Source organism: Salmo salar, chromosome 10 (genome assembly GCF_965601325.2).
Source record: "Salmo salar chromosome 10, fSalSal1, whole genome shotgun sequence".
Lineage (NCBI taxonomy): Eukaryota > Metazoa > Chordata > Actinopteri > Salmoniformes > Salmonidae > Salmo > Salmo salar.
In genome coordinates, this window is record NC_138300.1 from 92,375,875 (window position 1) to 92,952,590 (window position 576,716).

Sequence of the window (576,716 nt, forward strand, 5' to 3'; positions counted from 1 at the left end):
AATTGCCTACACATTGTGCCCCCTCACACAGTATAAAAGCAAATAATAGTTTTTTTTTTAGGTATGGGATGGGGAATATTTAGATTGTGTTGTTTTTGATCCCTAGTCAAGAACTCCTATAGGGTTAGAATAAAAAAAGTATATTAGAATCCAAAAGAAAATCCGAACAGATTTAGGATTCAATAGGATTACTTTTGATTTCCAATAGGATTCTGATAGAAGTGACACAAAGTGTTTTAAGATTGCGAGAATCCTATAGGATCCAAACTCACCTGATTCAACTCATTCAGGGCCTGATGGTTAGTTGACAAGTTGAATCAGGTGTGCTTGTCCAGGGCTACTACAAAAATGTGTGCTGTTGGGGGAACTCAAGGTGAGTTTGGAAACACAGATCTACAGCTTGTCCGCTGTAAGCACCCACTGTTCTATTTCTCAATTGTACGATTCCATCTTGTGGTGAAAGTGGAAATACCTTCAGTATATGATCGCCTTGTACTGTAAATGTTCAGCTGTCACATTCCCATTCTATGTTTATATCTCTAGAAAAAAACATTACATTTGTTATGGTATAGCTATCTCTATACCAGCCACCAGATGATCTAAATGACTCAACAATGTAAAGTATACCATTCTCAGAGGATTCAGGCAGAACATAGTTAACCAGACTCTCAGCCAAGGTCAGTGAAGTGTCTGCTCCCTCCCTGCCAGGCAGACAGGCTTGCTGCTCAGGACATCGCTAAAGCCATCAGCTGGAGCCCATTGAATGCCATGCTGATCACCATCTGAGGTGCCAGCGATGGGGCTGGAAATGCCCTCCTTAGCCATCTGCACTGTAGAGGTAACTGCCTCCACAATGCTAGATGCCAGCTGTGTGAAACAGAGGAAAAAGTCAGGTTTTGGGGGCAGAAGTCGTGGTGTATAACAAGCATTTTAAATTGACTCAGAGAAAAGCGTCCTTGCCTTCTCAGGGGGACACTGCAGAGCTGGGATCTTCTCCTCAAGATGATCCAGCCCTTTACAGGCCAGACTGTTGGCAGCAACAACTAGAGACAATTCAATGAGTCAGTGTAGATGAATGGGAGGAGACAGGTTAAATAATGATTTTCAAACCTTCAGACATGGATTGTGTATGTGTGCAACTCAGTGGGAGAATGGGCAAGACAACATTTTTAAGTGCCTTTGAACAGGGTATGGTAGTAGGTGCCAGGTGCACCGATGTGAGTGTTTCAAGAACTCCAACGCTGCTAGTTTTTCACGCTCAACAGTTTTCTGTGTGTATCAAATATGGTCTACCACCCAAAGGACATCCAGACAACTTGACACAACTGTGGGAAACATTGGAGTCTTCATGGGCCAGCATCCCTATGGAAGGCTTTCGACACCGAGTAGAGTCCATGCTCCGACAAATTGAATCTGTTCTGAGGGCAAAATGAGGTGCAACTCAATATTAGGATGGTGTTCCTAATGTATGTCAATGCATTGCAGTAAATGGGAAAAGAAAAGCATCAACCAATTGATGTGTATGTCAATACATTAAAGTAAATGGTAAACAATGAGTGTCACAGGGTTGATGTTTATGTCAATACATTGCAGTAAATGGTAAAAGATGAGTGTCACAGATGAGTGCATATGTCAATAGGGTCAACCCTAGCCTCAACCCTAACCCTAACTCTTGCTTCATCTCCACATCTTGGCTCAACCCGAACCATTACTCTAACCCTAACTTCTTGTCGACAGCCAAGCTCAACTCTAGCTCAAACCTTAACCCTAACCCTGCCTCTATGGCTGTATTTAGGGTTGAGCCAAGATGTGGAGCCGAAGCTAGGGTTAGAGTGTTTAGGGTTGAGGTTATAATCTGTCTGTGCCTGATTGCCTGCCAACTAACTTGCCTGTCAGGTTAAGGTCAGGTATGAGGGACAGAGCTCCAAGTGGTAGATGAAGTGCGAGAGGCAAGACATGAACCCCTAGGAGGATGCATGCCACTACACGACTGGCTAGCCAAGGCGACAAGCCCACACTTATAAGCCCTTAGGATGACAAGCTCGGGCTATCCAGCAACCCCACTGGGGTTTAGGCAAGAACCCCCTTGAGGTTAAGGTTAGGGTCAGTGTTTGGGGAGAGCTTAGATAAGATGAGTTAGGGTTAGGGCCTCAACCCTAGACATAACTCTAACCCAATTAACAATGAATTAATTTGACCCTCCCCCACTACATGGCAGAAAGGTGCAGCTCACTTGAAACCCGACTTAGAGTTAAGGTGCTTTTGAGTGACATTGGTAGAACGGTTAAGGCTAGAAACACAATTCAAGTATGGGATCGTTCAGCAGACCCTCGCAATGAATGCAAGTCTACACCTAACCATGTGAAATGAACTCTTCACAGTGAAACGTGCTCCAACACAGAAAAAGTGTGGCTCAGTTGGTAGAGCATGGTGTTTGCAACGCCAGGGTTGTGGGTTCGATTCCCACGGGGGACCAGTACGGAGAAAAAAATGTATGAAATGTATGCATTCACTACTGTAAGTTGCTCTGGATAAGCGTCTGCTAAATGACAAAAATGTAAAAAGTTCCATTTTTCAAACATATGACTATTTTACACCATTTTAAAGACAAGACTCTCCTTTATCTAACCACATTGTCCGATTTCAAAAAGGCTTTACAACGAAAGCAAAACATTAGATTATGTCAGGAGAGTACCCAGCCAGAAATAATCACACACCCATTTTTCAAGCTAGCATATAATGTCACAAAAACCAAAACCACAGCTAAATGCAGCACTAACCTTTGATGATCTTCATCAGATGACACTCATAGGACATTATGTTATACAATACATGCATGTTTTGTTCAATCAAGTTCATATTTATATAAAAAAACTGCTTTTTACATTAGCATGTTTTGTTCAGAACTAGCATACCCATCGAAAACTTCCGGTGAATTTACTAAATTACTCATGATAAATGTTCACAAAAAGCATAACAATTATTTTAAGAATTATAGATACAGCACTCCTTTATGCAATTGCGGTGTCCGATTTTAAAATAGCTTTTCAGTGAAAGCACATTTTGCAATAATCTGAGTAGATAGCCCGGCCATCATGGCTAGCTATTTTGACACCCACCAAGTTTGGCACTCACAAAACTCAGATTTACTATAAGAAAAATTGGATTACCTTTGCTGTTCTTCGTCAGAATGCACTCCCAGGACTTCTACTTCAACACCCAATGTTGTTTTGGTTCCAAATAATCCATAGTTATATCCAAATAGCTGCGTTTTGTTCTTGCGTTCAAGACACTATCCGAAGGATGAAGAAGGGTGACGTATCATGACAAAAAAATTCTAAATATTCCATTACCGTACTTCGAAGCATGTCAAACGCTGTTTAAAATCATTTTTTTATGCGATTTTTCTCGTAAAATAGCGATAATATTCCAACCAGGAGATGTTGTATCCGTTCAAACACTGAAAGAAGAAAAATGGAGTCGTCACATGCACGCGCACGCCAGTGTCATTGTTCTCAGAACGACCACTTTCCAAAACACCTACTGTTTTTCGCACAGGGACTGCAGAGTTATCATTCCACGTTCTGGCGCCTTCTGAGAGCCGATGGGAGCCTTAGAAAATGTAACGTTACAGCAGAGAGCCTCTATTTTTGATAAAGAGGCTACAGAAGGCCAAGAAATGGTCAGACAGGGCACTTCCCATACAGAATCTTCTCAGGTTTTGGCCTGCCATATGAGTTCTGTTATACTCACAGACACCATTCAAACAGTTTTAGAAACGTTAGGGTGTTTTCTATCCAAATCAAATAATTATATGCATATTCTAGTTTCTGGGCAGGAGTAATAACCAGATTAAATCAGGTACGTTTTTTATCCGGCCGTGAAAATACTACCCCCTATCCTAAACAGGTTAAGCCATTTTTCCACAACTTTGGAAGTATGCCTGGGGTCATTGTGCATTTGGAATACCCATTTGTGACCAAGCTTTAACTTCCTGACTGATGTCTTGAGATGTTGCTTCGATATATCCACATAATGTTCCTCCTCATGATGCCATCTATTTTGTGAAGTGCACCAGTCCCTCCTGCAGGAAAGCACCCCCACAACATGTTCCTGACACCCCGTGCTTCACGGTTGGGATGGTGTTCTTCGGCTTACAAGCATCCCCCTTTTTCCTCCAAACATAAGGATGGTCATTATGGCCAAACAGTTCTATTTTTGTTTCATCAGACCAGAGGATATTTCTCCAAAAAGAACGATCTTGGTCTCCATGTGCAGTTGCAAACTGTAGTCTGGCTTTTTTTATGGCGGTTTTGGAGCAGTGGCTTCTTCCTTGCTGAGCGGTCTTTCAGGTTATGATGATATAGGACTCGTTTTACTGTGGATATAGATACTTTTGTACCTGTTTCCTCCAGCATCTTCACAAGGTCCTTTGCCGTTGTTCTGGAATTGATTTGCGCTTTTCGCACCAAAGTGCGTTCATCTCTAGGAGACAGAACGTGTCTTCTTCCTGAGCGGTATGACGGCTGCGTGGTCCCATGGTGTTTATACCTGCGTACTATTGTTTGTACAGATGAATGTGGTACCTTCAGGCGTTTGGAAATCGCTCCCAAGGATGAACCAGACTTGTGGAGGTCTACAATTTTTCTGAGGTCTTGGCTGATTTCTTTTGATTTTCCAATTATGTCAAGCAAAGAGGCACTGAGTTTGAAGGTAGGCCTTGAAATACATCCACAGGTAAACCTCCAATTGACTCAAATGATGTCAATTAGCCTATCAGAAGCTTCTAAAGCCATGACATAATTTTCGGGAATTTTCCAAGCTGTTTAAATGCACAGTGAACTTAGTGTATGTAAACTTCTGACCGACAGGAATTGTGATACAGTGAATTATAAGTGAAATAATCTGTAAACAATTTTTGGAAAAATGACTTGTGTCATGCACAACCGACTTGCCGAAACTATAGTTTGTTTACAATAAATTTGTGGAGTGGTTGAAAAATGCGTTTTAATGACTCCAACCTAAGTGTATGTAAACTTCCGACTTCAACTACACAAGATAATCAGCAGGATAAAAAACTATAAAATCACACATGAAACTAAGCATGTATACTAAACATAAGGACAGGATAAAAGCTAAAACAACAGAGAATCTGGGTTAACCTGTGTGAAGAGGTGTGTCTTCAGTTTAGACTTGAATATCTGTATGGATTGTGAGGTTCTGACATGAAGAGAGAGTGAGTTCCAAAGTTGGGGGGCTGGCACTGATAAAAGCATGGTCTCCCACGGAGCACAGCCTGGTGCCAGGGAGGATGAGGAGTCCAGTGTCAAATGAACGTAGTGAACAGGTGGGAGTGTAGGGATGCAGGAGGTCAGTAACGTATGTTGGCGCCAGTCCACTGAGTGCTTTGTTGGTGATTATGAGCAATTTGAAGATGATCCTGTACTGAACTGGGAGCCAATGGAGTTTGATGAGGGTGGAGGTGATGTGGTCCCAAGGTCTGGTGTGTGTGAGGACTCGTGCAGCTGAATTTTGAATATGTTGTAGTCTGTCCAGGGTTTTGGCAGAGAGTCCATAGAGCAGGGGTGTCAAACTCATTCCATAGAGAGCTGAGTGCCTGCGGATTTTTGTTTTTTCCTTTCAATTAAGCCCTAGTCAACCAGGTGAGGGGGGTTCCTTAATAATTAGTGACCTTAATATATCAATGAAGTACAGGGGTGGAGGGAAAACCTGTAGACACTCTGCCCTCCGTGGAATGAGTTTGACACGTTTCGTATAGAATGGCGTTACAGTAGTCTAGATGTGATAAAACAAAGGTGTGAATGAGGGTTTCAGCAGTGGGGTCAGTGAGAGAGGTGAAATGTGGTGGATTAAGGCTGTTTTGAGGTGGATTAAGGCTGACTTGGTGATGTTCCGGATATGTGGTTCAAATGACGGAGTTGGGTCGAATGTTTACCCAGTTCCTACCTTAGGGAGTTGGGGCCCATCAGCATGATCTATGTTTTGTCGTCATTTAGTTTTAAAACGTTATTGCTCATCAAAGTTAACTTCACGGAGACAGTCAACAACAAAATAGGAGGGTGGCAGGGTGGAGTTGGGTTTGTGTGGATGTAGATTTGTGTGTGACCTGCATAACATTGAAATCTGTGTCCAAAGTGATGGAGGATCTGACCAAGAGGTAGCATGTAAATACTAAACAGTAATGGATCTAACACTGAGCCTTGTGGGACACCTTGTGATACACGGGCTTGGGCAGTCCTGCAGTTGCCAAGGGAGACAAATCAGATAGATAGGAGTGGAACCATGCAAAGGGTGTTGCAGAGACTCCAAGAAGCAGGGGCATTTTAATGCATGTGCAAACCTGGGCTGTAGCCAGGCCATTGTAAAAAAAACAAAAATGTATCCGTAACGAGGAAGGTAACATCTGCTATGGCACTACTACAACTTTTAAGGGAAAGGAAATATTTCCCAATGTTGACATGTGAACAACACAAAGCTTTTCAAAGCTTTCTTTGGTGAAAAATAAACTGAGAACAACAATGCATCAGGAAAGATAATCACGTAACGCTGATGTCCCTTGAAAGCAACATCCTTCGTGGATTGGATTTTACCAACGTAATCAAGAACTTCTCAGCTAGGAATACAAGAAGAAAATAATTCTAAAAGGTAAGGACGTTTCTTTATTAGCCTAATTTGTGCTCTGTTTGATGCCTATAGTTGTCCATGGTCCTGTCCATGGTGTATGACATTAGTATGTGTGCAATGTATGTGTGTGTGTGTGTGTGTGTGTGTGTGTGTGTGTGTGTGTGTGTGTGTGTGTGTGTGTGTGTGTGTGTGTGTGTGTGTGTGTGTGTGTGTGTGCGCAACATCTGTGTTTGCAGTTAAAATCTGTTGATAGACAGTGTCAAATGCTGCAGACATGTCCATAAGGATGAGGATGGAGATGTTCAGAGGTCATTCACTACCTTTACCAAAGCAGTTTCAGTGCCATGCATAGCCCGGAAGCCCGACTGAAGTGGTTCGAAAAGTTCATGAGAGGCCATGTGTTGTTGGATTTGTGATGTTACTGTGTTGGTAATTCTAACCAAAAGGAGAGAGACTGTGTTTTTAAAAACAACTTCGTTACAAGATTTGCAAAAATGGAGCAGTTAACCATGCACTTCAACCGTGCTGAGTTAAGGCCCAACGAATCATAGCTGGGTCTCAGCTTTTCTAGAAAATGTACAACCTCTTGTCTACGTGGCAGTTAGCAAATGTGCAGAAACAGGCCCCGGGAACACAGGAGGTCACATACTGCGGTTGCACCCAAGTGGCTCATGAATCTGTATTTATGATTAAGTCACACAAAATAAGTTTGTATCAGTAAAAATACTAACATATAACAATAGACAATTATCTAAGTTAAACAGCATAGTGTGTCTAATTAAACAGTATAGTATGTAATTAACATTACATTTCCACCACACTACCACCCATTCAAGCACTTTGGCGAGGAAGGGGAAGTTTGAGATAGGCCTGTAGTTGGTGAGGAGCTCAGGGTCCAGGCCCTGTTTCTTCTGTATGGGAGTCATTGTCGCTGTTTTCAAAGGAGTAGGAACAATGCCAGATGTGAGGGATGCATTTACAATATTGACCACCAGGGGGCAGAGAACAGGAAGGCATGCCTTTATTAAGGCAGTGGGCATGGGGTAAAGGGAGCAGCAGGTTGTGGTTATGGACTTAGAAAAAGAGTTCAGTGATGGTGATTTAATTGACAAGGGAGAAGACATTAAGTCTGTTCTCAGGTGGTGAGTCTGGTCGTCATGGGGGGGTCAGATGATTGGTGAGACTGTTGCAGCTGTTGGTCAATAGCCTCCAATTTGTTTTGAAAGAAAACCAGAAAAGTGTCACAGTTTTCAGTGTCTGTAAGTCTGTCTGTCCTTCCGCCCCAGTCTTTCACCAATTTACCTATTGCAGCTTTATCACCAACTTTTTTTGCCGTGAATGCAATGTATTAGTCAAATCTATTGACACAAACCTATACGTTAATATCCTTCTCGCATATATTTTTACATTGAATGCAATGCATTGACTTCTAAGCATCAATATACAGTCTGTGGAGTGAGAGAGAGGAAAGAGAGGTGGAGGTGAGAGAGAGAGGTGGGGGAGAGAGAGAGAGAGAGAGAGAGAGAGAGAGATGGGAGGGAGGGAGGGAGGGACGAATGGCAGAGGAGGGAGAGCATGAGAAGGGAGAGATTGAAGAAGTGGTAGAGAGAAGGGGATAGGCAAAGAGAGGGGAGAGAGGGAAATAATTAATAGAAGAGAGAGAGAAGTGAAGGGGGGATAAAAAGGAGGTTGAGAGAGAAAGAGGGAGGCACAGAGGGAGAGAGAGAACGTAGTGAGAGAGGGAGGGAGGGAAGGAGAAAGAGATAGGGTGTGTACTTACTGCAGTGTATTAACATGAACATCATTTGGTTGACGCTCTTCTTTTCCCAATTTACTGCAATGTATTGATATAAATGTCACATGTTGTGAAGATTTTACTTTTGTTGGTTATGCCCATAAAAGAGTAGAAAGTAGAAACAGTTCAAGTCTGCTAGACCTGGCTCAGCCTAGTAGGACTGTCTCTATGAAGAGCTGGCCCTAGCCCAGGAGTAATTCTCAGACTCAACCACACAGCTACAGATAATCAAACAAACAGCAAACCCTCACAGGACAATATGAGTTAATTTACCACTTTCCATGTATTGCACAGCATCAATATGTATTGAATTATTACTTTTGAGGTGCTGTATGTTCAAGTTACTGCAATGCAGTAAGATGAACATCATTTAATCACTTAATGTTACTGCAATGTGTAGCAGTATAGACTGTATGGTACTGTACAGTAGTAGCTGAATGTATGGTTAAGCACAAACTGATTACACAGACTCTCTATATGTCTTGAGGCAAGTTGATTTTCTCAAAATGTTTGCAGTGCAGTATTTGACTACAGTTAGCACTAAAGCAGGGGATCAATGTACTCACGCTGAGTCTCCAATGGGCCGATGACAGGCTCGATGCTCCCCACTAACAGGCTGCTGGCCGTCCTGGCCGTCCTCTCATACACCCCACACACAGAGCATGGGAGCAATTGGGTCTGCTTGGTGCTAGCATATGGCCTCTCAATAACCTCACTGGTAGAGCCTACCTGTACAGTTGAAGTTGAATGTTTACATACACTTAGGTTGGAGTCATTAAAACTCATTTTTCAACCACTTGTTAACAAAATACAGTTTTGGCAAGTTGGTTAGGACATCTACTCTGTGCATGACACAAGTAATTTTTCCAACAATTGTTTATATTGTTTATTAATTTGTTGGCAGAACTGAAAAATATTGTGCGAGCAAGGAGGCCTACAAACTTGACTCAGTTACACCAGCTCTGTCAGGAGGAATGGGCCAAAATGCATCCAACTTATTGTGGGAGGCTTATGGAAAGCTACCCAAAACTTTTGACCCAAGTTTAACAATTTAAAGGCAATGCTACCAAATACTAATTGAGTGTATGTAAACTTCTGACCCACTGGGAATGTGATGAAAGAAATAAAAGCTGAAATAAATCACTGTCTACTATTATACTGACATTTCACATTCTTAAAATAAAGTGGTGATCCTAACTGACCTAAGACAGGGAATTTTTACTTGGATTAAATGTCAGGAATTGTGAAAAACTGAGTTTAATGTATTTGGTTAAGGTGTATGTAAACTTCCGACTTCAACTGTAGGCTCAGGAGTCTGACAAACACATTTTTCCTGAAATACATGAAACAACCATTCACTCCTCATCTGAGACATACATGCTAATTTCTGTAAATGTGGCACCCATGTCATCCAAAAAGTTGACTCAAGATTGCCAAAAATCACCTGGAAGATCAAGACTCTTGTAAGAATGTTCTATGGACAGATGAGTCAAGAGTATAACTTTTTGGACGACATGGGTCCCATTATGCCTGGCAAAAACCAAACACTGCGTTCCACAGTTAGAGCCTCATACCAGCAGTCAAGCATGGTGGTGGTAGTGTAATGGTTTGGGGATGTTTTTCTGCCTCAGGACCTGGACAACTTGCCTTAATAGAAGGAACCATGAATTCTGCTCTGTATCAGAGAATTCTACAGGAGAATGCCAAGCCATCAGTCTGAGTTGAAGCTGAAGCGCAGCTGGGTCATGCAGCAAGACAATGATCCAAAACACAATCAAGTCAACATGAAAATGGCTAAAAAGCAACAAATTTGAAGTTTTGGAATGGCCTAGTCAAATCCAGACCTAATCCCAAATTAGATGTGGCAGGACTGGAAACAAGCAGTTTATGCTTGAAAACCCTCAAATATTGCTAAGTTACAGCAGTTCTGCATGGAAGAGTGGGCCAAAAGTCCTCTACAGCGACGCGAGAGACTGATCAATAACTACAGGAAGCGTTTGGTTGGAGGCATTGCCGCTAAAGGCGGCACAACCAGTTATTGAGTGTAAGAGGTATACTCCAATTCTGTTGCAAAAGGTTTCTGAAATGGAAGCAAACGGAATGAAACGGGGAGGGACCTACCTGAATTTGTCCAACAGAAACTGTAGTTTTGCTTCAGTTATAAACAGTTTCCGTAATGAATACACCTGTCTGGGAGCTTGAAAGGTGTAAGGGGTGCATACTGGCGGCAGAGAAGTCAGGCGCAGGAGAGCAAAAACTGTGTTACAATGGTATAGTTTAATAATAAAAACCACCGGAATACAGAACAATATATCAATGGGTACAAAACCCGTCGCACACCAGACATAACGTGCACAAGCACTTACAACAAACAATTCCGTACAAGGACATGGGGGGGAAACAGAGGGTTAAATACACAACAAGTAATGAAGGAATTGAAACCAGGTGTGTGGGAAGACAAGTCAAAACAAATGGAAAATGAAAAGTGGATTGATGATTACTAGAAGACCGGTGACGCCAACTACCAAGCGCCGTCCGAACAAGGAGAGGAACCAACTTCGGCAGACATCGTGACAGTACCCCCCCCCCATGGAGCATCACGCCGACACCGGCCTCAGGGACGACCCGGAGGGCGAGGAGCAGGGCGATCCAGATGAAGACGGTGGAATTCCTGTAGCATTGAAGGGTCCAACACATCCTCGACCAGAACCCAGCACCTCTCCTCCGGACTGTACCCCTCCCACTCCACGAGATACTGAAGGCCCCTCGCCCGACACCTCGAATCCATTATGGAGCGAACGGAGTACGCCGGAGCCCCCTCAATGTCCAGAGGTGGCGGAGGAACCTCCAGCACCTCAGACTCCTGGAGCTGGCCAGCCACCACCGGCCTGAGGAAAGACAAAAGGAACGAGGGGTTAATACGGTAATCAGGGGGAAGCTGTAACCTATAACAAACCTCGTTCACTCTCCTCAGGACTTTAAATGGCCCCACAAACCGCGGACCCAGCTTCCGGCAGGGCAGGCAGAGGGGCAGGTTTCGCGTTGAGAGCCAGACCCGTTCCCCCGGTGCGAACACCGGGGCCTCACTGCGGTGACGGTCTGCGTTCTCTTTTTGGCGCAGCACGGCCGCTGAAGGTGAACACGGGCAGCCTCCCATGTCTCCTCCGCGCGCCTGAACTAGTCGTCCACCGCAGGAGCCTCGGTCTGACTCTGATGCCAAGGCGCCAGAACCGGCTGGTACCCCAGTACACACTGGAAGGGAGAGAGGTTAGCGGCGGAGTGACGAAGCGAGTTCTGTGTCATCTCGGCCCAGGGCACGAACGCCACCCACTCCCCCAGCCGGTCCTGGCAATAGGACCTGCCCACATCCTGGTTAACTCTCTCCACCTGCCCATTACTCTCTGGGTGAAACCCTGAAGTAAGGCTGATCGAGACCCCCAGACGTTCCATGAACGCTTTCCAGACCATAGATGTGAACTGGGGACCTCGATCCGACACTATATCCTCAGGCACCCCGTAGTGCCGGAAGACGTGCGTAAACAAGGCCTCCACAGTCTGTAGGGCCGTAGGGAGACCGGGCAGAGGGAGGCGACGACAGGACTTAGAGAACCAATCCACAACGACCAGGATCGCGGTGTTACCCTGTGAGGGAGGAAGATCGGTAAGAAAATCCACCTACAGGTGCGACCAAGGCCGTTGTGGAACGGGTAAGGGGTGTAACTTCCCTCTGGGAAGGTGCCTAGGAGCCTTACACTGGGCTCACACAGAGCAGGAGGAAACATAAACCCTCACGTCCTTAGCCAAGGTAGGCCACCAGTACCTCCCGCTCACAGCGCACTGTCCGACCGATCCCAGGATGACGTGTGGCCCCAATAGATCAACCGGTCACAACAGCAGACGGGATGTACAGACGCCCAGCAGGACACTAGATGGGAGCGGGCTCTGCATGTAACGCCTGCTCAATGTCCGCGTCCAGCTCCCACACTACCGGTGCCACCAGGCAAGAGGCTGGAAGAATGGGAGTATGATCCATGGACCGCTCCTCTGTGTCATACATCCGGAACAGTGCGTCTGCCTTAGCGTTCTGTGAACCTGGTCTGTAGGATAGAGTGAAAACAAAACGAGTGAAAACAAAACATGTAAAAAACATGGCCCACCTTGCCTGGCGAGGGTTCAGTCTCCTCGCCGCCCGGATATACAGTGAGGAAAAAAAGTATTTGATCCCCTGCTGATTTTGTACCTTTGCCCACTGACAAAGAAATGATCAATCTATAATTTTAATGGTAGGTTTATTTGAACAGTGAGAGACAGAATAACAACAAAAAAATCCAGAAAAATGCATGTCAAAAATGTTTAAATTATTTGCATTTTAATGAGGGAAATAAGTATTTGACCCCTCTGCAAAACATGACTTAGTACTTGGTGGCAAAACCCTTGTTGGCAATCACAGAGGTCAGACGTTTCTTGTAGTTGGCCACCAGGTTTGCACACATCTCAGGAGGGATTTTGTCCCACTCCTCTTTGCAGAGCTTCTCCAAGTCCTCTCTAGGGTAGGTGGGACGGAATCGTCCTACCTACTCAACAGCCAGTGGAATCCCGTGGCGCGTTATTCAAATACCTTAGAAATGCTATTACTTCAATTTCTCAAACATATGACTATTTTACACCATTTTAAAGACAAGACTCTTGTTAATCTAACCACACTGTCCGATTTCAAAAAGGCTTTACAACGAAAGCAAAACATTAGATTATGTCAGCAGAGTACCCAGCCAGAAATAATCAGACACCCATTTTTCAAGCTAGCATATAATGTCACATAAACCCAAACCACAGCTAAATGCAGCACTAACCTTTGATGATCTTCATCAGATGACAATCCTAGGACATTATGTTATACAATACATGCATGTTTTGTTCAATCAAGTTCATATTTATATCAAAAAACACCTTTTTACATTAGCATGTGACGTTCAGAACTAGCATACCCACCGCAAACTTCCGGTGAATTTACTAAATTACTCACGATAAACGTTCACAAAAAACATAACAATTATTTTAAGAATTATAGATACAGAACTCCTCTATGCACTCGCTATGTCCGATTTTAAAATAGCTTTTCGGCAAAAGCAAATTTTGCAATATTCTGAGTAGATAGCCCAGCCATCATGGGCTAGCTATTTAGACACCCACCAAGTTTAACCCTCACCAAAGTCAGATTTACTATAAGAAAAATTGGATTACCTTTGCTGTTCTTCGTCAGAATGCACTCCCAGGACTTCTACTTCAATAACAAATGTTGGTTTGGTTCAAAACAATCCATAGTTATGTTCAAATATCCTCTGTTTTGTTCGTGCGTTCAAGACACTATCCGAAGGGTGACGAAGGGTGACGCACCCGACGCGTTTCGTGACAGAAAAATTCTAAATATTCCATTAACGTACTTCGAAGCATGTCAACCGCTGTTTAAAATCAATTTTTATGCTATTTTTCTCGTAAAAAAAGCGATAATATTCCGACGGGAAACCCTGTTTCAGTTCAAAGACGAAAAAATAAAAACATGGTGTCACCTCGTGCACGCGCCTCAGTCTCATTGTCCTCTGACCGACCACTATCCAAATGCGCTAATGTTTTTCAGCTAGGGCCTGCAAAGACATCATTCACCGGTTTGCCGCCTTCTGAGAGCCTATGGGAGCCGTAGGAAGTGTCACGTTACAGCAGAGATCCTCAGTTTTCAATAAAGAGAGTGTAGAAGCCCATGAAATGGTCAGACAGGCCACTTCCTGTAAGGAATCTTCTCAGGTTTTTGCCTGCCATATGAGTTCTGTTATACTCACAGACACCATTCAAACAGTTTTAGAAACTTTAGGGTGTTTTCTATCCAAAGCCAATAATTATATGCATATTCTAGTTTCTGGGCAGTAGTAATAACCAGATTAAATCGGGTACGTTTTTTATCCGGCCGTGCAAATACTGCCCCCTATCCCCAACAGGTTAAGCTCGTGATGGACATGATGGACATGTCCACCAGCTGGTCCAATGTGAGGGTGGTGTCTCAGCAGGCCAACCCCCGACGGACGTGTCAGACTGCACCTGTAGTGATCGATCAGGGCCCTGTCGTTCCATCCTGCACTGGCGGCCAGGGTCCGGAAGTCCAAGGCGAAATCCTGCGCGCTCCTCGTCCCCTGCCTCAGGTGGAACAGACGCTCGACCCTCAGGCGGGTGGTCGAACACTGCCCGAAAGCGGCGGGTGAACTCTGCATAATGGTCCAACGCTGCGTCTCCCTCACTCCATACGGCGTTGGTCCACTCCAGGGCTTTGCCTGAGAGGCAGGAGACGAGGGCGGACACACTCACGCCCCAAAGGAGCCGGGTGGACGGTCGCCAGGTAGAGCTCCAGCTGTAGTAGAAACCCCTGGCATCCGGCAGCCGTCCCATCATACTCCCTCGGGAGCGCAAGTCGAATCCCGCTGGGCCCAGGTGGAAGAGGGGTGGACAGTGGGACCTGTTGTAGTGGGGCTGGTGGAGGCACTGGAAAACCTCCTCCTCTGTCCCAACGATCCATTGTCTGAAACGTGCTGCTAAACGCGCTCCTCCAATACAACTGGGAGTGCGTCTGCTCTCGCTGACTCCATTCTTCGGGTGAGTGATTCTGTAAGGGTCCTGTGGATAGCTGGTGTAGCGAGTCAGGCGCAGGACAGCAAATATGAGTAATCAATGTATTTTTACTCAAAATGACAAATGTACAAAGTAACATACGAGCACACAATTACGGACCGAAAATACAATAAACAATCACTCACAAACAAACATGGGGAACAGAGGGTTAAATAATAAACAGGTAATTGGGTGAGTGAAACCAGGTGTGTAAGACTAAGACAAAACAAATGGAAAATGAGAAGTGGATCGGCGGTGGCTAGAAGGCCGGTGACGTCGACCGCCGAACGCCGCCCGAACAAGGAGAGGGACCGACTTCGGCGGAAGTCGTGACAGAAGGGGTCTGAATGCTTTCCTAATGCACTGTAGCTTCATTCTTATGTATTTTATTTTATTCCTCGTTTCACTATTTACATTTTTATTTGTATTATTATTTTTAACTCCGCATTATTGGGCAGGGCTCATAAGCAAGCATTTCACAGTAAAGTGTACACCAGTTGTATTGGCTCGTGACAAATACGATTGCTATGTGGAACAAACATGCATCACACTGACATGTGGAATAAGAATTCACGTCAGGTCTTTTTGTGGTATTTCTATCTGTAATGTTTGTGAACGTTTTCATTCGGATCGTGGCTCTGCTGCTTCCCGTGTTCTTATTGTTCAGCAAGTCTACATACATGTTACGTGTTACGTTTTTCTTGCTCCCCATTTTCCCATGTTTGTGTCCTAGGCATTACAGGTGTACCGAGTTGCAGCTGACGATGGTGGGCGTGGCTTCGGTCCGGAGTCCTGGCAGCTGTAGCTGATTGAGAAGAGGATAACTGTTTGCCGTGTGAACCCAGAAGGGAGAGAGAGAGGGGAAGAGAGGACACACTTGTTTTGTTTGACTAGTTGATGATTTGTTGTTTTAATTTATCTTTGTTTGTGTTTCAGCCTGTCCTCTTGAGGTACTCCACCCTACCTAGGTCCTGGAGAAGGGAAAAGGTAGATCTGCCCATGGGTGTACATTCCCACGTAGATAACCCATTGTTTTATACACTAGGTTAGCCGGGCGGGTGTCACCCTTGTATTTTCTTGGAACCAGGTAGGACAGTGGGTTAGGGTTTAGAATGTGTTAGGAAGGATTAGGTGTGTAGAAGAGGAGGGACCTTTTGTTTATTTTCATTACTTGGACCCCGATCCCAAACATTCCCTTCTCTTACCTTCCCTGGTTGTGGTTGTTTTTTGTTTTCTTACTGATTCTTTGAGTGTTTTTATATTGTTTATTTAATTACGTTACTAAACATCCCCTGAGGGCTAACATTGAGTTCTGGTTGTGGTCTGGTTATTTCCGTTCATTACACTCCACATTTCTTCCCCTTTCATCTGGTTTACCTTGTGTGTTTAGGCCCAGGCATTTACGTCTCCTCCTCAGACCAGCTACACCCGAGGGGAGACTGTAATAATACATTTCACTCTTTTGTTCAAGCATTTGTCAACAATGTGTGTACAAGGCTCTGGTGATGGAGTGACCAAGCAAGTTCTTTCTCAGGTTTGTCCCTTAAACATCCACAAAATGATGTACAGTGGAAACTAATTAAAGTGGAAAATAATCAAACAATCCATTGGGGAAAAAAACCTGGTTTGGCATTTTAAGACAGCTCTGAAAGATTCCAAACTAAATTTAATGTTGGCTATTATTCATTGCATTACTTAAGTCTCATACCATGATGAAATGGGGAGAAATATAAGGGGAAGTTGAAGGAATAAGTAAAACATCTAAAGTTAAAATTCTGAAATTGTGAAAATGGTGATAATGCTCTTTTAGTGAAAAAGGAGGCTCAGGGAAATTAATGATAAAAAATATATTTGGAGATGTTTTCATGAAATAAACACATACACAGTGATTTATTAGACACACAGTGATGATTTAAAAATACAATTAAAAAGATTGCTTTAAAACACTTATTCTGTTCCATACAGGTTCCAAATAGAGGACTTCACCACATCTCGGCATGGACCTGTGGAAGCACTTGCACAGACATCTCATGCACTACTGACATGTGTAGCTAAAATAAAGCATAACACTCAAGAATAAAAACATTTGTTTGGGTACATACAGTAAAACTCTCCCAGATATGAGTCAAACAATACTATTCTGTGTTCAACCTACTGTAATTCATCTGTAGTATTTAATTCACTGTTAAATATGTCCCACAAAATAAATGAGTTTATCACCTTTTATTTTAACTAGTGTTAAAACATTGATGGACAACGTATTTTGTGAAAAAGTTTTAAATTGACACGAAACAGACAGCTGGGAGGCATGTAGCCTTGCGGTTAAGAGCATTGGGCTAGTAATCGAAAGGTCACAGATTTGAATTCCAAAGCCCCCTGAAAAATCTGTCGAAGTGTCCTTGAGAAAGCCACTTAACCCTATTTGCTCCTGTAAGTCACTCTAACACAAACTATAGACAGAAACTAAAACAGGAAACGCCCGTGCTCAGGCCTATCCAATGCTGGTCTGACCAATCGGATTCCACACTTCAAGATTGCTTCGATCACGTGGACTGGAATATGTTCCGGGTAGCCTCAGACAACAACATTGACGTATACGCTGACTCGGTGAGCGAGTTCATTAGCAAGCGCATTTGTGATGTTGTACCCACTGTGACTATTACAACCTTCCCTAACCAGGAACTGTGGATTGATGGCAGCATTCAAACAAAACTGAAAGCCCGAACCACCGCTTTTAATCATGGCAAGGCGACTGGAAACTTGACAGAATACAAACAGTGTAGCTATTCCCTCCACAAGGCAATCAAACAACCAAAGAGTCAGTATAGAGACAAAGTTGAGTCACAATTCAACGGCTCAAACACGAGACGAATGTGGCAGGGTCTACAGTCAATCGCGGATTACAAAAAGAAAACCAGCCCCGTCACGGACATCAACATCCTGCTCCCAGACAAATTAAACAAATTCTTTGCTCGCTTTGAGGACAATACAGTGCCACTGACACGGCCCGCTACCAAAGCTTGTGGGCTCTCCTTCACTGTGGCCAACATGAGTAAAACATTTAAATGTGTTAACCCTAGCAAGGCTGCCGGCCCAGACTGCATCCCTAGCCTCGTCCTCGGAGCATGCGCAGACCAGCTGGCTGGTGTGTTTACGGACATATTCAATCAATCCCTATCCCAATCTGCTGTGCCCACATGCTTCAAGATGGCCACCTTTGTCCCTGTTCCCAAGAAAGCTAAGGTAACTGAACTAAATGACTATCACCCCGTAGCACTCACTTCTGTCATCATGAAGTGCATTGAGAGACTAGTCAAGGATCATGTCACCTCCACCCTACCTGATACCCTAGACCCACTCCAATTTGCTTACCGCCCCAATAGGTCCGCAGACGACGCAATCGCCATCACACTGCACACTGCCCTATACCCTCTTGACAAGAGGAATACCTATGTACATGTAAGCATACTGTTAATTGACTACAGTTCAGCATTCAACACCATAGTACCCTTCAAACTCGTCATTAAGCTCGGGACCCTGGGTCTCGACCCCGCCCTGTGCAACTGGGTCCTGGACTTTCTGACGGGCCGCCCCCAGGTGGTGAAGGTAGGAAACATCTCCACCCCGCTGATCCTCAACACTGGTGCCTCACAAGGGTGCGTTCTCAGCCCTCTCCTGTACTCCCTGTTAACCCATGATTGCGTGGCCATACACGTCTCCAACTCGATCATCAAGTTTGCAGACGACACTACAGTGGTAGGCTTGATTACCATCAATGACGAGACGACCAACAGGGAGGAGGTGAGGGCCATCGGAGTATGGTGTCAGGAAAATAACCTCTCACTCAACGTCAACAAAACAAAGGAGATGATCGTGGACTTCAGGAAACAGCAGAGGGAGCATCCCCCCATCCACATCGACGGGACAGTAGTGGAGAAGGTGTCAAGTTTTAAGTTCCTCGGCGTACACATCACCGACAAACTGAAATGGTCCACACAGACAGGGTGCTGAAGAAGGCGCAACAACCTTAGGAGGCTTGTTGCCTAAAACACTCACACATTTTTACAGATGCACAATCGAGAACATCCTGTCGGGCTGTATCACTGCCTTGTAAGGCAACTGCTCCGCCCACAACCGCAAGACTCTCCAGGGGGTAGTGCGGTTTGCACAACGCATCACCGGGGGGAAACCTCCTGCCCTCCAGGACACCTACAGCACCCGATGTCACAGGAAGGTGTCAAGTTGTCCCGAGGATGGCTTTCACTTCAGCAGTAATAAATGTATGAACTTCTTTGAGGAAAAGATCATGATCATTAGAAAGCAAATTACAGACTCCTCTTTAAATCTGGGTATTCCTCCAAAGCTCCATTGTCCTGAGTCTACACAACTCTGCCAGGACCTAGGATCAAGGGAGATACTAAAGTGTTTTAGTACTATATCTCTTGACACAATGATGAAAATAATCATGGCCTCCAAACCCTCAAGCCGCATACTGGACCCTATTCCAACTAAACTACTGAAAGAGCTGCTTCCTGTGCTTGGCCCTCCTATGTTGAACATAATAAACGGCTCTCTATCCACCGGATGTGTACCAAGCTCACTAAAAGTGGCAGTAATAAAGCCTCTCTTGAAAAAGCCGAATCTTGATCCAGAAATTATAAAAAACTATCGGCCTATATCGAATCTTCCATTCCTCTCAAAAATTTTAGAAAAAGCTTTTGCACAGCAACTCACTGCCTTCCTGAAGACAAACAATGTATACGAAACGCTTCAGTCTGGTTTTAGACCCCATCATAGCACTGAGACTGCACTTGTGAAGGTGGTAAATGACCTTTTAATAACGTCAGACCGAGGCTCTGCATCTGTCCTCGTGCTCCTAGATCTTAGTGCCGCTTTTGATACCATCGATCACCACATTCTTTTGGAGAGATTGGAAACCCAAATTGGTCTACATGGACAAGTTCTGGCCTGGTTTAGATCTTATCTGTCGGAAAGATATCAGTTTGTCTCTGTGAATGGTTTGTCCTCTGACAAATCAATTGTAAATTTCGGTGTTCCTCAAGGTTCCGTTTTAGGACCACTATTGTTTTCACTATATATTTTACCTCTTGGGGATGTCATTCGAAAACATAATGTTAAATTTCACTGCTATGCGGACGACACACAGCTGTACATTTCAATGAAACATGGTGAAGCCCCAAAATTGCCCTCGCTAGAAGCCTGTGTTTCAGACATAAAGAAGTGGATGGCTGCAAACTTTCTACTTTTAAACTCGGACAAAACAGAGATGCTTGTTCTAGGTCCCAAGAAACAAAGAGATCTTCTGTTGATTCTGACAATTAATCTGGATGGTTGTACAGTCGTCTCAAATAAAACTGTGAAGGACCTCGGCGTTACTCTGGACCCTGATCTCTCTTTTGAAGAACATATCAAGACTGTTTCAAGGACAGCTTTTTTCCATCTACGTAACATTGCAAAAATCAGAAATTTTCTGTCCAAAAATGACGCAGAAAAATTAATCCATGCTTTTGTTACTTCTAGGCTGGACTACTGCAATGCTCTACTTTCCGGCTACCCGGATAAAGCACTAAATAAACTTCAGTTAGTGCTAAATACGGCTGCTAGAATCCTGACTAGAACCAAAAAGTTTGATCATATTACTCCAGTGCTAGCCTCCCTACACTGGCTTCCTGTTAAGGCAAGGGCTGATTTCAAGGTTTTACTGCTAACCTACAAAGCATTACATGGGCTTGCTCCTACCTATCTTTCCGATTTGGTCCTGCCGTACATACCTACACGTACGCTACGGTCACAAGACGCAGGCCTCCTAATTGTCCCTAGAATTTCTAAGCAAACGGCTGGAGGTAGGGCTTTCTCCTATAGAGCTCCATTTTTATGGAATGGTCTGCCTACCAATGTGAGAGACGCAGACTCAGTCTCAACCTTTAAGTCTTTACTGAAGACTTATCTCTTCAGTAGGTCCTATGATTAAGTATAGTCTGGCCCAGGAGTGTGAAGGTGAACGGAAAGGCTGGAGCAACGAACCGCCCTTGCTGTCTCTGCCTTGCCGGTTCCCCTCTTTCCACTGGGATTCTCTGCCTCTAACCCTTTTACAGGGGCTGAGTCACTGGCCTACTGGTGTTCTTCCATGCCGTCCATGGGAGGGGTGCGTCACTTGAGTGGGTTGAGTCACTGACGTGGTCTTCCTGTCTGGGTTGGCCCCCCCCCCCCCTTGGGTTGTGCCATGGCGGAGATTGTTGTGGGCTATACTCGGCCTTGTCTTAGGACGGTAAGTTGGTGGTTGGAGACATCCCTCTAGTGGTGTGGGGGCTGTGCTTTGGCAAAGTGGGTGGGGTTATATCCTGCCTGTTTGGCCCTGTCCGGGGGTATCATCGGATGGGGCCACAGTGTCTTCTTATCCCTCCTGTCGCAGCCTCCAGTATTTATGCTGCAGTAGTTTATGTGCCGGGGGGCTAGGGTCAGTCTGTTACATCTGGAGTATTTCTCTTGTCTTATCTGGTGTCCTGTGTGTATTTAAATATGCTCTCTCTAATTCTCTCTTTCTCTCTTTCTGTCTTTCTCTCGGAGGACCTGAGCCCTAGGACCATGCCTCAGGACTACCTGGTATGATGACTCCTTGCTGTCCCCAGTCCACCTGGCCGTGCTGCTGCTCCAGTTTCAACTGTTCTGCCTGCGGCTATGGAACCCTGACCTGTTCACCGGACGTGCTTGTTGCACCCTCGACAACTACTATGATTATTATTATTTGACCATGCTGGTCATTTATGAACATTTTAACATTTTAACATCTTGACCATGTTCTGTTATAATATCCACCCTGCACAGCCAGAAGAGGACTGGCCACCCCTCATAGCCTGGTTCCACTCTAGGTTTCTTCCTAGGTTTTTGGCCTTTCTAGGGAGTTTTTCCTAGGGAGTTTTTCCTAGCCACCGTGCTTCTTTCACATGCTTTGCTTGCTGTTTGGGGTTTTAGGCTGGGTTTCTGTACAGCACTTTGAGAATATCAGCTGATGTACGAAGGGCTATATAAAAATAAATTTGATTTGATTTGATTTGAAGCCCAAATAGATCATCAAGGACAACAACCACCCGAGCCACTGCCTGTTCAGCCCGCTATCATCCATAAGGCGAGGTCAGTACAGGTGCATCAAAGCTGGGACCGAGAGACTGAAAAATAGCTTCTATCTCAAGGCCATCAGACTGTTAAACAGCCATCACTAACATAGAGTGGCTGCTGCCAACATACAGACTCAAATCTCTGGCCACTTTAATACATTTAATAAATGGATTAAATAAAGGTATCACTAGTTGCTTTAAATAACGCCACTTTAATAATGTCTACATATCCTACATTACTCATCTCATATGTATATACTGTATTCTATACCATCTACTGCATCTTGCCTATGCCGCACGGCCATCGCTCATTCAGATATTTATATGTACATATTCTTATTCATCCCTTCACATTTGTGTGTATATGGTAGTCGTTGTAAATTTGTTAGATTACTTGTTAGATATTACTGCACTGTCCGAACTAGACGCACAAGCATTTTGCTACACTCGCATTAACATCTGCTAACCATGTGTATGTGACAAATAAAATTTGATTTGATTTGGATAAGAGTGTCTGGTAAATGTATGCTGGCCTGGACCAGAGAGATAAGACTGGCATTTTATTTTATTTGGACACAGTACAGTTTAGACAGAATCTATTATATTATACAAAGTCCTCTTCTTTCTGTTTTCAAACAGAAATGGGGTGTGCCTTTGGTGGTTCATCGATGTGTCATTCTGCCGCGACAGTTGGGTTAGACATAGCTATAGACATAGCTACCTGGGGGCGGCCCGTCATAGCTAGTTCGTTGTTGGGCATACCCCAACAACAGAACGATGTGGGCGTGTATCGGATCATGCTATATGAGATAATATCAAGCATTTTTTAAATGGTTTGTTTGAGAAGTTTGAGGTGGGGTTTTTGAAGTGTTTTTTAAAATCCAATTTACAGCATACTTTGGCCACAAACATGAGTATAGGAGTCAACAACATCATCTGGGAATATTTTCTGTTATCCTCATGGCAAAATGTGAAGAATAGCATGAGATGAGCTATAAAAGAGCACATTTTCTCACTGCCCATGTAAAATGTGTAAAATTTCAGGAAATTAGCTTTAAAAGTGACACATTTTCTCTCAGACTCATGACAAAATGTATAGAATAGCATTATAAATCTACAATTTTTTCTCTCTGACCCATGGGAAAATGTGTTGAAATACAGGAAGATAGCTGTTTTCCATCCCAAAAATCTGTTTCCCTAAACAAATAATATATTACATTTGGGGGGGACCTTCCAGGTTTCCTTCCACTTATACTTTTTTCAAAATACCCCTCCATATACCCCTCAAGAGGGTCGTAATATGTCATGTCAAACTGTGCAGAATTGCTGAAAATGTGTTTTAAAATTTTAAATAAGATTCCGGAGAAGGACCCCCTGACCCCACGCTTACTGTTCTTCCCCCACAATTTCTACACCACAATTTCATCCAGGAACATAGAGCTGAATTATTAGTATCCTCAATATTTATTCTATCATTTCTGGGCAGACTACTGCGTATTTCCTTTTCCCAATATAATTGTAACACGTGCCGTTTAGAGGGTTTGGAGAGTGGAGCGTCAAGGACAATTAAGACTAGACAGAGGCAGCACACAGGAGCTCTACAAAACGAGTCTTTATTCTCCTCTCACTAAGAAACATCCTCGTTTCTCTAACATAAAATACACTGTATGTAGGGGCCTAAATTCCTGAATAGTATATGCATATTTCCCAGATACATTTTATAAAAAATAAAGCAAAAAATCTGACACATCTAACATTACCTGAGTCTTTTTTATAACCTCCACACACAACAAAAATATGCCACTGACAGAAAATGTCAATAGGCAATAAACCTACAGCGCAAAATAAATATTTAATCTATCTTTTTTCTTCTTTAATGAACTCAATGTCCATTTTCTCCAAACCATCAAAGTCTACAAGGATCATGTGCGGTCCGCACGCACACAACAAGCCCACGGTCGTGTGGGAGACGCATCCCCAAGGCCTCTTTCAGTTTCACTTGACACTGTCACAAAAGGTCACACAAACAGTAGCTGGTTGTATAGCTCTCCCATGCAGCTCCCAGGTAATCAGCTCCATCCATTCCATCTGAGCATCCAGCCTGTCAAAGAGCAGAATCCTCCTGTGCTAAGTGCACACCCATGCAGCCACATTGCATCTACGTTGAAAATGCCAAGGCTCTGGCCCGCAGCGGATGGTGGGAGAATCCCAAATCCCATTACGTCCACAAAGCAAAATATACAGTACATGTTAAATATATGTAAAAGGCTTGGTAAAATAAACTTTAGTTGGTAATAACAGTATAGTCAGTGTAGGGTGGCAAGTAGCCCAGCGGTTAGAGCATTGGACCAGTACCTGAAAGGTTGCTAGTTTGAATCCCTGAGCCAACAAGGTGAAAAATCTATCTGTAAGCCATTTAACTCTAATTGCTCCAGTGTCACCAGTGACAATGGCAGACCCTGGTTATGACTCAGGGAGAGTTGGGATATGCAAAAATCACATTTCCAATTCACACGTGTGACATAGAACAAATATAAGCATGCATTAAACTATTATTATAGATTAGGTGGACAATCCAGTACTCACTGGTTACCTCTCCTACAGGCAAAAACCTCTAAGCATTTACCATTTTTGCTGTTGAATGCTTATCTACACAGAATGTGTCAGCTAAGCTCATTCCTTATTAAAATGAAAAGCCTGAAGTAAAACTCCTCTGCATATTACCCATCTTTTCTGTTTTTTTGGCACACGTCTATGTACAAAGACTTTGAATAATTACATTTGTTCACATCCCACATTAATAAACAGCCAATCTTTACAAAATAGTTGTAGCTGTTGCAAAAAAATACCTAATCTGATAATTGCTTCAAGCACTCACCTATTAAATGAATCAAATTTGATTGGTCACATACACATGGTTAGCAGATGTTAATGTGAGTGTGGCGAAATGCTTATACTTCTAGATCCGACAGTGCAGCGATATCTAACAAGTAATATGTAACAATTCCACAACAAAACCTAATACATACAATCTAGTAAAGGAAAGGATGAGAATATATAAGTATAAAATATATGGATGAGCAGTGACAGAGCAGCTAAGATGCAATAGATAGTAAAGAATAGATAATGAAGGATACAGTATACAGTATATACATATGAGATGAGTAATGCGAGATATGTAAACATTCTTAAAGTGGCATCATTAAAGTGACTAGTGTTCCATTTATTAAAGTGGCCAATGATATCAAGTCTGTAGGTAGGCAGCCGCCTCTCTGTGCTAGTGGTGGCTGTTCAACAATGATGGCCTTGAGATAGGAGCTGTTTTTCAATCTCTCTGTCCCAGCTTTTGATGCACCTGTACTGTATTGGCTCGGGTGGTTATTGTCCTTGATTATCTTTTTTGCCTTCCTGTGACATCGGGTGTTGTTGGTGTCCTGGAGGGCAGGTAGTTTGCCCCCGGTGATGACTTGTGCAGACCGCACCACCCTCTGGAGAGCCCTGAGGTTGTGGGCAGTGCAGTTGCTGTACCAGGCAGTGATACAGTCTGACAGGATAATCTCAATTGTGCACCTGTAAAAGTTAGTGAGGGTTTTCGGTGACATGCCACATTTCTTCAGCCTCCTGAGGTTGAAGAGTCACTGTTGTGCCTTCTTCACCACACTGTCTGTGTGCGTGGACCATTTCAGTTTGTCGGCGATATGTACACTGAGGAACTTAAAACTTTCCACCTTCTCCACTGCTGTCCCATCGATGTGGATAGGGGGGTGCTCCCTTTGCTGTTTCCTGAAGTCCACAATCATCTCTTTTGTTTTGCTGACATTGAGTGAGAGGTTATTTTCCTGACACCACACTCCGAGGTCCCTCACCTCCTCCCTGTAGGCTGTCTCGTCGTTGTTGGTAATCAAGCCTGCCACTGTGGCGTCGTCCACAAACTTGATGATTGAGTTGGAGGCGTGCATGGGTGGATGTTGTTTCCTAACTTCACCACCTGGGGGCGGCCCGTCAGAAAGTCCAGGACCCAGTTGCACAGGGCGGGGTCGAGACCCAGGGTCTCAAGCTTAATTACTTTGGAGGGTACTATGGTGTTGAATGCTGAGCTGAAGTCAATGAACAGCATTCTTACATAGGTATTCCTCTTGTCCAGATGGAATAGGGCAGTGTGCAGTGTGATGGCGATTGTATCGTCTGCAGACCTATTGGGGCGGTAAGAAGATTGTAGTGGGTCTAGGGTGACAGGTAGGGTGGAGGTGATATGATCCTTGTCTAGTCTCTCAATGCACTTCATGATGACAGAAGTAAGTGCTTCGGGGCGATAGTCATTTAGTTCAGTTACCTTTGCCTTCTTGGGTGCAGGAACAATGATGGCCATCTTGAAGCATGTGGGGACAGCAGACTGGGACAGGGATTGATTGATTGATTGATTTATTTTACTTCACCTTTATTTAACCATGTAGGCCAGTTGAGAACAAATTCTCATTTACAACTGCTACCTGGCCAAGATGGAGCAAAGCAGTGCGGCAAACACAAACTTACACATGGGATAAACAAACATACAAGCAATAACACAATAAAAAGGTCTATATACAGTGTGTGCAAATGTAGTAAGATTAGGGAGGTAAGGCAATAAATAGAACACAGTGGAGAAAAATTGCAATTTTGAAATTCAACAATGGAGTGATAGATGTGCAAAAGATGAATGTGCAAGTAGAGATACTGGGGTGCAAAGGAGCAAAAAATAAATAACAATATGGGAATGAGGTAGTTGGGTGGGCCATTTACAGATGGGCTATGTACAGGCGCAATGATGTGTGCAATGATCTGCTCTGACAGCTGATGCTTAAAGTTAGTGAGGGAGATATAAGACTCCAGCTTCAGTGATTTTTGACATTCGTTCCAGTCATTGGCAGCAGAGAACTTGAAGGAAAGGCGGCCAAAGGAGGAATTGGCTTTGGGGATGACCAGTGAAATGCTTAATGTGAGTCTGGAAGGAGAGTTTACAGTCTAACCAGACACCTAGGTATTTGTAGTTGTCTACATATTCTAAGTCAGAACCGTCCAGAGTAGTGATGCTAGACGGGCAGGTGCGGGCAGAGATCGGTTGAAGAGCGTGCATTTAGTTTTACTTGCATTTAAGAGCAGTTGGAGGCCACGGAAGGAGTGTTATGTCATTGAAGCTCGTCTGGAGGTTTGTTAACACAGTGTCCAAAGAAGGGCCAGAAGTATACAGAATGGTGTCATCTGCGTAGAGGTGGATCAGAGAATCACCAGCAGAAAGAGCGACATCATTGATTCTTACGTTCTCCCCTCGGGTGTAGCTCGTCTGAGGAGGACGTAAATGCCTGGGCCTAAACACACCAGGTAACACGGATGAAAGGGTTAGAAATGTGGGGTGCAATGAGCGATAAATAAATCAGACCACAACCAGAACTCAATTTTAACCCTCAGGGGATGTTTAGTGAATTAGTTAAACAATATAAAAAACACCCATAAATAATCAGTAAGAAACAAAACAACCACAACAAGGGAAGGTAAGAGAAGGGAATGTTTAGGATCGGGGTCCAAGTAATGAAAATACATAAAAGGTCCCTCCTCTTCTACACACCTAATCCTTCCTAACACATTCTAAACCCTAACCCACTGTCCTACCTGGTTCCAAGAAAAATACAAGGGTGACACCCGCCCGGCTAACCTAGTGTATAAAACAATGGGTTATCTACGTGAGAATGTACACCCATGGGCAGATCTACCTTTTCCCTTCTCCAGGACCTAGGTAGGGTGGAGCGCCTCAGGAGGACAGGCTGAAACACAAACAAAGAAATTAACACAAATAATCAAACAAAAAACAAGTGTCCTCTCTCTCTCCCCCTCTCTCTTGTTCTCTTCTCACACGGCAAACAGATATCCTCTCTGTAATCAGCTACAGCCACGCCCACCATCGTTAGCCGCAACTCGGTACACCTGTAATGCCCAGGACACAAACACACTAACAGGGGAAAATGGGGAACAAGAAAAACGTAACACGTAACATTGATGTATAAAGAGAAAAGAGTCGACCCGAGAATTGAACACTGTGGCACCCCCATAGAGACTGCCAGAGGTCTGGACAACAGGCCCTCCGATTTGACACACTGAACTCTATCTGATTAGTAGTTGGTGAATGAGGCGAGGTAGTCATTTGAGAAACCAAGGCTGTTGAGTCTGCCGATAAGAATGTGGTGATTGACAAAGTCATTTATCGATGGTGTTTATGATATTGTTTAGGACCTTGAGCATGGCTGAGGTGCACTCATGACCAGCTAGGAAACCAGATTGCATAGCAGAGAAGGTACGATGTGATTCGAAATGGTCGGTGTTCTGTTTGTTAACTTGCTTTAGAAGACTTTAGAAACCCCCTTTGAAGAGGGGTTGACCGCGGCAGCTTTCCAATCTTTAGGGATCTCATATGATATGAAAGAGAGGTTGAACAGGCTAATAATAGGGGTTGCAACAATTGCAGCGGATAATTTTAGAAAGAGAGGGTCCAGATTATCTAGCCCGGCTGATTTGTAGGGGTCCAGTTTTAGCAGCTCTTTCAGAACATCAGCTATCTGGATTTGGGTGAAGGAGAAATGGGGGAGGCTTGGGCAATTTGAAGTGTGGGGTGCAGAGCTGTTGACCGGGGTAGGGATAGCCAGGTGGAAAGCAGTAGAGAAATGCTTATTGAAATTCTCAATTATCATAGATTTATCGGTGGTGACAGTGTTTCCTAACCTCAGTGCAGTGGGCAGCTGGGAGGAGGTGCTCTTATTCTCCATGGACTTTACAGTGTCCCAGAACTTTTTGGAGTTTGTGCTACAGGATGCAAATTTCTGTTTGAAAAAGCTAGCCTTTGCTTTCCTAACTGACTGTATATATTTGTTCCTGACTTCCCTGAAAAGTTGCATATCGCAGGGGCTATTCGATGCTAATGCAGTACGCCACATGATGTTTTTGTGCTGGTCAAGGGCAGTCAGGTCTGAAGTGAACCAAGGGCTATATCTATTCTTACATTTTTTGAATGGGGCATGCTTATTTAACCTGTTAGGGCTAGGGGGCAGCATTTGCACGTCTGGATAAAAAAATGGACCCGATTTAATCTGGTTACTAATCCTACCCAGTAACTAGAATATGCATATACTTATTATATATGGATAGAAAACACTCTAAAGTTTCTAAAACTGTTTGAATGGTGTCTGTGAGTATAACAGAACTCATTTGGCAGGCAAAACCCTGAGACATTTTCTGACAGGAAGTGGATACCTGATGTGTTGTATTGACTTTAAACCTATCCCATTGAAAAACACAGGGGCTGAGGAATATTTTGCCACTTCCTATTGCTTCCACTAGATGTCACCAGCCTTTACAAAGTGTTTTGAGTCTTCTGGAGGGAGATCTGACCGAACAAGAGCCATGGAACGATGATGTCCCATTAGACACCTGGCGCGCGAGTTCATGTTGGGTACCCTCGTTCCAATACGTTATAAAAGAGTATGCATTCGTCCACCTTGAATATTATTCATGTTCTGGTTAAAAAAGGCCCTAATGATTTATGCTATACAACGTTTGACATGTTTGAACGAACGGAAATATATTTTTTCCCCTCGTTCATGACGAGAAGTCCGGCTGGCTTAGATCATGTGCTAACAAGACGGAGATTTTTGGACATAAATGATGAGCTTTTTTGAACAAAACTACATTCGTTATGGACCTGTGATACCTGGAAGTGACATCTGATGAAGAGAATCAAAGGTAATGGATTATTTACATAGTATTTTCGATTTTAGATCTCCCCAACATGACGTCTAGTCTGTATCGCAACGCGTATTTTTCTGGGCGCAGTGCTCAGATTATTGCAAAGTGTGATTTCCCAGTAAGGTTATTTTTAAATCTGGCAAGTTGATTGCATTCAAGAGATGTAAATCTATAATTCTTTAAATGACAATATAATATTTTACCAATGTTTTCTAATTTTAATTATTTTGTGACGCTGACTTGACTGCCGGTTATTGGAGGGAAACGATTTCCTCAACATCAATGCCATAGTAAAACGCTGTTTTTGGATATAAATATGAACTTGATAGAAGTAAAAATGCATGCATTGTCTAACATAATGTCCTAGGAGTGTCATCTGATGGAGATTGTAAAAGGTTAGTGCATCATTTTAGCTGGTTTTATGGTTTTGGTGACCCTGTCTTTGACTTGACAAAACATTACACACAACTCTTGTAAATGTACTGTCCTAACATACTCTAAATTTATGCTTTCGCCGTAAAACCTTTTTGAAATCGTAAAACGTGGTTAGATTAAGGAGATGTTTATCTTTCAAATGGTGTAAAATAGTTGTATTTTTGAAAAATTTGAATTTTGACATTTATTTGGATTCAAATTTGCCGCTCTTGAAATGCACCTGCTGTTGATGGAGTGCACCACGGGTGGCACGCTAGCGTCCCAACTAGCCCATAGAGGTTAAGATGGTAAGGATGCCATTTTTAAAGAATAACCAGGCATCCTTTACTGACGGAATGAGGTCAATATCCTTCTAGGATACCCGGGCCACGTCGACTAGAAAGGCCTGCTCGCTGAAGTGTTTTAGGGAGCGTTTGACAGTGATGAGGGGTGGTCGTTTGACCGCGGACCCATTACGGATGCAGGCAATGAGGCACTGATCGCTGAGATCCTAGTTGAAGACAGCAGAGGTATATTCAGAGGGCAAGTTGTTCAGGATGATATCTATGAGGGTGCCTGTGTTTACAGATTTAGGGTTGTACCTGGTAGGTTCCATGATAATTTGTGTGAGATTGCGGGCATCTAGCTTAGATTGTAGGACGATTGTAGGATGGATTGAATATGTCCTTAAACACACCAGCCAGCTGGTCTGCGCATGCACTCAGGACGTGGCTAGGGATGCCGTCTAGACCGGCAGCCTTGCGAGGGTTAACCCGTTTAAATGTTTTACTCACGTCGGCCATGTAGAAGGAGAGCTCACAGTCTTTGGTAGCGGACCGTGTCGGTGGCACTGTATTGTGCTCAAAGTGAGCAAAGAAGTTGTTTAATTTGTCTGGGAGCAAGACGTAAATTTTCTGCGACGGGGCTGGTTTTCTTTTTGTAATCCGTGATTGACTGTAGACCCTGCCACATACGTCTCGTGTTTGAGCCGTTGAATTGCGACTCCACTTTGTCTCTATACGGACACTTTGATTGTTTGATTGCCTTACGGAGGGAAAAACTACACTGTTTGTATTCGCCCGTGTTTGCAGTCGCCTTGCCATGATTAAATGCGGTGGTACGTGCTTTCAGTTTTGCGTGATTGCTGCCATCAATCCACGTTTTCTGATTTGGGAATGTTTTAATAGTCACAGTGGGTACAACATCTCCTACACACTTCCTTATAAACTCGCTCACCGAGTCAGCGTATACGTCAATGTTGTTGGCTGAGACTACCCAGAACATATCCCAGTCCATGTTATCGAAGCCATCTTGAAGTGTGGAATCTGATTGGTCAGACCAGCATTGGATAGACATAATCACGGGCGCTTCCTGTTTTAGTTTCTGCCTATAGGAGGGGAGCAACAAGATGGAGTCATGGTCAGATTTCCAAAAGGAGGGCCTTGTATGAATCGCTGAAGTTAGAGTAGCAGTGGTCGAGTGTGTTACTTGCCCATGTACTGCAATCAATATGCTGATAGAATTTAGGTAGCCTTGTTCTCAGATTAGCTTTGTTAACCTGTTGGGTCTAGGGGGCAGCATTTGCACGTCTGGATAAAAAAAATGTACCCGATTTAATCTGGTTACTAATCCTACCCAGTAACTAGAATATGCATATACTTATTATATATGGATAGAAAACACTCTAAAGTTTCCAAAACTGTTTGAATGGTGTCTGTGAGTATAACAGAACTCATTTGGCAGGCAAAACCCTGAGACATTTTCTGACAGGAAGTGGATACCTGATGTGTTGTATTGACTTTAAACCTATCCCATTGAAAAACACAGGGGTTTAGGAATATTTTGGCACTTCCTATTGCTTCCACTAGATGTCACCAGCCTTTACAAAGTGTTTTGAGTCTTCTGGAGGGAGATCTGACCGAACAAGAGCCATGGAACGGTGATGTCCCATTAGACACCTGGCGCGCTACTTCATGTTGGGTACCCTCGTTCCAATACGTTATAAAAGACTATGCATTCGTCCACCTTGAATATTATTCATGTTCTGGTTAAAAAAGGCCCTAATGATTTATGCTATACAACGTTTGACATGTTTGAACGAACGGAAATATATTTTTTCCCCTCGTTCATGACGAGAAGTCCGGCTGGCTTACATCATGTGCTAACGAGACGGAGATTTTTGGACATAAATGATGAGCTTTTTTGAACAAAACTACATTCGTTATGGACCTGTGATACCTGGAAGTGACATCTGATGAAGAGAATCAAAGGTAATGGATTATTTACATAGTATTTTCGATTTTAGATCTCCCCAACATGACGTCTAGTCTGTATCGCAACGCGTATTTTTCTAGGCACAGTGCTCAGATTATTGCAAAGTGTGATTTCCCAGTAAGGTTATTTTTAAATCTGGCAAGTTGATTGCGTTCAAAAGATGTAAATCTATAATTCTTTAAATGACAATATAATATTTTACCAATGTTTTCTAATTTTAATTATTTAATTTGTGACGCTGACTTGACTGCCGGTTATTGGAGGGAAACGATTTCCTCAACATCAATGCCATAGTAAAACGCTGTTTTTGTATATAAATATCAACTTGATAGAACTAAAAATGCATGCATTGTCTAACATAATGTCCTAGGAGTGTCATCTGATGGAGATTGTAAAAGGTTAGTGCATCATTTTAGCTGGTTTTATGGTTTTGGTGACCCTGTCTTTGACTTGACAAAACATTACACACAACTCTTGTAAATGTACTGTCCTAACATACTCTAAATTTATGCTTTCGCCGTAAAACCTTTTTGAAATCGTAAAACGTGGTTAGATTAAGGAGATGTTTATCTTTCAAATGGTGTAACATAGTTGTATTTTTGAAAAATTTGAATTTTGACATTTATTTGGATTCAAATTTGCCGCTCTTGAAATGCACCTGCTGTTGATGGAGTGCACCACGGGTGGCACGCTAGCGTCCCACCTAGCCCCAAGAGGTTAAAATCCCCAGCTACAATAAATGCAGCCTCAGGATATATGGTTTCCAGTTTGCATAAAGTCCAGTGAAGTTCCTTGATGGCCATCTTAGTATCTGCTTGTGGGGGGATATACACGGCTGTGACGATAACCAAGGAGAGTTCTCTTGGGAGATAATACGATCAGCATTTGATTGTTAGGAATTCTAGGTCAGGTGAACAAAAGGACTTGAGTTCTTTTATGTTGTTACAATTACAGACTCATATTCTTTCATAGTTTAATATTGACGCTGACACATATGAGTCTTTCCTCAGGCAGACTCCCCACTGCCGCCCCTGGAGCATTTTCACATTGAGGCGAATCACCACGCTTCGGTGTCTCTCCTGCTGGTACCTCAAAGGTGAAGCAGCAGGGGCGAACAGGCACCACCCTCATGAAAAAGTACTACTGAATTACTACACAAAACCTATTTGTAGTCAAAACCATACAGCTCCACTACATAGTAATCACGTAGATTGTTTACTATTTGATCTTAGTAGTAGGGCTGTTGCAGTGACCATATTACCGCCACACCAGCAGTCCCAAGTCATGAAAGCAGTCAAATTCCACATGACTGTTTAGTTACTGTAATTAGGCTTCTCCAAGCTCTGATGATGCTGCTGGTCATTAGTAGACTACCAAACTTGCTAACTGTCTGGTAGTCATTACTCTATTGTCCCTCTAATCACTCTGACATCAATGCAAATGTAATCGAAAAGCAAATCAAACACTTCATGAGAGCCCATAAACTCATGTTGCACAACATTTCTATAGGCTATGCAATTGCAGGAGAAAACAGAGTGACACCATTAATAAAAAAAAAAAATAATACAATTCTGCTTTCTATAGGCTGCTATATTTATTTCTCAACTTTCTTAATATCAAGCACATTGCTTATATTTACAACAGGATTATAGCCTACCTGGCTGGCATGAAAATAAACCACAGGGAAAAGCATCCTACATTCGCTATTTATGTGCATGAATGACATGACATTTTTTCCCGCTGCCCCCGTTTCGATATAGGTGCATGATAATGGTCCATTCTAAATCAAAACAAATGTCACACATATTATTTAGTATATGTAAAGACAAGATTAAATCAAGAATAGTCTGATGGGTGACAAAATTAGCCTATCACTTATGAATTATATATTATCACTTGCGAATGACGCCCAGCATAAGAAACAATGACTTTTTTTGTGACTTTTGTAGTCCAACATGTTTTAATACAGTTTGCATCACAACTAAAGTTGCCAAATAACTTCTTAAAATTTAGCACATTAATCTGCTTTACAAGGGGTGTAGAACCTGACTGGCATATATAAGCAGCGCCTGAGTTGCAAGTTTGGGGAAGCTAATTTTCACCATATAAATGCACCTTTATAATAAAAGCATTACATGCATAATCGCATTTGCGGTCACATTTGATATTGGTGTTTTCCGCTAATGGAACATACGCGCTTATAGCCTACTACCATGTGTGCATTGCTGCACTTATAATGTGAAGGAATAGCCTAATAGTTTATCAACATTTTAAGCTAAACGTTCTGATCTGTTGCGTCAGCCACATTGCATAAAAACATTTTGATGTATTCATTTGTGATCTGTCGCATCCCACAACTGTTCCAGAGTATGTTTGGAATATTTATTTCTCGCTCAGAATAGAATAGGTTGACTTTTGTGCAACAGGGTATAGTAGAGCAGCAGGTAGCCTAGTGGTTAGAGCATTGGACTAGTAACCAAAAGGTTGCAAGATTGAATCCCCGAGCTGACAAGGTAAAAAGCTGTCGATCTGCCCCTGAATAAGGCAGTTAACCCACTGTTCCTAGGCTGTCATTGAAAATAAGAATTTGTTCTTAATTGGCTTGCCTAGTAAAATAAAAATAGATTTACATAGGCTAGTGCTGTCCGTTAGGCCTACTCATCTTGTTGGCTGACGAAAAGTAAATGTGGACTGTTCTTCCAATATCTTCAATATGCACCTCGGAATTGGATAAGGACACACACAGTTGCATCCCCGTAGCCTGTGAGAAAGACCTGATCACGTGACAGACAGCCGTGTGAGTGAGAGGGGGCTTCTCCCCCTCAGGGAGAAGGGCATAAAGCAGCACTCCTGGCTGCAAAAGGCATGGATTTTTTAGGGTGCATTACGGCCACAAAAGGGATGACGCCTTGAAATTCAAGGCATTATCAAGTGCTTGTCAAATTGTGAATGAGATACTATTGGAGTGTGTGCAGCCTGCGCAAAAAACAAAGCAGAGCTCATGCCTTTCAAGCGACTTTTTTCAAATCATCATTAGAGTCTCATCATGCAGCCTTACAATGTATTAAAAATCAAAACATATAGCCTAACGTTCGTAGAACAACTAAAGTTACATTAATAAATTAAGCATATTGGAGTACCAGGGTTGGTTAGGTTACTTTCTAAATGTAATCTGTTACAGTTACTAATTACCTGTCCAAAATTGGGTAATCCAAAAGTTACGTTACTGATGACAAACTGTCACACCCTGACCATGGAGAGCCCTTGGTTCTCTATGGTGTTGAGGTCAGAGCGTGACTAGGGGGGTGTTCTAGTTTTCTTATTTCTATGTTGGTGTGCTTGGTATGGTTCCCAATTAGAGGCAGCTGGTAATCGTTGCCTCTAATTGGGGATCATATTTAGGTAGCCTTTTTCCCCACCTGTGTTTGTGGGATATTATTTTGTGTTTGTGCATGTGCACCACATAGTCATGTTTTGTTGTTCGTTTATTGTTTTGTTTTGCTGAAGTTTCACTTGAGAATAAAGATGTGGACCTCTACGTACGCTGCACCTTGGTCCAGTTCTTACGACAACCGTGACACAAACTCAGTAATCTTTTTACGTTACTGAGTTACTTTTAGATGACTTTCCCCTTAAGAGGCATTAGAAGTAGACGAAAATGTATGTTACCAATTGAACGACATCTATTGCAGGATAAATCAATTTTAAAGTTTACATAGCTGGCCATAAATGGATTTTATATTTTAGTTTATGGGTTGGTTATGTAGGCTTCTTCTAACCCATCGCTTTCTACGACATATAATAAAACGATTAAATGATATCTTTATATTAAAAACCAAAGTCTATCACATTTCCAGTCATTACAATAAATATTATACCCCTTGATCTTCAAGAATAGGAAAGCTTTCATCAAGGCAAAGGGTGGCTACTTTGAAGAATCTCAAATATAAAATATATTTTGATTTGTTTAACCCTTTTTTGGTTACTACATGATTCCATATGTGTTATTTCATAGTTTTGATGTCTTCACTATTATTCTACAATGTAGAAAATAGTAAAAATAAAGAAAAACCCTTGAACGAGTACCTGTGCACATCGATGTGTCTTCAAATGCTACAAATCTGTCATTGAATATAGATTGCATATTTATCTTTAAGACATTTCTTAGAGCAAATACCAACAGGTTGAGTAAAACAAAGTGGACCTTCGGAATATACAGTGAAAAGACCAAGGCATACATTATCAAAATTCAGTATACATTATGAATAGATATGGTGATCTTGTGGTCAGTAACCCAAGTTATATATATTTTAGACGTGCTTGGTGTAATGAACTGGGTTTGGAGACGTAGCGGAGTCAGGCGCAGGACACAGGTTTGAGTGAAAACAGTCTAGTATACAAAAAAAAACACAAGCAAAATCTCCAACAGGAAACAACAGTGTGAGGAGAAACACCTCGAACAACCACTGACAACGAACAATCACGGACAAAACAGAAAGGTAAGCCAGAGGGTTAAATAAGGAACATAATAAAGGAATTGAAACCAGGTGTGTGTAATCAAGACAAAACAAAACGAAAAGGGAAACATGGATCGGTGGTGACTAGAAAGCCGGTGACGTCGACCGCCGAACGAACAAGGAGAGGGGCCGACTTCGGCGGAAGTCGTGACACTTGGATTATGCATTGAATACGTTTCTACTGAGATCAGTACCCGAATGAAATTTCAATGAATAGACAGTTCAGACACTAAACAGACACTAAAAAGTTCAGCATTTGGGATATTCCCATAGTAACTGTCAATTATTTTGTTAAGCAATGGTTGCATATTCTTTAACAGGCCTTTTCCAAAGCGGGCCTTAAACTCATTAATTCAGACAAGAATGAGACAATTATATCCCAAGCTGTCTGCATGTGGAACGCTAATTCCTAATTCCTTACTAATGTATTGAGACCCTTTGTGTAAAATCAGTACACTGTTGGGAAATTGGCATGAAACTGGTGACAAAAGACAGAGTACTGTAGCATAGGATAGGGGCTTCACCAACAACGTCACCAACAAAACCAAACAAAGAAACTCCTGGACCGGCTGGGCAAACAAGAACTGACAATCCGGCTGAGGCCCGACGAGGGATGGGCACCATCCGAGCCAACCGGGGCAAGGAAACCTCTCGAGCCAGCTAGGGCGTGGAAGCCCGACGAGCTGGCTAGGCACCCCCGGTTCCATCGGTGGCGATCCAGAGCCGATGCCACCATACCAACCGGAACGCTAGTACTCCCGATGCTTCATGTGAAGGCTGCTGCATTCGGTCACATGGAATGACGCTGGAGAGACGAAGCAGGTAAGGGGAATAAAACATTTAATAAAGAACGGACATGCAACAAGACAGGAACAATGTCAGCAAACGAGTAACACAGACAAAAACTATTCATGCAGCAGCGGGGAACAGAACTGGGGAACGGAGGGGAGGTAATAAACAGGTGATTGAGTGAGTCCATGTGAGTCCAATATTGCCGATGCGCGTGACGAGGGAAGGCAGGTGTGCGTAATTGATGGCAGGAGTGCGTTATGCAGGGCAGCATGGCGCCCTCAAGCGCCAGAAGGGGAAGAGCGGGAGCAGACGTGACACTTACATAAAGGTCTCATTTGGCCACTTACTATACATACAGTATGCATTAGTCCCCATGTTATAGAATGGAATTAAAGAAAATGATTGTCAGTTCACTTTTTGATCTTCTTTCTTCCCCTCCTGCATACAACATTATTTCAATAGTTTGGGTTATTCTTAGCTGCTCTGCCATTTTCTCTGTGTTGTTACCCTGCAGCACAGATTATCATCATATCCTGACAAGGGCAAGAGTGGCTATCTAGTCACTTCACCCAACAGTTCAATCCAAAGAATATTCAAGGGCAATGGTGAAATACATTGTGCTGTCTGAGTGCACTAAACAAGTCTATATTTTCAACACTTTCTAATGAATAAGCATATAACTAGAATAATGAACTTTTCAGAATAAATCCTAATGAGAACATGAGGTATGATATTTGAGTAGGAGGAGGCATTGCAACCTAATCTGCATGTTTTATTTGTTAGCCTGTCCAAACTGGCCTGGTTTACATTTAGATATTATATTGTCTTCATCAATGTGGTTAAGCAACTGATAATCAACGAGGGGCTTTGCATTCTACGGAAAATAATGCACAATGTGGAAGGTGTGTGCCACAACTCATTAGCGGATTGGCACTAACCTTCCACCGAATAACATTATTTTCCTGAGATGCATTATAGAGTCCAGAGTTGATTATACTGTTTATAGAGCTCGCCAGCTTGTAGTCTTAGAAATATGGAAATCAGTTACAGTAGTTACCACTGGTTCGTTCAGCCATTCCTATGTGGAAAATTAATGGGTAAAGAACAGGGTTTTGGGATAAATGCCTAAAATAAATTTGGAGGTTAACACAGGCTTAGGAGATCTTATACGTTTTGTTGTATGAGATAACAGTCGGTTACAACCTTTACAGGTTATGATCTTAATTTAAACCAGTTTTCTACAGCAGGAAAATAATCCTGCAACACCAAGAAATGTGAATTAGCCTAGTATATGGATTATAATTAATGGACGTTTATGTAGAGGTTGATACATATTTCATTAGGTCTGAAATTCCAAAGCAGAAATTACAAACTTCAGTCAGAAGCCTTTTTAAACCTCAAATACACTACAAGTTTCAAATGTTCTGCATTTCAAATGTTCTGCAATTAAGATCCTACATCTGTATGAGTTATGAAGCCTTTATACTTTATGTGCTTTTTTTAATTACATAAATCAGCTAACATACATAAAAAAAAGAGGGGGATGTTAGCTGATGAAGATGATCTCATAGAACAAAATGTTTAAGCTCTCCCAAGCCTGTGTTTAGCACAGACCTTATATTTGGCATTTATTCAAAAACTCTCCAAAAACTCCATTAATTTCCCCATAGGCTTTGGCCAATGAGCCATGGCAGAGTTAGTGCCTACTAAAATATTACAAAATTGCTCTCTCTAACCAGTTTTCCATCCAACCTTTTTAGGCAGTAAAGAACATTTCGGATTACAATGACAGGCCTGATGGAAACATAACATTTGGAAAGTTTATCAACAAATGTTAACAAAACAAAATATGCTAGACAAGGTGGGATCTTTTTGTGGGAGGAAAAAAATTATTAGGCGAGAAATGGTGGTGGAAACGCCTTTTATATGCAAATATTTATTTAATAACTGTCATATGAAAGTAAACTTGGAGTCACGCGATGATATGTTGTGTGGTCCTCCCTCTACGTCATGCAGTTTATTATGGTACAGATATAAGTTATGATGAACTTCACAGGGTGGTGAAAGTGCATGGTGATGAGCTTGATGCTCCTTTCCAATACATATGCAGGGTCTTATTCTGGTGACATGATGATTGATGCTTGGCTGCCATTTAAAAAAATAAATAATAATAATCAAGCTCTTTTGTCCTTAATAATCTCATGTTAGGCTATACCCAAGACCAGAGTGGGGACATTTGCTGTAGCCTATAACCTTACATTCTTTGTGACAAAACATCAGTACACTTGAAAATACAATGGAATGCCATTTTTTACTTATATTTTTTATTTGGTACATGGGAATTTAACCAATACTATCTATCTGTGGAATGCAGTAAAGCAGTAACTACATGACGTGCCCACTACACTCTGCACCATCTACATGCCGCGCCCACTGCCATTGAAGGTACTTATAACAGTACCACCCCCATAAGCAGTATGTCACTACATGCCGCACCCACTAGCATTACGTCACTACAAGCATTATGTCACTACATGCACATTAGTTATTTTTATAGCAGCCTTTTATCCAGAACAAGTCAATTTGATGGAAACATCTCTGGTGAGAAAATGCGTATATTGTTTTATGCATATTTTAGATTATTCCCATGAAAATCTGTCGCCAATTGGATGGAAACCTAGCTTATACCATGGCTATATTTGTCGCTAGAAATGTGTTAATTTGCTGGTAAAAATGTCTTCAACATGAACATCCACTGTAGTAGCTAGCACTAGAACCGCAAAGATGGTCAAACCGTTAAACATTTGGTGTCATGCCCTGATCTGTTTCACCTGTCCCTGAGATTGTCTCCACCCACTCCAGGTGTCGCTTATTTTCCCCAGTGTATTTATCCCTGTGTTTCCTGTCTCTCTGTGCCAGTTCATCTTGTATGTTTAATCAAGTCAACCAGTGTCTTTTTCCCCATACTCCTTTTCTATTCTCTTTTGCTTGTCTTCCCGGTTTTAACCACTGCCTGACTCTGAACTACTTTCCCGCCTGCCTGATCAGCCTGCCTGCCCTGACCTTGAATCTGCCTGCCCTTCGGTACCTATTGGACTCTGAACTGGTTTTGACCTTTTGCCTGTCCACAACCATTCTCTTGCCTACCCCTTTTTGAATTATTAAACATTGTAAGACTCCAACCATCTGCCTCCTGTGTCTAGATCTGGGTCTCGCCTTGTGCCTTGATATTTGGTACATTTCAATAAAAACCTTGAACTCACCTGTCCCTGACTTTTCCTAAATATGTGTTTTTACACACTAGCAGTATGTTGAGATAAATATCATAAAATACCAAAACATTTCATATTTAACAGTAGAATAGCCGGGCCTCGAGGAGTACCAATTAGCTGCCAGTCTAATAAATCAATTTAACTAGAAAAGATCAGTAGAGACGGCTGGATGCGCTTGTATCGCTGGCCTTGGAAAGTCATGCAGCCATGCAGCCTCAATTTTGTGGAAGGTAAGCTAATAAGCAAAGTAACTTGCATTTCTATGTCTAATATTACTTAACATAAGCGATTACAGCATACAAGCAGCCTACTTGTGCTGTGGTGACAGTTACTATAATCCATAGGCTAACGTTGTATGAAATAGTTCTCAGATGATATCTATGATCAATCGCCTCATTACTTGGTCTTGTAATTGATGTTTATAGCCTATTTTCTTCATTCCTTTTACAGATGAAAGTGCACAATACTGCCTTATCTAGACACAGAATGATAAAATAGTCAGGCTTAACATAGCAGTTAGACCAAACGTTTTGTTGGATGAAAGCTGAATTGAGAATATCATGATCTATTGGTTATGTTAACATGTATTTGTGGATCAACAGAACTGCTGTATTAATGTGGAGAATCTGTAAGTATCCTGTCAAATCTCATGTTGGTGAAGCAAGGTAGGTTTATGGAGTCCAGGTGAGTCTGCCCCTGAACAAAGCAGTTAACCCACTGTTCCTAGGCCGTCATTGAAAATAAGAATTTGTTCTTAGCTGACTTGCCTAGTTAAATAAAGGTAAAATAATTAAGGGTAAAACATACATGTCAGCATCACATGTATTTCTTTAGTGTTATTGTTTTTCTGGTGAATAAGGTTTGCAAAATATCCTTGTGGTTGGGGGTAATGCCTTGAGTATGGTAAGTATAAGTGGTCTCATCTCATTAGGAACAATAGCAAGGTAAGTTTATGATGAATCTTGCATGTGTTTGGATTAAGTTGGTCACATAGTCCTCAGTCACACAATTGTTAACTATTGGATTTTCTCTGAATGTATTTTTTTTGTAACAAACATATCACAGGTGAAGACTGCAGTGTCCAGTAGGCCAACTGGCATAGCCTGCACAGATGAGCAGCGACAACAGAATGCAAGGACTCAGAGGAACCTTGTGTGCCAAAACGGTTAAACAGCATTGACTTCACACACCATAAGGCCAGTGACCAATATGCAGAAAAGAGTCCAGAATGTCCACCCTTGCATTCCACTCACAGGAGGAATTGAATAGGAGCCTGAGACACCTGAATCTGCCTGTGGGGAGTCTGTTCTATAAGTGTGTTTTTTACCTTTATTTAACTAGGCAAGTCAGTTAAGAACAAATTCTTATTTTCAATAACGGCCTAGGACAGGGGCAGAACGACAGATTTTCACCTTGTCAGCTCAGGGATTCAATCTTGCAACCTTTTGGTTACTAGTCCAACACTCTAACCACTAGGCTACCTGCCACCCCTGATAATGATGAACCAACAATAATATCACAGCCAGTGGCATCCCAGGTAAAATTGGACTGAAAGCAATATTTATTTGTGGCTGTACCATTTTAATGTATTTGAACTGATATGTGTCTCTTCTGTTCAATGCTTTCTAACTCCATATAATAACTTTATATAGATTCTCTACTCTTCCCCAGCCACATGGAGAGCATGTCAATTACAACTGCCAGAAGTGCCTGCCCTTCTACAATGAATTTGTGAAAATTGACCCAACCCAGTTGACTACTTTGGAACAGATCACAAAGGAGCAAAGTGCCTCACACTTTTGGTATGACTCAAGGAAACTTTAAGTTACTGCTTGCTCAGTCAAGAAGGTCCCTGTCAGGGAATCCCCCAACCCTGGTAAGTTTCTCCAGAAGCATCTGTATTCAGGTTCCGAGGGAATGTAGCCACATGCTACAGGAAAGTTAATGAGCTGATGGCCTCCCAGTGGCTGGAAGACTGTGGATACTCTGTGGATCACAGAGGCACTGTTGTCAGTGTTGAAGAGCCACGGCTATCAGCAAGCCCTGATGGAGTGCTGAACTCCAACGAGCTGTTGGAGATCAATCAAATGTTTTATTAAGCCTTTCTTACCTCAGCTGATGTCACAAAGTGTTGTAGAGAAACCCAGCCTAAAACCCCAAACAGCAAGCAATGCAGGTGTAGAAGCACGTTGGCTAGGAAAAACTCCCTAGAAAAGCCGGAACCTAGGAAGAAACCTAGAGAGGAACCAGGCTATGAGGGGTGGCCAGTCCTCTTCTGGCTGTGCCGGGTGAAGTTTATAACAACATGGCCAAGATGTTCAAATGTTCATAGATGACCAGCAGGGTGAAATAATAATAATCACAGTGGTTGTAGAGGGTGCAACAGGTCAGCACCTCAAGAGTAAATGTCAGTTGGCTTTTCATAGCCGATCATTCAGAGTGTCTCTACCGCTCATGCTGTCTGTAGAGAGTTGAAAACAGCAGGTCTGGGACAAGGTAGCACGTCCGGTGAACAGGTCAGGGTTTCATAGCCGCAGGCAGAACAGTTGAAACTGGAGCAGCAGCACAACCAAGTGGACTGGGGACAGCAAGGAATCATCAAGCCAGGTAGTCCAGATATAGCCCCCCGACACATAAACTATTGCAGCATAAATACTGGAGGCTGAGACAGGAGGGGCCGGGAGACACTGTGGCCCTGACCGACGATACATCCGAAAATGGCCAAACAGGCAGGATATAACCCCACCCACTTTGCCAAGGCACAGCCTCCACACCACTAGAGGGATATCTTCAAACACCAACTTACTATCCTGAGACAAGGCCGAGTCTAGCCCACAAAGATCTCCCCCACGGCACGGACCCAAGGGGGGCGCCAACCCGGACAGGAAGATCACGTCAGTGACTCAACCCACTCAGGTGATCAAGTGCCCTTTCATGGGGAAGGGCTGTGATTCTCTGAATGATGTCTTCAATGGGAAAGTGATGTGAACGTGGTGGAGGGCACACTCCAACTGCAACCACATGGGCCTCGTGGCTACTAAATGCAGGTGCAAATTGGTATGTTTTGCACAGGGCTTAGAGAAAGTATGGTGCTCATCTGGACTCCTTCCCAGCAAGTTGTCCTCCCTGTTCCCTATGATGCAAAGTTCTGTGCAGAGGCTGTCCTGAGGTTGAAGGCATTCTACTTTATACACATGATGCCATTTATTGTTGAGGAGCATCAGGCAGACAGATTGTCACTGAGTGACAAATATATTCAGCTCTTTTGAAGTATGTAGTCAGATGTCTCTCCTGTTTGCAGTTACTATTAACAAATGGTTTTCAATTTAAACTCCTGACTTAATGCATCCACAGTAACCGTATTGTGGAAATATATTTTTATGGCTTTGTTTTTTATCCATATTAATGTCAAACAAATAGTTAAGTTGTTACAGAATGAATTTATATTTATTTTTAACATAACTTTTGACCGAACTTTAATTCATATTGGGAAATTGACCCTGTGAATGGCATTTGACTGATCAGTTCATTCAGCATCTTCATGAATGATGTCACCAACCAGGTTACACAGGGCAGCACAGATTCAAATTATTTAGTCCATTTTAGATGAGATTGCCACTGTCTGTGAGATGATTCTAAACCGTTTGAGCCTTTGAATTATGAGTTCCACATGAACCCTCACATTAGTTTTCCGTCTTGTACATGTGGTGTCCTCCTTTGACAGCTGTGCGCCTCTTTTTGTGAAGGCTGGAATTGTTCATTTGACCTTCCTCTCGTGTAGCAGATCATGGATTGTGAAGCCCCGGTCAGCCATGACCTCATCACCTGGACAGAGGTACTCCAGGAACCCTGAATCCGATGTTATACATTTGTCACTACATCTACCTCCATATGCTGAGGAGATGAACATCACTAGACCACAAGGTGCAATGGCCACCAGGTACTTGATATTGTTCTGGAGGTAGTAATGGCTGAATGACTCCCCTCTTGAATCCAGATTCTTGCACTTCTGTAAAGCAGTTTCTGAGCAGTCAATAATGCAGGTTGTTCCTGGGTAGTGGTCCTTAAAACATTGTGGCATTGTAGCACAGATGGTCTCCCTTGGCAGCCATGGAATGTACTCCCTCAGATTCTCTTCCATCATGTCAATCCAATAACTAACCTCTCGACTGACAATCCTCTGGGAAACACTAAACCGTTCTGCTAGGTACTGCTGCAGCAAGCTGAGCTTCAGCTTCATCAGTGTCATCAGGAGTTGGTCTGTCAATTTGGTGAACACTTGAGCCTGTTGTGTCATTTGTTAAGAAATCACAGTATGGCTTGTTACACAAGTCAATGGACAATTAACCTCTATGGGCTAGGTGGCACGTCACCGTCCCACTCTATTCAACAGCCAGTGGAACAGCGTGGCGCGAAATACAAATACCTCAAAAATGCAATAATTTCAATTTTTCAAACATACAACTATTTTACACCATTTTAAAGATAAGACACTCGTTAATCTAACCACATTGTCCGATTTCAAAAAGGCTTTACAGCGAAAGCAAAACATTAGATTATGTTAGGAGAGTACATAGCCCAAAATACTCACACAGCCATTTTCCAAGCAAGCATATATGTCACAGAAACCCAAAACACAGCTAAATGAAGCATTAACCTTTGATGATCTTCATCAGATGAGACTCCTAGGACATTATGTTATACAATACATGCATGTTTTGTTCAATCAAGTTCATATTTATATCAAAAAACAGCTTTTTACATTGGCGTGTGATGTTCAGAAAATGGATCCCCACCGAAAACTTCCGGTGAATTTACTAAATTACTCATCATAAACGTTGACAAAATACATAACAATTATTTTAAGAATTATAGATACAGAACTCCTTTATGCAATCGCTATGTCAGATTTTAAAATAGCTTTTCGGCGAAAGCACATTTTGCAATATTCTGAGTACATAGCTCAGCCATCACGGCTAGCTATTTTGACACCCGCCAACTTCGGCGCACACTAAACTCAGAATTAGTATTAGAAAAATTGTATTACCTTTGCTGATCTTCGTCAGAATGCACTCCCAGGACTGCTACTTCCACAAGAAATGTTGTTTTTGTTCCAAATAATCCATAGTTATGTCCAAAAGCCTTCGTTTTGTTAGTGCGTTCAGGTCACTATCCAAAGGGTAACGCACAAGCGCATTTCGAGACAAAAAAATTCTAAATGTTCCATTACCGTACTTAGAAGCATGTCAAACGCTGTTTAAAATCAATTTGTATGGTATTTTTCTCATAAAATCACGATAATATTCCAACCAGATAATAGTGTATTCATTCAAAGAGGAAAAGTAAAAACAGCGTGGTCTCGTGAACGCGCATATCCAATCTCTTAGTCACCAGGCAGACCACTGACAAACTGAGCTACCATACTCTGCCTAGAGACAGGAGACGCCTCAATCCGCTTTCTGAAGGCTTTAGAGAGCCAATGGAAGCCTTAGAAAGTGCAACATAATCCCAGAGATACTGTAGTTTCGAAAGGGACTAGGAAGAAGAACTACAAATTCTCAGACAGGCCACTTCCTGCTTGGAATCTTCTCAGGTTTTTGCCTGCCATATGAGTTCTGTTATACTCACAGACACCATTCAAACAGTTTTAGAATCTTCAGAGTGTTTTCTATCCAAATCTACTAATAATATGCATATTCTCGTTTCCAGGCAAGAGTAGTAACCACTTTAAATCGGGAACGTTTTTTATCCGGCCGTGAAAATACTGCCCCCTAGCCCAGACAGGTTAATAACAAAACCATACAATAAAACACCATACTGCATGGACGCTCCTAATGATATTTAATAATCATAATAATTAACTATATATAAAATGGGAATTTTTTATTCAGTTGTAGAGGAAATAAATTGTGCTATTATGAGACTGTGCTTAGATACAAGAGCAAGAGACCCAGAATGAGAGCAAGCAAACTGCTCAAGCGTTTGGCTTACATGTCACTGATGACTGCCTGACCAACACCCGATGCTTCTTCACGAGTGGAGCATCGTAGCCAAACCATTTTTCTGGGTAAGGATGCTCAACTGTAGGCTTCTTGTCAAATAAGTGGTAGGAGCACACAAAGGGACGTTTTGGTGGTTTCTTTAGGTTCAACTCTTTGAGCCAGAGCCGCAAAGACTTTAGGAGGTGGATGCAGGTCGTATGGTTCTCCACAGTTACAATCAGATTGACGTATAGGTTGGTGTTCAAAACATTGCTGTTGTAAAAACTGCCTCCTCTTCATCCAATTATTGTGATAGCCTTTACTGAACATAAAATGCTTGTTATGTTGATCGATTTTAGGATTTTGTGCGGTTCTGTCAGTGTAGAACTATCAAGCTCTCAACTAAAAGTAACACTTTTGAATGCACTAGCATCACACGAATGTTTCCAGAAATAGAAATACAATTGCAACTAACTCGCCACGATCACTGTGACGTTCCAGAATAAGGCGAATACTCCCAGTCGGTATTTCTATATATTTTTTTTCAGTCGGTATTAGATAGACCATATCGGCCTGCCCGCCTGTGGTGAAAACAACCTGTGGTTACCTAGGTTACCCCATTGGCTCACAACAAAAACGTAACCTTTTTTAAACAAAATGTTCTTGTTGTCTGCTTGTTTTAGTCAATTACAAATCTACATTTAAGAAAAGTACAACAGGTCTAAATATTACTTTTCATCATTGGCTGCTCCCAAGCGATCTCACTACTTAGAAAAACGTAATATTGTAGGGCTTCCCTCATGCCCCTTTTCCATGACGGTGCTAGCAGCAACATGCATGAGAGAGTGCTAGCTAGCTACTAGCCCAATATTGGAGTAAAGGAGCCTAATGTTACTCTTTAGTCCAAGGACCTTACATATTCTGTTTTAAGGGCGAATTCGCTCTGGAAGCCAAAACGGCCAATTTGTCCATATAATTGTGAATGGATTCTCAATTGCGGTACGATTCTAGAAACATAAAATCCCTCTACTTTCATATCACATCAAAGTAATTTCACAAATGCAAATCACATATTTTCTTTTACCTTTATTCCACTAGGCAAGTCAGTTAAGAACAAATTCTTATTTACAATGACGGCCAAACCCAGACAACAATGGGCCAATTGTGCGCTGCCCTATGGGACACCTAATCAAAGCCGGTTGTGATACAGCCTGGAATCAAACCAGGGTCTGTAGGGACGCCTCTGGCACTGAGTTGCAGTGCCTTAGACCCCTGCACCACTCGGGAGCCCATTGTGTTCCCTACAGGTTGTAGAAAAAAGCCTCCACTTCTAGGTCAAAGAGTGTTAAAACAAAAACACTATAGTAAATACTACAGCCCTTACGAAAAAGATTGCAGTCAAAATAACACTGTTTTTTTTACTGCAGTAATTTTGCAGTGTAACTGCAGTTAGAGTGCAGTATAACAGCAGTTCAGTACACTACAGTTATTCTGCAATTACTGCGTCCAAAATACCACAGTCGACTTAAGTTACTGCACTTTTACTGCAGTTTCAAAACCGCAATGTTTTTTTGGAAGGGAGTATAGTAGTGTCTGCAAAACCACTACATTAAATACTATAATATACTACAATCCTCAAAACACTACATTAATTGCTGTAGTGTATATACTACAGTTTTATTTTACTACAGTATTTATACTATAGTTAACTGTAAATACTACATTATACATTACAGTAAATACTACAGTATTGTCCGCAAAAACACTACAGTGCATAATATCGTAAAGTCTACATAAACACTGCAGTGATTTTTTTATGTTGGTCAGCTGGTGTGAAGTGAATTCGTTCAATGAGATTTGGAAATATGAAAGGCATAAAATCATGGATACAGTTTTGTGTGTGTACATCTTCCCAGGAGCTATATCCAAACAAATCTAAGGGAGGAGAAATAGCATTCCTCCAACATAACAAGAAAGTAAAGTTACTGAGGATTCAATGAAACTGAATATCACAGCATTCAAGGTTATGGTGGCTGTTATTATAGCCTTTCTTTAGGGACACTATAAATGACGGCGAATGACACAAAAAAGTCTCACATTTATAATGGCAGCAAGAGTGGGCATTTTGGGATTCTGGGTGAATGTGTCACCATCCAAGTTACTCTCTTTTCAATTTTTCATTAGCTGTTACTGTTGCTACTCTACTTTTTCCTATATCTGACAAAGGCAGTATTATATTGGTAGGCCTCTGAAGGCACATCTTTTTTCCAGATGAGAGTAGCTTTGATTCCTAACCTATTTTAAGAAGGAGAATGAGAGGAGGCCTCTGTGGATTTTGGGAGAGTGGAGACCTGTTTCACCCTTCATTTTTTGTTATTTACTCTTACAGTTACAGAGCAACAACATTAGCAACAAACTCTGTCTGAAGGGCATTTCACATCAAATCAGTACCACACAAATATATCATAAGCACCCTTTTCTTCTATGACGTGTTTCAACCAAAGTCTGAAACTGTGGTGAGGATTCAAACACATCAAGATTGCTTCCTTGACAAAGAAAGCCCCTTCATGTATAACACGCTCAATCCTCTCCATTTAAATGCGTCAAATTATCTAATTCAGGCTGACGAAATGCTTGAACAAAGTGTGAGGGTGTTGGGATGATTGCACAGGGTATAATGAGAGAAGACAGAACATTAAGGAGACAATTTGTCAAGATGGATGATGTGTTAGGCAAAGTTTTCGACAGCAGAAGGGAAAATGGGGTTTAATCTGGATCAGGTTTTTTTACTTTTCAAAGACATACTGAGATTTAATTCTAATTACACACTGAGTTTCTATTCAAAATAATTCCAAAACATATTAAATGCTTTGGACGTTTCTCCTGCCCTGTAGGGAGAGAGGGTGGAATTCTGATGGGAGTGCATGCTCATCACTACTTTTCATACAATACAATCCACAGTAAACTCACAGTTTGGTTCTGGAACCAGCTCCACTGCTCCAATCCTATCGAGACACACCAGCCTTCTCATTGCAAGGATCTGCAGAATTAACAAGACCAGCTTTTAACTATGAGGCAAAGGCCTGGCCGATAATCAACTTCTCAATGCTACAACTGCAACACTGGCACGACCCTCATTAATGCACCGGGATAGCAGCAGGTTATAGTATACACCATTTACCCCAATAGGGTTACTGGAGTAGGCTACACTCTGGGGTGGTGCTATAATGCACTGTGAGTACTGTTATGTCAAGCATTGGCATGACCTATAGGCCTAGGTTCACATGGAAAGGATTAATGATTACATTTTTGAAGTGAATAGATGGGGTGTGAAATATCTCAATCTTTGAGGCAAATAATGACAGAAAAAAAGTTATGGGGAGCAATTAATGAAGAGAAAGGAATGATGATGACATGGTGATAAATTTGTCAGAGATGAAAGGACTTGGTCAGAGAATGTGTAGTTTGTAAAAATGTTTCACAGTTCCTATCAAAGCTAAAATTATTTTCACAAGCAATATGGTGATCAATAGGCAATCTGTGTAAGGTATGATACGTAGCTGATCGTTTATGCAGATGGCTGCCAAATGCCAATCAATCATTATATCTATGAAGCATAGGCATTCTGACTGCGGAGTTATAGCTACATGTGGCAAACTGCTGTGATGTTCAGGTGATTAGGGAATGTGCTGTGGGCATATCTCAGAAACCCCTCTCTCCTCTCTTCTCCCACCTGCAACAGTTGTGACACTGCAGGCAACAGTGTACCTTGCATTACAGGATCCAATAGGTTATGTGACCTGTGTGAAGCTAGCCATAATAAGGATTAGCCACGACGATGGAATTTGTGGTTTGCCTTCAAAATTCAAGTCCCCCATTGAAAGATATTCAAACGGACAAATAGTGCAATCATACCATATTTGGGCTAGATAATGCTAAACAAAGTCGGAATGTTATGTAAGTTCAAAGAAAGACAATAATTAGTTAATTTCACCCACCAAACAAGTAAGAATCTGTTGAAATTGCACTGTGGATGTATTAGACTTTAGAATTGCATTGGGGGCCTACTTATATACACTGCACAGCCTTACCCCAATTCACAGAACCAAGATCCATAGGTATCAGCCTACACGGAGAAACTCACAGATTTTAATTCTGAAGAATTTACACAAATATTAGTGTTGTAGCTCATATTAGCGACCTTTAACTGAGGGGAATCATCTCACTATACAGCTTATTGTGCGTATTGACATTCATATTGCAATGTTCAGCCTTACCTATGGATCTTGGGTCCATGAAATGGGATATCTGCATACTCAGTGACATCCACAGACTACAACTGTTTTGTTCTCTCTTTTGTTCTCTATTGCTCCTCTATTGTTCCTCAAGCAAGAGGGGAGAATGACATCAGTGGGCACCATAAGACCAACTGCTTGAAAGAACTGGCCTGCTCCTTGAAGTTTGCAGTTGTGTCTAAAAAACACTATTTTGCTTAAAAAAATTTTTTTTAAAGTATATATATATATATATATATATATATATATATATATCTTCAGTGTGTACATTACTGTATTTATACTTATTATTTGTCAGGCCAAGCGATTGGCCTGAAGCATGTCAAGGCGGGCCTTGAGCTGATTTACATGTGTAAAGGCTTATCACCATTAGGATAATCTAGTTAGGTAACAGCTCTGACAGTCCATTGTTTACATTGTGTCTTTGACTTAGCTGGTTTCTCAACTAAAGTTTAGTAGGGGAGAGTGGAGTAAATTGAGCCAAAGGGGTAGGTTGAGCCACCTTTGTTTCTCGGAAATCATACACAAAATTAATAACTTGACCAAATCTGTAGGAAGAGGTCATCCTTTTATGGAGTCTGTGAAGGAAGAAACCACATGGAAAAAGTGGTAAGCAAATTAGGTAAAAAAATATATATTTTTAGCATGTCAAATGAACAGAGGGGTTGGGTTAAATGCAGAAGACACATCTTGGTTGAATGCATTCAGTTGTGCAACTGACTAGGATTCCCCCTTTCCCTTTTGGTGTTAGAGGTTTTATATGCTTGTATCTAAACCAAAGTACATTTTTAAAAACAATTTTGTAACAATTTTCAGATTGTTCTATACATCAGTTGGGGTCTCTATAAGCTTCAAAATAAGGTCCTAACCCTAGCATAAAAGTGATTCCTTGTAGCTGTGTGGATATAGTCAAAATGTTTGCCTCGGGATAAGCTGAGCTGTAGTTGATGAGCAGCATTCTTACATAGGTATTTTCCTTGTCCAGGTCGGATAGGGCAGTGTGTGGGTGTCTGGTAAGGTGGAGCACTTAAGGATGACAGAAGTGAGTGCTACGGGGCAATAGTAATTTAGTTCAGTTACTTTTGCATTCCGTTTGTACATGAACAGTGGCGTACATCTTGAAGCAACTGGGGACAACAGACTGGAATATGGAGCGATTGAATAGGTCCATAAATACTCCAGCCAGCTGGTTTGCACATACTCTGAGGATGCGGCTTGGGATGCCGTCTGGGCCGGTAGCTTTGCGAGGGTTAACACGCTTAAATGATTTACGTCAGCCACAGAGAACGAGAGCACACAGTCCTCGTGAGTGTCTGGGACCCGTGTTTGTGGCTCGATATTGTTTTCCTCGAAGCGGGCAAAGAAGGTGCTTAGCTAGTTATTTCAAGGCTGTAGGTAATAATGCAAGAAACTTTCTGAGCAAATAACACACACAAAAAAAATATTATGCAAAATTAGCTAGGAACTAGAAACAGGGCGATCATGTATGTTGACACCATCTTGTGTTTTTTTCCCAGGCGTAATGCAAGGCATTATCGCTGGGATATGAGGTAAGCGAATCACAGTGATAGGCTATGATTTGTAATCAGGTATGGGTTGGGCTGGAACAAAAGCTTATGCACACTCCTACCATTCAGATATGGAGCTGTCCACCTGTTTAAGCCATTATTCTGTACTATGGGTACAATTGGAGGGCTGGGGGGGGTGGTTATTGATACAGTAGATAACGCATGCTCCACTCTCAAGTTGAACTTGCTGACTGATGCCATGGCGGTGGCTGCTAAGAAGAAAGGAGCAGCTGAGAACCAGAAGACTGCAGCCAAGGCATCACTGGTCCACATCTGCGAAATCGAAATCGTCCCACCTACTCAACAGCCAGTGGAATCCCGTGGCGCGAAATTCAAATACCTTAGAAATGCTATTACTTCAATTTCTCAAACATATGACTATTTTACACCATTTTAAAGACAAGACTCTCGTTAATCTAACCACACTGTCCGATTTCAAAAAGGCTTTACAATGAAAGCAAAACATTAGATTATGTCAGCAGAGTACCCAGCCAGAAATAATCAGACACCCATTTTTCAAGCTAGCATATAATGTCACATAAACCCAAACCACAGCTAAATGCAGCACTAACCTTTGATGATCTTCATCAGATGACACTCCTAGGACATTATGTTATACAATACATGCATGTTTTGTTCAATCAAGTTCATATTTATATCAAAAACCAGCTTTTTACATTAGCATGTGACGTTCAGAACTAGCATACCCACCGCAAACTTCCGGTGAATTTACTAAATTACTCACGATAAACGTTCACAAAAAACATAACAATTATTTGAAGAATTATAGATACAGAAGTCCTTTATGCAATCGCTATGTCCGATTTTAAAATAGCTTTTCGGCAAAAGCACATTTTGCAATATTCTGAGTAGATAGCTCGCCATCACGGGCTAGCTATTTTGACACCCACCAAGTTTGGCACTCACCAAACTCAGATTTACTATAAGAAAAATGTTATTAGCTTTGCTGTCTTCGTCAGAATGCACTCCCAGGACTTCTACTTCAATAACAAATGTTGGTTTGGTTCAAAATAATCCATAGTTATGTTCAAATATCCTCTGTTTTGTTCGTGCGTTCAAGACACTATCCGAAGGGTGACGAAGGGTGACGCGCCCGACACGTTTCGTGACAAAACATTTCTAAATATTCCATTACCGTACTTCGAAGCATGTCAACCGCTGTTTAAAATCAATTTTTATGCGATTTTTCTCGTAAAAAAAGCGATAATATTCCGAACGGGAAACCCTGTTTTCGTTCAAAGACTAAAAATCTAAAATGGACTCTTCTCGTGCACGCATAAACCCAAACCCAAATTTTATTTCAGCTCATGAAACATGCGACCAACACTTTACTGTTGTGTTTATATTTTTGCTGAGGACTATTTCTGTCTGTAATAAAGCCCTTTTGTGGAGAAAAACTAATTCTGATTGGTGCCCCTGCCCAGTCATGTGAAATCCATAGATTAGGGCTTAATGAATTTATTTCAAATGACGGATTTGTAAGTCAACAAAATCTTTGAACTTGTTGAGTTTAGATTTTTGTTCAGTATAGATTTCAACTTGTTCATAAATTATAAAGAATTAAATAAAGACCCCCACTGGCTGAAGGAGAAGAGGATCTGGTAAAATAAGGTTGTGCTTCTAATATCATCTAGGTAGGTAGATAGCTAGCTATATAACTTCTTTGCAAAAAAAACTAGCCTATTATTCATGGCACATTATAAATATCTGACTGCTACTAGCATAGTATTCTGTACAAGATACAAGACCAAATAAGACAGGTATTAGTTAAATAAAATATGCAACAGTAAATTACAATTTTCAATGTATCTTTTGTTTCAGATCAAGGTAGCTAGCTAGCTGACAGCAAAGGGGTCAGCTAGAGCTGACCTGCGGGAGCTTGCAGGGATTTGTAGTCTTGCATGAATAGCATGTTCAAATCTGAGAGTACATAGATAAAAGTCACCTTGTCCGACAGAGATTTACACGGTTATCAAAACGTCACGCCAGGGTAAGCTTACATGAAACACAGCCCTTATTTGAAGTGTTTCTAAAATCCACCATGGATCAAATGAATGGTGAAAAGCTATTGGAACCATTTCTGTGTTTGACCAGTAGGTTTTATGTGTTTATGACGGATTCACACTCAATATGCCCAATAGTCAAATTAGGTAAATATTCTTTTGATTAATTCCTATAAAAACATTCCGACATTGTTTAGCATTATCTATTCCAAATATGGCATGATTCCACTTTTTGTATCCGTTTGAATCACTTTCGACCGGGGACTTTTATTTTGATTCCACTATTGCGGCTAATCCTTATTGTGGCTATTTTCACACAGGCCAATATGCAACGATGAAGATGCTGAGGAAAGGGTGTCGAGAACAAACCACAGAATTGCAGTATTGTATTTGAAGTCTGATAATCGCAATAGTTATCTGCAATACTATATGAAGCAGGCGTTAGACAGCTATACCGTTATCTCCTATTATGAAAGCATTATAGAAAACAATTAAGAAACGCTACTAAACCATCTGCTACAACTTCAGGGGGGAAAGAACTGAAAGCGTAATCTTGTCACAAAGTTTTGTACCTTTCACTATTTCACTGGGATAAGGCAAAACAAAATATTGAAGCAGCGCGATTCACGAGGAACGAACAGGTGCTTTTGATGGGGAATTTGCCGCCACTTTAACAGGTTAGTAGTTTCTTTCAGTCAAGTTGGTATTATGGGAGTCTTCAAATGGGTGAAAAATAGAACACGATCAACTAACTCCTCTGTGATTCCAAGAGCTCGTTGTATATACTTCAAGGTCAATCGGAATATCACATAGGCTAATGTACCAGTTTGTTCTATGGCTGATTGGTTCGACATGTCTATTTCTGCTTACCAGGTAAGATAGCTATGCTTTCTGCTCAGGCGAAGGTCATGCTTATTGCAGTTGATGAACATAAGATGCCCCTGCGGATGCTGACATATTCAACCTATTCAGTTTTCTAGAATGTCATTGATTCTACATCATACGAATGTTACACCCCCCCCCCCCCCCCCACACACACACATACACATACACACACACACACATACACATACACATACGCACACATACACACACACACACACACACACACACACACAGTGGGCAGCAGGTACCCTAGCGGTTAGCACATTGGGCCAGTAACCGGAAGGTCGCTGTTTCGAATACAATCTGTCGATTTGTCCTTGAGCAAGCTCTTTCCATGACTTGGACTATCCAGGTTAAAGCTATGATCCCTTATTGATGTCACTTGTTAAGAGAGAAGTCAGCTTAAAGAAGGGTTTCTATGCCTTGAGACAATTGGAGTGTGTATGTGTGCCATTGAGAGGGTGAATGGACAAGACAAAAATATTTAAGTGCATTTGAAAGGGGTATGGTAGTAGGTGCCAGGCACACTGGATTGTGTCAAGAACTGCAATGCTGCTGGGTTTTTTACTGAACAGTTTCCCTTGTGTTTTTATTTTTTATTTAACCTTTATTTAACTAGGCAAGTCAGTTAAGCACAAATTCTTATTTACAATGATGGCCTACACCGGCCAAACCCAGACAACGCTGGGCCAATTGTGCGCCGCTGTATGGGACTCCCAATCACGGCTAGTTGTGATACACCCTGGAATGGTCCACCACCCAAAGGACATCCAGCCAACTTGACACAACTGTGAGAAACATTGGAGTCAACATGGGCCAGCATCCCTGTGGAATGCTTTCGATGAATGTAGATTGTGTGTGTGTGTGTGTGTGTGTGTGTGTATGTGTGTGTATATATATATATATATATATATATATATATATATATATATATATATATATATATATATATATATATATATATATATATATATATACGGTGTTCTGCTTTAGTTATTATCATTGTGTTCTGCATAGATGATTAGTAGTAGATCACTAACCACACTTTTTAAATGTTTTATTGTAGCATTTGAACATGATCTGAGAGGGTATGTATTTTAATGTAAATCAGTGTAGAGTATGTACTGCTTTTTCATATAGTAATCCACCATAACTGTAGGGTATTATTGTGTCTGTGCAGAGCATAATTGCTAGTAAACTGACTATGTATAATCAGTATTTAACAACAAGTGCAGAAACTGAATACTAAACATCCCTCTTTTCCAACCATTTATTCTTATAGGGTGACCTGTTCATATGAACACATTGCTGGAGAACCAGAGAAGATATTGTAGCTCTGGTGTTCCTGTGGGATATGAATGACAGCTTGAGAATGTCACATGAGATCATGATGTTTTACCAAATGATGGAACAAGCCCAGAACACCAGCTGTGAAGCACCCACCCCCATCTGCAATAAGAGTGCAAGTGGAGACTCACTACAGCTGCCCACCTTCTCCACAGCAGCCAAAGTCAGAGTAATCATTACTTTCACTCTGTGTGCCATGTCAGCTGTCTGTAACCTCGCTGTGCTGTGGGCCGCCAATACCAACGGAAAGCGCAAGTCCCACGTTAGGATATTAATAATTAACTTAACTGTGGCAGACCTGCTGGTGACTTTCATCGTAATGCCTGTTGATGCTGTCTGGAATATCACAGTTCAGTGGCAGGCAGGAGACGTCGCCTGTAGGCTGCTAATGTTCATGAAACTTGTTGCCATGTACTCCTGTGCTTTTGTCACAGTGGTCATTAGCTTGGACCGCCAGTCTGCTATCCTCAACCCACTGGCGATCAATGAGGCCAAGAAGAGAAGCGAGATAATGTTGTCTGTGGCGTGGGTGATGAGTGTGATTCTGTCTGTTCCCCAGGTGAGGCTCTGGTTAAGAGAGGTTTCATGTTTTCTCTCCACAACAATTATCAAAATATACATCGGAGGACATAACAACCCTGTAACAGCTTTATTGTAATAATACATTTTATTTTAATCTGTTTTCATGAAACCCAGAGTCACTTTACATTCAGGAAAATCAGCTGGATAAAAGGAATAAAATCCCAGTAAAATAAGTAAATACAGTGCATTCGGAAAGTATTCAGACCCCTTGACTTTTTCCACATTTTGTTACGTGACAGCCTTATTCTGAAAGGGATTAAATCATGTTTTCCCTCATCAATGTACACACAATGCCCAGTAATGACAAAGCATAAACAGGTTTTTAGAAATGTTTGCACATAAATAAAAAATGGAAATCTAATTTACATAAGTATTCAGACCCTTTACTCAGTACTTTGTTGAAGCACCTTTTGGCAGCGATTACAGCCTTGAGTCTTCTTGGGTATGACGCTACAAGCTTGGCACACCTGTATTTGGGGAGTTTCTCCCATTCTTCTCTGCAGATCCTCTCAAGCTCTCTCAGGTTGGATGGGGAGTGTCACTGCACAGCTATTTTCAGGTCTCTTCAGAGATGTTCGACCAGGTTCATGTCTGGGCTCTGGCTGGGCCACTCAAGGACATTGAGACCTGTGTACGTAGGGTCATTGTCCTGTTGGAAGGTGAAACTTCGCCCCAGTCTGAGGTCCTGAGTGCTCTGGAAAAAGTTTTCATCAAGGATATCTCTGTACTTTGCTCCGTTCATCTTTCCCTCGATCCTGACTAGTCTCCCAGTCCCTGCCGCTGAAAAACATCCCCACAGCATGATGCTGCCATCACCATGCTTCACTGTAGGGATGGTGGCAAGTTTCTTCCAGATGTGACACTTGGCATTCAGTTCAAAGTGTTCAATCTTGGTTTCATCAGACCAGCTAATCTTGTTTCTCATGGTCTGAGAGTCTGTACGTGCCTTTTGGCAAACTCCAAGCAGGCTGTCATGTGCCTTTTACCAAGGAGTGGCTTCCGTCTGGCCACTCTACCATAAAGGCCTGATCGGTGGAGGGCTGCAGAGATGGTTGTCCTTCTGGAAGGTTCTCTCATCTCCACAGAGGAACTCTGGAGCTCTGTCAGAGTTACCATTGGGTTCTTGGTCACCTGTCCGACCAAGGCTCTTCTCCTCTGATTGCTCAGTTTGGCCGGACAGCCAGCGCTATGAAGAGTCTTTGGTTCCAAACTTCTTCCATTTAAGAATGATGGAGGCCACTATGTTCTTGGGGACCTTCAATGCTGCAGACATGTTTTGCTACCCTTCCCCAAATCTGTGCCTCGACACAATCCTTTCTCGGAGCTCTACTGACAATTCCTTCGACCTCATGGCTTGGTTTTTGCTCTGACATGCACTGTCAACTATGTGACCTTTATATAGACAGATGTGTGTGCCTTTCCAAATCATGTCCAATCAATTGAATTTACCACAGGTAAAATGTTTTATTTGCAAACATTTCTGAACACCTATTTTCACTTTGTCATTATGGGGTATTGTGTGTAGATTGATGAGGAACATAATGAATTTAATCCATTTTAGAACAAGGCTGTAATGTAGCAAAATGTGGATGAAGTCAAGGGGTCTAATGCACTTCATATAAAGTACACCAAACATGAAAGAATAGCCATGGAAAACACTAAACATGATGACAGAATAACCGTGGAGAACACTAAACATGATGACAGAATAACCGTGGAAAACACTAAACATGATGACAGACTAACCGTGGAGAACACTAAACATGATGACAGACTAACCGTGGAGAACACTAAACATGATGACAGACTAACCGTGGAGAACACTAAACATGATGACAGACTAACTGTGGAGAACACTAAACATGATGACAGACTAACCGTGGAGAACACTAAACATGATGACAGAATAACCGTGGAAAACACTAAACATGATGACAGACTAACTGTGGAGAACACTAAACATGATGACAGACTAACCGTGGAGAACACTAAACATGATGACAGACTAACCGTGGAGAACACGAAACATGATGACAGACTAACCGTGGAGAACACTAAACATGATGACAGACTAACTGTGGAGAACACCTGGACATGATGACACACTAACCAGGGAAGTGAACTAGACAGTGGATAAAAGCTAAGCCTGTGTGAAGAGGTGTGTCTTTAGTGTGGACTAGAATATGTGTATGGATTGTGAGGTTCTGACATGGAGAGGGAGGGAGTTCCAGAGTTGGGGAGCTGCACTGCTAAAAGCCTGGTTTCCGATAGAGCGGAGCCTGGTGAGAGGAATGGTGAGGAGGCCAGTGTGTGAGGAGCGCAGTGAACAGGTGGGAGGGTTGGGATACAGGAGGTCAGTAAGGTACAGTATGTGGGCACCAGTCCATTGAGTGCTTTGTAGGTGAGCATGAGCAATTTGAAGAGGATCCTGTATTTAACTTATTCAAATATATGTATAGCAAATGGACATGACTGACTTGATTTTTACGGCAATTATAAACCTAATGATTGTAGCAATAACTTAGAACAAAACTCATAAACACTTTCCTGAAGGGAATTACAGTACAGGCGTTGCAGTCACTATTGTCCATGGTTTAAGAGTAACCTTTTTAAATGTGATTGATAACTGATGAGGAGGGCCTGCCCTACATAATTGACTGACTCATGATTATGACAGCAATTATACATTGCTGCGAATAAAAGCCATCCAACTACATAGGCTTCAAAAAAAATGTATCACTAAAAGAAGACCTTGCCTTGCAATTATTACTTTTTCATAATTCATTTCAAGCATTCAACACTTGGCTCTTTTCACCTAATTCCATTGCAAATTGAATGACATCTGCAGTGTATTACTCACATTGACTGCAGACTAGGCAGGATTGAGCTTCTGTTGCATGAAACACTACTATTTTATGTAGTACAACACTGAAGCCAGGCCATATAATTATTGTTAAAGACATTCTGTTATAGTTAAAGTCTGTTTCTTTTGTGTTGTCATGCAGATGCTGATATTCCACAGTGTGACCATCACGGTTCCAGAGAAGTTTACCCAGTGCACTACCCATGGGAGCTTTGTCCAACACTGGCAGGAAACCCTGTACAACATGTTCACCTTTGCTTGTCTTTTCCTGCTGCCGCTGATCATCATGATCTTCTGTTACACACGTATCCTGGTAGAGATATCCAGCCGCATGACCCACGGAAACAGTAGGTCAAATTACATATTTTACCATCAATTGTAGTACCACTAGTGGCAGTAGTGGTAGGTGTAGTATACAGTTGTTCATGAGTGGGTTACAAAGAGCACTGTGTCTTTGAAGATAAAGGTAATTGAGACTTATTGTCAAATTTTGTGTTAGATGCTAAGATTATGAGCAAGTGTTTATTGCCTTGTTTCAGTGTCTTCTAAGGAGATACATCTCCGACGCTCTCACAACAACATTCCAAAAGCACGGATGAGGACTTTGAAGATGAGCATTGTTATCGTGACTTCCTTCATCGTCTGCTGGACCCCTTACTACCTGTTGGGACTGTGGTACTGGTTCTTCCCTGACGATATGGATGAGACGGTCTCACATTCTTTGACTCATATGCTCTTTATTTTTGGCCTCTTCAATGCCTGTTTGGACCCAATAACTTACGGCCTGTTCACCATCCATTTCCGCCATGGCCTGAAGCGCTACTGTCGGAGCACAGCCACGTTCAGCCGTGAGTCAGAGAACAACACTACCCTGACCGGCTCTTTCAGGCGCTCCCCCTTCCGCCTGACACGGCTTACCCAGCAAGGCCAGACGTCCATCACTGGCCAGATGGCAGAGGAGGAACAGGTCAAGAAAACCTGCCGCTATAGCAACTACCTCACAGTTCATAGCAGTGGAGAAGGTGACCCAGGTCCGACCAGTCCTGAAAGCACTATATGAGGGATTAGAATACGTCCTACTAAAGAACATTGCTTACCTTAATCTTCATACCTACATCTGCTGGCTCACAATTAATACTTTGAAAAACTCATTGTTGTGCTGCAAGAAATCAGATTGGATTAATTGTCACATTCAGCCAGACGGGGTTTACAGTGTAAATCATGGTTTCCCCAATAGTTGTGCGTATTTGGCTGGCAGGTGATATATACACAGTGCATTTAAAAAGTATTCAGACCACTTGACTGTTTCCACATTATGTTATGCTACGGCAGTATTCTAAAATTTATTAAATTTGACATTTTCTTCATCAATCTACACACAATACCCCATAATAACAAAGCGAAAACAGGTTAGACATTTTTAGCAAATTTATAAAAAATGTAAAACAGAAATACCTTATTTACATAAGTATTTAGACCTTTTGCTATGAGACTCGAAATTGAGCTCAGGTGCATCCTGTTTCCATTGATCATCCTTGATGTTTCTACAACTTGATTGGAGACCACCTGTGGTAAATTCAATTGATTGGACATGATTTAGAAAGGCACACACCTGTCTATATAAGGTTCCACAGTTGACAGTGCATGTCAGAGCAGAAACCAAGCCATAAGGTCGAAGGAATTGTCGGTAGAGCTCCGAGACAGGATTTTGTCGAGGCCCTGTTCTGGGGAAGGGTACCGGAAAATTTCTGCAGCATTGAAGGTCCCCAAGAACACATTGGCCTCCATCATTCTTAAATGGAAGAACTTTGAATCCACCAAGACTCTTCCTAGAGCTGGCCGCCTGGCCAAACTGAGCAATCGGGGGAGAAGGACCTTGGTCAGAGAGTTCCTCTGTTGAGATGGGAGAACCTTCCAGATGGACAAGGATCTCTGTAGCACTCCACCAATCATGCCTTTATGGTAGAGTGGCCAGACGGACATGACAGCCCACTTGGAGTTGACCAAAAGGCACCTAAACACTCTCAGACCATGAGAAACAAGATTCTCTGGTCTGATGAAACCAAGATTGAACACTTTGGCCTGAATGCCAAGCGTCACGTCTGGAGGAAACCTGCCACCATCCCTATGGTAAAGCATGCGGGTGGAAGCATCATGCTGTGGGGATGTTTTTCAGGGACTGGGAGACTAGTCAGGATTGAGGGAAAGATGAAAGGCTCAAAGTACAGAGAGATCCTTGATGAAAACCTGCTCTAGAGTGCTCAGGACCTCAGACTGGGGCAAAGGTTCACCTTCCAACAGGACAATGACCCTAAGTACACAGCCAAGACAATGCAGAAGTGGCTTCAGGACAAGTCTCAATGTCCTTGAGTGGCACAGCCAGAGCCTGGACTTGAACCCGATCAAACATCTCTGGAGAGACCTGAAAATAGCTGTGCAGCAATGCTCCCCATCCAACCTGACAGAGCTTGAGAGTATCTGCAGAGAAAAATGGGAGAAACTCCCCAAATACAGGTGTGCCAAGCTTGTAGCGTCATACCCAAGAAGACTCGAGGCTGTAATCGCTGCCAAAGGTGTTTCGAAGTACTGAATAATGGGCCTGAATGCTTATGTAAATATATTTTATACATTTGCCAACATTTCTAAAAACCTTATTTGCTTTGTAATTATGAGGTATTGTGTGTAGATTGATGAGGGAAAATAACAATAGAATAAATGTTAGAATAAGGCTGTAATGTAACATAATGTAGAAAAAGTCAAGGAGTCTGAATACTTTCTGAATGCACTGTATATATTACAGTACCAGTCAAAAGTTTGGACACCTACTCATTCAAGGGTTTTTCTTAATTTTTACAATTTTCTACATTGTAGTGAAGACATCAAAATTATGAAAAAAAACATTGAATCATGTGGTAACCAAAAAACTGTTAAACAAATCAAAATATTTATATTTTACATTCTTCAAAGTAGCCACCCTTTGCCATGATAACATCTTTGCACACTCTTGGCATTCTCTCAACCAGCTTCATGAGGTAGTCTCCTGGAATGCTTTTCAATTTACAGGTGTGCCTTTTTAAAAGTTAATTTGTGTAATTTCTTTCCTCCTTAATGCGTTTGAGCCAATCAGTTGTGTTGTGACAAGGTAGGGGTGGTATACAGAAGATAGCCGTATTTGGTAAAGACCAAGTCCATATTATGGCAAGAACAGCTCAAATAAGCAAATAGATATTCCAGTTCATCATTACTTTAAGACATGAAGGTCAGTCAATCCATAACATTTCAAGAACTTCTTCAAGTGTGGTCGCAAAATCCATCAAGCGCTATGATGAAACTGGCTCTCATGAGGACCGCCACTTGAAAGGAAGACCTAGAGTTACCTCTGCCTCTGAGGATAAGTTCATTAGAGTTACCAGCCTCAGAAATTGCAGCCCAAATAAATGCTTCAGAGTTCAAGTAACAGACACATCTCAACATCAACTGTTCAGAGGAGACTGCGTGAATCAGGCCTTCATGGTTGAATTGCTGCAAAGAAACCACTACTAAAGGACACCAATAAGAAGAAGAGGCTTGCTTGGGCCAAGAAACATAAACAATGGACATTAGTAGAGGTCAACCGATTATGATTTTTCCCACGCCGATACCGATTATTGGAGGCCCCGAAAAACCGATACCGATTAATCGGGCAATGTCTTTTTAAATTATTTTTTATTTGTAATAATGACAGTTACAACAATACTGAATGAACACTTATTTAACTTAATATAATACATCAATAAAATCAATTTAGCCTCAAATAAATAATGAAACATGTTCAATTTGGTTTAAATAATGCAAAAACAAAGTGTTGGAGAAGAAAGTAAAAGTGCAATATGTGCCATGTAAGAAAGCTAACGTTTAAGTTCCTTGCTCAGAACATGAGAACATATGAAAGCTGGTGGTTCCTTTTAACATGAGTCTTCAATATTCCCAGGTAAGAAGTTTTAGGTTGCAGTTATTATAGGAATTATAGGACTATTTCTCTCTATACGATTTGTATTTCATATACCTTTGACTATTGGATGTTCTTATAGGCACTTTAGTATTGCCAGTGTAACAGTATAGCTTCCGTCCCTCTCCTTGCTCCTACCTGGGCTCGAACCAGGAACACATCGACAACAGCCACCCTAGAAGCAGCATAAGGGGAACAACTACTCCAAGTCTCAGAGCGAGTGACGTTTGAAACGCTATTAGCGCGCACCCCGCTAACTAGCTAGCCATTTCACATCGGTTACACCAGCCTAATCATGGGAGTTGATAGGCTTGAATTCATAAACAGCGCAATGCTTGAAGCACAGTGAAGAGCTGCTGGCAAAACGTACGAAAGTGCTGTTTGAATGAATGCTTACGAGCCTGCCGCTGCCTACCACCGCTCAGTCAGACTGCTCTATCAAATCATAGACTTAATTATAATATAATAAACACACAGAAATACGAGCCTTAGGTCATTAATATGGTCGAATCTGGAAACTATCATTTCGAAAACAAAACGTTTTTCCTTTCAGTGAAATACGGAACCGTTACGTATTTTATCTAATGGGTGGCATCCCTAAGTCTAAATATTCCTGATACATTGCACAACCTTCAATGTTATGTCATAATTACGTAAAATTCTGGCAAATTATTTCGCAACGAGCCAGGCGGCCCAAACTGTTGCATATACCCTGACTCTGCGTGCAATGAACGCAAGAGAAGTGACACAATTTCACCTGGTTAATATTGCCTGCTAACCTGGATTTCTTTTAGCTAAATATGCAGGTTTAAAAATATATACTTCTGTGTATTGATTTTAAGAAAGGCATTGATGTTTATGGTTAGGTACAGTCGTGCAACGATTGTGCTTTTTTCGCAAATGCGCTTTTGTTAAATCATCCCCCGTTTGGCGAAGTCAGCTGTCTTTGTTAGGAAGAAATAGTCTTCACAGTTCGCAACGAGCCAGATAGCCCAAACTGCTGCATATACCCTGACTCTGTTGCAAGAGAAGTGACACATTTTCCCTAGTTAAAAGAAATTCATGTTAGCAGGCAATATTAACTAAATATGCAGGTTTAAAAATATATACTTGTGTATTGATTTTAAGAAAGGCATTGATGTTTATGGTTAGGTACAAGTTGGAGCAACGTGTACCTAAGCGATTATATGCAACGCAGGACAGGCTAGATAAACTAGTAATGTCATCAACCATGTGTAGTTAACTAGTGATTATGATTAATTGATTGTTTTTTAAAAGATAAGTTTAATTCTAGCTAGCAACTTACCTTGGCTTCTTACTGCATTCGCGTAACAGGCAGGCTCCTCGTGGAGTGCAATGTAAAGCAGGTGGTTAGAGCGTTGGACTAGTTAACCGTAAGGTTGCAAGATTGAATCCCCGAGCTGACAAGGTACAAAGCTGTCATTCTGCCCCTGAACAAGGCAGTTAACCCACCGTTCCTAGGCCGTCATTGAAAATAAGAATGTGTTCTTAAATGACTTGCCTAGTTAAATAAAGGTGAAAAAAAATAAAAAATAAAATCGGCCAAATCGGCGTCCAAAAATACCGATTTCCGATTGTTATGAAAACTTGAAATCGGCCCTAATTAATCGTCCATTCCGATTAATCGGTCGACCTCTAGACATTAGACTGGTCAAAATCTGTCCTTTGGTCTGATGAGTCCAAACATTTTTGTTTCCAACCGCTGTGTCTTGTGAGATGCATAGTAGGTGAATGGATGATCTCTGTGTGGTTCCCACTGTGAAACATTGAGGCGGAGGTGTGATGGTTGGGGTTTGCTGTCTGTGATTTATTTAGAATTCAAGGCACACTTAACCTCTTGAGGACCCCTTCGAGATAAAAACCCATTAACGGGATTGGTTAGACAACAACCAGTGAAATAGCACGGCGCGAAATTCAAAACACAAAAATCTCAACATTTAAATTCAAGTATTATACGGCATTTTAAAGGTAATCTTCTCGTTAATCCAACCACATTGTCCGATTTCAAAAAGGCTTTACGGTGAAAGCAAAACATTAGATTATTTTAGGATAGCACCTTAGCAAAAAAAAAACACTGCCGTTTTCCAAGCACGGATAGCCGTCACAAAACCAGATATACAGCTAAAATTAAGCACTAACCTTTGACAATCTTCATCAGATGACACTCCTAGGACATCATGTTAGACAATACATGTATTTTTTGTTCAACCAAGTTCATATTTATATCCAAAAACCCCATTTTACATTGGCACGTGACATTCAGAAAATGTATTCTCACCATAACATCCGGTGAATGGGCACATCAATTTACAGAAATACTCATCATAAACGTTGACAAAATTTATAACAATTATTTAAAGAATTATAGATAATCTACTCCTTTATGCAACCGCTTTGTCAGATTTCAAAATAACTTTATGGAGAAAGCACATTGTTCAATATTCTGAGTACAGAACTTAGCCTTCAATGCTAAGCTATACAGTTAGCCTACAACCACGGCGTCGACAAATCTCTAAAATATGTTCTAAATGTTTTCTTACCTTTGCTGATCTTCGGCGGAATGCACTCGGAAGGACTCCCACTTCCACAAGAAATGTTCATTTGTTCTGCAAAGTCCATCATTTATGTCCAAATACCTCCATTTTGTTGGCCCATCCAGAACACTATTACAATGCCATGAGGCGTGGGCGCAAATCCATAGACGAAAAGTTCAAAAGTTCCATTACCGATTGTAGAAACATGTGAAACGATGTTTACAATCAATCTTTAGGGTATTTTTTTACGTAAAATTGCGATAATTTTCCAACCGGACAATAGGTATTCATCCCAGAAGAAAAAGAACGAACAGCGAGCTCGCGTGCATGCGCGTCACGAAACACCTGTCCTCAGACTGGCCACTGATTGACTGAGCCACAATTTTCTGCCCGGTAACAGGAGACAGATGAAACCAGTTTCTAAAGATTGTTACAGCCAATGGAAGCCTTAGGAAGTGCAACGTGAACCCTATGTCACTGTAGTTTCTCAAGGGATTCAAAAGAAGAACTACAATTCTCATTTCTTCCACTTTCTGGTTCAATTTCTCTCAGGTTTTTGCCTGCCATATGAGTTCTGTTATACTCACAGACACCATTCAAACAGTTTTAGAAACTTCAGAGGGTTTTCTATCCAAATCGACTACTAATATGCATATTCTATTTTCTGGGCCAGAGTAGTAACCTGTTTAAATTGGGTACGTTTTTCATCCGGCCGTGAAAATACTGCCCCCTAGCCCTAAGAGGTTTTAACCAGCATGGCTACCACAGATTTCTGCAGCGATATGCCATCCCATCTGGTTTCCGCTTAGTGGGACTATATTTGTTTTTCAACAGGACAATGATCCAAAACACACCTGCATGCTGTGGAAGGGCTATTTGACCAAGGAGACTGATGGAGTGCTGCATCAGATGACCTAGGCCTCCACAATCACCCGACCTCAACCCAATTGAAAAGGTTTGGGATGAGTTGGACTGCAGAGTTAAGGAAAAGCAGCCAACAAGTGCTCAGCATATGTGGGAACTCCTTCAAAACTTTTGAAAAAGCATTCCAGGTGAAGCTGGTTGAGAGAATGCGAAGAGTGTGCAAAGCTGTCATCAAGGCAAAGGGTGTCTACTTTGAAGAATCTAAAATATATTTTGAGTTGTTTAACACTTTTTCGTTACTACATGATTCAATATGTGTTATTTCATAGTTTTGATGTCTTCACTATTAATCTACAATCTAGAAAATAGTAATAATAAGAAAAAACCCTTGAACGAGTAGGTGTGTCCAAATATTTGACTGGTACTGTATATGAACACTTTGCTTTAAATATATTAACCCATAACCTTATCACCCCTCCCCTAATTGGAGTGAACTATTGGACAACAACACTTAGTCTTCTACTTCCAGCTTATACATACTATATACACATTTACTGTGATGTTTCACAAATGTTTTGAACCTTTCTATTCTTATAGTTTCTAAAGATTGTAAATTAAAGATAAATATTTTTGCTAAGATTATTATTATATTATTGATCGGCTATGACTTTTCAAATCAACCAGTAGTGCTATTCTGCAAATGTTGCATTTCTTCAACCATTCCTGGACCTGCGACCAAAAACAAGCTCCGGATGGACAGTACCAAAACAAATTATCTTACGATTCTGTCTCTTCGCAGCAAAGTCTGCAGACCTGGGATGGTTGTATCCCCCATATATAAACTCAGCAAAAAAATAAACGCCCTCTCCCTGTCAGCTGTGTTTATTTTCAGCAAACGTAACATGTGTAAATATTTGTATGAACATAATAAGATTCAACAAGTGATACATAAAACAAGTTCCACAGACATGTGATTAACAGAAATGGAATAATGTCATTGATGAGCAGGGACCCTTGGTATCTTTCTTTTGGTGTTTTTCAGAGTCAGTAGAAAGGCCTCTTTAGTGTCCTAAGTTTTCATAACTGTGACCTTAACCTATTTTGGTCTTTAATACAGGGCCAACAAACAAGTTCCGTAATTTTCCCCCTCCCACTTGCCTCTCATTTTTGCAGTAATGCTGCAATTAGTTGGTTGTAATTTTGGGTAGAGCAGACATTTCCATATATTTTTGTTAGCTGCATGTGTGACAACTCCACCAGTCCTATTTATGATATAATTTACAAAGATTATACTTTTTTATATATATATATTTGTAAGTATTATATTTGAGTTTAACCACAATATTTGTTGTATTATTTATTCTGTCTTTTCTGGTGGATTAAACTGAAATTGCAACCAACTTTCTATGGCTTGTTTTAAAACTTGCTATATTTTGGAGATTTTTTCATTTTCAAATAACTGAAAGTCAGAGGTTGTATTCTGAATAAAGTAAAAAAGGCCATTCCTGAACATGGGGTGAGACATTCTTACTAATCTGCTAGAGAACCAGTTTGGATTTAAATTTAACTTTTGTATGACTGACGCCTTTAGTGAGAGGGCTAATGCTTTAATATTTAATCATTTCTGCCCTCTGAATTTATATTAATTATATACATAGGCCCATTACATTTTATCTGGCATGCCGTTACAAATAAAATGGAATTTTCTTTTGCTCATATAATTTTAAAAAATATAGGTCACTAGGTGTAGGCAAGACCATAAGCAAATAAGTGAACTGGGATATGACTAAAGAGTTAATCAGGGTGATTTTTCCACAAATAGACAGGTATTTTTGTTTCCATGGTAGAAAAATCTATTTTTGCTAACTTTATTAAACTCTATTGTAGTAAAATAATTTCTTTATTTCGGGATATGTTTACCGAGAATGTCCACATCACCGTCAGAACATTTTATTGGTAAACTATATGGTAATGTGAAAGTTGTATTTTTTTGTCATCCAATACGTAATATATTACATTTATCATGATTTGGTTGTAATCCAGAGAGGTTAGAAAAAGTCTCAAGATCCTCTATGAGTCTGTGAAGGGATCCAAATTGTGGATTTAAAAGAACACATGAATCATCAGCATACAATGCCACCTTTATGTTTATGCCCTTGATTTCTAACCTCTTGATATTATTGTTGGATCTGATTTTAAAAGCGAACATTCCGATGGCCATAATAAATAGATATGCCAATAGTGGACCACCTTGTTTTACTCCTCTTAACAGTTTAATACTTTCTGAGAAGTAGCCATTATTTACTATTTTACGCCTAGGGTTACTATACATAACTTTAACCCAATGTATAAGATATTCTCCAAAATCGGTATATTCCAGGCATTAATATATAAATTCCTGTCATACTTTATCAAAAGCCTTTTCAAAGTCAGCTATGAATACCAGACCTGGTTTTCCAGATTTCATAGTATTCTATTGATTCCAGTACTTGTCTTATATTATCTCCAATGTATCGTCTGAATAATATACAACAATACCTTTTTAATTCTATGTGCAATGCATTTTTCTAGAATTTTTGCACCACAACACTGAAGTTTAAGAGGCCTCCAGTTTTTTTTAATGGACCGGATCTTTATATTTACCACTTGGATCAGTTTCAGTAATAATGTAATCAGACCTTCTTGTTGAGTATCTGATAATCTACCAAATTTTGGTATACCCCACTGGTATGCCATCCAACCCTAGACTTATCCTGGACTTAAAGGCTTTAACATGAGTCTTTCTGTACATCTGTTAATTTTACATTATTCATAGAAAAAAATCCATACAATTATCTTCGGTTAGTGGAGATGGAGGAGACTGAAACGAAAACATATGCTTATGGTACTTTGCTTCCACTTTCAAAATATTGTTTGGTGAATAATATGTGACATAATCCATACAGTTTGCTTTATTTTTTTATAATATATTACACTTGATCTTTCTTAAATAAGTTCCTCCATTTCTTTTTGTTTTTCCTCTAACTTCTTATCTTTTTTTCCCCTTTTGGTGCCAGCGAGAATGACATAAGAAGTAGTCAAGACGACTAGCTTGATTGAGCCTCCGCCATGTATATCTCACTAGGTCAGGATATTTAAGCCTTCATATATCCACTAGTTCCAATATATCCAGGACATTTGTGATTTCCTTAAGCGTATGAGGGTGATAGTTTGTACTGTGATTTCCTTTACGGTCCATTGAGGTATTTAAAACAGTATTATAATCTCCCACCATAATAATAGAGTATTGTATTGCTTGTAGGTTTGATAAATTATTATATATATATACAGTTGAAGTTGGAAGTTTACATAAACTTAGGTTGGAGTCATTAAAACTTGTTTTTCAACCACTCCACAAATTTCTTGTTAACCAACTATTGTTTTGGCAAGTCGGTTAGGACATCTGCTTTGTGCATGAGACAGGTAATTTTTCCAACAATTGTTTACAGACAGATTATTTCAGTTATAATTAACTGTATCACAATTCCACTGGGTCAGAAGTTTACATACACTAAGTTGACTGTGCCTTTAAACAGCTTGCAAAATTCCAGACAATTATGTCATGGCTTTAGAAGCTTCTGATAGGCTAATTGACATCATTTGAGTCAATTGGAGATGTACCTGTGGATGTATTTCAAGGCCTACCTTCAAACTCAGTGCCTCTTTGCTTGACATCATGTGAACGTCATACAAAAATCAGCCAAGACCTCAGAAAAAGAATTGTAGACCTCCACAAGTCTGGTTCATCCTTGGGAGCAATTTCCAAATGCTTGAAGGTACCACGTTCATCTGTACAAACAATAGTACGCAAGTATAAACACCATGGGACCACGCAGCCGTCATACCGCTCAGGAAGGAAACGTGTTCTGTCTCTTTGAGATGAACTCACTTTTGTGTGAAAAGTGCAAATCAATCCCAGAACAACAGCAAAGGACCTTGTGAAGATGCTGGAAGAAACAGGTACAAAAGTATCTATATCCACAGTAAAATGAGTCCTCTATCGACATAACCTGAAAGGCTGCTCAGCAAGGAAGAAGCCACTGCTCCTAAACCGCCATAAAAAAGCCAGACTATGGTTTGCAACTGCACATGAGGACAAAGTTTGCACTTTTTGAGAAATGTCCTCTGGTCTGATGAAACAAAAATAGAACTGTTTGGTCATAATGACCATTGTTATCCTCTTACATCTAGATGTTCCACTAGCGGAACGCCTCGCCAATATCCAATGATAGAGCGTGGCGTGAATTACAAACTCCATAAAAATCTCAAAACTTCAATTTTTCAAACATATGACTATTTTACACCATTTTAAAGACAAGACTCTCCTTTATCTAACCACATTGTCCGATTTCAAAAAGGCTTTACAAAGAAAGCAAAACATTATATTATGTCAGGAGAGTACCCAGCCAGAAATAATCAGACACCCATTTTTCAAGCTAGCATATAATGTCACAAAAACCAAAACCACAGCTAAATGCAGCACTAACCTTTGATGATCTTCATCAGATGACACTCCTAGGACATTATGTTATACAATACATGCATGTTTTGTTCAATCAAGTTCATATTTATATCAAAAAACAGCTTTTTACATTAGCATGTTTTGTTCAGAACTAGCATACCCACCGAAAACTTCCGGTGAATTTACTAAATTACTCACGATAAACGTTCACAAAAAAACATAATTATTTAAAGAATTATAGATACAGAACTCCTTTATGCAATCGCGGTGTCCGATTTTAAAATAGCTTTTCGGTGAAAGCACATTTTGCAATATTCTGAGTAGATAGCCCGGCCATCATGGCTAGCTATTTTGACACCCACCAAGTTTGGCACTCACCAAACTCAGATTTACTATAAGAAAAATTGGATTACATTTGCTGTTCTTCGTCAGAATGCACTCCCAGGACTTCTACTTCAACACCCAATGTTGTTTTGGTTCCAAATAATCCATAGTTATATCCAAATAGCGGCGTTTTGTTCTTGCGTTCAAGACACTATCCGAAGGGTGACGCGCCGGCGTGTATCGTGACAAAAAAATTCAAAATATTCCATTACCGTACTTCGAAGCATGTCAAACGCTGTTTAAAATCAATTTTTATGTGATTTTTCTCGTAAAATAGCGATAATATTCTGACCGGGAGACCTTGTTTTCGTTCAAACTCTGAAAATAGAAAATGGAGTCTTCGCATGCACGCGCGCACCCGTTTCATTGTTCTCAGATCGACCACTTTCCAAAACCCCTACTGTTTTTCGCCCAGGGACTGCAGAGTCATCATTCCCCGTTCTGGCGCCTTCTGAGAGCCTATGGGAGCCTTAGAAAATGTCACGTTACAGCAGAGATCCTCTATTTTCCATAAAGAGGCAATAGAAGGACAAGAAATGGTCAGAGAGGGCACTTCCTGTATGGAATCTTCTCAGGTTTTGGCCAGCCATATGAGTTCTGTTATACTCACAGACACCATTCAAACAGTTTTAGAAACTTTAGGGTGTTTTCTATCCACATCTACTAATTATATGCATATTCTAGTTTCTGGGCAGGAGTAATAAACAGATTAAATCGGGTACGTTTTTTATCCGGCCGTGAAAATACTGCCCCTTATCCTAAACAGGTTAAGTTTGGAGGAAAAAGGGGGAAGCTTGCAAGCCAAAGAACACCAGCATCATGTTGTGGGTGTGCTGTGGGGGTGCTTTGCTGCAGGTGGGGCGGATTCACTTCACAAAATAGATGGCATCATGAGGCAGAAAAACTATGTGGATATATTGAAGCAACATCTCAAGACATCAGTCAGGAAGTTATAGCTTGGTCACAAATGGGTCTTCCAAATGGACAATGACCCCAAGCATACTTCCAAAGTTGTGGCAGTGCCACAGGGAAATCACTGCATAGTGTGAAGACGACCAAACTGTAAAATGTGATTGGTTGGTTGGTTTATTTGTTTTGTCATTTAAAAAAAGAGTATATTATGTTGTTGTTGTGTAATAAATTGATGGTCACATTCAGTAGATGTTACAGTAGAAGACAAACAGATACTTTAATGTTGAATTTACTGGTACCAACAAAGTCAAGGTATTGGAGTGGCCATCACAAAGCCCTGACCTCAATCCTATAGAAAATTTGTGGGCAGAACTAAAAAAGCGTGTGCGAGCAAGGAGGCCTACAAACCTGACTCAGTTACACCAGCTCTGTCAGGAGGAATGGGCCAACATTCACCCAACTTATTGTGGGAAGCTTGCGGAAGGCTACCCGAAATGTTTGACCCAAGTTAAACAATTTAAAGGCAATGCTACCAAATACTAATTGAGTGTATGTTAACTTCTGACCCACTGGGAATGTGATGAAAGAAATAAAAGCTGAAATAAATCATTCTCTCTAGTATTATTCTGACATTTCACATTCTTAAAATAAAGTGGTGATCCTAACTGACCTAAGACAGGGAATTTTTACTTGGATTAAATGTCAGGAATTGTGAAAAAACAGAGTTTAAATGTATTTGGCTAAGGTGTATGTAAACTTCCAACTTCAACTGTATTTTCAAAGAAGCATGGATCATTATTTGGAATGTATATATTAATGAGCCCCCTCCCCCTTTTAATTATTTTCTTTGTTGGACATGATTGACTGATTTTAATGTAGGAAATCTGTTCCCAAGTAGTAGAGAGGCATATGTGATCGTATCCCACTGAAATCAAGCTTTAAAATTCCCAATGTACTCAAGTTTTGAAAAAGTTTTTGTCAAATACTATATCTGTTTGTGATTATTGCGGTCAATTTGCAGTGTCCAAATTATTTAGAACTATGTGCCGACCCCCCAACCAACCCGCTCAAGGAAAAATCAACACACGGCTGAATGTAATTGGTGAACCCTGGTGTAAATCATAAGATGCTTATCTGCATATTACTTCAAACAATAGTACTCCCGTGGAGTTGTCTTTTGACTTGTCCAGGTAACATGTTTTTCATTTAAAAGAGGCATAATAACCAAGCATACCAGGAAAAACTATTTTCCATGGATATATCCAATTCGTCAAGATGTGCCGAGGAGGAAGCCTATAAATTAATTCCTCTTGGTTCAAGTTAAGTTAATTTTGCAGGCAAACATTACATATGGACATGGAACATCATAAATGTAAATGGATGCAAATTCAGCTCGAGGACATCTAGATGTTCAATGTGTGGACTCCATGGGTGGCTTCATAGTTTTCATTGTGCAATGTGAAGAACAGCTTTATGTGAATTCAAAAAGATTGCCATTTTCCTCTATGATCAGATGAATGTTGTGGTCCAGTATATATTGTATTCCACCCTAATAGCCTTTATAATTGAAGTGGTTGGGCATAGTGAAGTGTGATTGTACCTTACAATATGTATAGTCTTGGTTGGTTCTTTGGGGATGTGTTATTTATGGAAGTTATGTCCAGTGCCACAGGGAAATCACTGCATAGTGTGTTTGAAGACGACCAAACTGTAAAATGTGATTGGTTGGTTGGTTTATTTGTTTTGTCATTTAAAAAAAGAGTATATTATGTTGTTGTTGTGTAATAAATTGATGGTCACATTCAGTAGATGTTACAGTAGAAGACAAACAGATACTTTAATGTTGAATTTACTGGTACCAGAAAATGTTGCAGAAAACCCCAGAAGACAATTTGTTTACTAATATTCAGTTGTATGTTTTTTCTCTGAAGTGTTTGCTTGTGTTCAAAGAAAAAAATAAGTTAAGGGGAAAGCAATGTGTGTGCATGATTGCAATAGTAGTTAAGTTAAAAGCAAGATGTGTATGTTTGTGACTTTTACATTATTTCAATAAAGTTGTGTTAATTGTATTAATGCATACTTAGCATCTCCTAAATTATTTATGGGGCCGAATTCATCCTAAGTAATTAGTACTATAATATGTGAGCCTGCTAATACATACAGTTAAATTGTGTTCATTATCAGACTGTGCAGATTATCTTCTAAACAAAACAGTCTCTGGCCTGATCAATCATGTGATCTTATTTTGGACAGTAATATCCTAGATGCATAGATAATGGAGTAATATTTGATGAATCTCTTCTCCATCTCCGGTGCATTACTCACACACTGTCTGGCTAAATGGCAAATCTCCTGCTAAGCTACTGCTCACCAATTGTTTATTTCCCAGAAGAGGAATCACATTCTGACAAAGGTAACTATATGGAAAAACAATGTTTGGTTACACTTTCTATAGACCACTATGTATTCATTTATAAAGGCTGTTCGAGTGAGACTGAGGTTGTTTCGAATATTAACAGCAAGTATAATTCTCTGTGTTAATAGAAAACCAAACACATTCATTAACTATTTTCAAATCAAATCAAAGTTTATTTGTCACGTGCGACGAATACAACAGGTGAAATGTGAAATGCTTACTTACAGGCTCTAACCAATAAGCAGAAATGACAGGCCCATACGATATTGCTCGTCAGTGGCCTTCAGCAGGTATATGTTCTTCTATTTGCATCAAACGACAACCTCATTAATATGGCTGCATCTGCTTCCCAGTCTGCAGCACTGTTGAGTGACACAAGTCACTGACCAAGGTGACAGCCTGCATGGCCTACATTTGAGGACACTGTACTTTTTTGGGTATATATATACTGCTCAAAAAAATAAAGGGAACACTTAAACAACACATCCTAGATCTGAATGAAAAAAATAATCTTATTAAATACTTTTTTCTTTACATAGTTGAATGTGCTGACAACAAAAATCACACAAAAATAATCAATGGAAATCCAATTTATCAACCCATGGACGTCTGGAATTGGAGTCACACTCAAAATTAAAGTGGAAAACCACACTACAGGCTGATCCAACTTTGATGTAATGTCCTTAAAACAAGTCAAAATGAGGCTCAGTAGTGTGTGTGGCCTCCACGTGCCTGTATGACCTCCCTACAATGCCTGGGCATGCTCCTGATGAGGTGGCGGATGGTCTCCTGAGGGATCTCCTCCCAGACCTGGACTAAAGCATCCGCCAACTCCTGGACAGTCTGTGGTGCAACGTGGCGTTGGTGGATGGAGCGAGACATGATGTCCCAGATGTGCTCAATTGGATTCAGGTCTGGGGAACGGGCGGGCCAGTCCATAGCATCAATGCCTTCCTCTTGCAGGAACTGCTGACACACTCCAGCCACATGAGGTCTAGCATTGTCTTGCATTAGGAGGAACCCAGGGCCAACCGCACCAGCATATGGTCTCACAAGGGGTCTGAGGATCTCATCTCGGTACCTAATGGCAGTCAGGCTACCTCTGGCGATCACATGGAGGGCTGTGCGGCCCCCCAAAGAAATGCCACCCCACACCATGACTGACCCACCGCCAAACCGGTCATGCTGGAGGATGTTGCAGGCAGCAGAACGTTCTCCACGGCGTCTCCAGACTCTGTCACGTCTGTCACATGCTCAGTGTGAACCTGCTTTCATCTGTGAAGAGCACAGGGCGCCAGTGGCAAGTTTTCAACGCAACCAAATATCAACATTTGAAGGAGATGTACATTTTGTGCCACTGACTTAGTCTGGCTTTAATTCTAGTTTGTCTACAAACTAATAATTGATATGTTGGATTCACATCTCCATATCAATAGGACTAAACCAAATCAAACTTTTATTTTAAGTGCATTTAAAGTATTTAGACCTATTCCTTAACCTCTACTGGATCAGTGTCCCGAATGAGATGTTCGACAAGCAGGTGTCCACATACACTACATCACCAAAAGTATCTTCTGCTTGGATAGTTCCATCTGTGCCACTGACTTAGTCTGTCTTTAATTCCAGTTTCTCTACAAATTAATAATTGATATGTTGGATTCACATCTCCATCTCAACCAAAAATCTAAGTTAATATGGAATTGGTCAGCCCTTTGCTGCGATAACAGCTTCCACTCTTCTGGGAAGGCTTTCTACTAGATGTTGGAACATTGCTGCGGGGGCTTGCTTCCATTCAGCCGTAAGAGCATTAGTGAGGTCAGGCACTGATGCTGGGCGATTAGGCCTGGTTTGCAGTCAGCGTTCCCATTCATCCCAAAGGTGTTCGATGGAGATGAGGTCAGGGCTCTGTGCATGCCAGTCAAGTTCTTCCACACAGATCTCGACAAACCATTTCTGTATGGACCGCGCTTTGTGCATGGGGCATTGTCATGCTGAAACAGGATAGGGCCTTCTTCAAACTGTTGCCACAAAGTTGGTAGCACAGAATCGTCTAGAATGTCAATATATCCTATGGAGTTAAGTTAAGTTAAGTTAAGTTTTCCCGACACTGGAACGAAGGAGCCTAGCCTGAACCATGAAAAACAGCCCCAGGCCATTATACCTCCTCCACCAAACTTTACAGTTGGAACTATGCATTGGAGCTGGTAGCATTCTCCTGGCATCCGCCAAACCCAGATGGTTGCATTTTTCATTTGCTCTGTTAAACCTAACCTTTGGAATGACTTCGATAGCAAAAGTTAATCTATTTAGTTAGTAAGAGATCTTTCAATAATCATTCTCATGATAGCACATTGGTAGTAGTCAGTGACAAATATCGAAGCTAAGCTGGGCTTGGTTAAAACCCTGGATGGGAGACAAAATGTATAGCTGTAGATAGATGAACTCTCTAGGAGGTGCTGTCTAGCCTATTTTGTTTTAGATTTTTTTTAAATATATATATAACGTTGAAGATCTGGCGTTTCAAAAGGTACACATTCAACATATCTTATACAAGATTGGTTTATGTTGAAATTTGGTTACCGGGATGACATAATCCTGTGGTTGAAATGTCACCCTCAAAACTGTGTACGTTGAATACTTTTTTCATATCCAATATATTTACCACGTAGATACCACGTCACAATACATTGACAAGTTTACTGTCATAAGACCTCTGCATAGATAGGTGACCTCTTGTAACCTCAATTAGTATCACGTTTCAGGAGAAGACACCGATGCAGACAGTGTCGAAGTAACAAAAGTTTATTACAAGAACGGGGCAGGCAAAACGACAGGTCAAGGGCAGCCAGAGGTCAGTAATCCAGATCAGAGTCCTTAAGGTACAGAACGGCAGAGTCTCTGGGTCAGGGCAGGCAGAGGTCAATAATCCAGGGGGTGTGACAAGATACAGAATAGCAGACAGGCTCAGGGCAGGCAGAATGGTCAAAATCAGGAAAACTAGAAAAAGACAGAAGCAAGGGGAAAACCGCTGGTAGGCTTGACGAACAAAACGAATTGGCAAAAGACAAACAGAGAACATAGGTATAAATACACTGGGGATGATGGGGACAAGAATCAAGACAGGTGAAACAGATCAGGGTGTGATGATAATTAGTCATATAGTATGTCAACAGTATCAAAAGGATTCTTTGACTCCATTTTCGCCTGAGAACACAAAAAGGTGCAAAAGGACATGATTATCAAAACCAATGTCTGTTATGATTGAATCGAGCTGTGACAATTTAAATTCCATTTTATTATCTGCTTTCACAGAAAGCCTCCGTCTAGACTGGAATGATAGTTAATTAATAGTTCAGCTTGATCGATATCTTATTATGAATATAATAATGTTCTGGGAAAGCCTGTCACTAATACAGAATTAATCGATACAACTGCCCTGGGGAAATTATAATTACATCTCTTTGTGGAGCAGTGAAGGTTTTCTTTAAATTTGCTTGTCAGTTTTGAGCTATTGGTGATGTAAGATTAGAATCTGAGTGAATCAGATTCTAATTGTTCTCTTTTCTGTTGTTTTTTTTCTTCATCATGTTTGTTTAATGCTACAGTTGCTATTCTATCATGTTGCCTTGTTGAATGTTTTGTGCTATAGGTGTAATGCCCTGTTCTAGTACTACTGTTCTTCGTTGGATGTACAGTATGGGAGGTGGGATAAACTGTATCCACACAGGGATGAATTACAAAGAAAAGGATCAGTCTCTTCTCAAACAATATTACAGAGCTCTCAATAAATGAGAAGTGAGTGACAGGACATCTACAGTACTCTAGCCCCGTTTATACATTCCCCTAACGTGTGTCTTTCGTTTTGATATTGTCCTGATCTTGCCCGTTTATACTTAAAAGATCTGATTTAAAATCAGTTCACAATGTGTCTTTCAATCATCTACAAAAATGTGGGCACAATCAGAATGTGGACAAGATCAGGAAAAATGGGGCTTCTATGTAGTCATACCGAGGGAACGGTGACTCACATAATGAACACTGTCTTTCCAACCACTCACTGTTTCTTCCACCTGTTTGCTTCATGTGCAATCTGTAGACAATAATCTTTTATGAAAGAGAGCACATCCAAGAATATGATGAACAATCCATTTGTCTCTGTGTACGCTGACCTTCTGTATTCCCTGAGTGTCTGCAACATGGCACAGTGGGAAGAGCAATCACTTGAGACCTCATATGGAAATCTAAAGGTTCAGCAGAGAGCTGAAGGGGCTATAGGGGAGTCTGTTTGAGATGCTCTTCATGTGATAAATGGCATGGGGGCAAAAAAAAATGTTTTTCCTCTATGTATTGTTCTTGACTGGTGTGATATCTCCTGTCATTTTGATAAGAGGAGTTTAGGAGTTAAATCAGAATATTTGTAAACCTGTAAATAATACATTAGGATGCAATTACTATCAACTTGAGACACTCTTGTGAAGCCTAAACTCAAAGGCGCACATACATACATACAGTTGAAGTCGGAAGTTTACATACACTTAGGTTGGAGTCATTAAAACTCGTTTTTCAACCACTCCACACATTTCTTGTTAACAGACTATAGTTTTGGCAAGTCGGCAAGCAACATCTCAAGACATCAGTCAGGAAGTTAAAGTTTGGTCGCAAATGGGTCTTCCAAATGGACAATGACCCCAAGCATACTTCCAAAGTTGTGGCAAGATGACTTAAGGACAACAAAGTCAAGGTATTGGAGTGGCCATCACAAAGCCCTGACCTCAATATGATTGAAAATTTGTGGGCAGAACTGAAAAAGCGTGTGCGAGCAAGGAGGCCTACAAACCTGACTCAGTTACACCAGCTCTGTCAGGAGGAATGGGCCAACATTCACCCAACTTATTGCGGGAAGCTTGTGGAAGGCTACCCGAAATGTTTGACCCAAGTTAAACAATTTAAAGGCAATGCTACCAAATACTAATTGAGTGTAAGTTAACTTCTGACCCACTGGGAATGTGATGAAAGGAATAAAAGCTGAAATAAATCCTTCTCTCTACTGTTATTCTGACATTTCACATTCTTAAAATAAAGTGGTGATCCTAATTGACCTAAGACAGGGAACTTGTAGTAGGATTAAATGTCAGGAATTGTGAAAAACTGAGTTTAAATGTATTTGGCTAAGGTGTATGTAAACTTCCGACTTCAACTGTATATGCTAACTCCCGTTCGTATAAGTTGGTTAGCATAGCTAGCCAACAGAAATCGGTGGTCGTAGTCAAAGTCCTTTTTAACTGTAATGCAGTTGATTGGTAATGATGACATGAACATGTGTTGGGGTTGACATCCATACAAGCATTATACTCTGTTTTTTCCCTTGACATACTGTGCTGTGAAAAACACATAACAAAAGCCTAAATGTAGGCACATTTTACTGGGGGGCAATGAGGAGACTCAGGATCTTTTCCCCATGGGCCTTTCCCCCACACGTTTCCATGGCAATTCTATTGTTTGCATCTATTTCTATATTTCTCTGTTTTAGAATTAATTGCTTACTAGACTATATATTGATATGTGCCCAGTGGCGTGTATTCATGGCCATGAGAAGCCAGACTTCCCCCAAAAATTGACCAAGAAAAAAAGTTTATCTTTTGTCTCACTGTGTTTAAAAATGTTCCTTCAATTTGAGGCTGAATGTATCTCACCAGAGAAAGCATCAGAGCGAGTAAAACAACTTATAGCAAAGATTTTCATGATGTCAACATTGTGTCATGCTAGATGTGTGTGGGTGAGAGAGAGAAAATGAGGAAAGAAAGAAGGAAAGGAAGGAAAGAACAAATCCCATCTCCCTGCTTTTTCACTCTCTTGTTATAGTCATTAGAGATATGGTACATGAATACACATATATAATTAGTACAGGATATGGTAGTAGGTGCCAGGCGCACCGGTTTGTGTCAAGAACTGCAGTGCTGCTGGGTTTTTCACACTGAACAATTTCCTGTGTATATCAAGAATGGTCCATCAACCAAAAGGCATCCAGCCAACTTGACACAACTGTGGAAAGCATTGGAGTCAACATGGGCCAGCATCCCTGTGGAATGCTTTCGAAACCCTGTAGAGTCCATGCCGCAACGAATTGAGGCTGTTCTGAGGGCAAAAAGGGGGGGGGGGGGGGGGGGGGGGGGGGTGAGTGAGTGTATGTGAGAAAGTAAGCTAGCCTAATTCTTGAAACATTGACCCCCAAATTTTGTATTTGACAATAGGATACATTTTGCCCATCCCTGCTCTCTCTCAACACTCATTCTAACATTACACCTCTCAAATGCCTTTTTCAATTCTTGATTCTCTTTTTTTGCAGGAATCTTCTAGCTTGGACGGAAGGATGGATGAGGGAACAAAGGGAAGGAGTACAGTAGTTATCCAGCCTGCTGACTAAGGCATTTAAATAGCCTATGCTTTGCTCTCTATCTCTCTCCGTCTGTCTGCCTGACTGCCAGATTGCAGAGGGGCAACATAGTCGATGTACAGTGCCTTGCACAAGTATTCACACCCCCACACCCCCTTGGAGTTTTTCCTATTTTGTTGCATTACAACCTGTAATTTAAATTGATTTTTATTTGGATTTCATGTAATGGACATACACAAAATAGTCCAAATTGGTGAAGTGAAATGAAGAGTTTTATATATATATATATATATATATATACACTGCTCAAAAAAATAAAGGGAACACTAAAATAACACATCATAGATCTGAATGAATGAAATAATCTTATTAAATACTTTTTTCTTTACATAGTTGAATGTGCTGACAACAAAATCACACAAAAATAATCAATGGAAATCCAATTTATCAACCCATGGAGGTCTGGATTTGGAGTCACACTCAAAATTAAAGTGGAAAACCACACTACAGGCTGATCCAACTTTGATGTAATGTCCTTAAAACAAGTCAAAATGAGGCTCAGTAGTGTGTGTGGCCTCCACGTGCCTGTATGACCTCCCTACAACGCCTGGGCATGCTCCTGATGAGGTGGCGGATGGTCTCCTGAGGGATCTCCTCCCAGACCTGGACTAAAGCATCCGCCAACTCCTGGACAGTCTGTGGTGCAACGTGGCGTTGGTGGAGCTCAGTTGGTAGAGCATGGTGTTTGCAACACCAGGGTTGTGGGTTCGTTTCCCACGGGGGGCCAGCACAGAAAAAAAAAATGTATGAAATGTATGCATTCACTACTGTAAGTCGCTCTGGATAAGAGCGTCTGCTAAATGACTAAAATGTAAATGTATGTCCCAGATGTGCTCAATTGGATCCAGGTCTGGAGAACGGGCGGGCCAGTCCATAGCATCAATGCCTTCCTCTTGCAGGAACTACTGACACACTCCAGCCACATGAGGTCTAGCATTGTCTTGCATTAGGAGGAACCCAGGGCCAACCAGACCAGCATATGGTCTCACAAGGGGTCTGAGGATCTCATCTCGGTACCTAATGGCAGTCAGGCTACCTCTGGCGAGCACATGGAGGGCTGTGCGGCCGCCAAAGAAATGCCACCCCACACCATGACTGACCCACCGCCAAACCGGTCATGCTGGAGGATGTTGCAGGCAGCAGAACGTTCTCCACGGCGTCTCCAGACTCTGTCCCGTCTGTCACGTGCTCAGTGTGAACCTGCTTTCATCTGTGAAGAGCACAGGGCGCCAGTGGCGAATATGCCAATCTTGGTGTTCTCTGGCAAATGCCAAACGTCCTGCACGGTGTTGGGCTGTAAGCACAACCCCCACCTGTGGACGTCGGGCCCTCATACCACCCTCATGGAGTCTGTTTCTGACCGTTTGAGCAGACACATGTACATTTGTGGCCTGCTGGAGGTCATTTTGCAGGGCTCTGGCAGTGCTCCTCCTGCTCCTCCTTGCACAAAGGCGGAGGTAGCGGTCCTGCTGCTGGGTTGTTGGCCTCCTCCACGTGTCCTGATGTACTGGCCTGTCTCCTGGTAGCACCTCCATGCTCTGGACACTACGCTGACAGACACAGCAAACCTTCTTGCCACAGCTCGCATTGATGTGCCATCCTGGATGAGCTGCACTACCTGAGCCACTTGTGTGGGCTGTAGACTCCGTCTCATGCTACCACTAGAGTGAAAGCACCGCCAGCATTCAAAAGAGAGCAAAACATCAGCCAGGAAGCATAGGAACTGAGAAGTGGTCTGTGGTCCCCACCTGCAGAACCACTCCTTTATTGGGGGTGTCTTGCTAATTGCCTATAATTTCCACCTGTTGTCTATTCCATTTGCACAACAGCATGTGAAATGTATTGTCAATCAGTGTTGCTTCCTAAGTGGACAGTTTGATTTCACAGAAGTGTGATTGACTTGGAGTTACATTGTGTTGTTTAAGTGTTCCCTTTATTTTTTTGAGCAGTATATAAAACTTATATATATATAAAACTTATATATATATATAATAGTTAACTTAAAAATGTAAAAGTGGTGCGTGCATTTGCTTACTAGTTCAACAATCTAACCACTAGGCTACGCTGTTAGATTGCACACAGTGAACTTTATTTAAGTGTCACCTGATCTGTCACATGATCTCAGTATATATACACGTCTGTTCTGAAAGGCCCCAGAGTCTGCAACACCACTAAGCAAGCGGCACTATGAAGACCAAGGAGCTCTCCAAGCAGGTCAGGTACAAAGTTGTGGACAAGTATAGATCAGGGTTGGGTTATAAAAAAATATCAGAAACTTTGAACATCCCACGGAACACCATTAAATCCATTATTAAAAAATGGAAAGAATATGGCACCACAACAAACCTGCCAAGAGAAGGCCGCCCACCAAAACTCACGGACCAGGCAAGGAGGGCATTATCCAGAGGCAACAAAGAGACCAAAGATAACCCTGAAGGAGCTGCAAAGCTCCACAGCTGAGATTGCAGTATCTGTCCATATGACCACTTTAAGCTGTACCCTCCACCGAGCTGGGCTTTACGGACTAGTGGCCAGAAACAAATAAGCAAACATGTTTGGTGTTCGCCAAAAGGCATGTGGGAGACTCCCCAAACGTATGGAAGAAGGTATGCTGGTCAGATGAGACTAAAATTGAGCTTTTTGGCCATCAAGGAAAATGCTATGTCTGGTGCAAACCCAACACCTCTCATCACCCTGAGAACAACATCCCCACAGTGAAGCATGGTGGTGGCAGCATCATGCTGTGGGGATGTTTTTCATCGGCAGGGACAGGGAAACTGGTCAGAATTGAAGGAATGATGGAGGGCGCTAAATACAGGGAAATTCTTGAGGGAAACCTGTTTGTCTTTCAGAGATTTGAGACTGGGATGGAGGTTCACCTTCCAGCAGGACAATGACCCTAAGCATACTGCTAAAGCAACACTTGGGTGGTTTAAGGGGAAACATTTAAATATCTTGGAATGGCCTAGTCAAAGCCTAGACCTCAATCCAATTGAGAATCTGTGGTATGACTTAAAGATTGCTGTACACCAGCAGAACCCATCCAACTTGAAGGAACTGGAGCAGTTTTGCCTTGAAGAATGGGCAAAAATCCCAGTGGCTAGATGTACACTAAGAGACGCAGCTGTAATTGCTGCAAAAGGTGGCTCTACAAAGTATTGACTTTAGGGGGTTGAATAGTAATGCACGCTCAAGTTGTCTGTATTTTGGTCTTATTTCTTGTTTGTTTCACAAGAAAACATATTTTGCATCTTCAAAGTGGTAGGCATGTTGTGTAAATCAAATGATACAACCCCCCCCCCCCCCCCCAAAAAAATAAATAAATCAATTTTCATTCCAGGTTGTAAGGCAACAAAATAGGAAAAATGCCAAGGGGGGTGAATACTTTCGCATGCCACAGACTTGCCTAGCAAGTACAATCTTAGTAAAGACCTTAGGTGATGGTTTATCATGATTCATTGCTGTCTTTACAGTTCCTGAAACATGTCAATTGTCTGATGCATGGCCTTGACAGCAGTGTTTGGCCACCCACTCAGTTACCAGTGACCTATTCTGTCACATCCCATGGAAAAGAGAGAGCGGAACCACTACTCTTTAAATCCATAATCATTGACAGTAAGTTTTGTGTGCCAAATGTTTTTTTTTTTTTCAGGTTGATACTCTGATCTTTAGTGTGTATTGATTCCTACTAACCAACTTTGCAAGAGCTAGGTTTGTACTAGTTATGCTGATGATCATTAAAAAATGTATCTGTTTAAGGTCTCACTGAAACTGTAGTCCCAAGAGACATGCTATTCAAATGCTCGTGATTGCCTGATCTTACACTCTTAGCACCTTTTTTTCTATCTAGAACCTAAAAAGGGTTCATCCGCTGTCCCAATAGAACCCTTGTAAGAACCCTTTTTGGTTCCAGATAAAACCTTTCTGGTTCACATCAATGTAAAGGTCAAAATAATTAAGTGGCCTGCACATAAAAAAATTCTACCAAACAGTGATTATTAAATGATTGACTGGTCATTTCATTAAAGTTTGCACATGAAAGAAACACAAGTGTTTGATGCAATGCAAACCAACATTGGCTCAACAGCAAAGGCTGTAGTAAAACTTAGTTTTCTAATACATAGTTTAAACAGGGTATTACATATAGATAAAAAAAAAAGTATTATTTGAAAATAAAATATAGACATTAGGGATGCAAATACTGAACAAAAACAGTTACAGCACCTTTTTGGAACAGTTTTGCTAATATTTTACAAATATTATATATTTTGCACAACTTGCTGAGTTGGTTGTGTTATCTGCATAACTGTAGTATTTAAAAAAAAATATCATTAGGCATAATGACAATTATAAAAGAGTTGAGGCAGACTAATCCAATGACAGAACAATTCAATTTAAAGCAATAGAGCTGGTTGGCAGCCATATTGGAAAATGTGTACCCTATGGTTAAATCAGAAATAGCTAGGCATTATTGTGTAGACTTTACCTAGCTTTATGCAAAGTTTGGTGTACTCATTATGACGGCTTTTTGGGAAACTAGATTACCATGTGATAATAGAGCACATTCGAGTACTGTCCATTCTGGCTCAATATACCTCAAAATGTGTACATGTATGACCTTTGACCCCCACAGGTGGGCCCATAGAGACATCAAATAATAACATATCAAATTGCCTTAATTTGAGAAGATTGTTCCCTGATAAATATAATACAAAATAACATTTCCGTACCCTGATCCTGTTGGCCTAACTCACTGAATAGGGGTCATAACATTTAATGCAGCAAAAGACACATTTAGCTACCTCCGATACATGGCTATCATACCAAAATATAACCCACAGACATGGACCTTAATGAAAATCGTCATTATACTTTGCCACTCAAGTGTGAAATTTGGCCGTCTGGTCCATGGACTATCAGGGCAGTAGTGGTTGGAACAGAGAGTGATCTTATCCTAGTAGACAGTATCACAGTTTTCAGAGCGAGAACATGGATTCTCTCTTTGGATATACACATGTATGAGTGGTTCTACATTGGGATATCTACAATTTTATAACATTTAAATGAATTAAATTGAATCAAAGGATACTGAAATAAATTGCTGGATGGCAATAGTAGTTTGAATTGGGTCATATCATTGGTTATTTAATCTGTGTGAAGGCGGCATCTTTACAATTGCATGATCCACCAAAGGAGCACAATCTGATTTACTGGCCTCATAGGCAGATTGTTTCAGTGTAGCCTGGGGATGATCTGCCTCATCCTTTATTTATTGCTTTTTTTGTCTTCCTCTTCCCCTTCCTCCCCATAATCTTCAACATTTTAAATCACTATATGCTAAATTCTGATCCTATTCAGTAACGATTCTTCTTAGATGTTTCTATAATATAGTTAATAACTTTGAATTACCTTTTAAAGGAGGGGTCAAGGTCTAGATCATGGTAGTGTTGAATATTTATGTATTTCTGTGTCCTTAGTTTCTACTTGGCTTTTGATGGAGACTTTGACCTCTTAATGTACAGTGGGGGAAAAAAGTATTTGATCCCCTGCTGATTTTGTACGTTTGCCCACTTACAAAGAAATGATCAGTCTATAATTTTAATAGTGGGTTTATTTGAACAGTGAGAGACAGAATAACAACAAAAAAATCCAGAAAAACGCATGTCAAAAATGTTATGAAATTATTTGCATTTTAATGAGGGAAATAAGTCATTGGCTGAAACTCAAATTGCTAGGGGTCTGGTCCATGTGGGAGGAAATGTAGAGAAAATGGTGCCACCCACCACAAACGGACCAAGCAGCGTGGATTGGAGCATCGGGGAGAAGGATGGACATGGGAGTCGGAATGTAGATTCTGGGAGGACAAGTTAAGGGAGCTACGGGAATGTGAGAGGCAGCCCCAGAAAATGTTTTTTTTGGGGGGGGCACACGGGGTGTTGGGGTAAGTCAGGCAATAGACCTGGGCAAGCTCCTCATGCTTATTATGGGGAGTGTTTGGCGTGGAGAGCACCGTGCTATGCGGAAGTGCGCACGGTCTCGCCCATCCGCACGCACAGTCCGGTTTGGTCGATACCAGGCCCCCGCAAGTGCCGTGCTAGAGTGGGCATCCAGCCATGGAGAAGTGCGCCGGCGCAGCACATCTGGCCACCAGTGCGTCTCCTAGGCCCAGGCTACCCTGCGCCTGCTCTACGCATGGCAGCCATCATTCCTCAGCACAGCTTGCAGGCCGTGCGCTCCAGACCTCCAGTGCGTCTTCAAGACCCGGTCTATCCTGTGCCTGCTCCCAGAGCCAGGCCTCCTGCATGTCTCACCAGCCTGGTGAGTCCTGTGCCTGCTCCCAGAACCAGGCCTCCTGCATGTCTCCCCAGCCTGGTGAGTCCTGTGCCTGCTACCAGAGCCAGGACTCCTGCATGTCTCCCCAGCCTGGTGCGTCCTGTGCCTGAGTCGCCCGCCTGTCCGGTGCTGCCAGAGTCGCCCGCCTGTCCGGCGCTGCCAGAGTCCCCCGGCTGTCCGGGGCCCACGGCGAGGGACCCCGCTCTAGAGGCACTACCAAAGTGGGGTGAGCCAGTGGTGGTTGTTTTTGTGTTTTTTTGTTTGTTTGAGGTGCATTTCGGTGTCTGCACCTTTGGGGGGGGGGGGGGGGGGGGGTACTGTCACGTCCTGACCAGTAAGGGGTCATTTTGTTATTATAGTTTGGTCAGGGCGTGACAGGGGGTGTTTCTTTGTGTGTTTTGGGTTTTTTGGGTTGATCTATGTTGTTCTATTTCTATGTTTAAATATCTAGTTTTTCTGTTTCTATGTTGGAATTGTTTGGGTTTGGTCTCTAATTGGAGGCAGCTGAATCTCATTGCCTCTGATTAGAGACCATATTTATGTAGGGGTTCTCTCATTGTGTTTTGTGGGTGGTTTATTTCTGTTTAGTATATCTTACCTGACAGAACTGTTTGGCTGTTGTTTTTTGTTTCTCTGTTTATTGTGTTCTCAGTATAATAAATTCATGATGAGCACTAACCACGCTGCGCCTTGATCTACTTCCTTCGACGGCCGTTACACCTTGGTCGTTAGGTGAACAGTGTTTCCTCCGACACATTGGTGCGTCTTGCTTCCGGGTTAAGCAGGCGGATGTTAAGAAGCGAGGTTTGGCGGGTCATGTTTTCGGAGGATGCATGACTAAAACTTTGAAATGATTTCTACTTTTACTTTTGATACTTAAGTATATTTTAGCAATTACATGTACTTTTCATACTTAAGTATATTTAAAAACAAATACTTTTACTCAAGTAGTATTTTACTGGGTGACTTTCACTTTTACCATTTTCTATTAAGGTATCTTAACTTTTATTCAAGTATGACAATTGGGTAATTTTTCCATCGCTGCATATATGTGCACCACCTCATTACTATCTCTCGCTCTGCTGTGTGTGCATCTTGCTAGCTGTCACCCCAATGTTTTCTACTTTATTTAACTAGGCAAGTCAGTTAACCTCTCTGGGCCAGTGGGACGTTTGCGTCCCACCCTTGTCAACAGCCAGTGGAATCGCGTGGCGCGAAATACAAATACCTCAAAAATGCTAAACTTCAATTTCTCAAACATATGACTATCTTACACCATTTTAAAGATAGGTCTTGTCTGAGTTCTTTTGATTTTCCCATGATATCAAGCAGAGGCACTGAGTTTGAAAGTAGGCCTTAAAATATATCCACATGTACACCTCGGATTGACTCAAATTATGTCAATTAGTCTGTCAGAAGCTTCTAAAGACATTTTATGGAATCTTTTATGGAATCTTCCAAGCTGTTTAAAGGCACAGTCAACTTAGTGTATGTAAACTTCTGACCCACTGGAATTGTGGTACAGTGAATTACAAGTGAAATAATCTGTCTGTAAACAATTGTTGGAAAACTTACTTGTGGCATGCACAAAGTAGATGTCCTAACCGACTTGCCAAAACTATAGTTTGTTAACAAGAAATTTGTGGAGTGGTTGAAAAACTAGTTTTAATGACTCCAACCTAAGTTTATGTAAACTTACGACTTCAACTGTACATATGGGGGATACAACCTTCCCAGCTCTGCAGATTTTGCTGCAACGAGAAAGAGTCATTAGATCATTTATTTTGGTACTGTCCATATGTAGCTTGTTTTTGGTCACAGGTCCAGGAATGGCTGAAGAATTTCAACATTTACCTGGAACTAACGCTGCAGATAGTAATACTGGGTGATTTGAAAAGTCAAATTGATCAATTATATAATACTTTTAGCAAAAATGTTTATCTTTAATTTACAATATGTAGAAACTATGACAATAGAAAGGTTCAGAACTTTTGTGTAGCATCACAGCACATTTGAAAAATATATGGCTAATAGAAATCCAATATAGATGGTGTTAATATATTGATGGGAGGAGTTGAAAGGAGCTGAAGGGTGGGACTAATAACAACAAGATAACAAATGTAAAATGTACTGTGTCTGTAAAATGTATATGATTCAGAACTTATGTGAAACAGCAGAGTTGAAATTTCAATTTGCTCTATATTTTTTTCAAAGACACTAAGTGTATGGAAACTGTATGCAAATGAGGCCTGTGACCATATTGGTCCCATGGCACATCTCTGAATAACAATTTTCCCCTACAATGCTGTTCTTTCATATGTTCTTCAACAAAAAGTAAAGCCTTGAAAACAAGCTGATAATCATTACAGTATATGGCGGGAAGCTTCATTTGATTTGGTATGTGCACTGTCGAAGCTCCAAAGCCATTATGTCTGTCATGTTCAGTTGTCTGTATAGCTGCTGTGTGGAAATACAGAGTTGAGATATTCGGTTGGCACAGTGAGCGCTTTGAGTACAATGTATGAAAATATATAATTGTTGTAGATTACCATAATACAATCCTACAGTGCCTTCAGAAAGTATTCACACACCTTGACTTTTCCACATTTTGTTGTGTTACACTGTAAAAATAGAAAGCCTCAAAACACCATCAATGTGTGCTGAAACCATGAAAAGTAGTGCACCTAAACTGAGATTCTGTCTATGGAGGATGTAAACCCAATGTATGTGTTTTAATTAACAGAATGTGATTTAAAACATACATTAAGTACCTTGAAACACCCAAATTGGGTCTTCAACCTGAATATTGGTGTTTAAGAGTGTTGTCAAAACACTTTGAGGGTTTCAGTGCATGTAAAAGGCAGCATAGAACACAACTGTTTCTCACAATCAATGGTTTAGAAATGCAAATAGGCTAAATATTAATTGATGATAAGGGCCTATGGAGAATATTTTTGGTTGAATTCCACCTTTATATTTTCAATGCTTTATTTAGACAGATTATTAACAGGAGAGGTGGTAAGATGGTACATTTCATTGGAATTTTACCCACTCAACCACACAGCCACACTGTAAAAAAAGTATTATTGGGTGAATTGAAATTGACTCCAAAAAACAACCAACAAATACTTAATAAAAATAAATGCATGTTGTGCAGAGCCTGTGGTCCAGCGGTAACACACCCTGCTAAGACATGTCACCTCTCTCCCCACCGAAGAACAGGGTTAAATTCCCCACTCCAACCCTTCAATCTGTTCCCCACCCCCTCTATATCCCCTTTCCAACCCTTCAATCAATACCCCCTCTATTTCCCCTTTCATAACTGTCTCAATAAAGTGTCAAAATACTATATATATTTTTAAGTATGCAAGTCCTTTCAATGATTTGTTCATTTCATTTTAACAAAATATTCTTGGAATAAATCCGAGTAAATATGTTGTTAAAAATTTAAGTATCTTAAATGAGGATAACCAAAGGGAGACAAAATGTAGTGATTGAACTCATTGGAAATGTTTGATTTTAATCAACTTGCATTTCATATTTGCTACGTGATTCAGATTTTAGAGGATTTGGGGTAATTCACATTTTTTTACTTTATGATTCTTTCCCAGAATGTTGTGTGCATATTTGAAGAAAAAAGTATATTTCACTATTAGTATTATTAAGCCTTTTGTGCCATGAGGTGTAATGGATCACGATAAACGGATATCAAAACCGTCAGGCACATTGACATTCAATGAGGACAGAACCTATTCCCACATTTATGACTGTCAATGGAAGAGGCATGTGCAGAATCCACAATACTAACCTCCAGTTAGTGTTGGTGGTTTGAACACTGAATTTGACAATACCTGCCAAAAAGGTAAATAATCAAATACATAAAACGATTTTATACATTAATGTTAGGGACAGACGTTCCGCTAGCGGAACGCCTCACCAATATCCAATGGTATAGCGTTGCGCGAAATACAAATACCTCAAAAATGCAAAAACTTCAATTTCTCAAACATATGACTATTTTACACCATTTTAAAGACAAGACTCTCCTTTATCTAACCACATTGTCCGATTTCAAAAAGGCTTTACGACGAAAGCAAAACATTAGATTATGTCAGGAGAGTACCCTCCCAAAAATAATCACACAGCCATTTTCAAAGCAAGCATATATGTCACAAAAACCAAAACCACAGCTAAATGCAGTCATCTGATGATCTTCATCAGATGACACTCCTAGGACATTATGTTATACAATACATGCATGTTTTGTTCAATCAAGTTCATATTTATATCAAAAAACAGCTTTTTACATTAGCATGTGATGTTCAGAACTAGCATACCCACCGCAAACTCCCGGTGAATTTACTAAATTACTCACGATAAACGTTTGAAAAAAATATATATATATTTTAAGAATTATAGATACAGAACTCCTTTATGCAATCGCGGTGTCAGATTTTAAAATAGCTTTTCGGTGAAAGCACATTTTGCAATATTCTGAGTACATAGCCCGGCCATCATGGCTAGCTAATTTGACACCCACCAAGTTTGGCCCTCACCAAACTCAGATTTACTATAAGAAAAATTGGATTACCTTTGCTGTTCTTCGTCAGAATGCACTCCCAGGACTTCTACTTCAACAACAAATGTTGTTTTGGTTCGAAATAATCCATAGTTATATCCAAATAGCTCCATTTTGTTCGTGTGTTCAAGTCACTATCCAAAGGGTGACGCGCCGGCGCATTTCGTGACAAAACAATTCAAAATATTCCATTACCGTACTTCGAAGCATGTCAAACGCTGTTTAAAATAAATTTGTATGCAATTTTTCTCGTAAAATAGCGATAATATTCCAACCGGGCAACGTTGTATTCGTTCAAACACTGAAAGAAAAAAATGGAGTTGTCTCGTGCACGCGCGCTCCAGTGTCATTGTTCTCAGCAATACCACTCACAAAAACTCCTGCTGCTTTTCGCCCAGAGACTGGAGAGCTCTCATTCCACTTTCTGGCGCCTTCTGAGAGCCAATGAAAGCCTTAGAAAATGTCACGTTACAGCAGAGATGCTGTATTTTTGATAGAGATGCCCTAGAAGGAGAACAAATTGTCAGACTGTATAGAATCTTCTCAGGTTTTGGCCTGCCATATGAGTTCTGTTATACTCACAGACACCATTCAAACAGTTTTAGAAACTTTAGAGTGTTTTCAATCCAGATCTACTAATTATATGCATATTCTAGTTTCTGGGCAGGAGTGGTGTATAGTGTGTGTATGGGTGAGAAAACGTAAATGTAATCAATTTTAAATTCAGGCTTTAACACAACAAAATGTGAAATAAGTCAAGGGGTATGAATACTTTCTGAAGGTACTGTATTTGACAGCAGGCATTATAGTCTTATCTTATACATTCTACGAAACAATGATTTGCCAATTTCAGTATGAGTAAATACATGAGGTGCAACATTCACTGGGGACGGTGGGTCAGGTCCCACATTCTGAAATTGCATTTTTGCCCACCAGTTTTATCATCGCAATGTGATACAAAAAGAGGCAATGGTGTGCTTTAGGACTATGTGGATGCCTCCGAGCGGTCGGGTAGGCTGTTCGAAGTATTCAGCCAGCTGGATTTAGGACTGCAAGGACAACCCAGAGCGGGCTGACAGGCTGTGTGAAGGCACAACTTCTGCAAGGCTGGCTGGACCAGCACGGGAGAGTTGAGAATAGTTCAGTGTGTATGTGTTGTGCTCTTTCCCTGAGTTGTAAAAGTAAGCAGAGCAGAAACGGGTTACTCTTTAGTTTACTGATGTAGCTGGCAAGGTAATTGCTGTTTGACTTAACAGAAAAAAACTAAACTAGTGTTTATTCGCAGTGCTGAGCTAGTATGGTAACTGATTTAACATTGGCTAATGTTTCATCCCCTCTCAACTGAGGTGAATGAATTAGCTATACTAGCTAGTAGCTACCACAGCCAGGTCAGCTCTACCTTCCAGTTATCTGTCAGGTTGTAATAGCCACCTCATATCGCTATCTAACAGCAGTTGTTTGTAGCATTTGTTTTGTCCCGTTTCAACAGAAGTAAGTGAACTTGGCTAGCTTTCACCAGTTGATGTACCTTTAGAGAGAGAGCTGGCCTATTATTTTTGCTTCAATCACACTAGACCTGAATCAAACATCAGCCAAATGAAACCATAAGCCAAATGATTGAAGATTGATATTATGATGTTTTTTCAGTGCAATGTGAGTTTTTATTATTCACTATGGCAATGTAACATTGTTGATCTGTCAGTTTCTCCAGCTAATTCCATACTTTACACACTGACACAGTAATAAACAGCTCTAATGTTACAGGCTTCACTGTCATGGTGCACAGCAGAGGTCATCCCATTCCTGCCCTGTACCCGCAGCTTTTCATACTGCACTCCCCCGCACCTGCTAGCTTTCTGTCCAACTCCCACCTGCTACCGCAAGAACTGATCCCAAACCCAACCGCTGTCCCGCAATGTTATTTTAGGCATATGTGATGCAGCTCACTTGCCAGCCATGGTCCCAGCAATTTAGCTCCCTATAGGCAATATCAAATGTGCAAAAATAACTTAAGAAATAGGTAAATTTACCAGAGATTCTCACATGGCCCTTATATTAGGCTATCTGTATTACTGGGCTATATCAGCCAACATGCTAGATGTAGTTTGAAGAGAGCAGAGTAGGAGAGACTTGAGCTATTTTTATAGCCTACCTTTTAGGAGTGGAAAGATTTTCAGATGGAGAAATATGGGTGATCAATATTTAAGGTTATTTCTAGGCAATGTAGTAAACTATTTAGGAAGTACATTTCCTTTGAAAGATAACTGCCCTGTTCTTCTCCACCCAAACATAGGCAATAGCCTACTCTATTTAATTGAGACCACATGTGCACCTGATCTTGCAGGTTTGGCTACTGAACTTGAAGCAGCAAGAATGATGACAGCAACACTTGCTATGTTTTGCATAGGCCTAGAGGATATAGCCTACCTTTTAGGAGGAGGATTTGCAGGCAGAGACAAATAAATGAGTAATCAATACTTATTGAAATTTAAAAGCCGCCTTTTCCTTTTCAATGATTACATTTTTTGATTGCACTTTGACTCATGTTGGTTGAGCGCCCTCCACTTCTTTCAATGATCAATATTTATTTACAGACACTGTTGTAAACTACAGTCTAATCATATTTAATTTAATTTAATATTTAAGTTAATTGCCACATGATTCTCCACCAATGTAGGCAGCCCACTGTATTTCATTGAGACCACACATACTAGGCGTACTTGAACTCACACACCCAACTAGGAGAGGTAGGCTACTGAAGTTGAAGCAGCGAATTCAAGTTGAAGTTGAAGCAGCGAGTGTGTGAATAATGTGAAAAATATGTGCTTTTAATACAATAGATAGGCTAACGCATAAAAAGCAGAAAGAGGATTGTTTCCAAATAATCTGTGGCACAACAAAAATATTTTCATCCCAAAGTCATTTTTCTGACCGCCTGCAGCATGAAAAATTCGGACCGCTCCGCAATGATCTCTGTCGGGACCCGCAGGCAGCCCACGGGAATGCAGCCCTCTAGTGCACAGTCAGTACACAACCCTATGTTCATCATGTCTTAGCAGGATCAGATGTTGACAGGGGTCCCAGCGGGGTCAGACAGCCAGGGAAGGCCAGTCTACAAAGCTCAGGTGAATTTTGCAGTATATTAACAATATCAGTGAATGATACAAAGTTCCATCTTAAATAGATGGGTTGACCTACAGTAGCTACATGACAGCAGCTTAAAGCTACAGTCTTAAAGCTACAGTCACTTCAATTATTGAACCATTGATTATATTCTTGGATAATATAATGTATAAATGTACAGCAAGGTAATTATTTTTCATGCTTCATCTAAAGAAGATCAGATGGTGATGAAGGTCAGGCAGCCAGGGAAGACCAGTCTGTGATGGAGCTGAGATGAATTTTTACAGATACAACACTTTATTCTCTCTGCAGCAAACACTGGAGAAGCCAGATCATATTTTAAGGCAGTCTGACAAACCTCCAAAGTTAACTTCCAAACTGTATCAAGGGTTGATAGCAGCTTTTCCTGATGACACAAAACATGTAAAACAAAAATGTGAGGAAGACCTCGTAGAAGCTATTGATGATGAATGGATACAGATTTGTTTGAATGCCCAGTCATGTTCATATCATCTCAGACATAAGTTACTGCAGTTTAAGGCCGTCCATAGAACATAATTTATGCCAGTGAAGCTGAATTACATGCACTCAGAAATGTACATCCTCTGCTGGAGGTGTAAAATACAAAAGGGGACATATTTGCTTGTGTTATGGTCTGGTGAAGGCTGGCTGAATTCTGGCAAAGAGTATGTTCTTTTATCGCAGCATGTCTACAGATTCTCCCTTCTCCCTGTTTTTGTAAATAATAAAGACAATCAAGTCATTGTATTTTTTTTAGAGAGTTGTTCATTCGTTAGGCTATTGGTTAAAGGTGCAACACAACATGTATTATTTAATTACCTTTGATCTAGTTCTGTCTTATTAATCATATTTAATAATGATCTCTTACCTAGCTTGATGACTGTGGACATTTTTCTTACTTTTTGTTCTAAATAGAGACGGCATATTGGATTGTGAAATGATTGCACAGTTTTTCTAGTGGATTGCAACCTTAACATAGTGTGAGAGAAATGTTGTCCATGAGGCAAGCTATGCTGATACAACTAAGGAATATGCTGGGTCTGGTGTTATCAAAGAGTGTTCATGGATCTTCAACCAATTCAGTTACATGTAAGTCACTGATCTGGCTCTGATTGGGATATGTCCACATTATTAACAAAGTAATCAAGCTCAATGTGACACATGAGAAAGCAGGTAGTTTAATTAAATCTGTCACTTTGAAGCCACATTGTGCAACTTAATGAGGCAGTGCCATCAAAAACATGATTTTCCTGTTTTATATTTCCACAATATGTGGTTGAACTAACACTGTGAAATTGGGAAAATTATAATAAATGACTAAATTATTGCTTGAGAAATTGCATTTTGCTAAGAAGCTATCTTTGTTTCTTTTTGGCCATTTTAGTTGAAAACAATGACAGTAAGGTACTTAATTGTTACCTAGAAATGATTTGATATTGAGATAAAAACAGCTGCATTGGACATTTAACTGAGGTATAGCTTAGTCTAGCTTTTCCCTGTGGAATACAAATGGGATGAGCCCATATAGCATGAAACAAACCACATACATCTGACTGTAGCAGAACAGACAGAACCAGAGTCTTCAATTGAAGAGAAAAGTAAAGCACAAAGTCAAATCCAAGCTTAAAAGCCAGTGGTTTGGCATGGTCTTGAATTGCTGTGTATCATTTAGTAATTTTCCTTTCCTTTCTAAAGTGCCAAAACATTTGCTTCAGTAGCCCTAGATACAGTAGTTATCTGACTTGTATATTATGCTGCCAGGGGGAATTCAATACTGGAGAAACTGATGTTCTTTCATGCACCTGACGTGTTTAAGTCCCTTGGCAGCAGAGTATAAGATAACAACATTGCCTAGCTGATTGGAGACCAATGGTGGACAGCTGTCATCTCACAGGCACATCTTGACATGAAATTGGACTATAGTATCTTCTGTCAGCAGGGCCTCGAGTCAAGAACAGAAGAGGGCTAGCGAAATGGTCTGTTACACAAGATACATCTATGCTCCAATCTCAAAAGTTCACCTTATCAAAAGTGACTTCCCTCTCAATGTGGTGATGAAGTTATGTTGCGCTGTCTAAAGAAATAGATTACGTTGTGTAAACTTCACTTACCAATGTTGGCCACATAGGTCATTTGAAATGGAAGGGTATTTGACAGGTGTGATAGAAAAATTATATAATTACCTGATTTGTTTGATATTAATAGTTAATGATTATATACTAAACAAACAGTAATACATTTCTGTTCTATTAAATGTCTGTGTGAACTGAGAGGAGACAGAAAACCTACAGCTGGCATTCCATAGATAAGATGTGGTGGGTATCACCGAGATAGCCTGGAGGAACAGAACAAAGGCCTCAGTATTCCTATATATCCTGGAATCTGGTAAACAACACCAGAGGCAGATGACCACAGGATGAACCCAAAGTGGCTTATGGTGCCCCTAATCTATATGGGAGGGGTGGAACGAAGCATTCTTGGTATCAGCTATATAAAAACTGCATCGTCTGTAAAGGTTAGGCTGCTCAGCCCAACAGTCAAGACTGTTGAGTTGACTGGTTTCATTATTGCAATAATTCATCAATATTACATAAAGATGATTGCTTGAACTAATGACCAAGTCTCTCCCAGTACTGAATTTCCACAACACAGGTTATTCTGCCCAATGAATTCAGAAGATGACAGGAACACGCAGTACCCACCAGTGCTTTAGCCAACATGTTGGAGGTCATAGTTGTCCTAACACCCTTGCTTTAAGGCACCTGCAGCAGCTATATTAAAATGTTGGTAAAATGTTGTTCAGTCTATGTATGCATCAAAGATCAAATAATGTTGCCCTCAGCTTGTTGATTTAAGTCAGGGATGGGCAACTCTAGTCCTCAGGGGCCTGAATGGTGTCACACTTTTGCCCCAGCCCCAGCTAACACAACTGACTCCAATGATCAACTAATCATGATCTTCAGTTTACAATGCAATTAGTTTAATCAGCTGTGTTTGTTAGGGATGGGGAAAAAGTGTGACACCACTCCAGCTGCCGAGGACTGGAGTTGCACATCCCTGATTTAAGTGGCTGCTGACTCACAAGAAATGTCTTTCTACCCAAGGCCTGTTTACCTGTTTTTGCAATCCCCTGCTTTGACACTGATAAGAGCATCACGGGGAGAGTACAGACAATGTTTTCAAAGGAAACAACACTGTATATGAATGAATAGTTACACACTGCAGCCCAAATAGGAAATTCAGTATTCAATTATTGATTATGGTGCAGTAGTCTATCTCTACAGTAATGTAAAACAAACCCAAAAGTCCACCATGTGAATATCTAAAAAGTATATGGCACCCATCATGTGAAGGGTTCATGCTCTTGGTACTAAACCAAAAGAAATCAAGAAGTCTTAGGAATGTATATTTTAAACATGATGAGTCTTCAGGATGTCATATAATCGAAGTTCAACTACTTCCAAGCTAATAACTCTCAAAGTTCCCACCCTTCGTACATTTGTCTTACTGTGTGAACTATAATGAACAAAAATATAAGCGTAACATGTAAAGTATTGGTCCCATGTTTCATGAGCTGAAATATAAGATCCCAGAAATGTTCCATACTCACAAAAAACATATTTCTCTCAAATGTTGTGCACAAATGTGTTTACTTCCCTGTTAGTGAGAATTTCTCCTTTGCCAAGATAATCCATCCACCTGACAGGTGTGGCATTTCAAGAAGCTGATTAAACAGCACGATCATTACACAGGTTCACCTTGTGCTGGGGACAATAAAAGGCCACTGTAAAAGGAAAAAGGCTACAATAAAAGGCAAATGTGCAGTTTTGTCACACAACACAATGCCACAGAAGTGTTGAGTGAGCATGCAATTGGCACGCTGACTGTAGGAATGTCCACCAGAGCTTTTGCCAGAGAATTTAATGTTCATTTCTCTACCATAACCTGCCTCCAACATCTTTTTAGAGAATTTGGAAGTACGTCCAACCGGCCTAACAAATGCAGACCATGTGTAACCACTCCAGCCCAGAACATCCACATCTGGCTTCTTCACCTGCTGGATCATCTGAGACCAGCCACCCAGACAGCTGATGAAACTGTGGGTGTGCACAACTGCAGAATTTCTGCACAAACTGTCAGAAACCATCTCAGGGAAGATCATCTGCATGCTAGTCATCCTCAGCAGGGTCTTGACCTGACTGCAGTTCGGCGTCGTAACTGACTTCAGTGGGTAAAAGCTCACCTTAGAGTCTGAAATTTTTAAGTGGAAATTACAAACTGTTGAAGCCTTTTTAAACCTTGAATACACCACAAGTTAGCAACAACAGGGTGATCAAAGGTAAATCCTACATCTGTATAGAGATTAATTTATAATAAGAAACAGACCTAAGGGGATCTGGTTGGTAAAGCCAACCTTATACCATCTCCTGAATCAGCCTTGTAGGCTCACATTTTATGTTTCACTCTAAAAAAAATGTTTTCAATTTGTTCCATGGTGAGTGTTTGTGAAGATTTGTCTAGTGTTGGCATGCCTGATGCCATACTTTTCAATATCCTTGTTTTGATATATTTTTCTATCTGTTCTTGATTCAGTAAGGAAAAGAACATCAGTAAGAGAAGTAATCCCAGCCAAGAACAGTTGTATTGAATGCTATACTGTCTATTTCAAATGATCTTTGAGGGGTTATACACTCGGGTTACATAATTGATGCAACATGTCAGCATGTGGGAGTCTGAGGTGGTGAATGTCATATAAAGTATTTAACCTTCATTGTGTTGCTGTCTTCACACCAATGTCCCACTGAGACAAATCTGCCCTCCAGCTGATGTCGGGAATAATATCTATAGTTGAAGTCGGAAGTTTACATGCACCTTAGCCAAATACATTTAAACTCAGTTTTTCACAATTCCTGACATTCAATCCTAGTAAAATATTCCCTGTCTTAGGTCAGTTAGGATCACCACTTTATTTTAACCTCCCTGGGCAAGGTGGGACGCTTGCGTCAACAGCCAGTGGAATCGCGTGGCGCGAAATACAAATACCTCATAATTGCTATAACTTCAATTTCTCAAACATATGACTATTTTACACCATTTTAAAGACAAGACTCTCGTTAATCTAACCACATTGTCCGATTTCAAAAAGGCTTTACAGCGAAAGCAAAACATTAGATTATGTCAGGAGAGTACCCTGCCAAAAATAATCACACAGCCATTTTCAAAGCAAGCATATATGTCACAAAAACCAAAACTACAGCTAAATGCAGCACTAACCTTTGATGATCTTCATCAGATGACACTCCTAGGACATTATGTTATACAATACATGCATGTTTTATTCAATCAAGTTCATATTTATATCAAAAAACAGCTTTTTACATTAGCATGTGATGTTCAGAACTAGCATACCCACCGCAAACCTCCGGTGAATTTACTAAATTACTCAGGATGAACGTTCACAAAATACATAACAATTATTTTAATTATAGATACAGAACTCCTTTATGCAATCGCGGTGTCAGATTTTAAAATAGCTTTTCGGTGAAAGCACATTTTGCAATATTCTGAGTAGATAGCCCGGCCATCACGGCTAGCTAATTTGACATCCACCAAGTTTGGCCCTCACCAATCTCAGATTTACTATAAGAAAAATTGGATTACCTTTGCTGTTCTTCGTCAGAATGCACTCCCAGGACTTCTACTTCAACAACAAATGTTGTTTTGGTTCCAAATAATCCATAGTTATATTCAAATACCTCCGTTTTGTGCGAGCGCGAGCGCATTTTGTGACAAAAACATTAAAAATATTCCATTACCGTACCTCGAAGCATGTCAAACGCTGTTTAAAATAAATTTTTATGCGATTTTTCTCGTAACATAGCGATAATATTCCAACCGGGCAACGTTGTATTCATTCAAAGACTGAAAGAAAAACATGGAGTCGTCTCGTGCACGCGCATCTCCAGTGTCATTGTTCCCTGCCTGACCACTCACAAAAACTCCTGCTGTTTTTCGCCCAGAGACTGCAGAGACGTCATTCCACATTCTGGCGCCTTCTGAGAGCCAATGGAAGCCTTAGAAAATTTCACGTTACAGCAGAGATGCTGTATTTTTGATAGAGATGCCACAGAAGGAGAACAAATTGTCAGACAGGGCACTTCCTGTATGGAATCTTCTCCGGTTTTGGCCTGCCATATGAGTTCTGTTATACTCACAGACACCATTCAAACAGTTTTAGAAAGTGTTTTCTATCCAAATCTACTAATTATATGCATATTCTCATTTCTGGGCAAGAGTAGTAACCAGTTTAAATCAGGTACGTTTTTTATCCGGCCGTGCAAATACTGCCCCCTAGCCCCAACAGGAATTTAAAATGTCAGAATAATAGTAGAGAGAATGATTTATTTCAGCTTTTATTTATTTCATCACATTCCCAGTGGGTCAGAAGTTTACATTCACTCAATTAGTATTAGGTAGCATTGTCTTTAAATTGTTTAACTTGGGTCAAACGTTTTGGGTAGCCTTCCACAAGCTTCCCACATTATGTTTGATGAATTTTGGCCCATTCCTCCTGACAGAGCTGGTGTAACTGAGTCAGGTTTGAAGGCCTCCTTGCTCGCACATAATTTTTCAGTTCTGCCCACAAATGTTCTATAGGATTGAGGTCAGGGCTTTGTGATGGCCACTCCAATACCTTGACTTTGTTGTCCTTAAGCCATTTTGACACAACTTTGGAAGTATGCTTGGGGTCATTGTCCATTTGGAAGACCCATTTACGACAAAGCTTTAACTTCCTGACTGATGTCTTGAGATGCTGCTTCAATATATCCACATAATTTTCCTTCCTCATGATGCCATCTATTTTGTGAAGTGCACCAGTCCCTCCTGCAGCAAAGCACCCGCACAACATGATGCTGCCACCCCCGTGCTTCACGGTTGGGATGGTGTTCTTCAGCTTGCAAGCCTCCCCCTTTTTCCTCCAAACATAACGATGGTCATTATGGCCAAACAGTTCTATTTTTGTTTTATCAGACCAGAGGACATTTCTCCAAAAAGTACAATCTTTATCCCCATGTGCAGTTGCAAACCGTAGTCTGGCTTTTTTATTGCGGTTTTGGAGCAGTGGCTTCTTCCTTGCTAAGTGGCCTTTCAGGTTATGTCGATATAGGACTCGTTTTACTGTGGATATAGATACTTTTGTACCGGTTTCCTCCAGCATCTTCACAAGGTCCTTTGCTGTTGTTCTGGGATTGATTTGCACTTTTCGCACCAAAGTACATTCATCTCTAGGAGACAGAACGTGTCTCCTTCCTGAGCGGTATGATGGCTGCGTTGTCCCATGGTGTTTATACTTTATACAATTTTTTGTACAGATGAACGTGGTACCCTCAGGCGTTTGGAAATTGCTCCCAAGGATGAACCAGACTTGTGGAGGTTTACAAAAACATTTCTGAGGTCTTGGCTGATTTCTATTGATTTTCCCATGATGTCAAGGAAAGAGGCACTGAGTTTGAAGGTTGGCCATGAAATACATCCACAGCTATACCTCCAATTGACTCAAATTATGTCAATTAGCCAAACAGAAGCTTCTAAAGCCATGACATTATTTTCTGGAATTTTCCAAGCTGTTTAAAGGCAGAGTCAACTTAATGTATGTAAACTTCTGACCCACTGGAATTGTGATACAGTGAATTATAAGTGAAATAATCTGTCTGTAAACAATTTTTGGAAAAATTACTTGTGTCTTGCACAAAGTAGATGTCCTAACCGACTTGCCAAAACTATAGTTTGTTAACAAGATTTCTATGGAGTGGTTGAAAAACGAGTTTTAATGACTCCAACGTAACTGTATGTAAACTTCCGACTTCAACTGTATGTCCTTCGCAGAGAGAGAGGAAGAACAAGAGCCTATTCAATGCTCATACAAACCAAATGGAACTCTAATATAACATATGTCATTTGGCATATGCTTTTAACCAAAGCGACTTAGTCATGTGTGCATACATTTTATTTATGGGGAGTCCCGGTAATCAAACCCACTATCCTGACATTACAAGCGCCAAAGCCTGCTCTACCAACTGCGCTACAGAGGACCTTTCAAGGCATACCTCTTATTTTTTTACCTTTATTTTACTTGGTTAAGAACAAATTCTTATTTTACAATGACGGCCTACCCCGGCTAAACCCTCCCCTAACCCGGACGACGGTGGGCCGATTTTGCACCGCCCTATTGGACTCTTGATCACGGCCAGTTGAAACACAGCCCGGGATTGAACCATGGTCTGTAGTGACACCTCAAGCACTGAGATTCAGTGCCTTAGACCGCTACGCCACTCGGAAGCCAAAATATACAATGCTCAAAATGTGTTGTTTTTAATATAATGTGCTGTTCTGATAGAAATCCCATAGACTGTAGCACTATCAATCATCCCATTGTAGAGATTCTTAGAATGAAAAACAACTCTCACCATGTTGCGATTGTCCCTTGGATTTATGTACTGACACATGATTTTCACATTTCTTCATGTTTCTGCCAGCTTACTCTGCCCAGAAAAAAAAGTCAGCTACATGTACAACAACAGTAAACAATAAAAGACATCAAAATGCCCAGAGATGATAAGCCAATACTTACCAGAGGCCCAGGAGGGTACCCTGGTGACGTTGTCATCGTAAGCTGTAACAAACTCACACAGGTTGACGTTTATTGGCATTAGTCTTGTCCTGGAGGCAGAGCTGAGAGATTTCCACTAGATGGCCCAGCTGCAAAGTCAAAATTTAAAACAAATTTGCTTTTAGGTCTTATTTGAAGGTTAGAGTAGGGCATAAGGTTAGCAATGTGGTTAAGGTTAGGGTTATATTTAAAATATTAAATTTAAAATATTTTATGACTTTGTGGCTGTGTCAGCTTATGGCTTCCCTGCAGAGCTGCCTCCAGTACACGAGTCATCCCAATAAATGCCAACCTGCCAAACCATTACTTAGTCTGTCTGATCATAGCAAATGCAGCACAACTAAATCATGAGGGTTGTGAACAATGCCTCACTTTTGAACACAGGGACAGCTCAGTTCACAGCACCCATACCAAAAACCTAGACCGGAATTTATATGCAGGGAAATATAGCGAGATGTTGCACACTAAGTCCTAGATTCAATCAGAACAAGAGCTAACCTGCGATAGGCGACATCCGCATAGCTGATGTTTTGTCAGTGTCAGAGGTGTAACTGTGTTGGAGCTGTCAAATTGGTGAGCAGCTGCTCTTGTGATCATTGTCACAAAGCCATACCCGTCCCACTTGTGTTACAAGTTCAGAAAGAGAAAGTGTAGACTAGCTTATATAGAAATACTGATGCTCAAATTGAAAATCATTCAACACAATAATAAGGATTTCTATCAGCCTAATCGATTACATTTCACATTTCAGTGTTCGTATTTGTAAACAAGGATGCATGGTATTTTGTTTTATTCGACTCCGAGCTGTCAATGGCAATATCCGCTTTAGGTATTGTCACGGTTGTCGTAGGGTTGAGACCAAAACGCAGCGGGTATATGTACACTCATCTTCTTTTATTAGGACAAAGAAGGGAAACCGAAACAAACACGTATACAAAAACACAACGACGATAGACAGTCCTGTAAGGCATAAAGCTAAACACGGAAATAACCTCCCACAAAGTGACAGGTGAAAACAGGCTCCCTAGTATGACTCTCAATCAGCAACAACGATGTACAGCTGTTCCTGATTGAGAGTCATACCAGGCCAACACAGAAATACAAAACTAGAACAGCCCCTTAAAAATACAAACACAAGAACATACCCAACACCCTGGAACACATCAATCAAATACCCCTCTACAATACACACACACCCAGAACCACCTAAATCAACTACCCCCTCTACATCGACACTTACACCAATAAACCCCAGAAACACTCTACACAAAATATCCCTCTATCTAAACACATACACAAAACTATGAAAACAAATACCCTCTGCCACGTCCTGACCAAACTACAATAACAAATAGACCCCTTTACTGGTCAGGACGTGACAGGTATAACCTAATGCCGGGTGAGCTTCTTGTGGATTTGACAGCTCTAATGTAGTTCAGCCGCAATGCGGATGTCGGCTAGTGTGGATCTGATGTAAAAGTATCACACAAGCTCCAACAATGCAGTCTCAAAGTTATTTTACTCCAATAAGTCAACTCTATGACTATACAAATACAAAGCAAATACTAAATTACTTGGTTAGACATGTTGTTAGACTGTTTAGCTTGAGTGATTACAGCATTACTACACAGGTATAAGAGAAACTTAAGGTATTACCTAACACCAGGTCTTACCTAACTCACTGACGTACCACACACCCGCGCAGACCCCGCACGGCAGGGGGGCTGGCTCATCTCTGAATGTTCCCCTACAAAGCCTTTATTTTATATTTTCTTCAACAAAAAGCAAAGCCTTAAAAGCAAACCAATACTGATTACAGTATATGGCATGAAAATTAATTTGATTGTGTACTGTATATGCACTGTCAAAGCTCAAAAGCCATTATGTATAGCTGTGGAAATACAGTGTTGACATACTAGGTTGGCACGATGAGTGCTTTGAGCACAACGTATGAAAGTGCCTTCAGAAAGTATTCACACCCCTTGAATTTTCCCACATTATGCTGTGTTACAGCCTGAAATTAAAATGGATTCATTTGATTTTTTTTTTTGTCACTGGCCAATGTCAAAGTGGAATTTGTTTTCTGGGAAATTTCACAAATTAATTCAAAATAAAAAGCTGAAATGTCCAAAACATGCATCCTGTTTGCAACAAGGCACTAAAGTAATACTGCAAAAAATGTGGCAAAGAAATTTACTTTCTGTTCTGAATAAAAAGTCTTACAGTATATTTGGGGCAAATCCAATATAATGCCTGATTAAGTACCAGTCTTGATATTTTCAAGCATGGTGGTAGCTGCATCATGTTATTGGTATGCTTGTCATCAGCAAAGACTGGTGAGTTTTTTAGCATAAAAATAAATGGAATAGAGATAAGCACATGCAAAATCCTAAAGGAAAACCTGGTTCAGTCTGCTTTCCAAGAGACAAATTCACCTTTCAGCAGGACAATAACCTAAAACACAAGGCCAAACACACACTGAAGTTGCTTACCAAGATGACATTGAATGTTCCTGAGTGGCCTAGTTACAGTTTTGACTTATCGGCTTGACAATCTATGACAAGACTTGAAAATGCCTGTCAAGCAAGATCAACCACCAACTAGACAGAGCTTCAAGAATTAAAAAAATAACTAGAAAAGTACATTTCCTGAAGAAAATGTGGTGTGCTTGCTAGCTTGTTTTAAAGTATTTATGGTTTTGAAAAGTTCTGAAAATTGTAATTTGGTTGTAAATTGCTTGGTTGTAAATGGTTGTTTTAGTGTTTGTAGCTGAAATGGTTATAGAGCGGTAGCATTTAAAATTATATCACTGTGTTCTTATTTCTGGCATTAAATCAATGAAGTTTTATGCTAATTGTATATTTTATATAGGTTTTAAATAATGTGAAGTTAGGACAGCCTGAACATGTGAAAGTTGGTTTGGTGTCTCCAGCTTGAACAGTTCAAGAGATCCTGTTGGCGGCTTATATTATGTAAATGTATGCTAATTTCTAGTTAGAATTGATAAAAGTTGTAAAAAATGTGAAGTTAGGATAGCCTGAACATGTAACAATTGATTTGATGTCTCTAGCTTGAGCAGTTCAATAGTTATATTATGCTAGTTTATGCTAATGTATATAGCTATAGTCTATACACTTTTTTAAGAATTTCAAGATAGGATAGCCTGAACATGAGAAAGTTGTAGCCTGTAGTTTTTAATTTAGGCAAAATCCTTTATTTATTTGTCGAAAATAACCTCTCTCTCAACGTCAACAAAACGAAGGAGCTAATCGTGGACTTCAGGAGACAGCGTCAATGAGGCCACAGTGGAGAAGGTGAAAAGATTCAAGTTTCTTGGTGTACACCACTGACAATCTGAAATAGTCCACCCACACAGACACGTGCATCAAAATGTGGAAAAAGTCAAGCAGTCTGAAACTTTCCAAGGGCACTGTGACCACATGGTCATGGGTGAACAGGGAGTACAGTGTATTCAGACCCCTTGACATTTTCCACATTTTGATGCACATGTCTGTGTGGCTCCACTCCGCCAGAGCCCTCACCTTCTCCTTGTAGGCTGTCTCGTTGTTGTTGGTTATCAGGCCTACCACTGTTGTGCTGTCTGCAAACTTGATGATTGAGTTGGAGGCGTGCGTGGCCACGCAGTCATGGGTGAACAAGGAGTACAGGAGGCCCCTGTGTTGAGGATCAGCATAGTGGAGGTGTTGTTGCCTACCTTCACCATTTGTGGGTGGGCCGTCAGGAAGTCCAGGACCCAGTTGCACAGGGCGGGGTTCAGACCGGGCTCCGAGCCATATAAGTTGGAGCAGTCTGAACATCTCAACGTTGGTTTTGTTTTGATAGCTTAAATAAGAGAAGGAGATAGGTCTTGGGGGGGTTGCCACTGAAATGCATTGGGAGCTCATTTAAATATTGTTATAGTTCAAAAAGTATAAATGCTATCTAAAATATGTTCCTAATCATTTAAGCTATAGAGAACAATAAGAAGAAGAAGAAGACTATGTAAGGAATCTAGAGCTGTGCTTTGCTTTGCAAGCACACCTAATAATGTGCAAATATTGTACAATCCAGGTGTGCAAAGAAAGACTCACAGCTGTAATCGCTTTCAAAGGTGATTCTAACATGTAATTACTCAAGGTTGTGAATACTTATGTAAATGAGATATTTCTGTATTTCATTTTCAGTAAAACATTTCAAAATTCAAGTAGCATGTTTTCACTTTGTCATAATGGGGTATTGTGTGTAGATGGGTGAGAAAAATAAAATATATTTAATAAATGTTTAATTCAGGCTGTAACACAACAAAATTAGGAATAAGACAAGTGGTACGAATACCTTCTGAAGGCACTGTATATACTTTATTAAGACAACCAATCTCCTCCATTAACTCCCATACGTCTCACTTGTTAAAGTAGCCTACAGTATGTTTCAGTCTCTAAACAATAGCCCTCTCATATTCTGAAAGCTTTCCTATCAATACAGATGCCATCTTACACAGGGCTTGACAATCTCCTGGCATATGATAAATGTAGCATCCCACAGACTGATAGTTTCCTGGATCACTGCTGTGTGCTGCATCCATTTGGGTCATTATTGCACGTTCAGGTTTAAGATTGGCAGGAGCAGTCAATATTTTTTGTGGCTGTAGGCTTATTATCAGGGTTGATTTAGTGTGGCACCGTGTCAGGCCATCTCATGTACCGCAGGCCCTGCAGAACTTCCTGCCGTTGTTTGGATACTGGCTGGTGATGCAGTGCACCAGGTCTATCTGCTGCAAAGGGCAGCTTGGATGTCCATCAGAAACACAAAAGGGAAAAAGCATCTGCAATATCTGTCCACTTGCTATAAGGCATCATCTTCTGTGGCATAGTTCCTGTCCTTGGCTTCTTTGAAATGTGACGTTCTGTCAACCATGTGCTCATTGCACACACAAACTGGGAAAATATGGTCAAGGACCAATCTATTAGAGATCTACTCCAAATTGCTGATATCTCATGCATTTATTCCACAACAGTGAGATGGGTAGAATGACAATCTGAGCTATACATAAAACAAATATTCCACAAGAAGTACTGTACATAAGAAAATATATTCTCACTCACTAGCTTTAAGCACCAGCTGTCAGAGCAGCTCACAGATCACTGCACCTGTACATAGCCCATCTATAATTTAGCCCTAACAACTACCGCTTCCCCTACTGTATTTATTTATTTAGCTCCTTTGCACTCCATTATTTCTATTTCTTCTTTGCACTTTCTTCCACTACAAATCTACCATTCCAGTGTTTTACTTGCTATATTGTATTTACTTTGCCACCATGGCCTTTTTTGCCTTTACCTCCCTTATCTCACCTCATTTGCTCACATTGTATATAGACTTATTTTTCTACTGTATTATTGACTGTATGTTTGTTTTACTCCTTGTGTAACTCTGTTGTTGTATGTGTCGAACTGCTTTGCTTTATCTTGGCCAGGTCGCAATTGTAAATGAGAACTTGTTCTCAACTTGCCTACCTGGTTAAATAAAGTGAAGAAGAAAAAAAAATTAAAAATTAAAAAACGTACAATTTAAAGCTCGTCAATATGTATTTGGCATGACAAGTACGATGTTGTCTTGTTAAATGCAATTCCACAGTGAAGTGGTCCTGAACACCAACAGATAAAATGTCCTATATCAGATAACTTCAGAGGGAATATTGATTCCACATGTTCAGAATACATTAGATATAGAGTGCCTAGTGAAAGTCTACACACCCCTTACAGTCTTCACATTTTACTGCCTTATAATTAAGGTCTCTGTTCAATATGTATCGCTGAAGCGTTACAGATTGTGCAATATAAATGTGAAGGTAATTTCCGATTGAGCCGACGTTTGCAGCGTTTACCGTGAACACAGTCTCGGCAAACACAGGAACATTGCCTTTAAATTTCAATTGGGCTTTAGTGCTGAACTTCCACGCTCAGATTGAAGCCATTAAATCAAATGTATGCTGCCACAACAATACTTGAAAATACAGAGGATCAACAAAATTGTAATCACTCCACATTACTAGCCTGTATGACAGTGACAAGAAGAAAGCCTGTTTAAGAATATCCACTCCAAATTATCCATTATGTTTGTAACAAGGCCGTTAAGTAATAGTATAAGACAACACTGCAAATAAATACATTATTTTGCCTAAATTAAAAACTACGGGCTTGGGTGAAATCCAATATAACACAACAGAGTGAAACCATCTGTATTTTCAAGTATTGTGGTGGCAGCATCATGTTATGGCATGCTTGTCACCAGCAGGGACTTGGGAGTCGGTCAGGATCAAAATAAATATGAAAGGAGCAAAGCCCAGGTAAAACGTTAGAGGAAATTTGCAATGGCAAAGACACATGAGAATGGCTTTCCAAGAGGTGTTGAGTGCTCCTGAGTGGTCCAGTCTCAGTCCGGATAAAAATTTGCTTGAGAATCAGTGACAAGGTTTGCATATTGCTGTCCATTAATTATTTCCAACCAAATTTACTGAGCTTGAGATTTTTGGACAAAACCCATGGATAATTGTTGCCCTAAGAGTTGTGCAAAGTTTGTAGAATTTTATTTAAAATGATGCACAGCTGTAATGACTGCCAAATTTGCCAAGTATAAACTCTGTGGTGTGAAGACATATGCAATCAAGACATCTTTGTTATTTATGTACAATTAATTAGGATATATTTTTTGTCATTTTTCTTTCACTTTGAAAATGTGGCGTAGGGAAAAAATATATATTTGACACTTCTCAACAAACCTGATGATCCACTTGTTCTATATCAAGCCATGAAATAATATGAAGTATTATATCTTCAACAACAACAAAATGTGATTAAAGAATAGACATTTGAGATGGTAAAATCTCAATAACAGCATAATTTCTCATAAATTAGGATATTGTGCTCTAAGCCCTTGAAAGTGTCACAAAACATGTCAACTCTAGTCTTCCCAAATCCAACATATTTAAAGTCATGTTCATTCACCTGTAAATTACTAATTTTGCTTATTAAGCTTACAGTATATTTAAATTGGTAGCCTTGCAGCCTCAGTCTATGTTAGTAGAAGTACAAACATTTCTACAGTGCCTTCATAAGGTATTCACACCTTGACTTTTTACACATGTTGGGTTACAGCCTACATTTTTTTGCTGACTGACCTACACACAATACCCCATAATGTGAAAGTGGAATTATGTTTTTCAAAATGTTTACAAATAAAAAATTGTTTTTGCTGAAATGTGTCAATAAGTATTCAACCCCTTTGCTATGCCAAGCCTAAATGAGTTCATGAGTTAAAAATAGCTTACAAAGTAACAAGTTGCATGGACTCACTCTGTGTGCCATAATAGTAGTTAACATGATTTTTTGAGGACTACCTCATCCCTGTACCACACATGTACAATTATCTGTAAGGACCCTTAGTCAAGCAGTGAATTTCTAAGACAGATTCAACCTCAAAGACCATGGAGGTTTTCCAATGCTTCGCAAAGAAGGGCACCTATTGGTAGATGGGTAAAAAAAAATGACATTAAGTTGGATGGGGTATCAATACACCCATTCACTACAAAGATACAGGCGTCCTTCCTAACTCAGTTGCCATAGAGGATGGAAACCGCTCAGGGGTTTCCACCATGAGGCCAATGGTAACTTTAAAACAGTTACAGAGTTTAATGGCTGTGATAGGAGAAACCTGAGGATGGATAATCAACATTGTAGTTACTCCACAGTACTAACCTAACTGACAGAGTTTTAAAGAAGGAAACTTGTACAGAATAAAAATATTCCAAAACATGCATCTTGTTTGCAACAAGGCACTTAATTAATAATGCAGAAAATGTGGCAAAGCAATTCACTTTTTGTCTTGAATACAAAGTGTTATGTTTGGGGCAAATCCAATACATCACATTACTGAGTACCACTCTCCATATTTTCAAGGATAGTGGTGGCTGCATCATGTAATTGGTACGCTTGTAATCGTTAAGGACTGGGGAGTTTTTCAGGAAAAAATAAACGGAATGGAGCCAAGTGAATGTTCTTGATTGGCCGAGATACAGTTTTCACTTAAATATACTTAAACATCTATGGCAAGACCTAAAAATGGTTGTCTAGCAATGATCAACAACCACTGACAGAGCTTGAAGAATTATTTTAAGAATTGTGGGCAAATGTTGCACATTCCAGCTGTGGAACGCTCTTAGAGATTTACCCAGAAAGACTCACAGCTGTAGTCACCGCCAAAGGTGCTTCTACAAAGTATTGACTCAGGGGTGTGAATATGAGAAAATTAGCAAACATATCTAAAAACATGTTTTCACTTTGTCATTATGGGGTATTGTGTGTAGATGGAAAAGAGAACACGGATATATGTCATCCATTTTGAATTCAGGCTGTAACAACAAAATGTTAAATAAGTCAATGGGTATGAATACTTTCTGACGGCACTGTATATAAAAGTAAATAAAGGACTTTTCATATTGCAACATATGAGTTGTACCTGTATATATTACAGTAAGCCTGATCAAGATCTCACGACATCAAACTCAGCAACATAGAAATTATCCAGTTGAATTGAATGACTGTAGGCAGTATTTGTTCCATATACTGTATATTCCTTTATGGGAAAGGAATTTAGTTGCAAAGAATGTGGAATTCAATGAATGCAATGCATGAAGGTTGAATAACTGAAATGTTATCACTAAAAGGAGGATGTTTGATTCAACTATTAAAAATACCTTTAAAGAGTCTTTCAATTTATGACCTTGCACTCCATCCCTAATTACACACATGAAGCAGTGGAGCCTCCTCAGAGGAGGAAGGGGAGGACCATCCTCCTCAGTGAATTTCATTCAAAAAAATGGTGACACATTTAATAAGTTGTCCTTTTTAGATAAAACTGTACAAAATATATTCACGTCACTAACAGATTAAAATACACTGTTTTGCAATGAAGGTCCACAGTAGCCTCAACAGTACTCTATAGGGTAGCACCATGGTGTGCTAGTCAGCTAGCTTCCGTCCTCCTCTGGGTAAATTGACTTCAATACAAAACCTAAGAGGGTCATGGTTCTCACCACCTTTCCATAGACTTACACAGAATGTATGACAACTCCCGGAGGACATCCTCCAACCTATCAGAACTCTTGCAGAATGAACTGACATGTTGTCCACCCAATTAAAGGATCAGAGAATGAATCTAGTACTGCAAGCATGAGCTACAGCTATCTAGCACTGCAGTGCATAAAAATAGGTGAGTAGTTGACTCAAAGAGAGAGAAAGACAATAGTTGAACAGTTTTGAACAAATTAATTTATTTAAAAAATGAAGGAGTAGCAAGAGAGAGAGAGAAAGACAGCGAGGGAGATTTAGTCATTTTTTTCACTTTGATTTACTTACCTAGCAAATGCAGCTACTGTAGCTAGTTTAGTCTACTCAAAACACCTGGCTCAAACAGAGGGATGCCATGTTAGCTAGTTGGCTATGACTATTCAACACTTCCAAGTCAAGGTAAGCTTTTGGTCTTACTAATTTACTGCCACCACGGCCCGCCGGTATAACTACTAAACTGCTCACTGGCTGTACACTGTACAGCATGATTGTAGCTGGTTTACTAACAAGTTAGTTCTATTAGCTACGTTGACTATGACTGTCACGCCCTGATCTGTTTCACCTGTCCTTGTGCTTGTCTCCACCCCCCTCCAGGTGTTGCCCATCTTCCCCATTATTCCCTGGGTACTTATACCTGTGTTCTGGCCTTACTGCTATTAGCCCATAAAATTGCACTGAATAACAGATTCACTACATTGAACAACAGATAGTTCCCCAACAAAATCTAAAAAAAGTTTGTTCTGAAGTGTCTGTCCTATATCTAAGAGTTATAAGAAAGATCAGGAAACAAATTGTTTTGTTTTGTACATGTATTTAATACCTCATTTTGGCACTAAACTGTCTGCATATATACTGTACTTCCATAATTGTTTTTCAACTTGTTCAGGGAGACCTTTTCTGACAAGTCTCGTGAGGCCTGTATGCAAAACAACCATCATGTACGTGTTCGTGGGAGTCTCACCTTTCCACAGAGGGATCATATTAGTGTGTAGCCCGAACTGTTCGGACGATACAGACAGAAGTTGGTAGATCGGCTGTACCGTCATCAGATGAGTCCCAAGACGATTATAGGTATCGTAGAGGAAAACGGAAAACCCCATCGTGTTTGTTAGAGTCTCATCTTTCCATAGAGAGGTCATAGGTTGCAGGCCAAACCCTTCGGACGATACAGACGATTTTGTGAGAAAATTGATTTTCGGGATGCCTCATGGTCTGACAAACATCGCTGTAGCACTGTCACCTTTCGGAAGTGCGTTATCGGTGGATGCGGTGGATGCATCCAAAACAGATATCTCTAGCTTAAACTCACAGATTTTAATGAGGATTTTTTTATTAGATTTCCACAGGGGAGCGGACATCGACTCTAGTTAACCTGTCTCCTCCCCTTCATCTACACTGATTGAAGTGGATTTAACAAGTGACATCAATAACGGATCATAGCTTTCACCTGCATTCACCTGGTCAGTCTATGTCATGGAAAGAGCAGGTGTTCAGTGTAGCTCAGTATTTGTATTTATTTTATATAGTATTTTTTGCTCATCTTTATCAAGGGTGCCAATAATTATGGACCTGACTATATATCTACATTATTCTATGTTTAATCCATCTGTAACAGCCACTATATTCTCTGTTGAGTGCATTCTTAGATGTGGAGCCTAACTGAAAGAGAAATAGGGTCAGTTAAATTAATTCAACCCTGTCAGCATCCAAACAATCCCACCCTCACATACACACATGCAAATGTCTGCAAATGCCTTTTGGGTCCTACTCATACAAGCAGATAACACAGTCCTGAAATAAGACCTTTGGCAGTTGTTCAAGAGAATCATTACTGTGGTCCTTCTACCCCCTCTCATTCTCATTATTCTTTCACATTTCAAGATATTTGAATATGTGGTAGCCCAAAAATGTTAATTTGAATTCTTTCCAGACATGTTGTCATAAAACGTGTACCATCCTGTTTGTGATAAAGACGATTTACTTCAAGAGAGATATTCCCAAAGGATCAGCTTAATTATTATCACCAGCTTTTATCTTGTGAAGATATTATTTGGTATGTTCTCTCTCTGGCAGCTCACAATACTTTTAGAACCAGACTTACATGACTCTCTAGTCCAGGGATGGGCAACATTGAAAGGGAATCGGGCCACAAAAAGAATCTGAACTCATCATGAGGAGCTGCAGTGGCTCGCAGATCAGCATACCCACGTGCCCAAACATGCAGCCCCAGCCTTTTGTCCCCCCACCACACCTTGTGAGCAAAACATTTTAGCAGTCTTGAGAGCGGAGAGAAACATTTGAGTTAATTTCATTAAATTCAACACGTTTTGCCAGGGGGCATAGAGAAAATGGTGCAGCTTCAAAGCAAGTTGCTGCAGTTCTACACATTTTGAAGATATTTAGATTTGGGATGTTTTGGATACTTTAAACCCTTTACTTTATTTGAATATATAAACATTGTATGATTACTTAAGTAAAATAGTTTATTTCCCAAGATAATTTTTCAACGTTAGCTAGAATGCCCAATGTAAAAACGCTAGCTCAAACTTCCCTGACCTAAGTGTCAGCTGACTTGGCCCATTCAGGATAACATAATACATAATACAGATCAATGGAATCAGACTGTTTTAGACACAGAATAATTAAGTAGCTAATTGGTATAGAGTTGTAATTTACAGTCAACAATGTAGTTATGAATACAAGTGGGTTGGATTTTCATTTTGTCTACAAGTAGCCATACGCCAGAGCCAACGTTCATAAAAGAGGTTCACACTTTCTTCTGATTTTGATTGATCAGTGGGTAGACCTAGTAGCTGGCCAAAATGACATGAAAAGGGATCAAAATACACTATATATACAAAAGTATGTGGACACCCCTTCAAATTTGTGGAATCGGCTAAATTAGCCACACCCGTTGCTGACAGGTGTATAAAATCGAGCATACAGCTATGCAATCTCTATAGACAAAGTATGTCAAAACCTGCTCGTCAAACATCTCATTGCCAAATCATGGGCAGTAATATGGAGTTGGTCCCCCCTTCACTGCTATAACAGCCCACTCTTCTGGGAAGGCTTTCCAATAGATGTTGGAACATTGCTGCGGGGACTTGATTCCATTCAGCCACAAGTGCATTAGAGAGGTCAGGCACTTATGTTCGGCGATTAGGCCTGGCTCGCAGTCGGCGTTCCAATTCATTTCAAAGGTGTTTGATGGAGTTAAGGTCAGGGCTCTGTGCAGACCAGTCAAGTCCTTCCACACCGATCTCAACAAACAATTTCTATATGGATCTCTGTGCATGGGGGCATTGTCATTCTGAAACAGGAAATGGCCTTCTCCAAGCTATTGTCACAAACTTGGAACAAGTTAGCAAAAATAGATAAGATCTTGCTACCATGGAAAGGAAAATACCTGTCTATTTGTGGAAAAATCACCCTGATTAACTCTTTAGTCATATCACAGTTTACCTATTTGCTTACCTACACCTGCTTTGTAAATTATATGAACAAAAAATATTCTATTTTATTTTGAACGGCAAGCCAGATAAAATTAAAAGGGCCTAGTTATATAAAGGCATCAGTCATACCAAATGTATACTTAAATCCAAACTGGTTTTCTAGTAAATTGGTACAAATGTCTCATCCTATGTTTAAGAAGGGCCTTTTTCCCTTTATTCAGATTACACCTGCCCACTTGCGGTTGTTTGAAAAGGAAATAATCTCCAAAATATCTTTCTTTTTTAAACAAGCCTTAGAAAGTTGGTTGCAATTTCAGTTTAATCCACCTGAAAAGACAGAACAAATAATACAACAAATATTGTGGTTAAATTCAAATATAGTAATTGATAAAAAAAACTGTATTTTTCGAAGAAATGTTTAAAAAAGGTATAATTTTAGTGAATGATATTATAAATAGGACTGGTGGAGTGATGTCAAACATGGAGCTAACACAGACATATGGAAATGTCTGCTCTACCCAAAATTACAACCAATTAATTGCAGCATTACCACAAAAACGGAAGAGGCAAGGTGAAGGGGAAAAAAGTAAGGAACTTGTATGTCGGCCCTGTATTAAAGAACATAAATGGTTAAAGAAAAGTCTGATAAATAAAAACATATACCAATTTCATTTAAGGACCAAAAACCTGACAGCTGTGCCATATAAATTGCAAAATAGCTGGGAAGAGATTTTCGATGTACTCATTCCATGGCACAAGGTTTATGAATTGATACGCAAAACAACGTCGGATTCAAAACTTCTAATTTTTCAATTTAAATTACTATACAAAAATATTGCAACTAATAGAATGTTATATATATGAGGGATACAATCTTCCCAGCTCTGCAGATTCTGCTGTGAGGAGGCAGAGATTGGAATTGATGCAGACAATTACATTGATGGAAGCAATATTATTTCCGCAATATTAAGCTGATCCACCCCTAAAAAAATAAAAAAAATAAAAAATGGAACAGCCTCAGACCATTATTACTCCTCCACCAAACTTTACAGTTGACACTATGCATTGGAGCAGGTAGTGTTCTCCTTGCATCCGCCAAACCGTCGGACTCCCAGATGGTGTGGTGGAATTTCTAAAGAAGAGAGTGTCTGTACATTCTTCTAACAACAACTTTATTATGAGATTTGCAAAAATGGAGCAAAAAACAATCACTCAAAAATGGTTCAGAGTTCAAAGCCCAACAAACATAGTTGGCTCTCTGCCGATTGAAAACTCATGAGGACACATACTGCGGTCGCACCCAAATGGCTCTTAAATCTGTACGCTCTCAGATTTAGGACTAAGTCACACAAGACAAGTTTGTATCAGTAAAAAATACTAGCATATAGCAATGGACAATTCTTTAAGAAGAAAACTCCATAGTATGTCTAATTAAACAGCATAGTATGTAATTAATTAATTTCCTCCACAATGGTGAACCGTGATTAATCACTCCAGAGAACGCATTTCCACCACTCCAGAGTCCACCACTCCAGCTGATGTTTGGCATTGTGCATGGTGATTTTAGGATTTTTACGCGCTATGTGCTTCATTACTCAGTGGTCCCGTTCTGTGAGCCTACCACTTTGCAGCTGAGCCATTGTTGCTCCTAAACATTTCCACTTCATAATAACAGCACGTACAGTTGACCGGGGCAGCTCTGCAGGGCAGAAATTTGACGAACTGACTTATTGGAAAGGTGGCATCCTACCGGACATGAGTTGGACATGGTTGCTCATGGTCACGTGATGAGGTAGCACTTCATGCAACCTTCTAAATGGGTGTCTGCCCTCAGACCAAGAAGGAAGGGTGGCTAGGGTGGCTGAAGTCTTTGACAATTTTTAGGGCCTTTCTCTGACACCGCCTGGGATAGGATTAAGTAATCCTTCTAAACCTCCCCCTCTACCCTCCCCCCTACCCTCCCCCCCAAAAAATATATAGATGTACTATTGTAAAGTGGTTGTTCCACTGGATATCATAAGGTGAATGCACCAATTTGTAAGTCGCTCTGGATAAGAGCGTCTGCTAAATGACGTAAATGTAAATGTAAATGTCTTGGATGGCAGGAAGATTGGCCCCAGTGATGTACTGGGCCGTACTCACTACCCTCTGGAGGCCGATGGTGCAGCTGTAAAACTTTTTGAGTATCTGAGGACCCATGCCAAATCTTTTCAGTCTCCTGATGAGGATCAGCGTGGCATACGTGTTGTTACCTACACTTACCACCTGTGGGCAGCCCGTCAGGAAGTCCAGGATCCAATTGCAGAGGGAGGTGTTTAGTCCCAGGATCCTTAGCTTAGTGATGAGCTTTGAGGGCACTATGGTGTTGAACGCTGAGCTGTAGTCAATGAATAACATTCTCACGTAGGTGTTCCTTTTGTCCAGGTGGGAAAGCACAGTGTGGAGAGATTGCATCATCTGTGGATCTGTTGAGTCAGTATGCAAATTGGATTGGGTCTAGGGTTTCTGGGATAATGGTGTGAGCCATGACCAGCCTTTCAAAGCACTTTGTGGCTACCGATGTGAGTGCTACAGGTCGGTAGTCATTTAGGCATGTTACCTTAGTGTTCTTGGGCACAGGGACTATGGTGGTCTGTGTTGGTTCCATTTATCGGTGCTCCGTTTTATTTATTTAACAAGTAAGGAACACTGAAAATGTAAACTTATAAATCATAGCAATTTTTATCAAAATACAGCTGTAGACAGAAGTCAATGAAACATCACGTATACAACTGATGTCTCTCATGAGTTCTGCCCCATAGGAAAAGTCCAAGTTGATTTTATCATGCTTGTAGTCAACCCCCTGTGATGTCACTGCATATGTCATTACCTGCTACTCCTCAGACCAAGCCCATGCATACCCAGCTATACTAACTTGCAAGAGATACAATAGTTCCAGTGTTTTCTAAGGCCTCAGCAGTAAATGTCCACTCCCCCAAGTTGATTTATAGAGGTATGTCTGACTAGCCTCTTATCTCTTCTACTCCCCTGCAGGGCTCTATGTTATTCTTTGAAGTGCTTTTTCACAGACCCAATGCAATAATTCACACATTTCTCAGACCATTTCTTTATAAGAGGCAAAGACTTAGAAAAGACTGTGGAACAATTCTAAAACCTTATAATGAATATACATATAGTTAATCTGTAGTCTAGGACCCTATAAATGTAGAGTAGGAGGGGTCCCATAGCCCCTCCCCTTCTATTAATACAACATAAGCATAATCAATTATTTTAATACATAAACATTTGGTGCAGCCCCTATCATGACCCCAATTTGACCCCATCATCTGCTTGAAACATGTTGGTATTACAGACTCAGTCAGGGACAGGTTGAAAATGTCAGTGAAGACACTTCCCAGTTGGTTAGCGCATGCTCGGAGAACACATCCCGATAATCCATCTGGCACTTCGGCCTTGTGAATGTTGACCTGTTTAATTAGGGATAGGGGGCAGTATTTTCACAGCCGGATAAAAAACGTACCCGATTTATTCTGGTTACTACTCCGGCCCATAAACTAGAATATGCATATAATTTGTATATTTGGATAGAAAACACTCTAAAGTTTCTAAAACTGTTTGAATGGTGTCTGTGAGTATAACAGAACTCATATGGCAGGCCAAAACCTAAGAAGATTCTATACAGGAAGTGCCCTGTCTGACCATTTCTTGTCCTTCTGTAGCCTCTCTATCAAAAATACAGCATCTCTGCTGTAACGTGACATTTTCTAAGGCTTTCATTGGCTCCAGGAAGGCACCAGAAAGTGGAACGATAGCTCTGCAGTCTCTGGGCGAAAAACAGCAGGGGTTTTTGTGAGTGGTCCTTCTGAGGACAATGACACTGGTGCGCACGTGCACGAGACGAGTCAATTTTTTTCTTTCACTGTTTGAACAGATACAACGTCTCCCGGTTGGAATATCATCGCTATTTTACAAGAAAAATCGCATAAAAATGTATTTTAAACAGCGTTTGACATGCTTCGAAGTACGGTAATGGAATATTTTGAATTTTTTTTGTCACAAAACGCGCCGGCGCGTCACCCTTCGGATAGTTACCTGAACGCATGAACAAAACGGAGCTATTTCAATATAACTATGGATTATTTCGAACCAAAACAACATTTGTTGTTGAAGTAGAAGTCCTGGGAGTGCATTCTGACGAAGAACAGCAAAGGTAATCCAATTTTTCTTATAGTAAATCTGAGTTTGGTGAGTGCCAAACTTGGTGGGTGTCAAAATAGCTAGCCATGATGGCCAGGCTATGTACTCAGAATATTGGAAAATGTGCTTTCACCGAAAAGCTATTTTAAAATCGGACACCGCGATTGCATAAAGGAGTTCTGTATCTATAATTCTTAAAATAATTGTTATGTTTTTTGTCAACGTTTATCGTGAGTAATTAAGTAAATTCAACGGAAGTTTTCGGTGGGTATGCTAGTTCTGAGCATCACATGCTAATGTAAAAAGCTGGTTTTTGATATAAATATGAACTTGATTGAACAAAACATGCATGTATTGTATAACATAATGTCCTAGGAGTGTCATCTGATGAAGATCATCAAAGGTTAGTGCTGCATTTAGCTGTGGTTTTGGTTTTTGTGACATATGCTTGCTTTGAAAATGGCTGTGTGATTATTTTTGGGAGGGTACTCTCCTGACATAATCTAATGTTTTGCTTTCGCTGTGAAGCCTTTTTGAAATCGGACAGTGTGGTTAGATTAACGAGAGTCTTGTCTTTAAAATGGTGTAAAATAGTCATATGTTTGAGAAATTGAAGTTATAGCATTTTTTAGGTGTTTGTATTTCGCGCCACGCTATACTATTGGATATTGGTGAGGCGTTCCGCTAGCGGATCGTCTGTCCCTAACAGGTTTTAAAGGTCTTACTCACATCGGCTACAGAGAGCGTGATTACACAGTTGTCCGGAACAGCTCTCATGCATGCTTCAGTGTTGCTTGCCTCAAAGCGAGCATAGAACTAATTTAGCTTGTTTGGTAGGCTCGTGTCACTGGGCAGCTCGCGGCTCTGCTTCCCTTTGTAGTCTGTACTAGATTGCAAGCCCTGCCACATCTGACGAGCATCAGAGCCGGTGTAGTATGATTCAATCTTAGACCCGTATTGACGCTTTGCCTGTTTGATGGTTCGTCGGAGGGCATAGCGGGATTTCTTATAAGCGTCTGGGTTAGAGTCCTTCTCCTTGAAAGCGGCAGCTCTACCCTTTAGCCTAGTGCGGATGTTGCCTGTAATCAATGGCTTCTGGTTGCGGTACATGCGGTCACTGTGGGCCAGCCAGTGACTGGTGTACTCCTCAATGCCATTAGAAGAATGCCGAAACATATTCATAGTCTGTGCTAGCAAAACAGTCCTGTAACTTAGCATCTGTGTCGTCTGACCACTTCTTTATTGGCCGAGTCACTGGTGCTTCCTGCTTTAGTTTTTGCTTGTAAGCAGGGATCAGGAGGATAGAATTATGGTCAGATTTGTCAAATTGAGGGCGAGGGAGAGCTTTGTATGCATCTCTGTGTGTGGAGTAAAGCTGGTCTCGAGTTTTTTTTCCTCTCTGGTTGTACATTTAACATGCTGGTAGAAACTAGGTAAAACGGATTTAAGTTTCCCTTCATTAAAGTCCCCGGCTACTAGGAGTGCCGCCTCACGATGAGGGTTTTCCTGTTTGCTTATGGCCTTATTCAGCTCACCTTAGTGCCAGCATCGGTTTATGGTGGTAAATAGACAGCTACAAAAAATATAGATGAAATCTCTCTTGGTAAATAGTGTGTTCTACAGCTTATCATGAGATACTCTACCTCAGGCGAGCAAAACCTCGAGACTTCCTTAATATTAGATTTTGTGCACCAGCTGTTGTTTACAAATATACACACCCCTTGTCTTACCGGAGGCAGCTTTTCTATCTTGCCGATGCAGCGTAAACCCCGCCAGCTGTATGTTGTCCATGTCGTCGTTTAGCCACGACTCGGTGAAACATATGATATTACAGTTTTTAATGTCCCGTTGGTAGGATATTCGTGATCGTAGCTCATCTATTTTGTTATCCAATGATTGTACGTTGGCTAATAGGACTGATGGTAGAGGCAGATTACCCACTCGTCTTCGGATCCTTACAAGGCACCACTACCTACGTCCCCGATATCTCTGTCTTTTTCTCATGTAAATGACTGGGATTTGTGCCTTGTCAGGTGTCTGAAGTAAATCCTTCACATCCGACTCGTTAAAGAAAAAAATCTGTGTCCAGTACGAAGTGAGTAATCGGTGTCCTGATATGCATAAGCTCTTTTCGGTCATAAGAGACGGTGGCAGAAACATTATATACAAACTAAGTTACAAATAACGCAAAGAACACTCATCTGGTTTATAAATCAAACTCTGATCATCTTATTGCAGAGTAGTTTGTAAAAGTTTCACCCAGCTGTTTTTAGAGAAGTTTGTATTGCTAGGTATGCTATACGTGTAGGATATAATGTCTTAAAATTAGGAGGCAGGAGGAACTTTTTCAGTTGGACTTTTCTTTAATGGATTTGACGAAGATTCATATTTAAACCATTCAAATTCAATTCCCCATTTCAGACTCAAAGCAATAGTTAACCATAATCTAATATTAGCATGAGTTATGCGAACAAGAAGCACAACATTATAAATCTTTTCTGAAATGTGAGATAATTAACATGTTTTCTGTAATATTGTATAGCTTTAAAATCATGACATGCTGGACCAGCCTAGCTTTCTTCTGTACTTTTGAGGAAAATGGGCATATTTCTCGACTCATTCCCTGACTTTTAGAAGGGATTGCGAGACGATTTGCTTAGCAACTGAGTGACGTAGCATGACAACGGAACGTGATTGGTCGACAGTCTGCTGGGCGGGCGTTAAAAATTAATACATTTATTGGCAATTGAGAAACCCATCTCCTAATTTCTTAAAGTGTCCCTGGGCCAGTGTGACATCACTCCCGGTGACCTCTCGCATCTGCAAAATCACCCCCCAAAAAACTCATAAAACATTTAGTTAACATTTTTATTCATAATATAATAACTGACATTGTACGGTTGCACATTCAAAATTAGAAAAATAAGAAGCCAGAAGAAAGCTAGGCTGGTCCAGCATGTGTGAAAAAAGCCACTTATGACTCTAATCCAGTCATTTGTCATACTCTTAGGATCTGGAAACAGATTAGGTATTTTCATAACATACCCACTGTATACATTGACAGCCCGATTTGCCTGAATCATGCTTTCCACCCTGCATTGGATGATATGGTGTTTTCACAGTGGAGGGAGAAGGGGCTCACAACAATTGGTAACTTATACATTGATGGTCAGTTAGCTTCATTTCAACAATTACAGGGTAAGTTTAACATGCCAACAACACATTTTTTCAGATACCTCCAAATCAGGAATTTCTTAAGGACACATATCCCACAATATGGCATTAAGCCAAATAATCCTACAATAGATAGCCTGATCCTTGTCAAACCCCATTCAAAAGGGTCGGTCTATAGACTGGATGATGTGCTACAGGGCCACATAGAGGTATCCACAGACACTATTAAAAGGGCTTGTGAACAAGAACTTGGTTCAGAAATCTCAGATGAGGACTGGGAAGAACTCTCAGGAATATTTTTTATTTATTTCACCTTTATTTAACCAGGTAGACTAGTTGAGAACAAGTTCTCATTTGCAACTGCAACCTGGCCAAGATAAAGCAAAGCAGTTCGACACATACAACAACACAGAGTTACACATGGAATAAACAAACATACAATCAATAATACAGTAGGAAAATCTATATACAGCATGTGCAAATGAGGTAGGATAAGAGAGGTAAGGCAATAAATAGGCCATGGTGGCAAAGTAATTACAATATAGCAAATAAACACTGGAATGGTAGGATGCGCAGAGGATGAATGTGCAAGTTGAGATACTGGGGTGCAAAGGAGCAAGATAAATAAATAAATACAGTATGGGGATGAGGTATAAACCACAGTTCAGTGAATGCCAGACACAACCTTGTACGGTTTAAACAACTTCCTCAGGGTAGGGTCCTTTCTTCTGAATTTCCGCCTGACTGACGTGCCCAAAGTAAATTGCCTGTTACTCAGGCCCAGAAGCCAAGATATGCATGTAATTTGTAGCATTGGATAGAAAAGACTTTGAAGTTTCTAAAACTGTTAAAATAATGTCTGAGTCTATAACAGAATTGATATAGCATGCGGAAAACCAAAGAAAATCTGACCAGAAATAAATAAAAAACATTTGAGCTCCCAGGCTCTTATAATGGGTTCCTATTGTTTCTAAATCCGTCTTCCAGATTGCAATTGCTATGGCTTCCAATAGATGTCAACAGTCTTTATTCAAGGTTTCAGGCTTGTTTTTTGAAAAACAAACAAGTATTTGGATTTTTGGTGAAGAGACCAGCGGTACAATATCAGTCTTTTGTCACACGAGGAGGAGGGCGCGCGCTTACTAATTTTACTTTCCTATTGAACATACTACTTTTCTTTGAAATATTATAGTTTATTTACATTTTAGAGTACCTGAGGATTAAGTAGAAACGTCGTTTGACTTGTTTGGACGAAGTTTAGCGGTAGGTTTTTGTACTCCTTTGTCTGCATGTTGAATGAGTGGATTACTGAAATCGATGGCGCCAACTGAACAAACTTTTTGGGATATAAAGAAGGATTTTATCTAAGAAAACAACCATTCATGTTGTAGCTGGGACCCTTGCGATTGCAAACAGAGGAAGATCTTCAAAAGTAAGTGATTTATTTAATTGCTGTTTGTGATTTTGTGAAGCCTGTGCTGGGTGAAAAATATGTTGATGTGGGGGGCTGTCCTCAAACAATCGCATGGTATGCTTTCGCCGTAAAGCCTTTTTGAAATCGGACAACGCAGTTAGATTAACAAGAAGTTAAGCTTTTAAATTATATAAGACACTTGTATGTTCATGAATGTTTAATATTTCAAATTTTTATTTGAATTGCGCGCCCTCCAACTTCAACGGATGTTGTCGGCTTGTGTCCTGCTAGCGGGATGCCTACCCTTATTAAGGTGATACACAGGTTACAATACTCAAAAGTGAAACTGCATAAAATATTCCCGGACACCTCACCACTGTGTGAGAGGTGCGAGCAGGATGAGGGGACGTTGACCCACTTATTTTCGACACGTCCTAAGTTACATGCTTACTGGGCTCTCATTTTTGATTACTTATCTAAAGCCTACGATAGAGTTCTAGCCCCAGACCCATTGATCGCTCTGTTTGGTACAGTTAATGGGAATAACCAGGAGGGGAAGGCTGTCTCTCTTTGTACTCTATTAGCCAAAAGGCTCATATTGCAATTTTGGAAGTTGGAGACTGTACCTACCTGTGAAATGAGGGAATGGAAAACATATGGAAAAGAGTCAATACAATACCTCCAATAGGAGTACAATGTTTTACAAAATATGGCAGCCGATACTGGATAAATGGTCTAGTCCCGCTTCATAACTGGGTTGATGATCTGCTGCTACTCTGTGCTGTACTCCACTCAATATTTATTTTTGGCTTTACGACACTGCTTGTAATGACTATATGCTGTCTTCTTACACATGTACCACCTAATAGGATTTAGTTTCATTTTGTGTATGTGTGAGTTAAGTTTTGTCCTCTAAATTGGCCATCCCATTCAACAGTACAATGAATGTGAGTGTTGGTATCGCAGTCTTTTATTTATTTTTTATTGGAAAATAAACATATTATAAAAGAAAGCTAGGCTGCTAACCTCACCTCTCGCACTCTCCTCTGCAGCCAAAATGGAAACCACATGTGTCTTCCCTGTGGCTCAGGTGGTAGAGCATGGTGTTTGCAATGCCAGCATGGTGTGTGCAATGCCAGGGTTGTGGGTTTGATTCCCACGGGGGGCCAGTACAAAAAAATGCATGAAATGAAATGTATGAATTCACTACTTTAAGTCGCTCTGGATAAGAGTGTCTGCTAAATGACAAATGTAAAAAATGTTTGGTGGGCATGTTTGAGCTGATAGTTTTTGTCAAGTAGGTGACCATTGTTGGTCACCACTTTTCAAAGTGTGTTGCATTATGGGGTAATAAATTGTCCGACTTGCACCTACATGTTGGTCATGAAGTTTTGACTGCAGTCAGCTCCAAGTTTCTGCACTTGTTCCTTGTGCGAGTTGAAGTGGTGAGGCTCAAGCAACCGACTGTAGACGAAAGTCAAGGATGAAGTCGGGGGAGGTGCATCTGCTACAGCCACTGTTGTGGTTTTCCAACAGCAAGGCTCAGTGCAACATGGAAGTGTTGCCATTGTTTATAAAAGTTTCTTTGTAATGTCTGTCATGGAATATTTCTGATTCAAAGGAGAAAGACTTTTAGATATCCTCAAAACAATCAAACTTTATTATTAATTATTGCAATAATGGAGCTGGTCAACGACCACCCATAACTCTTTATAGCAAAGTACATCCGCCTGAATGCTCATGACAAACAGATGTGTAGAATTATACAAAGGTACGTTGTGCTATCAAGCAACAGACATCAAGATTTACATTGCTCCAGGTTTCTGTCTCTAGGTCATTTACTGCTAGTTTATACAGTGTTATCTTCTCAGTTTTGCACTCCTTAACACACAGATACTAATGCAACATGGGACACTGGGTCCTCATCACAATTTCTGAAGCCCAGTATTCAGGGGAGGGTTCACCTGGCCTTGGCCAGCATTTCAGACACTAATCATTCAATGGAATGCAGGCTGTAGGTTTTATCACCAAGCCATCATAAATCAATTGCCAGCGCCAACCCCAGAGGCCCAACTCAGTCCCACAGACACAGATGAGAGAGTACTGAGAAACCTTATTAGATTAATAAACAGTATTAAAACATAATCTTGTCATTTTCTACCATCATCCTCCATTTTGAGACTTGCGTCCCAACTTAAAAGAAATTACAACTTTTAAAAATACATTAATATAAATGTAGGAAAAACAAATGAGGCATCAAACAACTTCTAATTTAAGCATATAAAAAACTTCCTTGCACTAGTATATTACCATCAGTTAGTTCATTGAGCTTTTTAACTTAAATAAAATATCCTTCATTGGGAATTATATAAACATTAAAATATTAAGAAATTCTCAGCAATCTAAATCTGAGTACATTTTTCATCATTACGAAACACAATCATCACGTTGACACTAAGCATACTCCCATTGGTCAGCATGGTGGAAATAACTATTTCCATCCATATAGCACCATCTGTAGAAACTTATATTAGCATATCTTGTTGGACAAATCCAAGTAGTGACTCCCGGTTAAAGTGCATTTTCTGCCGTTTGGTGCTTAATGAATATGACCTAGGACAAGCATCATGATCCCACTATTTATAAGGGCAACGCCTATGGACTCTATCTGCCATTAGCACAAACATGCTATTGTTCCTGAGTATTATCATTAAAATGTAATTTGGTAATGGATATAGGTCAAATAGATTAGGATCAGATTCACTCTAAGGATCAGAGGGTTTCCCCTCTCCATTCAGCAGGGGCATGGTGAGAATAGTGTCAGTATCTTTAGTACACAACTTCTTTACACATGTTACAATCAGCATAACAACATTCAATCCACAATACATTAATTGCTCCACTTATAGTTAACATACTAAAAACTTACTCAAATCAATGTCCGTTTTTGTTGTTGAAATCATTCAGTTTCCAAATCATAATTAAAACCCAATTAACTATCCAACCCAAATTTAGAATGACAATTCTTAGTGATCCACATTAGTTCTATCACTCAAATTAAAACCCTCAGCTAAACACACACCAACACTGGCAGAATGTACATTTACATTAACATACAGTATAATTCTATATCTTATAATTCTAGTATGAACTTCTCATCACAGTCATAATTACAGATCAGTATCTGAATGCATTCTTAGTCTAAATTACTATACACTTTGCAGTGTGTAGACCCCTACATTCAACTTGATACCCCAAATAAAACATTTAGGGCAACCCAAAATCAATTATGGGTACAGTTGACCAACCCCCCCCCCCCCCCCCCCCCCCCCCCTTTCAGGCATTCCTTCTTCTGGTGTCTCTTCATTGTTTTCGTCAGATTCACAGTTCAAATAAAAAAAAAATGTTAACATAAACATGGTTAGCAGATGTTAATGCGAGTGTAGCGGAATGCTTGTGCTTCTAGTTCCGAGTGCAGTAATATTTAACAAGTAATCTAACAATTTCCCAACAACTACATAATACACACAAATCTAAAAGGGGTGAATGAGAATATGTACATATAAGTATATGGACGATCGATGGCAAGGTGCAGTAGATGGTATAAAATACAGTACATACATGTGATATGAGTAATGTAAGATATGTAAACATTATTAAAGTGGCATTATTTAAAGGGACTATTGTTTAAAGGGACTAGTGATCCATTTAAAGTGTCCAGTGATTGGGTCTCACAGTAGGCAGCAGCCTCTCTAAGTTAGTGATTGCTGTTTAGCAGTCTGATGGCCTTGAGATAGAAGCTGTTTTTCAATCTCTCGGTCCCAGCTTTGATGCACTTGTACTGACCTCGCCTTCTGGATGATAGTCACTGCCTGTGTGAACAGGCAGTGACTCGGGTGGTTGTTGTCCTTGATGATCTTGTTGGCCTTCCTGTGACATCAGGTGCTGTAGGTGTCATGGAGGGCAGGTAGTTTGCCCCCAGTGATGTGTTGTGCAGACACCACCACCAACTGGAGAGCCTTGTGGTTGAGGGCAGTGCAGTTGCAATACCAGGCTGTGATACAGCCCGACAGGATGCTCTCGATTGTGCATCTGTAAAAGTTTGTCAGGGTTTTGGGTGACAAGGCAAATTTCTTCAGCCTCCTGAGGTCGAAGAGGTGCTGTTGCACCTTCACCACACTGTCTGTGTGGGTGGACCATTTCAGTTTGTCTGTGTTGTGTACGCCCATCCAGTTCAAAGTGGATGGCCCATGATAGTGTTCCAATCTCAATATCCAAGGAAATTAATCAGATTTTCCCACACACACACGAGTCTCTCACCTAAGCCGCCACCACTCTGTACAGTCCATTCTGTCTGGTCCATTTTTCCCATCAGTACACCAGCAGCATGAGAGAAGTTTGGAATGGATCTCTCTTCATGCTTACTCCACGTGGACTCATGTCGCACTCCTGAGAGAAAAGGCATGACAAAAAAGGCAGTTGATAGCTTCGACTGGATGCTGGCTCGGACTCAGGTCTCAGGTAGAAGTGGTGAAGGACAGGACCATGGTGAACGCCATTGTCGCCATTACTTCAGCCGGTTAGAGGGGGTTTGAGGTCCATACTGTTCCTTGGTCAAATTATCCCTGTCATGCATCTAGATACCATCTGTGGTCACCTTCACCACAACCTCGAGAGGACAGATCAGAACAACAGTTTAGTTTAGAGCATTTCTGATTCAGGAAGTCCAGACAAACTATTCACTGTTGGACAAATTATTACTTCTACCATTATTCTTAATACAAATTTCTAAGACAAATGTCAAAGAAAATAACACATTCTGTTGAAACCATTATTTCCAAATGGCTTACTCCCCTATCACTCCATTGACCTCATCGCAGAGTCACAGGGTCAGGGAGTTAGAGGGCTAATCTTTAGGGAGATATTCAAATTATCCAGCAGACCTAATCTGGTGAGATTTGTATTGAAACAAGACAGAAACAGAACAATACACTCCTTCATACAGTATATCACTCGATACACTTCTATATATCACTTGAGGTGTGTAAAACTTCAATACAAAAGGCCTCAGAGGACTGGTCATTCTCCCATTTTGACACATGACTCAATGTCAAGAGTGTGCAAAGCTGTCATCAAGGCAAAGGGTGGCTACTTTGAATAATCTAAAATCTTAAATATATTTTGATTTGTTTAACACTTTGGTTACTACATGATTTCATATGTGTTATTTCATGGTTTTGACATCTTCACTATTATTCTACATTGTAGAAAATAGCAATAATAAAGACAAACCCTTGAATGAGTACGTGTGTCCAAACTGTATATTTGTCTGGTACTGTATATATAACAAACATACTGTTGACATGTAGGCTATAGTGAAATGCAATGTTTCCCTTGTGTGGTAGGTTATGTGGGTATTGACACGCTTGTGTAGGTGTCATAACCAGCCATAAAATAACTATCGTGGTAGGTTGTGGCTTTCAACATTCTTGAATGGCATTTGCTATTCAAAACTTTTGAAGCCTTCAACTTTCCAGCTGAAAGAATACATTTAATTAAAATATATAAATAGAAAAAATTCATTGTCTGATGAAATTGCATTAGTAAGGGGCACGAGACAAGGATATCCCCTCCCCGCCCCCCGGTTTGCACTGGCAATTGAACCGCTTGCAGAAAGAATTAGTCGGGACCCAAACATAACAGGTATCAGTATTGGTAAACATCAATATAACCTAAACTTATTTGCCGACAATCTTTTGCTATAGCTGACTAATATTGAAAACATGATAAAAATATTTTCAGAATACTAGATTTCATGATTGAAAATTAACATACAAAATAATGGCAATAGGAAAAGGAAAAATAATAACTTGTGATCTACAGCAAGTAGTGGACCTCACAAAATATTAAATACTTAGGATGCTTAATAAGTGACAAATATATAAAGAACTTTATCCCATTACTCAACAACGTGAAAGCAGATCTATTTCAATGGAACAGGTAGAATAAACCTCTTTAGAATGCCATGGCTCCCAAAGTTATATTTATTTCCGGTAATACCAATTACCCAACCGAAGATATTCTTTAAAAAAGTATACTTGGCAATAACAGACTTTATATGGGCAAATACAACTCATACAATTAACAGGAAAGTTTTACATATTCCTAAGTCTGTGGGTAGTTTTTAACTTCCAGACTTGAAATTGTATCAACTCGCCACCCAAGTCGTTTACTTGTGACATATTGTTAAAAGCACTAAAGTGGAACAATAGGTACATATTGAAGATGCGCATATTCATCCCCAGAATATTTTCAGGTATTTGTTTTCAAAGGATGGAGCTAAGAACATTAACAACTTCCTAGTTAAGAACACTATAACAATATGGAAGAAAAAAAATATAGATTCTACAAGAACCAACATCACTCCCTAAAAACATACCCCTATGGAAGAATCCTTGGATAGCTTTTCAGAATTCACTAATAAATTGGCCCACAAAAAATTGGCACTAAGACCGCTCTCAACCAACTCTACAAGGCCATAAGCAAAGAAGAAAATGCTCACCCAGAAGTGGCACTCCTTGTGGCCGGGGACTTAATGCAGGCAAACTTGAGATAATGGAGACATGGATTGTGTAAGTGTGCCATTCATATGCATGACAAAAGATTAAAGTGCCTTTCAACGAGGTATGGAAGTAGGTGCCAGGCACACCAGTTTGAGTGTGTCAAGAACAACAACACTGAGGACATCCAGCCAATTTGACAACTGTGGGAAGCATTGGAGTCAACATGGGCCAGCATCCCTAATGAACGCTTTCCACAGTCCATGCCCTGACAAAGTCCATGCCCTAACAAATTGAGGCTGTTCTGAGGGCAAAAGCGGGTGCAATTCAATATTAGGAAAGTGTTCCTAATGTTTTGTACAATCCGTGTATATCTGAAGCTCAGGCGTCACAGGCTAACTTTCGTGTTTTGTGTCATTAAAGAAGACATTGTATATGTTAGTATACTTCCAACCAAGATAATGGTTTGTAACAATAACTGAATAAAGTAGTATACAAAGTAGAACATCTTTGTATTTTTAGCTTTGCATAAAGATTTAACATTAATTTGTCATACCAGACATTTTACTAGACACCTACAAAACACATTGTGGGACAGTAAGAGCACTTTCCCCTATCCACAAGCTGTTCAATTCACCATGATTTAGTTGTTTTTCTGTAATTATTGTTTGAAATATGGGAAAATATGAAAGTAGCCAATAATAGAAATAGAGTGAATACAAAGAAGATGAAGACAAATATCTGTTAATGAGAGGGTTGGATCTTCAGCTTGAAATATTAACAGAGCAGACCTACAGTGGGGGAAAAAAGTATTTGATCCCCTGCTGATTTTGTACGTTTGCCCACTTACAAAGAAATGATCAGTCTATCATTTTAAAATGGTAGGTTTATATGAACAGTGAGACAGAATAACAAAAAAAAATCCAGAAAAACGCATGTCAAAAATGTTATAAATTGATTTTTATTTTAATGAGGGAAATAAGTATTTGATCCCTCTGCAAAACATGACTTAGTACTTGGTGGCAAAACACTTGTTGGCAATCACAGAGGTCAGACGTTTCTTGTAGTTGGCCACCAAGTTTGCACACATCTCAGGAATGATTTTGTCCCACTCCTCTTTGCAGATCTTCTCCAAGTCATTAAGGTTTCGAGGCTGACGTTTGGCAACTCGAACCTTCAGCTCCACAGATTTTCTATGGGATTAAGGTCTGGAGACTGGCTAGGCCACTCCAGGACCTTAATGTGCTTCTTCTTGAGCTACTCCTTTGTTGCCTTGGCTGTGTGATTTGGGTCATTGTCATGCTGGAATTCCCATACACGACCCATTTTCAATGCCCTGGCTGAGGGAAGGAGGTTCTCACCCAAGATTTGACGGTACATGGCCCCGTCCATCATCCCTTTGATGCGGTGAAGTTGTCCTGTCCCCTTAGGAGAAAAACACCCCCAAAGCATAATGTTTCCACCTCCATGTTTGACAGTGAATATGGTGTCCTTGGGGTCATAGGCAGCATTCCTCCTCCACCAAACATGGCGAGTTGAGTTGATGCCAAAGACCTCCATTTTGGTCTCATCTGACCACAACACTTTCACCCAGTTGTCCTCTGAATCATTCAAATGTTCATTGGCAAACAGACGGGCATGTATATGTATTCTTGAGCAGGGGGACCTTGCGGGTGCTGCAGGATTTCAGTCCTTCACGGCGTAGTGTTACCAATTGTTTTCTTGGTGACTATGGTCCCAGCTGCCTTGAGATCATTGACAAGATCCTCCCGTGTAGTTCTGGGCTGATTCCTCCCCGTTCTCATGCTCATTGCAACTCCACAAGGTGAGATCTTGCATGGAGCCCCAGGCTGAGGGATATTGACAGTTCTTTTGTGTTTCTTCCATTTGCGAATAATCGCACCAAATCTTGTCACCTTCTCACCAAGCTGCTTGGCGATGGTCTTGTAGCCCATTCCAGCCTTGTGTAGGTCTACAATCTTGTCCCTGACATCCTCGGAGAGCTCTTTGGTCTTGGCGATGGTGGAGAGTTTTGAATCTGATTGATTGCTTCTGTGGACAGGTGTCTTTTATACAGGTAACAAGCTGCGGTTAGGAGTACACCCTTTAAGAGTGTGATCTAATCTCAGCTCTTTACCTGTGTAAAAAGACACCTGGGAGCCAGAAATCTTTCTGATTGAGAGGGGGTCAAATACTTATTTCCCTCATGAAAATGCAAATCAATTTATAACATTTTTGACATGCGTTTTTCTCAATACTTTTGTTGTTATTGTCTCTCACTGTTCAAATAAACCTACCATTAAAATTATAGACTGATCATTTCTTTGTCAGTGGGCAAACGTACAAAATCAGCAGGGGATCAAATACTTTTTTCCCCCACTGTATAGTACCTGTGGGTTTTGAGTGTGATGTCTCTTGTTCCAGCCACAAACAGCCATAACCAAACTTTTGGAGAAACTTTTCAATTCCTGTGACAGTGATAATACACGTACTGAGTCTCCTGAGCATCATTATGACATACAAGCAGAGCCTAGCCTAAAATAATTGCTTTGTTGGTGCAGTCCTGGGTCCTGCAGCTACTAGTAACAAGCCAATGAGAAAGATTTTGAGCTGAGGGCATGTGAAGGTCATTGAGCTGGTTAATGTGTCAATCAAATCAAATTGTACTTGTCACATGCTTCGTAAACAGGTATAGACCAAGAGTGAAATTCTTCCTAACGACCCTTCCCAACAATGCAGAGAGAAAAATAGAAATAACAGTGTGTCTGTTGTCAAATTCTCTGTCTCCAATTGTTAAAAATAGACAAGAAACTCTGAAAGAATGCTACTTTATATGTCATTTGACTGGGATTGTCTCAAAGCATTTTGCATTCACAACCATAATAACTATAGTTGTCCCAATGGCCTTTATGTACGATATCCAAGATTTAGGAATCAAGAATGTTCTAACACTTTTCATTACACAGTAAAATATAATTATTGGCTAGTTGGATTGTGAGTCTATCCCATTCATATACCAATGTGGAGCCTTAAATTGTGATATTTCCCTTTATTTGCACAATATAAGAATGACTAACATTTCACTTGAATTTCAATATTTCCCTTCTGGTCCTGCAATTGATAATCACAATGTTCATATTAAGAGTGTGGAGGAGTGTCTTCCACTTTGGAAGATGTAGAATTTTTCCGAATATGAGGATCATGGCTCTGTCAATTCAGAGTCTGACAGTGAGTCGGAAGAAGAGGATGAGATTGAACCTCAGGCAGCCCCAGGACCAGCTCATCAACAGCCTGCAGGAGGAGAAATATGGATATCAAAACATTTTGAAATTGAATGTTCTTCTTGCCCAAGGAATGCGCCCCCCCGCATGGCTGCCAATGTGTAACCAGGGCCGACGCAGATGGCTGTTACTCATGTGCAGGTCATAAAGTCTTCTTTTGAACTGTTCATCCCAGACACCATCCAGAAAATCATTCTGGACTGCACTAATATGGAAAAAGATGGACCAGACTCATTTACATGCATACATTGGGGTTCTTATCCTTGCTGGTTCTTTCAGATCCAATGGGGAACCCACAGAATCCCTGTGGAATGCAGCAACTGGCAATGCAACAATGTCTCTGGAAAACTTCCACATTATTTCCAGGATTATCTGCTTCGATAACCGAGACACCAGACCAGTTCGGCGGCAGAGAGACAAGCTAGCGGCAATCAGGTCAGTGTGGGACAAATGGGTAGACCGCCTTCCACTGTTTTACAACCCTGGGTCCAACATTACTTTTGATGAGCAGCTTCTGCCATTTAGTGGCATCTGCCCCTTCAGGCAGTACATAACATCTAAACCCGCAAAATATGGAATCAAGATCTGGGCTGCCTGTGATGCTGCTTCATCATAGGCATGGAACTTGCAAGTGTATACGGGGAAGCCAGATGGAGGAGCCTTTGAGAAGAACCAAGGGATACGGGTTGTCCTGAATGTGACACAGGGACTCCGTTGCCACAACATCACGTGATAACTTTTTTTATTGCAAAGGAGCTCCTCAAGAGGAAGCTGACGATGGTAGGAACAGTACAAAAAACAAGCCAGAGCTCCCACCTCAGCTGTTGAATACACGAAACAGGCCAATCAATTCCTGTGTTCCTGGCCAACACGTCCCTAGTGTCAATACGTGCCAAAGAAAGGAAAAAATTTGGTACTCATGAGTACGCTGCATAGGGATGGGAGAATCTGTGGCCAGGAACATCAAAAAACAGAAATCCTAATGGATCACATTGCCACAAAAGGAGGGGTGGACAATTTAGACAAGCTGGTGACTGGCTACAGCTGCAAAAGAAGAACCCTACGCTGGCCACTTGTGATATTTTTCAAAATCTTGGACATCGACGTTCGTCATCTGGATGGGGTTGAGCCCAGATTGGAACAGAGGGAAGCTCCAGAAGAGACAGCTCTTTCTCAGGGAGCTGGGCAAAGCATTGGTAAGACCTCAAATTAGAGGCAACATATTACACGGACCCCAGTCTCTGCAGCCATCGTGAGGAGGATGCTGGTGCCCCATCCACCCGACCCACAGAACCAACAACTCCGGAAGTATGTGTGAGTGAGGTTGTTGCATGTGTGTGTGTGTGTGTGTGTGTGTCTGACTCTCCTACCTTGGCCTGCTGTAACTATGTACAGTACCAGTCAAAAGTTTGGACACCTACTCATTCAAGGGTTCTTATTTTTACAATTTTCTACATTGTAGATTAATAGTGAAGACATCAACACTATGAAACAACACATATGGAATCATGTAGTAAGCTAAAAAAAAGTGTGAGATTTCTTCCTTTATCTTGATGACAGCTTTGCACACTCTTGGCATTCTCTCAACCAGAGTCATCAGTAGTCACTTGCAATGCAATTCAATTAACAGGTGTGCCTTGTTATAAGTTCATTTGTGGAATTTCTTTCCTTCTTAAATGCTTCTGAACCAATCAGTGGTGTTGTGACAAGATAAGGGTGGTATATGATAAAATACCAAAGTTCATATTATGGCAAGAACAGCACAAATAAGCAAAGAGAAACAACATTCTTTACTTTAAGACATGAAGGTCAGTCAATTCGGAAATTAAGAACTTTGAAAGTGCAGTCGCAAAAACCAACCGCTCTGATGAAACTGGCTCTCATGAGGACCGCCACAGGAAAGGAAGATCCAGAGTTACATCTGCTGCAGAAGCTAAGTTGATTAGAGTTACAAGCCTCAGAAATTGCAGCCCAAATAAATGCTTCACGGAGTTCAAGTAACAGACACATCTCAACATCAGCTGTTCAGAGGAGACTGCATGAATCAGGCATTCGTGGTCGAATTGCTGCAAAGAAACCACTACTACAGGACACCAAGAAGAGACTTGCTTGGGCCAAGAAACACTGTCAGTGAATTATTTAGAATTCAAGGCACACTTAACCAGCATGGCTACCACAGCATTCTGCAGCAATACTCCATCCCATCTGGTTTGCGCTTAATGGGACTATCATTTGTTTTTCAACAGGACAATGCCCCAACATACCTCCAGGCTGTGTAAGGGCTATTTGACCAAGGAGAGTGATGAGTGCTGCATCAGATGACCTGGCCTCCACAATCCCCCAACCTCAACCCAATTGAGATGGTTTGGGATGAGCTGGACCGCAGAGTTAAGGAAAAGCCAACAAGTGCAACTCCTTCCAGACTGTTGGAAAAGCATTCCTGGTGAAGCTGCTTGACAGAATGCCAAGAGTGTGCAAAGCTGTTAAAGGCAAAGGGTGGCTACTTTGAAGAAACTCAAATATTTTTTGATTTAACACTTGTTTACTACATGATTCAATGTGTTATTTTATAGTTGATGTCTTCACTATTATTCCACAATGTAGAGTATAGTAAAAGTTAAGAAAAACCCTTGAATGAGTAGCTGTTTCCAAACTTTTGACTGGTACTGTATGAGTGAGATAGTAAAATTCCTGAACCAAGTGTTTTTATCATTCTAGATTGCAGCCCGTAGCAACAAGAAGCACTGCGATGTGTGTGGACACAAGGACAGGATGAAACAGTACACATGAATGAAGTGCAAGAAATACATTTGCAACACAGTAAAACTCTTTCCCTCATGTGGTGTGTGTATACCAGCCTTAATTTGTGTTTAATGGGGCTCATATTATTTCCATAAAATACTGTATGTACAATATGTCCTTCCAATTTGTTCAGTTCAAAGCAATAAACATCAAGTGATAAAAACCTTTTCATTTATTAGTTAAAGATGAACATGATTTATTCCATCCATGTCTTGATTAGTTTCCAAAAATCACTTTTTACAAAAAGAAAAATAGCGCTTTTATTGATAAATGTGATCTAGTAGAGATTAATAGCAAATATTAACCATGTATGCTGTAATTGATACAAGCACTGATATCAATGCTGTAATTGATATAAGTCAACTTCTAAGTGCAAGTATTTTTACATAAATTGTTATGGTTGTATTGTTTTAAACCCAATAATGTTGTGGATCCATCAGACCCGCGAAAAATGGATGAATAACAAAAACACCACAAAAGGGTTAAAAGCAGTAAAAATAATTGTAATTTCAATGTACTTCCTGAATAGACTGGAATTTAAATGGCATTGACCTCAACCCTGACTTGTACAGCAAGATGCAACAGTTGTGACTCATAAGTTTTTTTTAAACTAACATTATATAATGCTTGGAGACAGGCGCAGGAATACGTAATAGGTGGGTTTTATTACGCCACCCAAAAATACGTCATGAAAAAGGCCCGGGGACGAAGCCCAAAACAAACACAAATATAAAATACACAGGGATGCAACCCAAACAAAAGAGCAAGGTTTAAACCTTTAACAATTACACGAGATGAGACCCGTAATAACAAGTGCACAATACACGTAGCGCGAAAGCCGAAACAACAAAGCACAGGTACTCACAAAACCAATGGACATGGGAACAATAACCGACAAGGACAATTGGGGAACAGAGGGCATGTATATAACACACTAATCAGGGGGAATGTGAACCAGGTGTGCGTAATGAGACAAGACAGTCCGGGGTTGGTGGTAATGAATCCAGTTCAGTGACACCTAGAAAGCCGGTGATGTAGACCTCCGGAGCTGGTGAATGGAATGAGCAGCAGTACCGGGGGAACCGTGACAATACCGACATGTTCTGCCTCATAATCAGAAAAGTGTAGCATCACCAGAATCTTTACCTCATCTCTCTGGAAACAAAATCCTTCAAAAAAATAGATTAAATATGACTTTGCGATTCTTGGCAATGAAACCATGGCCAACTAACTGCACTCTCTTGAAGTGAGAGAGAGCCCCTATGGCTTTCTCTGGCCATGATGAATATCTTCATTCAGATTGATTAATATATAATTATTACACATCCACACAGAAACCTGTACAGATGGTCCATTAAAGAAGAACACATTATGGCTGAAATTAACTGCCTTAAGATTAAACATTAATTTCAAGTGGATATCATGGATATTCATTTATGGCTTATATTAAGGCTAAATACACAAATTGTTTTTATTTTTTTTGGGTGGGGGGATATGTATTTATTGGTGTGCCAGTTAATTGGTTCAATTATTCTGGACAGACCTCTACAGACTTATTACTGTGTATTTCATTGATAGAATCCCCACATTCAAATGGACTCTCATGGTCTTGGAATGTAATGCAATAGAATGTATGTAAATATGTTTTTACTTCTTTTTATGCACTATTTACTTTCATGAGGTCATGGTGAAAAAAACTAAATGTGGATGAAAAAGTTTTGTGTAATCACTTTCGGGTTGCAATTCCACTGCAATCTATTCCCTATAGAGTATGTTGTTTTGAATTAGAACCATCTGTATTTCTGACAGCAGTAATAACAATAAAGGATCATCACACTATCCCCTTAAAGGGCAACTCCACCACTTTTCAACCTTGTTTTTGTTATTGCCAGCACAATACCAGGGTCAACATGTGTGAAAACGGACCATTTCTATGTTTTGTAAAAAAAAAATTTAAAAGAAATATATATATATACAGTGGGGGGGAAAAGTATTTGATCCCCTGCTGATTTTGTACGTTTGCCCACTGACAAAGAAATGATCAGTCTATCATTTTAATGGTAGGTTTATTTGAACAGTGAGAGACAGAATAACAACAAAAAAATCCAGAAAAACGCATGTCAAAAATGTTATAAAATGATTTCCATTTTAATGAGGGAAATAAGTATTTGACCCCTCTGCAAAACATGACTTAGTACTTGGTGGCAAAACCCTTGTTGGCAATCACAGAGGTCAGACGTTTCTTGTAGTTGGCCACTAGGTTTGCACACATCTCAGGAGGGATTTTGTCCCACTCCTCTTTGCAGATCTTCTCCAAGTCATTAAGGTTTCGAGGCTGACGTTTGGCAACTCGAACCTTCAGCTCCACAGATTTTCTATGGGATTAAGGTCTGGAGACTGGCTAGGCCACTCCAGGACCTTAATGTGCTTCTTCTTGAGCCACTCCTTTGTTGCCTTGGCAGTGTGTTTTGGGTAATTGTCATGCTGGAAAACCCATCCACGACCCATTTGCAATGCCCTGGCTGAGGGAAGGAGGTTCTCACCCAAGATTTGACGGTACATGGCCTCGTCCATCGTCCCTTTGATGCGGTGAAGTTGTCCTGTCCCCTTAGGAGAAAAACACCCCCAAAGCATAATGTTTCCACCTCCATGTTTGACGGTGGAGATGGTCAGGGCGTGGCAGGGGGTGTTTGTTTTGTGTGTTTTGGGTTTTTGGGTTTAGATCTATGTTATTCTATTTCTATGTTTAGTATCTAGTTTTTCTATTTCTATGTTTGGTTTTGGTAATGACCTCCAATTAGAGGCAGCTGGTCGTGGTTGTCTCTAATTGGAGGCCATATTTAGTTGTGTTTGTTTCACTTGTGTTTTGTGGGTGGTTACGTTCTGTTTAGTTAATGTTCCTGACAGAACTGTTGGGCTGTCGTTCGTTTTTTCTTTGTTTATTGTGTTCTCAGTAATAAATATTTAATGATGAGCACTCAACACGCTGCGCCTTGGTCTACTCCTTCAGACGGCCGTTACACAAGTTTAATTCTTCCCAAAGGGTTGACACAGCTGTATTCAGACAAAAGAACATGTTCTCACCATCACAATTATATATACCCCACTTTGGACACTCCTCCTTCTCTCCAATCCTTACATCTTATGGTTCGACAGGAAGAGGGTAACAGGTTACTAAACCCTTATTACTCCCTTCAGGGGATCTGACCTGACCTCCTGACCTCAACCCCTCCTTCGCCTAATCCACAGATGTCTATCCGCTCCCCTATAGCAATCCTGTGATCTCCTCTCGTCCACCCAGCCACTCTGTCTTTCTACAGATCTCACTCCTTTATATACTGTGTCTGATCTATCATGTCTTTAATATCTCAATGTTCAAAGTTTAGCCCGAATCCAACAATATTAAAAAGTTCTACCCGATGACATCATCAAAAGTGAAAACATTTTAAAAACAGTATTATAAGATCACGGTTACATGGGAAGCAGGAAAATACCTTCATTTGGGCTAGAAACTCGTTGCAGGTTTTGAAAATCACAGTTTTTCCCATTTTCATCCTACTGTGTAATGTCACAGCGAAGCATTTTTTCAAATCAAATCAAATGTATTTCTAAAGCTATTTGTACATCAGCAGACGTTACAAAGTGCTTATACAGAAATCCAGCCTAAAACCCAAACAGCAAGCAATGCAGATGTAGGAGCACAGTGGCTAGGAAAAACTCACTGGAAAGGCAGGAACCTAGGAAGAAGCCTACAGAGGAACAAGGCTCTGAGGGGTGGCCAGTCCTCTTCTGTTTGTGCCGGGTGGAGATTATAAGAGTACATGGCCATTTGGGCTAAATTGTTCTTCAAGATGTTCAAATGTTCATAGATGACTATCAGGGTCAAATAATAATCCCAGTGGTTATTGAGAGTGCAACAGGTCAGCACAGGGTCAGTTGGCTTTTCATAGCTGAGAATTCAGAGGTCGAGACAGCAAGCGCGGTAGAGGGAGAGAGAGCGAGATATGGAGAGTCGAAAACAACTGGTTCGGGACTAGGCAGCACGTCCAATAAACAGGTCAGGGTTCCATATCCGCAGGCAGAACAGTTGAAAGTGGAGCAGCAGCACAACCAGGTGGACTGGGGACAGCAAGGAATCATCAAGCCAAGTTGTCCTGATGCATGGTCCTATGGCTCAAGTCCTCCGGGAGGGGAGGGAGAGAGGGAGAGAGTGAGAATTAGAGGGAGCATGCTTAAATTCACACAAGACACCAGATAAGACAGGAGAATTACACCAGATATAACAGACTGACCCTTGCCCCTCGGCACAGACTATTACATCATAGATACTGGAGGCTGAGACAAGAGGGGGTCGGGGACACTGTGGCCCCGTCCGACGATAACCCCGGACATGGCCAACCAGGCAGGATATAACCCCACCAACTTTGCCAATGCACAGCCCCCACACCAATAGAGGGATATCAACAGACCACCAACTTACTACCCTTAGACAAGGCTGAGTATAGCCCACGAAGATCTCCTCCACCGCACAAGCCCAAGGGGGTGCAAAGCCGGACAAGAAGATCACGTCAGTGACTCAACCCACTGAAGGGATGCACCCCTCCTAGGGACGGCATGGAAGAGCACTAGTAAGCCAGTGACTCAGTCCCCGTAATAGGGTCAGAGGCAGAGAATCCCAGTGGAGAGAGGGGAGCCGGCCAGGCAGAGACAGCAAGGGCGGTACGTCGTGGTTCGTCGCTCCAGGTTTTTACAACCTTTCTTCTGATCTTTTTAACCACAGATCACAGAAACGCGCTGTTTTCCATATGTAGACAGTAGACACTGGTTTGGTGCTGGAGAAGATGAATATTAGGTTGAAAAGTGGTGGAAAGTACTTAAAGAGCAACAGACGGGCTTTAATGTGATTTTATCATTGAGTGTTCTTCAGTAAAACCCTGTCTGTAGCCTACATCAGTTGAAGACACAGACAAACAATAATAATAATTGGTCAACATGGGACAACAGGAACATCTCATCTCTGCACAAATTCCTGGTCATTACGAGTTATGAGTGCACTTTCTATGAACGTTTGTTCAACATTTGAGGAGCTGTCTGATCTGTACTGAAATGTCAGTGATGTCATTGGCATTGGTAAGAAAATAGTTACACTATTGCCCCCTGTTGATTTTATATTGGAATTACATACACTAATGCACTTTCTAAGCACTCTGAATAACTAACTGTTCACTGAAGAGTGTTGTCTGAAATAGTACATACCAAGCTGTATGTTAATATTTGATTTTTTTTATTTATTTTTAATCGCAGCCCCCGTCCCCGCAGGAGGGCTTTTGCCTTTTGGTAGGCCGTCATTGTAAATAAGAATTTGTTCTTAACTGACTTGCCTAGTTATTAAATAAAGGTTAAATAAAAATACAAAAATAAATAGGAGAACTCCAATGTTATTGGTTAATGGATGGAATAACCACCCACCTGTTTTATAATTCAATGTTGAATGACCTCCAAGTTCTCTTAGGCGAGTTTTTGAGATATCAATAGACAGCAAACCGAAATACAGAAAAATTGTTGAGCAATTAATATTGAGGGGAATGGGAATCTGATATATGGTTTAGAATTTACAATCTCTAGATAAGTCAGTGAGCACTAGAGATGTGGCTAACTGCATCACATCATAAATATTCCTTACCCAATCACTAAATTATTATACTAGGGGTAGGATTAGGATTAGGGTTGTGTTTGAGGCTAGGGTTAGGGTTGAAACCGGATGTGGACATTAAGCTGTGGTAAAGGTGTGGCGTCAGTATGCATGTGTGTGTGTGTGTGTGTGTGTGTGTGTGTGTGTGTGTGTGTGTGTGTGTGTGTGTGTGTGTGTGTGTGTGTGTGTGTGGGTGTTGGGGTGTCAGAAGTATGTATGAATGTGTGGGTAGAGTCCAGTGTGTGTGTGTGCATAGAGTCAATGCAGGTAGTCCGAGTGGCCATTTGATTAGCTATTTAGCAGTCTTATGGCTTGAGGGTAGAGGCTGCCTGTGTGTGCCGTTTCTGTGACTTCTGTTGCACTGACAACTTCCACTCTTGTTTGCGAGATAATTGAGTGGGGAAAGTTATTAATGCTATCAAAACCATAGAAACTCTTGGTGGCAAAACTCTGCAAAGGCAGCCTGAAAAGTAGCTGCATAAATATAGGGACAAAAATCACAAAATTGGCAACACTGATTTTATTCCTGTCTCCTGTTGGTCATTATCCTTCCTCTTACTGGGACAGTTATACCTACATTTAACCCGGTACCTCTTTCGCCCAAATGAATTTTCGCCTTTGTGTAATGATTGAGTTCCCACCGCTTGTTGGACATTTATTTTGAAGGCACGTATCAATAACAACTGCACGAGGACAGACAGTGACTGACAGGCTGACACATACGTCACAGTTACAAGTAGAGTAGCTAGCTAGAAATTGTGCAAAAATTAGTTTTTCAAAGCAAAGAAAAGTAGACAATGAATGTAGGGTGTTCAAGCAAGAGTGGACATCGAAATATGTCTTTATTTAGGTATCAAGGAAAGCTGTGTGCTTAGTGTGCAAAAAGAGCATCGCTGTCTTGACAGACAACAACTTGTCCCGACACTTCCAGACGAAGCATGCAGAGAAATACAGGAATATGTCTTCTGAGCAGAGGACAAGTGCATCAAAATAGTTTCTTTCTCAGTTCTCAGACTTTTCGCAAAACTGCATTCAGCAAACAACGGAATTACGAGAGCTAGCTATGTACTGTCCCACAAAATTGCTAAACATAGCAAGCTATTCGCTGAGGGCGAATTCATTAAAGAATGTTTAATTAACTCTGCAGCAATACTTTGCCCCGACAAGAAAGAGCTGTTTGAAAATGTTTCCCTCAAGACGAACAGTGACATGGCGTGTTGAGGACATCGCAGAGAATATGGAACAACAGTTGAAAGACAAGGTAACCTATTTCACCTATTTCTCCTTGGCCCTGGAGGAGAGCAGTGATGCACGTGACATGGCGCAGTTGATATTCTTACGAGGCATAACCCCAGACTTTTAAATTACAGAGGAGCTTGCTTCAGTGCAGTCAATGAAGAGCACAAGCACAGGGAAAGATTTATTGGAGGAGGTTAAGTGTGAGACAAAGCTGGGACTGAGTTTTAAAAATGTATACAGTGTGATCACTGATGGGTGCCCAAACTTGACAGGAATGTTTTGGGGCCTTTTGAAAAGGATACAGATAAAGTAGCTGAGCTGAACCCAGATCAGAAAATATACTGCTCAAAAAAATAAAGGGAACACTAAAATAACACATCCTAGATCTGAATGAATGAAATAATCTTATTAAATACTTTTTTATTTACATAGTTGAATGTGCTGACAACAAAATCACACAAAAATAATCAATGGAAATCCAATTTATCAACCCATGGAGGTCTGGATTTGGAGTCACACTCAAAATTAAAGTGGAAAACCACACTACAGGCTGATCCAACTTTGATGTAATGTCCTTAAAACAAGTAAAAATGAGGCTCAGTAGTGTGTGTGGCATCCGCGTGCCTGTATGACCTCCCTACAACACCTGGGCATGCTCCTGATGAGGTGGCGGATGGTCTCCTGAGGGATCTCCTCCCAGACCTGGACTAAAGCATCTGCCAACTCCTGGACAGTCTGTGGTGCAACGTGGCGTTGGTGGATGGAGCGAGACATGATGTCCCAGATGTGCTCAATTGGATTCAGGTCTGGGGAACGGGCGGGCCAGTCCATAGCATCAATGCCTTCCTCTTGCAGGAACTGCTGACACACTCCAGCCACATGAGGTCTAGCATTGTCTTGCATTAGGAGGAACCCAGGGCCAACCGCACCAGCATATGGTCTCACAAGGGGTCTGAGGATCTCATCTCGGTACCTAATGGCAGTCAGGCTACCTCTGGCGAGCACATGGAGGGCTGTGCGGCCCCCCAAAGAAATGCCACCCCACACCAAGACTGACCAACCGCCAAACCGGTCATGCTGGAGGATGTTGCAGGCAGCAGAACGTTCTCCACGGCATCTCCAGACTCTGTCACGTCTGTCACATGTGCTCAGTGTGAACCTGCTTTCATCTGTGAAGAGCACAGGGCGCCAGTGGCGAATTTGCCAATCTTGGTGTTCTCTGGCAAATGCCAAACGTCCTGCACGGTGTTGGGCTGTAAGCACAACCCCCACCTGTGGACGTCAGGCCCTCATACCACCCTCATGGAGTCTGTTTCTGACCGTTTGAGCAGACACATGCACATTTGTGGCCTGCTGGAGGTCATTTTGCAGGGCTCTGGCAGTGCTCCTCCTGCTCCTCCTTGCTTAAAGGCGGAGGTAGCGGTCCTGCTGCTGGGTTGTTGCCCTCCTACGACCTCCTCCACGTCTCCTGATGTACTGGCCTGTCTCCTTGTAGCGCCTCCATGCTCTGGACACTACGCTGACAGACACAGCAAACCTTCTTGCCACAGCTCGCATTGATGTGCCATCCTGGATGAGCTGCACTACCTGAGCCACTTGTGTGGGTTGTAGACTCCGTCTCATGCTACCACTAGAGTGAAAGCACCGCCAGCATTCAAAAGTGACCAAAACATCAGCCAGGAAGCATAGGAACTGAGAAGTGGTCTGTGGTCACCACCTGCAGAACCACTCCTTTATTGGGGGTGTCTTGCTAATTGCCTATAATTTCCACCTGTTGTCTATTCCATTTGCACAACAGCATGTGAAATTTATTGTCAATCAGTGTTGCTTCCTAAGTGGACAGTTTGATTTCACAGAAGTGTGATTGATTTGGAGTTACATTGCGTTGTTTAAGTGTTCCCTTTATTTTTTTGAGCAGTGTATATTTTCCTGCATTGCATCATTCATTATTCATTATTCATCAGAAGGTGCTCTGTGCTGAAAATGAGCCATGTTGTTGATACAGTCACTACAGTGGTAAACTTCATAAGAGCAAAATCTTTAAACCACAGGCAGTTTGTCTCACTGTTGGAAGAGACAGAGTTGGGTCATGCAGATCTCCCCTACCACACAAACGTGAGATGGCTGAGTTTGGGGAAGTGGCTTAAAAGGGTGTGGGACCTGAAGTCAGAGATTGCTGAGTTTTTGCAAATTATAGGAAAATATGTGGATTTCCCTCAACTGCAAGATAAAGAATGGTTGGCTGATTTTGCCTTCACCGTGGACATCATGGCCCTCATGAATGAACTGAATTCCAAACTACAAGGGAAAGGCCTTTTTGCACATCAGATGAACAGCCTTGTCAAAGCCTTCAAGGGAAAATGACTCCTCCTGAACTGCCAAGTAGAAGCCAACAATCTCACCCACCTTCCGACACTACTAGTCTGTTCCCTATCAGATGACCAGCGGGAGAACAGTGAGTTTTCTCGTCGTTTTGAGGATTTCAAAGTGTTGGAAAATGACATGCTGTTGGTTTACTCTCCTTTCACCTAATGTGGATAACGCTCCCACTGACCTGCAACTTGAGCAAATCGATCTTCAGGCTGATGCAGTGATTGGAGAACTATTCAAAACAATGTCACTGATGAGGTTCTATGCATCTGTCGTGTCATTGGGGTACCATTAAACTGAAGACATGTTTATCAATTAACTCCCTGTAATTATTATCACGCGATTAAACTGATTAATCGTTTAATTGTAATTAACTAGGAGATCGGGTCGCCAAGGAAAATATTCAGATTACGAAGTTATAATTTTCCTAATATAACTTTCCTATATTATAACATTATATATTATATTCTATTATAGTATAGGCCGATTATCTTCTGGTTTAAATGGTGTATTTTACCTCGCGTCCAGTCTCATTCCAAACGTCGTAAATTGTTGTATCTGCACGAACCCAGTCTTTACTAAAATCATCCATACATCAATTGTCTTAAAATAATTTATTTACTAAACTAAGTAATTCACAGAAAGTATACAAACAGTAATTATCATCACAAAGAATTGGTAGAGTAATGTGCCCTAGTGGTCTAAACAGGCCTGGCTGGTGTCTTGTAGAACAATGGGTTATAAAAAGTCAGCTGAGGATGCACACCTACAGAGTTCATTAATATTAACAATTGATATGCTAATCCTTTGCACATGAACGCTCACTCATTCGAGAACAATTGCAATCAATATATATATTTACGCTCAGTGTGTCGTCGGGATCCTTGTTGGAGCGTCGTTCTGTTGGAGAGTTCTCTCTCTCTCTCTCTCTCTCTCTCTCGGTTAGAATGGATCTTTCAAAGTGACATTCATTAATGTCGTCATAGGATGGATGTTTCGTTGGTCTTCGCGTTCAATGATATAATTTACTTAGCTGCAGACTAATAATTAATATCAAAGACTTGTTCTTATTCTGTCAGTATCAATAGTCTAAAAGTTAACCACGTGGTATAGTTCACTTTCAGTAGAGTACTTGGATGGTCAAACCTATTGGCCAACTCGCAATGGAGTGGAGGCCGGGTCTGTTAGACTAGTAAGTCGGGGGGGTTTTATAGTGAACATAGAACAGGCTTGTCAAATGACGCCTGGTCCTGTCTGTGTCCCTGGGGGCGTGCCGATGACTGAGTTAAGCTTGGTACAGAAATACAATTCTATCACATTAACATCAGTACATAGCATCTCAGTGTATTACAAATAGCTTTATCCTTATTAATACATTCTATACAACCAAGTGGATGCAAGTCTCATCGCTGAGGCTATTATATAAACCGTTTTATGGTAATATGGCTATATTGTCTCTTCTGAGTATCACAAAATTGTACCAAGCGGACCAGTTCGTAGCTGGATTCTTCACCAATCTTTCATACCTTCTCCAGAACACAAATGTCGCTTGGCTCCCCAATTCTGTGAGTTGGAAGAATTTCCTGTGTCTCTCTATGGGCCATGTGGCAAGAGAGTCTCCTCTTAGAGTTTTTACAACCCTTTCACACAGGGCCTGGGTGGGGGGGAGGTAGGTTGGGGGATGGTGCAAGGGGGGAGGGGGTCAACTGTCCTCCCTGTACACAAAGAGGCCAACGTCATGACATACCCCCCCTGGTGGTTTGGATCTTGTTTATCCTGCAAGTTACAGATCAACATAAAATCATGACCACGTGATGTCCCGTTGGTAGATCATCGTTGCAGTCCCCTCTGGTGGTTGAACTGTTATAGGCTCTCTGGAAGCGGAGCAGTCCACCACAAGGATGGGCAGTTGATGTCCGGTTGGTGATCGCCGTTGCGGTCTCCTCTAGTGGTGTACCTTGGTAGGTTCCCTGGAAGCTTCAAAGTACCCCAGGAAGGGCCATGGGATGTCCTGGTTGGTGATCGCCGTTGCGGTCCCCCCCTCTGGTGGTTTACCTTGGTAGGCTCTCTGACAGCGGGCATGCCGCCACAAGGATAGGCTGTGGGTGTCATTTGGGGTCGCCTTTCCGGACCCGTCGTCCAGACTGGAAGATCTGGGCAGTAACTTAGGCAGATGTTAACAACGCACACACACTCATGAAATATATATAATTACATTCATTCCCCAATGAGCGGCGTTGTGGCACTAAGTGATGGTTGTATGGGGACTTTGTTTATGGCTCTATCACTTCCTAAGTGTCAAAGGAACTGAACCGAAAAGGAATGAAAGCATAAACAAACAAAAAAGTATACAAAATATAGTTCTCACACAAAAAAAATCATCTAATTGGACTGTATTCTATATACGTCCAATGTTCTGGCAAAATGATTATCATGGCATTGTCTCTAATGCCATATCTAGGGTTTTTCCTACTTGGTGTGTTGCTTAGGCGCTATCCTAAGTTGATAACTATATGATAAGTCTACAGCTGTAATGCACTAGTTTTGGGCAGTCTACAGGGATGACCTATGGACTTCTGGGAAGAAAACTGATGAGTGCTGTAGAGTCAAAGGCCTAGAAGTAAATGTTCAACTTTACTAAGGCTGGTATATTGCTTGGGCCCTTAAGTGGTCCTAGCATAAATCCTAATTGGATGTTCCGTTGTGCATGTGCGCTTATGCTTACGCAAGCGCGCATGTCAAGGGAAGAAAACCAAGTATCCGGGCAGATTACAACTTGTTCAGAATGAGTCTGACGTAGTCAGGTAATTTTCAGGTCAATGCCTGGAGGTCAGTCTGAATTGGTGTCAAGGGAGTCTGTAGTGGTTTTACTACCAGTCACTGTCTTCCACTATTGTAGTGGCGATAGGTATGAAGTCTATTTCATAGCTATGTTATCCACGGAGGAGCTAACCTCACGACGGAAGTACTCTTTAAGTATTGGACCAGTCATACGTGGTGTGATCATGGTTCATGACTTCTAATAATTTTCCTCCTGAATGGAGGATCCTATTTATTAGTGACATGTGTGTTAACCATTGGAAGAGTGCACTGGAGATTCCCCTCCACGTGATGCACTCTGAGTGACTCCTATGTAGCTGTTGTCAATGGTAATTTGATTGGTTAAGTCTCTAACATTCTTACTGATTGTAGCTGGACTGACTGTTGCTAGTATTGGTACTGGTACTCAAGGGGACCAGTTATCCTACCGATTTATTCTGAAATATTATCTACCGGAACACATGATTGGAGCATTTTACTAGTTGTATTGTAGTTGAACCTACACATGGCAAAGAATAACTATTGTTGCCATTTGTTTTGGAGGTAGACAAGTCCACTGGACTTCCTTTACGACCAGTGTGGTACACCTCAGTACTATCTTAGATGTGTTCTAAGATAATCCCCGTCTAGGGGCCTGTCTGCTCCTCACTGTTCTCATAGGGGAGTTTACAACTAGATTTGATTTATGCTCTGGCAGCCTCGTACGGTGTTGTCCGTAGTCTTGACCCCCCACCGGCCTCGATGAGGCTCATCATGGGTCTGGGCTACTATTCCCCCCCTTTGCGCCTCGGGACCCCCCCACTAGCGGGTGGTGTTGGTGTCCGATGCGCAAATGAAAAGGTCGGACCCTATGTACGAGTTGTCATCGGCTGCGTTGTTATGAGAATGGCTGTAACCTTTCAACCAAATCTCCTGGTGTTTGTGCTTCAAAACGCTCAGTGGCTGTCGAGGCATGTCAGTCACCACCGCGTCCGCGTGTGGCAACCTCTTCATTACCTGCGAACTGAGACGAGGATATCGGTCTGTGATATCGCAAAGTGTTTCGCCAGTGGGAGTCATCGGGTCAGTTGCTGGACTGACGCCATTAGTGTCATTGTAAGGGGTGACAGTCCCCAACAAAGCGGAAGGTGTATCATCGGAAACAGAGTATACTCTGTGCATCAATGTTTTTCTTGCTGGGACGCCCGCAGTGCTTGCGGAAGTGTCCAAAGGGCAAGAGAAGTTCATCTCAACTATCGTATTGCACGACTGCAAGGAGGAGGGAAGTTGCTTATTCACAGAGACAGCTGGCTCGAAATCATGAAAAGAATGGTCAATCAGGTTGGCTGATGGAATGTGTAGAGATATCGTACTATATCCGTGGATCGGATTTTGTACCAAGAGGTTTCTAAACGTCTTTTTCCCAAGGGGTGCTTTCGACAGATACCCCTCGTGAAGGACTGCGTTGCAGCTAGCGTTAGGGGGAGACAGTGTGGTCAGTGGAGAAGGCACTGTGGCCTGTGACCATACCTGGTTGGTTTTCCAATCCATCAATGGGAGTAACCGATCCATCAAGTCTGCTCCAAGTAGCAGGGGTACAGTTTCGAGGCTGGTAACATACACAGGGTGAACAAGCGATACGTCCTGGAAGTGTAGTTTCAGCATGACTCTCAATGTGAGAGGCGAGGTAGTCTGAGTGACCCCTCGAAGTGTTGTGTCGCATCGTTCCACTTTTAACCAACGTTTAGTTGGCTTCAAAGCCCTTTTGAGATCATCAAACAATGTTTGAGAGATGAGTGATATTGTCGCACCCGAATCAATTAGCGCATGACAAGTTAAGCAGTCCTCCCAGGACTGTTTCCAGGTATGGCCGTTTAGATTCGTGGTTAGTGGACATATTCCCCACAAAGTGGAGTGGTCGTTCGCAACGACGTGATGTGCCATGTCTGTTCAAGATGGAAGCAGATTGACTTTTCCGATTTTGAGTGGGCTTGGCTTTAACCTGTTAGGGCTAGGGAGCAGTATTGACACGGCTGGATAAAAAACATACCCGATTTAATCTGGTTACCACTCCTATCCAGTAACTAGAATATGCATATACTTATTACATATGGATAGAAAACACCCTAAATTTTCTAAAACTGTTTGAATGGTGTCTGTGAGTATAACAGAACTCAAATGGCAGGTCAAAACCTGAGAGATTCCTTTACAGGAAGTGGCCTGTCTGACCATTTCTTGAACTTCTTTTCCATCTCTATCATTTACTAAGGATCTCTGCTCTAACGTGACACTTCCCACGTCGTCCATAGGCGCTCAGAGCCCGGGAAAAAACAGAATGTCGTCATTCCAGCCCCAGGCTGAAACACATTATCGCCTTTCTCAAGTGGCCGATCAAGGGACACTGGGCTTATGCGCGTGACCCGACCGCCCCCGCCTTTGGGATTTTTTCCTCTGTTTGCCGAAAAGGAGATTCCCTGTCGGAGTATTATCGCTTTTCTACGAGAAAAATGTCGTAAAAATTGATTTTAAACAGCGGTTGACATGCTTCGAAGTACGGTAATGGAATATTTAGAATTTTATTGTCACGAATTGCGCCATGCGCGCGACACTTCTTTACTATTTCGGATAGTGTCTGGAACGCACGAACAAAACGCCGCTATTCGGATATAACGATGGATTATTTTGGACCAAACCAACATTTGTTATTGAAGTAGCAGTCCTGGGTGTGCATTCTGACGAAGACAACAAAAGGTAATCAAACTTTTATAATAGTAAATATGATTATGGTGAGTGCTAAACTTGCCGGGTGTCTAAATAGCGAGCCCGTGATGCCTGGGCTATGTACTTAGAATATTGCAAAATGTGCTTTCACCAAAAAGCTATTTTAAAATCGGACATATCGAGTGCATAGAGGAGGTCTGTATCTATAATTCTTAAAATAATTGTTATGCTTTTTGTGAACGTTTATCGTGAGTAATTTAGTAAAATGTTAGCGAATTCCCCGGAAGTTTGCGGGGGGTATGCTAGTTCTGAACGTCACATGCTAATGTAAAAAGCTGGTTTTTGATATAAATATGAACTTGATTGAACAAAACATGCATGTATTGTATAACATAATGTCCTAGGGTTGTCATCTGATGAAGATCATCAAAGGTGAGTGCTGCATTTAGCTGTCTTCTGGGTTTTGGTGACATTATATGCTGGCTTGAAAAATGGGTGTCTGATTATTTCTGGCTTGGTACTCTGCTGACATAATCTAATGTTTTGCTTTCGTTGTAAAGCCTTTTTGAAATCGGACAGTGTGGTTAGATTAACGAGAGTCTTGTCTTTAAATAGCTGTAAAATAGTCATATGTTTGAGAAATTGAAGTAATAGGACTTTTAACGTTTTGAAAATCGCGCCACAGGTTGCCAGTGGCTGTTACGTAGGCGTCCCACCTAGCCCATAGAGGTTAACGAAGCGTTTGACCTTTTTCTTCGCAACTTTTGTATCAGAGTCTATAGACAAAGCCCGGGGGCTTGTTTCTTGATCAAGCGGGCCCTGGATAGGGTCTTGAATGAGAGCGGGAGAAATTTGAACTTTAACGTCCATGCTATGGGTGTTAATTCCAGCGGACCTGGTGTCCGGTAATTCCCCGTCTAGTCCTTGTGACTTATCTTTTACCCTTTTCTCAAATTGTTCTCGCTTAAGTTCTTCCCGTAGTGGGACTTCTGGAGAACATTGGTCTACGTTTTGATCGTTCTTCAACCCTTTGTTACCCTTGTGCTCTGACACTTTTTGTGGGTTGGGTTTAGGAACGTAGCGAACGGGTCGATTGTAGCGGTAGTTATGTTGATGGCTACGTACTTTACAGTTATTTCGACCGCGGAGGTTATTGGAACCATGGTTTCGTGGTAGAAACTGTTGTTGTGCGTCATCTCTCGACGCTCCAATACCTGGTAATGCACCCTCTAACTGGAGCGAGTGCTCCTGGTCAAACTTCAAAACCGAGTGGTCAGGGATCTTAGCATTGTGAACTTTTGATGCCTCAAAAGCTGTGCTTGCAAGCTCTCTGAGTTGTAAGATAGGCAAGCCAACGTGGGCTGCAGGGCCCAAGTAGGTAATGAAGGTGGGATACATGTTCGACAGAAACATTTGTTTGAATGGTAACAGCTCTTCCATTCCTGTTTCCGTGAGTAGGCCAAAGTAAGCTGAACGAAGCCTATGATAGAAAGTTTGTGGGTGTTCGTTCCAAGCTTGTTTGACCGAGTTAGCCAGTGCGCTATCGTGTTTGCAAGTCGCAGAACCACTGAATTCTAATTTCAAAGCTGTGGCAAGTTTAGCGTAGTCATTTAGCACATGTTGCTGTTGTAGGCGACTGAACCTCGTCACGTGTCTACTCGACATTCGCTTCAACAGGTAAACCCTGTCAGAACCCGTAGCGTTCGGGTAGCCATCCAACGCGTCCTCTATGTCAGCTAGGAACGTCTCAGTATCGTTTGGCTGACCTGGAACGGGGTCAAAGGTGGGGAAATTCTTGACGAGTTTGTCAAGGTATTCCGTGCCAAGCGGGCGGAGAGGGTTGGCTTCATCCTGTGGAGAAATTGGGGCCGAAAGGCCAAGAGAAGAAGCCAAGCCTTGTTGTTGTTGACCAAGAGGCGCCATATTACAAAGTGCCGAAGGGCCAAGAGGAGAAGACTGAGGGACACATGAGGGAGGCAAGGTCTGAAACCTATTGTCTTCACTCCTGTGAGTACAGGGCTCCGGTTGCTTGGATGGGTAGTTGCGCTGTAGAGCGTGACCATTCTGGATTTCCTCCAGATGGTACCTAAGGGTGGAATTCTGCTGCATTGCAGAGTCCACTTGAGCGCTTAGAGTACTGATTTTGGACACGTGAGTGTCACACCTGCTCCTTTCGGTCTCAAACTTATCTGTCATGGTTTGCAGATAGAGGTCTTGAGTACGGAGCGAGAGATTCAGTGATGAGATTTCCTCTGCTTGCTTAGAAATCAATATTTCCATCCTCATCACCTGAATTCTCTCATCATTCATTTGGTCAGCGACTTCAATAAGTTCTGCTGATTTATCAACCAACTTTGTCACTGTTCATTAACTGATCGTCTTTGGTCTGCAGCGCATTGAGGAGCACCGTGTTATTTTGAGTAACATTCAACAAAACAGCATGCATGTTGTCAAGTTGAGCGCTCCTGTTTGTAGATAACTCTTCAGATTTATCTAGTTTGGCGTGGACATCATCGTATTTAGTTTTGGCTAAATCCAGTTGTTCCTGTAGCATATGATTTTGTTCCTGTAGAAAACGTTTTTTTTGAAGAGCTTGTGCTTGTTCATCATCATACGTTTTTGCAATTACATTTAATTGTTCAGTTTTCGAATGCAGTTCCATAGCTAGCATAATTTTTTCCTTGTCTGCATTGGTCATTGGTTTACCGGTTCTCGCCACCTGTCCCTTTATGTCTACCGTTACCTGCTCGTGCTTCAGCTGTGCACTGCGGTATTGGACAGATGGCAATCTCGGATGGCAAGACATCAGAGCTAGACTGGAGAGAACCTTTACGAGGCCTGCGCCCGATGGTTGATTTTGGAAAACATTGTTGTCTGCTTTTCCACTAATGGCATAATTAGGGTTGTTATCGCTGCTGAGGTCAGAGATCAATCCATTTACGGGTGGAGGTTCACTAATTAGCGGGCGAGTGGGGACCACCCCCTCTGATAGCTTGCACATTATTAGAACATTTGAAAGGAAAAAATGTTTTTCCTAATTTTCCAAAATTTGGTTTTGGAATGTGGGGAGCTGCAAAGACGATTTTAATCTATTTATAGACGTTAATGAACCATCAGTACTGTACAGTACTGTGGAAGTTGGACGTGAATGAATTTGCAAAAGCAAATTGAATTAATCAATGCCAATGATTACTACCTGGGTAAGCTATCTGGGTATTAAACTTGAATTACCTGAGAGGTTGCTTCATCCAGGTTAATATGCAAAGTTTAAGTTGTCTCATTTAATTGGAAGAACCTAGAAAGGTATGTTCGACAATTTAACTTATTAAATGGAATGAGACGATAATCCATACAATCTCCATTGATTGGATATCATAAGTGTAAACCGTAGGTCAAATGTTGGGACCCTTCACCACTAGGGTACGCTCCTCCCTGGGGCTGAAGCCACATGGGATTCACTCTCATCAGTAATGGGTTTTACTGAATGTGCTTTGCTAAAGCAGATTTTACTGATTAATCTATTTATGATATATCAAACCTGTATAGGCTATCTGGGAATTAACTTTCAATTAACCTGGGAGCATTGCTTCATCTAAGTTAAGTTTGGAAAAAGTTAATCATGTCTCATTGTAGACGCCCAATCAATTTTGGATATTCTTTAAAAGATCCACTTGAAAAGGTAAATCTGGCAATTTCACTTGTTAGTTAAATTGAATGAGACGTCATATCCAGTCAATTGCGATTGTCTGGATATTTTACCGTGATCCACGTTTGGATTTCCCCTAGAGATGTACTGGCAATTCTTCACCACCAGGGTATAAAATGCTGGAATTAAACGTAAGTACAAAGGTCGGGACTTCCGTCGCGCTAGCGGAGGAATTTTAAACGTGGTACGGAGAGGGTAAAATGTTCCCTCTGTTAGCTTGCAGTAATGCTAAGCTCTTCCTAACTTTGTTCAGGAGTATCACTTCCAAGCACCAAAATAGGGTCCTTTCACTATGGAAAGGGTGGGTTTTCTAGTGACGTCTCACCTTAACCCCATTCAGCATATTCTGCTAGCGTTTATGCTGACCGGAGCGACACGGTACTTAAATACAGATACGCATACGGTCTGCCCACACTGTCTTAGTGCGGTAGGCAAATTATTCGGCTCGGTTACCGGACAGTTAACTTCTAATTTCTAACCTTACTCTAGAAGTTAATATTGACCGACAGAAATAGTACCGTTTGGCCTAACGGACTAAATCTGGAATTTATCCCTCACTGCTATCGACATAAGACCGGAGCCACTCTAAATAGCTTCTCCCAATGGAAAATACACAATCACTTTGTTTAGATAGCAGGCTGTTTGTACAATTCTGTTTGCACAATTGATATATAGAATTTCACAGCAAAGTCCAATTCTATCTTAGATTCCTCGCACGGGGGCTCCATATATGTATTATCAAAATGACCCAACGTGCGTTTTAGTTTGAGTCCTCACAGGGGGCACCATAAATGTTGTGTCTTTGGGGTACCATTAAACTGAAGACATGTTCATCAATTAACTCCCTGTAATTATTATCACGCGATTAAACTGATTAATCGTTTAATTGTAATTAACTAGGAGATCGGGGCACCAAGGAAAATATTCAGATTACAAAGTTATAATTTTCCTAATATAACTTTCCATATTATAACATTATATATTATATTCTACTATAGTATAGGCCGATTATCTCCTGGTTTAAATGGTGTATTTTACCTCGCGTCCAGTCTACACTCAGTGTGTCGTTGGGATCCTTGTTGGAGCGTCGTTCTGTTGGAGAGTTCTCTCTCTCTCTCTCTCTCTCCCGGTTAGAATGGATCTTTCAAAGCGACATTCATTAATGTCGTCATAGAATGGATGTTTCGTTGGTCTTCGCGTTCAATGATATAATTTACTTAGCTGCAGACTAATAATTAATATCAAAGACTTGTTCTTATTCTGTCAGTATCAATAGTCTAAAAGTTAACCACGTGGTATAGTTCACTTTCAGTAGAGTACTTGGATGGTCAAACCTATTGGCCAACTCGCAACGGAGTGGAGGCCGGGTCTGTTAGACTAGTAAGTCAGGGGGGGTTTTATAGTGAACATAGAACAGGCTTGTCAAATGACGCCTGGTCCTGTCTGTGTCCCTGGGGGCGTGCCGATGACTGAGTTAAGCTTGGTACAGAAATACAATTCTATCACATTAACATCAGTACATAGCATCTCAATGTATTACAAATAGCTTTATCCTTATTAATACATTCTATACAACCATGTGGATGCAAGTCTCATCGCTGAGGCTATTATATAAACCGTTTTATGGTAATATGGCTATATTGTCTCTTCTGAGTATCACAAAATTGTACCAAGCGGACCAGTTCGTAGCTGGATTCTTCACCAATCTTTCATACCTTCTCCAGAACACAAATGTCGCTTGGCTCCCCAATTCTGTGAGTTGGAAGAATTTCCTGTGTCTCTCTATGGGCCATGTGGCAAGAGATTCTCCTCTTAGAGTTTTTACAACCCTTTCACACAGGGCCTGGGTGGGGGGAGGTAGGTTGGGGGATGGTGCAAGGGGGGAGGGGGTCAACTGTCCTCCCTGTACTCAAAGAGGCCAACGTCATGACACATCTCTCGATGAACAAAACTTTCCAAAGATTAGGAGTCATGCTCAGAAGATGTTTGTGCTGTTTGAGTCAACCTATGTATGTGAACAGACATTTTCAGTGATGAAATATAACAAGTCAAGGCACAGGTCATCTCGTACTGACTCTCACCTCTCAGCAATCCTGCGCATAGCAACGTCAGAAACTACACCTGACTTCACTGCTCTAGTCAATGCCTATCAGAGACTTCACTCCTCATGATAATTGAGTAGTTTAAATGTAATGTTGAGCTCTCTATCTTGTTTTTGTGCATTCCCATTAACAAGAGTTCTGTCTGTGGTGCTGAATGCACAGTGTACTTTTCCCTCCATGTAGTTCATTGCATGTTTAATAATGAAAATACCTACCAAAAGGAGAATATGGATGTGGTTTATTTCTGTGCATGTTAAAAAGTTAAATAAGAAGCATATCTGGATGTGATTTACAGTAGATATATCTGTCAACACAGTCATACACATGATGTATAAATCTGTAATATGATTCTGGCCCGCGATGGCAAAAATATATTCTAATGTGGCCCTCCATGGAAAATAATTGCCCAGGCCTGATCTACACTGATTGAAGTTGATTTAACAAGTGACATCAATAAGGGATCATAGCTTTCACCTGGATTCACCTGGTCAGTCTATGTCATGGAAAGGGCAGTCCTTCGTGTTTTGTATACTCAGTGTATATTCCTGGAATTGTTATACTATAAATTACTCTCAAAAGATTTTGGCTTATTTCATAGAGCTAAATATCCATATCTAGATGAATATTACCCATTTTAGCAGGGACATTTCTGTTGAGGGCTTCCACCGTTTAAAAGTAGTCAACTTGGTGGGGATTACTATGGGTTAGGACTTGAGTCAGATTATTGTCAAATTGGGTTGCCTATGTGTTGTAAATGGCTTTAAGCTATCAACGCCATGTAGTTGGCACAACAGATGATGGCGCTGCCCATGCTGTCACAGAATGGCACAGATAAAGATTAAATCCTTCTCTATGGTTTATTTACGGTATTGGGATGCCCTCTACTGTATGTTTATTTACTCAACTTTTATAATTAAAACATTTCTGCATGTAAATATGAACTACCAAAGTACACACAGTACTCCAACACACACCAATTCAGCCAAGATCCTCACTTAGATCCTGATGGTAAAGGTAGGTTTCACTACCTGTCTGCATGCCTGCCTATCTGCCTTTCTAATTGACTTATCAATACCCCAGGAGTAGTGTACATGAATTGTAGGGTTAGGGTCAATTATGTATTATGTAGCTCATTGGTTAGGGTCAGTGTAAATGAATTCCAGACAGAGATGTCTCCATCTGCTGGACGCTGGCTTCATTACAACTCCAATAAGGCTGGTGAACAGTCTGTTCTGTTGGCATGGTTCGCCTCTTATTTCCACTTACATTCAATTCATTCCCACACTTCGAGTATAAGATAGGAAACATAAGTAGGATTTAGGCCTGGATTCAATCAGATTGAGTGGTAACCCCTGTTAGTCGACAAACGCATAGCTTTTAATTGCTTTTGTTTAGGCGTGTCGGAGGTGTAATTGCGTTAGAGCTGTCAAATCCACAATTGGCCCCTAGTGATATCTACTGCGGATATTGCCATTTTATGGACCTATTCACATTAGTAGAAATCCCATTCAGCTGTTACAAGTACGAAACAAAAAAAAGTATGAAATGTATGCACTACTTTAAGTCGCTCAACATAAGAGCGTCTGCTAAATTACTAAAATGTAAAATGATTAGGCTGATATAAATCCCTATTATTTACATTCATTATTTTTAATTTGAGTGTAATAATTTTTTAAAGCCTACACTTTCTCGATCTGAACTTCTAGTGCGGCTGGGATATAAGGACGGGTGTGGTTTCCCGACAATGAACGCAAGAGCAGCCGGTCACAGATTTGACAGCTCTAACACACTTTCTAAACAAAAGCAATGAAAAGCTTGTTGGCTAACGCAATTTACCGCTGATCTTAACCCAGGCCTGTATCAGGTAGGCCTAGAGAACCTGTGTAGTGTATAAAAAGAGACAGACAATACAGAGGCAGACAGAAATTAACAGCCCATTACAAGCGGTAAATTTTATTATGGGATAACAGCACATAAAGCACATCTAAAATCGATGTGTCCAATGCACTTTTAATAAAGGTAATATTAAAGGTACAGTTTCTAAGTACAATATAACAACATTCATATTAGAATGGAAAGTATTTAAAAGACAACATTACATTTCTTATTTTTCTTTACAGCTGTATTTACAAAATGAATCAAAATACGTATTTCCATATTTAAGAATCAGACAAGAAGGAGCAAGACTACTTTTGTGAATAGACTACCTGCTAAAGAGAGTTCAAAAGAGCTGGATAAAAAGGTACATGATCATCTGTTCCCATTGTAAGATCAGTAGCAAACATGTGACTTAAAAATTTGTGACAACCACACACTGGTTTCGTCTTTTTTCCCCCCACAGTTCATACTTCTTTTGCATGAAGCAATATCCCACCCACACTCCACCCTCATATTAAGTTACCCCAACCCCTTGAGCTCACATTAAACACAGAACATTAAAGAAATTCAGATGTGTTGTATGCATATTTTTCATACACATATGAATAGTTGAAATACAATGCATTAGTCAATTTTCTGTTCTCAATAAAGAAATCAAAATGTTATGATCATAAAACAAAGTAAAAAACATCTATGTGGATTGTCCATTCTTTTGTAAAATCCAGAACCTGGTTCAGCAGGTCATCTTTTATGCAATATTGTCAGCCAGAATGTAAATCATCGATTTGACCATTTTACATTACATCCTTCCCAGTTACGCTACTCAGATAAGAGGGAGAAACTTATTTCTATTAACTGTAATATCTATCATGGTGCCTTAAATAAACAAGGAAATTATCTAGTACTTATAATGACAGAATATGAAAAACGTTGAAACACATGAGTGACAGAGTTCACCTACTTGTGCAAATACATTGTCAGTTGAGTACATGTTTGGAAAACAAAACAAATTGTACCATTTATGCATCATGTAACACTGAGAGGCACTCAGTGTAGTACATTGTGTATTATTGCAAGCATATACTGGCTGATATTTGCTACAGAGTGAAAAGAAAAAGGTTAAAACAAACTTGTAACCTCTAATGGTGATATTTTTCATGTACATTTTTAATAATAGCACCAACTGTGGTGCCAAAGTTCTAAGCTGGTCTCAAGAAACTAATGTTTCAGGGCAGTCTAACTTTGAAATAAAGAAGCTATAAAATGACAATGTTAAATGGACAATTGCACAGTACTTTTAAGTAAAGTACTATACAGCTAAAGGTAAATACTCAGCATTTGCCAGTATGACCAGCTACAGCTTCAGCAAGTGGTTTTTACAATCAGAACAAATAAAAACACAATACTGCTGTTTCAGCCTGCAGATGATTTTTTTCAGAAATCAGAAAAGCAACCTTAAATAACCTGTTAATTAGCAGATACTGGATTCACTAATCATTTTAAAGTGAGAAGGAAATAAGAGCCTTATCCCAGGACTAGCACACTGATACAGGTACTGGCTGGGTATTGAAGTAAATTTACCACTATCATAATCATTATCATTGTCATGATTATTTATTGAGTCCTAATATCAAATAATGCACCAATACTCAATGAAATTAATGAACTAATAGGGTTGCCTAGTCTAGGAATCAGGACATTGTCCACAAGCACCACACATCAGGATAACACAAAATAAATGTTGGCACACCCTACCACTATCAAACTAATTCTAAAGGAGAGAAGCATACTAAAAACAGAGATATTGTACAGCATGGTGTATTTGATAAACTGATACATATTTGCACTGAGTAGGCCTTAGTAGCAGTATTTTCTTCTTACCTATACAGAATGAAGTTACAAAGTTATCTTTATACATGTGATCAATAATAACATTAAATATTGTGGATTAAAAGCAGAGGATGAGGGAGAGAGAAAGAGAGAGAAATGAATATATACAGGCCAGGCCATATGTGGTTGTTACCCTCCACCTGGGAACAGAACCAGTCAAATATACAGACGAAACAATAACAACCAGAACAAAATAACACAAATTAAAACCAAAAGTGATAAATTAGAGGTGTATTTACATGCAGATGTCCAAAGCCTAAGCACAAAATAACAAATAATACACCACATATATTATTGCTTGACATTCGTTTATGGCTAGAATTTCTTTTTTTTTCAAAAACATTTTTGTTCGTTTTTTTGACTATATTCTAAAATGTATTGTTATCTTAAAACTGTATCAGATGTGCTTTGGAAGATGAGAGTATTGTTCAAATGCTATGAAATTGACTGACAGATCTGGGTAACACCTTAAAACTTCAAAAGACGGCACAGTTGTAAACATGACATTACACCTATCATTACAATCTATATTCAATGGCAAATAAATAGGAGTCCCATGCCTCAGACAGTCAAAGCATCAACATAACACGTATGACAAGCAGGATGGTGAGTTGTTTGCTGTCTCTTTTCATAACAATTATTCTGCACTGAACACATACGACTGAGTGGTTAGTCATTTGGTCCAGCGCGCTTTGAAGGACTATAAATTGTATCGAGGCATTATGTCATGCTTATAACACTTGAGCGCTATATGGGATGGATCATTCTCAGTGTTACCGAAACCTTTCAAATCCAGGGAACACTAAGCCTTAACAGACTCCTCATCCACACAACCCTGTTCCTCTTAGTTTATTAAAAAGCCTTGTCTGGGGTTTGTCTTATGCACACAGTGAGTAAACAAACACACTTACACACACGCACACTATTGCTTGTTTACACGAGTGCCACAGAGAGCAGAGACAGAAGGAGCATAAGGTGTTATTTACATTGATAGACTAGCAGACTCAGTGATCCTTTGTGAAACATGTCTCAAATGACAGCATGCATGATGACTTATCCCCCCACACCATGTGGGTGCAGAGATGTTTGTTGAAAGTGTCACAGACACAAAGGATCCAATGCCTCTGATTTATCCCCATTGTCTAATCAATACTGCTAACAAACTGTACACGGAACAAAGACAAGAAGGACATAACAACACAGTGAACAGAAAGTGGTAAGAAATGACTGCTTTTTGTTCTGGGTTGATGCTGCAATTGCTTGACAAAGAGACCTTTAATTTAGGACCAGTTTGATCGATATAGAGACAGAGAATGACATCTGTGTTTCAGGAAATGGGATTCCACTCTAGTGGCTTCCCGGCAGAAACCCGTAATAGTTACACAAAGCTACCACATAGTTCTTGGCTGAGAATATGTTGCTTCCCCTGTCTGTCTGTCTGTCTGTCTGTCTGTCTGTCTGTCTGTCTGTCTGTCTGTCTGTCTGTCTGTCTGTCTGTCTGTCTGTCTGTCTGTCTGTCTGTCTGTCTGTCTGTCTGTCTGTCTGTCTGTCTGTCTGTCTGTCTGTCTGTCTGTCTGTCTGTCTTTTTCTGTCTGTCTGTTAACTCCCTGAGCATCCATATCTCTCCCACTGGGCCACAGGCCAGGCCCGCTGTCACCTGGATTGTCAATCACTGGTTGAGACAGACTGGGTTTCACTGGTTAGTAGTCTGAGGCTACTGCTGGCCACCTAGGCCAATACATATCAAAATAACATTGGACCATTACAGAGATTATTACTTAGGTACAGCATTAATACAGCCTAAAGAAGAAATATTTAATATTGCGTAAGTATATTTGGTTTATCTAACAAAGAGGGTAATCAAATCATAAGTTGGTGACATTGACCCTGGTGACACCATTTTAGTCCAAATGTAGTATGTTATTATTGGAATTGTATGCAATATAAATAAACTGCATATGAAATAAAACATATTCTGTATGGCCAATGGGAGAACTGACTGTAAACATGGGAAAATAAAGTTTGTTTTTATTATGAGCTTGACTTCTAGGGCATAGTTAGGATTTCTGGTGCTTAGCCAACAGCTCCTAAAGTACTGTACATCAGCAATGGGAAATACTACTCAGCAATGAATTTCACATGTTCTTCCTAACCACTTATTATCGAACATCCCTGAACAACACATGAACTATACCTAATGAGGACCAACAACACAACAGAAACAATTTCAAACAGAAAGCGTAAAATAACTCTTCCCTGAGGGGTGACAGCACAAGACTTTCTGTCTTGTACAAATTGCACGGCAGAGGAATCATCGTGTGCAAACAGAAAAACAAACCAAACCACTATGGTAAGGGTTGTGTCAAAACTGTAACCATGCTGTGTTGGGTAATCTAAAGGGATATCAGGATTATAATGGGAATTCTATACAAGCCACCACTGAGTTTTTTGGAATGTCAGATCAATCCATTCTATATTATGGACAGGTAGACCGGCAACGCAGGAGCAGAAACTACTGTATGGCACATCCAGGGTTTTTACTACTGCTTCTCTACCACACTGACAAGAAAGACACACTAAAAAAAACAGAACCACGACAACGAAGCATTGACGATAGCACTTGTTCTACCATTGTCATGTTTCTTTCCTAGTCATACACTACAAACAACAGCTTCTCTAATTATTGCGGGAATATAGTAAGTGCTGCCTGAATTCTCTTTCTCTCCCCCTCTCTTTCATGAGTTTAATTCACTATACATGTTACAAAAATAGAAGCTTTACTACCAGACAAGGCTTTGAATATTACAATTCCTTCTTCCCCTTTCCTTTTCTGTCCCATAACAAATGTCATAGCTGGGCTGAGGCCTTAGGGAAGAGACAGTCACAATCACTCCTCCACAAACATGCTTATGTGTGAGGCTAACAAGATGGGTCAACAGCTGGTCAGAGAGGGATGTGTGTGGACTGCTCTCTAATAGGCATTCTATTTCTGAAGACCTCCATCACCTGGCCTGCTGTGTCGCTACTCTCCACTAGATGGAGACGTTGGACTGAGCACAAACGAGAAAACATGTTGAGTGCCAGGTTCATGTGTGCTTTTGTTTGAGATTGTATGCATGTGTGTCGGGGGTGTTATGCTAATAGGTGATGGGGTGAATGTGACCTGCCTGCCTCTCCAGACCATACCATGCTAGCCATCTCACAGGCAAACCCAACCTAACCAAACTAACCCAACCTAAACAAACCAACCCCACCCAGACCAGCAGTGTCTGCAGCTCTAAGGACTAGCCTCTGTGACCATGGTTCAACTTGTATTTCTTGTGCACATGCAACACATCACTAGGTAATATACAAGTCTTAAATTAAAGAAAGGTGCAAATAAAAGTGCCTTATCAATTCAACAATTAAGAATAGTCGGACTACTAATTTCATACATGTTATTTAAAATAGAATCTATAAACATTACTTTTTTTTGTATAGTAAGTACTTATGACCGTATACCCTGTAGTATATTATAAAACAGGTGGGATGGACCCTTATCGTTGTGGCGGTGCCCTATGTTTCTCCCGGGCATCTGTCCACACAAGGTTCAATAGCAGATGGCCTTGCATGATTTCACTAAGCAAACATGATGGATGGAGTCTTTGACAGCTAAAATCATTGCCTTTTGACTAGAATTACCAGAATTCTACTTTTCTTTTTAGACGATTGTCCATAGAGAGGTGCCGTTTACATTGCCACACAGACGGAGCCTCGCCCAAAGTCACTGCGAGTTTTCATTCTAAGCACTGCATTCCAAACATACAACTGAACACAGGAGAACAGGGGCTGAACTTGACCAAGACATGCACATTAGCAGCAATACATTTCCATTAGGAGATTCTAACATAATCTTTACCAAGGATTAATGCTATCACAGCTATCTTCATTAGGGTATATGATACAGTATAGGTTTAATAACAAATACATATTAACATGGATCTGTTTTCCAATGCAATAAGACATTGGACATTTGAGCTCCTGAGGGGAGGTGGAGAGCCAGATCATTGGTGCTGAGGAGATTTTTAGGTTTGCATGTGCATAGCCAAATTCAATATCATTTTCTCAATACAGTAAATTCTGTTTTGTAGAAACAAGTCAAAACAATGAGTGCTAATCAGTGAGAGACATCCTGGGAACATGCTGGAATGATGTGCATGAGAGGGTCAAGTTCATCCAGAGAGAAAGCATTGTCTCCAACTTCTCTTCATGTCCCTTGGGCTTAGAGTCCCACCTGGGTTCCAAACAGAGACAACTAATCCCAATGAAATAAATGGAGAGAATCAAACACCCACAACCCTCCCCTCAAGAAAAAAAAAGAAAGAAAAGTGTGCAGCGTGCCGGCCGTCCTGGTTTGTGCAGGGCACCGTTAAAGTGTCTCAGATTCATGCTTCCCATGACATTCCCCACGGTGGCCACGCTGGCACCTGGCAAGGCTGCTGGCTACCCGTCAACGGGCATGGACTGCTCAAAGTCCGATCCAAAGAGCTCCTTATATAAGGGGGGAAAGTGGGCACGCACAATGTCTGGGTATATTGCTTTGAAAGCCGTCAGCTTCTCTGTATGCCTGCTGCACAGCGCTCGCAGTGTTGACACCTTGCATATCAACTGTGTGGGGAAAAGAAAGGAGACAGGCTGTTATGTAGATTCACAGTAAGGCAAGGACATGGAGATCTCATGAAGATCTCTTCATTCACTCTCACAAACTGACCGCTAAATACTGATACAGGCACACACCAGAGGGAAATCTTGTACACCTTTCTTACATACAGTATCTGCGTATCTCTGCTCCAAAAATCTGCTCACTTAGTTTAGCTTCTGTATGATGCCAACTCTGAAATGTACTACTTGATTTAATATAATGTTCGTTCAATAGTGGATAACTGCATTACTGTACACACTCTTTGATGCTCCAGTAGAGTTCCGTTCTATATACTGTCCTTCCGTGAGATGACAGAAAGATGCAGTGGATGAGAGTGGGTGTGTAGACAGACAGTGGGTGTACCTTGGTAAGTATGCCGTCCTCTCTGTGATTCTTCTGCAGGACATGCTGCAGTGCCAGCTGGATCTTCTGCTGGAGTTTCTCCACCTTCACCTTCTCCTGGAGCCAGGACCGGTCTACACAGAGAAGAAACACACCCATTATCATCACTGCAAGGTTTTCTGAATCTACTGTGGATAAAGGTGTAATACTCAGTAAGACAGCAATCAGTAATACTGATGACTGACCTCTGTGTCTAATTGAGGAACATGCTGGATGGATGATTTTCAATGGAAGTTTGTTTAGAGTAGTTTCAGGGTAAGAAGGTAAATAAGAGACTCTGCAGTGTGTATATGCATGTCTGCCCCCCCCCCCCCCGCCGCCCCGCCCCGCTTGTGTTTGTACTGCCAGTGACACCTACCTGCAGACATCAACACGAACGCGGAGAACAGGGCAATCTCATCCTCAGACAGGTGCATAGAACACAAGTTCTTCCCAAACTCGAAGACGGAGCTGATCAAGTCGTCACAGCCTGCCACAGCAAAGGACACAGACACAGAGAGATGGTTGGGGATGAAGATGAGGCAGTCTCACTCTTGATCTTTATTGGGAGAAAGGCACACAGGCAGAGAGAGGAGGTGCAGTGCACTGACAGCACAGGAGAGCGTCTGAGGTGGAACTGGCAATGCTTTTACTGACTTTTCCCTCCCAGACTAGTCACATTCTGGCAGTTGGGTGGCATTACGCAACCCAGAATGAGGTCACTAATGAGTCTTTTAGTTAGATCAATTATTGAGGATTGTGGGAGACAGGCTGATGCCAGTACAGCTCTGGAGCCCCATCACTCTGCCTCCCCAGGCCCGAGCCTCTTCTCTATCTGGAGCAGTGTCTGACTGACTGTCTGACTGACTGACTGTCTGACTGACTGACACTGGGAGGCTTGTTAGGGAGGTCACACTCATGACACTGAATAGCACAGCATTGTTACTCTTCAGTCTTGCACACAAGCACGATTGTGCATACACAACACACACACACACAGATCTGTTTAGGCTTTCATACTACAGTTTCGCACTGCCGCAAGGACACATTCATTTCCTCCAAAGGCATTTGGATGCACGGGAAAATACACTGTGGAGTGTCTTAGTAATGACATGGCATTCAAAAGCAAATGCTATTTGCTTACACCTGCCGTATTCTATGGCACTTTCAATGATGGTTTTGATATAACTCTCCCAAAAGGCACTCAATCTGGATTTATTTATTCCATCTTAACAGGAGCCATATGCAGCAGCAGTGGCTCAGTAACAACTCTATTCTGCCATATGTATCCACTGGGGAGAGGAGAGATCCAGGTGAGGTAAGGATGAGTTCTCAGTGTTAGCTTCCTGGACCTCAAAACTTTGTGGAGGGACATAAAGAGATACGCCAACTTTGACTGTTATATGAAGCAATGCATGCTTACACAAACACACACACGCTCACACTTGTGCACACACGTGCACGCCCCAATGCACCGCACACACGTGCACAGGGTTGAACATTTGGAGCACTTACCTAATGACTTAAACACATCAGGCCCAGCATACTTTCCATCGAAATAGACTGTGTTGTTTTGAGAGTCGAAGGCACGGCACATTCTCACAAACACAACCTCCAAAGAGCCTGCAGAGACAGAAATAACATCATGCTAAATCCGGGTTCTTCTCTTCTACAGATCCAGTTAGAGTTGCCAGTCAGGCATCACTATAGGCCCAACACATCATATGCACTGTTTTGTGTTTTCTCCTCTGTCATTTACGTGTTATACCCCCTATTCCTTTTAAACAGAAACCCATGACATGGAACAAGTAATAGCATTCCATTTCTACACATTTTTCTTTCCCCCTATAAGAAAGGATGTTGAAACATGATGCTGTGTACTGCTGCGCTGTGTGGGACTGGATCAGAGGATAAAAGAGAGGTAATAGAAGCTGTTACTGCGCTTTATGAGGCGGCACTGGTTTAAAATGTCACGGTAGACAAGGGATCTCTGTCACCATTTTATTATTACTATTGGCAGTGCTAATGCAAATAAAATCCCAGGGAAATACCCACAGGAGGCGGATGTGTTTGTTTGTGTGTGTGTGTGTGTGTGTGTGTGTGTGTGTGTGTGTGTGTGTGTGTGTGTGTGTGTGTGTGTGTGTGTGTGTGGTGTGTGTGTAGTCAATGTGGCATCTAGCTCGTGTCTCAGCTCAGGAAAACTGTAGTCCCTCTAATGCAGGGTTCCCCAACTGGCAGCCCGTGGGTGATTTTATTTGTTCCCCCAGGTTTTCTGAACAAAAAATAAATACAAAGAACGTCACTAGTGTATTTATTTTTGTATTATTATTTTCTTGTTGCACATAAAAACCAGTAAATCAGCTCCAAGTGATTTTAATTCTGGAAATCTGTTCCAAAGTATTCCCACGCATAATAGAGAGATATACTGTATGTGATCGTATATAAATGTAAGCATGGTTCGAAATGATTATGTTTTCGTTAAATATTATATCTGTTTGGGCTTCTTGCGATCAATTTGCACTTTACAAATTATTTGTAATTATGTTCCAGCGCCCTGACCATCCGTTCAATAAAAACTTGTTGATGTTCCCTCCTCTAATGCCTATAAACCTGTGTACTGTTATACAGCAGAGGGACAGGAGCAGGGGGACAGAGGGAGGAGGCAGGCAGGGTGGAGTCTCCTGGCTCTGTGAAACACAGTCAGTCTGTGAGGGAGGCTTTGTGTAGTCAGGTCAGCTACGCCCTTGTGACAACGCCTGAGGGGGAGACGGGAGTTTGAGGGGTGGTGGGGGAGAGACGGCGGTGAGCCGTGTTGACGGGCTGTCATACCTGCTTTCAGCAGCACTATCTGATCGTTCTGACACAGCTCCATGAAGCCGTCGATCCGCTTGGCAAACTCCACCACGTACTGGATGGCCTCTGTGATTTTGATAGCACACAGCTGCCACATGACCTCTCGGGGCTAGAGGGACGGAAAGAGAAAGGGTTATCTGCTGTAGAACAGATGGGATTAGCTCTGTTGTGTCTATAGAACAGTGAGGCAGGTAAAGCAGTTCTGGTGTGAGTACTGCTTTGTGGTAGTGATAGTGGTGATGCTGGTGGAAGTGTAGTGTACTGTCCAGTACCTTGGTCTGGTAGCTCTCCATCTCCTCCTGCAGGAAGGCCTGCCAGGTCATCTGCTGCAGCTCCTCTCTCAGGTACTGACACGTCTCCATGTGAGACTTGGAGATGTTCTGGGCCAGGTGCTCTGCAACACAACCAAACAGCACAGCACAGCACATCACAACAGTGTCAGACCTGAACGCTGCTCAAGGGGAATGGGAGGAGCTCACAGATGAACTATGCCACATGAAAATATGATTTATTTACAGAGCTTCAACTAGGAGGTGGAGAGCTTGGGCTTTATTTGACTGGGAAGACGCTTGTTGACATTTCCTTTTACTGCCTCCAGGAAGCTCCCAGCTGAAGGTTCTGCCAAACCCAATCTAGTTATGCACGGGAAGGAGGGGCGGTCAGCCACACAATATTACTCATTGAAACAAAGGTCACATTTGCTCAGAGAGAAATATTGAGTATAAGAATTTAAATGGTTTTGAAAACACATCTGTTAAAAGGAGTTCCAAGGCACAGGGGAGCCTAAAAAAATGATTTCCCCAGACGCGTGCCCTGCTGGATCCTGATTGGCCCTAATTAATGGAAACTAATTACAAAAAAGAGGCTCTTTTAATGAGTGTTGGAGATGAGTCTCCAACCGCCTGCTATTTTAAGCAACCTTTGTGTCATTTGCCCCACGGTTGAGTTGTTCTCCCTCCTCCTCCCCCCTCTCCTCTCCCATCTCCCCCTTACTCCTCACCTAGCTCAGCCATGGACACAGTGGGGGATGTCTCTCCGTTGGTAAAGGAGCAGTAGGGGAAGAAGCCTGAGCCGGGGGCGAAGTCGCAGATGGGCTCGGGCTTGATGCCGTTGATGTCCAGGCCGGACTGGTCAGGGGAGGGCTGGATGTCCAGGTAGAAGCTGCTGACTGCTGAGTCGGGCTTGCTGCCGTCAGGGGTGTGGCCATCCATGTAGCCACTGAGGTCGTCATGGAGCTCTGTGAGGCCATTGGCCGAGAGGCCGTAGGTGGGTGTGAGCGGCTCGGCCTCGCCGGGCTGCTGCTGGTGGTCACGCTGCGCCTGCTGCAGCCGGTGTTTCTGCACCTCCGCATACAGGCTGTCCCGCTGCTTCTTCGACATGCGCCCAAACTTCACCGCTGTAGGGAGAGAGGGAGGGAGTAGACTCTCCTTTACTACTGACACATTGACATAGCACTCACCTGTGACTCCAGTTTAGCCTCTCTATAACAGGTAAGATTTGTGATTTCAGGAAGTATTAGTGGCACAATCAGCGTTACGAGACCTTCAACACTAACATCCTACTTGCATGAGAACTACCCCGAGAGAGCAACCTACAGAATGACTCACAGCTTCCAGGCCACTCAGACACGAGACAGTTTGTTTAATAGAGCCCTGCACACTAAACAGAGCTGGTCCTGAGAATGAGCCGCCTCGGCTCAGAGTTCTGGGGTCTGGCAGAGTGTCAGATGGCCCGTGAATGGACAGAGTGGAAGTAAGCGGAGCAGAGGGGAGCGCGGGCAGATGGACTCTGGTGTGCTGAGTAAATGCAGGAGTCACCTTGGCCTGTCCTGATTGTGCGCGCGTGGTCTGTGTGTGTGTGTTTGCGTGTGTGCCTGCGTGTGTGTGCATGTGTGCGTGTGTCCATGTGTGTGAGCAGCGGAAAGGCTCTAAAGGCCTGGCCTGATTACAGGCTCCTCTGATCCCTCCAGCCCAGCCCAACCCAATTCAGCCCAGCCACATGCCCTGCAGGAGGTCCCTCCTCCCCCATAGACACTCACCTGTGTGCTTCCATTACTGCGCCTCAGCTGCACCAGTCCAGCACTAATGACACCTCCTAACGACCCTCTGTTCATCAACCCTACTTTCTGTCACACCTGCCAACTTACTGCACAGCCACGCCAGTTACTGGTGGAAATTACACAGACAATGACGTCTGTCTAGTCCACACTTCTCTACTCTAGCCACTCTGGCGTTTATGATATAACAATCTGTCACATCTATCTTTCATTAAAAAAATATCATAGAACAATTGGATTATCTACCCATAATGCCCTATTCACTTTCATGTGTTGTCCTGTCTTGAAAGTGTGTCCGTCCCCTCCCCTCTTGTTGACGGTGGTACGTACCGTCCCTTGACATGCCCACTGCCAGACATTTCTGCAGCCGGCAGTGCTGGCAGCGATTGCGGCTGGTGCGGTCGATCAGGCAGTTCTTCTGACGGGGGCATGAGTAAGCCGCATTGCTCTGCTGACTCCTCCTGAAGAAGCCCTGAGACAGGAGAGAGAGAGGGAGTGGAGACAACCATGCTTACAATATGAACCACAGTAGTCCTGCTGTATCCAATGACTGATAGGCTTTTATTTCTCTAAACGTTGCGTTTTACTGGGTACTTATTGACAGGATTCATCACTATTGAGGGTATTGTTGCTGAAATAATGTAGAATACTGAACTGCCATTGTGTTGCAGGCTATTGTGTTCTAATGTCAGTTGTATAGAGAGCAATGTCGTTTTATTGAAGGGGTAGTGTGTTTGGGTATGATCATAATTGTAGACAGTATTTTTCTATAGTTTGCGTAATTAGTGTTGATTAATAACAGGGCTCCAACACGTGCAGTGCTAAAAGATGTCATACACACACCGATTGGAATCCTCATCCTTTGACTTAATGAATTGATTCCAGCACATCATTAACATGCCCCACTCCACTTCTCCATACACATATGTCTTAATTATCTGCTCATTGGCTGTTTAATTACAAGAAAACAGCTGACAGCTGCCGAGTTGCTTTATAATGGCAGCCATTACGGGAGCCTGGCTAGAACTGCTGGTGACAAGCAGCACTCTTTAATAATGCTCTGATTTATGGTCCAAACTCTTGTACTCGCACATATCATTAAATGCCTCTCTGCCTGGAGTAATTAGCAATCATTAAAGATACATTTCAGCAGTTTATTCTTCAGCGTTTTGTTTCTCCAAGGCAGCTAGCTCTTGTCTGAGGCAGAGAGAGAGAGAGAGACTCTGAGGAGCAGCTGAAAGAGCTTCTGTCTCTCTGTTATAAAGGTGCTGCTGCCTGTTGGAAGAATATTAATGACTCGCCTAGTGACAAGCACAGGAACAAGAGTACACTAGAAGCACAAAATAAATTCCCCTCACTGTGAATGGCTGGTATATTTGAAACAGTACAAAATCTTGCTTCGATAAAAGCAGCATACTGTAGCAAACAGCCCCAAAAAATAAAAAATTCAAAGCACTTCTTTTGCTGATTTTATTTGAAGGAAAAGCAAGCTGCAGCAGAAGCAGAAACACTGAAGCAGCATGTCCCTGAGAGGGAGAGTCTGTTCAAGGCAGAGGAGTCACTTTGTCCTGCTAAAAGTGGAGCTCTGTGATGTCCTCTGTATGGCTTGACCACTTTAATGATGATGCTCTCTGTGAGTTTACACTTTATCGTCTCTCGAAAGATCGTTTCAAAAGTTAGACAACATGTTCAAAGGTATTTCCTTGTAAGTTCAACTTTTTCTGCTTCCTGTCCCCCCACCCCACCCCAACACCCACATGCTAGTTCTCTGGGTGCTTACCTTACAGCCCTCACATGTTATCACACCGTAATGGATGCCTGATGATTTGTCTCCACAGATCTTGCAGGGAATTATTTCGATTTGAGCTGGAGAGAAGAAAATAAAAAATCAACATTTTGCTGTCACAGTAAAACACCTTCAGTATGTTTAGCATGTTGGTACATGAAAGAGCACTGCACTTCAAAAACATCTCATCCAGTGGCTTTGAATCCTCACTTCCACACAACATTAAATGAATATTTACTGAGTCGTGCATGAAGGAGGCCATTTTGAATCTTCACTGAGCCACCAGCCAACCACTGTAAACACAGTGTCGATTTACATTGCAGGCACAAATGACACAGACTACCATTCACCCACATAACTGAACTTATTCCCCAATGGAAATAAATACTTAATGTTACCTCTTTAACTTCAAAACCCTCCATACCCAAGCAGAAAACCCAGTATGGCCACAAAGAATGATAACCTTCCTATTGGGATGGTGAGTAGCTATATGAGGCCCAGTGAGGTGGGAGTGGATGAAGGCTGTCACTTCAGACAGTAGTAAAGTGCAGTAGAGTTCAGTGAGGTCGATAGTGTTCCGCTGCTGACAGGCCTGTGGGTGATTTAGTGGGCATAGAGGACACAAGCATGGGGGGGACAGGTCTCATCCATCCCGGCCCCCTGCACAGGAGCAGAGCAGCAGGCCACATGGCAGCGAAACACAGAGAGGCATCTCAGACACAGAACCCCCAGTCTGTCCTACAGCTCTCATGCTTTATCACTGCAGCCTCTGACACAACGTCTCTCTCTGCCTCCACACTAGATCTCTATCTATAACCCAGCTCTCCTCCACAGTGCTAGCATCTCAGACTGCCATTGTTACAGTACGCTGTAGCGCCACACAAACCATACTATCTGATCTACACTGAGAAAAGATTACAGTGGGTTCTTTCCCTGCTCTATAGTGGCTCCTTACCCAAATGCACATACAGTATAGCCAATCAGAGCAAAGAGCACTATCAAACAGCCTACTCTTACTAGTGCTGAAAATGTATAATTTTACTCATGACCCATTCTAAACATCTAAAACCAGCTACATGTATTACATCCATTATAGTATGGCAAGGTATTACAGCAGTCTCTCCCCTAGCTTTATACACCAGGCCTAGAGTCTGTCATATAGGCCAGAGTAGATAGAAGCTCTGTACTACTTTAGTACACCGTCACATCCAATCCCTTCAAATTAATTTGATCATATCAAATGGGTCTTCCATCCAGAGGACTCAGAGCCCATTTAATCAGCTGCCTGGGAGCGTCTGTTGTGTCATGTGGATAATGTCGGTGTCCCTGAAGCGTGCCCAAGGGAGGGCCGCTGATCCACCAACCCTTTACCACTATACACACTGTCCCTCCATTCAGGAATCTCTGTTAGCTGGCTCTGTTAGCACTGCAGAAGTCAACAAGACCTCACCTCTACATGCAGAATTAGCCTACATTTCAGTCAAATGAACAAAGAGAGCAGTGGCACACACACCAGTCAGTTATCATATGGAAAACACCTCGGATGACTGGGTATCCTGCTGTACAATAGGGGATAATGCCCATAGTCTGCCTAGACTACAGGGAAAACAAATCAGGAGCCAGGTTTTGACACGCTTGCTGAGAGGGTTACTTTATAAATAATCATTATGAATTTCTGCATTGTGTCGAGACGGTTGTCGTTTTGGTTATCTCTGTTTGAACACTGGCATTATGGGCAGTGCACTCCATTGTTTGTTTTTGTGCTCTCCCTGCATGAGCATTAGCGGTGCAGTGTGTTGCGACTCCTTTAACATTTTCAGCCTCATTACAAACATAATTTGTTCTGACATGCACTCACAACAAGTGAAGCGTGCTGTAATTAAGGCTGGCTGGGGTTGTGGTGGAGAAACAGGACTGTATTGGCAGGCGCAGGCCACTGGGTGGCAGTGCAGAGCTGTCACTCTGACTGTGGCTGTAGCTGCGTCCTCTCCTCTGAGCCCAGCTTCCAGCTCCCAGCTTCCAGCTCCCAGCTTCCAGCTCCCAGCTTCCAGCTCCCAGCTTCCAGCTCCCAGCTTCCAGCTCCCAGCTTCCAGCCCTCTCGCTTTCCCACGGGCTCCAGGTTCTGAGCTCCAGACTTAGATTGCTGCCCAGGGTAGCTGCGAGATGCCTTCATCTCCCCTGAAGAGGCAGGGCTGGCTGGATGCTCGCTCAGGCCTGACAGAGGCTGTGCCACATCAGGTGAAGGCAGAGGGAGTGGAAACGGCAGGGCTGGGCACACACTGATGAGGATGGCTCACAAAGCCCTATCTGCTGCAGTGAGGCCCTGAATGCACACAGCCTCACCAGATAACACTACTACACAAGCCTCTGAATGCTCGGTGCACTCAACAGTAAAAAAGGGTTTGTCTCCAGTCTAGCTGTGGTAGGCTTTGTGGTTTGCTATGTAAAAGAAAAACCCAATCTAATCACAGTGAAATAAGCTGCTTTCTGGTATAGATTCATGAGGAATAAATACAGAATAATAACAGCATGAAGATCAAATAAGCCATTAAGTCACCGACACCATGGGTTCACGTCAATATCTGTAGCAAGCTGCCATCTTGAATGGCTGGTCCTGGGGCTCCCAGTCAGACTACAATTCGGATAGTGTGAGTGGTTTAAAATTAATTCACACAGGGGGAGATGGTCAAACAGAAAGGCCTTGTGCCTAAGTACTTCAGATCTGGAAGTCAATAGCTATTGACAGAAGCCATGGTGTTAACTGCCATTGTGAAGCTCGCTGCTGGCTCTCTGTCTGGGCTTGACCATCGCTGCTCACTGCTGATGATCACATTCACAGCGCCTGCCTGCCTGTCTCCATGCCTCTCTGCCTGCCGTGCTCCCTCCCTGCCTGCCTGCCTGCCTGCCTGCCTGCCTGCCTGCCTGCCTGCCTGCCTGCCTGCCTGCCTGCCTGCCTGCCTCCCTGCCTGCCCGCCTGCCAGGCAGCCCTGCCTGCTCTGTTTAGGACATCAAAGCCAGGCACAGTGAGACGGCCATCCTAAAGCCCAACTGAGCAGCCTCCCATTCCTCATAGCGCTGTGAGATTGCCTCCACACACAGGCCACATCAAAGAGAGGGGGGACCTGCTGACGCACACAGATAATGTACTGTGAATCATACGGCAGCATTCACAAAATACCCATCTACAGAAAGAATGAAAAAGGTAATGACTAAGATCCTCGGTGGAGGATCAACCTCTGGTGTGGGTGGCTTTCGGCTTTCACAATGGCTAGCGCATGCTGAGAGGACTGTGTAGTAGCCAGCCTCATGTAGTGGTGAAGCCTAGGTTTGTCATACGCCGCAACTTGTTAGAGATGCTCTGTCTGAGTCTGTCGCTGTGCAGTTCAAGGACACTGATTCACATCACATAAATGCCCTTTGGAGACTAAGGATGTCAAGCCCTCTCTGTGTCCTCCTCTGCCCTTCACTGTGTACCAAACCACCCTGAGATCAAACCCCACACCAAGATAACACTGCACTTATTAATCCCAGGAAATGAACAGAAAACCGTTTACAAAAGGAAAACAAAGGTTTTGCCTTCCGCATTGCTAACTGCTCCCCGGGACCCTGTCATAGCGTACTGCGTTCTGTAGCTAGCGCTTTAGACCTGACATAAGCACCACAAAGACAGTTGTTGTCAGAGTGAGCATTTTCTCATGCGCCTCTCAAATATGCTATAGTTTCATTTGTACCTGGAGAGCATCGTTTAGGAGGGAGGAAAAGTGTGGTGTTGACTAAATATATTGAAGGTATATCAATTATGTAAAAAGGTTGATCCTTTAATGGTGAATAGCTGATGTGTATTATTCATGTTACAGCGCTACTCATTGGAGACAGATTGTTATCTACAGTTTAGTAGCGAACGTGCTCCACATCATCGCAGGCAAAAAAACAACCTTAAGCAGCTTTTTATTTTCTAATGGTAAGCCTTTTCAGAATGGCATTCTTCACACCCAAATGATCCCAGATCTTACTCAAGTAAGGTTTTTTGAATTTGTGCTATACAAATGAAATAGTGCAGGAATATGTGCTGGGCAGTGCAAATACTGACATAAACAAATCACTACAGAGGCTCTCCAAGTTATTCCTACTGCACACTCAGATTTTCCTGGACAACTGGACTACTGACATAACGTTTAGAGGATTAGGATGCTCCCTTACATTACAGACACAAACTGAGGCTGGAAGCTTAACCCATTACTGGGCTGTGGCACAGCTTCTCGATCATTTCTCATGGATGACTACGCCTACTACAAGGGTGTTACATACAGAGTAATACAATATACAACATATCTCTGAGTGATGGAAGACCTCCTAGAGTAAGGTGTAATGTCTTCATCTGCCTCTTCATTGGACACAACATCTGTTGTGTCCAATGGATCATTCATATTAGATGGATCATTCTTTTTAAGTGTATATTTGTGGTAAGAGGCAGAAAACGTAAGACTGCAGTTGTAGTGGTGGGCATGTTTTAAGGGTATGGATGTGGTTCTGCATCCCTTTATTGAGAGACAGCAGGGAGACTGATTGTGTGTGTGTGAGGGGGGGGGGGGCTGCCTGTGTGTTGACAGCTGTCAGAGGCCAAATGATGCAAACCAGTGGGCTCATGTTGGAGATTATGTAAGTGATTGGACAGCAATGCTGTGTACAGGTCAGCATTATGGGCAGATTAGCAATGGCTCTCCGATCCAACAAACAGGGACAAATAACAGTTTAATAACTTTCTCTGCAAAACATTTCACAACAACAACTAGGCAAATGTTGAAAAATAACACTTGACTACACACAGGACTACAATACAGAAATATATTAGTAGAATCTCTATCTAGATACAGTTTACACCGGCAAAATATCGTTGGTACGACGGGTCAGTCGACTAGCTGGCAAGTGCACAGTAAGCCACATTTTTATATTGTAGTTTCCCCACATTTTGACTGCTAGATTAATTTCCCCCTTTGGCAATGGAGATCAGCTGTAGTTTGATAAAGATAGTCTATGCTAAATTGAAACCCATGATAGTCAGACAGACAGCAGAACAAGAGCTAGAATCAGATCCTGCCTCTATTCATCTGCCAAGGCGCTGCTGTCATGTTGTAGTCTAACGGAACAGAACGAGCACTTTTTTATTCCCAATTGCACAGCAGAAGAAAGGTTATTTGAATGTCAGTGGCAAAGGACAGCAGTGGTACAGAGCACAGACAGAATAGTATAAATGTGTTATTTGTTTGGGGACTGGAGCCTGTTGGCTTATTACCATGAGTCTGTCCTCATGACATTTCTACTTCAGTGCAGCTCAGAGATATCAGATTCAGATATTCACCTGCAGAGGAAAAGCCTGTATCATAATTTTAAAGCGCCTCTGTCCGTTCAACACGCAAACCAGCCAACAATATTTAGACCATGAGGACTAGAACAGAGAAAAGCTGAATTTAGGCATTATTAATGTCTATGCTGCCTCCTGCTAATTCCTCTCTATCAACTAATAGCCTAAGCTATGATCCCCATCATTCAAGATATTCTACTTTCAGTGGAACAGCTCTGAGCTTCCCTATTATTCCTGTATAGCACTGCAAACTGAAATGACTTTGCTAAAACCCAGGTCTGGACGATAGCCCTGGGCTGCTTTTGGGATGAACTCATGCGTGTGTCTCTGTGTTTGTTTGTGTGTGAGGCCATTAATATTTCAACACCGCCCAACCTGGGATGCCTGTACAACACAGCAGCACTTCTCTGCCTCTGTTTTTACCTGACTGCCTTATTGAAATGCATTCTGACACCCTCAATGCGGGGGAGCAGAAGAGGGAAAGAGTATTCCCAAACCACAGCACGAGACATCTCTCTCCATGTCTTTTACTCCGCCAGAGGAACAGTAATTTGGGATTTAATTTATGTGTTGTTATGGCAAAGATTGACGAGCTTCCTGACTGGGAGTCTGTGTGTTGCACTCTAGGGGAAACAACAAAAGCCTTGGTTTACAGAGCAGACGAGTGCCGTGAAGTGGAGAATGTGTGGTGGCGCTCTCCTCCCGTCCCCGGCACGGCCCGCCCTCCTCCACCTGAGCTCCCTCTCTCTTTCTCTCTCTCCCCCCCTCCTCCCCCTTCCTCTGATCAGTGACAGGTGAAGCTGGGCCCTGGTACAGGGGACTCCAGTGCCACGGGGCATGCCCCCTCTCCCTCTGTCACTGTGTGTCTGGGTCCCAGTCCCAGAGGAGGACAGGAATAGGAGGGAGAGAGAGCCACACTGCATGCTCTGCTCTGATGCCACAACACAGTCAATCTGGAGACTGCTGCACGCACTTATGTATTCATTCTGATTCTGCCTGCTCTGTCCCTGATCCCAGTTAGTCATAGTGAGCCGTGAGAGATGGGAGGCAAACAATTTGCAACAGTTAAATGGAATGAAATGAATCTTCATTTAAAAAAGCGAATGTTTACACGCTTTTAGAACACACTGTGTGTACTTAGTCATCTCTCATACAACACTGAATGTAGAGTGTTGTTGTTTATTTTCTTGGCAGATACATACTGAAACATGGCACTGGACTGGAACTCAAAATCACTGAGGCTGAAATCACAGAGGACCAGAAGATAGACTGCTTCAGGAGCCATCCATTCGAAAGCTGTTTAAATTCAGAGTTATGGTGGGGGGGGGGCGTCTTCTCTCCTACTCTGGCTTACAAAGTTTTGTTGGCCACTTGAGCTGAGCAGGCTGTGGTTAAAGGCTTGATTGAGGCTTGTCATCAGCACAGTGATCTTAGTTAAGAACCTCTCTACCTCCATATCCCTGGAGGCCAGGCCAACATACTGGCTTCGGAATACACAGAGACATATAAGGAATGAAAGCTTCAAAACATCCAGTGCAATTATACAGTGAGAATTCTACATAACAACAAAGAAGCTTGTTCCATTGCACAGGGGAATTCACCATTGTCACGCCGTACCACTTCCTTTCTCCTGCAATTGCTGCATTAATATGCATTTCTGTAAGAACCTTGACTGCTGCTGAGCTTCATTGAATATGTTCCTTACAATAAACTATATTCTTCACAGACAGACGTAAAGTTATGTATGACAACATACAGCAGACTGACATCCAGACAACGTCCTGTGGGTGTTGCGTGTGCGCTAATAATGTGGTACATTTGGATGTTACATCTATGTGGAACGTGTGTGATACTGAATCTACGTGTGGGGTACTGAATATGTGTGTGGGACATGTGTGCAGTGTGTGTGTGTGTGTGTGTGTGTGTGTGTGTGTGTGTGTGTGTGTGTGTGTGTGGTGTGTGTGTGTGTGTGTGTGTGTGTGTGTGTGTGTGTGTGTGTGTGTGTGTGTGTGTGTGTGTGTGTGTGTGTGTGTGTGTGCATGCGTGGAGGGAACATGTGTATAAATCCTGTCTGCTGGGACATGCCCATGGCAGACGGTGTGTGAGAGGCTACTGTCCCTCCGTGGGGGTGGAGGGGAGGGAGGCTGGAGGTCCCAGCTCAAGCTGATGCCCAGGGTCAGTGGGTGAGGGGCACAGAGCCAGAACACACATGGAGAGCAGGCAGGGAGATTACTTCAGCTGACAGTAATTGTCCCTCTGTGCGCTCCTTAGGAAAACCTGTTTCCACACACTGACTAACTTCCACAGACTGGCTCCAGATAGCAATCATCAGCTTGAGGGAAGCTCCACATGAGCAAGAGGTAATGGAAGGGATACTGTGTTGTAGCCAGGGGTATAGGGCTAACGTAGCTAAACACTTGGTCCATACCATATACACACAATATAATAGGGATGCTTTTCCCTCTGACCCTCAGCTAAACATCATGGTGGCCTTGTGTGTCAAGACATGAATCAAACAGCAGCCACTGAGTATGTCACAGTCCTTCCTAACTATAATATCAGCTTACACAACATGTCCTGTGGATTGTACTGTGCAGCACAGTGTGATGTACCTCACGGCTAGCTATCATTCTGTTGCTAGAGGGATGTTTATGGAGGCAGCAGAAAATAATGAATTATAAGAAGTTTTAAAGATAATAGAATTCATACATTGTGACAGAAAACACTGTTGAAATGAAATTGGAATGCTACAGATACAATAGATGGGCTGCTGAATAAGTGGTTGCTTTGAATGACTTCCTTTTAGAGAATGTTGTCACAGTGCTTTCACAATGGATATCATTATATTTATGTCCGAGCCTCCATTACACAACAGTTAATACTTGTAGTAGACTGACAGGTGACATTACACCACCTCCGCCACTCTGTTTGAAGGTCCTGTGTTCTCATCAGCACGGAAAGAGAAGGCAAGGACAGGCAAGATGAATTACATCAACGGCCAGGCGATACTTCCAGGGACGTGTGATTGAGACAAATGGGCTTGATACATTAGCAGGGATACTAAATCCTGTCCCCCACAGATCCAGGGGAGATAGAGCTGAAACTAGAGGCACCCAATCTTTCCAGGGATCAGCAGTGTCATGGAACCTCAGAAAGAGAGCTTTTTCAAACCCTGGAACCAGTCACTGTCGCACTACATTTTCACGTGGCAGTTTTGTCTTCCACCGTGCAAGCCCTACTCAGATACCTGGACTTGGTTCTTTCCTGCAGGTGCAGAGAGTGAAATGGAAAGTGTGTGAGAGCGAGAGACGTTATGGTTCCGTTCAGGAAACCCTTCGCTTTCAGTGTCTTACACTGTGAACACTTCCATCACGCATCATTTATCTTTAATGACACTAAATGTGCAAAATGATTTGACTCCAAACACTTGATTGCCATAATGTTAAATATTTATTTCTGATCAAATTTGCAAGGCACATTAAAATCTATTTATTTATTCAATTTTCCTGCTGGTAGTATTAATCTGTCTGATTAAAGCCAAGTGAATTACTATGAATGTGAATGTAGTCCTTATCATTGTAGAAACCACTTTTATAATGCTGTAAAACTACCATTTATTATCAGGTAGATAGTGTATCCTACTGGATTCATTACCATTAAACAATGTTACTTTTTTTAAATACACATGCATTCCTGGGTATGCAGAAGTACTATTTATTTTTCCCCATTCCCTGCAGAGGACCTGCAACACAACAGTAGTTCTATGCTCTTTCCCAGTCGAGCCATGCTGTATGGAGCACATTCCCAGATAACCGAGGAGTATGAGAAGTCGTCTGCTGCCACACAAAGTTCAGACTGCTTAAAGCGTGTGAGGCACAGTCCCGCTGCACCACTGTTTTCATAGCCCTATAAACACTGGTCTGGTTTTGTTTAACATGGCAGAATTAAGCAGCCATGCAAAAAGCATCCTTCTCACCTTGCACGCTTGTTTGCAGAAGGGGGGCAGAGCAGAGCGTTCGCTGCCTATCTGCCTGCTACCTTTAGGTGAACCTACTTCGGTGACTGTCAGGGAATGTACCATGGAGCATAATCCCAGGCAAATAAAGAAGCGCTAAGATTAATGATGGCATAAACACATCCCAAAAGCCCTGGAATAATAATCAGCTCTTCAGCCCATTCTGTTCCGATGCAAAGTCAGCACACTGGGCACAGACGTCAAATCAACGTTTATTCCACATTGGTTCAACGTAATTTCATTGAAATAATGTGGAAACAATGTTGATTGAACCGGTGTGTGCCGAGTGGGAGCTGAGAGCCAGTAAATCCCTCCCTCCCCACCCCACCACCTCGCATCGCCTCAACCAGGAAGCCGCCATGCTTTGTTGCTTCATCAACACCAGGAAGCAGTCAATACTTTCCACTGGAGAGGCAGGATACGCCGTACAGGGTACACTGGGAGAGAACTACTGAGCCAGAGCTGGAGACAGACAGGGACTTCCACAGTATTACAGTGACTCTCCTCTCCTCCCCCTCCTACCAGAGCCTGCCAAGGCCACAGCTGGCCCTCAGAGCAAGGCCCACAGCGCTCGCCTGTCACACCCACTAATGAAGACAGGACGGTTTGTCATAAAGCTTCCTTTCTAACACAATCTTGATGAGTCTGTCAACCTTTTTTTCACTACAAGTTCTCAGAAGACAGGAACTTCAAGACAAAAACAGTTTAGTTGACGTCAGGAAAGAGAAAAAAAATCTTTGCGCTGGTATATACAGCAATAAATCACAGGTCCAAACCAAACAAGGCCATTAAAACGTCATCATGAGCATGCTCCTGTCCCCAGGTCCGCGTGTCCCTGTCATCTCTATGGAATGTGCAGCTTAACAGTTGGTTCCCCCAAGACAACCCCGTCTCTGATAAGGCCTCTTACAGTATAAAGGGAATCAGGGAAGTGCGGAGTCAGGTCTGATACAGGCAGAGAGGGGAGTGGGGAGAGAGGGGAGGATAAGAAGTCGGGGTCCAGGCCAGGGTAGGAGAGCGTGGGACGTGGAGCTGGGGTGGGGTGGGAGGGCTCCCTCTCCAGGAGGCTGCTCCCCAGCATGAGCACAGAAACAGCCCCCCTGCCTAATGAGGGGTGAAGTGGAGCCCCCTGTGGGACACCCCCAGGCACATTCATTAGGACATGAAAAAGTATTTCCCGAGGCAGAGCAGGCACCCGCCTCGTCCCAGACATGTTTAATTTAGGGCCATGTGAAGAGAGGCCAGAATGGCCATGTCCGATCTACCAGGCCAAGGGAGGGGCTGCTGAGCCTGAGGAGGAGAGAGTACTTTACTGCAGTGGTTCCCAAACTGTGGGTCGGGACTCACTTGTGGGTCACGGGATGACATTTTCTGTGCATATATATATATATATATATATATATATATATATATATATATATATACACAATATATATATATATATATATATATATATATATATATATATACACATTACCAGTCAAAAGTTTGGACACACCTACTCATTCAAGGGTTTTTCTTTATTTTTACTATTTACTACATTGTAGAATAATAGTGAAGACATCAAAACTATGAAATAACACATATGGAATCATGTAGTAACCAAAAAAATGTTAAACAAATCAAAATATATTTTATATTTGAGATTCTTCAAAGTAGCCACCCTTGGCCTTGATGACAGCTTTGCACACTCTTGGCATTCTCTCAGCCATATTAATGAGGAATGCTTTTCCAACAGTCTTGAAGGAGTTCCCACATATGCTGAGCACTGGTTGGCTGCTTTTCCTTCACTCTGTGGTCCAACTGATCCCAAACCATCTCAATTGGTTTGAGGTCAGGTGATTGTGGAGGTCAGGTCACCTGATGCAGCATTCCATCAATCTCCTTGGTCAAATAGCCCTTACACAGCCTGGAGGTGTGTTTTGGGTCATTGTCCTGTTGAAAAACAAATGATAGTCCCACTAAGCGCAAACCAGAATGGGTTGGTGTATCGCTGCAAAATGCTGTGGTAGCCATTCTGATTAAGTGTGCCTTGAATTCTAAATAAATCACTGACAGTGTCACCAGCACAGCACCATCACACCTTCTCCTCCATGCTTCACAGTGGCGACCACACATGCAGAGATTATCTGTTTACCTACTTTGCATCTCACAAAGACACAGCGGTTGGAACCAAAAATCTCAAATTTGGACGTATCAGACCAAAGGACAGATATGATGAAACTGACTCTCATGAGGACCGCCACAGGAAAGGAAGACCCAGAGTTACCTCTGCTGCAGAGGATAAATTCATTACAGTTACCAGCCTCAGAAATTGCAGCCCAAATAAATGCTTCACAGAGTTCAAGTGACAGACAGGGTTGGTATATTATTTTGTAAAATACCAAGTCCATATTATGGCAAGAACAGCTCAAACAAGCAACAAAAAAAACGACAGTCCATCATTACTTTAAGACATGAAGGTCAGTTAATTCGGAAAATTTGAAGAACTTTTAAAGTTTCTTCAAGTGCAGTAGCAAAAACCATCAAGTGCTATGATGAAACTGGCTCTCACGAGGACCGCAACAAGAAAATAAGACCCAAAGTTACCTCTGCTGTCCATTAGAGTTAACTGCATCTCAGATTGCAGCCCAAATAAATCCTTCACAGAGTTCAAGTAACGGACACCTCAACATCAACTGTTCAGAGTAGGCTGCGTGAATCAGGCCTTCATGGTCGAATTGCTGCAAAGAAACCACTACTAAAGGACACCAATAAGAAGAAGAGACTTGCTTGGGCCAAGAAACACAAGCAATGGACATTAGACCGGTGGAAATCTGTCTTTTGGTCTGATAAGTACAAATTTTTGATTTTTGGTTCCACCCGCCTTTGTGAGACGCAGAGTAGGTGAACAGATGATCTCCGCATGTGTGGTTCCCACCGTGAAGTATGGAGGAGGAGGTGTGATGGTGTGGGGGTGGTTTGCTGGTGACACTGTCTGTGATTTATTTAGAATTCAAGGCACACTTAACCAGCATGGCTACCACAGCATTTTGCAGCGATACACCATCCCATCTGGTGTGTGCTTAGTGAGACAATAATTAGTTTTTCAACAGACTGTGTAAGGGTTATTTGACCAAGAAGGAGAATGATGGAGTGCTGCATCAGATGACCTGGCCTCCACAATCACCCGACTTCAACCCAATTGAGATGGTTTGGGATGAGTTGGACCACAGATTGAAGGACAAGTAGCCAACAAGTGCTCAGCATATGTGGGAACTCATTCAAGACTGTTGTAAAAGCATTCCCGGTGAAGCTGCCTGAGAGAATGCCAAGAGTGTGCAAAGCTGTCATCAAGGCAAAGGTTGGCTTCTTTGAAGATTCTAAAATCTAAAATCTATTTTGATTTGTTTAACACTTTTTTGTCTACTACATGATTCCATATGTGTTATTTCATAGTTTTAATGTCTTCACTATTATTCTACAATGTAGAAAATAGTAAAATTAAAACAAAACCCTTGAATGAGTAGGTGTGTCCAAACTTTTGACTGGTACTATATATTTTTTTTGGGGGGGGGATAGAAAAACACTTTCAGTGTAAACTTAAATGACTGAAACCAAATTGAAAGTATGTAGAAAACATAATGCACCTATATATTTTGTATAATAGCCTATAATCTTTCAGAACTTACAATCAACAAAATAAAAGCTAGACAATCAGGCCCCCATTTATTTTGTCATAATATTTAAGCATAAGATCACAGCATTAGTCAAAATGCGTAGAATTGCAGGAAATCCACTTAAAAACAAACATTTTTCTCAGCTCCATGAGAAAATGTATAGAAATGCAGAAAAATGTGCTTTAAAAGTGCAACATTTTATTTCAGCTCCATGGCAAAATATTTAGAATTGCAGAACATTTGCTTTAAAACTGAAACATTTTCTCTCCACTGCAAAGATTATATTTTTTACTTATTCTTTGGTATGTGTATTGTTTTCCCCCGCTCAACTCTTATGGTGGGTTATGACTCAAAAGACACCTCAATTGGTGGGTCACGAAGCAAAAAAGTTTAGGAACCCCTGCTCCTTAATACATTCTCCTATTGATAGTTAAAAGCGGAAAGAGGTTGTAAGGGTTAACAGCATGCCAAGCCTATAATGGTCAGATAACTAAATTAAACAGGAAGTCAAGTACATAAAACAATATAAAATAAAATAATCCACTGTAGGTCTGTATGAGGTAACAGCAACTAAGAGGGTGTTTTTAAGCTGAGTTTAATTCATTGCATTTTGTTGCATGCTGCTGTTATCGCCTCTCATGCTCAAGGCAAAAATAATAGATTCATTTAGCTAGCGGTGGTTAGTGGAATGGAACTAGGGATTATGATAATGCAGCTTCACGGTCTGCTGGTAGAATAGTAACAAGTATTTTTTACACTACAGGAACTCGCAAATACAATCAAGGTATAATATTCTAAGATATCATATAAAAAAATTCGATATCTGTAAAATCTCAATGCTTTTGTGAACAAAATAGAGAAGGCACAGCTTCAGTCCATTCACACTCCAACAGATAAGCAGAAGAGGGGCATTACAGGGTATCACTCCATGCGAAATAAAATACATCCTTCTTATCCTTGTTCCTTATGAATCATCTTATTTATTAAGACTGTCTCCTTGCCTTGTTAGATATGTAGAACCAATCTCCCATAATTAGCAACTGCTAACCTTTGGGATGCTAATCCCCCGTGAATTCTGGATTTGTACATCAAAGCAGACTCTCCCATATAGCTGGTGCTTGAAATTACAGTCGATTTCAAACCTGCAATTATTTGTATAGCATGGATGCAAACAGCCTCCTCTTTTATGTCTCCCAGAATCCCGTGGGTTTGCAATAAAAAAAAAATCCTTAATCCACTCCAGTGGAATCCAAATATAGAGTTAACACTGGATTCCAAAATTCATATGTGCAGCCAAGTGCCTGCTGTGCACGTAAAGTAGAAAAAGCTTCCTCTTTTGCATCGTAAAGATTTGATTTCTTTGGTGGCTTAGATGCATCCCATAAAAAGCAGGCAATTGCTATGGGGGATAAAATCATTGCCAATTGTCAGCTGTCCTTTTCCCAGGCATTCATTGAAAGTTCATTAAACAATCAATGTCTGCCCCTATGTCTAATGTACTGGCTTGTCCAGGGCTGTGTTAATGGCGTGCTTGCTCTGATGTTTAGATGCTGCAGCAATTTCAGCCCTTTCTCATTCAAGGTCAGGCTAAATCCATTGTGTTGGGAAGGTGGAGATTATACAAAGAGGGAAAACATCTGAGAGAGCCCCCCCCCCCCCCCCCACACACACACACACACACATTCACACACACACACACACACACACACACACACACACACACACACACACACACACACACACACACACACACACACACACACACACACACACACACACACACACACACACACACACACACACACACACACACACACACACACACACACACACACACACAGGAAGCGGGAGAAGGCATCTTTGAGAATTCACAGGGAAGGTGCCTCCAGCGTAAATCTTCCCTAATGAGAGACATGAGTAACACGTGTCAAATATGTGCACCAAAAGAGAGAGGTGGGCTTTCATTCTGTCGATTGAACACATTTTTCCTTCTATCACATCAATGTCATATGTTGTTGTGGATAGGTGTCATAGACTACATCATAAAAAGTGGATTGGATAAGGGCCATACTCAGTCAAATGTATTTGAGTATACAGTGAAATCCAGACATTTATCCTTTACATTATAAAATGTTCTGACATCCACTGGGGCATAAAGAGATTCTATAGTACTTTTGTATACTTTTTAGCCAGTAGTTCTGAAAGTAGCACTCATGAGACAAAAGTGGTCCCTGAAAATTGTGTACTACATCAGATACTGAATATGCAGATATGTGCTACACGTCATTGCTCTCTCTCACGCTCTGCTGTGTGTGCATCATGTGCCTCTTGCTACCTGTCACTCAAATGGTGAGGAGCTGAATCTCATTGGTTGAACTCAAATTGCTAGGGGCTGGACCACATGGGGGAAAATGTAAGGAAAATGACGCAGCACAGTTTCCAGAAAAACAGTGTCTTTCAAACTATGGATTAAGTGGCTAAGTGAGGTAGAACCATAATTCTGCTCATAGATTATGCATGTATGAACTGCACATTGACACATCCAGCCCAAAGCAGGACGTTTAAAAAATACTTAGTAGTCGCCAAAGTTCTGAAGCATGTCTTTAAGGTATTTACATGCAAGATCAAAACAAGGATATGCATCACAAAGGTGAAACAGGAATCAAAATAATGGAAATACACTGAACCAAAATATAAACGTAACATGTAAAGTGTTGGTCCCATGTTTCATGAGCTGAAATAAAAAAATGTATGCACACATTTTTTTTACATCCATGTTAGTGAGCGTTTATCCTTTGCAAAGATAATCCATCCACCTGACAGCATGATCATTACACAGGTGCACCTTGTGCTGGGGACAATAAAAGGCCACTCTAAAATGTGTAGTTTTAACAAACAACGCAATGCCACAGAGCGTGCAATTGGCATGCTGACTGCAGGAAACTCCACCAGAGTTATTGCCAGATAATCTAATGTTAATTTCTCTACCATAAGCCGCCCCCAATGTTGTTTCAGAGAACTTGGCAGTACGTCCAACCGGCCTCACAACCGCAGACCACACGTAACCACACCAGCCCAGGACCTCCATATCCGGCTTCTTCACCTGCGGGATCGTCTGAGACCAGCCACTCGGACAGCTGATAAAAATGTGGGTTTGCACAAGTTAAGAATTTCTGCACAAACTGTCAGAAACCATCTCAGGTAAGCTCATCTGCATGCTCGTTGTCCTCACCAAGGTTTTGACCAGACTGCAGTTCAGCGTCGTAACCAACTTCAGTGGGCAAAGGCTCAACTTTCATGGCCACTGGCACGCTGGAGAAACATGCACTTCATGGATGAATCCTGGTTTCAACTGTACTGGGCAGACGGCAGATAGCTTGTATGGTGTTGTGTGGGAGAGTGGTTTTCTGATGTCAACGTTGTGCACAGAGTGCCCCATGGTGGCGGTGGGGTTATGATATGGACAGGCATAAGCTACAGACAACAAATACATTTGCATTTTATTGACGACAATTTGAATGCACAGAGATACCGTGACGAGATCCTTAGGCCCATTGTCCTGCCATTCATCTGCCGCCATCAGCTCATGTTTCAGCATGATAATCCATGTCACAAGGATCTGTACACAATTCCTGGAAGCTGAAAATGTCCCAATTCTTCCATGGCCTGAATACTCACCAGACATGTTTTCCCTTGAGCAAGTTTGGGATGCTCTGGATCAACGTCTACAACAGCGTGTTCCAGTTCCCGCCAATATCCAGAAACTTCGCACAGCCATTAAAGAGGAGTGGGACAACATTCCACAATCAACAGCCTGATCAACTCTATGCGAAGGAGATGTGTCACGCTGCATGAGGCAAATGGTGGTAACACCAGATACTGACTGGTTTTCTGATCCACGCCCCTACTTTTCTTTTAAGGTATCTGAGACCAACAGATGCATGTCTGTATTTCCAGTCATGTGAAATCCATAGATTAGGGCCTAATGAATTTATTTCAATTGACTGATTTCCTTATATGAACTGTACCTCAGTAAAATCTTTCAAATTGTTACGATTAACAATGAACAATTATGTTGTTCGGTATTTAGAGGCAATCCCACACCTCCACTGAAAATGAAGCTTCTCATGGAAATCTCTTTACTTACCTTACTGTAATAGGGATCCCACAGTTACATTTAGATTACCATGCTAAATGGTAACTGACACCATGGCCCAGAACACCTGACATAAAATACATGCATAAGTGGGCAAGATGCATTTCAATGTCATGGAAAACCTGAGTGTGGCAAGCGGAATCAAGATTCACATACCTGTATACCCTGTGTGTGTCAGACCAGACATAGCCTAGCGGGAGGTTGAATCTTCCAAAGTCTTCTCCACACACAGTACCAGTCAAAAGTTTGGACACACCTACTCATTCCAGGGTTTTTCTTTATTTTGACTATTTTCTACATTGTAGAATAATAGTGAAGACATCAAAACTATGAAAAACACACATGGAATCATGTAGTAACAAAAATAGTGTTAAACAAATCAAAATATATTTTATATTTGAGATTCTTCAAAGTAGCCACCCTTTGCCATTGCATTCTCTCAACCAGCTTCATGAGGAATGCTTTTCAAAAAGTCTTGAAGGAGTTCCCACATATCCGGAGCACTTGTTGGCTGCTTTTCCTTCACTCTGCGGTCCAACTCATCCCAAACCATCTCAATTGGGTTGATGTCGGATGATTGTGGAGGCCAGGTCATCTGATGCAGCACTCCATCAATCTCCTTGGTAAAATAGCCCTTTCACAGCCTGGAGGTGTGTTTGGGGTAATTGTCCTGTTGAAAAGAAATGATAGTCCCACTAAGTGCAAAACAGATGGGATGGCGTATCGCTGCAGAATGCTTTTGGTAGCCATGCTGATTAAGTGTGCCTTGAATTCTAATTAAATCACTGACAGTGTCACCAGCAAAGCACCCCCACACCATCACACCTCCATGCTTCACGGTGGGAACCACACATGCGGAGATCATCTATTCACCTACTCTGCGTCTCACAAAGACACGGCGGTTGGAACAGAAAACCTCAAATTTGTACTCATCAGACCAAAAGACAGATTTCCACTGGTCTAATGTCCATTGCTTGTGTTTCTTGGCCCAAGCAAGTCTCTTCTTCTCATTGGTGTCCTTTAGTAGGGGTTTCTTTGCAGCAATTCGACCATGAAGGCCTGATTCACGCAGTCTCCTCTGAACAGTTGATGTTGACATGTGTCAGTTACTTGAACTCTGTGAAGCATTTATTTGGGCTGCAGCAGAGGTAACTTGGTGTCTTATTTTCCTGTGGCGGTCCTCATGAGAGCCAGTTTCATCATAGTGCTTGATGGTTTTTGTGACTGCACTTAAAGAAACTTTCTTGTCTTAAAGTAATGATGGACTGTCGTTTCCCTTTGCTTAATTGAGCTATTCTTGCCATAATATGTACTTGGTATTTTACCAAATAGGGCTATCTTCTGTATATCAACCTTACCTTGTCACAACACAACTGATTGGCTCAAACCCATTTAGGAAAGAAATGATTTTAACCTTTTCACACTTACCAACACACGGGTGTGATCATTCTACAGTGGTCCCTGTAGCGTACGCTCAAACGGATGTGATCATTCTATAGTGGTCCCTGTAGCATACGCTCAAACGGGTGTGATCATTCTATAGTGGCCCCTGTAGCGTACGCTCAAACGGATGTGATCATTCTATAGTGGTCCCTGTAGCGTACGATCAAACGGGTGTGATCATTCTATAGTGGTCCCTGTAGCGTACGCTCAAACGGGTGTGATCATTCTATAGTGGTCCCTGTAGCGTACGATCAAACGAATGTGATCATTCTATAGTGGTCCCTGTAGCGTACGCTCAAACGGGTGTGATCATTCTATAGTGGTCCCTGTAGCGTACGATCAAACGAATGTGATCATTCTATAGTGGTCTCTGTAGCGTATGATCAAACGGGTGTGATCATTCTATAGTGGTCCCTGTAGCGTACGATCAAACGGGTGTGATCATTCTATAGTGGTCCCTGTAGCGTACGCTCAAACGGGTGTGATCATTCTATAGTGGTCCCTGTAGCGTACGATCAAACGGGTGTGATCATTCTATAGTCGTCTCTGTAGCGTACGCTCAAACGGGTGTGATCATTCTATAGTGGTCCCTGTAGCGTACGATCAAACGGGTGTGATCATTCTATAGTGGTCCCTGTAGCGTACGATCAAACGGGTGTGATCATTCTATAGTGGTCCCTGTAGCGTACGATCAAACGGGTGTGATCATTCTATAGTGGTCCCTGTAGCGTACGCTCAAACGGGTGTGATCATTTTATAGTGGTCCCTGTAGCGTACGATCAAACGGGTGTGATCATTCTATAGTGGTCCCTGTAGCGTACGATCAAACCGGTGTGATTAGAACGCGTATTTAGGACGTCCAGTTTCGAATGACTCAACAATCAGCATTTGAGCTGGCCACATAGCTTTTCAGAAACATTTTGCAAAAACACAGTCCTTACAAAGTTATGTCCAGAATGTGAGCAGTTTATTTTTGGATGCAATTTTCAGACATTCACAGAAGTAGCTACAGCATAACACAATCATTCAAACCGGAAAATGTAGGCTACATTTGTCCTAGTGCTAACTTAGGAAAGATTGATGTAACACAAGCGGTCATATTTGTATAACTCTCGGCTGACAGAAACTACAATATGAATTAGCTAATAGCAATTACTATTTATAATTAATCCCATCACAGGTGAGCTCACCATTGATCAAAATAATTGAGTAAAACACTTAGCAGAAATCGAAAGTAATCTGACGATGGGTAGTTTGTGCCGCCATGCTTGTTTTTTTTCTTATCAACCAAAGATAATAAGAGGAGACAAAATTAGTTTGGTCTGTTTATAGTATGCATGTTGAAGGGGTGTGTCATCTACGATCATCCACTTCCCTTCATTAACTTCTGGAAGTTTACCTGAAAGATGAGTGAACCATTCCTTCACCTCATTATAACATCTTTGGTCTGGCAGATTACGTGACACCCAGAATGCATTGTATAATGTCAACAAACATGGCGCCACACATAACTGGCAAATAGCTTAGCTCATTATATTCAGTACAACCTTCAAAAAAGTATTTTACACACATCATAGGTGTCCATTACAATATATGCAATAATCGGAATGCATTATTTGTCACCAGTAATTGAAAACGTGAATAAAACTGTAAATACATTATGCTCCATTCATACATACTGTATGTGCCTACAGTAGAAATGACAACACGATATACAGAAAATAAGGAACTTACTTTGATAGGAATGCACACATGTCCAAAGTTATTATGTCTAAGGAAAACAACAAGGAAGGAAGGGCGAGCACCAGCAAGAAAATGTTCAAATTCTTGCAAGACTGCGCAAATATATGCATACTTGATATGCGCAATCATGAGTGAAGTGCGGTGGGTTCTCCTGGAAGAGAGAAGTTTATCCAGCTCAGTAAAGCCTCAAACATAAATTGTCTGCAACAGCGAAATGGGATACTTCTCTGTGAATTAATGAGGAGGCGGAACACACTTCAATTCAAACTGTTGTTAGAAAATCCAACTTGTTAGAAAATAATTACAAATTGATAAGTTGAAACATAGCCTATAGATAATTAGCAGGCAGCGCGTGTTAACTGTCCTGTTGTGTAATAATCACATTTTGGAACAGTGAGTGCATTCTGACATCACGTGCATAAATCAACTCACACTGGGGCGACCATTAGAGATATTTGGACCTTACGTGTGAAAAGGTTAACAAGGCACACCTGTTAATTGAAATGCATTCCAGGTGACTACCTCCTGAAGCTGGTTGAGAGAATGCCAAGAGTGTGAAAAGCTGTCATCAAGGCAAAGGGTGGCTACTTTGAAGAATAAAATACATTTGGATTTGTTTCACACTTTTTTGGTTACTACATGATTCCATATGTGTTATTTCATAGTTTTGATGTCTCCACTATTATTCTACAATGTAGAAAATAGTAAAAATAAAGAAAACCCCTGGAATGAGTATGTGTGTCCAAACTTTTGACTGGTACTATATGTGCAATGATATCAGATTTATAGTCAGATAAAAAGGTTACATATGAAACACTCTGAGGATTGGCTTTGAGCGATAGCAATAACCTTGCATGTAGCGAAACAATGATGTATGCACCTTGGCTTGGGCAAAGCACAGTAATGTAAATGGGTATGGTGACTGGGTGGCTGCTACCTGACTGTAAGATTGATGGAGCGGACTCAGAGAAAAGACTCTCGGAACTAAATTGCTTCATCTGTTTACTATTCCATCTGGAGTTTATGAAAAAGACAGACAAACAGAGGCTGATATATTGCCCTCGTGTCACGGTATGGCAGGAGCATTCACACACAGATTCATCTCTCACTTTAGAAGCCAAATGATACGTCTAATTTGCTGCGAGCACAGTTATTTTTAACTTCTCCAGCTGTCAGATAATGGAGCTTGACTGTCAGCGCTGGTGTGTATGTTAAAAGGTTGCAAACTCTTTTCAATTTACCGTTCCCTTTGAGCGAATTACAATACGCACATTCCATTAGTTTGGCTGATTGACGTTCCTTTTCCCTTATCAAAACCAAAGGGAGATTAAAAAGAGAGTTGACTAGATGGAAATGGAGACTTCCAAACAGCTATCTAAATGTGGCTTTGACATGCCTTGCCAATAATTACAATGCCTTGAATATTTCTCTGAAATCACTTGGAAGAACAGGCTGTTTCTTTGCTTATTAATTGGATAGAATAATGTCTTTTTCAGACTAGTTCTGAATAATCAAGCATTCTAATGCTATGAAGGCCTTGGGTCCTTACTATTCAATGCATTGTGGTGTTCACAGGTTTTAATGGTAGGTCCTCTACAGTTGCTCTTTCATTGACCTTCTTGACCAATGTCAAGACCTGACAGATTTGAACATACACATTACAAATCTTAATTGTAATAGCTAATAGGGCTGACCCCAATTTGTCGACTGGTCGATTGTTTGGTCGATTGGCTGCTTTTTGTTGTAGCCAATATATATTCATTTTTTTATGGCATGTGAGACACCTGTCTGATTCGCGCCCATCTTACTGAACTGATCCATTGCTGAGGCTGAGACTAATCCATTGCGGAGGCGCGTAGATGGCACAGTCCAAGAAGAAGGGGAGTGTGGCTAAAATACACAATGCAAGTATCTCTCCTGCCAATTTGTGCACATTCATTGCTTCATAACTTAATTGTGTGAATTGTTTGCCTTGATTGTTAGTGTCTATCAATTCCCGATTACATATATCACCAGTAGTAGTTTACATTTACCGATAATTCCTATAATTTCTAATCTGTGATGTTTGTTTGGTTATGGTAATTTATGTTAAAGGTTTCAATATATTATTATTCCAATCGTTCACCCTTCTCATTGTGAAAGTGTACACGTTGTTTGCAGAGTACTCAACTATGCTACACTTGTGAGAAACAAGTTTTGGTTTATTTCATTCCATTTCCGAGTTTTGTCAATTTAGTCATTGTCTTTTGTTTGGAGCGTTACTGTCAATGTTGAGTAAGGACGCACACCTGATTACGCATAGAAGTAGGCCTATAGGCTACCTGGCCTGCGCGCAAATATAGGCATATAAAGAAGGCCATTTCTCCCTTTCGATAACCACTCAGCATGAAAGGGGAAAATGTCATGGTCTGATCTAGTGGAAACGTCATAAAATATGTCTACCTGATGAGCACTAATCCCTTGCGCAAAATAGCCTACAGCTGTGTCTGTCCCAGCTCACTGGCGTGGGAAACTCTAAGGGACCAGAATATTTCATACAATGTTGCAAGTTAGCTAGTGCTAGCTTTAGGCTGGACCTAAATTGATAGTTAATAATGTTTCAAGTTCGTTGCAGACAGGCCATGCATAGCCAATGTGATTTATAGTATATTTATTTCCATCAGGATATTTTCTATCTGCAGGCTGCAATGTTTTTATTTGTTGGCTTTATGTTGGCTATTTTTACATAGTTGTAAATAGAACTAACTTTTTAGGTTTGTATCATTTTCATTTAGAGTTGGATAGAATTTTGATTAACCACGTGACAATGATTTTGAGATACGAAGACGTTATTATAAATTAAATTGTTCCACGAAAATGTGCATATGAAAACCATAACTGGCACACAGATGGGTAGACATTTTAAGATACATTGGCATTTCACATGACAAAGGTTGCTGACTCCTCGTGTAGCCTCTGGGAAAGCCAGCAGGAGCGGGAGGAGAATGGTCAGGTCAGGTTAAGGTTTCTCTCTTCTAGTTATCTTGATCTATGGCTCCCTCTTGAGTCATTTGTGTCATATTTCATCAAACAGCATCAGACAAGCATATAGTTGATTTTATTAAAACACAGGGGGTGTGTCTATATATGGAAAAATACACTTTTAAACATTTTGACCAATTGATTGGTCGAAAGAACAGACGACTTTCGGTCTACAAAGATTTTTTTAGTCGGGGACAGCCCTAATAAATATGTTACGCAAAGACAACAGGACAACAAACATATGTCCCTTATGGCCCTGCAAGTCTTTTAAATAGCAACAGAGGCTATCAAAGGTTGACTCTTTCAAAAGGTCAGTTATATAACATCCAGTCAAACTGTCGTTAATCAATCCATCCAATGGCATTTGTGAAGTTGTGGCAGCTAGGGCCAGGGGTCTAATTGATGTAATCTAGATGGGCACTAATGGATCCTGTAGCCTCAGCTCATCAGATAACAGTGTAAATCACAGGCCTCTGAGTGGGTGTGGAGGTAAGGCTACATTCACAGGCAGTGCCCAACTGACAGCTACATTTACATGGCCCGGAATTGATTAAGTCGTGGTAATACATTGGCTTATTATGTCCTTACTACCATAACAAGATAACATAACAAGAGGGGGTGGGGGGGTCTAGCCTACTCTCCACACAGCACATCAAACAGCTACACACAGAGCTCCCATGAAAGAATTTCCCACTGTCCTAATAACTACGTGACCTGACCTCTATTGTTTGCCCACTAAAGAGAACTGCAGCAGGTTATGTAAATGCAGCGAGCGACAGGCACATAAGGGAACTGGGTCTGTTCACTAGGCCAGGCCTGGAATAGTTGCCTGCCTGCCTGGGCATCCTGGTCTCTGAAAATAAGCCTAGCATGTCGAGGCCCTGACACACCATGACAGGGATTAGGCCTAAGCTGGCCATTCGGGTAAAACAAGATAAATACCAGACTCAGCCACGACACTGGGATTTCCACCCCTCAGCTAAGGTGACCATACCTGGGCTCAGGTTCACCTCTGCACAATGATGTCCTAACCTGTATGTCTAACAGCGAACTACGGTGGTTAGCAAACAGATTACTTTCAGTGGATCAGAGGCTAAAGCAGGCCAGGAAGGAGAATTCCTGTAGCTGTAGTTCACCATGACAACACGACTCCAAAACATTGTAACATCATATGGCAAACCTTCCTCGTATCGTATACACTACATATAATGCAAGTCTCATCTTGCTGCAGCTGGGCCAAAGTCAAGTCATGTACTGTGTGTGCATTACTTCATTGATTGGATTCAGATGCTATGACCTTACATTAAATGCATACTTATGCCAATGATTGTGTACTTTTTAATTCTGAGAGAGAATAAGAATCATGTGTTTGTGTTCATGAGGCATCGATCGTGTAAATGCAAGACATAAGTGGGCCAAGACGATTTCATAACAATAGACCATTATTCTTGTTAAATCATATTTGGATGTTTGCTGCAGCCAACTAGCTGGAACAGCCTTCCTGTCACACCCTGATCTGCTTCACCTGTCTTTGTGCTTGTCTCCACCCCCCTCCAGGTGTCGCCCATCTTCCCCATTATCCCCAGTGTATTTATACCTGTGTTCTCTGTTTGTCTGTTGCCAGTTCATTTTGTTTGTCAAGCGTTTTTCCCCTTGCTCCTGTTTGTTTCTAGTTCCTGTTTTCTAGTTTTCCCGGTTTTGACCATTCTACCTGCCCTGACCCTGAGCCTGCCTGCCGTTCTGTACCTTGTCACACCACACTGGATTATTGACCTCTGCCTGCTCTGACGCTGAGACTGCCTGCCGTTCTGTACCTTTTGAAATCTGATCTGGATTACTGACCTCTGCCTGCCCTTGACCTGTCGTTTTTCCTGCCGCCTGTTCTAGTAATAAACTTTTGTTACTTCGACACTGTCTGCATCTGGGTCTTCCCTAAAACGGGATAGTACGAACTGGCCATGACTGACCCAGCAGACTCGGACCAGCTCCGCAACGCCATCTCCTCCCAAGGAGCCACCATCAGATGGCACGAGGAGTTGCTTCGCGGTCTAATGGAAGGGTTCCAGACCTTGGCCGAATGCTATGACCGTGCGTTGAACACATTGCTGGAGCAATTCTGCAGGTTGTCTGTTAGGCAGCCTACCACGACGGTAACCTCCCAGCCCCTCAGTAATCCAACTGTAAGCAGTGCCGCCTCCCCGTCCACCCCAGTTTCCCGGGAACCTCGCTTACCTTCCCCGGAACACTTCGATAGAGAGTCGGGCACCTGTCGAGCATTTCTCGCTCAGTGTTCCCACATCATCGAGCTGCAGCACTCCTCCAACCCCGCGAACCACTCTAAGATAGCGTACCTCATCATGCTAATGTCCGGGAGGGCTCTCGCCTGGGCTACGGCAGTATGGGAACAACAGTCGGCTGTATGCTTCAGTCGGGAGGAGTTTGTGGCGGAGGTAAAACAAGTTTTTGATGCTCCATTGGCCGACTATGGGAACGAAGGAATTCAATTTCACTCGCCCGCCCAAGGATTCCACCTCGCCTCCGAGGCATCCCGGAAGTCCCCGACGGCTCCGTTGCCGAGAGAACCCGAGGCTACCCAAGTTCCCCAGAGAATCTCCGATGTCTGCCGATTCACCTCTTCCCGAGCCCATGCAACTAGTCAGAGCTAGGCTGTCTCCAGCCGAACGGCTATACAGGCTTCACACTAAGAGTTGCCTGTATTGCGGGACTACTGGTCATTTCGTCTCCAGTCCACTAAAAGACCAGGCTCACCGGTAGGAGTGAGTACTCTGGTGGGCCATATGAAGAACTTTTCCTCTCCCCTTACTTGCACCCCTTTTCATTCCATTTTGTTGTGGGGGAACCAGTCAATATCTCCGGGTACACATCAACTCTGGGGCCGACGACCGCTTTATGGACGCTACCCTGGCGTTCGAGCTGGGCATCCCCACTCAGCCCCTCTCCATTCCCATGGACGTTAGAGTGCTGGACGGGAGCTCCATAGGCTGGGTCATACACAATACCACCCCCATTAACCTACGTGTGTCAGGGAACCACAGCGAGATGATCCAGTTCTTGCTCATTAAGTCTCCTCAAGGTCCCGTGGTATTGCGACATAATCCTCTTATTGACTGGTCTGCTGGTGCCATCATGGGCTGGAGCCCGTTCTGCCACGCTCATTGCCTGAATTCAGCGCAGCCTGCTCCGGGACGTCTTCCTGGGGGCTCGGAAGTTGCCCCGGACCTCTCCGCCATTACTGCGGAGTACCAGGACCTCCAGGAGGTGTTCAGTAAGGCCCGGCCACTTCGCTTCCGCCACACCGACTCTATGACTGCGGGATTGACCTTCTCCTAGACACCATTCTGCCCCGGGGACAACTGTACTCTCTGTTGGGTGCAGAGACCAAGGCTATGGAGACCTACATTGAGGATTCCTTAGCTGCAGGGTTCATCCGTCTTTCTGCCTTCCTTGCCGGCGCAGGGTTTTTTCCTTCTTCTCCACAAAGAAGAACCCTGCGCCGGCGGGGGAGGCCTGTGCATCGACTACTGGGGCCTCAACGACATCACGGTGAAGAACCGCTACCCACTACCACTCATCTCCTCGGCCTTCGAGCCGCTCCAGGGGGCCACCGTGTTCTCCAAGCTGGACCTACGGAACGCCTACCACCTGGTGTGGATACATTCTGTACCTTTTGGACTCTGATCTGGATTACCGACCTCTGCCCCCTGTTCTAGTAATACACTTTTGTTACATCGACACTGTCTGCATCTGGGTCTTACCTAAAACATGATACTTTCTTAGAAAATGTATGAAATAGTCTTACTTGTAAACTCAATGAAATAGCCTTACTTTTTTCTCTATCCAAGATATCACTATACAGTATTTACTGAGACAATGTCATTGTAAACTCAGCAAAAAAAGAAACGTCCCTTTTTCAGGACTCTTTCTTTCAAAGATAATTCATAAAAATCAAAATAACTTCACAGATTTTCATTGTAAAGGGTTTAAACACTGTTTCCCATGCTTGTTCAATGAACCATAAACAATTCATGAACATGCACCTGTGGAACGGTTGTTAAGACACTAACAGCTTACAGATGGTAGGCAATTAAGGTCACAGTTATGAAAACTTAGGACACTAAAGAGGCCTTTCTACTGACTCTGAAAAACACCAAAAGAAAGATGTCCAGGGTCCCTGCTCATCTGCGTGAATGTGCCTTAGGCATGCTGCAAGGAGGCATGAGGACTGCAGATGTGGCCAGGGCAATACATTGCAATGTCCGTACTGTGAGACGCCTAAGACAGCGCTACAGGGAGACAGGACAGACAGCTGATCGTCCTCACAGTGGCAGACCACGTGTAAGAACACATGCCGCGGCACCGAACATCACACAGGTACAGGATGGCAACAACAACTGCCCGAGTTACACCAGGAATGCACAATCCCTCCATCAGTGCTAAGACTGTGCACAATAGGCTGAGAGAGGCTGGACTGAGAGCTTATAGGCCTGTTGTAAGGCAGGTCCTCACCAGACATCACCAGCAACAACGTTGCCTATGGGCACAAACCCACCATCACTGGACCAGACAGGACTGGCAAAAAGTGCGGTTTTGTCTCACCAGGGGTGATGGTCGGATTCGCGTTTATCGTCGAAGGAATGAGCGTTACACCGAGGCCTGTACCCTGGAGTGGGATTGATTTGGAGGTGGAGGGTCCATCATGGTCTGGGGCGGTGTGTCACAGCATCATCGGACTGAGCTTGTTGTCATTGCAGGCAATCTCAACACCGTGCATTACAGGGAAGACATCCTCCTCCCTCATGTGGTACCCTTCATGCAGGCTCATCCTGACATGACCCTCCAGCATGACAATGCCACCAGCCATACTGCTCGTTCTGTGTGTGATTTCCTGCAAGACAGGAATGTCAGTGTTCTGCCGTGGCCAGCGAAGAGCCCGAATCTCAATCCCATTGAGCACGTCTGGGACCTGTTGGATCGGAGGGCTAGGGCCATTCCCCCCAGAAATGTCCGGGAACTTGCAGGTGCCTTGGTGGAAGAGTGGGGTAACATCTCACAGCAAGAACTGGCAAATCTGGTGCAGTCCATGAGGAGGAGATGCACTGCAGTACTTAATGCAGCTGGTGGCCACACCAGATACTGACTGTTACTTTTGACCCCCCCTTTGTTCAGGGACACATTATTCAATTTCTGTTAGTCACATGTCTCAGTTGTTGAATCTTGTTATGTTCACACAAATATTTACACATGTTAAGTTTGCTGAAAATAAGCGCAGTTGACAGTGAGAGGACGTTTCTTTTTTTGCTGAGTTTATTTCTCTACCTGTTTGTTAAGATTTCCACTCATTACGGCACATTGCCAATTGGCCAGCTCTGCCCTGCATTGTTAATAAGCCTGCGTATTGGCAGAATCTATTCTCTCACCTCATATGGCAGCAAGTCAACATACTCAGGTGCCAACGGCTTATTACTCTTTAAGGTTTACATGAGTATGGACTAATGGTGGTGGGGCCGTATTTGGGATCCAATCCTCAAGGGAAACACAATCCATCTCTACAACTTTCTACATGCTCCCTTGGCCTCAGTGAGATCAGGCTTCTGGCTTAGTGCTGCTCAACATGTAACACCAGACCCTTCATAATTCTAAGCAAACCACATACAGTGATGAAGAGCAAGAATGTTTATTTATCTTTCTCTCTCTCTCTCTCTGAAGAACACACCATATCAATTACAGTCAGAGGCTGTACTGGTGGCATGACTGGCATCCCATTGTAAAATAACACATGGCTCGGGGAGTTTTCTAAAAAGCCGTTGCAATCCTTCTCCTTGCTAGTTAAATTACAGAGGAGGTTGTGGTGGGGGACTCCTGCACTGCTCCAAGTCAACGGCAACAATTCTCTTGCCGTGTTTGTCAACATGGCTGCCTTGTGTAATTGGCATAATTGTCAGGTTAGAGCCGGGAACAAACGGGCGTCCTCTTGGCGAGCGAGGGGCAGTGTCATTAAAGGGCCGCATTTCTGGAGGCGCTCCCGGGGACATATATACGAGCATGTTGGAAAGACAGCTCGCCTGATAAAATGGCTGCCTCTTATCTCTGCTATGCATATGAAAGGCTTATGCCTTCTCCATGACAGATTCTACGCCTCGTCACCGTGGGATTTGCCCAGATACATGAGAACAGAAACAGTGACAAAAAAAACGATGTAGCGCATACATAGCCCCATCTTACCACTCTCAACATCCAAATTGATGTGTGTGTGTGTGTGTACGGAGGCTACTCTTGTGTGAATGAGAGAATAAAATACAGAGAGAGGGAGTTTTAAAGACATTCCCTCTAAAAACCTTTGTAGTTACAGTTAAAGTCGGAAGTTTACATACACTTAGGTTGGAGTCATTAAAACTATTTTTTCAACCAATCCACACATTTTTGTTAACAAACTATAGTTTTGGCAAGTCGGTTAGGACATCTACTTTGTGCATGACACAAGTAATTTTTCTAACAATTGTTTACATACAGATTATTTCACTTATAATTACCTGTATCACAATTCCAGTGGGTCAGAAGTTTACATACACTAAGTAGACTGTGCCTTTAAACAGCTTAGACAATTCTAGAATGTCATGGCTTTAGAAGCTTCTGATAGGCTAATTGACATCACTTGAGTCAATTGGAGGATGATTTCAAGGCCTACCTTCAAACTAAGTGCCTTTTCGCTTGACATCATGGGAAAATCTAAAGAAATCTGCCAAGAGCTCAAAAAAAATTGTAGACCTCCACAAGTCTGGTTCATCCTTGGGGGCAATTTCCAAATGCCTGAAGGTACCACGTTCATCTGTACAAACAATAGTACGCAAGTATAAACACCATGGGACCACGCAGCCATCATACCACTCAGGAAGGAGACACGTTCTGTCTCCTAGTGATGAACGTACTTTGGTGCGAAAAGTGCAAATCAATCCCAGAACAACAGGAAAGGACCTTGTGAAGATGCTGGAGAAAACAGGTACAAAAGTATCTATATCCACAGTAAAACGAGTCCAATATCGACATAACCTGAAAGGCTGCTCAGCAAGGAAGAAGCCTCTGCTCCAAAACTGCCATAAAAAAGCCAGACTACGGTTTGCAACTGCACGTGGGGACAAAGATCACACTTTTTGTTCTCTGGTCCTCTGGTCCTCTGGTCTGATGAAAAAAAATGGAACTGTTTGGCCATAATGACCATCGTTATGTTTGGAGGAAAAAGTGGGAGGCTTGCAAGCCGAAGAACACGATCCCAACCATGAAGCATGGGGGTGGCAGGATCATGTTGTGGGGGTGCTTTGCTGCAGGAGGGACTGGTGCACTTCACAAAATAGATGGCATCATGAGGGAGGAAAATTATGTGGATATATTGAAGCAACATCAGTCAGGAAGTTAAAGCTTGGTCGCAAATGGGTCTTCCAAATGGACAATGACCCCAAGCATACTTCCAAAGTTGTGGCAAAATGGCTTACGGACAACAAAGTCAAGATATTGGCGTGGCCATCACAAAGCCCTGACCTCAATCCCATAGAAAATGTGTGGGCAGAACTGAAAAAGCGTGTGCAAGCAAGAAGGCCTACAAACCTGACTCAGTTACACTAGCTCTGTCAGGAGGAATGGGCCAAAATTCACCCAACTTATTGTGGGAAGCTTGTGGAAGGCTACACGAAATGCTTGACCCAAGATAAACAATATCAAGGCGATGCTACCAAATACTAATTGAGTGTATGTAAACTTCTGACCCAACGGGAATGTGATGAAATAAATCATTCTCCCTACTATTATTCTGACAATTCACATTCTTAAAATAAAGTGGTGATCCAAACTGACCTAAGACAGGGAATTTTTACTATGATTAAATGTCAGGAATTGTGAAAAACGGAGTTTAAGTGTATTTGGCTAAGGTGTATGTAAACTTCTGACTTCAACTGTATATTCAGTGGATAACAAAATATGTGTTCGTCGTATCCTTTACTTTGCAGCAATTTAGACAATATTTTCAGCATGGAGAACTTTGCAAACCAAGAACGAGCGTCAATTATCTCCATAATCTGTGGTGAATAATATATATGATAATGATATAGTAAGTATAATTACCATGATGAGGTGGGCCATTCTGAAAGCTAATCACTTGTATCTTCACTGCTGGGTAGCATAGCATGCTTATTAATCTGTCAACAATCATAACGATGTTTGTTTGTTTTCTCCAATTGCTCTTTTACTCCCAAAATTAACAAGATGGCTCTTTTGAGTTACAGCTGAATAATTTGTTGGTGTAGCAAAGGCATTTATCTATACATTTATTTTCAATTTGAGGTAAGCTGCAGTCATGAAAGCTAAATCACTGGCAGGGAGAAGATTATTATAATTACTTAGCAGCTGTCGCACATGCAGCATGAGCAGTGTGAGTACAGGATATGTCAGAATATAGTTCAAGTAGCAAGGCCAATGTTATTTTGTTGAACTGTTCAATATCCACACACTGAGGCCCAGGTATAGGCGTGTCAAACCAGTCTAGCCATCACAGCACTACTTAGACATAAACAGGTATCCATAGGCTGCTGGCTATATAGAGAGCTCTTCTGAGCTACTGAGAGAACAGCAAAGCTTTCACTAACAAATTGTTTGAATAATGAAAAATGACCTCCATCATTTAAGGAAGCCTTTACTTTGTCTCCCTCTGCGGCTTGAGGCTTCAACCAACAGATTGATCTGTTGTGTACAGTATAAGATTGTGTAATATAACCTACAGTAAATTAGGCTTTCTTTCAATGGAACATGACCAACTGACAGATAGAGAATGAGCATTAGCCAGACTTATGTTGGCCAGTCCCTGATCATAAGGTCAGGTTTAGGCCACTAGAAGAATGAATGGGTGTGGGAAAGTAATGAACGTCCAGTACTGGACTGTATTCCTCTTTAAAATGGAGACTAGAACTGGGATTTTTCTAGGGGTGGGAATTGCGATACCTCACGATATGATATTGTAACGATACTTAGGTGCCAATACGATATGTTTTGCGATTCTCGCGACTGTATATTTATCGCGATTTGATGTTCCAAACATATTGCTCACTATATGTCTGCTGCAGAAAGACAATTTCATCAGTCATGGAAATAAAAGTACTTAAAACATGTTGGCTCTATTTTCAAAAAGAAGATGGAAAACAAGCTATTGGAAGAAACATACAAGCGTTTTGGCACAGGTACAGCCAACTAGCACTAGCTAATGCTACCTAGCAACAACAAAAAAACGATACTTGAGTCAAAGCATCGATATAATATAGTCTGAAATAATATTGTGATAAGTAACTGTAGTGATTTTTTCCCCATCACTAGATTTGTTCATCGAAGATGTGTCTGAATGAGAACATAATGACAGCATGTCTGTCTCTGGGGTTTTCCTCTACCATTTGCTTTAGTGCCTGAATTCCCCTGACGGCCATGGTTATGGCTGCAGTGCCATCAGAGTGCTGAACGGGCCCTGGGACGCTCCCTTCATTAAGGATTAAAGTGACCGTCACCGTGTCCCCAATCATTACTTCTCCCAACAGAACGACATGGGGGAGACACTGGTTGGGCTTAGGCATGTACAGTTGAAGTCGGACATTTACATACACCTTAGCCAAATACATAAACTCAGTTTATCACAATTCTTGACATTTAATCCTAGTAAAAATCCTCTGTCTTAGGTCAGTTAGGATCACCACTTTATTTTAAGAATGTGAAATGTCAGAATAATAGTAGAGATTTATTTCAGCTTTTATTTCTTTCATCACATTGCCAGTGGGGTAGAAGTTTACATACACTCAATTAGTATTTGATAGCATTGCCTTTAAATTGTTTAACTTGGGTCAAACGTTTCAGGTAGCCTTCTACAAGCTTCCCACAATAAGTTGGGTGAATTTTGGCCCATTCCTCCTGACAGAGCTGGTGTAACTGAGTCAGGTTTGTAGGCCTCCTTGCTCAAACATGCTTTTTCAGTTCTGCCCACAAATGTTCTATAGGATTGAGGTCAGGGCTTTGTGATGGCCACTCCAATATCTTGACTTTGTTGTCCTTAAGCCATTTTGCCATGCCATGGTCATTATGGCCAAACAGTCCTATCTTTGTTTCATCATACCAGAGTACATTTCTCCAAAAAATACGATCTTTGTCCCCATGTGCAGTTGCAAATCGTAGTCTGACCTTTTTATGGCGGTTTTGGAGCAAAGGCTTCTTCCTTGCTGAGCGGCCTTTCAGGTTATGTTGATACAGGACTTGTTTTACTGTGGATATAGATACTTTTGTACCTGTTTTCTCCAGCATCTTCACAAGGTCCTTTGCTGTTGCTCTAGGATTGTTTTTGCACTTTTCGCACCAAAGTACATTCATCTCTAGGAGACAGAACGTGTCTCCTTCATGAGCGGTATGACGGCTGCGTGGTCCCATGGAGTTTATACTTGCGTACTATTGTTTGTACAGATAAACGTGGTACCTTCAGGCATTTGGAAATTTCTCCCAAGGACGAACCAGATTGTGGAGGTCGACAATTTTTTTCTGAGGTCTTGGCTGATTTCTTTTGATTTTCCCATGATGTCAAGTAAAGAGGCACTGAGGTTGAAGGTAGGCCTTGAAATACATCCACAGGTACACCTCCAATTGACTCAAATTATGTCAATTAGCCTATCAGAAGCTTCTAAAGCCATGACATCATTTTCTGGAATTTTCCAAGCTGTTTAAAGGCACAGTCAACTTAGTGTATGTACATTTCTGAAACACTGAAATTGTGATACAGTGAATTATCAGTGAAATAATCTGTCTGTAAACAATTGTTGGAAAAATGACTTGTGTCATGCACAAAGTACATGTCCTAACTGACTTGCCAAAACTATAGTTTGTTAACAAGAAATTTGTGGAGTGGTTGAAAAATTAGTTTTAATGACTCCAACCTAAGTGTATGTAAACTTTTGACTTCAACTGTACTTCCATCACAGGCTCACATTAACCAGGCTCTGCTTAACAAACAAGTCCTTTCAATGTTAATTTGAAAGTAGCCATTTAAAGAAATGTTCAGCTAGGCTTCGATCGGCTTTCTTAATCCACTTTAATAAATGGATCACTAGTCACTTTAAATAATGCCACTTTAATAATGTTAACATATCTTACATTACTCATCTCATACTGTATCTTATACCATCTATAGCATCTTGCCTATGCCGCTCGGCCATCGCTCATCCATATATTTACATGTACATATTCTTATTCCATCCCTTTAGATTTGTGTGTATTAGGTAGTTGTTGGGGAATTGTAAGATTACTTGTTAGATATTACTGCGCTGTCGGAACTAGAAGCTCAACCATTTCGCTACACTCGCATTAACATCTACTAACCATGTGTATGTGACCAATAAAATTTGATTTGATGTCACTCTTAGGTCAATTACAGCAGAAAGCCACTCTGCTTTCATCATCCAACCCTTGACCGGTAAGGGTGAAACAGCCCACAAACAACAGTTTCTCTTCTAGCCTGCCACTTCACACGTACCTAGCGCACATACTGTATTTGATTACAGCTGAGAACTGAGCAGCTTGGCTTGTCAGAGAAAAGCAGTTCAACAGTGGGGTGAGGTGAGGGGACCTGATGGAGCTGGGGATAAGATACAGTGCCTTCAGAAAGTATTCATAACCCTTGACTTTCCACATTTTGTTGTGTTACAGCAAATTCAAAATTGATAAAATATATTTTTTAATCTCACCCAGAAGTGGCCTACAATGACTCAGTGAACCCAATTACAGAGTCAAGTTGCAGGTGCTTCTCTCAACATAGTGGAACAACTGAGGAGTGCTTCTCACCGGCTCCAGTCTGACAGAGAACAGCTGTAATCTGAGCCTGAGCTACAAGCTCTCTCCTCTCCCAAATCACTATCCACCTCATGTTCATGTTCTCCAGCCAGGTTTAGTCAGGGTGGTGAGTTTTGTTAAATATATACCATGCGTGACATTACCTTCTAGGAGCTGCATTTTTCAAATAAAGAAAGTATTTTCACTCCGGCAGCTGCAGGCGTTTACCGACAGGAGTTCATGTAGCTGCCAGGAAATGAGGCTGTGCTGCTCCAAATCAAGATCAGATACATCTCCAAACCTTATCTCGGCTATCACACGTTGTGTCTGCTCTTATCCACTGAGTTTCAGACCAGTGGAGCCACTCTCTCCTTGTTTCCAGGCCTCAGATCTATCCTCTGATTGAGAGTGCCAATTAAATGGCTTGTGATGGGTTGGAATAAACAGCTGCATAATAGGATGTTGGAACCGGTGGACCTTTGACCACAATAACCACCATTTTCACACAAATGGGATGACCCTCCCACATAGACTGTAGTGTATGGAGCATTCCCATACAACACCTCAGCATCTCTCCCACGCATATAGTATATGTTGCCAACCTACCAAGAGCATGGATAGCTCTCCCAGGGAGACCCATTGGTGAGGTTGCATTCACAAAACCTTACAGTTTTTCCACACCTACACACAAGCAACAAAGTGAAATGCAATGCATAATGCTGCTCAGAAATCCTGCCAGGAATGAGGTAAAAGCAAAGCCTTAGCTATATTAAGCTCTCATTCCACTTCCCATCAAAATTCCTCCTTTAACACAGGAACAAAGTAGCTAGGCTCCAAGGGAACATTACAGACAGCTGTCAGTGACTGCTACTCTGACCACATATTCCCTATGTCAGAACCTGCATGAAGGGAAAATGTGCAATATTCTGATAATAATATTCCGTGCACAGTAATGCAACTCAGGACACTTCCCTACTGGCCAGAAGGAGGGGAAATGAGAACAGGTAATTATCAAATGGCCTGAAGGCGAGAAATGATAGAGATTGCAGCGAGCGGGGATATTTAGCCCTGCTAATGAAGGCCCATGTTTAGGGAGCACCCAGGCAGAAGGGAGGAGGGGGAGGAGGGGGAGCAGGGGGAGCCTCACTGTGTCCAGACAGGAGGTAGGTCCTGATAAGACCGTGTTACATAATGCGGTGGTCAGACCCAGCCTGCCTTTCTGTCTGTTTAGACTGCAGCTCACTGTCCTTATACTATATATCCCTTTATACCCATTCACACACTCAGCATTGCCTGGACACAGTGGAGGCTGCTGAGGGGAGGACAGCTCATAATAATGGCTGGAACGGAGTAAATGGAATGGCATTAAACACATGGAAACCATGTGTTTGATGTATTTGATACCATTCCACTAACTCCGCTCCAGCCATTGCCATGAGCCCGTTCTCCTCAATTTAGGTGCCACCAACCTCCTGTGCTGGACAAATGGACATGTGTTAATATTAGCTGTGAGGAGTAAAAGGCGGGGAAATGTACCTACAGTATCAATAATCAATATAAAATTAGCTAAACAAGTTAAATACATAATTATTATTAACATTCAGTAATGTAAATCTGATTAAAGTACATTTCTCCATTGACCGTTGAACAGAGAGGTGGTTATCAAACTGAATTTGCTAAACATTTTAATGGATCTTATGGAAGTGAATACCGTGTTCAGTCAAATTCATTGTCTTGTAGTACACTTACCACTTACAATGTTCAGTTTGAGTAATAGCATTGAGAAGTTACTGTTAACATGCCTGTGAATGTTTTGGAGAGACAGTCTGTCTGTCTGCCGGCCCGGTCCACTTAACCCCACTGAGAGGTCTCTATGGTCGCCCGTCTCTACAGCAGTACTTAAGCGGTGAAAAATTTAAAGAGATGACGAATATGAAATGTTAAACATGGCATTAGGATTCACATGCATTCCCTTGCCAGACTTGCTTGCAGACATCAGAATTGCTAAATTTGCTGATTAGCCCAAGAAGCAGAGCTGCTTGGTCTGTGAGGGAATTAATGGAAAAAGGAGTCTGATTTGTCTAGATAACCTTGAACCCCCAAAGCCCAGCTTCCTGTGGATGTGCGCATTTCAATCAGCAATTTTTGGATCATGTTAATCTAAGCCTGTCTCTGTCCGTCCGTCCATCCGTCCGCTGCGGCCTGTGTAATAGCCTAGCTACCTCTTACCTGCCTTTATTATGACCTACTATACCCGCCAATCAGAATCACAACCTGACTGCCACACATTGTCAGTAAACCATTCACTTTTCCTGTACTGTAAAAGGAACCAATATAACAGAATGGCTTCAGAGGAAATAGATTAACAATACAATTACTTTGAAAACTAAAGTTGTAAAATCTTAATTCTGTGCACCATACTTTTTCAGTACAGCTCCTCTTCTAAATAATTAGCTCCAGCTGGAGATAAGGGATTGTGGACACATCGTCAGACATGCTAAGGAATAAAGCGCTTGACAGGGCAATGACTCAGCAGAGATGTGAAATTACAAATTGGCCAAGGTAAGCAGTTTAGCTTTGATAGTGATTTGACTGGACTGACTGTTCAGTCCTACAGTATAGGGCTAGTCATGGCTGATGCATGTATATTCACAGACACAGGTGTCCTCTCAGCAGATAGCAAAACAATCCACAGCAGTGATGCCCCCCGCCATTAGGGCATTAGGGGCGCCGCCCCACTTGTGATTGGTCCCAAAAATATTAAAAGACGTTCAACAAATATATAGAAATAGTCCTAATGTTCTAGATGTCAAGGTGTCGTTAACAGCAGTGTGTTTCCAGTCATGCTACAGTATTTATGCTGAGGAGAAGCTGAAGGTGAGTAGTGGGTTCTGTTACAGGTCCATCATGAGAGCTGGCCTCCTGCTATTAAAACAATCAGATTGGAGATCTATCATTGGACGGGTGGGATGGCGCGACGGGGGTGGAGCGCTCACTGTTTCCTGTCACAGCCTCAGCAGTGCACAGACACTCTCCTTGCACACCGCCATCTTTCACCCAGCCTCACACTTGCCCGCCCGCCGTGCCCGGCCAGCGCACGCCGCTGACAACACATCTATCTGCTCCCCATAGGGCTGCTTGGCACTGAGGCCTGTTCAAAAGAGACACAAAACCTTGTGGCTTCTCTCACATAGTGTACTGCAAGCACATGCCACTGAGTACCAACACACACACGCACAACGTTCACTTTTCACATAATTAAATGCTTCATTTAAAATCAGGCTTTGATGATTTCTCTAGTAACACCTTGTCATGGCGCGCGGCTAGGCTTGAGGGAGAGGGTGGTAATTGCATCCCTGTAGAATGGCTGGTTAACTGGGAGGATATGCAGCGCAGTAGGGATTTACCACACAGCACAGGTCCACTGCTTTCCTTTCTCCAGAACACTCACAATACCCAGGGTGGGTATACACAAGGATGTAGTGTGTGTGTGTGTGTGTTCATGCGAGAATGTCAGTGTCTCTCGGGTGTGTGTGTGTGTGTGTGTGTGTGTGTGTGTGTGTATGTGTGTGTGTGTGTGTGTGTGTGTGTGTGTGTGTGTGTGTGTGTGTGTGTGTGTGTGTGTGTGTGTGTGTGTGTGTGTGTGTGTGTGTGTGTGTGTGTGTGTGTGTGTGTGTGTGTGTGTTCCAAGCATAAGTGAACAATTTAACAGGCTAATGTGTGAGCAGTATGTGTGACCACAACTAAATGTGTTTCATGATGTTTTCCCCAACTGAAAGTACCACCTCCAATATTTTAAGCCTCCAGGCCTGATTTCACTCCAACCTGAAGATGCTGCATTTGTCTTTGAAAGGGAATGGAGCGATGGATGGATGCAGCGAAACAGATGGATATGTTGGATGCTTGCTGGAATTATAAATGGCATAATATGATCCCAAATGACCTTCAGGAAATATTCTCCTATCACAGGAGTACACAGTGAGCCCTCCACATCCATAATGTAGTGAGACAACAAACATACACATCCATATTGTAGTGAGACAACAAACATACACATCCATATTGTAGTGAGACAACAAACATACACATCCATATTGTAGTGAGACAACAAACATACACATCCATATTGTAGTGAGACAACAAACATACACATCCATATTGTAGTGAGACAACAAACATACACATCCATATTGTAGTTAGACAACAAACATGGGTCAATGGAGAAACACTCAGCTGTCATTACTGTAATACTCAGCTGGCATTGCGCTTTTCCGTTTCGCTCAAAGGCGCTGCAGATATCCAATCACATTAAACACAATCATATGTTCCAGGAATAGATTTGAGATTCATGCAGCAAACACACTAATTCCATAAAACCCAATTTTGTTTCCTCCACAAAGGGAGCAATACACTGAAATTAATCTGCAGAAAGCCTTTCCTGTAGTTAAAAATAAATAAACGTCTCATCATTTGAGGCTTGTATATCTTTGTAGTCACTCAAGGGATATGCTTTTGTGACATGAAAACTATCTTATGAGTATACATCAATAACATCCATAACATTTCTGTTGCAATGGATAACATTCAGTGTACAATAAAACCTAACTCTCCCTGGATTGCCTTGAAGTGATACTGAAGTATTAAAATAGACATACTGCATTTTCTGAGTTTCTCCAAGAGAGAGTGAATAGATAATAAAAAACTGTATTTTACTCCATAACCTACAAATCGATGTGTAACAGGAGGTCTATGTTTTGAACGTATTCATCTTAAACAGTATGATACAGCACTGAACAGCAATACTACCAGGTAATTGTAACAGAAATGCTGTAACTGTATAAGTGAATGTTTTCCTTTATATGAGTGCAATGGGATTTGTTCAGTTCTTAGATATATATCAGATGGTTTGGAGGAAAGTGCAGCTTGTGTTTTTTTGAGGAAACAATTTCATTTGTCCAGAAATATTTGACTATAAAACTTCTGCAGCCCTACTGTAGGCTTGAGAACATAATAGCGGTAGTAAAGCTTTGATAAAATCCTGCATGTCTTTACAAAGCTCCATCTGAGGGAGAAAATTATCAAACATATCTTCTCACAGACTCACACTCTTCAAGAGAATATGTGAATAAATTATCTGAATGATTTCTTTCCATCCATACACACACTGTATATACCCTGTCTAATTACCATAGGAGACGCTAATGAGATAAATAATATGAACGGAGACAATAGCCCAGTGTGTTTACTTAAGATTGCTCAAGCTTGGGAAAAACAAATCCCTCATGTATAAATTACAATAATCCCAGAACCAGAGAATCAAGAAACAACATTTTCCACCTTTAGATCAAAGTAAAGCACCATCTAATCAATGCGTATTAAATGTGTCAAAGATCAAAACAGAGTTCTCATCCTTTCATTGCCCATTGAGCTGGTATCGTATCCCAAAGTACAGAACTTTGCCACAGATTATCAGTCTGATCATTGTCTATGGTCTATTTCAGGGCCGACCAAACTGGGGAAAGTTTGGTTTGACCCGCCAGAAGGTTCCAGGAAAAAAAAGGAAAACAATTGTAGTCAAGTGAATGCGCCCCTTAGTTCATAGAACCGCGGTTACATGAGTAACCGATAACCGCTTAACCTTTTGACGCGTAATTATATTATCAACTGGTTACCAATGTAATTAGAGCAGTACAAATACATGTTTTGTCATAGCCGTGGTATACGGTCTGATATACCACGGCTGTCAGACAATCAGCATTCAGGGCTCGAACCACCGAGTTTATGAATATTAATAACGGCCCTTACAAAGCGAGTTATTTTTGCACGCGGTACCAGAATTCTATGCTGCTGTTCTAGAACGTGATTGTTGAATTTTGCCGCTATTCTCTGCACCCCTCACTGCATCAAGACCGCATTTTATGCTTCATATTAGGCTTTACAAAACTGTATTTTTTAACCAATCAATCTCTTATCCTTTCTGCCTATAGTAGTGAGCAGTGAGTATCTATAGTATTATTGATAGTTATTTAATTATCATTATCATCTATATTACATGTATTATTATCTGTTAGAGGCCTTGGTATTAGCCTGTGAGAAAGGGCGGGAAACTGCAGGAGCTGAAACCAGTGTGATTGATACAATAGTGGCGAACAAACAAAGTGAGAGTGGGGTATAGCATATATTACATATGCTGACCATGGGAAAAGCTGGCATCCTAAATGCTTTTTGTTCGTTTTTTAAATTCATTTAATTTATTCTCCCCTGGACAAACTAGGCTACAGCGGTGCGTACATTTTATCATCATGTTAACCTATTATCAACACTGGACATGTAGCTTACCTGCCTCGTCGCCAAGTGAGGAAGATATTTTGCAATCATCAAATGCGGTGAGTATTATGGCTTGGATAGGTTTTAGCCTGGTCGAGGCGGAGGAGAGTGAGCAACAAAATTAGGTAGTTTGTGTGGATGATCAGATTGAATGGTGTGTGCGTGTGTAATCAGCTACAGTACCAGTCAAAAGTTTGGACACACCTACTCATTCCAGGGTTTTTCTTTATTTTTACTATTTTCTACATTGTAGAATAATAGTGAAGACATGAACACTATGAAATAACACATATGGAATCATGTAGTAACCAAAAAAGTGTTAAACAAATCAAAATATATTTTATATTTGAGATTCTTCAAAGTAGCCACCCTTTGCCTTGATAACAGCTTTGCACACTCTTGGCATTCTCTCTACCAGCTTCATGAGGTAGTCACCTGGAATGCATTTCAATTAACAGTTGTGCCTTGTTAAAAGTTCATTTGTGGAATTTCTTTCCTTCTTAATGCGTTTGAGCCACCATCAGTTGTGTTGTGACAAGGTAGGGGTGGTATACAGAATATAGCCCTATTTGGTAAAAGACCAAGTCCATATTATGGCAAGAACAGCTCAAATAAGCAATGAGAAACAACAGTCCATCATTACTTTAAGACATGAAGGTTAGTCAATCCGGTAAATTTAAAGAACTTTGAAAGTTTCTTTAAGTGTAGTCGCAAAAATCATCAAGCTCTAGGATAAAACTGGCTTTCATGAGGACTGCAACAGGAAAGGAAGACCCAGCGTTACCTCTGCTGCAGAGGATAAGTTCATTAGAGTTAACCTGTTGGGTCTAGGGGGCAGCATTTGCACGTCTGGATAAAAAAAATGTACCCGATTTAATCTGGTTACTAATCCTACCCAGTAACTAGAATATGCATATACTTATTATATATGGATAGAAAACACTCTAAAGTTTCCAAAACTGTTTGAATGGTGTCTGTGAGTATAACAGAACTCATTTGGCAGGCAAAACCCTGAGACATTTTCTGACAGGAAGTGGATACCTGATGTGTTGTATTGACTTTAAACCTATCCCATTGAAAAACACAGGGGTTTAGGAATATTTTGGCACTTCCTATTGCTTCCACTAGATGTCACCAGCCTTTACAAAGTGTTTTGAGTCTTCTGGAGGGAGATCTGACCGAACAAGAGCCATGGAACGGTGATGTCCCATTAGACACCTGGCGCGCTACTTCATGTTGGGTACCCTCGTTCCAATACGTTATAAAAGACTATGCATTCGTCCACCTTGAATATTATTCATGGTTAACTGCAGTTTAGATTGCAGCCCAAATAATGTCTTGACAGAGTAACAGACACAACTCAACATCAACTGTTCAGAGGAGACTGTGAGTGTCACGCCCTGACCTTAGAGATCCTTTTTATTCTCTATTTTGGTTAGGTCAGGGTGTGACTAGGGTGGGTACTCTAGTTTTGTATTTCTATGTTGGCCTGATATGGTTCCCAATCAGAGGCAGCTTATCTCGTTGTCTCTGATTGGGGATCATATTTAGGCAGCCTTTTCCCACCTGTTGTTTGTGGGATCTTACTTTGAGTCAGTGCATGTAGCACCTCTGTCGTCATGGTTTGTTGGTTGTTTTCTTTTGTTTTTTTGGTTGTAAAGTTTCAACAAAATAAAACGTGAAACTCAGAGCACGCTGCGCCTTGGTCCTTCTCTACACACTCTCGTGACAGAAGATCCCACCACAAATGGACCAAGCAGCATGGCCAGGAGGAGCAGACATCCTGGACATGGGAGGACATCTTGGACGGTAAGGGATCCTGGAGTTGGGAGGAAATCCTGTCCGGAAAGGATCACCTTCCATGGGAGCAGACGGGGGCAGCGAATGGGGATCAACGACGACTCCGGGGTTCGCGGCCACGAAGTAAGCCCAAAGGACAGCCCAAATTAGTTTTTTTTTGTGGGGGGGGGGGGGGGGGGGCACACGGGGTGGTCGGCGGAGCCGAGGGGTGAACCGGAGACAACATGGGAGGAAGTAGAAAGGTGGTCGGTCGACCCAGGGAGAGTGCCAGAGCCCGCCTGGGAGTCAATTGAGCAGTTCGAGGATGGATACCGGAGAATGGAGTTGGCGAGGAGTATGTGGCAATGCAGGCGTTTGGAGGAGCGTGTTACCAGTCAGGCACCATGTTTTGCGGAGATACGCAATGTGTCTCCAGTGCGCCTCCCCAGTCCAGTACGTCCTGTGCCTGCTCCTCGCACTCGCCCTGAAGTGCGTGTCACCAGTCTGACGCCACCTGTTCCAGCTCCACGCACCAGGCCTCCAGTGCGCCTTCACAGTCAAGAGCTTCCGGCGACAGTTCCCAGTCCAGAGCTTCCGGCGACAGTTCCAGTCCAGAGCTTCCGGCGCCAGTTCCCAGTCCAGAGCTTTCGGCGACAGTTCCCAGTCCAGAGCTTCCAGCGACAGTTCCCAGTCCAGAGCTTCCGGCGACAGTTCCCAGTCCAGAGCTTCCGGCGACATTTCACAGTCCGGAACCTCCAACGACGGTCCACGGTCCGGAACCTCCTGAGACGGCCCACGGACCGGAACCTCCTGAGACGGCCCACGGTCCGGAACCTCCTGAGATGGCCCACGGTCCGGAACCTCCTGAGACGGCCCACGGTCCGGAACCTCCTGAGACGGCCCACGGTCCGGAACCTCCTGAGACGGCTCACGGTCCGGAACCTTCTACGACGATCTATGGTCTGGAGCTTCCGGCGACGATCTACGGTCCGGAGTTCCCGGCGACGATCCACGGTCCGGAGCCTCCGGCGACGATCCTCGCACCAGAGTCGCCACCGAAGATGGCGGATCCGCGAGCGGAGCGGGGTCTACGTCCCGTGGATCGTCGCCCTGACCTTAGAGATCCTTTTTATTCTCTATTTTGGTTAGGTCAGGGTGTGACTAGGGTGGGTACTCTATATTTGTATTTCTATGTTGGCCTGATATGGTTCCCAATCAGAGGCAGCTGTATCTCGTTGTCTCTGATTGGGGATCATATTTAGGCAGCCTTTTCCCACCTGTTGTTTGTGGGATCTTACTTTGAGTCAGTGCATGTAGCACCTCTGTCATCACGGTTTGTTGGTTGTTTCTTTTTTTGTTGTTGGTTGTAAAGTTTCACAAAAATAAAACGTGGAACTCAGAGCACGCTGCGCCTTGGTCCTTCTCTACACACTCTCGTGACAGTGAGAATCACGCCTTCATGGTCGAATTGCTGCAAAGAAACCACTACTAAAGGACACCAATAAGAAGAAGAGACTTGCTTGGACCAAGAAACACAAGCAATGGACATTAGACCGGTGGAAACATTAGACCGGTGGAAATCTGTCCTACATTGGCCATATACCACAAACTACCAAGGTGCCTTTTTCAGGGCTTAAACCACCCGGTTTATAAATCTAATTATAAACCGGTGGTTTGACCCCTGAATGCTGATTGGCTGAAAGCCATGGTGTATTAACAAAACATTTTTTTTTACTGTTCTAATTACATTGGTAACCAGTTTATAATAGCAAAAAGGCAACGCGGTAGTTTGTGGTATATGGCCAATGTACCACGGCTAAGAGCTGTATCCAGGCAATCTGCATTGCGTCGTGCCTAAGAACAGCACTTAGCCATGGTATATTGGCCATACCACACCCTTCGTGCCCTATTGCTTAAATAAATATCTATTTGTCAGCACGCGACCCACCACTCAGATTATATTTTGAACCAGCCATCCCAAAAATGTGAGCACCCCTGGTCTATGTGATACCACTCAGGTTATCTGCTAAAACAATGCATGTTGCTTTAATGGTAAGTAATGGTAGCAATTAAGAGGCCAGTAATGTTTCCAAAATATGCATAGGAATTTCATGTAATTTGATAGTCAAAGAAAAATCCAACAGGCAGTTAAGCAAGAAAGAAAATAATCTCACACATGCAAACACAGCTCACAAATAAATAAATGTCTTTCTCTCAGACACATAGACTCCATAAAACCACATGCCCCCTACCACACGAGCAGCAGAAGCCAAGTGAACACATCCCTCTCTCGATGTCTCTCACGCACTTAGTGAAAAAAAAACACAGGCCCCCCCATGTTTGTGTCTTGGAGGCTGTCTGTGGTTAGGGCTCACACACGGAACATGTTGTCTCTCTCATCACAGCAGTGGATCTGCTGAAACATTTCATTTACCAAAGGAAGCCGAGCACAGACGATAGCCATTTGTTCCGTGAGCACTGTTGGTGCCTCATCTGCTCCTCTGTTAACTTTAGTTTGGAGCACAGATATAGTCATCGCAACATAAGCTCTAAATTAGCTTTCAAGTTTGAAGGAATGTATGACTACATGAACGCAGGAAGGTTCTCTAGTGTGTGTGTGTGTTTCCTAGTGATCCTACAATATATTGCTCTGCTGATCCATACAGTAGTATATACACAATACATATATTATATTGTAAGTTTAGTGGATGACAGATGACGTAATAAAGTTGTGGGTAAAGTGCTTAACAGTGGGAAGTCATTAGAGTGCAGCAGTGGGCTGCACAGCTTTGATAATAATTGAGAACACTGTTTGGGCAGATTCCTCCTCAGTCCCCCTAAAGTCACACATGAAAGGCATTAACTAATACAGCCATCAGCGCAGGGGAAACAGGACCAAACCATGCATCGCTCCACTCCCCTCCAACTATTGACAAAAACAAAACTTGAAGAAGACAGCTGCTGATTTGTAACTTGGCGACAAACCCCTTCAAGCAAATAAAGCAGTCATGCCAGTTTTTCTGAAAGAAAGAAATCCATTAGTTTCACTGCTGTCAAGGTCAATTAAACAGCTGGAAAATTGTGCCTAATATAGAGTTAAAATAAAATCCCCCAAAACAAGTTATCTTGAGCAATTTATTTCAATTTATCTGATGCTTCTGTTCTCTGTATTGGTGTCTGGGAGCTCTGCCCAAATTGGTCTCCTCCTATAAGAGGGTGACCATAAGCACATCCTGGGACTTTGAGCGAGGGCCTGTGCTGACGCTGCTGTTGTTCAAGAGGGTGGGCCGGGCAGGGATGCAGCAGCCGGGGAGCCAGGCAGACAAGGACCTGTGCTCAGCACATGGAGCGCTCTCATCCAGGAACAAGGAGAGCCCAGGGGAACAAATACAACTACACCCCCCCAAAAAACGATTTCAAAACAACAACAACAAAACAACAACCCAAAAAGCCTCTTGAGCCAGCGCTGGGTGATTGCCAGCTGCACTCCAGTTTACCAGGCTCTGCGAGAGCCTTTTTGCAATCTCTCTGAGATGTAGCATCTCCAGCTCCTTACATTAATCAGTTCAGCTGGAGAGGGATGGATGGCGACATGCAAACAGCTCAGCACGACGCGAATGAACTCATAATCAGCAATCAGATATTCTGTGTAGCCGGTGGGGGTGGGATGGGGGTGGGGGACTCAACTCAGAAAGGTCAAGGGCCTCTCCACTGCCAGCCTACCACCACCCACCCTATCTCCCTCCCTCCCCCACATTGGCCCTGTCCGAATACCCATACTAGCGTACTACATACTTAAATTGCAACTATGTACTCATCGTCGCATACTATTTATGACATAATGTTTAGTAAAAGTTAGCCTTTTAGCTAAAGTAAAGGCACGGCAGGCTGCAAAAAAACGGTCTGTTTTTAAAGATGTACAATTAAATAGTCATGACAATTTTAAGGACAACAAAAAATGTCTTATATTTGATCACTGCAGGAGACTCTTTGCTCATCTTCTTTGCCATCATACATTTGTTTTTTTGTTTACTTTCAGAGAACTATCAAATCTCGAAGCACTCCTTTTATCCGGTTTGAATGCATTGCGGGTGTAAAATTCCCCATAAGTTTACAATTCATTCATACTACATGAGAAGCCGAAATGAGTATGGCATCTGGGCATTTAAAGCAAACAAAAAAAAATTGAAAATGGCACATACTATAAATCGGCATACTATTTAGAATGCTAGTATGGGTATTCGGACACGACCACTGTCTCTGTGCGATTCCTCATGAGTTGGCCACACTGCTCCACTCACTGTATAGTAGAGGAGCTCAAGGCAAAAACACTGGAATGTTTATTTGATGTCATTTTAAGTGAACCCAAAAAATCTGTGAGGTCAAAAGATCTATGCAATTTACATCACACTGGTTTGAATACAATGGGCTAATTTACAAATAGAGAAAAAAAGGAGCCAATAAATGATTGGCTTGGATGAAGAGGTATTTTTTCAATAGCATTCTGCTCCTGAATATGCTATGTCCTCTGTTTTCAAACTAAGTTCATTACACTGCATAGCATATTTTAAATCCTTTCATCTAGTAATTAGTACTGAAGCAAGCAGCATTTACTTTAATTCTAACAAATATATGTGCATAAAAATCAAATATAAGTGGTCTGTTACAACAAGGTTGTTTTCCAATGTTATTTATGATGATCATAATAAGATGCATTTCACACAGCTTAGGTTGGAGAAGTCGTTCCTAAAGCCCATAACCTTGAGAGATACTTTCACTCTAAGGCCTGCATTCCTCCATTATCTACTCCATTCTGCTGTGTTGTGGCAACACATGACCACAGTCAGGACAGAGGCTCTCAGATGGGTAGGGCCCACAGGTCACCGTTTCATCCTGTTTCTTTCCATTACCTGCATGTGATGTGAAGTACCCCGCTGGGACAGCACCCCCTAGTGCTGCGGTGTACTACTCCACCTGAGTGGTTGTGTTTCTCTACATGCTGAAGGACATGCAGGTGCCTGATCAGAGCTAAATGATGCCATCCCACAAGTAGCCCCCCTGAAGGCCTCTGCAGGGACATCTAATCAAACTGCTCACTCAGTTCCCTCTCTTTTGTAATCACGTTGTGTCACGGTATGCCTGTTGCGACGATCTTTGTTCAATTGTTTTTTATGCCTGTTCCCTGATTTCATCAACATTCCAGTCACTACTCATTTATCATCCCTCATTCCCTCCCTGGATCCATGTATGAGCTATAGCAGTTCTCCATGGAGAGGAGATGCATGCCCCAGCATGTCCCACCTCTAACCTCTGGCATGAGGTACCCCTGCCCCCCTTATCGGGGTAATCTAGTGTAGCTAGCTGTAACATGCACATAACACAACGTAACATAACATAACAGTGCTGAGTAGAACAGGGTGGTGTTTGCTCCAGTCAGAAGGGCCTTGCTTATGTTATGTGTTATTTCTTACATTATTAGCCCAGAAAATGTTTGTGTTGTTACATACAGCCGGAAATAACTTTTGGATATCAGAGTGGCAGTCACTCACCAGCATTACGACCAGGAATACGACTTTCCCGAATTGGATCCTTTGTTCGTACCCCCCAAGGCAATTGAATTTATCCCAGAGGCTGCTCCGAGATGCCGTCGGCGGAGAAGAGGTATTTGGAGTGGACTTCTAGTCCGACTCAGGAGGCGTGCACACCATCCACTGCTTCCGAGTATATTACTCGCTAATGTTCAGTCTCTGGACAATAAAGTAGATGAGCTCAGGGCGAGGATCTCCTTCCAGAGAGACATCAGGGACTGTAACATACTCTGTTTCACAGAATCATGGCTCTCTCCGGATATACTGTCCACGTCCATAAAGCCAGCAGGGTTCTCAGTACATCGCACAGATAGGAATAAAGAACTCTCCGGGAAGAAGAAAGACAAGGGTGTATGTTTCATGATTAACTACTCATAGTGTGATTGTGATAACGTACAGAAACTCAAGTCCTTTTGTTCACCTGACCTTGAATACCTTACAATCAAATTCAGACCGTATAACCTGTTAGGGCTAGGGGGCAGTATTGACACGGCCGGATAAAAAACGTACCCGATTTAATCTGGTTACTACTCCTGCCCAGAAACTAGAATATGCATATAATTATTAGCTTTGGATAGAAAACACTCCAAAGTTTCTAAAACTGTTTGAATGGTGTCTGTGACTATAACAGAACTCATTTGGCAGGCCAAAACCTGAGAAGATTCCATGCAGGAAGTGGCCTGTCTGACAATTTCTTGCCCTTCTTGATTATCTCTATCCATTACAGAGGATCTCTGCTGTTACGTGACACTTCCTACGGCTCCCATGGGCTCTCAGAAGGCGGCAAAAAGCTGAATCGTGGCTTTGCAGGCTCTGGCTGAAAAAAAGTAGCGCATTTGGGTAGTGGCTGGTTACAGTACTGTGAGACTCAGGCGCGTGCCCGAGTCGACCTCATGCTTTGTTTTCTTTCGTCTGTTTACCTAAACGCAGATTCCCGGTCGGAATATTATCGCTTTTTTACGAGAAAAATTGCATAAAAATGGATTTTAAACAGCGGTTGACATGCTTCGAAGTACGGTAATGGAATATTTCAAAAAAAATTGTCACGAAATGCGCCATGCTCGTGACCCTTATTTACACTTCGGATAGTGTCTTGAACGCACGAACAAAACGCCGTTATTTGGATATAACTATGGATTATTTTGGACCAAACCAACATTTGTTATTGAAGTAGCAGTCCTGGGAGTGTATTCTGACGAAGAACACCAAAGGTAATCAAACTTTTGTAATAGTAAATCGGAGTTTGGTCAGGGCTAAACTTGGTGGGTGTCTAAATAGCTAGCCGTGATGGCTGGGCTATGTACTCAGAATATTGCAAAATGTGCTTTCACCGAAAAGCTATTTTAAAATCGGACACCTCGATTGCACAAAGGAGTTCTGTATCTATAATTCTTAAAATAATTGTTATGTTTTTTGTGAACGTTCATCCTGAGTAATTTAGTAAATTCACCGGAGGTTTGCGGGGGGTATGCTAGTTCTGAACGTCACATGCTAATGTAAAAAGCTGGTTTTTGATATAAATATGAACTTGATTGAACAAAACATGCATGTATTGTATAACATAATGTCCTAGGTGTGTCATCTGATGAAGATCATCAAAGGTTAGTTCTGCATTTAGCTGTCTTCTGGGTTTTTGTGACATTATATGCTAGCTTGAAAAATGGGTGTCTGATTATTTCTGGCTGGGTACTCTGCTGACATAATCTAATGTTTTGCTTTCGTTGTAAAGCCTTTTTGAAATCGGACAGTGTGGTTAGATTAACGAGAGTCTTGTCTTTAAAATGGTGTAAAATAGTCATATGTTTGAGAAATTGAAGTAATAGCATTTCTAAGGTATTTGAAAATCGCGCCACGGGATTACACTGGCTGTTGCGTAGGTGGGACGATTTCGTCCCACCTAGCCCAGAGAGGTTAACTCCCAAGAGAATTCTCTTCAGTTATAGTCACAGCCGTGTATATTCCCCCTCAAGCCGATAACACGGCGGCCCTCAACGAACTACACTGGACTTTGTGCAAATTGGAAAGCTGCTAAAACACTTGACCACTGCTACTCCAACTTCCAGGATGCCTACAAGACCCCCCCCCCCCCCGCCCCCTCCCGCCCTCCCTTCGGCAAATCAGATCATGACTCCATTTTGTTCATCCCTTCCTATAGGCAGAAACTCAAACAGGAAGTACCCGTGCTAAGGTCTATTCAATGCTGGTCTGACCAATTGGAATCCATGCTTCAAGATTGTTTTGATCACGCAGACTGGGATATGTCTGCGTGATATGTCTGCGTGTAGCCTCTGAGAATAACATCTACGTATACACTGACATGGTGACTGAGTCATCAGGAAGTGTTGTTCCCACTGTGACTATTAGAACCTACCCAAATCAGAAACCGTGGATAGATGGCAGCATTTGCGCAAAACTGAAAGCGCAAACCACCACATTTAACCATGGCAAGGTGACTGGGAATATGGTCAAATACAAACAGTGTAGTTATGCCCTCCGTAAGGCAATCAAACAGGCAAGAGACAAAGTGGAGTCGCAATTCAATGACTCAGATGTGAGACGTATGTGACAGGGTCTACAGACAATCATGGATTACAAAGGGGAAACCAGCCATGTCTCGGACACCAACGTCTTGCTCCCAGAGAAGCTAAACACCTTCTTCACCCGCTTTGAGGTTAACACAGTGCCACCGATGCGGCCCGCTCCCAAGGACTGTGGGCTCTCGTTCTCTGTGGTCGACATGAGTAAGACATTTAAACGTGTTAACCCTCACAAGGCTTCCGGCCCAGACGGCATCCCTAGCTGCGTCCTCAGAGCATGCGCAGACCAGCTGGCTGGAGTTTTTACGGACATATTCAATCTCTCCTTATCCCAGTCTGCTGTCCCCACTTGCTTCAAGATGTCCACCATTGTTCCTGTACCCAAGAAAGCAAAGGTAACTGAACTAAATGACTATCGCCCTGTAGGACTCACTTCTGTTATCATGAAGTGCTTTGAGAGGCTACTTAAGGATCATATCACCTTTACCTTACCTGACACCCTAGACCCACTTTATTTTGCATACCACCCTAATAGATCCACAGACGATGCAATCGCCATCGCACTGCACACTGCCCTATACCACCTGCTGTTCATTGACTATAGCTCAGCCTTCAACACCATAGTACCCTCCAAGCTCATCATTAAGCTCAGGGCCCTGGGTCTGAACCCCGCCCTGTGCAACTGGGTCCTGGACTTCCTGAGGGGCCGCCCCCAGGTGGTGAACGTAGAAAACAACAACTCCGCTTCACTGATCCTCAACACAGGGGCCCCACAAGGGTGCATACTAAGCCCCCTCCTGTACTTCCTGTTCACCCATGACTGCTTGGCCACGCATGCCTCAAACTCAATCATCAAGTTTGCATACAAAACATAACAGTTGTAGGCCAGATTACCAACAATGATGAGAAAGCCTACAAGGAGGAGGTGAGGGCCCTGACGGAGTGGTGCCAGGAAAATAACCTCTCCCTCAACATCAACAAAACGAAGGGCATGATTGTGGAAACAGTAGAGAGAGCACACCTCTATCCACATCGACAGGGCCGCAGTGGAGAAGGTGAAAAACGTCAAGTTCCTCGGCGTACACATCACCGACGATCTGAAATGGTCCACCTACACAGACAGTGTGGTGAAGAAGGTGCAACAGTGTCTCTTCAACCTCAGGAGGCTGAAGAACTTCGGCTTGGGCCCTAAGACCCTCACAAACTTTTACAGATGCACAATTGAAAGCATCCAGTCGGGATGTATCACCGCCTGGTACGCCAACTGCACAGCCCGCAACCGCAGGGTTCTCCAGAGGGTGGTGCGGTCTGACCAATGCATCACCGGGGGCACACTGCCTGCCCCCCAGGACACCTACAGCACCCGATGTCACAGGAAGGCCAAAAAGATCATCAAGGACAACATCCACCCGAGCCACAGCCTGTTCACCCCGCTACCATCCAGAAGGCGAGGTCAGTACAGGTGCATCAAAGCTGGGGCTGGGAGACTGAAAAACAGCTTCTATCTCAAGGCCATCAGACTGTTAAATAGCCATCACTAGCCAACTACCACCCAGTTACTCAACCCTGCACCTTAGAGGCTAATGCCCTATATACATAGACATGGAATCACTGGTCACTTTAATAATGGAACACTAATCACTTTAATAATGTTTACATACTCCTTTACTCATTTCATATGTATATACTGTATTTTAGTCAATACCACTCCGACATTGCTCGTCCTAATATTTATGTACTTCTTAACTTCATTATTTTACTTTAGATTTGTGTGTATTGTTGTGAATTGTTAGATATTGTTAGATATTACTGCACTGTTGGAGCTAGGAACACAAGCATTTCGCTACACCCACAATAACATCTGCTAAATATGTGTATGGGACCAACAAAATTTGATTTGATGTCACTCTTAGGTCAATTACAGCAGAGAACCCCTCTGCTTTCATCAGCCAACCCTTGACAGATAAGGGTGAAACAGCCCACGAACAACAGTTTCTCTTCTAGCCTGCCACTTCACACTTACCTAGCGCACATACTGTATTTGATTACAGCTGAGAATTGAGCAGCTTGGCTTGTCAGAGAAAAGCAGTTCAACAGTGGGGTGAGGTGAGGGGACCTGATGGAGCTGGGGATAAGATACAGTGCCTTCAGAAAGTATTCATACCCCTTGACTTATTCCACATTTTGTTGAGTTACAGCAAATTCAAAATCTATAAAATCGTTTTTTAAATTTCACCCATCTACACATGCACATTTCTGGGGAAGGGTATAAAACCATTTCTAGAGTGTTTACCGTTTCCAAGAGCACAGTGGTATCCATCAATGGGAATTGGAAAAATATGTAACTACCCAGACTCTGCCTAGAGCTGGCCGTCCGACCAAACTGAGTATGGGGCCCCACAAGATGCAAGATGAACCTTGGTCAGGGGAGGTGACAAAGAAGCCAATGACCACTCTGACAGAACTACAGAGTTCCTTGGCTGAGATGGGAGAATGGTCTCTACAGCACTTCACCAATTTGGGCTTAATGGGAGAGTGGCCAGACGGAAGCCACACCTGAGAAAAAGGCAGGACAGCACGCCTGGAGTTCGCAAAAAGGCATGTGAAAGACTATAAGATTAATAGGCAAAAGAGTATGTGGTCTGATGAGAGAAAAATGTAACTCTGACCTGAATGCAAAGCGCTATGTCTGGAGAAAACCAGGGACAGCTCATCACCCGTCTAACAACATCCCTGGTCCCGTGTGGCTCACTTGGTAGAGCACGGCACTTGCAACGCCAGGGTTGTGGGTTTGATTTCCATGGGTATGAAAAATATATTCACTCACTACTGTAAGTCACTCTGGATAAGAGTGTCTGCTAAATGACTAAAATGTAAAACTTGATGCATGGTAGCAGCATCATACAAAGGGGATGCTTTTCAGGGACTGGGAGGCTGGAGGGATCAATGAATGGAGCCAAATACAGGCAAATCCTAATGAGAGCCTGCTTCAGAGTGCAAACAACCTTAGACTAGGGCAAAGATTTACTTTCTAACAGGACAATGACCCCAAGCATATATCCAATGCAACCCTGGACTGGCTTCAGAACAAGAACGTGACAGTCCTTGAGTGGCCCAGAATTTAATCCCATGGAAAATCTGTGGAAAGACTTGACGATTGCTGTTCACCAAAATACTCAAGGAAGAATGGGAGAAAATCCCTAAATCCTGATGTGCAAAGCTGATACAGACATACCCAAGAGGACTCAAAGCTGTAATTGCTGCCAATGGTGCTTCTACTAAGTATTGACTCTGGGGTGTGAACACTTATGTAAATTTGATATTTCTGTATTTCATATTGAATACATTTGCAAAAAATTCTCTAAACAAATGTTCACTTTGTAATTATTGGGTATTGTGTGTAGATGGGTGAGAAACAAATGTATTTGATCCATGTTGAATTCAGTCTGTAAAACAACAAAATGTAGAATAAATCATATGAATACTTTCTGAAGGCACTATATCTGACATGGAGGAAGAGAGACCAGAGAGGTTTGTCTCTGGCCTTTTTTAATGGGTTTATTTACTGCAGCATTGGAGAGGAGCACAAAGGTAGCTAGCAGGGGAAACAGCTGAACAGTGCAGGAGGCTCTGGGGAGAGATGTATTAACTCTATCTCTCGAGTTCCTCACCTATACATCTCTATACCCCCATCTCTCCGTCTCCCTCCCCCTCCTCTCTCAAAGCAACCCCGGTGCCAACACCTCTCTCCTTATGTGTCTTTATTCCTCAGCATTTGAGTCAGACAAAACGCAAAATCAATAATGCTTTTTCTTCCCCATTTCCTCTTTGATGCAACTTCAAAAGGCCAGTGGACAGCCCTCTAGAGATCTGTGGAGAAAAAAAGGCAATGCTACAAGACACGCACAGAATAAAAGTACTCAGAAAACCATTCCCCTCTTCAATCTGTTAAATCGCTTTTAACTTCTTTGCCCCGGCAGGAGGAGCTTGGGAGGACACTGCAGGTGCAGGAGAGTGCCAGCAAAGAAGTCAGAGAAACACACCATGGATATAATATCAGATCTATAACATACAGTATAGATCATAAAATGACATTGTGTTGAAATTATATCCATTGTGAAAATGTATGCATATCATGGACATGGTGTGATTCACATCCAGACAACAGGTCAATGGATACTGAGACTACAGATAAACACTGTGACTGCATACAGAGCTGTCTCTATCCAAAGGCCCTTTGAAGACTGACAGCAACAGATAATCCCCTTTCTGCTCTTAGTGCACAATCCACTGGCTACTCTCAATACACTCCTCTAATACTCTCTCTCTCTCTCTCTCTCTCTCTCTCTCTCTCTCTCTTGCTCTCTCGCTCTCTCTCTTGCTCTCTCTCTCTCGCTCTCTCTCTCTCTAAGCTGAAAAACAAACATTCCTCTAAATGTATGTGTAAAATAATCTATTTCTGTATGTGAATGTTGAGGTGGAGTGATTGGTTGGTGCAGGAACAGGTGGACCTGTACTGAATGTGTTATGAGGTGTGCTGAGGGAGGGAGTATTATAGCACTTTTGTACAGTAGGCACTCCTAAATGCTATAGGACGGGAAGACACTTCAAAGAATTCATATGTGTGTGCACTTAAATACAGAGTGAGAGTTAAAGCAGAAAATGACCCCTTACATTAGAGCTATCTGCTCAGCAGGGAACTGTAAAATCAGAAATAGGATCATATTGTGATACTACAGTATATCCTGAGTTATCGACTTCATGAGCCACTGTGTTTGTATGAGACCACACCTTGATTAAAAATAAGGCAGGAGAGTGTGATCTGATATAACCTCACGTTAGTGAGTGAGTTAATCTGTCAGGAGTGTGAGGTGTGACTAGCAACCAGGTGCATTTCCAAGCTGTCAGGCATCCTCAAGTGCTAGAGTGGAGGCCTGGGCATATCATGGCACAGTGTAGCCATAGCCACAGCCATAGCACACGGCAGGGTACAGGGTAGGAGTATCACTGCTGGGTTCTGCCCTGTGTTAGGCTCAATCTCCTTCCTGCAGTCTCCTCTATCACTCCAAACTGCACGTCCCTGTCCTCAGAGCCTCTATGGAGCTAAATAAAAAATCCATGCTCTCAATGGGCAATCAATATCTCATTAACCAGTCCGTCCAGCCAGGAAGTGCGTCAGTCAGTCGGTCGGTCTCACAGCGCGTTCCAGACAGCGGCACACCTCACACTCTTTAATAACCTGTGGAAATGCCACTCCGCGTCCTCACCCAAGGCATTGTGCAGGGAGAGATCTGAGCATACATGGCTCCTAAACACACCAAATTTCTCTCTAAGAGACGGCTGTTAGCTTACTAACTACTCTTACATTGCCATTAGTAATAATGGATGGCTGGATGGGCTCTGAGAATACGAAAACGAACTCTAAATATTTTTCATAAACACATAGGCGATTTAATATAATAACATTAAAACCAATGAGGTAAATTATACTATAAAAAGACATTATACTATAAAAGGAGATTATGTTTTGAGAAAATTATTATTTTGATTATAACACATTTTTAGAATTAGGTAAAAAAAAATGATGATCAGTCTCTCTTGTCGTGGTGAGGCTATTCAGACAATATTATGTAAATGCTTGTTGATCTGATATGAATAAAAAACGGGACTTTATAAGAAACATCATTCCTACCTGGTCACTCTTATTTTCAACCCTCACTTGTGGGCAAAAATTTGCCTTCACCTGAATCTGTTTTGATTTTTGACTGGCTTTCCGTGTTCTCAGTCCCTAACTGGATAATAGCCAATCTTGTTAACCTCTGCTGTGATGTTGGAACCCTGCAGCACGCGGCGGTAGTCCAGAGCACTTCACCCGCTTGCGGATAGGAAGAGACAAAGAGCACCAAAGCTACAGCAAATATTTACTGCCTTATTAACACGGAATTTAGCTTTACGTTTTCTCCATCCCCTGAACAATGTTTACAGTCTAGTAGACACTCGTGGTAAATCACATAGTTATGCACTGTCTGTATGCAAAACAGAAGCTTCATATTCATATCTTGATGACAGGTTAATTATAATGTAGATGAAACACACTTTATTTTTTTCTGTCTTTTGGTACATCAAACGTCTTTCTTTAATTATGTAATTAATATTTAGAATTTTCATCTTAATTGTGCTGAGTAGGCTGGCTAATTTGCATGGGGTAATGAGAGGGATGTTTCCATTACAGGTAATTAGGTACTTGTGAGGCAGTGGTGTGGCTGTGCGACTGGAAAGAGAAAGAGTGAGAGAGAGAGTGGGGGGGGGGGAGAGAGAGAGAGAGAGAGAGAGAGAGAGAGAGAGAGAGAGAGAGAGAGAGAGAGAGAAAGAGACCATAGCTCTGTTGAAAAGTAGCGACATATAAAACACAATCTCTTGTAAAAATACATATCAATACACAACTCCTCTGGGTGATTACATGCCAGCATGGCCTGGAAATATTTTCTCTATCTCAGATTGTTCTGGCAATTGTCACATAGAAACCTCATTAGGAGGAAGGATGTTTGATGTGCTTTTTACATTTGCAACACAAACCATTTTTTTTTTAAATCTCTATGAAAGTGTCCTATACATACCTCCTGTAAGACCCTATGATCTGTGAACCGTACAGACAACATCTTGGTGTCATTAAACTCCTAATACTGTTCTCTAAAATATGGAGTATCGCTACATTGTGAAATAACATTTTACACATGAATGTATTCCACATTAAAACTATTAATATGAATATATCAAAAGTACCCTTTTGGATGTTGTTCATTTTTAGACATATTGTTTTAAACAATATACTCTGTAAGTACATCACATTTTCAGAGCAGGCTCTCTGCATCTTTTAAAGTTATGATCAGTTTCATGAGCGCCACCAACACAGTTCATAGGAAAATTGATTCAAAGGGAACTCCCTCTGCTGTTGATTTGCTGAATGTGCAATCTTACAGGAGGGCTGTGATTGGTTAATGATCAATGTATAAAATGGATCATTTCTTCAAACGTAGCAGAGAGCCCACTCTGGAAATGCGATGTGTTTGAAGAGTATATTGTTCCAAACATCATGTCAAATGGAAAATCAAAAAGGGTATGAAGGATATGAAATCATATTTTTAATGATTTAAATTGTATTTCAGAATATAGACATACTCCACAGTATAAGAGTATGATGACACCAAGATGTTGTCTGTACCATATTGTTCACAGATCATAGGGTCTTACAGGAGGCATGTATAGGTCTAAAAAGGGCCTAAAATGACCACTTTCATCATGATGTAACAATCAAATAAGTATCTACTTGGAAAGGCTTCAAATCCTCAAAAACCTATTCCAACTCAGTGATGTATTGTGATAAGATTTAACTGAATAATGACACTATTGGTTTATGGATTCAATGCAGACCTGCCCTTACACAGTAATAAATACATCTTGACTGAATGCAGACCTGCCCTTACACTGTAATAAATACATCTTGACTGAATGCAGACCTGCCCTTACACTGTAATAAATACATATTGATGCAATGCAGACCTGCCCTTACACTGTAATAAATACATATTGATGCAATGCAGACCTGCCCTTATACAGTAATAAATACATATTGATTGAATGCAGACCTGCCCTTACACAGTAATAAATACATATTGATTGAATGCAGACCTACCCTTACACTGTAATAAATACATCTTGATTCAAGGCAGACTTGCCCTTATACAGAAATAAATACATCTTGATTCAAGGCAGACATGCCCTTATACAGAAATAAATACATCTTGATTCAAGGCAGACATGCCCTTATACAGAAATAAATACATCTTGAAAAATAACGGAAATTGCATCTGGAATAAAAACGGGAAAGGGAAAAAATGTATTTGATTTTGCACAGCCACACCAATAAATAAATATATTTCTACATTTTCCATATTCCAAATAAGTTTATATAAAAGGGCATTGGGTTAAAGGGCTGATCTTTCAAATCTGCCTCAGTGTCACAAAATGTCATTCTCCCACAATTTCACACATCTCTGTCAACTAGGTAATCTCACTCTATTACAGGAATTTCACACATCTCTGTCAACTACGTAATCTCACTCTATTACAGGAATTTCACACATCTCTGTCAACTAGGTAATCTCACTCTATTACAGGAATTTCACACATCTCTGTCAACTACGTAATCTCACTCTATCACAGGAATTTCACACATCTCTGTCAACTACGTAATCTCACTCTATCACAGGAATTTCACACATCTCTGTCAACTACGTAATCTCACTCTATCACAGGAATTTCACACATCTCTGTCAACTACGTAATCTCACACATCTCTGTCAACTACGTAATCTCACTCTATCACAGGAATTTCACACATTGTGATCAAGTGCGCGTTCAAAACTTCACACAACTGTCCCTCTCGGTACAGAGGTGGTCAAGATCATATTCTCAGAATTTTCAAGTCTCAGTGTAAATAAAAAAATAAAAAAAGAATGTAGTGGAAAATGCAAAAATGTTTCCACACAATATATGTATTAGAAATGCAGTGATTGGTGAGGATGTACTGTAGCATCTAACACACAATGACAGCTGCCTGAGTTTCACAGTGACTATTTTCTGTGTGTGTGTGTGTGTGTGTGTGTGTGTGTGTGTGTGTGTGTGTGTGTGTGTGTGTGTGTGTGTAAGAGCACGTAATGCTTGGGTATGCATATGTGTATATGCAAGAATGTGTGTGTGTGTGTGTGTGTGAGAGTGTGTGTGTGTGTGTGTGTGTGTGTGTGTGTGTGTGTGTGTGTGTGTGTGTGTGTGTGTGTGTGTGTGTGTGTGTGTGTGTGTGTGTGTGTGTGTGTGTGTGTGTGTGTGTGTGTGTGTGTGTGTGTGTGTGCGAATGGATGTGAATGCATTGTTCGTGGCCCACAAGGGGTTGGTGATGGTGTGTGTGCCTGCATGTGTATTTGCGCATGCATGTGTGAGTGTGCGTGTGACTGTATGATGGTGGGGGTGGAAGAACTGGGATTAAGCATGCAGGATCACGACACTGAGACTGGGAGGAGGACCCAGCCTTGCTCCCATGGCCATGCCCAACTACCAAAAAATAGGTCAGTGGAACACAAGAAACACAGCAGTATCAACTCAAAGAATCCTAGTCTGCCAATTGCGCCAGCCAGTGCCTTGTCGCCCCGTCTGCAAGCCACGTTCAACACTACCAGTCTGCCACGCAACTCTCCCCTCTGAACAGACAAACACGTCCTCTGGAATGGAACAGAATTAATAGCCCAGGAGAAAGAACTGCTAAAGGGACCCGTGAAACCCCCATCCCAGCCGTCCCCTCCCCTCGTCCACCCCCGTATGTCTACCCTTCAAAACTTGGAATTGTCGCAAGAGCTGGAGGGCTGTATTTCTCATCAGAAAGAGATCAGTGCTATAGTATGACCACACTGACTCTAATTTATTAAACACACACCAACACAGAGAAAGCACACATAACAGATACCATGAGAGTAACAGTCCTATTCACTTTAGAGAAACATCCCAACACACACATCTTATCATCTGTTTTGAATTTCTAACTTGATTTCCTCCCAGAATTTTTTTTTGTTGTTGTTGATATTTCCACAGCTTAATTCCCTGGTAATAAACAAAATTCTGAGGCAGTCTCTCTCTCTCTCTCTTTGCAGGCGACTGAAATGGAGAGTTGGCAGGCAGTGAATAGAGAGAAGCTTCACTTCCCTACTTGTTACTCTAGCTGCCTATTGCACCGTGGAAACAGCATGCATGCATTCTGCTCTTACCTTTCATAGCTGAAATCACAAAATACATCATTAAGCTCCGAGTCCATAAGAGAGCACTATCACCAGCGCAAAGCCCTCCACTGCTGTCTCAGCAGCAGCTGGCCAGCACAGCTCTGTCTCTCAGCCTCCGAGCATGAACACACGAGAATCCATGTGACTGTGACATCAGCACTCATGTCCGCCTGTTCCCACCCCCTGCCTTTGATTGGCACAGCAGGCAGCCAGTGGGGGCGCTGAGAGCTCAGGCGCTGTTTGCAGTGCTAAGGCTTGTCTGAGGGCTCGCTAGACACAGCACACTTTCACTATCTTGTCTTGCTTATCGTTTAGTGCCAGGATAAAGTCATAACAGTTTCTCTGCCAGAAACAAAAATTCCATTCCCTTTTTTGCTTTCATAATGTAAAGAAAATAGGAAAACTAAGGAATGAGAAGGAAAAAGTTCAGGAGAGACTGGAATAGAGAGAAAAGGGAAGATAAATAAAATAAGTAGACAAATACATTCAATGAGAATGAGGGAAGGAGATAATATAGAAAACAGAGAGCAAAAGGGAGATAATCTAGAGAGAGGCTGTCTAATTCCCTGTGGCTCAGTGATAACAGAAGTCCTCTGTTCATCTTCTCTAGATGGTACTACTCATTCTGCCTCCAGATGTCTACCTGCAGCGCAGCGGTGGGGCCTTACAGAGCCCAGACGGACGAGTGGAGGACGGATGAGTGGAGGTTCAGCCCATCCCCTGACCTCTCCACAGGACTCACACCACCTCTCACCTCCTCTCCCTCTCTCCCACGGCTCACACACGCAAGCTCTGGCAGGTGAGAAAGGGGAGATAGTGACGAAAGGGTTTGGCTGATCCCCTCCACCCCACAGTGACTGACGGGTGAGTTTCTCTCTATTGTTTTCTCTCACCCTCTCTCTCTCTCTCTCTCTCTTGCCCTCTCTCTCTCACTCTCTCTCTCTCGCTCCTATGATAATCTGTTCAGACCCCTTACCAGCTGGCACTCTCTGACCCAATATTCTGTTCATAGCGCCATCCGGCTCTGGCCAATAACCGGGTTCATTTTGAATTTCCATATCATCCCTTCTCAAGAAATATTCAAAATACTTCATTGCATTATTTCGACATCTTTCATGCTAATAGTTTGGACTGGCAGTTTTACCAAATTAATTTGCAATTTTTGACATGCCCAGTTATTATTTGGCAAACATCCCTCTAATGTTCCATATTCCACCATGTGTATATGTCTACAGCCAACTTGTCCTATTGGTACTGCTGCAGGAAGGGTATACTATGTATACAGTAGGGATCACGACCTATGATACATCAAGTATGCAAATGAACCTCCTGCCCATGACCCCATAAATCTAGCAAATGAACGTGTTTCATTACGACCTCTACATGATCCATTAGAGAAACTATAAACACATTAGCTCATGTTATGTCAACACGGGTCTGTCACTGCACACAATCTAATGAACAAAATAGAATTCAGCTGCAGATATCATCAAATGAAGCGTGTCATGGTTACAAACGAGTGAACGTGATGAGGTGGTAAACACATTTAATTCCCCCGTCACACTGAAACCTAGTGTCTCTCAGGCTGGATAACCACAATACCCTGTGTTGCTCTCTATATAAGTCATTCTGCTAGCCCACGCAGAGCCAGATTAAACTGTCACTTTCAGCACAGAAAACACTGTTGTGTGGTTGCCTTGGCCGTGTGCTACTAGTTGCTACAGTATCAGTAAGTCTAAAACCAGGGGCCATCTCACTGCTGTTGTTGTTAGGTCCTTGTTTATAAAACAGCATGGCTTTGGCCCCAGGGCGGCCAGGCCCCACTGTGACCTCACATACACTCTCTCCTGGCTGCACTCTGCTTTGCACTTTCTTCCCAAACTTTCAGATGACTGCAGATAACAACAGTTTAGTCTAAAGACTGCTTATCTCTGAGGAAAGGAACATCTACACTACACTACACTGTCTGTGTGTGAAAGCGAGAGTGGGAAGGATAGAGTCGAGTTTGTTTGTGTGCATTGTGTCTGTGGTGGGTGTATGTTTACTGTACGTGAATCTGTATGACTTTTGTAAAACCTTGGTTGAGGACAATGTGTGAAAGCACCCACCGGCCATCATTGACACAATAAAGACCAGACAAGCTAAATGCCTTCTATGCTCGCTTCAAGGCAAGCAACACTGAACCATGCATGAGAGCACGAGCTGTTTCAGATGACTGTGTGATCACTCTCTCCGTACCCGATGTGAGTATGACCTTTAAACAGGTTAACCTCTATGGGCTAGGTGGGACGCTAGCGTCCCCCCCCCGTGGTGCACTCCATCAACAGCAGGTGCATTTCAAGAGCGGCAAATTTGAAACCAAATAAATGTCAAAATTCAAATTTTTCAAACATACAACTATCTTACACCCTTTGAAAGATAAACATCTCCTTAATCTAACCACGTTGTCCGATTTCAAAAAGGTTTTATGGCGAAAGCATAAAGTTAGATTATGTTAGGAGAGTACATTGACAATAGCTGTGTGTAATGTTTTGTCAATTCAAAGACAGGGTCACCAAAACCATAAAACCAGCTAAAATGATGCACTAACCTTTTACAATCGCCATCAGATGACACTCCTAGGACATTATGTTAGACAATGCATGCATTTTTAGTTCTATCAAGTTCATATTTATATCCAAAAACAGCGTTTTACTATGGCATTGATGTTGAGGAAATCGTTTCCCTCCAATAACCGGCAGTCAAGTCAGCACCACAAATTAAATAATTAAAATTAGAAAACATTGGTAAAATATTATATTGTCATTTAAAGAATTATAGATTTACATCTCTTGAACGCAATCAACTTGCCAGATTTAAAAATAACCTTACTGGGAAATCACACTTTGCAATAATCTGAGCACTGCGCCCAGAAAAATACGCGTTGCGATACAGACTAGCCGCCATGTTGGGGAGATCTAAAATCGAAAATACTATGTAAATAATCCATTACCTTTGATTCTCTTCATCAGATGTCACTTCCAGGTATCACAGGTCCATAACGAATGTAGTTTTGTTCAAAAAAGCTCATCATTTATGTCCAAAAATCTCCGTCTTGTTAGCACATGATCTAAGCCCGCCGGACTTCACTTCATGAACGAGGGGAAAAAATATATTTACGTTCGTTCAAACATGTCAAACGTTGTATAGCATAAATCATTAGGGCCTTTTTTAACCAGAACATGAATAATATTCAAGGTGGACGAATGCATCCTCTTTTATAACGTATTGGAACGAGGGTACCCAACATGAACTCGCGCGCCAGAGTCTAATCGGCCATCACCGTTCCATGGCTCTTGTTCGGTCAGATCTCACAGTAAAAGACTCAAAACACTTTGTAAAGGCTGGTGACATCTAGTGGAAGCAATAGGAAGTGCCAAAACATTAATCAACCCCTGTGTGTTTCAATGGCATAGGCTTAAAGGTAATTCAACACATCAGGTATCCACTTCCTGTCAGAAAATGTCTCAGGGTTTTGCCTGCCAAATGAGTTCTGTTATACTCACAGACACCATTCAAACAGTTTTAGAAACTTTAGGGTTTTTTCTATCCATATATAATAAGTATATGCATATTCTAGTTACTGGGTAGGATTAGTAACCAGATTAAATCGGGTACATTTTTTTTATCCAGCCGTGAAAATACTGCCCCCTAGCCCCAACAGGTTAACATTCACAAGGCCGTAGGGCCAGACTGATTACCAGGATGCATACTCAGAGCATGCACTGACCAGTTGGCAAGTGTCTTCACAGACATTTTCAACCTCTCCCTGACCAAGCATGTAATATCTACATGTTTCAAGCAGACCACCATAGTCCCTGTGCCCAAGAATGCCAAGGTAACCTGTCTAAATGACTATCGCCCCGTAGCACTCACATTTGTAGCCATGAAATGCTTTGTAAGGCTTGTTATGGCTCACATCAACACCATCATCCCAGACACCCTGGACCCACTCCAATTTGCATACCACCCCAACAGATCCACAGATGATGTGATCTCTATTGCACACCACACTGTACTCTCCCACCTGGACAAGAGGAACACCTATGTGAGAATGCTGTGCATTGACTTCAGCTCAGCATTTAACACCATAGTGCCCTCCAAGCTCATCACTAAGCTAAGGACCCTGGGACTGAACTCCTCTCTCCACAATTGGATCCGGGACTTCCTGATGGGCCACCCCCAGGTGGTGAGGGTAGGCAAAAACCCATCCGCCTTTGTTGGCCTTCCACATGGGGGCCCCTCAGGGGTGCATGCTTAGTCCTCTCCTGTACTCCCTGTTCACCCACAACATTGTGGCCGCACATGACTACAACACCATCATTAAGTTTGCTGACAACACCACGGTGGTAGGCCTGATCAACATCGACGATAAGACCCTATTTGGTTGTAATATTATCACCTCTCGAAGAGCATACTCACAACTACAAATGTCTGATTATTCCATGCAAAATAATTGAGCACATTTGCACAGTGGCAGCAGGTAGCCTAGTGGTTAGAGCGCTGGGCCAGTAACTGAAAGGTTGCTGGATCGAATCCCTGAGCTGACAAGGTAAAAATCTGTTGTTCTGAACAAGGCAGTTAACTCACTATTCCGTGGATGTCGATTATGGCAGCCCTCCACACCTCTCTGATTCAGAGGGGTTGGGTTAAATGTGGAAGATGCATTCAGTTACACAACTGACTAGGTATCCCATTTAGCTCTATCATCAGAGTTATACAGCAAATAACTGCATGCTTTCAGGATCAGTAAATATCAATTGATCGTGTACTGTAATTCCACATTTGTGAGGGTAGCCTCATGATATCTCTCAATATTGGTCACCATTAATTGGATATTTGAGTGATATAAAATAAAAGTGAAGTATATCTGACAAGTATGTGTGGTTTAGGTTAATTTCCCATCCTTTGTTGGCTCTGCCTGTCAAGCAGCTGTCACGGATCCCTCCGGAACTTTCATTACGCACACCTATCCCCTATTCCCACTTATTAGTACTTGTGTAAGTGGGCCCTTTGGTTTCCATTGGGCTGTCAATTATTGTTACAATGTCTGTTGGTGCGCGTGAGTACCTGTGCTGTGTGTTTTGGCTTTCGTGCCATTGTGGATAGCGTAGATGATTACGGGTCTCGTCCAATGTGTTAATCATTGTGTGCGTGTGTTATTTATTCTGTTTTGGGTTTCTACCCTGTGTTTTGTTACGTGTTTGTTTGGTCTTCGTCCCTGTGCCTTAACACGTCATTTGGGTGCAATAAAAACCCATATTACGCATTCCTGAGTCTGTCTCCCGAATTATTAATACCGACGTGACAGCTGCAGAAGGGCACATTTGCCGATGTACTGTTAGCTGATAATGTTTAATTTACGAGCTACCGGTATACATTTTGTACAGTTGGCTAAACATAGTGGTAAGTGGACCTAATGTACTTTTTTTCTCCAACCAACGTAGGCCTACCTAGCGAACTTAGCTAATATTATCCCCTTTTCAACATTGTGTTTGAGACTGTTTAATCCCGAATGCTGCTGACAGACATGATAGGCTACATTGTTTGATCACATCACATTGGCTAGCTAGCTAATAACAGGTCACGTCAATATAGCTAGTTAACAAGCTAACTATCAGGGGATCAACTAGATGGATATATATATAGATATAGATGTATGTGTGTGTATATATGTATATATATATATATATATATATATATGTTTTAATATTGTTTGATTTGCTTGCCATTTATAGTGGTGATGACAGAAGTCCAACTTTCCAAAAGCCTAATCTCTGATGAAGCAAACCAAATGACACATTGTTAGCTAGCTAGCTACATGCCAAATAGATAGCCTACCCTCACATATCTGAAATGAAATGTTCAACTGCTGTTTACTGATCATGAAAAGCATGCAGTTACTTGCAGTAATGATGATAGAGCTAAATGTGGAATAATTGAAAATGTATAGGTCTGACTATGCTCTTCAAGAAGTGATATTAAAACCAAATAGTTATAACATTTATTTTACAAACCCTTGAAAAAGGCATGTACGCTAAATTAGTAGATTCGTCTATTTCAGAAACACCTGTTGCTGACAGGTATATACAATCAAGCACACCGCCGTGCAATCTCCATAGACAAACATTGGCAGAAGAATGTCCTGTACTGAAGAGCTCAGTGACTATTAATGTGGCACCATCATAGGAGGCCACCTTTCCAACAAGTCAGTTCGTCAAATTTCTGCCCTGCTAGAGCTGCCCCCGTCAACTTTAAGTGCTGTTATTGTGAAGTGGAAACATCTAGGAGCAACAACTGCTCAGCCGTGAAGGGTTAGCAACACAAGCTCACAGAATGGGACCGCTGTAGGGCGTAAAAATCATCTGTCCTCAGTTGCAACACTCACTACCGACTTCCAAACTGCCTCTGGAAGCATCTTCAGCACAATAACTGTTTGTCAGGAGCTTCATGAAATGGGTATCCATGGCCGAGCAGCCACACACAAGCCTAAGATCATCAGAAGCTTCTAAAGCCATACATTTTCCAAGCTGTTAAAGGCACAGTCAACTTAGTGTATGTAAACTTCTGAAACACTGGATTGTGATACCGTGAATTATAAGTGAAATAATCTGTCTGTAAACAATTGTTGTAAAATTACTTGTGTCATGCACAAAGTAGATCTCCTAACCAACTTGCCAAGTTTGTTAACAAGAAATGTGTGGAGTGGTTGAAAAACGAGTTTTAATGACTCCAACCTAAGTGTATGTAAACTTCCGACTTCAACTGTAGAAGTCAGAGACCTGGCAGTGTGGTGCCAGGACAATACCCTCTACCTCATTGTCAGCAAGACAAAGGAGCTGATCGTGGACTATAGGAAACGGAGGGTCGAACCCGCCCCCATTCACATCGACAGGGCTGTAGCGGAGCAGGTCGAGAGCTTCGAGTTCCTCGGTGTCCACATCACTAAGAATCTATCATGGTCCACACACACCAACACAGTCTTGAAGAGGACACGACAACACCTCTTCCTTCTCAGGAGGCAGAAAAGATTTGTCATTGGCCCTCAGATCCTCAAAAAGTTATACAGTTGTACCATTAAGAGCACCTTGACTGGCTGCATTACTGTCTTGTATGGCAACTGCTTGGCATCTGACCACAAGGCGCTGCAGAGGGTAGTTTGTACAGCCAAGTACATCACTGGAGTTCAGCTCCCTGCCATCCAGGACCTCTATACCAGGCAATGTCAGAGGAAGGCCTTAAAAATTGTCAGACTCCAACCACCCAAGTCTTAGACTGTTCTCTCTGCTACCGCACGGCAAGCGACACCGATGCACCAAGCCTGGAACCAACAGGACCCTGACTAGATTCTACCCCCAAGCCATAAGACTGTGAAGCACGTTTTATTATTTTGGCTCTATACTCTGTATGTAGCACATGGGGATGTGTGAAACTTTCTCTCAGCCTTAAGTGTCCCGCTTGCGTCGCCTCATTAGCTACCTATTGAGGTGGCACGATCGGCTAAGACACTTGAGGAGGGCGGTGACGTGTGTTTGCGAGGCAGAGGTCCCGAGTTTGCGCCAGGTATGGGCTGAATCGGGAGAAAGTGGTATTCGCTAAGCAAGCAGCGTGACATCTTTTACAGTGGTGCCTAGTGACTCAGATCTACAGTTGTGCTCAGCTCAATGCTGGGGTCGCTGTTGAGTCAGTTTGAGAGGTGAATGTAGCACATGGGGATGTGTGAAACGTACTCCTCTGTGTCCCGCTTGCATCGCCTCATTAGCTACTAAGCAGTGTGATGTACTGTACATGAATGTGGATTCTACCATGATTACGGGTAATCCTGAATGAATCGTGAATAATGATGATTGAGAAAGTTAGACGCACAAATATCATACCCCCAAGACATGCTAACCTCGCATCATTACAATAACAGGGAGGTTAGCATTTTATATCATACCCCCAAGACATGCTAACCTCTCACCATTACAATAACAGGGAGGTTAGCATTTTATATCATACCCCCAAGACATGCTAACCTCTCACCATTACAATAACAGGGAGGTTAGCATTTTATATCATACCCCCAAGACATGCTAACCTCTCACCATTACAATAACAGGGAGGTTAGCATTTTATATCATACCCCCAAGACTTGCTAACCTCTCACCATTACAATAACAGGGAGGTTAGCATTTGGAAGAGAGGTATGATATTTTTGCGTTTGTAACTTTCTCACTCATCCTTATTAACAATTCATTCAGGATTATCTGTAATCATTGTAGCATCCACATTCGTGTAGAAGGGTTTAGAAACACATTCTATTCTTATTTACAATAAAAGTGACTCCAAAATTACGCAATACATTATTTACCATTCATTTCTATTGGGCACAAAATTCTGAAACAACCAAAACAAACAGAAAATGCATCCAATAAATGTTTAGAGTCATAAGCTTGATGTAGTCAGTGTGTGCTGTGAATTTGAGATCAAATACCTAACTTTTTATTGTTTTAATACACATACGTATAAGTGAATTTGTACCAAAACTTTTGCGCCCCTAAAATGAGGAGGCTATGTACAAAAAGTGTTGTAATTTCTAAACGGTCCACCCGATATGGATGCAAATACCCTCAGAGTCAACGTTTGATTTCAAATTCAAACTGTTGAAGTATAGAGCCAAAAGAAGACAACATGTTTCACTGTCCCAATAATTACGGAGGGCACTGTAGTTAGTTAAATAGTTAACCAAATAGCTACCCGGACGATCTGCATTGACGCTTTTTGCACAAACCTTTTTTACTCATCATGTATGCTACTGCTACTGTTTACTATCTATACTGTTGCCTAGTTACTTTATTCCTAGTTATGTGTGCATATCTATCTCAATTATCTTGTACCCCTGCACATCGACTCTGTACTGGTACCCCGTGAATATAGCCTAGTTATCTTTACTACTTTTCTATTACGTCTCTATTTTCCTTCTCTCTGCATTGTTGGTGAAGGCCCATAAGTCAGCATTTCACCAGTCTACAACTGTTGTTTACAAAGCATGTAACACATAATATTTGATTTGATTTGACTGACAAAGCATACAAGCCACAATTCATCCTGAGAGTGTCACTCTATAGTGTAATAATCTGTCTCAATGCTGGTTTTCTTCTGGATAAAGCTTCAGCATCCTAGGCACAGTGAGAAGAGCAGACATACTGGACCAGCTGACTTACAGCTACAAGTCAGGAAATACCTGGTGTTTCTGAGGACAGCTGCTGCCAGAAATGCCACTTCCTCTGTATGCACAATGATGGAACGCTCCCCTGACTACAGCCCATTCACAATGACAGTATGTCAATACTGAGGTGTTGCTGAACTCATTATCACATTGCCTAAATCACAAAACAACTGAGAGTTAATGTCGCTATATGAATGTGGTGATGTAATGTAAGATCAATTATATGTCTGTAATCCATGAACTATGCAATGGTACACTGATATCATTGGTTTACCCTGTCTTTTGTGTGTTATACCACCTCTTCACGTTATGACATTGAATACCCTCCATGGTTATAGTCAATAAATATCCCAGGTGATGTGACTCTTTGATCTCTATTCAGTTCCATCTGGAGATGGACTAGTACCCATCATTTCTTGCATATGTGTTTACTGAACTTATCCCAAATCAGAGGGGTAAGAATTAGCAATGACTCCTTGATGTGTGTGCAGAGCCAGTGTCAGTCTTTCCACAGAGAACCAGCTCTAGCTGCAGTTCAGAGCAGTCAAGAGCTGACCTGGGCTGAGCCGGACTGCAGTGGGTCCATACTCACTGCCTCTCTGCATAAACACCAGCCCAGTCAAGTGTCTTGCGCTCCTCTGTGATTAATTCTAGCAAATGTATTTATTGTAAACAAGCCCTGTGGGATGGAATTCAATTGAGAGGAGACTCAGAGCCTCCACTGGTGCCCTGGAGGAGAGGACAAGAGCCGATAATGGCCTCATTAGCAGTCTGTCAGTAGCCATCCCACATCCCACGCCTTCCCTCACTGCCTGGCTAGGTTGGCTGACTTGGGATGCAGCTGACCCATGTTAACTGCTACAGGTCCATGCCACTGCCCCAATGCTCCACACCACAGAGCATAGAGAGCATAGGGACTAAGTGCTCACCATCCTCTGTCTCCCAGGATTGCAACACATATCAGAGATACAGATACAACGACGAATGGTGAATAATCCGTACAGCGACATGGACAATGTGGAGGGGTATGTGTGTGTGTATTGCCAGCCCCCAGCTGAAGTAGAATTAACAAGATCCAACAAACACCCAATGAAAACAATACAGATCAATTTAATATAAATTCCAAGCAGAGGAGGGCATAATATCAAACCATAACAGCACCGACCCATACGAGACAATCATAAACCAATTTAGAGCCATTTCAGGCAATTTCCTGCGGCTTCCACTTGTGGGGAAGACTTCAATAAATCACACAGACAACAAAGGGAATATCTATTTCAGGGAAAATAGGAGACTATTGGGGTTCTTTCAGTGGGGTGGGAGCAGAGCATTTAAAGAGGGGTTTGGAGAGTTTAGAAACATACATCTATGCCGCCATGCCTGTGGAGGAGTGTCACGGTATAATGTATACCTAGAGAAAATGCTGTGGAAACATTATTGGTAATGGATTTTCCATTGAGCATGGTGGGCTGTGCGGTGTGGATTGAGGCAGGTGGATGTAGAGGAGAGTGGTGGTGGTGGGCTGCTGACTGACTGACACACAGTGACAGTGTGATCAGTGGACTCTCCATTAGTGACTGTACAATGCTCTCCATATGTGGCGCCCCAGGCCAGCCCAGCATCAGCCTCAGCCCAGCTCACAAAGCCACCCCATATTTATAGAGCAGTAAGGCCACACAGACGAAAGACAAAAGCCTCAGTAAAATGACATGTAAGAGCTGGTCCACCATTACTACAACTGCAGGGGGAGGTGCATTAGGTTAGGTCTATGCCACAGCCATTACTGACATTATAACTGTATACACATAGTCACTACAGTCTATTTACTATAATGTGGGTGAATAAAACAGGACTACAACCTCTGGTACTAGGTCTACTAAGAATGTCTGTTAAATGACTCAAATGTAAATGACTCAAATGTAAAATGTACTATCACCATCATTTATAAAGTATAGCTACAAAATGCTATTTTGTCTCCATGCTCATCCAATCTCTGAGAACAATCAAACATTCCATATATTTAAGTCAATTACATGAATTTGATTTAGATTTCACAACACAAAGCTCTTATTTGTTAAATAAGGATGATAAGAGAAGAGTTACGACATCTACCACAGAAGAGAGTTCAGTAGACTTGAAAAGATGTGCGTCATGATGGAAATAAACTATGGAAATGTCAAAAGATCAAGATTTTTTTTTAATGTTGTACAGGGAAGTACATGTCTGCTCTAAATTAAATGAGGACCCTTCCAGGTATTAAAGAATACGGAGACATTTGGCAGTAAACAATTTGATAAGCAGTAAACTCCTCTAATTGAAAACATCAGATGCCCCCCAGCAGCTAGTTTGTAGTGGTTTGACGTTGTTGTTGTTGTCATCGCTCTGTTCAGTTTAATAGAACTGGGATGCCAGGATGATTCCTTTGTCTTTGGGCATTTCTTATTTTGTAATATGAGAAAGAGACCAAATGTGTTTACAAGATGCAGAATAGGATCGGCTCCTCATTTAATCACGATGGGTCAAAACAATAACTCATCTCTGTGAAAGGTATTTGATTATGGATTACAAGGAGGTTGCTATTAGAATAGAAAAAGTAAATGTATCAGTAAATCAATTAAACAGAATTGTGCTCACTTCAGATGCACAGTAAATTCATGAGGATCATGACAAAGGAAATAAAGCTGCCTTTGAGCTGTAGAAGCATATTCGATAGCACTGACAACACGTCCAACAAATCTGAATACACATCAAATTGTACAATCATGCGTCCCGAGTCCCTTTTGCACAGAGCTGCCTGTGGGGATAGAGGGGGAAGCCATATTAGGCTTGAGAGAGAGGCAGCATGAGAAGAGGGAGAAGGAGAGATTATAGGAGGCATTGCAGCCGTGCAAGAGGCTTAGCCTGGCTAGGCGGGGAGGCGGAACCCTGTGAATTCTAATGAACTGGCAAGACTCCCCAAAACCAGCCTTTCCATCTCCAGCAGGACAGAGGGGAAGGTGATTAGGCACTCTGCACCCCTCTGCACCCCCTCCACGACAAACCAAATAGAGCAGGTCATTTTCCCTGTGATAATTATGTCCATAACCAGTCATGAGGGATTGGTAATGGACCTGCTTATTCTTCATGTGCTGCAGAGGCACCGGCTAAGGCTGTCGTGGGGAAAAGCATGATTATGTTTATTTTGTTGTTGTTGAGGGGTGACTCTTGTAAGAGTAGCGGTGGCTGTTGAAAAGGCCAGCAGGGGAACTTGGCCTTTGCGGGGGAAGTTAACGAATTAACTTCATTATTGAGGCGCATACCAGGGAGACCCCCTGGAGTGTGTGATGTATTACCTAGTGTCAAACCGACACACTCCCCCAACATCTCCAATATAGAGCAACATCAACTCTGGGGGAGGTAGGCATGTAAACTAAAATAGTTAACCTTCTGACTTGAAGGGAAGAACAAAAAAAAGTGCAACAAACAAGGATGTTCACAGACATGGTTTCTATATATTTCTGTTTCAAACAGAAATTCAATGAGCTCCTTAGTGAAACAAAATGTGTATCCCTGCTTGTAAATTAGAAAGTGCACTAATGGTTTTCTGTCTTGATCCACCAAGCCCTTCTCTCTGGATACACAACGATGAATAATGAGGGAAGCCTGCTCCTGTGACTGCTCTGTACAGAACACCTCTGAAGAAAACTGTTTTAGCCTTAAAATAACAATGTTCTGTGTTTGTTAAAAAGAACTCTGCTCAAGCATGAAAGTAACTTTTCCAAAGTTCACAGCACTCTATAAAACCAGTGACCCACCAGAGGGACTAACTTTTAAGAAGGAGGGAGATCTTCAGGCTATGGATGAACACAGCACTTAGTCTTCCCCCTTCTGTTGGGCCTTGCTGGAGTTTCTCCATGGAGGACGGCGGGTTCTAGCAGTAGCACTTTCAGTCGGTGCGCTCCGAACACTTGTACTCTTGACTTATGAGGATGCCATGGGTGCGGTGGATTGATTCATCACAGGGTGTGCTCCTCCTGCACTCTTGCACATTAGTAATGTGGTCCGCAGAGGAGGAGGCCTGTCACTACTCTGTACCTGGACCCCACGAACAAGGTAGGTCAACAGGAGGCGTCAGCGCACTGGCCCACTTTTAGTCTTTCACAACACTTTTAAGTTTCCTCGGGCTCCGTCAGCCCAGAGCACGGAGAGACAGACATGCTGAGCTAGGCCTGGGCTGTACATACAGAACAATCCACAGATATCAGGCTTGATATGAGCTATTTCTGAGTTAAATGTGTGATTTAACTTCTATCTTCATTTGTATCATATAATAATTGAAAGCCGGTCCAGCAACTTAACAACAAAGGAATGAGTGTGCCTCAAAGAAGACATACTTGTAAGTGAGATATTGTGCCCTCCAAACCAACACAAGCCTGAGGGAATTTCATCAGAAGGCTGGGTAGTCTTCTGTAATATCAGCGTAACAAAATGTTATGAGCGCCAAGCACATGATCATCTGTTCTTCTTTCATATAATATAGAGCCACTTTAAGTCAGTATAAGCTTTTGACCTGAATACTGCAGGTAATGCAAGTTTAAACACCTACCTCTGTATTCATGTTTGTCATTTTACTAGTGAAGATTAGGTAAAAAAGTCTATTTGAAACCAAAACACAGGATTAAAGGATAATGCTGCTATGTGTCTTCTGAGTCGACCTTGATTCTGTAATCAAGCACTATACTGTAACAGCGTGTTTCTCTCACTCTTATAGTCAATACACTTTCTGTACAGCTGCTCACTTAGACGTGACGGCATACACTTGATGGTACAATTCTGGCTGAGGGAGAAAACTATATCGACCAGATTTGTTTTTACACTTATTTTTATTTCACCTTTATTTAACCAGGTAGGCTAGTTGAGAACAAGTTCTCATTTACAACTGCGATCTGGCCAAGATAAAGCAAAGCAGTTCGACCCATACAACAACACAGAGTTACACATGGAATAAACATACATATAGTCAATAATACAGTAGAAAAAGTCTATATACATTGTGTGCAAATGTTCTGCCTGCGGCTATGGAACCCTGACCTGTTCACCGGACGTGCTACCTGTCCCAGATCTGCTGTCCCAGACCTGCTGGAACCCTGACCTGTTCAACGGACATGCTACCTGTCCCAGACCTGCTGTTTTCAACTCTCTAGAGACAGCAGGAGCGGTAGAGATACTCTCAAAGATCGGCTATGAAAAAGCCAACTGACACTTACTCTTGTGTTACTGACTTGTTGCACCCTCGACAACTACTATGATTATTATTATTTGACCATGCTGGTCATTTATGAACATTTGAACATCTTGGCCATGTGCTGTTATAATCTCCACCTGGCACAGCCAGAAGAGGACTGGCCACCCTTCATAGCCTGGTTCCTCTCTAGGTTTCTTCCTAGGTTTTGGCCTTTCTAGGGAGTTTTTCCTAGCCACCGTGCTTCTACACCTGCATTGCTTGCTGTTTGGAGTTTTAGGCTGGGTTTCTGTACAGCACTTTGAGATATCAGCTGATGTAAGAAGGGCTATATAAATACATTTGATTTGATTTGAAATTAGGTAAGATAAGGCAGGTAAGGCAATAAATAGGCCATGGTGGCAAAGTAATTACAATATAGCATTAAACACTGGAATGGTAGATGTGCAGAAGATGAATGTGCAAGTAGAGATACTGGGGTGCAAAGGAGCAAGATAAATAAATAAATACAGTATGGGGATGAGATAGTTGGATGGGCTATTTACAGATGGGCTATGTACAGGTGCAGTGATCTGTGAGCTGCTCTGACAGCTGGTGCTTAAAGCTAGTGAGGGAGATATGTCTCCAGCTTCAGTGATTTTTGCAGTTCGTTCCAGTCATTGGCAGCAGAGAACTGGAATGAAAGACTTATAAAATATGATAATAGATCAAATATGTTTATGGTATAAATTTGGAATTCAAGTACATATAATTTTGTTTTTTGTTTTTATTATTCTTTAAATGTTCATCAATATTTTAAGGTGTTACCTTAGCTGTAAAAAGAAAAGAAAACAAAGTGAAAGTAGGTACCTCACACAAAGACAGGCAGCGTTGTCTTTAGTCTGTCTCTAGGTGAAAAATCACCAGTGAATTGATTTGAATTACGCAGACTCTGACTTTAATGACCACGGGGTGAGAAATGAAGTTGATCTTTAAAGTGAACCAACCTGCAGTCAGCCACAGCATCATTAAGGAGACTGCCACTTAATCAGAGAGAGGACACAAATTTAGCAGGAAGCTAACTATGCAGGAGGTGCCCTCGACCCATTACAAAGCATCATAACATCGCATATGAACAGGTGGGTTATACAGCACACATCTCTCAGACATCCTTATTTTACTGACTCCCTCTCTAGCACAGTTTTCATTTTTTCACCCCTCTGCCGCAGACACAGTAGAATAAGAACCTTCCTTTGATGTCTGGGATCCTATAATGCTGAGGCATTGAAATCCACATGCTAGTTATCTGTGGAATCTTAATGATCACGGCTAACAACATAAAAGCACCCACAAACATTAACAGCAGCAGAATAGCACCAGATCTCTAATGAAAGTAATCCAATTCAATGTTCACATGTAATCAACACAAACTAGAATGTATTGATCACAAAGAGTGTTTTTGTTGTCAATAGATGTGTTGCCTTTCTGTATCGCCGTGTCTTAACTGAATAAAAGTCTGCTCTATATTTCAGCTTCCTATTGCATTATGCTATAGTGTATTTCCTTTTAAATAGCAGCAGTTTGATCCCTAAAATAAAAACAGATAATATTGCCTCTTCAAATCCATATTACTTCTATGCAGTGTGATTTTTTTGTCTTCTTCTGCTAAATAAACAATCACAACTATGACAATGAACATCTTAGTCAGCATAGTTTATTCAACTATATTACATCTGAATAATTCAGGAATTAAATTATATATGTTCATTCTGGGCCACATTATTCAAACCTGATATCATTGCATCTGCATTTTCATAGTTATTATATATAATTGCAAATCTCACAATAGAATACTTCTGATCATATAAATGGATATTGTCAATTTAGTACTACAATTACTTTCATATTTTTCCAGGTGTTCCACTAATTTCATAGAGAATGGAGGCAGGAAAGACCTTATTAATGTTAGCCTGTGTGTGTTCTGTGAGTGGGAGAGAGGTGTAGTAGCCTGCCTCTTCTCTATCTCTTCTCCAGAAGTTAATGATGGCACAAGGACATTTAATTATGGCACCCATCTTAAAGCTTCCCCGTCAGCATCACTCAGGATCATATCCAGAGGAGCTCTATAACATCCTCTTCTGTCACCCTCCATGAATCAAAGCTTTCATTACATGCTGACACTCTTGTCCTGTATTGGCTGGACGACGTGCACCCTGGGAAAGTGATGAGGCAGATAACCTGCTCTCATGCAAGGCCGGCCTCTGTGACATGGCCATTGCGTGACAGTCTGCCCTACCCTGCCCTGCCCTGCCAGCCATGCCGCCAGCCTGCCTACCCCACCCCACCTCGCCATGCCATCTCAGCAACCCCTCAGCCCCTCACCTGCGATGGCAGGCAGCCTGCCGAAGAGAAATCGCCCACAGCAGATGGGGAAAGTTATTTTAGCTGGCTCGTCCGAGCATTGTGTCCTTGTCACATGTCACTTACTCTTGTTTTCTGGTCTGACACGACTTCAAGACAGGGCCTTTCAGGTTGGGGTGAGACACAAAGAGACAGGGTGAGGAAGAGCTGACGAAGCCTCTCTTCTCCTCTCCTCTCCTCGCTCCGGCTCAGGCACTCACAAAGACACGGCACCGGAGAGGAACCAGATTAAAGTCCCACAAAGACAGCCGCCCAGCCCTACAAAGACTGTCCTCCAGCCCCAGAAAACGCTGTCGGAACCCCCTACCAGTCCCCCACAGCTCCCCATGTCTCTCTTCCTTTCACACTCACAGTGGACCCAGGTGATAAAGAACCCACTCCATTCTGAGAAACTTATGCAAAGAAAGTGCATTTTACAAAGGCCATTTGCAATTTTACAAAATAGCAGACATAATGCTTTTACTGAAAAATGAGGACCTGTCATATTGTGTGGGAGAAAAAAAACTACAGTGGAGAGGAAAAATTGAGAAAAATAATGCTGGCCTGGTTAACGACAAATAGATAGCTCTATTGATTTCCTTTTTCGAGCGGCTGTCCATCCCTCACTGTGGTGATTATACTGACGTATTTCACCCAAAAATATCTGTCTATTGTGGATTAAACCAAACTGTCCAAAAAATAAAATATTATTTTCACGGAACAAACAAATAGACTAAAGTGAAATATAATATATTGTAATGAAGAAGAAAAGATGGTGAGTGTCAATTTGAAAAGTTTGAGGTTTGAATAAGTGTTCAGCAGCAGAACTTCTCTTGGTTCGGGTACTCAACCAACACCCAGCAGTACTGGTACCAATTTAAATCAATCATAACATAATATTTCATTCTCAAATCTATTTTAGAACATACAAAGTATTCAGTAAATGCTTGCAAATTATCTGCAAACAAACAAATATTTTAAGAATGGTAACAATATTTGCATTTGCACTTAATTGTTTATTTCAAAACAAAGTACAATATAAATCTATGAACCCATGTCATCATTTTTTGTTTATGTTTTCCTTTCTGAGTCTGAGTACTGCTGTATGTGATGTAGCAGTGTATGAGGGTTGTCTCTGTCACTAGTGACTAGTAGTATCTCACTGTGTAGCTGTGGGACTCTGCCTGCCTGATCTTCATTATCAGCCCCAGCTAAACAATGTACGTGTGTACTGGATGCACTCCCACATGAGTGCAACTAACAAATCCCTTCAGAGCTGAATCAAGGCAACAATATGATGAAATACCTTCAAACAAACACTGAGCGGGGAACATTGAGCAATGCAGAGAAGACTCGCTCTGCCTCAGGCTATTCCACAGGAGTATGTCTGTTGCCAAGCAAAATTAGATAGCAACTGGGACATATTATTCTTCCAAATTGGCAGTGTACAGCATGATTAAGGACCATACAGCTCATGTTCGATTAACCACAAATATTTATGCTCAGGGTAGCAATAAATAACCCCTCTCAGCAAAGGAATAATGGGATCTGACGTGTCATAATAACAAGTACAGCAGATGTTTAACATGGGGAGGTATCCATCACCTAATCATGTCAAACACACCAGGAGTGGTGTGTAAATAGGTGCTAGTAGTTCATTTTTATTTCAACTTTATTTAACTAGACAAGTCAGTTAAGAACAAATTCTTATTTTCAATGGCGGCCTACCAAGGAACAGTGGGTTAACTGCCTTGTTCAGGGGCAGAACAACAGATTGTTACCTTGTCAGCTCAGGGATTCTATCCAGCAACCTTTTGGTTACTGGCTCTAACCACTAGGCTACCTGCCGCCCCAGTAGTACATCTGCTTACTGTTAAAAGACACCATTTGAATACAATAGACCAACCATTTCAAAGGCATTAGCTACATGAACAAAAATATAAAACTATAATAGCATATGGATATCATTTTTAAATCGTAAAATATTATGATCGATTTAATGATAACACGCTATTTTCCAGACAGTTTTCAGATCTATTGTGCGTGCTGTGATGTCTAAATCATGTGGTTGAGTTGAACAGAGCCGGTAAATAAATGAAGATGAAGGGACGAGGCCATGTTTCTCAATAAGTGGGGGCTGCCTGTCGTGACAATGGAGATAAATACACCCTAGAGATGTGTATTTATGAGTCTGAGCTATATAGTATGTAGTCTTCTCCTCTACTCTCCTCTCTTCTCTTACATTTGACATTTTAGTCATTTAGCAGAAACTCTGATCCAGAGCGACTTCTCCTCTCCTATGCGTCTCTTATATGTCCCCTCTCCTCCATCTCCTTTCTACATCTGTGATACTGCCTCCCTCTGGCCATTCGATACAAAAAAATACTTAGGGCGTATCCCAACACCAGTACTTTCGTTAAAAATAGTAGGCATTTTGGGTATGCAAAAATAGAATGTTTTAAATGTCTGGATGTCATACTCATCTAGTAGAATTTGCTGCATGCTATTGAGGATGAGAAGTGTCTTTTCAGATCCACGTGTGTTTGACAACATTTGATAATCAGCTGATAATTTAATAAGGGGATGCGCTACCAAAATGGACGAATGGTGGGAAACAACGCAATTGTGCATTAGATGATGCATTCTCAGTATGCACTGTATTGGAAAACTGTAATTTATACAGTCATTTGGGGCATTATCAACAGTAAAATACTGTGTAATGTTTTACTGCAGCATACTGTAATTTATGGGGCATTGTGGGAAAATGATGTGGATGGGGAAAGAATTGCTGTACATGGAATGGTACCAAAATTCAACAACACAGAACCGTACAGTATTTTTGGAGCCCCAAAAACATTTTGACCACTAGTGGGTCAGGGTTGGGCTCAATTCGAATTGAAGGAAAGAAGTAAACTAAAATTACAATCCAATAATTAAAAAATGACATTTATTTTCAATGACTTCTCAATATACTGAAAAGTAGAAGCTATTTATTTCAAAAGTTTTTACATTTCTGAATTTTAAATTTAAATCACTTCCTGAATTGACTACCTTCAATTCGAATTGAATTCAACCCTGTACGGTATTGTTGTTTGTGGCTCATTAAAGGGAAACTTCACCACTCCTCTTTGTCACTTTATATGTCCATTAATATGGTATTAACATATCATATGTGTCATAAAATCATCCCTATATGCAAATACAGGCATTAATGCATCTCACCAGTAGAAACGGGCCATACATACATTTCCTGGATGTAAGCAAACCACATTATCCAGAATTCATAGCGATATCAGGATGTAGTACTGCTCTGGTGGATCCAGTTGATGTGGAAAAATATAAAAATGTCTGTTTGTAGCCAGCACTTTCAGCAAGAGGATTTCGAAACTGATGGGGTTGCCAAGTTGTCAAACGTTGAAAAGTGATGCTATTCCACAGATTTTCCCCTTCACTTCAAAGAGGAAGGCCAAGGAAGGCATTCGATCAGCCAACATCAGCCTACTGGACCGTATCTAACAGTTAGCCAGCTAGCTAAACAACTACCGCAGAGGCTGTTCTATTTTGAGTCCGATCCCATCAACATAAAGCTCAGCACCAGGAACTAGTGTAAGTCACCTTTGCTAAATCTTTCCATGACTCCAAGATGAGAAAATAAATGTACTGGAGCTAGGCATGAACATGGTCCGTGTCTTGTTGTCATAGCTGTTGTGTTTAAAAGTAAGCTACACCTTCTACTGTAGTTTTCTCTGTATTATGGAGGCTTAGTTGATTGTTCATGCAAAATTGAAGAATTGAAGAAAAGGAGGCATTAGGTGTGTGACTGACTGGTGTCTGTTGGGGGTGGGCAATGTTTGTGATGGTTAGTATGCCTGATCTTTGGACATGAGGGGGGTGGGTGGATATAGTTCCTTGTTTGAATGTGTATTGATGGGGACAAAGTAGTAAAAGGTTGGCTAATCACTGACTACTGTGTGTTCTATCGACTTATCCTGCTGCTGCTGATGACCTAGACACCAGCTTTAGTAGTACAGAACCTGTAGGCCCATTGGATGAAAGCTTTCAGCCAGAAACAAGTTCAAGCACAATATCATCTGACTCTGAAACAAGCCAGGACAGCATAAGGTATTTGTGAAAGCACAATACCCTCTTGAGAAAACAAAATTCAAGACAAACTTTATTTGCTCTGGAGACCGAGGTGAGTTTACAGAGCAGTATGCAGGAACAGTTGTGGCGATGTACATACAAAAAAGATATCCTACTAACGCCTATAATAAATACTATGGTTCTACAAAGGAAATACTTGCATATGGTATTGGTGGGGAGTTGACTCCAACAGAATCGATTCCTCAACTCCGTGCCTGTCAACTCCCGATGTCAACCCCCATATCTGGTTGTCAATCTCCTAAGATTCAGTATTTTTGCAACGGAAGAAGTTGCCGTAGTCTACTTCAAGAACACAAGCTCTCGCATCTTTCACAGCAGAGAAAGAGGAGTGAGCTAGCGAGGAACAGAGAGAGATGGGAGGATGAGCCAGGCAAAGGTAGGCATGTCGGCCACCAGGCAGACAGTCAAAACCGTGCATCGGTAATCAAAAGTTCCCTCATGACCACCAGATGCATCAAACTCCTCGTTCCGGCGTAATTCATTCATTGTCAATGGAGCAGTCCGCAACGCTATGTTGGAGATGCCACACTAGGCTGCGGTGCATTGTGTACTGCAAGCGTTCAATATTTTCAACTTGTGTGTTGCTTTACAGTGCTGTGGTACAAACGGAAGTACACACACATACTCCAACTAGCTAGCTTTTAGCTAGTTGAAAAGCAAAGTACATGAGCATCAAGTACGTATGAAAAATGCAGGCTAAACATCTGGCAAAATAAAATGTATATGGATCTGGTGGACATTGGAGGTGAAGTAGGGGCTATCTATGAGCAAGCTGAGCTATTCTACATGCAACAGACCGAAGACCAAACACACACTAGCATTTTTCATAGTGCAGAGAAAGAGCAGGTGAGCCAGCGAGGGAGAGAGAGGATTGGGGCAGGCAGACAGACAGTCAGAACTGTGCACATAGCCTATATTTTTGTTTCTGTATCTCGCAATGTCTTGTCTAGCAATGCCTCGTAAATTCACCAAAATTAGGCTATCAACTTCTTCATAGTGCCAGTGAATTGAAGTTGAACATCGCCAAATGCTTCAATTTAATTAGGCCTAAATGTGCAATACAAAGTATTATGCCTAAAGCTTATTTAATGAAACCCTGGCTGGCTGTTGATGTCCGCTCCAACCCTGTTCTTGAAGAGCTACCTTCCTGTAGGTTTTCGCTCCAACCCCAGTTGTAACTAACCTGACTCTGCTTATCAACCAGCTAATTATTGACTCAGATGTGCTAGATTAGGGTTGGAGTGAAAACCTACTGGATGGTATCTCTCCATGAACAGGGTTGGAGAGCCGTGTCCTAGGCAATAGATCGCAAAGCAGGGCATCCCCGCTAAACTTTTTTGAAATGGCAAGTTCACTTTCTCATCAATAAACACATCTCAAGTGCAAATACGGTTCGGCAGCTCAAATCAGCAGGATGGGGGGCATTGTTATTAGGAAGGACGTCATCTACCATGGATTGCTAAAATAATGATTATGATCACAATTCTTACATTTCAATATTATGGGGACACCTATACATTTGGCAGCCAAGCAAGCATGAGTTATCAGTGTAGCGGTAATCTATTATTGTCTAGGAAGGATGTTGACGACTACAATAAAAACCTTCCGCCATAAGAGTCAATTCAATAAAAAAAATAAAAAATAACAGGGTTTGAAAAAACTAATCCTGTATGAATCGTCCTCTGGAATACCGCACATGCGTGGATAACAATTACAAAAACAAAGTCTCTAGTAATACCCTTCCGAATAGGGCTATAAAAGGGCAAAGAATAGGCTTAACATCGTAAGGTGCGCCCAATCATCCCATGGGATCCGTCAAGGCTGCACACGGCAGAAGTATCACAGATATATTCTAGTTCCTACACATCACCTTCTATATTCAAACAAAATAGGCCTTTTATAGGCTAAGTTGATGAGCAAATGGGCAGCATCATGCTCATGTCAGTCCTCTAGAATGCAAATGTAGTCTTCCTAGTAGGACTCTACAATAATGAGTTGATGTGTACGTGTGTGCGTATCCATTTCAGAGTGTTTTGGGAGTCGAGCAAGAGTCGACTCCTTTCAACTCTAACCACAGGATTCAGAGTCGACTCCAAAAATCCTGGAGTTGCGCACCTCTACCATGGTGTGTTTGGGTGGTGCAGTAAGGTGTTTGCGGTCCCTTTGATACAAGGGGAGATTGTTCTTATGGGACCTTTCACATTTCATTTTGAGAGTAATCAACTTCTTTGAATCCAAGCGGTATTGTTTGTGAAAGAAAGACAAAAAAACGATATTAGACATTCATGGGCAATCATTGTGTACTGTCTGTATTCCTACTGCAGCATGGTGTAGAACAAGGCTGCCCAAACCTCTTCCTGGAGATCTACCGTCTTGTGGGTTTTCAGTCCAACCATATTTTAACACAACTGATTCTACTAATTATCTGGTCAACAAGACCTAAACTAGCTGAATTAGATATGCTAAATTGGGGTTGGACCGAACACCTACAGGACAGTAGATCTCCAGGAAGAGGGTTGGGCAGCCCTGGTGTAGAATATGAGACATCTCACAGACACACGTTAGCTAGCTAACTAGCTAGCTACAACACACAGGTATAGTTACTCCAAGACTAATGAGTCATAAAGCCAAAGTTATTCCTTTACTATTCATCATCATCAAAACATTTCTAAATTGTTGCTCCTAATGAGATGCACTGAGGCTAGCTAGGCTACTTTGCTAGCTAGCTATAACTTAGACTACAATACATTTTAGGTATAGCAAACAAAGCTAGCTAGCCAAACTTGGCTTGTAGTGGTACTAGCAAACACCGTTAAGGTCGAATCGATCACAAAATTGTACTGTACTGAACATCACTATCTCGTGTAGAAAGAGAGCTTATATTGCTAGCTAGCTACCGACAGCACAACAAGTTACTCATTTGTCATTAACCTTCCTGAGTCCTGGTCCTCCTGGACTCAGGAAGGTTAGGCTGCCACTGCTGCTTGCTGATCTTGCAATAATTTGTCTCGCTGTCTCAACTCCTCTCCAGTGTATTCCGTCTCATATAAATAGGCCTGTATGTTCCTATGTAAAAGAACATAAAATAATGTTTCGTCGTCCAGCTCTTCTTGGAGGAGGAATCATCAGAACCAGCCATTGTAGCATTTTTTTTTGCAATCTCGGCTAGACAGTGCATGGTAGCATAGCTCCAGTGAACATGTGAACTAGTACCGCCCCATTTTGAAAAGCCTGCTTCAATGGTGCGAACAAGGAAGTAGGGCTCCCGTCAGGCTGTAGTCTACAAAGACAGGGAAAATGTGTCATTCTAGACATCCTACAACGTCCTAGCAGATAGGAGCATAATTGAGACAAGTTCAATGGCTCTATTGAACAAGGACAACGATATCTACTTGCTGCTAGTGTGATCATGCAATCGGCGAAACACAAAGGCCACAATAATTGCTACAAAACATGACTCATTTTTAGATCAAACTGCAGGTTCAATACTGCTATAGTGTATAATTATGTATGAAACACTTCTCGTCACTCAGAATTATGTAGGGAGACTGGAAAAACACCCTAAATAGAGTATTTCGGTGAAGTTTTTCTTTAACATATATATTTTGAGGTGGGCCTTGTAAGTGACTATATTTGTTGCACCCATTAGTGAGATGGCTGTACCAGTTTAACTCATATGTCGGATGGGGCCACAGTGTCTTCTGATCCCTCCTGTCTCAGCCTCCAGTATTTATGCTGCAGTAGTTTATGTGTCGGGGGGCTAGGGTCAGTCTGTTACATCTGGAGTATTTCTCTTGTCTTATCCGGTGTCCTGTGTGAATTTAAATATGCTCTCTCTAATTCTCTCTTTCTCTCTTTCTGTCTTTCTCTTGGAGGACCTGAGCCCTAGGACCATGCCTCAGGACTACCTGGTATGATGACTCCTTGCTGTCCCCAGTCCACCTGGCCGTGCTGCTGCTCCAGTTTCAACTGTTCTGCCTGCGGCTATGGAACCCTGACCTGTTCACCGGACGTGTTTGTTGCACCCTCGACAACTACTATGATTATTATTATTTGACCATGCTGGTCATTTATGAACATTTTAACATCTTGACCATGTTCTGTTATAATATCCACCCTGCACAGCCAGAAGAGGACTGGCCACCCCTCATAGCCTGGTTCCTCTCTAGGTTTCTTCCTAGGTTTTTGGCCTTTCTAGGGAGTTTTCCTAGGGAGTTTTTCCTAGCCACCGTGCTTCTTTCGCATGCATTGCTTGCTGTTTGGGGTTTTAGGCTGGGTTTCTGTACAGCACTTTGAGATATCAGCTGATGTACGAAGGGCTATATAAATGAATTTGATTTGATTTGATATGTGTTTATGGTGCCTTGTCAATTTAAAATGTACAGGGGACAGATTGGAGTGACAGCAAGTCTTAAACGATAATGGTTGAGTCTTTTTTTGCACTTTAGCCGCTGCCAGTTTGGAATCCTTTGGCCTGTAGAAGTGTAAGTGATATAAAACGCCAAATATTATTTGATATGCTGTAATGTGCAAACACATTTACTAGAATCCAACCTGCATGCACCAATCCCCAGTAATTACAGTAAAATACTGGTAAAAATACAAACCTCTTCTCCCTTCAATGAATTGAATTCATTCATTCCTTCCTTCATTACGATGAACCTTTTTACAGTATAATCCAGTCAATTTTATGGTATTGTACTGTGTGTCATTACACAGTATTTGCATTGCTACTGTATTAAGATTACAGTAGGTATACTGCAGTATCAAATACAGAAAGCTACTTGCCAATGAGCTGCCTGTTAATTGCTGTCAAATTCACAGCAACCCATGTACAGTGTGGGTGAGCCTAGTATGATGATATTTTTTGCTTACTGAATTCGTTTTCACAAAACAATGTTCTTAATAGTATGTAGTGCGATTAATACACTATGTAGTTTTAGCAAGTAGTAGGCAAGACAGATTTTGGACACGGCCATACTTTAACCTGCTGAAAAAATGAAATTATTGTCAACAGTGTTATCCAAGCCTACTGTACTTACTGTGAGTAAAACAGAGTTATCCAAAGAAAGTTTGACAAAATATCCACACACAATTCATCTTGAGAAATCAATGGAGTCAGACATTTTGCATCTGTCTTGCCTACTACCTGCTGAAACTACGTACATAGTGTACTAATCCCACTACATATTACAATACAGTACAAGACATGCATTTGCCTACACCTTAACAATGTTTTAACATTTCATATTACCCACAAACAGTAGCCTTTAGCTAGGTGTACATTTTCTGTAGATTATTCTGGGATTAGCGTTACTCATTGTATATTTATTATTACTTTTATTATTAAGTGTTTTACTTTTCTATTAATTCTCTATTTACTTTCCTCTACATTGTAGGAAAGGGTTCATTAAGTAAGGATTTCACTGTTAGTCAACGTCTGTTGGTTACGAAGCATGTGACAAATAACATTTGATTTGATTTGATTAACCATAATTAATCAGGAAATCTCTCTGTGGAGAGGAAGAGCAACATTGCTAGACAAGCTATGTGTGCTCTCTGGCCTATCAGAGCTGTGAGATAATATATACTGAACAAAAATATAAACCCAACATGCAACAATTTCAAAGATTTTACTGAGTTATAAATCATAAACTCACAAAAAAAGAAACATCCCTTTTTCAGGACCCTGTCTTTCAAATATAAAAAATCAAAATAACTTCCCAGATCTTCATTGTAAAGGGTTTAAACTCTGTTTCCCATGCTTGTTCAATGAACCATAAACAATTAATGAACATGCATCTGTGGAACGGTCGTTAAGACACTAACAGCAACAATTAAGGTCACAGTTATGAAAACTTAGGACACTAAAGAGGCCTTTCTACTGACTCTGAAAAACACCAAAATGAAAGATGCCCAGGGTCCCTGCTCATCTGCATGAACGTGCCTTAAGCATGCTGCAAGGAGGCATGAGGACTGCAGATGTGGCCAGGGCAATAAATTGCAATGTCTGTACTGTGAGACACCTAAGACAGCGCTACAAGGAGACAGGACGGACAGCTGATCATCCTCGCAGTGGCAGACCACGTGTAACAACACCTGCACAGGATCGGTACATCCGAACATCACACCTGCGGGACAGGTACAGGATGGCAACAACAACAGCCCGAGTTACACCTGGAAAGCACAATCCCTCCATCAGTGCTCAGACAGTCCGCAATAGAATGAGAGAGGCTGGACTTAGGCCTGTTGTAAGGCAGGTCCTCACCAGACATCACCGGCAACAACGTCGCCTATGGGCACCAAACCCACCATCGCTGGACCAGACCGGACTGGCAAAAAAGAGCTCTTCAGTGATGAGTAGCGGTTTTGTCTCACCAGGGGTGATGGACGGATTCGCGTTTATCTTCAAATAAATTAATGTTACACTGGGACCTGTTGGATCGGAGAGTGAGGGCTAGGGCCATTCCTCCCAGAAATGTCCGGGAACTTGCAGGTGCCTTGTTGGAAGAGTGGGTAACATCTCACAGCAAGAACTGGCAAATCTGAGTCCATGAGGAGGAGATGCACTGCAGTACTTAATGCAGCTGGTGGCTACACCAGATACTGACTGTTACTTTTGATTTTGACCCCCGCTTTGTTCAGGGACACAATATTCCATCTATGTTAGTTACATGTCTGTGGAACTTGTTCAGTTTATGTCTCAGTTGTTCAATCTTGTTATGTTAATACAAATATTTACACATGTTAAGTTTGCCTAAAATAAATGCAACTGACAGAGGACTTTTCTTTTTTTGCTGAGTTTATAAGGAGATCGGTCAATTGAAATAAATTCATTAGGCCCTAATCTATGGATTTCACATGACTGGGAATACAGATATGCATCTGATACCTTTAAAAAAAGGTAGGGGTGTGGTTTAGAAAACTAGTCAGTATCTGCTGTGACCACCATTTGCCTCATGCAGTGTGACACATCTCCTTCGAATAGAGTTGATCAGGATGTTGATTGTGGACTGTGGAATGTTATCCCACTCCTCTTCAATGGCTGTGCGAAGTTGCTGGAAATTGGCGGGAACTGGGACACTATCGTACACGTCGATCCAGAGCATCCCAAACGTGCTCAATGAGTGACATGTCAGGTGAGTATGCAGGCCATGGAAGAACTGGGATATTTTCAGCTTCCAGGAACTGTGTACAGATCCTTGCTACATGGGGCTGTGCATTATCATGCTGATACATGAGGTGATGACGGCAGATGAATGGCAAGACAACAGGCCTCAGGATCTCATCACGATGTCTCTGTGGATTCAAATTGCCATTGATAAAATGCATTTGTGTTCATTGTCCATAGCTTATGCCTGACCATACCATAACCCCACCGCCAACATGGGGCAATCTGTTCACAATGTTGACATCAGCAAACCGCTCGCCCACATGACGCCACACACGTGGTCTGCGCCATACACGTGGTCTGTGCTATACACGTGGTCTGCGACTTATGGTAGAGAAATTAACATTAAATTCTCTGGAAACAGCTCTGGTGGACATTCCTGCAGTCAGCATGCCAATGGCACGCTCCCTCAAAACTTGAGACATCTGTGACAAAACGGCATGCTGTTTAATCAGCTTCTTGATATGCCACACCTGTCAGGTTGATGGATTATCTTGGCAAAGGAGAAACGCTCACTAACAGGGATGTTAACAAATTTGTGTACTAAACTTGAGAGAAATACATTTTTTGTGCGTATGGAACATTTCTGGGATATTTTATTTCAGCTCACTTCACATGGCACCAGCACTTTACATTGCGTTTATATATCTGTTCAGTGTAGATCTGATTACAGATTTTCAGGTCTGCTTCAGTCTTCTGATGAGAAAGCTTATCTGTCTGTGTAATCACACAAACTAACTCAACTCACAGGTAGACAACTGGACTCTCTTCTGGAGGTTGTGAGAAAATATGGTAGCTGGTGGTGCTCCTCAGGTCAAAAATGTCCTTTTAATGACAATATTATAGGCTACAGTACATAAATGTTTCATTGGCCCCAAAATTAACTACAAATAATATATATTGACTTTTCAGTACTTATTTTAAAACCACTTCTGTAAACCACTTTTGCTTTTGAATATCGCAACATTTACAGTGCTTTTTCACACATTTTGTTGAGTTACAAGGTGGGATTAAAATGGATTTAAGTCATTTTTTGTACACGATCTAAACAAATACAATGTAATGTCAAATTGGAAGAAAAATTCAAACGTGTAAAAAAAATACAAAAATAAACAATACTGTATATCTTGATTACATACAGTTGAAGTCGGAAGTTTATATACACCTTAGCCAAATACATTTGAACGACTCAGTTTTTCACAATTCCTGACATTTAATCCTAGCAAGAATTCCCTGTTTTAGGTCAGTTAGGATCACCACTTTATTTTAAGAATGTGAAATGTCAGAATAATAGTAGAGAGAATTATTTATTTAAGCTTTTATTTCTTTCATCACATTCCCAGTGGGTTAGAAGCTTACATACACTCAATTAGTATTTAGTAGCATTGCCTTTTAAATTGTTTAACTTGGGTCAAACGTTTCGGGTAGCCTTCCTCTAGCTTCCCACAATAAGTTGGGTGAATTTTGGCCCATTCCTCCTGACAGAGCTGGTGAAACTGAGTCAGGTTTGTATGTCTCCTTGCTCGCACACGCTTTTTCAGTTCTGCCCACAACTTTTCCATGGGATTGAGGTCAGGGCTTTGCGATGGCCACTCCAGTACCTTGACTTTGTTGTCCTTAAGCCATTTTGCCACAACTTTGGAAGTATGCTTGGGGTCATTGTCCATTTGGAAGATCTATTTTGTGAAGTGCACCAGTCCCTTCTGCAGCAAAGCACCCCCACAACATGATGCTGCCACCCCCGTGCTTCACGGTTGGGATGGTGTTCTTTGGCTTGCAAGCCTCCCCCTTTTCCTCCAAACATAACAATGGTCATTATGGCCAAACAGTTCTATTTTTGTTTCATCAGACCAGAGGAGATTTCTCCAAAAAGTACAATCTTTGTCCCCATGTGCAGTTACAAACCGTAGTCTGGCTTTTTTATGGCAGTTTTGGAGCAGTGGCTTCTTCCTTGCTGAATGGCCTTTCAGGTTATGTCGATATAGGACTCGTTTAACTGTGGACATAGATACTTTTGTAGCTGTTTCCTCCAGCATCTTCACAAGGTCTTTTGCTGTTGCTCTGGGATTGATTTGCACTTTTCGCACCAAAGTACGTTCATCTCTAGGAGACAGAACGCGTCTCCTTCCTGAGCAGTATGACGGCTGCATGGTCCCATGGTGTTTATACTTGCGTACTATTGTTTGTACAGATGAGCGTGGATGAACACGACTTGTGGAGGTCTACAATTTCTTTTCTGAGCTCTTGGCTGATTCCTTTTGATTTCCCCATGATGTCAAGCAAAGAGGCACTGCGTTTGAAGGTAGGCCTTGAAATGCATCCACAGGTACACCTCCAATTGACTCAAATGATGCCAATTAGCCAATCATAAGCTTCTAAAGCCATGACATCATTTTCTTGAATTTTCCAAGCTGTTTATAGACACAGTCAACTTAGTGTATGTAAACTTCTGACCCACTGGAATTGTGATACAGTGAATTATAAGTGAAATAATCTGTCTGTAAACAATTGTTGGAAAACGTACTTGTGGCATGCACAAAGTAGATGTCCTAACCGACTTGCCAAAACTATAGTTTGTTAACAAGAAATGTGTGGAGTGGTTGAAAAACGAGTTTTAATGACTCCAACCTAAGTGTTTGTAAACTTCCGACTTCAACTGTACGTATTCAACCCCCTGAGTTAATACATGTTAGAACCACATTTGACAGCCATTACAGCTGTAAGTCTCTAAGAGCTTTGCACACCTGGATTGTACAATATTTGCACATTATTCTTAAAAAAATCTTCAAGCTCTGTCCAGTTGGTTGTTGAAACAGTGATAGACAGACATTTTCAGGTTTTGCCATAGATTTTCAAGCCGATGTAAGTCAAAACTGTAACTATGCCACTCTGGAACATTCCATGTCGTCTTGGTAAGCAACTCCAGTGTAGATTTGGCCTTGTGTTTTAGGTTATTGTCCTGCTGAAAGGTGAATTTGTCTCCCAGTGTGTGTTGGAAAGCAGACTGAACCAGGTTTTTCTCTAGGATTTTACATGTGCTTAGCTTTATTGCATTTATTTTTATTCTAAAAAACTCCCTTGTCCTTGCCGATGACAAGCATACCCATAACATGATGCAGCCACCACCATGCTTGAAAATATGAAGAGTGGTACTCAGTGATGTGTTGTGTTGGATTTTTGAAGGCACTGTAATTGTTTATCATGAGTCTAAATACAGCTGCCAAACTTCACACTTTTGGGCCCTTCTACAGCCCACTCTGCCTTGCAGTAGGACCAAATAAACACAATCTCTATAAAGCTGTCAGCAAAAATGTACGGAAAACCATACTTGATTCCTTACTGAGAATTATAGCTTTGTGGTTAAAGTTATATGGCCTGCTGGAGTTGGACCACCCCAAATGGTGGATGGAAGTAGAGGCTCCAGCCCAGGCCTGTACATTTACTCTCATTCTCTTTCACAGTCTGAATGCTGAGAGACCATGATGGTCAGCAGCACATGAAGTGTCCATTACCATCCAAAATACTTCACTTCATAGGGTGGAGTGCCCAGACGTATAGGAGAGAGGAGAATTCGTTTTGTATAAGAGCATCTGCTAAATGACTAAAATGTAAAATCTAAATGTAAATGTAGGAGGAAAGTGGAGGAGAGGAACGTCTGCCAGGGAACAGCTGCCCCTGTAATTTATATTGATGAGGGGACTGGCTGGCGTGGCGGCCTGGCAGGGAGCTTCCAGGGGTTTGATCACTCAGGCAGGAAGAGAGGAGAGAGATAAGATAGAGGGATGGGCTCTGTCTTTGGGCTCTCTGGGCTGAATGGATGGGGAGGGAGGTTTCTCCCTGAGTCTGCTCAGCTAAGACCACAGAGACACTCAACACTGGCCAGTCTGGCCCTGCAGGAGACGCAATGGGAGAGCCCAGTCTGACTGAAGTGATGGTAGTCAGGGTGTAGTTGTAGCTGGAGAGACATAAATTGTGCCCCAGTACAGCCAGCCTTAAACCACCATGTTGGGTGGAGCTACTGTATATCCACCTCATTATGACTACTCCAGCCAGAAGTACTAGAGCTCCTCTCCTAATCCACCAGATCTTCCATCACAGTGTCCGTGACCATTAACAGTCCTTTGAATCATTCCCTGTGCATACACATCTTTTGACTCAGGACTATCGCCTCTTCCTGACTGCACGGCATATCAATCAGCGACTTGTTAAAGCGCTTTACTTTGATTTCTTGACACGGATCAGATTTGAATATTTCTAATTGAAATGAAAGTGTGCAGTCCAGTCTCTGCCCAGGGCTTTTGAACCCAGACTTCTAAATCATGCTCTTTGATTTGAGGCCCCTTCCGGTGTAGAGGTGCTTAGCTCTGGTCTAATTAAGACAGCAGTGGGTTATCGGATAAATGGTCAAAGGACTCTGTTTTACCTTACAGAGGAGAAGAGGTTGAATATCAAACACACACACTTCAAACAAACACTCCATTCATCCCTCTGGCCGGGCAAATAGCTTAACACAAACATCTACCTGACCTTAACGTTATTTTCAGAGACAGAGTTTATGTGACTGTTTCACTCAGGTAGGGCTGGCTAGAGGACCAGCTAGTGCAGGCCGAAGACCACTTTTTTGTGTTTTACAGGGAGTGATCTAACCCTGAGACAGTCAGTCCACTTTTACAGAGAAGCCCTACGGTCTTCCCTCTCCACAAGATTCATCGTGATGAACAGAGTGAGAGCCTAACCTTCAGAGCTCGTCTCTCCCACTTATACACACACAGATGGAGACGTGCCACACACACACACACACACACACACACACACACACACACACACACACACAATAACATGAGCTACAGTTTTTAGATGCATTTATGTTTTTGTATACATTTATGTCATATCTACAGTCTTCAACTGAACAGATCTCTAGGAAACCATGATTTTTCAACATAAATATTGTGTGGCTTCAGGTAAGAGGCAGAGAATCTCTGAGATGGCCTACTGTTGGCATTTACATAGCATTCATAGCACCATGCTGTGTCACAAACCATTCCTGTATCTCTGTATTTCTCTGATAGCATCTCTCTTTCAGAAATGCACAGCACTTGTAGTTAACCCAGCCTCTAAAGGTTTCAAACAAACCACATCCTTGTATTTTTTAAGTTGCAAGCCTTGCAGAGAACAAAGAGGAGCTTCAGCAAACTGTCTGGCTGGGATATCAGAGCATGATTTCAGACAGTCATATGACTACATATCATTTCAATTTCCTCTCTGCCGTTATTAAAATATTCTCTCCAGGTCTGCACACAGATAGGAAATAATGAAGAATTGCAATAATAAAGAAAAGTTGACTTGGGAAAATGTCAAAGTACGAGGTCATGTTGCTGTTGGAGGTCAATGTGTGATATGAGAATACTACAGTACATACTGTAGTAATAAAAAAACACACAATCATTGAATCTCTTTTCATCCTAAGTATAAGGTATACTGCTGTGTCTGATTTCAAAATAGGTGGTTTTATAAAAGCAGGCCAGTAGCTAATATGTTAGGTTGTTGTATTCCATTATAGTTTTGCAATAATGTAGGCTAATGTCCATATTTCAATCATTTTGGTATTCATTTCAAACAACAAGTGGAATTCATGTTATCAGATGGTTTGTACTCACAGGTATGTGTCTTCTTTGTTACTGAAAGACCTGAAAAATAAAGAGAAACAGACTTGTTAGAACCACATTAAATCAGAAAATTGAGGACAGTCATACAATATCCCTGTGCCTATATAACGGGGGTCAGTGTGCTGCTAACAGCTTAGCTTCCTCCACTGTCCAACTGCCCAATACTGGGCTCGAACCAGTGATCCTCTGCTTCGCCACACATATGACCGCCCTTCTTAACAACGTTCCAATGGTTTAAGGCACACAAAAGGTACCTCTTGGATGTCTCCATCCGCAACATTTGAAGCTAGCTGTGGAGTGAGCTTACGTTATGTTCTTAACTCCGTTACACCCAACTTAACACCTAGCGCCACATGGCTGTGTTGCTATGTGACTGTGGCCCTGTGGTTCTCCTGTCTCTTGGCTAGGTCACAGAGATCATAGAGGTCCCATGCAGGCTCAGGGCAGTGGTGTGACTGGCCCACCTACAGCCCTCCTACTGAAAAACCCATAGCAACAACCCTGGCAAGGTTGCTCAAACCCCACGGACAGCATCCAGATCATATTTTGTATTTTTTTACTATTCAAGTCTAGAATACAAATCTGCACAAACACTGTAATGCCCCCATGTGTGGCCTCACAGGGCCTATAGTCTGTACATGAGTAAGTCTGTTCCCCAGAGCGGAAGACAGGACGGCGGCGCTGTGACTTCACTCTGAGTCAGACCTGTGTTTCTGAGGGTGAGGCAGAGAGGGAGCGGTACAGGCAGTCCTCAGCCTTCCCCCCTTCGGGTGTCAACTCATCTGATGAGCCTCCCTGGCTCCAGCTTTGTCTCCGGCTGCAGCCGCTCTTGTCTGCAGCGTGGGCCTAATGCCCTGAGAGTCCGACGAGGGCCAGCGCACAGCCAACCATGGCCCCAGCGGGCTCCGATGCTCATGCTTTGCAGGGCGAAAGAACACTAATAGATCCCACTTGTCATGCGGAAGCAATGGCTAATTTTTCTACAGCTTGCATCTGAAACTCAGGGGATGGCTGGCTGACATGATTCAATAATTCTCCGGCAACTGGCCGGAGATAACAATGTTTCAGACATGTTTGAGGGGAAACGAGTCAAAGAGCAACGAGGGGGAAAACAAATACTGTAAGCTTGTCAGCTCTCTGTACACAGACACACATTGGATATCAGGTCCATTGAGCAGAAAGAGAGAAGGGAAACAGCAACCTAGGGGCCATGTCTCTGTGATCAGGCTACAGCATTGTTCCAGTGCTCACGGCCAAACTAATTGTCCAACTGAGTCATTACACAAGAATAAAAACAATCGGTAATCCTCCTTTAATTCCAGATCTCAATCAACTAAGGGTACTCAGTGTTAGCCTCAGAGGCCATGAGGGAGTGGTAGTGTCAAGGTGTTGTAAGAGCAGCCAGACTTAGACCTCTAACACCATGTAAGGAACCTCTCTGGTTTCATGTTGGGGATATACAGTATCAGGGGCTTTTTCCTGTCTTCTCTTCAGATCTTACAAACTGTATTATAGACACATAAAACAGACATTTTGAGACTTTGTAAATCGGGCTCTGGTTATTGTTAGACATACGATACTAAAGCATGAGTTATACTCCAGCTATTTCAATGAAAATGCACAACACAATTTCACACTTCGAATGTAAGGAAATTGGTGGAAAAAGCATGGCTGAGTCACATTCTTTCCATTAGATCACAATATTAAATCAGCTCGCTGTTCCGTAAAACTATGAAATGTATCTCAAAATGTTGTTTCCCCCAGAAAAAGCAATAGACCAGATACAACTAAAGAATGAACATTTTGAACCCTTAGATAAGGGAATAGTCACTCTCCAGAGCATTGCTTGTAATAGTGGAAGTGGCCAAACTAAGAAGTACAGTAAGAGCAGATTTTGTTCTCTTTCAGTAATTCTCTGAATATGACTGAGGTCCAGCAACTAGTAGTGGTCTGTGTGATTTAATCCCTGCTCTCCCTGTTTCTCCTTACACTGCACCAGTGGTTCTCAAACTGGGGGCCCGCGGTAAGGTTTTGGGGGGTCGCGAGTTTGAAACTGAATGACGAAAATACATATTTTAATAGGCTACATATATAATTTGTATTTTATATGTATACCTTTGCCTAATCTATCTGGTTATTAACATAGACCTACGTAATTGCACAAAATTATTCTCTCAATAAACATCTCATCTGTGCTTCAGAACCAAAAAGTTGTGTGTCTTGACTGTTCATCAGCATTGGTGCGCAATGACCAGTCATCAGCATTGGTGCGCAAAGGCAGGTGTGCCCATATTCAGATTAGTGACCAAAAAGCACTGGTTTCATTTTATCCAGTTCTGCCTGCCAAGAACAGTATGTTAATATTATCCAAATAAACTACAGCTTAGCAATCTGCTACAGATGCATCTTTGCCAGAACCTGGCAATTTAATTGATCATTTTCACATTTCAGATATGCCTAGTTTGGGTCGCTACTGGATATATGTCAAAAGATCGCTGTAACATCGAAATGCCTTCAGTACTTATGGGATGAAGATGTAACATATTCTGATGAATTTATTACGATATTTGTGAGGTAGAAAAAGGCTACAGATAGACCATGCTTTCCAACCTCTGCTGCATACAGGTAGGCCATATGATCCTGCTTGATCTGGACTCTAGAGAAATGACATGTTATCCGTAGTTGATATTGGTTGCTAACATACAGTGAGGGAAAAAAGTATTTGATCCCCTGCTGATGTTGTACGTTTGCCCACTGACAAAGAAATGATCAGTCTATAATGTTAATGGTAGGTTTATTTGAACAGTGAGAGACAGAATAACAACAAAAAAATCCTGAAAAACGGATGTCAAAAATGTTATAAATTGATTTGCATTTTAATGAGGGAAATAGGTATTTGACCCCCTCTCAATCAGAAACATTTCTGGCTCCCAGGTGTTTTTTATTCAGGTAATGAGCTGAGATTAGGAACACACTCTTAAAGGGAGTGCTCCTAATCTCAGTTTGTTACCTGTATAAAAGACACCTGTCCACATAAGCAATCAATCAATCAGATTCCAAACTCTCCACCATGGCCAAGACCAAAGAGCTCTCCAAGGATGTCAGGGACAAGATTGTAGACCTACACAAGGCTGGAATGGGCTACAAGACCATCGCCAAGCAGCTTGGTGAGAAGGTGACAACAGTTGGTGCGATTATTCACAAATGGAAGAAACACAAAAGAACTGTCAATCTCCCTCGGCCTGGGGCTCCATGCAAGATCTTACCTCGTGGAGTTGCAATGATCATGAGAACGGTGAGGAATCAGCCCAAAACTACACAGGAGGATCTTGTCAATGATCTCAAGGCAGCTGGGACCATAGTCACCAAGAAAACAATTGGTAACACACCACGCCGTGAAGGACTGAAATCCTGCAGCACCCGCAAGGTCCCCCTGCTCAAGAAAGCACATATACATGCCCGTCTGAAGTTTGCCAATGAACATCTGAATGATTCAGAGGACAACTGGGTGAAAGTGTTGTGGTCAGATGAGACCAAAATGGAGCTCTTTGGCATCAACTCAACTCGCCGTGTTTGGAGGAAGAGGAATGCTGCCTTTGACCCCAAGAACACCATCCCCACCGTCAAACATGGAGGTGGAAACTTTATGCTTTGGGGGTGTTTTTCTGCTAAGGGGACAGGACAACTTCACCGCATCAATGGGACGATGGACGGGGCCATGTACCGTCAAATCTTGGGTGAGAACCTCCTTCCCTCAGCCAGGGTATTGAAAATGGGTCGTGGATGGGTATTCCAGCATGACAATGACCCAAAACACACGACCAAGGCAACAAAGGAGTGGCTCAAGAAGAAGCACATTAAGGTCCTGGAGTGGCCTAGCCAGTCTCCAGACCTTAATCCCATAGAAAATCTGTGGAGGGAGCTGAAGGTTCGAGTTGCCAAACGTCAGCCTTCGAAACCTTAATGACTTGGAGAAGATCTGCAAAGAGGAGTGGGACAAAATCCCTCCTCAGATGTGTGCAAACTTGGTGGCCAACTACAAGAAACGTCTGACCTCTGTGATTGCCAACAAGGGTTTTGCCACCAAGTACTAAGTCATGTTTTGCAGAGGGGTCAAATACTTATTTCCCTCATTAAAATGCAAATCAATTTATAACATTTTTGACATGCGTTTTTTCTGGATTTTTTTGTTGTTATTCTGTCTCTCACTATTCAAATAAACCTACCATTAAAATTATAGACTGATCATTTCTTTGTCAGTGGGCAAACGTACAAAATCAGCAGGGGATCAAATACTTTTTTCCCTCACTCTAAATGACTTCCAGCTCAAAATGCAGGTGTAAAACAGAGTTCATTTCCATATATTGCATTCTGAAAATGCATCACCGTTTATGGCTGTATTGACAGGCTACATTTGCGTAACAATTGTGTATTTGCGTGCACGGGAGTTGCAAGCTTTGACACTCCTTTTTAGGGGTCGCGGATCAAAAAGTTTGTAACCATTGCACTAAAACATACCACACTACACTACATTATACTACCCTACATTATACAGTACTACCCTACTCTACATCATACTACTGTCACGGTTGTCGTACTGTAGAGAAGACCAAAGCGCAGCGGGTTGCGTGCTCAACATCATATTTATTAAATAATGAGAACACGGAAAAACAAGAAAACAAAGAACGACAGACGACAGTTTTACAGGCTATACGCAGCAGTGCAAAATACAACTACCCACAAAACCCCAGGTGAAAACAAGCTCCTAATATATGACTCTCAATCAGGAACAACGAAGTACAGCTGTTCCTGATCGAGAGCCACACAGACAACAAAGAAATACACAAACCAGAAAAACCCTAGACAACCAAAAACCAGAACATATACCCAAACCCCGGAACACATGAATGTAACACCCCTCTACACTACACATAACCCCCGGACCACATAAAACAAATACCCTCTGCCACGTCCTGACCAAACTACAATTACAAATAATCCCTAATACTGGTCAGGACGTGACATTACACCCCCCCCCCCCCCCCCCCCCCCAAAGGTGCATACCCCTAGTGCGCCTAAACAAAAAAAATAAAACATTAAAATAAAATAAACCCCTACCTAAAGGGAGGGCAGGGAGGGTGGCTGTGCTACACCCCCCCTCCCCAACACACCTATACTGGAGGTGGCTCAGGTTCTGGTCTACAGCCACCCCCTGACCAGTCCACCCCTGCAGAATGTTCAGGGCTGTAGCGCGTCTCTGGGGCCTCCGGACTGTGGGCCGACTCTAGAAGGTCCAGACTGTAGGCACTCACTCTGTTCCGGACCGTAGGAAGACTCCTTCGGTTCCGGGCTGTAGGCAGACTCGCTCGGTTCTGGACCGTAGGCAGACTCCTCCGGTTCCGAGCTGTAGGCAGACTCACACAGTTCTGAGTTATAGGCAAACTCACTTGGTTCCGGACCGTAGGTAGACTCACTTGGTTCCGGACCGTGGGCAGACTCACTCGGTTCTGAGCTGTAGGCAGACTCATTCGGTTCCGGACTGTAGGCCCTCTCGTTAGGTTCCGGACTGTAGGCTGTCTCACTTGGTTCCGAACTGTAGGTCATCTTGCTCGGTTCCGGACTGTAGACCCATTCACACCTCTCCGAACTGGGGCCCGTCTCACACGGTTCTGCACAGTGGGCCGTCTCCCTTGGTTCCGAACTGTAGGCCGTCTCACTCGGTTCCGGGCTTGACACTCTTACCGGATACTCAGGACGGGGTACTGTTGTCGGATACTCTGGACGGGGCACTGTTGCCGAATACTCTGGAAGGGGCACTGTTGTCGGATACTCTGGACGGGGCAATGTCTCCGGACTCTCTGGACGGGGCACTGTTGTCGGACACTCTGGACGAAGCACTGTCGTCGGAAGCTCGAGGCTGGGCTGACGCACTGGAAGCCTGATGCGTGGGGCTGGTAGTGGAAGTACCAGCCTGGGGACACGCACCTCAGGGCTAGTGCGAGGAGCGGGAACAGGCTGAGTAGGACTGGGCTGACTCCCTGGAAGCTTGATGCGTGGTGCTGGTACTGGACGTGCCAGACTAGGGGTTCGCACCTCAGGGTCTGCACGAGAAGCAGGAACAGGAAACACCGGGCCATGGAGGCGCACAGGCGGTCTTGATCGCACCTTCTGCACAACCCGTCCTGGCTGGATGGAACTAGTAGCCCTGTACGAGCGGAGTGCTGGTACAGGGCGAACTGGGCTGTGCAGGGGCCTGATGGTTGCCGTGCGTAGAGCGGGCGTAGGGTAGCCTGGTCCTAGGAGGCGCACCGGTGACCAGACGCGCTGCGCAGGCATCCTCCTACCAGGCAGGAAGCCCACTCTAGCACGGCATCTGCGAGGGGCTGGGATCACTCGCACTGGAATCTGCGTGTGTATGGGCGAGATCGTGCGCACTTCTGCAAAACTCGGCGCCCTCCACTCCATACGATCCTCCATATAAGCACGGGGAGCTGGCTTAGGGCTCACCCTTGGCCCAGCCAAACTACCCGTGTGCCCCCCCAAAAATATTCTTGGGGGTGCTTCTCGTGCTTCTCCCTCAGCGCGTACATAGCCTCGTACCGACGCCTCTCCGCCTTAGCTGCCTCTATTTCCTCCCGTGGGCGACGGTATTCCCCAGCCTGGTGCCAAGGTCCAGCTCCGTCCAGAATTTCTTCCCATGTCCATTTCTCCCGATAGTCCATATAGAATTCCTCTTGCTCCTTACCCCGCTGCTTGGTCCTTTTTTGGTGGGTAGTTCTGTCACGGTTGTCGTCGGATAAAGCGGACCAAGACACAGTGGGGAAATGTGCACTCATCTTCTTTATTAATAGGACAAAGAAGGAAAAACCTAAATAAATACGTACACCAAAAAGACACAACGACGAATAACAGTCTGGTAAGGCACAAGGCTATACACAGAACAATCTCCCACAAACTCCAAACACAAACCAGAAAAATCCTAGACAACCAAAAACCAGAACATACACCCAAACCCCGGAACACATAAATATAACACCGCTCTACATTACACATAACCCCCGGACCACATAAAACAAATACCCTCTGCCACGTCCTGACCAAACTACAATTACAAATAATCCCTAATACTGGTCAGGACGTGACAACTACACTACATTACACTACCCTATACTACATTACATTATACTACCCTACGCTACATTATACAGTACTATCCTACACTACATCATACTACACTACATTACACTACCCTATCCCACACTATATTACATTATACTACCCTACACTACATTATAAACTGGGTGGGTCGAGCCCTGAATGCTGATTGGCTGACAGCAGTGGTATATCAGACCGCATATCACGGTTATGACAAAACATGTATTTTAACTGCTCTAATTATGTTGGCAACCAGTTTATAATAGCAATAAGGCACCTCAGTTGTTTGTGGTATATGGGCAATAACCAGGCACACTGCTTTAAGTCATGCATAAGAATAGCCCGTAGCCGTGGTATATTGGCCATAAACCACGCCCCCTCATGTCTTATTGCTTAATTATACTACACTACATTATACTACACTAGACTACATTTCATTATACTAAACTATATTATACAATACTACATTATACTAGACTACAATATGCTACATTATACAACATTACACTACACCACGCTACATTATACTACCCTACACTACATTACCCTACATTATACTACCCTACAGTCCTCTACACTACATTACACTACATTATATTACACTAAATTATACTACATTACATTAAACTACACTACATTATATTGCACTACACTATACTACATTACATTAAACGACACTACATTATATTACACTATGCTACACTACACAAAATTATATTACACTACATTATACTACACTACATTACACTACATATATTATACTACACTACATTATACTACACTACATTATATTACACAACACTACATTATACTACACTACAATATACTACACTACATTATACTACACTACATTATATTACACTACACTACATTATAATACACTACATTATACTACACTACATTAATTTACAATACACTACATTATATTACATTATACTACACTACACTGCATTATACTACACTACATTACACTACAGTATATTACCCTACACTACACTACATTATACTACACTACACTACCTTACACTACATCATACTACACTACCCTATACTACACTAAAGTACACTAAACTAAACTACATTATATTATATTACACTACACTATATTATACTACACTACCCTACACTACATTATACTACAATACATTACATGACAGTACACTACACTACATTATACTACCCTACACAACATTAATACTACACTAACCTACACTACACTACATTATATTACACTACATTAAATTACATTACATTACACTACATTATACTATACTACACTACCCTACACTAAACTATACTACACTACATTATATTGCACTAAACTACACTACATTATATTATACTACACTACATTATACTGCACTACATTACATTACACTACCCTACATTATACTACCCTACATTATACTACCCTACACTACACTACATTATATTATACTACACTACATTACACTATATTATTACATTACACTACACTACCCTACATTATACTACACTACCTTACACTAAACTACCGTACACTTCATTTTACTACAATACATTACACTAGCCTATATTACACTACACTACACTACCCTACAATGCACTACACTACAATGCACTGCACTACACAACACTACACTGGACGTCAGCCCCAGCTGAATCCTGCCGGCTCAGTCCTATCAGCTATCAGTCTTCCATCCTCCCCAAATCACCAACAGCCATTATGTCAATGTCAGTAAGAGATATGAAAATTGTTACACCAAAGATTTACTTGGACATAGAGGAGGAAATCAGTACTGACAAAACAGTTACAGGCTCGCTTAGAAAAACGGCCTGTTGCTAGGCAGGGGAGGGGAGAGGAGGAAGGGGTGGAAAGCTAGCCCACTTCCTCTATGTGTCATTCAGAGCACTCTGATTGGAGGTGGCACGGGGAAGGGGCCGCAGAGCCAATGAGTGAATCAGGCTGTGGGAGGGAAGGGTGGGGCTAGGCTCTGGGCACTGACATTGGTGATGCCTGCCAGTGTATGTCTACTGGATGGCAGGTTCAGAGGTCACTTTGTAGGTGAGTCTCTCCTTGGCAGACAGACAATCTAACACAACACGCTTGCCGTTAAAAGACCAAAGTAGGGTGTATACAAATCAATGGCCATTACATTGATGTTCCCTTTAGCCAATACATTTTATTAGCGTTTCATTTTGTTACATGAAACTTCCCTCATTTGACTACTGAATTTTCTAGTAGAGATTACCATTTGTCACAATGGAAGGAGGGGACAGCTGTCACCTGGAAGTCTTTGATCATTCTGATTCCACCTCAGAGTGGTAAACATTCACAGCACACATTCTGCTCCTCAACATGTTCTCTCCAGTCTCTTCTCATGAGAATCGTCCCCTCGTCAAATCTGAAAGGAGACTGTGTGCAGACGGCTGGAGGTTAACCTCCACCACATCTATCTGCAGGGGTGCACACATCCTGTAAACATGCCACTGAAACAGGAGTGAAGCGGGCAGGGGAGCGGGCTGGGGCCAGGCATCGGAATGGTGCTTCTCCAGCACTGCAGCTCAAAGTGACAGCACTGTAATGAAGTCTGAGGCACGCGACAGGCCGTACGTCATAATTTCAGGTTCCTTAAAGCTTGACAGGGAATGATTATCATGGATGGTTATTGTCACCCTCCCTTCCTGGGAGACGCCGGTGCGCTCAGGGGTTGTTGCACCGTGACATTCAAAGTTACAGTCTCCTTCATATAATGGAGCTGTCCTCTCAGCACGCTAATGGGAGCGATTCATTTAACCTGTGCCAGAAACACACAGACGAGGAAGTTCCTAATGCGAGGCCCCTCCCGTGGGGACGTCACACTCTCCCCCTGGCTGCTCCCTGCCTTCCTGCTGCTTGATTCATTGACTGGAGCTCCTCACTTATCATCATTCACTGCTCAGTCTGGGGAGACATGGAGGCACACTTCCTCCAGCCCGCTTCCCGCTCCGCTCTGCTCAGCATGCCTACGCTCCACGCCCAACACGCACAAGGACACGGCCAGCACGAATCAGACCAGGCCAAACCAGTACAGCAGTCCCAGATACAGGAGGCCCCACACACTGGTGTCAGGTAGGGAGTAGTGGTATTCTCCTGGAATCATGGGCTATTGGATACAGGTACTCAAAGCCCATCAGAGTCCATTACTAGGGCCCTCTTATCTAATACACATCGAAACTGTAGATACCATTCACTTTCAAAGTAGTTTACTTCCAAATGATCATTCCATACAGAGAAAAGAGTACAATATACTGTATTGAGTTCCCAATACAATTAATAATTACATACTATACACAATACGCTGTAAGAGCTCAATTAGGGAGATCAGTGCAGTGTTCTAACTTTGGCAGTCTTTAGGAAGGCTAAGTTTCATACACAAAGTAATTCCAATAAGCGTCCCTTCTGCAGTGACACACTTAGCCTTATTATACTGGTATAAACTATAAATGCAAAAATGTAATGATTAAAAAAGCATAATGATTCTAATCAGCTGCCCCCTAATATACTAAAACACTTAATCCATGGAGAGGCCAACTCTCTGGGGAGGCGTAAGAGAAAAATGACTTCTCTGTCTCCAGGCGCTGTTATTTCTGGTCATTTCTAATTGGTTTTAACTAAAAGCAACCACTCAGAGAGCTCAACAGGTTACTCCTATGCATCGCTATGGAATTATCTGCAAATAGAAGATTTACATCCAAATTAGATTTAGAGGACACCACAATTGTCTTTCAAGAGAAGAGAGGAGAAAGAGGGAGAAAAAACAAGCCTATATTTCTCCATATATTTCTCTTTAATATATTTCTCTAAGCCTGGATATCTGAAATTATCAGTGACCCACTGATCACCAGATAGAGCCCTTGCAGACTCTTCCCTCCCTACAGTATTTCTGCCAGATTCGTGTACGGTTCTCCCCCAGGGTAGTTCTGCTTTATTGGTCCTGTGAGTCTCCAGGTGAACCCTCAGTGCTGTGTGTTTGGAGCTGTGTGGTGGCTCGTGAATTATACATAGTGGCAGAGGAATAGACGTGGCCCAGGAGGGCCACGGGAACAGCAGGCATGGCTGGGAGGCAGATTGAACACTCTGACAGAATTTTAATTGTACCGCAGGGAGTGGAGCGATAAGCGCTATTGTTATTGGTGAGAAGTCGCAGCCCAGGTTCCCTCAGCTGAGTGCTTAAACAAATAGTGAGCGTCGCCAAACAGTCCCGTAACGCTGCCGCAATGTTCCCGGCCTTAACGAGGGATCGCGTGGCAATTTTGTTAGAGGCCATCGTGTGGAGGAAGGTTCAGAACAACAACGCAATATTAATATTTACAATGGTAGTAAATAAGTTGTGAATCTTTAACACCGTAGCTGACTGCCAAGTGTTGTTTCCTAACACTCTCAGAGGAACAATAAAGGTGAGCAGAGTTTCAAGAAAAGGATACTTGAAGAAAAAAATTATAATCCAATCAAATGTTATTGGTCGCATACACATATCTAGCAGATGTTATTGCGGGTGTAGCGAAATGCTTTTAAAAATGAACAACTTATTTTTCATAAAAAAAAAAAAGTCTGGCATTTAGTTCAATGTTTCAGTGTGATGCTCAGTTGAGTGGTGCAGGGGGAAAGCCAAATGACAGTGTTTCTCCCGCTTTGAAATGCTGTTCTTTGATCCTGCCTGTAATGTAACTCCCCTCTGAGAGCTGGTCCCTGGAGGCCAGCGGATACAGGAAGCCCCTCAGCGCTGGTCAAAGTGAGGCCAGGGGCACAACACAGGCAGGCTTCTCTGTGTTTGGACTATCTGAGCAGGCAGTTCCCAGCTCTCAGTAATCTCCCTGGGATCCAGCCTGAACCACATATGAAACCCAATACCATCTCAGCCTGAACCATTAATATAGCCCTTCCAGACCACCCTGATGCACTGTACTGTACACCAGCCTGCACTGACCACTACTGGGTGCGTTTATAGGCTCACACAAAACAACACAGTTGGACTCCACGGATTCTGGAGTACATACTTCCTCGCAAGGATTATAACAATGTCTATGACAAACAAACATTACAGTAGTAAATGTATGCTTTTATTTATCGAAAGATATGGCGTATCTCAAGTGCTCGCCAAGGGTCACCCACAAAAGCCAGAGCAGAACTAACCTAACGTAGCAGATGTTGAAACTACATACTGGTCTTGATGAGAAGAACAAAACTATTGGGGAGGTTCTCTTCTGCACTGCTCAACCAATCCAGTAAATGTGGAGGAGGAGTTACGATGGAGTGTTGCCGCAACATCCGGTGGATCGTGAAATATACATGACTCGGGAGAGGCTAGAGCAGATCTGGACATGAGAGAGGAAACAGAATGTCCGTCAGTCTGAGGGTTAGAGGCTGTGACCTCTGACCTAGGTTCAGAAAATGAATTCCTGCTAGAATGTACTTTCTTTTTGTGAAACACACACAGTACAATCATTTCTTCAGCCTTTTAACAGGAATACCTAGAATAGGAAGACCTTGAGATCGTCGAGAGAATGGAACTGAATGGTGGCCAGAAAAGTTAAGCGAGCAAAGGGCTCATACACTTCTCGCTATAGCCAATCTCCTCCCGTTCTCACCGGAAAGGAAAGTCAACATGCTTACACATTCCTGCATCACCTCAGAAAGGTTACAGAAGGAAGTTCTCCCAGGTTCAAGCTGAGACCCAGATAACCCAACCGTTCCCTGAGGATATGACCTTATTAATTCAGAAGTTCAGAATTAACTGAATCCTACACATGTAGCAATGTAATACATATATATTATTCATACTGGAATTAATCATATCGCAGTCATTAAATGTCAAACTTGCAATACTAGATCATTTTTTGCAATATGCTCCCTTGGGCTAACCTATTCAGTAGGCCTAGAAAAATAACTAACAAAGGAGATAAAGCTCTCCGATCACCCTTTTCAAAGCTATGGGTTCTTCTCTGTGTGGTCTGCTGTTGTTGTGCATGTGCAGCACTAAGGATGTCTCGCCACACAGCCATCTCTACAGGAAACCACAAAAGCAGTTCACATGCTATTAGACTGCGTTTCCCAGAGGTCTATATCACTATCACAGATATCATGCTGCTAGACTGCGTTTCCCAGAGGTCTACATCACTATCACAGATATCATGCTGCTAGTGAGGTGCTCATCAGACTGACCTGTCACAATCCTGATAAGAACCTAGTCTCTGGACTTCTCACCTGTCATGTCCAACATGTTTTATCCTCATATCTACCCCTGCAAAACTCTTTCCATCCAATTTTACAAGTCAAGATAGGCCTACAGTACTATATTTATAACATGTTGTACACAAAGGAACTGATGTGTGCACTGATAGTCTGTCCCATGACAAGTAGTTAACAGAGCTGTCCAGCAGGTACCTATTTCAAAATGACACATTAAGGAGGCAAAGAAAACCACTGAAGATTTTTCAAAACTACATACATTTCATACCATCACTCTTAACTAGTATTGGGTAGGTCACGTGGAGGAACTCTGGTCCCTAAGTATAAATGCTGAGCAAATAGGCACGCGTCTACTGAGTCCATTGAGAAGCTTCTTGTTACTTATGTGTCCTCCCAGGTCTCAGAAGAGTGGACGGAAGTGTGTGCTGATAAGGACTTGTCTGTAATTGTTCAGGAGGGAGAGAGCTGGCCAATAATGCAAACTGGCCTTCTGAAGCCTCCCATGTAATAACACATCCTGGGAGATGAATTACATATCCGTCAATACTCTAATTAACATCCTGCTGTTATTGAACACTCTCTGCTGCTTGAAACAGGGAGAGGCAGCAGTGTGAGAGTTGTCTGAAGGTTTGTGAGCAGCACTGGGGAAGAGAGAGAGAAAAAGACAGAGAGAGAGACAGGGCGAGAGAGAGAGAGTTAGAGAGAAATAGAGCAAGAGAGAGAGAAAAATAGAGCGAGAGAGAGAGAAAGACAGAGAGAGAATTAAAACAACAGCAGACGTAAGCTCACTACACTTGCTGCTACAGCAAATCACTGCAGTCATGGCTGGCATTTAGTGCGCCATCTATTTTTCATGTATTTCATAATTAAAACCTGCGCGTTCTGCAAGCTCTCCATGTTCCATCCAGATCAAAGGTAGTCCTATTAACAGGGAGTTCATCACAGGAGCCACTCTTCCATTTCCAGGCAACAGAGCCGTGCTTAAAGCACAAATATCCTGTAATTACACACATGTGTGATAAGGGGAAAGCTAGGGAGCTGGACTATGATTAATACAACACAGATCACAGTTCCCCCTCTGTTTTTCAAAGCTACCACAACATAGGACTTTACACACACGACTACTATATAAACCATCCACGGGAGATACAGAGCTGGATGAAAGACTGAATACATATTTCACACTGCTACAGTAGCGGTGGTGTAGATGAATGCTGCTTCAGTGCGCTGCCTCTTCTCCATGTAAATCTAATGAGAGGACGGGACTGTAGAAAGTCACACACAGCAGAGACGAGACACAGCGCTTCCTTACTGTGAGGAGAGGGGAAGTTAGCCTCTTTCCAATTGTGTAATCAACGGAATGGGCTGTGTTTATTTATTTGTCCCATTGACTCCTAAGTAACACAAGCCTACAGGGCTTTCTGTCTGCCTGTGACACTCTTTCCACCACAGAGAATCAGCTGACTAGCACAGTAACACAATCCCCTCTCCTGCAAAATGAAGCCTGCTCAGGTTGGTGTTAGTCCTATAATAGTTACCATATTATAATACTAACTAGTAGTGATTTCAGTATCACTGTCATCATTTACAACTGTTTCATCCTATCCATGCAGATATATCACAGCGCAAACTGCAAAAATATGCCATGAACAACAAATGAATACTGTAGAAATGATAAATGATAAAATAGACAGCCCAGCAGAGTTACTGAATGTCCTTACCCTTTTGGCCTCATTTTTTTACCATATCAGAAACAAAACTTGACTACAGGTCATATGAGAACAATGCCATTATAAGGTCCTACATTTCCTACATAAAATATATGTTAAATAAATCTTAAAAGTAGCCACCATTTGCCTTGATGATAGCTTTGCACACTCTTGGCATTCTCTCAACCAGCTTCATGAGGAATGCTTTTGCAGAGATCATCCGTTCACCTACTCTGCATCTCACAAAGACACGGTGGTTGGAACCAAAAATCACAAATTTGGACTCATCAGACCAAAGGTCAGATTTCCACCGGTCTAATGTCCATTGCTCGTGTTTCTTGGCCCAAGCAAGTCTCTTCTTATTATTGGTGTCCATTAGTAGTGGTTTCTTTGTAGCAATTCGACCATGAAGGCCTGATTCAGGCTGTATCACATCCAGCCGTGATTGGGAGTGCCATAGGGCAGCGCACAATTGGCCCAATGTCGTCCGGCTTTGGCCGGAGTAGGACGTCATTGTAAATAACAATTTGTTCTTAAAAAACTTGCCTAGTTAAATAAAGGTAACATTTTTATGTATTTAAAAAATATATTCATGCAGTGTCCTCTGAACAGATGTGTCTGTTACTTGAACTCTGTGAATACTTTATTTGGGCTGCAATTTCTGAGGCTGGTAACTCTAATGAACTTATCCTCTGCAGCAGAGGTAACTCTGGGTCTTCCTTTCCTGTGGCGGTCCTCATGAGAGCCAGTTTCATCATAGCACTTGATGGTTTTTACGACTGCACTTGAAGAAACGTTCAAAATTCTTGACATTTTCCGCATTGATTGACCTTCATGTTTTAAAGTAATGATGGACTGTTGTTTCTCTTTGCTTATTTGAGCTTGGTATTTTACCAAATAGGGCTATATTCTGTATATCACCCCTACCTTGTCACAACACAACTGATTGGCTCAAACGCATTAAGGCGGCAAGAAATTACACAAAATATCTTTTGACAAGGCACTCCTGTTAATCGAAATGCATTCCAGGTGACTACCTCATGATGCTGGTTGAGAGAATGCCAAGAGTGTGCAAAGCTGTCATCAAGACAAAGGAAGGCTACTTTGAAGAATCTCAAATATAAAATATATTTATTTAACACATGATTCAACAACGGGAAAGGGAAAGGGGGATACCTAGTCAGCAAAACTGAATGCCTTCAACTGAAATGTGTCTTCCGCATTTAACACAACCCCTCTGAATCAGAGAGGTGCGCAATATGTGTGATTTCATAGTTTTGATGTCTTCACTATTATTCTACAATTTAGAAAATAGTAAAAAAAAAAAAAAAAAAAAACCTGGAATGAGTAAGTGTGTCCAAACTTTTGACTGTTACTGTACGTCAGTAATTTAGTTGTTTATGCCTTCTAAATGAACCAGCCCCAGTGTGGAGCCCAGTTAACAGTAGAACACCGCCTGCTACCTTCTTTTGGTCTAGCCAGGTCAACTACAGTTCACACCATTGTCCCACACTAACAACTGTAGAAGGTAACAGGAAGGGCTGCTGGTTTATTGAGTAGAATGACAATCCTAATATCCATGCACTGGCTTCCTCTGTAAGCAATGAAAACAGAGTGGCCGGAAGGGCAGTAACGTAATACGTCAAAGGCCAGGGACAGTTACAGGACAGGTTACTGAGAGAACAGTAGCCAGATTGAGCATTAGCACCCAATATATGGGACCGTCATCACACTGCCCCCCACCTATTAAACATCAGATTGGACCAATACACATCAATGATGATGATGCTAGTCAGACAGGCTTGACAGCAGGTCATCCTTTTAACCTTCCCAATGGTGTTTCAAACACTTCCTGGATTGCTGGCCCATGACAGCATTTCAGTCACACTGGACAATATTTTCTCATTCTTGTTCAGATACAAGATGAATTGAAGGTGCTCAAAGACACACTATGTGCCGCACAAGCATATGCATGAGTGTAAAAAAAAATATGGACGCATGTGCACAAGCATGGGCTCATGAATGCATGCATACAGACATCACCCATCACATGCAGACAGCCTACATACACAAAGCACTCAAGTGAATGCAGAAAGCATAAGGGGACCGGAGTGAAACCTGGGACATGTCTACATTATAGCAGCACTGGCCATACCATCTCAGCAATATATAAGAGTAGTAGCCATGGCGATCAGTAATAATTCATGACAAAGTCTATAAGCATTCCATTAGGTGCAAGCAGCTGTCATAAACATCTTAATTAATTTACAAAGCAGGCAACTAGGGAATTATGGCAACGTAGAAATCTGCTTCCTGCTGCCGCTCCATAGCACTGGAACAGATCGGGCTTTTACATTTTTAAACGTGCCTTTCATGTTCTCTAGAGCACGAAAAAGCCTTTGAACAGTCAGCTTGTTAGGAGATGCACCTAGCAGCCCAGTACCTTGGGGTCGTCCCACTATTCTTTTCATACAGTGACAGGAGGTTGTGGGTTCACTGTGCTACTCAGGCTCTACACAAGGGCTCTTTATTCCTCTGTTTCTGTGTCTGCTGTCCACCAGGATCCCTCTTCCCTTTCTTACTGTTGTTCACTGACTGCTGCTGTTTTCCCTTTTTTTGCATTTTCCTGCTTAATCTTCTCCCTCTCTCCCTCCCTCCCTCCCCTCCCCCTATCCCCCTATCCCCCCCCCCCCCCCCCCCCCTATCCCCCCCGCACTCTTTCCCTCCCTTTCCCGCTCTCTCCTTCTTCAGATCCATATGATTTCAAGCCTGGGGAACAGGAATATCTGTTCTGTGTCTTGTTTCACATTAAGGGTCTCAGTGTGTTGAGAGAAAAACAAGAGCTACAATCTATAGCAAGATTATGAGGTTCATACTGTCACTGTGTCAGTGTCCACTGTATGGAGGCATTTATTAAAGGTACAATGCAACTGTTTTTATCTCAATATCAAATCATTTCTGGGTAACAATTAAGTACCTTACAGTGATTGTTTTCAATTAAAATAGCTTCTTAGCAAAGAGCTATTTCTCAAGCAAGAATTTTGCTAAGACTGTCTGGGAGTGGTCTGAATGGGGAGGAGAAAACTGAAAACTAGCTCTTATTGGAAGAGGTTTGGAACTCTCTTTCTTATTGGTCTATTAACTAACTAACTGCCTGGTCTTTTCAAACAGCTCTTATACTATCAGAGTATTATTCCAATCTCATAGTGTGGAATTATATCTATAACACAGAAAAATCTAGTTTTTGACTGCACTGGGCCTTTAACATTTTGGCTAATGTCTCATTTGCCTGTTGTTGTTTTTTTTCTCCATTTAAAATGTCCTGTTCTCTTAATCTCCTATTAAGCTAGTCACAGGTTCACATTCTCAGTTAAACAGTGGTTGCTGAAAATCTGAGCCATTAATTTTGTGTTAAGTGTGCCAGTGGGTAACATGCCTAATAAATAAATAAAATTAGTCAGATTTCAAGACTAAAAACAATGATTTTCGATCCTCAAAACAACAGCTGCTTTTCTACAAATCATGTAAATGTCCTCCTGAGGATATCTGCAGGGACTGTCTGGGGAAAATGGCTACAGTGGTGTGTGTGTGCGTGTGTGTGTGTGTGGTGGGATGGTAAAAAAAAAGTCCTCTTACTGGGAAAAGGCTGGATTAACTCTATTGTGGGGGGAAGTTTAAGACAGATTGAGAATGACAATATCAGCTGTTTGTGACATAAAGTAGGGCTGACCCATCACTTTGAAGTGAGGCCATCAGCTGTTTCCCCATGCAGCTAAGTTGCTGTGCCATAGAAACAGTACTCTCCATTTTTTTTTTTAAATACAGTAATATCACTTGGCACTTATCTACTACAGTATATTACAAAGCACGTGTCTATTCATTATTGTGTATGTTCTACTGTACCCATTACTTTGGTTTGAAGGAATAGGGCTACCTAGGTTTACCTTCTCTCTCTCTCTCTTTCTCTCGCTCTCTTTTGCTGTATGACTTGTAGCTGAAACTAATGATGAAGAGTGTTACCAAATTTCACATCAATATACTGACCAAAGAAATGAACCAACTAACAGAGATTCATGATGTCTATGGCTACCAATTGAACCTCATATTTTCCCCATGCAATGACTACTACTCATTTACATGCTGCAGTACATTTTGTGAGTGATGTTTTGGAGTAGTTTCCATACACTGGAGTTTGTTTACTCCTCATCATTTATTCATTCTCTATTCTGTATTAAGTTGGCTTCTACACTTTAGCGACTATCATTTCACTTCACAGGGATATTCAGAGCACTTTCATGCTTTATTCAATTATTAGAACCCAATACAGTGGAAATCTTTTATATAACTCACTCATTACTATGCATTACTTCACATATACCCTATAACTCTGCATTGCTGGTTGCCATAGTTAGTCACATTTCTGAACTAGACACATAAACAGATGGTTTCTGGGCCTGTCCTCTGGAGGAGTAGTGGCATAATGATGTGTGTGAGTGTGTGTTTTTTGGCTGTCTGTGTGTATGCCCGCCTCTCACCCCTCTGGAGAAACCGTGCCATCTCTTGACATGTTTTTGGGGGAAGGGCAGTTCTATCTTTTTTGTGCTGGGAGGCTGTCAAGATGGCTCAGCGTCAGGCCCTGGCACAGTGACACACTGACCTACAACCACCAAGGAGAACTTAGCTTAGTCTGCATGAAAGAGGGAGAAATAAATAAGAACTATTGATTTGAGTAAGGGAAGCATTTTAAACAGCATTCGTCATCATGGCTGCGGTGTGTGTGTGTGTGTGTGTGTGTGTGTGTGTGTGTGTGTGTGTGTGTGTGTGTGTGTGTGTGTGTGTGTGTGTGTGTGTGTGTGTGTGTGTGTGTGTGCGTACCTCACAGAGCTGCTGCTAGCTCTTTAATTATTTCTCAGGATCCAGACTAACTCAGCGCAGCGCTGCGTGAAGAGTGCTTATTGATTTTGTCTGTGCAGACAGCCAGGACACACTTACTTCATGGCAACTCAGTGAGCAGGTGGCAGAAGGGGAAGACAGAGATGGTGCTTATCTTCTATCAGGTGTCAATGTGAGAGAGACACTACAGCTCCTTTGGTAAAGGAGGTGAACTCTGCATCAGCGATATGCCACTCACACCATAAAGATGTGGGGGCGGGTGTTAGGGAGTGGGAGGGTCATGTGACTGATTTTTGTCACACTCATGAGTGGCATATGTTATGACAAACCACCAGACTCTAAGAAGTCCCTCCCACGGGAAGTCTATAGCCTACCTGTGTAGAGGGTTTGAGAGAGGAGGAGAGGCCTGGGTACAGTTACAGATTGGCTTGTGATTGATGTGTGCAGTGTGAAGTTCCGTGTCAGTGTTAGTTGTTGTGGCAGACTGGGGCTTAAGTGGTCAGGCATGTTCTTCACACGGTAAAATTAGCTGTTTCAATGTATTTCCTGCCCACAAAAACAACTTTCACAATCAAAACACGGTTTAAAACCAAAAAAAATACAAAGCCACAATCGAACTGAGAGAAAAACCAATCCAACTTGCTTTGCTTGGTGGATTTAATTCACTGACTGTAGTAATGATGATGGGATATTATTTTTCTGCCTCAACCGACACGCAAATAAGAAATGTAAATATGTCTAAATGTTTAGAATAAACATGAGTGTGTTGACTACTGAGGCTTTGTGATTGTGGTTGTCTGGATGTTATAGAGCTGTCTGATAATCCTCTCAGAGCACTGATGTTCTAGAGTAGTGCTGTGCTATGGGCATATTGTTATTTTATGAGTGGAGCTGAACAGAGCCAGAGCCCTGTCTAAGCTGAGAGAGACAATTCCCTGCATGGCTACACAGTACACAGACATTGCATTTAGAAACAGGTCTTAACTAGATAACGGCTGCCGTGGTGAACCTACTAACCCTCCAATGCATGCCTTCTCCATGTCTAGCCAGACTGCACGGAAAACCCGGGTTAAAAATGCATTTGGTGGAATAGAGATGGAGGGTTAGGCTCAGTGGAGACCTGGTGAGTGGAGTGCTGCTACTGTATGCCTCATCACGGCTGCCTCCTCTGCGCTGCACTTACATCATTTACACAACTAGCGAGGGGCGGCGAGAACGGCAGGAGGCAGAGCCACAGGGAGCTCACGTCCAATCGCATTTGGCCATGTGGAGAGACAAAAACGGCAGTATGAGAGGAGCGACGAGCTCCAGCCACAGCCATTCATGATGGCTACGCGTTGAGACGCCTCTTCGACGCACTGATAGACGGGGAGAGCGATAGCTAGACCCCCACTATTTACAGAGCCAGGCTGAATGTAGATGCAGCAGAGACGAGGCATGGAGTGCCAGTACATTAGACGTGCACTGATCCAAGACCATGGCATGGTTATTTATTAATTAGCTGAGCTTAGCTAACTGCCTGCTTAGATGAGCTGCTAAACCCACTTGCATTTTACCCATGGTTGCAGCTTCAGCCCCAGTCCCAAGACAGCTACATTTTTGACGTAATGCAGGGCTTAATATAATATAGCCTAGTAGCTTTTTGTAATATAGTAGCTTTTTGTTCCTCAAATTGTCTTGAAATTCAATTTCATACAGTAATAGCAAAAATCGGAGTCCTTGATGTTTCTATTTCCCCAAAGATCACAATATTCTAAAACTTGAAACAAGTTCAATATAAAAATACAGTTAGCAGACTGTCTGTTGTAATACAGCCAACTGTAAATCCAACGGTACACACTTGGCAGCAAAATGTAGCATCATTACATTGTATCTGTAGAATATAATAATTGGCATAGTATATAAAACAAAGAACATTCACACATATCTCCTCACAGCATTGTATTGTTGTGAGTAAATACGCTCCAACATAAACCAAAGCATGCCTTTCATGTTTTACTTTTTGAGTTCAATGGCACCACAATACTGTGCACTGACAATATATTTTTTATTTTTTGTGTGCCAATTTTAACACCTCACAGTTGGGGTGTCAGCACATTGAAATGGTGTATAGAAACACATCCTTTTAACAGAGAAGAAACACATCTCCAATGGGCTGCAATTCTCCCCAGTGAATCCCCCTCTTGTCTTCTCCAGTGTGTTTTTGGCAGGCCGGGTAATACACAGGAAATAGCTGGCACATACAGTAACCCTTTTCTGTACCTGAGCACAAAGGCAGCAGAGCTTTGGAACACATCTTAGCCTGGAGTTTGGGCTTAGGAAAAAAATGGCTAGGATTTCACATCAGTGAGAGTGAGATGGGGGTTAGACTTTCCATTTGCTTATTTTGTTGATGCAGGCTTTATAGTCTGAAGTGTTTTGGTGATTTGTTTCATTACTTCAGAAATCATTTAGGGAAGTGCCATGGAAAGGCAGTCAAAACTTCTGGAAGCATTTAGGAAACAGGCAGTGAGCAGGGAGGTGGAATGTCGATGTGGTCATTACCAGGCAGTTTCTTTCATCATTCTGGAGACAACCTCGCACATACGCTCTGTTTCAATGTCTTCTCCAGCACTGAGCTGAGAGAGCCTAAGCCACTTGGACAGTTCATTTAGGATAACGCCATGACGAGAAAGAGGAGAAATTCCTGTGCATATGCCAAATCATGTCTGATAAATGTAGCTATCCTAAATGCTGCCTTCAACTCAAAAGGCATTTTCGAGTTGAGATGCAAAAATATCAGCCAAGACACAACACAAGTGATTATTTTCATAACCTGCCGAAACAATCTAAAACATGGATGTATAATTATTTCATGAATTCAAATGAAAAACACAAAAAGGATATTTCAAAGAAAATTCACATAAAAAGACGGAATAAAAATGATCTGGGAGATTTTTTTCTTCCTTCTGTCTTCAGAAAAGAGAAATGCATTTCTGCCTTCATCTCTAAATTGAATGCAATATATTGCCTCTCCAAAGCTCATTTTTCACTGGCTTGCAGGATCCATAGGCCATGGCAGGCAATGCATATCTGCCTGCTTCCCCTGGCCTCGGGTGCTAATATGTGGAGACTGGCCCTGGGTTATGGAGCCCAACCAATAGAAGAGGAGGCAGAGGGACAGAGGAAATAATCAATCCCTAATCGCTGAGAAGAAGGGGGTAGGTGGGAACGGAGGACAGGAGTAGGAGAGAAGAGAGAAAAGAGAGAAAAGAGAGAGAAGAAGAGGAGAAAGACGAGAGTGTTTACCAGCAGACATTTGGGCGATGTCAGCTGACTGCCAGCAGCGCTCCAGGATGTAAGGGGGAGAAGTGGAGTTATATAACGACAATGTTAAATCAATCTGCACACACACACAGAGAGAGAGAGAGAGAGAGAGAGAGAGAGAGAGAGAGAGGAGAGAGAGAGAGAGAGAGAGAGAGAGAGAGAGAGAGAGAGAGAAATAGACAGAGAGAAATAGACAGAGAGAGAGGGAGAGAGAAACATACTGTAGACAGGGAGAGCAAGAGAGCGAGTGAGAGAAGGAAGAAGGAGGATAGAGAGATAGGAGGAAGAAAAACAGAGGGGGAGAGATGGCTGGACTAGACAGATTGGAAAAAAGAGGACAACAAAAGCAACAGGGACAGCATTGACAATAAAATCAAAGAGAGCCTTGCCCCAGAAGGGCAATAGGGAGCGGTGTGTGGACTAGGCAACTGGAAGGAGATCTCATGTGAATAGTTCAATATGCATGATGGGGTGCATCCAGTTCAGTGCATCCATCATGTATGCATTATCTTGGCACTTTGTCCAATGTAAGCAATGCTTGTATGCTCCTGAAGTCACATGGCTGCCTGTGTACCTCTGAGCAGCAGAGCTCTTGGGTGCTGTCCAAGCAGGCAGAATGACGTTTCAGATCAGCCAAGCCTCACAGCGAGCCAATACCCACTGAGTCCACTAACAGCCGTTAAAAGTCTGCTCAACACCATAGAGCCCACCCAGATACTATCTTAGAACAGCAATGAGTTATTGGGCGGCAGGTAGCCTAGTGGTTAGAGCGTTGAGCCAGTAACCGAAAGGTTGCTAGATCAAATCCCCTAGCTGACAATGTAAAAGATCTGTCATTCTGCACCTGAACAAAGCAGTTAACCCACTGTTCCTAGGCTGTCATTATAAATAGGAATGTGTTCTTAACTGGCTTGCCTGGTGAAATAAAAAATTACCCCGTCATTGTAAAAATATATTTTCTACTCATTATTTCATTTAATTTTATAATATGACAACAAGAGAGTCTGCTTTGTAATATCTCGTAATATCTCTCCATCTCCACACATACGCGCTGCTCACACACAAAGCCACACAACCACCCACTCACACTTTAAGCACAGTTAGCTCAAGGTGCATTCTGTTCTGTGACCTTGCTGTTACACTTGTACGGAGCAATGAATAACTATCACATTTCTTTGGCTGACAGCTGACACCAAGAGGCCCAGGTGATATACGAGACATGACAAGTGATTCTAATTAAATGTAGAGATGGTGGATGTAAAGTGGCAGGAAGGGAACACATCCTTTCCAGGCTGAGAGTGCTGGGCGGACCAGAATGCACTGCTCCAGATGAGATGAGCGGGGCTGTCAGGGAGGGCTGCCTCAACCTCAGCTGTCCCCTAAACCTGGGCTCTACTCCCTTGGGCGACCGACAGGTTTCAGCTGGAGGGGAAAAGGCACACCACAAACCTCCTGCCCTTCCACAACAACAAACACATGACACACTGTGAGGCATCATCAATGCAGAGTGAATACAAGGATCATGTGCATTTGTCACATTGTTGATTATTAACAAAGTACAAAGCACAGTGGTCTGACTGTATCCCAAGCCCGGGTGAAACCTGTCATGGACTACGGAGGAGACACAACGGCAGACACAGTCAACATGAAATGGTAAGAAAGACGCCCCACTGTTCATGCTGCCTCCCCATGTCCCTTCACCACCCAGGTTGGGCTGGGAATAAAGAGGCAGACATGGAAAGTGTTTTTCCGAGACAGAAGCATTTGTTTTGTCAGGAGAGGAGAGGACTCAGCGGTACTCAGGCTAACATGAGTGTGTCAGTGTGTGACACAGGACTGCACTTTCCAGAGGACATTCAGGTGGCCTTCAGCCACCCAATCAGACCCCAAAGGACAGCCACACCACATCGGTTAGCCCCCGACCCCCCTGGAACGACTTTGGTCCCCAGTGTCACGGTCAGCCGGCTGACAGCCAATCTGGATCCTCCGCTCGTCTCTGTCATCAGCTCTGCGAACGCCAGATGGCGTCCGCTCGGAAGAGAAGGAGCAGTAGTCTGTCATAAACCCATCTAGATATGCGGCCAGAAAATCTGTGTTTGATAATACAAAGTCATGCCTCGCTGCTTTCTGTTCTCTCCTGCAAAGTCTGGTTTGCAACCTGTCTGTTTTTCCATTATGGTAGCAGCATCATGTCTGGAACATGGAAAGGCCTTCTCTCATATTTGAACACACTGGACAGTGAGGGGTGAAACACTGTACAGAACAGTAATGGGTGTAGACTGTCCAGAAATGTAATGGGTGTAACATTTGTTGGATAAATTGGAGAAGTTTTTATTTTATTTTATTTATTTCACCTTTATTTAACCAGGTAGGCTAGTTGAGAACAAGTTTTCATTTGCAACTGCGACCTGGCCAAGATAAAGCATAGCAATTCGACACATACAACAACACAGAGTTACACATGGAATAAACAAAACATACAGTCAATAATACAATAAAACAAAAGAAAACAAAAAGTCTATATACAGTGAGTGCAAATGAGGTAAGTTAAGGCAATAAATAGACCATGGTGGCGAAGTAATTACGATATAGCAATTAAACACTGGAATGGTAGATGTGCAGAAGATGAATGTGCAAGTAGAGATACTGGGGTGCAAAGGATCAAGATAAATAGATAAATAAATACAGTATGGGGATGAGGTAGGTAGATAGATGGGCTGTTTACAGATGGGCTATGTACAGGTGCAGTGATCTGTGAGCTGCTCTGACAGCTGGTGCTTAAAGCTAGTGAGGGAGATATGAGTCTCCAGCTTCAGAGATTTTTGCAGTTCGTTCCAGTCATTGGCAGCTGGAAGGAAAGACGACCAAAGGAGGAATTGGCTTTGGGGGTGACTAGTGAGATATACCTGCTGGAGTGCGTGCTACGAGTGGGTGCTGCTATGGTGACCAGTGAGCTAAGATAAGGCGGGGCTTTACCTAGCAGAGACTTGTAGATAACCTGTAGCCAGTGGGTTTGGCGACGAGTATGAAGCGAGGGCCAACCAACGAGAGTGTACAGGTCACAATGGTGGGTAGTGCATGGGGCTTTGGTGACAAAACGGATGGCACTGTGATAGACTGCATCCACTTTGTTGAGTAGAGTGTTGGAGGCTATTTTGTAGATGACATCACCGATGTCGAGGATCGGTAGGATGGTCAGTTTTACGAGGGTATGTTTGGCAGCATGAGTGAAGGATGCTTTGTTGCGATATAGGAAGCTGATTCTAGATTTAATTTTGGATTGGAGATGCTTAATGTGAGTCTGGAAGGAGAGTTTATAGTCTAACCAGACACCCAGGTATTTGTAGTTGTCCACGTATTCTAAGTCAGAGCCATCCAGAGTAGTGATGCTGGACGGGCGAGCAGGTGCGGGCAGTGATTGATTGAATAGCATGTATTTAGTTTTACTTGCGTTTAAGAGCAGTTGGAGGCCTCGGAAGGGGAGTTGTATGACATTGAAGCTCGTCTGGAGGTTAGTTAACACAGAGTCCAAAGAAGGGCCAGAAGCATACAGAATGGTGTCTTCTGCGTAGAGGTGGATCAGAGAATCACCAGCAGCAAGAGCAACATCATTAATGTATACAGAGAAGAGAGTCGGCCCGAGAATTGAACCCTGTGGCACACCCATAGAGACTGCCAGAGGTCCGGACAACAGGCCCTCCGATTTGACACACTGAACTCTATCAGAGAAGTAGTTGGTAAACCAGGCGAGGCAATCATTTGAGAAACCAAGGCTGTCGAGTCTGCCAATAAGAATGTGGTGATTGACAGAGTCGAAAGCCTTGGCCAGGTTGATGAATACGGCTGCACAGTAATGTCTCTTATCGATGGCGGTTATGATGTTGTTTAGGACTTTGAGCATGGCTGAGGTGCACCCATGACCAGCTCTGAAACCAGATTGCATAGCGGAGAAGGTACGGTGGGATTCGAAATGGTCTGTAATCTGTTTGTTGGCTTTCGAAGACCTTAGAAAGACAGGGTAGGATAGATATAGGTCTGTAGCAGTTTGGGTCTAGAGTGTCACCCCCTTTGAAGAGGGGGATGACTGCAGCAGCTTTCCAATCTTTGGGAATCTCAGACGATACGAAAGAGAGGTTGAACGGGCTAGTAATAGGGGATGCAACAATTTCGGCAGATAATTTTAGAAAGAGAGGGTCCAGATTGTCTAGCCCGGCTGATTTGAATGGGTCCAGATTCTGCAGCTCTTTCAGAACATCAGCTATCTGGATTTAGGTTAAGGAGAAATGGTGGGGGCATTGGCGGGTTGCTGTGGAGGGTGCCGGGCATGTGACCGGGGTAGAGGTAGCCAGGTGGAAAGCATGGCCAGCCGTAGAAAAATGCTTATTGAAATTCTCAATTATAGTGGATATATTGGTGGTAACAGTGTTTCCTAGCCTCAGAGCAGTGGACAGCTGGGAGGAGGTGCTCTTATTCTCCATGGACTTTACAGTGTCCCAGAACTTTTTTGAGTTAGTACTACAGGATGCAAATTTCTGTTTGAAAAAGCTAGCCTTAGCTTTTCTAACTGCCTGTGTATATTTGTTCCTAACTTCCCTGAAAAGTTGCATATCACGGGGGCTATTCGATGCTAATGCAGAACGCCACAGGATGATTTTGTGCTGGTCAAGGGCAGACAGGTCTGGAGTGAACCAAGGACTATATCTATTCCTAGTTCTACATTTTTTGAGTGGGGCATGCTTATTTAAGATGGTGAGGAAGGCACTTTTAAAGAATAGCCAGGCATCATCTACTGACGGGATGAGGTCAATGTCATTCCAGGATACCCCGGCCAGGCCGATTAGAAAGGCCTGCTCGCAGAAGTGTTTTAGGGAGCGTTTGACAGTGATGAGGGGTGGTCGTTTGGTCGCAGATCCATTACGGATGCAGGCAATGAGGCAGTGATCGCTGAGATCTTGATTGAAAACAGCAGAGGTGTATTTCGAGGGGGAGTTAGTTAGGATGACATCTATGAGGGTGCCCGCGTTTACGGATTTGGGGTTGTACCTGGTAGGTTCATTGATATTTGTGTGAGATTGAGGGCATCAAGCTTAGATTGTAGGATGGGTGTTAAGCATGTCCCAGTTTAGATCACCTAGTAGCACGAGCTCAGAAGATAGATGGGGGGCAATCAATTCACATATGATATCGAGGGCACAGCTGGGGGCATAGGGAGATCTATAGCAAGCGGCAACACTGAGAGACTTGTTTCTGGAAAGGTGAATTTTTAGAAGTAGAAGCTCGAATTGTTTGGGAACAGACTTGGATAGTAATACAGAACTCTGCAGGCTATCTTTGCAGTAGATTGCAACACCGCCCCCTTTGGCAGTTCTATCTTGGCGGAAAATGTTATAGTTAGCGATGGAAATTTCTGGGTTTTTGGTGGTTTTCCTAAGCCAGCATTCAGACACGGCTAAGACATCTGGGTTGGCAGAGTGTGCTAAAGCAGTGAGTAAAACAAACTTAGGGAGTAGGCTTCTAATGCTAACATGCATGAAACCAAGGCTTTTACGGTTACAGAAGTCAACAAATGAGAGCACCTGGGGAGTGGGAGTGGAGCTAGGCACTGCAGGACCTGGATTAACCTCCACATCACCAGAGGAACAGAGGAGAAGTAGGATAATGGTACGGCTAAAGGCTATACGAACTGGCTGTCTAGCACGTTTGGAACAGAGAGTAAAAGGAGCAGGTTTCTGGTCACGATAGCATAGATTCAAGGCATAGTGTACAGACAAAGGTAAGGTAGGATGAGAGTACATTGGAGGTAAACCTAGGCATTGAGTAATGATGAGAGAGATATAGTCTCTAGAGACGTTTAAACCAGGTGATGTCATCGCATATGTAGGAGGTGGAACAACATGGTTGGTTAAGGCATATTGAGCAGGGCTAGAGGCTCTACAGTGAAATAAGACAGTAATCCCTAACCAGGACAGTAATGGACGAGGCATATTGACAGACATTACCTCTCCCCTTACTAATCCACTGTAATGAATATAACTGGCAGAAAGACAGAGGCACGGCAACTTGTGGAAGGTTTTAAACAAACACCTCTAAAAAATGGGTAACACTGAAAGCAGTGACCTTAGAGGTTATAGGTCAGAGATGACAGATTGGTGGAAACTTCCGTGTTTTCCTGTTCCTCCACCAGAAACATGGAGATCAGCAGCGGAAGAAAGAAAGAGGTCCTTGAATCCAGTTTCTCCCCCACATATTACAGTATTAACATAAGAGGTATTCCAACAGGCTGTGTGCCAACAGAGCTGACTGAATCAGAGGAGAAAACATGACATAACAAACAATCAGGGAAATACCATGTTACTGGCATTGGATCTAAAGGTCTTCTGAAAACACATCAGGATTAGTTTACTGACTATTAGCAATCAACGTGTCCCATTGCCTTGTTAATTGAGACTCACAACAGAAATAGACTTTACAGGTATACTTGAATTGAGGGGATTTGCTAGAACACAGTGGATCATATAAGACTTCTTTGGATGCTCAGTGGAATGAGTCCAGTCATTGAAGTCCAGCTGATCAAACAGTCAGAGATGTTTAGTGAGCAGCGATGGGAGCTCAATCTGGACAGCACGGAGGCGGATTCATTTCTGCTTTATTATCCCCAAACTTGTGTGGTGAAATGAAAAGAAAGGATACAGCAGGAGGCTTCGAGGCCTTGATGAAGAGAGAAAAAGGGACTTGTTTTTCCTTTAGTTACAATGTGATGATATCTGTTTAACAAGGGCAAAAGGCCCTGAGATTAAATCACATTTCAAGTGTCTTGCAGCCCTTTTCTTAGCACTTTTCATCTCCTGCCTCCGCTGTCTTTTTAAGGGGCTTGCTATTGGTTGACCTCAGTCCATTCCCTCTTGCTGACCCTGGGCTACCAGACCCTGCTACTGGCCCCGCCCCCTGCCCAGCCCACAATCCCTCTATTTTGGGTGCTTCACAAAACCGCTGATGTGATTAGAGAGGATGATGATTACAGTTACATAACAGCATCAAATACATTTACGGCCTGAACACAGCACAGTGGCAGCAGGAAATCACTGAGGCTCTCAAATCTCTCTTTCTCTCTTGGTTGCTCCTGTGCGCCCTCTCCCTCCCCCGCTCCCTCCCTGCACCCAAAACCCTCAACTCCCACCCCCCTTCTCTAGTCAATTAAAGTCACATCAAAGGATTAAGGTGAAGTAGGTCAGTGGAGCATTTCTGGGGGAAAAATGAAACAGCCCTCGTCAGATGTCACCGTGGCAACATTGTACACTGACAGAGGGGAGGACCCAGACCCGGACCAGGAGAGAGTCATGGGAGAGCTGAGGGTGGAGCAGCAGAATGATCTCATTCTCCCTGAGCTAGGGCTGGCTGGGCCAGGCCCAGGCCTCCTCTACTCTCCGGCCCTCCCCACCCTGCTGCTGCAGTGCAGCTCACAGGAAGGCCCCCTGGGGGGAGCCTGGGGAGCTGGGCTCTGATGGTGGCAGAGTTGGATGACCTCTATAGAGCAGCTCCTCTCAACTCACTCACCCCCATAGATCCTCTTCAAATGCAGGATTAGAGCGGTGCTCTTGGCCATGAGAGGCCCATGGCTCCGGTGCCAACAGCAGACAGAGACTGTGCAGGTAGAGACAGCAGAGACAGTGTAGTCTTGTTGTAAGGCAGTTTCAGAAGTGGCCTCCATGCTGTGTGATGGAGATTTTGCAGGGAGCCGAGCAGGGAGGGTTTTCCCCGGATGGACAGCCAGCCAGCCAGACAGACACAGAGAGATGTGGTGATCTGGAGACAGAAAGGGCTCTATACTATTGTACTGTAAAGTACAGTATGTTGGTGTGTTCCTGACCTAGTGCTCAGCCTGAGATTTAGACAAGCTGATGTAAGGCGTGGTCAGGTCAGGAGAGCCAAGCTGCAGCCCCACCACAGTCAGAAGGATTCGCAGCACCATGTTTAATTCTCCCTGATGACAAAAGGGCCTTAGAGCAGGACATGAAATCATTCCTTTTGACATAATACAGTCCAAAGACTTCCCCATCTTGAGCTCATAACTCATAAGTCTGTAACACTCTCCCACATCGGAAAAAAAAGGCTGTCCGTTTTCATATGTATACTGAGGTGTATGTATACCATGGCAGTGTAGCACAAGCCTCTGTTGGGTTATTTCCTTGAACTTTATTTGTTTTTCTTGTCTTTCCATTATCACTGAACAGATCTCATTGATGATTTTTCTTATTTTGTCCAATAACCATTATGGGACAACTAATACAAATATTGTAGTATCAGTCTTGATGAAGCATGAAACAAAGCATATAAATCAATGCATTCTGCTGCAAAGAATGAGCAGACTCTCTTTTCACTTTAATGAAGTAAACAGCAGTGCTTTGGTACGTTATGGTTCGCTCATTTCATGCTTATAATTCCATATTGGAATAGTTGACGACGGCTCAGTGAGTGTGTTTATTCCATTATTCTATTCAGAGCGAGGTGCCCAATAAACATTTATCTGGGATTCAACTAAAGCCCATAGAAAGGCCATGGTCACAAAGAGGATAGGTCTGTTTTTTATAGAATATTTTCTCTTGCAGATGGATGAAGCCCAATTCTGACAAACATGAATCATAAAGGACACACATCCATGAACAGTAAGACCTATGATCTATAGCTGTGATCTATAGCTGTGCTCTATAGCTGTGATCTATAGCTGAGATCTATAGCTGTGATCTATAGCTGTGCTCTATAGCTGTGATCTATAGATGTGATCTATAGATGTGATCTATAGCTGTGATCTATATCTGTGATCTATAGCTGTGATCTATAGCTGTAATCTATAGCTGTGATCTATAGCTGTGATCTATAGCTGTGATCTATAGCTGTGCTCTATAGCTGTGATCTATAGCTGTGATCTATAGCTGTGATCTTCTAATCAACTCCAGTTTATTCTCTTGAACATCTCTCAACACAAGTTGTGTGCATAAGTTATTAACTAAATGAAAGCAAATGGCTTCTCTCTAGAGCAGGGGTATGCAGTATTATATAGCATTATTATTATTATAACAATGTTAGAATGATTGCCAGATGATGACATAATCAGCTTCAGATGGGAGAGAAAAAGACACTGACAGACGACGGCTGACTGGTCTGGTGGTTGAAATCAAAAGCTGTTGATTGACCCTGAAACACTGACTACTGATAAAGACAGGTAGGGGATGACTAACACGTCAACACTATTAAGGCAATGCCAAGGCAGTGGTTTTAGCTTGAACCCATCTCTTATTACTGCCTCCGTTATGAGCCTATATGATCATAACATATCGCAGTCATCATTTCAATTATACTTGGGCAGCAATCGAGACGCCTCTACGTGCTGTGTAACAGTTTACACATCAGGAATTCCAACTGTTACCAGATAAGAAGGCAAGTGAAACAAACATGATCAGTTGCAAGACCAATCGGAGGAGTTCATGGTTTAAACCAGCCAGGGAGCCCATTCGTCTTGCCTATCACGTCGCAGGAGAAATTACAAGTTGTGAGGCAGATCCTTTAGATTAAAGCTGTCAAAGACAACTAAGTCAATATCTATGGAGGACACAGATAGGTCTGCCGGGCCTGTTTATATTCTAATATATAATAAGGTAAAAGGCCTGGTCAGCATGGCACAGACATATAGTCCTAATATACACTGAGTATACAAAACATTAATAACACCGGCTCTTTCCATGACATAGACTGACCAGGTGAATCCAGGAGAATCCTATGATCCCTTGTTGATGTCACCTGTTAAATCCACTTCAATCAGTGTAGATGAAGGGGAGGAGACATGTTTAAAAAAGATTGTTAAGCCTTGAGACAATTGAGAGATGGATTGCGTATGTGTGTCATTCAGAGGGTAAATGTGTAAGACCAAATATTTAAGTGCCTTTGAACTGGGTACGGCAGTAGTTGCCAGGCGCACCGGTTTGTGTCAAAAACTGCAGCACTGCTGGGTTTTTCACAGCCAACAGTTTCCCGTGTGTATCAAGAATGTTTCAAGAATGATCCACCAGCCAAAGGACACACCTGTGAGAAGCATTGGAGTCAACATCGGCCAACATCCCTGTGGAACGCTTTCGACACCTTGTAGAGTCCGTTCCCCAACGAATTTAGGCTGTTCTGAGGGCAAAAGGGGGTGCAACTCAATATTAGGAAGGTGTTCCTTATGTTTTGTATACTCAGTGTAACTCTGCATTGTTCCTCACAATACAAGCTGGTTTTAGGCTTAAGCATTTAGATGGATCTTTTCATTCATCCTTTGAGCAATTGTCTTAAAAAAAACATAAATGCCTTTTGAGAATAAATTAACATCGTAAAGGTGTATTGAAACTGTTTCCATTGAAAGGCATGTAAGAGTTGTCTGTCTAGACTGTAGTTGGACAATATTCAATTCAGAGGTCTGCCCAGAGCATCCACGGTGGTACACTACACAGGACAAAGGTCCAAGACTCACAATGATCAGACATACCATCCACAGCAGCATAGCAGTGCTAAGAGGGGCATTTGGAAAGATAGGACACCGTAGGAATCTCTAGAGTGGCTCAATTCTGTGTATCACTTGTCGAAAATGTAGATGTTATTTTGAAGAAGAAAAAAAAAGAATAAAGGGATAAATATTGCTGGCAAGACTAAACCAATCTGACCCTTTTGGGAAATGGCTGTGACCGTGTGAAATTCCACGGCCTCATTGCTGGGGGAAGAATGTAAAAAATATATATACAAAAAAAAGGGATGAAATCTGCTGTATTCTGCTGTATGCATTGTGAAGGCAAAAGACAGGTTAGTCAGATTTACATCATTATTTGTTTGGTCTTTCCTTTTTTTCTCTCCCACAAACCCTCCTTCCTGCTTCCTCTTTCAGCCGAGCCCTTAGGAAATGAATCGGTTTACATTCGGTTCCTTATTTAAATGAAGTAGGCAGGAGGCGGGAGGGTATTTTAATCACTTATATAAATATTTACATTCACATGGGCTGACCCCTGGAATAGACTATTACCTCATCTCTCTCACCCAAAGGCCCCCACCTCACATCCAGACACGCTTATTTACCTCCGCCACTCAGCCATTCAATAAAATTCCTCCCAGCCCAGAGACATTAGCATAGCCATGCATAGCTCCACGGGCCAGACTGAGACTATTCCAGCACCGCTTTGTTCTCAGCTTTGTTCTGAGGGGACACATATAAATGCCTGCTATGTGAGACTCGTGAGCAGGGTATGGGGGGGTAGTGTGGGCTCACTGGAGAAACTGGCAGGTCTTCTGCGCCTTCCCTCAAATGCTTTGACAGGGAGTAATACATTGATCATAGCATTGGGGTGTGATGCCGACCTTGAGATTTCCTGCTTAAGTGCCTGCCTGCTGGGCAGCGGAGCGCTGGAGGAAGAGGAGCGAAAGTGGTTATCGCATCGCTAAACTGCACCGTCTAGGGTTGTGCTGGGAAAGCAATGCATGTCGGTGATCAGGGATGGATCTCAGAAGAGACAGGGCTCCTGCATCTTTAATTGTTCAGAGGAGCTGAGCCTCATCACAATTATAGAGCATTCAGGAAGACTCCAAACTCATTTAGCTCTCCCCATCAGGGAACAGGAATCCACTAAACACAAATTCCAATTTTGCCGCCTGCGGCAAAAGACCTTCTTTAAAAAAAAGATTAATAAGATAAGAGATTTAAGAATATCCAAAAGAAGGAATAAAATATTAGTTATTGTAAGTTAAACATATATCAGTGTGACAGTAAAGTGCTGGGGAGAAGGGAGGAGGTGTAGGGGAGGAGTGGGACAATGTGTTGGCATGTTGGGGACAATCGGACAACACCACAAATTACTCTCCAGTCCATGGCTCAGTATTTCAAAAATGTGTCTTCCTAACCATGGCTGTGAATGAAAATGTATGCCCACCAGAGACCAACCTATACACAGAGCAATACACCTAGTATTCCTAATGAACCCCCTGCTCTCCCTCCCCCAGTACCTCTAATCTACTTTCCCTGTGCCTGATGAGGGGAATTACAGCTCTAAATGAAACACGTTCATCCAATGAGAACCGTATCATGCATGAGACGCATGATTGAAGAACCAATAACTCATTAAAATAACAAAACACAAATGAATTAAAGCAATGTTCTACACTGCACTTGTCACAGATTAAACACATAAACAATTTGTAATTCTAATCAGGAGAATAAGTGTACAAGCCTGAGGATGGTGGCATTCTTGGAATATGAACCCAGTGAAAACAATAGGGCCTTAGAGTGATATTCTGGCTGTTGTTAATAGAGGCTTCTGGATGACCTCGCACAATAGGTCCCTGGATAGGTGTCCCAGGCCACCTGCAGTAAGTGCAACTCAGAGTACAGTGAAATGCCATGGCTAACCCTCAGTAAGACGCAGCAGCCCACCATGGTAGCCAGTGTGAAGAACTGGTGTGACCAGGTCCAGCTAGCATGGTGTGCCGAGAGCCTCCCTATACACCCAACCTCACACTTTAGTCAAAGCACAGGTGCAGGTCAGCCCAACTCCATCTCTCTCCCCTTTCAACCTCTTTATTGATGCTGTCAAGGGCCATGAAGGTGTAGAAATAGTTAGGCTAAAGCAAGCACAGAATTGTTTTACCTTCCAACAGTGTAAATAATGAATGACTGGCCGTGCATTTACTGTTCATTGTCAGAAGATAACATGTTTACCGATAAGTCTTTATCCTTGCTTTGTTAACTGATTGTTCCTGACTGGAGGGTATTTTTTCAGCAGTTTACAAGTTCAAAAACTATTTTAAGGGCTAAGGGTTCAGCATGTGACTCTCCTAGTACTGGGGAAAATATTGGAGCAAAAATATTTTACCTGAAACATTGTAGTGTACCTTCACTGGCCTTGTTTAGTTAGATGGTGTCAATCCTCATTTACAGTGCCTAGTCTACACTCCCCTTGCACAGTATTTACATGTTGCTGCTTTAAAATTACATCTAAAATGGATTCAATGGGATTTAAATGGATGAAAACCCTGGGATAGTTTTATTTTTCAGCGGGACAATTATACAAATTGTAATGCCAAACAGCACCAGAATGGCTTTCCAACAGGTGTTGGGTGTTCCTGAGTGGTCCAATCTCAGTCTTGACTTAAATGTGCTTGAAAATCTGAGACGATTTGAATATTTCTGTCCATCAATGATTCCCAACCAAATGTACTGAGCTTGAGCAATTTTGACCAGAAAAATAGTTATATGTTGCCCTAAGAGTTAGAAGTTGGTAGAATGTTATTCAAAATGACACACAGCTGTTGTGGCTGCCACCAAGTATTAACTCTGGGGGGTGAAGACATACACAAACAATACATCTTCATTTTATATTTGTTATTCATTTGTAAAATGTTCTATAATTTTTCTTTCACTTTGAAAATGAGGAGTAAGTTGTGAAGATCAGTGGGAAAATAATCAAATCAAATTTTCAGGCAGCAAAATGTGAAGACTTACAGTAGCAATGGGGTGTGTAGACTTTCACTAGGCAGTGTAGGTAAGACATACTGAAGAAAACCGTCACCACTATGCACCTGTAGAGGGCATTGTACAGCATAACCAGAGAACTGTGTCCCTGCAACATACATTCCTCCTAGTGTGGAAGACAGAGAGGGTGACTCTACTGTACAGTTTGTCACCATGAGCCTCTCTCAGTGTAATCTACCGCCCTCAATATGGCTCTTTAGTAATCATGATCACATACAAGAGGGGGGAAATCAACATCATTTCCTTAATTCCAGCACATCTGCTTCACATCTGACCGGCAGTCATACCGACAGATTTGGTAAGGATTTCTTCCCCTGCTGTGTAGAATGTAAACAGGCCGTTTGCAGCACGTTGTTAACTTAAACGATATGTGAGCCTCTGGGCAGAGTTGGCCCTCTGGCTGGCCTGAGCTGGGCTGGACTCAGGAGAGATTGTTCTCCTGGATCATGTCAGCTTTACCTAGAATGCCTGGTCTCAGACCAGCTCTGGGACCCAGAGCAAACAAAGGCTGGGATCACTTGGCAGCATGGAGTGTGCACTGGAGAGCTAAGGTTGCATAACGCTGCTGCCCACTTCAAGACTCCTCTTAATGGGGAGTGAGCCTTTCAATTCTACTCACAATGAAGAGGGGTAAAACGAGAGAGAAAAAGACGACTAGGAATCCAATTAGTGTTTTTCCCATTTGAGATAGAGTTGTCGTTTCTAAGCAGATCACTATGGAATGCTGTTAATCCTCTACTAAAGTTAGTAAGTGGTTGTTTGAGACCTCTCTCATTCAGCTGGTATTCTGGCTCTCATCCACAGGATTGGCATAATTTATAAGAGTAAACATTGTGCCTGGTGACAGGTATCAAAGCTGCATAGACCAGCGCTCCTGAAATCACACAGATACTTCAACACATGGCATGTAGTCATCTATCTCCTTCTCCTTAGAGGCAACTGAACCCACCCCCTATTAAAATGGATAATACCCAGCGGGCCAACTACTGTTGTCTATACACCTCCTTTCACAGCCAGACTTACGCTGCAGCTAAAAAGAGGAGACAGCCAAGCCTATTTCGGCATAGGTGTGCTGACACTGAGTGACACATAAACTACGCCCACATGTACAGTATAAGTGAATAAAGAACGTAGCTAGTTATGTGGTGCCCTTCCTACGTACTGTATAAGGTGCAGAGAGTGATTTCTTAGGTATACTTTTTTTGTGAGGTTCATCCTCTATCACCCTGCTTTGTGTGCCTGAGGGGGTGGGTTTAAGAGGTGGGGTATTATATATGGATCTTGCCAGCGCACTCTCGATAATGTTCTTATTGGACGTGATCCTCCAGCTGCAGAAGTCATACTGTCTTTACTCAGAAAAGCAGAGGGGTGGAGGTGTCGGGTTTGTTTTTCTCCCTCAGATTAAAAAAATGTACCCACATGTCTGAAAAAGAAACAATAGCAAAGGGTTTCGCAAAAAGTATTCAATCTGCTCAAAGAATCAACATAACAAAGCAATGTACAATTCAAATGGAAGTTCATAGGACACTGTTGTAAGTGTCAACTAACTGAATTACTAGTTAGACTGAAATATTTTATAAAGGTGAAGGATTTCAATAAAGACATTGAAACTGTGGCTACATGCGTCTTCACTGAGCCTGCTCTACAGTATGCACCTGTTCCACAGTGGTCCAGACAGACAGACAGACAGACATTGTCACGTGAACCAAAAAGAGATCTTGAAATCTGTGCTCAGTCCTGTGGCAAGGTGTATAATATAACCCAGAGAGATAAACAGTGCCATAACAGCATTATAACATAACAAAAAACTATAATAGAGTGAGTGTCCAGTTACACTGTATGAGCATACTGTATGTACTATGTACACAACTTCAGCAGTCAAAAAATAACTACACAGGCAGTACCAGGAATGTACTGTATCTTGCTTTAAGACATTAAACTTCTCATTTCACCGGCATCGGCCCTACAGCATCAAATCTAAGAATATTTTGAAGAAGAAATGAATGGTCTATGAAAGCTTCAGGTGACAACAACAGACTATATCAGCCCCCAAAGATCTGATGAGGTCTATCTCAGGTGACAACAACAGATTCCATCAGCCTCCAAAGATCTGATGAGGTCTATCTCAGGTGACAACAACAGATTTGATCAGCATCCGAAGATCTGATGAGGTCTATCTCAGGTGACAACAACAGATTCTATCAGCCTCCAAAGATCTGATGAGGTCTATCTTTCGGCCAGTGGCTCGCAATTTGGGGATCCATTTCAATCTGGAGAAGTGATAAAGAGTCGACAATGTGCAGTAAATACACCATGTCATGTCTGAAATTAGCTGGTGAGAAATGATTTAAGCTTGAAATGTACACAGACTGTATTAATGTAGTGTCACGTCCTGGCCAGTATAAGGGTTAATTGTCATTGTAGTTTGGTCAGGACGTGGCAGAGGGTATTTGGTTTATGTGGTTCGGGGTGGTGTTTTTGTAGTAAGGGCATTTGATTTAAATATTCCGGGGTTTTTTGGGCACTGTTTGAGATTTATGTAATTCTATGTTTAGTCTAGGTAGTCTGGTTCTATGTTTAGTTAATTGGGGTGGGGACTCTCAATTGAAGGCAGGTGTGGTCTATTTGCCTTTGATTGAGAGTCCCATATATTAGGGTGTGTTTGTGTTTGTCATTTGTGGGAGATTGTTTCTTGTCTAGCGTATGTGAGCCTGAGAAGACTGTCTGTAAATTGTGAGTTCGTTTTGTTATTTTGTATGTTCATTTTGAGTTTATTAAATGTTCAAGATGAACAATCTCAATCCTGCTGCATATTGGTCCACCTTTTCCGACGATGATTTCGCTATATCATCTGACGACGATGACAGCCGTGACAGAATCTCCCACCAACACAGGACCAAGCAGCAGAGGAAGGAGCAACAGGTGGATTGTAAGGAGCAGTGGGAAATTGAGTTGGACCAACGAGAAAGATGGACATGGGAACAGATTATGGCCGGAGAGGGCCCATGGAGAAAATGGGGTAAGGACCGGGAACGTTACCGAGGAACACGACTGGCGTTGAAGCATGAGAGGCACCCCCAATAATTTTTTTGGGGGGGCACACGGGTAGTTTGGCTAGGCCAAGGAAGAGCCAGAAGCCAGCTACCCGTGGTTATATGGAGGAGCGTATGAGGTGGAGGGCGCCATAGTGCGCACCTCAGCGAAACATCTCACCCATACGCACGCACAGTCCGGTGCAAGTTATTCCAGCCCCTCGCAGGTGCCGTGCTAGAGTGGGCATCCAGCCTGGTAGGAGGATGCCTGCGCAGCGCATCTGGTCGCCGGTACGCCTCCTAGGACCAGGCAACCCAACTCCCGCTCTACGCACGGCAACCATCAGGCCCCTGCACAGCCCAGTCCGCCCTGTACGAGCACCCCGCTCGTATAGGGCTACTAGTTCCATCCAGCCAGGACGGGTTGTGCAGGAGGTAAGATCAAGACCGCCTGTGCGCCTCCATAGCCCGGTGTTTCCAGTTCCTGTCTCTCGTGCGGACCCGGAAGTGCGTCAGTCCAGTCCGACTCGTCCTGTTCCCGCTCCCCGCACTAGCCTGGAGGTGCGTGTTCCCAGTCTGGCACGCCCAGTACCAGCACCACGCACCAGGCTTCAAGTGCGTCAGCCCAATACGACTCGTCCTGTTCTCGCTCCCCGCACTGGCCTGGAGGTGAGTGTTCCCAGGCTGACAACCCCAGTACCAGCACCACGCACCAGGCTGTCAGTGCGCCGGCTCAGTCAAGAGTCGCCAGAGCTGCCCGTCAGTCAAGAGTCGCCAGAGCTGCCCGTCAGTCAAGAGTCGCCAGAGCTGCCCGTCAGTCAAGAGTCGCCAGAGCTGCCCGTCAGTCAAGAGTCGCCAGAGCTGCCCGTCAGTCAAGAGTCGCCAGACTGCCCGGAGATGCCAGAGTGGCCAGACTGCCCGGAGATGCCAGAGTGGCCAGACTGCCCGGAGCTGCCAGAGTGGCCAGACTGCCCGGAGCTGCCAGAGTGGCCCGACTGCCCGGAGCTGCCAGAGTGGCCCGACTGCCCGGAGCTGCCAGAGTGGCCCGACTGCCCGGAGCTGCCAGAGTGGCCCATCGGCCAGGATCAGCCAGAGTGGCCCATCGGCCCAGAGTCTGCCGATTACGAAGAACCAAGGGAGTCGAGCAGCAACCCTGAACTGAGTAAGCCTGACAATCCAGAACTTAAAGTGATTAACTGTTCAATTAATGAGTCTGCATACAGGGTGGAGAGGAGGAGGTCTGCCCATGATCCAGAGCAAGGGGAGTCTGCCTACGGTCCGAGGCTGATCGGGGTCGGCACTCTGGAGGACAATAGGCCGGAGCCTGAACCACCACCTGCATAGGTGGGTTGGGGAGGGGGGGTGTAGCACTAGTGCCGTCGGTGACGGCAGCCACCCTCCCTTCCCTCCCTTTAGTTTAGGGGGATTTTTTGTTGTTGTTTGGGGTTTTTGTTTTTCTTGAGGTGCTTCCGGGGTTAGCACCTTTAGGGGGGGGGGGGGGGGGGGGGGGGGGGTACTGTCACATCCTGGCCAGTATAAGGGTTAATTGTCATTGTAGTTTGGTCAGGACGTGGCAGAGGGTATTTGGTTTATGTGGTTCGGGGTGGTGTTTTTGTAGTAAGGGCATTTGATTTAAATATTCCAGGTTTTTTTGGGCACTGTTTGAGATTTATGTAATTCTATGTTTAGTCTAGGTAGTCTGGTTCTATGTTTAGTTAATTGGGGTGGGGACTCTCAATTGAAGGCAGGTGTGGTCTATTTGCCTTTGATTGAGAGTCCCATATATTAGGGTGTGTTTGTGTTTGTCATTTGTGGGAGATTGTTTCTTGTCTAGCGTATGTGAGCCTGAGAAGACTGTCTGTAAATCGTGAGTTCGTTTTGTTATTTTGTATGTTCATTTTGAGTTTATTAATTGTTCAAGATGAACAATCTCAATCCTGCTGCATATTGGTCCTCCTTTTCCGACGATGATTTCGCTATATCGTCTGACGACGATGACAGCTGTGACATGTAGTCCTTACACTCAGTCTTTTGGCACAGTAATATCAACACTTTATGTAATATCTACCGTGTCTATATTCAGTTTAGATCAGGGGTGAAAGTAGATTTAATTTCTTCCTGGTATGGGAAGTGCTTGAGCATGCACCAAACCATGTACAGTATGGGCCTAATCATGGAATTACATGTAGAATCCCTATTAATTCAATATGATCTCGGTGGGTCTAGTCATAAAAATGTGTCACTTAACTTTTAAAATGTATTGCCTTTTATTCTGGCATGAACAAAACCAGTCATGATGTTTTCATCTGATTGTCAAACAGTCACTTCAAATGGCTCCTTTACTAGGCTACACGTTCATCCACTCGCAACATGTTTCCAGCCTCCAAACAGTGGTGAATGGAAAGAGACATCTGTTACACAAAACACCAATTTGGCAATTGTCATTAAGCCAGAATGTATGTGTCCTCTGCTGTCCATGCTCGGTGTCGGACACTCATCTCTGTCTTGGCAAAATGTCTGTGTTCTCGTCGAACCACATCGCATTTAAGAGCGTTTGCAATACCACCCATTTTCAAGTCCATTCACTGATTTTTATTGCCTCTGACATGCGATAATGATAAATAGTGGTGTAATAGTCTACGGTTTTCTTGACATTTTGTTTTAATTATTGTGATAGGCTCATGTTTTACCGGTATGACGTACCCCCACTATTTATTTTGAAGAGACACTGTACTAGACTGTACCACCTTACTTTCACCCCTGGTTTAGATATATGCTCCAAGAGGAGTGAACTATTTATTAATACACACTTACAACCCTTTATACCGATATATTAATAAAAACCTGTTTGAGGGCAGTTTTAATTCCCAATTCTCAATTAGTTCATCTAAATGAGGCAGTGTCATTTTATAAAACAAATGTGTTCTTTAACAAACAGAAATAGCAGGGAGACAGCGCTGCCAGAGCCAGCCTGTTTGCCAGACTGAGGTGATTGACTGTGTTATCTCTGTGGCCGGCTGTGCAACACCCCGTCCACTGGGTTGGTTCTTGCAACTCTATAGCTCTGGGTCTTTCCCTTACCTCGGCACGGCAGCCAGTCGGCAGTACAGTCACTACCCCGAGCAGAACACCGCAGAGCACCGCTTCTTCTCTGCACTCTAATTGCCTCCATTACTGTATCTTCAGTCAGATAAAATGCTAATTTCACAGCACATTAATTTCTCCGGGCTGAACAATAAGCAACACAAAGCCCAGGCTGGCTGTCGTTTTCTGGGCAATCGTGTCTACAGCGCTGGGCTCCTTCACAACAGAGGAGTGAGAACGCCATTATGCACAGGTCAATGAAATGAAGGAAAAATCCATTGATTCAACATTTGAAAAGAAAACAGAGAAGCGGCAGAGGGGCATGGTGATTTATCAGCCTCAGACGGCCATGGCAGCCAGGCCTAGAGGGGAGAGCCTGTGAGAGGACTAGAGAGGAGAGGAAGGGACAGGCCTGGAGAGGAGAGCAGGGGAGAGGACCGGAGAGGAGAGCAGGGGAGAGGACTGGAGAGGAGATGAAGGGAGAGGACTGGAGAGGAGAGCAGGGGAGATGACTGGAGAGGAAATAAAGGGAGACGACTGGATAGGAGAGCAGGAGAGAGGACTGGAGAGGAGAGCTGGGGAGAGAACTAGAGAGTAGAGCAGGGGAGATGACTGGAGAGGAGAGCAGGGGAGATGACTGGAGAGGAGAGCAGGGGAGATGACTGGAGTGGAGAGCAGGGGAGAGGACTGGAGAGGAGAGCAGGGGAGAGGACTGGAGAGGAGAGCAGGGGAGAGGACTGGAGAGGAGAGCAGGGGAGAGGACTGGAGAGGAAAGCAGGGGCGATAACTGGAGAGGAGATGACGGGAGACAACTGGATAGGAGAGCAGGGGAGAGGACTGGAGAGGAGAGCAGGGGAGAGGACTGGAGAGGAGAGCAGGGGAGAGAACTAGAGAAGAGAGCAGGGGAGATGACTGAGAAGGAGAGCAGGGGAGAGAACTGGAGAGGAGAGCAGGGGCAAAGACTGGAGAGCAGGGGGGAGGACTGGAGAGGAGATGAGGGGAGAGGACTGGAGAGGAGAGCAGGGGAGAGATGACTGAAGAGGAGATTAAGGGAGAGGACTGGATAGGAGAGCAGGGGAGAGGACTGGAGAGGAGAGCAGGGGAGAGGAGAGCAGGGGAGAGAACTGGAGAGGAGAGCAGGGGAGAGAACTGGAGAGGAGAGCAGGGGAGAGGACTGAGGCTGGGGCTGGAGCTGAGCACATGAGATGTATGGCAGGCCACTCTAGGTCTGCTGCTGCTCACACTAGCCACTCAGTCTGTGTAGTCAATTACAGAATCTTTTAACCTCTATCTAATTTGTAAATATTTGGGTTCTTACATTATTAATGTTGGTAACAACATGCATATTTGCATGATATCATTTCACATTGACCTCATGTGGAGATAAAATAATATATATTCTTATATCATCATTTTTGCCTTCAGGGTTTCATTGACCATCCAATATTTTTCTTGCTTAATAGAACCCGTCCGAGTACGTCAACCTAATGTTCTCATATTGCATGCATGGCTTAATGCACCCTCCTCCTCCCTCCCTCCAGCACCACCAACTGTCTATGGATTAGCAAATCCACATCCCACTTCACGAATCAAAACGTTTAATATAATAGCTTCCGTCCTCTAATAGCTACACAACACACTTCATTTATTCAGCCATAGTTTTTTAATAAGTAATTATCAAATTCTGCTTAATTCTATTCTACCCTCTAGCATAGCAAGAGCACTGTAGGCTACAGTACAGTTAACTCCATGCATAATGTCTGTGTGCCAGGAGCAGTGTGAATCTTCCTGAAAGAGGCAGATTTCAGCCCTGGAGAGAAGAGAGGAGAGGGGCTGGACCCTCCACTTAGTGATAAGCTCTTCATGTGAAGCGCACTGGAGGGTACTCAAGAGTGTGCAGTGTGCAGCCGCAGCAGCAATATAAACAAGTGATGTCACACACCTTTCATCAACACTATGATGATAAACTTAGGATGTGGGTTTAATTCATGTCACACCTCTTTGAGTGGCAGATTCCTCCAACATCACAGTGGATGAAAGAAGTAAAAGGCTGGGACTGTGTCTCCAATGAGGACCATATGCAGGCACTTAGGAGTGAGCCACCTCTTTGAAGTTCAACCCAGCAGTTTGTCATCCCCCCATGTGTATTGTGTCAAGACTATCACAGAAAACAGGAGCCAAAGGTAGAAAGAAAGGGAATGTTTTATGGAACTATTGTTAAGCATGTACTGTGTTTAAAAGGCAGGACAATGGCAGATTTTTACCATTCTGGGGAATGGAGGAATAAGCAGCCCTTAAAACTCAGTCATCATCTCCAACACAGGGCTTTTCTATGGAACACTAAATGAATTACCCGTTTTGGGAAGATACTCTGAAAATATAGTTTACCAAGCTACAAATGACCTCACACTGGAAGAAGATAAGCTACACTTAGAAAAAAAGTAGTTCACTACATCCAAACTACTTCTTGAAAAATCTGAAATGTCACAGACTACAAATTGCAAAAACCTATTGTGTAATTTAGCCTATTAAACACAAAACGTATGTTTCAAGTGAGAATTAGGTAGGTCTGATGCCAAAACAAAAAGGAAATGATTGCCTACTTCACCCCAATTTGTATAACATTTTTTTTTAAATGTAGTGTGTAGTTCCAGTAGTTAGCTACACCGCTACATGTAAAAACAGTAATTAACTACTGAAAACACTACCTAGATTTGAATTTAGTTCAACTACCACCAAGCTACTGCAAAATGGAATTAAATTACTAGTGGAACTTGATGATGTGATCACATGTGAAGTGTTCCAAAAACATGTTTTCATGTGGCGACCCGTCATTCAGGGCAGGTGAGGCTGCCCCACCTGTTTTGAGCCTCACCTGTTTAGCAAAAAATAAATATATAATAACAATAATTATTACATATTTTTTGTGCCTGTTTTGCATGTTATTTTGGCATTCATTCGTGTCACATATCAGTTTGAAAACAATGTAAAAAAATGTTTTTCCTTGAGTTAATAAAGCTGCATACAGTACAAACATGGTCTCTGTATTGAGTACGGCAGCTCCAAAATGTGGGTGTTTCTCAGTGCTTTCTGTGGTGGAGAGGCAGCCAGCAAAATTACAGAGCGTAGGTGTTGGTAATCATCTCTAGCTGCGCCGTGATTGGCTCAGGGTTCTGTCTCATGGGGACACTACGTCACCGCCGAATCAACAGGGAGAGCTATGCAGTTCATGCCCCCTTGGATGCTGCCATAGATTTACGTTGGAAGTGCCCGTCCAAGAAGGCTCAAGGTCATTGGCCACAGATAAAATGATGTCAAATCACGTTATATCTATTGTAGTTTTGATTGGACTGACCATGTCAACATTATACTTTCATAATCTTAGCTAGTAGCCTCTTAAGGATCTGACCCTTTTTTTCAATTTTTGCCTAAACTGAAATACCGAAATCTAAATGCCTGTAGCTCAGGACCTGAAGCAAGGATATGCATATTCTTTATACCATTTGAAAGGAAAGTTTGTGTAAATGTGAAATTAATGTAGGAGAATACACATAGATCCACATAGAACACATTAGATCTGGTAAAAGATAATACCAACAAAAAAACACGCGTTTAAAAAAAAATGTTTTCAACATCTTTGAAATGCAAGAGAAAGGTCATAATATAATATTGCAGTTTATGTACAATTTAGATTTTGGCCACTAGATGGCAGTAGTGTGTGAGCAGTTTCAGATTGATCCAGTGAAGCATTGTCATGTGTGCTCCCTCTCTGGCCTCTAGGTAACCAGGCTGCTCGTTATGGCACACTGCTGTCACCATCGTTACGCGCACCTGCGCTTCATCAGACTCACCTGGACTCCATCACCTCCTTGATTACCTGCCCTTTATATGTCACTCCCTTTGGTTCCTTCCCCAGGCGTCATTGTTTCTGTTTCAGTTCCATGTCTGTGCGTTGTTCATGTTTCTTATTTTGTATTATGTTTTGTTCGTTCATTCAATGTATTCACTCCCTAAACTTGCTTCCCGACTCCCAGCGCACACGTTACAGAATGACGCCTCACAAAAGGGAAGCATCAGGGGGTGTTTTTTAGTTTAGTTTTTTTGTGTTGGAGGTGATGTGGAGTCCAGGTGTCCGAACCGGAACTACCTGGGAGGCCTCAGCCGATTCGTCAGGTTTCTGCACATCAGCGGAGGTGACCGGTAAGCTCCGGATTCCCAGGATCGTCCGTTTGGTTGGCATCCTGCGGCTGGAGCCGAACGCGCCGGGGAGGGGGTACCGTCATGTATGCTCTCTCTCCAGCGCTCTAGGTCGCCATGCTCCTGCGTCTCACCCGGACTGACAGGTTTCCCACGCCTCAGCAGAGGTGACCGGTCCGCTCCTGATCACCGGGATTGTAATTTTGGTCGGCGTCCTGCGGCTGGGGCCGCGTGTCGAAGAGGGGGTACTGTCACGTGTGCTCCCTCTCTGGCCTCTAGGTCACCAGGCTGCTCATTATGGCGCACACCTGTCACCAACGTTACGCGCACCTGAGCATCATCAGACTCACCTGGACTCCATCACCTGCTTGATTACCTGCCCTTTATAAGTCACTCCCTTTGGTTCCTTCCCCAGGCTTCATTGTTTGTGTTTCTTGTTTTGTATTATGTTTCGTTCGTTCATTCATTAAATGTATTCACTCTCTGAACTTGTTTCCCGACTCCCAGCGCACACATTACAAGCATTGCAGTACTAGACAATATTAAGTCTGCCCAAATGTGCCAAATTGGTCAATTGATACATGTTCAAGTACATAACTATAGAGAACATACAAAAATGATATGGTAATACTAAATTTTAGTTTACAAACTCCCAGGAATGTCATACATAATGGATCATTAGCTTATACACTAACTTTCATACATCTAGATGGCTGGGCGGAGTGGGTGTGGAGCCAGAGACAGCAGGGGTTGAAACTGTAGAACCCAGTTTCTACATTTGAAACCAAAAAAATATTTTATCAAACAAAACTATGCTACATTTTATCTCTGGGACCCTCCGGATGACACATCAGAGCAAGATTACTGAATGTAAGTACAATATTTTCCTTCAGAGGTGAATGTATCAAACCAGTTGCCGAGATAAACGTTTTCGTTGTTGTGCACGCTCCTCAAACAATAGCATTGTATATTTTCAATGTAATAGCTACTATAAATTGGACAGTTCAGTTAGATTAACACGAATTTAAGCTTTCTGCCCATATAAGACATGTCTATGTCCTAGAAAGTTTGCTGTTACTTACAACGTCATGCTAATCACATTAGCTCAACCGTCCCGGTATAGGGACACCGATCCTGTAGAGGATAGCAAGTTAGACAAGCAGTTATCATCATGGATCACGTCAACAATCTACTGGCAAATCCTTTTCCATCTTTGTCATATGAAGAGAAATTATAGATAAAACGTATCGGTGCTCATTGGCCATTGGAAATAAACATTACACAACAAGTCGGAAATCGTAAATTCAACAATGAGTGGTTTGGAAGGAATCAGTGGCTAACTGCAAGCTTTGCAAAGCAATCAAATTCCTGCTATTCGGTGGAGAGAGTGTGTGGTCAAAGTCTGTGTTTAAGAGTCTCTTTTCCAAGTTTAAAAGGATAAACATTCATACGCAACACCATGGGCCAGAAAAGGTTGAAAACATTGGCCATGCTGTCAACCCAGCATGACTTCTGCCAAAGTCAAAACAACTGGAAACTCGGAACTGGGAAATCTCAGACTTCAGTGCGTTCAAGACAACTGAGAACTCCGGACAAAAATGAGCTTGGAAAAGGAAAACACGTTTTGAACGGTCATCCAACTTGGATTTCCAAGTCGGGAATGATGGCCTCTTTCTAGAGCTCCGACCTGAAGATCACTGACGTCATGATTCGACCTTGTCATTTTTTCGAGTTCCCAATCCCAGTTGTCCTGAAAGCACCATAAACGCAGAGAATGCCAGACTTTGATGATAAAGTTTGATGACAAAGTTTGCCCACAAGAAGGACTGCCGCGCCATGTTCATGTGAGCACAGCACAACAACGAGTCCAAAAAATGTCTTGTAGACTGCTGCATAAATGATGTGATTTGATGTAATATGCCAGGAAGATACAGTTGAAGTCGGAAGTTTACATACACCTTAGCCAAATACATTTAAACTCAGTTTTCACAATTCCTGACATTTAATCTTAGTAAAGATTCCCTGTCTTAAGTCAGTTAGGATCACCACTTTATTTTAAAAATGTGAAATGTCAGAATAATAGTAGAGAGATGATTTATTTCAGCTTTTATTTATTAGTATTTGGTAGCATTGCTGTTAAATTGTTTAACTTAAGTCAAACATTTCAGGTAGCCTTCCATAAGCTTCCCACAATAAGTTGGGTGAATTTTGGCCCATTCCTCCTGACCGAGCTGGTGTTACTGACTCAGGTTTGTAGGCCTCCTTGCTCGCACACACTTTTTCAGTTCTGTCCACAAATTTTCTGTAGGATTGAGGTTAGGGCCAATACCTTGAATTTGTTGTCTTAAGCCATTTTGCCACAACTTTGGAAGTATACTTGGGGTCATTGTCCAGTTGAAGACCCATTTACAATCAAGCTTTAACTTCCTGACTGATGTCGTGAGATGTTGCTTCAATATATCCACATATTTTTCCTTTCTCATGATGCCATTTATTTTTTGAAGTGCACCAGTCCCTCCTGCAGCAAAGCACCCCCACAACATGATGCTGCCACACCCGTGCTTCACGCTTGGAATGGTGTTCTTTGGCTTGCAAGCCTCCCCCCTTTTCCTCCAAACATGACAATGGTCATTAAGGCCAAACAGTTCTATTTTTGTTTCATCAGACCAGAGGACATTTCTCCAAAAAGTACGATCTTTGTCCCCATGTGCAGTTGCAAACCGTAGTCTGGCTTTTTTATGGCGGTTTTGGAGCAGTGGCATCTTCCTTGCTGAGCGGCCTTTCAGGTTATGTCGATATAGGACTCGTATTACTGTGGATACAGATACTTTTGTACATGTTTCCTCCTGCATCTTCACAAGGTCCTTTGCTGTTGTTCTGGGATTGATGTGCACTTTTCGCACCAGAGTACGTTCATCTCTAGGAGACACGTGTCTCCTTCCTGAGCGGTATGACGGCTGCGTGGTCCCATGGTGTTTATACTTGCGTACTATTGTTTGTACAGATGAACGTGGTACCTTCAGGCATTCGGAAATTGCTCCCAAGGATGAACCAGACTTGTGGAGGTCTACAATTTTTTTGTCTGAGGTCTTGGCTGATTTCATTTGATTTTCCCATGATGTCAAGGAAAGAGGCAGGTAGGCCTTGAAATACATCCACAGGTACACCTTCAATTGACTCAAATGATGTCAATTATCCTATCAGAAGCTTCTAAAGCCATAACATCATTTTCTGGAATTTTCCAAGCTGTTTAAAGGCACAGTCAACGTAGTGTATGTAAACTTCTGACCCAATGGAATTGTGATACAGTGAATTGTAAGTGAAATAATCTGTCTGTAAACAATTGTTGGAAAAATTACTTTTGTCATGCACAAAGTAGATGTCCTAACTGACTTGCCAAAACTATAGTTTGTTAACAAGAAATGTGTGGAGTGGTTGAAAAACTAGTTTAATTGACTCCAACCTAAGTGTATGTAAACTTCCGACTTCAACTGTATGTAAACTGTAGCTAAAAAAGTAATACTAAGTGTATGATGTGTGATCTACCAAGAACACGATGGTCACTTTGACAGAGCTCTGGAGTTCCTCTGTGGAGATGGGAGAAACTTCCAGAAGGACAACCATCTCTGCAGCACTTCACCAATCAGGCCATTATGATAGAGTGGCCAGACAGAAGCCACTCCTCAGTAAAAGACACATGATAGCCCGCTTGGAGTTTGTCAAAAGGCACCTAAAGACTCTCACTCGGAACACAAACCGTCTGCGTGTGTGCGCAATCGTACGCCATCATGCATGAATGTATTTTGTCCCCCGCACACCAAACGCGATCACGACACGAAGGTTAAAATATCAAAACAAACTCTGAACCAATTACATTAATTTGGGGACAGGTCAAAAGGCATTACACATTTATGGCAATTTAGCTAGCTAGCTTGCACTTGCTAGCTAATTTGTCCTATTTAGCTATCTTGCTGTTGCTAGCTAATTTGTCCTGGGATACAAACATCGAATTGTAATTTTACCTGAAATGCACAAGGTCCTCTACTCCGACAATTAATCCACACATAAAACGGTCAACTGAATCATTTCTAGTCATCTCTCCTCCTTCCAGGCTTTTACTTCTCTTGACTTTATATTGCGATTGGCAACTTTCATAAATTAGGTGCATTACCGCCACTGACCTTGTTCGTCTTTCAGTCACCCACGTGGGTATAACCAATGAGGAGATGGCACGTGGGTACCTGCTTCAATAAACTAATGAGGAGATGGGTGAGGCAGGACTTGCAGCGCGATCTGCGTCATAAAAAGAACTGACTTCTATTTTAGCCCATTTCAACGCAGACGCTCGTTGGTGCGCGCGAGCAGTGTGGGTGCAATAATTGAATAATATAGATTTCTAAATGTATTTTGCAACGCTCGCGTATGCGACGCAAGTGGTGTAATCAGCCTGTCAGGCCATGATGAGGTCTGAGGTCTGACAAAACCAAGGTTGAACTCCCGTGTGCTATTTGGGTTAGTCCCGTGTGGCTCAGTTGGTAGAGCATGGTGTATGCAATGCCAGGGTTGTGGGTTCGATTCCCACGGGGGACCAGTACGGAAAAACAAAAAAATTTATGAAATGTATGCATTCACTACTGTAAGTCGCTCTGGATAAGAGCGTCTGCTAAATTACTAAAATGTAAATGAACTCTTTGGCCTGAATTCCAAGCGTCACGTCTTGAGGAAACCATCCCTACGGTGAAGCATAGTGATGGCAGCATCATGCTGTGGGGATGTTTTCAGCGGTAGGGAATGGGAGACTAGTCAGGATCGAGGGAAAGATAAATGGAGCAAAGTACAGAGAGATCCTTGATGAAAACCTTCTCCAGAGCACTCAGGACCTCAGACTGGGGTGAATGTTCACCTTCCAACAGGACAACGACCCTAAGCACAAAGCCAAGACAACACAGGAGGGCTTCGGGACAAGTCTCTGAATATCCTTGAGTGGCCCAGAAATAGCCCGGACTTGAACCCGATCGAACATCTCTGGAGAGACCTGAAAATAGCTGGGCAGTGACGCTCCCCATCCAATCTGACAGAGCTTGAGAGGATCTGCAGAGAAGAATAGAAGAAACCCCCCAAATACAGGTGTGCCAAGCTTGTAGCGTCATACCCAAAAAGACTCGAGGCTGTAATCACTGCCAAACGTGCTTTAACAAAGTACTGCGTAAAGGGTCTGAATACTTATTTACATGTGATATTTCAGTTTTTTATTTGTAATAATTTTGCAAAAATGTATAAAAACCTGTTTTTACTTTGTCATTATGGGGTATTGTGTGTAGATTGACGAGGATATTTTAGGTTGTAAGGTAACAAAGGCTGTAAGGTAACAAAATGTGGAAAAAGGGGACTGAATACTTTCCCGAATGCAGTGTAGGACTTTGCTGGCATGTATCTAAGAAAAGTGGCTGAGTTTGACCCATCAGATTTACATGCTAAAATCGCCACTGGTGATCTTATGTTAAGTTAATGTAATAACATGTGATAACATGAAACTACACATATGAAAACGTGATCACATGTGAAGTGTTCCAAAAACACATCTTCACATTAACCCAGTTGTTCTGGGTCTGCGCCGGCACAGGCTCCTGTCTATTTCCATTCAGACTTTCAGAGGGCTGTGGTGGTGCTGACAGCCTGAACAAGCCCATGCTGGCTGGGGCCTGGGTGGTTTGGGAGAGAGGGAGGCTGTTGGAAGAAGAGAAAAGAGGAAGGAGGCTTGGCCACGGGGCCACAGGCAGTGTGTCTGACAATGAATAGGCTGCCTCTGATGCACCGAGTGTGAATCATTACATTTACATTTTAGCAAACGCTCCAATCCAGCGCGACTTACTAGAGAAATTAGGGTTAAGTGCCTTGCTAAAGGGCACATCAACAGATTTTTCACCTAGTCAGTTCGGGGATTCAAACCAACAACCTTTCGGTTACTCGCCCAACTATCTTAACCGCCAGGTTACCTGCCGCCCATGTCAGTATGAGCTCTGCTAATAGGTATAATAAGGGCAGAGCTGTTTATCTGCTTGTGTTAATCAAAAAAAGGGGGAAGTGGTAGATTGAGAGGTGCCTTTGGTTCAGAAATCAATCTTTGTAGGAGTGATGGCATGGCAGGTGGTATGACATGATGCCTACTTACCCTTCTTTAATTAAACCGTTACTGCAGGGTGTGGCGAGTTACTGGGAATTACATAATGCACTTCAATCCCACAGGACAGGGAGAGAGGGAAGGAGGGAGGGGGTTTAAGTCCCTTTCATCTTTTCATCTCCTGAGTTAGGAACTGGAAGAAGACTGTAGCTAGCCCTCTCTCTCTCTCTCTCTCTCTCTCTCTCTCTCTCTCTCTCTCTCTCACAGCGCCCTGTTTCTACCGCCTTTGGAGGGGCTCACGAGATCTGCATTAAAATGCCTGCGGAAGCCTCAAGCCCCCAATCCCCAGCGCTAAATGCAGGAATTTCTAAGAATCACAGTTCAAACAGAAACACTCAGCTATCTGCTCTCACATTTCAACAAGATGTCCCTAGACAGGGACTCCAAAGACAAGGGTTGGGCACGGCTGCCTACAGTGGGTGCTTCAACATACAGTACACTGGATTGTGTGAACTGCTCCAGCAAATGGTTATATATTTGTGTCTGTGTCTGACGATGAGGGGCAAGGGTTGATTTGGATACTGTAGATCCATCATTGTATGAGAAACAAAACAAATAAATCACTTTGTTGGAAGCAAGAGACTAAAGTTGAGGTCAAATACTGTATGAATTATGTTGCTGCTACCAGGGTCCCACAGGGAGCAATTATTGTGTGAGTAATCAAAAAGAAACACAATGCCACAGAAACCTGATGAGGAAAAATAAGTTGTCAGGGACCGGAAATGCAAGCATGTGTTTGTGTTTATGAAGGTATTTCTCTCATGTCTTGCAGAAGAATCCAGATGTTGTACCTCGTCATAAACATGCACTGAATAGAAGTGTCACTACAAGTCCAGGTCATAGATCATGGCTTGGGAGCTAGGAATCTTCACTGAGACAGTCACACTACATACTTCTCCACTATTGTCCTCACACTATTATAAAAAAGATGGTACAAGCCACAGGAAGGGCACGTGCACAAGTACATAAATATATTATTCCATATCTTCAATGTGATGGAATTTTTTCCCTCACAGCCGAGGCAGGGGAGTGTATAACTATTGTCATTCACATACAGACAAATCCAACCGAGACACACTCAGATTTGGGAGCCATCAGTCAAACCCAGAGAGACAGACCACTCAGAGCCTCCTCACTGAGGAGGCCCGTCTATGTCAAGTGGACGGGGGGAAATCATCACATGAAATAGGCCTATTCTCTGGCTGCAATCACAGGGGCCCTCATATGATCATGGCAATATAGCACTCAAGCCAGGGCTTGTGCTTTTGTGTGTGTGTGCGTGTGTCAGCTCTACCGGGGAAGGCGTCCTCCACTCCAGTAGTGTTTGCTGAAATAAATCCTGTATCTCCAGCGGTGCCAGATACCAGACGCTGTCCTTGCCAGCTGTCTGCCACGCCGCATTGACTGCTGTCGGACGCACTGTGCTCAGCTCCTTGTTTTTACAACAGTACCGGCGTGGACGCCTGGCACAGCTGTTTCCTGGGTCCCCATGGCCGCTTAAAAAAGGCAATAAATCAATCTAGGCACTCAATACAGGCGGGAAATTGACCAATTAAAGTGTCCCAAGATGCTTATGTTCAGGCAGACGATTTTATAAATTGTCCATCTATTTATAACAACACTGTCTCTCTGCGAGAAAAATCCACTCTTTGGATCCAGTCCATTAGTGTTTTTATCTGGTAAAAGGTACAGCCTTCTGCGATTCCTCTCCTTAATCACAAATCAACGATTCTGATTCAGCCATAGTCCTAGCATGGCCGTGGTGCCGACAGTACAATATGCCAATGTTGGCAGTACATTTTTTGTTGTTCACATTGCACAGATCATCTGCTGTCAGCCTCGTTAAAATACTCCTGACCAGGTAGTAATGTTGCTTTCTTACGTTTGGCTTGTGCCTGTTTCTAAATTTGTAGATAGCTAATGTTAGCTAACTAGCAAGTTGCGCTAAGGTTGTTGCTAACTACTTCAAATTTGTAGTAAGCCCTTGTTTATACTAGCCAGATGGCCATAACTGGATAACTAGCTTAGCTAGCAATGTCCCAGCAAACAGGGGACATCCTGAGAACATTCTGCGACGTTACCATTAGGTCCCTTAAGGGTTTCGGCACAACATTATCCCTCTGATCTTCTGAGAATGTTCTAAGAACGTAGCATAATGGTTCCAAGGGAACGTTCTCTAGGGGACTTTTGTAGAGTTCCCTGTAAGTTCCGCGGATGCTACAGAGGACCATGTCAGGACCTTTTTAGGACATTCATTTTTACTAGTCCTTAGGACGTCACGTGATAGTCCCAAGGGAATGTTCTCTGGGGGACCTTTGTCTAGTTTCCTGTAAGTTCCCAGGACGTCATAGAGAGCAATGTCAGGACCGTTTTAGGACGTTCTAAGGACATTAAGTTTTCTACTCCTTAGGACGTTGTGTGCTGGTCCCAAAGGAACATTCTCTGGGGGACCTTTGTCTAGTGCCATGTAAGTTTCCAGGATGTCATAGAGGACCATGTCAGGACCTTTTAAGGATGTTCTAAGGACATTCATTTTACTAGTCCTTATGACGTCACTTGATGGTCCCAAAGGAACGTTTTCTGGGAGAACTTTGTCTAGTTCTTTGTAAGTTCCCAGGATATCACTGAGGACCATGTCAGGACCTTTTTAGGACGTTCTCAGGACTTTAATTTGACTAATTCTTAGGACATAGCATAATGGTACCAATGAAACTTTCTTTAGGGGACCTTTTTCTAGTTTGTCCTGGGGATGTCCCCGAAGACGTTTTAGGACAATCCTGGGATGTTGTGTCATGGTCCCCTGGAGGTATTGTCTAGTTCCTGGTTGGTCCTGGGGACGCCCCCAAGGATATATTTAGGACGTTCTTGTTAAATTGTGTTATGGTCTCCTGAAGCTCCCCTGATTGTCACAGGTGTCCCAAACCATTATAAGTAAAGTCATGAAATGGTATCAAGGTTTTAAGGTAAGTGGTACACTGTTCAGCTAAAATAGTAAAACAAATATTTAATCAATGACAATGTGATTATATTTGACATGACCCCACCTGGGATTTAAAATCACAACCTCTGGATTTGTGGTATGCTAATCTTTCTGCTGCGCCACAAAGTCTGTACAATTTCAGAAGTTCCCTACATATTCATTACCTGTAATACATATGTGCACTTAACAAAAGACTGCCATCTGCATTGCTTTTTTTTATTAATCAGTTAATCTGTCTAATGTTGGTGGGGCATATTATTATGTTTTAATATTACTCTTGAATCACTATGATAAATATCATTGTTTTTCTTCAATGTATTTTTACCAGAGCTGAGATTTAGTTTGAAGTGCAAAGTGTGGGAACAGGCCTACAGGTGAAATCAGCCATTGATACAAACATAGTGGCATAGCAGGAAGATCTGAATGCAGTGAACTAAGAGGTTGTGGGTGCAAATCACAGGTGAGGACATATTAAATAATAATTACTGTCGGAGTCAGTGTGTCAAATATGTAAGTTGAAATCACTATATGTGATAAGCACTGTTTGTGTGTGGTTGTCCCTATCATTGCCAAAAGGCAAAGAGCTGTGACTGGATTACCAATCAGGGCCTTGATGGGCTTGGCTTTAATTAATCTAATGACTGTAATTTATCGAATCAACTAACTATGTTTAATTGTTACCCGATTAAATTAATCATGTAACAATTAACTCATTAGGAATTTGGGGCACCACGGAAGAAGTCATTTAACGTGTTACCATCTCCTGAATTAAACTCAAGATGATATATATAAGATATATCGTTAACAGTTATTTATTAATCATTACCTCATATCAGTCTCATTCTGAATGTCGCAGACTTCTTTAATTCGCAAGAACCCCAGCCTTTCCTGATTATTCAGTTCTACACAAATTGATTGAATTATTTATTTACTGACTAACTAAATAATAACACAGAATACACATTCACACTTACATGATACAAAAGTCCCTAGTGGACTGACAAGATATGACGACTTATTACACAGTGAGGGAGAAGGGGGTGGGAGAAATAGAGAGATAGGGAAAAAAGGACATTTATTGTACATTTGGAAACTACGCTCACATTAACCATATACTTTACACACGAGTCGCTGCCCGTTTAGTAAGAAATGCAATGTATTTACGCCTAGATGTCTTTGTTCGTCGTCTCTCTGTTGAAACCAGTCGATTCTTCTATGGGGAATGGCTCGATGGGTGTAAGGCTCTGGTTGTCCACCAGAGGTCACAATGTCCTTCTTCTTAGTTGTCCAGCTTTGTAGTGTTCAAATAGAACAGATCTTCAGATGCACCAATGGTTGTCTGAGATTGGATTTTCTTCCTTCCCACCTCTTGTCTTTAGTCAAAGTTCTAGGACCACTTTTTCATGCCCAGCTGCAGACTGGCAATGTTATGGTCTAGTCTATCTTCTTCACCTCATGTGGAGACTCAAAGTTCTAACCATTTTCAGTATTGGAAGCCACAGCTACACGTTTTCTGGTCTTAGAGTTTCAACCATTTGTAACGTTTAGCTCATGTTTCACGTCTGCTGGTCTGGTATGTTAATTGTTAGCGAGTCCTTTTAAGCACTCTTGTCGAAAAGGGTGGTTCCATAACACTGACACGCTCTTCTGACCTCATTTGGGGCGTGGCTTAGTTAATATGCAAAGGACATAAAAAAACATTATCTCATTAGGAAACCAAAATCACATTCCTATCTTAACAAAAATAGTTGCATCGTTCTTCATATTGTATTAACGTCATATTGGATGGAAACTTGACAGGTAGAATGTGTTTTCTTCCTAAGTTACAGTATTTGGTTCATACAGTTTTTAATAACATCACAAAATGAAAAGCAATATGACATGATTACTCTTTAGATCCCCACTGACCATTCTTAACATTCCTATCTTAGAAATATTTTTCCAATATTCACTTTTTTTGGACGTTATAGTTTTGGCGGCAAAGGTTTCCTGGAGGAAAAAGGCATTCCTTTGGTTGATACTGAAGAGCAGGAGAGGGTTCTCTGCTGCATAAGATTTACGATTGGTGTGAGGTGTCATAAAACTGGCCCAGCACCCCCTCTCCTCTGCTGTGGGAGAGAGGGGGGTCTGGCTATCTGTCAGCCATTTGCCAAGCTGATCTGAGGCCTTAGATCCTCAACCAGGAGAGTCATGACATGTGTAATGAAACTAGGGTGCGCGTGCCCTGGGTAAAATGGTCCACGGGACCATGACACAACATCCCAAGAACATCAGGGGACCTTCAGGGGACGATGACACAACATCCCAAGCAATTCCTAAAAACATCCTCAGCACATCCCCGGGACAAACTGGGAACTAGACAAAACCTCCAGGGGACAATGGCACAACGTCCCAAGAACGTCCTAAAAATGTTTGTGCCAACCCTTGCATTTACCTAGATTTAACTTTACATTTCTACAGCTACAGCGTGGTCATATTTCATTGTTACTGCTATGAGTGTTGTTCTTTGGCTGGGCATAATACAGAGGCACCATTTCAATGTTATTCCTCTTGCATTTCAGATACTTTACACCCCAAAAACAACCAGGGACAAAATTAACTCTGAAAAATGTGAAGTACTACAGGTGTGCAGGCATCTGTTTGCAAGCTGTCCGTGTGCTGTTATTTTTCATGCTCTGTCTAAAAAGCATTTATTGGTGCCTTATGCATTAGCAAGGCTGAACATTATCCTCATTCCCTTGTTCTTCTACTGATTATCAATCTCTAGACAACAATCATATAACAGGCTTGATGCACCTGCACGGCTGTGTCTCCATATGCCGCTCTCATAACAGCTATTAGTTAGCTTTCCTCCAGATCCCATCACTGTTTGATCAATTCTCAGGCTAGATAGAGTGAGCAAGACTGGAGTGGAGGTCATAGATCATGGCTAGGGAGTGGAGAGGTGAATGGTGGTTTTACATCAACATGGGCTAAATGTGGTAATACCTCATTAGAGAAACTCCATAGCGTACTCTCCTGACTATATGCAAAATAATAATCTAAGCAGATGCACAGTGCTCCTCCCTCATGTTATTCAAAGCAGAACTCCTGATCATCATTATCATACACAGTAGTCTGAATTATAGACTTGCCTGCAGACCCAACGGGCATATAGCAGGCCTACCATACATATTACAGTACCTTTTTTCTCCATCCAACCCAGTCGACTGAATGTCATATACAGTATGTACACATTCTGGAAGGTGACATGAACATTCTGAGAAAATATATTCTGTCCCTAAACTGTCACACTTGTGCATGGGAATAAATATGAATTTTAAGGAATAAATAGGAATAGGACTAAACAGTTGTGAGGTCTGGTGGACTAGACTAGAGGGTTTTCAGTGAGTGCTGTGTCGTGATAGTGAGCCCTGGGGAGGCCCCTGGAGGGAGAGGGAAAAACCCCACTTGTCCTGTGACTCACAGCCCTCGCCTCTCCTCTGCATGGCTGCACACACCTTTTCACTGCAGCTCCCCGCCCATTGATTGATCTGAGCCCCAGCTCCATGGGATCCACTGTTCCTCTACTACCACTACAGCACGCATCCGTTCACATGCCCTCATCAAGACAACAGCTTTAACTCGAGTAGATGAGTTACTAGAACAATGTACTCCTTGGGACAGATCCAACTAAAAGTAATTTACAACTGTCATCTATAACCATAATTATATCTGAGTGAACCCTTTACAAACAGAGCGCAGCAGACACAGCTTTGGTTTAATTTGGAATAAAATATTTTATTTTAAAAAAGGCTGTTTGGATGCATTCCTACCACCTAATTGCCACATAATTACATATATTTAAATACTACAATAGTTGGAGTTCAAACACTTCCATTTTGATGCTATCAATTACCTCTTTATTCGTCAATTCCAGCCCCTTAAATATTAATATGATTCCATAATGAGGCTGAGTGGTCGGAATCACTCACTGTCCCTTAAGGCAGCTCTGCTGTGGACCACGAGAGCACAGGCCTTGTCTGATGAATATAATCAGCACATTAAACTACACTTCACCACTCATTCCCGTCTGGTTAAATATTTTGTCTTCTTCTATGTCTGGGGAGAACAGTGAAAGGCTTGGAGCCCAGTCTGCAGGTGCCTACTTTAATAACCACATTTTCAACGGTTCTGTTTGTGTACAACACTGCCAAGACAAATTAAAACATGCCTCTGCGTTTTTAAGTGTGTGTGCGTGCATCCAAGCATGTATGTGTTGACTCTGAATTGCCCTACAAGGACAGTCTAGTGTAGAGGACACCACATTTGACATTTAACAAGAAGCTAAAGCTGCTTAAACAATTACCAGCCGACAAAACTGTCATTTTCTGCCTGATTCTTACAGGGATTCCTCCTTGTCTCCTATTGGCCTAGAGGTACAGCTCCTTGTGCTTACAAATGAGCCCTGTGATAAATTCTGAGGGGTCAATGGTTTACAAGCAGAAGGAGGACCTTTTAATTACTGCCTGATGAGGGCTGAAAAGAGACACTCCTCAGTTGACTGCAGCCAGCCAGTGAGAAATTTGTCATTTAAAATCATTGACATTATTGCATTTCAAAAAGCAATTTCCTCAAATTGCTGAAGAAGTTTCTAAAATCAGACATCCAATTAGAATGTGATTTTTGAGGGTGGAATTAGAGGAGTCACTGTGCTATCAGCACTGTTTGGGGTGCAGACAACCCCGACTCATCTCCAGTGAGAAGCTTTCATGTGCAGGACCCCATATCACGCAACCCTCACAATCTAATTAGCTGCTCTCAAATGGTAGAATAGTGGTTTGGAAGTGCTGCTGTAAACGGCAGGAGATAAGTTGCTTCTCTTATTGCTGCATTTATCGACAGATCCTCCCTTTTAAGTGGCATGTGAATATGAGCGACCATGCGACCAACTCATCGCTATTAAGACAGAAAGTTTATACACTGTGAAATGAGCACGATATTTAACACCATCACAGGGAAAAATAAATCAGTATACTTTGCATACAACTTTTGACAGGACCTTGTATCATTGATATAGTACTGTGAACTCATGATACTCCATGCAATACTACGATGCTCTATAGTTAAGATCCATCATGACCTTTTACAGATGTAGGATCTTAATTTGATCACTCTTTTGTTGCTGAGAATTTTCTTGCACAGCAGAAAATGTAAACGTGTAGTCTATTCAAGGTTTAAAAATGCTTCTAAAGTTTGTAATTTTCACTTTAAAATGTCAGACTTGATTTGATCTAACGAAAAATGTATCACCCCCTACAAAAAATGTCCATATATTTTAATCCACATAATAATTCATATTTCCTGTTGCTGCAGGATTATTTTCCTGCTGTAGCAAACTGGTTCAAATTAAGATCCTACATCTGTACGTCCTTTAGCGAAACGCAGTGACTGCAGAATCATGCACATTCACAAATACAATAGTCACACAAACACTCACTCACAGTCATACACAGACAGACACACAGACACACACGCAAACACACACACACACACACACACACACACACACACACACACACACACACACACACACACACACACACACACACACACACACACACACACACACACACACACACACACACACACACACACACACACACACACACACACACACACACAGTAAGTCTTGGCAACCAGTGAACCATGAAACATCTTTATCTCTCTCTGTTCCCATAGCAACGAGTGAAATCATTTCCCCTTACAACTTTGTTCTCCACTCAAAAATGTTACCATCTGCTAAAAACATATAGAGAAAAGCGAGCCAAAGAGAAAAGTTATGTGATGAATATTTCAGAGGGCCTGCGCTGGCGGCTGCAGGCTTTATGGTCCCTGGCCAACAGCTTCCCAGGGGACAAAAAACTGCCACCTCCTTCCCCTCCATAGATAAAGCTCACAGGGATGTTCTCTTTGGTGAGAAGGCTGTTTACTGGCAGTTCCATAGGGTCTTATTCTTTTACTGGGCTTTATGTCTCTCTTTCCATTGTATGCGTTTCCTGACACATGAGAAACCCAGATAATTTTATGGAGTGCTATACAAGGTCATATTGTTCTGAGCACTGTATCACTCTTTATGGCCATGGACCCTTACAGTAAAAAACCTTCAATATATAGTCTAGAGCTGCATGTTCCACCACCACCAGAAAGCCTAGGACACAGTGGTACTAGACCGCTCTCCTCTCCTGCCCACTCTGGACTTGTGCCAGAGAGCTTCACATGGGCTGAAACCCCATTGTGTTCCAGTGAGTTTCCTCCTGGTGCAATACATCATGGGCGGACAGAACACTGCCCAGGAATAAAAGGGACAACTGAGGCCGTATATTATGTACAAAAGCATCCAATCCATAAAAGTCAGCATTAATAGCCAGGCCAGCAATTACATTTTTCATCTACAATGAGGCCAATTAGAAGAGTTGAAATGAGCTGTTGGAAAGATGCCCATTCTTTACGGCCGTGTCACAAGACACAGCCACATCATTTATTCCCCCCGCTGCCCCCTCACCTGCCAGAATTTATGGCTCACAACAACCTCATTATTGTGGTTAATCTGGATTATTATATATGTTCCTCCTCTCCTGACCAACATCAACAGTTTGTGGAGCATATGTGGCAAGTCTGTGGTCTTCTGCTGACCTTGTGTCTAACATTACTCTGGAGGACTGAGACTCCGCACAACAGATGGGCCAGACGAAGTCCAAGCACTGGGTTCAGGGGAGTAAAACAACACAGGAAAACTATACTGTACATCACTTCCAACACATTGTTTAATTTAGATTTCTGGGAGCAAAATTTAGTTTGGTTTTACAAGGCTAAGACGTGACATGCGGTCCAAAGGAAATGTTTGTCTTTTTTGTTGCAAAGTGTAATGAGAACTTATGTTCAACCACAGACATGTAACAAGCACTATGGTGCATTTCTGAGGTTAGTTTTCTTCAGTGTGGTTTCTGGAATGTACAGTATGTACTTGTACTTTTTCAGCCCAGTTTACTGCAGAAACTTGACTCAAAGTGCATTTCTGAGTGCAGTTAAATCACCATCCAATATATTCTAGAAAGTATTTTGTTGACATATAATCTAGAGAATTATAATACATTGAGCAAATGTGTGAAATCCTTTAGTTGTAAATTGTCATCATCAAATTTTTACAATAAGTTGTTTATTTTACCAGAGACTGGTAAATGTAAAACGTTCAGTATGATAACAGAATGGCTGAAGATTGTATAAGGCCACAACACCATGCTGTGGAGGAGCCTGTGTGGTAGATTTTGCATTGGGTTTGCGTTCAGTCTTGCCTTTGTCCTTCTCAATGATTGAATATAAATGTACCAGTGCAGGACAAAGGTAACCACTCAAGAATTGCTGCACCTGCTTTCAATTGCACCTGTTGAATGACTGTTTGCTTTTTTCATCTTACACTTTCTATGTACTTTGAAAGTCTCATCTACAGACAAACTGTCAGGGGGAGATACGCTGCAGGTAAACCTGATATGTGTGACACTGGACACTCTGTCAAGCAAATGAGAACAGGTGTTCACATTAAGGTTGCAAAGAGGGGGTACATTACTGGAAATGTTTGACGTTTACCCATAAACTACCAAAATGTTTGTATCTTTCAAGGATTTTACGTAATCTATCACAAGACATCTAGTGGCACTTTTGGGTACTTCAGATTATCACAGGCGTCTAATCATCTCTGGCCCTCTATGTGGCATTATCACATGTAAAATATATGAAATAATAAATACGATGATTTTAAAATAATAAAATGACAAAGCTGTAAAACATTATCCTAAATATAAACCATCGAATTAGTGAATACAATTGGTGTTTAATAGGGTTTCAGCATAAAGTATCCTTTATATTTTTAATTTGACTATGTCACTATGCATTTGTTGTTAATGTTTTGATGCAAACCTGGTGGCAGTTGTGAACACAGTCAATAGTTGGAAGAGTTTCAGAGTTAATAGAAAATAATACCATTGTTGATTTGATCCTTTTTTTCATTAAATAGTAAAAAAAATTCTTGAACCATATAGTCTATCTACTGGAAACTCATGGACAATATGGACACAGATATAATAAATTAATAATATATATGAATCATTGTTTAAAAGTATAAACTACCAAAATTAGGCTAGATTGCCATAGATTTTACATTTTAGTCATTTAGCAGATGCTCTTATCCAGAGCAACTGAGTGCATACATTTTCATACAATTTTTTTATTTTTCATACTGGTCCCCCATGGGAATTGAACCCACAACCTTGGCGTCGCAAGCACCATGCTTTACCAACTGAGCCACACAGGTCCATTTTTACTTAATTACCAAAATTCTTGAAGATTCCGGTAACTTTGGTAAATTACCGATAGCTTTGCAACCCTAGTTCACATACTTAACATGTACAAAATATAGTACGCAAAGGGAGGATGGTGGGTGCATAATATTGGTTCAAACTTAAATCCTGCATCTTGTCCTCACTGTGTGACTAGATCCCTAGACTTAAAGGGATAGTTTGCCCAAATTTCAAAATGACATATCAGTTTGCTTGCCCTGTAAGTATTCTATGGACAACATATGACATCAATCCATGCTTTGGTTTAGTTTCTCTGCGACTGTTTCCACATGTTAATGTAATAGCATTAGTGTCACAAATCCCATTCAAGTCACAAATCCCATTCACGGGACCAATATTAGCATTTTTCGCGCATCATGTTCAAAACATCTTTAAGTTACTTTGTTGAGCTTCACAAGCATTTTTTATATACTTTCGGATTATTTAAACATGATGCACAAAAAAAGCTAAAATTGGTCCCATGACTTGAATGAGATTTGTGCCACAAATTCTAAAACGTTAGCATGTGGAAACAGTGCCAGGGAAACTAAGCCAAAGCATGGATTGCTGTAACATCTTGTCCATAGACTGCTTACAGGGTAAGGAAACCAATGTGTCATTCTGTATTTTTTAGTGAACTATCCCTTTAAGTCCAAACTTTCCTCTCCTATCCCCTCTACCTCCCTATTGTAGCTTACATAGCCCAGGAAAGAGGAGGTGGCATGGGGGGGTTTAATTTGGCACTTGTGGCCCCATGAGGAGACAGCTTTGCCTGTTAAATAATCAAAAATCGAGTCAAAATGCCCCATTTGGAACAGCGTGTTTCCTAATGTAAAAGTGGTAGGTGGCACATTTCAAGTGGGCTTTGATTGATCCCCAGCTGTTTGGGAAATTGTTCCTCTTCCCTGAATTGAGGTCAGAGTGATAAGCATTGTGGGCACCTCCTCTAGGTGTGCTTCTCACATGCCCTCATCCAGGTGTGTGTGTGGCACCGCTGAGGTAGAATCACCCTATCCACATGTACTTTACTGAGAGTCTCTCTGCGCCAGCACAAACTCAGTGGGAAGAAGGTGAATAAGACAACTTGAAAACAAGGCCTAAATAATAAGCAAACTTAATCATAAAGGTAGGCTAATTGTTAGTACAAATGTACTAATAAAATATTAATAAATTACACAAACCATTATGAATGAACTATATGTTATAATTACAATGATTAAATTGAAATTGTAAAAAATGTCACCTTTGCTTTGTATTTACATAAAGCCTACCATATATCAGGCATTCCAAAGTTGGTTAAGTCACCTAACATATTGTCTTAACTCATACTCCTAAACAGTGTAAAACACTACAGGATGGTTACATTTTCTTCATTTTCCTTGAGAAAATCAACCGATGATTGAAGACGTTGTCTTGATGTATTTTCCAATCACTTATAATTTAGAGGAACATTTTCAATGTCTGATGAGATTATTACCTGTACCCTAGAGCCACTAAATATGACTGCCATTTTCTGGTACGAGGAGTCAACTGAAGTATCCTGAGTTTCATCTGAGTTTGTAGGATTCATTGTTTCCTTAAAGCCTAAATACACCATGAGAGTTTTAGAGAAAGTTAATCAAAGAACAAAGGAATTCTGCCATGAAAGGCAATTTCCATTTACACCAAGCAGCATTACCACCAGTGGCAGCTGTTCTTTTTTTCTATTTCAGTTATTTTTCCAACCTGGAGGATAATCAAAGCCTTCCACAAAAGTAGGGGGGACAGTGACAGAGAAATGAAATAAAAACTACATGAGCAGCCATACATTTCTAATGGAACTCTCTTAATCTTGAAAGGGAGACTTTCAATAGTGAATTAGTCTTTTTTGTATTCCTTTAATGCTTCCCAGAGAAATATGCAAATCTCTGGCTAATGGTAACAGCAGTGACAAAGGAGCAAGTTCTACTCTGCTAGTCTGTGCTATCCAACCAGGGGTCCTGTATGTGGCCAGCATAATGAACTGCCCGCAGCCTAACAGAGCAGAGCAGGGCCTTCTGGAACCACTCATTAATGAAGACATCTGGATGGCCTCCACAAGACACAACTCTATCTTCTCCCAGCCAACACTTTAGTCAAGGCTTTGGTCAAAGTTTCACTTCACAAGGTTGTAATTTTAACCAGGGTATTCAACGGATTCATGAACTATTAGTGTACTGAAGCGGTATAGAAGATTTTTTTTCCCCCATTTGTTTTCTAGTCCTGGTTTTTGGGTGTGTGTTGCTAATGATAAAATTGTTATTATAGTTATAGTATTTTAGTCATGGAATTAATGTTATTCTGAATTTCAGGAGCCTGGCAGATCCCTGGCAGTTTGTGTTTTAGAATGTAGAATTTGGGGGATAAAGATTTTGGAAAGGAACGATATCACTGTAATTTACAAAAGCTTCTACCTGATAGCATTTTCAATATTGAGACATTTTGGTGGAAAGAATAATATCATATTATAGTATCATATTTTACAGTCTATAATTCTCAAATGAAAAACATTTGAAAGCTGAACGCAAATGTGTGCATGTGTAGGAACTAAATGTTGTAACAAATTGCAAAAGAATATGCTTCAATGTAGTAATACATATTAGCAAAAATAGGCACATAACTAGCATCATATCAGTTTGAAGTTTCAGAGCTTAAAATCGATTGATACAAAACTAAATCAATAATGTAGGAATTATACACTGGCAAGGGGCAATATTATTGTTCACTGAAGTAAAGCTATATTGTAAGTTATGGATAGTCATGTAAAATAACACTTTCGATACATCATAATTATTGAAAGATCAATATCAAATACTGTACTAATGCAGGGAGAGACTTCAATATTCTGTTTCATATCCGTAACTGTATCCATCATTAGGGGGGCAGATAGTCTAGCGTTTAAGATCTTTAGGCCAGTAACAGAAAGGTCACTGGTTTGAATCCCTGAGCCAACTAGGTGAAAAATCTGTTGATGTGTCCTTAACCCTAATTGCTCTCGATATGCGCGTTCGCTAAATTACAAAAACAATATTTAAACAAATGTCATGAGAAATGATGAAAATACATTGAAATAAGCATTACAAATCCATACTTTTTAATTTTGGGGGCTGGCTGGCAGGGTAGAAATGTGGTTAACTAGTAGAGGCTGAGATAATCCTTTTATCTAGATCCCTGCTGCAGGGTATACCAAACACTCCCTGATTAAAAATGGAAACGTGGGCAACCAACAGTTTAAGAATCATGGGCTCTAAACAGATAAGGCGGAACGTCTTGTTGCTATGGCAGTGCATATGGAATGACTTGCCACACTGTTCTCCCTGTCTAATATATTCACATTTATGAAATATTTCATAAGTAGCATAGCAAATGCTAAATATAAAATCCCAGGGAGATGCTCTACCCTTTCGCAGTTGGAGTTGTGGAAAAATTGTTCTCAAGCTACAGTGCTTTTGATTTCTTCATCTTCCTTCTCCTCAATAAGGGAAAGCCCTGCGAAAATTTTCCGGCTCTCCACACTGCCAGATAGAACCAGTGAACAAAAGAGGCGATTTGATCTGTTCATGTGGGAAATCAGATCCCCGTCTGAGATGTATCCAATGCGCTCCAGGATACCGTTAAGCAACGGCCACAAATAAAGGAAAATTATCACATAGAAATGCAGAGAGGGAGGGCTTATATAAGGAATAGAAACATGTAAATTGTCCATTAGATAAATCAGAACTCTCCAACAGAGAGAGTGGGAACACCATAGACTGTAGCAACCAAGTAAAATAAATGCAAAAAGGTATTACTAGTCACGGTGTGTGTATTATCAGAACTGCCTCCTACAAAGCACACACAGTGAGGTATGACAGAGGACACATTCCCCCCTCGCTCAATCTGGTGTGACAGAGCAGGACAACTGCATGGCCCTTTTCTCCTGTCAATACTCCCAGCATCCATTTTCACCTGGCTGACACCTTTTACTGGTCAAGGGATGAATAAATCACACTTAGTGTTCTCCCCTGGTACTTTGACTAAAAAAAACATCTCAACATGAAGGAGGACTGCAGTGTTTCCCTGTCATCACTGCCCCTGAGGTATGGTGAAACATTTCCGCCCATAAAATACCATTTTTCAAAGAACCTTATTTCTCTTGTAATCTATCCGCCACAATGGATGGCTTCTGGGATGCGTTTAATTTCATCTGAACACAAACAATCTTTCAAAGGGTTTAATAACAGTTACACAAATTAGCTTCATTAATAAGCTACTAATAGAATAATAGTGCTGCCATCTTATGCAGCTCAACAGTAAAGGTGTGAGGCAGGAAAAAACACATCTGGGACTATTGTCTCTGAGCACTCCGAGCTTCATTAACAGAATGCCCCAGAATGCACACATACAATTAAAATATGCTGATCACTTTCTCATTGTTTACACTGTAGTTATCCATACGCTTTTTTTGCACATGCAGTGACACATAATGTATTATGTAAATATGCAAAGGCAATCACAAAGAAGTCAATTAGGTGGAGATGATACTTACCAATATTAATTTGATCATACAATAACGGTCTGAAGTCAAATTGGTAAAAGCGTGAGATCTTGTTGGCCCACTTACAGTACATGCTCTGGCATTCATAAGCAGCCCTATAAAAGAACTGTCAATTAATAATCATATCAATGGATGGAATCAGTGAATGAATGGCTGCAGCAATGTTCTGACAAGCACAACTGGCGCTGCATAACAGATTTGGCACAATTAGACAAAATAACAATTAAGTCATTCACACGACTTAGTATCTCGTTTAAACAACTTAGGACTCTATTTTAACAATCTAACGCAATGGTAAATCTTACCGCAGGCGGTAGCGCTATAGGTTCAGGGGTGTGTCAGAAATATTTTTGCCATTTTCTCTAAGGTCTGAGTTTTGAAGAATTAAACAAGTTGTGGGTGTGTCTAGGCTTGGCCACTCACTGGTCAAACAGAATGTGCTCCATGGCAAAATATGTGTTGTATTTACGGTACTCCAACTCCAATTCCAATGTTAGTCCGTTATAGTTAGTTAAATGGCTTACAGAAACGAAATAACAAAATGTCGACCTATCCCATCTTTGCTAAATAGGTTAACTTGAACCCATTTGCATTCCACATTGTTCTAAGTATTTGTATGGCTTCAATAGCATTCACATGGATATAGGGGCTAGGCCTACTGTAAATTGCATTATGGCTGAGCATGGACATACCAAACATTGTCAATAAGAAAGATTCAATTTATTATTGATAAGGCCAGAAAATAAAATGTAGAATTGTAATCAAATTCTAAACAAAACAAAACAACAACTTGTTTTAAACAGGCACCATAATTCCTCCCCATGGGCATATAATATTAAAACAACGCAGTTCATGGAGGGTTTTACGCACATCCAAAGGTTTCACAGTAGCTGGACAAAGATCCAATATAAAGAGAAAGGGAGAATGTCCACTAACCTTTATACTGCTCCCAAATAGGCCTATGGTTTATGAACGTAATTGGAATCATCTTACAGATCAGATCACATTCACAAATCTCCAGAAATTCAAGCGCTCCACGGACTTTGTCACCATAAAACCAGGAAGATGAATCATTCTAATATGTTTCCAGGTTACAGATAACTTCTAAATACGAGGTTCACCGGTATTCACCAAGGTTCTCATCTCTCGTTTCATGATGGGCATGGGCACGTAGCCTACATCATGGAGGGGGTTTTAGGCACGTCCAAAACGGGACCTGCTAAAATAATGTGGACCTGTCTACAATGCATAGATAAAAAGGGAATGTCAGCTCACTGTTTTGCTCCTCTCAAACTTGATATTTTATTAAAGCCTTGGTGATTAAGATTTACTTCCAAGCGGTTTCAGGAGCCAAACCCTTTATCGACAGTCTTGACTACTTTGCGATTCCATTCGGCATACAAATAAAAGCCTTTGTTGAGAGGAGGAGTAGGTTATTCTTGTTTTTTAATAAAATCAAATGAAATGGGAATAAAAAGAATATACAGGCACCAAAAGCACATTAGGCTACTCTTGTGCCATGCGCATATGGGCAGTTTGCGTCATGGCTGGACAGGCTGCGTTTCCACTGTCAAAATTCATGGCATAACCAACTCTGTTACCACTAAAACCAGCTTTTGGTTGGTTTTAAATATCCATATCAGTGCTGCGAGCTGATATTAGACAGGTAAATTGCCGAACCTGGCATTAGGGCTGGAAAATGCCAGAGCGGCAGTTTTTACATGGCGAATTGCAAACTAACGTGTGTTTGACACTAGCGCTGCCTTAACACATGCTGAAAATTGCGCCCTTTGTATCTCGTTTGAACTACTTTGTTTATTTTTTTTTAATAACTAAGTCGTTTAAACAAGATACAAAATCATTAAAATAAGATGCTAAGTCGTTTGATTGAGATAGTAAGTTGTTCAGACGAGATAATTCCAAGAGTCATTTATAAAAAAAGATTTGCCTTGGGCTTCCATACAATTTATACATTAATAGCAAAAAAATATCTATATTTTCAAAGAAAGTTCACAAATAAAATGACAAATAGTGATGGATTTTAGTAAAGAAAACATTAGTTAATTAATGTTGAATTAGCGATGAGGTGAAGCATCATAAATTCAGACAACAAGGGGTTGTCTAGCCGATGAAAAACAGCACTCCTGGATCTGATCTGCCTGTACCTGTGTGTATCTTTCAAAAGCTCCCTGACACTTTATCTTTTCCATCTCGCTAGATTACACCTCCAGGGTTCAGGTGGGAATCAATCATTGCTATTATTACCTGAAGTCACAACATGCATCTATCACCGCTAAGGTTACCATAACCTTAATATTAGCCAAGAAAAGCCTCTCTAATAAACAGCAGAACGGATGGCCCGGGTGGTGGGATTTCATCTTCCTTTCACTTTTAATAAGGTACTCTGAGGAATAAAGATTACAGGCCATATTTAGCATGCAGAACAAATCAGCCTCTTCCTCCCCTCCCCTCTTTATTGTAGTTAGTCATTAGGATCTAGGCTGGGGTACCTAGTTCTAGTGGAAAGAGGCATTCCCTGGTTCAACAGCTAACCAGCCACGCTGCCTGTCTAACTGCCTGCTACCTGCCCGCTCTGCTTAGTTCTCCTGCTACAGTATCGTATCGCCTGCAACGTCTGTTAATAAGGCTGGGTGTATGGAAACAGTGGTGTGGCTCATCATGCCCAGCTAGACCAGTGGGAATCACAGCACTGTAAACTGTGAGGGCATGACTGGTTCAAGATGATTCTCCTCTTTAATAATCCACTATTACACAATAAAGTATGTGTAAAACAAGATGCAGAGAAAAGGGGGCATTAGGTTAAAATGGCTAAGGATTAAGAGAATGTGGTCAAGTAGGAATCTCAGACAGCATCAGTGCAGGAGTTGACACAAGGTCATGTTTACACACAGCACCCCCTAACATGAATCATTAATTTTCGTTCAAATGAATATCAACAGCCAAATAAATTAGCATCACTGCAGCCAGAGAACCAATAATATACCTCCAATTAGACTATCATTAGGGCATCAACTCGGATAATAAATTCAAAGACATTTATTTTGAATATATTCTAAGGAATTTTCACTTTGAAACCAGTCTTGTTATTCCCCTGAACCTCCAGCAACAACACTCATTACAGTGGCTTGAAAACCAGAAGTGGAGACATGTAAATATTTAAAGCTCCCACAAATATATAAATATTCATTCAGGAATTATTTGACGCACTAAATAAATAATCCCTTGTTAAATAAATGACAGCCTAAATAAAATTTTAAAAACAGGATCTGGGGAAATGAAGAATTAGACAGGGACGGATTCTGGCAAGAGGAGAAGGAGAGAAGGGATAATGTCAGTTACCACCCCACCCCATTTGAATTCCTAATGGCAGACATGCAAACGCACTGAGCTAATTAAAGCCCAGCGACCAATTAGATGAGCTTTAGCTGCAACTTTAGGGGGAGGTACCGTGGCAGAACCTCAGAGGGGAATATCGATATCTGTTGAGAAGGTGGAGCAGAGGAGACAAGCCACCGAAAAAACACATCTCTGATGCCGCTACTACTGCCCAACGGTGAAAGGGATAGCAGTTAACGGTTCTATGGGTTTTTCTTTCCAGACGTTGCTGGATAAACATGACCCCTTTCCACAGTGCCATGTGGCAGTGACTCACTGAGGATGTGGGGCAGTAGAGGAGAGAGGAAAACCCAATATATTCAGGAGTAATTCAGAAGCAATATATTATCTCCTGTAGCCTTTTTCTAGGCTGTTGCTTCAGCGTGAAACTATTAGCCTATATCAAACTAACGATTGGGACATGCATTACAAATACAATACACATAGCCAAAGTCTGGGTGATGTTCTCATCAAAAACATGATTGATACATATAGATTTTCCTATATAATACCTGTCTGCTGTGTGTCCTAAACCTGTCCTCTACTGACAGGTGGGTAGTCCTATAGGCTCACCCCACACAGGAGAGAGGCAATCTTAGGTCTGGCCTGGGACCATTCTCCTCTCTGTCTATCTTTCTCTCTCTGCTCTCTGAAGGGCCAGGCATTTATGCTGCCTGAGCCTGTCCTATCACACACTGTGCGACAGGAACAAGGCTTTTGTGATGGCCATGATTTGTCTTTTGTGTTCCCAGGTAGAATTAAGATGAAATTCTACAGGCAGTCATTGTGTTCCTATCTTCAGAACACTCAAAAAAATATGTTAGGTTTTGAAGGGGTGAAATGAAGCCTGCGGGGCCTTGGCAGGCCTTGCTCTGTTGGGAAATACACTGGGGAAATACAATGGGAACAATTTTGTCCTCCGTTTTTTTACACTCCACTATACCTTAGTCAGTCCTGCCTACTTAGACTTTTTTAAAGGCCCACTGTTGTCAAACATGTGATTTCTCTCCATTTTTTATATATTTCCACACTATAAGGTTGAAATACTGTAATACTGTGAAAACTATGATAATGCCCTTTTAGTGTAAGAGCTGTTTGAAAACACGTTTCTGCCTGTTTTGGTTTGGTGGGATGGAGTTCAAGCCGACCAGTGTACTGCAGGCATTGTTCGCAGAAAAAAGGATTCCCTATTATACAGTAGCAAAGGGGGAAAAATGGGTTCAATCCTTGTGTAAATAAATACACTTTTCGAAGACAATCATGGTACCAATAATTGCTTCTACTGTACCAGATGTATACTTCTATTGCACCTATTGCACCAGATGATAAAAAAATTGGACACGGAAGAAGTTATAAGGATAATTTAGTAGCATATGGCAGCTTGCGGTGGTATAAACTGCATATGTTAAACCTACATAAATCTCCCACAGACCACTCCCAGACAGTCCTAGCAAAATTCTCACTTGAGAAATTTCTCTTTGCTTAGAAGCTATTTTTGTTTCTTTTTGAACATTTTAATTGAAAACAATCACATCAAGGTACTTAATCATTACCCAGAAATGATTTGATATTGGCATTGGACCTTAACAGAACATTATTGTCTCGCTACATGGTCTCTGCCTCTATTTTTCAGTGGGTTTCTGAGAAGAGAGATGACAGCAGCCACTTTGCCAGAGTCTGCCAGACCCTTAGGGTGTATCAGCCCCATCCCTCAAAGTGTTCCATATGCAAATAAAGTTTGGGATGGCGGCTTTCAGATGTGATAATTATGGATTTATTTGTAAGCTGTCACTTCTCTTAATGCTCAGGGACATCAAAATAAGTTCAAATAGAAGCATCAGAGAGGATCACATTTGCTGGAGTACCACAGATTCAAAGAACACGCGAAACCCATGACGCTGAAGGTCTGTCAATAAGCAGTCTTTTAGACAGCAATGTGCTGCTGAGACCTTCATTGCATACAACCTGGTTTGAAAAGTGCCGCTAAATATATTCAGATTTTCCACATTTTGTTAGTTATTCCAACATCAAGGCACTTTTATCAGCGGGTGACATACTAACAAAGACAGAGAACACATTCCTCCCCCCCCCCCCCCCCCCCCCCCCCCATATGGACTGTGTAATAGTGTACAAGTCACATTCTCTTTGATAAAAATATACAGGAATATCTGTTTACATTTTCACATTGTGGAGAGGGTCGGATTGTGCTCAGTGTTGAGTTGTAAGAAACCTTTCTGACATATTTTTTTTTAAATATCCTGTTTCCCTTGAAAGTCAGACCATGGCTACCATTCAGTATCACTACAGGAGAATATCATTGAACAAACGTGAAGATAGCACAATATATTTATGTCCATGCACAAAAGGAGGGAGAAGAGCAACTACTTGAGACCTGACACTTGCATTTGAGAGAGAGAGAGAGAGAGAGAGAGAGAGAGAGAGAGAGATATAGACAGATGTTCCCAGATTTGGCAGCAGGGGAGGCCAGGGTATTGTGTCTACTGCCTACCTGAGACTGCCTCCCTGATGGAACTTAATGGCTGTGCCTGGAGAGTGCTATCTCCCACCTGCAAAATTTTCAAACATTGGCCTGTCCTCTTCTATGAAAGTTCTCTGTCACTGTATAACTGCACATTAAGGGATGATAAAAACCGATGGAGTCTACCCATCCATCTTGATTTTCCTGTGTTAGCGGGAAAAGACCAGAATACCTGCCACTCAGTGGAAGAACACTGGAACTGTAGCTCTGCTCTGTGTGACTGCCTTGCAACGGTTGCAGAGGAAGAGACTGCCTAGCTAACACATCGGAAGGAAATAAATACCAAATGCAGGAATGTGAGGCCTTTAAACTAATTTTCTTGAACATAAATATGGTCATTTTGTTAGACACAAATATGTTATTTTGTTAGACACAAATACAATCATCTGTTGATGCTGACTGACATACAGTTATAATATGTAGTTCACTTACCTTGCTTGTTCGTGAGTCCACCTACACAGAAGTACATATTTGGTCAATGATATGAGTGTACGTTTAGAAAGTGAGTGGTTCCATCTATTTTTAAATAACTCAATGAGTGTTCTGGATTATGAGACAGGCATTATGACACTTACCTTTTGTACATCAGGTTGATGAAACAGCGAGGCACAGCACACATCATCACCAAACAAAAACAGAAAAAGGAGAAACACATTAATAACATACAATATCACTAACAGTGACAATTCAAGCAAAATATTATTTTACATTGCTTTTGTAACTATCTCTATTTCAGTGGTCCCTGGTGTACTGTAATTTATGACTGGTTGAATGACAAATACACACCATAGACAATAGACTACGTTTTAATAGTGGATCTGTTTGGGGAGTAGAGCCAGCCCTTCGCTGGTTGCAGGGTGCAGTGAAAAAAAGTACAGCACTTACAAAGCACAGCATCATTTGTTTTGCAGGTTCTTTACCTACAGTATAAGCCTTTACTAAAACTCAGACACACGCTCAACGGGTAACCTTCACAGTAATACCAACGTGCTACTTCACAATGACACTTTGCCTGCCTCAAAGCACACTCACTCACTCACACTCTCTAGCTCCAGCACACAAGATAGCATCTGATGAGTAGTGCGATCTAATTGAAGTGTAGATTACTATCACTTGTGTGCTTGCCAGCTCAAAATAATACAAAAGCATGGAGGGAGAAGATAGGAATGTTGTTCCACTGTGGAACAGTACAGTAGCTGTCCAGACTGACGCAATCTGCCTGTCTCCAGAAGACACCCTGGTGCTTAGAAAGAGAATGGCCCCCACCGCAGTCCAGCTGGGGGTGAGTCGTGTGTGACAGACAGGTCCAGACATGTCCCTCTCTCACAGAGACACTGAGGACTTGGTGTTGAGAGACATAAAGTGTTGGAGGACGTGGGCCGGCATCACTGAGAGCTGACTGGCAGCTGTAACGGGAGTGACATGTCAGCAGTAGGGTAGTAGGGGACCCTGGCTGGATGAGCCTAAGCACTTACAGTTCAAGGACATAGACACATGAAGAGACTTAGAGCCTGGCAAACTATACAAACAAACATGATCCTGCTCTGCTCCTGTGGACCCAGTCAGGATGGGATATGTCTGGAATTACACTAGAAATCTGCAATTATGCAGAGATAGTTGACATACAAAACAGGACATACAAATCAAATCAAATGTTATTTGTCACATGCGCCGAATGCAACAGGTGTAGACCTTACAGTGAAATGCTAACTTACAAGCCCTTAACCAACAAAACAGTTGAAAAATAAGAGTTAAGTAAAAAAATTGCTAAGTAAAACATTTTAATAAAAAATATATATAAATATATATATAAAACTTAAAGAGCAGCAGTAAAATAACAGTAGTGAGGCTCCCGAGTCGAGCAGTGGTTTAAGACACTGCATCTTAGTGCAAGAGGTGTCACTGCAGTACCTGGTTTGAATCCAGGCTGCATCACATCTGGCCGTGATTGGGAGTCCCATAGGGCGGCGCCCAGTGTAGTCTGGGTTTGGTCGGGGTAGGCCGTCATTGTAAATAAGAATTTGTTCTTAACTGACTTGCCTAGTTAAATAAAGGTTACACATATATACAGGGGGTACCGGTACAGTCAATGTGCAGGGGCAAGTGTATTCCCGCAGCATGATAACATTGACCTGCTGTAACAAACCCTTGGTGGAAAAAGGAATTCTAAGACCAATCAACAGAAATAGAGGGGGAGATGATGAGAGAAAGAGACAAATAGAGATAGAGAAAAATAGATAAAGCACCAGAAATGAAAAAAAAATGATCAGGTTGAAGTGAAGGAATAAAGTCTGTCAGTGCTCTCAGGAAGGAAGGCCTCATTACTGTACCTCGTGGGCACTCACTCCAGTTGGCCTTTGAAGTTCTTTGGGGTACACCCTTCCATGAAACGAGCATCGTTAATCCACTTGTTAATCAAGTGTGTTCCTGAGCTCATGTCTGAAGTGGCCCTTTCCTCCTTGGGAAATCCAAAGCTTTGAAAGGAGATTGTAGATCAAAAGAGAGGGGATATTTTATTTTATAGACTATTCAGTCAGAGCAACATAATATTGCTTGTAGCAAATCCTACATTTGTGTACACAAGCTCATAATGCAATTTCATATCATGGAATGAATAGGCCTACTGAATTAATATTAAAGAAAGCATTCATGTAATTGCAAACAGATCTTGCAGCTATGTTCTTCTCGATTCCGTAAAGGACTGAATGAACAGTGCATTCAGTCCTTTACAATACAAACCTCAAGATGATTAAAGCACATCTCCTTGGACTAAAAGAATACACAGGAGGAGATTAAAATAAAAACCCTTTCAGGTTTTGAAGGAGGGAGCTTATGTGAGAGAGGGGCTGGGATGGGATGGGTGGGGGCCGTCGTCTCATGGTTGTCTTCCTCGTTTCTCTGCCCGCCCCTGACGAGTGTGTTCTCTCACTTTTCTCCCCAGCAAACAGGAAACAGACAGACAGATGTGAGAATAGGACGCCTCCTCTCGTCTCCTATCTCCTCCCAGCCCTGTGGGCTGCTGCGAGGCAGTGCCATGAAGGCCTAGCGCAGTGACTCCCCCCGCTGCGCCTACAACTCTCCTTTTCAGTTCAATTAATGAGCCATAAATAACCCAATGAAGGTGTCAACAAAGAGTGCAATTTATCATGGCTTTCACCACTGCACTTCATGTGAGGAGAATGCTCATCCGCTTGGCCAAATAGAGACAACAACGTAATAAAAATATTTATTCAGTAGCCGAACACTCCAACCTCAAATTTATCTTGAGCAGAGTGATCTTCACAGGTGCGGTGATTTGACAAATATGTTGGGAATCGTGGGCCTGCTCCTATTGTTAGGGTATCACAGACAGACTGGAAATACATTTGGTTAAGAGCGAGCGACAATATACTCACTAGGCTCCTGTGAGGCTGCCAAGGAGCCGGTGTTAAAGGCACTTCTTTCTGTCTGGGAATACTCTGCTACTCCGCACTGTAGATCACAAGGGCAGCAATTGTCTCCCTCAACAACAAAAAAAAACTAAAATAATGGGGAATTTCTGTTTAGTCCTATAGAGTTGGTATAAGCTGCGGGAAGAATTACTTTATCAGTGTGTCCCACAAATGTCACCTTGAGTAAACTATATGGAGGAAAAATATACAGTACTGAATAATATACAGTAGCCTGTGAATTGAATGGCTGCTAGAAGCAAGCTGCAACTAGAGGTAGTATGGTGTAGTGCTTCTGAGAAAAGAGGAAAACTTATTGAATAATATATGACAGCTGGGTTTTTTGAATCCAACATTAAAAGTGATGACATGAGTACAAACGCAGCTATGCTTCATCTTAGAACCCCAAATCAAAACCTAAGGCTTAAAAGCAATGTTAAACAGCCTATCTTCACAGTGAGATCATTTGCAGGGAAAAAATAAGCAGTGGCTGCTGAATACATGTGAATACAAGCATTTTCAGCCTTGAAGCTAAGCCGGAACTTGAGTGCATATGAATCCTGCTAAACCAATTAATGGTTCCTGTTAACCCACTCATCTTTGGAGAGGATTGTCTTTCTAAATAACACAGGAACACGTCCCCTCTCGAGCAAACAGCCCACACACACTCTGACAAAGACTTACAGATTTTCACTTCAATCTGAGGGCTTTTTCTTACACATCTCAAGCACACTCTTCAACTCACAGATCTTGCGTAACATCACCAATACGGAAAGCCTTTGTCTCGGTATCGATTGAATCCCTTAATCTGAACGCCTCCATACACCAGACACTTTGATGGTTTGTGATACAGTGCATTCGGAATGTATTATTATACCTTTATTTCAAAAAGGAACACAGACTGAGACCCAGGTCTCTTTTACAGCTGGGCCCTGCGTATACATGTTTACACATACAGCTTAGGTACAATGACTAAGAAACTACACAAGACAAACAAAACGATCACAGATAACACAAAAAAATACAGCAACAGATTACATTTACACATAGGTTATTCCCCTAACAGCATAAGAACTTGCATTACCCGAAACAGTTACAAGCAATACAAAAATAAAAATCCTCCAAAAAATGTTTAAAATGGGCAAGTATTCAGACACCTTGACTTTTTCCACATTTTGTTGTTACAGCCTTATTCCAAAATTGATTAAATTGTTTTCCCCCCTCATCAATCTACACACAATACCACTTAATGACAAAGCAAAAACAGGGTTTATATAAAAAAAATGAAATATCATATTTACGTAAGTATTCAGAACCTTTACTCAGTACTTTGTTGAAGCACCTTTGGCAGTGATTACAGCCTTGCATCATCTTGGTTGTGACGCTACAAGCTTGGCACCACTGTATATGGGGAGTTTCTCCCATTCTTCTCTGCAGATCCACTCATGCTCTGTCAGGATGGGGAGCAGTGCTGCACATCTATTTTCAGGTCTCTCCAGAGATGTTAGATTGGGTTCAAGCCCGGGCTCTGGATGGGCCACTCAAGGACATTCAGAGACTTGTTCCGAAGCCACTCTTGCGTTGTCTTGGCTGTGTGCTTAGGGTCGTTGTCATGTTGGAAGGTGAACGTTTGCCCCAGTATGAGGTCCTGAGCGCTCTGGAGCAGGTTTTCATCAAGGATCTCTCTGTACTTTTCTTTGTTAATCTTTCCCTCAATCCTGATTAGTCTCCCAGTCCCTGCCTCTGAAAAAGATCACCACAGCATGATGCTGCCACCACCATGCTTCACCGTAGGGATGGTGCCAGGTTTCCTCCAGAGGTGACACTTGGCATTCAGGCCAAGGAATTCAATCTTGGTTTCATCAGACCAGAGAATCTTGTTTCTTATGGTCTGAGAGTTGGGCTGTCATGTGGATTTTACTGGGGGAGTGGCTTCCGTCTGGCCACTCTACCATAAAGGCCTGATTGGTGGAGTGCTGCAGAGATGGTTGTCCTTCTGGAAGGTTCTCCCACCTCCACAAAGGACCTATGGCGCCCTGTCAGAGTGACCATCAGGTACTTGGTCACCTCCCTAACCAATGCCCTTTTTGCCCGATTGCTAGGTTGGCTGTGCGGCCTGCTCTAGGAAGAGTCTTGGTGGTTCCAAACTTCTTCCATTTAAGAATGATGGAGGCCACTGTGTTCTTGGGGACCTTCAATTCTGCAGAAATGTTTTGGTACCCTTCCCCAGATCTGTGCCTCAACACAATCCTGTCTCAGAGCTCTACGGACAGTTCCTTCGACCTCATGGCTTGGTTTTTGCTCTGTCAACTGAGGGACCTTATATAGACAGGTGTGTGCCTTTCCAAATCATGTCCAATTAATTACATTTATGACAGGTAGACTCCAATCAAGTTGTAAAAACATCTCAAGGATGATCAATGGAAACATGATGCACCTGAGCTGAATTTCGAGTCTCCTAGCGAAGGGTCTGAATACTTATGTAAATAAAGTATTTCTGTTTTTTATTTTTAATACGTTTGAAAACCTGTTTTCTCTATGTCATTATGGGGTATCATTTGTAGATTGATGAGGGAAAAAATGATTTAATCCATTTTAGAATAAGGCTATAACGTAACAAAATGTGGAAAAAGTCAAGGGGTCTGAATACTTTCCGAATAAACTGTACATACTTTATAAATTCAGCAGAATATACAACGGTTAAACAATTCAGATTTTAAAGCACAAAAAACATGTAAAATACTGTAGGTAAATTAACCATTACATTATTAACCAACTATGCCAAAGGGACATTAAAGGGAAAATCCACACAAAAACTATTTTTTTCATTAGTCCACTGTTGATACAGTCCCAAAATGTTTTGTATGTCAGCAGTCAAGTTTTCCAAGATTTTTTAATTTTTTAATTTTTTATTTCACCTTTATTTAACCAGGTAGGCTTGTTGAGAACAAGTTCTCATTTACATCTGCGACTTGGCAAGATAAAGCAAAGCAGTTCGACACATACAACAACACAGAGTTACACATGGAATAAACAAACATACAGTCAATAATACAGTAGAAAAAGACTACATACAGTGTGTGCAAATGAGGTAAGATAAGGGAGGTAAGGCAATAAATAGGCCATGGTGGCGAAGTAATTACAATATACCAATTAAACACTTGAGTGATAGACGTGCAGAAGATGAATGTGCTAATAGATACTGGGGTGCAAAGGAGCAAGATAAATAAATAAATACAGTATGGGGATGAGGTAGTTGGATGGGCTATTTACAGGTGGGCTATGTACAGGTGCAGTGATCTGTGAGCTGCTCTGACAGCTGGTGCTTAAAGCTAGTGAGGGAGATATGTGTCTCCAGCTTCAGTGATTTTTGCAGGTCGTTCCAGTCATTGGCAGCAGAGAACTGTAAGGAAAGGCAGCCAAAGGAGGAATTGGCATTGGGGGTGACCAGTGAGATATACCGGCTGGAGCGCGTGCTACGGGTGGGTGCTGCTATGGTGACCTGTGAGCTGAGTTATGGCGGGGCTTTACCTAGCAAAGACTTGTAGATAACCTGGAGCCAGTGGGTTTGGAGATGAGTATGAAGCGAGGGCCAGCCAACGAGAGCGTACAGGTCGCAGTGGTGGGTAGTATATGGGGCTTTGGTGACAAAACCGATGGCACTGTGATAGACTGCATCCAATTTGTTGAGTAGAGTGTTGGAGGCTATTTTGTAAATGACATCGCCGAAGTCGAGGATCGGTAGGATGGTCAGTTTTACGAGGGTATGTTTGGCAGCATGAGTGAAGGATGCTTTGTTGTGAAATAGGAAGCCGATTCTAGATTTAATTTTGGATTGGAGATGCTTAATGTGAGTCTGGAAGGAGAGTTAACAGTCTAACCAGACACGTAGGTATTTGTAGTTGTCCACATATTCTAAGTCAGAACCGTCCAGAGTAGTGATGCTGGACGGGCGAGCAGGTGCAGATTTACTAGCATTTAAGAGCAGTTGGAGGCCACGGAAGGAGAGTTGTATGGCATTGAAGCTCGTCTGGAGATTAGTTAACACAGTGTCCACAGAAGGGCCAGAAGTATACAGAATGGTGTCGTCTGCATAGAGGTGGATCAGAGAATCACCAGCAGCAAGAGTGACATCATTGATGTATACAGAGAAGAAAGTCGGCCCAAGAATTGAACCCTGTGGCACCCCCATAGAGACTGCCAGAGGTCCGGACAACAGGCCCTCCGATTTGACACACTGAACTCTGTCTGAGAAGTAGTTGTTGAACCAGGCGAGGCAATCACTTGAGAAACCAAGGCTGTCGAGTCTGCCAATAAGAATGTGGTGATTGACAGAGTCGAAAGCCTTGGCCAGGTCGATGAATACGGCTACACAGTATTGTCTCTTATCGATGGCGGTTATGATATCGACCTTGAGCGTGGCTGAGGTGCACCCATGACCAGCTCTGAAACCAGATTGCATAGCGGAGAAGGTACGGTGGGATTCGAAATGTTCGGTGGTCTGTTTGTTAACTTTGCTTTCGAAGACCTTAGAAAGGCAGGATAGGATAGATATAGGTCTGTAGCAGTTTGGGTCTAGATTGTCTCCCCCTTTGAAGACGGGGATGACCACAGCAGCTTTCCAATCTTTGGGGATCTCAGACGATACGAAAGAGAGGTTGAACAGGCTAGTAATAGGGGTTGCAACAATTTTGGAAGATCATTTTAGAAAGAGAGGGTCCAGATTGTCTTATTCTCCATGGACTTTACAGTGTCCCAGAACTTGTTTGAGTTTGTGCTACAGGATGCACATTTCTGCTTGAAAAAGCCAGCCTTAGCTTTCCTTACTGCCTGTGTATATTGGTTCCTAACTTCCCTGAAATATTGCATATCACGGGGGCTATTCGATGCTCATGCAGAACGCCACAGGATGATTTTGTGCTGGTCAAGGGCAGTCAGGTCTGGAGAGAACCAAGGGCTATATCTGTTCCTGGTTCAAATGTTTTTGAATGGGGCATGCTTATTTAAGATGGTGAGGAAGGCACTTTTGAAGAATAACCAGGCATCCTCTACTGACGGGATGAGGTCAATGTCATTCCAGGATACCCCGGCCAGGTCGATTAATAAGGCCTGCTCGCTTAAGTGTTTTAGGGAGCGTTTGACAGTGATGAGGGGTGGTCGTTTGTCCGCAGACCCATTACGTAGGCAGTGATCGCTGAGATCTTGATTGAAAACAGCAGAGGTGTATTTGGAGGGCAAGTTGGTTAGGATGATATCTATGAGGGTGCCCGTGTTTACAGCTTTGGGGTTGTACCTGGTAGGTTCATTGATCATTTGTGTGAGATTGAGGGCATCAAGCTTAGATTGTAGGATGGCCGGGGTGTTAAGGATGTCCCAGTTTAGGTCACCTAGCAGCACGAGCTCTGAAGATATTGGACTTTCAAGAAGCAAAGTGTCACTGGCCACATCATAATGATGATGCAAAATTTGGGTTACTGGCACGACTAGAGAACCAAGATAAATTACATTTCCCCAAATCACGCTTACATTTTCTCTTATCGAGCGCCAGGCAATGGCATGGCAAGAGTAGGCTTGTCAGTCAGTGACAGACAGGCCTCACACCTTATCACAAGGGCACTCAGCATCTCTGGAGCTGTGGTATGTGCTAGGACTGGAGCCTGGACTGTGGCTGATGCTGAAGGAGATGGGATGGGGATGGGTTTCGGGCTTATGGCAGAGCCCCCACCACTACTCTCTCAATCCCCTCCCACATGACTACTACTCCAGCCAGCCAGCCTCCCTCGGAAGCAAATGCAGAAACGAAAATTAATAATTAAGGTTGATAATGACACTCTTCATTAAATAGTGATTCTGAATAAAAATGTGAGGTACATAAATAAGGAAATAATAGAGAGGCTAAAAGATGGACATTTTGAGTGGGTTTTGGGTGAGGGAGCACATTTTTAGACCATGGGCTAAAAAAACTGATCAGACAGACAGATGGACAGAGGGCTGTTTACAGTATGTGTCAGAGCATAGACTGATGACGATCTTGAGGAGCTGACTACAGAGTTTCAATACCAGAAGTAGGGATGTCAAATGTTCAGCATATACTGCACAGACACTATGGACCCTCTAGTCTAGAGCACCTGGTAAATTGTGCTTACGAGCATTTTTAAACTGAAGTAGAAATAAATAGATGTAATTATTGTAAAAATGTGTGAGTGTGCTACATGTACTATCATCATATATTCAAATATTGAATGACTTTGACATATTTAATTACTGTATGTCATATTACCCTTATTTCTCTATGGTGGACAAAACATGTTACTACAATGCACAAGCTTGCACTTTCACCACATAACATTTTGTGGCATTACACATTTATACCTCTGATTAGAGATGTGTTTAAATCGATTGCTTAAAACAGATCAATATCTTTGGTTTAGTACCCGTGTTTATGTCATAAGTGCCAGTCCGTAGTGGACTGTCATTTTCAGACCACGGAGGCTGGAACAAATTCTGGCGCTCTTCTCATAAACGTCTCTGGCCTCACATGAATTCATGGATTTGTGGGTTATTAAGAAATCATTCAAATCAAAGCAAACCCCTGTCATGAAATTAATTAGATTCACTTAAATTATTATTGGCCATCTACCGAAATAATTTTCTCACAGCAATATAAATTGATCTTCTCATCGATTGACCGATGTAGTATACCCAAGTTCATTGAGATGTGTCTGTTAGAAGACATGATAAACATGATAAAATTCAGATGAAAACTTCTTTATCGATTCATACAAAGTAGCGAAGAGAGTAGGCCAATCCAAATCCAAGCTCTAAAAATGTAAGGATTAAATTAAAAGGTAGAAAGAATGCATACTTTCGACTTAAATCTGCTTCAAAATCTAAAGCGAGACCGGAAAATGGTTGCCTAGCAATGATCAACAACCAATTTGACAGAGCTTGAAGAATTTTTAAAAGAATAATGGGCAAATGTTGCACAATCCTGCTGTGGAAAGCTCAGAGACTTAGCCAGAAAGACTCACAGCTGTAATCGCTGCCAAATGTGATTCTAACATGTATTGACTCAGGTGGTTGAATACTTATCTAATCAAGATATATTAGTGTTATATTTTTCATTATTCTTTTCAAAATTCTTCAAGCTCTGTCAAATTGGTTGTTGATCATTGCTAGGCAACCATTTTCAGGTCTTGCCATAGATTTTGAAGCAGATTTAAGTCAAAAGGATGCATTCTTATCTACCTTTATCATTGACAAAAAAAACGACAATTAAATAAATTTTTATCCCAATTTGTAACACAACAAAATGTGGATAAAGTCAATGGGTGTGAATACTTTCTGAAGGCACTGTAGATGTGTTCCCGTCCATTCTTAGAGCATCCATCCAGAGGGTCTGTTCTCAATTTGAATTTGGTTATCACCACTCAGAACTCTGTTCAAGCAGCTGGCTCAGTTTCATATCATATATCAACTTTTTCACGTGTGAGTTCCAAATGTCTCTAATGATCGCCCCAGCGTGAGTTTTTTTTACGAGTGTGATGTCTGAATGCACTCACTGTTCCAAAATGTGATTGTTATGCAACAGGAAAGTTAACCTGCGCTGTCCCCAAACCAAAGCACCCTGCCTGCTAATTATCGATAGGCTGCATTTCAACTTGTCAATTTCAAATAATTTTCTAAAAAGTTGTATTTTTTAACATCAGTTTGAATTTATGTGTGTTCCGCCTCCTCATTAATTCACATAGAAGTAGCCCATTTCACTGTTGCGGACAATTTATGTTTGTGGCTTTACTGAGCTGGACAAACTTCTCTCTTGGACAAGAGCCCAAGCACTTCCCCAGTGTTTCCCCAAATCAAGTATGGAAACATTTACGCATCTCCAGTCAGAACAGAACCTGCACAAACTCTTTCCCCCTGCCACATTTTCCAGCTGGCGCCCGCATAGCCTTCATTGTAGTTTTCCTTATTAATAATAACTTTGGACATGTGTGTTTTCCTATCAAAGTAAGTGCCTTATTACGTTATCATTATAGTTTCTGTATATCGTGTTGTCGTTTCTACTGTAGCACACCGTATATATGTATGTAGCATAATGTATTTACTGTTTTATTCACATTTTCAAGTACCGGTGACAATCAATCATTCTGATTCTTGGATAGATTGTAATGGACACATATGTGTGTAAAATACTTTTTGGAAGGGTGTACTGATTATGATGATCTAATGCTAAGCTAAATTCAGCTATGTGTGGTGCCATTTTTGTTGACATCATCCAATACATCCTGGTTGTCACATAAACGTCTGTCAGACAAAAGATGTTATAACCAAATGAAGTGAAGGGATGGTTCACTTGACTGACTTAGAATCTAACTATCATTACTCAGGGTTTCCAGGTCAGACCCCCCTGTCCAGGGTTTTATTTTTAGCTTATAAACTTCTCCTGTGTTTGCCCCACATTTATTAACAAATCCCCCATCATAGTAATACTTCCTGCATCATATTCCCCACGATACCTTCCCCCATTTCTACCCCCCATGGACTTGAAATCCCCTACAAATGTAAGGGAAGACCCCCCTGAACTGGACAAAAATGAATGGGATCTTATTGGCACCATACGAAATATATACCCGATGTACAATACCACTCATTTGGATGCCATTTAATTCAAAACATATTGCAAATGTCATATGGCAAATGCCAAGTGTCACACAGCAAAAATCCAATAGATGGCGAGCGCGCTCCACCGTAAAGTTTCTTATTGCAAATGTAACACAAATGAAGACCCAAGAGTAAATTTTTGAAAATATGAAAACATTTTCAAAAACGTATCACCCCCTTAAAAAAGTGCTTTCTGGACCGTTTTTCAAAATTCTTTCGATTTCTTTGTCAATTACACATGTATAAGAACTGTATGAACATACTTTTGTCATATTTTATTGTCATAATATTTTGGGGGGTTTTTTACTTGTCCATAAGGCATATGTTTTGTCCATTTGCAATATGATTTCATAGGAAGTCAAAAGTCACTTTTGTTCTTATTTTTTTTGCCAAATGCCATAAGAAATGTCCAAATGCAATATGAAAGTATTGAATGTGCCAAATCAGGATGTTTTGTCCATTTGCCATGCACGATCATAGGAAGTCTGTTTCCAAACCCAAAAGTCAGTGAACCATGTCCAAATGGCATTTATACTGCCCAAATGATATATAGCCCTGTGTTAAACCATGAATCAACCTAGATGGTCTATTTGTCATGTATGATGAGGGAGAAGTGGGACTAGTTTTTTAATGATTTTTTGAAAAATGTCCAAAATGACTAGGGGCCCTATTGGATGGGCACGGATGGGGGTGCTCCCTACCCAACCGTGGACCCCTTGCACCCCCCAAAGGCATTTAAAACAATTATAAAAATGTTATCCTGGTAACCCGTTCCAATCACCAGGCGCACGGCTGTCCATTTGCAATATGTTTCAATGGGCATTTACCATCAAGAATTTGACATGCTCAGAAAAACTGCAGGAATGCGAAATTGACTGGCCCGATAAACTCGGGATGGCCGGGAAGTGATTCTGGTTCCTCTCCATCGCTTGTTGGTGTTGATTTCAGAATGTAATTTTGGTGATGGTCTATCACTGTTTAAACATATTGCAAATGGACAAAAGTCAGCCAGAAAGTCACCGTCCATCAGTCAATTAGATATCATTCTGACACCAAACTGATTCAAACTGACACCAGACCCACTTTTTCAACTCGATTACAAGCCAACTATCACATATTTCAGAGCAGGGCCATAATTCACAGCGCCTTCTGTTTAAAGCATAATAAAAACATAAAACACGTAGTTACGTTCTAGCTGCGGTTCCAGTTCTGAAATTATGTGTAGGCCTAGCTGAGGTGAACCCGAATCCCAAGTTTCAGCTGGATAGGTCAATTGGAGCCCGAGCAGCGACCTTAATTGGTGCTGAAATCCTCATTTTCCGGGTGTTGCTACGGGGTCCTTGAATGAGCTATCAGACAGAAACGTTGGGCTCCGTCTCTATGGGGCGAGGCGGTTTCAATGCACCTAGTCTTATGACTCTGGGACTTTTCTAAATGTCGTCATTTTCGTAATGGTCAAAATGAATTGAAGTTATTGCAAATGTACAAGGCTGTTTCTCAGTCAGAGAACCTTCTAGAGCCACATAACTCACCGTGCACTATTGACTTGAGCTCTAGAACAGGTTTCTAAAATTTCAGAGCTCTAGGTCTGACGGTTCATTGACAGTTCGAACAAAGGTAACTATTGCAGGCTCTGTGTGTCTCAAAGCCCCACACTGTGTCACTCCATCCTTGCAGTGTGTGTGTGAGAGCTTTTCTTGGAAATCTGATGGGATAAATGACTGATTTACAGTTCATGGGGGTTGCCTAGTCACACATATGAAGTTTTGAAATAATCTGACCTTTTTAACCCTTCAAAACAGCCCCTATGACCCCAATTTAAGGCACTTCCGGTTGACACAGGAAGCTTAAAGTAAACACATATCCTCAATGGGGTAGGCTTTCACAGAATCCTGAGTTTTAAGTCTTTACGTAAAGAACTGACTGATTTACACAGGGTTGAATGCACTATTTCTCACAAACTGCATGTTTGGTTATATCAAAACAACTTTCGGGTTAATTTAACCACTTCCGGTTGCTCCAGGAAGCTTGGAATCAACCCAGGTAGACCTCATAGTGGCCTGATGGATAGTCATCGAAGACAGGTTCATAAGACATTCATAACCCACATAGGCTTCAGGTTGAACTTAGGGGATCAGAGAATGTATTCCTATGGGGAGAAAAGTCATTGCAAATTGTTTGATGTAAACACCTTCTTTTCACTGTTAAGGGTTAATGCCACATGGTCAATGTGATGCTTGAACAGATCGGAAGGCCTTTAGGAACGTTCCTGAGATCAAATTGTTGTTCTAACCCTAACGGTTCTCCCGCTGTCCCCCAAAAGCACTTGAAATTTAGGGCCAGGCTTCATTTTGGGCCTACTTTTATTCACAGTTGCTGCGCTCAGAGCGAGCTATGGTCAAGCGGGATATCTCGTTGAACTCGGCACAGCCTAGAGATTATGGTAATGCCATTGCAGGCTCTGTGTGTCTTTAAGCCCCGCACTGTGTCACTCCATCCTTTATGTGTGTGTGTGTGTGTGTGTGTGTGTGTGAGAGTTTTTTCTTTGACATCTGTTGGGAGAAATGACTGATTTACAGTTCATGAGGGTTGCCTGATCACACATATGAAGTTTTGAAAAGATCTGACCTTTTTAACCCTTCGAAACAGCCCCTATTACACCATTTTAAGGCACTTCTGGTTGACACAGGAAGCTGAAAGTGAACACATATCCTCCTTGGGTTAGGCTCTTATAGAATATTGAATTTTAAGTCTTTACGTTAACCTCTTACATCTAGACGTTCCGCTAGCGGAACACCTGCTCCAATAGCCAATGATGGGCGTGGCGCGAATTACAAATTCCTCAAAAATACAAAAACTTCAATTTTTCAAACATATGACTATTTTACACCATTTTAAAGACAAGACTCTCCTTTATCTAACCACACTGTCCAATTTCAAAAAGGCTTTACAACGAAAGTAAAACATTAGATTATGTCAGCAGAGTACCCAGCCAGAAATAATCAGACACCCATTTTTCAAGCTAGCATATAATGTCACATAAATCCAAACCACAGCTAAATGCAGCACTAACCTTTGATGATCTTCATCAGATGACACCCCTAGGACATTATGTTATACAATACATGCATGTTTTGTTCAATCAAGTTCATATTTATATCAAAAACCAGCTTTTTACATTAGCATGTGACGTTCAGAACTAGCATACCCCCGCAAACTTCCGGTGAATTTACTAAATTACTCACGATAAACGTTCACAAAAAACATAACAATTATTTTAAGAATTATAGATACAGAACTCCTCTATGCACTCGCTATGTCCGATTTTAAAATAGCTTTTCGGTGAAAGCACATTTTGCAATATTCTCAGTAGATAGCCCGGCATCACAGGGCTAGCTATTTAGACACCCAGCCAGTTTAGCACTCACCAAAGTCAGATTTACTATAAGAAAAATGTTATTACCTTTGCTGTTCTTCGTCAGAATGCACTCCCAGGACTTCTACATCAATAACAAATGTTGGTTTGGTCCAAAATAATCCATTGTTATATCCAAATAGTGCCGTTTTGTTCGTGCGTTCAAGACACTATCCGAATGGTAAAGAAGGGTGACGAGCACGACGCATTTCGTGACAAAAAATGTCTAAATATTCCATTACCGTACTTCGAAGCATGTCAACCGCTGTTTAAAATACATTTTTATGCCATTTTTCTCGTAAAAAAACCGATAATATTCCGACCGGGAATCTGCGTTTAGGTAAAAAGACGAAAGAAAATAAAGCATGGGGTCGACTCATGCAGGCGCCTAAGCCCATTGTCCTCTGATCGGCCACTTACCAAAGGCGATAATGTGTTTCAGCCAGAGGCTGCCTCGATATCATTCAGCTTTTTCCCGGGTTCTGAGAGCCTATGGGAGCCGTAGGAAGTGTCACGTTACAGCGAAGATCCTCAGTCTTCAATAAAAAGAGCCAAGATGAACAAGAACTTGTCAGACAGGTCACTTCCTGTATGGAATCTTCTCAGGTTTTGGCCTGCCATATGAGTTCTGTTATACTCACAGACACCATTCAAACAGTTCTAGAAACTTTAGGGTGTTTTCTATCCAAAGCCAATAATTATATGCATATTCTAGTTTCTGGGCAGGAGTAATAATCAGATTATATCGGGTATGTTTTTTTATCCGGCCGTGAAAATACTGCCCCCTAGCCATAACAGGTTAAGAACTGAATTATTTACATAGGGTTGAATGGGTGTGTGTTATTTCAGAAAATCACAGAAATCTCGTAGAGCTCCGAAACCCGCCTTAATGTATTCAACTGAACACGCTGCAACTGGATCTGTAAACATCACCAATTGTACATTGTACGATTTCTCTTAAATTACGATAGATAAATGTCTGGTACTTTTTTTCCTGACACCGTAGGATCATGTACTTTGATGTACTTTGACATGAAGCGGTCAAATTAGCACTCCATTTTCGTTTTTGACCTTTAATCCCAGAAAAATGGCCTTAATTCAAAAAGAGGAGGCCTCGACTCCATCTTGTTCAGGGCCAACTGCCCATTATGCCAAACCAATGCTCACCAAGTTTCGTCTTCGAAGTCTTTTCTGTTTAGGAGAAAAGGCCACGTCGTGATTGGTGATGTTTTGTACATTTGATATATGTTTACATTCGCCCTCTGGTGGTATTTTCCGGGACAGTGGAAAAATGACCAAAATTTGAACATTTTAGAAAACGGAAACCTAATGTCCGAGAGACTTCGTTCGATGACTTCCCGGAAGATCTGGCCCCGGTTCACGGCCCGCCGCCATCCGCGAATTTTACAAAGATTCGCGGACGTCTAGTAAGGGACCGTACATTTGCAATATGGAGTTTCTCATCAATCATACAGCAAATGCCAAAAAGTGCCCTTCATGTATGAAATGAACCCCCCACAAACCCCCCCTAAAATGGTTTCACCCAAATCTGTCAACCCTGTTTATCTTTCGTGCTACGGTTAGGCTAGGCAGTAGACTTGTATTTGGGGTGATGATCTGTAAGGTGATGACATTTTATTTGCTTTGTGATTTGTCAAAAACTGTAAACGACGTGTCAAGTCATGATCTCCAGTTCTTGTATATACTGTAACAAGTACATTGAAGATTTGTAATATGCTGAAAAATGGCCAAACTAAGTTAATATTTTTGGAGAAATGGGCACAGCCATCATTGACGTTTAAATCAAATCAAATGTTATTTGTCACATGTGCCGAATACAACAGGTGTAGACCTTACAGTGAAATGCTTACTTATGAGCCCTTAACCTCTTGACGGTTGCCTAGGATAGGGGGCGCTACAGCGCTTTTTGAAAAAAATTCATGCCCATTTTAAACGGCCTACTACTCAAACTCAGACGCTAGGATATGCATATAATTAATACTTGTGGATAGAAAACACCGTAACGTTTCTAAAACTGTTTGAATGGTGTCTGTGAGTATAACAGAACTCATATGGCAGTCAAAACCCCGAGACAGATCGAAACAGGAAGTGGAATTCTGAATTGCGGACTCAACTTCATCTCGTTGCCTATAAATCACACCGTGAGCAATGGTTCATTGAGCACTTCCTATTGCTTCCACTAGATGTCCCCAGTCTTTACAAAGTGATTTGAGTCTCCTACTGTGAAAACTGACAGAATGACAGGCTGTGGAACGTGGTCACATGAGGAGGGCCATCACCATTATGATGCCGGCGCCCCTGGCTACCCTCCCCTTTCGTTTATACGTTTATAAAGACAATGCAATCGTCCCCCTTGAATCTTATTGGAGCTCTGGTTGAAAAAGGCCCTAAAGATTTATGTTATACAACGTTTGACATGTTTGAACGAACCTAAATAAGAAAAAAATGCATTTTGTTGAAAGAGTAGTCCCGCGGCCGACGGAGCTTTTGGTGCAGCCTTCAGAACGCGCTAACAAGAACAAGCTATTGGAACATAAAGGATTAACTTTTTCGAACGAAAATACATTTGTTGTGGACCTGGGTTTCCTGGAAGTGCCTAAGGATGAAGATAATCAAAGGTAAGGGATTATTGACAATAGTATACAAGACTAGATTTGATTTGCGATTGTTCCAAGATGGCGCTGACCTGTATTGCTAGCCTATTGTTCTGAGTATCGCATCCCCTTTTATCGCAAAGTGTGATTACCCAGTAAAGTTATTTTTATATCTGGCATTACAGGTGCTTTCAAGAGATATTCATCTATAAATCTTAGAATGACAATATTACATTTTAAAAATGTTTTCGAATAGTAATTTAGTAAATTGTAGCGCTGTTTCACCGGATGCATTTGAGGGAAAATAGTTAGTCAACGTTACGCGCCGATGTAAAATGCTGTTTTTATATATAAATATGAACTTTATCGAACAAAAGAATGCATGTATTGTGTAACATGATGTCCTATGTGTGTCATCTGATGAAGATTGTCAAAGGTTAGTGCTGCATTTAGCTGTTTTTTGGTTATTTGTGATGCATGTGGTTGGTCGGAAAATGGCTATGTGGCTACTTTTACGATATACTCCTCTAACATATTCTGTTTTGCTTCAAAAAGCCTTTTTGAAATCGGACAACGTGGTTCGATTCAGGAGAGGTGTATCTATAAAACAATATAATTGGAGAAAAAAAAATGAAAAAAAATAAATATTACATTTTGTTATGCTAATGGCGATAGGATTTTTGGCTGGATGTCGAGCCCGACCAGGGGTTAACCAACAATGCAGTATTATTTTTTATTTTTTAAGTAAGAGATAAGAATAACAAATAATTAAAGAGCAGCAGTAAATAACAATAGCGGGGCTATATTTTTTTATTTTATTTTTTATTTAACCTTTATTTAACCAGGAAGGGCTCATTGAGATTTAAAATCTCTTTTTCAAGAGCGTCCTGGCCAAGATAGGCAGCGCCAAGTCATTACAAAAATTACAGACAAACAACATGAAAAACTACAATTAATCTAGTAAAAACCATAGAATTAACAAAGAATATAACAAAATCAAAAACAGCAAATTAAAAACATTGACATGTCAGGGAATCAGTCTCCAGATCATTCATCAGTGATTTAAAAATACCAATCGGGACAAGGTATATACAGGGGGTACCGGTACAGAGTCAATATGTCAACGTGTGGGGACACCGGTGTCGAGGTAATTGAGGTAATTATGTACATGTAGGTAGAATTATTAAAGTGGCTATGCATAGATAATGACAGAGAGTAGCAGCAGCATAGGGGTGGGGGGCAATGCAAATAGTCTGGGTAGCCATTTGATTAGATGTTCAGGAGTTATATCGCTTGGGGGTAGAAGCTGTTTAGAAGCCTCTTGGACCTAGACTTGGCACTCCGGGAACCGCTCGCCATGTGGTAGCAGAGAGAAGAGTCCATGGCTAGGGTGGCTGGAGTCTTTGACAATTTTTAGGGCCTTCCCCTGACACCGCCTGTTATAGAGGTCCTGGATGGCAGGAAGCTTGACCCAAGTGATGTACTGGGCCGTACACACTACCCTCTGTAGTGCCTTGCAGTCGGAGGCCGAGCAGTTGCCATACCAGGCAATGATGCAACCCGTCAGGATGCTGTCGGTGGTGCAGCTGTAAAACCTTTTGAGGATCTGAGGACCCATGCCAAATCTTTTCAGTCTCCTGAGGGGGAATAGGTTTTGTCGTGCCCTCTTCACAACTGTCTTGGTGTGCTTGGCTGCTATTCTCTGTCATTTTACTTTGTTTATTTGTGTTTTATAGTGAATGGCATTCTGGGATTAGGGAGTTTCGCTTGTCAAACAAACAAACATGGCTGCCATCATAAAGAATTAAGCTGTTAGTTTAGCTGACACGCATCTATTTTCTAAACAATATTACATTTCTCCCTTCTGCTCACCAGATACATGGTACACTGTAAAAAAGTCTAGCTGTTAGGTTGCTAACTTAAAGCTTTGTTTTGTCAGCGCAACCTGTTATTTAGATTTGTTTATGGAATGAGTGTCACGCCCTAACCATAGAGAGCCCTCTATGGACAGGAAAATATGTCAACATTACCAGTAGAACATAATCAAAACCTATTTCTTTCACTTACTTACTGTGCTGTTTCGTTGCCCATTTGTTCAATCGTTTCATTCTCAACCAGAATTTCATCATACCTGTCAAGCAGTGAAGTTTCAGCTCTGTCTGTCCATGGCCTCTCTTCCTCGGTGCGCACTGTCTCTGTGTCCTTTTCCATCTTGTCCAGCTGTGTATGTAACATTTCACATAAACCCGGTTTCTTGTCTGCATCGAAGTAGCGGTCCTTGTACATAGCATCAAGCATAGTGGCGACACAGTAAAGAGAGAAGGCCACCGAATCGCTTGTTCACAGCCTCGGCAGTTTTGTTGAACAGGCGTTTCAATACCATGACAGAGGCTATCACGTCTGCTGCAGGTGCAGTTGATGAGTTTATTTCTCGAGTCAGTTTTTCGAATGGAGCTAGCTAGTGTGTTCATGTTTCCAATCTTCAAACATGTTCTCAAATACAATTGAAATGGCAGCAGCGGTATGACAACCAGCACATTCATGAGCATGCAATACGACTTTCCTCAGTACGAAATCCTCGATGACCCACTGTGCTGTCAGACTCAGCATGCTCATGGGGCTGATATCCCTTGTCCAAATGTCAGTTGTGAAGCTAATAGCAGTGACGCCATTACTGTGTAACTCCGGTAGGGCAACATCTGAAAAATAGCGCACTTGGTAGTGTGTACCGGTGCTCGACCAGTCGACGAAAGCCAACATCACCCACGACAGAGAACGGTTGATGTCAAGGGCAATGAATTCCATTATCTTGGCGTTAATGGATTTCGCCTTTATGTTGTCTCGCTGAAATGTTCTTACTCTTTCAAATGACTGCTCAACTTGTTGACTGCTCAATCCACACAGCAGACATTGTGGGCTAGTTTAGGAATGCTGTGCTGCACGTGTAGCGTAAAATTGTACGTGGCGTCATTACGTCATATACCTACGTTATATAGGTATGCATGTCAGCTTTGACCTCAGTTTTGCACATCGGCGTTAAACCAGACATCGGGCCGATACCGATGTTGTCATTCACCGAAATATCGTGCATCCCTAGCTGCAGCATACCGTATGTTCTGTTGCTACTGTTCCAATCACATATTTACGATGGTACGCTGCAGGGAACACTCAACAATGATCACAAATATGTGATTGTATGTGTCAAAGGGTTAACAACTGCTCTTGAGTGGGTCAGGGGTCTAAGGCACTGCATCTCAGTGCTTTAGGCGTCACTACAGACACCCTGATTCGATTCCAGGCTGTATCACAACCGGCCGTGATTGGGAGTCCCATAGGGTGGCGCATGATTGGCCCAGCTTCGTCCGGGTTTGGCCGGTGTAGGCCGTCATTGTAAATAAGAATTTGTTCTTAACTGACTTGCCTAGTTAAGGTTAAATTAAAAGTTTTTTTTCCTGTCCAGAACGGCATGCATTCAGTTGTTGTCGTATGAAAGGAAAATACCTTTCCCTTCTGCATGCAGTTGACTGAAATGTTGAATCAAATCACCATCAACAAGTTGGAGTGTGGGGTGATGTTTTCCGGGGAGACAAAAAGACAGGGATTGTATCTGGGACTCTTGGCGGACGTGCTGTGGGGGTGAGGCAATAAGGGGGTGTGTACAGAAGCATTGGCAGATCATGTTTGAGTCAGAGGACCACATCCTCCTAAGCTTCTCTGAGTCACAGCAGAGCTCATAGAGAAGAGCTTTAGACATGTCTTTCTACTGAGGGAGATCCTTTCCCACGTCAAAAGCATCATTTCAGCTACATTGGGTAAAAATAGGCATGTAATTAACAATCATCAAAATTAATAGATGTTTATACTGGCAGTGCCCATGATCAATATTGTGTATGATGAATAACATGACTTACGGCGGACAAATCTATGGGATTATAAGAGACTCACACTTATATATAAGATGCTTTTTTCACCAGCGATTGAATCACTGTAGCAACACAGTCTCACACTTGTAGCTATGCAGGGAGGTGATGGATGGCTTAACAAGACATAAATTATATAACAGCGGGTAAACTCAATACACTCATTAGTTTCCAATGCTTTTATTTTCCCCAGGAGTAGCTAATTGATGCCTCCCTCTTCCGTCTCTTTGTTTTCGCCTGACAGAAACAGTGAGATAATTCATGTTTGACTGCCACACTGGCACGGAACACAAAACACCTCCGCAGCGCTTGCCCTAACTACACAGATCAAATGGAAACCTGGGTACAATTTGAATTATAATACTAGGACTTTATTTGATGGACATAGTAATATTTTCACAAGTCCATGCTTTTGATGTTTGTATAATGTATTCAAATATTTAACTGCCACCCCATTGTGAAACTGACTTGGTAAGATACTATTAAACAAAGCAATAAAACACAAAAGCTCTAATTTCAAGTGGCGATTTATTTATGTATTTACTCATGCTAATTCCAGTATGTCAGTGATCCAGAAGGTTCACGTGCTGAAAGTGAGACAGAGAGCTCTACAGAGACAGAGAGATAAACACTGTCAGCTCACCTTCTGTAAGAGACTAGCTTTTCATGATTTCCCATGAAAAGGTGGAAATTCCAATGGATACATTTTTGTAAATTACATGGATAATACAGTTAGCCATTGTAGTAAAACATATAGATCACATAATTGTGTGTTTGTCCCGTAGTGCTGAGCGTTCAACCAAAATTATTATTTTGGGTTTTTAAACAACTAAATTGACTGAGGTTGGTTCCCCATTTATTTTGGGGGTTTTTCTGTGAGCTCAATTCACAGTTTCTGTAGAGATGAAGTTATAGTTTCTCAACATGCCATTCTACATAGTTTAGCGTAGAAAACGTGGTAATTAACTACAATGACCATAATCCATTGTGCACGCACCTAATTGTCCAGTCTGCGTAGAGCACTGAGCTGTAATAAGAAAGGTCACAAGCAGACATGAGACTGAGAGAAGACAGAACCCGCGATAGAGAGGGAATGGAAAGCAGTTGCTTCTACCTGAAAATACATTATCTAAGTGATTGATAGTTGGTATTCAGCAGTCATAAAAGTATGCCTTATTTACTTTGAAGAACTACTAAAATAGTGATTTTGTCAGACAGCATAGGCAGCAGCTCTATAGAGATGAGATGATGACATGGAAATAAATAATAAAGTCATCAAATAAAACTAATATTTTATTAAGTTAAGTAATGTGAATAAATGATGGTTAATAAGTAATAAGCAGTAATGGGCAGTCACTACCATTCTTGTTTTTTAAAAACTTGTATTAATTGTTTTATTCTGTGTTGTTACAGCATTCAGCCCACATTATGCATAGTGCATTAAATGTCCCAAAAAATATTAAAACCGAAATCAAAAACCGTGATAATGTTTTTATAATTGAATGGAAACCGAACCGACCTCAAAAAGCTCTAATAGCTCAGCACTATTGTCCCGTGACTGAGTTAGCCCTTTTCTCTGGAGATTTCTGAGTTATGTTGTGGTTGCTACTGCTGATCCTGGTATAATAACTTCATCATGAATCTCATCCTAAATGTTGACACGAAGTTGTGTCATAACTTGCCTCCTTGTAAGTTTTGTATGTACTGTATCTAAACACGATGGCCAAAAGTATGTGGCCTGGCTCACTGTCGACGTTCCAATTCATCCCAAAGGTGTTCGATGGGGTTGAGGTCAGGGCTCTGTGCAAGCCAGTCAAGCTCTTCCACGCCGATCTCAACAAACCATTTCTGTATGGACCTCACTTTGTGCACGGGGGCATTGTCATGATGAAACAGGAAAGGGCCTTCCCCAAACTGTTGCCACAAAGGTGGCAGGTAGCCTAGTGGTTAGAGTGTTGGGCCAGTAACCGAAAGGTTGCTGGATTGAATCCCTGAGCTGACAAGGTAAAAATCTGTTGTTCTGCCCCTGAACACGGCAGTTAACCTACTGTTCCCTGGTAGGTTGTCATTATAAATAAGAATTTGTTCTTAACTGACTTGCCTGGTTAAATAAATACAAATACATACAAAGTTGGACGCACAGAATCTTCTAGGATGTCATTGTATGCTGTAGTGTTAAGATTTCCCCTTCACTAAAACAGCCCCAGACCATTATTCCTCCTCCACCAAACTTTATAGGTGGCACTCGGCAGTAAGGCAGGTAGTGTTCTCCTGGCATTCGCCAAACCCAGGTTTGTCCATCGGACTGCCAGATGGTGAACTGTGATTCATCAAACCAGAAAACGCGTTTCCACGGCTCCAGAGTCCAATGGCAGCAAGCTTTACACCACTCTTGCCGACGCTTGGCATTGAGCATGGTGATCTTAGGCTTGTGTGCGGCTGCTCGGCCATGGAAACCCATTTCATGAAGCTCCTGACAAACAGTTATTGTGCTGGCGTTGCTTCCAGAGGCAGTTTGGAACTCGGTAGTGAGTGTTGCAACCGAGGACAGACAAGTTTTACGCGATACACACTTCAGCACTCGGCAGTCCCGTTCTCTGAGCTTGTGTGGCCTACCACTTTGTGACTGTGCCCTTTTTGCTCCTAGATGTGTCCACATTCTTTTGGCCATGTAGTGAATGTGTTGATATGGTCAATCATTGTAAGTATGAATAACATTCCACATGTTTATAACACAATAACATGTCATTACACTGCTTTTCTGATAATGTACAAATCACAGTGAACTATGACAATGTTTCCATGATACAAGTTGTGTTGTGTGTGAAACTTGCTGACATCTAGTTAACACGATGTGAAAGCTATGTAATGTAATATCTCAGGAATGGTAAAATATGTTCAGCACAGAAGCAACATGCGACAACAGTCCCTCAAGCTGCAGATTTAATTAGACATGATAACTTGTTGTTTTATTCAGTAACTATAGCTTTAGGCTCTTCTCTCCACCATTATGCTTTCCTTTACCGTGGTGGGCCTCATTCCATTCTCCACAATGAAGTCAGCATCTGCAATCCTCCACATGTGAATAGACAATACGACAGAGAGGAGCCTTTCATATGCTTCTGAGCATACATTGAAGTCAGAAGTTTACATACACTTAGGTTGGAGTCATTAAAACTCGTTTTTCAACCACTCCATAAATTTCTTGTTAACAAACTATAGTTTTGGCAAGTCGGTTAGGACATCTACTTTGTGCATGACACAAGTAATTTTTCCAATAATTGTTTACTGTCACGTCCTGTCCCTAGTAAGATGTAATTTTCTATAGTAGAGTAGGGCAGGGCGTGACAGGGAGTGTTTTTTTGGTTAATCTATGGTTTCTATTTCTATGTTTAGGTTCTAGTTTGTCTATTTCTATGTTGGGATTGTTTGGGGTTGATCTCTAATTGGAGGCAGCTGATCATCATTGCCTCTGATTAGAGATCATATTTAAGTAGGGTTTTTTGTGGGTCAGAAGTTTACATACACTGTGCCTTTAAACAGCTTGGAAAATTCCAGAAAATGATGTCATGGCTTTAGAAGCTTCTGATAGGCTAATTGACATCATTTGAGACAATTGGAGGTGTACCTGTGGATGTATTTCAAGGCCTACCTTCAAATTCAGTGCCTCTTTACTTGACATCATGGGAAAATCAAAAGAAATCAGCCAAGACCTCAGAAAAAATTGTAGACCTCCACAAGTCTGGTTCATCCTTGGGAGCAATTTCCAAACACCTGAAGGTACCAGGTTCATCTGTACAAATAATACAGATGAAGTATAAACACCATGGGACCATGCAGCCGTCATACCACTCAGGAAGGAGACACATTCTGTCTCGTAGAGATGAAGTCCCGTGTGGCTCAGTTGGTAGAGCATGCTGTTTGCAACGCCAGGGTTGTGGGTTCGATTCCCACGATTCCCAAAAATGTATGAAATGTATGCATTCACTACTGTACGTTGCTCTGGATAAGAGTGTCTGCTAAATGACTAAAATGTAAAATGAATGTACTTTGGTGCGAAAAGTGCAAATCAATCCCAGAACAACAGCAAAAGACCTTGTGAAGACGCTGGAGGAAACAGGTACAAAAGTATCTATATCCACAGTAAAATGAGTCCTAAGCCACTGCTCCAAAAAACGCCAGACTACGGTTTGCACATGGGGACAAAGATCATACTTCTTGGAGAAATGTCCTCTGGTCTGATGAAACAAAAATAGAACTGTTTGGTCATAATGACCATCATTATGTTTGGAGGAAAAAAAGGGAGGCTTGCAAAACTAAGAACACCATCCCAACCGTGTAGCACGGGGGTGGCCGCATCATGTTGTGGGGGTGCTTTGCTGCAGGAGGGGCTGGTGCACTTCACAAAATAGATGGCATCATGAGGTAGGAAAATTATGGGTATATATTGAAGCAACATCTTCCTGACATCAGTCTGGAAGTTAAAGCTTTGTGGCAAATGGGTCTTCCAAATGGACAATGACCCCAAGCATACTTCCAAAGCTGTGGCAAAATGGCTTAAGGACAACAAAGTCAAGGTATTCCAGTGGCCATCACAAAGCCCTGACCTCCATCCTATAGAACATTTGTGGGCAGAACTGAAAAAGCATGTGCGAGCAAGGAGGCCTACAACCTGACTCAGTTACACCAGCTCTGTCAGGAGGAATGGGCCAAAATTCACCCAACTTATTGTGGGAAGCTTGTGGAAGGCTACCCAAAACGTTTGACCCAAGTTAAACAATTTTAAGGGCAATGCTACAAAATACTAATTGAGTGTATGTAAACTTCTGATCCACTGGAAATGTGATGAAAGAAATAAAAGCTGAAATAAATCCTTCTCTCTACTATTATTCTGACATTTCACATTCTTAAAATAAGTGGTGATCCTAACTGACCTAAAACAGGGAATTTTTACTTGTATTAAATGTCAGGAATTGTGAAAAACTGAGTTTAAATGTATTTGGCTAAGGTGTATGTAAACTTACGACTTCAACTGTATCTTAAGAATATCATGGAATATAATTACCGACGAGTAGAAACAAACAAATAAGTGTATTTTTCAGGGTGTGTGCGTGCAGGACAGAGAAATAGCAATTCTTCCACTATTGTTCTAAATTCACCTTCATCATTCAGTTCATTGAAATTCAATTTTGAAGTCTGTGCACAATTATCAGTTTCTATTTGGTTTATGTCACCCATTCATTGTCAGTTAGAGACAGATTAGCACCTTTGGACCCAAAATCCTAATCAGTGCTCTAACTCCCCCTTGCGCTGCTCTGGAGCAAAGAAGCAGTGACGCAGGGTACCATACTAAACCACAAATTACCTCTAAATCCCGCAGCATAATCTCTTGTACAACAGTTGCTGTAGAGGAAGGAAACCTCTCAGGGATTTCACCATGAGGCCAATGGTGACTTTAAAACAGTTACAGAATGATAGGAGAAAACTGAGGATGGATCAACATTGTAGTTACTCAACACTACTAACCTAATTTACAGAGTGAAAAGAAGGAAGCCTGTACAGAATAAAAATATTACAAAACATGCATCCTGTTTGCAACAAGGCACTAAAGTAATACTGCAAAAAAAGAAGAAAAATAAATGAATACATAGTGTTATGTTTGGAACAAATCCAATACAACACATTACTGAGTACCACTCTCCATATTTTCAAGCATAGTGGTGGTTGCCTCATGTTGTTGGTATGTTTGTAATTTTTAAGGACTGGGGAGTTTTTCAGGCTAAAAATAAATGAATGGAGCTAAGCACAGGCAAAATCCTAGAGGAAAACCTGTTTCAGTCTGCTTTCCACCAGACACTAGGATATGAGTTCACCTTTTTGGTAGGGCAATAACCTCAGGGGGTTGAATACTTATTTAATCAAGATATATGAAAAAATATATATCCAAATATTATATTCTTTCTTCCACATTGACATTACACTATTTTGTCTACATCATTGACAAAAAATGACAAATCCATTTTAATCCCACTTTCTAACATAACAAAATGTTGAAAAAGTCAAGGGGTGTGAATACTTAAGGCGTATTGACAGTCATTGCCAATTTCCTGTTTTACTACGGACTGCCCTCAGCTTTACTGAGTGTGAGGACAGTCTCCTCCAAAACTTTCCATGTGATACGTACCATTTGACATTCATTTTTCAGGGAAGACATCTGACGCCCAGTCTACTACTAGTGATCAATATCTCATCTGGGGAAATAAATTGCAGCTGTTTGTCTTTCATCTTAGAGGAAATGTATAAGCACTGTGACAACACCATGGAAGCATTAATCAAATAATAAAATAATGATTTGGGGGAGAAGAAAAGAAGCGGAACCTACTCTGATATTCACTGTGACCTAGTGCTGTTGACATGATGCATCTTGTATCACATCTTGTTGCTGCTGTGCAGTTAGGGAAACTTGAGCAGAGATCAGCTCCTCTCTTTGTCAGAAAACAAGGCGATGAATTGGATATCTAAGAAAAGACAGAGTTCCCCTGTGTACATTGTGAATAATATGCTGTAACATGTATGGATGTCATACGCTTGTACTTTTGACCTTCCTCTATCTGACAGTAAAGAACTATTTTTCCATTTATTCTCAGCCCTTGTCTTTGCAATTACGGTGTCCCAATCTCGCCTTGTCCCTGCAGTCACCCACAATACCCAGAAGGATCGGCAGTCTTTCTTCTGGTGTACAAATTACCGTCCCTATCTTCTTAAACAAAAAGTTTGGTGTAAGATATTAGAAAATGTCAAATTCAGGTTATATTTCACTTTAGTCAAAAGGGTACATGGTGCACTCCAGAAACACTATCTTTACAGCAGCTGCATAAAGCATGAACCCTGTGGTTCACCACTACTGGCTGGGCCTAAAAAGACAGTACGATGTTTACTGTCAGTGAGGCGTTTACAGAGGGCCTACATGACCAAATAATGAGCAGAGAATGATCTCTATATTACAGAAAATAAATTCATGAATTCTATATCTGTATAATATTTATAATCACTAACTGAATGTATTAACAAAAGCTTGTTTATCATGTAAAAACCATTGATATATCACTATTTGTAAGGAAAAAAATTAAGAAGCAAGGGAATTCATGACATTATCAATCATTCTTTAATTTAACTTTTCAGTTCTATATCATGGTATTTTCTTAAAGAAGAATTTGTTAAGTACTCAGGTAATCTAGTCCTGCTCTCCCTGACTGATGTGAATGAACTGTGGGTTCTTATCATGGTCCTGCAGGACAGGCTAATCTACTCCCAGACATCCACCTGCATGCCTGGCATGCTTAGCTAGAGCTGATGATGAACATTTTCCAGCATGGTAAAGCACTGTCATTCATCCACTGACTCTCTCAATTAAAAGTTAGCTCACACCTCAGCTTCAGCATAACAGTTGTTAACTATGAATAAACAGTGAATTAATTATATACAGAAAAACACAACTTTAATATTTCAATAAAAGTGAAAATTAAGTTGAAAAAAATGTACTTCTGTGTTTTTACAGGTCTGGTATATCTGGTGAGGCTCCATGTTTTGAACCACAGTGTAGCCTGGTAAATCGCTCTCAACATTCGCCAAAAGAACAATTAGCGTTCCAGTACCATATTCATTGGAATAAATACACCAGCAATAGGGAAATACCCAGTGCCAACCCATCATTCAGGGCAGGTGGATGATGTTTTGAGCCCCACATTTTTAGCCCAACATTTTTTGGGGGGGCTTGCCTGTTTTGCATGTTATTTTGGTATTAATACATGTCACATATCAGTTTGCAAACAATGTAAAAAAATATATATCATTGAGTTAATAAAGCCGCATACAAACATGGTCTCTTTTTGTTTTCTTGAGTAAGGCAGCTCCAAAATGCAGGTGTTTCAGCCTAGCTCAGTGCTTTCTGTGGTGTGGGGCAAGTCAGCAGAAAATACGGAGTGTTGCGCCGAGATTGGCTCAGTGTTCTGTCACTCATGGGGACAGTACGTCACAGCCAAGTCTAAGGGTAGACTTCGAAAATTCTAGCCTCTTTGGTGCTGCAATAGATTTACATTAGAAGTGTCCATCCAAGAAGGCTCAAGGTCATTGGCCACAGATAAAAATGACAGTAGCTTTGATTTACAGTAGCTTTCTACTGGCAAATGATTTTTAATCCTCGTCATATGAAGATAGATTATAGATAAAACATATTGGTGCTCATCCGCCATTGGGCATAAACATTACACAAGGATGGAAATTGCAAATTCAACAAAAAGTGGTTTGGAAGGAATCAGTCACAGTGGCTTGTGGTCCCACATCTGGGATTAAGGGGCTCTTTTCCAAGTTTGAAATGATAAACATTCAACATTGGCCATGCTGACAATAAAGCATGATTTGTGCCGCGCTCAAAACAACGGTTAACTCAGAACTGCCAAAACTTGACTTCAGTGAGTTTAAGATAACTGGGAATTGCGGAAAAAACAAGCTCCGACTGGGAAATATGTTTTTAAACGGTCATCCAACACGGAATTGTGAGTCAGGAGCTCGGGCATCTTTCTAGAGCTACGACTTGAAGATCAATGACCTCATCGTGATTCAACCTTGTTTTTTTCCCAGAGTTTCCAGTTGTCTTGAAAGCACCATAAATCTAGAGAATGCCAGACTTTGATGACAAAATTTGCCCATGAAGGACCGTCGTGCCACCTTCCTGTTCAAGGTGAGTCCAAAAATGTCTTGTATGCTCCTGCATAAATGATGTAATATGCCAGGGAGATATGTATACTGTAGCTAAGAAAGTAATACTAAGTGTATGTTGTGGAGTAAGCTGTTAGTAGCCCAAGTGCCTCATCCTAATAATTTGGTCTATTTACCCCTCTTCATTTCGCCTACTGTTCTGACTTGGTGGTGCACATATAGCCTAAAACCTGTTTTGAGAAATGTAATCATAACATTTTGTGAGCGCTTTCATTGTCTGCTTATTTGCCCCATTTACTTATCCTATGGTTCTGTCTTGGTGTACTGTAAGAACGGCACATGTTCTGAATTCTGTGGCTGTACATTTTAAAAGTGCTAAACAAATCGTTTTATTGACTGTGTCCGTCCTAGCTTGCTCATTAATGTCTTAATTCAAATTATGGATAGCCTCTTATCTGATTGTCGTTCCATTGTGCCATAGTTTGTACATCTCAATTGTCATTAGAAACCACTTTTGTTTAAGCAAGTCAGCCATATCAGCTAAGTTTTTTAAAAGGCAGTAAATGAGGCAGAATGAACTGTTTCTCTGCCAGACAAGGCTCCGCTGATAGCCAGGTGTAGCGGTGGTAAGGTGTTGGGACTGTTGTTGGGACAGCTTTATGTAGGCCCTATCAGTCTGTGGGCACCGTTTGTCACCGTTATAGTGGAATTAATGTATTGTTTAGTGTTGTCTTGTGTAGTGGCTTTGCTGGCATGCATCCCACTTTTTTAACTTTTTGCCCCACCAAGATTTACATGCTAAAATTGCCACTGGAAATACCTATACAAAAAGCTTTGTTAAATAACACCAAACCAAAAGCACCACCAGTCTGCCTGCCAACACTTGACAACCAATTGAGTTTCATCCCTCCAAGTCTCTGTGATCAAACGGAAAAGTCTTGTGACGTCTCAGCATTCCACACCCAGTTCCTTTCGTAACCGTTTCCCGATAATTACATCAGTTTCTCCTTTTCCTCCACATTTCATCGTTGTGATTACACATACTGACAAAGCAGAGTGTCGCAGATGACTTTGGTTAAAGTATTGTGTTTCTAAAAATAGGTATTTTCCAAGACTCACACATCTATGCAATGTCTCGTTTCAAATTAAAAGCCTTGTTGATGAGGTCACTTCCCGTGGTGAAATCCAAACCAGCTTGGAGGGAAACTGTGATTGCAGTCTTATGAAAGGAAAAGAGCTGTGTTTCAAAATAAACTTTCAGTCAGCCAGTGGAACCGACAAATGGTGATCAGACATCTGCTTTCTACTAATTTACCTACTTACTGTTTATTCAGGCTAGACAAGTACAGTCCAAGAAAGTTGGAGTTGCATAGAAACAAAACAGGATGGACAACGGTATTGTCGGTAGTCAAGGGTCTGGGTCTGGAATGAATATACTTCCATTGTAATTTTGTAGTTTGGGTTTTAAACTTCACTAACTCACTGAGACCCAATATCCTGTTTTGGCTGCGACATAGTTTATTTAACCTTTAACCCCCCCATGTAATTTGTCAAGGAGAAAATTAACGATATCCCGGCGGCCAACTACCAAACCAGGACAGCATGGATGAAAAGGGAATGTGAGCTGAGCTACTGAGGGTCTACCCCAGATAAGTGTACTCCAAAGTCAAGGTGGACAGATGGTGCTGGGGGTGTATTAGCATCTTCATTTCTCAGGTGAAATCATGCAAACAAAACAACTGTCCTTTTTATAAATCCCACTTCCCTCAAAGGAATGCTGGATCTTCCCCAATTTCAAACACAATCCAAACAGATTAGCACATTCCTTTAGGTGAGTGCGATGTGGTGAGGTTCATTACATAGACAATACCCATTGTCATTTTTTATTCAGCGATACCTTCACATCTCACCATAGAACAAAGACTTCCTACTACCTGACCTCTCCTAACAGAGAGTTACTCTGTAACATCACAGATTGCACAATCAATTAGACAGGGTAGAAAATGTCTTAAGGGGACGTTCCAGGGTGAAGACACTCAAACACGACAGAAGAATTAAGCTCGTTACAGACGGATTTCAACTTTATTAATTACCGCCATCCCTCCACCCTACTGAATGTGTTTTTCTCCCACAACACAGAGGCAGGATTTACATATTGCAGGTAAACTGGGGAATATAGAATGCAGATCCATTTAAACCTCTAGGGAGCTAATTAGTTACAATTAAGTTTCTGCTTCACTTGTTGTACAGGATTATTTAGTAAACACCTACAGAATGTACCAAACTTGGCCTTTTCCCTGAACTTACAAAACATACCAGCTTCTTCCCATTGAAAAGTTGCTTGGTGTTGATTTTACAATATGAATTCATATTTGAGGGTCCTGTACTGTAGTGTGTTATTGGCATCAAAGCAAATGAAATCCCACTAAAGAAAAAGCTGTGCATCCCCATTGTATTTAAATGCCAAAACACTGTGATAGATGACAAATGAACAGTGCAACCCGCCAGTGTTGAGACATGCAGTGTCTGGTGTGGTTATTAAAGAGGGTAACACATATAGTACATTGTATCATCATGGGTTAATTGCATGTTGACTTCATTAACCTTGATCCTCAGTATTAAAATCATGCCACTTCTCTCCCTCATCACACCACACACTACAGTATGGTGGACCATTAGAAACTAACAAAGGAGACAATGTCACATAATACAAGACGAGTCTGGATGTGGCGTTTCAACTGCCTGTGCAGAGTAACCCAGACCCAATCACAGGTGTGTCCACTGGCTTCCCCCTGTCGTCACACTTCAGAATGAATGTGTGTGTTGTGTGTTACACTGTCCTACACAATGTGTCACTTCCTGCTACACTGCACCCAGAGTGACAAGCAGAAATCTTCAACTGTCCTGTCACTGAGGACTCCGGAGGACCACAACATACACAAACAAAAGAGAGGAAGCAAGATGGAGAAAGCACTATGCACAAACATGAAATGTGCACTCTACCAAAGACAGGACAATGGACTACAAGAGAGGTTTTTAATATAAGTGAAAATATATTATGCCTGTTTGTTTGGTGTATTATTTTCTTGAGTCATACAAAGTTACTTTCAATGCTGCATTGACACATATAAGAAATTATGCAGCACTAACTCAACCAAGGTGAACAAGTTTTGAAATGAATTTGAACAAAGCTAAAGTAACACTGATCACATGAAGAGGAAGATTGCAACTGCAAGCCTATTGCAAAAGGTTGCATCATTCAAACTGAGATATGCTGTTTATACTAAGAGACTTTTCCCCCAGTGGAATCATAGATCTAGACAATGCTTCATCTGACACTAAGCACCTATTCAGTACCCCACCAGATCCAGTGTCCAGCTGGCTACAGCTGGGATGTACTACAGTACATAGCATGATCCTAGAAGTGGTATGATCTTTGAGACCATGTTTAAGAACACACACATACACACACGGATGAGCACAGACACATTTTGTAGAATACTTGATTTATGTTTTTGTGACTACAAAACGTCAATCAGTCCATTTACGTACAGTATGTACACTGAAATTGCAGTTGAGTAAAATACAGTTGTTTGGAAAATAGTTCTGTAATAAAATGTGCATTTTGAAGGAAAAAAGTAAAGTGTTTTTGGTAGGAATTTGGGTAGCACAGGTAAAATGAAGCAGAACATGTCTGTAAATAGTTCTGTTGGTACCTCAGGACAGAACAAGATACATTCTGTTTTTCTAACTTTAGTTTGGGTGTGGAGAGGAAGAACTGAGGTGAGTTTCTAAAATGTTCTTTATTATGGTTTGCAAATACTGTTGTTGGTTATTAATTTTTGCCAACTTAAAAAAAAATAAGTCATAGAAGAGATGTATAGAAATTGTAAAGCAATTATGGAAATATAAGAGGAAGAAATAATTATAGGAATGTGCTTTTGTTACTGTAACAGTCTAATAAAATGACTTAAATACTGCATTTACTTGCAATTGATTTACTTGATTAACTCAAATTAACTGTATAGGATGAGGATCATTTGGCATTCTTTGTCATTGTGATTTGGAGGTACCGTAGAGCTTACATATAAGCAATGCCAAGATTGCTATGAGTAAGACATCAAATCCTGCCACTGGAGAAAACCACACACAAAGTTAAATATCCTCAAGTACAACCACATTACCAGTCATACTAAGGACCTCCTGGTGTGCAGATATCTAAAATATGTTACAGGAAACAACTCTGCCTGATGCAAAAGACGCTCATTTCCTGCGAGGCAGTGCCAGGGCAGACTTAATCCAACTGACAGACAGACAGACAGAAACAACAGTGAAAACTCTCCCAAAAATCAACAGAGTGCGAAAAATGAGTGTGAAACTTTCATTGTCCTACACCTTCCCTCCGCACAGATGCGCAGCTGAGCCAGTGCAGCTGGCTGGCTGACAAATGGGAAAAAATAGTCCAATTTGAGCTGGTCGTTAGCAGTCGGAGCGCCGCATTCCAGATAAACGAGCGGCTGCCTCAGGTATGGCAGCAGATCTTCCTGAAGCATTCCTGGGAGACCGGTCTGTACCATAGCAGCCCCTTCGCCATGCCTTCGATCCGACAGCCCTGGCCCGACACTACAGCAAAGGTGACCTTGCAGCTCCGCTGCTGCCGGCCGCCTTGCTTTTACACTTACGACCCCGCCCACAACCCCCCTTTTCCCCTTGGTCTCAATTTCTCTTTTTGTAATCCCCACTTAAAGAGACAGTGTGGTGGTTCTTATATCATTAACTTCCCCTTTACACTACTTTTTAGAGGGGAGGGGAGGGGCAGAAAAGAGAGAGGGGGGTGGCTCCCACTAAACTCCATCTGGTCTCATTCTTGGCTGAAGGGTTGAGAGCACACTACATTTAAAGTGTCTATGAAGGGTTGAGCTGAGTCAAACACTTACTCTGGCATTTTGACTCCTCTGACACTCCCCTTGTTAATGCTATAAAAAGTATGTGTGTGTGTGTGCGTGCATGCGTACGTGCGTGTGTCAATTAGCTGTAAGTAAGGCAGCTTTCTGTATACCCACTGTGTCCTTGTAGGACCACAGTATTGTTAATGCCACTCTGGTTCTGTAAGTTCTGCAAGAGGCCTCTGAAGCAGACCAAACAAACAAACACAGACATGCTTGATCCCATGTGTTTTCCTCTGTATTTTACCGTTGGTTGGAGAAGCCATGTTTTAAAGGCAACATTTAGAATACACAAGATATAGGAAATAGCTAGGAAAGCGACTTCGACAGGGTTCAGATGCCCTCGATGAACTTCCATAAGGGCTAATATGAACAAGCTGTAAAAAATTACTACAAACTGTACATGACTGTTTATGGCCTAACGAGCTGTTCATTTAATGAGGTTTAGGTTAATCTACTACCTGCTCATGGCTCCTGGTTAGAATAACTGTGCTCCATATCATTAGACACTAATAAAAGCTGGAGAATGACATGCTTTTCAATGCCTTTTTCAACACGTCAGAGTCACTGTCCAAGCAACTACATCCTTTCAACTTCATAAATCATGATGACGTGTGATTTATATATGCATAGCTGTCTACATATGCCTATTTCTAGTTTTGTTTGTTAAATGTAAAGCTCATTTGTAATTGTGTCTCCTTGCAGCAATACTAATACCCCCTGCATAAAAATGTAGAATTCCATTTCTACTTCTCTGAGAAATAAATGAATCGTGATGGAGTGAATTTGATCTATTATTACCTTAAGGTCAGAACCTATTAAATGTGTTTTCCCCAGTTACCATTGATTATCTGTTGCCCTGTACGTGATCTCATTTGGTGTGGTAAAACAAGCTGCAAAACATCCAAGGAATTAGTAATATTGTATTTATATTCATAGATCTTTCCTTCTCTAAACTAATATTCTCCCTCGCTGCAGCAATCCTATGCTCCTATGTATGCATGAATGTATGATACAGAGTGAATTTGTGCAGAATGTACTGAAGTACAGTATGTTCAATTAAACATGCGTTGCAGAGCAGTAAAAGTGTCCCCGTTGGTGGGGCCCCTTCATCTAAATCCAAATATATGACAGCTTTTAGAATGTTGAATATTCTCAAACCTTTTATCTAAACTAAAGAATCAAGAATACCAGAGACAGTGAGTCTTGCCAAAGAGAGGGACTAACGTAAAAGTCAAAACAGAGCTGATCTTGCTTACATTACTATCCAGAATGACCAGAACATTTTCCACTTTCCCAATTTCAATCAACCTCTTTACACATTGTTCATAGTTGGGGGTATTTTTACACCTTCTGTTAGGCAAAGCAGTCTCTCCCTGAATGGTGCATAGAGGGCTGCTGCTCTGAGAGAGAGGGAGGTAGCGGTAGGGGTAGGGAACTTAAAGTGAGGGGGTAGAGGTAGGGTTGGGATCCACCTGTCACAGTGGGGAGAGAGGGATTCTCTGGAACCAGCTCAGTCACCTCAATGCTACAATAAGAGTGTAGACCTGTCAGACATGGATAGCTAGGCCTCCCCGGCCATCCCAACCAGTCCCTCCCCATCATACAAATAAGCCAGCGCGGTTCTCTGTTGGACAGGCCTGCACATAATAAATGAGGATGGTTCTTCATAGGGGAAATGAAGGCATCGCACCACACGTTAAGAAATACAAGGATCTCTCTCTCTCTCTCTCTCTCTCTCTCTCTCCTCCTCTCTCTCTCTCTCTCTCTCTCTCTCCTCTCTCTCTCTCTCTCTCTCTCTCTCTCTCTCTCTCTCTCTCTCTCTCTCTCTCTCTCTCTCTCTCTCTCTCTCTCTCTCTCTCTCTCTCTCTCGTGGAAAGTTGAGGAGCAGCAGTGCTAGCACAGGATGAAAACATCTGGATCATGACCTTTCCTCAGGCGCACTGAGACAAATTAAAAGCAGACATCTGAAGTAACAGAGGAGTCCTTCCAACCCACTCTGAGCACCGCTCCAAAGTTCTCCACTTGTTTTAACTCACAGCACAGGGGACAGGCTTCTACAACCGAACCCTTGGCCTAATTATTGATTATATCAGTTAACTAAATCAACGCATACGTTCACTATTCAACCCTTTCCTTTATATCTATTCTACTAAATTATGCCTACAATTACACAGACTTTTGCCATAGACAGTCGATTCCTCAATAAGACCTCTGTCTTCCTTGATTTCATTAGTACAACATTAGAGAGACATTGAACACATACTGAAAATAGTAGAGGTCCATAAAAACAAATCTACAGCCTGTCAGCACACTTACACAAAATCCACTTTGGATCGCATGACAAGTTTTATGTCCAAGACGTTTTAAGGAGCAACAGGCTATCTAAGCTGCAAGACTAATTGTTTCCATTTCAAAGCCAATTAGTTGTCCTGAGGAAACGCTGACAGTTAGACACCACAGGACCAAACATCCTCCATGAGACCTGGATCTGAGTCTTCGTCTGGAATATTATACTAGAACGTCTGTCTGTGTTCCACTGTCTGTTATTTAGATTCAGTTACCATCCTGGTCCATCTCTGTTATTTAGATTCAGTTACCATCCTGGTCCATCTCTGTTATTTAGATTCAGTTACCATCCTGGTCCATCTCTGTTATTTAGATTCAGTTACCATCCTGGTCCATCTCTGTTATTTAGATTCAGTTACCATCCTGGTCCATCTCTGTTATTTAGATTCAGTTACCATCCTGGTCCATCTCTGTTATTTAGATTCAGTTACCATCCTGGTCCATCTCTGTTATTTAGATTCAGTTACCATCCTGGTCCATCTCTGCCATTACAACAGGAGCTTGATAGCAAGGATTTGCTTGACCAGATCGAGCTGTGATTTGAACTAACTAGACTGCGAAATAAGTCCTCTTTCACAGTGTGTAATTGCTGAGAAGGACAAAGAGGCTGAGAAATAACTGCTTAGATTAGAAACAAGTGTTCAGTTTGGCTTGACTCAAGTATAATTAACAGAGGAGGCTGAAGGACTTTCTATGTTTTTACTCTGTAATAGAGCATGCAGATTCTGATTTTATATGCAATTTCCAGTGGCATTAAACTGAAGTAATTGAGTTAAGTCCAAATGAGTTAGCTTCATGAAATGTCTTGGGAAACTTTTGGATGCTTGTTGTACAGTAATTGAAATATGGTCGACATGCTCTCTTTAGGGCCTGGAGAATATCTCTGGTAGTTTAGGCCTTACCTCATTTTGTCTGCTCACAAATAACACTGCATTTGTTAACCTGTTTAGGATAGGGGGCAGTATTGACACGGCTGGATAAAAAACGTACCTGATTTAATCTGGTTACCACTCCTACCCAGTAACTAGAATATGCATATACTTATTACATATGGATAGAAAACACCCTAAAGTTTCTAAAACTGTTTGAATGGTGTCTGTGAGTATAACAGAACTCATTTGGCAGGCAAAAACCTGACAAGGTTTCAGGCAGGAAGTGGCCTGTCTGACAAGGTGTCGTTCTTCTTGTCTCTGTTTATTGAAGAGTGAGGATCTTAGCTGTCCCGTGACACTTCCTACGGCTGCCATAGGGGCTCAGAAGGCGGCAAAAAGCTGAATCGTGGCTTTGCAGGCTCTGGCTGAAACAAAGTAGCGCGTTTGGGTAGTGGCTGGTTACAGTACTGTGAGACTCAGGCGCGTGCCCGCGTCGACCGAAAGCTTTGTTTACTTTCCTCAGTTTAGCTAAATGGACATTCCCGGTCGGAATATTATCGCTTTTTTACGAGAAAAATGGCATAAAAATGGATTTTAAACAGCGGTTGACATGCCTCGAAGTACGGTAATGGAATATTTAGATTTTTTCTGTCACGAATTGCGCCATGCGCACGACCCTGATTTACCATTTCAGATAGTGTCTGGGACGCACGAACAAAACGCCGCTATTCGGATATAACGATGGATTATTTTGGACCAAACCAACATTTGTTATTGAAGTAGCAGTCCTGGGAGTGCATTCTGACGAAGACAACAAAAGGTAATCAAACTTTTATAATAGTAAATATGATTATGGTGAGTGCTAAACTTGCCGGGTGTCTAAATAGCTAGCCCGTGATGCCTGGGCTATGTACTTAGAATATTGCAAAATGTGCTTTCACCAAAAAGCTATTTTAAAATCGGACATATCGAGTGCATAGAGGAGGTCTGTATCTATAATTCTTAAAATAATTGTTATGCTTTTTGTGAACGTTTATCGTGAGTAATTTAGTAAAATGTTAGCGAATTCCTCCGGAAGTTTGCGGGGGGTATGCTAGTTCTGAACGTCACATGCTAATGTAAAAAGCTGGTTTTTGATATAAATATGAACTTGATTGAACAAAACATGCATGTATTGTATAACATAATGTCCTAGGGTTGTCATCTGATGAAGATCATCAAAGGTTAGTACTGCATTTAGCTGTCTTCTGGGTTTATGTGACATTATATGCTAGCTTGAAAAATGGGTGTCTGATTATTTCTGGCTTGGTACTCTGCTGACATAATCTAATGTTTTGCTTTCGTTGTAAAGCCTTTTTGAAATCGGACAGTGTGGTTAGATTAACGAGAGTCTTGTCTTTAAATAGCTGTAAAATAGTCATATGTTTGAGAAATTGAAGTAATAGGATTTTTAAGGTTTTGAAAATCGCGCCACAGGCTTCAAGTGGCTGTTACGTAGGTGGGACGAATTCGTCCCGCCTAGCCCATAGAGGTTAAGTGTGCTGTTGTATTTGTTCTATGTACACCAAAGGGACAATGATTTATAATCTGAATGTTGTAGCTACTTCACATTACACCGTTCACGCTGTAGTCTATGTGGCCAAAAAATATGTTTCTTACCTGGAGTCACAAGGGAGAGGCCAACAGCAGCAGGACAAAAACAAAGGGAAAAGAGAAGAGGAAAAGTTATGATTAGACATTGGTTCAGAGTAAAAACATACATGGAGGTCCAACTTCACAGTTTTAAAATGTCAATATTATTATGAAAATCATTCCTGACTAGCCACAGATGTTACTGAAGAGAGAGGAGATTCCAAGTGGTGTGGTCTGTACGCCTGAGTGGTCTATCTCACGTTCCTAATTGGAGACTAATGACAGAGGGGAGGAAGCAATGTGAGGACAGGCCGAGGTGTGATGTTTCACTATAATCTACAGAGGCGAGTTCAATCTCAAAATGCAACAATCTATAACACGTTTACACTTAAATGGTCGCTATCCCAACACATTGACTACTTTCCCTAAAACCTCTGCATTTAAATATAATGCAGAAGTCCACATTTTGTGGATTACTACTGCCATTGCAAAGCTAAAAGCAAACTGAATGGAAAACAGTGTGGGACATTAAAAACAGTGTTGGCAGTGCTTTCTTCCTTCCTCTCACAACCATGGCCCAAACACTGGCTGGGCAGGCAATGAACACTGCATGCCACCACATAAGACAAGGTAATACTACTGCTTGAAGTCCAGTGTATTCACTGAGGGTGTATTGTAAGTCAGTTATTGTAAGGTATGTTGAAACATAATAGTGAGGGGATCCACACACAGCCCAGCCAAGACAGTCTCCCTCCCTGTGTATGAGAGCCAGCCCTCACCAATGGATGAATACTGATGTGTCTGACTGATTGCCATGTCAGTGGGATCGAATTTGAAAGGTGGACAGTGATGAATGTCCTTCCTCCACTTACTGGTGTATGATGTATTATGAATCCCCATCTGATCAGAGAGGCTGATGAGGCGCTCTGCAGAGGGGGGCATCCATGTCCAACGCACCCTGACATTGGTTATATAAATGACTGCACCTCCACGCTTTCATTTTCCACCACACAGGTCTCAGGCGGGCTAATAGGGCCACCAGTAATAGGGGATGACTGATTTCAGCTTTGGCCGACCTGCATTCTGATGGGCTGTGAATATGACAAAGTCTCTTAACACAGCGTCTGAACCATGCTCCCTGTCAGACACCAGTCTAATTGTCAGAGACACACCGTCAGCACGCGGATAATGCTATCGGCTGCCCAACAGCCACTGTGATCATCTGTCTGTGTGCATCTCGGCTTTTCACAAGGAAATAAGGTGTGTTCACTTCAGTTCTCTCGCAGACAGAAGCCAGAGAAAAGTACCCTTATCGTTAATACCTGTCAGAGACAAAAACCCAGGTTTGAAGACTATTGCTTTGATCTGAGGCTACTGGATAGATGTGGTGTTTTGATGCTGACATCATGTTGCCAGCCATAAAGCTGAAGGACTGAAACCTTGCTATTAGCCTGTAGGACAGAGAGAGGCCTCCCTGCCTGGCTGGTGTTGGGCTGTGTTTTGTTCTCTCCCCAGGAAAACAGCATGGATAATTGTGGCTCTGCTGAGGGAGCAGTGTTTCCTAAGCTCCTTCTTTGTTTACAGATGTAGGATCTTAATTTGATCACTCTTTGCTGCTGAGAATTTTCCTGCAAAGTTTGAAATGCAAACTTGGCTTCTAAAGTTAGGAATTTCCACTTCCATTTCAGACTTGAATACCCTAAGAGAAAATGTATCAACCCCTTCAAGAATGAATTATAATCCGCATAATAATTCACATTTCCTGTTGATGCAGGATTATTTTCCTGCTGTAGCAAACTGGCGCAAATTAAGATCCTACATCTGTAAGAGTCCAACAGGAGAGCCCTCTCTAACACACCCAGGTCTCCTGAGCACCATCAGCCACACATTTTAATGTGCTGAAGCAATATTGGCTGAGCTACAGAAATAAAAGATCCATGCCCCCAGCTGGCTCCATGTGGGCCCTAACCAGTTTATGACCATCGTAATTGAGCCATTTTCACATCAGCACCTGTTTTTGTCAGATCAGGAACTGCTCTCCCAATCTCAGCTGAGATTTGCTTCTCTCAGCTCACAGTAGCCGGTATCAACCCTGTATACTGGAAAGTCAGTGTTACCTATTCACAGAAACCCAGACACTAATATACAGTACAGTATACCCTGGGTAGCATTCAGAAGAACAGCAAAAAAAAATCTCCTGAAAATGCAAAACAGGATGTATGATCATTTCTGTTGCAGATAGGACAAAACACAAGTACAAAATATGACAGTGATTAAGAGCTGCTTTGTGATATACAGAGTCTACATCTACTTGTAATTCCACATACACTATTTTGAATGACTGACTTTTAACCAGGCATTAAGTCTGCATTAAGCATGGCACTCATTTGTAAAAATCTGCATGTAAATGATGCGGCAGGCGGCCGTGTTTACCAGGCAGGGAAGGAGAGGGGAGCCATCTTTAATTAATTCGGAAAACACACTGCAGGATAACTTTAATTGGAGAGTTTACATGGACCAAGCTAGCTTAATAAGTACTCAGTATGCAGAGGAGGCCTTTATTAAACTAGTGGATAATAGGTGAAAAAGGCTTTGGTGAAAAAGGATCTCTTCCAATGAGCCATTAATTAGTGGTGAAGTAGGTGAACGGCATGTTCAAAAGCTGATGATTCTTTATTAGTTATATGAGGAGGACTGCACACTGGTCAAAGGCTGTTTCCACAGCAGCCCAATTCTGATATTTTTGTCACTAATTGCTCTGAAAAAGATCTGATGTGAAAATATCTGATGTGTTTCGTCAAAAGACCAAATATACTGGTAAAAAAGATCAGAATTGGGCTGCCTGTGTAAACGCAGCCTTAGAGACACAGAATGATCCATTCAAAACTGTCTGCCACAACGATGCCACCACCTGCAGGGCATCATTGTCATCAGACCAGTCTAGCTCTACGTGACGAGCAGTACAGACGGATGTCCAGGCCATGCTATCAGAGTGTCAGTTTCACCGCTCACAGGCCATCAGTCTTCTTTGTCACAGCACTGCACTGCACTGGGCTTCATAGCGTAGCTAGTTAACTATCCTCCTATTGTGCCATATCAGAGTGGTGTAATTAGTATAGAGGACGTGAATAGATTTCAGGAGAAGACTGCATGTGATCTAATTAGCATTGTATCAAAGCAGTATATCAAAGTTGTATCAAATGTGCTTTTGTTTCATATTTCATTAATCTTTGGAGGGTTTGCTGTAAGAATTGTTCAAGTCATTAAACTTACTTGAAGACATTAAATGAACCAGAATGTTAAGCACTTGACTGACATAGCCTTACAAGATGCTGAATGTGCATGGTAGAGGTTTTTGGCAGTCTTTGGGGGGGATTGTGAAATGTAGGACATCAAAGGGGAATTGTTGCTGTTAAAACGGGCCAACCACTGCTGTTGTTTATACTAAATGGCAACACTGTCCAACGCCTGACAAATAAACTGAGAAGTGGGGAAAATATGTTAGAAACATCTATGAATTGGTCCATAATTAAACCACTCAGTCCTTGTTGAGTGTACTGTGTTGTAGTAACCATTTTGTAGTTGTGAAAATATGCCTCTTTTATTTAAGGACAGTCGATTCAGACAACCAATTTGGGGAAAAAACACAAACAAACTTCCATTACAAGTGGGTGCTTTCGTTCATGTCTGGAATAGAAGAATAGAATAGAAACAGTTTTCCTTGGAAGGCTTTGTTATCGGTTTTTCCATACAACCTGTAACAAACAGCGGATGTGTTCTTTAACATTACCAATATTCAGCAAAAATGACATTGCAAAAACTAGAGACAAATGATGTTTGAGGAAAAACAGGCCTTGATGGCAAACTTCCGAGCACTAGTCTGTGACAGGTGTGGCATGACAAAAGACAAGAGCAGTGAAGTAGAAAAGAGGAAGAAGAGGAGCGTTCTATAGGGAAGGAGACAGGCTGCTCTGAGCTCAGTCTATTATTTCATGCTCATGCAAACATGAATACACACGCAAACATGAATACACACACACACACACACACGCACACCACCAGCTCCACAGTTAGACCCTCATCTTTTTCCTTATTTATATATTTTCTTCCTGTCATAAAACACTGATAACTGTGAACAAGAGCAAAAGGAAGAAAGTAAGAAAACAACAGAGATATAGTCATTTACAGGCAGTCTATTTTCAGTCAGGGACAGCTCCTTTCCCAGTTACTGAATTAATCAAATCCAAAGGACATCATCTTCAAACTCGACATCCCCCTAAAGGCGAGCATCTCATTCTGTATGCAGCCAAGGAAACTTCACAACATCCTAAAAATACTGGCACTCCTGGAAGAGAGGTGCTCTACCAGTTGGAAGGGAAGCATGAGTAACTAGCAAGCTCATGGAAATAGACATTGTGATTAGATGCAAAAGCTCCGCTTTCATAAACAGCATTAGTTCTTGTTAGACATCGCACCCCTCCTACAGATGCAAGGCCTCTCTGTTTTGCCGAGCAGGAAAAGAAGGCATTGTGTGTGTTTTTTCCCAGGATCTCTCTCTCTCTCTCTCCTCCTATGTTAATCACAACTGGGCACATGATGTTCCTGTAAAACAGGTGTTTGTACTGGGTTTACAGTCCATGTTTGCCGACTTGTTGCTGTCTTTGGTAACAAGGTGTGAATGCAGCTCTCTGACCAGAGACAAGGATTCATTCTGTTACCAAAATCACATCAGCTGGGAGCTAATCAGGTTTTCTCATGTCTATATAGGTCTCCTGTGGTCACATAGTAGGTGTCCAATAAAAAGGGAATTGTTTATTGAAAATGTATCCTGAAATGTGTGTGTTGGGAATCAGTTGATTAGCATTTGATATCATGAATGTTGGCTCAATATGTTCGCTCATTAAAATCTGATTTTAAACATAACCCTAACCTTAACCGCACGGCTAACCCTAATGCCCAACTCTAAACATAAATTAAGACCATACAGTTCTTTTTTTTAATGAAGTTTCACAATATAGCCAATTTAAATTTAGCAGCTTGGAAAATCGCCAAGTACTGCCTTCAGGACATGACTCATGACAATAAAGGTCAACCTGTGTGTCTACAGAGACTTTACTACTTACCTGGCAGTTCTCCAGAACTTACTCCTGGACTGAAAAACACTTCCCAGCTACGAGGAGAGTGTTGTTCCTTTGTTTTCTGTCCAGCCGATGGCGAGTTGGGCTGGAGTTGCCATGGATACAAACAATACGACACAACCTGTATTTCAATTTCAAAAGGTAATGGGAGCAGACATTTAGCGTCTTATCACTCACTGTCTGTCAGCAGCAGTTATCAACATATCTCTCTTACTGTCAGATAGTCACACCCTGGACTCCCTGCTTATTACTCTGCCACTACAAATCAACAAAACAACCAATTAGATTTCGCTGCATTTTTATAAGCCCAAGGAAGTTTTCAGCATGTGCTGTGTCATGACTACAATATGCCTAACAGACGACCAGAACATCACACAAGGTTGGACTACACAATGTAGATCATATCTATTGGGTATCGATTTTAGATCAAAATATGTTTCATCAACATTGTGTAACGGAGTTAAGAACGTACCGTAATCTCACTCCACAGCTATCCAATTGGATCCTTTTGTATAGCTCAATTGGTTGGTATGTTGTCAAGGAGAGCTAACAAGGCAGAGGTCCTGGGTTCGAGACTCATTTCAATCTACGGCAAGATGCACCAGGAGGAAATAGGTACTTTCTAAGCAAGCAGCGGGACATCTGTTAATTGCAGTAGGAACAAACAGTTTGGCCAGCTAAACCTCTAGGACTGGGACATAATACTGACTAGATGCTTTGTTGTCAGTTATCTTGAGAGAGCCAAGTGAAAAACAAATCAAATAGCTGTTGAAGGTGCGTGTCTCGTTTACTAAATTGTACTGGCAAAATTTTTTGTCAGTTCTGTTAACAAAACAAGTGCCCTGCATAGCAACAATATAAACATTTACATTTTAGCAGACACTCTTATCCAGAGTGACTTACAGGAGCAATTAGGGTTAAATTCCTTGTTGAAGGACACTTTGAAAGTCAGCTCAGGGATGAGAACCAGCAACCTTTCGGTTACTGGCCCAATGCTCTTAACCACAAGGCTACCTGCCACCTGTGGGCTTGACAATCCTGGGTTTGACAATTCTTAAAATACTGCACTGTATCACCAGACTGGTTCCATTTCCAGTGTAGTCAGATCATAAAGTAAATAAATGCTTGCCTTCCACTGGATAGCATACTGCAATTCTCAGACCCGTATGCATGGAGTCATTTTGTGTGCACAGCTTTAGTAAAATGAAGTGTACGGTATATAAAGTAATAACATGCAAGATCTACTCTCTGCACCATGAATGAGTCTGTCCTGCCGTGGGGAGCCGGTGACATGATTGTGATTGGACGAGACACTCAGAATGCAGATCAAAGCAATCTCTAGTGTTTTGGCCCCCAGCGCAGTGTAGAGCAGGCGTGCGCACACACACAAACACACACACACACACCCTCTCCCTCTCCCATACACACTGAAGAGCATGGGCCTGGCTCTAACAGTGAGGGGCGGAGCAGGAAGTAGCAGCTGAATGGGAGCTTGAGGTCCTTGTAGTGCCTTCTATCTGACCTTGCCTGAGACATCAGTAGAGCAGAGCAGTGCCGTGGTTGGGGTTGTAGCTATGGCTGTGTTTGTGCAGTGTCTGTGCAGGGCCAAACAGCTCCCTCTTGCTCTCCCTCCTCCTGACAGGCCCATATAATTAGAGGGCTGAAAGCTGAACGGGACATGGTTACAAGAATTTGGTACTTATTTCATACTTTCCAATGGTAACAGACAAATTGACATTTGCATTCCCGCCAACCCGTCAATGGCAGCCTCCGTTTAATTGCTTTCATATGGCTAATCCAAATTAAGCATGCCCACAAAATACGATATTCCATTTCATTTGAATGGCCGGTGATTCCACCAAATCTTTCCTTTTCTTCTGAGTGTGCTTGAAATACCAAGACATCTGAATGGCTTAGAAAAATACCCCAATTTTTTGGTGAAGCTGTTTGCACAAGACAATATCATATTGGCCGATGCGCGAGTGATGATTTTGAATGTGGTATTGAAGTGGTTTAGTGGCTTAGAGAAAAGTACACTTGAGTAGGAAAAACATGGTTAATTAAACCAGATGCTCTATTGTGTAACTAATGGCAGCATTCTTACTCAAAGCCAACAGAGCAGAAATGACTGTGTAACATCAGAAGAATGATAGAATTATCTTCATGCCATAATTCATACAGCTCTCTTCATGTCTGAAGCTTTATCATCTCAGCAGTAGTTGGTTACATTTCCATCATCATAATCATGTGATGGAGGAATTAGAGCTGTCTTCATTGAAATATCTGCTCTAGTCCTTTTCTCTGTACTCTACAGCTGAAATGCATTTAGGATGTCTCATGTACACTGTGTACAAAACATTAGGAACACCTTCCTAATATTGAGTTGCACCCCCTTTTGCCCTCAGAACAGCCTCAAGTCGTCGGGGTATGGACTCTACAAGGTGTCGAACGCGTTCCACAGGGATGCTGGTCCATGTTGACTCCAATGCTTCCAACAGTTGTGTCAAGTTGGCTGGAGGACCATTCTTGATACACACGGGAAACTGTTGAGCGTGAAAAACCCAGCAGTGCTGCAGTGCTTGACACAAACCTGTGTGCCTGGTACTTACTACCGTAGGTAGTTTATTTTAGTTAAATACTTTCTTAACACTTGTTTGTCTTAAAACTGCATTTTTTGTTAAGGGCTATATTCAGCACATGTGACAAGTCACATTTGATTTGATTTGATACACCGTTCAAAGGCATTTAAATATTTTATCTTACACATTCACCCTCTGAAAGGCACACGTACACAATCCATGTCTCAATTGTCTCAAGGCTTAACAATCCTTCTTTAACCTGTCTGCTCCCCTTCATCTACACTGATTGAAGTGGATTTAACAAGTGCCATCAATAAGGGATCATAGCTTTCACCTGGTCACTCCATGTCATGGAAAGAGCAGGTGTCCATACTGTTTTGTACACTAAGTGTATAACACCATGTTTGAACTTTCAAAAACAATTGCTATGTATTTGTTTTACCCTGCAATATTCACTCATGTCATGTGAAACAAATGTACATTGCTTACAGTCATTTTTTGCATTATTATAATTTGTATTTTTACATATGATCATCATCAAATTTAAAGCTAGAGTCCTTAATTGAAACAATAACAAAGTGGTTACCCTTCCTCTGTTTTTTGGTAAATGTTTTTGGTAAAAAGCTGATGGGCCTGGAGAATTGTAACCACTTTCAAATTCATAGACAAAGCTATGGATGCAAGGACTGACCATCCATGATAACACAATTATAGTTTTAACCATGTTTTGGGGCTACAGTATATTTATTGTTTTTGTTAATATTTACATTGTTTACAAACACTGGAGTAAAAACAAGCGTATATGTTGGGTTCTGATGGGGTACAACAGTTGAACTAAGCTCATGAGGCATTTCTAATTTATATTCTTCATAGAATCAATGGGAATATATCATTAATGTATAAGTCCAAAAATGGATATAGCAATTAAGAATTCTAGCTTTAACAGTCAATATGTTTTATGTAACTGACCAATAAAAGCTGGAACTGTGTGTATGTTGTGGAATAACAGGAGAGAGCGTTTTCAGACCCTGGACTGTAATGTACAGTAGCTTTTGTCAGCACTGACGGCAGCCCTACAGGCGATAACAGGGACCTTTCTTCTCCTCGTAGAGGGCTGGCGCTGTCACCGAGGGAGTGCTACTACTCCTCAAAAAGAGACAGGGGCCTTCAAGTCTGAAACTACCTCCTTTCTCCCACTCTTCATTCTCTCTCTGAGTCTTATATGTGATTCCCACAGGCTGCTGTAGATTTATGTGCTAAAATGTGTTGGTGGTGTTCACGCAAACCTCATTTCACTGCACCAAAGTCTATGCTGCCTTTTCAACCTATGCCGCCTCCTGATGGAATTTCCTGGTGTTGGAACTCTGTGCATACTCAATGACAACACTCAATGGGATGGTATCCTTCATATTAGCCTGTGTCCTTATGACAGATAATCATACATTTTATATTGACTCTACCACTCTAAGTGTGAAAGAGATGACAGAGAGAGCAGGGTGTTCAGCAGAGGCGCATCAGTGGCCCTTGGGTCTGGGAATATGTGTGGCTCAGACCACACCATAACACCTTCAGCGTAGTCAGACAGCTCAAGAAAAATATCCATAATTGCAAGAGAGTGATTGAGAAAAGGGCGGGGGCTTATGAATCTGGATCTTCATTGTGAGGTATTTGGATCTCCTCCCCACATGACCTGGAAGAGGTAGGATCTGTTTGGGTGGAGGAAGGGGCCGTGCGCCAGGCTGAGGTCTGCCTTGCTCTGAGAGGGTGACTCAGTTTGTCAGCTTGGGTTCAAGTCAGGACATGCTCTCCAGCAGCTGGCTCTACAGGAGCTGATGCACAACAGCAGGGAAAAGAGAAAGAAGGGCCAAGCTCCTGTCCAATGAGGAGGCACCTCAGGCAAATACACGGCTGAAGTTCAGTTCACCATGGACCAGACTTAATAGAACATCTCACAGGGCCAAAGAGCAGGTGCTGCCACTGTAGATGAAAATGTGAGAGAGTAAGGTTCTTAAACTTACCCAATTCTAATCCTTTGAGAAAGCATAAAAGGCATACGGGAAAGAACCAGGAAGGAGGCTGTTTAATAAATTGCCTTCACAGGTATAAAATCTCATGTACAGTATGTTGCCATTTAATGGACAGTTAACACTGACATCTTTAACTACCCAACATTAACTCACCATATTTCATAGATGATACTGGTCTCAGCCAGAAAGGCTTATCTAGTGAGTTGGTGCATTAGAGTAGCAGCAGCTGAAACCCATCTGCTCCAGCCAGCAGAAGAACTGGCTGCCTTAACAAGTAGGCAAACTGTCATTGAGGATTAATGCTCTACCTTAAACCTGAGTTAATAATAAATGGTCTGTTTACTTGTTCAAGGGGGAGGCCATATATAACAGCCCTCAAAACCCCTCCTCTAAGTGCCCAAAATATAAATTCTGGTTAAGTGGGGACCTGCCTGCTTTGTGGCCTCCTGTTCCCCAATCATTACTAACAAAACAAGAGTTTTTATCCCATTTACAAATAGGAAAAGGTCAGATTACATGCAAATATGCAGGGCTATAGACAGGATGCTCCAACATGCTGGACAGTGTCCCGTCAGTGAACCTCAGCCAGGTTCAGAAGAGGGTAAAGGCATCAAGATGAAAAAAAATCATACTCTTGTTTGTAGATGTCCAGGTATCCATCCATTCTGACATGAAAATGAATATCAAAAACCTGTGTGTAACATACTCTACCACACTATATTAGATCCAGAGCCCTGCTGACCACTGGCACTCCAACAGAGCACGCGGCTTTCTAGAAAATCCCACCAAAGGTTTGCACAGAAAGCCGAGGGCGGCTTCAAAACTGCCGACATGCATCGCCCTCTCAGCTGCTGATACATGCAAGAAAATATGTGAAAGAAACCCCTAGGAAGGAGTCAAAGAAATGTCTTACTCTCACCCCTCTCTCTCTGTGGTGCTCCTGGACCTAGAGGGATGCATTAGCCCACAGTGGGGATTTAACTAATGAGCCTCTCTCCACTGGGGGCATCTCGAGACAGGCTCTCTCCTACAATTGGTTCCAAAGGGTTTAAAAGAGCTGGTCGCGAGATTATAAGGTAATACAATGGATGGAAGAGATGTGGTGGAGGGATAATGCTTCACAATATTTGCTAGTTATGATTGCTTGCCATAACTACACTATTGACTCTACATTTTGTCAACAGCATTGATAATAATGTGATTGATGTAGAGGCAATAGGATATGGATAAAATAAAGATTTTAGTACAGAGAAAACTATCCATATAGTACAGTACATAAAAACATTTTGTGATCAAATTATTTGTATTTATTAATAATAATTGTCAGCAAACATGAATACATGAATACACACAAAATGAAGTTACAAAAAACGGGCTCCTACAAGATACTGTAGCTTCCATGCGCAGGTCCAAACATGCAAACAAAACCTGCTGTAATCCTTCCAATGTGTAGGCATAGGATTCTCCTGGCTGTTCTTGTAACATGTACAGCTGACAAAGAGCTTATCACCTAGGATTACTGCCTGGCTTTAAAGATGTTTTTGGCACAGCACCAAAGAGCAGGGTGTGGAACCTTACAAATCTCTTTCTCTCCCTAAACCTCGCTTGTCGTTGCACCGTGACATGACTGAGTGGTTACCATCAGCACACGTTGGATTACTGTAACACTGACTGGCTAGAGTTAATGTTTATGTCCGCACTCCATACCACCCGTCCCGGCCTTATGTTGAAAGAACATGCATCATCCGCCTTACATCCCAAACACATTTACTATGTAATCAAGAGTGGAAATCCGCCAGAATGTGTTTAATCAAAACCGTGATAAAATTTTTTTTTAAATCATCTGAGGCAGTGAGTTTGTCATCATTGAACAATTACTGTACAAGTCTGCCAAGTCTCGAAAGTAACATGGGTGTGTACCCCGACAAAAAGACGTCCAGTTCAATAGCAACTGACTGTGTTTTCCTGGCAACCATTCATAAATAAACCACTTAAACATTGAGTCACTCATACTGTGCTTAGACAGGAGATGTGGAGCTACTCCATTATAAAGATGCCTTAATGTACCATCCAGGCAAGCAGAGCAAGGAGTTCATGGACTCAACAGAGTGAGTCCATCGTCAGTCAGAAAATGTTAACAACCATTTCTCCAACAAAGTCTTATGCCTGGAAGAACTGAAGAAAATACTTTCTCTAAATTATTATAATTTCTCCTACCCAGTTTTCTCAGAATTCCTTGTTCCTGGAAATGCGACCATGGGTCGACCATTAGCATATACTGAGCGGTGAGCGTAAATATCACCCTGAGTTGCTAATTCTCAAAGGGCTATCTGCTGGCATAAATCATTAAGACAGATGCTCCTCTGAGATGCTCACAAGGTGCTAATATACATCTTGCGCCAAAATGCATTTGATTTCACTTGCTCTCTGCTCCATCTTTATCAACATGCATAACAAGCTGGGTTATGCTAAAATGTAACCCCTTGTTATGATGAATTGCATTGTTCTTGTACGGCTCAGACACCGTATCTAAGATGTGGCGTAGTCGGTAAACACTGATATCTGATGACAAAATAGCTCATCGTTTATTTAATTATGCACCTTTAATCTTGAGATTGATAAACAAACCAAGTTAATTCTGTATAGTGTGTGTGGTTAGGTGAGCTTTGCATCTGAGACAGACTGAGTGATGTATGGAGGATCCATTTTGAGGGAGCCATTGTTCTCCCCCTAATCCAGGCTCAGCTCTGTAACCAACGAGCACACACTAGGTTTCAATGCACCAAGAAAACCTATTCTCTCCAGCTCATTCCTTTGTTTACTTTTTTCAACCAAATATCATCAACGGGCAGAGAAAGTAGGTCTACGATTGAAATATGAGCTGTGTCTGAAGAAATACATTGTGACTAGCCAATTAAGTTTGGGCTTTTTTCTTCTCGTTTTTGGCAGGCTCTTGTCTACTGCCAGGAGGCATGCGGTGGCAGCGCTGTGACTCTAGTGTCAGAGAGCACATAAAAGACAAGGGGCTTGCTTTACCTTTGAACGTGGAATGGGATTGGAGGGAGCGCCAGCTCTCTGCAGGCAAGGCTCAGGCTGATCAGAGGCTGCCCAGCGCTGCTACTGCAGCAGACACAGGCACAAACACTCATACTACAGCCCCTTTCAAAGGCCCTGTCTACCCACCACTGTTAGCCTGCACACTGAGAGCACACGCTCCATGACAGAGGGAAACTGAGACTGTATGCTGAAGAACAGCCCCCTGCAGAGATAGGACAACTCTCACAATGGAATAAAGCTCCTGATTCCACAAACAGTCTCCATAGCATCCTAAATACTGTGTGTCCCTCAATGGCATGCCGGTGTGTGGAAATATGTCCAGTAGACCATCAATCAGACAAAGGTTCTGCAAGAGTGGAGTCAGTCAGATTATAGAGGAAACGTGCACGACATGTTATGAGCGCATTTACAGCAGACGCCTCATGCACACCTGTGTGGCTGCGTTGTGCACTGGGAATCAGAGAGCAGAGTTAAAATCCAGCTAGCTCTGACCTGTGCCCAAAGTTTCATTCAATTAAAACTAGCGTTGTGTTTTTTCTCCTTCTTCCACACAAAATATTAATTACATTATTTATAGTTCACAGTCTCCCAGTTAATTGTTCAGCAGTGGAGGATTTGACAGTCAGGGGCCCAGCTGAAGCCTGGGAGATGAACACAGGATGGGTGTGTGACGGGGGGTTGGGGTAGGGGGTCTAATACATTTCTACTGTCATTGGACTGTAAAGCCCAGATGGGACCTCCATGCGTTGCCTGTTATGCGTTGCACTGAGGCGTACCACCTTCCCCTCTGTCCACCTCCTACTGTATCATCCTCCCCCAGCAAGCTTCCATGTTGCTTTGTTTTCTTACAGCATATGAGCACCTTCTATAATTTCTTCTCTTTGTGGCAAACAGGATGCTTTCTCCAAGGAAATTAATATTTCAATGATCAGTTTGGTTTGATGGTGTTTCCATATTCATTAATAATTATAAAGTGATTTCACCATGTTTTATAGCCAGTGGCCAAGAAGAAAATCCAAATATTCCTAAATAAGCATATTTTTTTATTATCTAGAAAATGATCTGACAAAATGTATGTGGGTGAGACAGTTTGTTACCACGGACGATTATCAGGTTAACCAGAGAGAGAAAAAACACGAGCTGGCAATCTTGTTGCTTCGTAATCTCTCAGCCCCCTACAGTATATCTGTGTAACAAATGCAGTGTGGACTCCCTAGCTTACAATAAAAGGGCCATGTTCTGGCTGCATCCCTCCAATTAAACTGATAATTATGCAAATGTGGCCTTTACTGAGTCAGCGAGTGGGCAGCAGCAGCAAGGGGGTCCTACGGGGCAGCTAGGTCTACTGCTGCACACACACTGTCTACTACCACACACCATAAACTAACCATCCCAGACACACACACTGTCTACCACACACCATAAACTAACTAACCATCCCAGACACACAAACTGTCTACTACCACACACCATAAACTAACCATCCCAGACACGCAAACTGTCTACTACCACACACCATAAACTAACCATCCCAGACACACAAACTGTCTACTACCACACACCATAAACTAACCATCCCAGACACGCAAACTGTCTACTACCACACACCATAAACTAACCATCGCAGACACACACACTGTCTACCACACACCATAAACTAACCATCGCAGACACACACACTGTCTACCACACACCATAAACTAACCATCCCAGACACGCAAACTGTCTACTACCACACACCATAAACTAACCATCCCAGACACACACACTGTCTACTACCACACACCATAAACTAACCATCCCAGACACACACACTGTCTACTACCACACACCATAAACTAACCATCCCAGACACACACACTGTCTACTACCACACACCATAAACTAACTAACCATCCCAGACACACACACTGTCTACTACCACACACCATAAACTAACCATCCCAGACACACACACTGTCTACCACACACCATAAACTAACCATCCCAGACACACAAACTGTCTACTACCACACACCATAAACTAACCATCCCAGACACGCAAACTGTCTACTACCACACACCATAAACTAACCATCGCAGACACACAAACTGTCTACTACCACACACCATAAACTAACCATCCCAGACACACACACTGTCTACTACCACACACCATAAACTAACCATCCCAGACACACACACTGTCTACTACCACACACCATAAACTAACCATCCCAGACACACACACTGTCTACCACACACCATAAACTAACCATCCCAGACACACACACTGTCTACTACCACACACCATAAACTAACCATCCCAGACACACACACTGTCTACTACCACACACCATAAACTAACTAACCATCCCAGACACACAAACTGTCTACTACCACACACCATAAACTAACCATCCCAGACACACACACTGTCTACTACCACACACCATAAACTAACCATCCCAGACACACAAACTGTCTACTACCACACACCATAAACTAACCATCCCAGACACACACACTGTCTACCACACACCATAAACTAACCATCCCAGACACGGAAACTGTCTACTACCACACACCATAAACTAACCATCCCAGACACACAAACTGTCTACTACCACACACCATAAACTAACCATCCCAGACACACACACTGTCTACTACCACACACCATAAACTAACCATCCCAGACACACACACTGTCTACTACCACACACCATAAACTAACCATCCCAGACACACACACTGTCTACTACCACACACCATAAACTAACTAACCATCCCAGACACACACACTGTCTACTACCACACACCATAAACTAACCATCCCAGACACACAAACTGTCTACTACCACACACCATAAACTAACCATCCCAGACACACACATGCACGAGTGCGTGTGAACGCACACACACACCCTGCACCTTTAATTTTTGGAAACAAGAAACATTCAAGCATAATGTCAATCACCACGAGGAGGAAATGAGAGGCCCCTGTCGACTATGCTCATGATTACATTTAAATGTCACTAAACAGGTCTAACTCTGCCCTATGCATAGTATCAATCCTTTGGTGATATGGCTGGTTTGCAAATTACTTTCAGAGATTCCAGTAACTCAACACACAAAAAAATATCTGTGTGTATGAGCAATGTATGATTTTGTTGAAGTTATTTAGCTGTCTTGTTCATAACACAATTTAATGTGTGGCAGAAGGTTTAAAATTACACTTAGAGGTATATCACCTGACAAGATTATTACAATTGATCATGGATAAAGGCATTCTCATTAGTATTGACTGCTATAGTTCCTAAGAAGGCCTGCCAGAGTGAGGAATCAGAGAAGGATTCCAAGCTCTTTAATATGCAAGCCACTACAAAATGCTAATGCCAGAGACAAAGCAGCTCGCTGACAGGATTTCGATATGGGGGTTGTTAAGAGTCAGAGAGGGAGAGCCGGATGCTTCAGTGCTCTAATCCCACCTGCCTATCTCATGCACTGGGGGAGAGCAGAGATAGGCTGGCCCTCAGGAAGTTGAATATCTGCATCTGCTTGACCACATCTCGGCCCCCTACATGAGCAGTGGAGCCTCCGTGGCAGCCATGCTGGCAGCAGTGTGCCAGGGCTGGGGCCAGGGGAGAGCAGGATTAAACCAGGCTCTCCAGGCAGGCTTCACTGAAACATTCAAAAGGCATGGACCCTGTCCACATTAGTAGCCATCTGTAAAAGTTTGGGAGGGTTTTAGGTGATAAGCCAAATTTCTTCAGCCTCCTGAGGTTGAAGAGGTGCTGTTGCGCCTTCTTCACCACACTGTCTGTGTGGGTGGACTATTTCAGTTTGTCCGTGATGTGTACGCCGAGGAACTTAAAACTTTCTACCTTCTCCACTGCTGTCCCGTCGATGTAGATGGGGGGGGGGGGTGCTCCCTCTGCTGTTTCCTGAAGTCCACGATCATCTCCTTTGTTTTGTTGACGTTGAGTGAGAGGTTATTTTCCTGACACCACACTCCGAGAGCCCTCACCTCCTCCCTGTAGGCTGTCTTGTTGCTGTTGGTAATCAAGCCTACTACTGTTGTGTCCTCCGCAAACTTGATGATTGAGTTGGAGGCGTGCATGGCCACGCAATCATGGGTGAACAGGGAGTACAGGAGGGGGCTGAGCACGCACCCTTGTGGGGCCCCAGTTTTGAGGATCAGCGAAGTGGGGATGTTGTTTACTACGAAGTGGAGATGTTGTTTCCTATGTGTGCCATTCAGAGGGTGAATGGCAAGACAAAAATTGAAAGTATCTTTGAACAGGTATGGTAGTGAGTTCTTTTTGCATGCGGTACCAGAATTCTATGCTGCGGTTCTAGAATTTGATTGTTGCATTTTGACACTATTCTCCGCATCAAGACCGCATTTTCTGCTTCATATTAGGTTTTATAAAACTGTATTTTTTTCCACTCAATCTATTATCCTTTCTTCCTATTGTACTGTTTTTATTTATTTATTTATTTTATTTAACCTTTATTTAGTAGCAGCAAGTATCTATAGTATTATTGATGACTATATAATTACTATTATATAACGTGTGGGTCTAATCCTGAATGCTGATTAGGTAAAACCGCATTCCAGCCAGTGTCTATTCCACAAGTTAGCACCCGCTAAAGCTATGACGCTGAAATGTCCATTTACTCTGTTCCATCTGACTGCGCAATCCACTGTCTCATCAGCCCAGCCAGGCAGTTTATAAACATTATCTCCAGTATAAAAAGCATCTAGACATTATCTCACATTTCTTTTAGACTAACATTTCGTTTTCAACAGCAGAGATTTGTATAAATCTTAATGTCTGTCTCTCCAATATTTTCAGTCGGGATGAGACAGACAGGTAGGCAGCTTTTTCTCAGCCAGTCAAAATCCTGAATCAGCGTAATTTTTATGGATATACTGTATACAAAGACTATCAATAGAAAACAGTTAAAACAGCTAGCGCAACTAGTTTGCATTCTTTTCAGCTTCAGGTTGAAGTGATTGTGTTAGGTGTGTTGTTGGATAACTCTCGAATAACAGTGTCCTGATGAGAGAGAGCACATTTTCTATGTCAGGCAAAATCGCATATCATTAGCTCATTGTTAAGGATGCATCCATATAAATCTCACTAGAAACTAGCTTAAACAAATGCAAATGCAGCTACTTTGCTATTATTCTGGCTGCACTGTTTGATGTGCCTGTAAGTTAGCCATAGTTGGCTAGCTAGCAAGCAAGCAAGGGATAAGAAAGTTGCCATCCAGTATGGCAATGGAACGACTGGGTTGCATCCATAGATACAGAACAGAACAAAAAAAATGAACGACTGGGTCGCTTCTTTGGCAACCTAACCGATAGAACGAACAACCAGCCGGCTTGGGTAGCAACCCTAGATTTGTGTCGGGACTATATCTTGTGGAAGGATGAAATAGTATGAATAAATTCATCTAAATAAAGTTTTTAATGAAAATATGTCAACCTTTATTTGAATATTTTGGTAGCCCGTTGTATAAAAGTGCTAATCTCCTCGAAGCCGGTGTTTGGAGGATATATTGGCACGGTTTGTCGGCCCTAGACGCTAACAACACCCATGCCAATATACAGTACATCCAGGAACAATTCAGACCCCTTGACTTTTTCCACATTTTGTTACGTTGCAGCCTTATTCTAAAATGGATTAAATATTTTTTTTCTCATCAACCTACACAAAGTACCTCTTAATGACAAAGCTGATTTTTTTTTGCAAATCTATAAAAAATATAAAACATAAATAACTTCATTACATAGTATTCAGACCCTTCGTTATGAGACTCGAAATTGAGCTCAGGTGCATCCTGTTTAAATTGATCAGCCTTGAGATGTTTCTACAACCTGATTGGAGTCCACCTGTGGTAAATTCAATTGATTCTACATGATTTGGAAAGGCACACACCTGTCTATATAAGGTCCCGGAGTTGACAGTACATGTCAGAGCAAAAACCAAGATATGAGGTCGAAGGAATTGTCCGTAGAGCTCCGAGACAGGATTGTGCCGAGGCACAGATCGGGGGAAGGGTAGCAAAAACATTCTGCAGCATTGAAGGTCCCCAAGAACACAATGGCCTCCATCATTCTTAAATGGAATAAGTTTGGAACCACCAAGACTCTTCCTACAGCTGGCTGCCTGGCCAAACTGAGCAATCGGGGGAGAAGGGCCTTGGTCAGGGAGGTGAACAAGAACCTGATGGTCACTCTGACAGAGCTCCAGAGTTCCTCTGTGGAGATGGGAGAACCTTCCAGAAGGACAACCATCTCTGCAGCACTCCACCAATCATTGGCCAGATGGAAGCCACTCCTCAGTAAAAGGCAGATGACAGCCCGCTTCTAGTTTGCCAAAAGGCACCTAAAGACTCTCAGACCATAAGAACCAAGATTGAACTTTTTGGCCTGAATGCCAAGTGTCACGTCTGAAGGAAACCTGGCACCATCCCTACGGTGAAGCATGGTGGTGGCAGCATCATGCTGTGGTGATGTTTTTCAGCGGCAGGGAGACTATTCAGGATTGAGGGAAAGATGAACATTGCAAAGAACAGAGAGATCCTTGATGAAAACCTGCTCCAGAGCGCTCAGGACCTCAGACTGGGGCGAATGTTCACCTTCCAACAGGACAACGACCCTACGCACACAACCAAGACAAAACAGAAGTGGCTTGGGGAGTCTCTGAATGTCCTTGAGTGTTCGATCGGACTTGAACCCGATCTAACATCTCTGGAGACACCTGAAAATAGCGGAGCTGCGACGCTCCCCATCCAACCTGACAGAGATTGATAGGATATGCAGAGAAGAATGGGAGAAACTCCCCAAATACAGGTGTGCCAAGCTTGTAGCGTCCTACCCAAGAAGACTTGAGGCTGTAATTGCTGCCAAAGGTTTGATTCAACAAAGTACGAGTAAAGGGTCTGAATACTTATGTAAATGTTATATTTCAGCTTTTATTTTTTATATAAATTGGCAAAAGATTCTAAAACCAGGTTTTTGCTTTGTCATTATGGGGTATTGTGTGTAGATTTGAGGATTTTTTTATATATACTTTTTAGAATAAGGCTGTAATGTAAGAAATTGTGAATAAAGTCAAGGGGTCTGAATACTTTCCGAATGCACTGTATCCTCCAAAGACTTCTAGGGCATTATCAATAATCATATATTGTCACGTCCTGACCAGTAGAGGGGCTGTTTGTTATTGTAGTTTGGTCAGGGCGTGGCAGGGGGGGTTTGTTTAGGGTGTTTCGGGGTTGGTTGGGTTATGTTCTATATTACTGTATTTCTATGTTATTTCTAGTTGGTCTATTTCTATGTGGTGTTTATTGGGTTGACCTTCAATTGGAGGCAGCTGCTTCTCGTTGCCTCTGATTGAACGTCCTATTTATAGGGGTGTTTGTTCTATGGGGGTTTGTGGGTAGTTATTTCCTGGTTTAGTGTTTGTTGCACCTGATGGGACTGTTTGGAGTCGTTTGTTTTGTATACGTGTTTATTTAGTTTTTCCTTCTTCAAATAAAAAAAGAAAATGAGTATACATTTTCCCGCTGCGTTTTGGTCCACTCCTTATGACAATCGTGACAGAACTTCCCACCACAAACGGACCAAGCAGTGGAGGAAGGAGCAGCAGGAGGAATATAAGGATTCATGGACATGGGAAGAGATCCTGGACGGGGCAGGACCATGACACCAGGCTGGGGAGTACCAGCGCCCTAAGGAGGAGCTGGAGGCAGCCAAGGCGGAAAGGCGCCATTACGAGGCGTTAAACGCGCAGATTGGCAAGTGCGAGAGGCAGCCCCAAGATTTTTTTGGGGGGGGGCACACGGGGAGAGTGGCTAGGTCAGGTAATAGACCTAAGCCAACTCCCTGTGCTTATTATGGGGAGCAACGGATCATGAGAGCACCGGTGTATGCGGAAGTGCGCACAATTTCGCCATGCACACGCACAGTCCGGTGCGAGCGATCCCAGCCCCTCGCAAGTGCCGTGCTAGAGTGGGCTTCCAGCCAGGTAGGAGTATGCCTGCACAGCACATCTGGCCACCAGTGCGCCTCCTAGGCCCAGGCTACCCTACGCCTGCTCTACGCACGGCAGCCATCAGGCCTCTGCACAGCCCAGTTCGCCCTGTGCCAGCACTCCGCTCGTGTAGGGCTACTGTTACCATCCAGCCAGGACGGGTTGTGCAGGCGGTGCGCTCCAGACCGCCAGTGCCTACTCATGACCCAGTGTATCCAGTTCCCGCTCCTCGCACTAGCCTTGAGGTGCGTGTTTCCAGTCTGGCGCCTCCAAAGCCAGCACCACGCACCATGCCTCCAGTGCGTCAGTCCAGTACGTCCTGTTCCCGCTCCTCGCACTAGCCTTGGGGTGTGTGTCTCCAGTCTGGTACCTCCAGTACCAGCCCCACACACCAGGCCTCCAGTGCGTCAGCCCAGTCCAGTTCGTCCTGCTCCTGCTCCTCGCACTAGCCCTGTGGTGCGTGTCCCTAGTCTGGCGCCTCCAAAGCCAGCCCTACGCATCAGGCCTTCAGTGCGCAGTCCCCGTCCAGAGCTTCCGACGACAGTTCCCCGTCCAGAGCTTCCGGTGACAATTCCCCGTCCAGAGCTTCCGGTGACAGTTCCCCGTCCAGAGCTTCCGGTGACAGTTCCCCGTCCAGAGCTTCCGGTGACAGTTCCCCGTCCAGAGCTTCCGGCGACAGTGCCCCGTCCAGAGCTTCCGGCGACAGTGCCCCGTCTAGAGATGGCCCACAGTTCGGAGCCTGCAGAGACGGCCCACAGTCCGGAGCCAGCAGAGACGGCCCACAGTCCGGAGCCAGCAGAGATGGCCCATAGTCCGGAGCCAGCAGAGACGGCCCACAGTCCGGAGCCAGCAGAGACGGCCCACAGTCCAGAGCCAGCAGAGACGGCCCATAGTCCGGAGCCAGCAGAGACGGCCCACAGTCCGGAGCCAGCAGAGACGGCCCACAGTCCGGAGCTCCCAGAGTCGCCCTCCAGTCCGGAGCTCCCAGAGTGGCCCTCCAGTCCGGAGCTCCCAGAGTCGCCCTCCAGTCCGAGGTCTCCAGCGACGCACATCAGCCCGAGGTCTCCAGCGACGCACATCAGCCCGAGTTCTCCAGCGACGCACATCAGCCCGAGGTCTCCAGCGACGCACATCAGCCCGAGGTCTCCAGCGACGCGCCTCAGCCCGAGGTCTTCAGAGACTTCGGGAGGGGTAAATAATAATAAGCAGCTAGCGGGGGTGGACAGGTTAGGTTGGGGAGTAAGGCCGGAGCCTGAGCCACCTCCGTAGTAGGAGGTTGGGGGAGGGGGGTGTAGCACAAGAACCGTCGGTGACGGTGGCCACCCTCCCTTCCCTCCCTTTAGTTAGGGGATTTATTTTGTGTTGGGGTTTATTTTTGTGTTTTTTTGTTTGTTGTTTAAGGTGCTCCGGGGTCTGCACCTTTGGGAGGGGTACTGTCACGTCCTGACCAGTAAAGGGGCTGTTTGTTATTGTAGTTTGGTCAGGGCGTGGCAGGGGGTGTTTGTTTAGGGTGTTTCGGGGTTGTTTGGGTTATGTTCTATGTTAGTGTATTTCTATGTTATTTCTAGTTGGTCTATTTCTATGTGGTGTTTATTGGGTTGACCTTCAATTGGCAGCAGCTGCTTCTCGTTGCCTCTGATTGAAGGTCCTATTTATAGGGGTATTTGTTCTATGGGGGTTTGTGGGTAGTTATTTCCTGGTTTAGTGTTTGTTGCACCTGACGGGACTGTTTGGAGTCGTTTGTTTTGTATAGTGTTTATTTAGTTTTTCCTTCTTCAAATAAAAAAAGAAGATGAGTATACATTTTCCCGCTGCGTTTTGGTCCACTCCTTACGACAATCGTGACATATATACTACATGTATTATTGTCTAAAAGAGGCTGCGCTTGTGAGACGGAGGGAAACTGGAGGTACTAAATCCGGTGTTTTTGATACAATATTGGCGAACAAACAAAGTGAGAGTGGCGTATAGCATATATTACATATGCCGACCATGGGTCGGCAAAAAAAGCGGCAAAAGCTGGCATCCTAAATACTTTTTGTTCATTTTTTAAATTAATTTAAGGCTACAGCGGTGCATACATTTTATCATCATATCAAGCCTATTATCAACACTGGACATGTAGCTTACAGATGCCTGCCTCGTCGCCAAGTGAGGACGATATTTCGCAATCATCAAATGCGGTGAGTATTATGGCTTGGATAGGTTTTAGCCTGGTCGAGGCGGAGGAGAGTGAGCAACAAAATGAGGTAGTTTGTGTGGATGATCAGATTGTGGCGAGACTGTGGCATTAGTGAGGCTCGGTTCTAAATATAATGGGTTATTGTAAACTATTGAGCTAGACAGGATTGTCTAGGTTTATGCTTTGGCATCATCCAATGTTCCCTCAAAATGTTTTCGATAATGAGCAGGTCTGCTGAGCTCAAACTTGAACGTTGTGAAAATTCTGTGCAACTTCCAGTGCACATTTACTATGAACAGTGACGCTGTACCCACTTTAAGTTACCGTTTTAACAGTGGCCATATAGGCTATTGTGGTCATAATTTGATCATAATGTTGGCTATTTCCGTGTTGGCTCCCTCTTTGTTACGGACTATGAGCCAGTTTGTAACAGTAGATTATTCAAGCCTGTTTCAAAATACAACAATGCCCCTTTAAGAAAATACCTGACTCGCTGTCTAGAAATGTATACGTTTTGTGCTCTTGTATGAAGCAATCATTCCCCTATTACTGACTACAAATGATCTATAACTGGGTTAACAACTCACTAACTCACTGAACAAAATGTGCACACGTGGCTACATGCAGCTCTCGCTTTGATCTCAAAACAAGTGCATCTACTCACGACCGCTCATGCTGTACACAGTCCAGTACAAAGTGAATGTCACTGATCCGCATATGGCAATGCTCTTGTTGTATTTAGGCCTACTGAAGCTCTGATTGTTTATGCAACACCAGTCTGTGGTGTGTACGGGCTGAGTAGTGCATGTCAATGCAACAGAATCCTACTCCGATGCATTCTACCTATAACAAAATCACTTGCATAGTTAATTTTGTTTCAGTATGTTGCATTGAAGGTGTCTAATATTCCGTTGATTCGATCACAATTGCCACAGTAAAGAGAAACGTTGAAAAACTCTTGAACAGTGTTCACCAATCTTTTCAGACTCAAGATCACTTTGAGTCAAAATGCAAGCCGAGATTTCAGATTTTTTTAACATGACTTAAAAAACTTTAGCCTATGCAAAAATATAAAACAGTACTGTAGAAATTAGGTTTGAACAGTAAGTTATATGCCCAATACATTATCACCGCATATTGGCTTTGCTTGAATTAGCTATAAAATGCATTGGTAGGCTATACGCATAGGTAGGCTATATGATCACACCGGTAATAGAGACATTGTTGTATTACTTGTAAAGCACAGCTGAGTGAGCAAACATTTAAATAATTAGCTTTTTGTTTTTATTTTATTGAGCTGATGAGCTGATGGTGCCTGCACCTGACGGTCAGTCTCAGCGAAGAGAGAGTGCAGCAGACTGAGGTTCCACCTCTCAATATCCCTCCACTCTCCCTTACCAAAAAGGGACACCGTCTTCCAGATGATGGCGAAACTCGAGTCGCACCGCATTATTTCTGCCTCATGCACAAATTCATGTTGTTACTCCTATGAACAGAGAAAGTTAAATGATCCTCGATATTAAAAAAGACCCAAGCCGCTAATAACAACAACGCAAGCCTATAGATACATTTTCCTACTCATTCATTACTGCTGCAGTGCTTGTTGTAGCACTGAGTGAAAATAGGAAGAACGCACATTTTATTGCTTATAAAAGTGCTGAATAAAAAGTGCTGAGTAAGAACCAACTCATAAAAACAGCATCGCTTTGCTGTATTCGTTGACAGTCTCTCTCTAGTCATGATTTTAAACATTTTGAAATCTCACAGTATCAACTTTGCCATAGCTTTCTTTTATGCCTGCTACGTTACTGCAGACACGGTCATCTGAGCCATGTGGATGGCCAGCGGTACCTTAGGCCTTGATTTGCTCTCTGGGCCTACCAGGAAGGCAAAGTTTGTACCTTCAGACACATGAAATGGTTCAAAATGGCAACAGTTCCCCTACCCGGCGTGCAGGGCAGCTGCAAGGCTATATTGTTGTTATTTTTACAGAAATGTTTGCCGATCGACTTGGAATTCCTTGGAGATCGACCAATTGATCGCGATTGACCAGTTGGTGACCACAGCTTTAGAAAGTTGAGTGAAGTTAAATCTCCTGCTTCTCTCTGAGGGCTAATATTTCTGAGCGGCAGTCCCGGGCTGCAGTCTCATAGCTACTGCGAGCACGCAACTTAGAGGGAACATTGGCATCATCTACAGGCGGAATGTTGCGTGGGTGGACCAGTTATCGATCTCCTTCCAAAACATGGTTACATTTGTATAAACTTCAAGTGAAATGGTTTCACCCAAATCTGGCAACCCTGTTTAGCTTTCGCGCTATGGCTAGGCTAGGCAGTAGGCTTGTATTTGAGGTGATAATCTGTGAGGTAATAACATTTTATTTGATTTGTGATTTGTCAAAAACTGTAAATGCCTTGTCATGTCATGTGCTCCAGTTCTTGTATCGACTGTAACAAGTGGCCAAACTAAGTTGATCTTATTTGCAAATTGGGTGCAGACATCTTTGACATTGACTTTGTTTATTTGTGTTTTATAGTGAATGGCATTTTGGAATTAGGGTGTTTTCACTTGTCAAACATAAACAAACATGGCTGCCATCATAAAGGATTTAGACGCTGTTTGCGTAGCTGACACGTATCTCTTTTCTAAACATTCTTACATTTGTCCTTTGTACTTAACAGAGATGAGGTACAGTGATTCCTCCTTTAAAAGTTGCGAGCTTACACCACGGGACTTAGAGGTATCAAGCGTGACGGCTTAATTTGCTCCAGACCACCGCAAGGGGGAGTTAGAGCACTCATTATGCATTTGGGACCCAATGTTTTTATAATGAACAATCATATCGAGTGGTTCCAATGACAAATTTGACGCGAGCCACCCATCGCTGGTGACTTTCTTCAGCAAAGATGGCTGACAAAACATTACAGCGGAGGCAAATGTAAGTAATTATAACGTCATAACGAGTCAAGCAAAAAATGTACAAACGACTGACGACTTTGTACATTTTTTGGTCATAAAGTTAATTATCCAGCTAGCTAGCTAGTGTTATGACATGAGTATGACATTGTAATTTGTGTTGTTTAATGTTTTAGGGACTCCTGAGAAAACCAGCAAACCAGGCTGTCGTCTTGTGAAACAGTGGATGTAAAGAATCTAGCCAGCTAAAGCATTTACTGTAATTGAATGTACAACTGTATAAACATGCCTTCCTAATATTTGCCATGCAATGCAGCTGAAGTAACATAGATAGCTAACTACTTAATTGCTTATTGTGTAGTGGAGGAAAAAAATAACTGTATGCCTATGGATGTGTAGCTAGCTACAGTATGTAGCCGATCTGTGTATGGACCCTAAAACATTAGGTTCTGAACTAATATTCATACCTATCTATGAACCTCAGCTATCATAGTTGTTCTATCGACTACAAGTCTGAATGGCATTAATGAAGCCTATGGATTGAGTAGAATATAATAACTTTATTGTGCCAAGGTTGCAAGTCCTATATGCATGTAGTTATTACCACGCATGAGATCCCCACATTGTAGCCTGTACATTGAATATATTCACTGATCATGTACTCTTCCTTGGCAAATAAAGGTGCTGTTCAGGTATGAATCTCTGTGAGAAATTATTTTTCAGTCATATCCAATACCAGGTGTATCAAACTCCATTCTTTGAATGATGCTGCGTCTGCATGTATGTACTACAATTATAAACAACAACAGTGTTTACCACTCCTACGAGATCTTCTGTTTCTTGGCAATTTCTCGCATGGAATAGCCTTCATTTCTCAGAACAAGAATAGACTGACGAGTTTCAGAAGAAAGTTCTTTGTTTCTGGCCATTTTGAGCCTGTAATCGAACCCATAAATGCTGATGCTCCAGATACTCAACTAGTCTAAAAAGGCCAGTTTTATTGCTTCTTTAAATCAGTACAACAGTTTTCAGCTGTGCTAACATAATTGCAAAAGGGTTTTCTAATGAACAATTAGCCTTTTAAAATGATAAACTTGGATTAGCTAACACAACGTGCCATTGGAACACAGAAGTGATGGTTGCTGATAATGGACCTCTGTACGCCTACGTAGATATTCCATAAAAAAAAATCAGCCGTTTCCAGCTACAATAGTCATTTACAACATTAACAATGTCTACTATGTATTTCTGATAAATTCGATGTTATTTTAAATGGACACAAAATGTGCTTTTCTTTCAAAAACAAGGACATTTCAAAGTGACCCCAAACATTTGAACGGTAGTGTAAGTAAAGGCTGATTTGTAATCTATATGTACAGAAAAAAACAGTACACTACACTTTATATGCATATCTAACTCCCTTCATCTGCATTAATCTGAGGACACAGGATAGGTGTAGTATTTCAATGAGATACTTAATTTCAACCAGTGGAGAATGTGAAACGCTTTATTGAAAGTTCATTATGCAGGTGGTGGGGAGAGAGGTGTAGAAGACAGAAAGGGAAAGAGGTAAGAGCAGAGCAGCAGGGAAGACAGCATATGATTAATGAATTACAGTGCTACCCTAATATTCTCTCAGTACATCACAATTACATAGTGTCTCTAGCAGTGTCTCCTAACCAGCCTTGAGCCCCAGTTGGCCAGAAGGTTATCTTAAGAGTGGGTGAGGTGGCGATGACGGTACTGGTATAACAAATCATGATATCTTTGTATAGATAGATACATATGCATGTGTAGCATGTGAGAATAGCAGGATCATATCAAGGATAGCGTCACAAATGAATACATAAATACCACTTGAAGCTTGGTGATGACTTGGTCATTTGAATCAGCTGTGTAGTGCTAAGGCAAAAACATAAAGGACCAGGACTGAGAACTGTTGCTCTTCGTTGGGATTTATTAATCTGCAGACAGGCTTTCACAGCTCTGTATCTGAGGTCAGAAAACCTCAAGAAATAGATTTCATTATACTCTCTCACTTCGACAGCTGGCCCTGCTATCCTTTCACCCTCCTCCATGGCTGTTAGCTAGCTACCTACACATGTATTTTACAGTGTTAAAGATATCAAGATAGCTAGCTAATATAAAGTTAGGTAGCTGGTCAAATGTAATTAACTTAGCTACCTATCTATACACTATGAAAACTACCTAGCTACGCTAGCAGCTCATTTCAGTTCAAATTCCCTGTAGCTAGTTACTGTAGCTAATAATACATAGTTTTTTTTACATTTTTGAAATGTATTTACTTACTTGAATAGGTTCTCCCAGCCATATGGACAATTGAAAACAGGGCAGCAAAGTTTGTTTGTCACCAGAGCCGTTTATAGCATATTATTATTTGCCTGTGAATAACCAGACCTTCATACAAACTTGCTATGCTGAATTCTTGATGCACAACTGAAAGTACTGCCATATCCTGCCAGCACGCCCACAAGCGAGCCACTCAGGCGGAGAGTGAAGCGTGGAGGAGGGCGAGGAACAAAATGGGATATTAGCTGAACAATAGACTATTAAATCTTTACTAAAGAATTGTCTAATAGCTGAGCTAGGTGTGAAAACCCCCCCTCCCCAACTTGCAACAAATCATTTGTTTCAACCTTTATGGCACTGCATCTCAGTGCAAAAGGCATTATTATGGTCCCTGGTTCGAATACAGGCAAGTATCACATCCGACCATGATTGGGAGTGCCATATGGCGGTGCACAATTGGCCCAGCGTCATCTGGGTTTGGCCGGGGTAGGCCTTCATTGTAAATAAGAATTTGTTCTTACCTGACTTGCCTAGTTAAATAAAGGATCAATTTAAAAAAACAACTGGCAGTGCAATCAATATGAGGTGAACAGTGGCTGGTGCTGAAAATATAGCTAACTTGTTATGCAAGTGTTGCACACCAACAGATGGAGAAAACCTACACCAGTCGAACAATTCATTTCGACAACAATCTTCATTTTAATTGGACTTTACAAACAACATGAGGGCTTAATTGGGGTCTATTTCTTCGGAGCCTAGACCTAAATAAAATAACTTAACTGGCTGATGCAGGTTCGATACCCATGCCGGCCGCAACCGGGAGACCCATGAGGTGGCTTTTGGTTTTAATTTAGAATCCTCCAATCCTCTATATGTAATTATTGGCGGAGAGTCACGTCATATTTTTCGATATACTGTAGGCCTACCATAGGCCACATGAGTCTAACTAGTGTTGAGTAATGTGCTGTTAAAATTGGTGTAGGTATTATTTATTTAAAGAGCATATTGAAGTTAGAAGCGATAGGATTTGAAGAAAAAGCCTACAACAATTTTAGCACCATTTCACGCTGCTCTGAGACAAGCATGGGGACTGGTCTTGATAAATCACTGCGATTTTTATTTTCACTTAATCTCCATCAGTTAGACTAGAATTAAAACATTAGGGTGCAGAAATGTTATGCTCTTAGTGTAACCTTTATTTAACTAGGCAAGTCAGTTAAGAACAAATTCTTATTTACAAGGACAGCCTACTCCTTCCTCCCCGTCGGAGAATTGAACCCCGGTCTCCCGCATGCCCTGCCCGCATGCACAGGACACAGGGATTATTTAGCTAAATAGCCCAGTACTGTACTGCCGACCATCACGTTGTACAGCGCCATATTTTCCGTTCCACCCTTCGTTTTTCTTGGAATAGAAACACCATAATATTAATCATATTAATTAAGCAAGTACCAGTCAAAAGTTTGGACAGCCCCTACTCATTCCAGGATTTTTCTTTATTTTTACTATTTTCCACATTGTAGAATAACAGTGAAGACATCAAAACTATGAAATAACACATGGAATCAGTTAATAAAAATTCTTATTTACAAGGACAGCCTACTCCTTCCTCCCTGGTAGAGAAATGAACCCTGGTCTCCAGTGTGCCCGCATTCTCTAGTACAGCTATTATTGAAGGTACTTGAGGTCACGAGAAAATCTGGACATGGCATGCTCTCCCTTATGTAAGGAATTAGGCACTTTCCCATGTTTACTACAGTATGTATTGTAGGCTATGTTTACTTGTCAGACTGCACAGTTGCCTAATAAACAAATGCAGGTGGCTTATACCTTCAAAATGTTTTACATGCTTTGTTATCCAAATGTAAAAGCATATACTGTAGAGTACTGTATTTCTTCATCAGCATCTTTATGCTTCCGTTAATAAAATAATGATAAAAACACTCATTCAAAATGCAGATGTTGATTTAGTTATGGATCCATAATGAATTAATATTGGAATAAATATCACTGAATTACAGAAAAATTGGAACAAAGTTGTCTAATGAAGGCAAACAAATTGTTGCTTACTGGAAAATACTAATTTATAACACATGGTCACATTGTATAGCGTCATCATGGCTATTAGCAGGGCTATATATTGGCCTTTATAAATATTATTTAGGCTTTTATTTAGATTACAATCTCTCACTGTCGTTTGTTTTAAAACAAAATAATCTCCAAAATATCATTATTCAGCACCGTTTCGTGCTGCTCTGAGACAAGCATGGAGAAACGAAAATGTTAAATTATATTCCATTAAATTCTTAAGAGATATGTATTGAATGAATATAAGCAACTGATGTCTGCTAAATAATCAAGTTAGGTTTCTCCAGAAATAAATAATTCTAAATAACAAACTGGCTTTATTTACAGATTAGTGAGAATGTCTCACCCCATGTTCAAGAATTGCCTTTTTCTAGCTCGCTCTAGCTTAAACGAAAACGAAATCTCCAAAATATCATTACTTTAAAAAAAAATCGAATCAAATTTTATTAGTCACATGCGCCGCATATAACAGGTGTAGACCTTACAGTGAAATGCTTACATACGAGCCCCTAACCAACAGTGCAGTTAAAAAAAATACAGAGAAGAACAAGAGAAAAGTAACAAGTAATTAAAGAGCAGCAGTAAAAAAAATAACAATATATACTGGGGGTTGCCGATACAGAGTCAATGTGCAGGGGCACCAGTTAGTTGAGGAAGTATGTACATGTAGGTTGAGTTAATTAAAGTGACTATGCATAGACAACAACAGAGAGTGGAAGTGGTATGGAGAGGGGGGGCAATGCAAATAGTCTGGGTAGCCATTTGACTAGATGTTCAGGAGTCTTATGGCTTGGGGGTAGAAGCTGTTTAGAAGCCTCTTGGACCTAGACTTAGCGCTCCGGTAACGCTTGCCGTGTGGTAGCAGAGAGAACAGTCTATGACTAGGGTGGCTGAAGTCTTTGACAATTTTTAGAGCCTTCCTCTGACACTGCCTGGCATAGAGGTCCTGGATGGCAAGAAGCTTGGCCCCAGTGATGTACTGGGCCGTTCGCACTACCCTCTGTCATGCATTGCAGTCAGAGGACAAGTAGTTGCCATACTAGACAGGGATGCAACCAGTCAGAATGCTCTCAATGGTGCAGCTGTAGAACATTTGGAGGATCTGAGGACCCATGACAAATCTTTTCAGTCTCCTGAGGGGGAATAGGTTTTGCCGTGCCCGCTTCACGACTGTCATGGTGTGCTTGGATCATGTTAGTTTGTTGGTGATGTGGACACCAAGGAACTTGAAGCTCTCAACCTGCTCCACTGCAGCCCCGTCAATGAGAATGGGGGCGTGCTCGGTCCTCTTTTTCCTGTAGTCCACAATCATCTCCTTTGTCTTGATCACGTTGAGGGAGAGGTTGTTGTCCTGGAACAACATGGCCAAGTCTCTGACTTCCTCCCTATAGGCTGTCTCGTTGTTGTCGGTGATCAGGCTTACTACTGTTGTGTCATCAGCAAATGTAATGATGGTGTTGGAGTCGTGCCTGGCCGTGCAGTCATGAGTGAACAGGGAGTACAGGAGGGGGCTGAGCACGCATCCCTGAGGGGCCCCTGTGTTGAGGATCAGCGTGGCGGATGTGTTGTTACATACCCTTACCACTTGAGGGCGGCCCGTCAGGAAGTCCAGGATCTAGTTGCATAGGGAAGTGTTTAGTCCCAGGGTCCTTAGCTTATTGATGAGCTTTGAGGGCACTATGGTGTTGAATGCTAAGCTGTAGTCAATGAATAGCACTCTCACATAGGTGTTCCTTTTGTCCAGGTGGGAAAGGGCAGTGTGGAGTGCAATAGAGACTGCATCATCTGTGGATCTGTTGGGGTGGGATACAAATTGGAGTGGGTCCAGGGTTTCTGGGATAATGGTGTTGATGTGAGCCATGACCAGCCTTTCAAAGCACTTCATGGCTACTGCCGTGAGTGCTCTGAGTCGGTAGTCATTTAGGCAGGTTACCCTAGTGATCTTGGGCACAGGCACTATGGTGGTCTGCTTAAAACATGTTGGTATTACAGACTCGGACAGGGAGAGGTTGAAAATGTCAGTGAAGACAATTGCTAGTTGGTCAGCGCATGCTTGCAGTACACGTCATGGTAATCCATCTGGCCCTGCGGCCTTGTGAATGTTGACCTGTCTAAAGGTCTTACTCACATCGGCTGTGGAGAGCGTGATCACACAGTCTTCCAGGACAGCTGGTGCTCTCATGTATGTTTCAGTGTTATTTGCCTCGAAGCGAGCATAGAAGTAGTTTAGCTCGTCTGGTAGGCTCGTGTCACTGAGCAGCTCTCAGCTGTGCTTCCTTTTGTAGTCTGTAAAGTTTGCAGGCCATGCCACATCCAACGAGAGTCAGAGCCGGTGTAGTACGACTCGATCTTAGTCCTGTATTGACGCTTTACCTGTTTGATGGTTCATTGGCGGGCATACCATGATTTCTTATAAGCTTCCAGGTTAGAGTCCCGCTCCTTGAAAGTGGCAGCTCTAGCCTTTAGCTCAGTGCAGATGCTGCCTGTCATCCATGGCTTCTGGTTGGGGTATATACGTATGGTCATTGTGGGGATGACGTCATCGATGCACTTATTGATGAAGCCAATGACCGATGTGGTGTACTCCTCAATGCCATTGGAGGAATCCCGGAACATATTCCAGTCTGTGCTAGCAAAACAGTCCTGTAGCTTAGCATCTGCTTCATCTGACCACTTTTTTATTGATCTTGTCACTGGTGCTTCCTGCTTTAATTTTGCTTGTTAGCAGAAATCAGGAGGATGAAATGATGGTCAGACTTGCCAAATGGAGGGCGAGGGAGAGCTTTGTATGCATCTCTGTGTGTGGAGTATAGGTGGTCCAGAGTTATTTTCCCTCTGGTTGCATATTTAACATGCTGATAGAAATTTGGTAAAACTGATTTAAGTTTCCATGCATTAACGTCCCCATGCATTAAAGCTACTAGGAGCGCTGCCTCTGGGTGAGCGTTTTCTTGTTAGCTTATGTCGGAATACAGCTCATTCAATGCTATCTTTGTGCCAGCCTCTGACTGTGGTGGTATGTAAACAGCTACAAAAAATATAGATGAAAACTCTCTCGGTAGGTAGTGTGGTCTGCAGCTTATCATGAGAAACTCTACCTCGGGCAAGCAATAGCTCGAGACTTCCTTAGATATCGTGCACCAGCTGTTGTTTACAAAAATACATAGACCTCCGCCCCTTGTCTTACCAGACGCCGCTGTTCAATCCAGCCGGTACATCGTATAACCAGCCAGCTATATGTTGATATTGTCGTCGTTCAGCCACGACTCCGTGAAGCATAAGATGTTACCATTTTGAATGTTTTTAACCTTGTTTAGATGCTTTGAAGACAACAATGCTGTTTAAACGGATTTGTTGCATCATACGTTCTGTTGCTACTGTTCCAATCACATATTTGCGATGGTACGCTGCAGGGACCACTCAACAATGATCACAAATATGTGATCATACATGTCAAAAGGTTAAAACAGAATAATATGCCCCAGCAACATTCGACGACTCTACTGAAAACCCAAACTCAAATTGCTGAAAAAAGTAAATTAATGAGAGAAGAGTCAGATTAACTGATGATTAAACTATACATGTAGATGGCACTATTTTGCTTAGTGCAGAGTAGTGTTGTCACAATACCAGTATTTCGACTTCAATACCGATAGCAGGTTTAGTATCACAATACTTGATACCGAAATAACACTTAACCTGTTAGGGCTAGGGGGCAGCATTTGCACGTCTGGATAAAAAAAATGTACCCGATTTAATCTGGTTACTAATCCTACCCAGTAACTAGAATATGCATATACTTATTATATATGGATAGAAAACACTCTAAAGTTTCTAAAACTGTTTGAATGGTGTCTGTGAGTATAACAGAACTCATTTGGCAGGCAAAACCCTGAGACATTTTCTGACAGGAAGTGGATACCTGATGTGTTGTATTGACTTTAAACCTATCCCATTGAAAAACACAGGGGCTGAGGAATATTTTGGCACTTCCTATTGCTTCCACTAGATGTCACCAGCCTTTACAAAGTGTTTTGAGTCTTCTGGAGGGAGATCTGACCGAACAAGAGCCATGGAACGATGATGTCCCATTAGACACCTGGTGCGCGAGTTCATGTTGGGTACCCTCGTTCCAATACGTTATAAAAGAGTATGCATTCGTCCACCTTGAATATTATTCATGTTCTGGTTAAAAAAGGCCCTAATGATTTATGCTATACAACGTTTGACATGTTTGAACGAACGGAAATATATTTTTTCCCCTCGTTCATGACGAGAAGTCCGGCTGGCTTAGATCATGTGCTAACAAGACGGTGATTTTTGGACATAAATGATGAGCTTTTTTGAACAAAACTACATTCGTTATGGACCTGTGATACCTGGAAGTGACATCTGATGAAGAGAATCAAAGGTAATGGATTATTTACATAGTATTTTCGATTTTAGATCTCCCCAACATGACGTCTAGTCTGTATCGCAACGCGTATTTTTCTGGGCGCAGTGCTCAGATTATTGCAAAGTGTGATTTCCCAGTAAGGTTATTTTTAAATCTGGCAAGTTGATTGCGTTCAAGAGATGTAAATCTATAATTCTTTAAATGACAATATAATATTTTACCAATGTTTTCTAATTTTAATTATTTAATTTGTGACGCTGACTTGACTGCCGGTTATTGGAGGGAAACGATTTCCTCAACATCAATGCCATAGTAAAACGCTGTTTTTGGATATAAATATGAACTTGATAGAACTAAAAATGCATGCATTGTCTAACATAATGTCCTAGGAGTGTCATCTGATGGAGATTGTAAAAGGTTAGTGCATCATTTTAGCTGGTTTTATGGTTTTGGTGACCCTGTCTTTGACTTGACAAAACATTACACACAACTCTTGTAAATGTACTGTCCTAACATACTCTAAATTTATGCTTTCGCCGTAAAACCTTTTTGAAATCGTAAAACGTGGTTAGATTAAGGAGATGTTTATCTTTCAAATGGTGTAACATAGTTGTATTTTTGAAAAATTTGAATTTTGACATTTATTTGGATTCAAATTTGCCGCTCTTGAAATGCACCTGCTGTTGATGGAGTGCACCACGGGTGGCACGCTAGCGTCCCACCTAGCCCCAAGAGGTTAAAAAAGGTTAAATAAATAAAACATGATGCCATACACGTTGTCTGCGGTTGTGAGGCTGGTTGGATGTACTGCCAAATTCTCTAAAACGACGTTGCAGGCAGCTTATGGAAGAGAAGTTAACATTCAATTCTCTGGCAAGAGCTCTGGTGGACATTCCTGCAGTCAACATGCCAATTGCACGCTCCCTCAAAACTTGAGACATCTGTGGCATTGTGTTGTGTGACAAAACTGCACATTTTAGAGTGGCCTTTTATTGTCCCCAGCACCTGTGTAATGATCATGCTGTTTAATCAGCTTCTTGATATGCCACACCTGTCAGTTGGATGGTTTATATTGGAAAAAATGAGAAATGCTCACTAACAGGGATGTAAACAAATTTGTGCACAGAATTTCCGAGAAATAAGCTTTTTGTGCTTTCATGCTTTCTACATGTTATCTCTTCTCTCGCTTTCTTCTCATGAGCAAGCACAAGCAGCTACTAGTCTGGCTAGCATACTACTGACCCCTTGAGAAGATTCAGACAAATTACTAGACAGATTAGATCCTCTCAATCCGTATATGACGTGAGACACATTTCACAGAAGTACAGAAAGTAACACAAATTCTAGTCCCAAACCGTTTTTCATGTTCTGGAATCGAAAAAGTACTGAAGTTTCGGTATACCGTGCAACGCTAGCACAGAGATGTATTATAGGGGCCTACGGAGTGGCGCAGCAGTCTAAGTCATTGCATCGCAGTGCTAGAGGCGTCATTACAGATCCGGGTTCGATCCCGGGCTGTGTCGCAGCCGGCCGCGACCGGGAGACCCATGAGGCGGCGCACAATTGGCCTAGCGTATTCCGGGTTAGGGGAGAGTCTGGCCGGCTGGGATGTCCTTGTCCCATCTTGCTCTAGCGACTGCTTGTGGCAGCTGGTCGTATGCACAGTGACTTCAGGTCGCCGGCTGTATGGGGTTTCCTCCGTCACATGCCGCTAGCTTCAGGGTTAAGCGAGCTGTGTGTCAAGAAGCAGTGCAGCTTGGCGGGTCGTGTTTCGGAGGATGCATGGCTCTCGAACCTTCACCTCTCCCGAGACTGTACGGGAGTTGCAGCGATGGAACACGACTAACTTCCAATTGGATATCATGGGGAGAAAAAAGGGGTAAAAAACAAATGTATAAACAATTCATAAATAAAGAGACGTATTATAGATAATGAATGAGACCTGGGACCATCACATGACAAAAACCTCCAGAGGTCTATGAGAAAAAGTCCCAAGAACGTTCAGAGGACCTCCAGGGAACCATGACACAACATCCCAAGAACATCCTAAAAACGTCCTCGGGGACGCTCCCGGCACCAACTGGGAACTAGACAAAACCTCCAGGGGCCCATGATACAACGTTCCAAGAACGTCCTAGAAATTTCCTCTGGGACGTCTCCGGGACCAGCCGGGAACTAGACCCAAAACCGGGTTCTATAAAAAGACCCCCCAGAAAACGTTCCCTTGGGATCATCATGCAACATCCTAAGGATGAGTAAAATGAAAGTCCAGAGAACATCCTAAAAAGGTCCTGACATGATCCTCAGTGACATCCTGGGAACTTACAGGGAACTACACAAAGGTCCCCCAGATAACATTCCCTTGAGATCGTCACGCGACATGGGAACGTCACCGAATGTCCTCAGCACGTACCATGTTTGCTGGGTAGGCAGTGTGATTCTCGGAAGCTTTTCATTTCACACCTAATACCATCTAGGTTGTCATTTATTCTAATTAGCATGATTTACCTGCACATGTGAATAGACATGCCAGACGTATGCCATTATGGAATGACTCATAGACTAGAGAAAACTGCTGACATCCCCTCCCCCTTCAAAGCAGCGTTCACTGTGTCTACTGTACCATACAATATCTCTGCTGGGTCTCCTTTCCTTTCTGCTGCAATTCTATCATCATCCTATTAACCTTTTACTGAGCTAAATCAGTCAAACAGTGTTTCTTGGTATTCTTAAACAAATCTACTTTGAAAAAAAGGTGGTTATAGGCTTAAAAAAGAAGACACCTGTACCATGTCAGATATAGAGTTGAAATGCATTACATTTTTGAGTTTGTATCCCAATATTACACTTTATATACATCACAGAAGACTGAAATATAACAAATCCGTTTGACATAGAAAAACTGATTTTCAGCTTGTTTTTTAAAATAATGTTGATTAATTATGAAAAATATGAATAACATTCCACCCATGAGGCCTCTAGGTAATTTGACTGCATGAAAGGGCTATGCGGAAAGCAGTCCTCACAGTGAAGACATCTAAAAGAGAAGGACAACACCAGTGTAACAGTTCTACTGGAGGTCAAATGTAGGTAGATACACATTCATATTATATCTACATTATGCCTAACTCAATAATGTTTGACAGGCACATTGCTTTGTATTTACCTTTCTTTGTGAGAGTATGTGGCTTGTAATCCTCTGTAACTAAATGTCTGCACAATGCTAACACATCTAAACAGACTGACTGACCAACTGACTGACTCAGAGGCTACTGCAGCACCTCAGAAAAGAGGAGTGAGGCAGACCAGGAAAGGGAGGTTGAGGTGAGACATGACCACAGCCTCTCCAATACCTTTGAACCATTGCTCTCCTTGAAGAGCCCAGTAATGCACAGCCAGAGCAAGGCCCTGTTAATGTGAGCACTACACTTCTAGAGGCAATCTAAGATACCAATTACCCAGAGTTTTAAAGCCTCTAATTGTGGCCCTTCAGTCTGAATATGTTATTGCCACTTTGGATTCAGAAATGAAGACAGCATGTTCAGAAGAAGTGCAGCATCGCGGCTTCCTCTTCAAGGGATGTGTGGTGTTAATAGCAGGCTTGCTTCTCAGGCTTTGGTTGGAAGAGAGTCCTCTTCCTGAACCAATACCTCCTGGAGTGATCATCCTTATTTTGTTGCAATGGCTTATTACAATGATAGTGGCAAACTTTGCATTTAACCACAGGCCCTGCTTGATGGGAGAAAAACCCTCTGGAGTTTTGTGTCAAGACTGCAGTATATCAGGAACTTGCCTATCATTTGTTGAGAATTATCACAATTGAGTTAAGGTTAAAAGTACACATTGACAAGAATGTAAACTAAACTAAATACTAATGTGCAGTATGTATTTAATATGCACACTAAAGTAAATACAACTTTTTGTAATCTGATATTTATTTCAGTGAATGTCATTTTACAGTTTTGAAAGGAACTCAACCCTCTTCATTTGTAAACATTTTTTGGAAGGTCAAACACTGTCTGTGGTGTTCTAGCTAGATTGTTGGCTCCTTTATGTGGTAGCTACACTAGACTAGTCTTGGTCGATGTGAGAGAGCCAATACATTACTGAAGTCAGAAAGTAAAGATGATATAGAAGGTTGACTAGGAGACATACACTACCGTTCAAAAGTTTGGGGTCACTTACAAATTTCCTTGTTTTTGAAAGAAATGCACATTTATTTGTCCATTAAAATGATCAGAAATACAGTGTGGACATTGTTAATGTTGTATATGACAATTGTAGCTGGAAACAGCCAATGTTTTATGGAATATCTACATAGGTGTACAGAGGCCCATTATCAGCAACCTTCACTCCTGTGTTCCAATGTTGGATTAGCTAGCACGTTGTGTTAGCTAATCCAAGTTTATCATTTTAAAAGGCTAATTGGTCATTAGAAAACCCTTTTGCAATTATGTTAGCACAGCTGAAAACTGTCGTGCTGATTAAAGAAGAAATAAAACTGTCTTTCTTTAGACTAGTTGTGTATCTGGAGCATCAGCATTTGTGGGTTCGGTTACAGGCTCAAAATGGCCAGAAACAAAGTACTTTCTTCTGAAACTCATCAGTCTATTGTTGTTCTGAGAAATGATGGCTATTCCATGTGAGAAATTGCCAAGAAACTGATGATCTCATACAACGCTGTGTACTACTCCCTTCACAGAACAGCACAAACTGTCTCTAACCAGAATAGAAAGAGGAGTGGGAGGCCCCGGTGCACAACTGAGCAATAGGACAAGTACATTAGAGTGTCTAGTTCGAGAAACAGATGCCTCACAAGTCCTCAACTGGCAGCTTCATTAAATAGTACCCGTAAAACACCAGTCTCAACATCAAGAGTGAAGAGGTGACTCCGGGATACTGGCCTTCTAGGCAGATTTGCAAAGAAAAAGCCATATCTCAGACAGGCCAATAAAAATAAAAGATTAAGATGGGCAAAAGAACACAGACACTGAACTCTGCCTAGAAGGCCAGCATCCCGGAGTTGCCTCTTCATTGTTGACGTTGAGCCTGGTGTTTTGCGGGGACTATTTAATGAAGCTGCCAGTTGAGGACTTGTGAGGCATCTGTTTCTCAAACTAGACACTAATGTACTTGTCCTCTTTTGAGCCTGTAATCGAACCCACAAATGCTGATGCTCCAGATACTCAACTAGTCTAAAGAAGGACAGTTTTATTGCTTCTTTAATCAGAACAACAGTTTTCAGCTGTGCTAACATAATTGCAAAAGGGTTTTCTAATGATCAATTAGCCTTTTATTATTATAAACTTGCATTAGCTAACACAACGTACAATTGGATCACAGGAGTGATGGTTGCTGATAATGGACCTCTGTACGCCTACGTAGATATTCCATAAAAAATCTGCCGTTTCCAGCTGCAATAGTCATTTACAACATTAACAATGTCTACACTATATTTCGGGTTAATTTGATGTTATTTTAATGGACCAAAAAAAAGTGCTTTTCTTTCAAAAACAAGGACATTTGTAAGTGACCCCAAACTTTTGAACAGTAGTGTATATTAGAAGGATTCAGGAGGGGAGAAATCTGAATTCTTGAAAATCAGAGCGCTAATGAATTTCGTGGGATTTAAGTTTTGCTGCATGTCTACAGCAGTCAGATATGAATCCAGGATATATCTAGTGCTCTGGTGTGGGTCACACTGAGATTTCCACAACTCTACATCCAAAAACAGCCACCAGACTCTCATTAGGCTCCCCATGCTGAAGAACATGAATAATGCAGTATACTCAGAACACTGGCCAGCGTCTGTACATTCAACACTGTGTTTGATCTTGTCAAGTTTATCTCACATTTTTGAATTTATTCTGCAGCATTTAACTAAGCAAGTCCCCCCGAATGCACACAAGGGTGTCGCAGGCAGTCACTGCTATTTGATGGGTATAAATATGAGAGCTTTTGAAGACTAACCCAAAAGACTAATGCAGGCTATAAACTATTGCAATGGGTATATCAGCTAATGAGAATCCAGCCCTGGTCTTTGGCATCATAAACATTTTACCAAATATATTCCAAAAATGCTGGAAAAGCGTCTTGATATTTCTCCTTGTGTACTGTACTTCGTCTCATTACTAGGAGTCGAAAACATAAACTTTGAAGCACTGAGTGTACTGAACCATGTGTCAAAAAGGTGATAGATGGTATCAGTAATATCAGTCCTCAAAAGAGTCTGTTTACTGGAGCATTACAAAGACATAGAGGTATGTACATGGTATGTACACTACAGGTGGTGTGAATAAATGATGCATAAACAGAAAAATATACAGGCAACAGTATACAGGTTTGTTGCTTTATCTGTCCTGTGATATAGTATACTTCTCTACAGAATACTGCAGGTTTCTGTGGCATGCTGGACCTTTTAGGAGGAATAGTCCAGCTGTTAACAGTGGTGATAGCCATAGATCAGCACCTCCTATCACTCACAAAACACTCCCAGTATGTTTAGAAATGCGCTCAGTGTGTGGTCAACCTGACATCAACACTTTAATGTCCTGTCCAACAGTCAAGTTGAACAAATAACCAAACTGCGTCATGATGCATGCCTGATGGGAAACTGCAAACATTGGTAACACAATCCCTCTCAGACTCGGGTTGCACTTGGGCTCATTTAGGGAGAGAGACTAGTGGTAAAAAAAAGTATGCTATTCCCAAAACAAAATCCCTCTGTGAAAATATATTTAAGGATTTTATCCAAAATATGTGTTGCATTCGAAGCTTATGATTGAGTTGACCAGTTTATCTAATGTGTGGTAGTGCTCTTTAACTTACTGAACACTAAGGTACTTCACATCAAAACCCTGGGATGGCAGTAGAAATTGACTTCTGAATGGTCTAAGAAACTGATCAGAGGACAGCAGTTAATACCAAACCATAATGTTACGACGCAATTGATTTGAAAAGACTTCAGCAAAAAGGCGGAAATGTAGGCAAGTCAAGCTTAGTTTTACTGAAGGTCAGGGTAGCCTAGTTGCAGTGTGGGCAATCTTCCCCTTAAGTCATTTAGCTTCCATTTCCACATCTGATGTCACAAAAAGTGGTCCCTGTAAAACGGATAAGCTTAGCATTGGCCGGAGCTAAAAATAATAAGCCTTAGATGTTAAGAGACCAAGGTTTGTTCTCCCAAGTCATTAGCTGAGATACCCGTTACTGACTTGTATTCCCTGAGAGGAGTAGTGGAGGAATGGTGCACCAGTTGTTCTTGACTTCAAAGTCATTCTAAAGAGTTTGGTTTTCGTACCAAAACAGCACAATTCAAGGGAAAACATCTAGTAGTTTCATACTTTCCATTACATACAATACTTTTACACAAATCAGGTAACAAATTCCCATTTCAAAGAAATGCTAAAATAGCCTTGTAAATAATATTACTATTGGTTTCTATCAGTTACACTATAATAAAGGCCATCCAAAGAAACTTTCTCTGCAGAGGTGATGAGCTGCATCATCTTCGAGTAGATAACAAAATCTTCAGTACACGCCAGGGAGATTCTGATACTATCATTGCCCCTGTGAGAGCAACAGATGATCTTAACTTGTATTAACAAATACTCACCCAATAAGTCAATTACAGTAAACAAGAATAATTCACATTTGTTTCCAGCGGATTAAGCTGGATTAAGCCGATAAAAGCACTCAGTGCCCCTGATACTGAGGTATACAGCACCACTGAACGTATAAAATAACACTATATGCCTAGTCTGACACTTAAGCCATCTTCTCCTTACTTGACTCTACAGTGGGTTAGTTGATTAAAAAAAAAACTCATCCCTCCCCATTGAAGGCAATGAAGTTAAAAAGTTAGAGGCTACAAAAATGATGTATGTGACAGAGGCATTTTATCATGTGTTGTACCAGCTCCAGGATACTGTAGCAAGTGTTAGCCAGGGACCCAGAGGAGCTTCTGTACTGTATCTCCATGATAAACTCATCTGCCATGATTTATTAACTAGTGGATCACACCGCTCTGCTCTCACTTCCCTTCCCCAACACACACTTAGAATGTCTGGTACATAAGGACACTTTCCACAGGGACACTCAAAGTCATTAGTAGCACCTCCAAACTTTCTAGGCATACTTTCTACACGGTCTATACAAACTTTCTACACAAAATCTAAAACTTTTTGCACCGTGTACTCATTTAAAACATTGTTAAGAACACATTGATATTGTCTGAAACTTTTCCGAGGGACTTTTTGTGAGGGACTTTTTGTGACTTTTCAGTATTCCGACACAAATATGAACTTGTGCAATTCCCCACCAAATGGCAGATCACTTTTCATGATAATAATGTAAAACGTAACTAATGCCATCCTGAAAAATGATTGTTCTACATACCTTAGCATAATCTCAATCATTTTTGTAAGTTATTATTGCCTCCTTAGTTCTATGGTACAGGTATATCTTCTCCCACCAGTTTGATGGTCCAGTCTCCTGGTCTCCCCTAAAGTGACCTTGCAGTGTGTTGGTGAGGCTATAGAGTTTAGCAGCTGTCTTCTCACATCGCTCCTGTCCTGGTCTCTAGTGGTCCACAGCAGAGTGCAGCGCTGGCACTGGACTGCACAAAGAATGCTGGCATCATTTCATTCTTTGAACCTCCATCTGCCACCAATCTGACCAAGGGGCTACTTCTTATTTTAGACCATCTATTCACATCCTCATCACTGTGTCCGTGTCCGCTCGCCTCACAGACCCCCACCACCCCACACCCCTGTCCCATTTACACCCCCAACCTCCCTCCCTCCCATCCACTCTTCAATTGCGAACTTTGGTTCCCATGGCGAGGCTCGGCTGCACTCTATGAAGTAGACTAGAGGCATCATAGTGTCCTTCCCAAAACTTTGCCAGGTCTAAAGGATGGCTGCTTTGCTCAGTCTAATGGACAGAGGGGCAGCTTTGTTCTTGAGCACTCTCTCACACTGCAATTTAGAGGAAATCCCTGGCAGCTAGTAAAAGAGAAACACTCAATCGTACAGATCACATTGTAATGTGCTGCAGGGTGAAATATATAAATTATGTAATAATCTTAATAGCCCAAACACTCTTGCATCTCCAATATCTCTATCACGACTTGCCTGTTGGAGAGCACAGTATGACTGCAGAAGATAATTTATTATAAATTGTAATCTAAGCATTGTCACACTGTTATTGCAAAGACATATTTTCATTAAGATGTTTGTGCTCAAATTAAAATCTATGTGGACCTACAATGCCTACATTGCCTGCTTTGAGGACTTGTTTGTCTCTTTATTAAAAAATTCTAAGTATGGCATTTTTGAATGTACTGTATACACACTTTTGCACACTCGATGGCAGTCAGCAGTAAAACACACACCGCTCAATTATGGCTGTGGCTTTGTTTAAAAGATGCATCACACTTTTATTACTAGACCTAGTGTAGCAGCTTGACAGCCCAGGCTGAGACCACAACATTCTATAATGATGGATGGCTTTCATGTTAAAGATATCTATGCAACCCCAAAATAAATACAGTCTAAGTGACATCTATGTATTATCAAGGGGAAACGGTGGATCATAATTGACTGCATATGTAGTAGCCTGGCTGAGATCTGGCGTGCAGCTGACAGCTCTTCACATGCTGTGTAATTTTACATCACATATAAAGAATGTGCCTCTATAGGATCAAAACCACAGAAAATATAAAAACTTCTGGTCTGCAACATGCTACACAGTAGCAGATATTTCATGTGTTGTCTATTGCTTTACATTACATACATATTTTGTGGAACAATTGCTTTTTGATTATCTCCTGGTGATTTTGACTAAGGCTTATGTTTGTACATCCAGCGTTAGGAATTAATTAAGCTCTTTTTAAAGATAGTCTGTGTCCTATTGCATTTATACGCTAGGATATAAAACTGCTTCCTGTGAATTTATAAAGAGGGCTAAAAGCTGTGATGATGAGCTGACAGCTTCTGAAGGGTGTGCATCAACATTGTTGCCTGGGCCGCCCTACCGTACCTTCCTTGCCCGTCCAAATACAATATTGAAATATTGGTAATTTATTTGACAGACGCGCGCTGACAGAAAGACGCATCAATCTCAGTTAAAGCATCCGAGCGAGCGAAACAGCGCCCCTCTGTCTCAGTATACGTAAACTATGTCTGATGCTGTCTGGACCAAAAGAGTATGGCATGTCGTACTATTTCTGTCCAGACAGCATCAAACAGATTGGATACATACTGCAAAGAGGGGTGCTGTTTCGCTCGCCCGGATGCTTTCTACGGTGATATAGTTTTAGCAGAGAGGAAGAGGCTCACTCTCGCCAAAATCTGTCCAGTGGGAAGGCAGACCTATGCTTGTCGCCTGCCTTCCCATATTTGGGACAAAGACTCCCATTGTTAGGGAGGAGACATGAACATCTCGTCATTATATACAGATTTCTGTTTTCATCCTCTTGCGAATTGGAAAGGAAAGTCGGCACGTGCACAGTTAGGATGCTGGATTGCCCTAAAGTAAATTGATGTTTCGCTAAAATTATACAATTATTGCTTTCTAAATAAAATAATTCAAAATACTTCACCAGGGAGCATGAATTAGCCACAGAGGATCATTAGCTTCTTTAAAAAATAGCTGTGGATTGTTTCAAATCACGTGTGTTTGGGAAGCCCGCAATTTGGGTAGTGGCAATAGGTCTAGCTGATTGAGTTGCAGCTGTCAGTGAAAAGCGTCTGAAATATGTGTGAAGATAATGTGTATTGAGTATAATAAAAAAAAAAGTGCTTCATCAAGAAGAAGGGGATTGTCTTAATTCACCACATAAAACACATTTTTTCTTCGCCTCACAAATCTTTTTTATTTTTTATTTTAATTTTTTTGTTTTTTTTACATATATTGCGAATGAGTATTTGAAAAATATTTACAACACTCCCGGCTCGATAATCACCAGGCCTTGGTGAGAAAGAGCAACATCTCGTGATCTGAAGATCCCATATATCCAGTGGAAACATCATAAAAAAACAGATTTCTGTCCAGAGCTCACTGGCGTAGGAATCTTTAAGCGCCTGGGATTGGATTAGTTGATACAATGTTGCATGTTCGTTAACAACAGTTTCTGGACGGACCCTGTGATGATTTGATACAATGTTAAACTTCACTAGCAATAGGCTATTTCTGAGTTATATTATCTAATCTCTTTAGCCGGCAATGGATCACAGTGTATCAATGTGTCCATATGGCAGAGGTTAGTGCTCTCGCCATAGTTGAATTTTTACTTATAGATTTTGAACATTTACATTTTTATGATTAACCACGTGACAATGATTTTGAGAATCCTTACTGGCATGCAGATCGGTGGAAATGGTAGGATAAATTGTAAGCTTCCCCAAACTTGAAACTGACAAGCTGCCTATGGCTTTACTATTACACCCATTAAAACGATGTGAGCAAGCACGTACACACATAGGAGGTCCCATGAAGAAACGGGCACATCCAACTGGTTCGTTCTGGCGCTGGGTCTGGAGTCAAGTCAAGCAGCGAAAGATTTGCAAAGAATTGTTTCTCTCCTGCTAGATGATCTGTACTGTGGAGAGAGAAGTCCACCTCAGGCCATGACTGTACCAGAACTGTTGAATTTGTCTTTTCACTGGTTCTACAGTACTCTCAAAAGGTGGGACTGACTTCACTGTAATCTTGCCATCACTATATCATTAGGGCATCTATTAACGTATTAGAACAGATACTTTGGGAGTGTATTATTTTATGTTGGGCCATGTGCCTAATCAAAGTCAGTATTCATTTCACTACTGCTAAAGTAATTATTTCTTAACAAGACTTTGGAGCAGACATCGCAGTGTAATTGAGGAAATATTTAGGATTGTTGGCACTACAGTGCATTTGCTGTGAGGTCAATTAAAAGAAAGGGGTTGAGAATACTAAACAAAAGTGCACAACTTCTTTATGTTGGATTGCATTTTTCAGAGCAATGTTAGAGAGTAAACCAACAGTTTGTTGTTGGGGACAAAAGTAAAGTCCTCATCCTCAAGGGAGAGTAAACGTTCCTGTGCCTTATACCGGTGACCCTCTGTCTTGAACATTTGGCCTCCACACTTCTGTTCCCCCTGTGTCCCACAGCTGCACTGAACTGTTATATTCTCTTCACTTTCCAGCAGTTACACAGAAGACAAAAAAAGGCAGGGCACCTGAATTGTTCTGTGCATTGAGATTACTCCCCAGTGAGGGCTGTAACCCCAGATGGTTATGTTGGAATTTAAAGGAGAGCAGATTAATAAATCATAATCATCCAACCCAGAACTCCTCAGTCACCTTTATTGTTGTATCTAACACCCCTATTCCCCGCAGGCTGGGACAATGAGGCATTTAAGATCTCCGCTGCTGAGGAAAGGGAAAACAAACAGGTGGCGTAAACCTCGACGGGCCTGGTTGTCTCGCGCTATGTGCCGCGTCGAGCCTCCCTGACTCCGTCCTATCAAAGCAGGTTGTGAGACCTCGCCACGGCGCTCCACTAGTCCCTCGCCATGTGCGCTTAGCGGCTGGGACCAACGGTCCAAGTCCATATTGACTTGCATGAAGGCTGAATTTAGTTCTCACACTACTAATGCACAACACTGATGTGCTGCTATTGATTTGTTGTCGGTAACGCTTGTGTTTCTCATCGACAAAGAAGATTATAACATCATTAATTGAAATAAAAATCAGAGTTAATTTGAAAAATCTCCTTAATTATTCATGGGTTTAGTAAAGATCCCATATAAAAGAGGATGAAAAAAATGATGGTTTTGTATAAGGATTGGCCATATATCTTGTAAATATAGAAAACTATAGATTAAGCTCTCAACGGATGTGAGAAAGTGAATAGGTGTGAGAGAATATGGTTTGTGTTCTGAGAATGTGGACTGCCTTTACCGATCAGTGCTGTAGAGCAGCGCTTGGAGGTGCCGGCCGGGGCGTCAGTGAGATGCCGTCTGGTTCAAGGACACTGAAGATCCCAAGGTACTTGTTGAAGAGGAGGAATATTATTAACCCCAGTGGCATGGACTTCCATTTCTTCCAATTTCACAGGCAAAACCATCAAACCATTATATTACAACATTTCTTTGAATGAAAGCTAATTTGACTTCTGAAAAATTGTTCCATGTAAGGTTAAAACAATGCCACAACAATGGCGGAAATAGGGCATTGTAAAAATAACTAGATGGGGAGAAAACTTCGCAACACAAACTGTACTTTGTTTCTAGGGCAGTGTACACCAGCCTGACTAGACACTTGTCTTTACGAAAAGGGAAGGTAGCTCACTTTACTTCTAAAAACAGCGAGATGAGAGTTGATAGTGAGATGCACAACTTGATTTAGATTTTAGCTTTGACATTCATAATCTTTTGGGCAACTTTGAAAAAGACCTTGAAAATGTCAAAAGAAATGTCACCTCTCTCTGCCTCATTAAAGCTATGATATTACATCACATTGGACAACTTGGAGCCCTGGGATGAAACTGTGTACTACTCCACGTTAGGGGATATAGAGATGATAGTAATAGAGTGAGTCTGTTCAAACTCAGGAGGAGTAGAAGAGTGTGCCTTTCCTCTTGTCTTTGCTGTATAGGACATGGCATTATGACAATATTCTGACTGCCATCCTCAGTGACACAAGACTCCTGAGCTCCACTATAATTAACCCTGGCCAGGCTCCAGGCCAGGTAGTGGAGGCACTAGGCAGGCTAGAGTATAGGGGCCGGGTGGGCGGCTGACGGGGCGGCTGCCAGCGTGCCTGCCAGACGGCATCCATTCCCAGAGCCTGGAGTTGATCCTGCACGGGAGACGTTTTGACACTCTCTACCGCATGCCTACACAGTGGACTCAGCAGAGCGCTCCAGCCAACAAACCCATCTGTGGAAGTCATTATTAGATCATCACTAAATGACTCAAGCAGGGCCCTCAACTCTCTGCAACTCTTTCTCTGCACAATTCACTCAAATTCAGCCTATCCTTCCTACGCTATCATCATACTGAGACTTCACCATTTTTATGTTCATACCTTAGTGACATAATGAATGTCATAACTTCATCTAGAGTAGCTAAATCTCAATGGCAGATGTCCTCTGTCCAAAGGCTAGAATATAGGCAAATGCATGTTAACCATTAGGTTGGGAATTAAAGAAGGAAATATGAGTATTGATTGTTTGATTTGCATAGAACTGATTAAGTCCATAATGTTATTAATATAAAACAGAATAAATCCATTCACTGTGTCAAAACATTCTGAGCTTTATTTTGCCTGGCCTTTTCTTAAAAGGGCCCCTAAGACTTCTAACATTCTAGATATCATCTAAGTCATCCTGGGATAAAGAGAATACATAAGCCACTCATTGTCTTCAGTTTGACCAGGTGCTTGGCACATACAACCCACACTGGCTCTGCCAAGAACTGCTGGCTTGCATACAACACCGCAAATATATCCTTTCTCTCTGTGCTGTGAAAAGATTTATAGAGGAGAGGACTTAGTCTAGATGGGCAGAAAGCAACCCAAGAATACCAGTATGTTTCATCAAAACATAGGATGAAGCAGAATTTTGTTTGAATTAGGCATACATTAAGAAAAAAATCGGAACTGCTGTAGAAAATGTCATTATTCTCAATCCTACCACTTTTCTATGTTATATGGCAGTTACGATATTCATTCTTCCAGCATAGATATTTCAAATGTATCAAACATGCCACAGCATCTAGGTACCTAAGTAAGCATAATCTAGCAGACAGCTCCATATAGTGTAGTCTTCATAGTTTGTTTTATTTCATAGCGATCATGATTTAGTAGTGAACTTCATGGCTAACCTGTTCATCGTGGAATGTGAGACAGCAGTCACTTAATATTTAATTTGTCTGCAAAATCCAATATTGAGGAAAGATGAGGCCTTTTCATAATTATACTGAAAGTTTTCAAGAGATTAACTTGCTGTTTCTCTTTCATCGGGAACTTTAAACAAACACTCCTCTTTGATCTTTGCTTCCCTTTTAAAATGATTGATTCATGAACGGATTGATGCACAGACCTGGGGTGTAATGCACTATTTCTTTCATGTGGCTAACACAATCTAAACAACATGATCACACCGTTTTGCTCAGTTCTTCTTTTACTAAACTCGTTCCAGCACAATAGATAAGGGCTTAGAAATTCAATTAGGTGGTAGAAAACAAGATAATAATACAAATCCTAGAAAACACACAGCAGTTTACTTTAGAACTCAGCTACGCTGCTGCACTTCTCTTTCTTATTAGCACTACAAGAGCTGAATTAAAACATTCTGACAAGCAGACCGGCCTGCTGCAGATTTCTCCCTTGCTTTATCCCCCTTCTTAAGTAAGAGATTGTTTGTCTGCAATTAGAATCACCTAGTCATATGATTACGTTTCTGGGGCTGACAATTTTGCTGGTGATTTGATTTCCATGTTTGCTCTTAGTTGACTGAAAAAGTACTATTTCAATTCTAACAAAGCAATCTAAAGTTACAGTATATTGACAACACATGTTCTGTTCCTCATCATATGAATGCATTATATATTCCCAATGTCTATAAAAGCTAAAAAATAAATAAATAGGGACTATGTAATTAGTCCTAACCCTGACAACCCCCTCAAGGAAGTTGGTCCTGTTCTTATCTTCCCATTTGAATTCCAAGGACTTTCTTTCTGTCAGACCTACAAGCAGCTACAAAGAGCATAAGAGGATTTTAATATATATTTAAAATATTCAGCTAATCTATACTGGCCTTAGACTTTCACAGCAATTTAAAGTACCTTTTTCTTAAGCTTCTATTAGGTTAATGTTTAAATACACACAATTAATAAAAACAAGGTGAGATCTGAGAGCCATTAATGGTTCGTGTTTAAGGAGAAGCAGCAATGCACACCAAACAGCATTATTTCTACAGGTCCAGGGGATGGACCTCATGGCAGTGTGGATGAACTCCTCCTTCGCTCATAGGGTTTCTGGTCCAGACTCTCCTGTCAGAACCTTCTTTGCATCTCATTGCCAGAGTGTCACCTCTTCAGTTCTTTCGTGACTTTCAGCATCAACATTTCTAAGCCAACTTGGTAACCTAAGCTCAGGCTCCCTGTCTAGATATTGACACTCTTATTTAGACGAAACACCATATTTAGACTTTTCAGGTGATGCTCGCCTCTCCTGCTTTTACGAGCAACTGACATAAATCATACAAAAAATAACACATTATTGAAACCAGAGTGTCATCAAGGTTCAAACTGAATCCAAATGTATTACAAGAGGTCGAAACTACCCAGCACTCTCAGAGTCAGCTGGGCACAAAATACCCTTCTGTTCCCACTGTCACCTCCTGGTACCTTCACGCTATGTGGACAGATCTGGGAGGGACGGGGAGGGGGCGGGGAGAGAGTGGGGATCCAGGAGGTGAGGCTGAGGAGGATGGAGAAATTAGCCAAACCACTTAGGTGATTTCAACTAAAATTAGCAGTGCTGCCTGTGGGCCCCATACACTTTCCAACTTACTCAAACTCTGAGACCACATTTTCATTTTTTACATTTAGCAGACGCTCTTATCCAGAGCGACTTACAGTAGTGAATGCATACATTTCATACAATTTCATACATTTATTTTATTTTAATTTTTTTTCCTGTGCTGGCCCCCCGTGGGAATCGAACCCACAACCCTGGTGTTGCAAACACCATGCTCTACCAACTGAGCTACAGGGAAGGCTTGATTTCAATAAGCTGAATTGGATATGAATTACTATATTTTCCTTTTAAAGTAAATCTTATACAAATACTGCACAGCACAGCAACTGGGATCCCATGTTTCTATGTATATACTGTATATGTGATACTGCTGAAAGCAGGATATATCAACAGAAAGAACATTGCTCTAACAATGAAATTGATTCAATGGAAATGTTTGTCCAGCCTGTTCAGGATGAATACACAATTTCCTTCTTATTCAGATGACATATGGGGCATCATTTATCTACACCTTGTCGCCCCCCCCCCCCCCCCCCCCCCGGCACCTTTTCTTTCCCTCCATACCAAATGGCCAAATGGCCTGTCTACATACACTGACATACAGGTGGGCCACCCGCCCTGGAATATCGAATTCAGATTTTATGCTTAGTGAGTGTCAATTCTATCTCCGGACAGCATTTACTAAGGTTGTGCATCCCACCTGGTGTTTCTGGTAAACCAATTAACGAGAAATTAGATAGAATGATGCCTTTAGTCTATGTGAACAATTTATATCTGTCCAACACACTCAGTAGAAGAAAACTGCAATTCAAACTAGTACAGTACGCAATATGACACAGACATTCAATCTCTTGTACATACCATTACCAACATTCCTGTGTTGTCAATAAATCATTCTACAAAAATGTCATGTTACAATGTTATGTTACAGGACATGTTTTACATTTCAGAAAATGTGTCTCCATGTGTTTCTGAGATCATACAAGACTAATCTCTAGATGTGTTATCATGGTTAATTGCTCACAGTAGTAGACACTGCAGGCGGAACACCGCATTTTGTTGTCAGACAGCAACTCATCAGCACAGACGACAAACGTACTGAAACAGAGCACACAGAGTGTAAACAACACACACACACACACACACACACACACACACACACACACACACACACACACACCACACACACACACACACACACACAGCAGGAGCACAAACAAAGCAACCCTTAAAAAGATACTGCCCTGACTCACTCCTACATGTAATCAGACATGCAAACATGCATAAAAAAGTGACTGCTCATATTTGCTGCCTGAGTGATCATCCAGACCCATAAACTCTGAGCAGATGAAGATGAAGCCATTTCATAGGACGACGTAGACTGCTCAGACCAGCCAAGCACAATAAATTGACCTATTCCTTAATCGCTTATAATGAAGACAATGTAAGCCTTGAGTGCCAGAGAGACGCAGAGCACTAGCACAGCCTTTACACAGCCTCTGACTGGCTGCTACACAATTGAAACAAAGCAGAGATGGTGAAATCTAAATCGAAACAGTGAATTTTAAATCACCTCTCTGAGAGAATAACTTTCCCCCAACAGGATCCCTATAATTTGTCCAATTCATGGGAATAGCATTCCAATTAAAGCGTCATATCCAAATTAATTTCATTAGAGATTAAAATCTGCCTGGCGAGGTTGGCTGGTGAGAGACCTTTAACAAAACAAAAACAAAAAATGCAGTTATATAATTGTATCCAACTAATAGCTTTTCATCTTTCTATGCACCAGAAGATCATCCTCAGAATTGAAAATAGCCATTGTTCAATCTGAAATACAAACTGCCAAGGGGCAAGAAGGCAAGGCTAATTGTGCATTCACAATACACTACAGTGCACAATTGACAGTTTTTGCACATTTGCATTATTACCTCTGATTTTAAACAAACTATGATATACTTGATGATATATTAAAACACTGATTACCATCGTATTTCATAGTTTTGATGTCTTCAATATTATTCTACAATGTAGAAAATAGTAAAAATAAACCAAAACCCTTCAATGAGTAGGTGTTTCCAAACTTTTGACTGGTACTCTATATACAGTATACACATATCTACCTCAATTACCTCGTACCCCTGCACATCGTCTCAGTACTGGTACCTGGTGTATATAGCCAAGTTATTGTTACTCATTGTGTATTTATTCCTTGTGTTATTATTTTTCTAATATTTATATATTTTTTCTCTGCATTGTTGGGAAGGGCACGTAACTAAACAGTTCACTGTTGAGAAGCATGTGACATATAAAATAAATCTATCCTAAAAAACTCCCTAGTCATTGCCGATGACAAGCATATCCATAACATGATGCAGCCACCACCATGCTTGAAAATATGGAGAGTGGTACTCAGTGATGTGTTGTGTTGGATTTGATCCAAACATAAGGCTTTGTATTCAGGACAAAAAGTACATTTCTTTGCCACATTTCTTTGCAATATTACTTAAGTGCCTTGTTGCAAACAGGATGCATGTTTAGGAATGTTTTTTATTCAGTACAGTTTCTTCTTTTCAGTTTCTTCTGTCCATTAGGTTAGTATTGTGGAGTAACTACAACGTTGTTGATCCGTCCTCAGTTTTCTCCTATCACAGCCATTAAACTATGTAACTATTGTAAAATCACCATTGGCCTCATGCTGAAATCCCCGAGCGGTTTCCTTCCTCTCTGGCAACTGAATTAGGAAGGACGCCTGTATCTTTGTAGTGACTGGGTGTATTGATACGACATCCAAAGTGTAATTAATAACTTCATCATGCTCAAAGCGATATTCAGTGCCTGCTTTTTTTTTACCCATCTACCAATAGGTGCCCTTCTTATCGACGGATTGGAAAACCTCCCTGGTCATTGTGGTTGAATATGTGCTTGAAATTCACTACTCAACGTTACAGATAATTGCATGTGTGGGGTACAGAGATGGGGTAATCATTCAAAAATCATTTTAACCACTATTATTAAATACACTCACACAGAGTGAGTCCATGCAACTTATTATGTGACTTGTTAAGCACATTTTTACTCCTGAACGTATTTTAGGCTTGCCATAGCAAAGGGGATGAATACTTATTGAATCAAGACATTTCAGCTTTTAATTTTTCTATTAATTTGTAAAAAGAATTACGTCTAAAAACTAAATTACACTTTGACTTTGTGGGTTATCAATTTAATCCATTTTAAATTCAGGCTATAGCACAGCAAAATGTGGAAAAAGTCAAGGGTGTGAATACTTTCTGAAGGCACTATGTTATTATGGGACTAGTATATTCAGGGCCAATTTGCTCTTTCATTCCTTCATCTAGCAGACCTGTACAGGCCTGTGTTTTGTCAGCTCCAGCCGAGAGGCAGCCTTGGGATACCACTGAGACAGAGGGTCAGCTTAAATTAAAACCTTTTGATCACACCACTGTTCAACATCACAGCCGGCCTCTTTTTTCTTGTTATTATGCAACTGCTAACATCTGTTACTTCTTCCCAGGCTTCATGTTCGGCCTAAGAGCTGCAATGTTATGCAATAGGTTAGAGCAAGAGCTTAAATCAGCATCAAACCTAAGCTGAGCAACACACAGCAAGGACCAGCCAAGACAGGCTGAGACAGACAGCCAGTACTATATAGGAATCTAGTCAGCCATTAATAACCAAATAATGGAACACAAGGACTTTTTCTCTCCCCAGGTGAAATAACTTCACCCATGAATATGAATTCATTTTGTTTCAACATCCATTTTCTTTTGGGCCGGAACTGGTCAAATGTATGCAGACAAACGTTCTCATGTCTTCGGGGAATGACCAGCGGAGGACATTTCTCAGGGAATTGGCCAATGTTCTTTATGCCGCATAATATTTCCAGCAGCAAATGTATGCCTATTGTTTGGAGCTGACAAGGTGCTACACGGAAGCAGATCGGCTGTTATATCAAATTCGCCATTACGACCTCCGTCCTAGTTTCAAGATGGAAAAAATAGTGAGAGTGAAAGAAAGAGAGGGGGTGAAGACAAGAGAAGTTAGAGAAAGGAGACTTCCAAGGACGCACCCAACTTCCTAATGGAGTCTCCAGAAGGAAGGAAGCAGAGCTGGTGATAGTAACAAGGAGGGAAGGAAGAACAGCTTATTTCTCTGGAGGCAGAGGCCTCGCACCAGTCTTAGCTATGCAGTACAGAGAGGACAGGCTTTCTTTACATCATTCCACAGGCTGGATAAATAGACCATCTACATGTTCTACATATCGAAAAGGAAGCTAATATGAAGTAACTTCAAGACTTACTTGGTTGATTCAAAAATGAAAAAAGGATTTATAGCGGTTCATAGTAGCATTCAAAAATGTCAACAATGTTTGGCAAAATAAACTGGGTAGTTTAATGTCCAATGAGCTGTTCATTTTGTCATTTTAGGCTGGTGTACATCTCTGACCTATGAAAGATTTATAGCAATTGAGAAATATACTGTCAAGAGGGCTCAGTTCACAAAAGGCAGCTACTTATTTTCCTACTAAACGACTTCTGCCTCTGACAAAACAGCTATACACACTCATTCGCTGAAGCAAATGTAATCAGACAGACCTCTACTGTTGCCAAACAACTGTTCATTCCTAGATAAATCGTGCATGAGGAGATACAGAGATTGTTTTCTGCATGGGATATTCTTTTATTATTGGGCAACTGAATTACGGGGATAAATGAACACTTAATAGAGACAAAAAATATGCTTCCTAACTCACAATCAGTTATTTTGTCCTGCTTGATTTGCCGTAGAAAGTAATAATATTGTGAAAAATACTTTTCCATATGCCCTCAGCCATCATCAAAATACAATTTTACTCTTTATTGGTAAATCATCAACTTTTATTTGAAAGTGAAGCAAATGGCAGACATGTGGGCCCCTTGGCGGACCATTGAGTGGGCAGAGCAGCAAAGACAGGCAGCCTGACGAATGCTCAGCCAAGCCAAGCTGGAGGGAGGTAAAAGACACTCCTCCTCAAACAACCCTGTCGGTTTTCAAAGAAACCGCCATTAGTAAGTCCTCATCAAGCGGGACCAGGGGCCCGTTCCCCCCACAGGGCCAAGGAGAGCGGCTGGCCACAATGCGTCTCCGGGAGGAGGAGGAGGGGGAGGACTACAGAGATGAGTCCTGCCTGTACCCAGTGGTGTCTCAGAGCAGAGTCAAGCCGCACGGCCCAGGCTTGCTCAATTCCCAGCCCAACTGTCACTGCTGGCACAGGGCTCAGGCCCTTCAAGCACATAATCTGTGCTCGTATGGCTGTTAACCACTATACCCCCCAGCCCTGAACATATCCCCCGCCATAGCATTGTTGTCTTTCTGGGCCTTGTCCTCTCTTATCATCAGGCCATACAAGGATAGAGGGAGACCATGTTATATCTTAATCGAGAGAACTCCATATCTGAAGTGATATAATAAATATTGAGTAACACTATACAGGTCAAAATGTACTGATCATTTTTGGAGATGTCACTTATTCATAAACAGTCTATCAGTATCTACGTAGAGAAGTGAGATGACTTCCTGAAACTCTGCAAAGTATGCCGCTGGCTGCTGAGGGGGTGCCGAGGAGGATGTGCATAGTGTAGTGGTGGTGTGGTGTGAGAAGGTGAGTGAGCTGAATGAGACATGAGGCGGAGGATCACTGCATTAATCTCACTGAACACTGAGGGGACTGAGGCAGCACTCTGCCGTGTTGCATGCAGCCTGGAGACTCCTACTGATGCACATCTCTCCTGATGACAGAGTGATAATGTCACATGAGTCCAGGTAAGCGAAAAATAGCAGCCTGGTTGATGCCCAGCCGGCTGCTTTAATTGGGTAAAACAAAGTAATTTGAGAGCAGCGTGGGGGGTACGTGGGGGCACGAGGGGGTAAATGACGGGACAGAAGGTCACTGCTTCTTTTTTACTCTGTCGTATGCCATCCACCAACACTCGCAGCATGCTCTACAGTTAATATTGAGATCTATTATATGGCAGCCTTTCACCATCTGCTTCACACACTGAGAACTCATGCTACACCGCTTGTTATTCCATAAAAGGACTTATTTTTTTCTAAGTACTGAACAATATAAAACATGACATACAGCTCAGTAATAGCAGGGAATGTTTGTCTGGGTTGTGGTATAATAAAAACACATGACCAACCACAGTTACAGATCAAATTTCCATTGAAATAATCTCGAAAACACCCATAATAATAGTCCACTTCTATGTGCCTGTATTTGCATAGACAGAGGTAAAGATAAGCAAGGTCATACATCCAATTGTATATCCTATCCACATCATATACCCCAGACTTGCGTTACTCAATAAACTACACGAACACATCACCCCCAATAGGACCCCACTCATACCTATATATCAATTTGAGAGGTGGGCTGAAGTGACGCCACATTGACTACCTCTCTGCAACCTGCTTGGTCTGTCACTAATAAAGTATTCAGGAGATATTTTCTGCTTTTCAGGTGAAATAGCAGTGTAGTGGTTTTCAAGGGAGGCATTTCAAGAATCCTGTCAGGGTCAAAACAAGATGCCATAGATCCTTTGGGCAGGCAGGGCAGGACTGAATTGTGCAGCATCAAACTGTGAAGATAACAGTGCAATAGGATAATCACAGCGGTGCCTCAGGTGTACTGTACTGTACACACAGAGGCCTCAGCACCGACCGACCGACAGCTTCCACATTCCCATAGTCAATAAGGGCCTCTCAAAGGTTTCATACAGCAGATACTACGACCAAACTACTGTACACAGAGCTCAGTTACTGTAACGGTACGATAGCTGAAAGAGACTGGCATGTGGTAACTTTTTGTCTGTGTGTGCTAGTGCATGATGCACTTCTGTTATAGGAATGACTCTCTTGCCTGTGTGGGTTTTGTCCCAGGTGCAGCTGATGCAGGGATCATGAGGTGCGAAGTGCTCAGGACTATGTTGGCACAAGCGTCCTGGGATCATCTCTGAATTTGCTCCTGCATTTGCATTAAGTGGAGGAATGGTTCACCTCAGTCTAGTCTGCTGTATGTCTGAGGCCCATTGGAGCTACATGCTAAGCTAACTCCCTGCAGGCAGAATCAGGTGTTATCTTTCTGACTGGGGAGACCGCCATCAATCTCTCCTGTCCATACTCCTGCCTGGATTCAAATCAGGATATACATCTGTGCCGATGAAAGTAATAGGTCAGCCAGATGCTTATTGTATATTTGTCCCTGTTTTAAACTTCTGTCTTTTTAGTAATCTGGAAATCAATGCTGTATATTGTGCCCCGAGCCACTAGGAGGCAGGGAAAGAAAGAGTCAGAGAATTGGAGAGGGACAGAGCGAGAGAGAGAGAGAGAGAGAGAGAGAGAGAGAGAGAGAGAAGAAACCTATGTTGACCAGTGGAGGCTGCTGAGGGGAGGACGTCTCATAATAATGGCGGAATGGAGTGCATGGAATGCTATCAAGCACATGGAAACCACGTGTTTGATACCATTGCATTTATTCCGTTCCATCCATTACTATGAACCATCCTCCCCTCAGCAGCCTCCACTGATGTTGACACTTGGTCTGCCTGATGATAATCTGATGTGTGAGTGATGGCTGGGAGTTTGAAAGGCACTTTGTCCAATTAGAAATGTGCAGCAAATTTCCACCTGTCCCTGACAGAGATGAAGTGGCTCTTTGAGAAGACACTGTGGCACAGTGCCAGGTAAGAGAGCCCAACAAACTGCTTGTGGAGCAAGTTGCAATTAATGAGCATGGCAAGCCACCCTTGTTTAATGCAAAATGACACATAATGAATATTCCCTCACAATTAAAAACAGATTTTGACGTTAGTCTCTTTTATTTATCAACGCACAAGGCCTGAACAAACTATATCCGACAGACCGGATTAGTCGGTCAGAAAGAAAGAAAAGTTTACTGAATAACCTGATGGAAATGACTGTGAAGTTGTTAGGATGTACAGTAGTGAAATCTGAAACTCATCAAGTGGAACTAGCTATAACTGTTCTTCCTCTCCTGCTTACAATATATTAGCTAAATAGGACAACATGTATGCGATAAAAAGGTGAGGATTAAAAGTCTGTAAAAGAGTTCACCTGATCCAAGACCCGTAACTATCGGTTTTACGAGATTATTTGAAAGACAAAATAACATGTCTTCTGTGTTCCAAGCAGATTACATAAAACTCATTCAAATAGTGTGACATTGTGTCTGGATCAATGCAATGAAAATCCACACAGATACTCAACACTTTCTCTGAGGGGTTCTTAAATAAGGGTTTCCTCCAAATCTACCACCTACTGTACGTGTGATAAAGGTCTGGCCTCAAATGACCTTCAGTACAGAACAGAGGTTTAGGATGTGTTGAGTTTTTCCATTCAAATCTTTATTTATATAAAACTGAGTCTAAAATCCCTGTTGAGATACCCATAGGACTCTATGAGGGCACTCTGTCGTAATATCTCACTCTCAACAGAGGAACATGGACCCAGGACTTCCATCTTCCTATTTCTGCATATCTATTTCAGTCCGTCACTTAAAAATAGCCTTTTAATAACCCGACATGCTGTTCATTATTGCTAATCTATTTTACTACATTAGGAAAATAAAGTAGCAAATATTGATGATAAGACAGATCAACTTTTGTCAGAGGATGTGAACATGATTGGTGTTGCAAACATGGCGAAGAGTGAGTCCAACTTTCAATCACTGTCTACTACAGATCTGCACAGCAGCTTTGATAGAGCCTCATACTGTAGCAGCACTTACTCTCTTAATGCACCTCCTACAGCAATCAATCCACACAGGCAATAATCAAATATTAATTAGTGGCTTATTCATATTCAAAATCTGTTTTTGAAAATAACAAAGGGACAAATTTCCTCTTTATTCTTTCTGAGAAAGATGATACTTTTTGGGATTATGAAAATGGAACAATTTGGAGAAGAATTATTGTCAACATAAGTGGAGCATTAGAATCAGTTCTGTTCAATGTCATGGTCTTGCAGTAAATGGATGGAGTGCATAAGAAACTGAAGCCTAGTTGTATGTTTACAGTGGCTTATATCAAAAGCAGTGTTTGTCTATGAAATGTATGTAAATGGTTTAGAAACTTGCAGATTGCCTTGGAAAAAACAAGTGCACATTAATGTCCACTCTCACAATTAGGACGTAGTCCTTATGGAGGAAGCCTGAAGGTCAATAAGGACACAACATGTCCTTGGACAATATGCCTCCAACTACTGGGTGATATTTAAATAAAAATAAGCTAATAGTTTCACATACAATGTGATTCAATATGATGAATACTTATGGGTATTGTTTAACCACTGAAGTCCATTGGCATTCTGTAATTGGTGAAAAAGCTGGAGAGATGGGTTACAATATTAATAATTAGTTGGTTCTGCACTCTAAAAAATTCTGTCCAACCTCGCCAGATTTTAATCAAACGCTGAAAATAGTAGCTGATTGTAATCGGCACTCAGAAGTCACCAGGGGTGTTTGAAGAATTTGTCAAGCCTGAGAGTAGAGCTAATTCGATTATGTGGCAGCATTACCTGGAGGGAATGGATCTATATCTCTCGCTCTTTTTATTTAGCTACGAGATTAGGCTTCGCTTGTTACTCCAATATAAATACTCAAGCCAATGGAAATGATACTGATTTTCAAGTTGGGTTATCTTTTTGTCTCAAAAAGTGTTTTGTTTATTATAAATAAACTTTGTTTAAATGTATAATACTCAAGTGTCTACTTGACAAAAGTGAATCGAAGGCACACCGGAGTTAGTCACATTAATTAATTAAAGGCTGAAACAATTTAATTAGAGGAAATTATACACATGATTTGGCCCTTGTCACCTAATCCCTTGTGAATGTAAAACGAACTTGTTGGATAAAAAAGTAAAACTATTTTTCTGATGTTAAACATATTTTGCATCACTACATTTCAAATATTATCCTAATCTTTTTTTTGCTCTTTCTCTACAAGTAATACTTATTTTACATACTGTCTACAGTGCACAAACACATAATACATACAACATAGCGACATGCTAAATAAGCAACATATTCATAGTTTGGTTTCAAGGATCTTGGGAGTTCGCATTATCCTAAACCTGCACAAATAAAGTGCAGCAAATACACAAACCTACAAACACACAGAACACAATATGCAAAGAAGAAATTAAACTGGTCTATTGGGACAAATAAAATGTTAAGTCAAGTTCCACAAATTGCCTACTTTTTGATGCCCCTTTTGACTTTCCATACTTGCTTTAACAACCATGTTTAATGCATCTTGTAATGGGACATATGAGGATGAACAACTGATTGGCTCAAATGCATTAAGAAGGAAAGACATTTCACTTTTAACAAGGCCATCAGTTAATTGAAATGCATTCCAAGTGACTACCTCATGAAGCTGGTTGAGAGAATACCAAGATTGGGCAAAGCTGTCATCATGGAAAAAGATGGCTACTTTGAAGAATCTCAAATATAAAATACATTTTGATTTGTTTGACACTTTTTTGGCTACTACATGATTCCATATGTGTTATTTCATAGTTGTGATGTCTCCACTATTATAGTAAAAATAAAGAAAAACCCTGGAATGAGTAGGTGTATCCAAACTTTTGACCGGTACTGTAGTCCTTACAACACAGCTGCCACGAGTGCCATTTCACCAACAGTAATAGTTAAGGCACTCTGGGGGTGTTCTGCGCAAATACCACTGGTTTTACACTGTTACCTCTTGCTGATAAAGGCTCTATGGCTCTCTGCCCTGCTCTCAAGTGTTCAACACATGTTGGTGCTCCACTCCCTGCGTTAGGAATAATTTATGGGACTTTGTTTGAACATGTTTAGTGCATGCATGTTCAATTGATGTAGAACTGATGACAGGATAAGTATGATTATGGTGCAATGGTACACTTTCACAAACTGCACAAAGACTTAATTACTTTCAGGTGAGAGGAATGTGAGTGTTGATCAATGTTGGCTTGTTCACTGATCATAGGCACCTAAAAAAACTCACTGAAGGAAAGCTCACCTACCTGCTCAACTTCTGTACACCCTCCAGACTAGTGGAGCTGCTTAGGGTTTGGCGCTGGATGTGACATAAGAATTCTACTGAGTTATCCCTTACCCCCTACTCATCACCTCCCTCTACCATGAGGCCTCCTCAGAGGGGCCCACTTCATAACACAGCCCTGCAGGGCCATCCTATACAGCAGCACTGCTTAGGTTACAGTGTGCAGCATTAAATATAGACTCCTTTAACACCCTCCAATAATGCATCTGGAGTATTTCAGTTCATTACTATTCAAAAACTTACTATCTCAGATATTAACTTCAGTAAATGGGCCACAGATCTGAGCTGTCGCTCACCGCCGGAGATTTCACATCAAATCTGCTTCTAGTCACCAACCGAGACTTCCTTGCCAGCCCCAGTTGAGCCACTGGTGATGCGCACTCCAAAATAAACTGTCCCACAAGGACAAAACTTTCAGTAAAGTTTGAATGTCAATAAACTATGTTTTGTTGATAAAGTAAATTGGGGCAAGTGGTGGATTAACTTTATCTTAATACATTTTAGAATTGACACAAATTATCAAACTTCATAGATTGACATGGTCGGACCTAGCTTTTACCCCTCAAATAACACACCATGTAGGCCAACAGATATCAAACACTAACAGCTTTCAAATACGTGTGAACTTTGGAGCTATAACTCCAGATGTTAAGGCTCAATGATAATCATGAGGTAAAATTTTAAGAGCATTCCTGAGTGAAGGTAATAGCATGGAGAGCATCGTACACATGATACTGTATGTCTGGCAGGGGGAGACCAACAGTGCAAACTACTGTAGCTTCACGACAGGGATTATTACCTGCAGAGCTTCTTTCACATGGTTCTTGCTACTGTCTTCAACAATACAAAGAACAGTAGTGGACACGACTAGTTTACAATGCCCGATTAAAACTTTGTAAGATCTCCATATAAGCAAAAATACAAGACCCTTGTGTCTATGTGTGGAACCTCAATGTGGAATATATTATTTATTTTTTGCTACTGTAGGAAGTGTTAGCTAGCGCTAGACGGCTGTACATGCACCAAAACTCAGATATTTTCCATCCTATAGCGTGTTCTACATCTTCTTTTTAAATACTGAACCAGAATGTTTTCAGCACTATTACATTGAACAAAAATATAAACGCAACATGTAAAGTGTTCGTCTCATGTTTCATGAGCTGAACTAAAACATCCCAGAAATGTTCCATACGGCACAAAATGCTTATATCTTTCACATTTGCTTATATTTTTGCACACATTTGTTTACATCCCTGTTAGTAAGCATTTTTCCTTTGCCAAGATAATCCATCCACCTGATAGGTGTGGCATATCAAGAAGTAGATTATTAAACAGCATGATCATTACAACGGTACACCTTGTACTGGGGACAATAAAAGGCCAATTTAAAATGTGCAGCTTTGTCACACAACACGATGCCACAGATATCTCATGTTTTGAGGGAGCGTGCAATTGGTATGTTGACTGCATGAATGTCCACCAGAGTTGTTGCCAGGGAATTGAATGTTAATTTCTCTACCATAAACTGCCTCCAATGTCATTTTAGAGAATTTGGCAGTACGTCCAACCAGCCTCACAACCGCAGACCACGTGTATCCATGTGTATCCAAAACTCATTCTGATTGGCTGTGCCTGGCTCCCCAGTAGGTAGGCCTTGCTGCCAAGTGGGTGGGCTGATGCCCTCTAAAGCCCACCCATGGCTGCACCACTGCCCAGTCATGTGAAATCTATAGATTAGGGCTTAATTTATTTATTTCAATTGACTGATTTTCTTTATATGAACTGTAACTCAATAAAATCTTTGAAAGTGTTGCATGATGCGTTTATATTTTTGTTCAGTATATTTCCCTGACTGATCAAAACAAATTTTGTCATCGCTCTGTTTTCTTTCTACAGCAGACATACAGTGGCAATATGTTTAGGAAATGTTAATCGCAGTATTGAATCGCAATACATATCGTATCGTGGTAATATTGTATCATGAGGTCCCTTGCAATTCCCAGTCCTAGATCACATGGAATTTGACCTTTGACACTAATTACTTTTTTTTATCAAACTGTTTTTTGGGGGCAGAAATGACTTCTGGAACATGTGAACTTTCATATGCCTTGATAACAAAGTTGTATGCCATCTATAAATACGAATACAATTGTTAAAATTACAGTTGAAGTCAGAAGTTTACATACACTTAGGTTGGAGTCATTAAAACTCATTTTTCAACCACTCCACACATTTCTTGTTAACAAACTATAGTTTTGGCAAGTCGGTTAGGACATCTACTTTGTGCATGACACAAGGAATTTTTCCAACAATTGTTTACAGACAGATTATTTCACTTATAATTCACTGTATGACAATTCCAGTGGGTCAGAGGTTTACATACACTAAGTTGACTGTGCCTTTAAACAGTATGGAAAATTTCTGAAAATGATGTCATGGCTTTAGAAGCTTCTGATTGACTCAAATGATGTCAATTAGCCTATTGGAGGTATACCTGTGGATGTATTCAAAGCCTACCTTCAAACTCAGTGCCTCCTTGCTTGAAATCATGGGAAAATCAAAAGAAATCAGCCAAGACCTCAGAAAAAAATTCTAGACATCCACAAGTCTGGTTCATCCTTGGGAGAAATGTACAAATGCCTGAAGGTACCACGTTCATCTGTACCAACAATAGTACGCAAGTATAAACACCATGGGACCACGCAGCCGTCAAACCGCTCAGGAAGGAGACGCTTTCTGTCTACTAGAGATGAACATACTTTGGTGCGAAGAGTGCAAATCAATCCCAGAACAACAGCAAAGGACCTTGTGAAGATACTGGAGGAAACAGGTACAAAAGTATCTATATCCACAGTAAAACAAGTCCTATAATCGACATAACCTGAAAGGCCGATCAGCAAGAAAGAAGCCACTGCTCCAAAACCGGCATAAAAAAGCCAGACTCCAGTTTGCAACTGCACATGGTGACAAAGATCGTACTTTTTGGAGAAATGTCCTCTGGTCTGATGAAACAAATAGAACTGTTTGGCCATAATGCCCATCGTTATGATTGAAGGAAAAAGGGGAGGCTTGAGAGCTGAAGAACACCATCCCAACCGTGAAGCACGGGGGTGGCAGCATCATGTTGTGGGGGTGCTTTGCTTCACAAAATAGATGGCATCATGAGGTAGGAAAATTATGGGGATATATTGAAGCAACATCTCAAGACATCAATCAGGAAGTTAAAGCTAGGACGCAAGTGGGTCTTCCAAATGGACAATGACCCCAAGCATACTTCCAAAGTTGTGGCAAAATGGCTTAAGGACAACAAAGTCAAGGTATTGGAGTGGCCATCACAAAGCCCTGACCTCAATCCCATAGAATATCTGTGGGCAGAACCCAAAAAGCCTGTGCGAGCAAGGAGGCCTACAAACCTGACTCAGTTACACCAGCTCTGTCAGGAGGAATGGGCCAAAATTCACCCAATTTATTGTGGGAAGCTTGTGGAAGGCTACCTGAAACATTTGACCCATGTTAAACAATTTAAAGGCAATGCTACCTAATACTAATTGAGTGTATGTAAACTTCTGACCCACTGGGAATGTGATGAAATAAATAAACGCTGAAATAAATCATTCTCTCTAATATTATTCTGACATTTCACATTCTTAAAATAAAGTGGTGATCCTAACTAACCTAAGACAGGGAATTTTTACTAGGATTAAATGTCAGGAATTGTGAAAAACTGAGTTTAAATGTATTTGGCTAAGGTCTATGTAAACCTCCGACTTGAACTGTAAGAGCCCATTTGGTTCAAACACGGAAAAAGACAGGAACCTTCCCACTAGCCATGATTGGCTGAGATAATGGATGGGCTAGACTTGCTGAGAGATGAGTGCAGATTGGTCTGCCATGTAGCATGCTTCTTTCTATAACATGAGCTGGTCAGTATGTGTAGGTAATCCTTTCAAACGCAGATTTCTTGAAAGATTACACAAAGAACTGCAAGTTTTGAAGTCAGTGGAATGCCCGGTGGAAGCATAGTATGATAGCTAAGGAGATGGAGAAATTTCAGGCTTTTGATTGCAAATATGCGGAGGGAATCATACAGGAGGCTGTTGCATAAAACACCTGTCTCCAGATTACATCTTCAAACTAAGGGCAACCATGGCATCCATGACAAAGAGGGAAAGGTGCTCATCCATATATAAGGATAAGAGAGTTTAGCTAGCTACATTTTCAGATATTATTAGTTTCTAATTTTGTCAGAAAGTTGTTTTCAATGCAAGTTAAAGCGTACTGTTATCTAGCTAGCTAATGTTACCTGGCTGGCTGGTTCGCTAGCTAACGTTACATGTATGATCTGTGTAGTAATATTATTTGTATATCAGAGACATTTGCATTGTTAGTTATAGCCTAATGTTACTTAGCTAGCTAACATTGAACATAGTTGGTTAGCTTTAGCTACATGTAGATTCATGCAGGGTTGTAACATAATGAGCTATGGCTAATTGTTTAGCTAGCTAGCTACATGTTTAAACAAAAGACTACACTATGCAATTAACCATTTCACTGTAACGTTTACACCTTCTGTATCCTGTGCATGTGACAAATAAAATCAGATTTTATTTGATATAGTCTGTGTTTATGAGAGACGGTAATGTGAACAACAACATGACCTGCACCAAAGTCAAATTAGGATATAATGTTAGGCCAATGAGAGAGTATTCATGATCTCCGGTAGAATGCCCTGCTTTAATTTCATCACACTCAAAACCATAAGCTATTTTCTGTAATTAGCCCGCCATTAACTTGTAAATAATGATATTGTTGTGAGCTTATTTTCCTGTAATAATGAATACAAATTAACTAAAGTTAAGGCGTTGTCAGCTATATGATTATGGTCATTATTTGAACTGGCTAGCCAGCTAACATAACGTTAGCTAGCTAGATAACAAGCTAGAAAACAACCAAAACATTGTTTAGAAAGTTGCTTTTAGTTGCCTGGTTTGCTAGACTGACATATACTGAATTCATTTTTAAACAGATGGGTTTATTGGTATTAAAATACACCAGTTATGTTATCTTGGACCACCAGGCTGCTGATGTCATGCAGCCTGGCGTTTTTGTGTTTATACAAACGACAACAACAAGTTTGATGTCGGACGACAATAGAATGTTCTTCAAAAGTTAGCTGGCTGGCTTGCGAGCTAACATTGAGACATAAAAATGGTATCCATGAGTTCATCTGATTCTGGGGAAGTAGATACAAGGTGTGTGTGTGTGTGTGTGTGTGTGTGTGTGTGTGTGTTTCTGTTCAACCAAACAAGATTTTCTGGTTTATCTTCAAGAAGACTCTGCGTTCCAGATAGGTGGACGTTCGGTTTCTCAAGCCTGATGACAGTTGTGCACAGACAGAATATTCCCTCCACGAACGGTTGGGATGCAGGGGCAGAAACCAGATCCAGTGCAACAGCTTTGGATAAACAGTCATCCTTGCCTGCCAGAACTAGAGAGGTGACTCTGTAAACATGCCCCCCTTTACCTCTTACAGGTGTTTCCATAGCTCACACAGAGGTACTTAATGCCCTGCCAGGTTGACAGTGACCTGAAGCACAATCTTCGATGCGAGGAAGCTATATTTCTGAAACACTGTAGATGAGATCATGCATCCCAAATATCTGAGGGGGCACAAACTACATGAGGATGGCTGGGGTGTGGTCCAGAGCGGGGCTAGGCCCCCATCCTGAAGTTGGAGAATTTAGCATTTTTCAAACACTTGAAACTGCCTTTACCTGCAATCTAGAGCCATGTTTAATTCTATGTCAAAAGTATGTGCAGTTGAAGTCGGAAGGTTACATACAGTTGAAGTCAGAAGTTTACATACACTTAGGTTGGAGTCATTAAAACTCATTTTTCAACCGCTCCACAAATTTCTTGTTAGCAAACTATTTTGACCTTTGACACTAATATATATATATATATATATATATTAGTGTCAAATATATATATGACTCATCTTGTACTGAGATGGAGTGCCTTAGACCACTGTGCCACTCCTTTACTTAGATTTTTGTTATCAAACTGTGTTATTTTGGGGCAGAAATTACTTCTGGAACATGTGAACTTTCATGTGTCTTGATAACAAACGTGTATGCCATCTGTAAATACGAATACAATTGTTAAAATTACAGTTGAAGTCAGAAATTTGCATACACTTAGGTTGGAGTCATTAAAACTCGTTTTTCAACCACTCCACAAATTTCTTGTTAACAAACTATAGTTTTGGCAAGTCATTTAGGACATTTACTTTGTGCATGACAAGTCATTTTTCAACAATTGTTTACACACAGGTTATTTCACTTATAATTCACTGTATCACAATTCCAGTGGGTCAGAAGTTTACATAAACTAAGTTGACTGTGCCTTTAAACAGCTTAGACAATTCCAGAAAATAATGTCATAGCTTTAGAAGCTTTTGATAGGCTAATTGACATCATTTGAGTCAATTGGAGTTGCATGTGCAGTTGCAAACCGTAGTCTGGCTTTTTTATGGCGGTTTTGGAGCAGTGGCTTCTTCCTTGCTGAGCGGCCTTTCAGGTTATGTCGATATTGGACTCGTTTTACTGTGGATATAGATACTTTTGGACCTGTGTCCTCCAGCATCTTCACAGGGTCCTTTGCTGTTGTTCTGGGATTGATTTGCACTTTTTGCACCAAAGTACGATCATCTCTAGGAGACAGAACACGTCTCCTTCCTGTGCGGTATGACGCTGCGTGGTCCCATGGTGTTTATACTTGCGTACTATTGTTTGTACAGATGAACATGGTACCTTCAGGCATTTGGAAATTGCCCCCAAGGATGAACCAGACTTGTGGAGGTCTACAATATTTTTTCTGAGGTCTTGGCTGATTTCTTTTGATTTTCCCATGATGTCAAGCAAAGAGGCACTGAGTTTGAAGGTAGGCCTTGAAATACATCCACAGGTACACCTCCAATTGACTCAAATGATGTCAATTAGTCTATCAGAAGCTTCTAAAGCCATGACATCATTTTCTGGAATTCTCCAAAAATGTTTAAAGGCACAGTCAACTTAGTGTATGTAAACTTCTGACCCACTGGAATTGTGATACAGTGAATTATAAGTGAAATAATCTGTATGTAAACAATTGTTGGAAAAATTACTTGTGTCATGCACAAAGTAGATGTCTTAACCGACTTACCAAAACTATAGTTTTTCAATCACTCACAGATTGCTTGTTAACAAACGAGTTTTAATGACTCCTACCTAAGTGTATGTAAACTTCTGACTTCACCTGTATATTTTTCTGCATATCTCTTGAGCTGTCTGCATCCTACTGACTGGTGGTTATTTTTTTAAGCTTGAAAACCCCATTTGTTTTTTGCCCAAAGATTAGAAGACACCTAAATATAATTTATGATGGTTTGCTATTTTACATTTTTTCAAATGTTTTTTGTTTGAAAAACATTTACTAAATAGTTTTTGCAATTTTTATTTTATTTTCAGTTTTCGTTTACTATAATAACCTTGGTGGGGACGACATTGTCAATGCATTTATTAATGAAGCCGGTGACTGATGTGGTAAACTCCTCAATGTTATCGGATGAAAATATTCCCGTCTGTGCTAACGAAACAGTCCTTTTCGAGTTTTTGCTTGTAACCAGGAATCAGGAGGATAGAGTTATGGTCAGATTTGCCAAAGGGAGGGTAAGGGATAGCTTTGTATGAGTTTCTGTGTGTGGAGTAAAGGTAACATAGAATTTTGTCGCCTCTAGTTGGACAGGTGACATGATCGTAGAAATTAGGTCAAACAGATTGCAGTTTCCCTGCATTAAAATTAACGGCCATGAGAAGTGCCGCCTCTGGGTGTAAATGTTCTTGTTTGCCCTATACAGCTCAAGTTCGGTCTTAGTGCCAGCATCGGTTTGTGGTGGTAAATAGACAGCTATGAAAAATAGGCAGTAAAAAGTATGGTATGTAGCTTATCAGGAGGTATTCAGGCGATCAAAAACTTGAGACTTCCTTAACATTAGAGATTGCGCACCAGCTGTTAACAAAGATACACGCCCCCTCCCCCCTCATCTTACCCGATGCTGCCGACCGGTCTTCACAATGCATGGAAAATCCAGGGAGATGTATATTATCCATGTCCTTGTTCAGCCACGACTCCAACGGAGCACGTCCAGTTTGTTCTCTAGTGACTGTACGTTCGCCAACAGAATGGAGGGTAGAGGCGCTTTATTTACATGCTAACGTAGCCTAGTCAGGATGCCAGCTCGTCTGCCTCTTTTGCGTCGTCGCTTCCTCTTTCGAGTCCCGAGGATCAGGGCTTGGGCCAAAGTAAGCAGAACATCCAGAACTAACAGGAACCTGAAAAGCTTCTACCCCCAAGCCACAAGACTGCTAAACAAGACTGCTAAATAGATAATCAAATGGCTACCCACTGCTGCTACTGTCTATTATCTATCTTGTTGCTTAGTCACTTTAACCCTACCTACTGTATATGCTACCTCAATTACATCGTACCTCTGCACATTAACTCGGTACTGGTACTCCCTGTATATATGCAAAATTAAAGGAGAGCCGCACACTCTAGGAGCTCAGATGCAATAATTTAATTACCTAATATCCAATGTTTCGACAGACAAGTTGTCTCCATCAGGGTATAATGACAAACACTGGGGGGTGACTAGTTTATATAGTTTCAAAGGACACACACAGGTGTCTGTAATCATGGCTGGGTGTGGCCTGATATCATTGGTTAATTCTCAGATATAAAATTAACATACAAAAAACAAGTTGCGTGTGTCCTTTGACACTATATAAACTAGTCACCCCGCAGTGTGTCATTATACCCCGATGAAGACAGCTTGTCTGTCTAAACGTTGGATATTAGGTTATTCAATTATTGCATCTGAGCTCCTAGTGTGTGGCTCTCCTTCAATTTTGCAAGTGTTTATTCCGCTAGCCAGTACCTCACCTAAACAGGTGTGCGTTTATTTTGCCTCTAGACTCCCTGTATATAGCCATATTATTTTTACTCATCGTTGTTATTCGTTATTCACTGTGTATTTATGCCATGTGTACTATTTATATTTTTGTATTACATTTTGTCTGCATTGTTGAAAGAGGACCCATAAGTAAGCATTTCACTGTTGTTTACGAAAAATGTGACAAATGAAATATGATTCTATTTTGGGGGGAAATATTGTGCATATAGAGACATTTCACATACAAATGTGCATCATCCATACATTTAGAATTTTTGTTTTCACTTACGTCTTTAAAGTCTGACTAACACTTTCCATATTTAAACAACTTTGTGTCAGCATTTACCTCAGTACATTGGTTAAATGGACATGTTGTCACGACTTCCGCCGAAGTCGGTCCCTCTCCTTGTTCGGGCAGCGTACGGCGGTCGACGTCACCGGCTTTCTAGCCATCGCCGATCCACTTTTCATTTTCCATTTGATTTGTCTTTGTTTTACACACCTGGTTTCAATCCCCCAATTACTTGTTCATTATTTAACCCTCTGTTCCCCCATGGTTGTTTGTGAGTGATTGTTTGTCTTGTATACGGTCCATAATTGTCGGCTCGGAATATTGTGTTGTATTTGTGTATACTTCAGTAAATACGTTGATTACTCATACCTGCTGTCCTGCGCCTGACTCTCTACACCAGCTACACACAGGCTCGATTACAGAATCACTCACCCTTCAAATGGAGTCAGCAGGAGCAGATGCCCTCCCTGTGGCGATAGAGGAGCGCGTCCAGCAGCACGCGACCATGTTGCAACGTCTGGGCACCGCCATGGATCGCGTGCTGCAGACGATGGATCGTTGGGAGAGAGGAGGAGGTCGTCCAGCATCTCCACCAGCCCCACTACATCAGGCCCCACTGTCCACCCTCCCTTTACCCGGTGCCAGTGGGATTCGACTCGCGCTCCCGAGGGAGTATGATGGGACGGCTGCCGGATGCCAGGGTTTCCTACTCCAGCTGGAACTCTACCTGGCGACCGTCCACCCGGCTCCTTCGGGATGTGAGAGCGTGTCCGCCCTCGTCTCCTGCCTCTCAGGCAAAGCCCTGGAGTGGGCCAATGCCGTATGGAGTGAGGGAGACGCAGCGTTGGACCATTACGCAGAGTTCACCCGCCGCTTTCGGGCAGTTTTCGACCACGGCGGGTGAACATCTGTTCCACCTGAGGAAGGGGACGAGGAGTGCACAGGATTTCGCATTGGACTTCCGGAGCCTAGCCGCCAGCGCGGGATGGAACGACAGGGCCCTGATCGATCACTACCGGTGCAGTCTGCGCGAGGATGTCCGTCGGTAGTTGGCCTGCCGAAACACCACCCTCACGTTGGACCAGCTTTTGGACCTGTCCATCCGGCTGGACAACCTGCTGGCTACCCGCGGACGTCCGGATCGGGGCCTGTCAGTTCCATCCCCCAGCACCTCCGCTCTGACACCCATGGAGCTGGGAGGTGCTGCGCTTAGGGCGACCGGAGGAGGGGCCATTCCCTGCACCATCTGTGGCCACAAAGGGCACACTGCTGGTCGGTGCTGGGGGGGTTCTTCAGGGAGTCAAGGCAGCAGGCAGGGCACTATCATGTCACCCCAGGTGAGTCGGCACCAGGCTCACCCAGAGCCCCCTGTTGCTCACATGTATGTGTTTATAAAATTTCATGAGTTTTCCCCACATTCCCAGCATAAGGTGCTCGTAGATTCAGGCGCAGCTGGGAATTCTATTGACCATTCATTTACCCATAGTTTAGGGATCCCCCTTGTTCCTGTGGATATGCCCTTCCCTGTGCACGCCCTAGATAGTTGACCATTAGGGTCAGGGCTTATTAGGGAGGCCACTGCTCCACTAGACATGGTTACGCAGGAGGGTCACAAGGAGAGAATCAGTCTCTTCCTTATTGATTCTCCTGCATTTCCCGTGGTGCTGGGCCTACCCTGGTTGGCCTGTCATGACCCGACTACTTCGTGGCAACAGAGGGCTCTCAAGGGGTGGTCACAAAAGTGCTCGGGGAGGTGTGTAGGGGTTTCTATCGGTGCGACTACGGTGGAAAGTCCAGACCAGGTCTCCACCGTGTGCATCCCCTCAGAATATGCCGATTTGGCTCTCGCCTTCTGTAAGAAGAAGGCGACTCAATTACCACCCCATCGACAGGGGGATTGTGCGATAAATCTCCTGGTAGACGCAGCACTTCCCAGGAGTCACGTGTATCCTCTGTCACAGGAGGAGACGGTGGCTATGGAAACATATATGCGTATCCAGGAGGGGGATGAGAGGAAGACGGCATTTAGTACCACTTCAGGGCACTATGAGTACCTCGTCATGCCGTACGGGTTGATGAATGCTCCATCAGTCTTCCAGGCCTTTGTTGACGAGATTTTCCAGGACCTGCACGGGCAGGGTGTAGTGGTGTTTATTGACGACATTCTGATATACTCCGCTACACGCGCCAAGCATGTGTCCCTGGGGTGCAGGGTGCTTGGTAGACTGTTGGAGCATGACCTGTACGTCAAGGCTGAGAAATGTCTGTTCTTCCAACAGTCTGTCTCCTTCCTAGGGTACCGCATTTCCATGTCAGGGGTGGAGATGGAGAGTGACCGCATTTCAGCCGTGCGTAATTGGCCGACTCCCACCACGGTAAAGGAAGTGCAGCGGTTTCTAGGGTTTGCCAACTACTACCGGAGGTTTATCCAGGGTTTTCCCATTACCTCACTGCTGAAGGGGGGACCGGTGCGACTGCAGTGGTCGGCTGAGGCGGACAGGGCTTTTGGTCACCTGAAGGCTCTGTTTACCTTGGCTCCCGTGCTGACTCATCCGGATCCCTCTTTGGCATTCATAGTGGAGATGGACGCGTCCGAGGTTGAGATAGGAGCCGTGCTCTCTCATCGATCGGGCACGCCACCAAAGCTCCACCCCTGTGCTTTCTTTTCGAAGAAGCTCAGCCCGGCGGAGCGACACTATGATGTGGGGGACCGGGAGCTGTTGGCTGTTGTCAAGGCTCTGAAGGCGTGGAGACATTGGCTTGAGGGGGCTAAACACCCTTTTCTCATCTGGACTGACCACCGCAATCTGGAGTACATCCAGTCGGCGAGGAGACTGAACCCTCGCCAGGCAAGGTGGGCCATGTTCTTTACCCGTTTTGTTTTCACTCTGTCCTACAGACCAGGTTCCCAGAACGCTAAGGCAGACGCACTGTCCCGGATGTATGACACAGAGGAGCGGTCCATGGATCACACTCCTTGCCTGGTGGCCCCGGTGGTGTGGGAGCTGGACGCGGACATCAAGCGGGCGTTACGCACAGAGCCCACTCCCCACCGGTGTCCAGCTGGGCGTCTGTACGTTCCGTCTGCTGTCTGCGACCGTTTGGTCTATTGGGCCCACACGTCACCCTGCTCTGGTCATCCTGGCATCGGTCGGACGGTGCGCTGTCTTAGAGGGAAGTACTGGTGGTCCACCTTGGCCAAGGACGTGAGGGTTTATGTTTCCTCCTGCTCGGTGTGCGCCCAGTGCAAGGCTCCCAGGCACCTGCCCAGAGGGAAGTTACAACCCCTACCTGTTCCACAACGGCCGTGGTCGCACCTGTCGGTGGACTTCCTGATGGGTCTTCCTCCCTCACAGGGCAACACCACGATCCTGGTTGTTGTGGATCGGTTTTCTAAGTCCTGCCGTCTCCTTCCTTTGCCCGGTCTCCCTACGGCCCTACAGACTGCGGAGGCCCTGTTCACTCACGTCTTCCGGCACTACGGAGTGCCTGAGGACATAGTCTCTGATCGAGGTCCCCAGTTCACGTCCAGGGTATGGAGGGCGTTCATGGAACGTCTGGGGGTCTCGGTCAGCCTCACCTCCAGTTTTCACCCTGTGAGTAACGGGCAGGTGGAGAGAGTAAACCAGGATGTGGGTAGGTTTCTGCGGTCATATTGCCAGGACCGGCCGGGGGAGTGGGCGGCGTTCATCCCCTGGGCAGAGATGGCCCAAAACTCACTCCGCCACTCCTCCACTAACCTCTCCCCCTTCCAGTGCGTACTGGGGTATCAGCCGGTTCTGGCACCTTGGCATCAGAGCCAGATCGAAGCTCCTGCGGTGGACGAATGGTTTAACTTCTCTAGGGTAGGGGGCAGTATTTTGACGTCCGGATGAAAGGCGTGCCAAAATTAAACTGCCTGCTACTCAGTCTCAGAAGGTAGGATATGCATAGTATTATTACATTTGGATAGAAAACACTCTGACGTTTCTAAAACTGTTTGAATGATGTCTGTGAGTATAACAGAACTCATATGGCAGGCAAAACCCTGAGAAAAATCCAACCAGGAAGTTGAAAATCTGAGGCTTGTAATTTTTTTCATTGATTCCCTATTCAAACTACAGTGACTTAGAGGGTCATTTTGCAGTTACTAAGGCTTCCACTAGATGTCAACAGTCTTTAGAATGTTGTTACAGGCTTCTACTGTGACCTGGAAGGGAATGACAGTCATTTCAACCAGGTGTGTGGCTGAGAGCCATTAGATCATTCATGCGCGTGGCCGTCAGCGCAAGGTGCTTGCTTTTTCCTTTCTGAAGACAAAGGATTTGTCCGGTTGGAATATTATCAAAGATGTATGATAAAAACATCCTAAAGATTGATGCTATACATCGTTTGACATGTTTCTACAAACTGTAGTATAACTTTTTGGACTTTTCGTCTCAACAAAATGCGCGAGCATGGCGCATTTGGATAACTCGACTGAACGCGCGAACAAAATGGAGGTATTTGGACATAAATATGGAGTTTAGCGAACAAAACAAACATTTCTTGTGGAAGTGGGAGTCCTGGGAGTGCATTCCGACAAAGATCAGCAAAGGTAAGTGAAGATTTATAATACTATTTCTGACTTTTTTTGACTCCAGAACTTGGCGGGTAACTGTATAGCTTGCTTTGATGGCTGAGCTCTGTACTCAGAATATTGAAAAATGTGCTTTCGCCATAAAGCTATTTTGAAATCTGACACAGCGGTTGCATTAAGGAGAAGTGTATCTATAATTCTTTCAATAACTGTTGTAAAGTTTATCAACATTTATGATGAGCATTTTTGTAAATTGATGTGCTCATTCACCGGAAATTTGGGAGGCAATACATTTTCTGAACATCACGCGCCAATGTAAAATGGGGTTTTTGGATATAAATATGAACTTTATCGAGCAAAACATACATGTATTGTGTAACATGAAGTCCTATGAGTGCCATCTGATGAAGATCATCAAAGGTTAGTGATTAATTTTAGCTGTATTTCTGGTTTTTGTGACGCCTCTCCTTGCTTGGAAAATGGCTGTGTGGTTTTTCTTGTCAAGGTGATGTGCTAACATAATCTGATGCTATGCTTTCGCCGTAAAGCCTTTTTGAAATTCGGACAATGTGGTTGGATTAATGAGAATCTTATCTTTAAAATGGGATATAATAGTTGTATGTTTGAGAAATTTGAATTATGAGATTTTTGTCGTTTTGAATTTGGCACCCTGCTATTTCACTGGCTGTTGAATAGTGTGTCCCGCAGGTGGGACGGTCACGTCCCACATACACCAGAGAGGTTAAGCGCTCGGAGGAGACCTGGGACGCCGCTCATGTGCACCTGCAACGGGCCGTGAGGCGGCAGAAGGCGAGCGCCGACCGCCACCGCAGTGAGGCCCCGGTGTTCGCACCGGGGGACCGGGTCTGGCTCTCGACCCGAAACCTGCCCCACCGCCTACCCTGCCGGAAGCTGGGTCCAGGGTTTGTGGGGCCATTCAAAGTCCTGAGGAGATACAGGTTACAGCTTCCCCCAGATGACCGTATTAATCCCTCGTTCCATGTGTCTCTCCACAAGCCGGTGGTGGCTGGTCCACTCCAGGAGTCTGAGGTGCGGGAGGTTCCTCCGCCCCCTCTGGACATTGAGGGGGCCCCGGCGTATGCTGTTCGAGCCATCCTGGACTCGAGGCGTCGGGCGAGGGGCCTTCAGTACCTCATGAAGTGGGAGGGGTACGGTCCGGAGGAGAGATGCTGGGTGCCGGTGGAGGACGTCTTGGACCTTTCGTTGCTGCGGGAGTTCCACCGTCTCCACCCGGATCGCCCTGCGCTTCATCCTCTGGGTCGCCCCCGAGGTCGGTGTCGGCACGCGGCTCCGAAGTCGGTCCCTCTCCTTGTTTGGGCGGCGTTCGGCGGTCGACGTCACCGGCTTTCTAGCCATCGCCGATCCACTTTTCATTTTCCATTTGTTTTGTCTTTGTTTTACACACCTGGTTTCAATCCCCCAATTACTTGTTCATTATTTAACCCTCTGTTCCCCCATAGTTGTTTGTGAGCGATTGTTTGTCTTGTATACGGTCCGTTATTGTGGGCTCAGAATATTGTGTTGTATTTGTGTATATTTGAGTAAATACGTTGATTACTCATATCTGCTGTCCTGCGCCTGACTCTCTACACCAGCTACACACAGGCCCGATTAAACATGTCTTGTACTGTGAACTTTGCATAGGCTAATCCTGACCCTTACCCTGTTTAACAACACAATTTAGCCCTCCAGCTGATACAAAACATGACATGTAGCCAACAACATGACAGCTTGGGACACCTCACACTCCTCGAAGTATTAACAACAGGGAGAGACAGCCCATTATTACGTCAAGGGCTGTCTGCCAAAAAGAAAGACACACACACGAGTTGCTCTCCAGGATGTACATTGACTGTCTGCATGGCGGCTACCTGCTGCTTGGCCCTCCTCAGCGAGCAGGGAACTGTGATCCCTGGTATTTGAGAATGTCATAGCGTCACGAACGCTGCTGTCCAATGGAGTAGTGTGAGGACCGTGCCAGCTCCAGGCTCACAGGATTTGTGAAGAACCTCGTTTAGAGGCCTCTGCTTCCCTTTACCTCATCCGTCTTCTGTCAGCACAGAGTAAACACATGCCAACCACTCCAGCCCACAGCGCTGCCTCCGTCTGCACAAATAGAACCAATCGGCAGGCTGTGTTGGTGAAGTCCACTTAAGTGTCTAGAAAGGACAGGCCATACCATGAAGAGTTTAGTTTGGACTAGCAATGTCCAGCCAAAGAAAACTACACAAGTAATGGCACCTATGTTAAAAGTGCTGTATATAACTTCAGCCTGCATGACAGACATGGAACAGCTAACAAAGTTTGAGATAAGTGGTAAGGCAACCTGCACAATCGTCTACTCTTGTGTGACATGGTATGTTGAGGTGTGTGCAATATGTGTGAGTATTTTTTTATTTTTTATTTCACCTTTATTTAACCAGGTAGGCCAGTTGAGAACAATTCTCATGTACAACTGCGAACTGGCCAAGATAAAGCAAAGCAGTGCAACAAAAACAATAACACAGAGTTACACATAAACAAATGTACAGTATCACTGTCCTACTGAACAATACACCTGCTAGATTGAGCCTGTTTGCCCTTCACCAAATTACAGCTTTCATAATGTTGCAGTAAGGTAAAAACATTAAAGAAAAGTAATTCATCTGCCATGCCAATTGATAAATTATATGGGAAGTCCTGCACTAATGGCAGGTCAGCCGTCTTACCACTTTCTTTCCATGGTGGGAAAATGATGTTAAAACACCACAGCACACTCTGAATATTACAATCACGTCTCTAGCCTCAGATACAAGCCTGCACTACAGTAATCCCAGTGTCAATAACGCATTACTCTACTCTTAACTGTTCATTCAAGGCAGTCTCCATAGTGTGATTATGTACAGCATATACAAACAGAGAGATGCACATACACAACAGCATAGCTGAGGCTCGTTTAGGGCTAGAAAGTGCAGGATGGAGGACCTTCAGAGCTTCAGCTTCCCTGTGTAATTCTGAGGCTTCATCCCAACCTACACAGAGGCCGTCAACTTACATAACAAGCCATTAATATTGATTGTTTCCAAATTTGCTCCTCACGAACTGAGGGATCCTGCAATATGAAAATAACACCCTTTCTTCTTTCCACTAATGATATCCACAGACCTCCAAGGCCCGTTCTCTGACCCACTCTAGTCTTCCAGCACAGCTTCTGCTGAAGTAAGCCTTTTCTACTTAAAGGGTATTAGTGCTCAGGGTTAAAACAGTAAATGCTCTGCATACGGGATAAGAAATGTGCATCCTCAGAAATGTCAATACACTGGGAGTGAAAACGGAAAGTGTTCCTCAGTAAGCATCTGCAGTATTTCAGATATTGTTTTTTGAGTATATCCTAAAATGCAGTGTCTAAACCCAGCACTGTAATCCTGGAAATGCTTTACATTTTTATTGTTTCACATTGTTGAGTAATCTCATACTGGATTGTGCCACCAACCAATAGCAATTATAAATATTTTGAATAATTTCATGCACTGTGGGGAAAATACATTTATCATACTGTACCAAGGTTCAATAAACAAAATCTGTTTCAGTTTCTACAAAAGCAAAGTTTAAAGGGTCGCACACATCGCACCGAATGTGGATCTCACGTTCATAAAATCTGTTTGCACACGTTTCACAAGTACTCTCGGCAGGCAAACTCTACTGGTGTGTTCAAGCGCTTAAAGAGCAACTGCCCCTAAAAAGCAACTTCTCGTTTTGAAAAACGGCCTATGTGGCATAAATATGAGTCATATGCATGTATTCTAGACAAAATTGACTACAAAGTGTAAATATGATAGTTTTGGTCATCAAGTCAATCTCGTCCAAAACTGAGCTTTGCGAGACGATAGGAAAAAAGGGTATGTCATGGAATGAAGGGTACCGTAACAGTTTTCCTTGGGTTGGGTTTATTTAAATCCTACCCACATGCCCACAGCTGGCTGCACCCAAGTAATCATCAATTCGGAGCGCAGCTGCACATGACCCGATCGTAATGCCCATGGTCAATTTGGTTTGACATTTGATATCCCTATGGGGATCTACACTAGGGACCGTCAGTAAATTACACAATGTACAAGGTACAATATCACCAGCCGGCTGAAGCTAATTGGCGAAAGCTAGCCTAGGCAACTTCAAGACACAAGACCTTGTTAGACTGTTTTAAGTTATCTAGAAGGGTGAGTGACTGTAACTGTGTACCGTTTTGGCAGATTGCATGTACAAACGCTTGCCACATGCGAACACACACACAATAGACACCCATATTAAACCACCCCCCAAGACAACTCTCGTTTGGCTTCAGATATAGTCGCTGCATTTCTAAATGACCAAGCAAAAAAAAACGAGGCCAAATCAAAAAGTTCAGCCTCCCTGGAAAACAGATAATCGAAGAAATCGCACAAGTTTTGATAATAAACATATATTACTTAATGATTTCATCATATTTGTTACAATTATCTCAAAGGAAACAGCTGGAGAAGAAGAATACAGTAACATTATTAATTGTAGGTTATAAGTAGGCCTGTTATTAAAAACTTGAAAAAGTGCTACAGGAGAACTTTTGCTATGCATGCCATACATATTCAAGTTAACTAAATGCATTCGGAAAGAGGTTTGTCCCACTAAACATTAATACTTTTTCCCCCCACCCATTCAATCATTACATAACAGAGCAAAAAAACTTTTTTTTTCCTGTCTTTCTCTCCAGACACTTTAATCCTATGCATAAATGGGTGGGGGTGAATATGGGTCAGCAGGTTAAAAGTGTCTAGGAGCCAGACTTCATAAAACAGCCGTCAGATGAACCTAACAAGGCTCGGACCGAAATGCCTTCAAAACTACCTGGCTTTGCCTGTTATTACATAACTGAGCACTGGCTGGGATCTACTAAATGTAAACAATCTCGTGTTCATGACAAAACATCGTACTCTTCTGCAGCTGGAATACTAAGTGGTAAAAAACATTACACTTGTCTTGAACTGTGGAGTCAAGAACGCATCTACAAAGTGAAATATATGTAATGATTTTCGCTATCTCTCTTTCTGTGCGCGCCTCTGTTTATTGCTACCTGTTACATAACCAGCTTACATTCCACATTCACCATATTAGACTCTAAATATACCGCTTACGCAGAGGAAATATGATCATGCAAACCACAGCGCGATGAATACATTTACATGTCTAATATGTAATTTAGTGTCATAGTAGTATGTGAACACACTGTACTTTGGAGTATTATAGTCTGGAAATATTTCCATTGAACTTGGACGAGTTGAATGGAAGCAGTCTAGAGGGGGTGTGGCTAAATAATGTCTGTAGCCTACTGTACAACACGCACCGTACTCAATCTCACATATTCTTAAGAAATGTATACGGGACCAACACAATCATAGACTTGATTTGATAAATGACCACAACGTCTATCGTGTCCATCATCAGGCAGTTGTCATCTCTTCATGTCCACTACAACGTATCAGAGCTAGCGCGCGCTCGCAAGGGAAGGAACATCAAATTCCTGCTGCTGATTTGTCTATTTCATAAACACACAAAATTATATTTTCTGTAAATCACTTGGAAATAAATACGACCATAAAATACATGTCCCTTTAGAAGTTGAAGGGACTGGTGTTCGATAGCTTACAGTTTCCCAAAGTTCACTAATATTTAGTAACCTACCATTGTGTAGTATAGCCTAATAAACGTGTAGAAAGATAATATAGCGTAGTTGGTGTTCTTGTGTTTTAAGGGAATTGTAGGTCCTAATCGACCTGTGTAATTGACTATCCTATCTATAATTGTTCTATTCACTGAGTAATTTGTCTCCCAATGATACATACGACAATGGTTGGATCTCTGTCAGTTGTGCTTGAACACAAGGGCAACACAGAAGCAACTCGCTCATCATAATAAATATGGCCATTTTACAAATGTAGCGCAATAAGAATTAATCTGTTCCAGGTGGTTTTTACACTATTCAGGTAACGTTATAGACAATTTTTGAGACCTCTATAATTCAAGTTCTCCATGCAACGAATTCATTTTGAAGTTTGAGGCATCAATTCGGTAATCAATCAATATTTCTCGTGATGAGAGATGTCAGCCGCTTACCTCTGTTGGTACTTGAACAGGTCTGCCTTCGAACAGGGGCTGGATGGTCCGCTTTTCGGAGCGTCTCTAGGTTTACCGGGGTTTCCCTGGCCGGTGTAGCCGGCTCAGAGGCGCTGTTGCCCGGGTCGCTTGCTGGATCTGGAGGGGACTCCATGTTGAATTTCAGATTTACTGTTAAACTATTGCTAGTATTTCACGAAAAGTCTCTATGATTTGTGAGCCGCGAGAGTCCGTCTAGCTATCTATTTTAGAGTAGAAGTAGAACTACGAAATGAAAAAATGCGAGTGTATCTAGAGGTGGGTGTGAAGATTTGATTGTCCATCGGCAGCGCTAGAGAGAGCTTCAGTCATGCAACTGAAAAGGGAAAGGTTGTCAATAGCCGATTAATAGATGTGCAGTAGTGCCTGCGAGTTTATTTCATGGGAATGGCAGTTTGTTGCAGCCAACTAACGCTTGTATCGAGTTTATCATCCCAATATTCATTCACATGATAAACTCTGATTGTAGGCTAAAGTCTCTCATCAGTGTGTTCAAAAATCATTAATAGCACTTCGAGAAATCTGCACAATACGCTGTCTCCTGTTCAGTGTTTAAAAGCCTGTCCCTCTGTGTAAAAGGCTGCTTACAACTTCAACATTCCATAACATTATAGCCTATATTCAATTTACTGACAATTTTACAAAATCAATATTGACAATTAACATGCCTAGGCTTATGCAACGACAATCAACTCTAGAGAGAAAATGAAGAGAACACGTCCATGCCTGCACAGTCGATGCTATTCAGCTCTTTTTTTTGCTCTCATCATCACCACCACCAGCACCCCCATCATCATCATCTATATTTTAAGGTTTACAGTGTAAAAGCCCAGAGACGCGTGCATAATTGGTAGCACTGGAATTATTTATGCAGCTTTCAAGAGATTCCTCCAAATGTATAGAGCTGAGATAGGCCACCAAAAAGTGATAATATTAACATGAGTCTCTATGTCAATGTGATGATCATGAGGAGGATGGGGATGATGACATTGAGGAGATGCTGATGAGGATGCTGCTAATGACAATGCTGCTGCTGATTAATATTTGTTATTTTTATTAAAAATGTTGGGGCTCAGAACATATGGCTGTATTTCTCTCAGTAGATTAAGCTTGTCTGTAACTGACCCTCAAGCCACTGATCAAAGCTGCTGGAGCCTGTCTTGCTTTCTTTTTTAAATTTCTCTCCAAACTGTCTCGCTAAAGATCATAGACATTAAAACCAGGCAAAATACACGAAAATGCATGCGTATATTTGAGAACAGGTATGTCTGCGCTTACGTGGTAGTAGGCTACACCGGGCATCGCATTACATTCCCGCTTGGGCTTGCGTGCCTACATTGCTTGTGGTGTAATTACAAACACTTGGGCACATTCCGCTGCCCATTCCGTAGGCCTACTCTTGCCGCGTTCAGAACAACTGGGAACGCGGAAATATCCGACTACAATGCATTCAGGACAACTGGGAACTCCTGAAAATAAGATCTCAGACTGGGAAAAAATCGTTTTGAAAGGTCATCCAACTCGGAATTCCAAGTCGGAAACTCAGAAATGGAGTGTATTCATGTATGCCAAGGGAAGCCAAGCTTCCCCCAAAAATGTATCTTTCCTCTCTCTGTGTTTCATAATTTTCCTTCAACTCACAAGAAGCTGAATGTATCTCACCAGAGAAAGCATAAAAGTGAGCGAAACAGCTCCCCTCTGTATTTGTAGTCCATCTGTCTGGTCAAAAAGAGTATGATATTGTTGCCTCCCTTCACATTGAATGCAAGGGAATCCAGAGAGCATTTGGCCTCCCTTGATGAAAAATGTTTACAATAATAGCAATCAACGTTCAGCTAAACTGAGTGAGCTCAACCTTGAATGGTCCTGGCACACCCAGAAAAAAGTTAAAAAGAAGCCAGTTTGGATTTGGCTTCACACCAATCACACAGATAGAACAATGAGCTTTGTCAATCACATCACATCAAAAGACAATCATAATTGACAGAAAAAAACTTGAATTGTTGCATCTCGTTGTGTTGTTGTCCTCCGGGGGTTAGCCTCTAGGGGCTAGGGGGCAGTATTTTCACGGCGGATGAAAAACGTACCCAATTTAAACAGGTTACTACTCTGGTCCAGAAAATAGAATATGCATATCATTAGTAGATTTGAATAGAAAACACTCTGAAGCTTCTAAAACTGTTTGAATGGTGTCTGTGAGTAAAACAGAACTCATATGGCAGGCAAAAAACCTGAGAAAAATTGAATCAGGAAGTGGGAGAAATTAGAAATGTAGTTTTTGTTTTGAATCCCTTGAAAAACTACAGTGACATAGGATTTACGTTTCACCTCCTAGCTCTTCCATTGGCTGTCAACAATCTTTAGGAACTGGTTTCAACCGTCAGCTGTTTTGGCTCAGTAAATCATTGGCCAGTCTGAGGAGAGGTGTCTTATGATGCGTGTGCACGTGACTTCATCATTTTTATATTTTTCTTCTGGGATGAATAGCTATTGCCTGGTTGTAAAATTATCGCAATTTTACGTAAAAAAATACCCTAAAGGATTGATTGTAAACATAATTTGACGTGTTTCTACAAACGGTAATGGAACTTTGAACATTTCGTCTATGGATTTGCGTCCACGCCACATGGCATTGTAAAGTGTTCTGGATGGGTCAACAAAATGGACGTATTTGGACATAAATGGACTTTGCAGAACAAATGAACATTTCTTGTGGAAGTGGGTGCCCATCCGAGTGCATTCCGCCGAAGATCAGCAAAGGTAAGTAAATATTTCGAACATATTGTTAGAGATTTGTCGACGCCGTCGTTGTAGGCTAACTGTATAGCTTAGCATTGAAGGCTAAGTTCTGTACTCAGAATATTGAACAATGTGCTTTTTCCGTAACGTTATTTTGAAATCTGACAAAGTGGTTGCATAAAGGAGTAGATTATCTCTAATTCTTTAAATAATTGTTATACATTTTTTCAACGTTTATGAGTTCTTCTGTAAATTAAATGTGCCTATGCATTGGGAGTTATGGGGAGAAAACATTTTCTGAACGTCACGCGCCAATGTAAAAATTGGGTTTTCGGATATAAATATAAACTTGATCGAACAAAAAATGCATGTATTGTCTAACATGATGTCCTAGGAGTGTCATCTGATGAAGATTGTCAAAGGTTAGTGCTTAATTTTAGCTGTATATCTGGTTTTGTGATGCTATCGTGCTTGGAAAATAGCTTTTTTTTTTTTTTGCTGAGGTGCTATGCTAAAATAAACTAATGTTTTGCTTTCACCGTAAAGCCTTTTTGAAATCGGACAATGTGATTGGATTAACGAGTAGAGTATCTTTAAAATGCCGTATAATACTTGAATTTTAACCTGTTTAGGATAGGGGGCAGTATTGACACGGCTGGATAAAAAACATACCCGATTTAATCTGGTTACCACTCCTACCCAGCAACTAGAATATGCATATACTTATTACATATGGATAGAAAACACCCTAAATTTTCTAAAACTGTTTGAATGGTGTCTGTGAGTATAACAGAACTCAAATGGCAGGTCAAAACCTGAGAGATTCCTTTACAGGAAGTGGCCTGTCTGACCATTTCTTGAACTTCTTTTCCATCTCTATCATTTACTAAGGATCTCTGCTCTAACGTGACACTTCCCACGTCGTCCATAGGCGCTCAGAGCCCGGGAAAAAACAGAATGTCGTCATTCCAGCCCCAGGCTGAAACACATTATCGCCTTTCTCAAGTGGCCGATCAAGGGACACTGGGCTTATGCTCGTGACCCGACCGCCCCCGCCTTTGGGATTTTTTCCTCTGTTTGCCGAAAAGGAGATTCCCTGTCGGAATATTATCGCTTTTCTACGAGAAAAATGTCGTAAAAATTGATTTTAAACAGCGGTTGACATGCTTCGAAGTACGGTAATGGAATATTTAGAATTTTATTGTCACGAATTGCGCCATGCGCGCGACACTTCTTTACTATTTCGGATAGTGTCTGGAACGCACGAACAAAACGCCGCTATTCGGATATAACGATGGATTATTTTGGACCAAACCAACATTTGTTATTGAAGTAGCAGTCCTGGGTGTGCATTCTGACGAAGACAACAAAAGGTAATCAAACTTTTATAATAGTAAATATGATTATGGTGAGTGCTAAACTTGCCGGGTGTCTAAATAGCGAGCCCGTGATGCCTGGGCTATGTACTTAGAATATTGCAAAATGTGCTTTCACCAAAAAGCTATTTTAAAATCGGACATATCGAGTGCATAGAGGAGGTCTGTATCTATAATTCTTAAAATAATTGTTATGCTTTTTGTGAACGTTTATCGTGAGTAATTTAGTAAAATGTTAGCGAATTCCCCGGAAGTTTGCGGGGGTATGCTAGTTCTGAACGTCACATGCTAATGTAAAAAGCTGGTTTTTGATATAAATAGGAACTTGATTGAACAAAACATGCATGTATTGTATAACATAATGTCCTAGGGTTGTCATCTGATGAAGATCATCAAAGGTGAGTGCTGCATTTAGCTGTCTTCTGGGTTTTTGTGACATTATATGCTGGCTTGAAAAATGGGTGTCTGATTATTTCTGGCTTGGTACTCTGCTGACATAATCTAATGTTTTGCTTTCGTTGTAAAGCCTTTTTGAAATCGGACAGTGTTGTTAGATTAACGAGAGTCTTGTCTTTAAATAGCTGTAAAATAGTCATATGTTTGAGAAATTGAAGTAATAGGATTTTTAAGGTTTTGAAAATCGCGCCACAGGCTGCCAGTGGCTGTTACGTAGCCCAGAGAGGTTAATTTTGAGAATATTTTGTTTTGAATATCGCGCCGTGCTATCTCACTGGTTGTTGTCCAACCAATCCCGTTATCGGGATTGTATCTTAGCTAAAATTGTCCCTTTCCGAAATTAGCCATGGATGGAGTTAGGGATTTGGACTTGTGGTTTTACTTAATTCTCCGTACTGGCCAGTGATTATAATGGCGATTCTGATCCAACCATTAATTCATACATTGTGCTTCAGGCCTGAGAGGATGGAAGTTCAATATGTAGCTAGACGGAGTAGGCTAATGTTAACTAGCTGGCTAATCGTTACCCATGAAAGGAAGTTAGGCTAGTGACCAAACATTTTAGCCAGTTAGCCTAGGACAAAAAAAACTAAAAGTGTGTACTGTATGACAGAGTCATAGACCGTTTCGTCAACATGAAAGAGAGGAGGGTGGCATTGGCGTTTCTCTACAAGTAGGATGAGTTAACATGTTTTTCCTACTAAGGCAAACACACACACACTCTCTCTCTCTCTCTCTCTCACACACACACACACACACACACACACACACACACACACACACACACACACACACACACACACACACACACACACACACACACAGAAATCAGTACCATGGACAGCCACATTATATTTAGCTTCTGTCAATTGGACTAAATCATTTTTTCAATGTTTTAGTTGTCACTGTATTAGACTAAGCATAGGAGATTTGACAATGTTGAAATGTTGAAGTTGAAATGGTACTGGAATAGTGGAGGCAGTTCCTGTTTCTTTGTGACTTACGGTAACTCTCTGGTGTTGTAAATCAAAGTTGTTTAGTAGTTTGAAAATGTCAGAAACATTAACTTGATTGACCATGCTGTAGGTCATGTAACTGTTTATTACATGCAATATGCTTTGTGGACTCCACCAGACAGATGTTGCTCTCTGGTTTTGTGATAAAACAAAGTGTGGTTAAATTTATTCTGCCACTATGTATTTTTATTGTCTCAACCTATATACACTATATATACAAAGTATGTGGACAACACTTCAAATTAGTGGATTTGGCTATTGGCCGTTGCTGACAGGAGTAGAAATCGAGCACACAGCCATGCAATCTCCATGGACAAACATTGGCCGTAGAATGGCCTTACTGAAGAGCTAAGTGACTTTTAAGGTGGGCACCGTCATATGATGCCACCTTTCCAACAAGTCAGTTCATCACATTTCTGCCCTGCTAAAGCTGCCCCAGTCAGGTGCTGTTATTGTGGAGTGGAAACATCTAGGAGCAACAATGGCTCAGCCGCAAAGTGGTAGTCCACACAAGCTCACAGATCGGGACCGCCGAGTGCTGAAGTGCGTAAAGTAAAGTGTTAAAATCATCAGTCCTTGGTTGCAACACTCACTACCGAGTTCCAAACTGCCTCTGGAAACAACGTCAACACAAGAACTGTTCGTCGGGAGCTTCATGAAACGGGTTTCAATGGCAGAGCAGCCGCACACAAGCCTAAGACAGACGAATCTGGGTTTGGTGCATGCCAGGAGAACACTACCTGCCCCAATGCATAGTGCCAACTCTAAAGTTTGGTGGAGAAGGAATAATTGTCTGGGGCTGTTTTTCATGGTTTGGGCTAGGCACCTTAGTTCCAGTGAAGATACCGCTTAACACTACAGCATACAATGACATTCTAGATGATTCTGTGTTTACAACTTTGTGGCAACAGTTTGGGGAAGGCCCCTTCCTGTTTCAAAATGACAATGCCCCCGTGCACAAAGTGAGGTCCATACAGAAATGGTTTGTTGAGATCGGTGTGGAAGAACTTGACTGGCTTGAACAGATCTCTGACCTCAATCCCATCGAACACCTTTGAGATGAATTGGAATGCCGACTGCGAGCCAGGCCTAATCGCCCAACCTCACTAATGCTCTTGTGGCTGAATGGAGGCAAGTCCCCGCAGCAATCATCATTTAGTGGAAAGCCTTCTCAGAAGAGTGGAGGCTGTTATAGCAGCAAAGGGGGTGACCAACTCCATATTAATGCCCATGATTTTCAAATTAAATGATTGACAAGCAGGTGTCCACATACTTTTCGTTATGTTGTGTATCACGGTGGCAAACAATCCAATTATGGCTTTTTTCCTGGCTTGGCTTCCCCAGCGATTTTACCCACACACTGCTACTGAAACTCAGGCATCTTTCTAGAGTTCAGATTTTCCGAACTGAAGATCACTGACATCATGAATTTACACCTTTTTTTGTTGTTGTACCCAGTTGTCTTGAAAGCACCATCAGGCGAGGCAACGCATCAACCAATGGTGAATTCCTGCCGGTTCATGCTGGGTTCATAGCCCCAATAAGTTGCTCCAAAGATAGTGGATAAATGAAGATTGTTCACTCAGGCCGTTTACCATTGGAAAAAAATGTGTCAGTTCCTGCCTACTAGGGCTTGGCCCCTTATTTCTCAATTTCCGCCTGAATGACGTGCCCAAAGTAAACTGACTGTTGCTCAGGCCCTGAAGACAGGATATGCATATAATTGGTACCATTGGAAGGAAAACACTTTGAAGTTTGTAGAAATGTTAAAGTAATGTAGGAGAATATAACACAATAGATATGGTAGGAGAAAATCCAAAGAAAAACCAACCAACATTTTATTTGTGAGAGAGACCATCCTCTTACAATGGCAAGTATAAGGTCATACTGACAATTAGCTCCCTGGATACAATTCCTATTGCTTCCACGGGGTGTCAGCAGTCTACGTTCAAGGTTTCAGGCTTGTAACTTCAAAAATGAATAAGAAATATCAGTTTTAGTACAGGGACACAGTCTTGGAAATGTTAGTTTGCGCGCCATGAAGACAGGACATACTTGCTAAAATCGGTTTCCTATTGAACATACTTCTTTACGTAAGAAATATTATAGTTTGATTACATTTTAGGGTATCTGAGGAGTAAATAGAAACGTATTTTGACTTGTTGAAACAAAGTTTAGGGTAGATTTTCGGATTGCTTTCTCTGCATGTTGAATGAGTGGATTACTCAAATCGATGGCGCCAACTAAACAGACTTTTTGGGATATAAAGAAGGATTTTATCTAACAAAACGTCACTACATGTTATAGCTGGGACCCTTTGGATGACAAATCAGAGGAAGATTTTCAGAAAGTAAGTGAATATTTAATCGCTATTTGTGAATTTATGAAACCTGTGCCGGTGGAAAAATATTATGATGTGGGGCGCCATCCTCAAACAATCGCATGGCATGTTTTCGCTGTAATAGCTACTGTAAATCGGACAGTGCAGTTAGATTAACAATAATAAGCTTTCAACCGATATAAGACACTTATATGTACCTAAATGTTTAATATCCATCATTTTTATGATTATTTATTTGAATTGCGTGCCCTCCAGTTTCACCGGAAGTTGTCCCGCTAGCGGGACGCCTAGCCCTAAAAATATTATTAAGGCGGTGGCTCTCCCATATCGGCCATTTAAACTATACAAATGGCACTCATTTACCCACAATAGCCTCGCCCTCATGGATGCTAACAAGCTAGCAACCAAGCTAGGTAGTGCTACATAGTGGCACGCGAAAGTATTCACCTCCCTTGGCATTTTTCCTATTTTGTTGCCTTACAACCTGGAATTAAAATGGATTTTAGGGGCGTTTGTATCATTTGATTTACACACCATGCCTACCATTTTGAAGACGATAAAAAAATATATATTGTGAGATGAACAAGAAAAAAGACAAAAAACTGAAAACTTGAGTGTGCATAACCTCTCTGGGCTAGGCGGGACGAATTCGTCCCACCTACGCAACAGCCAGTCTAATCCAGTGGCGCGATTTTCAAATACCTTAAAAATCCTATTACTTCAATTTCTCAAACATATGACTATTTTACAGCTATTTAAAGACAAGACTCTCGTTAATCTAACCACACTGTCCGATTTCAAAAAGGCTTTACAACGAAAGCAAAACATTAGATTATGTCAGCAGAGTACCAAGCCAGAAATAATCAGACACCCATTTTTCAAGCTAGCATATAATGTCACAAAAACCCAGAAGACAGCTAAATGCAGCACTAACCTTTGATGATCTTCATCAGATGACAACCCTAGGACATTATGTTATACAATACATGCATGTTTTGTTCAATCAAGTTCATATTTATATCAAAAACCAGCTTTTTACATTAGCATGTGACATTCAGAACTAGCATAACCCAGCAAACTTCCGGCGAATTCACTAACAATGTACTAAATTACTCACGATAAACGTTCACAAAAAGCATAACAATTATTTTAAGAATTATAGATACAGAACTCCTCTATGCACTCGATATGTCCGATTTTAAAATAGCTTTTTGGTGAAAGCACATTTTGCAATATTCTAAGTACATAGCCCAGCCATCACGGGCTAGCTATTTAGACACCCGGCAAGTTTAGCACTCACCAATATCAGATTTACTATTACAAAAGTTTGATTACCTTTTGTTGTCTTCGTCAGAATGCACTCCCAGGACTGCTACTTCAATAACAAATGTTGGTTTGGTCCAAAATAATCCATCGTTATATCCGAATAGCGGCGTTTTGTTCGTGCGTTCCAGAAACTATCCGAAATGGTAAATCAGGGTCGTGCGCATGGCGCAATTCGTGACAAAAAAAATCTAAATATTCCATTACCGTACTTCGAAGCATGTCAACCGCTGTTTAAAATCCATTTTTATGTCATTTTTCTCGTAAAAAAGCGATAATATTCCGACCGGGAATGTCCATTTAGCTAAACAGAGGAAAGAAAACAAAGCTTTCGGTCGACGCGGGCACGAGCCTGAGTCTCACAGTACTGTAACCAGCCACTACCCAAACGCGGTACTTTGTTTCAGCCAGAGCCTGCAAAGCCACGATTCAGCATTTTGCCGCCTTCTGAGAGCCTATGGCAGCCGTGGGAAGTGTCACGGTACAGCTAAGATCCTCACTCTTCAATAAACAGAGACAAGAAGAACGACACCTTGTCAGACAGGCCACTTCCTGCATGAAATCTTCTCAGGTTTTTGCCTGCCATATGAGTTCTGTTATACTCACAGACACCATTCAAACAGTTTTAGAAACTTTAGGGTGTTTTCTATCCAAAGCCAATAATTATATGCATATTCTAGTTACTGGGCAGGAGTAGTAACCAGATTAAATCGGGTACGTTTTTTATCCAGCCGTGTCAATACTGCCCCCTAGCCCTAACAGGATAACTATTCACCCCCCCAAAATAAATACTTTGTAGAGCCACCTTTCTCAGCAATTACAGCTGCAAGTCTCTTGGGGTATGTCTCTATAAGCTTGGCACATCTAGCCATTGGGATTTTTGCCCATTCTTCAAGGCAAAACTGCTCCAGCTCCTTCAAGGTGGATGGGTTCCGCTGGTGTACAGCAATCTTTAAGTCATACCACAGATTCTCAATTGGATTGAGGTCTGGGCTTTGACTAGGCCATTCCAAGACATTTAAATGTTTCCCCTTAAACCACTCAAGTGTTGCTTTAGCAGTATGCTTAGGGTCATTCTCCTGCTGGAAGGTGAACCTCCACCCCAGTCTCAAATCTCTGGAAGACTGAAATAGTTTCCCTCAAGAATTTCCCTGTATTTAGCGACATCCATCATTTCTTAAATTCTGACCAGTTTCCCAGTCCCTGCCGATGAACAACATCCCCACAGCATGATGCTGCCACCACCATGCTTCACTGTGGGGATGATGTTCTCTGGGTGATGAAAGGCGTTGGATTTGCGCCAGACATAGCGTTTTCCTTGATGGCCAAAAAGCTACATTTTGGTCTCATCTGACCAGAGTACCTTCTTCCATATGTTTGGGGAGTCTCCCACATGCCTTTTGGCGAACACCAAACATGTCATTATAAAAACATTTTTTTAAGCAATGGCTTTTTTCTGGCCACTCTTCCGTAAAGCCCAGCTCTGTGGAGTGTATGGCTTAAAGTGTTCCTATGGACAGATATTCCAATCTCTGCTATGGAGCTTTGCAGCTCCTTCAGGGTTATCTTTGGTCTCTTTGTTGCCTCTCTGATTAATGCCCTCCTTGCCTGGTCCATGAGTTTTAGTGGGTGGCCCTCTCTTGGCAGGTTTGTTGTGGTGCCATATTCTTTACATTATTTAATTAATGGTGCTCCGTGGGATGTTCAAAGTCTCAGATATTTTTTTATAACCCAGCCCTGATCTGTACTTCTCCACAGCTTTGTCCCTGACTGGTTTGGAGAGCTCCTGGTAATTGCAGACTCTGGGGCCTTTCAGAACAGGTATATATATATATATATATATATATATATATATACTGAGATCATGTGACACTTAGATTGCACACAGGTGGACTTTAGTTAAAATATTATGTGACTTCTGAAGGTAATTGGTTGCACAAGATCTTATTTAGGGGCTTCATAGCAAAGGGGGTGAATACATATGCACGCACCTCTTTTCCATTTTTTATTTTTTTGAATTATTGAAGCAAGTCATTTTTTTTTATTTTACTTCACAAATTTGGACTATTTTGTGCATGTCCATTACATGAAATCCAAATAAAAATCAATTTAAATTAGAGGTTGTAATGCAACAAAATAGGAAAAACGCCAAGGGGGATGAAGACTTTTGCAAGGCACTGTATCAACAGCCATTGACTTATGATGTTTCACCCCACAAAGCCGCTTCCTAGTGTAAAGGCAGAGATAAACACCAATGTGATAGCAACTGGGTCTGTTCTACTTAGTTCATTGACTTCCATTGTCTCGCATCCTCTTCTGTCGCTGGTTGCTCTCCCTGCCTGCTTTCAAAGAAAATGTTTGGCGGGAAAGAGGGTTCGAGCACCGAGTGTTATGGTAATTATCTCCATCCATAGACTACTGGGAGGTGTGAATTGCAGACAATTACCATGTGCCATGTGCTCAGGTAGAAGCCATTAGCCATAGCCAAAGTTGATACATGTATATCCAGGTACAGTATACTTATGTGGGTGGGTCAACTTTTTTTGAATTACATTATTTCATATGATTTAATACATGTTATTAACTAATCCTGCTCCATTTCAAGTATAAATAATTTGATCACTTTGAAACTACATGAAATAGGTTGACTTCTATGTTAAATAATAATAATAGTAATAATGATAATTGTCCTGCTGTTCGTACAGCAAAACATGAAATAAGTCTGAAATATGTTTTTCTTAAATCATAATAAAGCTGGTCTGAATGGAGAAGCAGGACCATGTCAAAGTCCACGTGTAAGTCCACGTGCAAAGTCCGCTGCGGAGCCTTGCTGCTGATCACATACAGAAGGTATGGCACAGGTTTCTTTGCTCAGTCGGAGGATTGTGCAGTCGCAGATGCCCCTTCCTCGCATGCCTGCCTCACCTGGGACAACCTTAGAGATTCTTGTTTTTCCACAGTCAAAAGACTACAATAGCCAGACATCTGTTGACAACCAAAGCAGCCATGACTATAGTTATTTATTAGGTGTTGACAGCGAAGCTGTGAAACCTATTGTTATTCTTACATAAAAACTCAAACATTGGTAACTTTTTTTCTAATTTGGCACAGAGAAACTAAAGGGTTAGTGCTATCCAGGAACCTTGTGACATCCCTACCCTAAACCCTAACCATAACCATAACCCTTACCTAACTCTAACATTTTAAATTTCAACTTCAATGGGGTGATGTCATAGTTGGGAAATCCCAAGGATTCCGTTTAGACTTTTCCCGAAACTAGAGGCCATAACCTCTACAGGATCGATGTCCCCCCCCTGCGGGACGGTTGAGCTAACGTAGGCTAATGTGATTAGCATGAGGTTGTAAGTAACAGGAACATTTCCCAGGACATAGACATATCTGATATGGGCAGAATGCTTAAATTCTTGTTATTCTAACTGCAGTAGCTATTACAGTGAAAGAATACCATGCTATTGTTTGAGTAGAGTGCACAGTTATGAACTTGAAAATGTATCAATAAACCAATTAGGCACATTTGGGCAGACTTGATACAACATTTTGAACAGAAATGCAATGGTTCATTGGATCAGTCTAAAATATTGCACATACACTGCTGCTATCTAGTGGGCAAAATCGTGCCTAATCTGGAATAATGCATTGTGACCTTTCTCTTGCATTTCAAAGATGCAAGAGATCTAATGTGTTATATTCTCCTACGTTAATTTCACATTTCCACAAACTTCTAAGTGTTTCCTTTCAAAGGGTATCAAAAATATGCATATCCTTGCTTCAGGTCCTGAGCTACAGGCAGTTAGATTTGGGTATGTCATTTTAGGCGAAAATTGAAAAAAAGCATCCGATCCTTAAGAGGAAGTAACTTGGTTAAAAAAGAATGGCACTGATTGACCTATAGGTTGCACTGTTATAAGCAGTCTCACTTAACCTGTTGGGTCTAGGGGGCAGCATTTGCACGTCTGGATAAAAAAAATGTACCCGATTTAATCTGGTTACTAATCCTACGCAGTAACTAGAATATGCATATACTTATTATATATGGATAGAAAACACTCTAAAGTTTCCAAAACTGTTTGAATGGTGTCTGTGAGTATAACAGAACTCATTTGGCAGGCAAAACCCTGAGACATTTTCTGACAGGAAGTGGATACCTGATGTGTTGTATTGACTTTAAACCTATCCCATTGAAAAACACAGGGGTTTAGGAATATTTTGGCACTTCCTATTGCTTCCACTAGATGTCACCAGCCTTTACAAAGTGTTTTGAGTCTTCTGGAGGGAGATCTGACCGAACAAGAGCCATGGAACGATGATGTCCCATTAGACACCTGGCGCGCTAGTTCATGTTGGGTACCCTCGTTCCAATACGTTATAAAAGAGTATGCATTCGTCCACCTTGAATATTATTCATGTTCTGGTTAAAAAAGGCCCTAATGATTTATGCTATACAACGTTTGACATGTTTGAACGAACGGAAATATATTTTTTCCCCTCGTTCATGACGAGAAGTCCGGCTGGCTTACATCATGTGCTAACGAGACGGAGATTTTTGGACATAAATGATGAGCTTTTTTGAACAAAACTACATTCGTTATGGACCTGTGATACCTGGAAGTGACATCTGATGAAGAGAATCAAAGGTAATGGATTATTTACATAGTATTTTCGATTTTAGATCTCCCCAACATGACGTCTAGTCTGTATCGCAACGCGTATTTTTCTGGGCGCAGTGCTCAGATTATTGCAAAGTGTGATTTCCCAGTAAGGTTCTTTTTAAATCTGGCAAGTTGATTGCGTTCAAGAGATGTAAATCTATAATTCTTTAAATGACAATATAATATTTTACCAATGTTTTCTAATTTTAATTATTTAATTTGTTACGCTGACTTGACTGCCGGTTATTGGAGGGAAACGATTTCCTCAACATCAATGCCATAGTAAAACGCTGTTTTTGGATATAAATATGAACTTGATAGAACTAAAAATGCATGCATTGTCTAACATAATGTCCTAGGAGTGTCATCTGATGGAGATTGTAAAAGGTTAGTGCATCATTTTAGCTGGTTTTATGGTTTTGGTGACCCTGTCTTTGACTTGACAAAACATTACACACAACTCTTGTAAATGTACTGTCCTAACATACTCTAAATTTATGCTTTCGCCGTAAAACCTTTTTGAAATCGTAAAACGTGGTTAGATTAAGGAGATGTTTATCTTTCAAATGGTGTAACATAGTTGTATTTTTGAAAAATTTGAATTTTGACATTTATTTGGATTCAAATTTGCCGCTCTTGAAATGCACCTGCTGTTGATGGAGTGCACCACGGGTGGCACGCTAGCGTCCCACCTAGCCCCAAGAGGTTAATAAGCCTTCATATCCGCTGTCCTGTTTGCCCTAGGGACTTGAAACTTTGTATGTATACTTTGTATGTAAACTTTTTAGGGCCGTCACAGACATTACCATGATGAAGGTAACTGCAATGAGAGGATAAACAGTGTCCGGCAGGTAAACAGGCACAGCAGAGTAACAGGGTCTTGAATAATCATAAATGGCTAGAATCATGAACTGACTGAGCATAGATTACAATGTGGCAGAGTGGAAGTGGCAGGACTGAGTATTTGTAGAGGTCTTGATTATGGAACGAGTTGCAGCTGGTAGGGATCTGCTCTGACTCCAGCACTCCTGTCTCCAACCACACAGTCACACAGAGAGGAAGAATGAGAGAGAGAGTGTGTACAGGGGGAGTAACTGCAGGTCAAGAAGACACCGGCTGAACACCAGAGGCCGTAGCAGGAGCAGATGTGGCACTTATAGGAGCAATTAGGGTTAAGTACCTTGGCTCAGGGATTTGAATCAGCAACCTTTCGGTTACTGGCCCAACACTCTTAACCGCTAGGCTACCTGCCGCCCTAGAAAGCAGATTGTAATACATCCGCAATAAATCAGATTGACTCCAGATTGATCAAGTAGACTTGTCTCAGGCAAATTAATATTTGATTTAAATTATGCAGACGAACAAGTGAAATATCACGATTAGTACTGTACATCTGTATAATCACATATTGATGTCATATTATGTGGTCTGAACATAGTGAAAACACACACTGGTTGAATCAACATTGTTTCCACGTCATTTCAATGAAATTACGTTGAACCAATGTGGAATAGACGTTGAATTGACGTCTGTGCCCGGTGGACTGCTGATTGCGCAGTCAGCATATTACAGCTGTAAAAGTGTATTGAAATATTTTGGAATGCTAATGTGGAGTGTACCAACTGAGATTTAAATAATTTACACAAACAGATTGACAAAACAAAGACCCAGAATTCAAAGATGACTGCAATATACTAACGCTGAAAATATTTCACAAATCTTAACATAAACTATTAGTCAAATTGACTACAGAATTGGTATATAAACTCAATGCATTAAGTAATGACTTTAAGAATGATTAACCACTGCATTTAAAGATAACCAACCTACAGCACTAGAATAAACTTCACGTGCGTCCCCCTTGTGGTATTAAGAGATAAACATGGTAATGCTTTCACTGATTGCACATAAAGGTAGATATAGTAGTTCCTACATGATAGATTGCTTGCTTTGTTATCCAACTGATCTTGTGTCATTTCTGTCATCCTGTGAACTCTGTTCATTGATGCTCGCAGCTACAGTACCAGTCAAAAGTTTGGACACATGTACTCATTCCAGGGTTTTTCTTTATTTTTACTATTTTCTACTTTGTAGAATAATAGTGAAGACATCAAAACTTTGAAATAACATACATGAAAACATGTAGTAACAAAAAAAGTGTCAAACAAATCAAAATATATTTTAGATTTTAGATTCTTCAAAGTAGCCACCCTTTGCCTTGATGACAGCTTTGCACACTATTGGCATTCTCTCAACCAGTTTAACCTGGAATTCATTTCCACATATGCTGAGCACTTGTTGGCTGATTTGTTGCCTGATTTGTTTGACACTTTTTTGGCTACTACATGATTCCATATGTGTTATTTCCTAGTTTGATGTTGATATGATGATAATGGGCTCCCGAGTGGCGCAGCGGTCTAAGGCACTTCATCTCAGTGCAAGAGGTGTCACTACAGTCCCTGGTTTGAATCCAGACTGTATCTCATCCGGCTGTGATTAGGAGTCCCATAGGGCGGCACGCAATTAGCCCAGCGTCGTCCAGGTTTGGCCGGGGTAGGCCGTCATTGTAAATAAGAATTTGTTCTTAATTGACTTGCCTAGTTAAATAAAGGTTAAATAAAAAATAATAATAACTTGATCAAGTTCAGGTATAAATCCAAATTTGCCATTACGATGCAGGTAAATCATATGTCCTTACATTTCTGTCATATCACGGGCTCTTGGGATGACTATTAAACTAGAAATTAGATTGGTGTCACAGTGCCATGATTTGATTGATTTTTAAATCTACCTATGTGAGTCTTGTTCAGCTGTTCTCTCTTCTCACAAGGCTTCCAGTCTGTGTTTACACTGATGATGGCCCCCAGCCAAATGAAATATGAGATCAAACTTCAAACCATAGCCAGACTTCAAGGCATTTCTTTCATACCCTCTTACTTACGATGCTACCTCATTTTCACAATAAGGAATCAAGTTTGACATGCAGAGTAACATTTATTTGATATTGTTTATTTCAGGGGGGAAACATTTGCCCATTGTGCATTGCATTGAGATGACAAGGGTTGTTATTCCAGTTTGTAGATTTGCACTCAAATAGTCTGAAAATCAAGTATAAATATCAAGATTGGATATCTCTAGGCTTTCTCATAACCAACACACTATAGGCATAACAACCATGCAACAAATCTATAGAGCCCCACAGTAGAGGTGTCATAATACCCATAAAACCTAGCAGTCAAACAGAGAAATGGTTCCAATTGTTTTTCCACCATTCATTTTTCTCAGAGGGGATTTTAGAAACTCTTAAAATAAGGGCTGTGTTTTGTGTAGGCTTAACCTGGCATGACGTTTATGATAGCCATGTAAATCTCTCTCGGACAAGGTGACTTTTATCAATATGGGAAAAATGAATGGTGGAAAAAAGATTGGAACCATTTCCCTGTTTGACCGCTAGGTTTTATGGGTGTTATGACTCATACTGTGGTACGCTATAACAACCATCGTGCACTATATTGTGGTGCAGTGGGGTTCAACAAAGTCTATGCTAGGAGATAGCATTCCGTGATGTTCAATTAGAAAAGAGAGAGTATGTTTTTGTTTCATATTTGTCTGCTCTGATGTACTGTGGATTTTGTTTCATATTGTAATAAACAAAGACAAAGCACTGCTTTTTGCAATATCAACTGCTGTGGTGGATCTGAAGGTAAGTTTTGTGTTGCCTAATGTAACTACAAACCCTATATATTTAATCAGCAAATCACTTTCAATTTGCTCAGTGGAGTAAGAGTGCATCATTCATTCTCCAATCGATAATTGTTAGCAACATTCTTTTTAATTGTCATTATATTCAAAATGGCCTGTATATGCTTCTGTACCAGTATGTGTGTAGTTTGATGGAGTGGGTACTGCTGCTTGCATGCACTCGTGCTTGTTGCGTTGTTTAGATAGATACAGCTTTGGAAGTATAGATTATCTTTACAGAATTTGTTTTTGAATACTGTGTCATGTAATTGTAGAAATTCCAACCGGGACTGCATATTGAGTGTGGGGCAACATGTTTGATGAACTACAGTTACATTAACTAGATACAAACAAATAATAAGAGTCTGCCTCTGATTGGCTTGCTTTTACTTAACCAATTTCCTCTCTTTCCTCGGAGGGACCTATAATCACCATTTCCATTTAGCCATAATAACCCCTCATGGTATTATTCATCACAATCATCAGCTATTACCATTGCCTTTTGTATACAATAAAATGTATCTTTCAAGAATATTGTTTTATTCAAAAATATCTGCTAGATCACAGTTCCAGTGTTTCCCCAACAAAAAGTAAACAACAACGAAAATGTATTATCTTGATTTGTGTCAAATAACAAGTTCACAATAATGCTCCCTAATTTGTTTACCTCACACCAATCATACCGTATGTGTGAGTCATTCTACTTTATTGGGCAATTTACGGTAGTTTGCATGGCTCAGCCCTGAGTCTCAAGTTTGAAAAAATGTGTGATAATGTAACAACATCATTGGCAATGCCTGTGTATCTTTCCAGTTGAACTCCTGTCAACCTAAGGCTACATTGCATGCCAAAGACCAAACACTTCCATCACTAATATACTTTATTTTCATTGTTTAATGTCACGCAATCTAACCACTGTGAAAAGTGACGTTGTCTATATTAGGCATTACGCAACACCTAGTTTTGGTTTTGCTATGCCAAATGGGATGGGGGAATTCAGTCAGAACTCGTTACAGATTAGGTTTAATTGAAATTCACTGACAAGTCATATAGCCTTTGGTGTCACTTCAACATGAACGGGTGTATTTAGAGGTCTCTCTAACCACAACAATAGAGAATGAAGCCTACTAACAAAATACTAGTTAATAAGCCACATTTGATTAATCTGCAATTTCAGAGCAAATATCATAGAATATATGGACAGCTGGAAATCAAATTATCTACACCAAAGCAGTTGATACAAACTGCATATATTCCCTCACATCAGGATAATTGCAGAAATTACCAAAAGTGAAATAGAAAAACATTGTTACTTTGGTCATGTAAGGGATTAATTTGTTAGTATTAAAAAGCTAACGATTTGAAGCTCAAAGCTCTGCATGATCTAACCACAAGGACATTGTGGAAAGAAGACATTTTCAGGGAAAGGAAGAAAGAATGTCTCACTGGCCTGAGATTAGGCCAAATCACTCTCCTTCTGCTCAGCCTTGTCTCCTCCAAAATTCATAACTTCATGACCCACTGCAATGTAACCCCGTGAACCTTACTCCAACATCTCTCTCCTTCCCAAGTTCAATGGGCAAACCAAGAAAACTTGAATTTGAAGGTGCTGTATGTACATGAGCGAATAAGAGCGAGCCCCCCCCCCACACGAGTATCGAGTATGCATGCAAGCACAGATGGACACATGCACATCCTCCCCTCCCCCTGTTTAAACAAAAGATGCAAGGACGAGTTTGATGCTGCTGGTTTAATTTTTGAGTTGTAATGAATTATGCCGCTGTCATCGACTGGAGCAGGGGAAGGATGTGGCGGATGTGAGGCGGGCAGTGCTACATGGCTGCCTCTCTCCCTGTGTTTAAAAATGATTGATTAAGCTGACACCAGCTCAGGGGTGCACCACTGCTCTATTTTTCTCCCTCATTATGTGAGGCAATATTTCAAATCAGGAGAACACCGGAGGAAGACACTAGAGACACCAGACAGGACACCCTTCAGATATAAAGTTCATCAGACAATAGAATAGCCTCTGAGACTGATGAACTCTCTTTTTCAGCATGTCTTGGGAGTGCCTGTTTTTGTTAAAAAATGACTTATTTACTTAGTCCCATCGGCCCATCAATAACACCTCTCCAGTGAACTTGACTTTGGGCAGTCTTCATCTCATTCCAGGAGTAACTGATCGTTCTGTGCTCTGGAAAATGTGGGTTATTCCTTGTGCCGTTATTTCAACATATTGATCAAGTGAAGGTGTAAAGATTCAACCAATGGTTCAAGAGATTAAATCCAAACCCAAATCAAAAACAACCATACAGAAAATATCCTGTGCAATGTGTAATATGTCAGTAGTGGGATTCTTTACAAAATCGGACATCAGAATGGTTCCCCTCCAAACATAGATGCACGACAAATAATTTTCCTCTTGATGATTTACTGCAGTGTGGAGTGCCAGGCCTTAATGAAAGAGACATATTAATGATGTTTCACTTATTCATGTGTAGGAAATGAAGAGGCATGGCAGCGGATTGAAACAGTTGACAGAATAAAGACCCAGCGTTGGGGGAATGATTGTATTTATGATTTCAATCTCACAAATCGTGGTATCAGGAGAGAGGCAGAGTGACACGTTTGTGGCAGTTCAAAGTGTTAAATGATGTGATATATGGTGGAGTACTCTGGCACGGGGCACGTACACTCAGACATTCAGTACACTACAGGATGAATGTGCTGGGCCTCCTGGGTGCACAAGACATCAGAGAGTTCTGCCAACTCCAATCTCACAGGAGACAACTATGCAGTCAAAGGTTTGTGAATTTTAACATGAAAATATGATACACAACCAACACAGCATGTACTGTATAGTATATACGGGTTCAGTTTAACTGAGATATGTCAAGGATGATGTATAGACTATCATAGTTATCTGTATATGGAACTTTGTGTCTCCCTCCTTTGAATGAAACAATGCTACTGAACAGCACCACCTAGCAGCAACTTGACAATAGCAAATCATTGAATTTACTATAAATAAATGTTTAGATTTGATTTTACAAGTGCTTCTGTACAGGCAGCTAGCTTTCCATTCCTGACAGTCAGACTTAATTTCACGAGTGCCATAGGCAAACTCAGAAACAACCAACAAAACAAGTGAATTCATAATATGTGGTTATATACACTATGTATGTAATTGAACGGAAATCTGTATTTTTTTATATGATGTCATGATGACAGTAAAATGTGATAAACATTCTACATTAAAGGACTTCTGTAGCTGCTGTTGGTAATTATTCTTTCCCATCCATACAACCCATAATTACTGTCCATACAAACACAGACATGCAAAGTAAATTGTTTTATATTAAATAGTCAATGTGTATCCTAAAGACATGACAAACTACAAAGGAAAACAAATTCTCTGCTCATAAATCCTCTTTGTGTGAAAAAAGATAGAATTGTCAGGTTATGGCCAACTCTTTTCTGTCAGAGTTAGAATTGACTCATGGCGTGTGTGTAGAGTTCATATGACTAGGGACCGGAGTGATTTTCTCAGTTAAAAATCAGGAGGTGAAAAATGGTGTGGTTATTTGTACCTGACAGAAGTTAAGAGCTTCTCCCTGAGGCCCACTCACTCCCTGCTGACCGTAAGGCTGCCTTCTCCTCTCCTTCAGCATCAGCTCACCTTGTGAGAGCACAATTCTCAACTGGCTGCTGGGATGGACTACTATCCACTAACTCTACACTACTATGGCTCTGGAGCATAGCTAGTTGTCCCTGTGGGTTGTTGCTGTCCTTATGGGTTGTTGCTTTACATGTGTTTGTATGGGGGTGTGTGTGCCAATGACAGTGAAAGTAGTGTGTGTGTGTGTGTGTGTGTGTGTGTGTGTGTGTGTGTGTGTGTGTGTGTGTGTGTGTGTGTGTGTGTGTGTGTGTGTGTGTGTGTGTGTGTGTGTGTGTGCGTGCATTTGTCTATGCCTACATATTTCGAATTAGAGGCAGAAGCATAGAGACATGGCATTGACAGGAGATGCAAGCTTAATATCTGGATATATCTGGTTAGTTGGTAAATAGTCTTCAACCATGTGCTTTTTTTACCACAATAATTTAAATAAAATGTAGATTAAAAAAAGTTTACTATCAACGTCATATCATTTTTTGTGACCAACTTTTTATTTAGTTAGTCCTTTTTCAGAAGGGGTGTTACAGGTACAGGTATACCATTCAAAGTCATATTCATACAGATATATTCATGTATTAAGTTATATTTTCATTTCACATTTTATATTTTCTTGTACCTGTGGGCCGCCACAAAAAAACATCTGAGAAATGCATACAAAGATAAAGAACACTATCAACATTTTTGAAATACTTTTTCTGCAAGGCAAATACTAACAAAAAAAGTATTCCCCTCTCCAACCCATTCCCCCAGTCCCCAACGTCATATCATCCACCCACCCACGTCCTCTCTCCCACCTGAAATCCATGTTTCCCAGCTTTCCATTAGAACCTGTACATCTACTGATGTCCGATTTACTTGATTTGAGTGTTATGTTGAAGTTTTAGGCAATGGTTTTATCAAAAGAAGGAAATATACACTCACGGGACAGTTTATTAGGAAACATTCCACAGGGATGTTGGTCCATGCTGATGCGATGCAATCACATAGATGCTGCAGATTAGACGCCGGTAAATTCCTGCTGCGAGCAGCCCGTTCCATCTTATCCTAAAGATGTTCTATTGGGTTGAGGTCTGGGGACTGACCAGGCCACTCAAGTAAACTGAACTCGCTGTCATGTTTCAGGCAATGTTTTTCCACTCCTCAATTGTCCAGTGTTGGTGATTGCATGCCCTCTGGAGCCACTTGAACTTGTTTTTAGCTGAAATGTGGAATTCAGGGTGGTCATCTGCTACAATAGCCCATCCAAGACAAGGATTGCCGAGTTATGCATTCTGAGATGTCGTTTTGCACACCACTGTTGTATTAAGCTGTTATTTGACTGTTTGTGGCCCACCTGTTAGCTTGCATGATTCTTGTCGTTCTCCTTCGACCTCTCTCATCAACGAGCTGTTTTCACCTACAGGAATATCACTGACTGGATGTTTATTGTTTGCCCCACCTTTCTCTGTAAACCCTAAACACTGATTTGCGTGAAAAGCCCAGGGGGGCGTCCGTTTCTGAGATACTGCATCTGGCGCACCTGGCACCAACGATCATACCACGCTCAATGACGCTTAGATCACTCGTTTTGCACATTCTAATGTTAAATCGCACAGTAACTGAATGTCTCGATGCCTGTCACCCTGCTTTATATAGAAAGCCACGTAACTCACTGTCTGTAGGAGCGATCCATTTTCATGAATGGGTGGTGTACCTAATAAACTGACATGTGAGTGTATATATTCCTAATATTTAAAATGAGAAAAATTGGCATTCCTTAAGTAGTGATGGGGTCCAATGTCAGTTTTTTGAGAGGCAGTAGGGCAGGTCTGGTTAGATTTCTTTTTTAACTGAATTTGTCTATGATCTTCAAAGCATTTGTGAGAGATTGGGCTACACTGGATTCACACCCCTTGACTTTATCCACATTTTGATGCATTACACGCTGAATTTAAAATGTATTAAATTGTGATTTTGTGTCACTGGCCCACACACAATATCCCATAATGTAAATGTGGAATTATGTTTCTTTAAATTTTTACAAATGAATTAAAAATGAAAAGCTGCAACATCTTTAGTCAGTAAGCATTCAACCCCTTTTTTATTGCAAGCCTAAATTAGCACAGGAGTAAAACTGTGCTTAACGAGTCACATAATAGGTTGCTTGGACTCTGTGTGCAATAATAACATGATTTTTGAATTACGACCTCATCTCTGTACCCCACACATACAATTATCTGTAAGGTCCCTCAGTCGAGCAGTGAATTTCAAACACAGATTCAACCACAAAGACCAGGGAGGTTTTCCAATACCTCGCAAAGAAGTGCACCTACTGGATAGTCCTTGAATATCCATTTAAGCATGGTGAAGGTATTCATTACACTTTGGATGGTGTATCTATACACCCAGTCACTACAAAGATATAGGTGTCCTTCCTAACTCAGTAGCGGAGAGGAAAGAAACCGCTCAGGGATTTCAACATGAGGCCAATGGTGACTTTATTAAAACAGTTACAGAGTTTAATGGCTGTGACAGGAGAAAATTGAGGCTGGATCAACAACATTGTAGTTACTCCGCAATCCTAACCGAAATCACAGAGTGAAAAGAAGGAAGCCTGTTCATAATCAAAATATTCCAAAGCATGCATCCTGTTTGCAATGAGAAATTAACTCTATGTCCTGAATACAAAGTGCTATGTCTGGGCCAAATCCAACACAATACATCACTGAGTACCACTATTCATATTTTCAAGCATGGTGGTGGATGCATCATGTTATGGGTATGCTTGTCATCCGTAAAGACTAGGGAGTTTTTTAGGATATAAAGAAATGGAATAGAGCTAAGCATAGGCAATGTCCTAGAGCAAACCTGATTCAGTCTGCTTTCCAACAGACACTGGGAGAGAAATTCACCTTTCAGAAGGACAATAACCTGAAACACAAGGCCAAATATACATTGGAGTTGCTCACCAAGATGACATTGAATGTTCCTGTGGGGCCTAGTTACAGTTTTGACTTAAATCGGTTTGAACATCTATGGCAAGACTTGAAAATGGCTGTCTAGCAATGATCAACAACCAACTTGACAAAGCATGAAACATTTTAAAAATAATCATGTGCAAATATTTTACAATACAGAAAGACTCACAGCTGAAATCATTGCCAAAGGTGATTTTAACATGTATTGACTCAGGAGTGTGAATACTAATGTAAATGAGATATTTCAGATACTTCATTTTCAATACATTTGCAAACATTTAAAAAAACATGTTATCACTTTGTTATTATTGGCTGTTGTGTGTAGATGATTGAAAAATAATATTTAATCCATTTTGAATTCAGGCTGTAACACAACAAAATGTGGAATAAGTCAAGGGGTATGAATACTTTCTGAAGGCACTGTAGATGAAGTAAGATGTCATCAGTGTATAGTGAGATGACGTGATCCGTAGAATTGAGAGATATTGGTGTAATTTGTTTCGATTGTTGAACTGCTTGGGCCAGGGGCTCCATAGACAATAAAAATAGCAGAGGTGAGATGATGTCTCCTTGCCTGCTACTTCTACTTATTATGTTATTACTGTGGCTGAGGAATTGGCATATACTATTTTAATCATATTCATGAAATTGGAGCCAAGTCGCATATGTTCCAACACCAACAAAAGATATGACCATTCTAGTCTATCAATAAGCTTTTTCTGCGTCGAGAGATAAACTGCCCAACGAGCTTTGGTTCTGATGAAGCATGTAAGATATATTATAGATGACGGAGGTTATCTGAGGATAATCGTTTTTTTAACAAACCTGCTTTGGTCTGGATGTATCAATTTGGGTAAGTACCTTTCGAGACAGGATGACAGAGGTTTGGAAATAGTTTAATATCTGTGATTCTCAAAGATAGAGGGTGATAATGAAAGCACTGGGTGGCATCCTCACTTTTTCTTAATAAAAGTGAAATTAGTGCTGTATTTACATCCCTTCCAAATGAACCTTTGTGAACGGCTGTGTTCATCATTTCAAGTAATAGTTGAGATACTGTAACTGGTTCCAAAATCTTAAATAGACCTCAGGAGGAATACCATCACAGCCAGGTGATCTGCCTTTATTCATGTTATCCAAAGCCCTTTTAAGTTCACATTTAATTTGAAATATGTTGAAATGTTGACATTCCCATCAAAATACCATGTTCTGAGATATAATGTTTGTTGGGGATGTATGCATTACTTGAGAGACTGGCATCCTACTGCTCTGCTTCATACTGTAGTATTTTCTCCTCATTACACTAATGACCCAGAGAATCCACTTCACCATGAATATTTTCATCATTTGAAGAACTGGAAGAACATTTCATCTCCATTTTGGTTTCCATGATATGTGATATGATAAGACACTGGAATGAGAGAGCACAAAATGTAATTTCATAAAATGTGACATTCATGCAAGAAAGGAAAAGGAAAAAGCCTTAGATTTATAGTGGCGTATATACCATGGGACTATATGCAGTTGCCACATCCACATGTAGAGACCACAGGAGGTTGGTGGCACCTTAATTGGGGAGGATCGTGGTAATGGCTGGAGCGGAATCGATGGAATGGTAGCAAATACATCAAACACATGGTTTGCATTTGTTTGATGTCATTCCATTCACTCTGTTCCAGCCATTATTATGAGCCTTCCTCCCCTCAGCAGGCTCCACTGGTAGAGATGGTAGGATTGGCCATTACATATCATACATATTATTTCATGGTCTTTTCATTTTTGTTAACTTTTACCCCTTTTTCGTGATATCCAATTTGGTAGTTACGATCTTGTCTCATCACTGCAACTCCCCTACGGACTCAGGAGAGGCGAAGGTGGAGAGCCATGCGTCCTCCGAATCACGACACTGCCAAGCTGCACTGCTTCTTGACACACTGCTCACTTAACCTGGATGCCAGCCGCACCAATGTATCGGAGAAAAAAACCTTCCGATTGACGACCGCAGTCAGCCTGCAGGCCCCCGGCCCACCACAAGAAGTCGCTAGAGCATGATGAGACAAGGAAATCCCGGCCGGGCAAACCCTCCCCTAACCCGGACGACGCTGGGCCAATCGTCCGCCGTCCCATGGTTCTCCCGGTTACGGCCGGCTGTGACATTGCCTGGGATAGAACCCCAGGCTGTAGTGGCGCCTCAGCCTTAGACCGCTGCGCCACTCGGGAGGCCCCATTTCATTGTCTTTTAAAAGAGTCCTGATGCAAAAGCCACTGGTATGCTGTAGCAGCTCCTTTCTATATTCACAAAGGAGAAAGCACAATGCTCAGCTGCCTATACTAACAGCTCCTGATGAAAACAAGACAGCAGCAAACTGCCTGCCCAATGCTATCTGACAAATCCAGCCCATCAGACAGTACTGTGCGGTCTCTGATGTTGGGGGGCTTGCTAATTTAGCCTTTAGCTCCATGGTACCGTAAATCACAACACTCAGGAAGACAAATGTCAGAACCCATGTTGCCAGACTGTGTCTTTGAGCAGAAGATTCCTTTAATTGGGTGTGCAGGGACTGGGTCCAATCCCCAGCACCTTTTTCTTCCTTTTCCTCTCTCTTGCTGTCTCTCTCTCTGCCTCTCTCAGTCTTCCCCTCACTCTCTCTCCATGTTAACAAAAGGCTTAGAGATGAAAAAGGCGGCATCAACCCATCCCTACTTTGTGCCATTATAGAACAGACACACTGGGGGTAAAGAGGTGTGATGCTGAACTTCAAGGAGAGCTTTATATAACTCTCTTTTTAGTCTCAGTGTTTCATGTTTATTTTACTTCTGCTTCCACCCCTGACATCTGATTGACACTGCTTCCTGTCACTACAACTGTTATTTATCGAACCAGCTCATATGGAATCCACTGATAGCTTCTGGATATATTTGTATGAGTTTAGGAAAATGTGCAAAGAATCAAAAAGTTCTCCAATGTCTGAGAAGAGAGTAGCATCTCATCAGAGCTGTGATTCCAACCCTTCCCCTTTGCCTGCTTTCACATACTCTAAACTTCACCAGTTGTCCCTTTTCAGGATTAGAAGAAGTGATTTCTAAATGCGTACTCCCGTTCATATTCGCTGGATAGCTAGCGTACAGAAATTGGTGGTGCTAGTCAAGGTAGTTTTTAACTGTAATTGTCATGCCCTGACCTTAAGAGATCCTTTTATGTCTCTATTTTGGTTGGTCAGGGCGTGAGTTGGGGTGGGCATTCTATGTCCTTTTCTCTATGCTTTGTGTTTCTTTGTTTTGGCCTGGTGTGGCTCTCAATCAGGGACAGCTGTACTTCGTTGTCGCTGATTGGGAGTCATACTTAGGCAGCCTGTTTTCCTTTGGGGTTTGTGGGTAGATAATTTCTGTTTAGTGTTTTGCACCCGACGGGACTGTTCGGTGATTCTTTTGTTTTGCTTGTCGGATTTAGTGTTCAGTTTTATCATTAAAAATGACGAACACTTACCACGCTGCATTTTGGTCTGATTTCTCTTCCCCTTCATCTGAGGACGACGAAGACCGTTACAGTAATGCAGTTGATGGGTTAAGATGACATGAACATGGGTTGGGGTTGACATCCATACAAGCATTATACTCTGATTTTCACCTCAACATAGTGTTAAATACACATATTAACGATAGCCTAAATGTAGACTAATTTTGCTGGGGGGCAATGAGGAGATTCAGGATCTTTCCCCCACATTTCCATGGCAATTCCATTGTTTTGGTCAAGTTCGATTGACCTCTTTACTGCATCTACTGTATAGTAGAACCCTTTGAGGAACCCCTTTTGGGTTCCATGTAGAACCCTTTCCACAGAGGGTTCTACATGGATCCCAAAAGAGTTCTACCTAGAAACAAAAAGGGTTCTACCTGGAAGCAAAAAGGGTTCTACCTGGAACCAAAAAGGGTTATCCTATGGGGACAGCCACAGAACCCTTTTGGAACCTGTTTTTCTAAGAGTGTAGAGATTCAAAGGTCTAAACACAAAAATACTTCTCACACAGAATTCCTCACTGAGGATCCTCTGGGCTACAGAGGAAGGTTGAAATGTCCACATTCAGATAAAACGGTCTCCTTTCATGACAATGTCACACCCTGACCTTAGAGATCCTTTTTTTTCTCTATTTTGGTCAGGTCGGGGTGTGACTAGGGTGGGCTATCTAGATGTTGTATTTCTATGTTGGCCTGATATGGTTCTCAATCAGAGGCAGCTGTCTATCGTTGTCTCTAATTGGGGATCATATTTAGGCAGCCTTTTCCCACCTGTTGTTTGTGGGATCTTATTTTGAGTTAGTGCATGTTGCACCTCTGTCCTCATGGTTTGTTGTTTTGTTTATAGTTTATTTTATGTCTTGCATAGTTTCACATAATAATACAGATGTGGAAAGATTCTCACGCTGCGCCTTGTTCTCCTTGTTACGACGAATGTGACAGAAGATCCCACCAAAAATGGACCAAGCAGCAGGAGGAGTGGACATGGGAGGACATCCTGGATGACAAAGGATCCTGGACGTGGGAGGAGATCCTGGCCGGAAGGGATTGCCTCCCATGGGAACAGGTGGAAGCTGCGAGGGAGGAACGGCGACGAGATCGGGAGTCACGGCACCGGCGGAAGCCCGAGAGGCAGCTCAACTTTATTTTTTTGGGGGGGGGAGGCATACGGGGAGATTGGCGGAGTCAGGGTTTAGACCTGAGCCAACTCCCTGTGCTCAGCGTGTGACCGGTCAGGCACTGTGTTATGCGGAGCCTGCAGCGACGGTCCCAAGTCCGGAGCCTGCAGCGGTGGTCCCCAGTCCGGAGCCTGTGGCGATGGTCCGGAGCCTGCAGCGACGGTCCGCAGTTCAGAGCCTCCAGCGACGGTTGGCAGTTCAGAGCCTCCAGCGACGGTCGGCAGTCCAGAGCCTCAGGCGATGACCCACGGTCCAGTTCCTCCGGCGACGATCCACGGTCCGGATCTTCCGGCGACGATCCACGGTCCGGAGCTTCTGGCGACGATCCCCGAAATAGAGTCGGCACCGAGGATGGTGGATCCGCAAGCAGAGCGGGGTCTACGTCCCGCACCGGAGCCGCCACAGAGGCTAGATGCCCACCCGGACCCTCCCCTATAGAGTCAGGTTTTGCGGCCGGAGTCCGCACCTTTGGGGGGGGGGGGGTACTGTCACGCCCTGACCTTAGAGATCCTTTTTATTCTCTATTTTGGTCAGGTCGGGGTGTGACTAGGGTGGGTTATCTAGATGTTGTATTTCTATGTTGGCCTGATATGGTTCTCAATCAGAGGCAGCTGTCTATCGTTGTCTCTGATTGGGGATCATATTTAGGCAGCCTTTTCCCACCTGTTGTTTGTGGGATCTTATTTTGAGTTAGTGCATGTTGCACCTCTGTCGTCACGGTTTGTTGTTTTGTTTATAGTATGTCTTGCATAGTTTCACATATTAATAAAGATGTGGAACGATACTCACGCTGCGCCTTGTTCTCCTTCTTACGATGGACGTGACAGACAAATAGTAAATAGTGACTTTGTACTTAATTTCATAGTCATTTTATATGTCCATTGCAACTTGATCCTGGCTATTTTGCAAATAACATCCACGAAGCTCACATTTAGAACCCAGAAATAAAATAGACACCTGTACTTTGTTGCAAGCCGATCCCCATGTGTTTCCTCAGAAAGAGCTTCTGACCTGTGACTCACATCTTAGTTAGTTTAGCCCAACCCAGGCCTGGAGTAGCAGACAGTGGGGAGCAGATCAGCGGGCCCTGAGCCATACAGTACAGCTCTGTTACACCAATGGTCTAAGCTGGACATTTACAGTCTTAGACAAAGAGGACCTGGACCCAATTCAATATCTCAGCCTAATATCGGGCCCATGTCCAGCACACATACATGTATTCCTGTTCCCTTCAGTAATGACATAAGTGTGTTCCTTCTGTCCACATGGAGTCCACAATGTACATTTTAATTACTGCAATAAATCTGATAAATACTGAAAGACATTTGTAATAGTTATTATATTTCCAACCGGATACGTAGAATTCCTAATTAAACTAGTAAATTATGATGAACTGTAATATGCTGCAATAGCTGATACAACAGAGACACACATTATTAAAGATAACTTTACCTGATAAACCTATTAGATGCCTGATTTAAAAAAATTAAAATATTAATTGTAGTGCATACATGGAAGAACTTGTACTTTCTCTTTACCAAGCCAATCATAATCAAATGACATTGGACACACTAAACAGAAACATTTCTTATAGAAAATATTTTTTGAAAGTGTTTGGGAGCCTTGAAGGAAAGTGCCTCGGTTTCACATAGACCAAAATAGAGACCCTGTAAAGACAAGTACAGAAAAACTAAAGCTGAAGCCAGAGTTTTCCCCAAGGTTCTCTAAAGCCTGAATTGTTCACAGTAATGTTTGTCTTCGACAACAAAACAAGTCACTTTTCTTTCCTCCGTTTTTCTCCCCCAGTCAGACCCCATGGTGAGCAGCAGGCACCTTTTATTGATCAACACAAAGTCCCAAATAAATGAGCGGAGAATGAGAGCTATGCTCCAGGGAGTTCAGGGGAACCTAAGCTTTATGGGCTCCCATCAATTTTAATCACTCCCCTAATGAAGAGGCTCCTCTCTGTTGGACATCCATAACTCACTGTGGCAGAGCTACATCTACCTCCACTGGTTAAATCCAATAATTTCTAAACAGCCCCCTTCTCTTCTCTAGTCTAATGCCCTTTCCAAAATAAACAATGCATTCACTAATGGAGTCGAGAAATTATTATAGATATGAATAGGACACTTCTTATTGGACAAATGGAATGTAAGCAGGACAGATAGGATTTATCAAGTTGGCTCTCTGATCTTTGTGCATCAATATTTATTTTGGTCCAGACTCTAGTGTATGATTGTTTAACAATGGGATTGCAGTGAGTGCATGGTTTTATCATGGCTCAGCATTACATCTGAATTACAATCACATCAGATCTGTTCGGTTCTAATTATCAGTGTAAAAACTCAACGAACGCTATGAAAGCTCAAACCAAGTTTATTCTTCCCAGAGGATCAATACAGCTGCATTAGACAAATACATGTTTACAATAGTTGTGGTATATGTACCCTACTTTGGGTGGAGTCTCCCTTCTCGCTAAACATTGTATATTTATTGCTAGGCAGGAAACTAAGTGATACGGGCAATAACTTTTATTTTCCCATAACGTGACCTGACCTGTCCTCGACCCCCTTCATCACTAATCCATGGCTCTCTCCCCTTATAACTTTCCCTACACTCAGTGATCACTTTCCCTACACTCAGTACATTCCAAGCTTAATTGCACCCACCGTATACCTTCTTCCTACAGATAACCATGAACCTCTGGTGTAGCCCCTGGGCTACGGCACCCCTCAGGTCTCTATTACAACTAATGATTAATACCATTTAAAGTTTGGAAATCCAAACCTATCAGATCTTTTCACATCAGATATTTTTCAGAGCTGATCGGTTAAAATACCAGTTTTTTTAGTTTTGTTTATTTAACTAGGCAAGTCAATTAAGAACAAATTCTTATTGACAATGACGGCCTACCTCGGCCAAACCTGAACGACGCTGGGCCAATTGTGCGCCGCCCTATGGGACTCCCAACCACGGCTGGATGTAATGCAGCCTGGATTCAAACCAGGTACTGCAGTGACACCTCTTGCACTGAAATGCAGTGTCTTAGACCACTGCGACACTCGGGAGCCCAGTTCGTGAAACTTATATCAGAATTGTGCTGCCTGTGTAAACACAGGCTTAGCAGACTATGAAACTTTAACCCCGTGCACCCTCCCCCTGTGCCTCCTCCCTGCTAACTGAAATGAAATTGTCCCCTAATGCAATCAGAGTAGCAACAGTGAACATAATAAAATAATTGTTTATGAATTAATCAGTTTAACAATTACAGCACGCAGGTATTTGATTTGAGTGGCCTTCGTTGTTGTTTAGTGTACAGCTCAAGGTATAAAATGTACCACATAAGTTCAGTTAATTGGGTAATGACAAGCCTTATTGTTTGAAATGTATACTTCTATAGAGAACTGAAAACGTCAATGATCTACAATATGTCATTAAATCTAACCTTCCGATGTCAACAAATCTAACTTTCCGAAGTCAACAGATCTAACTTGTAAAATCTAACTTGTAAACAAAAATCTAACTTGTAAAATCTGAGCCTTCTTGGGGAGACACTCCACACAGCAATCTCTTCTCTCTGGATTCCAAGTTTATTAAAAGTTATTGAAACTTCAACACTCTGTGAACTAGTGTATCACACACACTCATATTTTACTTCTAGTGACGTCCAAAATCTTTCTCCAGCATCTGCTCCTCTCACTGTGGGTAAGGGGGAAAATCCATCACCCTCCCCCAGGGTTTGCATAAGCCTCTCAGAGAGGTGAGGTGGGGCTAGTGGGCTATTTGCTGCCACGTCCTGGGATTTGCCCTGTCTTCTCATATTTGATATGTGAACACTCCACTCTTTAGTCTGGTGTGGGTGTCTTAGATTTTATCCATGGTTCTGACAGAGAGGCACTAGGTGGTCAAGTCAGACCACACACTTAGCAACTTTCAGGGACATAGTCTACTTTAATGTTTAATTGTCATGGAACATCTATATGGACATTGATGACAATGAAGCCATACATGACACTGATTTATCATGCTTATTTTGGGAAAATGAAAGACGTATATGCCATCCATGCTGCGCCACCTAAAACATGTTCCATCCTTTCTGAATGAGACCACTGCTGTCTTTTCTTCTTCAATCCAAAACATCCCCTGTTGTGTGGATCTTTTTTTTAAACTTCAATAAAAACACACTTGACTGGCGTACACTGGGGATCCTATTCTCTCAACTGGAACACATTAAGTTCACTGTGATAAACAGCTTGCCCAGAGACTCTAAGTTGAACATTGATGTTTGATCTTTCATTTGTGGTCTCACACATGGGGCGCTCTTTGTGTGTGTTGTTGTAGCCCGCAGGCACAGTGGGCTCTGTGTGCAGGCTAGACAGGGGCACTGGGCCAAGCGGACAGAGAGATACAGAGCTCTCATCTCTAAAGCTGGCTTGACCCTCTCATACAGTCATACAGGGGGAGTGTGTGACCAGGGCCAACACAGCTGTTTAGACACAGGGTCTGGGAGAATGGGAAGACGGGAGGCAGAAAGGCGGGAGGATGGGAGGGGGAAACGACTCAACAAGCAATCAGGCAAAGCTGTTCTATGTGCTGCAGTTTTTGTCAGATTTATAAAGAAACTGCAATCCACACTGGGTTTAGAATATTTCCTTCCATGCATGGCGCAAGTTCACATCAGGGCATGAACGCAAAATAACTTCTGGTAACTAGTCACCATAAAATACATTTTGCTCAGGTATGCTACCATACAGTATCTGTACTATTCTTAGCTATTCTGTAAAACGTTACTCAAAGAGCCAAGGAAAAGATAATGACTACAGGTATAACTGATGAATGAGTTCTTACAGCAGAACTCTCCCTGTTAAGTGTGTTCCTTATTATCGATCAAACTGAACAACCTGATGGAACTGAGTGAAAGTCACCTTGATATAATTCTGGCAATCAATCATTTCCAAACCGCTTTTAGTTGTGGTTGGCAGTGCCATTAGCATGTTTGGGGAAGGAAAGCGTACAGGTTCTATAGTGATTAGCACGATGAAGGACCTTGTTTACCTATATTCCCTCTATTGGCTATTACTTCTGCTCTTCTTCACTAATTTCCCATGGATGGTTGATCTCCGATAATACAGTATTCCCATTAAAATGTATAGTCCCTCCCTCTATCTATCTCTCTTCCTCTGTGTGTGTGGGTGTGTGGGTGTGTGCGTGTGTGCTTGTGTGCGCATGTGTTTGTGTATTTTAAGCCTTCTCTGCTCAAAGCAGTTGTATCATAATAGGGAAATCTACCATGAAATTAGTCAAAAATGATGATCTTAGAAGCTCAGAGATTGCCTAAGCTTTCTTTACTAAGTCCTGGCGCTATCAATAACCAAAGTTCAGGAAGCTGGCATTACTTATTTGACATGGGTCATCTTTTCTTAAAATCTCACGGCCAATTCATGTACCTTGGAATTCATTGTCTGTCATAGAAAAAGTATCTCCTTTGTAGATAAGAAACAATATAGAAATTCCTTCACTCATCCAGAAAATATGCACCGTTAATTTATACAGTACCCCAGGCTTAATCAACACAGTACAAAACAACACCTGTACAATATCCGCCTGGATGTAATGCTTTGTGGTCATGGTCATTGACTTCTCCATACACTGGAGCATTGTCTGTCTTCCTGCCAGCCTTCACTATGACAGCATGAGGAAACAACTTGCTGAACACCTGGTCTGGGATCATGGTGCATCAAACTTGGCCTTTGGTCTCAGTTGGGCTGCAGTGGGAGTGGAACCTATGGTTTCCTGAAGTAGTTTGTGTGTGGTGGAGAGACATATGGCTGTACCTGGCGTTATGTAATCCCAGCCTTCACCATCTGCCTGGAGGCCCAGGCGTGCAGAGCCTGCCAGACTCCCTCTCAATCCAACACCACCGGAGCTCTGTCATTCAGGGCTTTTTAATCTAGCCACCATTCTTTGCCTTGTTCCACTTACCCAACATAAATGTGTACAAATAAGCTGTATTAGTGTTACCTGCAGGCTCCCACTCCTATTGGCTCAATGCTGGAAGGAGCAAAGAAGCTGTTAAATGTGTGTGTGAGAGAGAGAGCTGGGTCTTGTGGTGCCCACAGTTTGTTGACAGGAGGGCCCAGTGCTCAATGTAAGGTGGAGTTATGGGATATAAATAATAAATCACCTCACCTCAGTGACAGGGAGCGTCTCTCACAGTGCACATCTCCTGTGTGGGTGTCGACCTGCCTGTGTTCCTCTGATTGCTTCCCATCGTAATGCACATGCTTATATCATAGAAAGTATTTGGAAATTATAATGGACCTATATATTTAAAAAAAATAACTGCCCTTTATCTGGCCTGCAAATTGATTTTGACAAACAAATCGGTCCCCAAAAAATGCTGAATTTCAAAATCCCACTGTGGCCCTCAAGCCAAAACGTTTGCCCACCCCTGCTCTAACGAGTACTCATGCAGCCCACCAAGGATGCATCATTATGGAGCTAGACTAGAGGGAGAAATGGATAAGGTGCCCCTATGGCCTGAATAACATCCTGACCTTTCTTACTGTGAGACGCTGCTGTGAGTTCTCCACAAGCTCTTTCCATTTCCCATAAGGCACCTTGACTTAGGCGGTTCGTACTCAGAGGTGATTTAGCAGACTACCTCTCACTTCAGGACATCAAAATCAGAATTTATTGAAGGACTCAAAACAAACTGGGTGGCATTACAGCTAAAGCCAAGAGAGGTTTATAGTCAACACAGAGGCATAATTCTGAAAAAGCCATGAACAATTTTCCCTTTACAGAGAACATGAAGACAGTCTGGTGGCTTTTGTAAATATTGAGTGGAGGGGTGTTCCAGTAACATGGTCTGCACATTCATCTGTGGAGAGAAGGGTACAAAGATGAGCACCCATGAGGATTCAGGGAGAGAGGATCTGTGTTTGATCACCCATCAGGTGTCAGCCATGTTTCGGTTGTTAAAAACACAGGAGAGGCTGCCGCTCACTCTTGTTTGTGCCGAGCACATTTCTTCAAAGCCCCTCCACAGCTCTGTAGCGCCTCATTTAAATAGAACGTTTGTTTCAAATGGTAGCGTTGGTGGAGCTCCTGTTGACACAGGACATTTTCCCCATGAAAACACATCACTGTTTCCTCTCCTCTGTGTTTGCGTTAATGAAGGTGATTAATGACAACATCTAAGATCCAAAGGCTATCAAACGATGTGTGGCGCTCTGAAAATCCATCCTAATTTTTACACATTGCTACATATAATGACAGAGCCTACTGTAGATGGGGAAATAATAAACGCATCACATGCATGTTAGGAAAGCCTGAATCTACAGAATTGACAAGAAATACAGGAACTTAACATGCTCTCCTTATATCAGACGTGTAATTATCCCTGAATTTAGCCAGTAGCCTTTTACATACAATGTATTTGGCATACATGTTCTTTAAAAAATATATTTTAACATCACTAAGATATACTCTCTTTGTGATATTTCTTGACTTGAGGTTGCTGTCAGGCTTTTGTAAGTATATCGAAAGTACTGTCTTACCCCATGCACACAGACAGCTTTAAGTTTTAAAGTAATAAAAAAAATAAAGAATGAAATGTATTCCTGCATACTACGAGATGGTAAATGTTAGTGCCTACTGCATCACACTCTATATCACTTTGCCCCATATGAAAAAATAGTTTGCTATTTTGGAACCCCCTGGCAGCCATAGTGGATCACCACAGACCCAGAGCTCATTTATCTTTTGTCAGAGATGAAGCCAAACTAACGCCATCTCCTGAAGCCGCTAAAGAATGAGGGACATAGGGAGGGTAAAAATAAACCTGGAGCTCAGGTAACTACACAGAGCAGTCACTCCACAAGTAATGGGTGGCTTCTTTAAAGTGGAACTCTGTTCAGAACTCTCTCTCTCTCTCTCTCTCTGCTTGAGAATTATGTTGTTTTGTCTCCAAGAAACTTAATTTAAGCTCTTTGCCTGTCTTCATTTACAGGGAAACAACAGAGCTTCATTAAAAATAATGGAATAATTGTTTGACAAGCTGAAACATGTTGGATGATTATTCAAAACTTCGGTAAGCACCATACCATGAGCACGGATAGTGAACTTGTAAACAAGCCTTTACCAGACCGCATTAGACTTCTGGAGTGACGATGCAAATCCAATATTGATGAACATGCAAAATTATCATGTGGACATTGGGCAACATTTCTTTAAAATGTTTGACATTATGATGATAGTAAAATACTATAATTTGATTAAAAACAGATGATTATGGGGTTTGAGGGACACATAAGGGTAAATACATATGGTAGCTTGGAAATGACAGTCAGTGTCATTGCGCCACAAATCACTCTGCTCCCCCTACCTCACCACCATGAATCTACAACCCATGTGATTTCCATCCCTTCAAGCTCTGTGGCTAGAACCAGGGTTGAACAGGCCTGAATTGTGATAAACACTAGCCATGAGAATAATACATCTCATTGACAAGGCAATGATGGGTCATACTCCAAATGAGCGGTATGTGGATCCTAACTATGAGCCACGTCTTGGTGACAACCAGGTATCTCTGTTACAGAAGACCCTGCTGTGGCTGACTCTTTGGCTCCCTTTCTCCCTTTCTCTATCTCCACACTCCAGGACAGCTCCAGCCCAGAGTCAGAGCCAGGTCCTGGGGAGGGGAATAAACACCCTGCCCCCATGCACACACAGCCAGTGTGACTACTGTCACTGGGGAAACACACCATGACTAAAGAAAGGCCCGCTATGATTGTTTCTCCATGCCTGATGTGGCCTGATGATGGCTCATCCCTAGTCTGGAGATGAGACCCTGATGAAATGTCAGGAGTCAAACAGCATCAAATGAGAAATCGACAGACAAGCGCTGCATATGATGGAACATTAGATGTCTTGGTCTTCGAATGTCTCTTCACAGGTGGTAATATGGTGGTTGTGGTTCTGTGTGTATTCTCTATCCATCCTGCATTATGACTGAACCCAAAACCATAAAGCCCAACACTGGATACTCATCCAAACAGGGTCGGAAGTTCAGCTGTTTCAGAACACATAGAGTTGTCACATTTATTCCACAAACCACCAACAACAGTTAACTAGATATACACGGAGTATACAAAACATTAAGGACACCTGCTCTTTCCATGACACACTGACCAGATGAATCCAGGTGAAAGCTATGATCCCTTATTGAGGTCACTTGTTAAATCCACTTCAATCAGTGTAGATGAAGGGGAGGAAACAGGTTTAAAGAAGGATTTTTAAGCCTTGAGACAATTGAGATATGGATTGTGTATGTGTGACACTCAGAGGGTTAATGATTTAAAGATTTAAGTGCCTTTGAACAGGTTATGGTAGTCAACATGGGCCAGCATCCCTGTGGAATGCTTTCGACACCTTGTACTGTAGAGTCCGTGCCCCGACTAATTGAGGCTGTTCTGAGGACAATATTAGGAAGGTGTTCCTAACGTTTGGTATACTCAGTGTACATTACCAGTAATATGACATATTCAATTATTGGGGGTGAAAATGTATTGTTTTATGAAATGGTTAGCTAAGTGACATCTTCACTAAATTTAAGCATCATCTGTCAGAGCAGCTTACCGATCATTGCACCTGTACACAGCCCATCTGTAAAAGCCAACCCAACTACCTCATCCCCATATTGTTATTTATTTTTGCTCCTTTGCACCCCAGTCTCTCTACTTGCACATTCATCCTCTGCACATCTATCACTCCAGTGTTTATTGCTAAATTGTAATTATTTCGCCACTATGGCCTATTTATTGCCTTACCTCCCTAATCTTACTACATTTGCACATACTGTATATAGACTTTTCAATTGTGTTATTGACTGTACTTTGTTTATCCCATGTGTGACTCTGTGTTGTTGTTTGTGTCGCACTGCTTTGCTTTATCTTGGCCAGGTCGCAGTTGTAAATGAGAACTTGTTCTCAACTGGCCTACCTGGTTAAATAAAGGTGAAATAAAAAAATAAACATTGTTTGAGAGGCCAACCAAATGTGTTCCCAGTAAGAAAAAGATTCCATACCATTTGCAGTGCACATCTCATGACTTGTCTTTTTAATCAACCACCCAAAAAGACATCTTCATTGGTGCGATCCTGGCCAGCCAGGCAGCACTCGCTAAGTTTATCTTCGGAAAATAGATCAACAGTGCTTTAATATGTTTCCCCTGTAATGGTCTCCTTTCCCATTGCATTAGGCCCGTTTTTAGTTATTTGCTGCTGGGCATGGCTACTTAATATAATCTGAATTCCAGTTTGACTATCTCGCTTAGCAGCCTTAATTTGAAGGCAGGCTGTCCTCAGCCTGGGAAAGTCAATGGCAGTTCATTTGCACAGGCTGCTTTGCATTGCCTTTGTACTCAGTAATACAGAGCACAGAATTCCTAGTGAAGTTTTAGTAGAAACGCTTGGCATGCTATTCCCTTTGGGTCATGCAAAAAAGCCCTCTGCTCTGGCCGTATTCCCATTGTTTGGACATCTATTTAGTTAGGTTTTACTGATGACTTGATTATGAGTAGTGAGGCACCAATTACTGTCATAACAACAGCAATGAGCTGTGATAGTGTCACAATTCTCCTTTGGGGTAACACAGTTTGGGGTAACGCAGTTGTTACATTACACAATTAAATACACAAAGTGATTCATTTAGTGCACACTTCTTATGGTCAAATATAACTGAAATAGTGTATCATAGCTAATAATGTATTTTTTTCAATAATTAATTTAAACACAAAAATCCTACTCTTGCAGTAGCCAGAAAATCAATAATACTACATGAGCTTTCAGGCAGCAGGCACAGAAAGGGCCCCTAATTGAGTTCATAATTAGCAGAGCTTGTGGGGAGGCAAAATGGCTTATCAGGCCATGGACAAGTATGTGACCAGTGGGTCCTTGAAAGGGCCTTTGAACAATCATTATCAAACACTTGATATTACAGGCTCGGAAAATGGTGGGCTGCTCCGTGGGAGGTCAAATGAAATTCATGTGAAAGTAAAATACCTAACAATTACAGAATTATGAGAAATATTCGTAAACAGTGGAGAGGCATTATGGATTAATCCTGCAATTTCAGTCAAGGTAGACAGGGGTATACTGCATGATGTCTGCACTCATTACCAACGCCTTTATCTCATCTTTGAAGTTCCACAAAATTGCTATTAATATATAATGTAGGAGATATAACAATATAGCTGATTCCTTCAGCACAAAAATGTAAGAATAACGTGAGAACAAGTACTTATTTTTGCAATATGATTATCTTCATAAGGGAGGAATTCTATGATGAGAGGGGAACAGTCTGCATTTTTCTTTGCAGGTTTGCAGTACAGCTTCCACATCAAAGTGTAAGAGTATTTACTATAAAAGGCACCGAGAGATAGAGAGATGGAGATGGATATGGAGAGATGGAGATGGAAAGATAGAGATGGAAAGAAACAGAGTTGGAGAGATTGAGATGGCTGCCCAGTCATTTGGCACTTAGATCCAGCTGGGTTATGTGAAGGAGCTGGCTGCCTAATGAGCCTGTGTTACCCCAGAGAGTTCACTCCTCTCACCCCACACTGTAGGGGGAAGGACTGTATACACTCAACTCCATGCCTATCACATGCCTGGCCTCTCCAACACACAGCAGGGAGCTGATACTAACATTACCTATCTGTGACATGTTCACTTGTTCATGCCATACACAGTCAGTGGCAATAATCGAGTTATATGTAGTTATCATACACATAACTTGCAATGAACCATGTACAGCATAATTTGCTGTATGTCATAGATCATGTCTTTGTATGTGAAGTGTATTTGCCTCTGCTGGGTAACTAACAGATTTCACAATATAAATACCCTTACATCATTCACTATAATGACCACCTGGTCAGGTCGTGATGGACAGTCACTATTTGTTTAACAAAACCGATTTCTTTTTTTGGGGGGGGGTAGTTTTTAATATTGATTGCTTGTCCACAGGGCCTGTCTAGCTTTCTTAAGCTTGTAAAAACCTTGCCTAATGGCCTTTGCTTTGTGAGGCCACAGTCAAGGTTCAACCTCTGCAGAGGAGTAGTCCCAAGACAGTTGTAAATTCCAATAAAAGATTCCCACCAAAGTGAGCGTGACTGAGTTATTCTGTTAAAGAGGGAGGGGGACCTAGCTCCAGTGGGCCCTCTTTCCATTACCATAGCTCCCCAGTGCCTAAAGGCCTAGCCCCTCTCCGCTGGGTAAATGTTTACCCTACCATAAGAAATAAAGATGAATACAGAGGCCAGCATCAGCATGGGCAGGGAGATAATGAGGTACTATTACCCTGGCCTCCCTGCCTCGGACCCAGCCAGCGCTCATTATAGCTGAGGTGATGGGGAGGAGAGTCTAATGCAGTCAGTCAGGAAGATTTGCTCTCTTCCAGAGAGAGGTTTCCTTCATACTAAAAGAGAGAGGATGAAATCAACAGTGAAAATATTTGAACAGTCTATTCAAACACCTTGTGGATGGAGTGTAGGCAGGCGGCAGAGAGCAGTTGTTGAGAATAGGAGATGAGGAGATGGCTAAGACACTCAGGCAGTTTCATTTGGGTTTTGTCATGGGCTGCCAAAGTGCCTTTGATTTACTGAGGCAGCTATTGATAATTAATTGTATCATCTGTTTCCTCTCCCATTCAAGCCAAGAAAAGTGAACCCAAACTGCTCTTCAGAAGCCTGGGTACAATTCACACCATCATAGAGGGTGATTGGACTTGAGCTGGCTGGATGTGCATGTCAACAGATGGCAGTTATAACTACAACACTTTCAATCTCAATCCCAGGGAGAAAACTCACTCTCATGACACAAGAACTTAGGCAAGTTATGGCGACAACAGTGCCTTCAGAAAATACTCAGACCCCTTTACTTTTCTATTTTTTATTTTGTTGTGTTGCAGCCTGAATTTAAAATGGATTAAATTGAGCTTTTGTGTCACTGGCCTACGCACAATACCCCATGATGTCAAAGTGGAATTATGTTTTTCGATTTTTCTTTTGTAATTAACTAACTAAAAAGGAAAAGATGAAATGTCTTGAGTCAATAAGTATTCAAACCTTTTTTTATGGCAAGCCTAAATAAGTTCAGGAGTAAATATTTGCTTATCAAGTCACATAATAAGTTGTATGGACTCACTCCATGTGTGCAAGAATAGCGTTTAACATGATTTTTGACTGACTACCTCAACTCTGTATACAATTATTTGTAAGGTCCCTCAGTCGAGCAATGATTTTCAAACACAGATTCAACCACAAAGGTTTCCCAATGCCCCTCAAAGAAGGGCACCTATTGGTAGATGAAAATAAAAATTAAAAGCAGACATTGAATATCCATTTGAGCATGGTGAAGTTATTAATTACACTTGGTGTATCAATACACCCAGTCACTACAAAGATACAGGCGTCTTTCCTAACTCATTTGCCGAAGACGAAAGAAACCGCTCAGGGATTTCAACGTGAGGCAAATGGTGACTTTATTAAAACAGTTACAGAGTGTAATGGCTGTGATAGGAGAAAACTGAGGATGCATCGACAACATTGCAGTTACTCCACAATACTAACCTAAATGACAGAGTGGAAAGAAGGAAGCCTGTACAGAATAAAAATATTCCAAAACATCCTGTTTGCAATAAGGTACTAAAGTAAAACTGCAAAAAATGTTGCAAAGAAATGCACTTTTTGTCCTGAATACAAAGAATGATGTTTGAGGCAAATCCAACACAACACATTACTGAGTACGACTCTTTATATTTCCAAGCATGGAGGGTGGCTGCATCATGTTATGGGTATGCTTGTCATCGGCAAAGACTAGGGAGTTTTTTAGGATATAAATACATGGAATAGAGCTAAGCACAGGCAAAATCCTAGAGGAAGACCTGATTCTTTCTGCTTTCCAACAGACAATGGGAGATAAATTCACCTTTCAGACAGAACATAACCTAAAACACAAGGCCAAATAAACACTGGAGTTCCTTACCAAGACAACATTGAATGTTCCTGAGTGGCCTAGTTACAGTTTTGACTTAAATCGGCTTGAAAATCTATGGCAAGAATTGAAAATAGCTTTCTAGAAATGATCAACAACCAATTTGACAGAGCTTGAACATTTTTTTTAATAATAATTGGCAAATATTGTACAATCCAGGTGTGCAAAGCTCTTAGAGACTTACCCAGAAAGACTCACAGCTGTAATCGCTGACAGAGGAAGATTCTAACACGTATTGACTCAGGGGTGTGAATACTTATGTAAATTAGATATTTCTGTCTTTAAAAAAAATTAATTTGCGAACATTTCTAAAAACTTGTTTTCACTTTGTCATTATCAGATATTGTGTGTAGATGGGTGAGATGTTTTGTTTTTTTATCCATTAAGAATTCAGGCTGTAACACAACACATTTGGAATAAGTCAAGGGGTATGAATACTTTCTGAAGGCTCTGTACTTCTGTGGATTTCACTGATTTGAACATACAGTATATAAACTTGAGGTTGAGATACCAGTGTTTCCCCTAGGATTTTTTTCAACAGCGGTGGCAAAGGTAGTGGGGGGAGGGGTGTGTTTGACCTTTGCTGCAGGGGTCTAGGTTCATGCCCCACGGGTGATTTTTTTGTAGAATGACTGCGAGAAGGCTACTTCTGGTGACTTTCTAAAAATACATTCTACTCCAAAATGCATGAAAATAAAATTATGTTGACACCATCTGAAATATAACTGATGCACACCAGTGCACTGTAGGGAGATGATGAGGAGCAAGTGGTGGCTGTGTGCTTCTGGCTCTCATTCGTGCCACTGCTTACTCTGTTTGCTACAAATATGTGTCATTCTTGAATTCAGGTGGTAAATGCTGTCCCTTGTCTTTGGCACCATGTAAAAACACTTTAAAATTACAAAAACATGACAAATAATACATTTTCAATTTTATTAAACTGTAATTTTATAAGAAAACATGTAGAAGTCCTTTACACTGCAAATCATCTATTTGTATGCATTGTAGAAACGACTGAGGAGTAGCAAATTGGCTTGTCCTCCTGGTGATGTGTAAAGGTGTAGTGACATGTTTTGGGGATTTAGCGATATCTAGCTACACTGAAAAAATATATAAACGCAACATGCAACAGTTTCAAAGATTTTACTGAGTTACAGTTCATATAAGGAAATCAATCAATTTAAATTAATGAATTAGACCCGATTCTATGGATTTCACGACTGGGAATACAGATATGCATCTGTTGGTCACAGATACCTTAAAAAAAGGTAGAGAAGCGTGGATCAGAAAACCAGTCAGTATCTGGTGTGAACGCCATTTGCCTTATGCAGTGGGACACATCTCCTTCGTATAGAGTTGATCAGGTTGTTGATTGTGGCCTGTGGAATGTTGTCCCACTCCTCTTCAACTGCTATGCAAAGTTGCTGGATATTGGCGGGAACTGGAACACGTTGTCGCACAGATCGATCCATATTAGAGTGGCCTTTTATTGTCTCCAGCACAAGGTGCACCTGTGTAATGATCATGCTGTTTAATCAATAGAAACAATAACAAAGCGGGCACCCCACCCCTAGTTTGGTAAAAAGCTGAGGGATGGGACTGGAGAAATGTAATTCAAATTCTTAGACAGAGCTATGGATGCAAGGACTGACCATCCATGATATAACAATTATAGCTTTAACCATGTTTTGAAGATATATAAACCAAATCAAATTGTATTTGTCACATGCGCCAAATACAACAGGTGTAGACCTTATCGTGAAATGCGTACTTACAAGCCCTTTACCAACAATGCAGTTCAAGAAATAGAGTTAATAAAATATTTACTAAATAAAATCAAGTTAAAAAATCTAATCAATCAAAAAGTAACACTCGAAATTTCCATTACAATAACGAGGATATATACAGGGTACTTGTTTACATTGCCTTTGTTCACAAACATTGGAGTAAAACAAGCTTATATTTTGGGTTCTGATGGGGTATGACAGTTGAACTAAGCTCATGAGGCATTTATAAGCTAAATTCTTCATAAATTCTTCAAAAATCAATGTGTACATGTCATTAATTTATAAGTCCAAAAATGGATGTTGCAGACTAAACTGCTTGGTGTAACCCTAGATTGTAAACTGACATGGTCAAAAAATATTGATTTAACAGTTGCTAAGATGGAGAGAGGTCTGTCCGTGACAAAGCACTGCTCTGATTTCTTGACATCACAATCGACCAAACAAGTCCTTCATGGCCTAGTTTTATCCCACCTCTACTACTGCCCAGTTATATGGTCAAGTGCTGCAAAAAAAGGTAATAGGCAAATTCCAGTTGGCCCAGAACAGAGGAGCACGTATGGCCCTTAAAAGTGCACGAAGAGCTAACATCAACAACATGCACTTGAATCTCTCCTGGCTCAAAGTAGAGGAGAGATTGACAGTCTCACTACTCTGTGAGAGGTACTGTATTGATGTGTTGAAAGTACCAAACTGTCTGTTCAATCAGTTAACACACAGCTCAGTCAACCATACATATCCCACAAGACATTCTACCAGGGGTCTCTTCACAGTCCCCAAGTCCAGAACAGAGGCTAAGATACGCACAGTACTATAAAGAGCCATGACTATATGGAACTCTCTCCCACCTCCGGTAACTCAAGCTAGCAATAAAATCTGATAAAAAACCCCAGATAAAATCACATCTCACATGCACAACATGGACTGTGAAGAGACACACACACATACTCTAACACACACACTCTACACACACCACACATTATTCTAAGTAATGTAATGTAGTATTGTAAAATTGTAATGTAATAATGGAGAAATGCATATTTGTATGTCAAATTGTAATGTAATAATGGAGCAAAGTACATTTGTATGATGCACAATGTTTTGTATTATGTAATGCTTTATTCTGTTTGGACCATAGGAAGAGTCACTGCTGCCTTTGCAACAGCTAATTGGGAACCTAATAAAATACTAAATATAAATCATGGTCAATTTTTTTTAAATCATTAAGCTACAATATAAATTAATTTATAATGGGAAGATGTAACCATATACATTTCAAATTAAAAGAAATGTAGAAAGATTAACAATTTCTTTTCCAAAATGCCATGCCTAAATGCCACCATAATTCAAGAAAGAACCATCTTATAGTGACCCATCTTTACTCTGATATTAAAGTGATAGTGTGACATTTTGGCAAAAGCCTTTTTCTACTTACCCAGACAGAAGAACTTATTGATACCATTTTTATGTCTCTGGAAGTTTGAAGGAAGTTGAAGGTAGTTTTGTGAGCCATTGCTAACTGGCGTTAGCACAATAAATGGACGTCTACAGGAACAGCTAGCATGCTTGCTGTTCCCATACACTTCCATAAATTGCGCTAACGCTAGTTAGCAACTTCCTTCAGATTGCATTCAGAGACATAACAATGGTATCCATGAGTTCATCTGACTTTGGGTAAGTAGAAAATGGCGTAATTGCCAAAATCTTGCACTATCCCTTTAAAAGCAAGTCTCCACAGAAATATATGTATATTTTTAAAAGGCAGCAACAATTTAGAATATATGAATATAGAGGAAACACTGAATACAGCCTCAAGCAGAATATTCTATTTAATAGCTGACATAACAAGTATTTCTTTTGATTTGACCTGTCATTAATTTAGCTTATCAAATATGGTTTATCACTGCTTCCTTTATCAACCACGGTATGGATGTTCATGACTTGAAAAGTTTCAGTCTCACTGCTTCTTCACACAAATACAGCTAGCTCCCTTACATGTCCACAGAGTGGATGATATCTACAGCAAACTACATGGCCGTATATAGGAACTTACTTTTATCTCAATAATTCATCATCTTGGAGGGATGCTGAATAATTTAACTGAACTTGGAGGCCTTTTAGCTCAGTGCAGCTCTGCATGTGGCTGATGGATCTATGGTATTCCATGCACATTACAGGGGAGAGGGGAAACATAGTGCTAAGCTGTGTTTCAGTTTTCACTGCTCACTCATTGATCAATTATTCAGCCAGAGCCTCTGATTGTGACCTGGGTTCTGAGAAGACATAGCCCCAAGTCTTCCCAGCCAGACGTGTCCATGACAGCCTTTGCTCCTCTCATTCTATGCCATTTCATGCTCCATCCAGCGTGTTCTTATATCATATAAAACACACTTGAACTCTTGAAAAAGACACCCTTTTGTGTTCAGTTGCCATGGATATTGGTTAAAATGTTGCTGTAACTGTCTTTCATCTGGTAAATGAGACGGAGTGGTGGAGCAGCATGGTGAAAGAAATGCATGTAAAATGATGGAGCAGTATGGGCACTCCAGGGCAGCTCTGTTGTTATTCTTCCCTCTTCTCCCCTCTCTCGTCTGAGGAGAGGAGGCGGAGAATGGGGGGGGGGGGGGGGGGTTCTCGCTCCAAGAGCTGGGGGGTCCCCCTGTCTGAGTAGGGTTTCATCACATGGACCTACTCATGAGTGCTGGGCTCATTTAATCAAAGGCATTATTCCGGAGGAAAACCCAGTGTAGCCACTCTGATCCCTGGCTGTGAGTGGGCTAATTAACACAAACGAAAAAGTTGGGTTTCCACAGAAGCCTTTTTTTTTTTTTTTTTTTTTTTTTTTACAATAGGGGATCTTCAGTGTGTGCTCTGTCTGGAGGGCAAATAGGTAGCCCAAGATTCACACACTAAGGTAGCTGAAAAAATGTGACTAAATTCTAACCTAACCTGCACCATTACAGTGCATAGGCTACTGCACATTTTTTTATTTAACTAGGCAAGTCAGTTAAGAACAAATTCTTATTTACAATGACGGCCTACTTCAGCCAAACCCTAACCCGGATGACGTTGGGCCAATTGCGCTCCGCCCTATGAGACTCCCAATCACCACCGGTTGTGGCACAGCCTAGAATCAAACCAGGGTGTCTGTAGTGACACCTCTAGCACTGAGATGCAGTGCCTTAGACCGCTGTGCCACTCGGGAGCCCTATAGGCATAGGCCTAAGTTGTTAGTTATAAATCCATGAGGACATTAAAGGTTATTACGTAGACATTGGTTTCATACATCATACGTGTGTGAGGCAGAGGACTTAAACAAGAGAATGAGGTTTCCAGGTCTGTACAAGGTTATCATTTGATGTTCAAAGATAAGATGTTATTTATGTACAGTAGCTCTTGCTTTAGGTGAAGAACAGTGAGTTCTGAGGATGTGGAGATTGTTCACGTCTCCTTGAAAGTTTAGCATGACACATGGGACGAAAGCGAAGATCGCTTGTTATTATGAATCAACCCTTGGGAGTTAGTCGACTATTGTTCAAGCTCAAATGAAGCCAGGCTAGCGATTGAGGCCAAACGACATCCCTTTCTGCTCCTGAATCAGAATAACCTGATATACAACCGTTTAGGGGTCACGCTGAGCTTTGTCTGATATGATTTATGAAATAGTAGCTCACTTACAGCTGCAGGGAAGAATACATGTCAGACAACATTGCTTTGTTAAAAAAACACAGTTTGATTCCATGAGATAGATGGATTTGAAGTAGACCAGGCTTCCTGACACGAGGAGAGCATGTTTTAGACAGAGGTGTTTAATCTTCATCCTGAGTTGTAGGCTACTCACGTCCCCAGAGTTACTTGTTTTCCTGTATTGATTAAAATCTGCCCTATCCAACTTCCTGCTCTAAGAAGAACTCCTTCAAAGAAGGCTCAGTGTGTTCATTCAATGAAGAAGAACTTGCCCATGTCTTTGTTCCAGTGGTTGCCTTCCTTGTTCTAGTGCAAGTAGAGTATGTTTCAATATTGGTCAGAAAGATCACTCTGTGACTTTTGTACCGATGTGTCCAGTCATTTGCCAAGGTGCCAGATCATGCGGCTGAAGGTGGCATGACCCTCCAAAGACAAGAACAACCTTTACCATCATTATTTTCTGACCCCTGTGCTCCAGTCTAACTCAAAGCAAAGGAAACAGGGGATTACTTTGGAAATGAGCTGTGCCATATCTTTAACACAGACTGTCTGAGGACTGGATAGCTTACCTCTTATCTTTTCTTGCTGTTGCTGGAGCTGATTAAAATTATTTGAACACATTCACAGGGCCGTATATGTGGGTATGTTCTACAAAGGTAAGATGGCAGCAACCACTTAATTTGTTATTTAGGCTTTATTCTGAGGTGTTTATTCCCCGGGGAATTAATTCTATCCAGAGGCTCCTTCATTCTCTCCCTTCCTGAGACTCGTTCCCCCTGTGAGGTGATTTAATGCTATTCTCTTGGCAATAAAGAACTGAAGAGCACGACCACAAATACACTGAATACATTATATTTTCTTTTTTTTGCTCACCCAAGGAAGGTTATTCTATCATGTAAATTACTTCTGTGCTTCAACATACTGTATTTCTCAGGTGTTTTTATTCCATAGACATCAAATTATTTTTGGTCATGCCAGGTGACTTATAGTGATTCAACGTTGCCAAATTGAATGAAAACAATGCTCTTGTGTTGAATCCAATAGTATGAGAAATGTTTGTGGCATAAATTCAATATATTAGTGTTGGTCAAGAAAAATACTATATTCCAAATGCTACTGATGTATTACTTTGTCATGATACAACTTAGCCTTATATCTGTATGTCTTTCTTCCACAAATAAGATTACAGCAAAGAGATGCTTACTGTACCATAACTGCTAAATAAAAAATTGGCTTCCTGTTTTTGTAAAGGTCATTCACACTGATTTAAAAGACAGAGAAATATCTATAACATTTGGAATTTCAAAGAAATATAAGGAATAGCCTTTCTTAACCTTGCTGTGATGGAGTTTATTCGTAGTTGCTGGTTTCTCAGTGCTGTAAGTCCTTTTGAAAGACACTATAGAGGCAAGAGTGTATTTTCCTTCAACACTGTGAATACATTTTCTATACTCAACAAAAGGGCTGTAAATTGAGTTACCTGTGTGGTTTATGACCAGGCCTTTGTTGGGTGATACAGTATTTGCTCTCAGGGCTTGGTGGTTTACACACTGCCTTGAGCTTCAGCTCACCATCTGTGGCAGCCAAGGGGACAACTGTTGCTCACTAAATTAGCCAGCTCCATCATCCTGATGCCTCAGTAGAGGACCTGAGCTCTTTGTGACCTTTCTCTTCCCCTCAACCAAGCCCTCTTCTCCACTAATATAGATGCAAAGCAAACTCAACTAGGTCAAGCACCAGGTATAAATCTTCCTTGGCAAGGCGCAGCAGCATTTTCCAGGCATGCGCCGCAGGCTGGTGTGACGGACTGTGAGAGGAGGCGCGGCTCAGGCTTGAGGCAGGCACGCCATAGCCTCTGCCAGTGGGCTGGGACCAGCTTGCTACTAGCCGAAGGGCTTGCCTCCCGCACGTTGACCAGTTGGCTGCTACAGTGTTTCTGAAAGCTGATATTTGTTATCACAATTGGGCTGAGTATGCATTTATAGCACTCTGGAGCAGTGCTCAACACAACTTAAAAAGTTGCCAGATAACTTACAGTACGTTTATGGCCCTGAATGCCTTTTGAATGATTAAATGTATATGTTATGATTTTCTAACCATTAATATACAAGAATAAGGTAAGGTCAACGGCATAAATTCACTGCTTTTACTATTCCTACAAGAAAATACAGTCTATTACCCAGACATGGTAACCATAAAGAGCTACGAGTTGTATTTACTGCCTGATTTAATGCTACACCAATGGAATTTGACCTTTGACATTGGACCTTTTACTTTAGCCACACAGGTTATTTTAAATATATCTGTAAACCATTTCTGTTGATATTAACGTAATTACTATTTTTCCAGTTTTCCTTTCAACATGACTTGAATACAAACCCCATACAGATTAAAAACAAATAAATGAATGACCTGATACCACCAAAGAAGTAGTGTACATGGCGTAATGGCCCATGGGTCAAAAAGGTAGTCCACCTTGCCCTGGACAGTATTTACAGGGGCATACAGTGCATTCGGAAAGTATTCAGAGCCCTTGACTTTTTCCACATTCTATTTTTTTTTATGTCCCATCAATCTACACACAATAGCCCATAATGAAAAAGCAAAAACTGTATAAAAAAATACAAAACTGAAATATCACATTTACATAAGTATTCATACCCTTTATTCAGTACTTTGTTGAAGCACCATTGCCATCGATTACAGCCTTGAGTCTTCTTGGGTGTGACGCTACAAGCTTGACACAACTGTATTTGGGGAGTTTCTGTCCCATTCTTCTCTGCAGATCCTCTCAAGCTCTGTCAAGTTCGATGGGGAGCGACGCTGCACAGCTATTTTCAGGTCTCTGCAGAGATGTTTGATCAGGTTCAAGTTCAGGCTCTATCTGGGCCACTCAAGGACATTCAGAGACTTGTCCTGAAGCCACTCATGTGTTGTCTTGGCTATGTGCTCAGGGTCGTTGCCCTGTTGGAAGGTGAACCTTCGCCCCAGTCTGAGGTCCTGAGCGCTCTGGAGCAGGTTTTCATCAAGGATCTTTCTGTACTTTGCTCTGTTAATCTTTCCCTTGATCCTGACTAGTCTCCTAGTTCCTGCCACTGAAAAAGTGGTGCCAGGTTTCCTCCAGACGTAACACTTGGCATTCAGGCCAAAGAGTTCAATCTTGGTTTCATCAGACCAGAGAATCTTGTTTCTCATGGTCTGAGACCTTTAGGTGCATTTTGCCAAACTCCAAGCGGGCTGCATTGTGCCTTTTACTGAGGAGTGGCCTGATTGGTGGAGTGCTGCAGAGATGTAACCTTCTGTAAGGTTCTCCCATCTCCACAGAGGAACTCTGGAGTTCTGTCAGAGTGACCACTGGGTTTTTGGCCACCTCCCTGACCAAGGCCCTTCTCCCCTGATTGCTCAGTTTGGCTAGGCAGTCAGCTCTTGGAGGTTCCAAACTTCTTCCATTTAAGAATGACGGAGGCCACTGTGTTCTTGGGGACCTTCAATGCTGCAGAAAGTTTTTGGTACCCTTCCCCAGATCTGTCCCTCAACACAATCCTGTCTCAGAGCTCTAAGAACAATTAATTTGACCTCATGGCTTGATTTTTGCTCTGACAACTGTGGAACCTTATATAGAGTGAGGTGTTCAGAGAGGGGTGTGACATCTACCATTCAAGTCAATGACAACAACAAGTGGGGCAGGGACAGAGAATTAGAGACAGAGAAACAGACAGTTGTACAACTGAATGCCATCAACTGAAATGTGTCTTCCACATTTAACCCAACCCCTCTGAATCAGAGACATTAGGGCCTTAATCGACATCCACGGCACCCGGGGAATAGTGGGTTATCTGCGTTGCTCAGGGGCAGAACGACAGATGTTTACCTTGTCAGCTCGTGGATTCGATCCAGCAACCTTTCGGTTACTGGCCCAGCGTTCTAACCACTAGGCTACCTTCCACCCAAGGTGTGTGCCTTTACAAATCATGTACAATCAATTGAATTTACCACAGGTGGACTCCAATCAAGTTGTAGAAACATCTCAAGGATGATCAATGGAAACAGGATGCACCTGAGCTCAATTTCGAGTCACTTAGCAAAGGGTCTGAATACTTATGTAAATATGATATTTCTGTTTTTTATTTTTAATACATTTGCAAAGAAATATAAAACCTGTTTTTGCTTTGTCATTATGGGGTATTGTGTGCAGATTGATGAGAGAAAAAAATATTTTATCAATTTTAGAGTAAGTAACAAAGTGTGGAAAAAGTGAAGGGGTCTGTTTACTTTCCGAATACATTGTATGTTGACATGATTTAAAGTGACATTTGCTGAGACAGTTGTTTTCTTTTATGCATCACTTTTAAGAGTGGCCTTAAAGCACAGTGTTGATGGAACGTTCCATAGGCAAATCCACAGGGGTGTCACTGCAGACTGTGTCATGGGCTGAGGCCCATCTACCCCACATCTCTAATGCATAGCCTAGCATTCACCAACTGCCCAGACACCTGTGACAAATAAGTACTTTCTTTTGAGCTCTCCCAGTTACATAAGCACTACAATGGCCCCTGGGTTTTATGAGCTAATGCTTGCTGAGAGCTGCCTTTCTTCACTTACAGTTGTGCCCTCTCCTGCTGCCTTTCACTCAGAGCCAGGGCCTGGTTAGAGTGGCCCTTCAGGAACACTGCGCCTCAAAGCCACCACTAGAAGCACAGGGTCACAAGGCTGACCCACTGACTGTCTGATGTAAGGCACATTTCTCTCTGTAACAGGCAACTAAAAATGGTCTCTTTTTATCAACTGATTGTCTGGTCTAAGGTAATCATGGAACATATCAGAAATAACCCTGTGGATGAAAACCACACCAAGAAGCCATTTTGCATGGAACAAAGGGTTGTTTTCACTATGTTTACACTTAAAGGCAACTTAAAATGAAAAATACATTATACACTGCTCAAAACAATAAAGGGAACACTTAAACAACACAATGTAACTCCAAGTCAATCACACTTCTGTGAAATCAAACTGTCCACTTAGGAAGCAACACTGATTGACAATAAATTTCACATGCTGTTGTGCAAATGGAATAGACAACAGGTGGAAATTATAGGCAATTAGCAAGACACCCCCAATAAAGGAGTGGTTCTGCAGGTAGGGACCACAGACAACTTCTCAGTTCTTATGCTTCCTGGCTGATGTTTTGGTCACTTTTGAATGCTGCCGGTGCTTTCACTCTAGTGGTAGCATGAGACGGAGTCTACAACCCACACAAGTGGCTCAGGTAGTGCAGCTCATCCAGGATGGCACATCAATGCGAGCTGTGGCAAGAAGGTTTGCTGTGTCTGTCAGCGTAGTGTCCAGAGCATGGAGGCGCTACCAGGAGACAAGCCAGTACATCAGGAGATGTGGAGGAGGCCGTAGGAGGACAACAACCCAGCAGCAGGACCGCTACCTCCGCCTTTGTGCAAGGAGGAGCAGGAGGAGCACTGCCAGAGCCCTGCAAAATGACCTCCAGCAGGCCACAAATGTGTATGTGTCTGCTCAAACGGTCAGAAACAGACTCCATGAGGCTGGTATGAGGGCCCGACGTCCACAGATGGGGGTTGTGCTTACAGCCCAACACCGTGCAGGACGTTTGGCATTTGCCAGAGAACACCAAGATTGGCAAATTCGCCACTGGCGCCCTGTGCTCTTCACAGATGAAAGCAGGTTCACACTGAGCACGTGACAGACGTGACAGAGTCTGGAGACGCCGTGGTGAACGTTCTGCTGCCTGCAACATCCTCCAGCATGACCGGTTTGGCGGTGGGTCAGTCATGGTGTGGGGTGGCATTTCTTTGGGGGGCCGCACAGCCCTCCATGTGCTCGCCAGAGGTAGCCTGACTGCCATTAGGTACCGAGATGAGATCCTCAGACCCCTTGTGAGACCATATGCTGGTCCGGTTGGCCCTGGGTTCCTCCTAATGCAAGACAATGCTAGACCTCATGTGGCTGGAGTGTGTCAGCAGTTCCTGCAAGAGGAAGGCATTGATGCTATGGACTGGCCAGCCCGTTCCCCAGACCTGAATCCAATTGAGCACATCTGGGACATCATGTCTCGCTCCATCCACCAACGCCACGTTGCACCACAGACTGTCCAGGAGTTGGTGGATGCTTTAGTCCAGGTCTGGGAGGAGATCCCTCAGGAGACCATCCGCCACCTCATCAGGAGCATGCCCAGGCGTTGTAGGGAGGTCATACAGGCACGTGGAGGCCACACACACTACTGAGTTTCATTTTGACTTGTTTTAAGGACATTACATCAAAGTTGGATCAGCCTGTAGTGTGGTTTTCCACTTTAATTTTGAGTGTGACTCCAAATCCAGACCTCCATGGGTTGATAAATTGGATTTCCATTGATTATTTTTGTGTGATTTTGTTGTCAGCACATTCAACTATGTAAAGAAAAAAGTATTTAATAAGATTATTTCTTTTATTCAGATCTAGGATGTGTTGTTTAAGTGTTCCCTTTATTTTTTTGAGCAGTATACTATGCCCCACTGGCATGTCTCAGTCATGTCTGTCCTAATGATGATTGACCTACAGGACAGACCACTGTTATGACCACCCATGACGGACAACAGACAACAGAACAGCTAGGCGATTTATCAAATCAAATGTTATTTGTCACATGCTTCGTAAACAACAAGTGTAGACTAACAATGAATTGCTTACTTACGGGCCCTTTCCAACAATGCAGAGAGAAAAATATAAAAAATAATAGAAAGATAATAACACAAGGAATAAATAAAGAATGTCTATATACAGGGGATACCAGTACAGAGTTGATGTGCATGGGTACGAGGTAATTGAGGTAGATATGTACAGTACATATACAGTTGAAGTCGGAAGTTTACATACACTTATGTTGGAGTCATTAAAACTTGTTTTTCAACCACTCCACAAATTTCTTGTTAACAAACTATAGTTTTGGCAAGTCGGTTGGGATATCTACTTTGTGCATGACACAAGTAATTTTTCCAATAATTATTAACAGACAGATTATTTCACTTATAATTCACTGTATCACAATTCAAGTGGGTCAGAAGTTTACATACACTAAGTTGACTGTGCTTTTAAACAGCTTGGTAAATTCCAGAAAATGATGTAATGGCTTTAGAAGCTTCTGATTGGCTAGTTGACATCATTTGAGTCAATTGGAGGTATACCTGTGGATGTATTTCAAGGCCAACCTTCAAACTCAGTGACTCTTAATCATGGGAAAATCAAAAGAAATCAGCCAAGATCTCAGAAAATAAATTGTAGACCTCCACAAGCCTGGTTCATCCTTGGGAGCAATTTCCAAATGCCTGAAGGTACCACGTTCATCTGTACAAACAATAGTATGCAAGTATAAACACCATGGGACCACGCAGCTGTCATACCGCTCAGGAAGGAGATGCATTCTGTCTCCTAGAGATGAACGTTCTTTGGTGCGAAAAGTGCAAATTAATCCCAGAACAACAGTAAAGGACCTTGTGAAGATGCTGGAGGTAACAGGTACGGAAGTATCTATATTCCCACAGTAAAACGAGTCCTACAATCGACATAACCTGAAAGGCCGCTCAGCAAGGAAGAAGCCACTGCTTTAAAACAGCCATAAAACCGCCAGACTACAGTTTGCAACTACACATGGGGACAAAGTGTCACGTCCTGACCAGTATAAGGGTTATTTGTTATTGTAGTTTGGTCAGGACGTGGCAGAGGGTATTTTGTTTATGTGGTTCGGGGTGGTGATTTATTTAGTAGGGTGATGGTTTAGTTAGTTCCGGGTTTTTGGGGTTATGTTCTATGTTTGTATTTCTATGTGGTCTCTAGTCTTTTGTATTTCTATGTCTAGTTTATTGGGGTTGGACTCTCAATTGGAGGGAGGTGTTTTCTAGTTGCCTCTGATTGAGAGTCCTATATATGGGTATGTGTTTGGTTAAGTGTTTGTGAGAGATTGTTCTTGGATTGCTGTGTTGCCTTCAAGACTTATTTTGTCGTTCATCGTTTTGTTATTTTTGTATACGTGTTTTGTTAGTTTTTTTCCTTCTTTTCCCGTCAATAAAGAAGATGAGTATACATGTCCCTGCTGAGTTTTGGTCTTCTCTTTACGACATTTGTGACACAAAGACCGTACTTTTTGGAGAAATGTCCTCTGATCTGATGAAACAAAAATAGAACTGTTTGGCCATAATGACCATCGTTATGTTTGGAGGAAAAAGGGGGAGGCTTGTAAGCCGAAGAACACCATCCCAACCATGAAGCTCGGGGGTGGCAGCATCATGTTGTGGGGGTGCTTTGCCGCAGGAGAGACTGTTGCGTTTCACAAAATAGATGGTATCATGAGGAAGGGAAATTATGTGGATATACTGAAGCAACATCTCAAGACAAGAAGTCAGGAAGTTAAAGCTTGGTCGCAAATGGGTCTTCTAAATGGACAATGACCCCAAGCATACTTCCAAAGTTGTGGCAAAATGACTTAAGGACAACAAAGTCAAGGTATTGGAGTGGCCATCACAAAGCCCTGACCTCAATCCCATAGAATATTTGTGGTCAGAACTGAAAAAGTGTGTGCGAGCAAGGAGGCCTACAAACCTGACTCAGTTACACCAGCTCTGTCAGGAGGAATGACCAAAATTCCCAAAACTTATTGTGGGAAGCTTGTGGAAGGCTACCCGAAATGTTTGATGGCCACAGCTCTAGCCTTTAGCTCAGTGCGGATGTTGCCTGTAATCCATGGCTTCTGGTTGGGATGTGTACGTACGGTTACTGTGGGGATGACGTCATTAATGCAGTTATTAATGAATGAAGCCAGTGACTGATGTGGTAAACTCCTCAATGTTATTGGATGAGGCATCCGCTTCATTGGTCCACTTCTGTATTGAGCATGTCACTGGTACTTCCTGTTTGAGTTTCGCTTGTAAGCAGGAATCAGGAGGATAGAGTTATGGTCAGATTTGCCAAAGGGACTGCAGATGTGGGAAGATCTGCAAAAATGAGAGGGGTCTGAAGATACATCAGGCAAAGATGAAGTGTGCACTATCCAATAGTGATGTGCAACACACAGGGTAACCTGATTAGACAAAGGAGAGCCTGGGGCAGGAGCCAAAACACAGTGGCCAGAATCTCCACGTGCATGACAAAAAGGGTGTTGACTGCAACATTACTGATGCACCATGGGAGACAGAGGACCAACAGGAGAGGGATGGCACACAACAGACAAGACAATCTGTTCAGAATATCAACACAGGAGAGACCAGGAAGGAACCTGTGAAATGGGAGATGAATGAATGGGAGAAGTCTGACCGAAACGTGGATCAAGTGCTGGAAGTAACCCTCACAGGAGGTGTAGGGAAGAAAATCCGAGCCAAGTCAACTATCATCTTGAGCATAGGGGCTGACCACTATGGAAAGAAAGGAAATAAATCCAAGAAAAACATAAAGTCAAGAGAAAACCAACGTCTGAAGAAGATAGCAACCCTGCGGAGGCTGAACAAGGATTTTCACCTAGCAAGGGAAGAAGAGAAACCAGCATTGAAGGACATCTGTGACAATCCGAGAGATCGCATTAAGACCTTGCGCCAAGCTGAATACCATTGAAGGGATAGCAGGAGGGAGATGAAGGAGAGGACAGACTTTACAAAGGGGACTAAAGTGCAGGAGAGCTCAAAGCAATGGATGAAGAGGTGGAGGGGCACCTTTGTGGAGTCAACAGTGACCCCAGGCGTGAAGAGGAGCTGGAGGAGATTGCAAAACTCATCAAACCAAATGAACCCACCATCCCCTTCGAGGTGATGGAACCCAGCTGGCTAGAGGTGAATGACTTTCTTAAGAAGGCCAGGGGAAGATCAGCACCAGGGCCTAATGGTATTCTATACAAGGTGTACAAATACTGCAAGAGGCTCAGGAGGAGACTCTGGAGACTACTGAAAGTGTCATGGAGGAAAAACTATCTAGCAGAAAGCTGGCTAGTTGCTGAGGGGAGTTTCATTCCAAAGAAGAAACTATACAAACATGAAGCAATTCCGAACCATCTCACTTCTCAATGGGGAAGGGAAATCTTCTTTGGAATCCTGGCGAAGAGGCTGACAACATTCATGTTGGACAACAACTACATTGACACATCCGTACAAAAGGGTGGAGTTCAAGAAGTGTCTGGCTGCCTTGAACACACAAGCATCATCTCAAAGATCATTGAGGACGCTAACCAGAATCATGGGAACCTGGCAGTCCTGTGGCTAGACCTAACCAAGATAGTGGAAACCACACTCAAGACCTACTATGTTCCTGCAAGATTCCAGAAGCTCCTCTATTGCTACTTTGACAACATCAAGATGCTCTTCACAAGCGGAGACTTTTCCACCATATATCGTAAATATCGTGACCTGGTGCACTATCTCAGTAATTCTGTTTTCTGCAGCTATGAATCTCCTTGTGAAGTCAACAGAAAAGCTCAGACGCAGTGCAGTATTGCCAAGCGGCATCCAGCAGGCTCCAATCAGAGCATTCATGGACAATGTGATAGTCACAGCTCAGTCAGTTCCGCAAGGCAGATGGATTTTGGAAGATATGGAAGAGTTTACCAAATGGACCAGAATACAGTTCAAGCCTGTAAAGTCAAGAAGCCTAGTTCTGAAAAAGGAATGCTACCGATTCAAGATCGAAGAGAAGGCCATCACAACCTTCAGAGAGAAGCCTGTGAAGAGCCTGGCAAAGTGATACAGGGCCAGGCTCAATGACAAAGAGAGTGTGAAGGAGATGCTTTTACAAGCCAACATGTGGAGGACAACTCTGGAGAAGAGTGGCCTACCAGCAAGTTTAAGGCATGGGGCTACCAACACAGGGTACTTCCCAGACTCCACTGGCCACTGCTTGTCTTTGAAGTACCTCTTTTATCAGTAGAGGCGCTTGAGATGTAAACTAACAACTTTCTTAGGAGATGGCTGGTGATCCCAAGAAGCCTTCGCTCCATCGGCCTGTACAGCACATGCAGCAAGCTGCAGCTGCCAATTACATACGTGGTAGAGGAGTACAAGGCAACAAAAGCATGTCAGGCTATGATGCTGCGGAACAGCAAGGATGACAGGGTTCGTCAGGCAGAGATCAAGTGGTTAGCCAGCAGAGCGGAGGCGGAGGAATGGCTGCAACACACTGACATTGTTGGGTCAGTAAGCCAAGGCAGGCTGGGTCTGGGATGCACAACAAGGTCAAGTTGGAAGAAAGTGCTGTGGCATGGTGCAGAGGGAGGTCCGAAAGGCTGAGGAAGAAAGCAGGCATGTCAGAGCAGTAGCCATGAAAAAAACAGGGCAGCTGGATATGATGAGAGAATGTGCGAAAGATGGCACTCACCTGGCAAGAAATTTGGAACATGGAAGGGAAGTGGATTAAGTTTCTGCTTTGCTCTGTGTACAATGTTTTGCCCACACCAACAAATCTCCACAGCTGGGGGTTGGCATAGAGCCAATGCGGAAGATCAGCCAACCTGGAGCACATGTTCTCCTCCTGCCAAGTAGGTCTGACAAATGGAAAATTCAGGTAGCGTCATGACCAAATATTGACTCAGTTGACTGCGGGACTGGAGCAGGCAAGGAGAAAGATGAAAAACTCACCCAGGGCACCTGTTTCATCCACTTCCTCAGGTCAGGAGAGAGCACAGAAAAAGGGAACAAGGAGCAAAGGGATCCTTGCCACAGCAGGTGACTGGGAGATGCTGGTAGACCTCAAGAAGCAGCTCAGATTCCCAGCAGAGACAAGCCTCAGACCAGAAATACCTTATTTACACAAGTATTCAGACCCTTTGCTAAATTGAGATCAGGTGCATCCTGTTTCCATTGATCGTCCTTGAGATGTTTCTACAACTTGATTGGAGTCCACCTGTTGTAAATTCAATTGATTGGACATGATTTGGAAAGGAACACATCAGTATATATAAGGTCCCACATTTGACAGTACATGGCAGAGCAAAAACCAAGCCATGAGGTCGAAGAAATTGTCCAAAAAGCTCCGAGACAGGATTGTGTCTGCAGCATGGAAGGTCCCCAATAACACAGTGGCCTCCATCATTCTTAAATCGAAGAAGTTTGGAAACACCAAGACTCTTCCTGGAGCTGGCCACCCGGCCAAACTGAGCAATCAGGGGAGCCTTAGGGCCTTGGTCAGGGAGGGGAGCAAGAACCAAATGGTCACTCTGACAGAGCTCTGGAGTTCCTCTGTGATGGGAGAACCTTCCAGAATGACAACCATCTCTGCAGCACTCCACCAATCAGACCTTTAAGGTAGATCGGCCAGACGGAAGCCACTCCTCAGTAAAAGACACATGGCAGCCCGCTTGGAGTTTGCCACAAGGCACCTAAAGCCTCTCAGACCATGAGAAACAAGATTCTCTGGTCTGATGAAACCAAGATTTAACTCCTTGGCGTGAATGTCAAGCGTCATGTGTGGAGGAAACCTGGAACCATCCATACAGTGAAGCATGGTGGTGGCAGCATCATGCTGTGGGGATATTTCTGTGGCAGGGACTGGGAGACTAGTCAGGATCGAGGGAAAGATGAACAGAGCAAAGTACAGAAAGATCCTTGATGAAAACCTGCTTCAGAAGGTTGATCTTCCAACAGGACAACGACCCTAAGTACATAGCCAAATAATGCAGGAGCGTCTTCGGGACAAGTCTCTGAATGTCCTTGAGTAGCCCAGCCAAAGCCTGGATGTGAACCAGATCGAACGTAATCAGGCCAAAGAGTTCAATCTTGGTTTCATCAGACCAGAGAATCTTGTATATAGCCTCGCTATTGTTATTTTACTGCTGCTGTTTAATTATTTGCTACTTTCATTTAAAACATTTTACTAATCTATTTTTTTCTTAAAACTTCTTAAAGCATTGTTGGTTATGGGCCTGTAAGTAAGCATTTAACTGTAAGGTCTACGCTACACCTGTTGTATTCGGCACATGTGACAAATACAATTTGATATCTCTGGAGAGACCTGAAAATAGCTGTTCAGTGACGCTCCCCATCCAACCTGACAGAGCTTGAGAGGATCTGCAGAGAAGAATGGGGAAAACTCCCCAAATAAAGGTGTGCCAAGCTTGTAGCATCATACCCAAGAAGACTCAAGGCTGTAATTGCTGCCAATGGTGCTTCAACAGTACCGAGTACTGAGTAAAGGGTCTGAATACTTATGTAAATGTGAAATTTCCGTTTTGTATTTTTAATACATTTCTAAAAACCTGTTTTACTTTGTCATTATGGGGTATTGTGTGTACATTGATGTGGATTATTATGTTTTAATCCATTTTAGAATAATGTGGAAATTATTGTGGAAAAAGTCAAAGGGTCTGAATACTTTCCCGAATGCCCTGTATTTAACCCTTTCTTTTGTTGGAACAAAACTACCTCCATACTTCCCTTAATTTTTTTTTAATCGGTACCGGGTTACCTTCAGACAAATCGCATGATACTTGTGTGTGGGGGGGGGGGGGGGGGGGGGGGGTCATAGAGCAAATCGGAGAGCACCATCATGTTCATGAGAGTCTCATCTTTCCATAGAGTCATATTAGTTTTTGTAGGCCAAACCGTTCGGACGCTACAAATGTTTTCGTGAGAAGACTGACTATTGGAACAAACATCGCTGTGGCTCGGCCGCCTTCCACCGCAGATGTGGCAGACCGACATAGGCGGATGTATTTGAATGAGACACAGCTCATGCTAGATATCTCTAGGTTAAACTGCTGTATGTTGATGGGGATTTGTTCATTACCTTACTTAGATTGAGGCACGGGTGTCAAAAGACTCTTAAGGAATAATTATGGTGTAGTCTGTAGTTTTAAGGCTGATGTTTATTGTGTAGTCTGTAATTTTTTGGGACCGGTGTTCATTGTGTAAGTTCTGTTCGTATATTCAGTTTGTTTATTGTCTGTCTGTATATTCTGTTTATTGTGGCAGCACCCTTCATCGAGGCAAATTCCTATACATGCAAATGTGCTTGGCAAATAAAGGTGTTTCTGGTTCGGAGTGCCTTGAAGGAGGAAGATGGAGTAGCAATTGCAGTGCCATTGGGTTCACAGAAGACACAGGATGTCAAGTACCTGTCAGGTATTTTATATATGCTAAAGCATTATTTCTACTTAAGGGAAAATAAAAGAGAATAAATAAATAAATACCATCAATATCATATCTCTTTCTTAGATTTTTGCAATTATCTTCAAATAAGTACAACCAGCCAGGCTCCAGAGGTTGAGGAGACTGAGCAGAGGCGGTTGTGGTTCCTGAGCAAGTATAAAAAATGTAGTGTTGTATAGAGTTGGTAGGGCTGGAGCTGCAGGCCCAGGCAGGGGGTGATAAATCCACCTGTGTGAAAGCTTGTATCAGACAGACCCAGGCCACTGCCAGATAAATCGGCCAGCCCGTGCCCTGACTGAGAGAGGCGTCCCTTTGGGTATTCCTTCTGCTGAGAGTTATATGTCCAGCACTGTCCCTCGCAGGTTGGAGCAGAGCTTCAGGATAAGTCCAAGCTAAATGAAACGCTAATGCACTAAGTTTCCCATCATAAATGTCCATAATTCATATCCACTCATTTGCTTGAGAGCACACTGCAGGGTTTAAGTGAGGGGCTGGGGATGTAAATGTACTCGCTCCATGAAAGGTGAAATTCTGATCAACAGCAGCATGTAGTAGAAACCTAATAGTGAGAATTAATCAGCAAACAATAATGTTCATTAGGAGTCTATCAGGATTATTTGTCGAATGTCCAATGATAAATACTGAATGTGTTTTTGTCAAAATGTTCACTGCCTCGTTAGCCTTGTCTGGCACCAGCATTCCATTTTCCTCTGTGCCTCAATGCAATAATATCAGTCATTATTACATGTTGTGCATTTCAAAGAAATCCTCTCTCCCAGTCATGTCATTTTCATTAATAGTGCTTGAATCTACATTTAGTGTACAGAACAATAAGGACACCTTCCTAATATTGTGTTGCAAAGGCACTGAATTATTTTGCCTTTCCCATTCACCGTCTGAATGACACACATACACAATCCATATCTCAAAAGTCTCAAGGATTAAAAATCCTTCTTTAACATGTATCTTCTCCTTCATCTACACTGATTGAAGTAGATTTAACAAGTGACATAAAAAGGGATCATAGCTTTCACCTGGATTCACATGGTCTATCTATGTCATGGAAAGAGCAGGTGTCCTTAAAGTTTCATACACTCAGTGTATGTTGAATGACTTAGGACGCCCGAAGGTACTGCAGCAATTCTCTTTTTGTTCCCGGTTAAATGATTCCCTCCAGTTGGTTTTTGTTTCTGCTCTCAACTACTATTTTGCTTTCCACCAAATAGGTCTCACTTGGATTGTGGAGTAGATGTTACTTTTGATGTGTTGTTGTTTTCTCAGACCAAAGGCTGTTGGTATCATATACTATCTCACACTCTTACATCCAATAAAGCACATTCTCTGCTTAGTTGGTTACAATGGAAATTCAACTCAATTCTAATTTCTCTCACGCCATGGTGTATGATCTTGCAGGTTTGCTCATTTTCAAATACAAATTATTTCTCAAAAACTTTTCTCCTTTTAATATCTGACAGAAAATATCCTCCTGGAAATTCATAATCTAGGAAAAAAGCTCCAGGAATAATGAACAGTAATGGGTGTTTTAGGATACAATCTAGGCTGGAGTACAGGGTTTGTACTGTTAGTGTTTAGAATACATAAATAGTGTGGACACCAGGTGCTCCTAAAGATGTAGAACATTATTCCCTGCAGTGTGATGAATTGGTCTACTAAAGAGGGTATTCATCCAAAAAATAATACAGCATGCATTATGTGACGCCTAGACCTGACAAGGTTTCATAGATACATATTCTTTATCAGTCTTCATGTTTTTTTCTGTCTTGTTCTAAAAGTTTATCACAAGGTGTTTATTTACTTTTACAAGGGTATCTTTCACTTTTACTTCATATTGTGTACAGTATTGTATTGTAAAAGCTTTACCAGTATTTTGCTGTCTTTTGATTTTCTAAAAGTTGAGTAAATATGTACAGTTCATTTCATGTTGTTAAATTTGACATTTGCAGTGCCATCAATTTGAGGCATTTCTCATTTGAATAACTAATTAGGAATACCTTTTAAATATGCAATATAATATATATATATATATATATATATATATATATATATATATATATATATATATATATATATATATATATATATATCTTTATTATCATTCCTATTTGTTATATTTTCATTTGCAAAATACATTTTCAGGGAGAATAAGATATTTACATCCAGGCATAATACAGCATAGACAGCAAAGATGAGAAGCATGTGCTCTCCTTAAAATGCTACTCCACTTGGCTAGACATTCAACTTTGCAGTGTTTGGAAAGCTTTATAATCACACAAAAATTATATTGAACAAAAGAGGCATAGAAATAAATTCATTATTACGGAAACCTTACAGTACCTTTGTCCTTTGTCTGAGAAAACACAATTCAGTTCATTGTCTTTCTGAGAAAAAAAGAAAAAGAATCCTCAAAGGGGGCTTTTGCCCGAGGTAAGACACAGGTGGATGGAGCCTGGAGCAGGGTCACAGTAAAGATTTATACTAGGTACAAAGTAAAGAGCAGAAGAAAAATGGCTGTTCATGTAGCGTCTCAGTGAAGCGAGTGAAACAGCTGTTCACGGAGTGAAGAAGTGGTCAGGTAAGACAGGCCTGGAAATAATAATCACAGGCCCATCTGCTGACCTGAGACTGTATGGCCCCAGGGCTTCCGACACAGGCCCTCCGTATGGAGCACAGCACAACCCCAACCCCAGGAAGCCTGGCCGGCGCCGCGCTAGGCTGCTGACACTGCCACATGCTCCTGTTCTGTAGCTGCATGCGCACTCCCTCTATCTCCCTCTCCGCTCACTGTGCCACTGATACAATATGTAGAATCACTGACTCTCTGCCATATAATGAAATAATGCACTGCAGTCCATGTCCATGTAAAGAAGTAGGCCTATGTGAACTAATAAAACACTGCCACAGTAGGAGGAGAGTTATGGAGCCTTTTGGAGAACAATGAGTGATTGTTAAGTGGGCGTGTGTATCATTACAACTACTGTTATCTGTAAGTAGAGGTGATAAGTTACTGTATTAAGATTCATTCAAAGAAACAGATCAATTAGATATGTACACAGAATGTCCGTCAGCTCTGAACAAAATGACCAAAACATGTTTGGGAGCCCATCTCTTCAGCAGCCAAAATAGCTTAATTGAAAAATGTACTTCGTGCTGAATAGCACTACAATATGACATGTTAATGTAACACGGGATTAATACACAATTATCATATCAGTCTGCATATGATGATTTCCTGCCTGCATATTCTTAATGGTGTCTCCAGGAACAAATCAATACTGTGTGATAATTGAGCGATGAGGAGGGTAAGGAGTGTGAAAAGCCTCATTAGAATAATACGCGATGAACACAAAGGGCCTATCAAACATGAAGGAAGGCTGGGGCTCTTGAAGATGAATAGAACCGGCCAGAGCCATCACACACTCACTGAACTCCGACTCCAACTTTCTTTTTTCCCTTTGAACTCACTTAACAGACCATATTGACAGCCTGGTTTGCCTGTTCATTACAACTACAACTCTACAGAATGGCTTGAGAGATCCTCTTTTTAGAAGCCCCATGCTGCGAAGAGACGATCTCGTGATCATCCTAACAACTAGAGAACGCCTCTGCTGATGGGTGTCAGGGTAAAATTGGACATATAGTTCAAGGAACATACACCATCAATACATCACACCCACAGCATAGAGATTCAGTCATTTTCCACACACTATAATGTGAAAATTTGCTGCCTGTTTGTGCTGCCATAAAGACATACTTCAGATGAGTTCCACATGTTCCACACACATTTTCCTCAGTTGATATGGAAGGGTAAGAATCGCCCATATTAATATATGTAGCATTATAAATAAGGCTTGTGAAATCAATAACTTGTTAACATCGGATAACATTCATATACTGGGCATCTCTGAAACTCACTTAGATGATTCCTTGCATGATACAGCAGTAGCAATGCAAGGATATAACATCTACAGAAAAGACAGGAATGCCTATGGGGGAGGTGTTGCTGTATATGTTCAGAGCCATATTCCTGTAAAGCTTATTGAGGATCTCATGTCAAATGGTGTTGAAGTGTTGTGGTTGCAAGTTCACCTACCTTATCTAAAGCCTCTTCTTTTGGGGTGCTGCTATAGGCCATCAAGTGACAACAGTCAATATTTGCATAATATGTGTGCAATGCTTGATAATGTGTGTAATCTTCACAGAGGTCTATTTTCTGGGTGATCTTAACATTGACTGGTTAGCAACTAGCTGTCCTCTCAAGAGGAAGGTTTATAACTGTGACTAATGCCTGTAATATGACCCAGGTTATCACGCAACCAACTGCCTACCAATAGTGTTGGATCTATGACATTCACTTGTATTGATCATATCTTCTCTAATGCTGCAGAGCTTTGCTCAGTTCCCATTGGCTGTAGTGACCATAACATTATGGCAATAACAAAGAAAGCCAAAGTGCCAAAGATTGGGCCTAAAGTCATTATTTTGTTGAAGATGTAAAATATGTATGTTGGTCTGATGTGTATGAGGAAGTGAATCCAAATGCAGCACTGGAAGTATTTGTAAAATTATTCATGCCAATTGTTGACAAGCATGCACCTGTTAAGAAGCTAACATTGAGAACTGTTAGAGCCTCCTGAATTGATTATGAATTGAAAAATTGTATGGTTCAAAGAAATTATGCAAAGAAGGTGGCAAACAAGTCAGGCTGCTCAGCTGAAATTTTGTGACTAAACTTAACAAAAAGAAGACGAAATTACCAAACCAAGATAAATTACATAAAACACAATGGAAAAATACTTTGGAGTACCTTAAATTATATCATGGACAGAAAACCCAATTCATCTTCATTGAAGTTGACAGCCTTTTGATTTTGCTGATTATTTCAATGACTATTTCAACAGTAAAGTGGAAAAACTCAGAAGTGAAATGACAACAATAAAGAGTGAACCCTCATATTTTGTATAAAATATCTAATAATGGAAAAGAAGGATTAATGTTTTGAATTTGGTCTAGTTAGTATGGGAGAGGTGGGAAAACCATTGATATCCATCAATAAGCCACCAGGTATAGACAACCTTGATGGGAAGCTACTGAGAATGGTAGCAGACTGTATTAACACCAGGTATAGACAACCTTGATGGGAAGCTATTGAGAACGGTAGCAGACTGTATTGCCACCACTATTTTATATATCTTTAACCAAAGCCTAAAGGAATGTGTGTGTCCACAGGCGTGGAAGGAAGCATAACTAATTTTACTGCCTAAAAATAGTAAATCACCCATTGCTGGCTCTAACAGCTGCCCAATCAGTTTGCTGTCTGTTCTTAATAAAATGATGAGGAGAATTCTGTTTGACCAAATACAATGCTTTTTTTCAGAGAACAAGTTAACTGCTGACTTTTAGCACTGTACTGCACTGACTTAGATGACTGATAATGGTTTAAAATAAATGAATAATAAGATGATAGTGGGAGCTGTTTTGTTAGATTTCACTGCAGCCTTTGATGTTATTGATCATAAACTGTTATTGAAAAAACTCACTTGCTCTGGCTTTACATCACCTGCCAACAGATGGTTGGGGAGTTATTTATCCAATAGAACCTAGAGAGTGTTCTTCAATGGAAGCTTCTCTAACATCAGATATGTACATTGCGGTGTCCCTCAGGGCAGTTGCCCTGGGCTGTTACTCTTCTCTATTTTTACAAATTATTTGAAACTGGTCTTACACAAAGATAGAACGACTATCTATACGGATGATTCCACACTCTACATGTCAGCACACAAAGCCAGTGAGCACAGGAGTTAAGGAGTTACAGTCAGTATCAGAATGGGTGATTATTAATAAACTGGTCTTGAATACATCTAAAAATAAAAGCATCGTATTTGGTTCAAAACGTTCTCTAAGACCTAAACCTCAACTGGAGTTGTGCGTAAAGGGTGTGACCATTGAGCAAGTTGAGGAAGCTAAACTCCTAGGAGTAACATTGGATGGTCAATTATAATGGTCAAGTCATATTGACAAAGTTGTTGTGAAGATGGGGAGGGTATGTCTGTTATTAAAAGATGTTCTGCATTTTTTTACACAGAAATCAACTGTATTAGTCGTTCAGGTACTGGTCTTGATCTTGATCGCTGTCTGGTAATAGGGTCAAGTGAAGCAAAGAAAGACCTATAAAAGCTGCAGCTTGCTCAAAACAGAGCCTTGCCCTTAACTGCACATACAGAACTAACAACAACATGCATGCCAGTCTTTCCTAGTTGAGGGTAGATGAGATATGAACTGCTTCTCTTCTAGTTTTTATGAGAATATTACTGTGATGAAAATTCCAGATTGTCTGCATAATCAAATAACATACAGCTCAGACACCTATACATACCACACAAGACATGCCACCAGTGGTCTCTTCACAGCTCCCAAGTCCAAAACAAATTCACGGCAATGCACAGTATTATACAGAGCCATGATTGTATGGAATTCCCTTCCATCTCCAATTACTCAAGCAAACAGCAATATACCTTCAAAAAATGTATAAAACATCTCATGGCACAATAGGGACTGTGAAATAACACAAACACACACACAAACACATGCGCACACAGGCACACTCTAACACACTCTAACACACACAATCCACACACACATTATCCTTTAGTTGTATTTTTTGTATATCGTTGTATTTTACATTTGTGTGACTATTCTTGTTTATCAGAATATCAGTGTTTTGTTACATAATGTGTTTTATGTTTTTGTGTGGAGCCCCGGAAGAATAGCTGGTGCTGCGGCAAAAGCTAATGGGGATCTGTAAAAAACTATAAATAAACCAATAAAGTTCAAAGCTTACCAGTAATGTTGCATAGTGTGTCTACACATGTGCGCACACACTCATACGCATACGCAAACCCACACCCACACCCACCCACACACACACACACCCACACGCACACCCACACTCACACACAAATCATTGCTCTCTGACATGCAATCAAAGCCCTTAACACAAAGAAACCTATAATGTATCATGAATAACCCGTAAACAGATTAACATCACCACCATGACACATTATTGCTGACATCTTGAAATTATTTGTTTTATGCACAGTGGCTCTTTAAGTTCGCAGGCAGGCTGTCAGTGATGATAGTATTGATGCAAATGGTGGAGAATAAGAAAACAACAACTTTGCTGAGGTTCCGACTTTGAAATGGAAGGGGAACTTCTAAAAGCAAAGGCAAGTTTTAATTGTATCGATTCAGCCTTACAAATGTACAATTCTCTGGAAAAGTGTGCAAGTCAGCAGAGTATCTGTCTCCTCAGCCAAGGGGTGCAGGCTTGTTTTGTAAAACTTTGCACCAGATAGACACCACACAATCACAGGCGAGAAGCTTCGTTTTTCCTGATCCAACACAATACATGAAAGTTCTGTGACAGGAAAAGTGCACATTGTTCAAAGCTCTGTTTGAATATGATCAGCATTGCAGAAGGCAAATAGAAAGATAAACATGAATTCAGTGCTGGCAATTTTGTGACATTTTAAGGGGGTAATGGAGCTTGAAGAGACAGGGAATATACTGTATTTGTTTCTCTTGTTAATAGCTGATGTTATTTTTGTTGTTGTTGTATTTTCTACCCAGTTTTCATGGTATCCAATTGGTAGTTACAGTCTTGTCTCATCGCTGCAACTCCCGTACAGACTTGGGAGAGGCGTAGGTTGAGAGCCGTGAGTCCTCCGAAACACAACCCAACCAAGCCACACTGCTTCTTGACACAATGCCCACTTAACCTGGAAGCCAGAGGCACCATTGTGTCAGAGGAAACACTGTGCACCTGGCAACTGTGTCAGACTGCACCGGCCCGCCACAGGAATCACTAGTGTGCAATGGGACAAGGACATCCCTGCCGGCCAAACACCCACCTAACCCGGACAACGCTGGGCCAATTGTCGCTGCCCCATGGGTCTCCGGGTCGCGGCCGGCTGCAATAGAGCCTGGACTCGAACCCAGAATCTCTAGTGGCACAGCTAGCACTGCGATGCAGTGCCTTAGACAACTGCACCACTCGGAAGGTACTAATAGCTGATTTGTAAGAAAAACATAACATTTTTACTGGGCACATGAGTAATAATTCAAAGGAGTCCTGTTAGAAAGTACCTCTTGATAAGGAATATGACAAAAGCTGGCCAAAATTCTCCCAATTATGCCTACTTGCAGAGCTACACAACATCTCCACAACAACACTTTTCCTCAGTTAGATACATAGCAATTATGTCAAATAATTTGTTTTATTCATTATGTTTGTTGCAACCGGAAAGAAAATGAGGAATATAAATCACATCCACTCATTCAAAATGAGGGAAAAGATAGCAGATATGTAAAACCTCCTTTCTTTGGAGATAGGTTGGTCTGCCATCCTTTGACACCACAGGAGGCTGGTGAGGGGAGGAGAGCTCATAATAATGGCTGGAATAGAATAAATGGAGTGGTATTCAACACGGATAACATTCCATTCATTCCGTTTCAGCCATTACCATGAGCCATTCTTCCCAATTAAGATGTCCACAATGAGGAGGACCACAATGGAAATAAATATTTTATTGTGTGTTGTCCTCGATGATTTTATCCATGTGCATGTATGGCTTTTAAGTTTTATGTGTGCTTGTTTTTTAAAATGGTCGAATTAATAAACTAAACTAAAACCAGTGTTTGACACTACGTTGAGTGTTTTCTGGTGGAAAAGCCTGTTGAAAGGTCTTGTTGTTTTTAACTTTGTAGATGCTTTTTAAAGACCCTACTCTGACATCTCACATAACTTTGTTAGTGCTCTTACCTTATAGCATGTAGTTCATGTCAGGTGAAATCATTAGACTTTCCCACCTTAACAACCCTTTGCCTCTGAACAGTGCTGTCAGTATCTAACATCTAACCTACTCATCTAACATCTATCAGAGTAAGCAAACAGATATCAATCGCTCCTCAACCATGCACCTGTCTGATTGAAAGCCTCCTCTCCTACTCAGCCTCCTGACACAAGCCTCTCTCAATCGTGTGTGATACCTAGGCTACTCCTGTGGCGTGCTGCACTGCTTGGCCCCCATGTTTCGGTCTGCTCCTGACTACCCAGGCCTACCCTGTGATCACTGCACTGTTGCCTGTGTAAGGGATGGTAAAATTCAAAAATTACCTCCATGAATCATCATGAAAGGAAACTGGAAGAAATTTGATACTCTGGGTTTTTTACATGATGCTTTTGAAATCCCTTTGAGAACGGCCTATGTAGCATGATTTGAGTCAGAAAAAGTTATTCTAGTGTCAAAATTGACTGCAAAGTGTAAATAGGAGAATTTTAGTCATAAAGTCAGTCTCGTCTAAAATGGAGTTTGGAACGTGCATCACGGGTAAATTAAAGTTAGGTTTTGATTTGACAACGTCCATTTGCCCACTAACATGGGGTAAACAGCTGTGGTGATTGCTCTCTATCCAATAACATAGATATTGAGACAGACCTGCCCAGCAGCTCTGACATTGTTTACATAAAATTACTTGACACTCCCGAGCACTTGTCCTCCAGGTTCTCCTTCTCGCCCTTCTCTGTCTTAAAGGTGCGTAGAGACCTGAAAGCAATTGATGTCAAAAAAATCCCCTGGCCCTGATTATCTACTATTATCTATTATCTATCAAATGTATTTAAAGACATCATCACTCCCCTTTTAACATGCATCTTTAACCTCACCCTAGAATGTAATGAAATCCTAGAGTTGTGGAAATCAGCATTTGTCCTACCTCTTTTGAAACGAGGTGATCCCACTCTACTGAATAACTATCGGCCCATATCTGAATTGTTGTTCTGGCAAAGGTATTGAATCCCTAGTCAATAAGAAGCTTATGGCCTACCTCCAGGAAAACAATACTTTGAGTGGTATGCAATCAGGTTTCAGGTCTAGCCAAAGCACTGTCACAGCAACTTTGAAGGTTTTGAATGATATCCACTATTTCCTGAATAAGAAGCTGCATTGTGTATCGGTATTCATAGACTTGTCAAGGTGTTGTTTGACACTGTGGACAATACCGTCTTGGTGCAGAGATTGAAGTGTATTTGATACAATAGATAATGGCGCCGGAGGTGAGCGCTGCCGTTTTACGGTCTCCTAACCAATTGTGCTATTGTGTGTGTTTTTTTGCGTTATTTGTAACTTATTTTGTACACAATGTTTCTGCCACTGTCTCTTATGACCAAAAAGAGCATCTAGATATCAAGACAGTGATTACTCACATCATACTGGACAAAGATTTTTTCTTTAACGAGTCGGATGTGAAGGATTTACTTCAGACACCCGACAAGGCCCAAATCCCTGTGATTCGCATGAGAAAGAGACGGAGATACCGGGGATGTAGGTCGGGGTGCCTTGTAAGGATCCGACGGTGAGTGGGTAATCTGCTTCTACCATCAGTTCTATTAGCCAACGTACAATCATTGGATAATAAAATAGATTAGCTTTGATCATGAATATCCTACCAACGGGACATTAAAAACTGTAATATCTTATGTTGTTTCACCGAGTCGTGGCTGAACGATGACATGAATAACATACAGCTGGCAGAGTTTACGCTGCATCGGCAAGATAGAACAGCCGCCTCCGGTAAGACAATGGGTGGTGGTCTGTGAATATTTCTAAACAACAGCTGGTGCACAAAATGTAATAGTAAGGAAGACTCTAGGTTTTGCTTGCCTGAGGTAGAGTATCTCATGATAAGCTGTAGACCAAACTATTTACCAAGAGAGTTTTCATCTATTTTCTTTGTAGCTGTCTATTTACTACCACAAACCGATGCTGACACGTAGACCGCACTCAATGAGCTGTATACAGCCATAAGCAAACATGAAAATGCTCCTCCAGCGGCGGGGCTCCTTGTGGCCAGGGACTTTAATGCAGGGAAACTTAAATCTGTTTTACATTATTTCTACCAGCATGTTAAATGTGCAACCAGAGGGGGAAAAAAACTCTAGACCACCTTTACTCCACACACAGAGACGCGTACAATTCCTGCTAGCAAGCAAAAACTAAAGCAGGAAGCACCAGTGCCTCGGTCAATAAAGAAGTGGTCAGATGACGCAGATGCTAAGCTACAGGACTGTTTTGCTGGAATATGTTCCGGGATTCTTCTGATGGCATTGAGGAATACACCACATTAGTCACTAGCTTCATCAATAAGTGCATAGATGACGTCGTCTCCACAGTGACTGTACGTACATACCCCAACCAGAAGCCATGGATTACAGGCAACATCCGCACTGAGCTATAGGTTAGAGCTGCCGCTTTCAAGGAGCGGGACTCTAACCCGGAAGATTATAAGAAATCCTGCTATGCCCTCCAACGAACCATCAAACAGGCAAAGCGTCAATTCAGGACTAAGATTGAATCGTACTACACCAACACCGACGCTCGTCGGATGGGGCAGGGCTTGCAAACAATTACTGACTACAAAGGAAAGCACAGCCGCGAGCTGCCCAGTGACACGAGCCTACCAGACGAGCTAAATTACTTCTTTGCTCGCTTCGAGGCAAGCAACACTGAAGCATGCACAAGAGCATCATCTGTTCCGGACGACTTTGTGATCACGCTCTCCATAGCCGATGTAAGACCTTTAAACAGGTCAACATTCACAAGGCCGCTGGGCCAGACGGATTACCAGGATGTGTACTCCGAGAATGTGCTGACCAACTGGCAAGTGTCTTCACTGACATTTTCAACCTTTCCCTGACTGAGTCTGTAATACCAACATGTTTCAAGCAGACCAACATAGTCCCTATGCCCAAGAACACTAAGGTAACCTGCCTAAATGACTACCAACCCGTAGCACTCACGTCTGTAGCCATGAAGTGCTTTGAAAGGCTGGTCATGGCTCAAATCAACACCATTATCCCAGAAACCCTAGACCCACTCCAATTTGCATACCACACCAACAGATCAAGAGATGATGCAGTCTCTATTGCACTCCACACTGCCCTTTCTCACCTAGACAAAAGGAACACCTATGTGAGAATACTATTCATTGACTCCAGCTCAGCGTTCAACACCATAGTGCCCACAATGCTCATCACTAAGCTAAGGACCCTGGAACTAAACACCTCTCTCTGCAACTGGATCCTGGACTTCCTGTGGTGTCGCCCCCAGGTGGTAAGGGTAAGTAACAACACATCCGCCACGCAGATCCTCAACACAGGGGCCCCTCAGGGGTGCGTGCTTAGTCCCCTCCTGTACACCCTGTTCACGCATGGCCAGGCACGACTCCAACACCATCATTAAGTTTGCAGACGACAACGATGAGACAGCTTATAGGGAGGAGGTCAGAGACCTGTTCATGTGGTGCCAGGATAACAACCTCTTTCTCAACGTGATCAAGATAAAGGAGATGATTGTGGACTACAGGAAAAGGAGGACCGAGCATGCCCCCACTCTCATTGACGGGGCCGTAGTGGATTAGGTTGAGAGCTTCAAGTTCCTTGGTGTCCACATCATCAACAAACTATCATGGTCCAAACTCACCAAGACAGTCGTGAAGAGGGTACGACAAAGCCTATTCCCCCTCAGGAGACCTAAAAGATTTGGCATGGGTCCTCAGATCCTAAAAAAGTAGTGCGTAGTAGTGGGTAATGAATACGGCCCAGTACATCACTGAGGACAAGCTTCCTGCCAGGCAGGACCTCTATACCAGGCTGTGTCAGAGGAAGGCCGTAAAAATAGTCAAAGACTCCAACCACCTTAGTGATAGACTGTTCACTCTGCAACCGCATGACAAGCGTTACCGGAGCGCCAAGTCTAGGTCCAAAAGGCTTCTTAACAGCTTCTACCCCAAGCCATAAGACTCCTGAACAGCTAATCAAATGGCTACCCAGACTATTTGCAATGCCCCCCCCTCCTCTTTTACGCTGCTACTCTCTGTTTATTATCTTTGCGTAGTCACTTTAACTCTACCTACATGTACATATTACCTCAATTACCTCGACTAACCTGTGCCCCCGCACACTGACTCTGTTCCGGTACCCCCTGTATATACTGTAGCCTCGCTATCGTTATTTTACTGCTGCTCTTAAATTATTAGTTATAAAAAAAATATCAGTTTATTTTAGTAAATACTTTCTTACCACTTATTTTTCTTAAAACTGCATTGTTGGTTAAGGGCTTGTAAGTAAGCATTTCACTGTAATGTCTATACAATACAATTTGATTAGATTTTTGATTAGATTACTGGTCATGCTGTGGGGTGGTTTGTGAACTACCTGTTAAATCGATCCCACTGTTAAGACAGATAGTTGTAAGTCAGACCGTAGAGTTGTGCTTAGGTGTACCTCAAGGATCAATTTTAGGTCCCCTGTTGTTTATTATTTATGTCAACAACATTGGGAGACAAATTGAGGGAGTTACTTTTGTGCCTTTAAAATAAAGCAAACCTTTTCAATATTGCTAACAAAAATAAAAAATATTGGAAGCAAAACATTAAACCAAACGTATTGATATCAAAATAAATTATACTGCAAGGAAATCATTTTGAAAGGTAAGAACAAATTAATTGTAAAAAATTCTCCGAAACATTTTCCATGATAACGTGATTGCAATGAAACGCTTCCCTCTTTGCCTGCAATCTTTTCTATTTTTGGTTACATTACCCTGCCCTTTGCTTTCACTGCTTTTTTTTGCAATTGCAAAGTTCCGTGTAGGAGGGGTTTAGAGGGAGACGTAGATGATGCGTCTCTATTGGTAAACTGGTTTTGAAGTGACAGTTCATCCTCATTGTTTATATCCCAGCTAGCAGCTTAAAATGATGGTGAGTACAGCTATTTTAGATATCTAGCTAGCTAGCTGGCAATCCATAGAAGCGACAGTGTAGGTGCAGCCCATTCAAAATTATATCTCTAGTTTAAACTGACGGATTTTGATGTCGATGTTTTTATTATGTCACTTAGATTATTGCACCGGTGCGCCAATCGACTCTAGGGGGATTTACTAAGGCAATGGATTGCTGCAACCATGATTGGGGGGAGTTCCGCCATATTCCTTACACCACCAGTTCATTCATTTTAAGCCAATGGGGGTAGAGGGTCGGCTCATGATTATTCACCCTACCTCTCAAAATGTGCACTAGTTCAATATTCCTCATCCTTGGCCCTGAAGGGTAGCAGGGTGTAAATTGTAATCCCTACCTGTGGTATAACACCTAATATGACACCTAAATGAACTACAATAAGTCCATACTTGGGTAAATTGAGTGAATTAATGGTTGGTTGTGACAACATGCACCAAACCGGAGTATACAGTTATCGTGAACAATAAAAATGTCACGTCCTGGCCAGTATAAGGGTTAATGGTTATTGTAGTTTGGTCAGGACGTGGCAGAGGGTATTTGTTTTATGTGGTTCAGGGTGGTGTGTTAGTTAGGAGGGCGTTTGATTTATTATTTCCGGGTTTTGAGTTAGGGTCTATGTTTATGTATTTCTATGTGTAGTCTAGTGAGTGTGTTTCTATGTTGAGTTAATTGGGGTGGACTTCCAATTGAAGGCAGCTGTTTGGTGTTGCCTTTGATTGGAAGTCCTATATTAGTTGGGTGTGTTTGTCTTGTATTTGTGGGAGATTGTTCTGTGTTTAGCCTTGTGCCTTGTCAGACTGTCTGTGGATCGTTCGTTCTCTTGTTTGTTGTTTTTGTGTTCATTTTGATTTAATAAATGTTCAAAATGAACAAACATAGTCCTGCTGCATTTTGGTCCTCCTACACCGACGATAACCGTGACAAAAAAACAGCAATTTAATTGTGACTAGTCCACTTATCATTAGTTGTACATTTATAATCTGTGTTAAGTTTCCACCCATGTTAACCTTTTTTCATAGTTTGTGCTCCTTTTTCACAGGCTGTTCTGGATGATGTCCAAAACTGCCTGTCTCCATAACTAAGAGAAGCCGAGGAGGAATATCACTTCGCCCCAAATAATACTACTAATATTTCTAATTGTACCAATGACAAAGAGGAGGGCAGGAGGGCATTCATTGTCGCTGAACTGTGTTCAGTTAAGTTTACAGTGCCAGTTTGTTACCAGCAACTAGTCATGTCAAATCAAATCAAATTGTATTTGTCACATGCACCGAATACAACTGGTGTAGACCTTACAGTAACCAACAGTTTTAAGAAAAATAAGTGTTAAAGTATTTATTAAAATAAACCTCAAACAGCTTTTAACATCATTAAACAATGTCTGTACGATTTGAAGCTTGTTCTGAATTCCTCTAAAGCAAAATGCATGGTAGTTTTGAATACTAAACACTCTGAAAACCATGTAATTACTACCTTGGAAGGACATTCTATAGAGCATGTGAAAATGTACAAATATCTGGGAGTTTGGGTGGATGAGAAGTTGCGCTTCACCTCCCATGTAGAGAACCTTGTAAGGAAACTCAAGCTGCTTATTGGGTTTTATTACCGGCACAAAGCTTGTTTTTCCTTTGCCGCCAGAAAATAGTTGTTTTGTTGTACTTGTCTCTCTGTGTTGGACTGTGGTGATACCATTTAAAGTCAAATCAAATTGTATTAGTCACATGCACCAAATACAACAGGTGTAGACCTTACAGTGAAATGTTTACTTACGAGCCCCTAAACAACAACAATGCAGTTTAAAAAAATAAGAATAAGAATAAGAAATAAAAGTAACAAGTAATTAAAGAGCAGCAGTAAAATAACAATAGCGAGACTATATACAGGGGGGTACGGGAACAGAGTTAATGTGCAGGGGCACCGGTTAGTTGAGGTAATATGTACATGTAGGTAGAGTTATTAAAGTGACTATGCATAGACGATAACAACAGAGAGTAGCAGCGGTGTAAAAGAGGGGAGTGGGGGGTAGCCATTTGATTAGATGTTCAGTATGTCTTATGGCTTGGGGGTAGAAGCTGTTTAGAAGCCTCTTGGACCTAGACTTGGTGCTCCGGTACCGCTTGCCATGCGGTAGCAGAGAGAACAGTCTTTGACTAGGGTGGCTGGAGTCTTTGACAATTTTTAGGGCCTTCCTCTGACATCGCCTGGTGTAGAGGTCCTGGATGGCAGGAAGCTTGCCCAAGTGATGTACTAGTGTGTACGCATTACCCTCTGTAGTGGCCGAGCAGTTGCCATACCAGGCAGTGATGCAACCAGTCAAGATGCTCTCAATGGTGCAGCTGTAGAACCTTTTGAGGATCTGAGGACCTCTGCCAAATATTTTCAGTCTCTTGAGGTTTTGTTGTGCCCTCTTCACAACTGTCTTGTTGTGCTTGGAACATGTTAGTTTGTTGATGATGTGGACACCAAGGAACTTGAAGCTCTCAACCTGCTCCACTACAGCCCCGTCGATGAGAATGGTCCTCGGTCCTCTTTTTCCTGTAGTCTACAATCATCTCCTTTGTCTTGTCTTTATGTGCACGCCTCAAGCTCTACACTGAAGGCTCTTGACTCTGTGTATCATGCAGCCTTCATTTTGTCACCAATTAGAAGCGTCTAACTCACCATTGTGATCTCTACAGTGCTGTCGGGTGGACTAGCAAAACACAGGCTCAAACACTGGTACATTCCTATTTATAAGGCCAGTTTAGGAAAACAGACATTTTATCTATCCTCTCTTCTAGCTCGAAATGAAAACTCATACAAGCTCTGATCTCAATCTTGTTTCATGCTGACAGTCCCAAAAATTTGAACAAAACATTGAAAAGTGTCCTTTCATTACTCAGCCCCATGGTCTTTGAATTCACTCCAAGCCAACCTAAAACCCCAGGACCTGGTGTCCACTGGAGGAGTTCAAAGGACAAATAGATGAACAGGTTGTTGAGACGTATTTGTTTCTAGTTGTCACTCGATGTCCCTAGTTTGCTTTTCCTTATGTAAGGAATGTGTGTGTTGTTTTACTTCACACACACACACACACACACACACACACACACACACACACACACACACACACACACACACACACACACACACACACACACACACACACACACACACACACACACACACACACACACACAGTGTTTGTTTAATGTTGTATTTGTGCTGTTGCCAGTGTTTTCTGTCTGTGTTGTCAGTTTTGTCTTATATTGTTTTTTGTGTGATTGTTTTATGTCTAAGCCACCCTCCCCACAGGAGGCCTTTTGCCTCTTGCCAAGCTGTAACTAAATAAGAATTTGTTAATTGACTTGCCTGGTTAATTAAAGGTTAAATAAATAACACTGCGTTGTAGTGCTTTACTGTTTGTAAAACACACTGTATTTACCACATCATCAGCATTGCTGTTATCGCTTCTATTTATCTTAACACAAGGCCGGCACAGCTTCTGTTGACTTTATACATTAAGTCCACCCCTATGGATATTACTTCAGACATGAATGCACACCTACAGTCTGTGCACTCCTCAGCTGCGATTATTATTATCCTGTGTGTGTGTGTGTGTGTGTGTGTGTGTGTGTGTGTGTGTGTGTGTGTGTGTGTGTGTGTGTGTGTGTGTGTGTGTGTATGCGTACCCACAGCCCATCAGAGCACATAAGGAATCCTTATGTTGACATGTGCAGTGGATGACAAACCTAGTCTGATGGGAATGGTCATTTCCCAGGTAAGGCAGACCCAGATTGAGGGATGGTCTCTGTGTGGCTGTCAGAGGATGTTACCAGAAAACCACAAGGCCCTAACGATGATCACATTTGATACACAGATGACATTCTTTCTCCTGCTGTGACTACATAGGCTCATTTCTCTACACTGACATCCTTTGCTGTGTGGGTGTTCTTCAAGTCAAATCATTCACTTTAATGGAGAGATATATTAAAACCTGGGATTTATTTGTTGAAAGAACATGCATTGCGATAGCATTTTTTTATTTTTTTAACCTTTCTTGACCCCTTTTTTTCTTCCTAAATTTCGATTGGTAGTTGCAGTCTTGTCTCATCTCTGCAACTCCCCTACGGACTCGGGAGAGGGGAAGGTCGAGAGCCATGCGTCCTCCTGAAACACGACCCTGCCAAGCCCACTGCTTCTTGACACACTGCTCGCTTAACCCGGATGCCAGCCGCACCAATGTGTCGGAGGAAACAACGTCCAGCTGGAGACCGACGTCAGCTTGCAGGCGCCCAGCCCGCCACATGGAGATGCTAGAGCGCGATGGGACAAGGAAATCCTGGCCGACCAAATCCTCCCCTAACCCCGACAAGGCTGGGCCAATTGTGTGCCGCCTCATGGGTCTCCTGGTCACAGCTGGCTGTGACACAGCCTGGGATCGAACCCAGGTCTGTAGTGACACCTCAAGCACTGTGATGCAGTGCCTTAGACCGCTGTGCCACTCGGGAAGCCCCCTTGAGATTTTATTATCTGTGCTTCCGTCTATTTAAGACAGAAATCAAAGCATAGATATTGTAGATGCGAATGAATTACAGTAATAATTAAACTACCACGGAAATATTGGCATAAAGCCACTATGACAATGTTGTTACAATGTTATCTCTTAAGGATCGGACCCTATTTCTCAATTTTCGCCTAAAATGACATACCCAAATCTAACTGCCTGTAGCTAAGGACCAGAAGCAAGGATATGCATAGTCTTGATACCATTTGAAAGGAAACACTTTACAGTTTGTGGAAATGTGAAATTAATGTTTTTTGAAATTTGTATTTATTTTTTATTGAACCTTTATTTAACTGGGCAAGTCAGTAAGAACAAATTCTTATTTTAAATGTCGGCATACCAAAAGGCAAAATGCCTCAAAACAAACATCACAACAAGAGAGACAACTCAACACTACATAAAGAGAGACCTAAGACAACAACATAGCAAGGCAGCAACATATGACAACACAGCATGGTAGCAACACAACATAACAACAACATGGTAGCAACACAACATGGTAGCAGCACAAAACACAGTACAAACATTATTGGGCACAGACAACAGCACAAAGGGCAAGAAGGTAGAGACAACAATACATCACACAAAGCAACCACAACTGTCAGTAAGAGTGTCCTGAATGAAGAGATTGAGATAAAACTGTCCAGTTTGAGTGTTTGTTGCAGCTCGTTCCAGTCGCTAGCTGCAGCAAACTGAAAAGAGGAGCGACCCAGGGATGTGTGTGCTTGGGGACCTTTAACAGAATGTGACTGGCAGAACGGGTGTTGTATGTGGAGGATGAGGGCTGCAGTAGATATCTCAGATAGGGGGGAGTGAGGCCTAAGAGGGTCTTGCGATGGGTATACAGAGATGACCAGTTTACAGAGGAGTATAGAGTGCAGTGATGTGTCCTATAAGGAGCATTGGTGGCAAATCTGATGGCTGAATAGTAAAGAACATCTAGCTGCTCGCGAGCACCCTTACCTGCCAATCTATAAATTACGTCTCCGTAATCTAGCATGGGTAAAATGGTAATCTGAATCAGGGTTAGTTTGGCAGCTGGGGTGAAAGAGGAGTGAATTGATATGTGCTGAGAGAAGGACAGTGCACCATCTAGCCATACTCCCAAGTACTTGTAGGAGGCGACTACCTCAAGCTCTAAACCCTCAGAGGTAGTAATAACACCTGTGGGAAGAGCGGCATTCTTCTTACCAAACCACATGACCTTTGTTTTGGAGGTGTTCAGAACAAGGTTAAGGGCAGAGAAAGCTTGTTGGACACTAAGAAAGCTTTGTTGGAGAGCATTTAACCTGTTAGGGCTAGGGGGCAGTATTGACACGGCTGGATAAAAAACATACCCGATTTAATCTGGTTACCACTCCTACCCAGTAACTAGAATATGCATATACTTATTACATATGGATAGAAAACACCCTAAATTTTCTAAAACTGTTTGAATGGTGTCTGTGAGTATAACAGAACTCAAATGGCAGGTCAAAACCTGAGAGATTCCTTTACAGGAAGTGGCCTGTCTGACCATTTCTTGAACTTCTTTTCCATCTCTATCATTTACTAAGGATCTCTGCTCTAACGTGACACTTCCCACGTCGTCCATAGGCGCTCAGAGCCCGGGAAAAAACAGAATGTCGTCATTCCAGCCCCAGGCTGAAACACATTATCGCCTTTCTCAAGTGGCCGATCAAGGGACACTGGGCTTATGCTCGTGACCCGACCGCCCCCGCCTTTGGGATTTTTTCCTCTGTTTGCCGAAAAGGAGATTCCCTGTCGGAATATTATCGCTTTTCTACGAGAAAAATGTCGTAAAAATTGATTTTAAACAGCGGTTGACATGCTTCGAAGTACGGTAATGGAATATTTAGAATTTTATTGTCACGAATTGCGCCATGCGCGCGACACTTCTTTACTATTTCGGATAGTGTCTGGAACGCACGAACAAAACGCCGCTATTCGGATATAACGATGGATTATTTTGGACCAAACCAACATTTGTTATTGAAGTAGCAGTCCTGGGTGTGCATTCTGACGAAGACAACAAAAGGTAATCAAACTTTTATAATAGTAAATATGATTATGGTGAGTGCTAAACTTGCCGGGTGTCTAAATAGCGAGCCCGTGATGCCTGGGCTATGTACTTAGAATATTGCAAAATGTGCTTTCACCAAAAAGCTATTTTAAAATCGGACATATCGAGTGCATAGAGGAGGTCTGTATCTATAATTCTTAAAATAATTGTTATGCTTTTTGTGAACGTTTATCGTGAGTAATTTAGTAAAATGTTAGCGAATTCCCCGGAAGTTTGCGGGGGTATGCTAGTTCTGAACGTCACATGCTAATGTAAAAAGCTGGTTTTTGATATAAATAGGAACTTGATTGAACAAAACATGCATGTATTGTATAACATAATGTCCTAGGGTTGTCATCTGATGAAGATCATCAAAGGTGAGTGCTGCATTTAGCTGTCTTCTGGGTTTTGGTGACATTATATGCTGGCTTGAAAAATGGGTGTCTGATTATTTCTGGCTTGGTACTCTGCTGACATAATCTAATGTTTTGCTTTCGTTGTAAAGCCTTTTTGAAATCGGACAGTGTGGTTAGATTAACGAGAGTCTTGTCTTTAAATAGCTGTAAAATAGTCATATGTTTGAGAAATTGAAGTAATAGGATTTTTAAGGTTTTGAAAATCGCGCCACAGGCTGCCAAGCGTCCCACCTAGCCCATAGAGGTTAACACAAAATCCTGGGAGGGGCCAGCTGAGTATAAGATTGTATCATCTGCATATAAATGGGTGAGAGCGCTTCCTACTGCCTGAGCTATGTTGTTAATGTAAATTGAGAAGAGCATGGGGCCTGGGATCGAGCCCTGGGGTACTCCCTTGGTGACAGGCAGTAGCTGAGAAGCAGATTTTCTGACTTTATACACTGCACTCTTTGAGAGAGGTAGTTAGCAAACCAGGCCAAAGACCCTTCAGAGAAACCAATACTCCTTAGCTGGCCCACAAGAATGGAATGGTCTACCATATCAAAAGCTGTGGCCATTGAGGACCTTTAAGGTTGCAGTGACACATCCATAACTTGAACGGAAACATGATTGCATATGTCTATAGAGAATACTATAGACATCAAGAAAGCCAGTCAGTTGATTATTTCCAGCACTTTTGATAAACAGGGCAAAATATAAATAGGCCTATAACAATTAGGATCAGCTTGCTCTCCCCCTTTAAATAAAGGACGAACCGTAGCTGCAATGGGAACCTCCCCAGAAAGGAGAGGGATTTTAAAAATGGAAATAGGCTTGGCGTTGATAGGGGCAGCAATCTTAATGAAGAAAGGGTCTAAACCATCTGACCCAGATGTTTTTTTGTGGTCAAGTTTAAGAAGCTCCTTTAGCACCTCGGACTCAGTGACTGCCTGCAGGGAGAAACTTTGTAGCGGGGCAGGTGAAAAAGAGGGAGAAGCATCGGGGAAAGTCGCATTAGAAGGGGTGGGAGATGAGGATATGTTGGACGGGCAAGGAGGCATGGCTGAGTCAAATAGGAATCCTGACTTAATGAAGTGGTGATTAAAGAGCTCAGCCATGTGCTTCTTGTCAGTAACAACCACATCATCAACATTAAGGCAGCTGTGAGGAGGAGGGTTTATTCTCCAGGTATTTAACCATTTTCCAGAACTTCTTGGGGTTAGACCCAATGAGAGAGAACTGCTCCTTAAAGTAACTAACTTTGGTCTCTCGGATAGCCTGAGTGCACTTATTTCTCATTCTCATTTGCCTAAAGGATAGCCAGTCAGCCTGAGTATGTGTTTGCCAAGCCTTTCTCCAAATGCAATTATTGAGGTGGAGTAACTCTGCAAGATCATTGTCGAACCAGGGGGTGATCCTGTTTTTAATTCTCATTTTCTTTATGGGGGTGTGTTTGTTAACAATACCACTGAAAATATTAAAAAAGAAGGTCCAAGCGTCTTCGACAGAGGGGATCAAGCTGATTCTAAACCATTTTACAGAGCCAGTTCATGAAGGAAGGCATGCTCATTAAAGTTTTTTAGCAAGCATCTATGACAAATCAGGACAGGTAATTTCACTGAGCAGCCATTACGAACACAGGCTGTAAAACAGTGATCACTAAGGTCATTACAGAAAACACCAGACTGATACCTATCAGGATTATTTGTGAGGATGACATCGAGGAGAGTAGCCTTTTCTGGGTGTTTGGAGTCATACCTTGTGGAATTGGTAATAATCTGAGAAAGATTTAGGGAGTCCAATTGCTTTACTACTTGGTCAGGTGGTTTAAACATGTCCTAGTTTAGGTCACCTAGCAGGACAAATTCAGACTTAGTGTAAAGGGCCAGGAGAGAGCTTTGGGAAGGTAGGGTACAGGCCGGTGCTGATGGAGGACATTAGCACCCAGCAACAGTCAACAAGAGCTATTTGAAAGTTTAATGCTTAAAACCAGAAAATCTAATTATTTGGGGACAGACTTGGTGGAGACAACCAAGCACTGAAGGTGAACCTTGGTAAAGATTGCCACTTGGATGTCATAATGTAGGAGAATATAACACATTAGATTTGGTAAAAGATAATACAAAGAAAAAAACATGCATTTTCAATTGATTTTCTTGTTCCATCCTCTTTGAAATGCAGTAGAATGGCCACTATATCACTTAGGAGTCTAGGCACAATTTAGATTTTGCCACTACATGGCATGGTATGTGCAAAGTTTTAGACTGATCCAATGAACCATTGCATTACTGTTCAAAATGTTGTAAAGTCTTCCCAAATGTGCCGAATTGGTCAATTGATACATTTTCAAGTACATGACTATAGAGAACATATGACAATGATATGGTAATAAAACATTTAACTTTACACACCCCCATGAATGTCATAGATTATGGATAATTAGCTTCCCTACAGAAAAGACACTAACCTTCACACATCTGGATGGGAGGAACTGTAGAACCCAGTTCCAACATTTGAATATAAACATGTATTTTATCAAACAAAGCTATGCTACATTTTATCTCTGGGACCCTCATGATGACAAGTCAGAGCAAAATTACTGAATGTAAGTATATTATTTACCTTCAGAGGGGAATGTATCAAACCAGTTGCAGTGATAAACTTTTTTGTTGTTGTGCACTCTCCTCAACAAAGCATGGTATTTTTTCACTGTAATTGCTACTGTAAAGTGAACAGTGCAGTTAGATTAACAATAATTTAGGCTTTCTGCCCATATAAGACATGTCTATGTTCTGGGAAATGTTCTTGTTACTTACAACATCATGCTAATCACATTAGCACACGTCAGCTCAACCGTCCAGCGAGGGGGACACCGATCCCATAGAGGTTAATTAAACACAGACTTGGACCTCACACCCACTCCACTGAATAGAAGGCTAGTGATTGCTTTGCAATACTTGCAGTTAGCCACTGATTCCTTCCAAATCACTAATTGTTGAATTTGCGATTTCCAACTTGTTGTGTAATGTTTATGTCCAATGTCCGAGGCGTTTTATCTATAATTTATTTTCATAATTTCTCTTCAAATGACAAGGATTGAAAAGGATTTGACAGTGGATTGTCGACTTGATTCATGATGATGACTGCTAGCTTGCTAGCTAAGATTGTGAAAGTATGATGTTGACATGATCAGTCCAATCAAAGCTACGGTAGACATAATGTGATTTGACGTAATTGTATTTGTGGCCAATGACCTTGAGCCTGCTTGGATGGGCACTTCTAATATAACTCGATGGTAGCACCCAAGGGGCTTGAATTTTCGAGCTCTACCTGTAGATTTTTGCGGTGACGTAGTGTCCCCATGAGTGACAGAACACTGAGCCAATCATGACGCAACTAGAGACTATACCAACCCTTACGCTCCGTATTTTCCACTGGCTGCACTACCACGACAGAAAGCATTGAGCTAGGCTGAAACACCTGCATTTTGGAGCTGCCTTATTCAAGAAAGCAAAAAAGAGACCATGTTTGTACAGTATGTGGCTTTATTAACTCAATGTTTTATTTTAGATTTGTACATTGTTTGCAAGCTGATATGTGACATGCAAAACAGGTTATTTAATTATTATTATTTTTTAATTCTAAACAGGTGGGGATCAAAACAGGTGGGGGTCTTCTCCACATGCCCTGAATGACGGGTCGCCACTGCTTGAAAGTTAATCTTCAGAGGTTATGGTTGTTCTAGTCTGATTAGGCTACAGTTTACAGTTTGCAACCAGAACACTGGTTACATCGGAGGATTTCAGCACATTGTTTGAACCATGGCCTCTGAAAGCGTCATTAATTGCATCTGTGATTTCGTTCTTCTATCCCACAGTACATTCCAAGCAGCCGGGCTGGGAGACAGAGGGTGGTGAATTAACGTCAGGCAGCCGGGCGGGGAGACAGAGGGTGGTGAATTAACGTCAGGCAGCCGGGCTGGGAGACAGAGGGTGGTGAATTAACGTCAGGCAGCCGGGCGGGGAGACAGAGGGTGGTGAATTCATGTCAGGCAGCCGGGCTGGGAGACAGAGGGTGGTGAATTAACGTCAGGCAGCCGGGCTGGGAGACAGAGGGTGGTGAATTAACGTCAGGCAGCCGGGCTGGGAGACAGAGGGTGGTGAATTAACGTCAGGCAGCCGGGCTGGGAGACAGAGGGTGGTGAATTAACGTCAGGCAGCCGGGCTGGGAGACAGAGGGTGGTGAATTAACGTCAGGCAGCCGGGCGGGGAGACAGAGGGTGGTGAATTAACGTCAGGCAGCCGGGCTGGGAGACAGAGGGTGGTGAATTAACGTCAGGCAGCCGGGCGGGGTAAGGATTGTGCTTGTTGAAGCCTTGACAATGCTTTGTACTGAATGATTGTTCTCCAGACAGCTGACTGAGGTACGGCAGGCAGGCGCACACAGAGTTGTTTGAAAGCCCAAAAGGATATGCCGGCTGCATCATCAAAGTCCAGCAAGCCTTCCATGTGTCAGTGAGAGATTAAGCTCTTCTAGAGAGGGCAACGCCTCTGATCACTCCATTCAATCGATGGGATTTAAAAAAAAAAAGGGATAAAAGATCAGGCATTGTGCATCTCAGTGCTGTGCAACGACTGGAGAGGAGGATTAAGGCATGTTGGAGCTGTTATCTGCGGCAGACACCATCAATCACAAGTTCCCTCCACTTTTTAGCTAAAGTTGATATTAGCCTAAATAGGACACATCTGTTTGTTGCTGCAGATTCTCACTTTAATTAATTATCAAGTTGTTTTATTTTTAGGCGCTGGTTTTTATTTGTTGCTGCTCTACTCCGTATATGTGTGCATAATGTAAATTGCACCATGCCTTTGTCCACAGTGAAGGGCGCATACTGTTTTTGGAGCACACACAGAAACACACACAATAAACATGCAAATATGAATGTCACTGTGGAAACAAACTTCGGTCTGAAAGCCTGCTTAAACCTCATTCTCCTGTCAGTGTTATCATCTCAGAATGTATTTCACAGGAGATTCACTCTGTTGGATAATAGTATATTTTCTCTACTTTTCAAGAGAGAATGAGCTGATTCCCCAGGAGCTGAGTTCAAGGGCAGGTCTCTGTAACCCAGGGAGACACCAAGACCTTGGAATCAGACAGCGGAAACAGCCGAGGACGTTTTCATGCCTGGATTGCCTAACCCTGTGCCCTGTTCAGGTAGTGCTGTTGCCTCAGTTCCGGCACTTGGACTGTCCTTGGTACCTCAACCTCTGAAGGTTCCCCTCACTGCTAATGATTCTGCCATTCCTCCACTAGCATCAGAACAGCAGTTGCTTGGGTTATGGAGTAACAACTCACCTGATGATCTGAACCCCAGAGATGTGATTTTCTCCTCACTACCGTGTGCTCTCCATTCCCCTATCACTGGCCTCTTTCACCCATCACGTCCCACAGTGGGATATAATTGCTAAAAGCCCCTACCTCGCCATGTTCTCCTATTATTAGCATGGCGTTTAAAGCTCTGTCCCTGGTCAGATGGCCAATGCTTGAGGGCAATGTGGCACACTGCATGGGCACAAAAGGTAGCCAAACAATGCCAATAGAGGACCAGGTGCCACTGTCCACAGTAATACAATGTGGCCACCATACACTATTGAGGGTGACTGCGCACACTAATAGATCTATGGCTGGTGGTTGTGAGGCACCATACTCCTAATAATCCCCCCATGGACATGAGATCTGCTCATGCGAGCTGTCAGGACAGCTGTTAGTCTAGAGCAGTGGTGTCAAACATACGGCCCGGGTCCAATCCGGCCCACAGGTGGTTTGATTTAAAAATGTACAATTAAATATCAACATTTTTAAAAACTCAATATACTTTAAAATGCCTGAAACCAAATCAAAACTATGTAGTAATGATAATGGACCGACAGCATACAGTTTCTTGACTGTGTCCAGCTGAATAATCACCTAAATGAAAGCTAGACAGTCAGGGAGCATAGAAAATTCCCAAAACGATGGAGGGATTTTTGCTAATTTTGACGGCGAGGAACTATAACCAATTTTAAGTGTGGCCTTCCGGACCTCGTTGGAAGACAGAGTGTGGCCCGCGGGGCAAAATGAATTTGACACCCCTGGTCTAGAGGAACCTGGTGCCCTTGACTGATTCATGTTCTGAAACGCCCTATGACAGAGATAGAGGGGAAATAAGACAGCATCCACATAAGAAACAAGAGGAAAGAGTGCATTCTATTGATATGTCCTCGGATGGACTGGGTTGTTTCTATAATGATGTTTTGTAGCTGAGCAGCAAGGGATGAATTTCATGTTTCTTTATCCTCGTTACGCTCATTATTTATTGTACTTGTACTTGGGAGAACTGCTCTCAGTGCAGCACTGAATAGAGCAAACATATTGTTGTTCAGCACATCTTTCAATGTTAATATAATGTAAGAGTATTTCGCCTTTTCATGTAACTGCCTTTCATGTATTTCCCTAGTTTACTACAGAACAAAAATCAGCCTCATCACGGTATCAATCCTTCTCTGCTCTACTGCAAACAAAAACATGTTTACAGGTTAGTACAGTGGCTTTAATATGTGGAATTTTATCTGGATGTCTGCAATCATAGTATTCCGAATGTTACACAACAATTATTTCTATAGATTTAAGATCTTAATTTGAGCCAATTTGCTACAGCAGGAACTCATTCCTGCAGTAACAGGAAATGTGAATTATTATGTGGATTATAATTAATGGACATTTTTGTAGAGGTTGACACATTTTTCATAAATGGAAATTACAAACTTCAGAAGCATTTTTAAACCTCAAATACACAAGTTTTAAATGTCCTGCACTACAGGAAAGTTCTCCTGCAACAGGGTGATCAAATTAAGGACCTACATTTGTAACACCTACAATTGAATAAGTATAGAGGCTGCAGCTGTTACGTCTTTAAGGTTTGGGGATTTCTCATTGTTACAATAGTTATTTTCTCTATCGCTAACTGGCTGCATGCAATCAATAATAATTTCAATAATTATTTCAAATAAATAAAACAAAGCTTTTGGTTTAATGGGGAATGACTTTACAACACTTTTACTGAAGAAATGTTTGTGTGATTTGATTATTATGTTCCTACTGTAACTGTGGCTGAAACCCCCATTGGCTCTAAAGGTGGATGTGGGGGAGGGAGAGGCTTTCATGGTCAGGGCCAAGGCGTCCCTACAGCAGAGCAGCAGCCATGGCCCTGGATAAGAGCAACGGTCCCAAGTCGCTTTACTTACAGCCCGCTGGAGCAGGAGGTCAGCACCCACCTGAACCCTCCCCTGCACCGCGGGTAGTGGGGCACAGCACAACACAGCACAGCCGACCACCCTTTGAACTCTACCAACACATAGTCTATGAGACACTATCCAATCATCTCAGGGACCACTCCCAGGCACTCTGCTAACAGGAACCCTGCCTTCTCTACACCCCGGAGTGATAGAGAGAGGTATACAAACAAACAAACACATAGGCCTACACATACACATAGTCAAACATATAACATGTACACAGCTGCTCTCTTATGCACACATACACATGCAAACACACACAACACACATTAATTCACAAATGCAGAGCCATTCAAATAAAGAAAACATCTATTTTTATGTTATTTCAAACAGTTATTTCACTTATTTGTGTTTCATGTGCAGCCAGGTATAGACAGCCAGCTTAAGTTTGGTCAATATCTCCATCTTGTGGACACATGATATGTTTCATAGTTCAGGGTGCTCAGCTGTGGAGACAGTAATAATCACACAGAGTTTCTAAACCCAGAGGCTCAACATCGCAAGACTTCCGTCAGATCAAACAGGCCAGGGTTTGGGGTTTGAGAAGTCAATGAGAGAAGTGAAAAATTCTTCTTTAGTTGTTAATTTTCTCATTATCTAAAGGCACAACCTAGACTCGAGCCGATGTCTTAAGTAGCTGAACATGGTATTACTCCAACCTTGTGAAAGCGACAAACTAACGCATTTGAATTTTCATCAAAAACAACTTTCTATCAAAGAAGTGCCTTTGATTTGACGGCCTGCATATGCCCAGTTCGGCGCAAGACGCCAGTTAGACCCGATGACGTGTTCCTACGCATAAGTTTAGCTAGCCAACGTCACCATAACATTGCCTACAAGTGTGATTAGGGATTTCTATTGGAGAATAAGTTTTAGCCTATCTTCATACTGTACTGTCTTTGCTAATCGTGTAGATGGACACAGGGTCAGCTGGGGTCAAAACACTGCAAAGCATTCTATTATCTAATTATGCATCTGATGTAATTCGTTATGCTCTATTCTATGGATCCTATAAGAAGATACATAAGCAGATGTGACCATATAATAGGTCAAGGAATAAACCTAGAAATAATAATAACATTAAAATGATTGGGGTGTAATAACATTGAAATTGTGATGAAAAAAGTATGTGGTAAACAAGAGCCTCTCAAGTGTGAAGTCATTTGTCCATATCCACACCTTCTCAGGGTCAAAGAGGAAGTGGGATGACTTTATCATGAATGTCACTTTGTTTTTGGTCGGTTAGTCAAGCCCCTCTCTTGGATTGGCTTCTCGGATGACAGCACAGGTGAACCCCTCAGAGAGACAGTCCCTCTCTCTCTGCTGTAGCTCTCTCTCCAAAACAGTCCTACTTTTTAATATGCAACATCTGTGCCGGGAGAGCCATCCAAAATGGCTGCTCCTTGGAGGATGACGGCAGAGTCTGCTCAGACTTGGACTGGAGCATTTGGTACTGCAAGGTTCTGCACAGATGTTAGCATTCACAATGTCACTTTGTCCTTAGCTCCAACGCCCGGGGAGGTCTAATTTGGGGGGCGGAAGGGGGGTGGGGGGGTGGGGGTGGGGGTGGGGGTGGGGGGGGGGGGGGGTTGTACCTATACTTCCCAATGAAATCACTTCATCTCCAACTCTGGTATTAATGATCCAACACATGGCTTGTTCACCTGAGCTTGGACTGGCCTCAGACCAACCAGGTGGTGAAGAGGTCATCCTTGAAGGAAACCATTTGACTCTGTTTGAGAGCTTGGAATAATAACATTGAAATTGTTGTCTCTGTAGCTGTTTCTGCTACATTTGTAAAGAAACCTGAGCTCAGTAGCATAGACTGTGTTTACGCTCTTCTTGCTCAGAGAATTGAGAATATTTCTAAACAGAAAAGCCATAACCTAAAGGTTCCTTGTAATCTGGATTATTCAACCAATTTCCAAATGAGACAGAAAACAGTGATGCAGAGAAAGAGAGAGAGAGAGAAGGAGAATGAAAGAATGAAAGAGAGTGGAAGGCAGATGAGAGAGGGCCGAGTAGTAAGCTTAATGCATTGCTTACAAAAAGAAGACATTCATATTTAATGCTAATCATTAAGGCTGGGTTTGAGCATGGAAGACGCTTCTGTTATATTCCCACACCCCTTGAGCCAAATCCTTGTGACAGCCCTCCACTACATCCACGCAAATTATCCGCATGAGCTCCGGCGAACAAAAACAGCCCAGTGCGGGGGAAGCGAGCGAGGCTCAGCCGCAGCTCTGCTCCAGTGATGGGGAGACACGTCAATTTGTATCAGCTTTAGCCCTCCAACTCACATCATCTAGTGGAGAAAAACAAGACCGCTCCAAAGACACAAAGAGAGGCTACAGTACAACAACCGGCCGGCAGTCAGAGCCCAGTCTACAACCCTGTGTTGAAGGGATGAGAGAGGTAATCATTTAAAACACAAAGCCACTTTAGGCACATTGGTTAGTGAAATGCCAGGCTCTCTAAAATCCAGTGATTTGCCTTAGGACTGGGAGTTGCCTATTTGTGTGGCATGTACACAACACTGAGTCACTTAGATTTTTTGCAAGGAAGAGTCAAATACAAGCATTTTCTTTTACAGGTACTTACAGAAACTATCAGACAGCACCTCACAGTGAACATCACACTCTTTTAGAGGTTACAAAATGAAATAGAAAATACCTGAGGGGAGGATAGTTCAACTCTTATCCCCAATTCCATCCATGACAACCATTTACTACCCTCAGTTACTGCCTGGCAATCCTCAGGCCAGTATGACAAGAGGAATCCGATATCCAACAGGGTACCAGTACACCCCCTAGTGGACACAGCTGAACTTGGAGGACCTGGAATTTACGGAGGGCATCCTGCATCTACTCCACTGTAGGCTGTATTCACCACACTAGTATAGAAAGAGCTTAGCACTGTAGGCTGTATTCACCACACTAGTATAGAAAGAGCTTAGCACTGAAGGCTGTATTCACCACACTAGTATAGAAAGGGCTTAGCACTGTAGGCTGTATTCGCCACACTAGCATAGAAAGAGCTTAGAGCTCTGTTTAGAAAGTGTCTTTGCCTCTGGCCTCTTTCTCAAGGATATACACTGATGCTCAAGGAGACTCGAAAAATTGAGTTTCACCTAAATAAACCTGTCTTCCAAGAAGCATGCGCTCCAAGCCAACATTGGCCTATTTAAAGCCATATTCTGTACATAGACATCCTTGAATAATATTGACTTGCAAAGTATGCTGAGGACAGGAAGCTAGCCAGTCTATGTTGGTACAACGTAAGACACAGAGTGATGCAGGTGAAAGGAGTTTTCAATGGAAACTAAAGTTATGTATTTTTACATACATGCTGCTTCCATTGCACCCTATTATTCCAAGACAGTCACTGCCAAAATGGGCTTGTGTGCATTGAGTACAAATACACTATATATACAAAGGTATGTGGACACCCCTTCAAATTAGTGGTAAAGGCTATTTCAGTCATACCTGTTACTGACAGACAGGTGTATAAACTCAAGCACACAGTCATGTAATCTCCATCAACAAACATTAGCAGCAGAATGGCCCTACTGAAGAGCTCAATGACTTTCAATGTGGCACCGTCATTGGATGCCACCTTTCCAACAAGTCAGTTCGTCAAATTTCTGCCCTGCTAGAGTTGCCCCGGTCAACTGTAAGTGCTGTTATTGTGAAGTAGAAACGTCTAGGAGCAACAACGACTCAGCCGTGAAGTTGTAGGACACACAAGCTCACAGAACGGGACCACCAAGTGCTGAAGCAAGTTGCGCGTAAAAATAATCTGTCCTTGGTTGCAACACTCACTACCGAGTTCCAAACTGCCTCTGGAAGCAACTTCAGCACAAGAGCTGTTCTTCGGGAGCTTCATGAAAAGGGTTTCCATGGCAGAGCAGCTGCACACAAGCCTAGATCACCATGCGCAATACCAAACGTTGGCTGGAGTGGTGTAAAGCAGAAATAATTCTGTCATAGCAGAAAGGGGGGGGACTTCATATTAATGCCAATGATTTTGGAATGAGATGTTTGACGAGCAGGTGTCCAGATACTTTTGGTCATGTACTGTATGTATAATTAAATGTGACGTATCTGTACAGCACATATGCCTACATAACTCTAACATATAGATTCTACAAAACCATAATATGTTAATGACCAATTATTGTAAGTGCATAACTGCCTAACTGCCTGAATGTGGGATTGCCTACTTCAAAACAAACTGTGAAAATTGCAAATGGTAGATAATCAAATCTCTCTGTCAGCAAATTTTGTGCCTAGAAAAGTAGAATAACAATGTATTTGCAGGTGCAAATATGATAGAATTATAGCAATTAGTAAAAACAAATACAGATATGTTTTAAGCAAACACATATTCATATCATATAATCTATAATAAATGCCTATTTGCGTCATTCATCAATTATACCAGCTAAATGGTTGTGATCTATTTAAATGCAAGCACTTAAGATGACAAACAATATCCTTCAGAGTGGAAGATAAGAGACTTAGCCTAATAGATGCAAAATCCTAATTCATTGGCAATTTAAGATGTCCTCAGGAAGTGTGGCTTTACCTACAATATTATTCCTTCTTTAAAAAAAATCTCTCCTCTAGTGTTGTTCTGAACTCTTTGGATAAAAAGAGCCATGGGATTTGAATGGGGGTAGTTACTAATTCGTTGACACTCAAATTGATGCTGCAGTGCCTCTAGTATATATTCTATTTTTTTGATAGATTTATTTAACCTTTATTTAACTAGGCAAGTCAGTTAAGAACAAATTCATATTTACAATGAAGGCCTACCAAAAGGCAAAAGGACTCCTGCGGGGACGAGGGCTGGGATTAAAAATAAAAAATAAATAAAAGATAAATATAGGACAAAACACACATCACGACAAGAAAGACAACACTACATAAAGAGAGACCTAAGACAACATAGCAAGACAGCAACATATGACAATACAGCATGGTAGCAACACAACATAACAACAACATGGTAGCAACACAACATGGTAGCAGCACAAAACTTGGTACGAACATTATAGGGCACAGACAACAGCACAAAGGGCAAGAAGGTAGAGACAACAATACATCACACAAAGCAGCCACAACTAAAATGGTCCAGTTTGTGTTTCTTGCAGCGAACTGAAGAGGAGCGACCCAGGGATGTGTGTTGGAGACCTTTAACAGAATGTGACTGGCAGAACGGGTGTTGTATGTGGAGGATGAGGGCTGCAGTAGGTATCTCAGATAGGGGGGAGTGAGGCCTAAGAGGGTTTTATAAATAACCATCAACCAGTGGGTCTTGCGATGGGTATACAGAGATGACCAGTTTACAGAGGAGTATAGAGTGCAGTGATGTGTCCTATAAGGAGCATTGGTAGCAAATCTGATGGCCAAATGGAAAAGAACATCTAGCCGCTTGAGAGCACCCTTACCTGCCGATCTATAAATTATGTGTCCGTAATCAAGCATGGGTAGGATGGTCATCTGAATCAGGGTTAGTATGCCAGCTGGGGTGAGTGAAAGAATGGCGATTGCGATAGAGGAAACCAAGTCTAGATTTAACTTTAGCCTGCAGCTTTGATATGTGCTGAGAAAAGGACACAGTACCATCTAGCCATACTCCCAAGAACTTGTATGAGGTGACTACCTCAAGCTCTAAACCCTCTGAGGTAGTACTCACACCTGTGGGAAGAGGGGCATTCTTCTTACCAAACCACATGACCTTTGTTTTGGAGGTGTTCAGAACAAGGCTAAGGGTAGAGAAAGCTTGTTGGACACTAAGAAAGCTTTGTTGTAGAGCATTTAACACAAAATCCGGGCAGGGGCCAGCTGAGTATAAGACTGTATCATCTGCATATAAATGGGTGAGAGAGCTTCCTACTGCCTGAGCTATGATGTTAATGTAAATTGAGAAGGGCGTGGGGCCTAGTATCGAGCCTTGGGGTACTCCCTTGGTGACAGGCAGTGGCTGTGACAACAGATTTTCTGACTTTATACACTGCACTCTTTGAGAGAGGTAGTTAGCAAACCAGGCCAAAGACCCCTCTTAGACACCAATTCTCCTTAGCCGGCCCACAAGAACGGAATGGTCTACTGTATCAAAAGCTTTGGCCAAGTCAATAAAAATAGCAGCACAATATTACTTAGAATCAAGGCCAATGGTGACATTGAGGACCTTTAAGGTTGCAGTGACACATCCATAACATGAGCGGAGAACCAGATTGCATACCCGAGAGAATACTATAGACATCAAGAAAACAAGTCAGTTGATTATTTACACGTTTTTTTATTACGCCTATAACAGTTAGGATCAGCTTGATCTCCCCCTTTAAATAAAGGACAAACCGTGGCTGCCTTCCAAGCAGTGGGAACCTCCCCAGAAAGGAGAGACAGGTTAAAAAGCTTGGCGATGATAGGGGCAGCAACCTTTAAAGAAGAAAAGGTCTAAATTATCTGACCCAGATGTTTTTTGGGGGTCAAGTTTAAGAAGCTCCTTTAGCACCTCAGACTCAGTGACTGCCTGCAGGGAGAAACTTTGTAGCAGGGCAGGTGAAAAAGCGGGAGAAGCATCGGTAATAGTCACATTAGAAGGGGTGGGAGATGAGGAAGTGTTGTACAGGCAAGGAGGCATGGCTGAGTCAAATAGGAATCCTGACTTAATGAAGTGGTGATTAAAGAGCTCAGCCATGTGCTTCTTGTCAGTAACAACCACATCATCAACATTAAGGGACATGGGCAGCTGTGAGGAGGAGGGTTTATTCTCCAGGTATTTAACCGTTTTCCAGAACTTCTTGGTGTTAGACCCAATTAGAGAGAACTGCTCCTTAAAGTAACTAACTTTGGCCTTCCGGATAGCCTGAGTGCACTTATTTCTCATATGCTTGAACGAGAGCCAGTCAGCCTGAGTATGCTTGTGCCGAGCCTTTTGCCAAATGCAATTCTTGAGGTGAAGTAGCTCTACAAGATCACAGCCGAACCAGGGGCTGAAGCTGTTTTTAATTCTCATTTTCTTTATGGGGGCGTGTTTGTTAACAATGCCACTGAAAATATAAAAAAAGATCCAAGCGTCTTCGACAGAGGGGATCAAGTTCATTCTAAACCATTTTACAGAGGCCAGTTCATGAAGGAAGGCATGCTCATTAAAGTTTTTTAGCAAGCATCTATGACAAATCAGGACAGGTCGTTTCACTGAGCAGCCATTACGAACACAGGCTGTAAAACAGTGATCACTAAGGCACTGGTTCTCAATCCTGGTCCTGGGGACCCAAAGGGGTGGACATTTTTGTTTTTGACCGATTCAAAATATCAACTCAACAAAAGGCTTTAAGGATTTAAATCAGGTGTGTAGTGCTAGGGCAAAAACAAAAATGTGCAACCCTTTGGTCCCCAGAACCAGGATTAAGAACCACTGCACTAAGGTCATTACGGAAAACACCAGACTGATACCTATCAGGATTATTTGTGAGGATGACATCGAGGAGAGTAGCATTTTCTGGGTGTTTGGAGTCATACCTTTTGGAATTGGTAATAATCTGAGAAATATTTAGGGTGCCCCATTGCTTTAGGACTTGGTGAGGTGTTTATGCATGTCCCAGTTTAGGTCACCTCGCAGGACAAATTCAGACTTAGTGTAAGGGGCCAGGAGAGAGCTTAGGGCAGGTAGGGTACAGGCCGGTGCTGATGGAGGACAATCGCACCCAGCAACAGTCAACAAAGAGCTATTTGAAAGTTTAATGCTTAAAACCAGCAAATCAAATTATTTGGGGACATACTTGGTGGAGACAACCAAGCACTGAAGGTGAACCTTGGTAAAGATTGCCACTTCCCCACCTTTGGAAGATCTGTCTTGCCGAAAAAGGTTACAACTAGAAAGGTTAACGTCAGTATTCAAAACACTCTTCCTTAACCTGGTCTAATGACCAACACATCTGGATTGGAGCTGTGAACCCATACTTTCAATTGATCCATTTTAGGTAATAAGAAGTTAACGTGCAGAAAACCCAGGCTTTTACGAGAGCAGAAATCAGTGAAGCAGATGTCAGAGCACAAGTCAGAATTGGGGCTAGCAACAGTAGATGGGCCTGGGTGTACATGCATATTTCCAGATATCATCAACAGTAATACAATCAAGGCACCGTATAGCACAGGAAGAGCTCTGCAGTGCGGATTTATGACATCTGAATGTGCATCAGATGGTAACAAGATCATATTGTACAGCAATTTCATCAGGTAACATGAATACAAAGCCGGCGAGAGGTGGTTAGAATAGGATGCGAGGCCAAAAGTCTGTGTAACCAATAGGGAGTCACAGTCCCGAGTGTGGGAACAAACATAGTCTGTCCCAAGGTTGGGTAAAGAAAGTTTGTAGTCAACAAAGCATGCAGGAGTCATGAGGCAAATAGCAAAATGCACAAGAAAAAAAAATATATATATCCCGACTTGGGGCTAGCCGTTGTAAGTTCAGAGTCATTCGCCTTAACAGTGCGTGTGTGCTGGAGGCGAGCGAAAGCTCAGGAGAGAGGGGGGAGTGTGGTGGGACTACCTGTACCAGACAGGGGGAGACAGGCCAAAGCAGACGGTGAACAGATCGCCAGGTGGAATCCAAGCAGCAGTGCAGCAGGCAACGGGAGTAGGTGTCACACCAACTTGGGAGAAGCTTTTATTTCTGGAGGCAGATTTCTTGTAGAAAATGCCAGTGGATGGTCTTTGAACAGCAGGAGGGGGCTTCAAAGACTCCTGCCACTTGTTGGGCCCAAAGGCCTCGACACCTTTTACTTCACACCTCAGTGCTAATTGAAGTTGTCTATCCTGGCAAGCCTGGCAGCTCAGTTCCAGGTTGGATGGTGTCATCAGGTCTCTGCAGTTTGCTTGCTAGAGCACCCTCCTTAAAGCTTGGAAAAAGGAAACCTTTGTAGCAGTAATCTCTCCAGTTAATTTTGGTCAAAATTGGGTTTTAGGTTTGGAGTTTTGATCTGGTGCGAAGGCTTTGTTGTGGAAGGTGGCATCCTGCATATGTCCCTGACGAAAAATCCAAGGTTATCTAACCACAAATCTATCCTTTTGTAAAAAAAACATGTTGAAAAATGTGAGAGCTAACATGCAGCTGTGTCTCTGTGGACTGAATAATATTCAGGCATTTTCTAGCATAAGAATCACAAAATTAAAGCATCTACAGTACCATATGTATAAACAGTAAAAATGCCTCAAATAGCATTTCATACGGTACGAAAATAATATACACACCTGCTTATTCAAGGGTTTTTTGTAATTTGTACTATTTTCTACATTGTAGAATAATAGTGAAGACATCAAAACTATGAAATATATATATTTTTAAACCTTGAATGAGTAGGTGTGTCCAAACTTTTGACTGGTACTGTATATATATATATATATATATATATATATATATACAGTTGAAGTCAGAAGTTCACATACACCTAAGCCAAATACATTTAAACTCAGTTTTTCTAAATTCATGACATTTAATCAGAGTAAAAATTCCCTGTCTAACACGGAACCCAAATCGGCTGCGGGTGTGCGCCATCGTGCGCCATTGTGCGCCATCGTGCGTAAATTTATTTGGTCCCCCCACACCAAACACGATCACGACACGCAGGTCACGACACGCAGGTAAAATATCAAAACAAACTCTGAACCAATTATATTAATTTGGGGACAGGTCGAAAAGCATTAAACATTTATGGCAATTTAGCTAGTTAGCTTGCACTTGCTAGCTAATTTGTCGTATTTACCTAGCTTGCTGTTGCTAGCTAATTTGTCTTGGGATATAAACATTGAGTTGTTATTTTACCTGAAATGCACAAGATCCTCTACTCCGCCAATTAATCCACACATAAAACGGTCAACCGAATCGTTTCTAGTCATCTCTCTTCCTTCCAGGCTTTTTCTTCTCTTGACTTTATATTGCGATTGGCAACTTTCATAAATTAGGTGAATTACTGCCACTGACCTCGTTCATCTTTCAGTCACCCAAGTGGGTATAACCAACGAGGAGATGGCACGTGGGTACCTGCTTCTATGAACCAATGAGAAGATGGGAGAGGCAGGACTTGCAGCACGATCTGCATCACAAATAGAACTGACTTCTATTTTAGCCCTTGGCAACGCAAATGCTCGTTGGCGCACGCGAGCAGTGTCGGGCAATAATTAAATAACATAGATTTCTAAATGTATTTTGTAACGCTCGCTCACGCGACGCGAGCGTTGTGATCAGCCTGTTAGGTCAGTTAGGATCACCACTTTATTTTAAGAATGTGAAATGTCAGAATAATAGTAGAGAGAATAATTTACTTCAGCTTTTATTTCTTTCATCCCATTCCCAGTGGGTCAGAAGTTTACATACACTCAATTAGTATTTGGTAGCATTGCCTTGAAATTCTTTAACTTGGGTCAAACATTTTGGGTAGCCTTCCACAAGCTTCCCACAATAAGTTCGGTGAATTTTGGCACATTCTTCCTGACAGAGCTGGTGTAACTGAGTCAGGTTTGTAGGCATCCGTGCTCGCACATGCTTTTTCAGTTCTGCCCACAAATTTCCTATAGGATTGAGGTCAGAGCCTTGTAACAGCCAGTCCAATACCTTGACTTTGTTGTCCATAAGCCATTTTGCCACTAGTTTGCAAGTATGCTTGGGGTCATTGTCCGTTTGGAACACCCATTTGCGACTAAGCTTTAACTTCCTGACTAATGTCTTGAGATGTTGCGTCAATATATCCACACAATTTTCCATCCTCATGATGCCATCTATTTTGTGAAGTGCCCCAGTCCCTCCTGCAGCAAAGCACCCACACAACATGATGCTGCCACCCCTGTGCTTCACAGTTGGAATGGTGTTCTTTGGCTTGCAAGCCTCCCTCTTTTTCCTCCAAACATAACTATGGTCATTAAGGCCAAACAGTTATATATTTTTTTTCATCAGACCAGAGGACATTTCTCCAAAAAGTACGATCTTTGTCCCCATGTGCAGTTACAAACCGTAGTCTAGCTTTTTTATGGCGGTCTTGTTGCAGTGCCTTCTTCCTTGCTGAGCGGCTTTTCAGGTTATGTCGACATAGGACTCGTTTTACTGTGGATATAGATACTTTTGTACCTGTTACCTCCAGCATCTTCACAAGGTCCTTTACTGTTGTTCTGGGATTGATTTGCACTTTTCGCACCAAAGTACGTTCATCTCTAGGAGACAGAAAGCGTCTCCTTCCTGAGTGGTATGATGGCTGCGTGGTCCCATGGTGTTTATACTTGCGTACTATTGTTTGTAAAGATGAACGTGATACCTTCAGGCATTTGGAAATTGCTCCCAAGGATGAACACGACTTGTGGAGGTCTACAATTTTCCTATGATGTCAAGCAAAGAGGCACTGAGTTTGAAGGTAGGCCTTGAAATATATTCACAGGTACACCTGCAATTGACTCAAATGATGTCAATTAGCCTATCAGAAGCTTCTAAAGCCATGACATCATTTTCTGGAATTTTCCAAGCTGTTTAAAGGTAGTCAACTTAGTGTATATAAACTTCTGACCCACTGGAATTGTGATACAGTGAATTATAAGTGAAATAATCTGTCTGCAAACAATTGCTGGAAAAATGACTTGTGTCATGCACAAAGTAGATGTCCTAACCGACTTGCCAAAACTATAGTTTTGTTAACAAGAAATTTATGGAGTGGTTGAAAAACAAGTTTTAATGACTCCAACCTAAGTGTATGTAAACTTCCGACTTCAACTGTATATATGACATATGTCTTTACATCATTATAGTGGTTTTAAAAAATCCCAATAGCTCTGGTTAAGACACTCACACATACACGCAAAGGCCCGCACTGGCACGCAGGCAGGCAGGCACACACACCGTATCTGCAAGTAGTCTGTCTACAGCATAGCTTTTTGCTGGAACCACTCTGAACAGCAGAGCAGAATATCCATATTCATGTGATATTTGCCGTAAGGCAATTGTGTCTCCTAAAATAGCATAGGGAGACAAAAGGTCTCACACAGTGTATTCACATACGTGTGTGTGTGTGTGTGTGTGTGTGTGTGTGTGTGTGTGTGTGTGTGTGTGTGTGTGTGTGTGTGTGTGTGTGTGTGTGTGTGTGTGTGTGTGTGTGTGTGTGTGTGTGTGTGTGTGTGTGTGTGTAGGTGCCTGAGTGATGGAGCAAATGGAGCAGCTGCATCCCCACTTTCAAAATAGGGGTACAAATGTATGTTTTTGCACTTTTTTTACTTTAATATCAATATGATCTATTGGGTAATTTGTAATTTTCAATTATTAGTAATGATTTGAGCTAGTATGTATCAAAATAGATATGTCCATTTATACATGATAATAATTAACAGATTGGATGTTGCACCCCTCTGTATCAAATATACAGTATACACTGCAGAGACAAGTTCATTTAAAAAAAATGGTGACAGCACTTCAGACATAGGTGCCAAAAAAAGTCCCATGTTGGAAGAAAAGCGGAACAGTCAATTAATATGCTTGATGAGAATACACTTTTTTCATGATTATTCTTTTCATGACTATTCTGTTTCTTCTCTGTTTGTTGTCAAATATGTAATGACAACTTTAAAATGATTTGAAAATAATTCATAGTAGAACTGGTCAGAGAGTAGTCAATTCAAAATCTATTCCACGTTGATTCAATGTAATTTCGTTGAAATGATGAGGAAACAACGTTGATTCCACCAGTGTGTGCCCAGTGGGCTTGTCCTGTAACTGCAGGCTACAGATTTGTTCAAATGTTGATAAACCCTTTATTTTTCTCTCATCTTAAAAAGGCAAGAGTCTCAAGGTAGGCTACAGTGGAAGGATTTGCCCTTTCCTGAAGTCAAATGACGAAATCACCCTCTAATACGTTTTCAATATTATTCTTCTGAACAATTGTCAAATTTAAATGCAAAAGTTAGCATTTTGAAGTTGACAGTTCTTGTTCAATGCCCTTCCAGATAACACTGCTATATTGATGAAGAAAATTATTAAAAGATACATCTTAAAGTTCATCATTTATCTCTGGAAAGCTGTTCATTTGTGCGGTAATAAGATAAACAAGTCCTTGACCTATTGAATCTGTATTATCACTTTTATCTCTTTAAACTGCTTTCAGAAGACAACTTATGTCAGGTCATGAAATTACCTTTAAATTATATATAATTGATTATGCTTTTAATAATATCCCTGTTCATCATCCACATCTACCATATGAGCACCACCACTAATGTTGTACCATTATCTTAGAATGCTGGAAGACGACTGTAGAATTCCGTGGAAACAATTAGTCGGCCTCCACCCACATTAGACTGCTGCCCTACTGTGCATTCAGAAAGTATTCAGACCCATTGACTTTTTCCACATTTTGTTACAGCATTTTGTTACAATCTACACACAATACCCCTTAATGTCAAAACAAAAACAGGGATCTGAATACTTTCTGAATAATGGACTTTAATAATGGAATCAAATTGTATCTGTCACATACACGTGTTTAGCAGATGTTATTGTGGGTGTAGCCAAATGCTTGTGTTTCTAGCTCCAACAGTGCAGTAATGTCTAACAAGTAATATCTAACAATTTCACAACAATATACACAAATCTAAAGTAAAGGAATGGAACTAAGAATATCAAAATATTTGGGTGAGCAGTGTCAGCGCAACATAGACTAAGATACAGTGGAAAAGGATAGAATACAGTACATATGAGATGAGTAATGCAAAATATGTAAACATTAAAGTGGGTGGCAGGTAGCCTAGTGGTTAGAGTGTTGGACTAGTAACTGAAAGGTTGCAAGATTGAATCCTAGAGCTGACAAGGTAAAGATCTGTTGTTCTGACCCTGAATAAGGCAGTTAACCCACTGTTTCTAGGCTGTCATTGTAAATAAGAATTTGTTCTTAACTGACTTGCCTAGTTAAATAAAGGTTAAAAAAAGTGACTAGTGTTCCATTATTAAAGTGGCCAGTGATTTCAAGTCTATGCATATAGGGCAGCAGCCTCTAGTGATGGCTATTTAACAGTCTGATGGCCTTGAGATAGAAGCTGTTGCTTGGTCCCAGATGCACCTGTACTGACCTCACCTTCTGGATGATAGTGGGGTGAACAGGCAGTGGCTTGGGTGGTTGTTGTCCTTGATGATCTTTTTGGCATTCCTGTGACATCGAGTGCTGTATGTGTCCTGGAGGGCAGGCAGTTTGCCCCCAGTGATGTGTTAGTTTAGTTTATTAATTCAACCATTTTAAAAACAAGCACACATAAAACTTGAAAAAGCACATGCACATGAATAAATGCACATGAATAAAATCGAGGATAACACACAATAAAGTCTGGGACTTATTTACACTGTGGTCCTCTTGAGACAAGAGGGCTAGACAAAATCGAACACAGTATGGCATCGAAATAATAAAACAAAAACAGAGAAGAAGAACATCTAACATCTTTATTTTTAAAGCTGTCCAGAGAGGATGTTGTTTTTATAGGCAGAGGCAACTCATTCCTTTCCGAGGCTCCAGTATACAAGAAAGTACCTTTCCCAGAATTACTCCTGAACCTGTATAAGCACACATCAGCAACACCTGATCTGGTGCTGTGATTGTGTGCATCCCTAACACGAGGAAAGTAATCACTTAGATATCTGGGCGCAGGACCATAAATACTCCTGTAAACCAAACCTAGTCTAATCTGGGACACCCTAGCCTCAACAGGCAGCCAGTTTAGTTCCTGAAAACAGCTCCTGCCTATGTGAGTACATGGAATCACCTTCAATACTACCCTGATCAGCTTATTCTGGGCTGTCTGGAGCTTCCCCTTCATAAGTTTAGATAAGCCCCCAAAACAGAGAGTACTAAGTTGGAGATCCCTGCGGTTCAGTTGCCATACCAGGCGGTTATACAGCCCAACAAGATGCTCTCAATTGTGCATCTGTAAACGTTTGTGAGGGTTTTAGGTGCCAAGCCAAATTTCTTCAGCCTCCTGGAGGTTGAAGAGGCACTGCACTGTTGCGCCTTCTTCACCACACTGTCTGTGTGAATAGACCATTTTAGTTTGTCAGTGATATATACGCCAAGGAACTTGAAGCTTGCCACCTTTCTGTATATATACTATTCTATCCTACGTACAGTGCCTTCGTAAGGTTTTGAGACCCCTTGATTTTTTCTACATTTTGTTACGTTATAGCCTTGTTCTAAAATGCATTAAATAAAAAAATCCTCAGCAATCTGCACACAATACCCTATAATGACAAAGTGAAATAAAATGTTATAAATTGATTTGCATTTTAATGAGGGAAATAATTATTTGACCCCTCTGCAAAACATGACTTAGTACTTGGTGGCAAAACCCTTGTTGGCAATCACAGAGGTAAGACGTTTCTTGTAGTTGGCCACCAGGTTTGCACACATCTCAGGAGGGATTTTGTCCCACTCCTCTTTGCAGATCTTCTCCAAGTCATTAAGGTTTCGAGGCTGACGTTTGCAACTCGAACCTTTAGCTCCCTCCACAGATTTTCTATGGGATTAAGGTCTGGAGACTGACTAGACCACTCCAGAACCTTAATGTGCTTCTTCTTGAGCCACTCCTTTGTTGCCTTGGCCGTGTGTTTTGGGTCATTGTCATGCTGGAATACCCATCCACGACCCATTTTCAATGCCCTGGCTGAGGGAAGGAGGTTCTCACCCAGGATTTGACGGTACATGGCCCCGTCCATCGTCCCTTTCATGTGGTGAAGTTGTCCTGTCCCCTTAGCAGAAAAACACCCCCAAAGCATAATGTTTCCACCTCCATGTTTGATGGTGGGGATGGTGTTCTTGGGGTCATAGGCAGCATTCCTCCTCCTCCAAACACGGCGAGTTGAGTTGATGCCAAAGGGCTCCATTTTGGTCTCATCTGACCACAACACTTTCACCCAGTTGTCCTCTGAATCATTCAGATGTTCATTGGCAAACTTCAGACGGGCATGTATGTGCTTTCTTGAGCAGGGGGACCTTGCGGGCGCTGCAGGATTTCAGTCCTTCACGGCGTAGTGTGTTACCAATTGTTTTCTTGGTGACTATGTTCCCAGCTGCCTTGAGATCATTGACAAGATCCTCCCGTGTAGTTCTGGACTGATTCCTCACCGTTCTCATGATCATTGCAACTCCACGAGGTGAGATCTTGCATGGAGCCCCAGGCCGAGGGAGATTGACAGTTCTTTTGTGTTTCTTCCATTTGCGAATAATCGCACCAACTGTTGTCACCTTCTCACCAAGCTGCTTGTCGATGGTCTTGTAGCCCATTCCAGCCTTGTTTAGGTCTACAATCTTGTCCCTGACATCCTTGGAGAGCTCTTTGGTCTTGGCCATGGTGGAGAGTTTGGAATCTGATTGATTGCTTCTGTGGACAGGTGTCTTTTATACAGGTAACAAGCTGCGATTAGGAGCACTCCCTTTAAGAGTGTGCTCCTAATCTCAGCTCGTTACCTGTATAAAAGACACCTGGGAGCCAGAAATCTTTCTGATTGAGAGGGGGTCAAATACTTATTTCCCTCATTAAAATGCAAATCAATTTATAAAAATGTTGACATGCATTTTTCAGGATTTTTTTTGTTGTTATTCTGTCTCTCACTGTTCAAATAAACCTACCATTAAAAGTATAGACGGATCATTTCTTTGTCAGTGGGCAAACGTACAAAATCAGCAGGGGATCAAATACTTTTTTCCCTCACTGTATATATATATATATATATATATATATATATATATATATATATATATATATA

The 576,716-nt window shown here is 42.0% G+C and overlaps 2 protein-coding genes and 1 pseudogene across 3 annotated transcripts; 2 read left to right on the top strand and 1 right to left on the bottom strand.

Moving 5' to 3' along the window:
* Positions 1-57,318: 57,318 nt before the first annotated feature.
* On the top strand, positions 57,319-63,503 carry LOC106561195 (gonadotropin-releasing hormone II receptor). The gene is made up of 3 exons (XM_014124885.3): positions 57,319-57,928; positions 60,957-61,161; positions 61,354-63,503. Exons 1-3 carry the CDS (start codon positions 57,377-57,379, stop codon positions 61,872-61,874), a joined length of 1,278 nt encoding a protein of 425 aa, XP_013980360.3. The 5' UTR covers positions 57,319-57,376; the 3' UTR covers positions 61,875-63,503.
* A 98,667-nt stretch (positions 63,504-162,170) lies between these two features.
* On the bottom strand, positions 162,171-469,351 carry roraa (RAR-related orphan receptor A, paralog a). Of its 2 annotated transcripts, XM_014124802.3 has the most exons (12): positions 469,027-469,351; positions 346,536-346,556; positions 270,936-270,965; positions 175,772-175,857; positions 174,322-174,463; positions 172,936-173,331; positions 172,208-172,329; positions 171,912-172,044; positions 170,598-170,705; positions 169,462-169,572; positions 169,065-169,177; positions 162,171-168,667 (listed from the first exon to the last, which is right to left on the bottom strand). In XM_014124802.3, exons 1-12 carry the CDS (start codon positions 469,178-469,180, stop codon positions 168,503-168,505), a joined length of 1,581 nt encoding a protein of 526 aa, XP_013980277.1. In that variant the 5' UTR covers positions 469,181-469,351; the 3' UTR covers positions 162,171-168,502. The 2 variants fall into 2 exon arrangements, with proteins under 2 accessions (XP_013980277.1, XP_013980279.1); XM_014124804.3 differs by lacking the exons at positions 270,936-270,965; positions 346,536-346,556; positions 469,027-469,351 and adding an exon at positions 237,082-237,231.
* Positions 469,352-527,270: 57,919 nt separating this feature from the next.
* LOC145858556 (uncharacterized) lies at positions 527,271-528,315 on the top strand (annotated as a pseudogene).
* Positions 528,316-576,716: the final 48,401 nt, after the last annotated feature.

Excerpts from the sequence above, each read along its gene's own strand:
- LOC106561195 (XM_014124885.3), top strand. The coding sequence starts at position 57,377 with ATGAATGACAGCTTGAGAATGTCACATGAGATCATGATGTTTTACCAA. Across the intron at positions 57,929-60,956 it reads TGATTCTGTCTGTTCCCCAG|ATGCTGATATTCCACAGTGT; the intron begins GTGAGGCTCTGG and ends GTTGTCATGCAG. Across the intron at positions 61,162-61,353 it reads CCGCATGACCCACGGAAACA|TGTCTTCTAAGGAGATACAT; the intron begins GTAGGTCAAATT and ends GCCTTGTTTCAG.
- roraa (XM_014124802.3), bottom strand. The coding sequence starts at position 469,180 with ATGGAGTCCCCTCCAGATCCAGCAAGCGACCCGGGCAACAGCGCCTCT. Across the intron at positions 270,966-346,535 it reads TGGACTCACGAACAAGCAAG|GTCTTTCAGTAACAAAGAAG; the intron begins GTAAGTGAACTA and ends TTTATTTTTCAG. Across the intron at positions 168,668-169,064 it reads AGGACGGCATACTTACCAAG|TTGATATGCAAGGTGTCAAC; the intron begins GTACACCCACTG and ends TTCCCCACACAG.